A 445,258-nucleotide genomic window follows, 5' to 3' on the forward strand; every position below is an offset into this window, starting at 1 on the left:
ACAAATTCCATCCCTCAGGCAATCTTGGAGTACCAACTATTCTCCACCAATAAAGAGACTGTATAGCCAAGGGTTACCTAAAAAGCTATATAAATATTTATTAATATTTAAGATGTGTCTTTCCTATGATTCCCTGCATTCTACATTCTAACCTGAGCTACTAATCCAGGATCTTTTAAAAATTTAGCCATTTTAGAAAACAGAAAAGATTTTTCTGTTCATATTCCATATTCCCATTCATACTCCAAAGAGAATAAGAAATAATTGATCTGTATCTAAATATTCAAATGCCTCATAATTGTGGAATATCTTCAAAGGCAAATAATTCACATAAATTAATTTAAAAACTTTGATTTATGTACATATTGTGCTCTGATTTAAGTGATTAAATAGTCACCAAGCATTTTCTGAATTTGAAACTTTAACATTGCTGCTCTGATTAGCTGTTTGTGTTTTCAAGTCTTTGTATTTTTTTAAATTATAGTTTCCATCACAAGACTGGAACATGAGCTGGAACATATATCTCTTATAAAGGAAGAGAGTATGTCATATTTGTTAATAAACAATTTCTGTATTTTCCCTATCTTCCTATCTGTTTTTAATTAATTTAGTCATCTTGAGGAGAAAAAAATTAACTTTCACTTCACTAGAGAAAAGGTAATATGCCCATCTCTAAGTGGTAACTGGAGTTTCAGTTTCTTCTCATCTCAAGCCAGTAGTATTTTATTCCAAGGAGATAATCTGTGCACATCCAAACTCTCCAAATTGAGCTATTTAATAAAAAAATTTCCCTTTTCACTAATTTTTGTGGTCTTTTTAAAAAAATAATTTTATCAGCCATTCCCATCTTTGTCTTGACAAGCTATATTCAAACTCTACAGTATTCTTTTGTTTCAAAAAATGCCACTACAAATCTAGAAAAAAAAAATTCTCAAAGCATTTTTAGGTGTTAAATGTTGAATTACTAGGATGCATGTGTTTTTCAAACTTCCTTTTATCCTTGTCCAAAGTAAATACAGTCTGGTTCATAGGTAAAATAAATGTATGTAAATGTAAACTGAGGACCAAGAAAAGAATTAAAATGAAAGGAATTTGGCTTCATGATAAAGCATGCAATATTTGAACTCTGTGAGCACATTGCTTGGTTTTGTGTATTTGGATATTTGTGAAAGAGTTATTTGTACTTCTCTGAACATTCAATATAATGAGTTATTAGCATTGTGTGAAATGTTAGTACTAGTTCTATGGATTTCTTGTTCAAGCAATGTGTGACATGAAAAGGAGAAATCATACTCAGGTGTACTTCTTTGTGTTTCACTGATAATGGTCAAATGCATCTTCTAATCACTCTAAGTATTGGTGTGAATTGGCATAGAAGAGCATCATATTGGCATTTGTGAGAACTCCAGCTAGTGATGTTGAGCTCCATTTCCATCCCTTTACTTCTCCTCCCATTTCCTCTCAACCCCTCCCTACTAATGCGTTGCAACATCTTCAGACGCAGAGAACTGCATCCAACCAACGGTGACTCCCAAAGCTGCAACCTACAGTCCAGAGCACAGCCAGAGTTGTCAGAAAGAAGACCGCCAGCAGCAGCAGCAGCATCACCACTACTAGGTGTATCGCTATGGCCAAGAGTCGCAGGGACAGAAACAGCTGGGGTAGGTAGCAAACAGTACTTTCTCCCTAAAGCCTTCCATGGTCCAGAATTTGTTATTTCCTAACCAGTGCTTCTAAAATGGAGAGGGAAGAAAACCAAAACCTCACTTGGCTCCAGTTGTTGTATTACAAGGCTAGGCGAAAGCAGTTAAGAGCGCCTGCTGCTCGCCTTTTAAATGGACGAATTATGGTTGAGACTAAATCCTCTCCCGCTCTCCCTCCATTTGGGCATGGGCCTAGTATAAGCTGCTGCTGCGTCTAGGTGTAAATCTACGTTCATTCCTTCCCGTCCCAATGCAGTTCCAGCATTTGAACAAACGGCTCTTTCCCGGAGGTCTTGTGAGATATGCGAAAGAAAAAAATCAATGGAGACTAAGGGAGTGGAGCGGTAATGGTGTCACTGATCAAAAGGAGATGAGAGAATATTGCAGCAAGAGAGCAAGCAAGCAGACCACTTTGGGCCGACAGCTTTCAGTGCACAGCCTAAATCCTCTGAGCCCTAGCTCCCGGGGCTGCGAGATTTGGGGCGGGGTAGAGGAGGAGAAAGGAATGCAAGGGTACAGAACAAGGTTACTAAGCTTCTAACTGGAATGGCAAAATAAGAAGCTTGCAATCTGTCATAGATTGGAGCCTATAGAGAAGAGAGAACGTTGCTAAATCTTAGGCAATCTATTCTGTTCCAGAATGCTTCCCCCAGGGGGTGAGGAGCTTTTAGAAAGGAAAAGAACAGCATCTTTCTTTCATTCGTGCTCCCTTCCCCCACCCCCACCCCCTGGTCTGACACCCTGGTTTTAGACTGCTTTGTTTCGCGATTTTCCCCTGCAAGATACTGAGCTCGTGATTCAGAGTCGGACTGGGAGGGGTGAAGGAGAGAGGAAGAAGATTAGTGGGCTCCCTCTGTTAAAGGATGGGCGGGACTCTCACAGGCAAACAGAGCCACTGCAGAGATGGCAGAGAAAACCGAGCCCCACCCGCTTGATGCTCCGGAACCGGATAATGCTGTTTTATTGCAGACCAAGAGTTCCTACCTTTCCTTTGAAGTGCCTGATAAAGGCAACTGCACTAATAGAGATAGCTCATTTCTAATAAAGCACTGCAGCCTTATGTCACTATGACAACAAAGCAGAGTATTGTTTTGACTATCGTATAAGATTTTTAGTTATGGAAAGTTCATCGTTCTGACTTAGGAGACCTAAATTTAAATTTATATTTATTATTAAATTATATATATGTATATATATATAATATATATATATTGTGTGTGCATATGAGTATATAATTATATTTGTATATATATGCATATATACATACAAAAACTATATATATTTATATGCCTCATTTTTTGTGCTTCTGATTTTCCTCATAGATACAACATATAACCTTCTACTTCTATAAATTGAGGCAGATCTGAAAGGAATGTACTGAAAGTCAATGTGTTGGGAAAGATCACAGGAATATAATATGAAAATACTTGGGCCTAAGAATAACCAATTTTATCCTTAGTTCTTTTGTTGCAGTAATAATTAAGCATCTTTCTAAGCTGCTAAAAATCTAATGGCTTTTATCAATATTCATACACAAGAACATCGTGAATATTTTATTCTCCTTTGCTTCCAGGACACTGACCTTTCCCGGTTATCTATTTGCCCAGCTGGATCAGCATCCAGTTTGAAGCTTCTAGTAACAAGTGTTCCTTCAGGCTCAGTCCTCAAGTTATTTTTCTTTGTGGTCTCATTGGCTTTTGTAAATTAAATCATCATTTTTCTAGATTTATTTCACATTACTATCAATTCCAAATTGAAATACTAGGTCCTTCGAAGTGGAATCCTTATTTTTTGTTTCTCATATTTATATTAAATTTCTTCCTCATGTGTACCTCTTGAATCCTAAACTTCTTTCAAAGATCTATTCAGGCTCAACATCTTTTACAAAACCTTTCATAATTGTTCTATTAGTTATTGCTGACTCCTACTCCTCAAATTATTTTGTATATAAATGTAAAATTTTCAGTTTCCCATCCCCAATGTCTAGTACTAGGGATTATGATAGGGACTAGCCCCAATATTGCATTGGTGTGGGGATCTTGATTTAAAAATTTCTTCTACCAGTGCAAGTCAGTACCTTTTCTGCAACTTCTAGAGTTGCTGTGACATTAAATGATTTGTCCAGGATAACAGTTAATATACATCAGAAGCAGGACTTGAATATAGGTCTCTCTGGCTCCAATGCCAGTTCTCTATTAACTAATTTTCTAATTAATGACTTGTGGTTGTTCAATTAAGTTCTGTCTAATTCTTTGTGACCCCATGGACCATAATACATATATTATGGGGTTTTCTTGGCAAAGAAACTTTCTCCAGTGCTTCATTCACTGAATCAACTTGTGCCGCCTAATAGTAGATCAGAGCTCCAGGCCTGGAGTCATTAAGACCTGATTTCAAATCTAGTTTCAGACACTTAGTGACAGTGTGTCTTAACATTCTTAACACTTAACCTCTTTCCCTCAGTTTTCTCAGCTGTAAAATTAACTGAAGAAAATGGCAAATCACTCAACTATCTTTTCCAAGAAAACCCCAGAAGGGATTACCAGGAGTCAAACACAAGTGAAAAATAATTAAACAACAATTAATAATAACAATTATAATTATTAACTAATAGTTAACTAATAATTAACTGATGTACCAAATCTATATTAACACTAATGTTGTTAATAATAATAGCTAGCATTTATATACTTTCATTGAGTGCCAGGTGCTTTACAAATAATGTCTTATTTAATCTTCAAAATAACCCTTGGAGGTAAGTTCTGTTATTATGTCCATTGTACAGTTGAGGAAACCTAATCAAACAAAAATTATATAACTTGCCCATAGTCACATAAGTTTCTAAGGCTGCATTTTAATTTAGGTCTTCCTGTCTCTAGACCCACCTTGCTGCTTCCAATTTTATTCCATGCTGCTTAGCACTTGTAGGTGTTTAATAAATGTCCATTGAAATTAAATTAAGTTGCATTTATTTTTTCAAAAGACTTTGATTATTCCTTAAATGTTGAATTCCTTTAGATAGTTTTGTTTCTTTGCAATGCATAAACCAAAAGTACTTGTAGAACATATGTTCTTATTCATGTGACATATGTTCCTGATGCCATTGTGTTCTGCTAAATGTTTGGCTTAATGATTCTGTTTATGGGCAGACTAGCCTTTTTTTCCTTTGCTGTTTCCCAGAACATTATGTCTGAGCACCTCACTTCTGTTAAAGATTCCTTAACGTAGCACAGTCTTACTTTCTTGGAAGAATTATTCAAGGCAGGCATTTATGCTTAAGAATATGAATGTGCCCATGTATTGCTAGGTGAATTCATTTGTGTGTGTGTGTGTGTGTGTGTGTGTGTGTGTGTGTGTGTGTATGTATATATATTTATGTATGTATATATGTGTTTGTGTATGTATATATGTATTTATGTAAATATCTGTGCGTACAGGTTACTTGTACACTATTTTAAAGTCTAATTCTTTTTGTGCAGCAAAATAACTATATGGACATGTATACATATATTATATTTAACATATACTTTAACATATTTAACATGTATTGGTCTACCTGCCTTCTGGGGGAGGGGCCGGGGAGAAGGAGGGGAAAAATTGGAACAAAAGGTTTTGTAACTGGCAATGCTGAAAAATTACCCATGCATTTATCTTGTAAATAAAAAGCTATAATAAAAAAAGAAAAAAAAAAAAACAAATATCCGTGTGTAGATATGTATACACACACAAACAAAATATCCAAACATTCTCTTACCAGTGAGGGCAACAACAGTTTTTAGAAATTTGTTCACGTCACAATGAGTTTATGCAACAAACACAGTAGGTGTCAGAGACACCATTTGAATCCAGTTTCCTGATATGAAGACAAGCTTTCTTATTCAGTAAGTAATACTTTCTCTAGTGTATATGTGTAAATGTGTAGATGTGCATACATTCCTAAATTTCTATTAGAATGATTATTCTTCAGCAACTGCTATAGACATAGAATAATAATTGTGGGATTTTGTCATGAAACCTTAGGAAAATATCTATCCCCCAAAATTAGTGCTATTTTCAATTAAAAATAAGTGGGTTGTTTTTTGTTTTTTGTACATCATGATTATTTCTTAATTTATGCCCCTATTCTCACATTGAACTCTTCCTTGTAATAAAGAAAAATACTTAAGAACAGTCAATGTATTAAGATCAAAAACCATATGCAATATTCTGTCCTCGTAGTCCTCCAAATCTCTGCAAGGATGAGATCTGCCTGTTTCATCATCTCTTTTGCAAAATAATGAATTTTCATTTATTCAGAGTTCAGCTTTCTTTTGGTATTATTTTAATGTTTTTTTTTTTCATGCAACAAGCATTTACTTCAATCAGTCAACATTCACTTAAAATACACTGTTCCAGGTACCATTCTAATCATTTGGGACATGAGCACAAAATAAAGCTTCTTGAGGAGCTTACATTTTGTCAAGGAAGAAAGAGTGCATATATAGAAGTATATGCAATAAATATTGTTGGTAATTTGATATTTAACGCTTTATACAGAAAGGTGCTACTCATAGCTAAGGGATAAGAAAAGACTTTATGTAGAAAATTACAGTTAAGTTGACTTTTGAAGTTTTCTAAGAAGCAGAGATAAGGAGGAAATGCATTTCAGGCATTGTGACAACTTGTGCAGAGGAAAGAAATGTAGGATATCAGGTGTCAATAATCACAAGAAGAACAGTATAATTAGACCATAAAGTTCATGAAAGGGAATATTATAATTAGCTTGGAAAGATAGGTTGGCAATGGGTTGTGAAAGATTTTAAATATAGGATTCTGTATTTGATCCTAGAAGTAATAAGAAGCACTAGAGTGTATTGAGTAGAAGAATGACACAGTGATATCTGTGCTTTAGGAATATGCTTTGGACAATTGTGTGGAAATGAATTGGAGTGAATAGACATTTGAGGTAGATTTGAAACTTTTTGTTGTCATGTATATTATTCTGCTTTGTTCATACAAATGTCATGTTTCTTGGGATTTTTCATCTTTTTCATTTCATATGTCCTAAAACCATTTCATCATACCTCAGTCTTTGGGCACTTACTTTGTTTCCAGTTCTTTGCTACCACAAGTGCTGCTGTTTTGGTATTTATTATCATTTCTATCTTAGGTCTTTCTTTTGGGCCCAGAATACTTATATTGCAGTATACTTATGTCCCTGACTTCTCACTCATCTTCCAAAATGAATTATTCCACTTTTTTCTGGTCAATTTTGCCTGTTTAAAAGTGTGAGGTAAAGCTGTGCAGTTATTTTAGTTTTTAATTTTCCTGTTATTAATTATTCAGAGTATATTTTCATACAATAATTTATGTATCTGCAATTCTCATTTTGAAAACAACTTATTTCCAATTGATAAATGATCAAAAAAGATATACTCTATGTTCAAAGGGCTATAAATTCATGCATATCCTTTAACTACACAGTTAAATACCAGTACTAGGCATAAATACCAAAAAAAGTTTTTTTTAAAAAAGAAAAAGATTTATATGTACAAAAATGTTTGTAGCAGCTCTCTTCTCAGGACAAAAACCTGTAAATTAAGGGCATGAGAATTAATTGGATTCATTCAGTTGAATTGTGATATGTGATTGTTGTGGAATATTATTGTGGGAAATAATGAGCAGAATGCTCTTATGGAAAAAAAAAACCTGTAAAGCCCTTCATAAATTCAAGTAAAATGAAATTTATACTATACAAAATATTAGCAATGTTCTGAGATGACCAACTGTAAATGACTTTGCTCTTTCCAGCAGTACAATGACCCACAACTACTCTGAAGGACTTATGATGAAAAATCCTTTCCATACCAAGACAAGAAACTATGTTTGAATACAGATTGAAGTATTCTCCTCTTTCTCTCTCTCTCTCTCTCTTTTCTCTCTGTCTCTCTCTGTGTGTCTCTCTGTCTCTTTATTTTTCTTGAAGGTTTTTTTTTTTAATTAGGGTGAGAGATCTGTTTTCTTTCTCAACACAACTCTTGTTTTTTTCTTTCAAATATACAACAAAGTTATCATTTTTTAAAATAGCTTTTTATTTACAAAACATATGTATGGGTAATTTTTCAACATTGACCCTTGCAAAACTTTCTGTTCCAACTTTTCCCCTCCTTCTCCCCACCCCGTTCCCTAGATGGCAGGTAGTCCAATACATGTTAAATATATTAAAGTATATATTAAATACAATATGCCCAACACAACTCTTAAGGAAATGTTTTGTGTAACTTCACATGTGATATCTTAAAAAGGGTTGGGATGGGAATAAGGGAGAGAATCTGGAACTCAAAAGTTTTAAAAACATAAAAGATTGTTTTAAATGTAACTGAAAAATATTAAGTAAATAAAGACATAAAATAAAATAATGGAAGCATTGAAAATGCAAGACAAATAGTATTTTAATTTCTTTAAATTTAAATTTTACCATAAAAATATATGTACAAACATTAGTTCAATTGCTATCTCTAGCCTAATTTACCCATAGTTCTTAGGTGAATATGTTGAGCAGCCTTATGAAGAAGCAAAAGATTCCTAAGAGTATGAGGTTCTATATATGTCAAAGAGAGGAAGGAAAAATATTTTTTTGAGTTCATTCAGATATAGCTTTCAAGCTTTCTATCCAGACATAGAAATAATACCTTAAGGAAAAAGTACAAAAGACACTGTATTCAGTCTGATTCCTGATTAATTAAATGAATTATAGTGGAAACCTAACATAATGGTGAAATTTCTGTCTCTTTGAATTCATGTTCCCTACAGATTCTGGAATTTCTGAAATTATAAACAATATTTTCTTTTTTTTTTATGAACAATATTTTCCCCCAGAAAACAGGTTGGAGGAACTTTTGATTTAAATAAAAAATAAATTCAAAATTCAAAAAATAAAAAAAATTAATTTTTAAAAGAAAAGAAGTTGTATCTTTTGACCATTTATGTATTGGAGAATGGCCTTTAGCTAATTTGTTTAGATATCTTATTTTTATCAGTAATAGTTAATACCTCCTTATATTTTCTTTTATTCTGTTTTGATTTTATTTGTGCAAGAAAATTCTATAATGTGTAATAAAAACTGTCTGTTTTTTTATGTTCTCTTGTTGGTCAATAATTTTTCACCCTGGCTACAGTTATAAAATGTACCACCTTCTATTCTTCACTAATATCTTTATGATGTGACCTTTTATATTCAGGTCACATTTCCATTTGCAATATGCTATAAGTTGCTAATCTAAACTGCCATTGAAACTGTTTTCCAATTTTTCCAGCAACTTTTCATCAGAGTTACTTGCCCAGTAATTTGTATCCTTAGATTTATCAAACACTGGACTAATGATTTTGATTGCTTCTGCTTATTTATCGAGTATATTCCACTTCCATGCTTTTTATATGCTAATTAATACCAAATAGTTATTGATATTTTATTATAACAATATATACCCTATAACCATAAGAAAGTTTAACATATTTAGAAAGATTTGGATATTGGTAAAGTTTTGAACCCAAGTCAAGTGGGTAGAAATATAAAGTGAATCATTTCTTCACAGCTAGTATCCATAGTGCTGGAAGAAAAAAATATTGCTCTTCATTTTATTCCAGCTCTGCATGAGTGAAATGATAGAAGACACACAAATAGTCTAAAATCTAAAAAAGGGGCAGAGTCCCTCCTCCCAAAAAGTCAAGACAGATAAAAGATAGAAAATATAATAAAAACATTTAATTATTCAAAAGGATTTAAAGGAGAAAGTTGATTTAAGTATAGTTCAGGAGAATGATGACAAAACCTCACATTTATAAAATTATCAAAATATTTTTATAAATATCTCTTTTGAGCTACACAACTAACTGGTGAAATGGTCAGGGACAAGATGGGCATTAGTTTTATTTGACAGATGAGAAAACAGCTCTAAAGCACTTCTAACATAAGTAAAGGGACCTGTGCATGTGCTGTACTCTAGCAGCAACTTACTCTCAAAATCAATTTTCTTATTCCCCAGGAAAGTCCATCTCTTTCTAAAAAACTATGGTTGGAAGCACCCACACCTCATTCCCTCAACTCACACCCATCTCTGAAAAAAAAAAAACATTATTAACTTAAGCAACTTATATGAAGTCACATTGAGTATAATTGGAATTCGAATCCTGGTCTTTTGTACATTCTTTTCCTTTCCATTGCCTTTCTATAGAGCATGGTAGTAAAAACAGAATTTCCTAGAAGCCTTAATTAAGGTGGTACCAGTTAAGGTATTGGAAAGATTTCGAATCAAGAGACTTGAATTTTTATCTAATCCATGTCATTTGTTAGCTGAGTGACTTTGTGCAAACCATTTATTCTCTCTGGGCTTGATTTTTTTTATCTATACATAAAAATAAGAATCACTAGAAACTCACTATGTCTTTATACCTATATATAGGAACTCAAGAGAGAATCACAAACGTAAGTTTGGTTCATGACTAGAAACTCCCCCCAAAATGTAAAAAGTCATACTTTATATGTGCAGTGTACAATGTAAATCAGGTATGCAACATTTATTTCCTACACATAAAAAAAAATGTTTAAAAAGGGGTCTTAGAAGCACAAACAAGCAGTATTGTTATATTATCTTGGGAGGTTGAGACTTAAAACACCAAAACAGAATGCAAGTTGTTGGACTGACTGCTAAATTGTTTCACCTCAATTATACATGGACAACTGCTACAAAGTCCATGTCAATCTAGGGACTAAGGTTTCTCCTCCTTTTCATGATCATTTTTCTATAAGAAACATAGAGTGACAGAATATTCATCCTCCCACCAGTAAACTAATACTGAGAAAAATGGAATCTTCATACAGCTCAGACTAACAAAGATACTATATATCTGGATGGATGTATCCATCTTGGTATTACTATTCAGGAAAAGGAGAGAAAACAAAAGAAGCAGCTAAAGTCCCAAGGCCTAGGCTTGGGACACCAATACTTCTGCTTAGCTGTCACATACTTTAAAATAACTGTATTGCCGCGGTGAAAGAAGAATGGTCCCTCTCCATCCTCTGACAAGAAATACATGAAAGAAGAACTTGCTACCCATTCCAGAGAATCAAAGAGAAAGAAAAATAGGGGGACACAAAAGAAGGAAGGAAGAAAAAAAAGAAAGGTATTTTTCCTTTTTAATTGTTATAGCATCCTACCATGCTATCTTTATCCTACTTTTTGATGGGAAGAAACAAGGGATCAATGTTTTCTGCATTGTTTTAATCACTAATTTATTCATTATTGTGTTTCCTTCAACATTTCCAAGAGCTGTCTGAGAATACAATTCAATTCCTCATTGCATAAACTTGGACTAGATGATCTTTAAAATCCCTTCAGTTTATAAATTTTGTCCCTATGTGTCTATGAGAGCAGATAAATACAATAGATTTCATTTTAGTAAATTATAACAATATAACTCAGTATAACAAGAATAAGAAAGATATCTATACCCTTCAATGTTGTGAAGTCTTTCAAAAATATTTTCACTAACACTATTATTGTGTAATTCATATAAATTGTTCTCCTGCTTCTCCTTATTTCATGCTGCATAATTCATATATCTTCTCATGTTTCTCTAAATTCATCATATTTCTTGCAGTACAATAATATTCTATTACGTATTCATATGTCACCATTTGTTTGTTGTTGTTCAATCATTTGGTTGTGTTCTACTCTTCATAACCACATGGATCATAGCACAGCAGCACACCAGGCCCTTCTGTGGTCCTCTATCTCTTGAAGTCTGTCCAAGTACATGTTCACTATTTCCAGTACATTGTCCATCTCATTGTCTGCTAACTCTTTTCCTTTTGCCTTCAATCTTTCCCACCATTAAGGTCTTTCCCAAGTCCTATTTTCTCATTATGTGACCAAAGTATTTAAACTTCATCTTCAATATTTGACCTTGCAATGAATAGCTTGAAATTATTTTTTAAGGACTGACAGATTTGGTATCCTTACTGTCCAAAGGACTCTCAAAAGGCTATTCCAGCGCCACTCTTAAAAAAGCATTTATTCTGCAGCACTTAGCTTTCCTTATAGTCCAGTTCTCACAGTTAAACATTGCTATTGGATAAAATCATAACTCAGAATAATCTGGACCTTTATCAGCAAGATTATGTCTCTGCTTTTTAGTATGCTATCAGATTTTCTGTACTTGCCCCTTCCCTTTAATGAGCAAGCATCTTTTAATTTCATGGCTGTCTTTATCATCTACAATGATCTTTGAGGCCAAGAATATAAAATCTGACACTGCTTCCATTTTTTCTCCCTCTATTTGCCATGGGATCACTTTGCATGATCTTGGGGTTTGGGTTTCTTTTTGTTGTTGTTTTTTATGTTAAATTATTCTTATACCCTCCAGAGGCTTCTAAATTCGTCTTCATTCTCTGCCATCAGAGTAGTATTATCTGAATATATGAGATTATTGATGCTTCCTTCCAGAAACCTCGATTTATACTTTTGATTCATCTAGCCTGGTATTTCACATGATGCATTCTGAAATAAGTTAAATAAATAGCGTGACAATATATAGCTTTGTTGTACTCCTTTTCCAAACATTAGCAAATAAGTTATTCCATATTTGGTTTTAACTGTTGATTCTTAACCTTCATTAAAGTTCTTCAGGTGAAAAGTAAAATGATCTGGTATTCTATCTCTTTGAGGATTTTTGTTGTGATCCACACAATCAGAGGTTTTAGTCAAAGCAAAAGTAGATTTTTTTTCTTGAACTCCTTTGCTTTGAACATAATCCAACAAATGTTAGCAATTTAGTCTCTAGTTTCTCTGCCTCTCTGCCTTCTTCTTTGTTCTATGTCATTGTTTCCCCTGAAAATGTTTACTTCTTGTTTCCTCACTAAATTGTTATTGTTTTGTTTAGTTCTGTGAAAGAGTTTATATTGATATGTTCTAGTTTGTTTGGTATGTTGCTAAATCTGTAAGTTAAGTAACATCATCATTTTTGTTATACTGGTAGAATCCAACCATAATTGACATTTCTAGAATTATTTATTCTTATTACTACAAAATAATTATCATTTTATTCTTATAAATCTCAAATCTAATTTTACAAATATATTGCCAAATAGTTTATGTACTTTTTAGGAGTTTTTAAAAATATGTTCTGGCACATTCCATTGTGCCAGGGATTTTGGATTGACTTAAATTTCCTCAATTTGAGCCTTATCAGTTTCTCACCCTACTCCCCCACTATTTGTTTCCATTAACTAGTGTTCCAGTTCCACTTACTCACTTAATAATGATTAACTTTTACAAAGAGATTTTTACTATTTAATTGATTAGTTGTGTGCAACTCTTTGTGATCCCATTTAAGGTTTTCTTGGCAGAGAGACTGGAGTAGTTTACCATTTTATTCCCCAACTTATTTTATAGATAAAGAAACTGAGGCAAATAGAGGTAAGTGACTTGCTCTTACAAAGGGATGTTTGCTTCAAATATATAACAAGAACAAACGTACAAACTTTTCCTGTTAACACCTCAAGAGTATTCATCATCCTACTTTAGTCTCTAGAAAGAATAGATTCACACTTAGTTCAATTGGTCCCATCAAGTTTACAACAAGATGCTGTATGACTGCCAAATGTGTCCTCATCTAAGTTACTGCTGAGATAAGTCCTAAAAGTCACTCCCAAAGATCACCCTTTGCTCCTTGAGGCAATAATGCTGGGCTAACTGCAAGCCCTAGTTGCTGAGTTTTCCTAACCTTTCAAAACTTATAAGATCCAAATCTCCAATCCTTTTACAAAAATGAAAGAGGAAACACAGAGACAATGAATTGGTTCAGTTATTATGACCACCCCCTTCCTTGCCCTTAGGATTGATAGAATTGAGTCAGGAAAAACCTTGACATACCATAAAGTCATAAACTCTAGGTGTTTTATCTCAATACTTGGCTGGGATAATTTCCCCTCCTTTTGAGTATTGCCCCAAGCCTTGCTCTCTCCTGCTCTCAATCTTATCTTAACCCCTATCCTATCCAGAAATTATGGCTTGTCTGCCCACCCAGTGTCCTTGCCCTCCTTATCTGCCTTTGTTCTCCCTATAAGATTGTATACTTAGTTATACAAATCCTAGTTAGCTAAAATCCTGCATAAATTCCTGGCCTCAGTTCCTCTGGGCTGAATGATTTTGAATATGAGTTCCATTCGGTCAGCTAGTCTAAACTTTCCACATTAAAAAGATCAAAAACCAATCTTTGTCTTGCCTCTGTTACTCTTGGCATTACAATAAGTCTCAGGAAAAGGCTCAGGGCTTCTCACTTTACAATATTGTCTTTGGCCCAAGGCCATAAGCAAAAGAATCAAACCTAGAGAAAGAGAATGGCCAAAGAGCTAATAGTTGCTAAAGCTTTTTTAAAGCCTCTACAGATCTGTCTACTTAGCCAAATGAAAAAGTTTCTCCTACCACATAGTTAGCAGAACATATCTAATTAAATAGGCATTTTAGTCTCTTACATATATTAACACCAAAGTTGTTGTATGTATATGCTAGACTCCCATTACATTGTAAATAGACTTTTTCCATTTTCTCCTGCTAAATTTTCTTAGAAGTATCCAAAAAGGTAGATGATTTTCATGAATCTATTCGCAAAGCAGGTTATAAGTAATTACATAATTGTTTAATTTAATTTTTAATTGAATCCCTAGGGTTTTCCAAGGAAATCAACACAGATAATTTTACTTCCCCTTTGCTTATACTTATTCCTTAAATCTTTATCTTGCCTTTTTGCTATAGGTAGCATTTCTAAAACTATTTTTAAAAAAAGTGATAACACTGATAGATTGTTTTATCAAATCTAAACATTTAAAAAATCTATAGTTTTTCTCCAATACAGATAATGCCAGCTCTTGGCTTAAAATTTATTCTTTTTACCTTATTTAGAAAGTATAAAGTTGTTCCTCTGCCTTCAAAATTTTTTTCAACATACATGATATTATGTTTTCTCAAAATCCTTTCCTACATTTATTAATATGATATAAATTTTGTTTTCTTATTGATATTCTGTGTTGTATTTATACTTCTATTAATTTGAACTAATCATGAATTTCTGCTGTAAATCCAACCTCATCCTAGAGCATAATCTTTTTAATATGATCCTATAAATGTTTTTTACTTAATTTTTTTGCATTGAAGTTTATTAGTCTATAGTTCTTTCTCTGATTTATTTAGATTGATAAGAGTTTCCTGCTTCACAATTTTTGCAGCATTGCTATTGCATTATTACTATTGGAATTGAAGCAGGTTGTGGTCCCTTTAAGAAATTGTATTTCCTTTTGATCTGTGATCTCTTTCAGAGTCTCAAACATTCCTGGGGAAGGCATATCTCCCACAGATAAGTTATCTTTCCAGGATGCCAGGGCCTTTGAATCAATTAGAAATTCTGATCAAAAAGCACCCCTTTGAAGTGTTGTGTTGTTAATTCCCATAGGAGATCCAGGCTCTCCCAGCCCCCACTGGGTCTCACCTGCTCGGGCTGTCCCAGCCCTCACCAAGACACCCAATATAATATCTTCCATCAATGAAGGTCTTTTGCAGATGGGCCTGGATAGCTCTCTCAGCTATCAGGATCCTTCTGTCCACTGAGAACTGCAAAACTCCATTTTCCCATAGATCTGCCACTAGAGAAGTCAGTCTCTTGGTAAACTGGTTTCTATCTAACAATAAACTTTCATTTTGCAATTAATAATTCAGAAATGAGTGAATTCTTTCACTCCTAAAACCTGCGGCAGATTTAAAGGGTATTCTTAACAACTCTCTTATAGCCACTAACCTCTGGACCACCAGGAATCAAACTGCATCAGAATGATTTTTGTTGTTGTTGACTATTTGATAGATTTCCACTTTAAAATTCATTTGGCTATGACATTTTTTTTGCCTTGAGAAGTTTATTTATAGCTAGTTATAGTCTCTTTTTTGTTTGTTTGTTTGTTTGAGATTTGGTTATTTCAAATCTCTCTAGCCTATGATGCTAATTGGGGTATTTTATATTTTAAAATATATTCATCTGTTTCATTTAAGTTAGCAGTTTTATTGCTATATAATTAGGCAAAATAGTTGCTTCCTTGTGAATGTTCCATTTTAATTTTTATTTTGGTATCTGAGTTCCTCTCTTTTTTAAAAAAACAATTAGGTTAGGTGATCATTTGTTCATTTGACAAAATAGACAAAATAAATTGGAACCTTTTTTTTAATCTTAGCTAGTTAATCATTTTTAATGTTCTATTTTGTTTAACTATTGATTTTCATAATTAGGATTTTTGATGTGTTGTTTTTTTTTGGTATTTTTAAGTTCATTGATCTCTCTTACCTCTCTTTTGCTAGTGGAAATGTTTAGAGATACAAAATTTTCTTAAGGACTGCTTTTGCTGTATCCTAAGTTTTGGTATATTTTTGTCTCATTATTATTTTCTTTGAACAAATTTCCATTGTTTGTATGGTGAAGGTTGAGTTAAGGATCTTCACACATATACCAGACAATTTTAGAAATAAAAGCCAAGAGAGGGCCCTAAAATTTTAAGGAACCTATTTGTGAAAAATTAATACTTAGCTTTTGTTTTGGTTTTAGAATTATCTTTGCTATTTTATCTGCTTATGTTCTGGGTTCTTATTGAGGGTTTATTTTCCTTTTTGAAAATTTTCAAACCTTTAATTTATTTCTCCTTTCATTCACTTTTAGAGTTTTGTTGATACTTCATTTTACATTAGAAATTTTTTTACAGCTTTCTTCTCATTTTGTGAAGGATCTCATGTAATAAAATAAAACAATTTATAATTAATAATGCATTAAACTCATCTGAAAGTTCATGCAATATTTTATATTTTTAGCATCTCTCATCTCTAATTTTTAAAAATTAGCACCACTTAATATACCTTTACTCCTTTGAATAAAAAACAATTTTTAATTTATTCAGTCCTTTCTTAATTGATGGACTTTAATTTAGTTTTCAGGTTTTTTGCTATGACAAGAATAGTTTTTATAAATATTTTTGTTCACAGAGTTTTTTCCTCTTTCTTTGATCTCTTTTGGGTTTCGACCTAATAATCATAGGACTCAGTTATAGTTGGGTGAAATTCAACATGTGCTGTTGAATAATTTTTTTGTATTATTTTTCATTTTTGTCATCTTTGAGGCGCTGATAAATAAAGAATCAAATCTTAGATTTGCACTAATTTTTATTTCTCTTATTAGTTATTTGAAGCATTATTTTTTTAATGTGATTGTAAATAGCCAGGCTTTTCCCCCTTGAATTGTACCTATTTTTATCCTTAGACCATCTATCAACTGGGAAAGGGTTCTTTTTTCTTATAAATTTAAATGCAATTTTTATATATTTTAGAAATAAAACCTTCATTAAGTAACTTGTTGCAAAGATTTTCCCCACTAGTTTTCCTTTTAATTTTGGCTTTATTGGATTTGTGTAAAACCTTTTAAATTTTGCACAATCAAAATTATGCATTTCCATACATCTTTCATGATTCTTTAAGTCATGAATTTTTATTCCTATTCACATAACTGAATAGATAATCTTTTTCATTCTTCTTTAATTCTTTATGATGTAAGATTTTTGTCTAGATTAAATAGTCACTTGATATTTACATAAGGCTTATGCTAATATAAAATATAAGTTACTGGGCTCAATTTATAGTTTGCACATATTTAACTATATCAGATCAGTTGCTGTCTTAGGGAGAGGGGAGGTAAGAGGGAGGGAGAAAACATTTGGAACACAAAGTGTTACAAAAATTAATGTAGAATATTATCTTTGAGGCTACTAGATGGTATAGTGGATAGAGTACCATCCCTGGAGTCAAGAGGAACTGAGTTCAATTTTGACCTGAGACACCTAACAGTAGCTTTGTGACCTTGGGCAAGTCACTTTAACCTCAGGTGACTTGCTTTAAAAAAATTATCTTTACATATATTTAGAAAAACAAAATACCATTAAGAGGGAAAAAAATCTATTTTTGCTTTCCATTTTTCTCAGAAGTTGCTTTCAGAGAGTGAATTCTTTTATCCCAGTAGCTGGAATCTTTGTATTCATTAAACACTAAGGACCTGAATACAGTTCCTTCTATATGTTGTATACCTTTTCTGTTCCACTGCTCAATGTTTTTTCTTTTATAGTCATTATCATATTGTCTTAAGAATTATTGATTTTAGTATATTTTAATATCTAGTCCACCCTTCTTGTAATTATTCCATTTGAGATTCTTGATTCCTTTTTTTCATCCATATGGATTTCTTTAAAGTTCTGTAAAGTAATTCTTTGTTACTTTGTTACTACTGGCATTGAATAAGTAAATTAATTTAAGTGATATTGAACTTTTTTACTACTTGGCTTAACCTGTACTAGAATAATTAATATTATTCTAATTGTTTAGACCTGTCATTATTTGTATAAGCAGTTTGTTTAGAAACATATTTATGTAGTTCTTGAGTATGGTTTGGAAGGTTAATTCTCAAGTAACCTTAAGTAATTTAAATGGACTTTTCTCTAATGCTTTTTTGCTAAGTTTTATTCAAATTATATAGTTAATGATTTATGTGGATTTATTTTATATCCTGTAAGATCACTGTATTTTTTACTTGATTCTTTGGGGTTAAATATACCACATAGTACCTATAAAATTTGATAATTTTGTTTCTTTACCTGTGATTATTCCTTAAATTTCTTTTTCTCATCATGTTATAGCATGAATTTTCAGTATTATCAGAATTCAGAATTATTCAGTAAATAGACATACTGGCATTTGACATACTTGTTTCATCCCTGACTTTAATGGACAGGATTCTAGTTTATTTACAAAACAAATGATCTTAGGGATAGTGGATAGAGTACAGGGCTTGGAGTCAGGAAAATCTAAATTCAAATTTGGCATTAGACACTTACTAGCTGTGTGTTCCTGGACTGCAAAATGATCTAGAGAAGAAAATGGCAAATCACTCTAGTAAACTTTTGTCAGAAAACCTCAAATGGGGTCATCAAGAATCAGACACAACTAAATAACAATTACAGAATTTATTATTTTAAGAATAAGTCCATGTATTCCTTGGTTTTTTAATATTTAATAGTAATGATGTTGTATTCTATTCATAATTTTTTCTATATCTATTAATATAATCATATGATATTTGTTGTTCGTTTTCCTATTTTAATTTTTCCTAATTAATATATTAAAACCATATCTGTGTCATAAAAGTAACTCATTTCCATTGTTTTCAAAACCATTTTTCTTTGAATGTTTGATAAAATTCATTTGTGAATTCCTCTGATCATGATCAACAACATAATTTGTACTTAAAAGTCTATAAGATATTTCTCTAAAAGAGGATAATATTTTTCATCATAAGTTCTTTGGAATTGTCTTGAATCATTGATCAGAATAGTCAAATCACTCATTACAATATTACTATAGTATTCACCTTACTCTGCTTCCAATCATAAAAGTTTTCCCAGATTTTTCTCAAACCATTCTACTTGTTCTTTCACATAGCTCTATATTACAATTAAATGTCACAATTTGGTCAGCTGTTTCCCAGTTAATGAACATTTCCTCAGTTTCTAATTCTTTGCCCACAAAAAGAGATGCTATAAATACTTTTGTTACATTTATGTCATTTTCCTTTTTCTCTGATGTCTTTAGGATACTACTCCCTTATATTAATGTTGATCAATGCTCTACCTAACTCAGGCCTGAAATCTGCTCTCCTCTGGTAGACTTATTAAATTTTCATTTACTTATTCATTTATTTGTTTGTTTAGGCAAACATTTAATCTCTCTCACAAATACAGCTTTCATGTATTAATAATAATAATAAAAATTAATAACATCAACAACAACAACAGTAATAATAAACTCATAACAAATATGTAGTCCAACTCCTTTTCAGGTCATAGGTTTGTTTTTTCTTTTTTTTTTTTTAATTATTTTATTTTTTATTTTGGACTTGACTTAAAACACAAAATAAATATTATTTCCTTAACTAGTTTAAAACAAAAAAAGAGATTATCATCTCTTCTTTATATGGGTAATTAACACTATGTTTACACAGTTTATTTCCACCTACCTTACCAATGTCCATTGCCTTTGGATGTCTTATAATTATGATTCCTTGGCGATTATGGCATACATGATGCAGAAGAAGATTAAATTCATTAAGAATATGACATAATTTCCAAGAACAATTCAACTTATTGTGTTCTTTCTACTTAATTCTGGTACTAGTTCAATATCCATCCAACTATCTGTCCAATATATATGTGCTAACAAATCCATCCAGTGGATTGTTCATTGACTAGTCATGATCTGAACAACAGGTATTCTTCATCTACTTAGAGTTTTTCAAATAGATAGTGTCTATTTTTAGAAATTATGGCTATCATTTAGGTAGTCAGTATTCTACAGCTTTGTGTAATCAGAATGTCATCCATAAACAGGAAAATCTGGAAGAACCCACCATTGGTAAGGAATCCCTCTCCCATTTAGAATTTAGGCTAGAAATCTTTCATGACAGTAAAAATATATTTGGCCAGCAAACAAAGATGTCTTTATTTTGTCTCAATTAATATTAGTAATCAGAGAATCATGAACTAAAGTTAATCTTATTAAATTTGTCAAGGAATCTCAGAGGAGAGCCTTTATAGCTGAATTTTGTTCTGATATATCATGTGGTTTTTTTTAATACCACTCAAAAAATAAGCACATTGGGATACAGTCATTCTCTGTATTTTTCAATTGGTGACTGAAAAAATAGGGTCTGCTGTAGAATCTTTTTTGAGAAAGCATGCCTGTTGCTTTCTCATTAGTTTCATCAAGATTGCCTTTAGATATGTCTAAAAACTATTCTTTTTTTTTTATTATTATAGCTTTTTATTTACAAGATAAATGCATGGGTAATTTTTCAGCATTGACCCTTGCAAAACCTTCTATTCCAACTTTTCCCCTCCTTCCCTAGATGGCAGGTAGACCCATAGATGTTAAATATGTTAAAGTATATGTACAATATATGTTTACATATCCATGGTTATTTTGCTGCACATACACAAAAAAAAAAAAAAAAAAAAAACCAGACTAAGACATAAGGTAAAAATAACCTGAGAAGGAAATCAAAAATGCAAGCAGACAAAAACAGAGGGAGTAGAAATGCTATGTTGTGGTTCATACTCATTTATCAGAGTTCTTTTACTGGGTGTAGCTGGTTCGCTTCATTATTGAACACATGGAACTCATTTGGTTCATCTCATTGTTGAAGAGAGCCATGTCCATCAAAATTGATCATCATATAGTATTGCTGTTGAAGTATATAATGACCTCCTTGTCCTGAACATTTCACTCAGCATTAGTTCATGTAAGTCTCTCCAGGCCTTTCTGAAATCATCCTGCTGGTCATTCCTTACAGAAAAATAATATTCCATAACATTCATATATCACAACTTATTTAACCATTCTCCAATTGATGAGCATCCATTCAATTTCCAATTTCTGGCCACTACAAACAGGGCTGCCACAAACATTTTTGTACATACAGGTCCCTTTACCTTCTTTAAGATCTCTTTGGGATGTAAGCCTAGTAATAACATTGCTGGATCAAAGGATATGTACAGTTTGATAACTTTTTGAACATAGTTCCAAATTGCTCTCCAGAATGGTTGGATTTGTTCACAATTCCACCAACAATGCATTAGTGTTCCAGTTTTCCCAGATCCCCTCCACCATTCAGCATTATTTTTTCCTATAATCCTAACCATTCTGACAGGTGTGTAGTGATATTTCAGAATTGTCTTAATTTGCATTTCTCTGATTAATAATGATTTGGAGCATCTTTTCATATGGCTAGAAATAGTTTATTTTTCTTCTTCAGAAAATTGTCTGTTCATATCCTTTGACCATTTATCAATTGGAGAATGACTTGATTTCTTATAAATTAGAGTCAATTCTCTATATTTTGCAAATGAGGCCTTTATCAGAACCTTTGATTATAAAAATGTTTTCCCAGTTTATTACTTCCCTTCTAATCTTGTTTGCATTAGTTTTGTTTGTATAAAAGCTTTTTAATTTGATATTATCAAAGTTTTCTATTTTGATATATTCTATTATCAATAATGATCTCCAGATCTTCTTTGGTCACAAATTCCTTCCTCCTCCACAAGTCTGAGAGGTACACTATTCTATGTTCTTCTAATTTATTTATAATCTCATTCTTTAAGTTTAAATCATGAACCCATTTTGATTTTATCTTGGTGTACAGTGTTAAGTGTAGGTCCATGCCTAGTTTCTGCCATACTATTTTCCAGTTTTCCCAGCAGTTTTTGTCAAATAATGAATTCTTATCCCCAAAGTTAGGGGCTTTGGGTTTGTCAAACACTAGATTATTAAAGTTATTGACTATTTGGCCTGTGAACCTAACCTATTCCACTGATCAACTAGTTTATTTCTTAGCCAATTCCAAATGGTTTTGGTGACTGCTACTTTATAATATAGTTTTAGATCTGGTACAGCTAGGTCACTTTCATTTGATTTTTTTTTTCACTAATTCCCTTGAAATTCTTGACCTTTTGTTCTTCCATATGAATTTTGTTGTTATTTTTTCTAGGTCATTAAAATAGTTTCTTGGGAGTCTGATTGATATAGCACTAAATAAATAGATTAGTTTAGGTAGTATTGTGATCTTTATTATATTCACTTGGCCTACCCAAGAGCACTTAATATTTTTCCAATTGTTTAAATCTGACTTTATTTGTGTGGAAAGTGTTTTGTAGTTTTGCTCATATAATTTCTGACTTTCCTTTGGCAGAGAGATTCCCAAAAATTTTATGCTAACGACATTTATTTTAAATGGAATTTCTCTTTGTATCTCTTGCTGTTGGATTTTGTTGGTGATGTATAAAAATGCTGAGGATTTATGGGGATTTATTTTGTATCTTGCAATTTTGCTAAAGTTGTAGATTATTTCTAATAGCTTTTTAGTAGAATCTCTGGGGTTCTCTAAGTATAGCATCATATCATCTGCAAAGAGTGATAATTTGGTTTCCTCATTACCTTTAATCTCTTTCTCAACTCTTATTGCCAAAGCTAGCATTTCAAATACAATATTGAATAGTAATGGTGATAGTGGGTGACCTTGTTTCACTCCTGATTTTGTTGCAAATGGGTCCAGTTTATCCCCATAACATAGCATGTTTACTGACAGTTTTAAATATATGCTCCTATTTTAAGAAAATTCCATTTATTCCTATACTCTCGTGTATCAAATGCATTTTTCTGCATCTATTGAGATAATCATATAGTTTTTGTTCATTTGGTTATTGATATAGTCAATTATGCTAATAGTTTTCCTAATATTGAACCAGCCCTGCGTTCCTGGTATAAATCCTACTTGGTCATAGTGTATTATTCTGGGGATTATTTTCTGTAATCTTTTTGCTAATATTTTATTTAAGATTTTTGCATCAATATTCATTAGGGAGATTGATCTATAATTTTCTTTGTTTTCAACCCACCTAATTTAGGTATCAGTACCATGTCTATGTCATAAAAGGAATTTGGTAGAAGTCCTTCATTCCCTATTTTTTCAAATAGTTTTTATAGCATTGGAGTTAATTGTTCTTTAAATGTTTGGTAGAATTCAGATTTAAGTCCATCTGGTCCTGGGGATTTTTTCTTAGGGAGTTGATTAATAGCTGGTTCTATTTCTTTTTCTGAAATGGTACTATTTAAGCAATTTACTTCCTCCTCAATTAATCTGGGCAGCCTATATATATATATCTATATTTATATATAGATATATATTTTGCTTTTTATTTATAAGATATGTGCATGGATAATTTTTCAGCATTGACAATTGCAAAACCTTTTGTTCCAATTTTTCCCCTCCTTCCCCCCCATCCCCTCCTCCAGATGGCACGTTGACTAATACATGTTAAATATGTTAAAGTTAAATACAATATATGTATACATGTCCATACAGTTATTTTGCTGTACAAAAAGAATCAGACTTGGAAATAATGTACAATTAACCTGTGAAGGGAATCAAAAATGCAGGCGGACAAAAATAGAGGGATTGGGAATTCTATGAAGTGGTTCATATTCATTTCCCAAAGTTCTTTCTCTGGGTTGAATTAATTACTGCTTTATTGGAACTGATTTGGTTCATCTCATTGTCCACCAGAATTGATCATATAGTATTATTGTTGAAGTATATAATGATCTCCTGGTCCTGCTCATTTCACTCAGCATCAATTTATGTAAGTCTCTCCAAGGCCTTTCTGAAATCATCCTACTGGTCATTTCTTACAGAACAATAATATTCCATAATATTCATATTTTATTCAGCCATTCTCCAATCAACGGGCATCCACTCAATTTCCAGTTTCTGGCCACTACAAAGAGGGGGCAGCCTATATTTTTGAAGGTAGTCATCCATTTCACTTAGGTTATCAAATTTATTGGCATAAAGTTGTGCAAAGTAACTCCTAATTAATGCTCTAATTTCCTCTTCATTGGTGGAAAGTTCTCCCTTTTCATTTTTAAGAGTAATAATTTGATTTTCCTCTTTTCTTTTTCTAATCAAATTTACCAAAGGCTTATCTATTTTATTAGTTTTTTCATAAAACCAACTCTTAGTTTTATTTATCAATTCAATAGTTTTTTTTTTACTTTAAATTTTATTAATTTCTCCTTTTAATTTTAGAATTTCAAGTGTAGTATTTGATTGTTTTTTTTTTATTTGCTCTTTTTCTAACTTTTTAAGTTGCAAGCCTAATTCATTGATCTTCTCTTTCTCTGTTTTATTCAAGTAAGCCTCTAGAGAGATGAAATTTCCCATTGTGTGGCTCAGAAATGGTGAGAGGTCACTATTTAATAAAAAAAAAAAAAAAAAAAGCTGGAGAGATTCCTAGAAGCAAAGCAAAGTTTATTATAAGTTCTCACGAGATCTCCCTAACACAAATACCACTCCCACCACTGACCTTCATTCACATTGGCTGAGGCTCTTGTATTCTAAATGTGGGAACTACCTAAGAAATTGAACTTGACCAATAAGGATATAGTTGCCCATATTTGACTGAAATAGGGAGAAAATGATCTTATGGGAGTAAAGCAGGAAAGGGACTTAAGGTCGGCCTACTCCAACTCTGAAGTAGATGAAGCCTTACTCAGTTTTCACAACTGTCTTGAGAGATCTCACCTCATCTTGTTCAATCCCCTCTCTTATTTATACACTGAGATCTCGTCATATTTTTGTAACATAACTTCACATTCCCTATCTAATGCTTTATCCCCTTCTGGCTCCTGTCAGTCTTCTTGGGGCACTGGCTCCCACCCTATTAGCACCATCAATCTAACAGACCCTTCAGCTTTCCCTTCCAACCTAATCATTCTGGATAATGAGTTTTGGACTATTCTAGTTATCAATCAGATCCAGTGCTTTAGCTGTCTGATTGGTGATAATCTCTACAACTGCTTGACGTCTAATTATCCTATTCAACATATATATTGGGATTCTAGATTCTATATCCCCAATTTCCATCTTGAGCCCAGGTGGTTGGCCCATACTTTTTAACTATTCTTTCTGGGGGCCAGGTGTCATCCCAACCATTTGCATCTCCAGTCTGGGTAATGGAGATATCTAAACTCTGTATCCCTCTTCCCAAATCATCATACAATTGAATTCCTAAAGATTTGTCCGACTGTTCAGGTAGAAAAAAAAATTGGCCTTATTAATCCAATATAACAGATCCCTGTCCAATTAAGAGGTAGGTGAGTACACTGTGAGGTCTAGGTGAAATTCCTAGGGGAAAATATGTCAGCTCCCAAACAAGTGAAGAGACCCAAAGTAATAAGGATAGTGATACATAGAGAATTACAATGCACTGGGTTCAGAGACTGTGTTCCTATTCAATGGCAGCCCTTCCTCAAATGTAATTTGAGGTCTCCCTATTTTCAACTGTCCACTCCGATCAAGATGATGCCACAGGTCCTTTTGTTCTGGTGTGGTGTGCCCAGCCTTGTTCCTGGGTCCAAATTGCAGAGGTCAGTATTATCTGGTAGAGTCCGTCCCAGCATGGAGTCAACTTCTCATCCTTCCAGGATTGGATCAACACCCAATCTCCAACCTGAATTCTATGAACAGGGAAATCTAGAGGAGGAGTCTGAGCTATTAACCCTTTTGTTGTAGTTCTTGTAAATGTTGTACCAATGATTTAATATATCTCTCAGGAAATACATCCTTTGTCCCTAAAATAGGGTCCCAGTTTCCCATATGATAAGCCTGGAAAGAATGACCATACAATAATTCACAAGGTGAAAGCCCAATATCTCTACATGGCTTCGTTCTGATTCTGACCAGAGCAAGAGGAGGTATTTAGTCCAAGGTAGTTGGGTCTCTATAGATAATTTAGTCAGTTGCCATTTTATTTCTTGATTCTTCCTTTCTACTTTCCCAGAAGAGGGAGGATGCCAAGGGGTGTGAAGATCCCAAGTGATTTCGAAGGTCCTAAACAAATTCTGCAATACTTGGGCCGAAAAATGTGTTCCTTGATCCAAGTCTATCCTCTCCACTGTTTCATATCTGGGAATAATTTGTTCTAATAAGAGTTACTTACTGCCGAGGCAGTTGCTTGGGTTGGGGGGAATGTCTCCACCCATGAGGTCAGATGGTCCACTATGACCAGCAAGTATTTGAGGTGGCAGCTCAGTGAAGTCCACCTGGATGCTTTGAAATGGTCTGATTCCCAACGTTTGTCCCCCTTTTGGAATCTGGCATTGAGCAGCCTTGCTAGTTCTTCGACAAATGAGGCAGCCGTTCACCAGTTATCAGGCCATAGTATATAGGCCAGGGGAAACATACCTTGTCAGCACAGCATCACACAGGTTTTGGACATCCCAGTAACTGCCCTATGCAGTTGAAGGACCTGCTTCATACTTAATTTGGTCAGTACCTCTCTGCCATTAGGTAAGACTCATTATCTTTCCGAGTTCTCAACTGCTCCGAGCATTGAGGCCTTGTCTTTTTCCTTCTGGGTAAAACTGGGAAAGAGCAGACTAGAGGGAAGTACAGGTGTCAAGGCCATTATATGATTAATCTCCTGATCTCCAGCTCCCTTGGCATCCTCATCTGCTAATCTATTTCCCCTTGCCTCAAAAAAATTTCCCACCCCTTGTTTTATTGCTACATTCCTAGGAGCCAGAATGTTTTCCAGTATCTCTCTAATGTGTGGTGGACAAGTTCTTTACCCTTACTATTTACAAACCCTCTTTTCTTCCCAAATCCATCCAAATACATGCAGCACATCCCAGGCATATTTTGAATCAGTGTATATGTTTTTATCTTGTCCCTCAATAATTTCAATGCTTGATTTAAGGCATACAATTCACAAGTTTGAGCTGACCAATGGGCATGTAGATTGCCTTTGGTAACAGTGCAAGTTTTATTTCCATCCACAATAGCAAACCCATTTTTCCTTTTCCCATCTACCATTCTAGAAGAGCCATCTATAAACCAATTTACTCCCCCAGGTATTGGTGATTCTTGTAAATCCTCTTTTACTTTTGTTTGAAAATCAATTAATTCTAAACAACAATGTTCCTCTCCGAGGGATGGTTCTGTTCCAGGGGACAAAAAGGAGGCAGGATTAAGATTATGATCTTGGGTGATTACTAGATCATTCTTTTCTAATAGTATTACATCATATTTCAAAATTCTGGAATCTGTGAGCCATCTCCCAGCCCTCTGAATTAGTATTGTCCTTACTTGGTATACCTTCTATAAAACTGCCTCCAAAGGTGAGCTTCCTACTCTCTTCTACCAAGAGAGCTGTAACAGCTACTGTTTGTACCCAGGTCGGCCATTCTTTGGCTACAGGATCTAATACTTTAGAAAGGAAAGCCACTGATCTTCTCTGCCCCACTCTTATTTGACCAAGAACTCCCAGAGCCCACCCCACCCTCAACATTGACAAACAGGTGGAAAGATTTTTCCAAGGTAGGGAGAGCCAATAGGGGTGGTGAAATTAACAAATGCTTTAAGTCCTCAAACTTCTGATCACTCTCTTGATCCCACATGATAGAATTTGGACTTTCCTCCAGCAGGTAAGTGCTTATGATACAAGGGTTTAGTGATAGCAGCATAAGAATCTATCCATGCCCAATAATATCCCAGAAATTTGCATAGCTCTTTGTCTTAGATTTGGATATGTATAATATTCCCTCAATTCTGAAAGTGTCCAATCTCTTGCTGCTTCACTAATCAAATGTCCTAAATATTTTACCTCCCTCTCCACAAACTGTAATTTTTCTTTTCTAAACCCCAATCCTCCCAGGAAATTTAATAGATCAATGGTAGTGTCATTCTACTTGGGTATATGCTGGGTCCATGTGGAATCAACACAATTTCTAGTTTAGTTATTAAATCCCTCCCCAGTAAGTTTATTCCTGCTTCTGGGATGAGCAGAAATCTGTCCAATGTTTCCCTTTCTCCCACATAAGTTTTACAGGGCATGGTCATAGGTACAAGAAAATTTTCTCCTTTAACCCCAGAAATTACCAGGGTCTCATTAGATAATTTAACTCCCTCAGGGCAAACAGGTCACTGAAGACCTCAATGCTCTGGTGTCCACTAAGAACACAAGAGTCTCCTAGTGGAGTCCCACTTTAAATTTACCAAGGGTTCCTGGTGGGAGTCTTTCAAGAACTCCTGACTCCCCTAATCTTCATCAGGCACAACAAGGGAACATATCTGCTGTTCCATCCTCTGCTGGGGGCAGTCTTTTTCTATATGCCCTACTTTTTGACATCCCCAACATTTCAAAGGCTTTCTGGTGTCAGGAAGTCTCCTGTTCCTTCCTATCTCCTTTCCTTGAGGCTTTGTTCAGTTTTTTTTGTTGTTGTTGTTCAGACTTTTCTGTGTTCTTTACTATTCCCTGCGCTGTCTGGACTAAGATTTTAGCTTTGTGCTTTTGCTTCTCATCATCCCTCCTTACACCTTGATGGCCTCCTCCAATAAATTGGAAAGACTCTTATTATTCCATCCTTCTACTTTCAGTAATTTCCTACTGATACCTAGTCATGCATTGGTTACAAAGTGCAATTTCAAGGTATCTTCTACTCCTGGGTCATCAGGGTCAAACCCAGAGTACTTCCTCTTTCTATCTTTTAGTCTATTCAAGTAGTCAGCTGGTGACTTATCCTTTCCTGAGTCACCTCAAAGGCCTTTTTCATGTTATGTGCCTTTGGCACTGCATTTCAAATTCCCGTAATTATCAGTTCTCTAAGATCCCTCATACTTCCCTGCTATGCAGTGTTATTGTGATCCCAATTGGGATCTACTAAAGAATATTTCTGGTCAGCTGATAATACCCCTGCAGCTGGAGGGTTTATCCTATCCCACTCCTTCATAGTTGCACCTCTACTTAGTCCTCTCTCCTCTTGTGAGAAGAGAGAATTCAAAATAGACATAAGTTTTCCCCAAGTAAAAAGATTTGGATCTAGGAATTGATCAAATCGCTCTGCTAGCCCGGTGGGATCTTCTATTAAGGGCCTCATTTCCTTCTTAAAGGCCCTGACTTTTGTGGTACTTAGGGGAGCATTGACATATCCTATGCCTCTCTGAGCCAAGGGAACTTCTCTTAAGGGATACAATTTAGGACTTTTGGATTAGGAGTTTTGGTTTCTGGAAGAGGATAATTTTGGATATTTCTTTGAATTTGCTCCAATTCCTTCCTTAGAGAAGCAAACGACCCTTTGTGAGGTCTGGGTGGGGTTAATTGAATTAAATCCTCGAGTGCCCTGAGGGCCCCTGAGGGGCTAATGGAATTAAGTCCTCTCCTTCCCTTTCAGGTCTGGAGGCCATGGCTTCCTAAAGTGGGGCTAAATTATTGGAGCCCTGGAAAGCCATAGTCCAGCATATACTGCCTCCTCTGGATTAACAGATTCTTTACTATTAACATGCAAATGTAATTTTTGGCATACCCAGTCTTCAAGGGAGCCATACTTAGGCCAAATAGTGCCTCCACCAATATCTTTGTTACCCCAGACAAAACAACAATACCTTATCATCTTTTTCTTGCTTTTTCCTTTATATTTTGGCAGTTTGTTCCAATTACTTATCTCCCAAGGGATTATCTACTGATATTTTCTGATCATTTTTCTCATTTCTCTCTGCTAGGGCTGGCTGGGACTGGCCCACACCCATTGAATTTGGATGGAATCTAAATTCCAAAATGCCCAAACATGTCAATTATCGCCAATTGACCCTACTCACCCAAGAAGGCCTGGCCTATCCTGTCCTGAACAGAGCACCCCTCCAGAGTCTGTAACTCAACTCAAGGGGCTCACTCTAGGTTGCTGCACAGCAAATTGCTTGACTGATCTGTCCTCACACCAAACTGATCAGAATTTTTACCGTGGATTTTCTCCCTTTGCTTTGCCTTGAGTTTCTCCACTTCAGGCCCACCTTATCTTGGGCAGGAAGGAGAAGTCCCTGAATGCTGGTGGGCTGCCTATATCAGGGCAAGGTACCATCCCACTAACACCCAATATTTTGCCTACTCACCAAGTAATGTGATCCTGGATGAGCCCCCAAAACTGTGTGGCTCAGAAATGGTGAAGGGTCACCATTTAATAAAAAAGCTGGAGAGATCTCTAGGAGCAAAGCAAAGTTTGTTATACGTTCTCACAAGATGGGGCATCCCAATCAGGCAGTCATCCTCATTGGCTGAAGGTCTTACATTCTAAACATGGGAAGTACCCAAGAAATTGAACTTGACCAATAAGTATATAGTTGCTCATATTTGATTGAAATAGGGAGAAAATGATGTCATGGGAGTATAGCACGAAAGAGTTTAAATATGCCCTTGAATCAATACTCAAAGACCTTCAAGCCTACTCCAACTCTGAAATAGATGAAGCCTTATTCAATTTTCACAACTGTCTTGAGAGATCTCAACTCATCTTTTTATTATTATTATTATTATTATTATAACTTTTTATTGACAGAACCTATGCCTGGGTAATTTTTTACAATATTATCCTTTGCACTCACTTCTGTTCTGACTTTTCCCTTCCCTCCCTCCACCCCCTCCTCTAGATGGCAGTCTTATACATGTTAAATATGTTATAACATATCCTTGATACAATATATATGTGCAGAAACGAACAGTTCTCTTGTTGCACAGAGAGAATTGGATTCAGAAGATAAAAAATAACCTGGGAAGAAAAATAAAAATGCAAACAGTTTACACTCATTTCCCAGTGTTCCTTCTCTGAGTGTAGCTGTTTCTGTCCATCATTGATCAATTGGAACTGAGTTAGATCTTCTCTTTGTTGAAGATATCCATTTCCATCAGAATACATCCTCATACGGTATTGTTGTTGATCTCCTGGTTCTGCTCATTTCACTTAGCATCAGTTCATGTAAGTCTCTCCAAGCCTCTCTGTATTCATCCTCTGTTCATTTCTTACAGAAAAATAATATTCCATAACATTCATATACCACAATTTACCCAACCATTCTCCAATTGATGGGCATCCATTCATTTTCCAGTTTCTAGCTACTACCAAAAGGGCTGCCACAAACATTTTGGCACATACAGGTCCTTTCCCTTCTTTAGTATTTCTTTGGGATATAAGCCCAGTAGTAGTAGTGCTGGAACAAAGGATATGCACAGTTTGATAACTTTTGAGGTATAATTCCAAATTGCTCTCCAGAATGGTTAGATTCGTTCACAATTCCACCAACAATGCATCAGTGTCCCAGTTTTCCTGCATCCCCTCCAACACTCATCATTATTTTTTCCTGTCATCCTAACCAATCTGACAAGTGTATCTCAGAGTTGTCTTAATTTACATTTCTCTGATCAATAGTGATTTGGAACACTCTTTTCATATGAGTGGAAATAGTTTCAATTTCATCATCTGAAAATTGTCTGTTCATATCCTTTGACCATTATCAATTGGAGAATGGCTTGATTTCTTATAAATTAGAGTCAATTCTCTATATATTATTTTGGAAATGAAGCCTTTATCAGAACCTTTAACTGTAAAAATGTTTCCCCAGTTTCTTGCTTCCCTTCTAATTTTGTTTGCATTCATTTTGTTTGTACAAAGGCTTTTTAATCTGATGTAATCAAAATTTTCTATTTTGTGATCAATAATGATCTCTGATTCTTCTTTGGTCACAAATTCCTTCCTCCTCCATAAGTCTAAGAGGTAAACTATCCTATGTTCCTCTAATTTATTTATGATCTCATTCTTTATGCCTAAATCATGGACCCATTTTGATCTTATCTTGATATATGGTGTTAAGTATGGATCCATGCCATGAATTTTTGCCATACTAATTTCCAGTTTTCCCAGCAGTTTTTGTCAAATAATGAATTCTTATCCCAAAAGTTGGGATCTTTAGATTTGTCACACACTAGATTGCTATAGTTATTGACTATTTTGTCCTGTGAACCTAACCTATTCCAGTGATCAACTAGTTTATTTCTTAGCCAACACCAAATGGTTTTAGTGACTGCTGCTTTATAATATAGTTTTAGATCAGGTACAGATAGGCCACCTTGATTTGATTTTTTTTCCATTAATTCCCTTAAAATTCTCAATCTTTTGTTCTTCCATATGAATTTTGTTGTTATTTTTTCTAGGTCATTAAAATAGTTTCTTGGGAGTCTGATTGGTATGGCACTAAATAAATGATCTCACCTCATCTTGTTTACCTTTTCTTACCACTTTGGCTGCATCCCACAATTTTGGTATGTTGTCTCATTGTTGTCATTCTTTTGGTTGAAATTATTGTGTCTATGATTTGCTGTTTTACCCATTCATTCTTTAGGGTGAGATTATTTAGTTTCCAATTACTTTTTGGTCTACTTTCCCCTGGCTTTTTGTTGAATGTAATTTTTATTACATCATGATCTGAAAAGAATACACTTACTATTTTTGCCTTTCTGCATTTAATTTTGAGGTCTTTATGTCCTAATATATGGTCAGTTTTTGTATAGGTTCCATGAACTGCTGAGAAGAAAGTATACTCCTTTCTGTCTCCATTCAGTTTCCTCCAAAAATCTATCATATCTGAAATGGACAAATGGCCCTCCTTTCCGCCTCAGGCCAGCAGAAGAAAGTTTGCTCAGCTAGATTGGGGGACTTCTTTTGCATTTCAAAAGGCCAGCTCAACAATGCTCTTAAGGGTATCTGTTCCAGGAGGGTGGTACTCGAAACCCGATATGTTAAAACATCTGCCCCGGTGCGATTCTCCTGTAAACCCCCCATCTTCCTGTTGTAAAATGTGAATCAAAGATTAAAATGTAACAAGCTGAACAGAAATGCTTATAAGGCTGTCTTTAGTTCTGTAAGGTATGGAATTCGATCAGAACTCCGTCCCGAGCTTGGTACCAAATAAATTCTAAGTCTTCCTCATTGCAGCTGTTTTGAATTTTATTGCCTGGGTTATTTCATTTGGAGGTCCCCCCAAGATAAGCCTTTGGCTCGGTCTGACGGCCAGTCCCTCTCACTGGAGGGCGAATGGGATTACGGATCCTAGGGCTGGCCACCGAGAGATCTTCCTTGGCCCCTGGTGTCCAGTAATTTCTCTTCTGCCAACCAGGAGAGTGAGACCCAAATTTTGAATTTGGTCCAAAATTGGCATAAAGCATTCTAAAAGCCAGTTCTGGTTATTCTGAGGGGCCCCTGCAGCTGCAGCTGATCCCGCAGCCGCCTGTCTGGTCTGTTGAGTACTCCTGTTTCGGTGCAAGACGGGCCTAGCTGGACGCAGTGTTTGACGGTACCCCTTGCTGGCTCTTCATGGGACGTCATCGTAAGAGTCCTGACCTGGTTCTGGAAGACTAGTATGTTATGTATGTTCTGTGTGTGATTTGTCTGTCTGTTTTGTTAGTTGCTGTTGGTTGTGGTCTATGTTCTGTGTGTTCTGTAACTGTGTAGTCTGTGTGATGTGCGTTCTATGTTCTGTGTGATTTGTTTGTTATGTTGTTGGTTGGAAAAAAATTTTTAAGAACAATGTTGCAACTGTGCTTAGTAAAATGGAGCTCCACGTGTGTCTGTGTTAAAAATTTGCAAGCTTGTAAGAGATAAGAACTCAGCCTCTGTGTTGCAGGCTTAGAAAATATCCAGAAGTTTGAAAAATCTTTCTCTCTCCCTCTCTGTCTCTGGCTGACTGCAGCAGCCTGTGAGAAAAAGGGAGAAAAGGGTTCAGAGAAATGATTAAAAAAAAAAAAAAAGGAAATGAATTTAAAAAAATAGATTGAAAGGGATTTGAAAGTTCGGAAAGCTAAAAAAAATATAGATAGATAGATAGATAGATAGATAGATAGATAGATAGATAGATAGAAGAGCAGTGTGCTAACATTTTAAAGGAAAGAAGTTTGAATGGAATATCTTTTTTTTATTAATATTTTATTTTATTTTATTTTATAATAATTTTATATTGACAGAATCCATGCCAGGGTAATTTTTTTACAACATTATCCCTTGCACTCGTTTCTGTTCCGATTTTTCCCCTCCCTCCCTCCACTTCCTCCCCTAGATGGCAAGCAGTCCTATATATGTTAGATATGTTGCAGTATATCCTAAATACAATATATGTTTGCAGAACCGAACAGTTCTCTTGTTGCACAGGGAGAATTGGATTCAGAAGGTAAAAATAACCTGGGAAGAAAAACAAAAATGCAGATAGTTTGCATTCGTTTCCCAGTGTTCTTTCTTTGGGTGTAGCTGCTTCTGTCCATCATTTATCAATTGAAGTTCAGTTAGGTCTCTTTGTCAAAGAAATCCACTTCCATCAGAATATATCCTCATACAATATCATTGTCGAAGTGTATAATGATCTCCTGGTTCTGCTCATTTCACTTAGCATCAGTTCATGTAAGTCTCTCCAAGTCTCTCTGTATTCATCCTGCTGGTCATTTCTTACAGAACAATAATATTCCATAACATTCATATACCACAATTTACCCAGCCATTCTCCAATTGATGGGCATCCTTGAATGGAATATCTAGGCATTCTCTGTGAAGGCAGAGAAAAGCACTAAATGGGTTTGGAAGTTCACAGAAACCCCTTTGGATTCTGGAATGGAAAAAGGGAATTCAAGGTGAAACAAACTTCTCTCTGGGGGTGGAGGTCTTGGAAACAGCCCCTAGTCTGTTTGCTGATTTAAGAGCTTTGTTAAGTTTTAAGAACAATGATTAAGGAAAATTTGCTTGTGATTTTTTTTTTTTTTTTTTTTTTTAAGGAAAAACTTACTAGAGTAAAGAGCAATAACATTCAAGCTTAGCCTGGCCTGGGCAATAAAAAGCTCTGGAGATAAGATGCTAATAGCTGTTAAAAGAAATGTGGTGGAAAAGAGAGGAAAAAAAGGGGGAAGGGAGGAAGAGATAGAACATTGGGGAAACTGGTATATTTTTTTTTTTCAAAATACCTGTTAGTTTTTGTAGATACTTTCTCAGGGTGGACAGAAGCCTTCCCCACTCGAAATGAAACAGCTCTCACAGTAGTTAAGAAGATACTAAATGAGTTAATGCCCCGCTTTGGTCTTCCAGTAGCCATAGGGTCTGATAACGGACCTGCTTTTGTTGCCAAAATATCACAAGGAATCAGCAAGGCCCTGGGCATTGATTGGAAACTCCACTGCGCATACAGACCGCAGAGCTCTGGGCAAGTGGAAAGGATGAATAGAACACTTAAGGAGTTCCTTTCAAAGCTTGTCTTGGAGACCCAGCTCTCCTGGGTCTTGCTCCTGCCATTAGCATTACTGAGGAGTAGATGCACTCCTAACAAATTAGGGTTAACTCCCTTTGCAATTCTGTTCGGGAGACCACCTCCAATTCTGCCCTTGGTCAGGGAAGACTTGATGGCTGAAATTTCTAACTCTTCCCTTATCAAGTTTTTACAGGCCTTGCAGAAAACTCAGAAAGACATCTCACACCTCATCTGTGAAGCCCTCCCCGTCCCTCTCACTGACCCCATGCATCCGTATACTGAGATCCTCACCACGCCCACTGCTGTAAGAGTTGAATCAATCCTTGCCTGGATTCACCACAGCAGAGTGAAACCAGTTGTCACCACTGAATAGAAAGCAGAGATCGGTGAAGATCCCCTGAAAATGAGAGTGATTCATTCCTCTGGTCCTTGATTTCCCCTAAAAGACACTGGGTGGGAAAATCCTGGGAAGTTCAATCCTTGTATTTACTTTGTTACTATTTGTGATTACCCTAATCTGTTTGCATAATCTCCCCTAAAGGCCCCTTCCCCCTTCCCCGTTCCTCCTACTGTACTGTCATTATGGGATTTTCCTTAGTCCTTCTCTTCCCTATGCTTTCTAAGGCTTTGGAAAACCCACATGCCCTAAAGATCATATGGACAATGACCGTTAGGAATCTTGAGGTGGGGGAGGAGGGTCCCACTCTTTCTGCTACTTATTGCTCAGGTTTAGAATCCTCTATGACAATAGATTCCTCCCTGGCTCCCTGTTTCTACTTTAGAGCCCTGATAGACCCTCCAGCCTGATTGTGTCCTAATGCTTGGTGGTGCTCCCTCCCTGATGATTCCTTTAGGCTGACTATCCAAACCTTTGATCAGCAGACCCAGACCTCACTGTATTCCCTCTGAATTATCCTAACAATTCAGGAACCATCCCACCAGAAGTGGAAGCAGTCCCGAGCTTTCACCCTTTGGTCCAGGATAGGTAGCGGTCTTCAATTCAGCTACTACCTCATAGTTATCCACGCCCCCTTCCAAGCCTGTGAGACCTCTGACTGCTTTACTAGTCCCACCTAGACCACCAGTCCTGGCTGATCCTATCCTGCCACCATCATCCCTGGCACCACAGGACCTTGTCATGACCCAAAGTTCCCCTATTCTTTCTGACCCGTTAGTGCCAATTGACAGCCCCTCTGAATCTTCTGTTTCTCCCTCCATGCTTGAATTGCCAGTAGTGCACTCCTATTTGAACTCCACAAATCCCCAGTTGGGCCGAGATTGCTGGCTCTGCTTTAACTCTGAACCCCCTTATTTTGTTAAAATTGCCCTGGCAGACTCAGTTTTGGGGATTTTTTTTTTTTTTTTTTTAGAAAAGTTTTAGAACTCAGACACCTGTCCTGGGACTGGCAGTCTCTCTCATCTATTTTTCCATTCCTGTAATCCCAGTTCATTAAGTATTTCAGAAGTTCAAAGGACCTTGAAGTTTGGCATGAGGCACCTAAAAAGTTCGGGGTTTGCCTGCCTTGATGGTCTAACTGTGTATAATCTGCAATCTGATCCTTTCTGCAGCCCTGTTTCTCTGGGCAGGGACGGGTGGAGCTACTACAAGCCTCATCCTTCCCCCATGGAGAGGGCTGCCTCTCTGAATGAGCCTTGGTCCTGCTGATCTGTAAGCAGAGACAGTTAAGTGCACAAATGACCACAGACCTAACTGTCCATCTCAAACTGGATTCTCTGGCTGAGATGGTGCTCCAGAACTGTAGAGGACCTGACATGATTGAAACAAGGGAGCCTTTGTACAGCTGTTAACTCTGGGGTTATCAGGGAGAGACTTGGCTCTTGCCATATGAGTCCTTACATTTTTCTAGTTTTATTTTTGCTCATTTGCTTTACATAGGGTGGGTCAAATACCTCTTGGGTACCTAGAGGAAGTTGCTAAGATTCAAAGGTTTGAATATTTAGGAGAGAGAGTGTGGAATGTTATGCCACAGTTCTCTTTAACTGTCCTGACTCAGTTTCCCTGTATGAGTTTCCCTTGTCTCAGTTTCCTTAACTGTTCTGTCTCAATCTCTTTAGTTGTAAATCCCCCTCTGACCCAGTAAAACTAAGGATTATTCACTCTCAGGTTATAAATTATCAAGATAAACAAGAGAGTAGACCTCCTGACTCTTTTGTGTCCTCAAGAATTTACAATATCCCTCTAAAATGTTCCAAGATATCTCATTGATATCTTTATCTCTTTGTATTCAGACATCCTGTCTCTGGGTTCTTAGAATTTGTGGCCTCCCCCATCTTGATAGAGGTTTTCCCTCACTTCTAACCCCTTCTTTTGTTTAGAGAAAAGGTATTTAAGAAGTTGGGGTTCCTTCATTCGCTGCTGGACTCCTCCAGCCCTGGGACCAACATGGATCCCTTGGTCCCAGTATATCTTTATCTCTGTCTGACTGGATAATTTGAGACGAGAGTCCTGTCCAGTCAATCAGACTCTCCCGTTGATAGAATGTTGGGAGCTCTCTGGTCTCTGTCTTGCCTCAATCACTCTATGATAGTTAGATGACCAGGAGGCCAGTCGTGAGGCTTCCCAATCATGGTATGAGTCACTCTATGACTGGTCGCCCTGGCTGACCACCCTCCTCGGGAGGTACCGGCCCAATCCTCCAGTTTTTTTTCCTCCTCCTCCTCATAACTCCCTGCATAATTAAGTGGCTTAGCTCTTACATTCAGGATCGCATACAAGCAAGTTTTTTTTGCTCTCTGGATGACTTATTCCCCTTTGGCCTCAGATGAGTCACAACTATGAAAGTGAAAAGGGGAGGAGTGAAATGGACAAATGGCCCTCCTTTCCGCCTCAGGCCAGCAGAAGAAAGTTTGCTCAGCTAGATTGGGGGACTTCTTTTGCATTTCAAAAGGCTGACTCAACAATGCTCTTAAGGGTATCTGTTCCAGGAGGGTGGTACTCGAAACTGATATGTTAAAACATCTGCCCCAGTGCGATTCTCCTGTAAAACCCCCTTCCTCCTGTTGTAAAATGCAAATCACAGATTAAAATGTAACAAGCTGAACAGAAATGCTTATAAGGCTGTCTTTAGGTAAGGTAAGGAATTCGATCAGAACTCCGTCCCGAGCTCGATACCAAATAAATTCTAAATCTTCCTCATTGCAGCTGTCTTGAATTTTATTGCCTGGGCTATTTCAATACCTAATTTTTCTAATATTCTATTTACCTTTCTTATTTTCTTTTTTATATTTTTTTCTTATTTGTTTTGTGGTTTATCTAATTCCTAAAAATTATTCTTATAAAAATTCATAGGAAAGAAAAAATAGATATCAGTTGGTAGTTATTAATATACTTTTAATTCTTTTTAGGTAGTAGTATCTTTTGAGTTTTTCCAATCATTTAGTATTTTTTCCTTTCAAATATTTTGAGAATTGATCCCTAAATGCATTCAGAATTATGTAGCCAGAACGAACCCATGCTATGTTTGCTTGATTCAGCTGCACTAACTATAATTTAAGTAATAATAACTTTGAGTTTTCTAGTTCTTCTCTCCTTAGGTCATTCATATGAGCAGTGTTAATTCTATGAAATCACATCAGATCTCCTATTGTGTCTGTTTCCTTTCCATTGTGCTCTATATATAAATAGTAGCAATAGCTACTTAAGTTTCTGAATAGCTTTAGGAAATTAAGCATATGACAATTCCTTGAGGACATTAAGTATATGACTTTTCCAAAGATTGGGCTTGTTGGGACTGTTAATTCTCATTTTATCATTCATTTTTAGCAAAAACTGCTAGAATTGACTTTCTTTCTACCAGCTACTTTTGTGAATTACCTCACATTTCCAATAACTTGGTTCTTCTCACTACTAATCAACAATTATTGCGTCCCAAATCTCTTCACTCAGTTACTCCTAAACCATAAGGATGTTATAGTTCTCATTTCTCCCATTTGAGATTTATGTAAATTATGCAATTATGTAAATTGATGCCTTAAATGTATTGGAGTTTCATCTCTTATAAATCTTAAAAAAAAAAAATCTCTTCTACTTTTTCCTGGATGTGCTCCATTTTGAGAGCACCTCTTATGAAAAAACTTACTTACAGAAAACTTTTCAGAAGGCTATTCATGGCCAGGGAGAACATAAGCTTTTTATGGATTGACTAGATCTCTTGCTAGCCACAATGGAAATATTTAGTCCTGCTACTTGGAGCAAATTCTAATGGGAATAATCAGAAGGTGAAGCCATAAAAGGGAATTAATCTGTGTCCTTCCTTCAGAGAAACTCTCTGGATTCATTTGCCAGAAAAAGCAAAAGAAACTTTTGAGAATGTATGTCATTGGGAGTATAGGTATCCAGTGGAACTGATAATATTCTCTGCCCTTTACCCTGAAAAGCTAAAAATCCCTGAAAATTGTAATCTATACTATTATTTTGTTATTTTATTTCCTCTACCACATCTCTTATAACTCCTCTCTTCTCCCCATCCCAATCCACAACTAATCCTCTTTTTTTCTTGTGAATGCTACTTCTGTGTTAGACAATACAAGTTAAATAAACTTTGACCAGGTAGTTCAAAGTGAAAAGTATATTTTGAGGCTTGTCAGAGATCAGGCAAGTAAGTGAGTACACTGAAGAATAGCTATGGGAGTCAGTCAGGACTGCTGTAAAGGCAAGAAGACAGGTCAAGTACCTAGAAGTGGATAAAGAGCTCAGGGGCTGAGGCTCTTCTGAATCAAAGAAACAGAGCATAAGTTCCCATTTTAGGCTTTCAGGATATAGATCCTTGAGTCAAGCTAACATCTGAATTGTAAATCAAGATTTAGCAACTGATGTAAGATCTTGTTCATTTTCTCTTAGATAGGAATCTCAGAACTTATTTTTTTCATTTTCACTTTGGCTTACTATACCTTCTTTGAACAGAAACTATAATACCTCATTTTGAGCCTTGCTTTAATATTCAATGAAATCAGAGTTTACTTGCTATAATCAATGTAGTATCAGAAAGATCAGATAGGCCATATTCAGGAATCAAGTTTAGAAGTAATATATGTGTTCAAATTCATTGCTGTCTGAATGGAGGTACTCAATGCCTAAAAGTACAGAGCTTGGGAGTTATCAAATGATGGCAAATGCTATAGAAGATCAACACATTCATCTGAATCCTGTTGATTTTTCTCTTTAACAGGTGGGTTTACAGAAAAAGCTTATGAGTGGAGCTCAGAAGAAGAGGATACCTTGAAAAAGGCAGGGCCAGTTCAGGTCCTCATCATGAAAGACGACCACTCCTTTGAATTAGATGAAATTGCACTTAATCGTATCCTTCTGTCAGAAGCTGTCAGGGACAAAGAAGTTGTTGCTGTTTCTGTGGCTGGAGCATTTAGAAAAGGAAAGTCATTTCTCATGGACTTCATGTTGAGATATATGTACAACCAGGTATGAGAAGAAGTTTTCTCATTTGAAATATATGTACAGCAAAATATGATAAGTTTTCTAAAATATTTTCTTCTTCTACAACTGGATACTTTTGAATGAATGTTGTACCTTTTGGTAGAGAACAAATTCAAAACTGGAAATTTTTTAGAAAGAAGTTTAAATCCTTGGGCAAGGAATAGAGTCCAAAACAGAAGGGGCCTCCACATCTCCCAATCTCTGAAGTTTTACATTATGTAAAATTCAAATGAAGACACAAGGTAGCTGATTGGCCAGCATGGAGGCAATTTCTAGATAAGATATGAGATGTATAATGGGAGAAAATTCCTTACATTTCCTTACATTAAACAAATTAAACAGGATCAAGTTTCCTTTTTTTCTTCATTTTGAAAAGTTCTACTTTATTTACAATCTACCATAGCCAGACTTAATCAACAACCTAAGCAACAAGTGAATGTTTTTAACCATGCAGGGTTAGGTTCAAATAATGCAATAAAATTTTTTTACTTTTTTCCCTTAACCAGGGATTTAGAGCCCAACATTCCTATACTAAAAGCACAATTATAGAAGTAGAGAATTAAACTAAGCTTTCAAAGGAAGTTCTTTGAAATGACCCAAGTCAGTGGAGGCATCCTTTCATTACTCATTTTATCTAGAGCTTGGTAGAATTCCTTTAAGTAGTAATAGGGTCCATATTGGTGGCAAATGTTCCCAACATTTCACAGTGAGGGGGATCAAATTGAATAAGCATCAGGGGCTATAAATCAGAGGACTTAGACTTGCATCAGGAAAATGTACTACATAATACAGAGAGATTTCTCAGTCATTGAAAGGATACATATGTACACAAGTATCAAAATAATTTTTTTTTAAAGTCACATTCACAATTTCTTGCTTCTTTGAATATCATGGAAGTTGAATAAACTTAGTCAAACAGAATCATAATCTCATGCATCCCCTAAGGAAACAAATCAGGTTACAGACTAATCCATTTTCATTCAAATCTTATTTTATCTTGTGTCTCAGTTATCCCATGTAGCCATCTGATCTTTTAAAATATTTTCCCTTAGAAATACTGGATTAAGCCTCATTGTCAGTTTATTCATTTTGGTTTTTCTAGTAACTAGTTCTGATGAGGTTAGTGGCAAGTTCGAGGTTCACGTAACCAAATGATGAGGTTAGTGGTTCCTGGAGGTCAGGGAACCAAATGAGGAGGTTTGGCTCCCCTAAATTCCCCTAGGATATGGCACAGGGTAGGGAGTTGTGGGAACCCCTTCTGGCGGTGCAGAGGTCCTTTGTAAAAGAATTTATGAACCCAAAAAGCTAGAATGGTAAAAAGAAGTTTATTATTGGCATTGGGAAGTCAGCCTTTGCTATGCATGAATAGAAAAACTGAATTCCTTGGTGGCAAGGTCCTGACAGAGAAGTAAAGTTTCTAGAGGAGAATCCTGATAGAGAGGTATAAAGTCTTGTTAGGGAAATAAGTGAGAATGCTAAAGAGAGCGTAATGCTGAAAGAGAATATCATTTCAGCAAGCAGAGGTTGCTGCTATGCCAGGGCGAGAGGGGGTTCCTTGGCATGGCATATTAGGTCCTCTGCAAGGACTTCTGCAAGCCAATCCTAAGTTGGCTCATTTTATGGCTAAAAGCTGGGGGCACTTTTTGTTGAGGGCTGAGTGCAACCTGGGCTGGAATCAGAATAGAAAATCTTGGAACTGAATGAGTGTCTCTGGACTAATCTCCAATTCAATGGGGTTAGAAGCTCCAACTCACTAAGTAGGAGTGGTACTCAACCAGTCTCACATAGGTAACAGAATACTTATTCCCTGGGGTGAGTCTTTTGCGGAGGCAGGGTTCAAGGAGAATTTCTCCTTCAAGGAGCTTTTCAAGTGCTTTATCTCATGGCTCATCCAGAAGTCAGAGAGAGAGAAAGAGAGAGAGTTTCGGGGCTCCCCTCGTCAGTTCATGGGATGAAAACCAGTTTAAAGCTTGTGGAGTTAACTTGTTCTTTGTTCATTTTTCTCAACAGAAATATCTGAAAACCAAATATATATAAATATATATGTATATATGTATACACACAAATGCATACATATAAAGAGATATATGTATGCATATGTGTATATATATTCTAGTTCTTAGAAAAATAAATCAGTATTTGTTGCTTTTCTCAAAGTGAAATTTACTATTCCATTATCATATGTTTTTGTTTTATTCCTGCTTTCATAATATGTATTATCCTCATATTATCCAGAAAGAATGAGATACTTTAAGGATATAATTTTATGTGTAAATCTATAACTATTAGTAATCACAGATTCAAAATGGTAAAATTAAAAACAGTAAGATTTTTATATTTGCATCCCATTATATTAACTCAGAGATGCTGTGTTAATAGCAACAAGATTCATCAAATAATAAAGTTTTATAGTTCCCTTGCCATTATTATATAAATTTACTAAAAAGGGAAGAAGAAATTTGGTTATAAACTCAATACTGTCTCTTCAAGGGCATAGCCTACCCTGATAGAATAACATAACAGAATAAAGTTTCCGTTTTTTCTTCATTTTGAAAAGTTCTACTTTATTTACAATCTGCCATAGCCAGACTTAATCAAGTACAAAAATGTGCTGTTCAGAAAGGAAATAACAGGGAAGCCAAGTCAAGAAACTTATATCACCACATATGCAAAGATGTCTTCTCAATTTTCCCAGCTGCAGATACACACCTATTACAGTTCTCAGATTGTCAATACCACATCACATTTCCCTTAACAGGTAGATAATGGCTTATTGACAATTCAGACAATCTTATCTGAAATCAAAACTCTGAATAATATCAAATTAAAGTACTAAGAAATTTTTTTCTCATGTTGTTTGAATGATAGTAAACAATAAATATAGGTGAGGCCTTATTTTATCCATCCTTGCTATTTTATATCTATCCTTGAACATTATAAATTAAGAATAATAGTGTTGGGGCAGCTAGTTGGTGTAAAGGATAGAGCACCAGCCCTGAAGTCAGGAGAACCTGAGTTCAAATCTGGCCTCAGATATTTAATTAACACTTCCTAGCTGTGTGACTCTTGGGCAAGTCACTTAATCCCAAGTGCCTCAGCAAAAATAAATAAATAAATAAAAATTAAAAATTAGAAAAAAGAAGAAGAATGTTGAAGTTGAAAAGGAGGGGATCCCAAAAGTTCTATACCAGTGTTGCAAACTGTCTCAAAAGAATTTGTAGGCTTGAATCCATCTCCTAATCAAAGGGCAAAGTTTATTGAAGTAATGTGATGCCATTACTGAGCAGACTGAATTGCAAGGGAATTTATTAAAGAAACTGAAGCAAGAACATACACTTATACAGCTTTCAATCATAGATATGATAATTCTATAGCCCAAGGGTAAGGCAAGGGAGTAATCTCCAAATAAATTTGATTATCACTGACCAGATCATCAGTCAGCAATGAACATTCAGAATCAGATGGACTGGGTGTAGAAACTTCCTGAATACAGAAGCTATCTGACTTAAGATATCTGACTAGCTCAGGAAACTCAATGGTCTGATTCTGACTACTCTGTGGCAGATTCCAAAGCCAGAAGACCCAGGACCACTGACCCTTAGAACAGAAGCCCCCCAAGGTCAGGGGACCACAAAATCACATTATATCATCCCCCCCTCAAGCAGTCATCCCCAAATTCATTTGGGACAAAGGGGCAAAGAGCTATAGGGATAGGGGCCCAGTAGAGGTCTAGACTGAAGAGGGGAGACAAGATGGTGGCAGAAGCATTCAGTGGGATGCTGTGCATCAGAATCAGTTAGCCAATGGTATTCAGGGTAAATAGATAGTTAGAATTTCATAGCTTGGAGCCTGGAGGAAACAAATCTCACAAGTAGGTTAAAAATGCAGGGGCCAAACATGACCAAAAAAGAATAATTAAAAGTGAAGTCGAACCCTAGCCAGGAATCCCACCCAGAGGAAGACTGGGGGGAGGGATGGAGAGATGAGATTTCCATGAATTTCTTGCATCCAGTTTTCTCTCTAGATTCTCTCAGTAAGAAGCTCAAACTTCCCTGAGTTGTTGATGTACATACAGGGCAGAGTTCCAGTCAGAGGCATTCCTCTTAACAGGTTCCTCAGAAACACTGAAATAGAATGGAGAGCTCATTTTACAAAAAAAAAGCATATCCCTTAGGTGCACAGATGGTACCTGAGATCAAGTAATATATTAGCTTCCTGGTTAGTTGTCCCCAAGGATGATTATAATTGCATGACATTCTATAATTTGGAATGTTAGTTCTCAGGAGGTTATAAAGAAGCTTCAAGGCAGGTGCTGTAGAAGCATTATGAGTGAGTTTGCCAGGATAATCTCAAAATGGATACCCTACAATTATTTCTCGGAATGATCTATAGTCATAGGTACTAGCTTTTGATCTACCTGTACAGCTAGTACAGATTGCCCAGGTGAAATTGTAGCAGGTGTGAGAGGAGTTATACTTGCTTGCACCAACAGTACTAGTGATACAAGTTCAATGTCCCAACATCTGGGATGTAAACATGGCCATTATGGGCCACTGTGACATCTACTGTCCCTGTGATATAGATGTTGCAATATGTAGAGATGAGATCCTTTCCAGCAAAAAAAAAATTAGAATAGTTCTCCTGGGGGATAGCTAGTACAAAAGGAGCAGCACCCAGGGTGGAGGACATTTGGGAATGAGACCTTTGCAAAAGATGCATTAGGTCACATCTGTGGGTTACGTGGAGAATGCTGATGGTTTGATTTTTTGCTTGAGGGTTTGATTCATTTTCTCCACCTTGCCAGAAGACTTAGGAAATCAGGCAGAGTGGAGGTCGTAATTGATTTTAAGTGCCTTGGCCACATTTTGAGTTACCTAAGAAGTGAAGTGAAATGAAGTGAAGGCCAGGCCATTGTCATTCTGCAAGGAACTGGGCAGCTTTGATACCTCCTGAGCCTTCCCAGTCCTGCAGGGAAAAGCTTCTACCCAATTCATAAAGGTATCAACAAAGACCAAAAGCAACTTGAAACTTCTGCAGGGGGGCATATATGTAAAGTCTATTTGCCAATCTTCCCCTGGGTATGTGCCCCTTCTCTGAACAAGCTTGGGGGAAGGGGTTTAATAGCTCCTTCAGGATTTACTTGGGCACAAGCTGGGCAGGGCTGGCAGACCTGTCAAATTGTTTCTCCCAACTTGAGTCTAGTAAAAACACATTTCAAAAAGGATTGAAGAGCATTTCTTCTCAAGTGGGTAGCTTGGTGTAGGCCAAAAATAAATTTCCCCTGACTTGCCTCTGGGATTAAAAGCTGGCCTGAGGATTTTTGAAACCAACCAAAAGGAAAAAGAATGTATCCCCTTTCTTCTGCCATAGCTTGTTCCTGTGAGCTATATGAAGGAGTGTAAGAATCAGGGAGATGGGAAATGAAAGATGCCATCCTCAAGGACAAATGGGCAGCAGCATGAGCAGCTAAATCTGCAAACTTATTCCCCTTGGCCTAAAATGAATCTCCCTTCTGGTGTCCTTTACAAAATATGACAGAAACCTCTCTAGGTTCAGGGACAGCTTGCAATAGCTGGAGAATTTCCCTTGCATTTTTGCTGTCAAAAGTCCCCTTTCTTTCCATATAGCCCCATGAGCATGCAAAGTATGAAAAGCATATTTGGAGTGAGTATAGATGGAGAAGATTCCCTTCCCAATTCCAAAGCTCTAGTTAGGGTAATGAGTTTAGCTCTCTGGGCAGAAATTCCAGGGGACAGTTAGCCTCCAAGGTGCTATTGAGGGTCACTATAGAATAACCTGTCTTTCCCCATTTTCAAGAAAACTGGACCCTCTGTAAACCATTCACCATCTGAGTTGTCAAGGGGAATGTTCCTCAAGTCAGACATATCAAAAGGGAATTCAATGGCTTAACCTGTCACATCCAAAGTTGCCCTGAGTTCAGCTTTTTGTGATGGAGTAAGGGGGAACCTGACCAAGTTCCAACCCCTAGGGGAGGGCAGGGCACAGGCGGGGCAGCTTGACCCCTGTGGGCAGTCTTTCTTCCAGTGCCCTTCCTCTGAGGACAGTTGTGAGCCCAATGGTGCTGGTTGTTAATATCTAAAGCATGAACCCCCATGGTCCCCAGATAAGGCAGCAGCTAAAAATTGAGCCTGTTCTTTGTTTCTTGCTCTGACCCTGTGGTCTGCCACCATTTCAGTGCCTATTATCAAAGACTCCAAAAGCTGTTAATAACAGCTGAGTTGGGAAGTTTAAATTCCCAAGGCTAACTTTCTGCAACTTCCCCCAAATATCTGGGGCGGACTGATAAATAAAATGCATTCTGAGGACAGTGGTCCCTTCTGGGAAAATGGGGTCCAAATTAGTATTTTTTTTTTTAGAGCCTCTATAAGGTGCCCCTGAAAGAGGGCAGTTTTCTCCTCATGTCCTTGGGTAACTTCCCTAAGTCTTTCATAATTAGGGCAGGTTAAAAGATGATCTCTTTTCCCTCCAAGGGTGGGCTACTGACTTAAATGATCAAGCAATTAAATTCAGAACTCAAAAGAATATCAGTTATAGCCCTAAGTTATAGCTGTCTCTAATGGCAAATTCTATCAATTGCAGCTTAGGGCTGGATACATTATTTTTAAAGTTTATCAGGATTTAACATGTTTTATATGTTTAAACTTATCCTGGTGCAAAAGATCAATCATTATACTTATAAAGTCTTAGTAAACACATTTCTTGTTTAGAAACTGTAAATTCTAAACAGGCTTATTTCTCAGAATTGATAATTCTTACTCTGATGGTTTCATGAAAACTGGCAAGCTTACAAATTAAGGGGAATTGACAGAGACCCTAGGTTAAGGGGCTAAGTTTGCTAAGCTGCCCACCCCAACTATTTTTAGTGGTTTGGTGGGCTGTGCTGTTTGATACCTCCCCCCAGTCTGTGAAGGGGGAAAGGAGCTCACACCTCATACCTGGAGGTAAACTGAAAAGATTTAACATGATGAAATAACTCCAAGTAACTTAATTAACAATTTTAGAATTTTCTTAAGAGCCAAAAGCTATTATTACTATTAGTATTATTATTAGTGTAGTCTTTATTTCCTTAAATAAGTTTCCCTTTTATTTCAGGGAGAAAACAAGACAATTCTTAAAATTGATAGAATTTTTTAAAAATTGACTCATTGATTTTAGTTAATGAGCCTAGACAAACTGAATTACAATTTGGTTATCTACAAAAAAACATTTCTCTTTTGTGAACCAGGAAAAGGTGTCAGTTTTTATTGACAGGGCCCTCAGAAGTCTGACTCTAGGTAACTAGAGTTTTAAAGTAGTGGCAAACTGCTTTTCTGTTTTCCTAAAAGTTGCAAAACTCTTCTGTTAACACTAGGAGTGAAAATAGGTCTCTTTAGTGGGCTTTCCTTTAAAATTACTTAGAAGTCATTTATCTGTTAGTCACATTACAAAAAAACATAAAGTTATCATATATGAAGCAATTATATCCATAAATCAGTTAACATTCATATGGCATGTTTTAAAACAATTATATACAATAAAGCAGTTAACATTCATATAATATGTTTTAAAGCAATTATATCCAATAACGCAGTTAATATTCATATAGCACATTATATAAGCACTTAATAACATTTTTTATTTCTCTTGACAAATTAGAAAACTGGCCAGAGATAAAATAATTTGTCATAAATTTCATAGCTAATATATATCCATAATTGAGACAGAAAATAATGGTCTTTCCAAATGCAGAAGCTGACTGACTTTCTGGATGCTGTCAAGGGTACCCGAATTCTTCCCAAGCCCTGGACAGAACTTGGTGAAAGCTGGGGTAACTGTTACCAGGGCTCAGGGAAAGCTGACCATGGAGTCTGACCCCCACTCCCCCAAAACTGGGCTAAGGAGATATTTGGGCAAGATTGTGTAGGATTTTGCTTCCCCTATTTCTACAGGTGAGGCAGAATTTGAATTCCCCTACAATTCTGAAATGAGAAGAGTTAGCAAACAGAAAGACTTGGGCTATATTGATCTTGCTAGCAATCCCCACAACAGAGATGTTTCCGGAATTTTTTTTTTCACAATTTTAATCCAGTTCACAAAACAAATATCACATAGACATTATACAAAGAGACGCAGACACATACAAAATGACATGAAAGAAGACTGTCCCATCTTTGCCAAAAAGCCATAAAATTTTGCCAAAAGCTATCTAATAGCATTTCTGTCTTCTCTGGAGTCCTGGAGAAGGTGAAAGAGTGACAGAGGTTTCCTAGAAACCTTTTCTCTTAGAGAGTTAATAAGATTTAATAAAGTTAATAATAATACATAACAATAATATTAAATAACATTAACAAAATATATGAGTTATTTAATATTTATATAATTATACTTGTATATGTTTATATGATATATTAATAAGATATAATAACAATAAAAAGTTAATAAATCAAACCTGAAGTTTCAGCCTTGAAAATCTGGCAAGTCCCCAACAAAGTCTGTGGTACATTCCCAAACAGAATTATTGTTATTGTTATTCAGAAAATATACCCATTAAATATTTAATAATTTATTTCAACTATAAAAACAGTCTCTACCAGAAAATGAGTTAATTTTCAAATGATATAATTGTATCACCCTCTGAGTATCATTTTTTCAAATTAACAGCATTTCTTCTACAATGATTTCCTAAAAATCATAATAGAAGAAAAATTAGAAGCTTAACAATAATAAACAATATCGTGGGTTTTAAAAACATAATACAAAACGTATTGCCAGTTAACAACAATTTGATTGAATGCTCTTTCAAATCATCTTCCATAAAAAAATTACTTCATCCATCTATTGATTTGGCATTTTATACCAATTGCACTTCTTATTCACATAGCTTCTAAGCATATTGCCTTATTGCTAAATATCAATTGTATTTTGTGTTATGGCTTGATCTACCTATGGAGAGACAAATATCATAATTATCTCACTTTAAATGAGAACACATTTTAATTTTGTTTTAGAACAAATTCAGTCAAATCAAATCTAGATTTACAATCATAAATGATATCATTCAAAATCTCAGTTTTTCCAAGGATTATTAGCTACTATCATCTCAAATTATAAGAGTACATTGCTATTAGTCCCAAAAATTTATGTGTCAGTCTCACATTCTCATATCCTTCTTAAAATACTCCAGTATTAGCAGTCATCAGAACCATTTGATACAGATCCAACTATTCTGGAGAGCAATTTGGAACTAAGAAACTATTTCTAGCCATATGTAAAGATGCTCCAAGTCATTATTGATCAGAAAAATGCAAATTAAGACAACTCTGAGATACCACTACACACCTGTCAGATTGGCTAGAATGACAGGGAAAGATAATGCGGAATGTTGAAGGGGATATGGGAAAACAGGGATACTGATACATTGATGGTGGAATTGTGAACACATTCAGCCATTCTGGAGAGCAATTTGGAACTAAGCTCAAAAAGTTATCAAATTGTGCAAACCCTTTGACCCAGCAATGTTTTTACTGGGCTTAAATCCCAAAGAAATCTTAAAGGAGGGAAAGGGACTCATATGTGCAAAAATGTTTGTGGCAGCCCTTTTTGTAGTGGCTAGAAAATGGAAACTGAATGGATGTTCATCAATTGAAGAATGGCTGAATAAGTTATGATATATGAATGTAATGAAATATTTTTTTTCTGTAAGAAATGATCAGCAGGATGATTTCAAAGAGGCCTGGAGAGACTTACATGAACTGATACTAAGTGAAATGAGCAGAAGGAGAACATCATTGTGCACAGCAACAAGAAGACTATAGATGATCAATTCTGATGGACTTGGCTCTCTTCATCAATGAGATGATTCACACCAATTCCAATGATCTTGTGATGAAGCGAGCCATGTACACCCAGAGAGAGGAGTGTAGGAACTGAGTGTGGTTCACAACATAGCATTTTCACTCTTTTTGTTGTTGTTTGCTTGCATTTTATTTTCTTTCTCATTTTTTCCTTTTTGATTTGATTTTTCTTGTGCAGCAAGATAATTGTATAAATATGTATGCATATATTGGATTTAACACATATTTTTACCATGTTTAATATATATTGGATTACTTGCCATCTAGGAGAAGGAGTAGAGAAAGGGGAGGGAAAATTGGAACACAAGGTTTTGCAAGGGTTAATGTTAAAAAATTATCCATGTATATGTTTGATAAGCTTTAATTTAAAAAAAAATTTAAAAAATAATCCAGAATTTTAGAAGAATTTTCAGATATTTTGAAAATGTATAGCAAAGTTATTACATTGAAGTTACAAATATAATCCCTAATTAGTTTATAATAATATAAATTTCTACATATCAGAAATAAAATTTCCTTTTTTTTTATTTGTCTTTCTTTATCCCTGTAATCCAAATCTGGTCAGAGCTAAAATGACTTGAAGAACATTGTCTTGCAAGATTTAGATGTTTGGTTTTTTGTTTTTGGTTGTTTTTTGTTTTTGGTTTTTTTTTTGGGGGGGGAAGTACAAGGGGAAAGAGTTATTCTTATTTCTTCATAAAAGTCTGAAGTGGGAGTAAATTCCTACTTATTGGGAAAGGGAGTTTAGTATCAGGTTACTAAAAGCTAAGAGAATTGTTTCAAATATAAAATACAATTAATCTTCCCCACCGTTTTCGTGGTATTGTTTGTTTGTTTTTTATATCAGTCTTTGTGGGCTCTGCATTTTTTCTCTTAGAAAGTTCCAAGGTATCAGAAACTCCAAATAATGCTAAACATAATACAAGACAAAAATTTTCCTGAGAAATTCATAGAGAAAAAGGAGAAAAAAATTCTTTCCTCTTGTTGGAGTATGAGTTAATCCTGCAAACATCCAACTCTAGTTAATCTAGTTATCAAGCTTCCCTCATTAACCTGGTGTCATCCTATGTGAGTGGGTGTAGGCTAATGTAAAGCTACCAGGTTTGTCATATATTGCCAGACATGTAAGAATAGAAAAAAGAGAGAAAGAGATAGGGACAAGAGGGGAGAGAGGAGAAAAGAGAAGAAAAAGAGAGAGAGAAAGAGAGAGAGAGAGAGAGAGAGAGAGAGAGAGAGAGAGAGAGAGAGAGAGAGAGAAAGAGAGAGAGAGAGAGAAAGAGAGAGAGAAGAGAGTAAGAGACAGAGACAGAGATAGACAGAGACAGAAAGTCAGACAGAGAAAGAAAGAGAGACTGAATTGGGCACCAAACTTAGAACTCTTTTGAGATTAGCCTTGAGTTCTACTATTTTGCCAATAAGTGTGGGTACTTCTGAATCCAATTCTCCCTGTGCAACAAGAGAACTGTTTGGTTCTACAAACATATATTGTATTTAGGATATACTGCAACATATCTAACATATATAGGACTGCTTGCCATCTAGGGGAGGGGGTGGAGGAAGGGAGGGGAAAAATCGGAACAGAAGTGAGTGCAAGGGATAATGTTGTAAAAAAAATTACCCTGGCATGGATTCTGTCAATATAAAGTTATCATAAAATAAAATATATATAAATTTTTTAAAAAAAGGAAACTGAAGGACACAAACATTTAAAAAATAAAAATAAAAAAATAAGTGTGGGTAGACTTGTAATAACCCTTCTGTTAGTAATTCCCTGGATGCATGTCCCACAGCTCCTCTTATTTTGCAGATGCAGAAACTGAAATCTAAGGGAGGTTGAATGAATTGCCCGGGATCACATAGCTAATAATTGTCTTTAAAATAATTAATGTCTAATGTTGGGGAGCAGAGAGCCTGCCAAATGACAGAGTAAAAGGACTTACTGCTATAAAAGATTCACAAACTTTTCCAGGTCAAGAAAAAGGACCAAATCCAGCTCAACACAGGGAAATGAACTAGGAGTTTGCAGAAATTGAGCACAAGATCAGGGATTTCTCCAGCATCCAAGGAGAAGCTATGCACCCGAACAAAAGGAGGGCCTAGACCAGAAGAGGTGCCACCAAACACCCACTAGTTCACTGCTGTAGTGACCGATGTGAATTGGCAGCTTTCTCCAGGTCACAGATGCAAGCTGGAGTAAGAAAGAATGGCATTCCCTAGTTGGGAACCCAAAGTCTGTGCATGAAGAAAGGAGGAAGTTCAGAGATCACCAACAGCAATAACAGTAATTCGTGTGTTTCAGATCTCAGATATAAAGCAGTCTCACTTCCAGCATCTGATCCAGTCTATAGGGCAGAAATACCAAACCAAAGGATAGCCTAGTGTTCTGCTGCTCTGAATTGGCAGAGCTTTACAGCTATTTGATAAACCTACTGTTGGTCAGATCCAAATCCAAGACAGAAATTTGTGGGGCTCAAATGAGGGAAGTAGCAATTAAACTTTGCCCTAGATCACACCACTTTGGGGACTACTAAAAACTTGTAAATTCCCAGTCTGTTCCTGAGATATAGGGAAAAACCAATACCCAATATCCCAAAAAAGTACAAAAAATTCCCTTTCAAATTGCCACAGAGTTCAGCCCAAACATCAAGTCCAAAGTCAGGAAGTAAGCTGGAAAAATAGCTAAGCAGAAAAGGAACTCCATTATAATAAGCATTATAATAACAGAAGGGATGTTCAAGGGATGTAAAAGAATGACAACAAAAACCTTCCATGCCAAGACACATAGTAAAAGAGAGCACAAACTCAATTATAATTCCTGGAAGAGATGAAACAAGAGTTTAAAAATATTTTGTAAATAGAATGAAAATACTTGAGGAACAACTTGAAAGAGAAATAAGATCCACAAAAGAATTGTAAAAAGGAATTAGTTTGAAACAAAAGATGCAAAACCTTGCCCAAGTAACAAACTCCTTAAAAATTAGAATAGACCAAATAGAAACAATAACTCCATTACATAACAAGAAACACTTAAAATGAAATCAAAAAGCTGAAATAGTAGAAGAAAATGTAAGGTATTTCATACCAAAAATAACTGACCTGGAAAAGAGACTGAGAAGAAGAAATTAAAAATCATTAAACTAGCTTAATTTCATGATCAAAAGAAGAGCTGAGACATCATATTTCAAGAAATCTTAAAAGTAAATTGTAAGAAGGAAACTTAAAAGAAAAAAATAGCTTAGAACCAGAGGGACAAGTGGAAATAGAAAGTAAAGAAAGATTAGAAAAAAAGTATTTCATAAAATCAGTATACACAAGCAAATGTCTATTACAAATAAACAAGGAGAAGGAAGTGGGAATGGGGGACCATGACACAACTGAAACGCATTCTCTTCTGAGCTAATAAGAAGAAGGAAAAATACAAATATGCATATATATACACACACTCAGGAATATACATGCACAGGAATGTACACACACTTCAGTATAGAATGTCTAATATTGATTTTTTTTCTTTTTTTTTAATAACTTTTTATTGATAGAACTCATGCCAGGGTAATTTTTTACAGCATTATCCCTTGCATTCACTTCTGTTCCGATTTTTCCCCTCCCCCAGATGGCAAGCAATCCTTTACATGTTGAATAGGTTACAGTATATCCTAGTTACAATATATGTGTGCAGAACTGAACAGTTTTCTTGTTGCACAGGGAGAATTGAATTCAGAAGGTATAAATAATCCGGGAGGAAAAACAAAAATGCAAGCAGTTTATATTCATTTCCCAGTGTTCTTTCTTTGGGTATAGCTGCTTCTGCCCATCTTTGATCAATTGAAACTGAATTAGGTCTCTTTATCGAAGAGATCCACTTCCATCAGAACACATCCTCAAACAGTATCATTGTTGAGGTATATAATGATCTCCTGGTTCTGCTCATTTCACTTAGCATCAGTTCATCTAAGTCTCGCCAGTCCTCTCTGTATTCATCCTGCTGGTCATTCCTTACAGAACAATAATATTCCATAACGTTCATATACCACAATTTACTCAACCATTCTCCAATTGATGGGCATCCATTTAATATTGATTTTGAATACAAATCATCTTACTTCAGAACCAATATTCTTTTTACCATACTATGCAAGTAAACAGCTCTGATAACATGCTAATTTTCTTTTATGGTACTTGGCAGAACTTAGAGAAAACCAAAAAGACATAGAATCATAGTGCTGAGAGAGATTCAAGTTGTAAACTAATGGCAACTTTTGTTTGTATTGAGCAAAAAAGAAAAAAAAAGTATTACTGTTTTGAATTTGATAATAAGGAGATCATAAACTTCAAGCTAATGTTTTATGCCCTCAGACATTAATTAAAATTACTGATAGATATTTCTAATTCAGATGAATTCCAAAGGACTTCATATGAGGAGTGGAGAGAGACTGCAGTTAGTATGCTCCCACAAGAGAATCTAATTTTAGTGTCCTATCTATTACTTGGGAGGTGATAAACCTTACACGAAGGCCTTTGGAAAATAGAACCATCACTATCTCACCATCCTAGGATCTCCACCCTTTCTAACAGGGAAAAGCAGTGTCCTGTAGGAAGGTTTCAACTAATCCTGAAGTCAGAGGCTGTAGAGTCTAATGGAGGAGTAAGTCCAAGTAAGTCAAAGAATTGACCATTTCAGGAAAGATATTGTAACAATGTCAAATACAAACCCAGTATGGACCATGTCAAGCAGAAGCAACCTGCCCCACAAGGAGACAATCAGTTCATCACTGATGACATACCCCGCAGTCAACTTCATAATATCTGAACAGAGTAAGTACATGAAGGACTTGTAATTCCAGAGTTATGAGTTAGTTGCTTTAATTATATCTGTATGTGCCTCATTACTATTGTACTTTTCAGTTTGTGCCCATATTGCCTGCTATAATAATTATTATTATTTTAGCTATTACTTATATAACACTATGTTGCAGGCATTGTGCTAAGCCATTTATAGTTATCTCACAACTTTGAGCAGTTAGATGCTATTATTATCTCCTTTTTACAGATGAGGCAAGCAGAGGTCAAGTCACTTGCCCAAGTCAAATAGCTAGTAAGTGTCTAATGCTAGATTTGAACCCAGGTCTTCCTGGCTCCAGAGCTTGTGATCTATTTACTAAGCCACCTAGCTGCCTCAATTCTACTGCCTTGGATTTGCTACTTAGTATGCCCCACATTTTTTGAAGGATTTGTTTCACACCTATGTCATTTGAGTAAATGCTTTTGATACAAACTAATTGAATCTGCTTACTTATTTGTAATAATAATCATACTTGTAGTCAGATTAGGTTCATGAGCTATGACACTAGGAGTGCATACCCAAAATCTGTGCATTAGAATCCTAAAATTCAAGTTTAATTTTTGCCCTCTGGGGACCCAACTTGCCAATGCAAGTGCAAGCTTGAGAGAGTAGCCCAGAGGCTAGATTCTTCCTCTAATTTCCCAATTTATGTCATTTGTAGATCTTTGGTTTTCTCTTAAAGATGATTCATCCCTTATGACCTTCACATCACATAATTATAGTTGGAAAATAGTTCAACATCATCTAATTCAATTTATACTTGAAAGGAATCCCCATTATAAAAATGCAGAAAACCATCATCATACCCAGCTGGGAATAAGGAAGAGAGTAACTTACTCTCACTTTATATATTCCATTCCAGTTTTAGATAGCTCTACTTGCTAGCATTTTTTTCCTGTCATCAAGTCTAAAATTTTCTCTTTACATCTAATCTTTGCTCTTAGTTTGATCTTCTGGAACTAAACATATCTAATTCCTCTTTCTCATGACAGCCCTTCAGATAATGTGTTGTTGTTGAATGTCTTTATGACCCAATTTTGGGTTTTCCTGGTAAAGATACTGAAATGATTTGTCATTTTCTTCTCCATCAAATACTGTAGTTGGAGACATTATCATGTCTTGCAGAGTCTTCTCTGAGTTAAACAAGCCCCGTTTCTTATATTAAGTGTTGGAATCCTTACTAACTGCTAACTAATTAGAGTTGATCTAATCTTACAAGAAGATGTTTTGGGCAGAACCTGAAACAAGGTACTAAGTAGAACTAACTAATACAAGGCTTGTGTTCACACCTTTACTCATTGGAGTTCAATGAGTTCACACCTCCCTTGAAGCTCGTTGGGCCAGAACTTTGTAACAGATATACATGGTATCTTTCTTCCCTCCTCCTTTTCTTCCTTCTTTCTTTTCTTCTTTTCTTTCTTTCCTCCTTTTTTTCTTTCTTTTCTTTATTCTTTTCTTTCTTTCAGGAACATTAAGACACTCCTCCAAAAACAAAAGAAAGGGGGAGGCACGGGTAACCCTAGAGAACTTCTAAATTTAGTTCTCTATACCATTAATTTTTTAATCTTTGATAAAGATGCACTGGCTCCAGCAGACAGGTTTTATAACCCACCAGAAGAGCAGTGTCCAGTGCGAGCAGCTCCACTATCTTTAGATAATCGCCAGCTGATGTGGAGAGATCCAGAAAGTGGTGAATGGAAGGGACCAGATAGGCTAACTGCTTGGGGGAGAGGATTTGCTTGCATCTCTACATGTGAAGAAGGAGTCAGATAAAAGGCCAGCGATGAGGGCTCTATGGCAGAATACATTATTTCCTCTTGGCTGGCTGGTCGCAGAAGAAAGTTCAGCTGGACTCGAGAGGAGCGACTCTGGTGGCAGACGAAGGGTTTTCAGAGGATAAAGCTACGAGTGGAGAGTTCAGTGGACAACCAGATTCATCTTCATCTCACACCACTGTAGTTGGTGGCTGGGCTCCCCAGAAGGAGTCAAGAGAGACATTCCATCTCTGTGTTGGTTGGAGGCAGAAGAAAGCAGAGGCAGAGGCTGAAGGACAGAACCTTTGGATTTGGAGACATCCGAAGGGCTCTAAGCCTCTAAATCGGCTGTGCTTTGAGAAGAACAAGAACTCCAACATTTGAACTCTAACAATTAAGAATTATCCTCCAGCTTACCAGTGTCCTTTTAAAATCACAGTGCCTAGAACTGAACATAATTATACCAGATGAACTGTTATAGGAGAAGAGTAGAATTGGGCTATCATTTCCTTATTCCTGGAAAATATATTCCTCTTAATATATCCCAAGATTATGTTAGCATCTTTGTCTGCTACATCACACTACTGATTCATTTTGAGCTTGAACAACACTGAAGTTCCCAAATCTTTTGTAGAATAACTATTATGTCCCTATGCTTACCCCACCTCATGATAGTAAAGTTGATTTTTGCAACCAAGTTCAAGACTTTACATTTATCCCTACTGAGTCTTATCTTATCAGATTCATCACACTACCTCAGTCTATCAAGATCCTTTTGGATCCAATATGTTAACTATTTTCTTCCAAACTAAAATTTGATGAGATATCTACTTTTTTCAAATCATAGATTAGAATGTTAAACAGAACAGGACCATGTACAAATTCCTAGAGTACTCTTTTGGAACCCCCCTTTCCCTACTAACATTGAATCTCAATTCTGAATCATCAGTGTCTATTTGATTACATTATCATCTAATCTGTAAAGGAAATGAAGTTAGAGCTATTCTTTTTTCATTTTTACCCCCACTACAAATGTCTATTCATTCAGAATAAATTCCTACATTAGCCATGTCCAGAGGGACAAAAAGAGAAGGAAGGAAAGAAGAATGGAAGGGAGGAGAAAGAGAATGGAAGGGAGAGAAGAAAAAAGGAAAGAAGAAAGGGAGAAAGAAAATAAAGAAGGGAGGGAAATAGGAAGGGAGGGAGGAAGAAATAAAAATATTTGAGAACAACTAGGTAATTAAATTGATATTAATTGTAGATATATACATATATTTTAGTAAATAAAGGAGAATGAGAAAAGGAAGACATGATTCACTAGAGTGAAGAGCTTGAGCATTAAGTATGATGTGTGGAAAAAAGTAAATAGACCTACCTAACTAGAGTGGAGATTAGTAGTGAAGCTGGGACAATTAGGTGGTACTGGGCTCAGAGTCAGAAAGACCAGAATTCAAATATGCTTTAGCTGTGTGATCCTGGGCAAGTCACTTGATGCTTACTAGCTATATGGTCTTATGTAAGTCAATTAATCCTTACCTGCATAAAACTAGAGAAGGAATGGTAAACCATTCCAGCATCATGGCCAAGAAAACCTGTCTACAAGGTCATGAAGAATCAGATATGATTGAATAACAAGGAGAATGGTGGATAATTAGAGTGGTGTTATTGTGGAGATAATAAAACTAAATCTATTTTAAAAAATAACAATTCAGTCTTTTCAAAATTAGCAAAGTTCACTGAACTTTTAAGTTTAGAATGAATTTTTAGTAATATGTTCTCCTAGCAGCTAAAACCTTTTCCTGAGCCAAAGTGCTTTCCACATTAATGTATATATATGTGTATATATTGTTGCCAAGCAGCTAGTCATATAGAGTAATGATGATCCTGGAATTTTATTACACAGAAATTGTCAAGTGGTGCCTGTTTATGACTCATTTGACTGTATTGCTTCATAGGTATCTGTTGATTGGGTTGGAGATTACGATGAACCATTGACTGGGTTTTCTTGGAGGGGTGGATCTGAACGAGAAACCACAGGAATTCAGATATGGAGTGAAGTCTTTCTAATTAATAAACCTGATGGCAAAAAGGTATGAAACTGATCTCTTAATAGTAAGTAATATTTAGTTGTAGCAATTATCACTTTTTTGTCATGAATTTTAAAATAGCCTAGTTCTAGAATGAGCAGCTCCTAGGAGATAGTTTTATCCTCTTTATAAAATCCTAAGAGATTGTTTACCCTTACATATAGGTTATATCAATATGTATTATTATCAATTGGTTAACTGCTGAACTCTCCTATGATTGCTTTAGTTAGTGCCTGTGACAAGTTGAGTATTATTAATCAGCAAACATGGATCACATAATTAATAGTGGTAAAAAATTTTACCTTCTGGAACATGGAGCACTATTATTTAGTCCAGGACTTCTTAAATTTTTTCCACTCATGACACCTTCTCATGCAAGAAATTTTTGCACAACTCTATCTTGAATCTGAGCCGAGGTGCTTCTGGCTGCATTTGTGTGTATGCACAGTGCAAAGTGCACAAATTGTGTATTCAAAACCAAGGTTGCAATGAAGTCAGCAACACAGGCATGCACTGCCAGAAACACATGGAATTCATTATGTGTTTGATTGTGAATTAATTTTTGGTCACTGTGTTCAGAAACATCTTACTGTTGCCAAATTTTCATAACCCAACATAGAGTCATGACCATACTTTAAGAACTTTGATGTAGGAGATAGGAAATGAACATGTAAATTCAATGATATAGTGCATTTCTAGATTAGAAAACTCTACCAATGCATGGCAATACCCTTTATGCAACCATCTGTTTTAGAACCTTGAGAATGTAAGTGATTTTCCCAGTGCAATATATAGTAGTTATCCCTGTTCTGAAACCAGGCTGCTGTACACATGAGCTAGAAAAATTGTGGAGCACTCTCTTGTTTTACAGATGGGAAAACTGAGATCTAACTAGCTAAGAGACATGATCAGCATATATCCTTTGACTCCAGAATGCTTTCTGCTGTTTTATATTGCCCTCACCCTTGTAATATTCTACAAATGATATTTAAAATGTGCTATACTTTTATGGTTGCAGGTTGCAGTATTATTAATGGACACTCAGGGGACATTTGATAGTCAGTCAACTCTGAGGGATTCAGCCACAGTATTTGCCCTTAGCACTATGATCAGCTCAATACAGGTAACTCAGGAAATAAATTTATTGTATTGTATTTCTTTAAATTACTGTACAGATTGACTTTTCAAATGCACATCATAGTGAAGAAAATAGCTAAAATTTTCACAATATTGGTTCATTTTATGAAATTGGTTAGTGTACCAATTTATCAATTTTATAAGACCCAAAAACATTTTTTGTTTTGTAGTCTATTTTAAAAATTCAAACTATTAATAATGATTCTTCTCAAAAAGATGGCAGTATTTACAATGAAAGAGAATTTTTTCTACTTAAAGATTATGAAGTCATATTGAATGAAATAGCGTATGCAGGTGTTGTATCTCTCTTTGGGCTACCTCCCTAGAAGGTAGCAATGGGTTATACAGGTTTTAGAATAATAGGTAGCATATGAAGTCCTTATATGCTTTACAAATACAATTTCATTTTATTCTTACATAAACTTTTTACATATGAGGAAACTGAGGCAGATAAGGTACTTGTTTAGGGTCACATAGCTAGTAAGCATGTGGGGCCACCTTTAAACTCAGCTATTTCTGACTCTAGACTCAATGTCCTATTTTCTGTGGGTCACCCAAATTTCATTTCCACTGATTGGTTCTCACAGCATGGATGTTATCTATCACTAACTAATTCCAAAGTTTTTGTTCATGAGTCCCCCACATGTTGCTCTCCCTTAACCATCTGCCAATAGAATGACAATTAGGTCAAAGCAAAAGGATTTACTAATATGACATAATTAGAGCAAGAGCTAAAAAAAAAACATTTCTTCTCCCAAAACTTTCCAACAAATACACAAAGCATTTGTGGGAAAAGGAGGCCAAACCTAGAGGGCAGTGATATGAAACTCATGTGTAGGGAATACACATAATTAAAACTTACAGTTCCTATACTGATGGGCCCAATGACTTTTTTTCATTTTATGCAGTTTTTTCTGTAGCCCAGCTCTTGTTGTGCAGCCCTAGCTCTCTCTTGAACCCATAGCAAGCTTCCTTCTCTGCTATTTCTAAAACCTACATTCTCTTTTAAGTGATGATCATTATGTATCTAAGCCTATAATTTTCATAAATTATTGTTTGAAGTTTACAAGGTTTATACAAATGTTCCATGCCTTCAAATTAGAATTTGAAGTGAATATATAAGTGAATCCATTTTACTTGGTATTCAGAGACCAACAGAATTCTCAATGAGGTTAGTAATGGTTACTTTTGGTATGTACATGCATACAATTATGCAATAAATGACATATGATATTTTTTCATTTAGTTTCTTTTTATTTTTTTTTAAATTATAGCTTTTTATTTTCAAAATAGACACATGGATAATTTTTGACATTCACCCCTACAAAACTCTGGGTTCTAACTTTTTCTCTCCCTTCTCCCACCCTTTCCCCCAGTCAGCAAGTGATCCAATATATATTAAACATGTGCAATTCCTCTATACATATTTCCACAAGTATCATGTTGCACAAGAAAAATCAGATCAAAAAGGAAAAAAATGAGAAAAAAACAAAATGCAAGCAAACAACAAAAAGAGTGAAAATACTATGTTGTGGTCCACATTCAGTTCCCACTGTCCTCTCTCTAGATACAAATGGCTTTCTTCATCACAAGACCATTGGAACAGGTCTGAATCACCTCATTGTTGATGAGAGCCATGTGATATTTTTAAAGAAATTTTAAATATAGATGACAATTCAAAGCATGTTTGAAAAACCTACTTCTATTAGCCTTCTGTGCTTAGTGGATTACTCATTAATTTGGGTTGATTAAATAAAAGCATTTTATTAATCCATCTCAGAATGAGGAGTACTCTGTATATGGAAATTTTTATCAGTTATGATACAGAAGTTATCTTATGTCATAACCTGATACTTTTTAAAATCACACAATGATCTGTGACGATTTTGAGTTATATAAACAAACAGAAGAATACACAATAAATATTCAGGAAAACATCTAGTTATATTCTCTTTTAAATTTTATCCTTAAGGTATACAACTTATCTCAGAATGTACAGGAGGACGACCTTCAGCATTTACAGGTAAAAAGGAAAGAAGGAGGTAATGAGGGAGGGAAAGAGGGATGGAGAATGGGAGGAAAGAAAGGAAAAAAGGAGGAAGAGGCAATGGAGGGAAAAGGAAGGAAGGCATTGTTATGAATATTTTTGTACAAATAGGTTTCCCCCCCCCCTTTTTTTAAATTTCTTTCAGATATGGATCTAGCAGTGGTATGGTTACACATAGTTTGATAGCCTTTTTGGCATAGTTCCAAATTTCTCTTCAGAATGGTTAATCAGTTCAAAATTCCAACAGTACATTAGTGTCCCAGTTTTCCCATATCCCCTCCAACATTTATCATTTTTCTTTTCTGTCACATTAGCCAATTTGATGGATGGAAGGTGGTACCTCACAGCTGTTTTAATTCTAATCAATAGTGATTTAAAACATTTTATATGACTATAGATAGTTTTGATTTCTTTGCCTGAAACTGCCTGTTCATATTCTTTGACCATTTATCAATTGGAAAATGACTTGCATTCTTAGAAATTTGATTCAGTTTTCTGTGTATCTGAGAAATGAGAAATTATCAGAGATATTTGTTATAAAATTGTTTCTCAGTTTTCATTGCATTAGTTTTCTTTGTGCAAACACTTTTTAACTTTTTTTACATAACTTTTTATTGACAGAATCCATGCCAGAGTAATTTTTTACAGCATTATCCCTTGCATTCACTTCTGTTCTGAGTTTTCCTCTCCCTCCCACCACCCCCTCCCCCAGATGGCAAGCAGTCCTTTACATGTTGAATAGTTTACAGTGTATTTTAGATACAATTTCTTGTTGCACAGGGAGAATTGGATTCAGAAGGTATAAATAACCCGGGAAGAAAAACAAAAATGCAAGCAGTTTATATTCATTTTTCAGTGTTCTTTCTTTGGGTATAGCTGCTTCTGTCCTCCTTGATCAATTGAAACTGAATTAGCTCTCTTTATCGAAGAGATCCACTTCCATCAGAATACATCCTCAAACAGTATCGTTGTTGAGGTATATAATGATCTCTTGGTTCTGCTCATTTCACTTAGCATCAGTTCATCTAAGTCTTGCCAGTCCTCTCTGTATTCATCCTGCTGGTCATTCCTTTCAGAGCAATAATATTCCAAAACATTCATATGCCACAATTTACTCAACCATTCTCCAATTGATGGGCATCCATTCATTTTCCAACTTCTAGCCATTACAAACAGGGCTGCCACAAACATTTTGGCACATACAGGTCCCTTTCCCTGCTTTAGTATCTCTTTGGGGTATAAGCCCAGTAGAAACACTGTTGGATCAAGGGGTATGCACAGTTTGATAACTTTTTGAGCATAGTTCCAAATTGCTCTCCAGAATGGCTGGATGTGTTCACAATTCCAGCATCAATGTATCAATGTCCCTGTTTTCCCACATCCCCTCCAACATTCCGCATTATCTTTCCCTGTCATTCTAGCCAGTCTAACAGGTGTGTAGTGGTATCTCAGAGTTGTCTTAATTTGCATTTCTCTGATCAATTTGAGACACTTTTTCATATGACTAAAAATAGTTTCAATTTCTTCATCTGAGAATTGTCTGTTCATATCCTTTGACCATTTATCAATTGGACAATGGCTTGATTTCTTATAAATTAGAGTCAATTCTCTATATATTTTGGAAATGAGGCCTTTATCAGAACCTTTGACTATAAAAATGTTTTCCCAGTTTATTGTTTCCCTTCTAATCTTACCTGCATTTGTTTTGTTTGTACAAAAACTTTTCAATTTGATATAATCAAAATTTTCTATTTTGTGGTCAATAGTGATCTCTAGTTCTTCTTTGGTCATAAATTCCTCCCTCTTCCACAGGTCTGAGAGGTAAACTATCCTATGCTCTTCCAATTTATTTATAATCTCATTTTTTATGCCTAGGTCATGAATCCATTTTGACCTTATCTTGGTGTACGGTGTTAAGTGTGGGTTAATACCTAGTTTCTGCCATACTGATTTCCAATTTTCCCAGCAATTTTTGTCAAATAATGCGTTCTTATCCCAAAAACTGGGATCTTTGGGTTTGTCAAACACTATATTATTAAAGTTATTGGCTTAATTTTTTATGAATTAAAATTATCCTTTTACCATGTTGTAATGCTCTATCATTTGTTTATCACTTGTCATAAACTCTTCCCTTCTCCCTAGATCTGACAAGTAACTATTCCATGCTCTCAAACTAATTTGCTTATGGTATCATCCTTTATATCTAAATTATGTACTCATTTTGATCTTATCTTGGTGTTTCTGCCTTACTTTTTTCCAATTTTCCAAGAAGTATTTGTCAAATAATGAGTTTTTGTCCCAAAAGAAAAATTAAATTACTTTGATCATTTACTATTGCGTATTGTGTATCTAATCTATTCCAATGATCTTTCTTAGTACCAGATTTTTTTTTGATAATTGTCACTTTATAATACAGTTTGAGATCTGATATAGCTAGGCCACTTTCACATTTTTTCCCACTGATTTAGGAGATGACTTTTAAAAAATTTCTTCCATGGGATTCCATTATTCTCATAGATCTCAACTCAGTTTCCACTGGAGGTTAAAAATATCACTTGCCTCATCAAGGGAAATATTTCTTTTCCTTTCACCTTTAGTCAAATCATTAAACCACACTAGTTGGGATTTTGTTAGCTACTGACTTTTTTTTACATAAAACAACTGAAATAACGCCAAAATTCTAAGGGCCAGAGTCAAGGTAATAAAAGCATAAACACTTGCCAGTTTGAGATGGCAACCCAGGAGAAAAAAATCTTTTTTCTCTCTTCTCTCTTGAGGAACACGAAACAAGCATCTTATGATTCAGCTGATTAACAAGCAAAGGGAAGAAATAAATCACGAGGAGCTTCTCTTGAGGCAGGAGCTTCTCTCGACTCAGTCTCTCCTGCAAGTTATCAACATGCTGTTGAGTTCTCTTTAATCACTTGGAGAGCTACCACTCTTCTGTAGCAAGCCATTAACTAAATCCTGGGATATAGGACCCATAGTAGTTAGGTCACTTTGACCTCCTACTCCCAGGCCATCTCACTCCTCCATAGTGTTCAATAAGAGTGATTATTTCTGTTATCTTTCTTCTTGTTGTGTCTTCCTTACTCTTTCTATAAGCCTCTGATCAAAGATGCACAACATCCCCCTGAAACTTGGAATTTGGGCCAACCATCTGTCCATCAGTCAAATGTCTCTGCTTGATGTAGGTGTATTATATGTAGATTCCAAGTATATCTAATCATAGTTCCTCTCTGAAGCTCTAGCTATTCATCACCAATAGTACATTCGATATTTCGAAATGAATATCTTGTAAGCATCCCATCAAATGTTTATAATGTAATGCATTATCGTTTTACCCAAACCTACTCTTTCATGGATCCCTATTAATGTTGAAATTACTATCATCTTTTCAGTCACCTAGATTTACAACCTTAATTTTATCCTTGATTTCTATCTTTTATTCATCCATATATCAGTTGCCATATCATACTTATATCTCCACATCTTTCTTTCCATTCCTACAACCATCATCCTAATTCAGATCCTCATTATCCCTCCCTGAATTAATTGAATAGTTTCCTAATTGATCTCTCTGTTTCAAATCTTCTTTCTACAATCTCTCTTTTACAGTGTTAAAATTATTTTCCTAAATGTTTGTACTTCCTAGCACTTCTAGAATTTTTGCCATTTCATCTCATTACTCCTCTTAATATATTTCTGGTCATACTGGCTTACTTGCTGTTCCTCACATCCATCTCTGAGATGTTACCTGGCTGAAATTCTTGTTTTTTACTCCTCCTTGAATCTCTGATAATCTTCAAAATATAACTTAAACATGAGACTTTTTTTTGTCTACTACTCCTACTTTTCCCCTTCTACTCAAGATTCTTATTGTATATATGTGTGTATATATTTCATCTTGTTCCCTCAATTCCCAACACATAAATATTTAGTAAATGCTTGTAGACTGATTGATTGTGAGAAACACCATGAATAAATGAGAGAGAAAAAATTAGCTATTGAAATTGTGCAACATGAAGTAAAGTTTTAAGCTCAAATATTGAATAACTAGTATAATTTCCTCCACTAAAATCTTCTGAAATTTCATTCTGGCATGGAGGTAACCAATTATTTCTAGAGGATGGTTGGTTGGTTGTTGTCCTTTAGGCTCAAAGAGGACCAAAATGACATCACTATGCAGAATCAAGATACAGTGTTTCCAACTATGGCTCTACCACAGGTTGGGCACAAATAATTCCTAGGAACATCTGGAGTGGAGATGTTTCTAAATTTATGCATCTCACATTTCTTTTGAACTGTTGCAATTCTGCTTTGCTCATAGAACACAGAATCTTCTTTGATGTGGGCATACTATGCTGGATGGTTCTATGGGAAACCAAAGAAAGCCAGTGGCATGTGTAGCCTTCACGGCTACAAGAGGCAGGAAGAACAGACCAGTCCTATGAGAAGATCCTGGATGATCAGAAAACCCCAGGGTTTTCTTGTAAGTACCAAGAAATGGCAGTAAACCTGAACCATACCAGCACAGTGTCGACCAGATCATTTCAATATGCAGGACTCAATGGCCCAGGTCTGGGACTATGAGATCTGAGAAACTATAGAAGTCCAAAAGATCAAGAGCTCAAAGATCCAGAGGTAGTGAACAGTATCTTGGGAGAGGGAGGTCAGCATAAGACTCCAAGAGACCTAAAAAATATATGAAAAAAATGCTCCTAAGTCAATAATGTTGAGAAATGCAAATTACAACAAATTTTAGAGTCTATCTCACATCCATCAAATTATCAAAGATGACAAAAATAGGGAATGACAATTATTGGAAAGAATATTGGAAAGATTAGTGTACAACAATGCACTATTAATGAAGCTATGAACCAGTCTCAACATTTTGGAAAAGAATTTGAAATTATACCCCCAAATTTACTAATTCTCCATACTCTTGGATCCAAAGATGCCATTACTAATATAGCAGTCAATCAATAAACATTTATTAAGTACCTACTAAGTAGTTCTAAGCACAGGGAATATAAAAAAGAAGCAAAAGGCAACATCTGCTCTCAAAGACCTTAAAATCTAATGATATAGACAGCATGCAAACAAATATATGCAAAGCAAGCAATATAGAGTATATATAAAAAAAAAATTTAACAAGAGGGAAGGCAATAGAATTAAAAAAGCTTGGAAAAGGCTTCTTGTAAAAGATATAATTTTATTTGGGATTTTGAAGAACCTAGGAAAGACAGGAGGCAAGAAAGAACTTTTTTAGACTTGGAAGATTATATCCCAAAGAAATCAAGAGAAGAGGAAAAGAGCATTCAAAAATATTTATATTTGTGGTGTAATACTGAAGAACTAAAACCCATCAATTATAGAATGGCTAAGCAAAATATGGCATATGAAAGTAATGTAATATTACTATGCTCTAAAAAAGTATTAAAGTCATGGATTCAGAGAATCTCAGGATAAAAAGTGAATCAGGAGAATTATTTGCACATTACTGTAATGACCGCACCAGCACCCAGGACACCCCAGAATCAGCCAGAGTCAGGTTAAGCAAAAGTCCTCAGTCTTTATTCTTGGTCTTAGATGCAGGATTGAACAGGATGGAAGCAGAATCTCCTCTACCCGCCTTCCCCCTCCTCTACCACCGAAAGTATGTCCCTGGCTAGCTTTACTCCATCCCCTAGTCCCTCCTACAATCCTCTATACACCAATCATTGAGCCAGTACAAATAGTAGAAAGGACCATTTTCCAAGCATATACCCATAGAGTATTGTCCAATCAGTAGTTAGCCTCAAGAGCTTGGCAGTCCTGACCTTAGTGCATTGAATTCAATAGTTTCAGCCCTCTACACATTACAACAATGTAATCCCCATATTGTAAAGCAGAAGAACTTGATTTAGGAACTTTGATTAATATAGTAAAGAATCATACCATACATCCTTCCCTTTTCTTAGTGATGAGATGATAGATAGTTTCAAGAAGAGATAAGGATTTATAATAACAATTATTATATAACTTATATCTTCTACGCTTTTGATATGTGGCAGGATTTTTGTGTTATGATTAAAAGAGTAATGATATTAATGCAGAAACAAAACAGAAAAGGAAAAAGAGAACATATAGGAAATATTTTTTAAATATCATAAAAAGGGAAGAGAGAAGCTAGTGTTAAAAATGTCTTGGTTAATTTATTATATAATTTAAAAACTAAAGTTTCAATTTTTTCTTTTTTTTATTCATTTAAAAAAGTACTGGTTTCTTAATATTTGTTAAGATCACAATAACAAATGTAAATAATAAAACAATATATACATAACATTATGAATATAGGTGTATGGATTTTTTTTTAAGTCTTTTATTTTGGAGGAGGAACTAAATTCAAATCTGATCTCAGACACTTAACACTTCCTATCTGTGTGACTCTGGGCAATAAAACCCCAAGTGCCTCAGCAGAAAAAAAACTTTTTATTTTTCACATCATCCTAGTTTTTCCTGTTATATCTCACTCTGTCCCAAAAGCATCCCTATAACAAATAGCATTTTTAAAGACAAAAATAAAATAAAATAAAAGAGGAAAAATCAATATAATCAAAACATGGAAAAAGTCAGAAAACATGTGTCCTATGCAAAATCTTTGGACCTCCTACTTCCACAAAGAAGTGGTTTTGTCCTCTCACATCTTTTTATTTGAATCAAATATGATTTTTAGAGTTTTTCTACACTTACTTATGTGTGTGTAGTTCTTTCCGTTTACATTGATATTGTTATTGTGTGCAATTGTTTCTTCAGTTCTACAAAAATCTTCATCAGTTCACTTAGGTCTTTCTATGATTATCAATATTTATCATTTCTTATAGAATAACAATATTCCACTGGATTTCTGTATCACAATTTAGCTCTTCCCTAATAGGTGGGCATCTACTTCTTTTTCAATTCTTTGCTCTCACAAAAATATCTGCTATAAATATTTTGATATATATAGAGATCTTTTATTAATGACTTCCTTGACATATATGGCCAATATTGAAGTATCTGGATCGAAAGGTACAGACATTGACTTCATATAGATAGATATAAAATATGTTATGATTACGACAAACATATAACATAAATATATTTATAAAATAGGAGATTTGTGTGTTATAAAATAAAACTGGACAGGAGGAAAGACTATAAAAATAGAACCTGGCACATTTTGAAATATATCTGTATTTATTTTGTTTTTTTCTTCTCCTTAGCTTTTCACTGAGTATGGCAGACTGGCCATGGAAGAAACATTTCTGAAGCCATTTCAGGTGAGTCTGTATATGAAAATGTTTTATTTCCTTGATATATCAAGTGTATGAAATAGTCAGAAAGGCTATGTATAATCTACTTATGATTTACTTAATAATTAATATTATTTAAGTACTATTATAGTGCCTATATTAAAACCATTATTTCTTGATTTTTTTCTCTAGTTCCTTTTCATCTTTTACTATCTTGATTTTATTTTTACTGTTCTTGATATATTTTCCTGATCATTTAAGTGGATAGAGCATTGAACCAGAGTCAGATGTGGACTCAAGTTCAAATCTGGCCTTAGACATGTATTAGCTGTGTGACTTAGGTAATTCATTCAATCTTATTTGTCTTCATATCTGTCATATATAAAATGGGAATAATGAGAATAACTATCCCCCCAAAAGTGGGGATCAAACGAGATAATATTTATAAAGCACTTTGAAATCTTAAAGCGATATAAAAATGCTGATTATTATTACCATCATTATTATTTTATATCAGAAGCAAGTAACAAGTGGGAAACAAAACCAGAAAAAGAGAAGATGGCTACTAGAAATCTTTGACATAGGTCAAACGTATGGACAAACTGTTCCAAGTCCAAAGATAACTTCTGATCTTAGGAAGAAGTAACATTATTGTCTTCCATGATGCATTCTATCATCTAAACTCAACCAGCTATGATTAAAATTAAGTAATCTGCCAATCAGTGAGAAATATCAATTATCAGAAAAGAAATAAAATATTTTAAGAAACTGTAATTTGTTAGGAAAATGGAAAACTAGCTCTCAAATAGATATAGAAATGTAGGACAAATGGCAAAGCTGGATGGGAAATTTATATTTCAGCTACTTAAGTTAGATGATTTCTAAAGAAAAAAAAGGAAGAGGAAAGAAGCAAACATTTAATATGTACCTTCAATATAAGTTTATTTGCTAAAATAAGTTTGCTAAAAAGTTTACAAATATTATCTCATTTGATCCTCACATTAGCTTTATTTTTATTGTTGAGGAAACTGAGGCAGATATTGTGAGTTTAAAATAAATCTAAAAACTGATTTTTGAAATAATAAATTGAAAAATGATTAGCATTTCTAAGCTAAATGTTGTCTGTTACTATCGTGAGAGAAAGAGGAATGTGTAAAGTTTTATGGAGATGGACAAATGAAAAATAATTATTGCCCTAATTATCCTTCAATTTAAAATGTTTCCTTTTGATTTTTTATTTAAATTTTTTCTGAGCATTTCATTTCGGTTCACATTTTGTTTCTGGAAATTTTGTTATGAATAGGACTTGGTTCTGTTTTCATTTTTCCTTTTTGCTATTAATGATATTTTTGCTTTTTAGTTTTACTGTATTAACTCATATTCTGCTTAATTCTGTTAAATGATATGGGTTCTCACTTGCCTTCTTTGATTGGTTCTTACTTGATTGGTTATTCATTTAAGCACTTAGGTGGCATAGTAGATAGAACCTTGAGCTTCCTGACTGAGTCAGGAAGGTCTGAGTTTAAATTTAATCTCAGACACTTATACCTGTGTGACCCTGGAAAAGTCCTTTATCTTCTCATTGTTCGGAACAATTTCTAAAAAATAATTTACAGAGAAGGACCTGATCTACATTGGTTGAGAAAGTTTCTCATCAGGAGTTCCTTGCACAGGAAGGCTAGATTAAAATAAAACAATTAAATATTTGGTGTATCATTAAATATAGCATACACTTCAGTTTCTGTAACTTTTATAAATTTATAAAATTTATTAACATTTTTTATAAAATTAGGATCCTACTTTCACTGATGAATCATCTCCTTAAGCAAAGATACATCTCCTCTTCACTTGTTTTTATAAGGTTAACTAGCTTCAATCCCAAATCTGTTATGTTCTCCACAATATCAAATGTCACCGAATAGTGCCCCATTCTTTTTTGTCCCAATATCATCTAAACAGTTAACATAAATTAGTTTTTAAAGGAATATTTACTAAGAAAATATCAACAGAAACAGAAATAAAAGTCACATCCCACTGAAACATGACCATAACTTTCCTTCTATCATTTCAGTAACTGAGCTTAAACTTAAAACAGTTGCTATAAAGTAAACAAAGCAATAAACCACCCCAAAGTCTCAACTAAATGCCTCCACCCCTTCCACTATGCCTTCTGGAATTCCTGTTCCACTGGCAATAAATATTCCTAAATCATTTCCTCTCCCACTATTTTCTTCTTCAATCTGAATTTCTACCAATAGAATCTGCCTCCTCACTGATGGCATAGCCTCTCTGGTCAACCTTTCTGGTATTGGCTGTATTTTCATTTATTACCCTTGGCTCACTGATTGAAGCAGGGGAGTTGAAAGATTGTACTATATTGCTATTCCAAGTTCTTTATCTACTTAGAATTATTCAGTAACTTACCCTCTTGGAGATCCATGATATTCATATCTACCACATAAACAACAGCCTGTTAGCTGTTGTCCACAGACCTCCAGGTCACTTTCCTTTTTTCCTCAATTAATTAAGTATATGGGTCACAATTTTTCTCTCCTTTCCAACTCTTGTCCTCATACTAGGGAATTTTAAACATACACATCTATTATCCATCAAACACTGTAATTACTCAGTTGCTCAACCTTCTTACTTCCCATGACCCACTTTCTACTTGATCTTGACACCACTCTTAAGTACACCTCCTCCATGTTCTATATTTCCAAAATCACCATATCTGATCACAGTCTATGGCTCTATGCATTTCCCTCTGACTTCCCTTATGAAGCCCGGCTCTTTGTCTATGTCCTGGCTCTATGATCTCTAATCTCCATGGTTCTTCAATTTTCTACCAGTTCATTCCCTTGACTAAACGCTCTCTCCTCTTTTCTCCATCTTGATCTTGGTTGAACTGATTCAATATTATACTGTTTTCTTTCACCTAGCTTCCATACTATATTACACCCTGCCAAGTTTCAGCATTGCATGATTCCTACTATCTTCATACCTAATAATGTGCTGCTAAATGAAGTTGGAAAAAATCATTAACCATTCTGACTAGGTCCTTTACAAATTTATGTAGCACAACTTCAACAGGGCTCTCATTGCCATTAGACAATTTTTTACACCTTCCTTATAAACTATTATCCTACTCTCCACAGTAGCCCTTCCAGATTTTTTCATCCCTCCTCAAACCTTCAAAGGTTCCCCCTCTCCACCCTCTCAATTGATAACTTTTCCTTATGTTTATAGAAAAACACTGAGACTATTCTCTATGAATTCCCTTTTTTCCATTCTTCATCTCATATCATTCATATGTCTTAGGCCACAATCTCCTCCTGAACACCTGCCTCACATAATAAGTTGTCTTACCCCTTACCAATGTCCTTTCTTCTAACTGCATAAATGATGCCATTCCATTCAGTATCGTTCAAAAGACTATTTCTTCTGTTATCTCAACTCTTTCGCTGTTTACTGGGTCCATCTTTACTGCCTCCATACAAGCTCATTTCCTCTCTACTCAAAAAATCCTCACTTGGAGATTTCCAATGCCAAGAAAGTAAAGTGAAGAAAGAACCCACTGAAGCCCTGCCAAATTCCTCTCCAAACAATTAGAAAATTACATCAGAATTAATCTAGGAGCAGGGAAGCAACTTACCAGCATGGCAGGAAAGGTCTAAGTTACTGGGGCATGAGTAGAGTGAGAACAGGCGATCCAAGAGCACTGCAGCAGTCAGCTTTACAGTAGGGGCCTGCAGCAAGATTCCAAGTCTTGACAATCCAACAGCAAGGTCCCACCTCTTACAAAACAATATCCAAACGAAAAATGAGTAGTTTGTACAACACAAACACACCCCAGTGACCCCATACCCAACACAAGCCATCAGTGAGGCCTTGACTCCATTGATGACCAGTAGGGAAACTGCACTCGAGGTAGGCCAACACAAAGATCTCAATCCTGGGACCCACCAGCAGACAGATCCTGTTTCCATAGTAACCCAGCAGCAAGGCCCTACCTCTGGAGCAGGTCAACAGCTAAACACCATAACCAGGGAAGACCAGTACAAGCTGTTAAGGAAGCCTTCCCTCCAGAGAAAGCAAATAGATAAACCTTGAAGCCCAATGAAAGCCAGCAGTAAAACCAAAGCCCTAATACAAAAAACTTGGGACAATACTAAACCAGAATCCAATTCTCACATAAGAACACTAAGTCCCAAAAAAGATGGAAAAAAAAGAACTAAAAGTTAAAGTTTAACTTTAGAAAGTTATGGTAGTAATGGGAGAATCAAGGCATAAACTTACAAGAGAACAAGTGTCAAAATAGCTAATTTGAAGCCTCAAAGAAAAATATAATTTGGTCTCAGGCCCAAAAAGAAATCTTGAAAGTGCTTAAAAAGAATTTCACAAAGCAAATTAGAAAAGTAGAAAAAAATTGGGGTAAGAAATGAGAATCATGAAAAAGAAACACTACCATGGGAAAAGATGTGCAAAAATTTACCAAGAAAAATAACTTTCTAAAAAATAGAACTGACCAAATGGAAAAGGAACTACAAAAATTCATTGAAGAAAAAAATTCCTTAAAAATCAGAATTGAGCAAATGAAAACTAAGGATTCTACAAGACAATAAAATACAATTTAAAAATCAAAAAAGTAAAGTAATAGAAGAAAATGAGAAATTTCACATTGGAAAAACAATCGACCTAGAAAATAGATGCAGGAACAATAATACAAAAAAAATTATTGAACTAATGGAAAACCATGAATAAAAAAAGTCTAGAAAACATTTTCAAAAAATTATCAAACTTCCCTGATATATTAGAATGAGAAAACAAAAGCAAAATTGAAAGAATCCACTCATCACCACTAGAAAAAGATTCCAAAATGAAACATTTCTGTTTCACAGGAACATCATAGCTAAATTCCAGAGCTCACAAATCAAAGAGAAAGCATTGCAAGCATCCAAAAAGAAATAATTCAAATATCATGGAGCTATAGTCAGGATTACACAGGATTTGACAGGTTTCACATTAAAGAATCAAAGGGATTGGAATATGACATACTGGAAAGCAAAGAGTTTAGGATGATCACTTATCAAAAAAAAAAAATTGAACATAATCTTTCAGTGGGGAAATGGACAAAATAAATAACAAAATAAAGGATTTTAAAGCATTTCTAAATATAAGATGAAAGCTGAATGAAAATTTTGAACTACATGACTCAAGGGAAACAAAAATGATTTTAAATATGTGTGTGTAAATATGGCAGGATAATATTTATAATTCTTAACAACTTTATTACTATAATGGTAATTAGGAGTATGATGTATATAGACAGAAGATGTGGACATAAGGTGACTTTGATGGGGTTATACACCCCCCAAAAAAAATAAAGAGGTGAGAAAGAAAATTGCATTGAAAGAAGAAGAGATTAGATTGGATGGAGTAAAAAATAAAAGTAAAATAAACATAAGAGAGTCATTAAAGAGCTATTATAATGGAAGGGAAGATTGGGGGATTGGCAAAGCTTAAACCTCATTCTCATCAAATTTGTCTCAAAGAAGAAATGACATACAACTCAGTTGGATATAGAAATCTATCTTATCATACAAGGAAGTTAAAAAGGTACAGAGATAATAGAAGAGAGAGAAGGGACTGGAAAAAAAAAAGGATGATATTTTGGGCAAGGCAGTGATCAGAAGTAAAACAGCTGTGAAGGGGGAAAAGAGGAAATAAAAGCAGGGATGAACAAGTGAAAAAAAGCATGGAAGGAAATAAACAATTAATTATCCATAACTATAAACATGAATGAAATGAATTCACCTATAAAAGATAAATGAAACACAATTAATTAAAAGATAGAATCCTGAAATATATTTACAAGCAAATTTATTATGTTTTAGCTGAAGCAAAGAAACTGGAATAACTATCATGATCTGAGACAAAGCAAAAGCTAAAACTGATCTAATCAAAAGAAATAAAGAAGGCAACTGCCTCTTACTAAAAAGTACTATAGACAATGAAGTCATATCATTACTAAACATATATGCACCAAATAGCATCTAAATTTTTGAAGGAGTTGAATAATTTGCAGGAGGAAATAAATAATAAAATTATATTAGTGGGAGACCTCAACTTTCCCCTCTCAGAAGTAGATAAATCTAACCAAAAAAAAAAAACAAGAAAGAAATTAAGGAGGTGAATAAAATCATGGAAAAGTTAGATAGGATAGCTCTTTGGAGGACAACTTAAAATGATATTTCATAAGGCAAAAAAAAAAAAGGCTTATAATCAAGAAAATTTACCTAGCAACACAGTATAATCCTTTTGGGGAAAATGGATGCTTAATGAAATAGTGGACCCCTAGAATAGACCAATACTCCAAATAATGTCAGCTCAAAAATTTTAAAGACAATGTTGGCAAAGAGGCTATAGAACTATAAAAAAAGTGATCATAAACTATGGCAGGTTGGATTTATACCAGACATGCAAGATTGGCTTAATATTGTGAAAATTAAAAATATAATAGAACATAAAAAAACAAGAAAAATAAAATCCTGGTGATAGATGTAGAAAAAATTTTCCACAAAATAAAACATCCATTCATATTTTTAAAAAACTAGATAATAAAAGAATAAATGTGATTTTCCTTAATATGATAAGTCCTATTCTAAAGCTAAGAGCCAACCTTATTTGTAAAATCAACTAAAGGCCATTCCTATAAAATTAGCAGTATCACTATTTATTATTTGGTAGAGTACTAGAAAGGCAAGTGACAGCTAAAAATAAAATCAAGGAAAAAAATGAAGAAATAAAGTGTATGCAAAGAAAAAATAAAGTTACCTTTTTTTGGCAGATGATATGATTATTTACATAGAGATTGCTAGAGAGCAAACTAAAAATTAATTGAAACAATTGTTTCAACAGAGTTGCACAATAGAAAATAAATCCAAATAAATTATCATTCTTTTTGTATATTACCAATAAAACTTAGGAGGAATATGCAGAGTCATTTTATTCAAAATAACTAGATAATTAATAAAATATCTTTAAGCATACCTATCAAAACACCTATAGGAATTATATTGATTTAGCAGAAAATACTCTTTATAAAATATGACATCTATATTAAGGTCTTTCTTTAATTGGAAAAATGTTAATTGTACTTGATTAGGCAAAACCAATATAATAAAAATGACACTGCCACTTAATTATTTATCCAATATCTTACTAATTAAATGGTCAAAGATTACTTTCTAGAGCTAGGAGGAACATTTTTAAAAATTCATTTGTAATAAAAGATCAAAAAATCTCAATAGAAACAATGAATAAAAGTGGCAAGGAAGGATACACATTAGAACCAAATTTCAAACTAAACTAAAAAGAATGACCATCAAAAGTACTTGGTATTAATTGTCAGAGAAAGACAGAGAGAAAGAGAGACAGAGAGAGAGAGAGACAGAGAGAGAGAGAGAGAGAGAGGAAGAGAGAGAGAGAGAAAGAGGAAGAGAGAGAGAGAGAGAGAGAGAGAGAGAGAGAGAGAGAGAGAGAGAGAAAGAAAGAGAGAGAGAGAGGTCAACCATGGGACCATACACAGCATACAGAAGAAAATTTAATCTAGTACACTAGTTCACTATATTCAATGATTTTGGCTATTTATATAAGGACTCATTATTTAATTTAAAAAATCAAATCAAATAAATCAAAAGTGCTGAGGAAACTAGAAATAGTGAGCAGAAATTGTTTCCCAAAGGGGATCAAAAAGGCATCACTAAGTTGGAATCAAGGTAAAATTGCTCCACCTTGATAGAACACAAATAGGTCAAGAACATATAAACATTTGGAGTGGAAATGGCCTTAATTTGCATGTCACATTTCTTTTGAGCTACTATAATTCTGCTTCACTTACAGAGCACAGTGTCATTTATGATTTGAGCATGTCATGCTGGGCAGTCCTGTGCCAGTGTCTCCTATGTCACACAATACATTCAAAAGTTTTTTAGAGAGACCTTGAGTGTCATTGTATTACTTCTTCTGACCACCTGTGGGCACTTTCCTTGTGTGAGTTTTCTCCATAAAATAGTCTTTTAGAAAAACATATATTTCAAATGATGTAGCCAGCCCAAGAGAGATGTACTCTCTGCCAGTAGAGTTTGAATGCCTGGTAGGTTAGCTCGAGAAAGTACTCCAGTTTCTGAAATTTTATTTTGCCAAGTGATCTTCAGAATCTTCCTAAGACAATTCAAATAGAAGCATTTTAGTTTCTTGGGATGTACTAATATATTGACCAGTTTTTACAGGCATACAACAATGAAGTCAGCATAATAACTCTATAGACCTTCAGTTTGGCAGGCAATCTAAAAATCTATTTACCTCTTCTCTCCCACACTTTCCTTCTGAGACTCCCAAACATTGGGTTAGTTTTGCAATGTGTGCATCAACTTCAGTATCTATGTACATACTTGAAAAGTATACTGCCAAAGTACATGAACTAAAATTTCTCCATTTGCTATAATCAATGCTACCACATATTGGTGGTGTGGTGCTGGCTGAGGGTGAACCTATGTCTTCTTGATATTTATTATTGTCACAAGCAGCAGAGGTTCTATCCATTTTTGTTTCATCTCAACTTTAGAGGTTGCATTGAATGCACAATTATCTGTAAACAAAGAGTTGTGCATCAAATCTCCCTCCACATTAATCTTGTAGCTTTTTCAAATTAAATAATTTACCATCAATACAGTAGCTGACCTCAATACCATTTTTGTCCTCATTGAAGTCCTCTAATAATATTGCTAAAAAATATCGTGCTAAAAGCATGGGAGCAAGCACATAGCTTTGCTTCACTCCATTGGTAACTGGAAAAGTGCAAGAGCATCCTTTATTAGCCATAACCCAGCTAGTATGTCATCATGAAATTGATATGCAATACTGATGAACGTCTCAGGAAGACCAAATTTTTCCATGACTTTCCCAAGTCCTCAATGCTGATTGTATCAAAAGCCTTACTTGGGTAAATAAAGCATGTACAGACCTCTATTTTGCTCCTGGAATTGTTACTGGAGTTGTCAGACAGCTGTTCCTCAGCTTTTTCTGAATACACATTAGCTCTCTGGTAGATAGCCATCTTCCAGGAAAAGGAGGCTTATTCAGAAGGACTCTGGCAGGAATCTTGCCAGCAATGATTATTACAAGACAAATTATTTCCTTTACCTTTAGAGAAATGGATAATGGAGGCATCCTTGAACTCCTGGGGAATTCTTCTTATAAAATAATCCAGAAGATTTCAGTTAGCTTTTGTATGAACAGTTGCCTTCCTGCCTTGTAAATTTCATTGTGCCCATAAACATGCATGCATTTCATGTTGTGATGACTGCATATTTAAAATCAGCCGGAGTCAGGAATTCAGGTTAAGGGAAAAATCTTCAATCTTTATTCTTCTTGAGATGAAGGGGGATTGCGATAGCAATATGGGCAGTTGCGACAGGAAGCCAGCCAGCAGAGGTGAAGGGGGATTAGCAATGTGCATCCACCTCCCCAAAAGGCGCCGAGACACTCCCACCTCATCGTGGGGTACACCTTGCCCCCCTCGCTCAGGGGCTCCCCTCTGGCTCTGTGGCTCCCCAAGGAGCCTGGCCCCCCATGTCTTTTGGTCTGGGCTCTGCTGTTCTGGGGCGACTGTGGGCCAAAAGGATTGAAAGGTGGGGGGACCCGGAAGGGGTCCAAGTCTGGGAACAGGGTCCAAGGGGCTCGGCGGGGGGCAGGCTGTGGGGACGGAAGTGGGGACGGCCGGGGTCCAGTGAACACAAAACTCCAGGGGTCAATGCGGCTCCGGAGGGGTGAAGGCCGGGGCCTGCCGATGAGGTCCAGCGTTGGGGACCGGGGGTGCGGGGGGGAGGGGGAGGACGGAAGGCCCTGGGAGGGAGGGACACAGCCCCACCCCGCGTCTCTTCCTCTTGACGGGGGCTTTTGGCAAAGGGCTGCCCCCCCGGGGGTTCCCAGGTCAAGCAGAGGGGGGCTGGGAGGTGCCTAAGGGTCCGGGCTCGCTGGAGAGGGCGGGGCATCCGGAGTTTTGGGAGAAAAGCGAATGAGAGGAGGGGGGGGGGGGAACGACGCCTCTTCGGGGATGGCGTCTCCCTTGTCTCGGGCTCCGCTGCCAGCCTGCTGCAGGTCCCGGCCCAGGCCCAGGGAGGCCAACAGAGCTGTTCTCTGGAGCAGGGCCCCCTGGATGATCTTGGGGGTCCCGCTGCGGTCCGAGGGGTTGTGTCAAGACGCCAGCCAGCAGTCTCCCTTTCCACTTCCTTCTCTGCCCCCCTGCCTCCACCCACCAAAATCATCATTTCCTATACGACACATCAGGACTTGTACTAAGAGTGGGTGGGGGCCATTCTTTCTCCAAGCATATATATTAATAGCGTATGGTCCAATTGCTGTTTAGCCTCATGTGCTTGGGACCTCAGTGCATCAACTCAAGCCTCAGCCCATTACACATATAACAATGATGAATAGAATCATTTTTGAATTTTTTTTTTTTGTATTTCAACCACAGAGTGAGATTTTCACTTGCCATAACAATTAGTTTAAAGTGTACAATTCTTAGGGCATCTTTTCTAGCCTCTTATTCACAGTAGGAAGTGATCAGTGCAGTTCTTAAAAAGCTGCTCAGATAACCAAGGGGCTGCCAAATCTCACCATTGTTTCCAATAAGAAGATAACCCTATAGCTTCCTGTGTTTAGGGTTTTGACTATAGTTCCCAGTGAATCTGCACCTGCTGATTCATCACTTATCTGTCATCATAGAGCTTTGAGATAAATAAAAATGATAAAATGGTATGGGTGATTTCTTTTGATTTGCACATAAATTGGAGTTAAGTAAAGCAGAGTTGTATGAAGTCATCATCTTTGCTCTCTTCCAGGGTAATCAAAGTCTAGTGGTAAGACAAAATCAAAATGACTGGTAATAGTTCATGATGCAGTGAATGATGTTGGTGTCTTACATGTCTAACTAAGCTCTAAGTGCTCCACAATACCTGTTTTAGGAGCCTTCATGGTTATTTGGAGCAAATGGTTCATCCCATTCTCTCACTGAAAGGTTTGAAAGCCTTGGTTTATTGGGTGTGATCCCTGTACATGTTATAGCTCCTTGGAACCACATGTTAAAGTTGGGTGATTCAGATGGACATCAGAGGTGGAAAGTAACCCTGAAAAGGACACAGCAGCCCTCATAAGTGAAGTACTAGTCTGTGGTGAGCTTTTTCTTCTCAAAACGCAGCCAGGTGATAAAAGTTCAGATCTTTTATTATCTCCAGTATAGCCCGGTTAGCTTAGAGGCCTATCTCTCTGCTTGGTTCCAAGAGCTCTCTCCAAATGTTGCCAAATCCAAAGGTCTGGTCCTTCAGCCTCAGCCTCTGCCTCTGCTTTCTTCAGCCTCCAGCCAGCTCCAACTCTTCATGCCATTCTGGTGAAAATCCCGACTTGTTGCTTCTTCTTCTGAAGAACTCCTTCGACTGGCCCATTGGCCTATTTATGCTCCTTCCAGAGAGAGGGATTATGGGTTTTTTCCCATAGTGCTCTTTGGCCCAAAGAGCTTCAAGGGAGGTATGAACTCATTGAACTCCACAAGCCTTGTATTGATTAGTTCTACTTAGTACCTAGTTTCAGGTTCTGGCCAAAACATCTTCTTGTAAGATTAGATCAACTCTAATTAGTTAGCAGTTAGTAAGGATTCCAACACTAGTCTTCCCTGAATACACTACTACACTCTGGGTGTAGAAGATACCCTGCAGAAATTAAATATAAACCAGTACCTGACATGATATGCAAGATAAGCTCCAAATATATGATTTAGATATAAAAAGTTATATCATAAACAAAGGTTCAAAAGAAATTTAAGTTTTAGGTCTATGGACATAAATTTTAATCAAATAAGATTATAGCAATTAAAATGGATAGTTTTGATTATGTAAATGTTTTTGTACCAAGAAAAGGTTCCATCTCTAAGATAGGTAAAGAACTGACTTAAAATTTCTAGAGAAAGATCCATTTCCCAATTGATAAGGAAGGGGAAAAACATTTATTAAGCACCTAATATATGCCAGGCACTGTGTTAAGCATTTTACAAATATTATTTCATTTGATACGCTAACAAACTCTGAGAAGTAGGCATTATTATTATTATCCCTCTTTTACAGTTGAGGAAACTGGAGAGAGATTAAGTAAATTGCTCAGGGTAAACACAAAGAATAAGTTTCAAGGGGTCAGATCTGAACTCAGATTTTTGTGATTCCAGACTCAGAACTTTATTTAGTGCACTACTTAGCTTCCTCTAATAAATGGTCAAAGTGTAAGAGCAGGCACTTTTTACTGAAGAACTGCGATGTATCAATAGCCATATAGAGAAGTGCTTTAAGTCACTAATAATCAGAGAAAGAAAATTAAAGCAATTTACACTGTTTCAGATTGGCAAAGATAAAAATCAAGAAAAATGCTAGTGAAGTTGTGAATTGGTCTTGTCATTGAGAAAAGTAATTTGAAACTGCTTCATTAGTCCCATTTCAAAGCTTCAAAGTTATCTAAGAAAAGCCACTCATGCATAAAAAATATTTTCAATAGCTCTCTATGCTATAGTAAAATCCTAGAAACTGAGGGGATACCCATTAATTGTAGAATGAATAAACAAATTATAGTATATGAATACAGTATCTTATTAATGTTCTATACGAAATTCTGAAAGAGATGGCTGCAGAGAAACCTGAAAAGACTTGTATGAACTTATAGAGAATGATGGAAAACAATTCATACAATAACAGCAACATTGTAAAGACAAATAATTAAGAGATCTAGGAATAGGTTTCCTATCCTACCCCCAATGTAGAAGAGAACAAAAGAAATATCAGAAGGAATCTCAATCAAACAGATCTTTTTGAAGTTCCATGAAAGATTTAATCTATACAAAAAGCACACTTTATATAGTTTCTTGAACAGTGCTTTCCTTTACTTCTATAAGTTATATGGACAAGTTCGTTTTATTTGCTGGTTATTATGTTATTATTATTATTACTAAAAAGGAAGAAAAAGAAATTGGACACAATAAGATTTGATACTTTAAGTGAAATGGATGAATATTTTTAAAAATATATAAAATACTCCAGATTGAACAGAACATATGTTACAAATCTTTTCCTTTTTTCTTCAGCTTGTAATACTCTTACGATTTTTATTTTTTAATGACCTTGAAGTGACTTTGCTAGTTGTGTTTTTGTTTTGGAGGCAGACCTTTTTCATCCTTTAAGTAGTATATTATTTTTCCATTTGTATTTAAAGACTATTTTAATATCTTGTTATAAAATTTTGAGTTCCAAATTTTTTCCCATCTTTCTTCCTATAATGGTAACCAAGTTGACATAGGTTATATATGTGTAAACATGCAAAGCATATTTCCGTATTAGCCATGGTATATAAAAAGAAGCAGAATAAAAGGGGGAAAACAATGAAGAAAATAATGAAAGTGAAAATAGTATGCTTCAATCTGCCTTCAGCCTTCATTAGTTCTTTCTCTGGATATGAATAGCATTTTCCATTATAAGTATTTTGGAATTGTTTTGGATTATTGTATTGCTGAGAAGAGGTAAGTCCATCACAGTTGATTACAGTCACTGATGCATAGTCTTGTTACCATGTACATTGTTCTAGTTCTGGTCACTTCACTTTGTATCAATTCATTTCCAGGTTTTTCTGAAATCATCTTACTCATCATTTCTTATAGCATAATACTATTTCATCATATTCATATACCACAATTTGTTCAGCCATTCCCCAATTAATGGGCATCACCTCAATTTCCAATTCCTTTCACTATAAAAAGAGCTACTATAAATACTTTTGTACATGCAAACCTTGTTCTCTTTTTTTATAATCTCTTTGGGATACAGACCTAGTAGTAGTATTGCTGAATCAAAAGGTATGCCTAATTTGAGTGTCAGGCCTTCTTTGGAATGATATTACCTTCCATTGCATCTCTCTGCTTTTTAAGACAATATTCTTCATAACAGACAATAATTCTTCTTCATTAAAGTTTATACATCGATTTGTGGCCTAAATGTTTGCTTATGTGCTTTCTGGCATCTTTTAAAAATCAGTTTACTTTGATTTAGCATGCTTATAATTAGTATTATTTCTGGCATCAGTTTCCTATTTTTTATTTTCAATTACTTACATAGTTCATTCTAAATTAAATTTTAATCATACATAATATTTTTCTTACATCTTTTCTTTCCTATTTATTATCACATTTGTCATAAGTCTTTTTCTGTCTGTTAAGTATGTAGTTAGCCCTATTTTTTGCAATGTCATTTGGTGCTGGCCATGCCAACTTCGCACCAATTCTTTTTTTTTTTTTTAAAGAAAATTTTTCTGAGAGAGAGGTATAAGACCTCAGTATTTATAAGTCCTTATAGAGAAAAATCCTATCCATATCCAGAGAAAGAGCTGCTTGTGTCTGAAAACAAACTGAAGTATATTCTCTCTTTCTTTTTTCTTTTACTTTTTTTTCTTGATTTTTTTCGGAGGGGAGGATTTATTTTTTCTTTCACAACATGACTTTAATGGAAATATTTTGTATAACTTCACATGTGCTTTCTTAATGGGGATTAGGAGTGGAATACAAGAAAGAATTTGGAGCTTGAAGTTTTAAAAGCAAATTTTAAAACATTGTTTGAAATGTAACTGGGGGAAAATGAAAATATTAAATATGATCTTCAAGTCATTAGGATAATATTACTCAAAGACTGCCTTTCTTTTTCAGTAAGGTCACTTTGTTCTAGGAAATGTTTTGTGCAAAATCCAATCAAAGCTACTTGAATCAATCTATGAGAAAACTACCTTATTTAGATGAAATTTCCTTCCTTGTATTCAGTTATCATTTTATTTGTGTGCAATTTACTGCTATCTGAATTTGGGATTGCTTATTTTCTTCTTAATTATTTGGTTCTGCCTTATTAAATGGACACATAAAGTAGAATTAAGAGTTTGTCCCTTATTTTGTTTGTTTGATTTTCTTTATTTATTAAGCTTTTTATAATTTTTTTAAAATTTCATGCTTAAGACAAATTCAAAGACAATGCTACTGACATGCCTTTCAAATCAAATAAAAAAGGAAAAGAAAAAAATTAAAGTTTTTCTTTTAAAATTAATTTAACTCTCTTCCTTTTTTGTCTTATTTCAGTCCTTAATATTTCTTGTCCGAGACTGGAGTTTCCCATATGAATTTTCTTATGGAGCTGATGGTGGTGCCAAATTTTTGGAAAAACGGCTTAAGGTTTGTATATTCCTATTTTCATCAAACTTTATCAATGATTATTAAGTTAACATTATGATTTTGATATGGTCCTTTATTTAAAATCTCATATATGCATACTCATATACATATAGACCCAGACACACACACACACTAACACATAGTAGTTGATTTTTTTTTTTTTCAAAATACTTTCATGTTCTTATATACTTCTTTTCAGGACTAATTTACAGTCAGTGTTTAGTAATTTTTTTTTAATTTTTGTTATAGATATTCCATTTAGCCTCTTTCATTTCCTTAGACATAGAATCCATTTATACTTTACTTTGAGTACTCTTACATACTCAAATGAATCTGTAATTTCATGAATTTAGAAGTCCCCTCCAACAATGCAGATCAACATCCATCTATGACCATTCTTTGCAAATCTTTTTCATATCTTTCCATAAGTTTGCTACAGAAGAGTATATTCAATGTATTCTAGGTTTTTCTCACCTTCTCTTGATATTTTGAAGTTACTAGGAGAGCAAGTAGATTGTCCAACTGTCAATCATTTCTACATAACCAGTCCACATCCCTTTTTAATTATAAATTTTGTTGATATATGTATAATCTTTTACTCCAATTTTCTTTGAAGTTTCTCACTTATTTTATATTTCAGCCTGCTTACATCTACTATTCATTGCTCCCTGGGTAATATTCATTTTCAGTACTTAATAATAAAAATAGCTAGCATGTATATAATTCATACTATGTGCCAGGAACTGTACTAAGAACTTTTCAAGTATTCTCTTATTTGATCTTAACAACCTTGGAAGGTAGATACTATTATAACCCCCACTTTACAATTGAAGAAACTGAGGCAAATAGAGATGTTTAGGTGACTTGACCAAGTCACACAGTGTCTGAGGCCAGATTTGAACTCAAGTCTTCCTGGCTCCACATTAAGTACTCTACCCATTGTGCCACTTAGATGCTTAACGTCTTAATTGAAATAGCAATCAGATAATAATACTATTAAAATGTCTTTGTTATGGAAATGCTGCATAAAATACAAAACAACTTTTAAAAGCTTTTGATGCTTCCCTTTTTTATATACATCACTACCCTCAATCTATTTTCCCTTTCTCCAGAAATCCTCCTATATAACAAGTATTTATAATCAAGAAAAACAAATCAAAATACTGGACATATCTAAGAAGGCTTTCTGATATCTTGTCTCCAAGAGCTGTAAAAAATATTTCATCATTAGTTTCTTGGAGTTAAAGATCTGAGAACTTTTAACGGTTTTACTTTATATCATTTATTGTTCTCTTGGTTATACTAACTTCATTCAATATAATTCTTTCAGTTTATATAATTCTTTCTATATTTCTCTGAATCTGTCATTCATTTTTTATTGACAATAAAATTCTATTATAGTTATATATCAAAATTTATTCAGTCATTTCCCAATTAGTGAGCATTTGTATTGTTTCAGTTCCTTGCCACAACAAAAAGTGACATATGTATGTGTGTGTGTGTGTGTGTGTGTGTGTGTATTTTTTTTTTTTTTTTTTGCTGAGGCAATTGGGGTTAAGTGACTTGCCCAGGGTCACACAGCTATGAAATGTTAAGTATCTGAAACCAGATTTGAACTCAGGTCCTCCTGACTTCAGGGTTGGTGCTCCTAGCTACCCAAAAAGTGATATTATAAATATTCTTGGATTACTTTTATTCCACCCCTGAATTCCTTAGGGTACATGACTACTAGTAGAAGGATTTTAGCTGGGAAAGGAAGAAAACCAGGAAAACTAGGAGGCAGGGATGAAGAAGGAGAGAATTCCAGGTATGGAGGATAGTTGTTGAAAAAGGCAGGAGATAGAGAAGCTTGTGTGAGGAAAAGCAGAAGGCAATGTTACTGGATCACAGAATACATGATGTTAATATAAAATGAGGAGAATGGAAAAGTAAAAAGGGGCAAATTTATGAACAGATTTAAAAGTCAAATAAAGGAGCCACTGAAGTTTATTGAATAGAAGGAATAACAAGATCATACCTAAGATTTAGGAAGATGAATTTAACAGTTGAGTGGAGATTTAAAATTTAATTACTTTCGATCACTAAAGTTCTAATAGTGGATCTTAAGGTTACAAATTGTTTTCCAGAGTAATTGAATCAATTTACAAGTCTACCAACAGTGCACTAGTGTACCTATTCTCCTATAATCAATCAATAAACATTTATTAAGTGTTTACTCCATACCAGGTACTGTATTAAGGGTAAGGGAAACAAAAAAGAGGCAAAAGACAGCCCCTGGCCTTAAGTGACCTGTCCAGCAGGTCGTCAACCGTGAGTCCTGAAGTGGAGCATCACGGTGAGGCAAAGGCCCAAAGGGCACAAAGCCTGACAAGACTGAGCCTGTGGGGCAAGAAAGCCCGATGATGGGAAGAACAAAGGAGGGAGACTGCCAAGTGGGGGTGTAAAGCAGCTCGAGTTTATTGAGGCACACAATTCAGCTTATATAGGATGGCTCAGGAATGTCACATATGTAGGAATGTAGTTATACAATGCACAAGGTATAAAGGAGGGGGGGGGAAATAAGGCTGGGGTCTTGTGATGAGGGTCATAAAATCAGGGGTTTGTTAGCAAATAGTGGTTGATGTCAGCACATCCTGTGGTCGACTTTTCGGAGCCAGGAAGGGTTAATGATCTCAGCAAATGGTGTTGACACAGTTAACTTTTATTAGCTCGGACCTAAGGGTATGGGGTCCCTGGCACTTAAGAAGCTTTTTAATGGGAGAGAAAACATGCAAACAAATATATATAAAACAAGCTATGGACAGAATAAATGTGATTCCAGAAGGCAAAGGATCTAGGATTATAATCAAGCCTTACCTCCCAGCAAAACTGAATATTTTAGGGAAGAAAAATTAACATTCAGTGAATTAGAGGACTTTCTAGAATTCCTGATGAAAAAAACTTAGCTGAATAGAAAATTTGACTTTCAAATACAAGACTCAACAGAAGCATAAAAACGTAAACAAGGAAAAGCAAACTGATACTTAAACCAAGAAAAGTAAAAAGAGAAAAAGAAAATTGCAGATTAATTTCACTAAATTAATATGGATGCAAAAATTCTAAATAAAATATTATAATATATTGCAAATATTATATATTATGGCCAAGCACTATTAACATATTTGATTATGTCCATACTGAAAGTTTTTTAAAAACATGATTATATTAATAAATGCAAAGAAAGCTTTTTTTTGTAAAGTAAAGCACTTATTTCAGTAAAAAAAATGAGAATTATAGGTACAACATATTTTTCCTTAAGTTGATTAAAAAACATGTCTCTAAAATCTCCAATTATTTAAATCTGATTTTATTTGTATAAAATGTTTTTTTATAATTATAATTTATACATTTATAACTTATTTATAATTTATAATATACTTCCTGGGTTTGTTTTGGCAGGTCTATTCCAAGTTGTTTAATACTGTGTAGAGTTATTTTAAATAAGATATCTCAATTATTTTAGGGGTTTTGTTGGTGATATATAAGGAATGCTAATGATTTATGTGGATTTACTTTGTATTTTGCTACTTTGCTAAAATTATTGTTTTAACTAACTTTTTAAATGAGTCTTTGAGATTTTCCAAATATATTATCATACCATCTGCAAAATAAGATAGTTTTATTACTTCTTTCCTTATTCTGATTCCTTCTATTTCTTTTTCTTCTTTTATTGCAATTGCTAGCATTTACAATAGAACGATAATATTGATGATAGTGGACATCCTTGTTGAATTAATAAACTCAATAATCTAGAAGCTTAGCCCCATTACAAATAATGGTTGGTAGATCCAAATATCTTTTTATTATACTATATTATTAAAGTACTTATATTATTCCATAAATTAATTTTTTTTAATTAAAAAACAAAAATGTCAACAGGAAAGAGAAATCATAAGGGACTCAATAAGATAAAACTGTTTACATTCCTGCCTGGAAAGATGATACTTGTAATGTAATGCTGGTAAAACTGAGGCAAGATAGAGATTAGAGAGTTTTTAATATTTTATTTGGATTTCTGAGAGGGAGAGATTGTGCTAGGGGCATGATGCCCCCAGGGCTGATATCCAAAGCATCCATCAGCAATGTGAGTTCTCAGTGACGTTTATAGCTCTTAGCTCAGGTAGCTAAACAAAGGCAGGGGGTGGAGTCCAAACTCTGGTGAGGGGGAATCTCCAGACAGGGGCCATCACTCCAGTTCTGACAAGTTGGGGGCAGGGCGGGGTAGGATCATAAAGTCTTACAAACTGGGAGTTAAGGAGGTATCCAGCTTAGAGCCAGGAAGTCTGAAACTTAGAGTTATAAACAATACCAAATTGGTATCTGAAATAAGACATCTGGAGTCTTATCTTCTGTAATGTCAGATCTCCACAGCCCTAATTATCTCAGTTTTAATGGACAGAAAAGGAGGGTTGCAACCAGGGAAACTGAGGCAAAACAATTCAGGGAAACCAAAATTAGAAGGGAAGCAGAAAGCTGAGAAAAAAAATTTTACAGACAATAAAAAAGACCTTTTTTCTAAAATATATAAATAACTGATTCAAATTTATAAGAATATGTCATTCCTCAGCTGATAAATAGTCAAAGATATGAACAATTTTCAAATGAAGAAATTAAAACCATTTCCAATCATAAGAAAAAATTATCTAAGTCATCATTGTTTAGAGAAATACAAATTAAGACAATTCTGAGGTACCAACTCACATCTCTCAGATTGACTAAAAATGACAGGAAAAGATAATGATGGAGGGAATGGGGAAACTGGGACACTAATACATTGTTGGTAGATTCAGCTATTCTGGAGAGCAGTGTGGATCTATGCCCAAAGGGCTGTCAAACTATGTATACCATTTGATCCAGCACTCACCATTGAATCTTCATCACAAAGATAATAAAAAAGGGGAAAGGACCCATACATGCAAAAATGTTTATAGCAGCTCTTTTTGTAGTGGCAAGGAACTGGAAACTGAGAAGATAATGGAATATTACTGTTCTATAAGAAATGATGAACAGACTGATTTCAGAAAAGCTTGGAAAGATGTACATGAACTAATACTGAGTGAAGTGAGCAGAGCCAGAAAAACATTGTAACAAGTTTATGTGATGATCAACTGTGATGGACTTGATTCTTCTCAACAATGCAGTTATCCAAGGCAACTCCAGAGACAGAACTGTGGAGACTGATTATGGATCAAAGCATAGTATTTTCATTTTTTGTGATTGTTTGTTTGTTTTCTTTCTTGTAGTTTTTTCACCCTTTTGGTCTGATTTTTCTTGCACACCATGACAAATATGGAAATATGTTTAAAAGTATTACACTTATTTAACCTATTGCTCACTATTTTGGATGAGGGGAGTCAGGTAAGGGAAGAAAGGAAAAAAATTTAGAACACAAAGTTTTACAAAAATGAATGTTGAAAACTAGTATGTATTTGGAAAAATAAAATACTATTGAAAAATAAAAATAAATAAAATGAAATTACTGCAGTTAAATATATGGGAGTCTACCTGCTAGGACTAACTCAAGGACTATATGAACACAACTACAAAATGCTTTTCACACAAATTAGCAGATATAAACAATTGAAGAAATATTAATTATTAATCTATAGGCTGGGCCAATACAATAAAATTTATACTTCTACCTAAAATTACCAGATCAATGCCATACCAATTAGACTACCAAATTCCAGGTGCAAGATATTACCAAATTCTTATTACCAATTCTCTCCCATAGTTGATTGTAACAATTAAAAACACAGTGGTATATAATTATGATGGAATACTATTATGCTATAAGAAATGACAATCAGAATAGTTTTAGAAATCTTGGGAAGACTTATATGAACTGATACAAAAGGCACAGTTAAATGCAATGGATGTGCCAGCCCCAACTAAAACTGGTTCATAAAATCAAATCTAAATTTTCATTGTATCAGGATTTGAGTTTTTGTTTTGTTGATTGTCTTGAATTCAAAAAGTGATGCAGAAATTGTTAATAATGTAGATTAAATTTTAAATTGGGTCCTACATTTTCACCTTCAGTTAAATGTCAAAATGGTTTATTTCAGGTCTCAGGGAACCAGCATGAAGAACTGCAGAATGTACGAAAACATATCCATTCCTGTTTCACCAATATATCCTGTTTTCTACTACCTCATCCTGGCCTAAAAGTTGCCACCAATCCAAATTTTAATGGAAAACTCAAAGGTCTGTAGTAATATGAACATGTTTACAAATTAAGTTATAATTTCTACCTACAAGGCAACCCTCTTAGTTTTATTGCTACTGATTTCACTGGAGTTGAGTTTCTTTAAAGGTAATAGTAAGAGACTGAAGAATATCGGTAAATCTATGATCCATTGCTAGAGTCTTTATTTATGCAAATCTGCAACCAGGTTTTGTTGAAGTTAGGTGGTCACCAAAGATACAAGACTGAATGATATTCTACTTACAGTTAATTAATAATCTTTGAAATGTTACATAAATTGGCTAATTGTTGATGCACACAGAAAAACATTCTATAACTACTAAATGTAAACTTCTTCAAACAAATACCAAAAAGCCAAATTATTGAAAACAGTACAGGAAGATTTTTCTTGGGTAACATCTCTAAATGAGCTATTCTTTGATAGAAGCATTATAATATAATGTTCTAAATTTAAGATTCATAAATCTCTAAAGAAAAAATAATCTACTGTACTATACTAGATTGGTTACTATATCCTAGTAACCAGGTATAACATCTGTTTATGTTGTAATTGATAGTGTAAAATAATAACAATAATAATAATAATAGCTAATATTACATAGTATTTACTACATATGCATTAGGTACTATGACAAGCATTATATATTATCTTACATTATCTTCATAAAAACCCTGGGAAGTAGGATTATTCCCATTTTGCAGATGAGAAAACAGGCAAACAGATTGCCTTGCCATAGTCACATAGATAGTAATGCTCTATTAATGTTAAGCTAAAAAGAACTTTTTCTTAATTTTTTTACTTGGAATTCTAGAAATCAAACTAAACCACTCTATTCACATATTTGTTTTCTTATTGCTATGGTCTATTTGCATTGTACTACATGGAATTCTTTTGAAACAATGAGCATTTTGGAACAATTGCTCTAAAATAATTTCTAAAAAACTTTAAAAAATCATTCAAAAGTCCTTGAAGCAACTAGAAAATATGATTATTATTTTTACTCTAAATTCAAAGATCTTTTTTCTCATACTAACTTTGCTTGAGCCCAATTCATATTCCACTTTGAGACTTCACATGTAAGCATTTTGCCATTTCTGTACTCTTCTGGGTTTCTGTTTTCTTTTCTCTTATCATTGCAGCTTTCTATGATAGGGCTCTTCTTGCTTTTTTGATTATTCTTTAAAGTTGAGCTTCGCTTCTGAAGCACAGGGGAGACTGTCTCAAACTTATTTTGCAAAGGAATAGGGCTTTCCTCCATAGGGTGGAAGGCATTACTGGTTTCCCCACTAAACTAGGTTAGTCTGGCCTATTCCTACTTCTTGCACTGGGATGTGGGGGCTCACAATTTACCTTTTGCACTTAGACTGGAGATTACTAGCCTGCTAAACCACTAGCCTGCTGAGTAAGGACAAGAGGCCTCTACTGCTGGAGGCTTCCCCTTAGATTTTCCACATTGAGCCTATGCTAGGTTATGCTCCTTTTTATCCAAGTAACACAGATCTTTCCTGAAGTCTTGAAGTCCTTATAAAATATCTTAAGCTGGAAAATTGTTTCATTCTTAATTTTTATGGGTTCTGTCACTCCAGAAACTATTTAGAGGCTTGATTTAACATTTTTCAGAGGGAAACTAGAGAGAGCTCAGGCAATTCCCAGACTTCCCTCCATCATCTTTCTCATACTAACTTTGATAGATATCAGGATTCTCTTTACCAGTATCATCCCTTTATAAGCATAACTTCCAGGTATCACTCTGGAACAAAAGTAACCAAAATCTTACTTTATTCCAAAGGCACTAGTTGGACCTAAGAGTGTAAACATCCTTCTACTACCCATTTCTCTCCCTTCGGTATTAGACAGTAAAATTTTGAATGAAGACCCTAAGGCAATAACAATGAACTAAGGAATAAACACGTCCCCATGGTCCAGATGAGTCCTTTCCTCTTCTTTCTTAAAAGAGTTTAAAAATAAAGGTTACTAATGAAAATCATGTATAGCTTTTAAGCTCTCTAGAAAAGAATTAACCTCTGGACACTAAGATTTAGTTCCCCTAAATGCTGAATATCCTATTCCTGGTATGAAGTAATTATATAGTATGTAATACAAACATTTATAATTGATCACGAATATTTATAGGAAGCAAAATACAAAGAAAGCAAAATAAAAAATGATTTAAATAAAGTGCACTGAAATCATATGGACACTTCTGTTAATACTGGGAAGAGTAAAAACATTTCAAAGCTCTCCTCAGTTTTTAAAGTGGTGATTGGAACTGACATCTTCAATCCAAGCCCCTTGTTTCAGTTAGCTGTTTCAGGTTTTCCACGCTCTAACAAGCAGACTTGTTGTCAGCTTCTCAAAAGTCTCTGCCATTGTCCTCCTTTAGTCACTAACAGGCAGGCTGTGTGCTCTTAAACTCACATCCCTTGCACTGGGATCTCTGGGTCAAAGGGTTTAAGTATTTTAAATGATGACTTTACATATGACAGAAAAAAACAGTTGTTGGGAACATTTTTATATTCATTGAAAAGATCCTGTTATTTTAACTAGCAACTATGAAATGCAAAAACTCTAATGTAAGAATAGATACTCTGATACTGAGCATTTATGTAATAACTTCAGTATGTTTGTATTAAAATCTTTTTAAACTAGGAGCTTTCAGGACTAAAGTATCTACTTCTGCAGTGTAATTTAATTGATCAAAAAGTAGGGATAATTAAATTATTTTTGTAGGATTTCCTTTAGTTTTAAAGAGATTTTAACATTTTAATGTGTAAAAATATTAACTAGAATCATTATTCATGCCTTTCATGAATTTAAAAAAAAAGTAGTTACCACAGAATAGGCTAGTCAAATAGGTCTTTAATGATGAGCTTGTGAATTTACATCATTTTAACATGATAGTTTCATAAATTGATAAAAAGAAAGTCTTCAAGACAAGAATATAAAGGAAAAGAGAAAATTACTTTCAGTTGGGATACTAGCTTTCTCATAAAGTATACTTACTTAAATGATTATTCACTATTAAATATTTAAGAGAATGATGAACATGAATTAGAAGACTACATTAAAATATTAAAACATACATTTACTTAACACAAGAAAAGTTAATAAATTTTAATTTACTAATATAAAAGTTAATTTTTTAAAAAAGCTTTCTATAGAAAACTAATCAATTTGGTGCTATAGCATATACACATTGATATTGCTAATGAAATAGTATCATTTCAAGGAGGAGAAGTCATTGAATTGTGATACTAATATTGATAATATAGACGTACATAATCCACAAAATAATTTTAAAATAGAATTTATTTTCATACAAATGGACAATAATGTATTTCTAGAATATGTGAGCTAAAGGTAATTGTACAACAAGTATGGCAAGCAGATGTGAATAAATAATTGGAATGGAAACAAGGGGCAAAGCTATGAAAAATTCAGATCCTAGATTGAGGAAGCTGATAATTCTCTAGTAAATCTGGAAAAAATTTCATGTAGGAGTGGGATTTCAGTTCAATGAATATTTTTTAGTCACTTACTAGTACAAGGAGATTTTGAAGATATAAAGACAAACATCACTGCCCTTGAGGAAAGGCAGTCTATTAGAATTACTTAACTTATTCTATTAGAGTTGCTTTATTGAGGGAAAAAAATTGAGAGTAAAAATAAAGAGGTAACTGATATTTTAGAGAGCATAAATCTATATGGAGTTTGTTTAAATAATTATGAATTTGCTTTTGCTTGTAGAAATAGATGATGAATTCATTAAGAACCTGAAAATTTTGATCCCTTGGCTACTTAGTCCTGAGAACCTAGATGTTAAAGAAATCAATGGAAATAAAATTACCTGCCGAGGTCTAGTGGAATACTTCAAGGTAATTGTTCTTCAGTTCCAAAGAATTTGTACTTTCTTACATTTGATGTGTTGATAAGTTTTCTTGATAATGTGAAGAATCAAGAGTTGTGTTATAGAGATTTAAGAAAGAAAGAATTTGGGGGAGTGGGGCAGAGTTGTAGAGATTAAGAAAAAATTGGGGGGAATGAGACAAAGTTAAGGAAAAAGAAAAAAGCCTCCCAAAGAAAGCTTTCTTTGTGAAATTAAATTTTTAGAAACATTCCTAGCATTGTTGTTTTATTATTTTTTATTAAAGGAAATTTATAAATAAAGTTTTAAATTTATAAATATAAAAGAAAAATATTTATTAAGTATTTATTATTTCTGCTCCTTTTCCTTTAGTTTTCATTCATGGAATTAAAGATAAATATAGACCTGGAAATTTTCATTTTTTATATTTTTCTGAATTTATCCCAAGTTCAGTCTCTGGTCTTCACTCACATATCTCAATCTCTCCAAAAGCAGTTTCCCAAATTTGCCTCTCCTTATTTAGTTCAAGTTCTTCTTTCTTACCCTGTTACTTTTTATACAGAAAACAGAAATAGGACTTCATTCAAATCTCTGTTCTGCTACTAATTAGTTGAGTGATCTTGGATAAATTATTTTATCTCTCTCTAGGTCTGATTATTTTCATTTGAAAAATGGATTGGCTTATTTAATAAAATTAATTTTAAAAGAGTTAATTGGGTCCTTAGCAATCACTCAGTTGAACCCCCTCATTTTAAAAATTAGGAAATTGAGACAAAAAAGGAGAAGTCACTTGCTCAGGGTCACATAGTAGAATTGGGATTCAATCTCAGATCCTCTAATTCCAAATCTAATGTTCTTTCTAATACACAATCTTCTAGTTTTAGATCCTGTGATCTTCATTCACTAAATTACATATTGGATCCTCCTCTTTTTCTCTCCCTCCCTCCCCCAAACTACAACAAGGAGGTGTTTATACTATCAATTCTTACAGGAAAAAAAAAAAAAAAAAGCATTCCAATGGTTTTTGCCCAGAAGGGGATAACTGATGAAGGAAAAGATTTACTCTGATCTATTAAGAATAGAACAATTAGTAGTTGAAATAGAAATATATTAAACAATTCCCGGACATTGATATTTCTTTAAACTTGAGGGGAAAGAGATGAAAGAGGGTAGTCGATGTGTGATTTCACTGATGTAAAGAATTCCTCTATCAATGCACATCTGCAGTTGTCTTGAAACAGAGAGTTCCTATAGCATTAAGTGACTTGTCCAAGTTCACACAACTAATATGTTTCAGAAACAGGATTCTTTTTGGCTCTGAGGTCAATTCTCTATTCAATGGCATGCTGCTTATATGCTTAAACTTTTTTTTTTTCAATAAAAGATCTATATTTGATCAATTTTCATCACTCATAGTAACTTGTTGTTCAATCATTTAGCCCTCTCTGACTGTTCATGACCAACTGTCCATGAGGTTTTCTTAGCAAAGATACTGCAGTGGTTTGTCATTTCCTCCTCCAGTTTTTTGCTGGCAGGAATAAAGCAACTTGCCTAGGATCATATAGCTAATAAGTGCTTGAGTTCAAATTTAAACTCTGGTCTTTCTGACTCCAGGTCCAGTACTTTATCCACTTCACCATCACAGAATAGAAAGCAGTCTAAAATGAAAAAAGCAAGAAATTACAAGCAACTAGTAAGAAGATTCTCTGCCAGAGTCCTAATATATTTTTATCTAAAGCTCCACAGTTGGACCACAAAATCATTCCACTCACAATGGTTGTGAATGTGTGAGATTAACTTAAACCTTCCCATTTCAACTACTATCTATCTACAGAGTAGCTAAGAGGCTCAGTGAACAAAACGCCTGCCTTGAAGTCAGGAAAACTCATCTTTTTGAATTTAAATCTGAGTTCAGACAGTTACTCGCTGTGTGACTTTGGGCAAGTCACAAATGTTTGCCTCAGATCTTCATCTGTAAAGATGTAGCTAGAGAAGAAAATGGTAGTATCTTTGGTATATAGTAGCTTTTCCCAAAAAACCCCAAGTAGGGTCATGGTCAAACATAACTACTAACAACGAAACTTGGCCTACAACAAACAACACTATTATTGGAAAGAGTGGGCAGGTACAAAATACTCTATTAAAAAGGTATATATTTAGGAGCAAGGCAGCTCATGAGTCACTTTGATGCAAGATGGGCTAGCTGATGCCACATTCCACTTGATGTGTTATTTCCCTGAATTCCCTGGGCTTAGCCGTCATGGAGAACTGTATTCTCCACCACTTCCAACTTCCATCTCAACTGTGATTCTAGACTGAAGCAAAAATAACCTTTCTTCTTATTAAGGGTGTCGTCTTTGAAATATGTTATTCCCCAACCAGGTTGAAGAACAGAGGTCATCTAGGCAAACTTAGCCTTTGGCTTAGTCCTTTGGTAGGAGTATTAATTCTAATTTGTGGGGACTATCCAATATATTTCCCAAATATTTATCTCTGGAAGTCTAAGCCAAAAGCCAAATACAAGCCATTTGCATAATAATCACAGTTCTCAGGTTTTTATAAGCTAGAATTCTCCTCTTTCCCCCTCTTCCTTCTGGTCTAGAACTACAACCAAATCATTAATACCAATTCCTTTGGCAAGACACAATCAATTGTTTTGCTTACTTAGATAAAGGCAAAAATGGCATGCTTTATCAAACAGTCAGAATCCAAAAAGATCTTGAAGAGCTAGAATGTCAGGACAAATTTAATAAGATATAATTTAATATGGATACATGTAAAATCTTGTATATTACTTCAAAAATAATTTCACAAGCACAAAATGTGTTAACCATAAGCATGGTTAGCCATTTGTATGAAAAATACTATAAACTCAGAATGAGTCAGTTTTGTGATATGACAAACAAAAATCCTCAAGTTTTCTTGCACTGCACAAAAAAAGGAGCACAGCTTACAGGAATAAGATGATAGTCCCTCTATCTCTCCATTAGTCATACTATATCAGGAGTATTTTGTCTAGTTCTAAATATCACATTTTAAGAAACTAGAAAGCATTCAAAAGAAGGGTAATCAATTTCTTGAGTCCAGGACATATGAGGATCATATGAAAGAAATGGAGATGTTTATACTGGAGAATAGAAGACTTGAGTGGGGGAAGGTAAGACATGATGACTGTCTTTAGGCTGTGAAGGACATTCACATAGAAGAAAAATTGACAATCCTCTGGGTCCCTCAGGGAAGAATTAAAAGCATTGGAGTGGAAGTTGCAAAGAGGTAAATATAATAAAGGCTTGGCCTTTGATACATTATCTCACAATAGAATACCTTAAAAATGTAGTGTTGCTTCCTCAAAAGAGAGTGTATTTCTCAGTGGCTAGCTGATATTTTGATAGGTATTTAGTAATGGACATTCTTTTGGGAGTATGAGTTAAATGAGATTACAACTAAAGTCCCTTCCAGCTTTAATATTCATAGAATATGAATTCTGTTCAATAAAAAAGTTGAAAAGTCCTTACAAACACAATTTATAATTGTTATAGATGAAAGTATTTCATGACATTTATTTAAATATGCATTTTTATTTCATTTCATAGGCATATATAAAGATCTATCAAGGAGAAGAATTACCCCATCCCAAATCAATGTTGCAGGTAATTATTCAGTTGCCAAATAATGCAAACTTGTTTTAAGATACTTTAAATGTTATACTAACATTCATGATTGGAATTCATTGATGCTTAATATTATGGTCAAAAATAACTAATAAAAATGTACTATAGAAAAAAATTAAGTTTATTTTCCTATAGGCAAGGTTCTTATCATGTAAAATATATAATGAATATGAAATAAATTTTATATATTTATATTTTGTCCAAAGGCCACAGCCGAGGCTAACAATTTAGCTGCTGTTGCAAATGCCAAGGATACATATAACAAAAGAATGGAAGAGGTAAGAATAAAAATGCAATGTTTTGAATACACTTTTAATACACTAAATAAGTATTACTCTCAGGTATTCCTTCTTATCCTTGTTAGTTGATAGTCAATAAACATTTATTAAGCATCTACTGTATGCCAGACACTGTGCTAAATACATTGTGCATTGATAGAAAGTGGAAGGCAACTCTGGCCAATTTTTTGCTGTGTTTCAATCATCTTATTCCTCTATAGTCCTCTAAGTCCTCTTCCACAGGAGAAAATAATCTTCCTTGGTAGAGAAACCAAGGAGGAAATTGTGTATAAACATATTCATTGATCAGAGTAGATCTAGCATCACGATTAGAAAAACAATTTTAAAATGTCTTGCTTTACTTATCCCATAATTATTTTTCAGTATTTATTCTTGTGTACAACAGATAACATATTAGTTATGTGAGGCATAGGATTTAAGGTCCCTTTATTTTTAGTGGTAAGAATTTTTGATAAAATCTGATTATTACAAGGTATAGTTTTCATCAGATGACTTTGCCTGTGAAAAATGAATATTATAAGCCAACCCATATATGACAGTTATCATTCATGAATAGTTATATTGATTTGTGTACATATTTCTGTCCTGAATTTTTTTAAAACCCCAACCCTTTTCTACCTTTTGTAGATCTGTGGGGGTGACAAACCATTTCTAGCACCCACCGACCTGCAGAACAAACACCTGGAACTCAAGGAGGAATCAATAAAGTTGTTTCGTGGGGTCAAAAAGATGGGTGGGGAGGAGTTTAGCCGCCGTTACTTGCAACAACTGGAGAGTGAAATAGATGAGCTCTACATACAATATATCAAACATAATGACAGCAAGAACATCTTCCATGCAGCACGCACTCCAGCCACATTGTTTGTGGTTATCTTTATCACCTATGTCATTGCTGGTGTAACTGGATTCATTGGTTTGGACATCATAGCCAGCCTATGCAACATGATCATGGGACTGACTCTTATCACTCTGTGTACCTGGGCATACATCCGCTATTCTGGGGAATACCGAGAATTGGGAGCAGTAATAGACCAGGTGGCTGCTGCCTTGTGGGACCAGGTAGGATTATTTAACTTATATTATTGGTTAAAAATTAGTTTTCTCATTTTAATCTCATTTGTTTCCAAAAACATTGACCATGAGCTTTTCTTTTACTTGTTTATATTTTGTAAGAGAGACAATGAGGAATAGTAAATAGAGGGCTAAACTTGATGTCAGGAAGATCAGTGTTCAAATCCTGCCCCTCATTCATGGATGTCAGGTAATCTATCATTTCCTCAGATAGCTCTTTAAGGCTACAAGTTACAAATGAATAGATGTGAATTGGTGGAGAAAGTTTCCTATCCTGAATTCAATGAAATCATAGGTCTGATTCAATTTACAGCAGTGTGAGAAGATTCAGTGAGACCAATAAATCCATTTTATAAATGAGGAAACTAAAACATAGAGAAGTAAAGTCACTTACCACATAATGCTGGACTATACTACCTAGTCTTTGTCTTATTGGTCTATTCATGACATGAAAATCCCCTCTTGCCCCTTGCAGCTTTTTAGAGTAACAGACTCCAAATTTTAGAATGTATTTAGAATAGAAAAATTGAGCAATCAGTATATTAAAACATCATTTTGTGATGCCTAGATAACTTAAGAGATTTATCTGTTACAAAACTAATGACAGAACCAAGTACCAGAGCCTCCTGACTTTCAGAAGTATTTACTTCTTTTAAATCACAGACCTTTGTAGATGGAAGAAACTATAGAGGTTAAGTCTGGTACCATAAACACCATATTTTGGTACATTAAATCAGTTTCATATTATTGTGATATTTTCTTTGGCGGTGGGGGTGGAATAAAAGAGGGAGCAGGACATATGATTTTAGTATAAGAGAGGTACAACAGTTCTGTAACTAATAGTCTTGGAGAAATGACAGGAGCATTGCAAGATTAAGTAATGTGATCAGGCACATACCAGTATATATCAAAAGCAGAATTTGAATCCATGTCTTTTTGACTCAGAGGCCAGGTATCTATACATTGTATAATACTAGAGCTCTGTTTTTAAACATTTAAGTTATTATTAACCATATAGTGAGGCAAACAATACTTTATAGTAATGAGGAATTTGATATTCTATGTATCTTTAATTCATGTTCACTCAACTTTGTTCAGAAGCCCTTCTTAATGTTCTGAAAGACCAACTCTATGAATTTTCTTATCATATCATAACCTGGACAATAGTTACTATTATTCATCCACATTTTTTTTCCTTTGTGGATACCAATTCATTCATTCAGTATGTATTTATTAAACACTATCTATATGAAAAGCATTGTTAGGTACTAAAGATTTACAGACAAAAACAAAATAGTGCTTGCCTTTAAGATTACTTTTTTTGAGGAAATAAGTTAAACGCTTTTAACTTCTTTAGTGTTCTGGGGCTTCACAAAATCATTATCATGCTATCTGCACATAGGAGCATTTGGAGGAGCATCTGGAAGAAAGACTTCAGCTTCTTTAAAGAATCATTCTTCCATTTGCATTTGACACAGTACATCCTCAACAGCATCAACACCTTTGGCAAGCATGTGTCCCCCAGCTATTTCACATAAAACCACAGAATTTTAGAGCAAAAAGGGGTCTAAGTATCCATTTAATTCAGCTCCTTCCCAAATAAGAATCCGTACTATAACATACTCAACAAGTAATTATCTATTGAAAGACTTCCAGTGGAGAACTCCCTACCTCCAGAGGGAACAGTACAAATTTTCTAATTTTTAAGAAGCTACCTCTTTATTACTTTCACTCTATACTCTTGTTTCTGTCATCTAGAGTTTAAAAAAATTAGGTCTGAAAATTCCCTATGAAAGCTTTTCAGATAAATGAAATATGGTTTCCATAATTCCCTGAGTCTTCTCTTTCCAAATTAACCATGCCCAGGGTTTTTTCAATAGCTCATTATAGGACATGGTGAAGGCACTTCACCATACTCTTCTGACTCTCTTCAGCTTATTAATGTCCACATTGAAATGACATCTAGAACTGAACACAATACCTTATTTCTGGAAATATTTCAACATGACCACATTTGCTTTTTTAATTACTATACCATATGAATAGAGTTTACAATAAGACTAAATTCCACAGGCCTTTTTCAGGTAAACTGCTGCCTAACCATGCCCCTCCCCCATCTTGTGATTTTTTTTTTTTTTTAATGCACGAGTAATAGCAGTATACTATTCCCTATTAAAATTCAATTTATTAAGTTCAGCTTAATATTCTAGCCATCAAGATTTTTTTGGATCCTTTCTCTTATGATCTAGTGTTAGCTATCCCTCACAGCTTATCATCAAAAAACGTAATGAATATGGTATCTATATCTTTCTCTAAGTCACTAACAAAAAGTGTTTTAAAAAGATAACACAGATCTTTGGGGCACTTCAGTGGAGACCTCCTAATAACTTGATAATTTATCTTCTCCCAAAAATTAGGATAAGATACTTTTTCAAATGTTTTGCTAAAACTTAAGTAAAAACATTCCCTATTAGCTTAGTAACCTGTTCAAAAAAGAAAATATGACAAGTCTGGCATATTCTCGACAAAGCCATGATGGCTTTTTAATCATTGCTTCTCTTTAAAAATGTTCCATAATTCTTCAATGAACTACTTATTCTTTGATCCCATAATACTGGTCTCCTTTCTATTCCTCAAATAAAACATTCCAATCTCCTGACTCACCATATTTTTATTGGCTGTCTTATGTCCCTTACAGGACATGTTTTCCTTCCTCTTCTCCAATCTCTTGCTTTTCTTCAAATCCCAACTAAAATCCCTTTCTTCTCCAATTCCTCTTAATTCTAATGTCTTCCCTTTTTTGATTATTTCCAATTTATCCTTGATTGTTCAATTATACACATATGCAATTCTCCCCAGAGCCCTATTATATTGCAAGCTCAGGGGCAGATCCTGTCTTTTGCTTTTTGTTGTATCCCCAAAGCTTAGTTCAGTTCTTAGCACACAGTAAATACTTAATAAATGTTTATTTACTGATTCTGAGAGCCCTTCTAGTTCTTTACCTTTATCTTAGGATACCTTTGAAGTTTCTGAAGTCTACATGCCTCTAACTACTCTTGTTTCTTACTCCTAAATCATGTTTTTTCAACATAATTTTCACTTTCCCCTTTAATTCTTCTTTGAAGCTACTCAGTGATTTTCTTGATCTATTTTAGAGTATCATTAAAGAATTTCTCTAACTATTCAACAAGTGTTGCTATATAAATTGTAATTCTTTTTATGTTATTCTTGCAAATGCTTATAAACACTGTAACATGAAATTAAGTTTCACGAATTTGTTTCATGTTTTCCTTAGACCCAGTGTAAAATCAACTCCTGCAGCACTTTTTTTAACCTCTCTAAGGAGAACCTATGTACCATCCTTCTATTTAAAGTGTTTACTATGTGTCAAGCATTGTGAATATAATTACAAATAAAAAATATAGCTTCTGCCCTCAAGAAGCTTATATTCTAAAATAGAAAACACATAAAAGAGAACTGAAAACCTGCATATGTGGGAGAGAAGGGTTTCAATGGGATGAGAACCCCATGAAACAATGTGGAAAAAATCTGTAGAGTCAGAATCTGAAAGGAATTGGTAGTGAGCGTTATCATGGTACTTCCAAAATAAGAGGGAAATTGGGGCAGAGACAGGAAAATATTCTGGATTGTCAGGAATTGAACCAAGTTAGAAGTGCTACATTTCATTGCAAATTCCATTTTTCTTCTGTTTTTATTTATAATGAGAACACTGAGATTATTAATAAGTTAGTTCATCCAGCAGTACATATGCTTTTTGGTCACTGAACAAGAATGTCACATTTATTTGATCTGGTACTAGAATGAGTAAACATTAGGAAGAGAAAATATAGATTATTATACACACACACATTTTTTATTTAAACAAAAGCACAGTCTTTAAAAAATATTCTTAGGTAATTAAGAGAAAATCAAAAACTTGTACAATTTCTTCAAAAAATTTCAGACTTTTTCTATTTTTTAAGAGACACAGATGAAACAATTGTTTTTTCCTTTTCCTTTTGCTATAATTACCAAGTTTATGTCAAGTAATTTCATGTATTTATTATGCAAGTTTAACTGGATTCACCTAACAAAAAGAAACAGAATTTTTTAGATGGTAAAAATTTTCCAAATAAATGGAAACAAGTATGTCTTCAATGAATGTCCCATACATCATCATACAAACTCTATATAAGGAAAATATCCTCAAGAAACAACCAGTAGTAACCAGATTCTTATATTTGAATGATTTAATGGAGACTTTCACTATATGGTCAATATAAATAAAGAAATTATTCTTAAAAACTAAAAGGAAAGCAAAGCATACAGATTTCTGAAAAGGTAGCTATCTGAAAAACAAAGTGATAATCATTTTGCATTTATTGGTTGGAACAAACTAAAAAGGTAAATGTCAATAAGATTTAATAATAGTTGCTTTAATAGCAACAAAAAAATAATAGGCAAGCAGGTCAAAATGATTTATCAAAAGATTCCAGATGAAGGTTAATCCTTTGTGCTCAATAATTTAGACTATGGGGGCATATTCTAAAAAAAAAAAACTAAGGTTCTCCTTAGATGATATTACAAGATATTCTGGGGATAAATGGTTAAGCGTTAAATAACACAATCCTCCCTTAGAACCAGAAAAAATCAATCTATAGTTGCTAAAGATTTACAAAATAATCAAAAGCATATGAGAAAGTCTTACAAATTTGATTTTCTTTAGCTAAGTTTAAATTAAATGCATTGGTAATACTATTATATACATACAAGCTATCACATAACTGAGCTTTGCTATCATTTGCTATTTTAGGACTATATATACACCACCAATACAAAACATTGTTATTTCCAAACACAGAAATATATGAGAAGGTTTAGAAAACAATGATTTGAGAGAGTTACATAGGGAATCACAGGACTCCAAAGAAGTTTTCAACTCTTTGTATTTAGTTCACTCTCTTAAAATATCATTAATAAAGTTTGTTCATTTAGTCTATTTTGTTTTTTTACATTTTTTTCACTTGTTTACTGAGATAATTCAAGTAAATCAATGACATGAATTGAGAATTTCCTGAGGAAAATAAATACATTCAGTGCCTCTACAGTTTAACTGGATATAATTGAATAACTCTGGTTTCACATCAGGACAAAAGTACATGTCAAAGTTATACTAGTTTAAAAAAGAATTAAGAAGGCATTTTATATATACATATATATATATATTTATTTATTTATTAGAAACATTAATTTTCTGTATCTTTGAGAGAACATGCAGCAAACAGAGCAGCAATAATTGTAACAATCTTTTTTTTTTTTTTTGCATGTGAATTCCAAAGTTCCTAGATTCTGTAGTCTATACTACATACATTACTGAATTCTTTAAATTATGCTGATAAATTATGAAATCAAATAGCAAAATCTTGGGGCTTTTTTTTTCCTTTTCCAAAAGCTAGTATTGGGACAATCTATAAAGTACGAATATCAGTTATAAATGAAGCTAAATGTATACATAGGTTGTTTTTTTTTTTTTTTCCCTTTTCAACTGCCTTTACCATAGGGAAGCACAAATGAGGTAAGTAAATTTTTCTTTTAAAAGCTTCTCTTTAATAAATACACATAATAGTATTTTCTCTGCAACTATATTGCTATTAAAATACATCTTGAAGAAAAATACTTTGACATTTTTAAAGAGTTTTCCCTTCATTAATACAGAATGAAGTACTTACATTGAAGAGTTTGTTTTGTCCAACACTTAATTGTGAATGCATATAAAATTGCATTTTATATGAATTTTACATTATATGTAACTTATTCTTTTCATTATATTTAAGCAGAAATCTGGCCTTAAAATCAAATTCTCAATAGTTTAGCATGTTTCTGTGACTGTTTTATTTTTCATTGATTATGCATTTTCAGAATTCCTAAGTTTTTCTAGTATGCTATCTTCTGCTATATTGCTATATTGTGAGGATAATTATGAGCCTTGAAAATTAAAGACTATTGGAGAAAAAATTAACCTAAAATGCAATATAAAATATAAATCATTTGTAATAATGCTACTTATTTGAGTTATAGAGACAATCTTTATCAATACATTCTATAACTTTCTTGGTATTCCTCAGCTATGATCAATTAATCAGGGTTTTATAAATCTAATTTTACCTTTCTGCATATGCAGGAGTCACACTTCTGAGTAAAGAATTTGACTCAAATTTTGACTCATAAATTAACTTAGAGAAAGGTGGATTTATCTAGTTTCATTTCTTTTAGAAAGTCAAGGTGGTCCATGACTTAGAGGCTCATTATTCGCTCCTTAATTGTTCATGTATAAAATTGTTTGTGCCTTAGCACTGATACTAACTTTAATTTAATATGTACAGTACATCAATAAAAAAGTCTTAATTTAGCCAAACCCATTCAACAAGCATTTATTGTTCTGTTAAGCACTGTACTCTCTATTGGACAAAAACAAAAATTAAGAAATATCTCAAAGAGTTTATATATTCTTGAGGTTAAAAAGCACATATAAAAGCTAATAAATAGAAAATGTATACCAACTAAAGAAGAAAATAATGTCATGAGAAATACTAAAGACTAGAAAAATCAGTAAAGGTTTCTTTGTGAAGTCATTGAAATGAACCCTGAAGCAAATTAAGTTATTCCAAGAAACAAAAGGAAGAAAAGAAAGTATATATCTAGTTTTTTTTCAGGTGATATTCTCAATTGAAATTTGTCTTCCCAGAGTTTAACATGGTGAAGCACAAAGAAAATAGTTAATAAATACTTGCCAACTGACTAAATGAAAACAATAAAAGACATCAAAATTCACATTAAATACAAGGACCAATTTGACATCATTCTTCTAAGAAAATATAAGAACACAATGTTCAACATTTTCTGATGTAGTCATCATAGCATTGTTTTACTTAACTGATTTTGTTAAAAGCAAAGATTATTATTGTGTTTTTAAAAAGCATCAATAAAAAAATAAAAAATAAAAAAAGGGGAGAGACATAGATAACAAATCAAAATTATACTGACTGAATTTACTGCAAATTTAAATAATGTGACCTCAAATGGGCCTTCACTAATTTCATTCCTTTTATACATCATCTCACTTACACTTACACTTACATATACTTACAGTTTTTCCAAACATATTCAATCTCTTCCGAAATTTCTCAGAGCTCCTCCAGCCCCAACTCTTTCAGCTGAAAAATTTGACATATTTCTTTAAAAAAAAAAACAAAAAACACTGGGACTTCACCCACAATTCCCTCATTCCACCATCATGACTTTTGCTCTTTTCACCTGAAGAGTTGTTTTGTTGTTGTTGTTGTTCAGTTTTGGGGTTTTTTTTTGCCAAGGCAAAATATTCCTCTGTATATTTGAATCTTCACTCTTTTCCATCAGACTGCAGCCATTTGTTAACAGCTCCTTCTTATTCCCTCCCTATATTAATATCACCTAGATACTTTCTGCACCAACTCATTCAAACTTATTTTACATCAAAAAAGTGACCCTTTCTTGACAAAGCTAACCCTTCTACATTCATATAAGTGATCATTTTCTCCAGAAGATTGATCCCTATCATCCATACCTTCTCAAACCTCTCAGGATTCTTCCCATCAATCCCCATTGACAACCTTGTCTCATATTTCACTCAAAAAAAAAAAAATGAGATCATTCACAGAGAGCTCCTTTTCCACTCTTCATTTCTTATCAATAAGGTGCTTTTTATTACTCTCTTCTCCTTCATCCCAATCTCACATGAAGGGAAGTAACTCTTCTTGCCAAGGCAAATTCCTCAATAAGTACAAGTAATCTCATTCCATCCCATTTCCTCCAATAGATTTCTGCTCCTCCCAATTAACCTGTCTTTTATCTTCAATCTGTCCTTTCCTACTGTCTGTTTCTCTCCTGACCTCAAACATGCCCATGTCTCCCCCCATCCTGAAAAAACCTTCACTTTGATCCATCCTGCTGTCATCCTATATCTCCTTTCTCTTTTGTGCTTGGATTGCAAGAAAAAACTATCAATAGTCATTGTTATGCTGAGTCACTATTAAATTTTTATTTTTTCCTTACTCTCTAAACTCTATTGTCTAAATTTCAATCTCATCATTTACATGAAAACTACTTTCCCCAAAGTTACTAATGATCTCTTTAATTGCCAAATCACCTTTTCCTTAACTTCTTGACCTTTTCACATTCTCAATAACTTTTAATCCTTGATACTTTTTTCCTAAGCTTTCATGACACTACTCAAGCCTAGATGTCCTTCTAATTCCTCCTTCTCAGTTTCCTTTTCTGGATTTTCAGCCAGGTCTGGCCATTAATGGTGATGGTTCCCCGGAGCTCAGTGCTGAGCCCTCCTCTTTTCTCCCTTTGTACTGTGTCATTTAGTGATCTCATCAGCTTGTGTGACTCCGAGAGGTGAGTGACCACCATATAATAAAAAAAAAAAAAAAGCTGGAGATATCTCTAGGAGCAAAACGAAGGTTTATTATACATTCTCCCAAGAAGCAAGTATCCCTCCAGTCAAGCAAGCAATTGAAGGGAAGAGGTACTTTTGGAGACATGTCAGAAGTTTAAATAGTCCCTAATCCAAAAACCCCTCCCACCATTGACCCTCATTCTCATTGGCTAAGGGTCTTACATCCTAAATGCGGGAACTAACCAGGAAATTGAACTTTGGCCAAAAAAGTACATAACTGCCCATATTTGATTGAGGTAGGAAGGAAATGATATTATGGAAGAATAGAAGTAAGGGGAAGTAGGTCTGTCCTTGGGTCAATGCCCAAGGACTACCTTCAGGCTTACTCCAACTCTGGGGTAGATGAAGCCTTACTTGATTTTCACAACTGTCTTTTAGAGATCTCACTCCATCTTGTTCAAGCTCATTTGGATTCAAATATTGCCTCTATGCTGATTATTTTTAAATCTACTTAAATGACCCTAATCTAACCTCCAGATTTGTAGCTCCAAGTTGCCTATTAGATATCTCAATCTAGATGTGGTCCTATACACATCTTAAATTCAACATGTCCAAAATTGAACTCATTATCTTTCTTCCTAAACCATCCCTTCTTCTGAACTTCCTTATTCTTGTATAGGACCCCACCATCCTCCATATCATCCAGACTCACCAACTTAAATGCCATTCTTGACTCTTTACTCTCCCCTCCTAAAAGCAATCTGTTGCAAGTCGACTTGAATCTAGTTGCCTAACATTTCTCAAATGTGCCACCTTTTCTGTCTGACAATGCCATTTCTTTGATGTAGGTCCTCGTCATTTCATGCCTGTACTATTATAATAACTTGTTTAGTCTCCCTGCCTCAAACCTCTTTTCATTTCTATTCTATCCTCCACTCAGCTGCCAAATTAATCTTTCTAAAGCATGTAAAACCATGTGTCTGTCTCTGTTTCTCTCTCTCTCTCTCTCTCACACACACACACACACACACACACACACACACACACGCAGAGAGAGTAAACTCTATAGGCTCCCTGGCTCCCTATGGGATCAAAAATAAAATTTTCTGACAAAAGCTGCCTCCAGTTTCATGTTAAAGAACTAAATAATTCATATTCATATATTCTGTGCTGCAATGATACTGTCCACTTTGCTGTCCGTCCAAAAAACTACTCTACCCTATCTCCTAAGATTCCCAATCAAAACTATATATTTTACATTTAATAATGCTCTCTATCTCGTTTGATCACAAATTCTTCTCTTATTCATAGATCTGACAAGCAAACTTTTCAATGTTCTCTAATTTGCTTATAGTATCATTCTTTATGCCTAAATCATGTACCCATTTTGATTTTTTTTTTGGTATCTAGTGTGAGTTATTGATCCATATTTAGTTTCTGTCAACTGATTTTATAAATTTGCTCATAAAATTCCTGAGTTGGCCTTATATTGTCTACAATTATCTTAAATGGAATTTCGCTATCTCTTGTTGCTTTGTTAGTAATATATAGAAAAACTGATAATTTTTCTATGTTTATTTTTTATATGCTTTGCTAAAGTTATTTCAACTAGTTTTTTAGTTGATTCTCTAGAATTCCCTAAATATTACATCATGTCGGCAGCAAAGAATGAGTTTTGTTCCATCATTGCACATTCTAATTCCTTCAATTTCTTTTTCTGAATGATAGTAAACATGGGCATTCTTGCTTTACCTGGACTTTATTGGGAAGGTTTTTGGCTTACCCCCATTAGAAACAATGCTTGCTAATGGTTTTAGATAAATACGACTTATTATTTTAAGAAAGCTCCATTCATTTCTATTTTTTTTTTAATAGGAATAAGTGTTGTATTTTGTTTAAACCTTTTTCTGCTTTGAGATAAATCTATGATTTATGCTGTTTTATTATTGATATGGTCTATTATGCTAACACTTTTCTAATAATGAACTAGTCCTGCATCCTGGTATAAATTTTATTTGGTCCTCGTGTATATTTGTGATAGACTGTTGTAGATCTTTGTTAATATTTTATTTAAAATTTTTGTCTCAATATTCATTAAGGAAATTTGTCAACAGCTTTTTTTGTTGTTTTTGCTCCTCCTGGTTTAGGAATCAAAACCATATTTGTGTTGTAAAAGGAATTAGTAGGACTCTTTCTTTATCTATTTTCCCAAATAGCTTATATAGTTTTGAAATTTCATTTGTGAATTTATCTGGTCCTTGTGGTTTTTTCTAATGTAGCTTGTTCAATTTCTTTTTCCAAGATAGGATTATTTAGATATTCTATTACATCTTTTGTTAACCTGAGCAATTTATATTTTTGTAGATATTTATCCATTTTGCTTTGTTTACCAGCAAATAATTGGACAAAATAGTTCCTAATAAGTGTTTTAATTCTATCATCTTCATTGGTAGTGAACTAAACTTTTTCTTGTCATTTCATTCACAGAGATAATTTGATTTTCTTCTTTCTTTTTTAAATCAAATTAATAGTTTATCTATTTTATTGGGTTTTTTTTTCATAAAACCAGCTTCTAGCTTTATTATTTCAATGGTTCCCTTATTTTCAATTTATTAATTTCTCTTTTGATTTTAAGAAGTTCCAATATTCTATTTAATTGCAAATTTTTCATTTGTTCTTTCTCTAGTTTTTCTTTGTATCATACCCAATTCATTGATCTGCTTTTTTTCTCTATTTTATTGATGTGAGCATTTGAAGATGTAAATTTCCCCTAAATACTATTTTGGCTGCATCCCATAACTATCAGTATGGTGTCTCATCGTAAGCATTCTCTATAATTATTCATTGTTTCTATGATTTGTTCTTTGACCCACCCTTTTTTTTAGGATTAGACTGGTTTCCAATTAATTTTTCATCAATATTTTTATGGCCCGTTATTGATTATAATTTCATGGCATTCTGTTCTGAAAAGGGTACATTTAACATTTCTTCTTTTCTGCATTTGATTGTCTGTTTTTATGTAGGTACCATGTACCACTGAGAAAAAAGGTATATTCCTTTCTATTCTCATTCCATTTTCTCTAGAGATCTATCATATTTAACCTTCCTAAAGTTCTCTTCATCTCCTTAACTTCTTTTTAAATTATTTTGGTTAGTTAGATTTTGTTGGAATCCTTACAAAGTGTTAAGTCATTAGAGTTGATAGAGACAATAATTATCTAATTTAGCATGGTTCAGTATGATTGATCTGATCCTACAAGGAGATGTTATGGGCCAGAAGAAACAAGGTATTAAGTAGAACTGAGAAATAATGCTTGTGTTCACACCTTTAGAGAGCTCATATAAGCAAGAAGCTCTTAGGGCCAGAGAGCACTCTGGGAGGAAACCCATAATCCCATTCTCGGAGAAGGAGCATAAATAGAGCTTCAGTGAGCCAGTCAAGTTAGTTCAGCTGAAAAGATTGAGAGGGGAGCTTCAAGTCAGTTGAGAGAGAAGCCCTCTCTCTCTCTCAGAAGCAAGAGAGATTCATTCCATTTTCCACTTTTGTGCTGGCTGGAGGCTGAAGAAAGCAGAGGCAAAGGACAATTGCAAGAGCTCTTGGAACCAAGCAGAGAGACAGGCCTCAACTAACCGGGCTATTTTGGAAGGAGAAAATAAATGTTTGTATTTTTACCTGCTGGCTGCATTTTGGGTGATTATTACTTTTAACTGAAACTAAGGCTGCCTCCAGAAAACCTTCCCAAGAAACCTGCTCCCAGAGAAAACCATTACATTATATTTTAAAGAAGAACACCACCACAAGATTTATCTAGTTCTGAGAGGAAAGTTTATAGGTGAATTCATCCTAATCACATTCACACTTATACTCTCTATCCTACTTTTCCCCCCTTTTTCTCTCTTCTTTTAGTCTATCCCATCTCTCAAGCATTTTGCTTCTGATTAATGCCTCCTCCAATTGTTTCTCCTTTCTATCAGATTCCCTTTCTATACCCAACCTCTTTGATCTGATTATGATTACAGTAAAGATTCATGTGCTATCCACTCCTCTCTGTAATAGCTTTCACACATCTATTTTATGAGATAACATAGCACATTCTACCCTTCCTTTTCCCCTTCCCTTAGTGACTATTTTTAATAGTTTTTTAATATCATTCCATCATAGTCAACTTTGTGCTCATCTATGTACACTCCTAATCACCCTAATAATGATCAAATTTTTAAGTTACAAGTATAATTTGTCCACCTTACTAGTTTAACTTTATTGAATGTCTTATGATTTCTCTTTTCTAACTACCTTTTTATGCTTGTCACATCAGAAAGTCAAATTTTTCTGTTCAGTTCTGGTGTTTTCATAAGGAATGCTTTAAAGTTCCAAATTTCATTAAATATCCATTTTTTACTTTCAGTATTATACTCAATTTTGCCAGGCAAGTAATTCTTGGCTGTAATTCTAGCTCTTGTGACCTCTGAAATATCATGTTCCAATCCTCCACCCCTCAGTACATCTTGTATGATTCTAATTGTAGTTCTATAATATCTGAATTGTTTCTTTCTGGCTGCTTGCAATATTTTCTCCTTAACCTGGGAATTCTGGGATTTGGTTATAAAATTCCAAATATTCAGATATACTTCATTCAGTTTGTCATCAGTGGATTCTTTCCAGTTCTATTTTACCCTCTGGTTTGAGGATATATGTACAGTTTTCCTTGATAATTTTTAAAAATATTTTTTAAAATCATTTTCATGGGTTTTTTTAATCATGATTTCATATAGTCCAATAACTTTTAAATTATCACTCCCTGATCTGTCTTCCAGATCAATTGTTTTTCCAATAAATTGTTTCACATTTTCTTCTATTTTTTTAAAAGTAATTTTGTTTTTGTTTTTATATCTCATGGAGTCATTAACTTCTACTCAACCAAATTTAATTTTTAAGGAATTATTTTCTTCAGTGAGCTTTTGTTCCTCTACTTCCATTTAGCTAATTCTGCCTTTTAAGGAGTCCTTTTCCTCAGCGAATTTTTGTACATCTTTTTCCATTTGGCCAATTATACTTTTTAGAAGTTATTCTCTTCAGTGGATGTTGTGGCCTATTTTGGTTCTTACAGCGTTTTTTAACACTTTTATTATCCTCATTTTCTTTTCCCACTTTCTCTTCTACCTCTCATTTAATTTTTAAACCTTTTGGAGCTCTGAGACCTCTTTGCATACAGCTGCTTTAATGTTGTTTCTTCTGAGTTTGTGTTCTGATCTTCTCTGTCACCAAAGTAATTTTCTATAGTTAGGTTCTTTTTTTGTTTACTCATTTCCCAGCCTATTTCTTGACTTTTAACTTCATGTTAAAGTTAGTTTCTGCTAACTTAGCTAATAAGCTGGAGAGGAAAGATCATTGTCCAAAGTTTTAGGGTTTGTTTTGGTTTGGTTTTTATGTGCTATTGTTTTCAATTAGTTTAGATGGTTGTAAGTTTTCAGTTCTTCCAAGCAGTGCAGTTACTGCTGTCTTGGCCTATAGTGACCTGAGTGGCCATAAGCACTCTTCTTTGCCCTGGAACTCTGTCCAGTGTCCCTGTTTCCCTGCAGGCCACATACTGTCGTGAACCACTGCTCCTTTTCACCATGGGACAACAACCCAACTGAGTACTGCATCCAGTGCCAGCAAAGGATACTCTGTAATCTTCTGACCAATTGCACAATCCCCTTTATCATCTCTAGTCTGAGAGCTCCAAAATCCACTGCTTTCACTTCAGTGTCGCTCACAGCCTACTACAAACTTATAGGAGCAAGTCCTATTCAGAAATACCCTTCACTTCCACCCAAGTGGGACAGACCTTTCCTGCTGAATTTCTAATTGTCTTGGGTTAGGAAATTATTTCACCCTATAACCCTTTTTTAGTTCTGCCACTCCAGAATTAATTTTGAAATGTTAATTTAACATTGTTTGGAGGACAATTAGGCAGAGTTCAGGTGAGTGCCAGTCTTTTACTCTGCCATTCTGGAACTCTAGGAATTTTTTCTGGCCACCTTATGCTTGGCATGCTCTCCCATCCTCATCTCTATATCTTAGCTTCTTTCAAGTCCCAGCTAAAATCCTAACTTCCATAAAAAGCTTTTGACTTCTTCTCAATAGTAATTATCTCCAATTTACTCTGTCTATATCTTATTTTACATAGTTGTTTTTATGTTGTCTCCCCTGTTAAAACTGTGTGCTCCTTTGAGGAATGTTTTTTGTTTTTGTTTAGTTTTTTGGTCTTTCTTTGCATTCCCAGTACTTAGCACTGTGTCTGGTACATAGTAGGCATCCAATAAATGGTTATTGATTGCTTAGGACATGTTAATAGATGGATAGCTCATTTGATAATGCTACCTAAATAATGCAGGAGTCATCAAGAAAGATGACAAATTTTAGCACTATTTGTCAGTGATACTAAGTTCTGTGATAAGTAGAAATTTTCTAAATAAGAATATCATATAATAGTTCTTTGTTATGAAACCCTTTGAGAAGTCAATGATGATTCAGAAGGCACTCTCTAATAATAATCCCAGTTATCTATATGGCCATATGCCAAGTACATTTTTAAAGGCATAGGTGACCTCTATATCGAATGTGCTTATGATCTAATATTAGGCAACAGAGCAAACACTGTGCTTCGCAGTCAGAATCCTAAAATATCCTGACAGGTTAGAACACTGGATCAAATCTAGAAAGATGAAATTTAAGTAGAAACATCAATTCAAAAAGGGAGCTTCACAAGTACAATATCACAGAAGCTTATGTGGGCAAAATATTATTTGAAAACATTCTGGTCATTCTGGCTTGAATTGAATTGAAAATATGGCAACTAAAAATGCTGATATGATCTCATATGACATTTGTGATATATCTTACATGAGCTTAAAAGCCTGAATTAAGAATTAAGAAAGGTATCCAGCATTAGGGAAATGACAGTTCTGCTACACCCTGTCCTGGTCAGACCCTGTCCTGGGAACAGTGAGTTCCATCCACTGGGAAAAACATTGGTAAAGCTAGAGACTATCTTAAGGATAACTATTATATATGGTGAAGAATCAACTAAGGATCAGTTAAGGATCATATTTAACTTCATGAAGAAAAAGAAAACTTCATATCAGAAGAGATATGATTGCTTGATCTAAGGAATAATTTGAGTAAGATGTCCCAAAATGGAATGTTTAAGATACTAAAGAAGAACAATTATAAGATGTAATTATGTTTGCCTACTTAAATATTTAATAAAATTAACCATATTTTTCAAGTTTTTCTTTTGTACTTCCAGGCATTATATAAACTGTATAGTGCAGCATCAACCCACAGACATTTGTATCATCATGCTTTTCCTGCATCAAAATCAAATTCTACTGAAGAAGCAAAACAGAAGAAAATGTAATTCACATTTTAAAAATAGGTGCATGGACATTTATCCACTAAATCATCAGAGTTACATGCATCCATGTACATATTTTAAAGTATTTAAGATTAAAACAAAAAGTTGAAAATTAACTATTTCCTTTTTACTTATGTATTTAATAAGCAAATATAAGCATGGGTTTCCCAGTTTTTCTGTAACATATTATAAGTTATATTAAAATGTATTCTCTTATTTATTAATACATGTGTTCCATTTGAATTTACTAACTAATATACTGGCTTATAATTATGTATAAAAAGGCTTATATAAATGTGTAATGGTATTGCTACAAGTTTCTATATGCTAATTTGATTTCTGAAGAAATAAAATAAAAATCATTCATATGAGTATTTGTGTAAGCATATTATAATAATCCAATGTTTGATACATACTATGTCATTTTAGACATACTATAAACTCTAAGTTATTTTGATTACATTTTTCATTTGTTGTGTCAAAAGCTATAATTTTTTTTCTTTTTCATGATTAAAGTAGTCCTTCTATTTGTCATAAATGAACAAAAAAGAATTTTACAAACATATTCCAAAATTCCACTGTCTTGTATTTCTTTCTTTTTAGAATAATATATAAAATGTATTCCTTACAAGTTTATTCTTTGACTAGGTTATACTATTATTAAAGTTCACTTTCCTGAGAGACCAATTATGTCATTAGAGTATTTGAGAGATTTGAAGAAAGTATGATAAAGGTTGATTATCACAATTTGTAAAATACCATTATATTTTTACAAAAACTGGATTTTGTTAAAAAATTTATTTTGTGATTTTTAAGAAATGTAGACATTTCCCATCTAAAGATCAATTGATAAACTAAAATAAAATATTAATTTTAATCAGTAATAGTTTAAATACAAACTTGTAAAATAAATATGTTGAAAGGCACAAGTTAAACTTCCAAAGGAATTGATCATTTAGAACTGGATAAGAATTCATATTACAGAAATGTGTCCCCTGAGGGAAAGCAAATTATACTCTTATATTGCCTAATTTCTTAAAAAAAAAGAAAAAAAGAAAGAAAAAAAAAAGCTCTAATCCTAATTAGTTAGAACAATAAATATGAGTGATAAAAGAATTTTTAGGATGAGAAAGATCTTTAAAGTTTTTATGTCCAACATGTTACTATATACTATATGTTGAAGGCAGTTGAAAAATACAATAGCATCACAATCTTCAATGTCAGTGATATTTCTGATTATTTCAACTACTGCTTTACTAGTAAATTGAATTACATGAACTCAAGCAAACATACTTAAATTTCATAAAACTATAATTAAGAAGCTTATCATAAAGTGAAAACCTATAAGCATTAATGATATTTTTATAACAATATAGACTTATTATATGGTATTATCAATGCACATATAAGTGATAAAACATACTCTGAAAAAAAAAAACCTTTGAAATTTAATGACTTCTTGGGACTTATAAGGAAATGTCACATGAAATCATTGTAAGTATTGCACTAAACATGATCCTAAACATTTAGATAACTTATGGAAACAATAAAAAATAATTCAGAAGAGTAGTTATATAATCTAAAAGCTTTATGAAAAATTCTTACAAGACATAAAAATGTCAAATAATTTTGAAAATATCTTCTTGCTGAATCCCTGATCTTTAGTTTGATGGCTTAATCAACCTATCAATATCAAGACATCAATCTACTATGTTTTGATAAAAAAAGACAATGATTACATTAAGCTAAATTGTGTTTCTGCAGCATTATACTAAGATTGGTAAAAGCAATGGGCCAAATAGAGCCTTAGAATTCAAATTATCCAACTCTGTCATTTTACAGATGTGAAACTGAAGTCCATAGAAATCAAATGACACTCCCAACATCACAAAGGTAGCAAACTGCAAAGCCAGGATTCTATTCAGGTCTTCTTTTCTATACTCACTGTGTCCCAGAGATAGGCTTGTGCCTCAGGACACACAGCAGTGTGAGATCCAAGTCCCTCTCCCTCTTACGCTAAAGAATGTTTTTGCAAGTAAAATGAAAACATCTTTAAATAAAGCTTTCTTGAAGTTTTTAAAGTTCATCAGATGAAAGTTATAAATAACTGTCCCATTCTGACATGTTTTGTACTATTACATAGTAATTGAATTATCCACATCATTTTAGTTTAATACATAGAGCTGTAAATATCATAACATTTGTATGTAAACACACACACACATACACACACACACACACACACACCTGTATATGTGTATTAGACTTGATTTTTCCATTGGTACTTCTCAGCTCTAAGAAATTACCAAATGATGATTTTTGTGTTTAATAATAATTGTTTGGTAGTGATAGTGTTCTTCATTTTATATAATTCAATTTATAAAATTCATTTGGCAGTTTCCTAAACAACACAACGTTTAAAAGGTAATGTTAGAATCAAGTGAATCAGCACTACCTGGCTCTCAAGGGAATAAGCTACATTTATTTCTTTAATCAAAAAAGGAGTGTTTTGCCATATAAATCCAAATATATAGAGAATTACATTTAATAGTGCAATATCAACAAAATGAAAGCTGTTTTTCTTAGCCAAAAGTTTTTTTTAAGTGAAAACATTTTAAAGTCATTATAAAACTTCACAAATTTTCATTAAAAATTAGCTTAAAAATTTTTGCCATGTTGCTGGGCATACCACTGCTGTCTCTGCTTGCGGTTTTCTAATTCTGTGAGAAGAGCTTCTCTGTATGCTTCATACAATTTAACAATACGTTCCAGTTCCTTCATAAAGAGCAGCTTTAGCATCCCCTGGTATGTATCGAGGTCAGCAAGCTGGAAGAGTTCCCATTTCAGAATATGGTCATATCTGTTTTAAAAACATGTACAGCAATCAATATATAACTCTTAAATTATATATATATATATGTATATATATTTTATAATATGAATTATTCTATTTTTCCAACAAAAAATTTTACAAGAATTACTAGCTTAGAAATATTGTCAACAACACAATGTCAACCACAAAAAGAGGATAACAACTACACTTAGTACTACTTCACTTTGCCTTGTTATAGAGACACATGTTTTCTTCCAAGGAGCTTATATTTTATTGCCCCATCAAGGACAAAAGTAAGCTAACCAGTTAATCTAAGTACTGGGAATATAAAGACAAGAATAAAACAATCCCTACATTTTAGCTTACATTCTAAAAGAGGAAAAAATATGTTTACATACAGATATGGAGAGAACATATATATATATATAAAATCCCAAAGAAAGCAGAGATTATTTTACAATAGAAAATTAAGGCATAATAAATTACACAATAAGTGAGTAAAAGCATGATGATTTCCACAAATAAGTTGTCAGTCTTAAAGGAAAGGTATCCTTAGTACAATTAAAAGTTACTACTGAGATGAACAAGTTATTTAAAAAATTCAGGGATATATCAAATAACTAAGTTCATCTATACAGCAACCCTGTAATATAGGTGCTATTATTTCTGTTTTACAGATGATGAAATACAATGAGGCAGTCCCAAAAGACAAGAATACAATCTTAGGAAGAGACTGGTACAGTAATGTCTCAGAAATTCAGATCCAGCAAAGTCTCAAAGGAGTCAAAGTGATAAATTCCATGGCAAGAGAAAGGGGAGAAAGGGACTGTGAAGTTCAGTGAAAAAGACAGTTCAGTGACATCCTGAGAGTCAACTCATAACGGGAGACAGAGGAGAGAGAACTAGTTCAGCTGGACACAATAGAAGCAAGCTCCTAAGCAGCATCTGAGTAGCCCTTAATTTAGCATCCAGACAGCTTAGTTCTAAACTACAAAAGGAAACAAGGCCAAATAATTCTCTCAGAGGGATAGAGCTAGTTTTAGTCACCACATTCAAGAGCAAGCAGGATCTGTGCACACCAAGGGGAACTGGAACTTGACACAAGCAAAGGCCACCCAACCTAGACACTAGGATAATGAGATGAGCAAACTTACCACATACTCTAAAGAAATATCTGAAAAATACAAAAGGGTTAAATTTCTAAGAGTAACCTCCCACGTCTGAATAGACTTTCAGAAGGGAAAAAATGTCACCAGACACAAGGATTACAACAGTATTTGGAAGAAATTAAATGAAATAGATCAGTAAAGATCAAACAAGACTTGGCAGCAATTATAATGAAGAATTGAACTTGAAATATAATGTTTTAAAAGGCAAATAAAATTTTACAAGCAAGAATAATCTATTCAGCAAAATCTAATGTAATACTAAAGGGGAAAGGAATTGATTTTTTTACTGAAATAGGGGTTTACAAGCATTCCCAACAAAACCAAAAGCTAAATACATCTGAAGGGACTAGGTGAGAATGAACTGTTAATATGCTAATAAAGGGACATGAATCAAATATCTTTTTAGACCCCTAATATATTTAAGACTCAAAGAGAAAGGCAAATATGACAGAGGGCTTAAGTTTGATTTTGTTCTGGTCTAATGATCTTAGGAGAAGACAGAAATGAAAAGAAAAACAGATTATACTGGGATAGGAAAGATATAATAAAGGTAAATAAATGGAAGAGTATTTAAATTTGAAGAAAGTATGGAAGAAAGTAAGGTATATGCCATGAAAGTGAAGAGGAAGACTGAATGAACATTATTACACCCTACTTCCAACACATATACATATGCACACACATACCCACATGCACATACTCCAAGATCATAGAACACTTCCTCTTTCATCACCTTCATGTTTGTAAAAAAAAAAAAAAAGTAAGAAAAAAGAGGGAAAAAATTAAAAGACAGGATGAAAGAATACACAATTACCAATCACAAAATGGAAAAGAGTAGAATACATTGGAAAACACAAACAATATGCTGGCACTTGAAAGATAAAAATTCACATGGATACATAATTAAAGGCTGCAATAAAACTGATTATGGTTCATCTGAACTCAAAGGTAGCAATGATGATTTCATAAGAAGCTACAGTAAAGAGATAAGCAGGAAAGTAAGTATTACTGCTTACAGGATAATAAATCACGAGCAATACTTGATAGTTATTAAATAACAAAATGTCTAAGAATAGGCAACAGGATAATAGAAAAAATTAATCAATTTTCAGGAGTAATACTATAAGAGTAAGAGACCTCAATGAACTTGTTTCCAACCTAAATAAACAAGAAAGATGGTATGGATTTGAACAGCATTTAAGAATAATAAGAGATGCTAAATCCTTGGTATTACTGAACAGAAATTTAAAGCAGTTCATTTATTCAGTTATGCATAAAGGCTTTATAAAAATTAATCATATACTACAGCATAAATAATTCACCAAAAATTCAAAAAAATAAAAATACTAAATGAATTTAACAATCAAATACCAATCAAATTACATTTAATAAGAGGCCTTTGAAGAAAAAGTTCAAAAGTAACCATGGAGTAAACAAGTAATAACTTTTTATTTTCAAAATATATGCAAAGATAGTTTTCAACACTCACCCTTGCAAAACTTTTTGTTTCAAATTTTTTTCTCTCCCTTCCCCTTCATTTCTCCCCTGAACAATATATATATATGTAATCCAATAGATGTTAAACATGTAACAACATAATTCTAAAACAACTGGTAGGTCAAGAAATGTATCAGAGAAACAATAGATGTCATCAAAGAAAATGACAATAATGAGAAAATATACCAAAACTTATGAGTAAATCAGTTCTTAGGAAAAAATTAATAATATGTAATGCTTTTATCAACAAAACAAAGAGCAAATCAGTAAACTAGGCAATTTTTAAAAATTTATACAAAGAAAGAATCCCAAAGTAAACAATAAAGAAGAAACCCTAAAATTTATAAGGGATATTAATAAATTTTTAATGGATTAATAAACCAGCATCAATCTGAAAAAAAAAATAGTTCATATGATTTTAGAAGGAAAACATTTAATACAGAAAAATGAGAGGGAAAGAAGATTTTATAAAAATTAAAAAGGAAATAAAGAAAATTATCAGAAATTCTTTTGCCCAATTATATGTCAATAAAATTGAAAACAGAGTATATGGATAAATATTTCAAAATATAACACATAATATATAAATAAAAGAAGAAATACATTATTGAAACATTGTAATATTTTACAAAATAAATTGAACAAGCCATATATTAACTCCTTCAAGGAGTGTAAATACTTCAGGACCATGGGAACTTAAATGTGAATTCTATAACAAATTCAAAGAATAATTAATTCCAATATTATATGAACTGTCTGCAATAATAAGCCAATGGTAACAATATGGTCTTGGTACCTGATACAGGGAAAAACAAAACAGACTACACCAAATGGACATAGATACAAAAAAATTAAACAAAATATTCGTAAAGTGACTAAAACAATATATTAGACTATCTAACCAAACTGAAGCTGGATTTATGCCAGAAATATTGGACTAATTCAATCCACGACTATAAACATAATAAAGTATATTAAGTATATCAATAATAAATAATAAATTCATTACATAAATGAATACTAAAAAGACTTTTGAAAAACATCTGTTACAATAAAAAAAAAAACCAAGAAGTTTAAAAAATAGACTTTTCCTCAATCTCTTACTAAGTATATCTTACTAAAACCAAGAATGAAATTATATGTGATGGAGATAAGGTAAAGATGTTTCCAACAAAATCAAGGATAAAAGAAAAATAGCCATTACTGCCACTTCAATTTAACACAATATTAGAAAGTCTAACTAAAGCAATAAGTTCTCTTGAACTACAGGGAGGAAAGCATAAGGAAGGAGTAAATAAAATTATTGTTTTTTAAAGTCAATTATGATGCGTTAGATAGAAAACCCTAAAGAGTTAACTAAACATTAGTTTAAACAATAAGTTCGGTAAAATTGAAGGACTTAATATGACTCCTTAAAATCATCATACTACTAATAAAACCAAAAGAAAAGATAGAAGAGGAAACTACAATGAAAACAACTAAGAAAGGTACAATATATTGGGGAGTTTAGCTATCAAGCTACTCAGGAACTATACAACTATAAAATATTCTGTACAGAAATACAAAAGGATCTAAATGGAGAAAAAGGCAGAATGAACCATTATAATAAAAATGACAATGAATATAAATTGATTTATTCAGTGATATGACAATCTATCAAGGATTATTATTATTACTCATAATAATAAAATTCATTTAAAGGAACAAAAAGTAGAAAATCTTAAGAGTAAAAAGTGAATAAAGTGGGAAGAAAGGTGATATGCAAATACCAGACCTCTAAACATTATACGATCTCTAACTATACTAAAAATCATAACAATTTGGTGCTAGATTAAAAAAAGAAAGAAAAGGACTGAGAAAGGGAGAAAGACAGATACAAACATGGAGATCCAATAGTAGAACAGATTAAGTATTCAACAGAGAAGTGAATGAATAGAGTAACATCAAATTTATTAAACTCAAAAGATCTCAGATACTAGGATAAGAATTCACTAGAAGGGGCAGCTAGGTGGTGCAATGGATAGCGCACCAGCCCTGAAGTCAGGAGAACCTAAGTTTAAATCTGACCTCAGACACTTAACATTTCCTACCTGTGTGATCGTAGGCAAGTCACTTAACCCCAATTGCCTCAGAAAAGAAAAAAAAAGAAGAAGAAGAAGAAGAAAAAGAACTCACTACTAAACAAAAACTGCTGGAAAGTGGTTTGGAAGAAATTAGGTAAAGACTAACATCTCACACTTTATCAAGATCCATCTTTGTATCGTTATAAAAAATTAAATGGACAGTTTACTAACTAAGTTAAAAATAAGAACAGAAACCAATAACTAAGGAAAACATTTTTGCAACAAATTTCTCTGAATAAATTCTCATATCCAAGATATATAAAGAACTGATTCAAACATATAAGAACCATTCTAGTACCTGATATAATATGAAGCCGATTTCAAAATATAAATTAACAATCACCATATAAAAAAAAAAAAAAACACTCTAAATCATTAAATTGATTCTGAGGTTATAACTCACATTTATCAGAATGAGAAACTTGAAAAGAAGAAGAAAATGGCAAAAGATTATTACTAAAACAGGCATTTCAATAAATGCATGAGTAGAGCTGTCAATCAATCCAACAATTCTGGAAAATAATTTGGAATAATGTTCCAAAAATCACTGAACTCTATTCTTTGACCCCAAAGTAACCAAGAGACCAAAGAAAGAGAAAAATAATCTTTCTGGAAGTTCAAAATAGGAAACTAAGGGGATCCCTATATATTAGGGAATAACTAACCAAATTGTGGCATATAAATGTAAAAGAATATTATAACATCATAAGAAATCAAGAATTAGTTTGAGAGGAATCTGAGAAGATATCTTTGAAGTGATGAAAATTAGGTAGAAAAAAGAACTTAGACAATGAGAAAAACATTATAAAGGAAAATAATTTTAAATACTTTTGAAAAAATTAAACTGATTCTATATCATTTTGTAATTTATTCTGTTTTGTAATTGATCCTATTCTATAGTAATGCCCCCTTTTATATGACTGCTCAAGTTTTATTTTTTTTCCCTCTGCCTTTGAGGTAAGTTTAGAAGCTTAGTTCTCAATTTAGTATTTTTTTCCTCAGTTATACATAAAAAGTTTTTAGCTTTTCTTTTTAATATTTCATAGTTCCATAGAGTTCCATATTCTCTCTCTTGTTCCTTTACCACACACCCCTGATTTGAGAATGCAAACAATTTATGTTATACGTGTGTAGTCATGCAAAACATTTCCATAAAAGTCACATTGTCATTGCTTTATTTTTGCTTCATCTTTTATTTTTGAGAGACACCAGTGGACACCAGACAGTCTGGCCCACTACCTCTAATCATATAAATGATCTCTGATACTCCTATCTTTTTGAAGACTTAATACATTTTGTTGTAATCCATATAGTAAATAGTTGTAGTATAGTCAATGAAGTGCATAAATAGATGTTTTTCTAGAACTTTCTTGTTTTTGGTATGTAAAGACACACACACACACACACACACACACACACACCTACCTGTGTCTATCTATTCATCAGCTGTCTGTTCATCTGTCTCTGGGTATCTGCAATACTATACAAATCACAATCAATGATGTGATCAAACAATGAACATTTCTTAATCACAGAAGTTCAGTTATTCCTCCAAGTTAATTACAAGAAAACTTGCTATCCTTCATATCCTCAGCTTCTGGGAAAATACCAAAACATCTGATATAATCTTTTAAGTCCAGAAGTAGCTCTAAGAGATATACTGCCCTTGAACTGTCTTTGTATCATTAAAAAAAAGTCTTAGATAATCACTAACAAACCTTTGCAAGCACCGGGGAATCTGCTAACTTAACCCACTAAAGAGTATGCAATATGCAGATGTACATACATTTAAATATACATAAATCAATCAAGCATTCCTTTAATGGAAAAGGATGGTTAGTAACCCCACAAGAATCCTAGCTCTCTGTTCTTGATGTAACCAATCATGTTGATCTCACCTCCAAGAGCATCTTGGATGAATTCAGGATGAATCAATAGACAGACACAGGTGTGTGTGTATGTGTGTGTATGCGTGCGCGCGTGCGTCTTTACATACCAATCCTACAGAAGGACAATGCCAATGAATATTCAAATTACCAAAAACTTGTCCTCATCTCACACACTTAGTAATATGTAAATCAAGAATTGATTTGTGAAGGCTAGTTTTCAAAAGGAGGAGAAACTAAAGACCAAACTGCCAAAATTTGCTAAATATGGAGAAAACAAGAACGTTCTAGAAAAACATCTACTCCTGCACTTCATTGACTACACTACAACTATTTACTATGTGGATTACAACAAAATGTGTTAAGTCCTCAAAAAGATAGAGTATCAGAGATCATCTTACTTTGTCTCCTGTATGAGGGTCAAAAAGTAACAGAACTGAACATAGAACCACATATTGATCACAGAGTGGGAAAGCAATAGAACAAGGCTGTTTGTTGCCATCTTACTTATTTAACTTATATGTAGAGTATATCATGCAAAATGCCAGGCTGAATAAATCAAAAGCTGGAATTTAAAGTTGCTGGTCAACAATATCAAATATGATGATACCAAAAAGTGAAGAATTATTAAGAAGAATCTTGAATGAGAATGAAAGAGGGGAGTATAAAAAGCTGGCTTGAAGCTTAACATTTAACAAAAACTAAGATTATGGTAACTGATTCCATCACTTCCTGACAAGCAGAGGTAATGAAAGCAGTATTGTATTTTATGTTCTTGGGCTCACAATCACTGAAGATGATGACTGCTGCCATGAAATTAAAAGGAAATTATTAAAAAGAAAGCTTTGGCAAGATATCACCTTGTCAACAAAGATCTGACAATCAAAGCTATGATTTTTCTGGTAATAATGTATAACTATGAGAGTTTGACTATAAGGAAAGCAGAACACTGCAAAATTAGCACTTTCAAATTGTGGTGCTTGAGAAGACTTTTGAGACTCCTTTGGACAGCAAGACCAAAATAGTCAAAACTTAACAGTAACCAAGAAAGGAATACATAAATAAAAATTAAAATCATTAAAAAAAAAAAACTAGAAAGAGAAAGATACCTAGGGAGCTGATGATTTTCTTTGCAAACACACAAGAAATGTAAATAAATCTTGGAACAGAAGAAATTAATTCAAACTATTCTTTGGAAAGACAAATATTGAACTAAATTTTACATATATTAACTATATAATAAGACACACATTTCCCTCAGTTAAATTGGAAAAGACTTTAATGTTGGGAAAGACTGAAAGCAATAGGAGATGGGGATTGGGCATTAGATAAAATAGATATCGTCATGGAAGCAACAAATATAATCTTCAATAGACTTCAAGAAAGAGTGAAGGAAAAAAATGACCATTGAGGTTAACAAAAAAAAAGCTGATGTGACTGAACAACAAAAATGTGTGCATACATATTTTGTATACACACATACATACACATTGTATTATATTAATTTTAGTTTTTTTTTGTTAAATGGGAAATGGCAATGAAAGGAAGAAGTACTACAAATTTGTAAAAAATAAATTTGCAAATCATTTTTAAAAGAAATTAAAATAAGAATCTAATTAGGCCCAATTCTATCCCACCAGAAGCTAACTTAGGAAGGGAACAAAGAAAATTAAAAGAAAAATCATTAAGGTGAGAAGAGAATGAGGTAACTTTAAGGTACAGCCCCAGAGATAAATCCAATATCAAAACCAGAAAAATTAGAAAGTAGCAATAGAAGAATTTAAGTAGTGGGGGGGTGGGAGACAGGCGGGGAGAGGGGGGAGGAGGGAGAGGACCACTAAAACATAGAAAGATTTCAGGAGAAAGAAAATTTAGTTAAAAATCAAGAATAAAATCTCAATATTAAATTTCTATAGAGATTAAACAAGGAAAAGACTAGACTCAGAAGAAAAGATGAGTAATAAGATATCTAAAATGTTGCAAACATCTCTTAAGTAATAAGCTCACCAAGAGATCATGAAATCACAGTGTGCCATTCCAATACAGATTAAGAATGAAATGATATTCCTGAAAGAAGTCATTAGAAGGGTGTTAGAATCCTAGTGTCAACTCAATGGAATTGATACAATGCTTATTGATTCACACATTAGAGCAAATCCTTACAAGGTATTAAGTCACTAATATTGATAGAAACAATGCTTGTGTTTGCACCTTTGAGAGTTTACCCATTAGCTCACACATTGGAGTTCACAAGTTCGGGAGATTCACAAGTCAGAAACCCACAATCCCACTCTCTCAGAGGAGGAGTCAACCTTTGGGTTCACACCTTTAAGAGATCATATATAAGAAGCTCTTAGAGCTTCAGTCAGTTAGTTCAGAAGATTGCCAGGAGTCGGGAAGGCTAACTGGGCCCAAGAAAAGAGAGAAGACTTGAAAGGAGAAAATAAACGTTTGGATTTTATCAGCTGGCTGTACTTGAAATGATTATTACTTTGAAGTGAAACTAAGACTGCCTCCAGAAAACCTCCCCAAGAAACCTGCTCACAGAGAACCATCTCATATTATATAAAAGAAGAGAACACCACAGAAGGGAACAAATAGAAGAGTTTATGAACTGTGCAAAAGAAATAATTAACAGGATGTAAAAACTTAAATTCACTTATGATAAGGTATTCTAAAGAAATCAAAAAGAAAACAGATTGTGAATAAAAAATATAATAAAGAAAATTAAAATGTGAACATGAAATAAAATGAATATAAAGTGAGGGACAATCAGAAAGATGAGAAATAAGAACAACTATTAAAAGAACATACCTCTCTATAAGCAGGCATACTGATCTCAAAGACTGGATAGAGAAAAACAATGTAAGGATCGTATACCTACCAGAAAAAGACAGAACACTGGACCTAGATTCAAGAAGACAAGTTCAAATCCAGCCTCAGACCCTTCCTAGCTGTATAATATTGAAGAAGTTATTTAATGGTTTTCTCCCAATTTTTCCTCAAAACATAAAAAAGTCAATACAAAGAAAAAATGGCCAGAATTTGTGAATAAAGAAAATAAAGCAGTAATCAAAAAAAAAAAAAAAAATCTCCACAGAAACATAAAAAAAAAAAAAAAAAAAAATACAGTACCGAAGAAGAAAAAAAGAAAAAAAAAAAAAAAACTGGACAAAGACATCCATGATGCTTATGATTTTCTTTGTAAATACCAAAATAACACACACCAGAAATGCAAGCAAGTACAGGAACTAAGGAAGGCAAGAGTAATGGGGGAAAAAAAATTATCCCAGAAAAAAAAATGTAAGACTTCTAGAGATTAAAATAACAATCACAAGAAAATTATAAATAGAAGCATAACAGAACTTAAATAAAAGATCTGCTGGTAGAACAGGCTTTATGTGTGAGTTCACAGCTGGTTACTACTTATTTCTTTCCATCATATTTCTTTCTATTTATCCTTCTTTCTTTTCATCCTGTCCCTCCACCAATGTCTATTTTGCTTCTGACCACTGCTTTCCTCCATCTATCTTAGCACTATTCCCTTTCTGTTAACTTCTTTTCCCTCTCACTTCCCTGCTGACTTTATCCAATTTAGTACATATTCAATTGTATGTGTATATATGTATAAATGTCTATTTCCATATCTGTATATTCCTTCTTTGAGCCAATTTAGATGAAAGTGAGAGGGGCGAAAGTGAGGGAGGATGTCAAGGGTACAAAACCCTAATTCAAGAATGAATACCAGGGAGAATCTAAGAAAATATCAGTCAGTATAAAAAAATTACTTTAAGCCTAGAGATCTTCCAACAGAAGGAGCATGTCATAAACAAAGTGGAGACTGAAGCTAAAAACAGTTTCCATAGGGGCTGTAAGAATAATTATAAGCAATGAAAATATGAATTTAAAAATAAAATTAAAACTCTGGAGAAAATAATTTGCAGAAGAATAAATAGCTTAGATGTAGTAAACTTTACCTCAGTAATGAACTCCATGAAAACTAGAATAGACAAAATAGAAATTAAGAAGTCCATAATCCAATAAGAAATATTAAGAGTAGGAAGACTTCAGTCATGTTAACACAATAAACTGCAGTTAATTTTTTTTCTAATCCTCTCCAAAAGAGAAATAATGTATTCATTATCTACACACCAGGAGTTCAAAAAAAGGTTAAAAAAAATTCATACTTTCTCTCTCTCTCTCTCTTTCTCATATTTATGCAGTAGCCAACTAGATCTACCACTTTTTTTTTTAAATAACTTTTTATTAACAGAACCCATGCTAGGGTAATATTTTTTCCCCATCTTTACTTCCTTTTTTTAAAAAAATTTAATTTAATTTTATAATAACTTTTTATTGACAGAACCCATGCCAGGGTAATTTTTTAAACAACATTGTCCCTTGCACTCGCTTCTGTTCCGATTTTTTCCCCTCCCTCCCTCCATCCCCTCCCCTAAATGGCAAACAGTCCTATATATGTTAAATATGTTGCAGTATATCCTAAATACAATATATGTTTGCAGAACCAAACAGTTCTCTTATTGCACAGGAAGAATTGGATTCAGAAGGTAAAAATAACCCGGGAAGAAAAACAAAAATGAAAATAGTTTACATTCATCTCCCAGTGTTCTTTCTTTAGGTGTAGCTGCTCCTGTTCATCATTTATCAATTGAAACAGAGTTAGGTCTCTTTGTCAAAGAAATCCACTTCCATCAGAATACATCCTCATACAGTATCGTTGTTGGGGTATATAATGATCTCCTGGTTCTGCTCATTTCACTTAGCATCAGTTCATGTAAGTCTCTCCAAGCCTCTCTGTATTCATCCTGCTGGTCATTTCTTACAGAACAATAATATTCCATAACATTCACATACCACAATTTACCCAGCCATTCTCCAACTGATGGGCATCCATTCAATTTCCAGTTTCTAGCCATTACAAACAGGGCTGCCACAAACATTTTGGCACATACGGGTCGCTAGGATAATTTTTTACAACATTATCTCTTGCACTCACTTCTGTTCCGATTTTTTCCTTCCCTCCCTCCATCCCCTCCCCCAGATGGCAAGCAGTCCTTTTACATGTTAAATAGGTTACAGTATATCCTAGATATCATCAGTTCATGTAAGTCTCTCCAAGACTCTCTATTCATCCTGCTGGTCATTTCTTACAGAACAATAATATTCTATAACATTCATATACCACAATTTACTCAACCATTCTCCAAGTGATGGGCATCCATTCATTTTCCAGCTTCTAGCCACTACAAACAGGGCTGCCACAAACATTTTGGCACATACAGGTCCCTTTTCCTGCTTTAGTATCTCTTTGGGGTATAAGCCCAGTAGAAACACTGCTGGATCAAAGGGTATGCACAATTTGATAACTTTTTGAGCATAGTTCCAAATTGCTCTCCAGAATGGCTGGATGTGTTCACAATTCCACCAACAATGTATCAGTGTCCCTGTTTTCCCACATCCCCTCCAACATTCCACATTATCGTTCCCTGTCATTCTAGCCAATCTGACAGGTGTGTAGTGGTATCTCAGAGTTGTCTTAATTTGCATTTCCCTGATTAATAATGATTTGGAGCATATTTTCATATGTCTATAAATAGTTTCAATTTCTTCGTCTGAGAATTGTCTGTTCATATCCTTTGACCATTTATCAATTGGAGAATGGCTTGATTTCTTATAAATTAGAGTCAATTTTCTATATATTTTGGAAATGAGGCCTTTATCAGAACCTTTGACTGTAAAAATGTTTTCCCAATTTATTGTTTCCTTCTAATCTTGTCTGCATTTGTTTTGTTTGTACAAAAACTTTTCAATTTGATATAATCAAAATTTTCTATTTTGTGGTCAATAGTGATCTCCAGTTCTTCTTTGGTCATAAATTCCTTTCTCTTCCACAGGTCTGCAAGGTAAACTATCCTATGCTCTTCCAATTTATTTATAATCTCATTCTTTGTGCCTAGGTCATGAACCCATTTTGACCTTATCTTAGTGTACGGTGTTAAGTGTGGGTCCATGCCTAGTTTCTGCCATACTGATTTCCAATTTTCCCAGCAATTTTTGTCAAATAATGCATTCTTATCCCAGAAACTGGTGTCTTTGGGTTTGTCAAACACTGTATTATTAAAGTTATTGGCTGTTTTGTCCTTTGAACCTAACCTATTCCATTGATCAACTAGTCTATTTCTTAGCCAATACCAGATGGTTTTAGTAACTGCTGCTTTATAATATAATTTTAAATCTGGTAGCCACCTTCATTTGATTTTTTTTTTCATTAATTCCTTTGAAATTCTTGACCTTTTGTTTTTCCATATGAATTTTGTTATTATTTTTTCTAGTTCATCAAAGTAGTTTTTTGGGAGTCTGATTGTTATAGCGCTAAATAAATAGATTAATTTAGGTAGTACTGTCATTTTTATTATATTTGCTCGCCCAATCCAAGAGCATTTAATATTTTTCCAGTTGGTTAGATCAGACTTAATTTGTGTGGAAAGTGTTTTGTCGTTTTGCTCATAAAGTTTCTGATTTTCCCTTGGCAGATAGATTCCTAAATATTTTATACAATCAGTAGTTATTTTAAATATAATTTCTCTTTGTAACTCTAACTGTTGGGTTTTGTTAGTGATATATAAGAATGCTGATGACTTATGTGGGTTTATTTTATATCCTGCAACTTTGCTGAAGGTGTGGATTGTTTCTAATAACTTTTTGGTAGAGTCTCTGGGGTTCTGGGGTTCTCTAAGTATACCATCATATCATCAGCAAAGAGTGATAATTTGGTTTCCTCATTGCCTATTCTTATTCCTTTAATCTCTTTCTCAACTCTTATTGCCAAAGCTAGCATTTCTAATACAATATTAAATAGTAACGGTGATAGTGGGCAACCTTGTTTTACTCTTGATCTTATTGGGAATGGTTGCAGTTTGTCCCCGTTACATATGATGCTTACTGCTGGTTTTAAATAGATGCTACTGATTATTTTAAGGAAAAGTCCATTTATTCCTATACTCTCAAGAGTTTTTAATAGGAATGGATATTGGATTTTATCAAATGCTTTTTCTGCATCTATTGAGATGTGGATCTACCATTTTTAACAAAAATGCAACCCTACATCCTGGTCTCCTCTTTCTTCTTTCCAGTGCCATGGGGATCAAAGCTTCAAACTGCAGAAATCTGCTGAGGCCTAAACTATGAGAACATGTTGTGTTACAACAGATCTCAGAAGGAAAATGGAAGAACAGAGGGAAAGGGATAGGACATGTGTCCGGATTTGAAAGAGCTCAACACTAAAACATGATCTCTTTTCTCTCACCCCACTTCTTTCCAGAGCCTAAGAAAAATTCCACTTTTCTTACACACTACTCCCAGTATATACTCTCATCCAGTGATACTAGTCTTCTTTTATATACCACTAATAAAACATTCCACCTCTTGGTTGTCGCCAATGCATGAAACATTCTTCCTTCTCATTTCAGTCTACTGCTTTCTTGGGTTTCCTTGGAATTCCAAATAAAATTTCATTTTCTACAAGAAGTCTTTCCAAATCTCTCTTAATTAAAATACCATCCCTCTCTTATTTACTTTTGATTTATCTTGTATGTAGCTGGTATAGATATATATAATTTGCATAATGTTGTTGTTTGTTCAATCATTTAGCTGTATATGACTCCACAGGAGTTTTCTTGGCAAATATATTGGAATGGATTTCCTTCTTCAGTGGATTAAGGCAAACAGAACTTACATGACTTGACGGAGGTTATTCAACTGTGTCTGAGGCTGGATTTGAACTCAGGTCTTCCTGACTCCAGGCCCAGAGCTCCATCCATTGAATCATCTAGCTGCCTCTAACCTGGCACACAATAGGTACTTAATAAATGTTTATTGATTATATCCAGTTACATGCTAACAAAACTGAGACCCCAAAAGAAAAATCCTTTCAATAATAACTACCCAAATTTTCAGAAGACCACATAAAGATGTTCAATACCTCACTTTTAGAATAGGAAATACAGCTGCAAATAACCACCATAGAAAGACTCTGCTCTCATGAATTCATAAGAGAATTCTACCAAATTTTGAAGAGCATTTAGTACCCACATTTCATTAATTATTTTCAAAAATTGAGACAGCATTCTATCAGAATTCTTTTATGAGAAAAATATAATCCTGTTACTTAAACTAGGGAAAGAAAAAACACAGAAGGAAAACTATATGTCAATATCATTAATGTCTATATTTAGCAACTACTAACATATCTTGGATACTAGACCTTATATTTTAAGAGAAATTTAATGCAAAGATTTCATTCCAATTTGAATGCTTCCCTTCTTATCAATTAGATTTGTTGATTTTCTGTACGCAGAAACTTTTCAATTTCATGTAATTAAAGTTTATCAAAGTACATCTATATCCTGTTTAGTTAAGAATATATCTACATATAACTATCATCTATTTCTCTTTTTTTAATAGTTGAACTTAAGCTTATTTATATATCTAGAATGTATTTTGAATTAATGTAGGGTGTTGATCTAGTCTGAATTCTGATTCGACAGAAGATGATCATAAGGCTATTGCAGTAATCCATGTGTGAGCTGCTGGCTTCGTGAATAGGACAACATGAGTTTAAATCCAAACTCAGACACATTCTAAATCTGTGACCTTGGGCAAGTCACTTAACTTCAGATTGTCTGACAAAATAGATCTATCAGAAAAGGAAATGGCAAACCACTCCAGTATTTGCCAAAAAAATCCCAAATGGGGTCACTAAGGATAAGACATGACTGAAAACTATATAGGCTAAACCAAAATGATAAAAAGAATAATACTCCCTAAATTAATTTACTTATTCAGTTACATGTTAATCAACTGCTAAAAAATTACCTTCTAGAAAGAAAAAATAAAATTTGTCTATAAAAATAGAAGATAAAGAATATCAAAAGTTGTTTTGTTTTTTTTTTTTATGGAGAGAAAAAGGACCAGATCTCAGGCTATAAAACATAACTCTAATTGTTTAAAAAAAATTATACCAGATAAGAGAGGGATTTTGATGAGAACTGATTAGGCATATAAGAGCAGATTCACATAGCAACCTAGCACTATTCAACAAAACTGTAGGAAAACTGGCAGAAAAAAAAAAAAGTCTGCCAGAAAGTAGTTACAGACCAACATGTCACATCATATATCATATTACCAGATAAGCTTAAAGTGGGCACATGGTTTAGGCATAAAAGATGACATAAAACACACTAGTGGAGTATGGGAGCTGTGGGTGTTGTATGAATTCTAGGAAGAACATATGCCAAAACAAGAGATAGAGGGGTGAATGGTAAATTTTTACACAAGAGGTAAAATGGAATATTTTGACTACATAAAATTAAGATGTTTTTGCATGAACAAAATCAATGCAGTAAAAATTAGAAAAAATGCAGGAAGCCAGTAGAAAATTCTTTGTAATAATTTTCTGATAAGTTTCATTTCTAAGTTAATTGTGGAACCAAGTCAATTTAAAAGAATAAACTCATTTCCAAATGATAAATAGCCAAAAGTTACATTAAGTATTAGAGGAAGAAATTTAAGATTTAAGATTTTAAAAACTCTAAAATCATTAATAATTAGATAAACAAATTAAAACAACTCTAAGGTAACACCTCACACCCATCAGATTGGCTAAGATGACAAAACCACAAAATAACAACTCCTGTAAGGGCTAGGGAAAAACAGACACTCTAATTCACTCTTGGTGGTATTGTAAATTACAGACATTTTGAAAGCTACTTGGAAGTATTTCCCAAAGTTCTTAAACTATGCATATGCTTTACTGTTATGGGCCAGAACTCTGAACTTGAAACAAAGGATTGAAACAAGGTGCTAAGTCGGTGGAATTGCTAGAGACAATGATTATTTAGCATGGTATTTAACAGTTCTCTAGTTTAGTACATGTACTTAGTACTTACTATAGTTCTACAAGATTTACACCTTTGATAAGGGACCATATAAGCTCAGATAAGCTCAGCCAGAATCAGAATGAGGGAAGACCAGAAAAGTGGTAGCAGGCTGTCCTCATTCGCTTCTTCACTGAAAGCAAGATCCAGAAGGCCTCCAGAAAAACTAGCTGAGCCCCAAGTGAAGGAGAACTAGGGAAGAAAGAGACCATGGTGGCAGTTCTCCTGCCTCCTCCACAGAAACCAAGACACATTCAGGAGGAACATTCAGCTCAAGAAGCTGGCAGAAGCAGAGAAGACAAAAGACTAGTGGCAGGAGCTTAAGCCCACGGAACCAAGGAGAGAGATAGGCCTCTAAGAAAGCTAACCAGGCCTCAGGACTTGGAAAGAGACAATAAAGGATTTGGACTTTAACTCCTGGCTGCATTTGGGGTGATTACTGAACTGAAATGAAGGCTGTCTCCAGAAGCCCCACAAGAAACCTGCTCCCAGAGAATATTACATTTTAGAGAAAAATATTACACTTTACTACCCCCGTGACACCACTACTAGATTTAAACTCCTAAAAAGATCAAAGAAAGAGGGAAAAGGCTTACCTGTAAAAAATTTTAAAAGTATTTATAGCAGTTTTTTTTTAATTACCAAAGAATTAGAAACTAAGGGGTTGCCCATCAAGGGGAGAATGACTAATCAAATTATGGCATATGAATGTGATGAAATTTTATTGTTTGTCCTTCGTGCTCAAAAAGAACCAAAATGACATAATATCAGAATCAATGTACAGATGGCTGATCATACCAATATGAGCTTAGAAGACTCCACCACACATAAGTCAGGTACAAATAATCTACATAGAGAAATGTCTTCAAATTTATGCATCTCACATTTCTTTTGAGCTTCTGCAATTCTGCTTTCCTCATAGACCCAGCACTTTATTCATTGCAGACATGCCAGACTGAATGATCCTGTAGCAGTATCTCATGTCTCCTAATCAATACTAATGTTCTTGAGAATGTCCTGAATCATTTCTGAGTGTCTGCTTTGTATAAAGACTATTGTTCTGTAAAACAGTCTTTTAAGCAAACATCCATTTAGCAATTGAACAGCAGAGTCACCCATTGTAATTGTGCTCTCTGATGAACAGTTTGAATGTGTGGCAGTTTAGTTTGAGAAATAATCGTAAGTGTCTGGTATCTTATCTTACCAGATGATTTTCAGAATCTTCCTTAGACAATTCAAGTGGAAGCAGTTCAGTTTCTGGCATGGCACTGGTAGACGATCCAGGTTTCACAGGAATACAACAATGAATCAGTACAATGATTCTGTAGACCAGAGGTTCTCAAAGTATGGTCTAGAGAATCCTGGGGATCTCTGAAACCCTTTTAGAGGGTTTACAAATTCAAAAATAGTTTTTATTTCCAATATGATAAATGTCTATAAATATAACCCAGATAAACAAAAAGACTTTGGAGAGATCCTCAATAATTTTTAATAGGATAAAGATACTGAAAACAAACGTTTGAGAAGCACTGATGTAGACCTTCAGTAGCATATTATAAGAAATGATGAAGAAGGTTTCAAAAAACTAAGAAAACCTGTATTGAACTGATGCAAAATAAAGTATGAAGAACAAGTAAAGTAGTTTACAAAACAATAAGATTGCAATGACAATAAAATCTGAAAGACTAAGAAAATCTAATAAAATAACCAATATAATTCCAAAGGATTAATGATAAACATATTGAATAATTTCCAAGTAGTGAGCTGGTATTCTCAGATGAATGACTGAAGCATATTTTCTTTTCTGTTTCCTTCCCTCCTTTTTTTTGTGTTTTTGGATATGGCAAATGGGGAATCTGTTTTATGTAACAAAACATTTATAATGAGTTTTTTCTTACCTTCTAACAGGGTGGGAAAGGAAATGGGAAGGAAAGAATTTGGAACTGAAAATAAAATTGTATTTTATATAGAAACAGGGTAAGGCTAATTGAATTATTAAATTCAAACAAAAAAGAATAGTATGAAACTATGTAACAACAAAAAGCATACTCATGATCCCTTACTCTTTGATGCCGTGCCAATATTTCCTAGATATTGTTCAAACAAAACATTCTATCTTCTGACTTTTTCATTAGCAATTTCAAATGCCTAAGATGCTCTCCTTCCTTATCTTTTCTGGCTTGCTTCAACTCGCAGCTAAAATTCTACCTTCTCCAACAAGTCTTTTCTGATCCCCTTAATTCTAGTCTCTTCATTCTGTTGATCACACTTCCACTTTATTTTGTAAATACCCTGTCTGTACATAGTAGTTTGCATGTAGTTTCTACCATTAGATTGTGAGCTCCTTGAGAGGAAAGGCACCTCTGGGGCTTAATGCAGTACTGCAGTACTGAACATATAATAGCTATTTAATGTTTATTAAATAACTGCAGCCTACAGAGCTGGCAGTATATCTAGCATTAAGATAACTAGAGTCCTCCAGCCTCCTCCAAGCCTAAAGCCACTTGGATCTAAGGAGTAGCTAGACATCAAAAGCCCAGTTACTATTATATCACAGCATTTTCATAGGTCCGTTGTCACATCTCAGTTTCTGTGGAAGGATTTGGAAAGAAAGATATACCATAAGTTTACTAATTACTAGGGAAAGAGTAAGCAACTTCAGTTAGTACTTTTAATGATTACTTATGGTAACCTCTATGTCAGGTGATATGGTGTTCTTCATAAAAATCTTAATATCAGGTTTTCAGAGTGATAAGAGATGGAAGACAAAGTACAATGCAATAAAAGCTCTTTTCACCACATATAGCTTGTTAGAAAGATAGATAATATACACCAGCTATATAGTGAATTATAAGGAACTAAACAAGTTGTTATACTAAAGCAATCACTGACTTTGTAAACATAAACATTATGTACCTAGTAGGCCAGGCCCCCAGTAAATAATATAATTGATGACCTCATTAATGTTTATTTTCTCTATTCCCTTGGTTGAGATTAGTTCAAATAGGTTAACTTTTATAATCTAAAAGGAAAATCCAGTGGATTACTGGACTCTTGAGTTTGGTTGTGTTTTTGTTTGTTTTTGCTGAGGCATTTGCCCAGGGTCACACAGCCTAGGAAGTGTAAAATGTCTGAAACCAGATTTGAACTTAGGTGGTCCTGGCTTCAGGGCTGATGCTCTATCTACTGTGTCACATAGCTGCCCTTGAGTTGTTTTTTTTTTTTAATACATTCTTCATTTAGATATCCCAATAGGTCTCATTTACCAAATCTCCCAAAAGTCTTTTAAATTCAAGAATTTGAAATTCTTTCAAACTTCTTTCAAATGAGACCCAAAATAGGCTCCAGTTCTGGAAGATTTTACATGCAGAATATTCAGTCGTCTCTTCCTTGGGTCCTTATGAACCCATTGAGCCAAAGCGTAATGCAAGACAGACCAGTGGATCTTAATGTAACAAAAGTAAAAAAAAGTTTATTAATTTCACATTACAGCTAACTTTAAGAAACTAAAAGTTGGTGAATTATAGTATGAAAATGATAAAATACTTCTCCCTTTCCCAATTATACACATTTTTAATGGGCGTTTTCTAGCCTCTTTAATAGGTTGAGAGATTTTGGAAATGAAAATAAAATTGAATTTTTTAAAAGTTAGATTTAATTTCTAATATAGCAAATATTGGTAGTTATAATCCACATGAATTAACAATTACTTGGAATCTTAATTTTTAAGAATGAAAAGCAGTCCTGAGATTAAGGTTACAAATTGCTTCTTTAGGGATCTAGGAACAGTGTGGTAGGAACAGTATCTGCCATGTAGATTAGTTTAGTTTAAATATTTTCTTAAAAGATAGAGGGAAAGCTAGGTGGTACAGTATAGTGCACCAGCCCTGAAGTCAGGAGGACCTGAGTTCAAATCTGACCTCAGACACTTAACACTTCCTGTGATCCTGGGCAAGCCATTTAACCCCAACTGCCTCAGGAAAAAAAAAAGAGAGAGAGAGAGAGAGAGAGAGAGAGAGCGAGAAGCTATCCCTGAAACAAAATTGAAACAAGGAGTCTCATGCTTTTTAGACTTGACAGGTATGTCCCACATCCATATTAGTTATCACACCTTCCTGACCACACATTTCCAAATGGAAGTGAGGAGGTCATACCTCCCTTAACCAATGTTAGATCCTTGTCCTTATCCTATCTTTTCCCAATTTTTAAAAACTGTTAAGATAGTCCATGAATATCTCATTTCATTCAATCCACATCTAATGCACCAGAACAGCCTGAATCAAGTTCAACATTCCTGGGTTGTACTTCATTTGGGATTCATTTATCTTTTCCTCAAGTTCTAATAATTCTTTTATTAGTTTTCAATATAAGCAATCCAGGGTCTTTGATCAGATTTTAGGAAGTCCACTGAAACTAAATCATCTTCCCTCATTTTCATTTCCAGGCCAATTATTGTTAGCAGATGCTTCAAGTTTCCTATTTTTTCCCATCTTTTGAATTGTTTTAATATATTTTGCTACCTAATTAAATCACTGACTTCTGCTTGCTGCATTCTTTTTCAAGTATTCACTATTTGGATGAGGTTTCCTACATTCTTTTCTAACCAAGTGTACAAATTTCATTCTGAAGTTCCTATTTCATTTCATCCTTTATCTTTTATAATCACACTTGGAAACAGACTGGATTTTCCCTTGGGATCTACTTTAAATTATTGTAATTATTTTTTTTCCTAGGTTTTCTTTTCCCTTGGAACTCTCAACTCATTGTATTTCTTTACTGAACAGAAACTTTTTTCCTATTTTCTGACATCATCTTTATAAAAAAAAATTATTTTAATAATAAATTTTTATTTTTCAAAATGCATGCAAAGATAGTTTTCAACATTCACCCTTGCAAAACCTTGTCTTCCAAATTTTTCTCCTCCTTCCCTTATATGGCAGGTAATCCAATATAACTAAATATGTGTGATTCTTCTAAACCTATTTCCACATTTATCATGCTGTACATGAAAAATCAGATCAAAAGGAAAAAAAAATGAGAAAGAAAAAAAAAGCAAGCAACAACAACAAAAAGGTGAAAATACTATGTTGTGATCCACCTTCAGTCCCCATAGGCCTCTTTTTTGGATGCAGATAGCTCTCTCCATCACAAGTCTATTTGAATTGGTCTGATTCACTTCATTGTTGAAAAGAGCCAAGCTTATCATAGCTGATCATTACATAATCTTCTTGTTGCTGTGTACAATATTCTCTTGGTTTTGTTTCCTGAATCTTCATTTTCAGTTTCTAGATTAGAGCTTTGCATCAAGTCCAGGACCTTTGATTCCCCACAAATTGTTAGATCCAGCATTTAGATCTACTTTATGTTGTCTGCTACTATGCCTGAGTAAAAGTTGGCAAAATCTAAATTAAACTTTTTCCTATTTTGCAATCTTAAACTTGCTATCCTGACGCTGTTCTGGATTAGTAGTTCTGTTTTAGCCCTTCTCATTTCTTCACATTTAGCCCCTAATATAGAGCCAGGTCTTATTGCCTTCTGTAATCTTTGTCTGAGATCCAGAACATTCAAGATCCTGGAGGTGAGACTGTTCATAGACCTTCTAGTCCATGGCTTCAGGTGATCTTTGTTGTGATCAGAACAGAGAAGTGAGACTTTAAGTCACAGACTTCCTAGTGTTTCTCTCAGAAGGTCAATATCATGTTTTGTTTTGTTTTCTTGTTTTTATCTTGCCACTGGATGCCAAAGACTCTAGAGAAGAAAATGAGGCTGATGACTTTGCATAGTAATGCCTTGCTTAAATTCAATTCATAAGTAAGTCAAGAAATCACCTTTGTGATGTCATTGATACTCTTCAAAAACAAAGGATGAACAACTCTAAATGTAGACATGATAAAGAAGATGGAAAAGTTGATGGTTTTAAAGACACATAGTGTTTCAGATAATGAGCTGATGAACTCAAGCCAGTTTGTCCTACCTCTAAGACCAATTTTTTTTTTTTTTTGGGGGGGGGGGGCTGAGGCAATTGGGGTTAAGTAACTTGCCCAAGATCACACAACTAGGAAATGTTAAGTGTCTGAGGCCAGATTTGAACTCAGATCCTCCTGACTTCAGGGCTGGCGCCACCTAGCTGCCCCAAGACAAAAATTTTTTTAATCCATTGTAAGACCACATCCCCAACTGTCCCCTGATTTTTGTCTCTCCAGTTATCCCCTGACTTTGTCCATTAAATATTCTTCCAACTCTCTCCTAACTTTGCCCTTATCCTTCAAGCATTTTATCCAACTCCTCCCTGATTTTATCCTTCAAGAATCTTTCCAAGTCCTCCCTGATTTTATCCTTCAAGCTTTTTCCTAACTCCTCCCAGATTTTTTATCTCCCCAATTATATTCTTCAAACAACTCCTCTGGATTCCTTCAAAATATCTTTTATCTCCCCAATTCTCTCCTGGTTTCTCCCTACTTTCTGTCTATAAAAATCTTTCCTCCCCAAAGTATGGCACAAAAATTATATGTGGATTTTGTCCATGACTTTTGCTCATCAATAAAGGCATCAATAAAAGCAAGGAAAATGCCTCATTGTGTGATTAGTCACAATCTTTGCACCTCATCTTTGTTCTCTAAAACTTCATCATGTGACCCCATCATCTGGTGCTTCAAAATCCACTAGCTTCCTTCACCAAAAGGTAAGGAGGTCCCCCACATTTTATTTATTTATTTGTTTTTTGCTGAGGCAACTGGAGTTAAGTGACTTGCCCAGGGTCACACAGGTAGGAAGCATTAAGTGTCTAAGAACAGATTTGAACTCAGGTTTTGACTTCAAGGCTGGTGCTTTATCCATTGCACCACCAGCAGTCCTGGACCCCCAAATTTTAAGTCCCATTCCTAACACAGCAGAACCGTGGTGAAAATGCTGTGCAGGAGGTTTCCTATCTCCAAGGCTGGCTGAGCTCTTAGCATAGCTTGATGCTATCTGATTATTCAGGAATACTTTGAATCAAGTTGCTTTGTCATTTCTGGGAATAACTCATTTTTCTAGAATGCTAGAACAGCTATGAGGATGAGACAGGAACCTTCTAGCCCTCCGAATTCATGCATACCTTCTCAAAAACTGTAAAAAAAGTTTGGAAAAAGCAATTAAAGAGGCTATACCGTGTGTCTCTTTGTAATGATGCATGGCCACCATATTCTCTAGTGGATAAAGATGGCCAATACTACTATATTACAATTGGATTTATACTGCAGTCAGGAAGGGAAGTACTCTGAAACACCTTATGTTTAGACATAAAAAGCTTAGGCTTTTATGACACTCTTTTATGGTTCTCCCAAGGACTTTCTCTCGGGCAATTCTGAACTCAGAAAAATTCTGACCTCAGAAAAAAACTGCAAAATTCTCCTGGCCAATCCTCTTTTTAAACCCTTGCCAGATATAGATAAAATGGGGCAACAGCAGGGACTGGATATTTTTATATTTCATCCTCCATCAAGAACCCAGCTCTCTCCCGAGACTTTCCAACTTTAGATTTTCTATCCCCACCCTATTCCCAACCTATTCCTACTTTCCTACTCCACCACTCCTAACCTTCAGGTTTGAGGATAGCTGCCAACTGAGGCACCTGGGGCCAGTAGTGATGTCAGCTTTCCCTACTCGACCCTTATGTTCAAACTAGGCTCACAATTCTCTCTTATCTTAGGACCTTCTAAAGCTTTTGCCAGTTCGAAGCCACAGCTCTAGAACTTTCCACTACTGCTGTCTGAGACTCTTGTGTCTCCTGAAGCCTGAAACCAGGGAATCCCCAGGAAAACTCATGTTGTCCAAGTTCAAGTCAAACCTAAAGACCCCATGGGTACTCCCACCAACACTAATATTCCTTAAAGCAAGAGGCCATTGCTGGCCTGCAATCCCTTATTAAGGGGCAGCTAGTTGGTGCAGTGGATAGAGCACTAGCCTTGAAGTCAGGGGGACCCGAGTTCAAATCTAGCCCCAGACACTTTAACACTTCCTAGCTGTGTGACCCTGGGCAAGTCAGTTAATCCCAATTGCCTCAGGAAAAAAAAAAGGTTCCTTGAACATGAACTTCTCACTCCCTGTCCATCCTGAAATACCCTGAAATACTTCCTGTCCTTAAACCAAATGGAGAGTATTGGATGTTCTATACCATCTGGGCCAGGTCCCTGAAAAGACCTGCTAGTTTACAATCTTACATTTTAAAGATGCTTTTTTTCTGGATTCCCCTTCACCAAGGCTCCCAAATCATTTTAAATGGGCATACCCAAGGAACCCACAATTCCAACAAATTACCGGGACAGTGCTGCCCCAAAGGTTCAGGGACAGCCCTTATTTATTTGGCCAAGCCTTAAAGCAAAAATCTTAAAGTCAACTTAACAGTCAGCTAATTCAATATGTGAATGATATTCTTATTTGCAGTCCTTTTTGGGAATCCTCCATAAAAATAACTACTGATACTCTGAATTTTGGGGGCTTTCAGAGGCATAAAATTTCACTTCCAAAGGGTAAGACTGCCACCCAGAGCAATGACAGAATGAAAGGCTCCTCAGAGCACAAATGAGAAGATCATAGACTCTGTTTAGTCCAGCTGACCTGATTTAAAAAAGGACCCTCTGGACAATCCTGATGAGCTCTGGTTAACAGATGGCTCGAGTTTCACAAAGGAAGGAGCTTAGAAGGCAGGATAAGCTGTGGGTTAATTTTCACCACACTACAGAATCACAGGCCTTACCCTAAGGGACTTCTGTTAAAAAGCTCTCACAAGAGTCCTTCTACTTGGAAAAAGGCTAAGTATTTAAACTGATTCTAAATATGCCTTCCATGTACATTTATGGTACACCATAGAAAGAGAGAAGATTGTTAACATCTAAAAACTCCCCCTGTCAAGCATGGCCCTGAGACAGTACAGATGCTCAAAGCTCTACATGATCCCAAAGAAGTTGCAGTAATATTCTGTAGAGGGCATCAAACAAACAACTCTATGGTGGCAAAAGGAAATCAATTAGAGATGCAGAAAAAGCATTTGATAAAATCCAACATCCATTCCTATTAAAAACTCTTAAGAGTATAGGAATAAATGGACTTTTCCTTAAAATAATCAGTAGCATCTATTTAAAACCAGCAGTAAGCATCATATGTAATGGGGACAAACTGCAACCATTCCCAATAAGATCAGGAGTAAAACAAGGTTGCCCACTATCACCGTTACTATTTAATATTGTATTAGAAATGCTAGCTTTGGCAATAAGAGTTGAGAAAGAGATTAAAGGAATAAGAATAGGCAATGAGGAAACCAAATTATCACTCTTTGCTGATGATATGATGGTATACTTAGAGAACCCCAGAACCCCAGAGACTCTACCAAAAAGTTATTAGAAACAATCCACACCTTCAGCAAAGTTGCAGGATATAAAATAAACCCACATAAGTCATCAGCATTCTTATATATCACTAACAAAACCCAACAGTTAGAGTTACAAAGAGAAATTATATTTAAAATAACTACTGATTGTATAAAATATTTAGGAATCTATCTGCCAAGAGAAAATCAGAAACTTTATGAGCAAAACGACAAAACACTTTCCACACAAATTAAGTCTGATCTAACCAACTGGAAAAATATTAAATGCTCTTGGATTGGGCGAGCAAATATAATAAAAATGACAATACTACCTAAATTAATCTATTTATTTAGCGCTATAACAATCAGACTCCCAAAAAACTACTTTGATGAACTAGAAAAAATAACAACAAAATTCATATGGAAAAACAAAAGGTCAAGAATTTCAAAGGAATTAATGAAAAAAAAAATCAAATGAAGGTGGCCTAGCTGTACCAGATTTAAAATTATATTATAAAGCAGCAGTTACTAAAACCATCTGGTATTGGCTAAGAAATAGACTAGTTGATCAATGGAATAGGTTAGGTTCAAAGGACAAAACAGCCAATAACTTTAATAATACAGTGTTTGACAAACCCAAAGACACCAGTTTCTGGGATAAGAATGCATTATTTGACAAAAATTGCTGGGAAAATTGGAAATCAGTATGGCAGAAACTAGGCATGGATCCACACTTAACACCGTACACCAAAATAAGGTCAAAATGGGTTCATGACCTAGGCACAAAGAATGAGATTATAAATAAATTGGAAGAGCATAGGATAGTTTACCTTGCAGACCTGTGGAAGAGAAAGGAATTTATGACCAAAGAAGAACTGGAGATCACTATTGACCACAAAATAGAAAATTTTGATTATATCAAATTGAAAAGTTTTTGTACAAACAAAACAAATGCAGACAAGATTAGAAGGGAAACAATAAACTGGGAAAACATTTTTACAATCAAAGGTTCTGATAAAGGCCTCATTTCCAAAATATATAGAGAATTGACTCTAATCTATAAGAAATCAAACCATTCTCCAATTGATAAATGGTCAAAGGATATGAACAGACAATTCTCAGACGAAGAAATTGAAACTATTTATAGACATATGAAAATATGCTCCAAATCGTTATTAATCAGGGAAATGCAGATTAAGACAACTCTGAGATACCACTACACACCTGTCAGATTGGCTAGAATGACAGGGAAAGATAATGGGGAATGTTGGAGGGGATGTGGGAAAACAGGGACACTGATACATTGTTGGTGGAATTGTGAACACATCCAGCCATTCTGGAGAGCAATTTGGAACTATGCTCAAAAAGTTATCAAACTGTGCATACCCTTTGATCCAGCAGTGTTTCTACTGGGCTTATACCCCAAAGAGATACTAAAGAAGGGAAAGGGACCTGTATGTGCCAAAATGTTTGTGGCAGCCCTGTTTGTAGTGGCTAGAAGCTGGAAAATGAATGGATGCCCATCAATTGGAGAATGGTTGAGTAAATTGTGGTATATGAATGTTATAGAATATTATTGTTCTGTAAGGAATGACCAGCAGGATAAATACAGAGAGGACTGGTGAGACTTACATGAACTGATGCTAAGTGAAATGAGCAGAACCAGGAGATCATTATATACCTCACCAATGATACTGTTTGAGGATGTATTCTGATGGAAGTGGATCTCTTCAATAAAGAGAGCTTTAATTGATCAAAAATGGACAGAAGCAGCTACACCCAAAGAAAGAACACTGGGAAATGAATATAAACTGCTTACATTTTTGTTTTTCTTCCCGGGTTATTTATACCTTCTGAATTCAATTCTCCCCGTGCAACAAGAAAACTGTTCGGTTCTGCACACATATATCGTATCTAGGATATACTGTAACCTATTCAACATATAAAGGACTGCTTGCCATCTGGGGGAGGGGGTGGAGGGAGGGAGGGGAAAAATCGGAACAGAAGTGAATGCAAGGGATAATGCTGTAAAAAATTACCCTGGCATGCATTTTATCAATAAAAAGTTATTTAAAAAAAATTAAGAAAAAAAAAAAAGGAAATCAATTAGCAGATGCTGTAGCTAAGGTGGCTGCTTAAAGTTCAGTAATTATGTGCCCTTTAGTGTCTCATCTCATACCAGATTCTATCTCCTCTTGTACAAACAAGGAAAATTATGAGTCAAAGGGATAAGATTTGTCCTCCTCTGGACCTTACATTTTCCTAATAGGAGAACTGCTCATCCCTTAATCCATTACGTAAAATAGTGCTAGCTTTCCACCAAGTTACCCACCTAGGAAAAAGCACCCTTGGCACACTTTGAAAACCCTCCTTCCAGAGGCCTAGCCTTTTAGAAAGCATTTCTCAAGTCTGCAGGATGTGTTCTATCTGTGCACAAACCAAGCCTGAGGGAGCAGTCCATCTTCCCCCTCTCCTAGAACCTGTCAAACATTGCAAAATCCTGGGGATGACTAGCAGCTAGATTTTACACACATGCCCCCATGCATTTTCAGTATCTCCCAGTCCCATTAGATCCCTTTTTTTTTGAAGTTGGTTTGAAGTTGGATTGAAGTTTTTCCCTGTCATTCAGAGAGGGCAGGCAAAATTACTCAGTTATTCCTCACTTTGGATTATCTAGGTCCTTGCAGAATGACAATGAGCCAGTCTTTACTTCTTAAAAAATGCAACAGGTGGTCTCTGCCCTCTCTATCACTTACAATCTTCATTCTGCATGGCAATCTCAACTTTCAGGCAAGGTTGAAAAAATGAATCACATCTTAAAATGGACACTTACTAAATTGTCCACTGAAACTAAGCTAGATTGGGTCACACTTCTTACCATTTCCCTGTTCAAAATCTGCATTGTACCTACAACAGACATGTAACCAAGCCCTTTTGACTGCTGTATGGTAGGCCATTCCTTACCTCAGATATGCTAGTGGACTGAGCAGCACCAATTACTCCATTAATTCCTGTCTCTAGGACAGATTGCCAGAGTATGCTAATACACATCTATGAACCCAGATATTCATACCTCTCTAATCCCTGAAACTGTAAATTCAGGGAATCAGGTATATTTTAAATTTTGGAAGTCCTGATCCACTAGAGCCCAAGTGAAAGGGCCCTTGTCAGGTCATTCTGACTATTAATATGGTTGAGAAACTTGAAGGCTCTTTTAGCTAATGTTATATCTCTCACCTTAAGCCTGTTTTCACTCCCAATACGGAGAAAATTCCACAGAAGGAGGAGCCAGGACCATACAAGAAAAGTAGCACCTACTCCTATGAACCAATCAAAGACCTGAGACTACTATTCAAAAGGACATCTACCACCTGAATGCTGCTATGGAAAACAAGAAACTAAGTTTTAGTCTCATTTGTGCTTAATGTCTTCTTTGACTTTTTGTATTATTTTGTATTATGTATGCACATGCACAATCTCCCTCCCAGGGTATAACTCTACATTTCTTGCCATTAAACATTTTATTCTCTCCTCCAATTGGTAATGCCCTGGGATTTCTGGTTCTACTTAGAAGTCTATGACCTTAATTCCTCCTTTTTAACAGGTCTAGGGAAATACTATCTTTTCTATCTTCAGAGTTTCCAGCACTAATGTCTTTCTTCCCTGGAAAAATAAACCTCAAGTTCTCCCATACAGCATGGGAATAAAGAACAGCTGGTATTTAAATGATCCCATTTGCCAAACCTCTGTTCTTTACCACAGATAGCTTATAGCAAACAAGAAAAGAAAGACCTTTTAAGACAATTTGACTGGACCAGATATAGGCTCTGTATTTCCCAATGTTCCCATGTTATTAACTTTCCAACACTGGCTACCTGCCCACCTCAAGGGATGGCAATATTTGGGATGTCATGGTCTCACTGAGATGGCAACCCTCAATACCTCCTTCTCATCCTCCTTCTTAATACAGCCTAGATAAAGAAAAGGAAGCATATATTATCAGAGTTGCCTCAGCAGGACTATTGCTGACAAATATCACCTGCTAAATACTAACTGTAGCACTCCAGACCAACCAGACAGTTGAAAATTCCTTAGTACCCCTGTGTCAATGGTCTAGGATCCTCCCCCAAGACCAAAATTCTTTAATTCACTCTAAGACCATCTCTCCAGCTCTCCCTTGACTTTGTATTTCAAGTCTTCTTCCAACTCTCCCTTGACTTTGCCTCTACCCTTCAAGCATTCTCCCCAACACCTCCCTGATTTTTTATCCTTCAAGTATCTTCTGAACTCCTTTATGGATTCCTTCAAAATATACCTTATTTCCCCAACTCACTCCTGGTTTCTCCCCCTTTTCATCTGTCTATAAAAATCATCCCCTCCCTAAGTATGGCACAAAATCATATTTGGATTTTGTCCGTAACCTTTACTCATCAATAAAGGTAACTTTTGGCAGGGAGAATGCCTCGTTGTGATTAGTCACAATCTTTGTACCTCATTTTTGTTCTCCCGAACCTCTTCAAGTGACCCCATAAAGAAGAACATGAATGCCATTCCATCATGCTATATCTTCTGCCCAGTCTCCTGCCTTGAGAAGAAGGAGAATAAGAGCATTCTTTTCAACTCACAACACTTCTTTCCTTCTCTTCCTGAATTACCTAAAACCCTGAGAAAACTTCATCCAAAGGCCAAACCCTTATTAATAATAAAACCCACCTGAATTCAATGATTAACAAACTTTCTCCTTTCCCCCCCATCATTTTCCCCATCTTAATGATTCTGAACCCCAAACTATCATTCAAATCATGTCCTGTCCTCCACTGCCTAACTCCTTATGCCCTTTGTCCTGACTCTGCAAATGTCTCACACTGAAGCTATTTAAGCCTTGGAATGCCTGTTCCACAGGCAACAAACTTCCTTTCATATTAAACATTTTCCTTTCTCAATCCTTCCATCTTCTGGCTTCCTTTAATGACAGAAGCTTCCTGACTTTCCTTTCCAGCAACAATTATACTTTCACTCATTCCTTCCAACTCACTGATTGAGGAGGAGAGAAATAGAATATTCTTTGGTCCCTTTTGCCACCTCCAGATTCTCCCACTACCATCTTCACCAGAGTAAGATTTCCTCCTTTGAATTTGATTTAATGTATATCTATCACTCAATCAAAATTCTCTTAACTACTATCTACAGATCTCTAGCATTTCTTATTTCCTCAATAAATTTAATGCCTGGTTCTTTTTTCCCTCAACTTCTATTCTCATACTAGTAGCCTTTAACACGCATATTAATAATATTCTTTAGAATGTTATTCTGATGAATCAAAGAATAAATTGTAGAAACAATAGAAAATTTCATCAAGGAAAATAAAAATGAGAGACATACCAAATTTAATGAGATGCAGCTAAAGCAGTTCTGAGAGGGAAATCTATATCTCTAAAAGCAAAAAAGAACAAATCAATTAATCGGGCATGAACTAAAAAAAATTTTTTTTAACTTGAACAATATATCAAAAACCTTCAACAAAGCAAAGAAAATGGAAAGTGTGATAACTTTTTAAAAGATTACTAAAACTGAAAGCTGAAAGTATTGAATATATTAAATTCCAAGGTAGTTTAAAAAAAATCTAATGGAATAGATAATTAATCTAATTTTAAACACAGCAATTGAAGAGAAAATAATAGAAATTACCAGAGACTCTTTTATCCAAATAAATGCTACAAAACATAACTAAAGCAAAAACAAATACTTGGGGAAATTAAAAATACCTTTATTAACAAAAGAAATGGACTACTTTAAAAAAAAAAAAAAAAGAAAGAAAGAAATACAATCTTACAAACTCCATGGCCAGATGGATTTAAAAGAGAATTCTAACAAATATTCAAAGAATGTTTCAAAGAAAGTAGTGCCAATACGATATAAACTGCTTGAAATAATAGTAAAAGACAGCACCCATCCAAATCTCATTCTATAGTGCTTAGATGGGTTTGATGCCTAAACCAGGAAAAGATGAAGCAAAGAAAGAAAAATCATTCTTGTGAACATTGATTAAAAAAAAAGTTAAATATTAGCAAATAGGCTACAACAATATATTAGAAAGTTTGTACCTTATGACAAATTTATATCACAAATGCAGGGTTGATTCAAGATATAAGACTTTAAAATAATGTAACATCTTAATAATATGGATAGTAAAAATGACTCTCATATCTCAGTCTTCACCATGAGCCTCACTGAAAGCTTCATATCTGGTTCCTTAGAGATAATGTTAAAGTACCTTAACATATTACCACTTTGTCATATCCTCTCCACTCTAGTCATTCTGAACACTCAGCTGTCATTGTACATATTGTTTTACATCCCTTACTGACTGTTTACTCATTTTTTTCCTTCAACCCAACTTCCCACTCTAAAATTATCCAGTTCTTTAACTGTGCTCTCTGGAATTTCTGCTCTATAAGTAATAAATGAATATGTAACCATAAATTTTTCCTTTTTTTCACTACTTTCATCTCTGTACATTCATTGAGACCCAGCTTTTCCTGATTCCAGTGAAGTTTGGCTATTTCTGATATTGGCTGCACTTTCATTCATATTCCTTGACTAACTCATCTTAGTGGGAGAGTTAGACTACTTCATGATCCTCACTGCAATTTTCAGATACTCTTTTCATCACCATAACTACATAACTTCATTTTCTTTGATGTTCATTCAATCCATATTTATCACCTAATCAAGATTTTGGTAGCTCCGACTTCCAGGACACTTTTCTTCCTTCACCAAGTTCAGTTTCTGTCTCACAGTCTTTCTTTTCTTCTCAAATCCTACTCTCATTCTAGCAGATTTCAATATACAAATTGATATTCAAATATCCTCATCTCTGTTCCTCAGTTTCCTAATTTCCCAATAACCATCCCCTCCATTTCACCTTAAAGATGACAGAGATGATCAAGTAGTTGAGCTTACCTACAAATGTACCACTTACATGTTCATTGACTCTGAAATTTCTTTATTTGATCATAATTTGCTATCATTCCATTTTTCTATCTGCTTTCTAAACTGGTCTTCACCTACCTTTCAGTTCTTTCCTAGGTTACCCTGTTGCACTGGCTATATGTTTCTCCTTTTCTCATCTTGACTTCCTAGCAAACCATTTCAACTCTATTTTCTCTTCTCTTGATTTTATTCCTCCTTAGCCTTTCACCAATTTTTACCTACTAAATTTCAAACTTAGACTTAATTAGACCATCTACCACCTTCACTTCTATTCACATGCAACTGAAGATGGAGAAATCCAAAAAAAGAAAAATCCTCAATTGTGTCCATTACAAATATATGTTGCATAACCTCAACTGGGTCCTCACCACTGCAAGGTATTCTTTTGACATTTATCTTCCATTAATCACTGCAGCTTTCCCCAACCTTTCCATCCCTGCTCAAAATCTCAATGGCTTCTCCCCCTATTACTCTCTCAGCTAAGAATTTTATTTTGAAAGAAATGAAATTTTCTACTACTTCTCTTCACTCCTATTTTATCTCACATGTTTTCCACTACTATCTCTTCCTTCCAACTTATATAAAATGTGGACTTTTTCCTTGTTAAAGCAAACTTCTGTAATTCCTCTCTAACTGCTAAATGACCTCTAAGTGATGCTCTTCATTCTAATAATGAACAAAAAAGTAATAGGAGACCCTGATGTGACATGTCATCCACTGTACTCCCTCTCTTATATGCTAACAAATTTTTGTTGAGGGTATTTTCATCCTTCTAGTCTCTCGGGTTCAAAACTTTTGTGTCATCCTTTACTCTTCAGTCTCACCTCACTTGACTAATTTCTCTACTCACACAATCAATTTAGGGTTTCCTCACCTCTCATCTGAAATATTCCAATTGTCTTCTTACTGACTTACTGACTTCAGGTCTTGCTCCTCTCCAATCCATCCTTCTACACAGTTGACAAAGTGATTTTTAAAACCTAGATCTTATTATCATTCAGTCAAATAGCTAATTTTTTAAAATTTTTCATTTTTTAAACATTTTTTTAATATTTGAGTTCCAAATTCTTTTTCCAGACTCACTCCCACACCGAGAAGGAAAACAATATGATATCAATTTTATATATAAAATCAAGCAAAACAAATGTCCATACTACCCATGTTGCCCCCCTCAAAAAGCAAAAAATAAATAAATAAAGTGAAAAAAATATATTTCAGTTAACACTCCTAGTTCATTGATTTTATTTTTGGAGATAGATAAAATATTTCATTATGAATGGGTCTCATAACTTAGGAATTGTCTTATATGATTGTATTTGTCATTGTGGCCAAGTCTTTTACAGTTGATTGTCTTTACAATATTGCTGTCCCCTATGTACAATGTTCTCCTGGTTTTCCTCACTTTTACTTTACATCAATTCATATAGGTCTTCACAGGTTTTACTAAAGTCATCCCTAATCATTATTTACAGCATAATATTATTCCATTACAATTATATACCACAACTTGTTCAGCAATTCCCCAACTGATGTGTATACCCTTAACTTTTAATACTTTGCTACCACAAAAAGAGCTGCTATAAATAATTTTATACATGTATGTCTTTTTCCTTTTCATTTTTTTATCTCTTTGAGATATAGACTTACAAGTGGTATTGCTAGGTTAAAGGATATGCAGTTTTCTAGCCCCTCAGGCATAGTTGCAAATTGTTTTCCAAAATGACTAGACCAATTCACAATTGCACCAACAAAGTATTAGTGTACCTACTTTTCAACGTTCCTTCCAGTACTTGTCCTTTACACACACACACACACACACACACACACACTGTTCCAACTAGATTTTAAATTCTTTGAAGGCAGAGGATGTTTTGCTTTTGGTGATCTCTGCAACCTAACATAATTCCTAGGACATGATATGTACTCAATAAATATCTGATTTATTTTTTTAAAATCAATAAATGCAAATGAATTTAATATTAATCTATACATAAGTAAACAATAAGTACAAAATAAAATACCACTTTATTTGATAACATCAATGTTAACTGTCTTGGGCTTCACTAAACGAAGCTTTCTTGGTGCCAATGATATATTTCTACACTTTGTGATTTAAGTACTTATATTTACAAATATTATTATTTGCATCACTAGAGATGTACTATGCCATTTGAACTAATCTCATCAAGAGATAAGGTTTTTATTTTCTGAAATACAAAAGTACTTACTTCATAGGAGCCCGAGCATAAACCTGAAGCCAGTCAGGGATTTCTGCTGAATGGTATGGATTTGCAGGTACCAGAAGGGACTGGTTTCTTTCAGCTTGATGAGGTTGATAAGTTACAGGAGGAGGCTGATCATACCGGGGTACACTATAAAAAGAAGTTAATATTTATTTTTACATGTGCCTTAAATCAAATTTTAAGGCTATAAAGAATAACTACATTAATTTTAACTATAACTAGCCCTATAAAAAGCTATTCAATGAGTTCCCAGTGTAAATTTACTGAATTTTGCTCACTGAAAAAGTGAATTTCTAATTAAAAGTAATCATAGATGTTTACAACAAAACTGCTTTTTAAATTTTTTTTAATTAAAGTTTTTTATTTACAAGATATATGCATAGGTAATTTTTCAGCACTGACAATTGCAAAACCTATTATTTCAATTTTCCCCTCCTACCCCCATCCCCTCCCAGATGGCAGGTTGACCAATACATGTTAAATATATTAAAAGTATAAATTAAATACAACATATGTATACATGTCCATACAGTTATTTTGCTGTACAAAAAGAATCGGACTAATTTTTAAAATATTTTAGTCTGATAGATTTTTCAAACTTAATTGATTACATGATGCTTTCATGTAATCCTTTCAGCACTAAAATTTTTTGGTTGTATAACTGCTATATATACAAACTGTTCTAAAACGACATATGGAAAAACTTTATTAAGGTGAGAAACTATGAAAGAGTTTTCAGTGGAAAGAATTTTTAAAGTATTCTATTTTAAATTTGGCTAACATCTTGTTAGAATTTAACTAGAAGTACACTTGGGAGAATTTTTTTAAAAATTTAAAGAGTAGAAAATTGCTATCTTCAGACAGGAAAGAATTAATGAATACTAGAGTACAGAGCTACCTTACAATGTTTGTAAAATCTTCATTTTTCACCACAGAGAGATTACTGGGGAGTGATAAATCATCAATAGATATTAGAAGTGTGAGTTGGGGGAAGATATGCTAAGCACTTTCTCAAAAAAAAAAAAAAAACAAAACCTTATGTAATATCTGCAAATAAGTAAATAAAAAAGACAAGACTTTAAATCTAGGTTAAAATGGCTATTTCCTTAGTGCAAGGAGGAGTACTCTACATAACACATAGTAATCTAAATGCTATTAGACAGGTGTTTCTTAGATACTTCTACAAAAGAGCCTGTAAAATTCAATCAGAAAATTTCAGATCCCAAGTTTTGAAACCACTGAAAAGTAGTTAACAAGCAAAGTAATTTTTAAAATAAAACTTTCATTTTATTCTTAAATACTAAAAATAAAATCTTCATTGTATTTTCAAATATACTCTATAAATAAAGTTAGGGACAAATGTAAAATGCTACTTACATATTACATTAAACTGCTTAAATGTCAAAAAGCTTTAAGGTAACTTAAAATACTTCCTTATATACAAATCACAGATTTAAGTACACCTATAACATACAATCATTCTGTATAAGAACATAAACACACACACACACACACACACAAAATTGAACAAAAGAAAAAATAATAAGTATTACTGATACTCTACCTAGGGGCACATGGATGTCTATATTGTGCTCTCTTATTCAGATGATCTACATAATACACTCCAAATTCTGATGACTCAACTCGCTCCCATCCTGGAGGAAGTCCCTCTCGCTCAAGAGGATGGCTCCAATGAGTTGTGTTTGTGTTATGATCTATGTAGTATTTTCTTCCTCTGATTGTCCAGTCAACAGACCAGCCAGGAGGAAGAGGTACATCTTCAGAACTGTGATTTAAATTGCCTAAAGATGTGGTAACAACCTTCCCAATGGCTGAAAAAATAAGAAAATTAGAATGATGACATGTTTTAAAAGTAACATTTTTACTGAGAAAAAGTGTCAGAATTAAATTCAGTATAAAAGACTTTTCACACACCTAGCAAAAGTTCCCATTTTTCTACTATGTAAAAAGTATAAAGAAGAAAAAACTTAAGGCAAAATTTTACAACTGTTTGTTCACTATTACTAAGTGATTGCCATTAATTATTTTTTCCTCAAGTTCTGTGGTAATGTAAATTGCTATTAAAAGGGAAAATTCACTGTTTGGTCTACTTTTTTAAAAGTTCTATCCTTCTCTTGCAACACTTTATGATGACTTAATGATACTATATATGATCTTCAAAGTGCTTCAAAATTCTATGATTTATATTCCAAGAACACAAATAACAACCCTTCTATGTCTTGATGAAATATAGTGGTTGAGGAAATTTATCATCTAGTGGTCAACTTTCCATCTTTCCATTTAAAAAAATCTTAGCAGTTTGTCCTCAGTTAACAAACAACATAAATACTATTAGGTCTATAACTTATAATCTGTCTCCCAAAATTTATGCTCAATTACACAGCTTTTGAGAATACAAGATTATCTCTATGCCTTCTATACAGCATCAATCTGGACTTTCAGAATACAGAATATTTGACTGAAATACTTAAAATTAACAGCTCTGGATTACTCTAATAACCTGCTAACTAGTTGTCCTTGCACAAGTCTCTTCCAAACTGAGGCCATCCTCCACTCAGCTGCCAAAATGATTTTTCCAAAACACAATTCTGACTTATTCTATGCCTAAAATGTTCTCCCCCTCCTCAACTCTGCCTCTGCTTTCCTGGCTTCCTTCAAATCAAATTAAACTTTTTTTTCAACGTAAACTCTTACCTTCTAAGGAAAACCAGTTCTGATTCTCCTTAAATCTAGTAGCATCCATCTGTTGATAATTTCCAATTTATTCTCTATATATCTTGTTTTTACACAGCTATTTTTATGTTGTCTCCCTATTAGAAAACAAGTTCCTTGAGAGTAGCAACTGTCTTTTCCTTTTTTTGTATCCATAGCAGTTAATAAAACATCTGGCATTTAGTTGACACTTAATAAATTTTTATTGGATGATCAACTGGATCTTTTATTTTGCTGGTATAAAGAATTTTCCAACACCACTGTAGGTTGGACATTTGTTATGCAATTTATATAATTAAAGAATTGTATAAAGCACAAAGAAAGTAAATGACTTGTCAGGATTATAAAGCCAATGCTTATCACAAGCAGAATTTGAAGTCTCCCTGGCTTTGGAATTATTTCCTCATCTATTTATACCCCATTACCCTTGCCCAAAGAAAGAGGTTAGGCAGGAACAAGAAAGAAATGAAATAACACTGACAAATAATAGGTAGACCTAATGCAATCATCAATATTTCAAATTGCACTATTTTCACCCAAGAATCCCCATATACTTTTAAAAATCAATGGTCTAAAAATAAGATATAAATAAATAAAAATAAAATAAATAAAACCAATGTTCTAATTCCTAAACTTAAATTTTAATTAATTTCCTCAGAAAAAAATCTAAAGTCAATGTCCACATGTATCTGTGTATGAACAAGTATGTGTGTGTGTATACACATACATATATGTCAAACCTAGTTTTATTTAAATATGCTCAGTCACAATTTCAATTTTATTTCTGTTAAAATCTTATTTCTATGTTATCCTTTCATTTATTCTTTACTTAAGGATATTGTTTTTTTAAACTTTCTAAATCTCAACTTCTACAACCACAAATTAATGGATTCCATGATCTCTAAGGTCCTGTATCCAACTGTGAATACTTGATTCTATTAATCCAAGGGTTGATTTGAAATGACACTACACCTTTGTAAATATAAAATTAAAATGGGTCTTTATCATTAAATTGCAACTATATCCATTTAAATATAAGCAGCTCTTGAAGAAAGTACTATTTTCCCATTCTTGTATTCCAGGACTTTCCACAAGACCTAGCACATATGGAACATTAAATAAATGCTTGCTGACTTCCTGAATGGTTAAATTATAATGTCATCTAATAAGATCAAAGCCCTAGTTTCAATTAATGAATCTTTATTAATTAATTTATATATTATCAATTAATTGGTCTTTATTCAATCAAAAACTGTATTCCTAAATCTGACTTTGTCTCTTAGAAAGGTGAGTATTTGGTTACAAGTAGAGGTGTTACAAGTAGAGAATAATATCAGTTTGCTCATCATTTTATGTATTTTATTTTTAAAACAAAAAAAAAGGTGGATTGACAAGAAAATTAATGTTTACACTAGAATCAGGAGCTTTAGTCCAAATCTTTTTTTTAAGTTAGTATATATGATTTGTTACTCTCTTTAAAAAATATACACCTAAGAGTGGTTTTCTAAAATTTTGTACTTGAGGCAATTAAATAGCACAGTGGATAGAGTACCTGAATTCAAATCCAGCTTTAGACTCTTAACACATACTAGCTGTGTGACTCTGGGCAAGTTATTTTAATCCCAATTGCCTTGCCAAAAAATAACTGTGAGGGTTAGAGAATTAAAAAAAAAAAAAAAAAAAAAAAACCTTATTAAATAAATAAATTAAAATTTTGTACTTTAGCTGAGCTTAACTAAATAAAATAGCATAAACTTTGTGAGCAAATTTATTAATACTGTTTTCAATTCAAATAAATAGGTGATATGAATATTTGCAGTAAAACCAAAATTAATGTTTAAAAACCACTGATCATTGTACATATATTCTAAGCTGATTATATATTAATTTCAATGTCTAAGTATCAATCAATAAGAAGCCAACATTTTCTGTCATATATTGAGTTTGAAAATTTCTGATAGTTTGTTAAACAGTATGACTGATCAAAACAATCAAGTGGATTGAATTACTATATTCTTATAGATCATTTATAATTTTTTTTTCTTGGCAAATTCATGTTTCCATTAAAAAATTTTAGAACTATTTTGTACTATTATTGATTGGTGTTAAGATGCTTTTAAAGATACTTGATCTGGAAGACTATGAAAGTGACAGTATGTTAGAACCAAGAGGAGATGAGACCAGCTAACCCTATAAGAATGCCAGTAAAAGTTTAAAAATGCAACTAAAAAGAAATAAGAAGAATTATCTTTATATACTTTTTCCAATACAGGAATCAATACAAGGACCACCAGAACACTAAGGAAAAGGTTTATTAGCAGAAACCTCTGCTCTGTCTCAAAGTTTAACTATATTTTGTTTAAAAAGAAAAAATTTAAAGTACCACCGAGAATGAATAGCAATACTAAACATATTGGCATAGTACCTAAATTCTTAAAAGTAAAATTAAATGAGTTACGGAAGGAAACAGTTTGCCCCATGTACTCCTCTCAGAAACCTAAATTTAAATATAAACAAGTAGGCCTCTAGAGAATACTGAATGAGACTTGAAAGGATTATATCTATTTTACATCTGTTGATGGCACATTCACAAAAACTGACCATGTATTAGGGCCAAAAAAAAAAAAAAAAAAAAAAAAAAGAATCTAATAAATAAAATTAATAAAAGCAAAAGTGTTAAGTGCATCTTTTCTGACAATAATGCATTAAAAATAATATTTAAAAATCAATTAGAAACTAAATAACAATCCTAACAAACAGGTAAATCAAAGAACAAAGACAGGAATAATAATTTCATTAAAGATAAAAACAACAATGAAATAACATACAAAAATTAGTGGGATGCAGTCAAAATAGTATTTAAGGGAAATATTATATCTCTAAATGTTTACATCAATAAAAGAAGGTAAGAGTAGGCCAACAAATTGGAGATACAACTAAAATATCAAACCAAAAAATTTTAAAACCCCAATTAAACATCCAAATTGCGAAAATCAAAGAAAAGATCAATAAAAGTGAAAGTAATTAAATCATTCAACAAATAAAACTAGTTTTAAAAAATAATAAAATAGATAAAACACTAGGTAATTTGAAAAATTTTTTAAAAGGAAAATTAACAATATCAAAACTGAAAAAGATGAATTTGCAAACATGAAGAATTATAAAAGGAATAATTGGGAGCCATCTTACCAAATTAAATGCCAGAAAAATTAATAATCTAAATGAAATGGATGAATGTTTCCAAAAATATAAACTGCCCAGATTAACAGAACAGGAAATAAATCTTAGAAGAAATTGAATAAGAAATTGAAGGGGGAAAAAAAGACAAAATATGTGTCTAAGTGAATTCTATCAAACATTTAAAAAACAATTAATTCTAATACTACATACATTATTTGAAAAAAAATAAAGGATTTCTACCAAATTCTTTCAATGACATATATTTGATCTTTATATCATGGTTTACATGGAGAATCAAAACAAAGACACAAAAATATAGGTAAATAAACACTAATACAAAAATTTTAAACAAAATATTAACAAGGAGATTATACTGTAATATATCAGAAAGATCACACATTATAACCAGGCATTGTAGTATAATAAGAATATAAAGATGGTTCAGTATTAGAAAAACTACAAGTATAAATGGTAATATTAATTAAAAAGACAATAAAAATCTTATGATTATGTCAATAGATGCAGAAAAAGCCTTTGGCAAAATACAATGCCCATTTCTGTTAAAAACAGAAAACAAAAGAATAAATGGAGATTTCCTTAAAATTACTAAAAATAGATAGTAGTATCTACCTAAAACCAAGAAGCATTATCTATAATGAGCTTATAATCTAGAAACTTCCAGAAGGATCAAGAGGGAATAGAGGATATCCATTCTTGGTATTACTATTCACTATTTTGTCTGAAAGAGATACGGCAATAAAATAAGAACAAGTAGTTGAAGAACAAGTAGATGTTAAGAGGAAATTTTAAAAGTCACTTTTTGTTAATGTAATGATTTAGGAAGAGAACCCTAGAAAGTTAAATAAAAAATTAATTGAAATAATTAATAATGAGTTAAGTTGTAGGATATGTATTAAAAAAAAACTCATATAAATCATCAGCATTGCTGTATATTACCCAAAAAATTCCAGCAAGCAGAGATGGGAAAAAAATTTCCATTTCTAATAACTACAGAGTAAACAGCTTTCAAGTCTACCTACCAAGACAATTATAAGAACTTTATCCATGCAATTATAAAACATTCTTTACAAAAATACATATCTAAATAATTGGTGAAACATTAACTGCTCATAAGTAATATTGATTCAATATGATAAAAATCACAATACTACCTAATTAAGTTACTTATTCAGCACCAAGCCAATCAAACCACTGCAGTAGTACTTTATAAAGCTAGAAAAAATTCAGATGCAAGAACAAGACATCAAGAATATCAAGGAAATCAATGAAAAAGTGTGAAGATTCTTAAGGCAATATTGGTAAAGCTATGAACTGGTTCAACCATTTTGAAAAGCAATTTGTAGGAAATTTAATTCTGAAAGACTTTAGGAACTCTGATCAACAAAATGACCAATTCCAAAGGTTTCACAATTAAACATGTTACCCATCTCCAAGTAAAGAATTGACAGATTAAGAGTGCAGATCAAAACAAATGATCTTTTCACTCTTTTCTTATTTTTTTTTTGGACAAGTCTAATATGGGAATTTGTTGAGTATGAAAAGAAAATAAAACTCAATGGAGCCAACAAGGTGATACAGTGGATAGAACACTGGGCTGGGTCACATTCTTAATTGACTTACTCAGGATCATGTAACCAGTAACATGTATGCCCATTTACTCAACTATAAAATGGAGATATTACCATTAATCTGAGTTGTTGTGAGGATCAAATGAGATAATAATCATTAACTGTCTAGCACAGTGCTTAGCTCATAATAAATCTTACATAAATGTTAATTTTTTACTATCATCATCACCACTTACTTTGAACTCAAAAGGAAAACAGGAAAGGACTAAGACAAGGTGACAAATTAAGAGTGAGAGCAGGATAGGTGAAGGAAGACAAACTTAGAAGTTATAAAGCAAGGTACATAAAAGGAGGATTAAAAGAAATGCAAAATTAAAGAACAAAATCCTGAGACTGAGTTGAGGGCAGAAGAGCTGAGCTATAATAGAGCAGAAACAAGTCATTTCATTTATAAATCATAAATAAAAAAATGTAAGGGACTTAGCAAAACTACCTTCTAAAGAAAAAGCAAAAGAAGATAAAGGAAAATTTAATTAACAATAATAACCATGAACATAAATGGGATTAACTCACTCATAAAATAGAAAACACTAGCTTGCTTTATTTATACCTCAGTTTTCTCATCCATAAATCGAAGATAATAGAAGCTATCTTGTACTTAGCACCATGACTTACACACAGTGTTATATAAATGAATAAATTATTATTAAGATTTATAAAAATGAGGAGATGAAACAAAGCTACCATGCTTCAAATAAATTCAAAAAAAGTAAAGAGAGCAATGATTATTTCAGACAATGCTACAGTAAATAAAAATATAATAAAGACATAAGTACAGGAATTCTATTATATTTAAACACAACATATCTAACAAAGAAATACCAATTCTTAATACGTACATAACAATAACATGGCATCTATATATTTGAAAGAAAATTAAGTAAATTGGTACATTATTGGTAACACTGTCAGTCAATACAATCATTTTAGAAAGCAATCTAGAATTATGTAGATAAAGTGACTAAAATCTCCAAAGATTACACTTAAAAGACAGGAAAAACAGCACCATATACATCAAAATATTTGTGATACCAAAAAGAACTCAAACATAATAGATTCCCATCAATTGGGGAATAGATAAACTGTGGTATCCATATATAATGGAATATTACTGTGCTTTAAGAAATGACAAATGGAATTAATACAGAGAAACAGAAATATATACATGAACTAATACAAAATAAAGTTTAAAAAAAAGTTAAAATAACTATAATGATATAAACCAGAAGAACCAATAAACAATCAAAATTGAATGAAACATCTAAGTGTCCCTTCCAAATGAATAATTTAAAAAAAAAAAACAGAATGTCATAAATCTACAAAGGGGGAGACTTTCGCCAAAGAAGAGATATGAGAAAATACGCCCATTCTACACAGGGGATATGACACAGATTTTCTGAATTTTAAAATTGCTTAAGTTTTCCTGATTTCTTTATATTTTTAAAAAATATTTTGTATATTTGATGGGAAAAAAGGGCTGAAAGGATAGTTAAGAAATATCCAAGATATTAAAAAAAAAAAAAACTCCAACATATCAATAAAAATATTTTTATATGATGAAATAAATAATTTGAGGGCAAATCCAGAGGATCCCTAAATTGATATTGTGTGGAACTACAAGAACAATTTATTCCATGTCAACATTATGGAGAAAAACAACATTGAAAGACTTTAGAATTCTGATCAATGCAATAAAACACAAGTATCATCTTCACATAATGTGTCAAATTTTTCTGAGTCCCTGATTCCTTATCATCTTCTGGACATTATATTCTCAAATCATGTCCATGGACTAGATGGACAAGAAATACTCTGGTACTACACCAATAGGACTTTCTTGAAATAAATCTCAGTTCTCAGCCATGGATAACAGAACTATTGGGGTATCTTTCAAGACACTGTTCCTTTCTTGTACTGATACTCCTCAAAGGTCAGATAAATAAGTCCTCTAGATTGAATTGTTTATCCTGATTAAAAATCTTTTCTATAGAGTTCAACTTTGTTGTTATGAAACTAGAGCCTCAAGGGGGACAGCTCAAGGACAAGGTCTCTCCAAAGGAGGCTTTTGCTTTGGGAGTCAAATATTTGTTTACCTAACCAAGTTCAATGCTTTTAGAGTGGCTATTTTCCAAGGACAAAACCTCATAAAATTCTAGTACTTTAGATTGGAAAAATAAAAAAAGCAACTGAAATATATATTGAATAATTTGATTATTAGGAATAATCACAGCTTTAAAATAAAGCAAAAATGTGAGAGGACCAGAAGACCAGATATCCCACAAATGTTCTTATAAAGTTCTAAAAATGCACCAGTTGGAATAATAAAGAAAATCAAAGAGAAAGCACTATTAAGTAATCCAGACCTTCATAGGAAGAAATGATAGAAGCCTTGATAACACTGAGCAGAGACAAGGGCAGGATGTCAAAGGGCCCAAGGCTGTACCAGAGAAGCCATAACATTTGGCTGGTGTGACACCTAGGCAACTTGCACTAAAATCTGAGTAGGCCATAGGATCAGATCAATGCTTAAGCACTCAAACAGCTCCCCACAGAGTGCAGCAGGGCAGAGGATTAAGAGCAGCACAAAATCCAGGGTCTCTGCAGGAGACTTGGTACCAGAACAATGCAGATGAGTTCTATTATGACCAAGCAAGGAATATAAGTCAATTCAGAAATTTATCTACTTAAAATTAATCTCTAAAAATTATTAAATCTAGAAATTGTGAAACAAATAAAAGGTTAGTGAGATAAAGGAAAGGACGAGTTTGGCTTTAATATAGTTAAAAGCTGATAGTAGCTTTTATAAAAGTCTTAAGGAAGTAGTTAAGAAATAAGATATAAACACCCACAAGTAGTTCAACAAGGCTGAGCTCTATCAGTTAAGAATAAAGGTACTTCTACAAAGACTTGCAAACAGTATGAGATGTTTCTGTTTCTGCCATAGCCAAATAACTTATCCCTTCTAGGATGAAAAAAATGAATAACAAGGTATTCCGCTCTAAATTCCAGGTTGTCAAGAATAATAAATGTTCCTTTAGAAAAGAGAAATTGAGCTTCAATGGGGGGGGGTGGAAAGAATCTTAAATGCCAAGGGGGAAATTTAAGGCTCTAGATTTTGTAAAGTAGAATAATATAACATCAACAAAGAAGAAAGTTTAAAAAAAAAAAAAGTACATTTGAAAGTGAAAAAAACAAACAAACAAACCCCATATACATGCAGACTCTTTCAGAAGAGAGATGCTCTGAAAAAGAATCCCAATTCAGGAATTAAAGGACAGATGAATGAAGCAAAAAAGAAACTGAAGGGTATAAAAATATATATCAAGAGATACCCAAAAAGGAGAGGGTAACTCCATAGCAACTGCAAAAAGGGGGAAAAAATTTTCCACGAGACCTAAATAAATTAAAATAAAATGAAATTTTAAACTCTGGAAAAAAGAATTAAAAGAAATATAAAGAGCCTGAAAGGGAAAGTAGTGAATCTTACCAAGTAATGAACTCCCTAAAAACTAGAATAATCCAAACAAAAATCAATGACTTCATGAGATAATAGGAAATATTGGCACAAAATTGAAGGAAACATAAAATATGTGATACCAAAAACAACTGACTTGGAAAACAGGTCAAGGAGAAATAATTTAAAAATACTTAAGTCTTGACCCAAAAAAATATAAATAAAAATTATCCAGATTTTTAAAACCAGAGAGCAAAGTGAAAACTGAAACAATCTACCAATCATCTCATAAAAGAAAGCCTAAAATCAAAGTCCCAGGAACATAACCAAATTTCAGAGCTTCCACATTAAAGAAAAAAAAATACTATTAAAGTGTCCCTAAAAGGAGTTAAGAGATACCAAGAGAATCACACAAAACCAGGCAACTTCTAACTCCCACCATCCAAAAAAAACAGGACATTTTGGAATACAATTTTCCAAAGGCAACACTATAGCCTAACTATAAGAATAACTAATACTAAGAATAACATAGCTGGAAAAATAGATCTTTAATGAAATATAAAATGTTCAAATAAAAAGAGAAGAACCAAGAAGTGACACTGAAATACTATCTGAAGATGGAATAGAAATCTAGAAAGGTAAGTGCATGTGAGCACCTGAAAGAATCTATATGATGATGCAGGCCTAATATTCAAAAAGGGAAAACCGGGGTAGGAAAAAAATGAATCCCTTAATGTTTTCAGAGTAGAGAGAGCAATTTATATAAGAAAAACAGAGAACATGGGCATGGATTCTGTTGTCAGGATTCAAAGAGGGGAAAAAAATATAAGTTAAAAACAGTTTACTAAGGTAGAAAAAATAGGGTAGAACTTCATCAAAATCATCAGGAAAGAAAGCAAGGCCTAAGGAAGAATACTGGAGAGAGAACAGCTTCAAGGAAAAGATACTCCCAGATTCTGAAGCAGGGATTAAATAGAGGAGGAGAGAGGGGAGGTGAATTCAATCAAAGGAAGTGCCTATCTATTGAAGAATGAATGAACAAATTATAGTATATGAAAGTAATAGAATATTATTACACTGTAGGAAATGATAAGAGAATATTTCAAAAAATCTTGGATAGGATGAACTCATGAAGACTGAAGGGAGAAACATGATAACAAACACATTACTTAATCCCTCCAAACCTGAAGTGTGAGATTGGGTGCAAGAGAGTTAGCAATAGTTAAGCCAGAAAAAGAAGTGTATGGAAACATTTTTTTTAATGTTCAACAGAGAACAGAAATTCAAATAGAGACACAGACAAGTGTAAAAGTTTTTTTAAGTAATGTGTGGCCAAGTCACATGAATAATTTAAGATGGGGACTAGACATTTTCCATGACCTCTAGAACCTATCCAAAATAGAAATTACATTCCAAAGCACACATAGCAGCTTTATACTATGGAAGTTTAATCAAGCTTCAACAGCTAGTTTGGCCATGGCTCTTCAGTAGCAAAAATCTACCAGGAGCTGCAACCCAGAAACACTAATTCTGCAAAGCTCAGTTAGGGAGAGTAGAAAGTAGAATAAGAAGCTTACGGAATATAACCCTGAACAGATCTAATCCTTAAAACTAATATTGACTCTAACTGCTATGATCATTTATTAGAAGGCGAGCAGGCAATGGTACAACATCTTATAACCTGATGTGAAAAAAATGTTATTTTCCTTATTTTTAAAATTTTACAAAATATCTCTAGGACTGTTTCCACTTTCCTTTCTCAAGTACTAAATCCTTTGAACTTCTTTCTCATTTTACTTCAGAGAACATGACTCTTTATTCCTCTATTCCTTGACTTTCTACATATATGCCCATATTAATTGACATAAAAAAGGGTAACCAAGGTTTTTAAAGGTTTTATCAACCCCAGGAAAAGATACTCTAGTCTGGATATGTATGAATTAATATTATCTAAAGGCTTGCCAATTTATGGCAATGGAATTCACTCAAGCAGGATGATCTTTCTCAGTACTGACTAGTTTAAGGTAATTCTGAGAAATAAAATTACTATGTATGATCAACTTCAATAGATTTAGTTCTTCTCAATACAATGATCTAGAACAATTCCAAGACACATGATGTACACCTGAAAAAATGTTACATTTTCTCTTAACAGAATATGGGAAACAAAACAAAAATCTAAGCTCTAACCAAAAGGGGGAAAAAAATTGTACATATATGTATATATGTATGTATGTAAGTATGCATACATATATGTATGTATTTATTTCCCAAGTTTGCGTGAAAATGAATTTAGCTGTCATCCAATTGTTCAAACTATTAAAAGATGAGCACTTGATTAAATAAAACAAATTTACTATGTAAGCTAGCTCAGCAAATAACATTGTATCTGGTATGTAACTCAAAAAGATTAAAAAGATAACATTTATATTAAAGCCTGTGTTTCCTATTTAAAAAAAAAGTTTGTTCTTGACTGACACCTTAAGTTCCCAATATAACAGAAATCAGAGTGCAGAAATTCCCTTTAACTCTTTAATTACTTTGCTTTTCTATGTAATAGACATGCCACTCATGTCTTTGCCAATTTTCCAAAAATGAAGGACATATTTTATTACTATCTTGGAGCAGAAATTGTAGAGTGGATAATTTATCATAAAAAGCTAGTTAGCTATCTGACCAACTAATAACTTAAACAACTATTGGTACATTCATTCTGAGGTGGAAGTTCCCTAATGTGACCAGAATATATTTTATTTCTAAAAACTGTGTATGTTGAGATTTAATGTATACATTGGTATGAGTGCCTATTCATAATAAAAATTTATTAAGTGACCTTCAAAGATTTTGTCATATTAGACATTTTCTTAAGATTTTCTTAAATTCACATTATGATTTTAAGTGCTTACATTAAAATTTCAAAAGTACAAGGTAAATAGTTTTTAGATAAAATAATAATCACATAAATCTACATAAATACAATATTTATACATAAATATAACAAAAATGGGTAACTGAGGTTTTAAGGTTTTATCAACCCCAGGAAATGGTATTCTAGTCTGGAAATGTATGTATTAAAGTTGAAATTAGTATTAGTAAAAAGTTGAAATGGAAGAATTATTGTGGATTATTTGCTTCAGAAGATAAAATTTTGATAATGAGAATTCAGCCCCATCAGTTAATACATTTATTTATCTACATAGGAAACAGAACCTTCTCTGAAAATACATATCCCAAAATCCAAATACATATATCTTGATATGCTGAGTTAATTAGTTCTAATAAAAATATGAAAGATATTAATTTCTTAATTGTCAATTTCTAATTCTGTTAAGTTGTAGGGAATTTTTTCAAGATTAACAGAGAAAATTAGAATTCTTATTTTAATTTTATTATAAATTTTTGTAGGAATCAGTAAAAAATTAGAAACACGTGTGTGTGTGTGTGTGTGTGTGTGTGTGTGTGTATTCCTTCACTAAGTAAAAAAAAAAAATGCATGCTCCAGCCAAAAGCATAAACAGTATAATCTAGCAAAAAGTTGTGTTGTGATTGGATCTACCAGAAGCTCTGGTTTTAGCTCTTCTGAGCATAAGATCAACTAAATAGCAAACAAAATTCTTTTTTTAGAATTTTGAACAGTTAAGGTTCAGTTCATATTAGATAAGTGAGCAGAACTGAATGACAAGATGTATTCTAAAGCATATTAGTTTAAAAAAATGGATAGAGAGATAATACAACATATGTGGGAATAGAACAAAGGAGCTAGAGGCAAGAGTAGAAGATGGTACAGAGTCATTAACAAAAGGGTCAAAATTGGGAAAAGTAGAATATGCCCAGAGGAAAGATGATGGCATGGGAAAATACAGAGATATAGAGGGATTGGAGGTTAAGGTAAGGATGAGTAAGTTTAAAAAGCAGTAATGTGCAGGAAAAGGAAGAATGATAGAAGAATATGATTCTCTAGATTATGAATTATTAATATATGACATTGTTATTAATTATTAATTAATTAATTGATATCATCTTAGTACTATGACATTGTTATATACTGGATCTCTGAATCTCTAAAAATGAAAATTTCCATACTTTAGAGATTATAAGAAATTTCATGGGAGAAAATATCAGGTTAATATGCAGTTCCACTAAAATTATATTATGACACTTCATCATCACATGAAGTGACTTAAGAGTTCTTAAAAGTTATGCCCAGAAGAGAACAAATGATGGCATGTCTTAACAAACTGTCTATAGTCTGAAAATCAAGGACAGTCAAAAAGTATTTAGTAAGCACCTACTATATACCAGCCTCACTAAATTTAAAAGTTTATTGTAAGTCTGGCCACAGGACAATGAATTTTTTAGTTTATCTTGAAAACCATTTACTAACTGGGAGAGGGGTTATGATTATGTGTATCAGGAAAGGAAGTACCCACACTAACAAAATAAAATGTCCTTGACTTATCAAAATGATGTCTCAAGACTGAAGTTGGGGAGGTTGAAGGAGAGAAATGATCAAGTATCAATAGCAATGGTTCTCAAACTCTTTTTCTCAGTATCTTTAAGGTATTAACAACTATTGAGAATATGTCCAAAGAGTTTTTGTTTATATGGGTTACATAATAGATATTTATCATAAATAAAGAAAAAAACTAATTTTGAATTTGTAGACCCTCTCAAAGGATTCCAGAGACCCTCCAGGATTCACTGCACCACACTTTGAGAACCACTGATCAATAGGATCTATAGCAGAGAAATGTTAAGAAAAGAAAGAATGGGTGAAAAACCAAACCTTCGACTACTGAAAGTAAAGTGGTACTTAGCTCATCTAGGATTTGGTTTATGCATGAGACAAAAAGTTGGGAAGCAGTAATACTAAGACTGTATCATATTACAATGAATGAAACTGAGTTTCTTTCCAACTTTTTCTGTGTAAGGAAGAATGACATATTACAAGGTTGGTTAGTAATATTGAAGGATTAAATAGGATGATCTCCAAAAGAGTGCTTATTAGTTCCAAAGTTCCTACCCAAGTGAGCCCAGACCAGAATATCTACCATACTTAAAACAGTCAGGCAAATCAGAATAAAAACACATGCAGTATTTGTACTTTGAATCACCTGACACATGCCTCCCCTGACTGTGTGGAATTCTTTGGAAGATATCACTGTTGTATTCATATCTGTAGTCTTCATGTACACGATCTCCAGGCAACTGTCTCCTTTGACCATTGAAAAAATTATCCAAAAAATAGTAAGAGGAACTAGTGTCACCATTTTCAACAGCAGCATTGGCCTCCATTAAAAAACCCTGAGAAGAAGAACCATATTCCCGAGGGACATCTGCTAAACTCCTTGCAAAGTAGGAAGGTGCAGATAGTCTGTTGCTTTCCCTCCTCATGATTTCATGAGGTGGCCTCTGAATTGGAGTCCTAAGAAAACTTTGATTTCTGGAAACCACTCCATCTCCAATAGCTGAAAAGGCATAAGTGCTTGAATCTGGAAGACAGATATCAGTTCGTCTTGGAATCGTTGGACCATGACGGATGAATGAAGGCATGAGATCTGTAATAACAACAAAATTACTACTTCAAAACACAGAAAGACTAGGCTCTAACAAGGGCTATTTGAATTGATTCACAAAAGCAAATACATTATTTTAGTATATCAAAAAAAATAATAATTTGAATTCTAAAAATTCTAAGAATTGGAAAGGACTTCTGAGAGCATTTTGTCCACATCTTACTAATAGCATGAAATGCCCCTACAATATTCCTAATAAGTAATCAACCAATCTTTGCCTCAGCTCCAGGGAACCAAGTATTTCCAGAAATAGACCATTCCAGTTTTGGAGAATTCTAAATGTTATAAATTTCTGCCACATAAGATAAAATCTGTCCACTAGTAATATCTTTCTTTACCCATCCCTTAGTCCTAGTTATATCCTCTGGGATCAAGAATCACAGAATTTCAGAAATGAAAAGACCTAACAAAGCCTTTACTTGACAACCTTTACCTGAAGACTCCCTACACAGGAGAACCAAGAAGAACCATTATACTTTTGGATAGTTCTAAATGTGAAGAAATTCTTCCTGACCAACAAACCCAAATGTCTGCCTTCTAGAATCAAACAACAATTTTTCTTACACATGTCTCTCCCAGTTTAAGTTTTTTTCTTCTTAAAGCTAAATACAACCAGTTGAAATTCTAGCTACAATTTCTACACATTTTTAATGTCTAGCTTAAAAATGACTTTCGTAGGGGCAGCTAGGTGACATAGTGGAGAGAGCACTAACCCTTTAATCAGGAGGACCTGAGTTCCAATGTGATCTCAGACACTTAACACTTCTCAGCTGTGTGACCCTAGGCAAGTCATTTAACCCCAAATGCCTCAGCCAAAGAAAAAAGATCTGTATAAGCTGAGGCATCCAAAACTTAATGTAATACATTATATGTGTTCTGAACTGAGCAGAGTACAGTGGGACTATCATCTACTTATTTCAAAAAACTATGCATTTCAATGCAATCCAAAACTGCATCAACTATTTTGGCTTCCACATCCCACCATTGACTCATTAGTTTTGTAGCCCATTAAAATGCTCACATATTTTAATAACTTCTGTCCAGTTATGTCTCCCCAACTTATATTTGTGAAGTGATTTTTTTAAATCCAAAGGTAGACTTTACAATTAGATTCAAAAGATCACAGATTTAGACTGAAAAGGACCTTTAAATAAGAGCTAATTATAATTGCCAACATTTACATAGTGCAAGGCACTGTGCTAAGAGCTTTCCAAATATTACCTCATTTCATAAAAGATCATCAGGAACACTGTGCACTTAAAATAACCAAACTTTTTTCATGAAAAGATTTAAGAAAATGTACTTTCCCTACTTCTTTGTCGAGATAGGGGCCTGAATATAAACAAATACGCTGATTTGTTGGATTTGATGAACTTTTTTAAACCTTATTTATAAAACTTTTTCGAAGGCTGGCAAGAGAAGATACCAAAGTGAGGAAGAACAGATTTAGAAATGAGAGTAATATAAAAAGAAATGACATCAGTAAAAAATATGATATTAAAATGGATGGCATTAGGAATAGTAAAATAAAGAATGATTTCCAACTGGCAAGGGAAGTTAAGAATAACAAAAAGAATCTTTTAAAAAAATATACTGTGGACAGATGTGGCACATACCTGTATTCCCTTCTACAAAGAAAGCTGAGGCTAGAGGAACTCTTATTAAACCCTGGAATTTTGAACTAAAGTGGTTCTTTATGGACTAAAGTGATCAAATGTCTGCACTAAACCCAACACCAATATAATGAGCCCTTAGAAAGGGAAAACCATGGTGTCCAAGGGAAATTGGACTAAACAACATAAACCAACTTGGGTCACATAATAGGTCAACGCCACCTTGCCAATCACTAGTGGGATGAAACCCGTAAGAAGACATGCCCTTCTTAGCTAGAACAAAATAGAAAAATTTAGTATTAAAAGAAAAGTATTGGGGAAAATAAGGGGATCAAAATAAATATAGGATTGCTGCTCTAGTAAATGGAATAAATATAGCTGATGAGGGAAAAATCGGAACTGCTCAGTTTTTGTCATGAAAAATCAGAAAGACAGAACAAAAATAACCAATAAGCATTTATTAAGTAGCTAATGTGCCAGGCAGTAACAATATTGGGCACTTGGGATAAAAATTTAAAATACCACATTATATTGCTGACTCGTTTACAATCCATCAAAATCTTTCCCTGATCATTTTCAGACAAACTGCAATCTAATCTATTTCTTCTCCACCTTGTGATAAAGATGATTTTTAAAAATACAAATGTAAATGACAGGAGCCAATGCAAGTAAAAGATGATACAAAGTGGGTTTGATTCACAAAGTTTTGTAGTAACTTTATAAAAATTTAAAACTCCAGTCTCATATCAAACTGTTATTAAATATTGAACTAGTTCAAAAGCAGAATCTGAAACAATGACCGAAAGGAAAGAAAAATTACAGTTCAACACAAATGTAAGGAGAATAATGGCTTTCATAAAGTCACTTGCACTAAACAGAATTTTTTTTAAAGTCCAAAAATTATTATTAATTGAAAACTAAATATCTGCTCGGAAAAATTTTTGCTTGCTTTTGAAAAAATTCATTATTAGAATTTGTTAACAGTATTAAGCTTACATAGTGCAGTTTAACATCAAATTAAGTCTACAATTGGTTTGTGATTTATAGACACTTGGCAACCAGCCCTTTAGTCAGGAGGACCTGAGTTCAAATGTGATCTCAGACACTTAACACTTCCCAGCTGTGTGACCCTAGGCAAGTCACTTAACCCCAAATGCCTCAGCCAAAGAAAAAAGATCTGTATAAGCTAAGGCATCCAAATGAAGATCTGAAAAACTGGGCCTCAATGGGTGATAGGAACATTATAGAAAATAAGTCACAGAAATTAAATATCAGAAGGAACCAAACAGAATATAAAATTTATCAACCCTGAAGTCCTCAAGTAATCAGCCAGCCTCTACTTGAAGAGCTCCAGTGTTAGGAAATTTATTAATGTGGCTACCTGTTTCACTGTTGGATAGCTTCTTTCCCATTTCTTCTTTTATAATCTTCCTTACTGGAATTTCTTCCCAATGATCCTAATTTTACTTCTCTTATCACTCCCCATTGTGGGGCAATAAATCAAAAATCAAAACTAATTGTAACAATGTAAGTAATTGGTTAATTATATGATATGATTATTATTTCATACATTCTTGAATGACAGCACAGTAAGTGTATGTAACAAATCATAAGTTATTATTGAAATTAGACTGGTTTGTGAGCCTAAGGGCCTGAAAAAATATACCACTATGAAAAATTACAAAATAATTTTAAAATCAAGTTTTACAACAGTATTAACCTTTAGACTCCTAATGCTTCCTTTTACCTGATGCAATGACCTTTATAAAAATAAGACTTATGGAAAATTCGGATAATTATAAAATTTTTTCCTGGTTTGAAGTTTATTTTAGTAAAATTACTTTACTAAAATATTTTTAACATTCAAAAATATGTTCACATTTGCTAATGAATTAACTAAAATTACCTAAAATTTTCTAGGAATTGCTCATATACCAGATGAAAACCACATAGATTATTTTGACACAATTCTGGAATGGTCATTACTTCATCAGCCAAAATCTCACTTGTAAAATCCCAATAAAAATGATTTTGCAGTTTTTTTTCTGCTTTGCGAAGAGTATTATTGCTGTTGAAGGCAACTGGTTAAAAACAATAGTGTATGTCTTAGGTGAAGGTTTTACTCTCTGTGATAAAATGGATTAGAAAAAGCACTGAATCTTAAGAAACTTGGGTTCAAACTGAAAAGGAGATTTATTAGCTACATGATAATGAACAATCACTAAGCCTCTTTGAATCTTGGTTTCCTCACTTATAAGAGAGTATGAAGATAATTGCGCTATTTCAGAGTTACTGTGGAAGCTTTATAAATCTTCAGTGTAATCTATTTAGGAGCAGAATAAAACATTCTAAGGGAAAATTCCTATTAATTACAGCAGGGGAGCCATAATGCTAGTATTAGCACAAAGTATATGACTTTTAAAGTCTAATTCTCCATTAGTTGCCAAATTTTATCAATTCTAACTCCCCAAAACCTTTTTTAAGCACTTCTCTAAGTTGGTCATCTACTTAATTCTGGACTTCATCATCTGAAAAAATAAAAACAGCATCTTAATGTGCTTCTTAACTGGTCTCTGACTGGTCTCTTCCCACTCTAATTTCTATACAAGTGACACTATTACATTCATAAACTACATGTCTGATCTTTTCTTCCTCTTTTCAAAAACTTCTGCTTGGCAAACTTATCTATCCAACTATATCTAACAGCCTGCATACCATGCTGCTTATACAAACAGGCTCTCTGGCCACCTGCCAATCACCTCCTCTAACATTTACCCCTTTCCACCTCCTGCTTTGGAAAGATACCAGGACAGATATCAAATCAGTGGTTTCTACTTCTGAAAAGGATATATCAATACAATAGCTATAACCACTGACTCCTCACACCAAAAACGTGAGTGCTAGAAATGTCTCCTATTACTGAGGAGCGGGAAGACTCAAGTTTCCAGACTGTTCTCCTTCTTTGGGAAAGCAGTGTATCACCACTACTTGATCTAAGAGCTTGCTCCCTCCTCTGAATTCCCCAAATATATGAAATAACTCCACTTTCCTTCAAGATAATATTGAAATTTTAAAATCTTTCTAAATTTTATATTTAAAGATAAACAAAAAACCTGCTCACACCTTCCATATCCTAGTGAATCTGAATCACTGTTGGTCATTATCCAAAACCCAATCCATTCCCGAGTCCCAATTCTTCATTCCCATTCTCCTCAATCCCCACCCCCAAAGTCCCAACAAAATATCCATTCCACTGCGCCCCCTGGACTACAACAAACATGGTTTCATCTTAAATATTTTTCTTTCCCATTTCTAATATTCCAGCTCTCAATGAAATTTGGCTCCCTCTCTGATCACCCTTTCCAGATCAAGCTGAATTTCCATACATTCCCCTAGATTCATGGAGGAAGAATTAGAATATTCCTTATTCCCTACCACAACTTCCAGATTCTTCCCCCTACCAGCATCAAAGTAAATTATCTTCCTTTGAGGTCCATACAATCCACATCTACTACCCAATCAAAACCCTAGTAGCTATTATCTATAAACCTCGAAGATACTCCTCTTCTTTCCTCAATGAGTTCAGGCTCAGAAACTTTCCTTTCCAATTCCTGCCCTCATACTAGAACACCTCATTACTGACTGTAATAACAACGAAACTTCTCAATCTATTAGTGTGCCATGTCCAAACTCCTCCAATTCCACTTTAGCCACACACAAAGACCATCATACTCTTTATCTTGCCATAAATCACAAAAGAATCAATTTCCAAGAACTCTGAAGTTCCCATATCTGAGTATATCCAACTGGCTTTCCCCTCTTCCCTCTGCCTTCCATTACCAAACCCAGCTTTTTGTCTAAAAAGCTGCAACTAGTTATAAACCACTTACAATTTAAACTTTTAGATGGCTATTTCTCTGAAGCTTCATAATTAACATTATTAAATTAAGTCTATAAGTGAAAATAATGCCAACATGGATATAGGGTGACATGATACTCTTTCCCAAACGGGAAAAGTATTTTGATTATCTCTTCTTATATATAGTAAGTTTTTAATTAATTTTTAGAAAGAGAATGCTAGCAAAAGAAACTAAAAATTAAATAAACATAATTAAAAACAGTGGCTCTTAGAAAAAAAGTCAAGGAGACACGGGGAAGCAACCAGGCAAATCCCAGAGTTATACGAAGGCCTTTTCGCTCCTGGTCAAAAGTAAGGGACGGCTGGTGACAGACACCAGGAGAGGTTTTTGCCGCTCTTGCTCCTGGTCATCCCCTTCCCGCCTGCCGCCGGCAGCCCCGAGTCCCAGGCCGCAAAATCGCCTAAATCCATCTCAGTCTTCATTCATATGCTTTAAGCGCTCTTTCTCCACCCTCCCCGGGGGTCGCAAACTCCCAGTCCTGCCTCAGCAGGGCGAGCAGAAGGAAAGCCTTAGGATCTCAGGCTTTAGGCCCAGATGGGACCGAAGAGACAATCGAACACAGCCCTCACTTCACCGAGGAAGGCTCTGAGCTGCTCCGCGCCGCCACCACACCCCTGCCCCCTCTCCTACTCGCCAGGGACTCACTCCGCAGCAGAGGCGACGTTTCCTTCTTTACGTATTTCCCCTGCACCTCTGACGATTTGGACATTTCATTCTTAGTTTTTTTTCGGGACAACATCTCGTTGGAACGGTGCGCGTGTACCGGGTACCTCCCAGGAGCCGGTCGAACTTTTCTAGAGCACGGAGCCTCTGGAGGTCTCCGCTGTTCCCGGGCTCAGTTCCGCAACCCACTTCCCTCCCTGCTTTTTGCCGAGTTGCAGTCTCCTGCCGCCCTAAAGCCCCGGCTACTCCGTAGCGATCGCTGCATTTTACGGGGGTGCTAAGTATGTCGACCACTCTGCACACTCTTATTCGAAACTCCAAAGAAGCTCGCCTGCTCCGTGGGGGTGCCCAGGACCGCTGGAAGGGAAGAGCAACCAAACGAGGCCAGAGCCATGATCTGCAAAGGGTCGGCCTGTGGCCGGGAACCGAATCCACTGCAGCCTCCTGCGCCAGTAATTTTTTCCGGAGGCTGCAGGGGTTTCTGGGAAATTCTACGCAGCACGTGCCTCTTCCGCCAGTTCTCTGGAACCTCTAGCTGAAGAATAGCATAGGGAAAACATTTACGGGCTTGGGTTGTCCGGGTCTGCCTTCTAACGCAGTCTCAGGAGGAAGCGTGGGGGGAGGAAGACTGAGAAGGGAAATTCTTCATTAAATTTCATTCTCAAAATCTAATTCCAGAGCAGCTGAAACCAAATCCGATCCTCGAGGGGGAAATTTTTTTTTTCTTTAGCCCCTGCCCATCAAGGGCTTAAAAACTTCAGGGAAGCGGAGAGGGGATTGCATTGATAGACAAAAGTAAAAATAATTCCCTTCCCAGCATACATAGAACGTAGAACATAAGAAAAGAAAATGTTGAAAAACAATCAGCTATCACATGATCAATAAAATAATAAGTGCCTGATATAAATTGATATAAATTTCTATATATCATAAATATATATTCATATTTAATAATTTTATAATATATTTACTAATTATATGTTTAATAATTTTATAATCTATTATATGTGATAAGTAATATTTAATAATTTATGTATCATAAATATGTAAATCATAAAATGATATAAATATAAAATTGCAAGAATGTTAGATTTTCATGCTTTTGATATGAGGTCTTATTTTAAAACTATGAGAAATAGTTTTAAATATTTTTTAAATTTTTAAAAAAATATTTTAAATTGTATTCTAGTAAGGTACATGGTGATTTAATGTTTTATAAAGAACAATAAGTTAAACTACATACTTTATATATAACCATATACTTTAATAAAATAGGGACTCAAATTCATTTAATTTATAAAAGACTTTATTTTTAAAACAATTGATTCAAAAAAGTTGCAGCTATACATAACAGGATTGCACTGTTCTATCAAAATGCAGTTGTACAGAGCAGAAATGCTTTAATTCACAATCTGTATCCTAGGTTAAGAGCAGGCTTTTCTGTCATAGAGAACCTAAAATACTGACTCCTACTATCTGAAGTATTTTCATTGTTTCTTTTCCTGAAGAAAAGCCTGACAACCCATCTACTCAAGGGGACAAATCTGAAAAGGGTTTTTGAGACTAGAGAAATATATTTCTTAATATTTCTAGAGAAAATTAAAATCAAACACTGGTTAAACAAAATGCCATTGCAAATGGAAAATAGCAATTAAAATAATTTCAAAAAAAAATAGTTATACAGGTTGGAATATTCCAAAGAATGAATTATTGATAAGATAATAATAATGAGATAACTCAAAGCATGACAGAAAGCCCAACATCAATTAACTGCTGTTCCTTTTTCCTTCAATCTTTCTCATTAATTATTTTTTTCCTGAGGCAATTGGGGTTAAATGACTTGCTCAGAGTCACATAGCTAGGAAGTGTTAAGTGTCTGAGAACACACTTGAACTCAGGTCCTCCTGACTTCAGGAGTGGTGTTCTATCCATTGTGCCACCTAGCTGCCCTAATGCAACTAGCTGGCTAAAGAAACTAATGAGTTTCTTAAACAAATTAATTCAGACTATTTACTTGGAAAATCAAATACAAAATTGAAGTTTAAATACTTTGGGCACACAATGAGAAAATAGGACTCACTGGAAAAGACCCTGATGTTGGAAAAGATTGAAAAGAAAAGGAGATAACAAAGGATGAGATGTATAATGTCAACAATGAACATGAAGTTAAACAGACTTTGAGAAAAACCAGCTGATGGAAGGGTCTGGGATGCTGTGACAGGACAGCAATAGAGCAGCATACCTGTAATTGGGATATATCGGTAAGCCAGTTTACCTTATGTGTTCACAACTATACATCTTGCCCAAAGGTCTTTTAAAAAAAAAAAAAAAAAAAAAAAAAAAAAAAGGCTCTGGCGTCAGCTCTATCTCTTACACAGATATTTAGCATCAAGCATTTCAACAACCTGAGTCAATTCATATTCTGCGTGCTATGGGCCAGAACTCTGTATTTAAAACAAGGATTCTTACAAGATGTTAACTCAGTGGAATTGATAAAACAATGGCTATCTAGTTTAGCATGGTGATTAATAGTTCTCCAAATTCAGTATGATTGATTAATCTTACAACAAATAATGGTTTCCTAGTGATATAGTGATTGGTTTATACTCACTGGGCCCCAGGCCAGGAAACTAGATTGTGAAGGAGAAGTATTTGGACTTTAACACCTTGCTATTCTCTTGGTAATTATTCAACTGAAACGAGTTGGTCCAGAGACCTCCAGAAAACCAACATTACACTGCAGCATGCAGAATGGCCTCAGCTTGGTTAGAAGACCAAATAGACAAAAAAAATCAAAATATCTGTTGGAATCCCTGGGGTTTTTTTTAAAAAACTCAGCTGAAAAACCTCAATACCCTGCAGAAAATCATTGCTTCCAATTCAAGGTTACCTCATAGCTGTTTTGTATGTAGCTTCCCACTTACCCCCATCTCACTAGGAGCTCCATTTTTCTCCAACATTTCTGCCAACTCTCTTTCTCTTCATCTCTTTTCAACTATACATTGACTTCACTTCTATCTCCTTTATCACTCAGCCTGAGGAACTGGATCTCAAAAGTTTATTCTACTTAACTCTCTAGAGAAAAGAACAGCTTTAGATCAGAGATGGGGGAACTCCCACAAATATTAAGAAAGTTCCAGGTTTATCCAATTACTGCTTCCAGGAAGCAGAGGTTAACTCCCTTCAAAAGGAACAGGCTGTTAGGGATTCTTTCCACCAAGGAGCTAGTGATTACAGCAAAAATTCAGTTGGAAAACTGAAGAGTCATTGGATGCTTCTGAAGACATAGTAAATGATGTAAATGATGCTTTCTGCAAGAGATCTTCTGTTCCCTGCAACTTTCATAGACTAAGGGACCTCTCTGAGAACTTACTTTTATTGAGTTAACTAAATATATTAGCACTGAAGACAGGGAATGCTCTTTGTTCCTTTTAAAATAGCTAAGATGGGGATTTGTTTGTAATAGACCTCATAAAGATGATAAAAGAGAAGATGAAGGAGATGACTTTGATTAGATTTATGCAGTCTTCCTTCCCTTCCCCCTACCAAACCTTATGTCTATGAAAATGGTCCCTAAAAGATAGGTAATTAATAAGAAAGCAATTGAAATCAGGGGATGCCAGCAAAAAACGGGCTTTTCAGTTGCTCTAAAAGATGGGTAAAAAAATTTTCATCAGAGACCAATAGAAGTAAAACAATTTGCCTTTGCATAGCAAACAGTATACTTTTTTGTAGGCTGTCTCAGGGATATGTTAAAAACCAGTTTTTTGGGGACACTAATACATTGTTGGTGGAGTTGTGAATGGATTTCTCCATTCTGGAGAGCAATTTGGAACTATGTTCAAAAAGTTATCAAACTGTGCATATCCTTTAACTCAGCAGTGTTGCTATTGGGCCTATAAAGAGAGCTTAAAGGAAGGAAAGGAATCCACATGTGCAAAAATGTTTGTAGCAGCCCTTTTTGTAGTGGCAAGAAACTGGAAACTTAGTGAATGCCCATCAATTGGAGAATGGCAGAATAAATTATGGTATATTGATGTTATGGAATATTGTTCTGTAAGAAATGACCAACGGGATGATTTCAGAAAGGCCTGGAAAGACTTACATGAACTGATGCTAAATGAAATGAGCAGAACCGGGAGATCATTGTATACGACAACATCAATATTATACAACAATCAATTCTGATGAATGTGACTCTTTCCAACAATGAGATGATTGATGCCAGTTCTAATGATCTTGTGATGAAGAGAGCCATCTAAATTCAGAGAGAGGACTGTAGGAACTGAATGTGAATCACAACATAACATTCTCACTTTTTGTTGTTCACTTGCATTTTGTTTTCTTACTCATTTACTTTCTTTTTTTGATCTGATTTCTCTTGTACAACAAGAGATTTGTATAAATGTCTATACATATTGGATTTAACATATATTTTAACATATTTAACATATATTGAATTGCTTGCCATCTATGGGAGGAGGTGTGGAGGAGAAAATCTGAAACACAAGGTTATGTGAGGGTCTATATCAAATTATCTATATATATGGTTTGAAAATAAAAAGCTTTATTAAAAAAAAAGGGGGAAGGGGTTGTTTGTTTTTCTTTTGGGCCATGGCATTTAGTCTATTGATTCCCCCAGAGCTGTTTTCCAGGTTAGTTTTCTTCAAAATACTTTTTCTTCCTTTTTTTTAGTAAATTTTATATATATATGTGTGTATATATATATATATATATATACATATATATATATATATATATATATATATATATTTGTCACATTGATACATTGGCTTCGATTTGGTCCATTTTAATTTCAGGAATTCCTTGGGCAACATTATATACCTACACTGTGTGCCACGCTATTAATTCCCTTTCTAATTTTCTTCCCTGGTCCTCATTTCTTTTCCATTTCTTTCCTAACATTAATTTTATGAGATTACTTTTTAAACACTTTTTTTCCCTAGGAATTCTAGTTGAATTTATACCTATGTCGTTTTTCTTTGAGGCTTTATTTGTACAGATTTTGGAGTCATTCTATTCTTCTACATTTAATATGACTTGAGTATCCCTGTTATCATAAAAGCTTTTCATGACTTTGTTTTTTTATTTTTATTTTTTTATTATAGCTTTTTATTGACAAAACATATGCATGGGTAATTTTTCAACATTGACCCTTGCAAAAAATTCTGTTCCAACTTTTCCCCTCCTTCCCTCCACCCCCTCTCCTAAATGGCAGGTAGTCCCATACATGTTAAATATGTTAAAGTATTTCTTAAATACAATATATGTAAATATATTCATACAATTATCTTGTTGCACAAGAAGAATCAGATTTAGAAAGAAGGTAAAAATAACCTGGGAAGAAAAACAAAAAGCAAGTAAACAATAACAGAAAGAGTGTAAATGCTATGTTGTGGTCCACACTCATTTCCCAGTGTTCTTTCACTGGTTCTCTTCATTACTGATCAATTGGAATTGATCTATATCCTCTCCTTGCCCAAGATAGCCACTTCCATCAGAGTTGATCCTCATATAGTATTGCTGTTGAAATGTGTAATGATCTCCTGGTTCTGCTCATTTCACTAAACATCAGTTCATGTAAATTGATCCAAGCCTCTCTGTATTCATTCTGCTGGATATTTCTTACAGAACAATAATATTCCATAACATTCATATACCACAATTTACCCAGTCATTCTCCAATTGATGGGTATCCATTCAATTTCCAGTTTCTAGATACTACAAAAATGGCTGCCACAAACATTTTTGCACATACAAGTTCCTTTCCCTTCTTTAATATCTCTTTGGGATATAAGCCCAGTAGTAACACTACTGGATCAAAAGGTATGCACAATTTGACAATTTTTTGAGCATAGTTCCAAATTGCTCTCCAGAATGGTTGGATCCATTCACAACTCTACCAACAATGCATCAGTGTGTGACTTTATTTTTAGCTTGTTTACGTATTCTTCCAGCCAACTTCTTGAATTTAAATTTGATATTAGGGCTAGGCTCTGTATTTCTGGAGGAAATGTCTGGGTTGTTTTTATTGCTGCTTTCTTGGGCAATATGGAAGGTTTGGGGAGCTATGTCATTCTGGATCTCAGTCAAGTAGGCATGAAGCTTTCAGTACTCCCAAAGTGGTCTCAGTGAGGGTAAACTCTGATTGCTGAGCCCTTGGTCTGAGTTCTACAAGTTCCTGACCGGTGTTTGAATACTTGTAGATTGCTGCTGAATTTAGTCTCAATCAATCAACTGGGAAACTTTACTGGTTCACAATAATAGATTCAATGTTTTCCTTTTCCTGTCCTAATTATTTCCGTGTAGGTTTCAGGCCACTTACTTTCCTCTAAGTATGCAGCCTAGAGTTCATGTTTTTCTTTTACGCATGACCAATAAAATATTTTGCTTGATTATATATATATTTCTAAAAGGACCTATATTTTTATTGGTGGGTGGAAAGGAAGGAGGATGACATTTTGCTTTTCCCTGAAACCCAACATAAATAAAATCCAAAATATCAATAATTTTAAATTGAAAAAAAATATCTTATGTGACAAGTCAAAGTTTTTGGCCAATGTAGTTGTTCAAATCATGATAACAAATCAAATAACTATTAGTTCAAGCTCCTATATCTTTGTCTTGTCTATGTGATTACTGGCAAGTAATTTAACAAATAACCCTTTTTAAAGCAACATTTGCAATAATTGTCAAACAAGTTATTGTTTTGAAATATCCATATCAGATGCCAGTTCAGTTAAGAAAATCAACTGTGAATTTTCACAATTGGTACAAATATCCTATTTACCTAAAGCCAGACAAGATGTCTTTTATGTATGAAAAGACTGGTAGAGATCTGGTTTCAAATACCAGCTCTGACATCTAATATCTGTGTGACCATGGGCAATTCTTTTACCTCTATTTTTTCATTATAGAATGGGAATAATTCATAATATCATATTCTTAACATCTCAGAGTTGTTGTGAGAAAAGTGCTTTAAAAACTTTAATGTAGTATATTAATGAGTTGTTATCCTCAAGGACAACTTGACTAACATGCTTTAAGAATTAGATTTGGGAGGCAGTGAGGTGGTACACTGGACAGAGCACCAGCCCTGAAGTCAGGAGGACCTGAGTTCAAATCTGTTCTCAGACACTTAACACTTCCTAACTCTGTGACCCTGGGCAAGTCACTTAACCCAAATTGCCTCAGCAAACAAATAAATAAGAATTAGATTTAAATTTTGATTTGGATATCTTTAAGTTTTCTAGCATCTATAAAATAATGGGAAAAAAAATTGATTCCCAAATAATGTTCAATTGGATGCATAAACAATATCCTACGTAAGGTTTAAAATTAAAAAAAAAAATCCTTCTGCATGATACATCTCATGTTGGGCTCTTCTTGTTACATTCTTGTAGGCAAACAAAACAAGGAATTAAATGGTCAAATTCTAGTTAAACTTACATTAACTGCCCTCAATTTAACTATATTTTAATTGTTGACAAAGTGATTCTTTTGACAAAAATATTAGAGATCACTATTGACCACAAAATAGAAAATTTTGATTATATCAAATTGAAAAGTTTTTGTACAAACAAAACAAATGCAGACAAGATTAGAAGAGAAACAATAAACTGGGAAAACATTTTTACAATCAAAGGTTCTGATAAAGGCCTCATTTCCAAAATATATAGAGAATTGGGTGCACTACTGCTGACCTTCAATCTCCTTCGAGTTGCTGCCCATTGCCGACAAACCATGTTGTCCCGGAAGTTCTTCGTTGGGGGCAATTGGAAGATGAATGGGGACAAGAAAGTCTGTGGGGGAGCTCATCACTTCGCTCAACGGGACCAAGGTGCCCCCCAACACCGAAGTGGTATGTGCACCTCCTTCCATCTATCTTGACTTTGTTCGTCAGAAATTGGATCAAAAAATCTGTGTGGCTGCTCAGAACTGCTACAAAGTGGCCAAGGGTGCATTTACTGGGGAGATCAGTCCTGCCATGATTAAGGATTGTGGGGCCACTTGGGTGATCTTGGGACACTCGGAAAGGAGGCATGTCTTTGGGGAGTCAGATGAGCTCATTGGGCAGAAGGTAGCCCATGCTCTGGCAGAAGGCCTGGGAGTGATTGCTTGTATTGGGGAGAAACTGGATGAAAGGGAAGCTGGAATCACTGAGAAGGTTGTTTTTGACCAAACCAAGGCCATTGCAGATAACGTGAAGGACTGGTCCAAAGTCGTCCTAGCCTATGAGCCCATCTGGGCTATCGGTACTGGCAAGACAGCTATGCCCCAGCAGGCCCAAGAGGTACATGAGAAGCTTCGGTCTTGGCTTAAGACCCATGTCTCAGAACCTGTATCACAAGCAATCAGGATTATTTATGGAGGCTCTGTGACTGGGGCCAACTGTAAGGAACTGGCAGGCCAGGCTGATGTGGATGGCTTTCTGGTGGGTGGAGCTTCTCTTAAACCTGAATTTCTGGACATCATCCAAGCCAAAAAATGAGACCTTCACGTGGCCCCCCAGGCCTCCAGCCTGGACTGGGTGTAGGCTATATAAGTCCGGTGTACCGCCTCCCCCTCCCATGTGGTTGTGATTTTGATTCCCTACCTCCCATGGTCTACTTCAATCTATACCACCTTCCACCTTGTAGAGGCCCTGTGTGCTCCAGTTCTCAGCTCCCTAGCTCTTCCTCCAGGGGACCAGGCCTTTCTCCATTAACTGTAAATTTGAAGGAAGCAAAAATATATATATATAGAGAGAGAGAGAATTGACTCTAATTTATAAGAAATCAAGCCATTCTCCAATTGATAAATGGTCAAAGGATATGAACAGACAATTCTCAGATGAAGAAATTGAAACTATTTATAGACATATGAAAATATGCTCCAAATCATTATTAATCAGAGAAATGCAAATTAAGACAACTCTGAGATACCACTACATACCTGTTAAATTGGCTAGAATGACAGGGAAAGATAATGCGGAATGTTGGAGGGGATGTGGGAAAACAGGGACACTGATACATTGTTGGTGGAATTGTGAACACATCCAGCCATTCTGGAGAGCAATTTGGAACTATGCTCAAAAAGTTATCAAACTGTGCATACCCTTTGATCCAGCAGTGTTTTTACTTGGCTTATACCCCAAAGAGATACTAAAGCAGGGAAAGGGACCTGTATGTGCCAAAATGTTTGTGGCAGCCCTGTTTGTAGTGGCTAGAAGCTGGAAAATGAATGGATGCCCATCAATTGGAGAATGGTTGAGTAAATTGTGGTATATGAACGTTATGGAATATTATTGTTCTGTAAGGAATGACCAGCAGGATGAATACAGAGAGGACTGGTGAGACTTACATGAACTGATGCTAAGTGAAATGAGCAGAACCAGGAGATCATTATATACCTCAACAATGATACTGTTTGAGGACAAGGATGGACAGAAGCAGCTACACCCAAAGAAAGAACACTGGGAAATGAATATAAACTGCTTGCACTTTTGTTTTTCTTCCCGGGTTATTTATACCTTCTGAATCCAATTCTCCCTATGCAACAAGAGAACTGTTCGGTTCTATACACATATATTGTATCTAGGATATACTGTAACCTATTTAACATGTAAAGGACTGCTTGCCATCTGGGGGAGGGGGTGGAGGGAAGGAGGGAGGGGAAAAATCAGAACAGAAGTGAGTGCAAGGGATAACGCTGTAAAAAATTACCCTGGCATGGGTTCTGTCAACAAAAAGTTATTAAACAAAACAAAACAAAAAAAAAAAACCTAACACTAAAAAAAGTGTTAAGAAAAAACAAAGTTTTCAAAAATGTTTAGGAAGTACTATTTATATAAATTTCAAAGTACATATTGAATGTGTGTATGCATATATATATGTATATAAAGAATGATAGGAGGTGAAGGAAGTCATCTATAATGCATCTGATGCAATAGGATATCTAAAAAGAGGGTCTAAGTCAAAGAGCATTTATTAAACATCTATTATGTGCCAGAAGCTATGCTAAGTGCTGGGGATAGAGAGAACCAAAATACCAGTACTTGATCTTATAGTCAGCTTAAAGCTTACAGTCTAATGGGAGAGACAAAATGTACAAACAAGACATTAAATTGATTATACACTCAGAGAGAAGGCATTAAGATTAATGAGGATTGGGAAATACAATTTTATCTAAGATTTGAGCTAAGACCTAAAGGATACCAGGAATTGAAAGAAGAGAAGTTCAGGTATGGGGAATAGCCGATGAAAATGCCCAAAACTGATAGATTGAATAACTTAGAAGAGCAAGGTCATTGTCACTGTTTTGTAGAATACATAGAATGGAAGAAGGTATAAGAAGTGAAAGTACTATAAAGGGATTTAAAAGTCAAAAAGGATTTTATATTTGATCTTTGAGGTAACAGAGAATGACTGAATAGAAGGGTGAGTGGCAAAGTGGTCAGTTTTGTATTTAGAAAGATCAATTTTACATCTGAGGGAGAAATAGAATAAAATGGGGAGAGACTTGAGACAAGGAGACCAACTGTATGGCCATTGCAGTAGTCCAACCATGAGATGATGAGAACCTGCCCTTGGAGTGATTATGATATTAGGGCAAAGAAAGAGGCGCATATCAGAGATTTTCCAAAGGTAGAAATCACAAGACTAGATGATGCCAATGTTGTGAGCCTGAGTGATTAAAAGGCTGGTGGTATCCTTCAGAGTAATAAGGGAGTTAAGAAGAGGGAAAAAATAAGTTTGGTTTTAAATATGTTGAGTTAAAGATGTTCATTAGACTTCAAGGTCAGCTACTGACTGGGAGTATCCTAGAGAAGGTTAAATCTCATATAAGCTGAAAAATCATTCTGAAAATCATTCATAGAAACTGATGGTATTACTAAGCATAACAAAATAAAGGAATTAGAGAAGAGAGTCCAAAATAGAGCCTTGAGAGACATCCATGTAAATGATACTGAATTGTAATTGAAGAGAATCAGGAAAGAGCAGTGTCACCAAAACCTAAATAGAAGAAAATATCAAGAAGAGAAAGTGTCAAAGGTCAAAGAAAGGTGAAAAAGGATTAAGGATAGAGAAAAGGTCATTAAATTTAGCAATTAAGAAATCATTAGTAACTTTGGTTTCATTTGGAATAGTGAAGTTGAAAGCCAGACTTCTGGGAGTTAAAAAGAGAGTGAAAGGAAAGAAATAAAGAGACATCACTACAAATAGAACACAAGAGAAAAGAGACACAAAGAATATATAATGTGGTGGTTGAATCTATTTTTGAGGGAGACACAGAGAATAGGAAAGCATCCAGGATACTAGAAAAGTATGAGGATAAATGAGAAAATTAGGATAATTAGAAAATTAGGGAACAATGTGCTGGATAGGATGGGATTATTTGTGTATACAAAAGAGTTAGCCTTGTAAAGGCCATCTATTTGTGTGATACAGAAATGAAAGAGAATATAGTGGTAGTCACCACAAGTTTAGCTAGCTCTTTACCAATATTTGTTGTCTAGTTCAATGGTAAAGACCTTGATTGATCTCGAAAATCATTACATAAGCAAATTCTATGTCTTTTCTAGCCTTCATCAGTATCTACTATATTTTGAAGTGAATAAAATCCTGAAATAAAACTAATACACAAGGTTCCAGAAAATCTAAGAAGAGTCTGAAAGAAATTTTGTTTAGCCTGGAAAAGGGAAGAATGACAAATATTGTTAAATATTAGAAATCTGTTATATGGAAGAAGGATTAGATTTCTCTGTGTTATTCTAATAAGAGACAGCATCAATAGATAAAAATTAAAGGGAGGTAGATATTGCCTCAAGTAGAAATTTTCTAATAAAAAGATCTATTCACAAATTGAATGGGCTTGTAGAGGCAACTATCATTATTGCAACCATTTAAACAACCTAGATATGTACCTAAAACACAAAGAATTTTTTTTATTGAATTACATGGCAGGTGAGATTCTATAAAATTTTCTCTTAACTTTAAGATTCTAAAATGAATATTTCTTTTATGATCCTTAAGTTTTTCACACTGGATGGATTCCTTTTTCTATATAATTCTGTACAGTTGACTTTTTAGGCTTTTACCTTCACAAAGCAGTTTGGTTTTGTTGTCTAGGATGATGAATGGAAATATACTTCCTGGTACTTTTTAAATACTTTTTAAATCTATCTATTACTTTAAAATTAGACACCTTGATGGTCTGGAAGAACTTCTTAGCTCTCTGCACATTACAGACACTAATATTACAGATTATACTACAGTTTTGACCTTGAGACTAAACTTCTACCCCCATTATAAAATAAATGCATACATTATATATGTACATAAAGCATATTATGTATATGTATAACCCTTTTTACCTACTATACATATTACTACTCTTAGTACTCTTAGAGATCAAGTAATTCATCTTATGTCCAATTACATATTCTCAATATTAAATATTATACTTAAGGCTTATTTAAAAAAAAAAAAGAGGGAAGTTGAGATTTTTACTCTAAAGGAGTTTTTAGAATTATAAAATAACCTAAAAACATGAAATCAAAATTCAGAAAGAAAAGTTTAAAGTATCTTAAGTTTAAGGTAATTTTTATCTCAAAAATTTTTCAACTAAAACCTGTGGGGAGATTTTTTTTTAAAGACTATCTGGGTAGCTTATTATGTTTCTAAGAATAGGAGTTTACCCTGAATAAAAGATGATTTCAGAGCTTTCTTAATAATTTGAATGCTATAAAGAAGTGGCTTTATCCAGTTCCTAGGAAACAACTTTCAAAAATAATTCGTATTGAAAAAGACAGTTACAGTAATAAAGTTTTTAAAGTATTCAATGTTTTATTGTAATTCAATAGCTGCAGTATGCTTAATGATAAGGCATTTCTGTTAGGTTTTTATATCCTTAAAAGCCCGTTCACTAGACTAAGTTAAACATAAGGCCATACATGCTATTTTCAAACATATATTTACAGTACTTTTATTTTTAACCATTTTCACAAGACCCTAAACTTGGAATAATCAGAGTTTACATATAAATTACTTTTTTTACACATTTAAATTTTTTTAAATGTTAGCTCAAATGGATTTTGAAGTTTTTAATTTGAATTAATTTCATATGAAATTAAGATTTCATAATTATAAGTAACCACAAAGGTAGTATTTTAAAAAAATATATTGAGTTTGGGGCAGCTAGGTGGTGTAATGGTTAGAGCACCAGCCCTGAAGTCAGAAGGACCAGAGTTCAAATTTGACCTTAGAACACTTAACACTTTCTAACTGTGTGACCCTGTGCAAATCACTTAATCCCAATTGCCTCAGCAAAAAAAAAGAAAAAGAAAAAGAAAAATATAGAGTTCAAGTTTTAGAAATAATTCAAATCACAAAGTAAAACACATTTGCAACTCCTAAAAGGACTTTTTTTTTTTTTAAATTGGGTGTATATGTATATCCACAGGCACAAACATGTGGTATTTACAAATATATACATATGTATATAAAATAGAAATTTAAATATTTAAACAAACAATTTATTTATGTTGCTGGCAGTTTTAAAATCAAGCTTTATTATGAGAGCCTTCCTTTTAGAATATCTTATTTTAACCATAATTTGAGTCCGCAAAATTTAATTTAGACATAAGTACTACATTCATTCTCAATTGTTCCTTGTGATTCTCAAATTGAGATTACTACCTTAAATAAAAGATTATTTCAGAACTTTCTTGATAATTTGAATGATATGCCAGTGGCTTTATCCAGTTCCTAGGAAACAATTTTCAAAAAATAGTTCCAATAGGATTGAAAATGACAGTTACAGTAATATACAATAAAATTATATAGTAACATACAATAATGTATTATAATTAAATAATATAATTCAAGAACTATGATTCTCAATTCTTCCTTTATGATCAAAGCTTATGATGCTGGCTAATATTACCTTTAAGAAACTGATCATTTCTCCCTGTTGATAATTGGTCAGAATTTCTTAATTTCACTCTTAGAGCTGTGAGGATTAAGCAGATAGAATACTGAGATTTCCTTTTAGCTTTTAGCAAATTTTTAGCAGTTTAGAATACTGCTTCTTAACTTGTCACATTTTAGAAGCACTCAGGACATGAAAAGAGACAGAAATATTCTACTGAAATGTTACATTTTAATAGTATATATATTCTTGTAGATTTTATGGCTCTTCTATGATCTGAGAGGAAGTACAGAAGTCATTGATGCTGGTGTTAGATTCCTGATGATATTACTAAGGCTTGCAATCTTCTCTTCCAAAAGATAATTTTTCTTTTCTGCTGTTTTCTGCTGCTTTCCAGTAATCTCTAAAGTTTTTAATGGATGAGTCTTTTCAACATATAGATCTTTCACCACTGCATCAGATTTTGTATTCTTGCAAAGCTGGAAACAGAACCAGATATTTTCAATTAGGGCTGGAGGGTAGGGAATGGATAAGAAGGGATGTATTGTATATTTTGCATAAAGTGAGCAAATGAACATAAGGCAAATTATTTCTATTAAGTTTATAAATAAAGAATTTATCCTCAGTTGACAGTATTTTTAGTACAGAGACAATATACTTAATTCTTCACATTCTTTCACTGCTCAGTTGGCTTACAAAAATGACTGAACAAAAATACAAATAGTGTACAGCTTAAAAGGAAATGTAATTAATTCTGTAACATGCTGCTTCTAATTTATTCAAACTATTAAAACAGGAGACTTGACTCTGTAAATTAGCCATTAGTCAGTCATTCAATAAGCATTTATTAAAGATTTACAATGTGCCAGGCAATATGCTAAGTCCTAGGAATACAAATACAAGTAGAAAGAAAGACAGTCCTTTCCCCCACATTCTAATGCTGGGAAGATAATAAAGAAAAGGAAACTCTTTTCAAAGATGAAAAGGGGGTGGTGATGAGAAACCAAAAAATTAACAGGCAGTATGTAGGATAAAGGAAGTCCAGAATACAATTTGAAGAGGAATGAGGTATGACTGACTTGGGTATTCTACTTATACGGAGATTCTAGGAAGGAACATCTAATCAAAGAAAAATAGGGCAGGGGTGGATGGTCCTTCTAACATGCATTGAATTCCTGTGCTGGTATGAGGTTTCAAGATAAAGAGCAGGAGTATGATCAGATCCACAGTGCCGCCTGGGGAGGAGTATTCCCTTGAGCAAATGTTACCTCTTTGTGAGTATTTTTGTATATTTCCTAGAGCCCACCACAGTACATGAAAATAGTGCTTATTAAATTTTTAATGAATCATTCATGCCACTACAGCTATGATATATCAATCTTCCTAAAATTAATTGAAACATGGTAATTCAATAGTTACCATAGCTCAAAAGTATTTTAGAAATAATCTAGTGAAATCTTGTTTATATTCGAGGAATCTCATTTTTACTATCAGATACTAATTAGAATAAAAGAAAATTTGAATAAAATGATAGAATAAAATTAATAAGTGTATTAGATAAGCTATTAGTTACTGTAATCAATATAATCTGCACATTAGTTACTGGTGGCAATGAAGAAAAATGAGAAAAAAGAAACTTAAAGTACCAGATACATATGACAAAGCAATACTCATCTAAACAATTTGGCTAAAAATTTGAGATGATCAGTGCAACAGAGTAGATATACAATTATGGAGAAGAAAATGGCTAATATTTGTTAAATTTTTAAAAACCTATTTAATAATTTAATAAATCCAAAAGATCCTAGCCACTGGGGAGAGCAAAAACTCACTATTCAACAAAAAACTATTGAGGAAATATGAAAAATAGTTATAAAAAACAAAAATTAGGTATATCAACATCTCATATATTTTTTCAAGACAAGATCCAAATGGGTATATGATTTAGGTACAAAGAGTGACATCAAAAAACAAATTACAGGAACTTGGCAGACATTACTTATCAAATTTATGAATAAGAGAAAAGAGAGGTTCTCATATGGACAAGTAAACAAGTCATCTCAAGCAGTGATATGTACAAATTTATTTCAACACTTTTCTAGAGCATCTGTGGCATTATTATAAAAATGACTTTGACCACCACTTATGCTTATCATTGCATTCCATTCAATCAGTAGACTTGATATACCTAAAGATACAGATCTCAGTGGAGGAAGTTGAGTAGTATGGAAAACAGGCTCTGAATTATGTTTCAGAGAATAAATCAAAGATATGTGAAAAAGCACAGATTCTTGTTTTCTGATAATAATGTGCTTTGTTCTAATTGTAGTACCGTTTTCCTATTCTACTGAACATTGATTTAATTCAATAAGCATTAATTAATTGCCAGTAGTGAGCAGAACTCTACTAGACATGAGGAGGAGATTTAACATTTAGAAAGGGCAAGGTCTCTGCATTCATAGATCATATAGTCTCCAAAATTTTTTCTCATTTCAAATGGCATATTTGTAGAACACAGATTATATATTACAAACAAGATTGGATTACATTAAGGCTACTAATTATTTAACTATTTTAGGAAACAATGTTGACAAATAAAACCTTTGATAGGTTAACAGTTAACAGAAAAATATATAATGCCAAAAGAAAAACTTAAAGAAAAAAAAACCTTTCCATAATCATATTTTTTTAAGTATTCTAATTCTTTTCATAACAAAGCAAGTCTGAGATGAAATGCTTTCTGAATTTGAGGAAAGTTAGTTAAAGTTAATAGATGAGCATACAAGTTGGCAGCCATAGTGTAGGTAGGAAAGCTTACTTGTTCTTGTAGTTGATTCACTTTTTCCTGAAGAAGTCTTTTCACGAGTTTCAACTTCTGCTCAACTTCTAGCATGCGTTCCTCCATAGCCATCACCAGCTGCTTTTGACTTTCCTGGGAAAAAATATAACCAAAGGGAATTTTCACAGTCCCTCTTCTGTTAGGAAGATGAATACTATGCACTACAAAAATGAATTTTAACCAGAATGAAATGGAAATTTTAGACATTACACTAAATAATATTATTACACTAAATACATTATATTAAAAACCAAAAGTTAAAGAAAATCAGTTAACCATTCTCACATGAGATAACATAAAATGATTATAAGACTATGAGCAAATATATTAGCTTCTCTTGCCTATTTGTATTTCTTCTAATAAAAGTGTTATGATTATTTCCTTCTTTTAACCTTTGGTTTTTAGCTACTACTTACCACATTTTCTTTTCTTATGGTTGAAAACCAGAACTTTAGGAGTGTTTATTTTTGACAGTACTCAATGTCTTCTGTTCTTTAACATAAATTGCCAGAATGATTTTGTCAACGAAAAAGTTCAGATTAAGAAAGCTTAGCTAATGTTAAACATAAAGGAAAAGAAGCTACAAGAATGCCAGTAGGCATTTATATTGCACTTGAGCAAAGTGCTTAACATATATTATCTCATTTGAGCCCTACAATAGCCACTTAAGTGGGAAGCCTGAAGGACAGAAAAGTTAAGAGAACTGACTTTATTCAAACATATAGTGGGAGAAGCAAAAATTGTACACAAGATTCTTCTGATTCCAGGTCAGAATTCTTATTACGATATGATGCTACAAAAGAACTAAGTAAGCTCTAATCATTCCACACTTTCTTGTAGCCGGATAGAGTACAGCCCTAGTTGATGACTAGAGTTCAAATCCAGTTTCAATGTCCCTAAGCAAATTACTTAACTCCAATTGCCTGGGGGAGGGTGGGTGGGGCGCTGGGGAAGAGGGCCCAGAGGTTGTAGGAGAGGGGGCACGAGGTGGTGGGGGTGGGGAGGAGAGAGTTGGGAAGGAGAGAAAGAAAGCTAAAGTCTAAAGAATTAAAAAAGGCAAGACATATATTGTTCTCAAAATTGTTTTTGATTTTGTAATCAATATAATTTTTATTTCAAGCTTAGGTTTCAATAAGTATTGGCATATTTTGTGATTGTAAAGAATCTTTATAGAAAAAACATTTGATTATTGTTCTGTAAGAAATGACCAGCAGGATGAATACAGAAAGGACGGGCGAGACTTACATGAACTGATGCTAAGTGAAATGAGCAGAACCAGGAGATCATTATATACTTCAACAACGATACTGTATGAGGATGTATTCTGATGGAAGTGGATTTCTTCGACAAAGAGATCTAACTCAGTTTCAATTGATCAAGGATGGGAAGCAGCTACACCCAAAGAAAGGACACTGGGAAATGAATATAAACTGCTTGCATTTTTGTTTTTCTTCCTGGGTTATTTATACCTTCTGAATCTAATTCTTTCTGTGCACCAAGAGAACTGTTTGGTTCTGCACACATATATTGTATCTAGGATATACTGTAACCCATTTAACATGTATAGGACTGCTGGCCATCTGGGGGAGGGGGTGGAGGGAAGGAGGGGAAAAATCTGAACAGAAGAGAGTGCAAGGAATAATGTAAAAAATTACCCTGGCATGGGTTCTGTCAATTAAAAAAAAAAAAAAGCATTTGATAAAATTCAACAGTGATTCCTATTAAAAACACTAGAAAGTATAGAAATAAATGGATTTTTCCTTAAAGTAATCAGTAGCATCTATTTAAAACCATCAGTAACTATCATATGAAATGGGGATAAACTGGAACCATTCCCAGTAAGATCAAACGTGAAACAAGGTCGCCAATATCACCATTACTATTCAATATTTGTTGGAATCCTAGTGTTAACTCAACTTGAAACAAGGTGATAACTCAAGGGAGATATTAGAATCCTAGTGTTAACTCAACTTGAAACAAGGTGATAACTCAAGGGAGATGTTAGAATCCTAATGTTAATTCAATGTAATTGATACAATGCTTGTGTTCACATCTTTACTCATTGGAGTTCACATGTTTGGGAGATTTCAGGGTTTAGTATGAGATATCCGAATTCACTCCTCCTTTGAAGCTCTTAGGGCCAGAGAGCACTCTGGGAGAAAACCCATAATCCCATTCTCCCAGAAGCATCATATATAAGCCCAGTCAAGAGAGTTCAGCTGAATTGGACTGAGAGCCAGGAGCATTCTGGGAGATACAGAAGCCCACAAGCCCTCTCTTGGAGGCAAGAGAGATTCATTCCATTTTCCACTTGTCTGGCTGGAGGACTGACGACAAACCTTTGGATTTGGAGACATTTGGAGGGAGCTCTTGGAACCAAAGAGAGAGATAGGCCTCTAAGCTAACTGGGCTATATTGGATGCAATAAAAGATCTGAACTTTTATCACTTGGCTGTGTTTTGAGGTGATTATTACTTTCAACTGCAACTAAGGCTGCCTCCAGAAAACCTCCCTGAGAAACCAACTCACTCCCAGAGAGAACTATTATATATTTTAAAGAAGAACAAAAACACAACAAATATTGTGTCAGCTTTGGCAATAAGAGAAGAAAAAAAGATTAAAGGAATTAGACTAGTTAATGAGGAAACCAAATTATCACCCTTTGCAGATGATATGATGAAATACTTGGAAAGCCCTAGAGCATCAACTAAAAAAGTATCAGAAAAAAACCACAACTTTAGCAAAGTTGCAGGATAAAAAATAAATCCACATAAATCACCAGCATTTTTATATATCAGTAAAAAAATCCAACAGCAAGAAATACAAAGAGAAATTCCATTTTAAAAAACTGTCGATAGTATAAACTATTTGAGAATCTGCCAAAGGAAAGTCAGAATGATATGCGCAAAACTACAAAACACTTTCTACACAAATAAAGTCAGATCTAAAGAACTGGAAAAGTATCAAGTACTCTTGGATAGGTCGAGCAAATATAATAAAGATAATAAAAATAAAAATAAAAAATATAATAAACTAATCTATTTATTTAGTGCTATACCAAACTCCCAAGAAACTATTACCTAGAAAAAATAACAACAAAATTCATCTGGAAGACCAAAAGGTCAAGAATTTCAAGAGAATTAATGGGGAAAAAAATCAAATAAAGGTGGCCTAGCTGTACCAGATCTAAAACTATATTATAAAGCAGGGATCATCAAAACTATTTGGTATTGACTAAGAAATAGACTAGTTGATCAGTGGAATAGGTTGGGTTCACAGGACAAAATAGTCAATGAATATGGTAATCTATAGTCAAAGACCCCAGCTTTTGGGAAAACAATTCACTATTTGACAAAAATGGCTGTGAAAATTAGAAACTAGTATGGCAGAAACTAGGCATTGATCCATACCTAACACTGTATACCAAGATAAGGTCGAAAAGTGTTCATGATCTAGAAATAAAGAATGATATTATAAACAAATTAGAAAAACATAGGATAGTTTACCTCTCAGATCTGTGGAGGAGGAAGGAATAGCAAAGAAGAACTGGAGATCATTATTGATCACAAAATAGATGATTTTGATTATATTAAGTTAAAAAGTTTTTGTACAAACAAAACTAATGCAGAGATGATTAGAAGGGAAGCAATAAACTGGGAAAACATTTTTACACTGAAAGGTTCTGATAAAGGCCTCATTTTAAAACAGATAAGAGAATTGACTTAATTTATAAGAATTTAAGCCATTCTCTAATTCAAAGAATATGAACAGGCAATTTTCAGATGAAGAAATTAAAACCATTTCTAGTCATATGAAAGTGCTCTAAATCACTATCGATCAGAGAAATGAAAAATAAGACAACTCTGGGATACCATTACATACCTCTCAGATTGGCTAAAATGACAAGAAAAAATAATGACAAACATTGGAAGGGAACACTGGGACACTAATATACTGTTGATGGAACTGTGAATGGATCCAATCATTCTGGAGAGCAATAGAGCTATGCTTAAAAAAGTTATCAAACTGTGCATACCCCAATGTTACTACTGGGCTTATATCCCAAAGAGATCTTAAAGGAGGGAAAGGGGCCTACATGTGCAAAAATGTTTGTGGCAGCCCTTTTATAGTTGCAAGAAACTAGAAACTGAATAGATATCCATCAGTTAGAGAATGGCTGAATAAGGTATGGCATATGAATAAGCATATGGCATATGAATATTGTTCTGTAAGAAATGACCAGAACGATGATTTCAAAGAGACCTCAGAGAGACTTACATGAACTGATGCTAGGTGAAATGAGCAGAACCAGGAGATCATTAATACATGGCAACAACAAGATTATATGATGATCAATTCTGAGGAACATGCTTCTCTTCAACAATGAGATGATTCAAACCAGTTCCAATTGTTCAGTGATGAAGAGAGCCATCTACCTCCACAGAGAGGACTGTGGGAACTGAGTGTGGAACACATCATAGCATTTTCACTCTTTCTGTTGCTGTTTGCTTGCATTTTGTTTTTTGTTTTTTCCTTCTTGATCCAATTTTTTTCTTTTTTTTAATAAAGCTTTTTCTTTTCAAAACATATGCACAAATAATTTGACAACACTGACCCTTGCATAGCCTTGTGTTTCAGATTTTCCCCTCCTTCTTCCCACCCTCTCCCCTAGATGGCATGTAAATATATGTTAAACTTGTTAAAATATATGTTAAATCCAATATGTATAAACATATTTATACAATTATCTTGATGCACGAGAAATCAGATCAAAAAAAAAAAAATGAGTAAGAAAACAAAATGCAAGCAAACAACAACAAAAAAAGTGAGAATATTATGTTGTGATCCACATCCCTAAAAAAAAAAGCTGAATTGACCACAGAGGTATACTTTGTAAGTTTCATCACTGCATGGCAGTTTTCAATGACTATAACTGTAGGTCTAGCTGATCTGTTCTATCCTTTGAGCCTTTGATTTGGGGGTTTGGTTGATCATGAGATGAAATGTTTTGGCTCCAGAAATTCATGAAACTTTTTTACTAAGATAGGACAAAAATCACAAAGGTACTGGGAGGAAAACATATTTACTAAGTCCTTAAAGAGTAACCATGTGAATATTTTAAAATCAGAAATTTTTTAAAAGAGAAATTTTAGAATCTGACCTCAAATTTATCCTCTAAAATATCTGACCTTGGGGGAAAAAACCATGGTCAAAAATATTTGGAGATTTTAAAAATTATTTTGTTAATATTACTAAAACTTATTTTAATATATTTATCTGTTTCATATCTAAATGAGAAAAAACTCCCAAAATTCAAGCAACATTCAAACCCTCCAAATTAATTATGACATAAATCAAAATACTAGACTCCAAAATGACTTTTCTGAATGCAAATAGCAGTCATTTTTGCTTTGGCCAGAAGCCCTGAGGGTTTTCCTCTTCCAGATTCATTCATTCATTTACTTATTATATTAGATTTTTTTGGACTAGGTGAAAAAAGAGAGTCTTTGCCTCAATTTCTACCTAGCCTTAATCACTAAATGGGTACAGCTTCAGTCAAACTGAGACAGTTTGAAGGCCTTAGGTCTCAAAAAGACCAAGGTCTCCCATTTCATCCAGGACCATCTCCAATTGTCTTGATCTTTTAGTGATAACTTCTGGTCTGTTGAATGTTAAAGGAAACCTGGTGTTTTATCAATATAACAACAACAACAGCAGCTAGCATTTATTTAGCTTTTAGCATTTTTTGGCACTATTTAGCATTTATTTAGCACCTACAATGTTCCAGTGCTGAAGCACTTTACAAAATTTATCTCATTTGATCTTCATAATAAATCTGAGGTATAAGCGACTGTTGTTTCTCTTTTACCAATGTGGTTAACTTAAAAGGTCATCAAGATGGATTTAACCTCAGGTTTTTCTGAGTCCAGATCCAGCCTATTGAAGTTTCTACAGAATCTATTTAAAACTCCATAAATGTCTACATTTAACATATCCCAGATGCCAAATGTCCTAAAATGACAATAAGTGTATCACTACAGTGACAGATACCTTGCTTACAGAACAAGGGTTATTTATATGTCTATATTAGGAAAAGATTGTTTTTAACTACTTGTTGAACTGGCATAATAAAAGATAATTTTAACTTTCAAATAAAGTTGGGTAGCTAAGTGGCACAGCAGACAGAATGCTGGGCTTGGAGTTAGGAAGACGAGTACAAATTCAGCTTCAGACATTGTATAACCCTGAGCAAATCATGTAACCTGTAAAATGGAGATGATTATAGCTTCTACATCTTAGGTTTGTTGTGAGGACCAAATGAGCATGGTAACTAATGCACAGGAAAAGGCAAACAGAAAAAAATCAAATAGTTCAAATCCTGAGACTACTAATATATATAAAATATAAAATAATAGAAATTGTCCTTGTGACATGTTGGTTTCAGAGGGGCTATTTTTAATTTCATTCTGTAAGAGTTGATTTCTCCATTCTGCCTGAAACAATTGTTGTTGAAGGTGGAGAAACTGCTTTCTAGATACCACAAGACAGCCTTGTCTCAGTAGGAGCGGCATATTTTGATGTTGTGAAGATGGATTAAGCATCACACTGAATTTTGAGTCTTGTATCTGAACGAATATAAAAATCATTTAAATATAAAAATGTTTTCAACAAGTTAGTATTAGATAAATTAAAAATTAGCATTAGAGAAATGTAAGGGACCTCAGCTCATTACTTACTAAGGCATTCATTTCATTTCAAACCAATTCAAATATTTAATTATGAGCTTAATTTCTCTTTAGATCCCAGTACAATTACATACTAATGATTCTATTTTTTCCATAAGATGGAATTGGTGATGCCAGTTATTATGAAAACTTAAGATGATTTTCCAGTGCTATTATTGCTGGGATTCTTGCACAGGGTGCTCACTGGTTGATAATGATGTGTTGCAGAACCATTGTATAAACTACAGAGATCAATCACACTCTTTGAAGAAATGTAGAATGTTGACAATCAACTTTATATGTAAAAATAAAATACTATTATTAGAGCCATTATTCATTTGGCTATGCTGAGGGGAAATTCCTTTGGTGAATTTAAACTAAAACAACTCCCCTTTCCCCTCACCATAGCCAAACGAATAATGGCTCTTTTTAAAGTTGGTATAAAATGAAATCAGAGCTATTATTGACCAAAAAAAAAAAATAATAATAATAATAATAATAATGATGATGATGACATGTTTCTATCATGCTATGGTAGTACATTGAAAGGAATGCTCTATCTACCTTTACACACTTTATCAGGCAGAATACTATACCCCTCTTAGTTATTTCCAGCCAAACTTCTAGACTCAGGTTAGCCATAAGCAAAAGAACAAAGATCAAAATATGACAGGAGTTAGAAAAAGAAAATCCAAAGTACGAAGTGATTTTTTCATAGAAGATGTAATAAATAAAGCCACATATATGGCAGTATATCAGCCAGTTGTAAAAGATAAAATTGTGCATCTTACTAAATACAAAGTTTGAGAACAAATATGTAAGAACAGTCCTGACTCCAGATAATTGTACATGTGCAGTCATTTGCCTGAATGAATTTGGCTGGGTTGTCCCTTGAAAATGACTAAGTAGGTTTATTAATCTCTATCCTAAGAACAATCCAGATTATTATTTCACATTATATCAAACTCCTTGCATTTGACAAACAGGGTCCGGATTCCCAAAACAGAAAGAGGTAAAACAGAGATTAAGAATTATCCTAAATCATCATGAATAAGTAAAAGTTATTCCAGGAATTCAAAGATGGTTCATCATTAGGAAAACAATTATTCTAATGAGTTATACTAATAACAAAATGTAAAATCACATGATTTTACTAAGAAATGCAGGGAAAGGGCTATGATAAAAAATACAGCACTCATTTATATTGAAAAATTCTTTAAAGTATGAAAAGGAAAAAGCTTATTATTTAATCCTTATTGCTTGATACAGTACTCGAAATGCATTAAAAATATTAAAAAGAAATTAAGCTTTATCCAGCCATAAATTCCTATGAATTTCAGACATTTATCAACATTTGCCTATTGCATATGCAAAGTACACATTTCAACATCCTTCAAACTAAACCTATTACCTTTTCCCATAAACTTTCCAATCTCATAAATTTATTATTTTGTGGAGGGAACTATTATACTTCCAATGTCTCAGATTCATTATTTTGGCATTACCCTTGATTCTTCAGTATCCTTCATTCACATTTCCAATGAACTGCCATATATTTGCATTTCTTACTTTCACTCTCCATTTACAAAGCTATTTAGACTACAATCACCTCTTACCTAGATTATTGCAACATTAAACTAATTGGTTTCCCTAACTCAAATCACTTCCCTCTTCAATTAAATCATGTAATTCTTTTTCTTGAGTAGTTTCCTATTGCTTCCATGATAAAATACAAATTCCTCTGCTCAGCTTGTAAAATTCTAAACAATCTGGCTGGAATCTTTCTAGTCTCAATGAACCTTGCTCTCCCCATCCCATATTCCATGATACAAACATATTGGCCTTTTTTATGTTCTGTATTCATTCTATTCCATCTTTCATCTTCATATCTTATGAAGTAATTTCTTCCTTTAAGATGCAACTTACATACAACCAGTTTGTAGAAGATGGAATCTTTCTTTCTTTTTTTTTTTTTTTTTTAAATTTTTATTTAATAATTACTTTATATTGACACTCGTTTCTGTTCCAAATTTTTTTTCCCTCCCTCCCTCCACCCCCTTCCCTAGATGGCAAGCAGTCCTTTATATGTTGGATATGTTGCAGTATATCCTAGATACAATATATGTTTGCAGAACCGAACAGTTCTCTTGTTGCATAGGGAGAATTGGATTCAGAAGGTATAAATAACCCGGGAAGAAAAACAAAAATGCAGATAGTTCACATTCGTTTCCCAGTGTTCTTTCTTTGGGTGTAGCTGCTTTTGTCCGTCATTTATCAATTGAAACTCAGGTCTCTTTGTCAAAGAAATCCACTTCCATCAAAATATGTCCTCATACAATATCGTTGTCGAAGTGTATAATGATCTCCTGGTTCTGCTCATTTCACTTAGCATCAGTTCATGTAAGTCTCGCCAGTCCTCTCTGTATTCATCCTGCTGGTCATTTCTTACAGAACAATAATGATGGAATCTTTCTTAATGCCACCAAATGTTAGTGCTCTCCTTTAAACTATTACATATTTATTTTTCATTTGTAAAAAACAAATTTTATTTTCCCAAGTATAATTAGGAAAAACAAATTCATGTAATAATCATGCCCCCCAAAATGAGTCAATTTCTACTCTTTGTAGAAATTGCTGTGATTAGAGATATTGTCTATAAAGGGACAATAATATTTCCTTGAATTTATGATCTCTTTAAATATCAAACTCTTGCAAACTCCTTTCTTTCATTATATTGTGTGTGTGTGTGTGTGTGTGTGTGTGTAATATCTTTGTATTCACAGAAGTATTCCTCCATAGAACCTTCCTCTCATTGAATCATGATGCCTTCCTTTTTTGCCTCCTTACCCATTCTTTCATAGATCTTCTTCCTGAAAGCCTACAATAATTTATTTTCATTGTTTCCTATTGACTAGATTAGGGTTCATTACAAATTCTCCTTTATCTTCTTCTTCCCCCTCTCCTTTTATGTGGCCGCTCATTCTGTACTTTAGTTGTACAGCATACATTAATTTACTCATAAATGGGATATCATAAAATTCATGGTTTTTCAGGTCTGTTCCTCTAACATTACTTTTTAAATTTTGCTTTCATCCTTATCTCTTTGTATACTTTTTGTAAGAAATCGCTTAATATACCCTGTGCTATTATTTTGTTGATACTATTTTTGACTTGCTATCTTTTCCTTTCTAATTTTTTCTCCATTTTTGTAGTTGTTTACTTTTTTTGTTTATGATTATGGGATATTTTCAAAGCAAATAATCTGATCATATCTAGGTGTAAGAATACAAAATTTTCTTCTATGGAGAGTGCTCTGAATAATTTGCCTAGATAAGTATACACAAATGTTGCTGCTAATATTGTAAATATTATGTAAATATTCAAATTTACTATGTAAATATGCAAAATGTTGTGGACATGAGATAAAAGCCTTTCATACCTAAGCCAGTTAGTGGAAAACTTACCTCCATCATTTCTTCATCTACTTTTACTTGATTTTTTTCAGGCTTTGATTTTCCAAATGAATTGTTTCCAATTCTTCAAGTTTATTACAAAGTAGAAATGTTTTTTAAAACAGCCACTGAAATAACCATATATAAAAGGGAACCTATTCTTTGTTTTTAGGTTTAGTTGTGTCAATTATTCACTTACTAATTTTAAAATTTTATTTTTATATTTCTGAAGATCCTTAACATAAAAGTAAATATAAGGGTTTTGAGTAGAATTTTATTCCTTATAATACATTCCTTCAATATTCCCACAATAATTCATAAATATTTTATATGAGTGCACATGTATAACCTATATTGGATTGTTTACTGTTTCAGAAAAGAGGGAGGGAAGGGAAGGGGAAATAGAAGGAAAGGAGATAACATTTAGAACTAAAAACTTTTTTTTTTAAAAGTTCAAAATATTTTTAACATGTAATTGGGGGAAAAATTGTTATTTTTTTTTAAATTATAACTAATATATCAAACTGTGCAAACCCTTTGATCCAGCAGTGTTACTACTGAGCTTACTATCCCAAAGAGATTTTAAGAAGGGAAAGAGACCTGTATGTGCAAGAATGTTTGTGGTGGCCAGAAATTGGAAACTGAGTGGATGCCCATCAATTGGAGAATGACTGAATAAACTGGTATATGAATATTATGGAATATTATTGTTCTGTAAGAAATGACTAACAGGATGATTTCCAGAAAGGCCTGGAGAGACTTATATGAACTGATACTGAGTGAAATGAGAAGGCCAGGAGATCATTATATACTTCAATAACAATACTATGTGATGATCAATTCTGATGGACATGGCCCTCTTCAACAATGAGATGAACCAAATCAGTTCCAATAGAACAGTAATGAACTGAACCAACTACACCCAGTGAAAGAACTCTGAAAGATGACTATGAACCACTACATAGAATTCCCAATCCCTCTGTCTTTGTCAGCCTGCATTTTTTATTTCCTTCACAGGCTAATTGTACACCATTTCAAAGTCTGATTCTTTTTGTAGAGCAAAACAAAACTGTTTGGACATGTATACTAATATTGTATTTAATTTATATTTTAACATATTTAACATGTATTGGTCAACCTGTTATCTGGGGGAGATGGGGACAGGAAGGAGGGGAAAAATTAGAACAAAAGATTTGGCAATTGTCAATGCTGTAAAATTACCCATGCATATAACTTGTAAATAAAAAGCTATGATAAAAAGATTATAATTAATAAATAATTATTAACTAAATAAATAATAATTAATATTAATAATTAATATGAAATGGTTGAATTTAACAAATATAAAATTAATAATTAGTATGAATTAAATATTTAATAACTAATAATGAATAATGAGTTATAATATAGTGATTTATTTTAATTAATTTATAAAGAATTACATATTAAAATTATTAAATATGACTTAAAATAACTTTCAGAAATTCATGTTTTTGTCTTAAAATTCTTACCATAAGCAGTTTTTTAAATAATCACTTCCCTTCTTTCAATATTTTAGAAATAAATATTTCTTATATTAAAATCATTACATGAAAGTAACAACAAATTACCTAACTGATGGTTAAGTTCCCTTCCAACTCTATTGATATTCTACAGCAAGTTACTAAAATCTTTAATCTAGGAACATTTTGAAATTTCTCTTTTAATATTTTTCAAAGATAATCATAATGTCAGGTACATTCAACTTTCCTAGTTATTGTTTCTTGGGATGAGTTCTGTTGTGGAGCTCTGCAGCACAAATTGAACTCTTGCATTCTCCTGCATTAATAGCTGTTGTTCTTGATTAATCAGATGATCCAACTTATGCCACGATAGCAATTTCTGATGATTTTGTAATTAAGAAGGACATATGGCTAGTTCTGGAAGCCAGTTCTTTAAAAGAAAAAGTATTGGGGCTTAAAATTAACTAATAAAAAATTTCTATAGCTATAATTTTAGAAATTTTGAGTGATTATTTTTCTAATGAGATTATAGTACTTTTATCATCTTCATCATCTTCATCATCATAATCATCATCATAGTTTCATAAGAGTATGGAGAGTCTTATAATACTCAAAGTCTTACTGTTTGAAAATTTGGCAATAATTTCTTCAGTGCAACAGTTAATATTATTTAGAATAGAAACTGTAGGAATTTTCAGTTTCATAAACATATCAATTTATAAATAAATGGCCTGAAAAAAAAAAATGGTCCCAATGAACTTGACAATTCCTCAAACTTTGGGGCTATCATTTGAGGCTCAGCACAGAAGTTGTTGATAAAATGAATTCTGAAGAGTTATAAGTATAAAAAGTATGAAAAATGGATATTTACAAAATCAGGTCATCTTACTGACTAAAGAATTTTACTTTAAAAACCTAAATATGCATAGAATCACCTAAGCCCCAAAATATAAAACAATAACAAGATTTACATTCTGAAAAAGTGAAATGTCCCAAAGTCACTAAAAACTATAACTACTACTATTACTATATATTATATTATTATAAATATTAAATATTAATGGTATCAAAACCTTCAGGGAGAAGAAACTGAAAGTAAAACAAGCCAGTTAAAATTATTAGCAACAAACCAAATGATATAGTCAACATTAGTTTTATTGTGTTAGGTTCCTTTCACTTCTAAAATTCTATGCTTACATTATTTATAACAGGCATAATTTCTGTCCTGAATCACTTAACCCTTCTATCAAATATATAATGTGATTTGAAGGTAATGATATTATAGAACACTTAAAATAATAATCTTTTAGTTGTTAAAGTCTTCCCAACAGACCTTTTTTTACTTTCCAGAATCACAATTATAATGCATATGTCAGCAAGGAGAATGAATTGTCTAAGGAGCTCACTATTAAAACTATTGACTAGTATTTTGAATTGTACATACTATTTTTTATTAAGATTTTTACTTTTTTACAACCTAATTTCCTCTAGGACTGGTTTAATTTTATTTGGACCCTGAATGATAATCTAGCCAGCTTATATATATTTCTATTTCTATTTCACTTTACCATGAAAATGTCATCAGTTACTATTCTTTAGTTAAGTCCAATAGTTGGCCTCCCCTTACCAATACCATTACCTTTCCATTGACATTCTGCAATTGTTGATGTAACGATATCATCTCCTGTTTTAAGGCTTCCTTTTCCTGCTGGGTCACTTGTAGGTCTGACTTCATTTGGGACATCTGAATGTTAGCATTCTGTAGACAATCACCTAAATTCTGAACCTAAATTCCAAGAATAAATATGTAGTTTTATATTCATTAACAATCCATTTGCTTTCTTTTAGCATGATATAGGTATGAGTATAATGGAATAGACAGGATTAGCTTGTCAAGATTCCTTCCACTTCTGCACAATAAAGACAGTTTTTGCTTCATTGTAAGTGTACTTTTCTGTGCAGATGTCTATATAGATTTTTAAGTAATGCAAACTTGCCCAGACCTGGGGAAGGGAGGAAAGGAAAAAGGGAAAGGGACTGCCTATCTGTGGAGGGAGGGGAATAATATATGGTTCAAAAAGAAGCGAGAGCCAAGGAAAGAGAAGCCAGAGAAAAAGAGGAGGAACATGGGGCACACATAGGAGAAGACAGCTGACGTGGAGAAATCAGGGATAGGCATAGATTACACCAGTACAGACAAGACACCCACATGCTACACAAGCTAATGATGTGGAGAGAAAGAAAGAACACTATACAATAAAGTTAAAATATTAAAATAAGTATCTTTTTGGAATGCAGATTTCTTTCAATTTATGGAAATCAATTTTCATAAAGCAAGAAGTCTGTATTATAATTCAGCACTTTCAATTTGTTTTTCAGTTCAGCAGAAAACAAGAATGTACCTCATTTTGATGAATTCAGGAAATGAGCAATAATTTGCTCATATATTATATCTATCTAAAGAAAAGAACTATAATATAACTCCATAAATAAATATTCCCTAATAAAATATTTTATAATGAACTAAAACTTGAATATAAACATAGTTCATAACACATAATGTTATGGATGTCCAAAGAGATAGTCCTTTGTCCTATAGAATCAGATGAACAAAGGAAAAAAACCAGTACAGGTTTTAATATACTTTTGGTACATTAATTTATTCTAATGTGTTTATAAAATGGACCATTAGTGTTTAATCATTCTAAGATTACTCTAGAATGATTTATGTAGCATTATAAAGGTATTCAATCATCAGTTGAACATTTCTATTTTGTTTGTCAATGCTGGATTTTGCTATCAAAGATCAAGGTGGATAATGAAGTGATGAAGACTATTGAAGTAGATGATACTACAAATAATTAGATGATATTAAATGATTTTTAATGATAACATGTTGAACATATTGAATGCATGGATCAATGCATTGCAAAAATTGCTCAGCTATCTAGCAGGGTTACTATGATGGTGTTCTTCTTTTATATAATCGTTTTCTCTGTGAGAGCAGGTTTCTTGGGGAGGTTTCTGGAGGCAGCCTTAGTTTCTGTTCAGAGTAACAATCACTTCAAATACAGCCAGCTGATAAAATCCAAACGTTTATTTTCTCCTTCCGTGGGCCCAGGTAGCTTTCTTAGAGACCTCAGCTTTCCTTGGTTCCAAGAGCTCTTGCAGCTCTCTCTGAATCTCCAGTTCTCAATCTCAATCTTGGTTCTGCTCCTCTGAATCCTTCATTCTGCCAGACTGCAGTCTCTAACTTGTCAATCTTCTGAACAGAACTCACTTGAGCTTTCTTTGGTTCCGAGAGCTCTCGCTGCTAAGCTTTTGCCTCTAGCAGCTTCTGCTTCTAGTTCAACTCTGACTCTAGGCAATCTTCTGATCTAAACTGAATTCACTTAGCTCCTTTTTATGCTCTCTCAAAGGTTGACTCCTCCTCTGAGAGTGGGATTATGGGAGGTGTGAATTCACAAAGATACAGAGCTAACTTTGTGTATCTCTCATACTTGTGAACATTTGTGAATCTTCCAAACTTGTGAACTAATGTGTGTGAGCTAATGTGTGAACTCTCAAAGGTGCAAACCCAAGCACACAAGCATTGCTTCCATCAATTCCATTGAGTTATCACCTTGTTTCGAGTTTTGGCTCATAACAGGTTACCAACATTTATCTATTATAGATTCAAAATTACAATCAATTAAACAAATATATATTGAGCACTTAAACTGATATTGATATAACAGATTTCAATTCTCCTAACTTCTCTTTTAAGAATTTTTTATGCAATCTTCCAAGAAAGCCTTGTGAAATGGGGGCCAGCTCATGTCTCCCTTTGGGGTTTTATCTGGAGTTGCCTTGCCTTCAGGAACCTCATGATTTGATGTCTATCCTCTCTCTCCATAAAAGCTGTCTATGGTGAGAGTTCTTTTTGGTTTTTTATTCATTTTTTTTAAAGGCTTGAGGTCTGTTCAACGCAAAGGAGTGACAGCTGCTTTAATTTGCTCTGGGGCAGATTTGGATAATGGTGGCTAGCTCCAGGGGTCTTCCGGGGCTTAGTGGTTTATGATTTGTCTGTCAAACTACCTGCTTGCAACCAAGACAAGAGGTTCCTAAGAGGTTCACAGAAGATTCCCAGGTGCTTGGAAGCTGTAATGCTCTGACTCCCTGTCCCAGCTTCTTGCCCTGTCTTCCTGTGCTGTAGTCTGGGCTCAGCAGACAATCCCCCTGCCCATTTGAAACAGACCTGAAGTTCTTCCAAGGTAAATTCTTCTAGAAATATGTTATACTTCAAATATGTGTGGATTCTTTGACTCCAAAACAAGTTTAAAGGCTTAATCTGCTGTTAGTTTGAAAGAAGGTCAGAGGAGTGTAATCTTCTTGGTAGTTTTCTGGAGGTCTTTATTATCTCCTTCAAAGTCTTGTCTCCTCGCCTGGGGCTTTAGCTAGCTTTCTGGAGGTCCTTCAGGAGTCTTGATTTCTGTAGAGAAATGCAGGAGGTCAGGACAATCATCACGAGGCTGATGAAGATGGATATGAATCTCTCTTCTTGAATCCAAGAGCTTGAGCTACGGATTCCAGGACACTTGTCTTCTCTGGCTCTGTCTCCGAGACCTTTCTGAGTCTGTCTCAGGCTCCCCTTAGCTCTAACAGCTTGAGCTCCTGCATCCAGTCCCCTTGTCTTCTCTGGCTGAGTTTGTCCAAACTCATATGCTCTCTTATAATTACATTATCATAGGTGTGAATCTTGTAGAATTATGTTAAGTACTAAGTACATGTACTGAATAAGAGAACTACTAAGCACCATGCTAAACTAGATAACCATTGTCTTTATTAATTCCACTGACTTAACCCTTGTAAGAATCCTTGTTTCAAGTTCAGAGTTCTGGCCCATAACACAAGAGTTCATAGAAAGTCATGTCTGCTCCCCACCATCTTGGCCCAGATTTCAATTCTCAAGAAACTACTACAAATTAAACTTATAAATACAAAAATATAAAAAAATATAAAATAATAAAGTTCAGGAAAGGGAAGGATCACCTTTAGCCATGAGGAAGAAACAAAGAAGTTTTTATGAATTTTAACTGGGCCAAAAATATAGATTACATTCAGTAGACAGAGATAAATAAAAAGGTTATTCAGATGAAAGTAAACTGGATACAGACATGAAATTGGAAAAATGGTGGATAATCTAGTTTTGCTGGCATATAGGTTAAAAAGGAATGTAACATGAAATAAAATTAGAAAACCATAATGAAGAGGGTCTAATGTTCCAGGAAAAAAGAAGCTAGAATATTCAGATGGCATGAGGAGCCAATGAGGATTTTTGAGCAGTAACTGGACCTATGCTTGTGCTCAAAGCATAGAAATTAATTTGGCAATATCATACAGGAAAAATGAATTAGTGAGATCTGTTAGGTAACTATTGCAACAGTCCAAGTGAGAGGTAGTTAAAATATGAACTAGATTGGTGCTAAAAGATGCCAAAAGGAAGGGAATGAATTGAGAATATGGACGTAAAAATTATGACAGTTGGCAACTTTAAATAGGATTAAATTAAATTTTAATTTAGGATTAAATAGGAGAGAGAGGAAAAAAACTAATTTTCTAATTTTCAAATAATGTTTTTAACAGAAAGAGGGAAATCAGAAGGAGAAGCAAGTTTTGGGGTAAAGATAATGGACCATCCAAGTGACAAAACTATTCAAGTGGAGATACATATGGAATCAAAAATATGGTGCTCCCGAGAAAGGTCTAGTCTAGAATTGTAATCAAATGAAATAATAAAATAACAAAACAAAAATATATTTTCCTTATGCTAATTAACTCCATCTTTTTGTAAAATTATGCTAATAACACATAAGGTTACATTTCATAGCTCTGAGTATTTATTGGTTGAATTCAGAGTTAAATTGACCATCCTTGCCAAGTGGAAATTAAAATTAGCCCTTTGGACATAGTCGAAACATTTCGATAGAGATATTTCAGAGATATTGCAAAGATTCCCTATTTTTGCCAACTGCACCATCATTTTCCAGTATTTATATTTGGTTCCTCACTCTCCTCACCTTACAGATAATAGTTGCTAAATCTTATACTTTCTATCTCCATAACTTCTTTTGTTTCTTTATTTTCATACAACCACTATCTTAGTTCAGATTTTCATTATTTCTGTCTGGATTATTGCAATAGCTTCCTAATGTTTTTCCTGCCTTCAGTCTTTCTCCCCACTCTACTTTGTCCTTCTCACTCTGGCCAAAAATATTTTCATTAAGTTATTCTGACTATGTCACTCCCCTTCTCAGTAACTCCAAGGGTTCCCTTTTGCCTCTATGACAAAACAAACTCCATTTAGCTTTTAAAACCTTTTTTAAAGTTAATCTGTCCATAGAGCAAGAAGAACTAAGGAAAACCTAAATTCAAATTCTGTCTCATATAATTAATACTTATACTAACTACTACTATAATGAAACTAACACAAACAATCCTTTGCTTTAGAGCCAGAAATCATTTGTCACCCTTGTGACAAGAGTGCAATCTGTGTACTCTTGACTTCTAAGACTATTTTTAATTAGGTTCACTTTCTTTTTGCATTTGTGCCAGTGTTTCATATTTTAAAATCAACTAAAAAAAGGTTGTTTGTCTTGAGTTAGTCAGTGTGAGAAGACCTTCCCCATGGAGCATACTGTCATGTCAAATATCACCCACTATTTTTGTTGACTCTGATTGTATTGGTAATTAGAGACTTTGAAGGTGGGAATAATTCTCTCGCAAATTAATTTCAGATAAAAGTTTGACAAATAACAAGTTATTTACTTGGAGAGAAAAAGAGAGGATAAGAAGAGGAAAGGGAGAGGACAGAAAAGAAGGAGGATGAAGGGAAAGGAGAAAAGAAGAGAAGGAAGATGAGGGAAGAAGGAAGACAAGAAAAGAGAGAAAACAATAGAAAAAGAGAAAAGGAAGGGAAGGAGGAAGATAGGAAGAAAAAGAGTCACACAATTATTCTATAAAGTCATTAAAGAAATAAGCTGCCTTGTTTTACTTGCTCAAGTTCATTTTTAATAAAGAAATTTTCCTGTTCCACAGTATGGGTTTCAATCTTTAGACAGTTTTAGAATGCTTCTAAAGAAAACATCAAAACAGAAGACTGAAAGAACAATGATGATGTAATTCATTCTAGGTACAGAAAAAAACATACTAAACCTTGAATAGATGTTCGTCTGTGACACTATGACAAACTATAAGTTTGTATGTAAGCACTTCGACAAATATCTGAATACAGATCTAACAACAAACCATTACATAAAAAATTGATGAGTTTTATTATTTGCAAAGAGCACTTTACAGATTACCATGAGCTTTCATATGTATTAGCCCATCTGATTTGATCTTTTGAAGTCTGTGACATCATTTAGGCAGGTTACTGTCTTTACATTTGAATAGACAAAGACTTCTACTAACAACTGACTTCCTCCAAGCCACACAGATAATTAATAGCAGAACTAGGACTTAAATCTTTGTCCTTTGGTCTCCTAACCATGTTTACTACGAAAATTTTCAAATCATCATTTGAGACATAAAAAGTAAAATAAAAGACTGTCCAAGTTCTTTGGATGGCAGACATTTAAAAATATTGACTGAATCAATATGCAAAGGCAGCACAGAATAGTTTTAAAGTACTGAATCAAGACTCAAAAGATCTAAATTTTGGATGAGGAATGTGACATTAGCTTCATCATTTTTAAAATGAAAGAGGCTTTTCCTGCTTTCTTCTGGTGTCTCCAAACCAGACTCCAACCAAAAAAGGGCGTGGTTGGTCAGTTATTGTCCTTCCTTCTCATAAAGGGTCAAAACAGTGTGTCCTACTGTGCCTGATCAGAACAATATAGGCTCAGAATGTTCTGCCACAGATAGGGCACAAATATAGTCCATGTGAATATTTGGGGTAGATTGTCTAACTTTGCACCTCTCACCTTTGCTCTGACCTAATTCAATTCTGAATCTTCTGTATAATGAAAAACATACCCTTATGCCTGCCATGTGGTGCGATCAATTCTGAAGTTTCCAAGAGAGACCTTGGGAGTGTACTTACATCACTTTTTCTGACCACCACATAAGCATTTGCCCTGTGTGTTTTTCATAAAATTTGTCTTTTTGGCAAGCATACATTTAGCATTCTTTTTTTTTTTGCTATTTTAATTCTGTTTTGCTCATAAAGGATAGCACCTCTCTGATGAAGGCATGCTTTAGATGCAGGGCTAATGCAAAATGTTCTGAGGAGCAAAAAGATTGAAGAGGTCAAGCAGGCTGGACCTGATGCTTCTTTGGAAATCCACAAGATTTAAGAATCTGTCTCAAAGAAATACTAGTTAGGGAATCATCAAGGAAAACTGCCCTATTACACTAAAATTAGAGAAGGAAATAGTCATTGAAAGAATTCATCAATCACCTTCACAAAGATATCCCACAATGAAAATCCCAAGGAACACTGTTACAAAACAATTATAATCTCAAAGAAAAAATGCTGCAAGTTACCAGACAAAAATAATCCAACTATCAAGACTCAGGATTACCCAGGCTCCGGCAGCCTTTACAACAAAGAATTGGAGGGCCTGGAATACTATATTCTGTAAGGCAAAGGACCTCACATTACAACCAAGAATTAACTACTCAGCAAAAGTGAGCATCATCATTCGGGGGAGGAGATGAATCTTCAATGAATTGAGGCTTTCAATCAATTCTATTGGAATTGAACTAAACAGAACTAAACAGGCGAAAAAAATCCAAAAAATTTGAAAAAAAAAATAACAGAACTCAAGAAAAACATAGAAAGATAAAACAGGAAGAAACATATTTTAGAAGTTAAACCCTACATTTCTAGATGGGAAAATGATATCTGTAACTCCAGATCTGGAGAAATTTACATGAACTGATGCTAAGTGAAGTAAGTAGAACCAAGAGAACACTGAACACTGAACATTTTAAGTCTGATTCTTAAAAAGCAGGAAAATTATATGACAGAGAATTATATGGCAATCAGTTCTGATGGATGCTCTTTTCAACAATGAGGTGATTCCAATAGACCTGTGATAGAGAGAGCCATCTTCATCCAGAGATCGTGGAGACTGAATGTGGATCACAACATAATTTCACCTTTTTTTGTTGCTGTTTTCTTGCTTTCTGTTTTCTCTCATTTTTTTCTTTTTGATCTGATTTATCTTGTGCAGCATGATAAATGTGGAATTACATATAGAAGAATTATACATGTTTAACATAGATTGGATTGCTTGCTATTTAAGGGATGGGATCAGAGAAGGGGATAAAAAAATTTGGAACACAAAGTTTTGCAAGGGTAAATGTAGAAAATTATCTTTCCACATATTTTGAAAATAAAAAAATCATTATTAAAAAAAAAGAAATGAGTCTAGGATCTTTCAATTATTAAGAAAAATTACATTGCTTTGATATTGTATACTTGCATAAATATTCACTTTGAATAGTGAACCAAAATGAGCAACAAGTATGTGGCTTGTATCAAGACAATTCCACTTGATTTCCTATGTGTACACCTCAAAAGTAGACTCCTAACTCTTGTGTTACTGTCTAAGTTAATACATAAAACTTCCATGATTACTGACTTGCTTGTTTTGATATATTTTTGCTGACTAAATGTGATTTTCTTTTGTGTAACAATCATATGATGGGAATAGGAAACTAAGTTGGCCAAGTTTATGGTTTTGAGTCACATTACTTCATGCTAAAGTAACTTTGTGAAAATTGCTTTTACTTTAAGCCCAAAAGAATTATAGCCCTAGAATTCAAATAGGTAATGTGTAATAGATCTAATTCCAGCCAAACCTGAAGATAAATGAGAGGAATGATTACCCATCCCCAGCTATTCTTCCACTATTCACAAAGAATCTAATCACCCTCTCGTCTTTTATTTGTATTATGTTACATTCAACAAAAGTAGTAGTCCTAATGCAAGACAATGCCAACAAATTAAAGCAAGAAATTAAAACTTTTCCAAACATGAACAATTCATTGCTAATGTTGAGAGAAAGCTGATCACATAGTTGGAAACAGGGAAGCAGAAAAGTGGATAACTTTCAGAGATTTGGTATATAGCATGGTATTTACTTATCTGGGCTAGAACAGTCACAAACATTAAGATTTTATGGATGAAAATAAGAACTCTGTAGGATTTACCAGTAAGATAGTTTTGTCAGTCTCTCAGAAGGAATATTCAACTTCATCAAAAATAAAGTGAAAGAGAGATGTAGGGTTCTTGCCTTAATAATAAGGCAGATGAAATTCAGTTTTATACAGATAGTAAAAATCCAAAGCACTTGTATTATGCTCCGAAAGCTTTTTATGAGCTGTCTCAATTACTCAGTGCTAATAGAGTCACATTGAATATTGATAAGAGCATGATCTTGGAAAGATGGGCTGAATATAATATTCTCAACAATCTATCATCAACCAATGCTGAAAGTCACTGACAGTATACCTTAGATTAGAGTCAATCTCTAACTGAATTTCCAAGTGAGGAGGTTTTGAATGTTCTTCTCATATGGCAAAGTACTTCCAGCTGAGATTTACAAGGCAGGGGTTCATACAAAAGCTAACTGAAATGACAAATATAGTATAGTGATGATAAAGTGTTCAACTTGAAAAGGCTACCAGCCAAGACTTAAGTGGAATGAAAGTCAGTGTACAACTTTTTGTTTGCAGATTCATTTGGCTGAAATGTGACAAATTATGGATTGATTCTCTGTAGCTTATCCTAATTTTGGCCTAACATCAAGAAAACATAGATGTTCCACTAGCTAACACCACACTAATCATATATATAGAAACATTGGTTCCAGCAAATGAAGATATTCTGAATGCTATAGATAAATTCAATTACCTTGGCAGTAAGAAATCTACATATTGAGAATAAATTTGACACACGAGTTGCCAGAGCTACTTCAGTATTTGAAAGATTCAGAAGAAAAGTGTGGGAGAAAATTGTTTTAGTGCCACACATCCATACCTTTGCTTCGCAGCTGTATTGCTCCTCTTTTAGCTTTGAACTTTCTTTTCCCCATTCTTCCAATACAGAGTTTCCGATCTCTTTTTCTTTCTGACAGAGAATTTGTGCTAAATATTGTTGAAGATACTGAAGATCTACTTCACTTTGGGTGTTCTGTTGGATAAGTTCTGCATTTTCTAAATCCAAGTGCTGACTTTTGGCTTTTAATTCTGAAATCTAGTTAATATAGAAATTGAGTTGTTCAAAGTTAGTTTGTCCATTTCTTCTAAAGAAAAGGTATAGCAACTTAGATCTCGCTGCTACTCATCCAAACAAATTCTCTATGCGTAAATCCTTTCCATTATAGCTAGGCATTATGGGGTAGGAGTTTTCTGCATATTCTCTTTCATTAAATCTTAATTATGGGTAATGACATGTAATTGAATATGCACTCTATTTGCTGGGTTCCATGTTCTCTAATAATCTGCTCTCAGTCAAAGCTGAACTTCAACAATGTATTCTCTTTTATATATTTGCCTCTCCTGTGTCAAGTTTTCATCATTCTTAAATGTTCATTAACTATTTAGTTCTATTAATTATTCAATGTCTGAAAATATTTTATGTTCTGAAAAGGACAGAAAAAAACATAGGATACCTATCACGGAGCCTTTTAAGAATCCAAAGAAGACTAACACGGGGCTACTTAAATGTGAAATGAGAAATTTTCAAAGTCAAGAAAAATTGTTAGAAAATATTTAAAATCCATTTACCTGCTTTTTAAAGTTTTCAACCATCTTCTGCACAGCAATTTTTTCCTTTTTTATAGGTTCTATTTTTTTCCTAAAGTGACATTGGAAAAAAAGATCTTTTAAAATTACAGTAAATTTGAGTTCTTGTAATGATTGCTTCAATGTCTGTGTAAGTATAATGAGTGTTAAAAAAAAAAAAACTTACCATATTTCTTCTTGAGATCCCCATAATTCACTTAATTTTAGATAAGAAATGCTACCTTCCTTATTTAAAGTGGTAACTTCCTTCCTTAAAATAGAGTTTTCTTCTTGAAACTTTTCAGACTCCTGTCTAAAGTGCAGAAATAAAAATAGAATTACAACCTGTTATTTTTAGAAAAATTTTGAGAGACTTCCAAAAAGACAAAGGCCCTAAAGCCGCTGAAAAGACAAATTTGTATTATTTTTAAATTGGCAATAAGCTGCTAACATACTGACTTTAAGGAATCAATAGTACAATTGAATACCACATTAGGAAAAACCAAGGATATAGGACTAGAAATGGAAATTTAAACTAGTTGTGCCACTGACTAATATGACCCTTTGGACTTTTGTGGGTTTCAATCCCTCTCTTGAAAAACATGTAAGCAATTCATGTTTTAATTGTAGACAATAGTGATAAAGAAGATGATCTATTACAAAGATTTGGGAGCTATGGTGTCAAAAATCCCAAAGTCCTACACTGTGTGTGTATATAAGAGACAGAAAGAGAAAGATGAGAATGAGAATATCTAGTAATACAATAGCAATAGAAGGGAGGAGAAACTGGGTTATGATTCATTTAAAGCAACCACCCCTCCAAAAAGTGATTTAAATTATATTTATATATTATGTATATTATACTTATATAAATAAATATATATATTCTATCTATATGAGTGATTCAATTCAGTTTTGCATTTTTATTTATTCTCCCATAAATATGTAACTATGTATTTATGCTTCTTTATAGTGCTCCCCACCCCCACTAAATTAAGGTTTTTGCTAAAAGGAACAATTTTCTAATGTTTATTTTAAAAAATATCAACTTAAATTGAAAGCAAAATGACCACATACACACCAAAAAAAAAAAAAAATCAAGGAAGACTTATTTGTGATGACTTTAATTAAACACATCTAGGTATCTAAAAATATGTTTCATTAAATAAAATAACTATAACATTCTTGACACAAACCCTTAAAGCCAAATAGAATGGTTGACTGTGTTACTTGAGTTACTTAGTGTGAGTTTAACTGTTCAGATATAGAAAATTAAAAAGCAAAAAGTAAATTCATTTTTACACATCATATTAGAATAATTTGCTATACTAAAAAGGAATTGGAAGCAAGAATTGTTCCTTCTAGGAAAGGTTATTATTCTACTTGTTAAAACAGAAATTGATAGAATCAATAATGTTACTCTGTTTTTTCAAATATTAACAAATTAGTTTTTCTATACACAACAAATGATATAAGTTAGGAGAGTTGTAGCTAAGTACCATAAAAAATTTATTGGTATACATTACCTCAGCAGGTCAACTTTGTGCTGCATCTCACTGCATGTGCTTTGTAAGTCATACATCATTGACTTCAGTTCCTCCTCTTTTTCTCCATAAAAAGGTTTTTGTTTAACTAAATTAATTACTTTCTCTCTTAATTGCCTAGTCAGTTCCTGTAACTTGTTTTTCTCCATTTCTAATTCTGCTATTCTTATGTCATGGTGGTGATATTTCCCTTGAAGTTCTGAGAATACAGCATTTTCCTCAAGTTTTTTAAATTGTATCTGTCCAATTGACTTTTCTTCAGGGTTTATCTTTCCCTGAAGCCAGAAATCTTCAAATATCTTTCTTTTTTCTTTTTTTTTTTTTTTTAAATTTTTATTTAATAATTACTTTATATTGACACTCGTTTCTGTTCCAAATTTTTTTTCCCTCCCTCCCTCCACCCCCTTCCCTAGATGGCAAGCAGTCCTTTATATGTTGGATATGTTGCAGTATATACTAGATACAATATATGTTTGCAGAACCGAACAGTTCTCTTGTTGCATAGGGAGAATTGGATTCAGAAGGTATAAATAATCGGGGAAGAAAAATAAAAATGCAGATAGTTCACATTCGTTTCCCAGTGTTCTTTCTTTGGGTGTAGCTGCTTTTGTCCATCATTTATCAATTGAAACTCAGGTCTCTTTGTCAAAGAAATCCACTTCCATCAAAATATGTCCTCATACAATATCGTTGTCGAAGTGTATAATGATCTCCTGGTTCTGCTCATTTCACTTAGCATCAGTTCATGAAAGTCTCGCCAGTCCTCTCTGTATTCATCCTGCTGGTCATTTCTTACAGAACAATAATATTCCATAACATTCATATACCACAATTTACCCAGCCATTCTCCAATTGATGGGCATCCATTCATTTTCCAGTTTCTAGCCACTACAAACAGGGCTGCTACAAACATTTTGGCACATACAGGTCCCTTTCCCTTCTTTAGTATTTCTTTGGGATATAAGCCCAATAGAAATACTGCTGGATCAAAGGGTATGCACAATTTGATAATTTTTTGGGCATAATTCCAGATTGCTCTCCAGAATGGTTGGATTCGTTCACAACTCCACCAACAATGCAATAGTGTCCCAGTTTTCCCGCATCCCCTCCAACATTCATCATTATTTTTTCCTGTCATCTTAGCCAATCTGACAGGTGTGTAGTGGTATCTCAGAGTTGTCTTACAAACATCTTTCTTTTTTCTAGAAGCTATGTGTCTTCTTGCCCACAGGCCAGGTTGTCTTGATTACATTCTTTTAAAATAGACTCTACATTCATAATTTTTTCACTACATTGTTCCACCCTTTTATTTTGTTCTAATATCTTTTTTTCAGTTTTTAGTTCTTGGGTATCTAAACCAATTTTACTTAATGAGAAATACTCACATTGTTCCATTGATCTTTCCTGGAATTTCCCAATTTTTTCCTTGAGTCTCAAAACTAGAGTCCTCAGGTCTTCACTTTCAGTTTTAACTTCATAAGTCTGTTTAATCTTGAGGAATGCTTCAGTTACTGTCTCAAATTTCTTCAGCTCAGTCTGTAACCTGAAAACTTCTGAAGTGAGATCTCTGCTATTTTTCATTTCTTTGTCATATTGTACTTCCATCATTTTGAATTCTTCCTGAAGACAATAATTTTCCCTACTGGCATTCTCATATAACATTCTATACTTGGAAGTAGCCTCAGGATTATTCTCAAGTATTTTTACTTCTTTTGTTGAATAGAAACAGCAAAAATGTTTTCTGAAGCTTGATCCCATTATGTGTGCAAGACCTTCAATTTCTCCTGAAGATGAGGATTATTCATTAGGTCTAAACTCTCAGTGCTTGTTACTTCATAATTCTCAAACTCAGAAAAACTCTCTAATGATCCTATAGATTATTTTTTAGCATCTGAAAAGAATTTATTTCTATCCTTTCCACTTTTTGAATATTATCATCTTGTGATTTACACAGAATATGGGTAATAATGTCTTCTCCTTGTAATATTCTCTTTTGTGATGACAGTGTCTCTATTTGTTCCACTGAAGATCTGAATAAGTCATTCGATTACTCTAAAGAAACTGTCACTGACTTTGGATCTAATGCTTGTAGTCTCTAATATAACCTAATGATTTCAGCAGCCATTTTGACATTATCCTTTACTGCCCTCTCATGAGCCCATTGCAGATTTATAACAATATTACCATTTTCTTCCAAAAGTTGTGTACTTTGCTGAAGCAGTGACATGTCTTTAGCCATGTCTGCATTTTCATTTGCTTCTACTTGGCAGCCACTCTGAGGCGTGGTAAGCATTCCATACTGTAAATTCCTTCATCTTATTCAAAAGTCTAGAGATTCCTAAACTTAGCTCAACTTTTCTTTCTGACTGCTTCCTTATTATAAGTTTTTTTTTTGTTGAAGATCTCCACTGTCAAAAATTGAGAAGCCATATCTTCATTTTCATACTCATACTTAATCTCCCATTCTTCAAGTTTCTACCTCTCTAGCTTCCCTGAATCATCTACTTGAGACATGAAATGCTCTCTATCTTCAAATTCTTTTCAATGATCATTCTTGAGTCAGATATTTGCTTGGACAATTTTTGTTGGCTTTCAGATGTATTCTTTAGCTTTTCTAGGTGTTTTTGCAGCTGTTGTTTCTCATCCATTAAGCTGATTAAATGTTCTTTATATTTTTTCTCTAATATCTCTTGCTCTCTTGTTAGAGCAAGAAAGGTTGCTTTCTCATGTGTCAATGTCTCTCTAAGTTGTTCTTGTGCTTTAGCATAATCCTGGATGAGTTAATCCTTTTCAAATTCCCACTCAGATCTTTCCTCATAATGCTATTCTATCAAATTCTTCAGCTCTTGCTGATAGGAAACTTTCAGGTTTATTAGGAAGTCTTCATATTTGCTTGTGATTTTTTGGCATTCAGAAAATGGGCTTCTATTTTAGCATTTCTTCTATTATATACAATTTCTATTTTATTCCTAAATGTGGTTAACAGACAGCATTACTGAAACTGCTGTCAACTCAGAAAACAAATAAACATTTTCTCCCAATCCCATCTTTATCCCTATGTGAGACATTGAAGAAAATATTTGCTTTTACTTACTATTTAAAAATAACTAACCAATTTTTTTGTGAAAAAAAGGAAAAGACATTTGAGTCTAAATATAAGGGGAAAAAATCTGTCAAAAAGGTACATTCACCTTGTAAAAAGTTTTTTTTTTAATTATTTTTTCCATAGAAAAATGACTTTCCCTCCATGAGGATACAATTCTAAATAGCATGCCATGAGAATAAATAATTTAAAATTTGAACTTGATACCTAAAATGACATTAAACATCCAAATGCATATTAACCATCTCAGTCATATTCCCATCTCAGTTAGGCAGCATATTTAATTTGTCAGTCTTTAATGAAAAAATTCTTTAATGGATTTGTATGTATTAATCAGATTATCCACAAACAACAACCCAGTTTAATCGTTTTATTTTATGAAATAGCATAAGATCAAACATGGAATTCAAATATGATTTTATAGTTCAACTTAGAAAATTGACTGCATTCTGAACAATGTAGTATATCAGCATTTCTTTTTAAACATTTGAAATTGCACTGGGAAAAGCTAAAATGAACAAGCAATTAAGAGAGCTTCCTTTGTATTACACTAAAATTAAGCCTAGTTGAAAAACAATTTTTAAAAATTATATTATTATAATAACAATTATAAATTTTTATCAACAATTATAAAATTTCTGAATAGAACGAAATCTTTGAAATAATAGGCCAAAACTGATCTCACATCATTCTAAATGTGCTATGTCATGTGTGTGGTATTTTATGCTATTAAACCTTGTTTAAAAAATAAAATTCAATTTCACTTTAGTAGTTAATAGTAATTATCTCAAACTAGACTAGTGTCTACACAGAGTAATGTCTATACAGAATTTAGCCTTTAGAAAATGGGAGTGTTACTGAGTTTACTGAACTGAGTACTTTAGTGTCATGTAATACAATTATTTCACTTATCATATTTCACTTATCTTTGGTTTCTTACCTTTCCTCCTGCAGTTTATTTTGATGCTTTTCTAGTAGTTTCCTTTGTAGCTCTTCTTTCTCAAGATTATGTTTTTCGATTAAACTTTTTAGCTGCTCCTGGTAAAATTCTTCCAGTTTGCATTTCTCTTCTTCCTTTGCTTTAACTAAATCTCTCAACTTCTCTTCAGCCCATATACCATTTTGAATGAGATCCTCCCTCTCTCTGTTAAAGCTTTCCTCTACCTGTTGTAGTCTATTCTTAAGAGCTTCTTCATGTTCTAGTTTCAACTTCTCCTGGAGATGAGCCTTTTCTTCATTAAATTTCACTTGTAATTCATTTTTCTCTTTCATATACCTACAGTCTGTTTGTTGTTGTTCTTTTTTCAGAACAACTGTCTGTTTCTGCAGTTCTGCAATTTCACTTTTAAGGGCACTAATTTGTTTTTCCAAAGTATGCATCTCATTCTTGTACTTTTGTTTCACATTTTCTTGCTCTTTTTCACAGTTGGCTTTGGTTTCATCTAGCTGCTTTTCATAATGGCTCATCTGTGGCAGAAATAATACAAGTCACTTAATTCCAAAATTAAATACAGAAACAAAAGATTGATAGGACTTTTCCTTGGAGAGCCCAAGATTTTTTTCTATATGGGTACAATGGAATCTCAAGAAAATTATCCACCAAAATCAGGAGTTCACCAGGTGATCCTACAATGTCACAGTAATAGATATACTAAATGTCACCTAGTAGCTAAACTCTGAGTTTAGGTAGTTTCCAAGTAAAGAATCTTTATCTTTCTAGTTTTTTCCCCCCCCCAAGGCATAGTCCTGCTAAAATTGAAACTATACCAACAAATTTAACACTGTTTTTAGGTTGCTTCTGAAGCAGTGCAAATTAGCAAATATGTATATGTTGTATGTGGGAAATGTCAATCAGACTGAAAACATGCCTCCTTCCTAATGCAAATTTTTTTATTAGGATTTGTGATTTTACTGGAATAGAAATTCTCTTCATAAACTGGCAATTTATGTGTAACTTATTGTTTTAGGGAGTAGCATACATACCACTGTGAATTACATGGCATAAGTGATTCCTGTATTATTGTCGGGTTTGTCTGTTGTTTTTTAAATATAATTTAGAGATAGGAAACTAAAAACCTCATTTGGAAATAATTTCATAAATGTCAAGTAGAATTTAAAACTAACTTTTGGAAGTTAGATTTAAGGAAAATAAGATAAGCTCTTCATCATTTGAAGATGGGGGAAAGAAATAAGCATTTATTAAGTGCTACCATGTGCCTGCTACTGTGCTAGGTGCTTTACAAATATGATCTAATTTGATCTTTATAACAACTATTTCCCTATTTTGCAGTTGAAGAAACTTAGGCCGACAAAAATGGGTCAGCCAGACCAGGATTACAAAGCTCATAAGTGTATAGAGATATATTTGAACTCAGGTTTTCCTGACTCCAACCCAGCATTCTATCTATTGGATCAAATAACTTGAGAAAACATTTCTCAGACATAGAAGATTTTATGAAAAAAGCTTTTGGGAAACTCATAAAGATCTGTTGAAGTTCAAAAAAACTGCTTGCCCTTTTAGAAGATGAACATGTTTTTGAAGTTTAATGGTCAGTACTTACTTTATCCTTAAGTTCCAGTGTTAAACATTTCATGTCCCTGTGATGTTGTTCTTTCAGTTGTTCAATAATCAGTTCTGCTTCAATGCTCATATTTGATGGATCACAATTTTCAGAACCAAATCCTAAAATACAAATTACCCCATTTACAGTTTTCCTCCCCCTCTCCCCAAGAAAGTACAACTCTGGAATCTGAGATAAGAAATTTAACCTAAGAAATTTATCTATGCCTATGGTACTTCAAAGATAACTGCATGGTCAAAGAAGTTCCTTTCTATTCATTAGGTAAATATTTAGGTGAATTTGGGAGAGTGAAAGAGGTTGTTAGCAACAACTGCTTGTAGGGAGGTGATTTTCAACCCTCCTAAAATGCTAAGTCATTTGGCAGAAGTATGGTTGGGGGGCGAGGGGGGAAAGATGCATACATCTCTAGATGATCCAGCATACATATATGTATGTATACATATATAATTCTTGAGATCCACTATGGTTTACACCACATATTTGATTGCCAAAAAAGGAAAGATATCATATGATATGTTTGTCAATAACAGTTTTCAGGTAATGAAATTTAGACATTATCTAGACTAGAAGTTCTTAATCTTTTAAAATCATGAACACCATTCTCAATCTGGTAAAGCCTATGGACCATTTCCTCCAACCCCAGGCTTTGAATTTTTACCTAACATTCATTTCATCTCTCAGGCCATCAAGAAGCAATGTAGGGATGCAACAAAGACCCAGGATCCTCAATATATTCTCCATACCTAAGCATCCTCTTGGAATATATATATGTAGAAACTCAATAATAAATGAGTATCTAAGTCTAAGTAACCAAGAGGCTGAGATCAATATTATCAGCCAATAATCAAAATGACATTGTTTTATATCTGTTCATGACAGAAATTCCTAGATGAGTTATAGTTCTTAGGGATTAGGATTACAAAGAACAAAACATCCCCTTCTTCTCCAGACATAGTTGAATAGCTTAGTAAAATAATGATGATAAATTATTTTTACATTTTAGTTGATTTTAGTCAACGATCTCAACAAGGGAATGCTTCAAAAATGGGTTGGATGTTTATACCTTGGTCAAGATCTATACTGTGACGTCTCACATCAAGCTCCTTAGAAAGAGAGTTTTTGAAAGGAACTTTAAACACTTTGCCTTGAGAACGATATTCCTCCAGTTCAGACTGGAGTTCATCCACTTGGTCCTGTAACAGCTGAGGAAAAAGGCCCAAAATAAAATGAAAATAAAATTTTAACATTAAGGAAACAACAATTTTTTAAAAAGAGAGTAGCAAATCTCTGGTCCTTAAGGGCAACACAACAATGTGGTAAGCCTTTCCTTGAATATAACAGAAGTTTTACCCTCTAGCAAGCCCTAGTAACTCCAAACTCCATGAAGCATAAATTCTCTAAATTAAGGTGTATTTCATTTGCAATTTATATGATTCTTCAATAGCCATTATGCTTCAAGACAAATAGAAAAGGAATTCTAATGCTTACTCTGCATTGCTGTTCATATTCAATTTTCATCTGGATTAGCCTCTCTTCTTGCAAAAAGAACTCAGCACTGTGGGGATCTAGATCACCAAACTGCAAGAGGAAAAAAAAAGTAGAAAGTTTTCACAGATGTCCTTCCTTATCTATAGAGAAATTGATTTCTCTGTCTCATGCAGCATTATTCAAAAAAACAAACCAAAAAAAAAAAAAAAAACCAAAAAACCATCAAATACCTCAGAACAAAACATTAAATTCACTACAGATGACCAGGCTGCTATTTCTTAGTATCATGTAGCTTTGCCTGTTTCTTAAAAACACATTAATACAGATATTAGCAAAAACACAAATCGACCACTAACAATAATCCCAAAACAAAACTAAGCTACTTTAGTACAAGTTTTTTTTTTTTTTTTTTGATGAGGCTGTTTTCTTAATCATTTATCATCAAAATACATAAAAATAAAGAAAGAGCAGATCAAGAAATTGCTGCAACTTAAAAAAACTAGAAGAACATTAATTTAATGAATCTCTAAGGGATTAATAAAATTTAAAATGAGAAAACCATTGAAATGGATGAATGTTTATAAAATTTACATAAAAATATATTTTGTTTTATAAATTGACCAGATAACAAAAAAGGAAAAACAACCTATCAATGAACTCCTTATGAAAAAAATCTCCAGGAACAGATTCACAACTGCATTCTACCAAACATTAAAAGCACAAATAATTCCACTACTATATAAGTTATTTGGAAAAACAGGCAAAAAGGGAGTCCTATCAAATTCCTTTTATGACCCAAATATAATAATAATACTTAAACCAAGAAGAAATAAAAGAAAACTACAGACTAGTGAATATTGATGCAAAACAATTTAATAAATAAAAAAATACTAGCAAGGAGATTACAACATTATACCACAAAGATTATGCACTATAATTAGGCGGGATTTATACCAGGAATATCAAGGCTAGTTCAATATTAGGAAAACTAATTGACCATAACCAACAGAAAATTGAATTAGAATAGAAAATATACAATTTTTTCTCAATGTTACATGGCACCTAGACAATGACCAACCAGAATCAGAACATTATTTTTTAAGATTTTAAAAGTATCACATTCATTCTTTACAAATCATAATGTAATGAAAATTACATTCAATAAAGGGCAATGGAAAGATTAAAATTAATTAGAACCAAAATAATTATAAAGAATAAAAAAGTCAAAGAACAAATCTGAGAAACAATAATTTCATTAAAGAGAATTTATGGGATGCAGCAAAACCAGTACTTACCAGGAAACTTCTATATATAAACTCTGATATCAACAAACAAGGGAAAGAACATATTATTTGGTCATAACTAAAAAATTCAAAAAACAAATCCTCACTTAAACACCAAATTGGAAATCCTAAAAACCAAAGGTAAGATTAATAAAATTGAAAGAAAATTTATTTACTAATAAATAAAACTAGTAGCTGGTTTTATGAAAAAAAAAAAAAACCACAATAAACCAACGGTTAATTTGATTGGTAAAAAAAAAAAAAAAAAAAAAGAAAGAAAGAAAAAGAAAGAAAGAAAAACCAAAATACCAATATCCAAAATGAAAGGAGTGAACTCAGCAGAAAGCCTGGGAAGAGTCATACAGTCAGGAAAACATGGTATACTGTAATAGAAATATTATATGATGGATGATCTATTCTGAATGACAGCTATCACCAGCAATACAACATGTATTGCTTGTAATGGAGAAAAAAGAAAAAAAAATTTAAACCTGACCTTTTCTGATAGCACATTGTCCAAATTCTTCTGCAGTTTGGTGATTAAACTCTCATATTCTGTAAGCTTTTCTGTATTTTCCAGTAGTTCACTTTCTAAACGACTGTTCTCCTAGACAAAATTGAAAATAACATTTATAAAAAGTTTCCCTAACTTTTATACAACATCCTATCATCACTTATTAATAGAATTTCCTCCATTTTGAAATGAAAACCATTGTAATTGAATTTCAAACACTTGATTAAAAACCTAATCAAAATGGGCTTTTTGTTTTGTTTTGCTGTTCTGTTTTTAGAAAAGATACTGATAGTAGTAAGTAAATATTGGTAGCAAAGTAAAGAATAACACACATCTGGCACCCATAAAAAGAATAGTTGAGATCCACTGTGGTTGCTCCACATATTTGGCTATCAAACAGTCTTCTAAACTATAGGTACTATCCAGAGCATAAGGTGAAGTGTCCCTTCTCAGAATAATGTTTTTAAATGCATATAGCAAAATACAAAGGAAACCAACTGAAATTATCAAAATACTTTTAAAAACCAAGTTCATATGTGCCAAATTAAGACAGTTAATACAAACACAATACAAAATAAATTAAGAGCAGGCCTAAGGAAAACCAGATAGCAGAGAGATACATACAAGAAAAAATGCTAGATTAGGAAACATGAAACCTGCATTCTAATCCTGTCTCAAATACTAACTGTGTGAAAGGGGACAGTTACTACACCTGTGAGAGATTCAATTTCCTCATGTATAAATGGTTATAATAATATTTGCAGTATTTACTTCCTAGGATTTCCATAAAGAATGAAATCTGCAAATCTTAAATGCTATATAAATGGGAATTATTATTATAATCAGTAACTTCTTATTGATTATAAACAATAAATAATTATTTCTAGTTACTAGAGTAGTAGTAAATGGTGGCCAGAAAATTCATTCATTCAGGTACTCGTGAATGTTGGCCAGGACAAACTAGATTCAAGAAATGAAACAGAACTAATTCTAAAAGAGCTAATTCATTTGTGTAATGTCTAGTTGAAATTATATGGCCAAGGGGGCAGCTAGGTGGCGCAATGCACGAGCCCGGAATTCAGGAGATCTGAATTCAAATCACTTAATACTTCCTAGCTATGTGACCCTAGGCAAATCACTTAAATCCAATTGCCTCATCAAAAGAAATAAAATAAAATAAACTGTATGGCCAATAAAGCCCCAAAACACCTTCACTTGAGAGGAAAAATAAACAGATAAAATCAGCTTGCTTTCTTATTGCTGCTAACACTAGTCAAGGGTTATAGAATATTAGAGTTATTACTATATTACTATATTCTGTTATATAGAGTTATTACTCATTTATTATCTGCATTACTGTTGGTAATCTTATTTATTCTAGTCTTGAAGTTTAAGGTACAGAAGCTCTATTATTTTCAAACCACATTTAGCAAAACCTCTTCAGTTCAGTTTTAAATTCACTCTGGTTCATAACCCTGCATTAGAATATTAAAAGAAAACCAAGGCACTTAACGTACTTTATAAAAATCTATGCTTTCCAAATGAAGGTAGCCTAGCTGTAGCAGATCTAAAATTATATCATAAAGCAACAATCATCAAAACCATTTGGTACTGGCTAAGAAATAGAGTAGTTGATCAGTGGAATAGGTTAGGTTCACAGGACAAAATAGTCAATGACTATAGTAATCTAGTTTTTCACAAACCCAAAGATCACAGCTTTTGGGATAAGAGCTCACTACTTGACAAAAACTGCTGGGAAAATTGGCAGAAACCAGGCATTGACCCACACCTAACACTGTATACCAAGATAAGGTTGAAATGGGTTCATGATCTAGACATAAAGAATGCTATTATAAGCAAATTAGAAGAACATAAGATAGATCTCCACAGATCTGTGGAGGAGAAAAGAATTTGTGACCAAAGAAGAACTAGAGATCATTATTGATTACAAAATAGCTCATTTTGATTATAATAAGTTAAAAAGTTTTATACAAACAAAACTAACGCAGACAAGATTAGAAGGAAAGCAATAAACTAGGAAAATACTTTTAAATTCAAAAGTTCTAATAAAGACCTCATTTCTAAAATATAAGAATTCAACCCATTCTCCAACTGATAATGATCAAAGAATATGAACATAAAATTTTCAGGTGAAGAAATTGAAATTATTTCTAGTCATATGAAAAGGTGCTCTAAATCACTACTGATCAGAAAAATACAAATCAACACAACTCAGAGACACCACTACATACCTCTCAGATTGGATAAGAGAATAGGAAAAGATAACAATGAAAATGTTGCAGGGGATGTGGGACAACTGGGACACTGATACATTGTTGATAGAACTGTGAACAGATCCAGCCATCCAGCAATTTGGATCTATGCTCAAAAAGTTATCAAACTGTACATACCCTTTGACCCAGCAGTGTTACTATTGGGCTTATATCCCAAAGAGATCTTAAAGGAAGAAAAGGGACCCATATCTGCAAAAATATTTGTGGCAACCTTTTTTGTAGTGGCTAGAAACTGGAAACTGAATGGATGTCCATCAATTGGAGAATGGCTGAATAAATTATGGTACATGAATGCTATGGAATATTATTGTTCTGTAAGAAACAACCAACAGGATGATTTCAGAGAGGCCTGGAGAGACTTACATGAACTGATGCTGAGGAAATGAGCAGAACCAGAAGATCATTATATATGACAACAACAAGACTATATGATGATCAATTCTGATGGACATGGCTCTCTTCAACAATGAGATGAACCAAATCAGTTCCATTTGTTCAATAAGGAAGAGAACCAGCTACATCCAGTGAAAGAACTATCGGAAATGAATATAAACCACAACATAGCTTTCCATTCTCTCTGTTTTTGTCCACTTGCATTTTTTATTTCCTTCTCAGGTTATTTTTACCTTATTTCTAAGTCTGATTTTTCTTGTGCAGCAAAATAACTGTATGGATACGTATACATATTTTATATTTAACATATACTTTAAGATATTTAACTGGTATTGGTCTACCTGCCATTTAGGGGAGGAGGGGATAAGTTGGAACAGAAGGTTTTGCAAGAGTCAATGCTGAAAAATTACCCATGCATATATTTTGTAAATAAAAGGCTATAATTTTTTTTAAAAATGAGATGATTCAAACCAGTTCCAATTGTTCAGTGAAGGAGAAAGGCATATACACCCAAAGACAGGCCTGTGGGAATTGAGTATAGACTACAACATAGCATTTTCACGCTTTTTGTTGATGTTTCCTTGTAGTTTGTTTTCCTTCACAGATTTTTTTTTTCTAGATCTGATTTTTCTTGTGCAGCAAGATAAGTATATAAACACGTATACATATATTGGATTTAATGTATATTTTAACATATTTAACATGTTAAATCTAGGGGATGGGATGGGAGAAAAGAGGGAAAAATTTGGAACAGAAAGTTTTACAAGAGTCAATGTTGAAAAATTACCCATGCATACGTTTCATAAATAAAAAGCTTTAATAATTTTTTTTTAATCTATGCTTTCAAGATAATGGGCAGGGATAGACATGGGACATTTTATTTCAGCAACTTCTATGGTTAAGATAATTTTCCTCTGCCAATGTAGGCAAATGACAGCTAAAGTGATTTGTCCAAAGTCATATGGTCAATATGATTCAGAGGTGTTAAGTCCTGACTAGCTCCCTGGAGGCCTCAGGATCAACCAGAGTCAGGATAAATTAAAGTCCTTGGTCTTTAGGGGGAGAAGTGAAGGAGAAAGACAAAGTCACCAATGTCTCTTCTTCTTGTCCTCCAGTAAAGTCCCTTTGGCCTGTCTCACCCCACCCTCTAATCCTTGCCTTATCTTAATATCAAACATTGAGAAAGCACCAAACAGTGAGAAGAGCCATTTATCCAAAACATATGCTAATAGAGTCACTGTCTCACATTGTCTCACATTAATAGGTAATTAGCCTTAAGTGCTCAGTTGTCTGATTCAAGAACACCTTTTCATAGTTTCAGCCCTTTACACAGAGGTTCTGCTGGAGCTCAGGATTCAAACTACATCTAACTACAATGATATAATATGTGAATTAACTAGATGTTTCATACAAGAAATTTGATGAGAGACAGAAGACAAAAGCCAAACACTAAGTACAGGTAGAACCAAGATCTAAACAGGTAATTCTGTTACTTAATGCCATGGCTCTACAAGCCACATCTAAGAGATAACTAGATCAAATACAGCAACTAAAAATAATCAGGACTATTCCCCTTCCAGATGTTTCCTAGGCATTTCCTTCTCTGAAGGATTTTGAATGTGGAATGTTGTATATAATTTTATTTTTATTACTTAATGTAAAGGATTTCTTTCTATGAGGGGAAGGAACACTGGGAAATGCAGATGATAAGATAAATTTTTTTTTAAGCCTTCTCCCAAAAAGTACTTATATCTCAAAATAAGGAAGAATTTATTATATGGCTATTATTCTGGTCAACTATGTGATAGAATCTAGGAATCAGGATACCTGAATTTTAATCTTAATTATTACTTAGGCAAATTATTTGACCTTTCTCACCCAAGATTGATGTAAGGAACAAGTAAAATAATAAACATATAACTCTTTGTTAATCTTAAAGCATTATAGAAATGTTGGCTATCTGCTTTGTTACCTTTAAAGAAAAGCTAAGACGGTCCCGAATGTAGCTCTCTTCAATTTTCACTTTTTCTATTTCCTGTTCCAGTTCCAAATGCTGTTTGTCCACCTGCTGCAGGAGCTGTTCTCTCTCCTTTTGGATGTCATTTTTGAAGGATGCTATCTTTTCCTTGTATATTTCCTCTAGTTTCCTACATATAAAGTGACCAATAAATTGCTATAATCTAAAACCCAGCTTATATGAAATCAGCTTAAAGTCACATAAATGTAAAAAAAAAAAAATCAAATTGATGAAAAGGATCTTGAAAAAAATCATTTTATCTCCTGCTTTCCTTTAGGCAATCACATAAACCATTACAACAAGCAACAAATAAATTCTCATTTATTTATTTATTTATTCAGATAATTAGAAACAGTACTATAAGGTATGTTTTGATGATACCAATACAATCAATGTTTTATGATAAAGAAGTAGGGAAATAAGCTTCCAACTGTTACTGTTCTTACTTTAACTTGCATTCATATTGGTGTTCTATGGCAGCATGGTGATCATCCACTTCAGAAGCCATTAAAGACTTTAGTTTCTCAGCTTTTTCAAGATCCCACTGCAACTTCTCTTTCTCTCTGGCTACTAGGTCAATTTGCTCCCTGGAGCAAGATATAAATTGAGTTAAAAGCCCATTCTTAAAACAAATTCCCCAACCCAACAGGATTTACAATTTCCCAAACCCTTTTCTTAATGCCTTTTTTTTCCCAATGACTCAATACTTGCTTCTTTGGGTAACAAAAAGTCACTATTAAGAATATTTCAAAACTTTATTTATAACACAAAGAAAGCACTACCTTTAAGGATACCCAAGATCTTCCATGTTTGCACACAAAATAGAAGAATATTTATCTGAACAAATTACTAAATAAGAATTGGAGGACAAAGTACCATCTGATCAACTCACAACAAGTGCCTGATCTCAGTCTTGAAAGTGGCCAAGGCTGCCTGGTGCATGCCATTTTTGGTAATCAAAAGCTCATTTTCTAGTGCTAAGGTCAATTCCATTAAGTTGATATTTCTATCAAGTCTGAAATCCAAGTCCTAGAGAAAAGTAAAACATAATCAGTTGAAAGCAGCTAATAATCCTTTCTTTAGAGACTAAAAGGAAAGAAGTTTATACAGCTTAAAGAGTAAAATTTTTGGTCCTTGATATAACAGTCATATTCCATTACTTTTATGTGTTATATTCAGCCATTCCCCAATTGATGGGCATCCCCTCAATTTCCAATTTCTTGTCATCAGAAAAAGAGCTGCTATAAACATTTTTGCATTGATAGATCAAAGGGTATGCACAGTTCTTGTAGCTCTTTAGGCAAATTCCAAATTATTCTTCAGGATGACTGAATCAGTTCACAACACCATCACCAATGCATTAGTATTCCAATTTTCCCAATATTTATCATTATCTTTTCCTGTCTTCTTAGCCAATCCAATGGGTATGGGGTAGTACCTCAGAGTTGTTTTAATTTGCACAGATAATGTGATTTTCAAATATAAGAAAGAAAACAAAATGAAGTTTTTTCTTAATGAGAAGTCCTGGGGTATGAGAGATGGAGCCTCTGACCTCTGGTCCTCCTTCAAATTCCTCTTCCAGCCTTGAACCAAATCCAAGAATTCTACTTAGGCTGCCCACAGCCAGTAGTATCAGTGCCTCACTGCTTCTGCTGTCCTTTTCACCCAATGCTATGTCTCAGGCAGCACAGCTGGACCAGACATCTCTTATCAAAAGAAATTGCCTCAATCTTCCTAGCTCAGATATATGACTTCCCAAACTATTCAGAAAATGGGATCAAAGTTACCTCACAATCCAGTTAGCCCCAGTGTTCCCTGCGGCCTGTTTCAACACAGCTAGCCTGGAAGTGTTCACTGCACACAATACACATAGTCACTATTCTTCCCAACTCTTGTTTTTTGTTTTTAACCACTGTACACACACCACTGTACACTCACCCTGAGGTACTATTTTGTCTTGTTTGAGGGAACTCTAAAGAGCTTAGAATTTTCTGACCTACTCCACACTCTTCACAGAATCTTCTTCCAATAATTCTTAAAAGTGTCTCATATTTTCTAAGAAGATATTTTTCTTCTTTTTCTTTTCCCATTCTTTTTACTGTTTGTTTTTTTTACTGTTTTATGATGTTTTCTGAAATCAAACTTCCAGTTGTCCAATTTTTAAGCAATTATTTTCTTCAGAAGGATTTTGTATTTCTTTTTCCACTAATCCAATTTTACTTTTTAAGGAATTCTCTTCAGTAAATACTTCTTTTATCATTTGACCCATTCTGGTTTTTAAAGTGTTATTTTTATACCTCCTTTACCAAACTGCTAACTTGCTTGCATCACTTTCATTTCTTTATCCCATTTTCTCTTCATCTCTCCTTTTTGAGCTCTTCCAGTATCCGAGAAAATTCCCATTTTTCTGTGCACATAGCATCTTTGATCTTCTCTGTCATCACAATAACTTGATAAGTCACAAATTGCCAAAAAAAGGATCTCCTATAATCTCCTTCTAACCAGTTTTCTGACCTCCCCTTAACATCAGTGAGCTAAGAGCTCTGGAAGCTGTCACTGCTTTCACTGATCTGATTCAACCATTCCAAAGGTGTGCTGCTTGTTTGCTGAGATGCTGCCTGTAATGACCAGTCTGTACTGGGTAGTGCTCCACTTTCACCTCAGTAGGACAGATTTTTCTTGCGGACTTAAATTGTCTCATGCTGGAAAACTATTTCATCCCATCTTTTTGATGTATCTGCACTTGCAGAATCCATTTTGAGGCCTCATTTTAATATTATTTGGAAGGGAATTTGGATTTTGGAAGAAAAAATCCTTGGCTCTGACCCTTAAAAGTTTGCTTATTTTTTAAAAAGTTATTTCTTAAGTTATTCTTGTTTTTGGAGAGCAATTTGGAACTATGCTCAAAAAGTTATCAAATTGTGCATACCCTTTGATCCAGCAGTTTTTCTACTGGGATTATATCCCAAAGAGATCTGAAAAGAGGGAAAAGGCCCCAACATGTGCAAACATGTTTGTGGCAGCCCTCTTTGTAGTGGCAAGAAACTGGAAACTGAGTGGATGCCCATCAATTGGAGAATGGCTGAATAAATTATAGCATATGAATGCTATGGAATATTATGGTTCTGTAAGAAAAGATCAGCAAAATGATTTCAGAGAGGCTTGGAGAGACTTACATGAACTGATGTAAAGTGAAATGAGCAGATCATTATACACGGCAACAACAAGACTACATGATGATCAATTCTGATGGACGTGACTCTCTTCAACATTGAGATGATTCAAATCAGTTCTACTTGTTCAGTGATGAAGATAACCATATATACCCAAAGAGAGAACTATGGGAACGGGGTAGAATACAACATAGCATTCTCACTCTTGTTATTTGCTTGCATTTTTTCTCAGTTTTTCTTTTTCTTCCTTCTTGATCTGATTTTTCTTGCACAACCAGATAACTGTATAAATATGTAGACACATATTGGATCTAACATGTATTTTTGATGTTAATTTAACATTGTATTGAACATGTATTGGACTACCTGTCAGATAGGCGTGGGAATGGGCGAGAAGAAGAGGAAAATTTGCAACAAAAAATTATGTAAGGGTCAATGTTGGAAAAACTACCCATGCATATGCTTTGTAAATAAAAAGCATTAATAAAAAAAAAAAAGATTCATTTTTTGGTATATTGAAATAGATTTAATTTCATTGATTTATTTTTTTTCCTTTTTAAAAAATAAGCTTTTATTGATATCTTCTGTGTCTTACATCATCATGATTATCTTCCCCCTCCCAGAGAATCATCTCATGAAACAAATATTTTTAAGTGGGGTAATAAGTCAGTACAAATGATCAATACACTGAAAAAGCATGCAATGTGTCCTCTTGTCTCTCTTCATTTATATTGTACAGATTCCTGCCAATTCCTACATAATTGAAATATTGTTTAATGCTAAGAATTCTCCTCTATTCATCATTGTGCAAATAATCCTTTTCCCTCTTTTTGGAGTTATTTGCCTCCCACTCCTACGGTTGCCAATTGTCTCTAGGACAACTTATTCGTCTGCTGTAGAATGAATGTATCCTCTTTGAACATCAAATCTCCATTGTAATGTCCCCATTGCCTTCTATGGAATTTCCTCATGGGAACATTGTTATTATAATCACTTGCCATCACTGAAACAGACCTGCCCATTTATTTCTCCACATTTCAGTCCCTCTCTGCCTTCTCATCCATTTTCTCTTAGGTCTTCTTTCTGAGAGACCACAGGAATTATCTTCCTTCATAGTGAACTTTAGATTTTATGAGGGTTCACTATTTACTTTTCTCTTTTTACTTCCCTTTCCATTTTTATATGCCTCTCCCCTCAGCCATTCTGCAATGCATTTTCATATACAAACACACACAAAATTATTCACCTGTACATGGCTGAAAATCAGGTTTATTTCTCTATCAAAACTATTTCTGCCTTCACCTTTGTGTTTCCTTATATACTTTTAGAAGGATACGGCTTAATGGTCTTTCTGTTGCTATTTTGTTATTACTGTTGGTATTTACTCCATGAGTATTTTGATCTTTTTTTTTTCCTGCCTTTTTTGAAGATATTTTCCTCATTAATAGTTGCACTTGGGTTTCAAAGTATATCATTTCTTGGGCTCTTGTGATCTTTTGAACAAATGTAATTGCTTCCTGCAGTTTTGGGTAGATACATGAGTCCTGTGTTATACAAATTTTCTTTCCTTTATAAATGAGATTCTTGTCTTAGTTCCTTGCAGGATTTGTTGTTATGTCACTGAAACTGATAATTTAACCATGGTAATTTATCCACCATGTTTGTTAGAGACTTACACTTTTTTTCTCTTCTGAACAAAATTATTGTATTCTTTTGATTGGCACTTTTTTACCTGTTTAAACATTCTGGGCAGTTAGTTTTCTTATATTATTTCTTGCATTCAAGTTCAGAGGTTTTTTTTTTTTTTTTTTAAAACATGCTTCCTTCTGGAAGCATTTATACATACATATTATATATTTACTTATAATAAGGATTATAGATTGTTTCTATGTATCCTGTCTTGAGAAAAATATGTGCTTGTATAAATATTTAACTTTTTGTTTTAATACTGTGTGTGTGGGGGGGGGGGGGGGGAAGGGGGAGGTTCTTTAAATTTTCTTTCATTGTATTTGCATTCCCAATCAGTAGTTCTCTTTTCTTTTCCTTTTGGTGAAGTACCCCTACTGTGGATTCAAGTTTTCCTATTCTATTTATTTCTGAAGACCATAAATTCTGTTTTAACAAATATTTTCTCTTAAATCATTTAAAAACAAGCATGTTTCTAGGGTCTCTCTGGAGTACATCATGCTATCTTCTTCATTAGCATAGATTCATTTTTCTTTTTTTCTTGAAAAATTTATTCATACATATTTTGACTCATTTTGTTGATCTGGAGACCTTGTTCCCTTCTGTTACCAATGCATTATTTCTCTGATATTTTATTGACTTATGCTAACTTGAGTTTTATTCCTGTTGAGATCTTTGGTAGTTTTAGTCCTTTTTCCTGTTCACTTTCTGACTTGTCCTTTGATGATGGCTTCCCTAGGGACTGGATCCTAATAATCTCAGTTTTCTCTGCTGGCCTCAGTGTCTGCTCTATTCCACTGAATACACTTCTACTGCTGGAAAGCAGTATACTTTCCCTCTGACTTGGTGGAGTGTCGCCTATTTGTTGCTCTAGTTCCTCTATTCCTTAGCTCTCTTATCTAAGTACTGTTGAAGCACAGAATGTTCCCATGCTACAAGCATAGCCAAAGAAAGCTTTTCATTTTCTATGATAAAGGAAAGATGAGGACAACCAATTGAGCAAATGAGCTTGTGGGTCAAACTGTGCATCCCTGCTGAAGTATGATGGACAGTGAGGAAAGAGGTACTGAATTAGCATATTAAGGGTTAGAAATTTGCTTTCTCTGTTCATTGGGCTTTTTTCTTCTTGATGTCTCAGAATGTGAAAAAAGCTGAAATTATTTTATCAGATCCTCTTTTGAAGTGGTTTGAGAAGTTATGAGGATCAGAAGTTTCTTGTTCTCTATCTTATTGGTCACATGACTAGCTATTATCTATTAATTTTGCTAGTATTAACAACTATAACCTGTTTGTAGTGGCTAGAAACTGGAAAATGAATGGATGCCCATCAGTTGGAGAATGGTTGGGTAAATTGTGGTATATCAGTGTTATGGAATATTATTGTTCTATAAGAAATGACCAGCAGGATGAATACAGAGAGACTTGGAGAGATTTACACAAACTGATGCTAAGTGAAATGGGCAGAACCAGGAGATCATTATATACTTCAACAACAATACTGTATGAGGATGTATTCTGACAGAAGTGGATTTCTTCAACAAAGAGAAGATCTAACTCAGTTTCGATTGATCAATGATGGATAGAAAAGCTACACCCAAAGAAAGAACACTGGGAAATGAATGTAAACTGTTTGCATTTTTGTTTTTCTCTCTGGGTTATTTTTACCTTCTGAATCCAATTCTTTATGTGCAACAAGAGAACTGCTTAGTTCTGCACGCATATATTGTATCTAGGATATACTGTGACATGTTTAACATGTATAGGACTGCTTGCCATCTGGGGAAGGGGGTAGAGGGAGAGAGGGATAAAGTTGGAACAGAAGTGAGTGCAAGGGATAATGCTGTAAAGAAATTTTTTTCAAAATAAAAAAAAATTTAAAAAAGAAAAAAAAAAGAATGAAAAACAAACAAACAAAAAAAAATCACCTCAAAAATTCTAGTAACTTTTTCTTCTTCCCTATCTCTCATCCTAATACCTAAATATTTGCCAAGTTTTAGATACTGTGTTTACTTTGGTAATAATTATTTCATCTTTTCGCTCTTGACTCATACTGCCTGTGATAATTTAAATCTTCCTTTTAGTTTACCCTCTTCGCTAAGGCAGATAACATTTATATAATGCTTAAACATATATAAAGTGTCTTATATACACTGAGTTCTATCTTTAATTTTCTTCCTCCTCTCCATTCTTCATACAGTTTCCAAAATAATTTGAAATAACAAAAAAAAAAATTTTTTTTAATAATGTGTGTGTGCAATAAAAGTGCAAGCTTGATCAAATTACCTGAATACCAAGGCAGCTGCAATAGACTTGGGATGGCAAATGCTATCGATATCCAAAAAGAGAACTATGGAGATTGAATACGGATCAAAGAATAGTATTTTCACTTTTTATTTCTTTTTTTTTCTCATGGCATTTTCCCTTTTAGTCTGATTTTTCTTGCACAACATGACAAACTGTATACATTTAACTTATATCAGATTATTTGCCATCTTGGAAAGGAAGAAAAATTTGGAACAAAAAGTACAATTTGGATGCTACTGTTTCCATGAAAGTTTCCCTAGGTCCCCTGCCTAAGTGAAAGAAATTTCTCTTTCTTCAAATTTCTGATATATGATAATATGTTGTCTCTTCTTAGTCTTTAGAAATGTTAACTTCTATTAAACTTAATTTATTAAGTTATAATTATTAATAGTTATTAATTTATTAAGTCATTAATAATCACTAAATAAATTAAGTTATTCAATTGTTAGTGTTCAAAAGTAGAGTTTTGAAAAGAATTATTATTAGGATGTTTCTTTCATCTTGCTAATTTTTGTTCTAAGTTACCTGTAGGATCTCCTGGCCATTCTCAATACCCTCTTCATTCCAGGTGTCAAGTATTTGCTCCACAGAACCATATCCCATTCCATCATCAAGGCAGGAGAATAATCGGAAGGTAACTGAACTTGAAATTGCAGAAGTCATGGTGCGTCTCCCACTTTCATCAAAAGACTAGAAAAGAAGAGAAATTCTGTAGGTTAAGCTTGATCCTGTACATTTCACCACTACAGTAGCTAGAGGTTGGTTAAAAGACTGAGATTTATTTATCCTATTTATGTGACAAAAGTCATGTTGTTCTAGAAAATAGTAAAGATAAGAAAGAAGTCCTTTTGCTTTTTTGATCTTCTTCTTAGAATACTAAGACCATGAAATTCACTTAAAAAAACAACCTACCTAATAGGTTTTCTAAACTGAGTAAAGAAGTATGACCTAAAGCACATAATTCAAAGATAATATTAATGGACTAAACAATGGGATTATTAAAAACACAAATATCTGAAAAACTATTTTCTCTTTATCTTACTCCTCAATATTTATAGCCAATAATTTTACAGTATAAGGATGTTGCACATAAAAATTCAATTTTTTAACTCCCAAAAGAATTTCTGGCAATAAATAGTGATCCTTTAGGAATGTGAGGTCAGTTATTGCAGATACCTTCATGGAAACTTAATCATTTCAGATATTTAAAGGGTCAAAAAGAGAAGGTAATTTGAAATATCTTTATGTCAAATTATGTGAAACTGAAAAAATGGTTACCAACAACAGCTAGTAGTAGAACCTGCCCCACAGCAAAAGTATTCCCACAATTCAGGTCAAAGAGTATGAAAATTTTACTATTGCTTCCTTTTAAATTAGATTTTAGGGGCAAGATGGAAGGGAGGCTCTTACTCCTAATCCTATAAATCAGTGGCAAATAGTCAAACAATTTTCTAACATCACCTCACGAGAAATAGTTTTCTATGTGATCCTTACCTGCATGGAAAGATGCCTTTTCAACTGTCTATAAGGAGTTGATGCTGATGTTGTAAGAGATTTTCCACTTTTAAATAAACCATGGAAAAAATCTTTTATGCTCATTGTACCATCAGGCTTAAGATCATGGAAGATATTTTCAAACATCTAAAAAGAAATTAAGCAGGAATAATATAAATCTTAAAATACTTCTTTGCTCACATAAGAACTTTTAAATAAATAAATATTAATCAAATATCTTACAAATTAACATAAATCATCAAGATTTCTATATAGGAAAATATATTTCTATATAGGAAGAGCTAGAAAGGGCAATTCCATTTAAAATAAATGAAGACAATGTAAAAACCATTTGCAACTTTCTTACAAATAAAGACAGATCTAAATTATTAAGTTGCTCATAGAGAGGGCGAGTCAACATAATAAAAATCTCACAGTTATACCCAAATTAATTTACTTATCCAAAGAATTATTTTACAGATCTAGAAAAGGTAACAAAAATTCATCTGAATGAAGAAAACATCAAAAATATCAAAGGATTCAATGAAAAATGAAAGTGAAAAAGGCAGCTTAGCAGTATCAAATTTTCAATTATATTACAAAGTACTAACATCAAAATAATCTGGCATCAGCTAAAAAATAATGCTGGATCAGTGAAATAGATTAGATACCCAATGCATAATAATAAATGGCTAAACTGATAAAATCTTTGATAAGCTAAAAGATCCAAGCATTTGGGGCAAGAACTTACTATATGACAAAAATTACATCAAATAATTATATTGGAATACATGGCAACTTTACATGTAAGAACTGTGGATAAGGAAAGAGTTTATGGTCAAAAAAGATATAGAAAGTTTCAAAGGAAATAATATTTCTAAATTATGATTAGATGAAATTTAAAAAATCATAGTCAAGATTAGCCTATGAACAGGCAGGTTTCTGAAGAAATCAAAGCAACCTATGTTCATATGCAAAAAAAAAAAAAAATGCTCTAAATGATAAATGCAAATTAAAATTACTACTTCACATCTTTGAAATTAACTAACATGACAGGAAAGGCAAACATTTGAGAGGATGTGGAAAAATAGGGAAGTGATGGACTGTTGTCAGAATTGTGAACTGGCCCAACATTGTTTAGAATAATTTGGAACTATGCCCAAAGGGCAATAAAATTGGACATAACCTGTGGCCCAGAAATACCATACTAATTTTGTATCCTATAGATTAAAAAAAAAGGAAAATTACTTCATATGTACAAATGTCTTTATACCAGTTCTTTTTGTGGTAACAGAGAATGGGAGATTGAGGTGATATCCATCACTTGGAGAATGATTGAACAAGTTATGGTATATAATTGTGATTTAAAAAATTATTATGTTATGAGAAATGATGAGAGGAAAGTTTCAGAAATAACCTATGAATATGAATTGATACAAATTTAAGTGAGCAAAACCAGAAGAAACAACATTATTGTTACAATGATCTTGTGAAAGATTTACATGCAATGATGTAAGACAATTCCAAATCAACTATTTTTGCAAATTGACATGGTCAAACAAAAAATAATTTTTTGTAAATATACCCCTGTGTACACATCTTACAAAAACTTCCAAAAATGTAATATATTCTCTAATTATATTAAATGGAATTTCCTTTTCTATCACTTTCTGACAGGTTTTATTGAAAATAATCAGAAATGCTGATTTGTGCATTTTTAAAATACTGATACTTTGCTGTAATTTGAAGTAATTTTTCATTAATTTTTATCTCTTATGGTTTTATAAGTAAACCATTATATATCTGCATAAAGTGATGATTTTTCTTTTTTGCCTCTTCCTTTAATCTCTAGAAACAGATGAAATAATAGAAATGACAGTGGATATCTTTATTTCTTCTTTTCTCTAGGTTAAATACATCCAGATTAAATACATCCAATTCTTTCAACTAGTTTTCATAAGCCAGTTAAGAGTTCTTAACTCTTTCTTTGGCTGCCCTAATTCTGGAGACTTTTTAATTTGTAAATGCTATTTCTATGGTATTCCAAATAGAATACAATTCTTCAGATAAAGTCTGACATGGACTAATCACAAGGAGTTTAGGACACAATATTCATTTTCCTAGCCTTCCAAATTATGCATCATTTAATACATCCGCATATCACAGTAGTTTTATTATCTGTTACATTTTGGCTTGAAATCCTTTTATCCCCATTTAATTACAGCTTTTAAATTTAGTCCAGTCTGTCAAGATCTTTTTGGTTTCTGACTCAGTTATACAATGTGTTAGCTATCTGTTTCAACTTTATAGTCTCTGTAATTTTGATAAACATACCATCTATAACTTTAGCAGTGCTAAAGTTAACCAAGATAAGGCCAACCAAAAATCACTGGTGGTTCTCCACTGGAGACTTTCTGCCATGTTAACATTAAACCATTACAACCTATTTTAGAATGTATAGTATAGAATGTAGTACATGCTCTAGAATCTTACCTGCACTGCAGGTTGGGTTCTACAAGAATGATTGTTACATTTCCCCTTGGGATTTTAGTTTTGAAAGTGTCTCATGAACCTCACAAAATGTGCTTTCCAAAAAGTCACCAACTGATATTCCTTACTCAGACAGTCATATTTTACTAAGGAAGACCAAGTATTAAAAAATGTAGCTCCAATGTCTGTAACATACACTCTCCTAGCAGTATAGGTGAAAACTGGTTCAAGCTTAAGAAAATATATAATTCACAATTCCTGGTTGTTGGAAATCCTTTTTCCCTTACTGTAGCATTCTTGTGAATTTTCCTTTAGACATAAATTTTCATTCTGAGTATTTATATCTCAGAAATTGGCAATAAATACACAAGTGGGTAGCTAGGTGGCTCAGTGGATAAAGTGCTGGGCCTAGAATCAAGAAGACTTTCTGAATTCAAATCTACAGGTTTAGGTCCAATGGTCTTGTGATGAAGAAAGCCATCTACACCCAGAGAGAGGATAGTGGGAACTGAGTGTAGATCACAACACAGTATTTTCACTCTTTTTGTTGTTGTTTGCTTGCATTTTGTTTTCTTTCTCATCTCAGAATATATGCAAAGTAAATATAAAGCAATTTTAGGAGAAAAACTATGAGTATGCTAAAAAATAATATTAGGAGGAACCTGTATAGGGAATAGCATATATAAAATTATGGATATGTGAGAAAGAAGGTTATCTAGACCCTATGACTTAAATGCATGAAGACAAGTACTATCATTACGTCTTTTAACTTCTTTTGTGTAATCAACTCTCCTTTTAGTAAATTTTGTTCTTTCACAGGACCATAAAGTTGGAGCTAGAAGGGAATTCAGAAGCCATCTAATTCAATCCCTTCATTTTACAGAGGCTCACAGAGGGTAAGTGATTTCTTCATGTATTAATGGGCAGATTTGAGATTTGAATTGAATCCAATTCCTCCGATTTCAAATCACTCCAGTGATCATTTTATAGTGCTAACCTTTCCAATCCAAAGGCAATTCTCCTTGTTAGAGAAAAGGGAAGGAAAAGTCTTACCTTTCCCTCTCCCCCTACTATCTTCCCAAAGCATTTAGTACAGATTTCTGAATATTTTCTGTGCACTCATGGCTAAGTCATTGAGTTTACTTTGCTGATCTGTAAAATGAAGAAAGCATTGTAAATCAATGCCTTATGAAAACATTAACTGGCAAACTGAAAAAGAAAAAAAAAATCAAAATTTAATCATAATTACCTCCTTGCTGACATTCCTCAAGCCATACTGTTCACAGATGGAGATCAGCTTCTTTTTGTTCAAGTGGCCATCTTGAGTTATTGCCAGATCTTCACAAATTTCTTGTAGTTTGTCATCAATGCAGTCTTGAGAAAGAGAAGATCCCTTTTGTGAGGCATTTAAGTCATCAGGATTCCAAAATCTTAACTGGCCTGAAATAAAAAGGTTAATTGCTTTCTGTTGTTGAATTTATACAAGGAAAAATTCTTACAACCTTAAATATACTCTTTTCTCCTTATCAGATTTAGCCAAGTATAAAAATAGATCTGGAATCTGAATATTCAGCAGTTAGAAGCCTTGTGTTATACTTTCAGCAGAATAATTAGAAATCTGGCTTTGAGGTAATCAGAAGAGTAGATCAAAAGTTAAAATAACTTAACAAGTTAAGAACTATTTTTTAAAAATTTTATTAATCTTTTCTCACTATTTGTCTATTAAGTTATCCTTCTAATAATTACCATTATTATTCTCAACTTAACAGTTTCAAAGAGACCAATGTAGTAACCTCCATAAGCCTATCATATATATACAGGAATTAAATCATGCTAAACTCCCAATTAAGGATCTGTCCCATTTGAAAATTAAAGTACATTAATCCTTTGTTACAGTGTCATACTGTCTACTTAATGGTTCTGCTGCATGTTTCATACATTCATAAATTCATGATTTAGTATGAAATCATGTATGAAGTCATCCTTGACATAGTTAATGCATGATCTTGAAAATTGTGACATTCAAAAAGTCTGAGAGACATAGTTTCTGGGTAATTTAATCATTTTATGAATGATGCCAGCATGTTCATTAATAAAAGGTCATATGTTTTCTCTCTTAGACCACAAACCCCTTTTGGTGGTGGGTTGACAGTTTATATGCTCTTAAAAGAGTAGATGTTTTTGAGGAAAACAATCAATTCTGATTGGTTAACAATCAATGATAAAATTAATATTACAATAAGAGGTTTGGCTATGTTATAGTGAGGGTTTTGGATAATGTAACTTAGATCACCCAAATTTTGGTTAAAGACATTAATTCCATATCACCCGTACAACAAAAGGAAGGACCCACATTTTCCCAGACCTGTCTGAACAAATAATGAGTAGGAATGCACTCATTATATGCCCAAATTTTTAAAAAAATTTTTAAAAATTTAAAAGTTTTTTTAACTTCTCTTACTGTCTGATGCTTTTGCCTTTGCACAAGATTTTCCATATTGGTTGATTTCGGGATAAAGTAGTCTTGGTCTTACTACAATAATTAGTTATTAAATAAAACAGAAAAATAATCCCTGGAGTATCATAAGTAGTACAATTAACTTATTCATTAACATTTACTGTCAATAATGAAGATCACTGGTTGCTCTTTCTGGTTTGAAGACTATTTAAATTTACTGTTAACCAAGACTAAGTTATAAAATGGGACATATCCCATGCTACTGAATTACCCTGTTACTAGTTGGCAACTGATGCTTAACTTATTCTAAGCTTTTACCTTAAATCACAAATTAAAGGGATTACATCTCAATAGGTAAACAGGTTTAGAGAATATTACTTTTGTGTGTTAAAATGATAGTTATATAATGAGAAACATTAAGTTTTTTGAAAATAATAACTGCATACTAAAACCATCTGGTATTGGCTAAGAAATAGACTAGTTGATCAATGGAATAGGTTAGGTTCAAAGGACAAAACAGCCAATAACTTTAATAATATAGTGTTTGACAAACCCAAAGACACCAGTTTCTGGGATAAGAATGCATTATTTGACAAAAATTGCTGGGAAAATTGGAAATCAGTATGGCAGAAACTAGGCATTGACCCACACTTAACACCATACACCAAGATAAGGTCAAAATGTATTCATGATCTAGGCATAAAGAATGAGATTATAAATAAATTGGAAGAGCATAGGATAGTTTACCTCTCAGACCTGTGGAAGAGGGAGGAATTTATGACCAAAGAAGAACTAGAGATTATTGACCACAACATAGAAAATTTTGATTATATCAAATTGAAAAGTTTTTGTACAAACAAAATAAATGCAAACAAGATTAGAAGGGAAACAATAAACTGGGAAAACATTTTTACATTCAAAGGTTCTATAAAGGCCTCATTTCCAAAATATATAGAGAATTGACTCTAATCTACAAGAAATCAAACCATTCTCCAATTGATAAATGCTCAAAAGATATGAACAGACAATTCTCAGATGAAGAAATTGAAACTATTTAGACATGAAAATATGCTCCAAATCATTATTAATCAGAGAAATGCAAATTAAGACAACTCTGAGATACCACTACACACCTGTCAGATTGGCTAGAATGACAGGGAAAGATAATGGGGAATGTTGGAGGGGATGTGGGAAAACAGGGACACTGATACGTTGTTGGTGGAATTGTGAACACATCCAGCCATTCTGGAGAGCAATTTGGAACTATGCTCAAAAAGTTATCAAACTGTGCATACCCTTTGATCCAGCAGTGTTTCTACTGGGCTTATACCCCAAAGAGATACTAAAGAAGGGAAAGGGACCTGTATGTGCCAAAATGTTTGTGGCAGCCCTGTTTGTAGTGGCTAGAAGCTGGAAAATGAAAGGATGTCCATCAATTGGAGAATGGTTGAGTAAATTGTGGTATATGAATGTTATGGAATAGTATTGTTCAGTAAGGAATGACCAGCAGGATGAATAAGAGAGGACTGGTGAGACTTACATGAACTGATGCTGAGTGAAATGAGCAGAACCAGGAGATCATTATATACCTCAACAACGATACTGTTTGAGGATGTATTCTGATGGAAGTGGATCTCTTCGATAAAGAGAGCTTTAATTGATCAAAGATGTACAGAAGCAGCTACACCCAGAGAAAGAACACTGGGAAATGAATATAAACTGCTTGCATTTTTGTTTTTCTTCCCGGGTTATTTATACCTTCTGAATTCAATTCTCCCTGTGCAACAAGAAAACTGTTCGGTTCTGCACACATATATTGTATCTAGGATATACTGCAACCCATTTCAACATGTAAAGGACTCTTGCCATCTGGGGGAAAGGGTGGAGGGAGGGAGGGGAAAAATCGGAACAGAAGTGAATGCAAGGGATAATGCTGTAAAAAATTACCCTGGCATGTGTTCTATCAATAAAAAGTTATTAAAAAATTAAAAAAAGAAAAAAGAAAATAATAACTGCATTCTTTATAATTAGAAATGGACACAATGGGGCTCAGCACACAATGCTTGAGAATAACCATACGTAACCCACAATTGGACTGGGAATCAGAAAAGTTTTGTCGCTTACTATCTTGAGAAAGTCATTTTTGTGACTCTTAATTTTGTGAATTGCTTCCGTAAAGTGGGTAAAAGTTATTTTAGATCTTATCCAACTCTAAGAATCTATTGATTTCATTAATGAAAATTTTGATATATATTTTTCACACTAGCAATCATGTCACCTTTTCTCCCTGTCTCCCTCCCTTCAAGAGCTATAAAAGTTGAAAAGGACTTTAAGGAACATCTGGTCCAACCGGTATATAATTAAGAACTCTTTCTACAATGTTACCAAATCAATAGTCATTCAGCCTTGGCTTGAAGACTATTCTGCAAGTAGTCTGCAAATATTCCATATATTTGTTAAATTCTTAATTGTTAATTTTGCCCATACATTAAGGCAAATTCTGTTTCATAGTAAATCAAAATTAGTAAACTGCTGGCACAGAGGACAGCCAGTGCCTTGTGATTAATTTGGCAGTCACGTGAAGTATTATTAGGAAGAGAAGAAAATATGAGATTCTTCCCATAATTTAAGCAAGAAATGATAATAGAGTGGTAAGTATATAAATGGAAAAGAGGGAAAGGAACAATACCCATTAAGCAATTACTATATGCTGGGCATAGAGCTAAACAAAATATTTTATCTGATAAAATTCTAGCAAAGTTATGAAAGCATAAATAGTAAGATTTAAAAACTTATTGGATATATAGGATGAAGGATTATGTCTCCATAATCATAATAAGGATTATGTCTAGGATGAAACAAAGATTGTGAATCTGAGTAATTAGAAGATTGTTAGTGTCTGTGAGAAATTATTATTTCTTTCTTATATTTAATAACTAATTATATATTATTAGGACCAAACTTTTCCTCCTTTCTACTTCCTCATCCAGAAATTAATCAGTATGGAAAATCTGAAAGATTTTCTCAGGCCAAGAGCTAATCAGACAGTACAAGAAATTTGGCACAACAGGTGTATTTCAGACATGTCTGGAGAAGTGTTCATTCCATGTCCCTGTCTCTCTCTTGCTGTTTGTGTGTGTGTGTGTGTGTGTGTGTGTGTCTGTCTGTCTGTCTGTCTGTCTGTCGTTCTCTCTCTCTCTCTCTCTCAAGTGGAAATTGATATCTCAATTAACCAAAACAAGGATGACACAGATGAATGACAGAAATTGAAGCACTGATAAAAATTATTCCCTGGAGCAGGCAGGGAGAAGGCTCCAATAGAGGTAAGTTTAACTCCATGATCCCACTGCTAGGGAGGTCATTCAATCAGAAATCCAAGTTATGTCAAATCTCTGAGAGACTACTTGATAAACTTTGCTTGAATTTTATTAGGCCCTGGAGTAACCTCACCTTATCATGTCCTGTCAGCAATCCCAGTCATGTTCCTAAGCTTAAATTTTCTTTTATCAATTTACTTAGGGTCCATACCACACTGACTGCCCTCCTTCGGGTCAGTTTACCACAACATTCCATATCATGGTGTCTTTCTACTTACCTCTTCCCCATACTATTCAGTATCCCTCCATCACGCTTTATGGTGCTTCTCCTCTCCTGACCCCACTTTTCCTTATACCTAACCAACTTTTTTAGGGTACTAAATCCTTTTCAGGATTTTGCCTGCTAGCTAGGGGCATGCCCCAACCTCATGAGGGTTCACTTTCTCCTAGGTAGTTATAAGTTCGACTCTGTCACTCTATTTCATATTTATCATTCCTTGTGTCTATTGTATCTCTTCATTTTGTCTGTAACTTCTTCTACACAGACTTTTGCCAAAGAGAATGGCCACTGTGAATTCTTTACATGACCAAACCCCTTACATCAACCACATCAAGTGCCCCAAGACCTTTATTTTAATATAGCCCACCTCCCATCACATTTACCAACTAGATTTAATTTCTGTTTGATAGATCATTTCTTGTCCAAAGGCATGTGGGATCTTTTTGGCTGCCAGGGGACAATGAGTCTATTTTGTTAACAGATTTGTTCTTCCCAAACTTTACAACTGTCACATTTCCTTGAAAGAAACAAGATTGTTGAGAAGAGGGATGGATTTGGCATGCATGTAAACATTTCAATTTTTTTCTATAGAGCATAAATTACCATAATATCAATTATTTTTTCTCTGAATATGATTCCTAAATCTACAGCTAAGGGTATGACCTTTTATGAGGTCTAGGCCTCAATTTCTAATTGTCTAGGGGATAAGTTCATTTGGATATCCTACTTATAACTCACTTATATTAAAAATTAGTAATAAAAGTTCACAATATATTTAAGAAACTATTTAACTGGAAACCAGGAGTACTGATAATTAGGTGTACTTTGTATTCAATTATTTTAAAATATTATTTCATGTGAAATAACATTTCATATGAAATTATTTTAAAACTTTATGTTAAAATGTATTTAGTTCCAACAATTCTACTTGCTTTCAGAGCAAGATAGTCCTATGACTAACAGAGCTGATTGATCATTTGAAAAAAGCATAGACTATAAAGAGAAGTAAGAATATTCAATTCACATGGTAAGAATGTACTTTTTTGGACTTTTTGTTCAAAAAGCACATAAGCACAGAATTTCGTACAGTTTGGGTTTTGGTTATTCTTACAAATTCATTTGCATAAAGTTGTCAAATTGCTCTTACCTTCTGCTTCATATTCTTCATTATGCTGAGCCTTGTAACACTAAGAAAAATTTAAAAAGAATGAATATCATTGAGTCATGGAATATGAGTTTCTAAAGAAATAAAAAGTAACATCTGCAAACAATGAAAAGATGCATGGTAGGTATGAACGTGATGCAATTTATAACCAATAAGAAATTTGGAAGAACAGTAGTATAAAAATGTTATCAAAGAATTTTATAAGAAGAAAAGATGAGCTGAGATATGGTGAGAGATGACAGGTAAGCAAGCAGTCAGAATATTCCAATGGTATCCTCAAAATGTCAGAGAAAATTAGGCAGCCTCTCATTTAGAATATATTCAGCAAACCTAATTTAAATGTATACAATTTTTTAAATTATATGTCAACAGATCTTGAAAAAACCTTCTACCATATCTGGTATAAGTCTTTTAAACATGAAGAAACTATACACATATTTGGCTTCCTTTTTTATCCAAACTAGATCTGAAACAATCATGAATATAAAATCACAACCTTTGTGATTTTTTGGCTCCTAACTTCATTAACATTTTATAACAGATAATTCTGATTTGATGAACTTGTAAAGCTTTTAAATGAACAAGTAATTGCAACTAAGATAAAAAAGCAGTTAATTGGGAAAACTCTTTATATCAAATATATCTGATAAAAGTCAATCCATGATATGTAGACAATTTAAATAAGTATATAAGACCAAAAGCCATTCTCTAATAATCAACAGATATGAATAAACATTTCTCAAAGAATTACAAATTATTAAATATGTGAAAAAATGATCCAAATATCTAAATAAGAGAATATATATATATAAGTTAAAACCTTGAAATTTCACCTGATGCTAAGAAAATTGGCAATGATGACAAAAAATGACATAATCATTGTGTTGAAGTGGTTGTAGAAAGAGCAACTGAAGAGCTATTATTGGTGGAGCTATCAAGTTATTATCAAGTTAATTATCTTGAAAAATAAATTTTGAATTATGAAAATAAAGTGATTAAAATTCCAATTCTTTTTGACCAGAGACAACAAAACTAGACAATAAATTTCAAAAGGAAGTCAATGACAGAAAGCCCTCCATATATCAAAATATTTGTAATAGAATTTTTTGGGTTAACAAAGACCTAGAGAAAAAGTAATTATCCATCAAATGAGGAATGACTAAACACCTTGAGGTACATGAATGAATGTTATTATGTTCCCTAAAAATCAATGAATATGATGAATGTAGAGAAACCTAGGAAGCATAAAAACTGATGCAAAATAAACAGATCCAAGAATATGATGTTGTTTAAAGTGCTACAATCAATATGCCTGCAAATTTGGAATTGGCCAATGGACTGGAAAACATCAGTTTAAATCTCAGTCCTACATTGGTACATTGTTGGTGGGGCTGTGAATGGATCCAATCATTCTGGAGAGCAATTTTGGAACTATGCTCAAAAAATTGTCAAACTGTGCATACCCTTTGATCTAACAGTAGACTTATATCCCAAAGGAAAAGGGACCTGTATGTGCAAAAATGTTTGTGGCAGCCCTGTTTGTAGTGGCTAGAAACTGGAAAATGAATGGATGCCCATCAATTGGAGAACGGTTGGGTAAATTGTGGTATATGAACGTTATGGAATATTATTGTTCTGTAAGAAATGACCAGCAGGATGAATACAGAGAGGCTTAGAGAGACTTACATGAACTGAGGCTAAGTGAAATGGGCAGAACCAGGAGATCATTATATACTTCAACAACAATACTGTATGAGGATGTATTCTGACAGAAGTGGATTTCTTCAACAAAGAGAAGATCTAACTCAGTTTCAATTGATCAATGATGGACGGAAGCAGCTATACCAAAAGAAAGAATACTGGGAAATGACTGTAAACTACTTGCATTTTTGCTTTTCTTCCCAGGTTATTTTTACCTTCTTTCTAAATGTGATTTTTTCTTGTGTAGCAAGACAGCCATATAAATATGTATACATATATTGTATTTAACATATACTTTAACATATTTAACATATATGGGACTACCTGCCATTTAGGGAAGGGGGTAGAGGAAAGGAGGGGAAAAGTTGGAACAGAAGTTTTTGCAAGAGTCAATATTGAAAAATTACCCATGCATATGTTTTGTCAATAAAAAGAAAAATAAATAAATGAATGAATGAATGAATCACAGTCTTAAAGAACAATCTTTGAATAGAAAATGTCATCTGCATCCAGAAAAAGAACTATGGAGATTGAATGTAAATCAACCCATACTATGTTCACTTCTTTTTTCTGTTTTGTTTTGTTTTTTTCTGTCATGATTTTCCTCTTTTGTTCCAATTTTTCTTTTCCAACATGATTCATAAAGAAATTTGTACTTTTTAAAGTTAAGAGACATGTATAACCAGAAAAATAGAATTTTAAAAAGAATATCAAGAAATGCTCAGATTAGTGAGCATACATACTGTAATTATTACATTAATTACTAAGTATTAATAGCACCACTCATATCACAAACCAGCAAGGTTATGCTTAAGATCCTGCAAGTTAAGTTTCAGCATGTCTGAATTAACAGGAAATCAGATTGATTTTTGAAGAGGCAGAGGAACTAAAGACCAAGCTGCCAGTAATTTCTGGATTATGGAAAAAGCAATATATCTCCTTCTGCTTCATGACTAAAATTAAGTTTTTGAGTATATAGATCACAACAAAATGTGGCAAGTGTCCTCAAAGAAATAAAAGTACCCAAACATTTTACTTGTCTCCTGAGGAATGTGTATATAAGTCAAGAAGCAACTATTAGAACTAAACAAGGAACAACTAGTTAGGAATGGGAAATGAATATAATGAGGGTATATATTATTACCTTAATTTATTTAATTACAGATGGAATATAAAATGCCAAGCTGGTTGAACAAAAGCCAGAATTAACAATGCTGCACATCTCAGATGTGCAGATGATACCACTCTGATGGCAAAAAGTAAAGAGGAAGTTTCTTGATGGGGGTGAAAAAGGATTTGATATAAAAAAAAAATTAAGATCTTCACAACTGGTCTCATTACTTCCTTTTCTTAGGGAGAAGCAGTGTCAGATTTTATATTCTTTTATATTCTATTATATATTTTATTTTATATTTTATATTCACTGCAGATGGTGACTGCAGTCATGAAATCGGAAGGAAAGCTACATCAAATCTGAACAGCACACTAAAAAAGAACCATCAACTTGCTGATAAAGGATCACATAGTTAAAGCTATATATGGCTATGAGAGATGAACTATATGCCTAGGTCATGGACCCATTTTGATCTTATCTTGGTATATGGTGTTAAGTGTGGGTCCATGCCTAATTTCTGCCATACTAATTTCCAATTATCCCAGCAGTTTTTATCAAATAATGAATTCTTATCCCAGAAGTTAGGGTCTTTGGGTTTGTCAAACACTAGATTGCTATAGTTGACTATTCTGTCTTGTGAACCTAACCTTTTCCACTGATCCACTAATCTATTTCTTAGCCAATACCAAGTGGTTTTGGTGACTGCTGCTTTATAATATAATTTTAGATCAGGTACAGCTAGGCATAAAGAACGAGATTATAAATAAATTAGAGGAACATAGAATAGTTTATCTCTCAGACTTGTGGAGGAGAAAGAAATTTGTGACCAAAGATGGACTAGAGACCATTACTGATCACAAAATAGAAAATTTTGACTACTTCAAATTAAAAAGCCTTTGTACAAACAAAAATAATGCAAACAAGATTAGAAGGGAAGCAACAAACTGGGAAAACATCTTCACAGTTAAAGGTTCTGATAAAGGCCTCATTCCAAAATATATAGAGAACTGACTCAAATTTATAAGAAATCAAGCCATTCTCCAATTGATAAATGGTCAAAGGATATGAACAGACAATTTTCAGAGGACGAAATTGAAACTATTACCACTCATATGAAAGAGTGTTCCAAATCATTATTGATCAGAGAAATGCAAATTAAGACAACTCTGAGATACCACTACACACCTGTCAGATTGGCTAAGATGACAGGAAAAAATAATGATGAATGTCGGAGGGGATGCGGGAAAACTGGGACACTAATGCATTGTTGGTGGAGTTGTGAACGAATCCAACCATTCTGGAGAGCAATCTGGAATTATGCCCAAAAAGTTATCAAATTGTGCATACCCTTTGACCCAGCAGTGTTTCTATTGGGCTTATATCCCAAAGAAATACTAAAGAAGGGAAAGGAACCTGTATGTGCTAAAATGTTTGTAGCAGCCCTATTTGTAGTGGCTAGAAACTGGAAAATGAATGGATGCCCATCAATTGGAGAATGGCTGGGTAAATTGTGGTATATGAATGTTATGGAATATTATTGTTCTGTAAGAAATGACCAGGAGGATGAATACAGAGAGGACTGGCGAGACTAACATGAACTGATGCTGAGTGAAATGAGCAGAACCAGGAGATCAATATACACTTCGACAACGATATTGTATGAGGACATATTTTGATGGAAGCGGATTTCTTTGACAAAGAGACCTGAGTTTCAATTGATAAATGACGGACAGAAGCAGCTACACCCAAAGAAAGAACACTGGGAAACGGATGCGAACTATTTGCATTCTTGTTTTTCTTCCCGGGTTATTTATACCTTCTGAATCCAATTCTCCCTGTGCAACAAGAGAATTGTTCGGTTCTGCAAACATATACTGTATCTAGGATATACTGCAACATATCCAACATATAAAGGACTGCTTGCCATCTAGGAGAGGGGGTGGAGGGAGGGAGGGAAAAAAAAAATCGGAACAGAAACGAGTGTCAATATAAAGTAATTATTAAATAAAAATTAAAAAAAAAAAAAGAGCCTATCATCACTGGAGGCATGAGACAAGCTGCTCAGTTGCAGGTCTATCATTAATGGAATGTGGATCTTGTATTTTCATGTATAAAATAAATCATATCAGTAAATAAAATTGTCTCATCCTTTACAATTTTATAAAAATTGAGAATGACATATAAGTTACTGCCATACTGCCAATTCAGCTTTGAGTGTTACCAATTTAGAAACAATTATCGTCAAAAAAAAAAAAAAAAAAAAAACAAATCTCAAACTCAAACCAGACTCAAACCATGAAGATTCCCATCCCACCTTGACTGATGATTATTACTGGTTTGGTAGCAAAATGCAATTAGCTAAGGCTTACTCTATTAATTAAAATTTGGAATTTAGAATTCCACTAATGCAACTAGTGTAGTATATATTTTCTGTACATTCAAATATGAGCTACAGTGACTAACAAAAGGGGAAAGTAGCTAGTTGTGGTCTCTTTATCTGTCATGTGGCATGAAATGATATAAGTACTTGCTCAATGAGCCTTCTTAAAAGCTTATGCTTTAGGGGCAGCTAGATGGCACAGTGGATAGAATACCAGCACAATCGATAGAGCACTGGCCCTGAAGTCAGAAGAACCCGAGTTCAAATCTGGTCTCAGATTTAGCTCAGATTAGCTGTGTGACCCTGGGCAAGTCCCAACTGCCTCAGCTAAAAAAAAAACAAAACAAAACAAAAAAAAAACACTTGTGCTTTGCTGCCATTGTCTATACATTTATTTTTTTTCTTGATGCTCAACAATTTATTTTTTGTTTTTCTGACTCAGGAAATCTATCAAAGATATAATTATTGAACCCCAAAACACCTAAATAGCAGAATAGGACTTAGAACACAGATGAACCTAGACAAAATTTACTGTTTAAGTATCTCATATTTTAAAATTTAAAATTACAAATAGTTCGGTGTTTCCTCAGCTATATACATGAATTTAGGGAATTTTTATTTGAACTATGCCAATGAAATACCAAAGGAAGACAAGTCATATGCTATTCTCCTAATGAAACCTAGATTTCCTATAATACTTCAGCAGTGCTTAGAAATGCACCATTCTAAAAATAAGATCACCTGTAGATTCCCCATCCACCTCAGGAATACTCAAAGGGACCCAGGAGTTTCATGGATAAACAAATAGACAAAGATAGGTAAATGGAAAGCTAAGGAAAGGCAGCTTTGGGGAAGGCCTAGCATGGCACTGCACATTTAGTCAAGTGTCCCTAAAGCAATCCCACAGCCCATGGCCATATGAGACAAACATGTTGAGAGAACAACGTGAGATACTTCAGATAAACTGAAACTGCAGGAATCCAACTCCAGTGAGCAGCCTCCAAGTGTGCCAGGTGGAGTCTTAGAATGGCACTGGACCATGAGCCCAAATGCAGCAAAAGGTCCTAGGCAACATCCAGCTGGAGCAATCCAGTAAACCTATGCAGGACCCTGCATGGATATAGATCCTAAGCACAGCAGCAAGAGGATAGGATCTCAGTTAAATAGGGATACTCCAGAGCCATGTGGCAAAAGGGCAACCCCATACACAGCACTGCCATAGAGAAACCTTGGGTTAACTTGAAGTAGGAGAGCTATTCTGGTCTACCATGCTCAAGATTAGGTAGGGCCTAACCAAGCAAATAATGGAGAATGATCAAAGCACAGGCTCGCCAATCTTGATATCATAATAAGTAAGATGAGCAAACCAAAGAAAACTTAGAATAGCTTTAGGAAATGCCTTAATGAAAGACATCCTTCAGGTAAATCATAGGGGAGAATAAGAACCACATAATTGAACTCAATAGACATTTTAAAGCACCTATTAATTAATTAGCTAGGTAATTGGGAATACAAATAAGGTAAAGATAGTCCTTGCCTTCAAGGAGCTTACAATCTAATAATAAATAACAAGAACATCAGAAAAAAAAGTCCTGGCTACCTTGAAAGACTACCTGACTACCTGAAAAGAAATTAACCAAGTATAAATGGAAAAAAAGTAAAACTAAATGACAAAATGAAATGATACGAGAAATCTTTACTCAAGAAATGAATGCTCTGAAAATCAGAATTGATCAGAGAGAAAACAATAACTCAATAAAAAATTTTTCAAAAAGACTGGGGAAATGGAAAAAAATGAAAGATATTAAACACATATATGTTTAAAAACAATGTAATATGTAAAATGTAAAAATGTAATATGTAAAAAAATAGAAAAGAAATTAAGGAGAGATAATTTAAGAATTATTAACCATCTAGAAATCATTGTTTATTTACTTTTTAGGATTCATTTGTTTGTTTGGTGTTTTTCCCCAAATTTTTCACATTGGTAATTTCTAAACACATTACTTCTGATCACAATTCAATTAAAAAACATACTTAATAAAGGACTTTTAAGGATTTAAAAAGGAATTAGAGATTAAATTATATAAAATAAAATGAAAATTATCTAGAGACCAAAAAAAGAATCTGAGGAAATGATGGCTCAAAGAATACTAAATTGATAATTTTTTTAAAAGGAATAAAATAGTTAGTAGCAAATAATATCTAATTCCAAAGGGAGAAAAATAATAGTTTTCCAATAAAATAGGAAGGCTAGAATATTCATTATCACCACCACTATAGCAATAAGACATAATAAGGCAATAAGAAATTGAGAGAATTTAAGAATAGGCAAAAAAAATGAACAAGTAATTTTCAAAAAAGAACAAATTAAAATTATAAACAATCATACGGAACATGGTTTTAAATCACTAATAAAATAAACATATGTTGAAACAACACTGAGGTGCCGCCACACACCTATTAAATTAAGGTAATAAATAAAGAAAATCACAACTATTTTTGGAAGGTGTCAGGGAAGAGAGATTAATGCATTGTCTAAGGGAGCTCTGAATTGATCAAACCGTTCTGAAAAGCAATTTCAAACAACCCAAAGCTCAATTAAAACCAAATATACCCAGTCAGTAAAACACACACACACACACACACAGAAGAAAAAGTACCTATATGTACAAAAATATTTCAAGTAGCAGTTTTTGTTATAGTACAGAATTAGAAATGAAAAGTGTCAACTGAATAAATTATGATATAAAAAGATAATGAAGTATTGTCAATAATAATTAGTATTAAATAATTACAATTATGACTGATAGTTTCAAAGAAACGCCATGTGAGTTAATTAGACAGATTAAAGGATTCCCTAGCAGCAGTGAGGGCTGAATTGAGATTATATAACATAAATTTCTAGCAAACACAATCAAAATGATGATATAATAAGGTCAGGGATCCCAAAGAAGAGAATAATATAGAGTTGAACTGGTTCACCAAGGAGTTAAGATAATTAAAAGAGGAGTGCTGCTATTGCAGGGGTGAAAGATCTGAGGGATCCAAAAATTGGACATCACAATGTAGATGAAGAGCAGGATTTGGTATTGGAAGGCAGAGAAAAAGGTGCTATGCCAATTGACTGAAATGATGAAACAGAATTTTAGAGTTCATTAATGTAGATATAGTGTATTTGCAATATTGCAACTTGAGTGACACCAGTATTCAGTGTATGATGATATTGTATGTGGCTATTTGAAATTTATAACATAAGAACTAGGAAGTTAAAGCACTTGAGAGTATTAAGATGTATACAGAAATACTTTCATATAAAAGCAGGAGTTTTGGAGGTTTGTTCTGGAGGTCTGTTTTACAGAGTTATGGGATATGTTTGGAATTATATAATATGACATCATTTAAAAAATGATAAAAAGAATAGTTTGGTAAAATAATGAAAAATGTTGAAAAGGAACCTGGAAATACTTTTATGAACAGAGAAGTAAGAAGAACCAGGAGAATAATTTATAACTTTAAAAATTTTGTTATTGAGTCATTTTTCATTCATGTCCAACTCTTCATGAGCTCATTCGGGATTTTCTTGACAGGAATACTTGAGAAGGAATCTTGACAGGATTGGTTTTGATCTGGTGCAGCTCTTAGGAAGGATGGTGCACCTTGTATGTAATGTAGTTAGAAATAATGTATTTCTTCCCTTAGGCTATCCTGTCCCAATTTACTCTATATAACTAGGATGTCAAACCCACAAATATATACTGGCTGTCAGGTAACAGCCTGGTGGTCAGTGATAAATTTTGAAACTAATGAGAACAATAATAAAGTGCTTAAAGGGATGCAGACATAGAACAAAATTGGGTGCTTGTTACTTAACCTAGTGAAGTTTCAGGCCTAAAAACTCACATAAGGAAGGTTTCCTCCCTCTTCTCCCCCTCGATTACTCTTCAGTCAGGTTACATGACCAGTTATTGAATTGCCTGATCATTGAGATATATTCCAACTTTGTAAATTTGTGTGATTCTGTACAATATTTAGCCAAAATAACACACACACACACACACACACACACACACACACACACACACACACATCTTTAGTTACACATAGGACCAAAAACCTATTTTCCAAATCTTTACATCTCATTAGGAAAAGAGCAAGATTTCTGTAAATGGAGTCATTCTACTCCTATGAAATCCTGTGCTCTGTATACATTACCAGCAGAGTAGTTTGAGAGCTTGCTGGAAGTCATAACAATAACAGAAAGGAATCTTTCAATCTCTTAGCAAAAAAAATTTATTATTTCTCCTACATTTGAAGAAAACTTCAATGCAATGATGCATTTTTCTGTTCTGCAGGGGACTAAGCAGTCTCAAGGCCTTGAGTAACTCAAAAATCCCATGAGCATGAACAACAAGGAAAATATAGAAAATTTACAGAAGATAACAAAGATATGATATGATTAACAGATTTGCTAACCAGAAGCAGATGCTTATACTGGAAGGAATTGTTATAAGACCATGAAAACTGTTGGAGAAGTCTTCAAAAGGAAAAAGGAGGGAACATTTTTTTAAAAGAAAAAGAAGAAAGTAAGATCATGAAATAAATAATGCAGCAACAAGAAGCATTCAAAAAGAATGAGATGACTAAATAATGTTTTTAATAATATGAACCTTGAAAAATGCACAAACCACTATTTATCACCGACATCAAATGTTTGCCAGAAACATTTCAAACTTGCATAGTGTTATTATTATTACTTATTATTATTATTATTTTCTATAACTAGACTTATTCTCAAAAGATATTTGTGTAAGAATGCAATGTATGAGGTAAGATGAAAAAGGGAGAGTGTCTTGGTATGTGATAGGACTATTTCATTGAACAGCTAAAATGGGTCTGGATATTAGTGACTTAGTAGAGAAACAGTACAATTATGTTTAACCTATATAAGATTGCTTGCTGTCTTGAGGATAGCTAAGGAAGAGAGAGGAAAAACTTAGAACAGAAGGTTTTACAAATGCTGAAAACTACCTTTGCATGTATTTGAAAAAATAAAATTTTTAAAAAGAAAAATAGTATAATTTCAAGGTATCTCGTAGCTCAGTAGATTAGAGTTCAGGAAAACCTGAGTTCAAATCCAGTCACAGCAATGTGATTCCAGGCAAGTCACTTAACCTATGATTGCCTGACATAAATGAATCCACTGGATAAGGGAATATTAAACTACTTCAGCACTGAATTTATAGATGGTCAGACATGACTAAAATAATAACAAAGTACAATTTTAAAAGAGTTCTCACTGCTTAACATCTGAACAAAACCAAAAGATTAATACTTTTTTTCTTAATAAAAAGCAATGTTTTTAAGCAATGGTTCATATTATTAAAACAATTCTAAGCATTCATTTACATTTTTCAATTTTCATAAATACTACTTCATGTTTCTCAGAGGTTAATATTTTGCATAACTAAAAATGGTTGAAGCTAGGAGAAAATTATGTACCTTCACAAAGATATAGTAATGACAAGACTATATGCAACTAACATGTGCATACAGATTTTAAAATAACTCAAAATTAGGTAAAAAATCTCAAACTGATAGCAAGTCAGCCTGTGATACATTTTGTTATTTACAACTTTTAAGATACTAACTACAGGTTGATAACATGACAAAGTCTCTTTTCTTTTCACAAAATAATATTATCTGGATGCCTAAATATATGAACTGGATAAATATGCCTACTTTTAAAAGTCTCATCTCTTTATTTTTTTTTTTTTTTACCTCATTGAAGTCACTGGCAGCGACAAGTGAAGAATGAGTTTCTTCATTCAATGATTCAAGCACTCTCACTTCAGCAAAGTCCCCCAAAGGTTTCTGAAACTCAGGTAAAGACCTTCGGCCATAACATTTTCCGTCTTTTATGTATTTGGGCTGAACTTCTGCTAAGCAGCCTGAGCAAAAAAACAAATTGAAGTACTACTGAATGACATAATACTGTAAGAGCATGATTCCTTATATCCAACAACAACAACAAAAATTCAAACAAAATTGTAAAAGAAATGAATGTGTTCATAATCTGAAATTATACACAGAGACAATGAAGGCTTTCAGTGCTGAATGACTTAGTTCAACATTGGATATCGATTTGAATATGATAATGGGGTTTGAAAAGGAGGAAAAATGCAGAATTCAAATTAGAAAAGAAGGGATTGGAATACGGAATTAAGATGGTAGAGAGGGCACATGTTTCTCTCTGACTTTCTCCTATTACCCTCACACTAATTACAAAATCCAGCCTCTGAATTTCAAACTTTGAACTCACAGAATCAATGAATTTGGGGAGTGTACCAAATTACCAGCAGAAGACAATTTCAAAGATTGGCAGAAAAGGTCTGTTTCAATCAGGCACGGAGAGAAGCAGGCCAAGCACAGCCACAGAGCTCAGACAATGCAGAGTCCCAGGGCAGTGGGATCTCCATACAGTGAAGAAACTATGAGGAGGAATCCATAGCAGTGTTGGCTACTCTGCCCTGGCTGCTAGCCATTAAGAACAGATAAATTATAACACACTCAACACAAACAAAAAAGCTAAATAGTGAACTCCCAAATGCCAAAAATTAGGAACCTGGCCAAACCTACCCAACATCTAGAGTGAATCTGCCCAGATTCAGCACAGCTTTCCACTTGCAGAGGAAGCTGTTGCCTCTTGTAGAGGAAGCTGTTGCCTCTTGTAGAGGCTTGAACAATTTCTCTTGCCCTAAAAAAAGATCTCAACTTAAAAAAAAAAAATGAACAAAAAAGCAAAAAGAACTCTGACCATAGTTTTTATGCTGAAAGAAAAGAACAGATTTCAAATCCTGGAGACTAAAAGCAGATCATTTCCAGATGAAGCCCCAAAATTGGTCCCCACAACACAAATGTCTCCTAGAAGAAACTTATATTTTTCTAGATCTTAAAAGAGATCTGGAAGAAAATTGGGGAAAGAAAATGAGAATATTACAAGAAGCTTTGGAAAAGGCAACACAGAAATTATCTGAAGAAAATTCACTACAAAATAGTGAAATGAAAGAAGCATATAACTTCTTAAAAAATAGTTTTGATTAAAATGGAAAAAGAAAACAACAACCTGAAAAACAGAATCTGTCAAATGGAAAAAGAAAATAATTCCTTAAAAAAACAGTATTTATGAAATGTGAAAAAAAATTCATAGAACAAAACAACTGATTTAAAAATTGGACAAATACAAAAAGAAGCACAAAAAAGTAAATGAAGAAAACAATTCAGTAAAATTCAGAACTGAACAAATGGCAATGAACAACTCAATGAGATATCAAAAATCAGTCAAGCAAAACCAAAAAAACTGAAAAATAGAAAAAAAGTAAAATACCTACATGGGAAAACAAATGACCTGGAAAATCTAGGAAAGACAATCTAAGTATAATTTGACTTCTCAGAAACGATGATGACAAAAGAAGCCTAGACACTATTTTCTTTTTCTTTTTTTGCTGCTGATGTAGGATCTGTAATTTATTTTTTTTAAAGCTTTTTATTAAAAAACATATGCATGAGTAATCTTTCAACATTGACCTTTACAAAACTTTTTGTTCCAAATTTTTCCCTTTCCCCCCACCTCTTCCCCTAGCTGACAGGTAGTCCAATATATGCTAAATATGTTGAAATATATGTTTAATCCAATATATTTTTACATATTTATACAATTAACTAGGTGTACAAGAAAAATCAGATCAAAAAGGAAGAAAAAGAAACTGAGAAGCAAACAGCAACAAAGAAAGTGAGAATGCTATGTTGTGGTCTACACTCAGTTCCCACAGCTAGACACTATTTTATAGGAAATCAAAAAATGTTATAGAATCAGAAGGTAAAATAGCCATTGAAAGAATTCACCAAACACCTACTGAAAGAGACACCATGGAATACCGTGGCTACATTTCAGAACTATCACACCAAGTTAAAAAATATTAACAAGCAGCCAGGAAAAGAAAAATTCAAATACCAAATAGCCACAATAAGGATGACCCAGAACCTAGCAGCTTCGATCTTAAAGGATCAAAGGATCTGGAATCTGATATTCTGAAAGGCAAAGAAACTCAGAATACAGCCAAAAATAAATTACCCCACTAAACTAAGCATTTTCTTGCAGGGAAGAAGATGGACACTCAACGAAACAGGTGAATGCCATTCATTTTTGATGAAAAGATCAGAGCTAAACAAAAAATTTGACCTCCATAAAGCATAAAAAGTTAAAAAGAAAGTAATTTTTGAGAACTATATTTCTCTTACAGATATACAGAGAGTACATGTATAATTTAAATTTACTTTTATAATATAAAAAAGAAACTAGAAGTGGAAAAGGGATTGTATTGAAAAAGGAAAAAGTGAAGGTAAAATGAGGGAAATTACATCTCAGGAAGAGGCAAAGAAAATCCATTATAATTGAAGGAAAAAAGGGAGGGGGATAAAAATTGTGTGAATCTCACTCCCATCAGATCTGGAGCAAAGAGAAAATATTAGACATATTTGCTTTCACAGAGAAACTTCTCTCACCTAATTAAAAAAAAGGAGAAAAAGGGAAGGGATAGACTAAATAGAAGGGAAAACAAAAATAGTACAAGAAAGGTATAAAAGAAAGGGGAGGAACTCTAAAGGGGGAGGGCTGCTTGACTCAAGTGATGCTCATAAGTAAAATGCTGGGGAGGAGGGAAAGGGGAAAAGAAAAGAGAAAAGTATAATTTGGTGTTCATAAGATGCCAGGATATACAGAATTAATATTGTATATCATAAATGTGAATGAGGTGAACGCTCATAAAATGGAAGTGGAGTGCAGACTGGATTAAAAGTCAGAATTCTACAATATGTTGTTTACGAGAAATACATTTAAAGCAGAGTGATACATAAAGAGTAAAGGTTTAAGGCTGGAGCAGAATCTATAATGCTTCAGGTGAAGTAAAAAAAAAAAAAAAGCAGAAAGAAAAGTAAGGGAAAGAACTGATAAAAAAAAAAAAAAGCAGGAAAAGCCATCCTGATTCATATCAAAGCAAAAGAAAAAATCGATCTAATTTAAAGAGATAAGAAAGGAAACTATATCTGACACAGATAATGAAGCAATATCAATACTAAACATATATCCACCAAGTGGTATAGCATGGAAATTCCTAAAGGAGAAGTTAAGAGAGCTGCAAGACAGCAAAACAATAATAGTACAAAATCTCAACCTTGTACCCTTAGAACTAGATAAATCAAACCACAAAATAAATAAGAAGTTAAAAGAGATAAATAGAACACTAGAAAAGTTAGGTATGATAAATCTTTGGAGAAAACTAAATGGAGACAGGAGTACATTTTTCTTTTCAGCAATTAATGGAACCTATACAAAAATTGATCATATATTAAGACATAAAGACCTCAAATTCAAATGCAGAAAGGCAGAAATAGTAAATGCATCCTTGTCAGATCATGATGCAATAAAAATTACATTCAATAAAAGGCAGGAGAAAATAGACTAAAAAGTAATTGGAAGATAAATAATTTCATCTTAAAGAATGAATGGGTGAAACAGCAAATTATAGACACAATTAATAATTTCATTCAAGATAATGACAACGATGAGACATCATATCAAAATTTATGGGATGCAGCCAAAGCAGTAATAAGGGGAAATTTTATATCATTAGAGGCTTACTTAAATAAAAAGAAAAAGAGAAGATCAATGAATTGGGCTTGGAACTTAAAAAGTTAGAAAAAGACCAAATTAAAAACCCCCAATCAATTACTAAACTTGAAATTCAAAAATTAAAAGGAGAAATTAATAATATAGAAAATAAAAAAACTATTGAACTAATAAATAAAACTAAGGGTGGGTTTTATGAAAAAACCAATAAAATTGATAAACCTTTGGTAAATCTGATTAGAAAAAGGAGAGAGGGAAATCAAATTGGCAGTCTTAAAAACGAAAAAGGAGAACTTTCCACTAATGAAGAGGAAATTAAAGAAATAATAAGGGGTTACTTTGCCCAACTTTATGTCAATAAATTTGATAACCTAAGCGAAATGGATGATTACCTCCAAAAATATAGGCTTCACAGATTATCAGAGGAGGAAGTAAATTGCTTAAATAGTCCCATTTCAGAAAAAGAAATAGAACAAGCTATTAATCAACTCCCTAAAAAAAAATCCCCAGGACCAGATGGATTTACATGTGAATTCTACCAAACATTCAAAGAACAATTAGCCCCAATGCTTTATAAACTATTTGAAAAAATAGGGAATGAAGAAGTCCTACCAAACTCCTTTTATGACACAGACATGGTACTGATACCTAAACCAGGTAGGTTGAAAACAGAGAAAGAAAATTATAGACCAATCTCCCTAATGAATATTGATGCTAAAATCTTAAATAAGATATTAGCAAAAAGACTACTGAAAATCATCCCCAGAATAATACACCATGATCAAGTAGGATTTATACCAGCAATGCAGGGCTGATTCAATATTAGGAAAACTATCAGTATAATTGGCCATATTAATAATCAAATTAACAAAAACCATATGATCATCTCAATAGATGCAGAAAAAGCATTTGATAAAATCCAACATTCATTCCTATTAAAAACTCTTGAGAGTATAGGAATAAATGGACTTTTCCTTAAAATAATCAGTAGCATCTATTTAAAACCAGCAGTAAGCATCATATGTAACGGGGACAAACTACAACCATTCCCAATAAGATCAGGAGTAAAACAAGGTTGCCCACTATCACTGTTACTATTTAATATTGTATTAGAAATGCTAGCTTTGGCAATAAGAGTTGAGAAAGAGATTAAAGGAATAAGAATAGGCAATGAGGAAACCAAATTATCACTCTTTGCTGATGATATGATGATATACTTAGAGAACCCCAGAGATTCTACCAAAAAGTTATTAGAAATAATCTACACCTTTAGCAAAGTTGCAGGATACAAAATAAACTCACATAAGTCATCAGCATTCTTATATATCACTAACAAAACCCAACAGTTAGAGTTACAAAAAGAAATTCCATTTAAAGTAACTACTGATTGTATAAAATATTTAGGAATCTATCTGCCAAGGGAAAATCAGAAACTTTATGAGCAAAACGACAAAACACTTTCCACACAAATTAAGTCTGATCTAACCAACTGGAAAAATATTAAATGCTCTTGGATTGGGCGAGCAAATATAATAAAGATGACAATACTGCCTAAATTAATCTATTTATTTAGCACTATACCAATCAGACTCCAAAAAAGCTATTTTGATGAACTAGAAAAAATAACAACAAAGTTCATATGGAAAAACAAAAGGTCAAGAATTTCAAGGGAATTAATGAAAAAAAAAAAATCAAATGAAGGTGGCCTAGCTGTACCAGATCTAAAATTATATTATAAAGCAGCAGTCACTAAATCCATCTTGTATTGGCTAAAAAATAGACTAGTTGATCAATGGAACAAGTTAGGTTCAAAGGACAAAACAGCCAATAACTTTAATAATCTAGTGTTTGACAAACCCAAAGACCCCAATTTTGGGGATAAGAATGCATAATTTGACAAAGATTGCTGTGAAAATTGGAAATTAGTATGGCAGAAACTAGGCATTGACCCACACTTAACACCATACACCAAGATAAGGTCAAAATGGGTTCATGACCTAGGCATAAAGAATGAGATTATAAATAAACTGGAAGAGCATAGGATAGTTTACCTCGCAGACCTGTGGAAGAGAAAAGAATTTATGACCAAAGAAGAACTAGAGATTACTATTGACCACAAAATAGAAAATTTTGATTATATCAAATTGAAAAGTTTTTGCACAAACAAAACAAATGCAGACAAGATTAGAAGGGAAACAATAAACTGGGAAAACATTTTTACAATCAAAGGTTCTGATAAAGGCCTCATTTCCAAAATATATAGAAAATTGACTCTTAATTTATAAGAAATCAAATCATTCTCCAATTGATAAATGGTCAAAGGATATGAACAGACAATTCTCAGATGAAGAAATTGAAACTATTTATAGACATATGAAAACATGCTCCAAATCATTATTAATCAGAGAAATGCAAATTAAGACAACTCTGAGATACCACTACATACCTGTCAGATTGGCTAGAATGACAGGGAAAGATAATGGGGAATGTTGGAGGGGATGTGGGAAAACAGGGACACTGATACATTGTTGGTGGAATTGTGAACACATCCAGCCATTCTGGAGAGCAATTTGGAACTATGCTCAAAAAGTTATCAAACTGTGCATACCCTTTGATCCAGCAGTGTTTCTACTGGGCTTATACCCCAAAGAGATACTAAAGAAAGGAAAAGGACCTGTATGTGCCAAAATGTTTGTGGCAGCCCTATTTGTAGTGGCTAGAAGCTGGAAAATGAAAGTATGCCCATCAATTGGAGAATGGTTGTAAATTGTGGTATATGAATGTTATGGAATATTATTGTTCTGTAAGGAATGACCAGCAGGATGAATACAGAGAGGACTGGAGAGACTTACATGAACTGATGCTAAGTGAAATGAGCAGAACCAGGAGATCATTATATACCTCAACAATGATACTGTTTGAGGATGTATTCTGATGGAAGTGGATCTCTTCGATAAAGAGAGCTTTAATTGATCAAAGATGGACAGAAGCAGCTACACCCAAAGAAAGAACACTGGGAAATGAATATAAACTGCTTGCATTTTTGTTTTTCTTCCCGGGTTATTTATACCTTCTGAATTCAATTCTCCCTGTGCAACAAGAAAACTGTTCAGTTCGGCACACATATATTGTATCTAGGATATACTGTAACCTATTCAACATGTAAAGGACTGCTTGCCATCTGGGGGAGGGGGTAGAGGAAGGGAGGGGAAAAATCGGAACAGAAGTGAATGCAAGGGATAATGCTGTAAAAAATTACCCTGGCATGGGTTCTATCAATAAAAAGTTATTTAAAAAAAGAAAAAAAAAAAAAAAGAATGAATGAGTGAAACAGCAAATCATAGATACAATTAATAATTTCACCCAAGAGAATGACAACAATGAGACAACATACCAAAATGCAGACAAAACACTAATAAGGGGAAATTTTATATCTCTAGAGACTTACTTGCATAAAATAGAGAAAGAGAAGATCAATGAAGTGGACTTGCAACTAAAAAGGCTAGAAAAAGAACAAATTAAAAACCCCCAATCAAATACTAAACTTGAAATTCTAAGAATAAAAGGAGAGATTAATAAAATTGAAAATAAAAAAACTATTAAATTAATAGATAAAACTAAGAGTTGGTTTTATGAAAAAACCAACAAAATAGATAAACCTTTAGTGAATTTGATTAGAAAAAGGAAAATCAATTATAGCAATCTAGTGTTTGACAAACCCAAAGCCCCTAACTTCTGGGAAAAGAATTCATTATTTGATAAAAACTGCTGGGATAATTGGAAATTAGTATGGCAGAAATTAGGCATGGACCCACACTTAACACCATATACCAAGATAAGATCAAAATGGGTCTATGACCTAGGCATAAAGAACTAGATTATAAATAAATTAGAGGAACATAGAATATGTTCAGACTTGTGGAGGAGAAAGAAATTTGTGACCAAAGATGAACTAGAGACCATTACTGATCACAGAATAGAAAATTTCGATGACATCAAATTAAAAAGCCTTTGTACAAATAAAACTAATGCAAACAAGATTAGAAGGGAAGCAACAAACTGGGAAAACATTTTCACAGTTAAAGGTTCTGATAAAGGCCTCATTTCCAAAATATATAGAGAACTGACTCAAATTTATAAGAAATCAAGCCATTCTCCAATTGATAAATGGTCAAAGGATATGAACAGACAATTTTCAGAGGATGAGATTGAAACTATTACCACTCATATGAAAGTGTTCCAAATCATTATTGATCAGAGAAATGCAAATTAAGACAACTCTGAGATACCACTACACACCTGTCAGATTGGCTAAGATGACAGGAAAAAATAATGATGAATGTTGGAGGGGATGCGGGAAAACTGGGACACTAATGCATTGTTGGTGGAGTTGTGAACGAATCCAACCATTCTGGAGAGCAATCAGGAATTATGCCCAAAAAGTTATCAAATTGTGCATACCCTTTGACCCAGCAGTGTTTCTATTGGGCTTATATCCCAAAGAAATACTAAAGAAGGGAAAGGAACCTGTATGTGCCAAAATGTTTGTAGCAGCCCTGTTTGTAGTGGCTAGAAACTGGAAAATGAATGGATGCCCATCAATTGGAGAATGGCTGGGTAAATTGTGGTATATGAATGTTATGGAATATTATTGTTCTGTAAGAAATGACCAGCAGGATGAATACAGAGAGGACTGGCGAGACTTACATGAACTGATGCTAAGTGAAATGAGCAGAACCAGGAGATCATTATACACTTCGACAACGATATTGTATGAGGACATATTTTGATGGAAGTGGATTTCTTTGACAAAGAGACCTGAGTTTCAATTGATAAATGACAGACAAAAGCAGCTACACCCAAAGAAAGAACACTGGGAAACGAATGTAAACTATCTGCATTTTTGTTTTTCTTCCCGGGTTATTTATACCTTCTGAATCCAATTCTCCCTAAGCAACAAGAGAACTGTTCGGTTCTGCAAACATATATTGTATCTAGGATATACTGCAACATATCCAACATATAAAGGACTGCTTGCCATCTAGGGGAGGGGGTGGAGGGAGGGAGGGGAAAAAAAAAATCGGAACAGAAACGAGTGTCAATATAAAGTAATTATTAAGTAAAAAATTTAAAAAAAAAATAAAAAATAAAAAAATAAAATAAAATAAAAAAAGAAAAAAAAGAAAAAAAAAAAAGAAAAAGGAAAATCAAATTATTAGTCTCAAAAAGAAAAGGGAGAATGTTCCACCAATGAAGAGGAACTTAGAGCAATAATTAGGAGTTACTTTATTCAACTTTATGCCATTATATTTGATAACCTAAGTGAAATCGAAATGCCTACAAAAATGTAGATTGCCTAGATTAAGAACAGAGGAAATAAATTACTTAAATAGTTCCATTTTAGAAAAAGAAATACAACAACCTATTAATTAACTCCCTAAAGAAAAATCTCCATAGCCAGATAGATTTACATTTACATTTAAAGAACTAACTTTAATACTTTATAAACTATTTGAAAACACAGGGAACAAAGGACTCCTACCAAATTCATTTTATGACACAGACATGGTACTGATTCCTATACCAGATAGGACAAAAACAAAGAAAATTGTAGACCAATCTTTCTAATAAATATTGATGCAAAAATCTTAAATAAAATATTAGCAAAGAGATTACAGAAAATCATCCTCAGGATAATACACCATGACCAAGTAGGATTTATACCAGGAATGCAGGACCGGTCCAATATTAGGAAAACTATTAGCATAACTGACTATATCAATAACCAAATTAACAAAAACCATATGATTATCTCAATAGATGCAAAAAAAGCATTTGATAAAATCCAACATCTATTCCTATTAAAAAACACTGGAGAATATAGGAATAAATGGACTTTTCCTTAAAACAGTCAGTAGCATCTATTTAAAACCATCAGCAAGCATCATATGTAATGGGAATAAACTAGAATCATTCCCAATATGATCAGGGTGAAACAAGGTTGCCCACTATCATCATTACTATTCAATATTGTATTGGAAATGCTAGCTTTGGCAATAAGAGAAGAAAAAGAGATTAATGGAATTAAAGTAGGTAATGAGGAAATCAAATTATCACTCTTTGCAAATGATACAATGATATGCTTAGAAAACACCAGAAAATCAACTAAAAACCTATTAGAAATAATTCACAATTTTAGCAAAGTTGCAGGATACAAAATAAATTCATATAAATCATTAGCACTTTTATACATCACTAAGAAAATCCAACAACAAGAGATACAAAGAGAAATTCCATTTTACTTTTGACATAGCCATCGATAGTAAAAGATATTTGGGAATCTATCTCCCAATGGAAAGTCAGGAACTATATAAGCAAAACTACAAAACACTCTCCATACAAATAAAGTCAGATTAAACAATTGGAAAAATATCAAATGCTCTTGGATAGGTCCAGTGAATATAATAAAGATGACAATAATCTATTTATGTAGTGCTACAGCACTCCCAAGAAACTATTTTACTGACCTAGAAAAAATAACAAAATTCATCTGAAAGAATAAAAGGTCAAAAATTTCAAGGGAACTAATGAAAAAAAAAAAAAAAGTCAAATGAAGGTGGCCTAGCTGTACCAGATCTAAAACCATATTATAAAGCAGAGGTCATCAAAACCATTTGGTACTGGCTAAGAAATAGACCAGATGATCAATAGAATAGGTTAGGTTCACAAGACAAAATAGTTAATAACTATAGCAATTTAGTGTTTGACAAACCTAAAGACCCCAGATTTGGGGATAAGAATTCACTAACAAAAACTGCTGGGAAAACTGGAAACTAGTATGGCGGAAACTAGGCATTGACCCACACTCCGTAAACCAAGATAAGGTCAAAATGAATTCATGATCTAGGCATAAAGAATGAGATTATAAATAAATTAGAAGAACATAAGTTTGCCTTTCAGACCTGTGGAACTAGAGATCACAAAATAGATAATTTTGATTATATTAAGTTAAAAAGTTTTTGTACAAACAAAACTAATACAGACAAGATTAGAAGGGAAGCAATAAACTGGGAAAACATTTTTACATTCAGAGATTAGGGGCTAATTTTCAAATTAGTAAAGGGTGATTTCTCAGGAGATTCAGGTGGGTGGGGATCATTTTTAGGAATTTTCCCAGGCTAGGAGGCACACCTTCCACAAAGATCAGGAAGACATCAAAACAACATTTATTACTTCAAAACAACATTTAAAAGGGCATTAACTATTAAATAAAATAAATATTTTGTATTAAATACAAAAATTCTTGTATTTAATGTAATGACGATATATATTTGTCATATATCATCATAGAGGGAGTATGATAAGAGAACAAGGTAGTAGTTTCACATGTTTACATGATTTTTAAATAAGACTAACATGGGAAGGGGAAAATATGCTAGAAGAAAAGAGAAAAGGTGGGAGAAATTATCTCCTATAATTTGGAGGTGCAAGCAAAAGATTATACAAACAAAATGGAAGGAGTGGAGGAAACAGGTAACACTTAAGCCTACTTTCATGGTAGACATTGAATTGGTCAAAGGATGAAAAAATACCCATATAGAGAATTGCATATATTTGAAAAATCTATGGTTTGTACCCAGGTCTTTGGGTACCAAAATTAATTTCATTATAAAAGAAAACAAGAGGAAATGGGGGAGGTTAAATAGGAAGAAACAAGAGACAAATTTGTCCTAAGTAAAACAAACTTCACATACAAACAAACTTCTTGAAAAAAAGGTAAAAGGGAAGGGGGGATAGAGCCAAGATGGCGGAGAGGAAACACGCTTCTATCTAAGCTCTTTCTTGCCCTCAGACTACTTCTTTCATGAAACGGCCTTGGAATTAGTGCTTCACTGGAAAAACCTACGAATATTGGGAGTACAATACATTACCAACAGACAATATCCTCGAAATTCACCAGAAAAGGTCTGTTTTTGCTCACAGGAGGGGACAATTAGACAAGGCACAGAACTCAGGCAGGCAGTGAAAGCACAGAACACACCTAACACTGAACAAATTGGGGAGGAGGGCATCAAAGTTTGGCCTCAGTCAGCGGAAAATTTGCAGGGAGAACTTGCTGCAGTATGAGCTACTTTGCTCTGCCAGCAAGCCAGTAGATCAGCAGAAAAGCTATAAACACAAGGGGTAAAGACTAAAACCCCGAAACTCTAGGATCTCTCAGGACCTGGCCATACCCACCCAGCACCCGGAGTGACTCAGCATGTGCTGAAAGTCTCAGAGCGCAACCCCTGTGCAGACGCAGAGCAGTCATTGCTATCCTTCTGCTGCCTCACTGCTACTTCCTGTTGTCTGTAGAGGAAGCTTGGTAATACTATCCCAAAAAGCAGACCGCAATTGCTTTTTTTGTTTCTTTGTTTCCTTTATCAAAATGAGCAAAAAGTTAAAGTAAGCTCTAACTATAGATAGTTAATACAAGGAGCTAGGAAAAAACAATTCAAATACAGAGGCGCCACAATAAGGATTGCTCAGCGTCTAGCAGCGTCCACATTAAAGGAATCTGATATTCCAAAAGGCTAAGGAACTTGGAATGCAGCCAAGAATAACTTACCCCGCCGAAATGAGCACTTTTTTTTCCAGGAAAGAAGATGGACATTCAATGAAATAGATGAATTTCATCTATTTCTGACGAAAAAAACGGAAGTAAACAAAGAGTTTGATCTCCAAATATAGGTCTCAAGAGAAACATAAAATATAAATATAAAAAGGTAAAAAGAAATTTAGGGAACTATATTTCTGATATGAGTATACATAAAGAATACACATATAATTTGGTCTTACTGTTAAAATATAAGAAAAAAAAAGATTAAAAAGAAAAGATATGTGCCACTAATGGAAAGATAATAGCATCTAGTCCTGGTGCTAAGTAACTTCTTTCTGGCTTCTTTATAAAGAAAGGTTGAGAATCAAACATGAAAAGTATAAGAGAAAAGGAAACATATAATTAAAAATAATTACTGGGATCAATTCATCCAAGAAACAGAGAAGAGCAAAACATTATAAAGCAGAATCCAACAATATATTTCTTTCATGAAAAACCATTGAATCATAAAGATTCACATACAATTATGGTAAAATACATTATGCTTCAGTTGAAGTAAAAAAAAAAAATGAGAGCAGTCATAATGTTAGACAAAGTAATTGCAAAAAACAGACTTAAATGATAGAAAAAAACTACTTTTTATTGAAAGGTACTATGTATAGAGGGCTGAAACTCTGAATCAGACAAGAGAGCACTTAAGGCTACCTATCTGATGTGAGACAATGGCTCTATTAGCATATATTTGGATAATGACTTTCCTCACCATTGGTGCTTGCTGAATGTTTGGGAGTGAGATAATCATAGCCAAGGATTATAGGGTGGAGGGAGAGAGTCAGAAGTACTTGAAGGCAGGACAAGGAGGAGAGAGGCTGGCCATTCCAGACTCTAGAATCCATGAGAGATCTTGGGCAAGCTTTGTGGCAGTATGCTTGCCTCCTTCATTTCTCCCCCTAAAGACCAAGGACTTCTTGATTCTGGCTGATCCTGAAGCCCTCCAGAGAGCTAGCCTGTATTCTACAATTATGTTAATACAATTAAGTATTGGATTAATAGGGGCAGCTAGGCAGCACAGTAGATAAGAGTACCAGGGCTGGAGCCAAGCAAACTCATCTTCTTGAGTTCAAATCTGACCTTTAACACTTACAAGCTAGGTGACTCTGGTTACTTACCACTCTTTGCCTTAGTTTCCTCATCTGTAAAATGAGGCTAGAAAAGAAAATGACAAACTACTACAGTATCTTTGCCAAGAAAATTCAAAATGTGATCACCAAGAATTGGATATTACTGAAAAATTATTAAACAAGAACTGGATTAGTACAAATTAATACAAACACAAAACATGATACAACAAATGATATACTATTAAATAATTAAAGGAAATAATAAAAGTGTTACAGAGAAAAATAATAAAATGTATTATTTGATATTGATAATATTGAGGATCCCAATTTACCAGTCTATAATAGATAAAGCTTCCAAAGAAGAAATGAAGGCCCTGAATAGAATTTTAGGATAGTGAAGTCAATAAAAATCCCACAAACAAATGTAGCAAAATAGAAAAATAAAATAACATTCAACAAAAGGACTTTGAAAGATAGATTAAAAATTACTTGGAAACTAAATGACTTAATCCTATGGAATGAGTTGGTCTAATGAGTCAGAGAAACAATAATTTCATTAAAGACAAATGACAGGATTCTGGGAAGAAGGCAGAGTAGGTCAGAAAACTTTTGGCTCTCCAAATTTCCTCCACAGATAAAGAAAGAAAAAGTAGAGGAAAAATAAGGGTAAATTAATTGTTCTAAGACAACTCTGACCTCCAGGCACAAAAGTTCACCTTAGTAAGACACTTGCATGCCAACTCTACGGAATCAACAAACAAGTCCTGGGGGTAAACTTAGGACAGTGTTAGAGGGATACCAAGCACTGCCAGTGTTGACCAGAAAAAGCTACAATATAGCTGGTGAGTGCAGTTAAGTAAGGCCTATTGGTGGTGGGCTACCATTTTTGCCTGAAAGAGATCAGTAATATAGTTAAGATACTAAAGCTATCATCAGGGTAAGCCTCACTTTAATGAAAACAGCTATGTATTAAGATAAAGCAGCAGTAATGGCACACAAGCTCTATTCCCTATTAGTAGGAAGATTACTGATGTATCCCTTCAATTTGAGAAACAGTGCAGTTAGTAGATTTGGTATCAATACAAGCAGTCCTAGAGACTGGGTTGACAATAGATCATTAAAGAAGGAAAAACTAGTCCAGGTTGGAAATAGAGCAAGTCATGAGGCAGCAGAGCCAAGATGGTATACTAAAGGCAAGAACATGCCCATCCTCTCTCCCACACTGCTCCAATAGTCACTCTAAACAAATTTTAAATTGTCAGAACACCCAGAAAGGCAGCATAGAACATTTTCCAACTTAAGATAACTTAGATCAGCAAAAAAAGTCTGTGAAACCACGGTGGGAGTCCAGCAATGCAGTCCTGATACAAGCCATGCCAGCACAGCCCCTCTGAATCAGCATCCGCACTAATAGTTTCTAGGCCTCTCACACCAGAAATACCAAAAAGAACTTGGAAGGTCAAAAGAAAAGGTCTGTGATACCAGGGTGGGAATCCAGTGCACAATCCCAGTACAGGCTACAAAAGCATAGCCCCAGTCTAGCCCTGGCCCCAATGCCAGCAAAACAGGACTTGCATTAGAATACTAGATCTTACAGCTACAATAATCTTACAGTACAGGGTCACTCCTAATAATTCCAAGGCAGAAAAGAGTGCTTATGGTCAAGTCCCTAAAGATATCTCTGAAAACAGCCGCACAAAATCCCTGAACTTTGGGACAATACACCCGCTACCCTAGAAACAAAACCCTACTTTAACAGGTAATAGACTAGGAAAATGAGTAGACAACAAAAAATGTTTCTTAACATAGAAAGTTAACTGGGGGGATAGAGGGAGGAAGAGCCAAGATGGCGGATAGGACTCATGCTTCATTCTGAGCTCCCTTCTACCTTCACTTACTAATTATCTAATTCAGCCTCAGAAATAGTGCTTGACTGGTAGAATCCAGGAATATTGCAAGTACAACACATTTCCAGCTGAAGATAACTTAGAAGATCACCAGAAAAGGTCTGTCTTGATTGGGTGGGAGGAGGCCAGCGCAGTCAGGGAGGCAGAACAAGAAGGCTATCCCATGCTGAGCTGACCAGCGAGGTGGGGGAGGTCTATGTGGGTGAAGAATTTGCAGGGTAGACTAACACAGGTTGGCTGCTCTGCTTTGGTTGCAAAGCAATAGATCAGCTGAGAAGTTACAAAAGCCAAAGGTAGAGTGTACCCCAAAATTCCAGAGTTTAACAGGACCTGGCCACACCCAGCCAGCACCAGAAGGGACTCAGCACAACCATACTGCAGCTGCACAGCCACAGTCCACAGTGCAGGACTCTGCCCAGGGCAGTGACACTTCTGCTGCTCAGCCGCTAATCCCAGGACAGCCCCTATTCTGCACAGCAGGGCTCCGCCCAGGGCAGTCACACTTCTAGCACAGCAGGGTCTCTTCCCAGGGCAGTAACACTTCCCCAGCAGCATGGCTGCTCTTCACAGCCCATTCACAGGACAGTTACTGTCTATCTGTCCCTGTTTTGTAAAGGAAGCTGAGAATCTCCTTGCCCTAAAGGCAGACCCTAAGAACTTTAAAAAAAAAAAAAAAAGTGAGTAAAAAAGCCAAGCGAGCTCTAACGATAGATAGTTTCTATACAGAAAGAGAGCAGATTTCCAACCCTGAAGAGACTAATAGCAAACAATCTCCAGACAAAACCCCAAAGGGGTTAACCCTGGTTAAACCGGTCCCCATCACACAAGCTCTCCTAGAAAAAATTAGAAAAGATCTTAAAAGAGAGTTAGAAGAAAAATGGGGAAAGGAAAGAGAAGCTTGGGAAGAGAGCATGGAAAAGGCATATAACTTATCTAAAAGAAAGATTTAATAAAGTGGAAAAAGAAAACTTCCTGAAATGTGAAATGGAAAAGGTAAAGAACTCCCAGGGACACAGAATTTGTGAATTGGAAAAGATAAAGAACTTCCAGGAAAGTAGGATTTGTGAATTGGAAAAGATAAAGAACTCCCAGGAAAGTAGGATTTATGAATTGGAAAAGATAAAGAACTCCCAGGAAAGTAGGATTTGTGAATTGGAAAAGATAAAGAACTCCCAGGAAAGTAGGATTTATGAATTGGAAAAGATAAAGAACTCCCAGGAAAGTAGGATTTGTGAATTGGAAAAAGAAAATAACTCAGTAAAACAAAACAAAACAAAACAAAAATAGTGAAATGGAAAAAAATTAGAGGAGCAAAGCAACTCATTTAAAAACTCAATTGGACATATACAAAAAGAAGTTTAAAAAAGTTAATGAAGAAAATAACGCATTAAAAATCAGAACTGATTTAGAAATGAACGATTCATTGACCTATCAACAATCAGTCAAGCAAAACCAAAAAATTAAACAAACAGAAAAAAATGTTAAATATCTAGTTGGAAAAACAACAGATCTGGAAAATAGATCTATAAGAGATAATCTGAGGATTATTGGACTTCCTGAAAATTATGATGAAAAAAGAGCCTAGACACTATTTTACAGGAAATCATCAAAGAGAACTCCCTAGATGTAATAGAATCAAAAGGTAAAATAGGCATTGAAAGAATTCATCGAACACCTGAGACCCCAAAATAAAAATTCTAAGGAATATTGTGGCTAAATTTCAGAACTATGAGACTAAGGAAAAAATATTACAAGCAGCTAGAAAAAAAACAATTCAAATACCGAGGAGCCACAATAAGGATCACTCAGGATTTAACAGCTTCCACATTAAAGGATCGCAGGGCATGGAATATGATATTCCATAAGGCAAAAGAACTTGGAGTGCAGCCAAGAATATACTACCCAGCTAAGCTGAGCATTTTCTTCCAGGGAATTCAATGAAACAAGTGAATTCCACTTATTCCTAATGAAAAAACCAGAGCTCAACAAAAAATTTGGCCTCCAAATATAGCACTCAAGAGAAGCATAAAAGATAAAAAGAACTCTTGAGAACTGTATTTCTGTTTCAGGCGTACATAAAGAGAATGCATATAATTTGATTTTACTGTTATAATATAAAAAAAAAGGGAAGTAGAAGTAGAAAAGGATTGTATCAGAAAAAAGGAAAAGAGGAGACAAAAAGAGAGCAATTACATTCCACGAAGAGGCAAAGGAAATCTATCATATCTGAGGGAATTAAGGGAGAGGGAGGAACATTGTGTGAATCTTACTCTAATCAGATTTGGCTTAAAGAGAAAATATTAGACATATTTGGTTTACAGAGAAACTTCTCTCACCTCATTAAAAAGTGGGAGAAGAAAAGGGAAAAGAAAAAGACTAGGCTAAAGAGAAGGGAATACAGAAAAATAAGGGAAAGGTATAAGAAAAGGGGAGGGACTCAAAGGGGGTAGGATAGATTCTAAAGAAGGAGAGCTGCATGAGGCAAGTGGTATCCATAAGTTTAATACTGGGGAGGGGGGTAAGGGAGGAAAAGAAAAGAAAAGCATAATCAGGGAAAATAAGATGGCAGAAAATACAGAATTAGTCATTTTAACTGTAAATGTGAATGGAATGAACTCTCCGATAAAGTGAAGGTAGATAGCAGTCTGGATCAAAAGCCAGAATCCTACAACACATTGATTGCAGGAAATACATTTAGGGCAGGGTGATACAGAGTAAAGGTAAAAAGGCTGGGAGTAGAATCTATTATGCTTCAGGTGAAGTAAAAAAAAAAAAAAAAGCAGGGGTAGCCATCCTTATCTCAGATGAAACAAAAGCAAAAATTGATCTAATTAAAATAGATAAGGAAGGAAACTATATCTTGCTAAAGGGTAGCATAGACAATGAAGCAATATCAATACTAAACATATATGCACTAAGTGGTCTAGCATCTAAATTCCTAAAGGAGAAGTTAAGAGAGTTGCAAGAAAAAATAGACAGCAAAACTCTTAATAGTGGGAGATCTCAACCTTGTACTCTCAGATAAATCAAACCACAAAACAAAAAAGAAAGAAGTTAAAGAGGCAAATAGAATATTAGAAAAGTTAGGTACGATTGATCTTTGGAGAAAACTGAAAGGAGACAGAAAGAAGTATACTTTCTTCTCAGCAACTCATGTAACCTATATAAAAATTAACCACATATTAGGACATAAAGACCTCAAAATTAAATGCAGAAAGGCAGAAATAGTAAATGCATTCTCTTCAGATCACAATGCAATAAAAACTACATTCAACAAAAAGCTTGGGGTAAATAGACCAAAAAGTAATTGGAAACTAAATAATCTCATCTTAAAGAATGGATGGGAGATCATAGCAAATCATACACAAAATTAATAATAATAATTAATAATCATAGACACAATTAATAATTTCACCCAAGAGAATGACAATAATGAGACAACATACCAAAATTTGTGGGATGCAGCCAAAGAAGTAATAAGGGGAAATTTTACATCTCTAGAGGTTTACTTGAATAAAATAAAGAGAAGATCAATGAATTGGGCTTGCAACTTAAAATACTAGAAAAAGAGCAAATTAAAAAGCCCCAATCAAATACTAAACTTGAAATTCTAAAATTAAAAGGAGAAATTAATAAAATTGAAAGTAAAAAAAAAATTATTGAATTAATAAATAAACCTAAGAGTTGGTTTTATGAAAAAAACAAAATAATAAATAAACCTTTAGTAAATTTGATTAGAAAAAGGAAAGAGGAAAATCAAATTGTTAGTCTTAAAAATGAAAAGGGAGAACTTTCCAACGAAGAGGAGAAAATTATAGCAATAATTAGGAGTTACTTTGCTCAATAATGCCAATAAATTTGATAACCTAAGTAAAATGGATGACTACCTTCAAAAATATAGGATGCCCAGATTAACAGAGTAAGAAATAAATTGCTTAAATAGTCCCATTTCAGAAAAAGAAATAGAACAAGCTATTAATCAGCTCCCTAAAATAAAATCCCCAGGACCAGATGAATTTATATGTGAATTCTACCAAACATTTAAAGAACATTTAACTCCAACATTATATAAATTATTTGAAAAAATAGAGAATGAAGGACTCCTATCAAATTCCTTTTATGACAGTTTACTGATACCTAAACCAGGTAGGTTGAAAACAGCAAGAAAATTATAGACCAATCTCCCTGATGAATATTGATGCAAAAATCTTAAATAAAGTATTATCAAAAGGATTACAGAAAATCATCCCCAGGATAATACACCACAACCAAGTAGGATTTATACCAGGAATGCAGGGCTGGTTCAATATTAGGAAAACTATTAGCATAATTGACTCTATCAATAACCAAATTAACAAAAGCCATATGATCATCTCAACAGACACAGAAAAAGCATTTGATAAAATCCAACATCCGTTCCTATTAAAAACACTCGAGAGTATAGGGATGAATAGGCTTTTCCTTAAATCAATCAGTAGCATCTATTTAAAATGATCAGTAAGCATGATATGTAATGGGGATAAACTGGAACCATTTCCAATAAGATCAGGAAAGAAACAAGGTTGCCCACTATCACCATTACTGTTCAATATTGTATTAGAAATGCTAGCTTCGGCAATAAGAGTTGAGAAAGAGATTAAAGGAAAGTTAACTATGGTGACAAGAAACACCAAAACACACATTCAGAAGATGACAAAGTCAAAGGTCCTACATCTAAAGCCTCCAACAAAAATAAGAATTGAACTCAGACCACGGAAGAGCTCAAAATGGATTCTGAAAATCAAGTAAGAGAGATAGAGTAAGTGGAAAAGAGTAATTTTAAATCCTGGTCACTTCAGTTTCCACTTCATGAAGTTCTCAGATCTTGTGTAATATTCTCTCTAATATGTAATCTTCTCTTGTCGGGGTTTCCCTGGGGTCTCTGGAGGTGGCTTTCGTTTCAGTTCAGTAATCAAAAGTGCATCCAGGTATTAAAGTCCAAATCTTTTATTGTCTCTTTCCAAGTCTTGTCTCCTTTCCTGGAGCCCGAGAGGCCTATCTCTCTCCTTTTTCCGAGAGTTTAAGCTCCTGCTGCTGCTAGTCCTTTGTCTTCTCCGCTTCTGCCAGCTTGTTGAGGTCCTCCTGAATGTGTCTTGGTTTCTGTGGGGGAGTCAGGAGGACTGCCACCACTTCTCTGGTCTTCCCTAGTTCTCCCCGTCTGCCTTCTCTGGCTTCTGAATCTCCCTGACTACCTTCTCTGTCTGAATCTCCCCGACTGAATCCTGGTTGAGGCTCCTAGTTTATATATGCTATCTTAAAGGTGTGAATTTTGTGGAACTATAGTAAGTACTAAGTACATGTACTGAACTAGAGAACAGGCTAAATTAGCTACTGTCTCTATTGTCTCTATCAATTCTACTGACTTAGCACCTTATTTCAAGTTCTGGCCCATAACAATTTTGCACTTACATTTAAATAGAAAAACAGAAAAAAAGACAGCAGGCAAGATATATTCACCAAGAAGATGAATGTTGGAGGGGATGTGGAAAAACTAGGATACCAACACATTGTTAGTGGAGTTATGAACTAATAAAACCACTTTGGAGAGTAATTTGGAACTATGCCCAAAGGACTATAAAACTGTGCATACCATGTGATTCACCATTGCTTCTACTGGATCTATATATCCCAAAGAGATCATTAAAAAGAGAAATGGACCCACCTGTGCAAAAATGTTTAGAGTGACAAAGAACTGGAAACTGAGTGGCTGTCCATCAGCTGAATAAGTTATGGTATATGAATGGAATCAAATATTATTCTATAAGAACTGATAAAGCAGGCCGATTTCAGAAAAGCCTGGAAAGACTTATATGAAGTGATGCTAAGTGAAGTTAGTAGAACCAAAAGAACACTCTACACAGCAAGATTATGTGATGATCGACTATGATAGACTTGGATCTTTTCAATAATCAGGTGATTCAAGGCAATTCCAAAGATTTGTAATGAAAAGAGTCATCCACATTCAGAAAGAGAACTATGGAAACTGATTATAGATCAAAGCACCTTTTTGTTGCAGTTACTATTGTTTGCTTGGTTGGTTTTTCTTTCTCGTGTTTTTTCCTTTTGATATGATGTTTTTGATGTGATTTTTTTTTGGCATATTGATAAATATGGATATATATTTAGAATTACACATTTAGTCTATATTAGACTGATTGCTGTCTAGGGGAATGGGAGAGGGAGAAAAATCTGGAACACGAAGTTTTGCAAAGGTGAATGTTGAAAATTATCTTTGCATGTATTATTGTTTAAAAAAAAAAAAAAAGAAAAGCATTACCTTCATTTTGTATAAGCAAGTAATTACTTGCAATTGAAAAATTACTCAGACCATCTGCAGCCAGAGACTATGGAGTATGAATCACAACATAATATTTTCACTTTTGTTGCTATTATTTGCTTGCATTGTTCTGTGGGTTTTTTTTTTCCTTTTTAATCTGATTTTTCTTGTGTAGCATGATAATTGTGAAAATATATATATAGAAGAATTGCACATGTTTAATATATATTGGCTATACATTGCATTACTTGCCATTTAGGGGAGGGGATAGTGGGAAGAAAGGAGAAAAAAATTGGAACACAAGATTTTGCAAGGATGAATGTTGAAAACTATCTATGCATTATGTCTTAAAAATAAAAAGCTTTTTGAGATAGCTAGGTGGCGCAGTGAATAGAGCACCAGCCCTTAAGTCAGGAGTACCAAAGTTCAAATATGGACTCAGACACTTAACACTTCCTAATGTGTGACCCAGAGCAAATCACTTAACCCCAATTGCTTTAGCAAAAAAAATAAATAAATAAAAAGCTTTAAAAAAAAAAAAAAAAAGAATTACTCAGGAAAAAAATATGTGTATTTTTTAAATAACTTTTTATTGACAGAACCCATGCCAGGGTAATTTTTTACACCATTATCCCTTGCACTCACTTCTGTTCCGATTTTTCCTCTCCCTCCCTCTATCCCCCTCCCCCAAATGGCAAGCAGTCCTATGTATATTAAATATGTCACAGTAGATCCTAGATACAATATATGTGTGCAGAACTGAACAGTTCTCTTGTTGCACAGGGAGAATTGGATTCAGAAGGTAGAAATAACCCGGGAAGAAAAACAAAAATGCAAACAGTTTACATTCATTTCCCAGTGTTCTTTCTTTGGGTGTAGCTGCTTCTGTCCATCATTTATCAATTGAAATTCAGGTCTCTTTGTCAAAGAAATCCACTTCCATCAGAATACATCCTCATACAATATCGTTGTCGAAGTGCATAATGATCTCCTGGTTCTGCTCATTTCACTCAGCATCAGTTCATGTAAGTCTCTCCAAGCCTCTCTGTATTCATCCTTCTGGTCATTTCTTACAGAACAATAATATTCCATAACATTCATATACCACAATTTACCCAACCGTTCTCCAATTGATAGGCATCCATTCATTTTCCAACTTCTAGCCACTACAAACAGGGCAGCCACAAACATTTTGGCACACATAGGTCCCTTTCCCTTCTTTAGTATCTCTTTGGGGTATAAGCCCAGTAGTAGCACTGAGGATCAAAGGGTATGCACAGTTTGATAACTTTTTCGGCATAATTCCAGATTGCTCTCCAGAATGGTTGGATTTGTTCACAGCTCCACCAACAATGCATCAGTGTCCCAGTTTTCCCGCATCCCCTCCAACATTCATCATTATAGGAAAAAATATTTTTAATACAAAAGTTCCAGTCTCCAAATATTTCTTTGAGTATTATTTAAGGTTTAGCTGTTCCTCAGAACATAAAAATAAATAAATAAAATCATCTCAAAGTAAGTAACTCTTAAGAAACATCCTAATAAGAAGCTCCAAAATATAATTTCACTTGCCCAGTGTATGCTGAAGATCAACTCAATCTTGGAATAAACTTGACAGTTAGAACCTATGTGACAAAGACATTTTAATGAAACTACAGCAATATTTATGAGGTTAATGTTGGAATGTAAAGAGAATATACATATAGAAACCTCAATATCCTCGACATTTTCCCACTACTATTACTCCTTTCTATAAATCTATAAAATGTAAAGCTGTGTCATATAGGATTTGAAGAGTTCTCAGACTATTCTGATTCTATTTCTCCTTGCTTAAATAACTACAGTTTCTTTTGGCTTATGTGACAGTACAGTTATCCTTCCATAATATAAGCATTAAGGGCACAATACCCATGTAAAATTTTTTGACCCTCCCTTTGTACCAGAGAAATTTTTTTTTTCTTTTATGGAGTATTTACAACATCTTATTGACAATTTTGATTAATTATTTGGTTGCAGGCTCTGTTGTCTGCTGATCCACCCCTGTGGTCTTCAGTATCCACAAAACACCCATTTAATTTCTTATGCTGACTCGTGATACATTGAAACACAAAAGGAAAAGTGATGTAGAAGGGAAACTGGTTTTTGATAATGCAGCCCTCTTCCAGCTCCTTCAACTCTATTCTGAGAATGAATTATTTCTATACTATCTGATTTAGGGGGAAAGATTAATTATTTCTTCCTCTATAAATGATACATTAGAAGAGTTGTTAGCAATACAGTTTAATTTCCATAAATTACTCCTTTGTTAAACACGTGTTTGAAAAGGAAATATGGAACAATATAGGAGAAAAAAATCCCACCTGGTTTTTCAAAGTGCTCTTCAAAGGATAGAGTTCTGGATAAAACAAGTATTAGTGCTTCTTTAAACTGGTCGAAGTATACCTAAGTGGAAAAAAATTGAATTAAGTTGCCATCCAAAGAATAAACAAGCACATAAATAAATAGGTTTATGGAAAGTCACAATTTCTCTTTACTTTGGGTTTGTTTTTTTTTTCCCCTGATTTTTTCTAAAATATAGGAGAGGGAAAAAAGAAGCATCTTTTTAACCTTTCTACCATTAATTTCAAAATAGATACTTCCCCCATTTGCTAAAAAGAAAGTCATTGGGCAAAAATAAGAAACAAACAAAAAAAAAACCTTTTGCAATACTAGAAAAATAATTTTATCTTCTTTTCCATTTTTCTTTATGTTTAAGGCAAATAGGCACAAACTACAGCAGAAAAAAATATGGGAAAACTCCTTATGGATTGTGAGACACTAGAATAACTTACTTGAGTGATATTATTGTAGCCTGTTTTTCAGATTATTGAGTAAAAAAGCAATTATCTTTCCCAAATGATTTGACTCTGGTTAGAAGCAAAGAATAGATTTTTCCCTCTCTTGGTCTATTTCAGTCTGAGGATTTTGTAAACATAGATGAACAAGAAGAGCATTTATTTTAGAACTATTTCTTCAGTTCCTTTAAATAAAAATGTCTGACCAAAAAGGAAGTTCATCAAGAAATTAGAGCTAAAAGATAACTGTATAAATATGTATGTATATATGTATATGTGTGTATATATATATAGTACTTAACATATATTTTAATATATTTAACATGTATTGGACTACCTGCCATCTACGGGGGGGGGGGGGGGGGGGCGGGGAAGGAGGGGAAAATTTAGAATGCAAGATTTTGCAAGGGTCAATGTTGAAAAATTACCCATGCATATGTTTTGTAAATAAAAAGCTATAATAATATCAATAATAATAATAATAAAAGAAATTAGAGCTAATATTACATTCAAAGCCAAAAACTTTTATGGAATAAAAGTCTCCTTTCTTTACCGTTATCAAATTTATTTTTACTGTAGATAAGTTAAATTATGTAACCTCATATTTAAAAAAGAGGGAAACATAAAATTCTCTTATTGTAGGATAGAATTATCTCGGATAGACCACTTTAATTCTAGAATAATTATTAACAATTTTATAATGTGTGTGGTTGTCAATATGAAAGTGAAAATGAGGTTCTGTTTTTGTTTTTTGAAAATGGGGTTTTTCAGACAATTCTCAGATGAAGAAATTAAAACTATTTATAGCCATATGAAAATATGTTCCAAATCATTATTAATCAGAGAAATGCAAATTAAGACTACTCTGAGATACCACTACACACCTGTCAGATTGGCTAGAATGACAGGGAAAGATAATGCGGAATGTTGGAGGGGATGTGGGAAAACAGGGACACTGATACATTGTTGGTGGAATTGTGAACACATCCAGCCATTCTGGAGAGCAATTTGGAACTATGCTCAAAAAGTTACCAAACTATGCATACCCTTTGATCCAGCAGTGTTTCTACTGGGCTTATATCCCAAAGAGATACTAAAGAAGGGAAAGGGACCTGTATGTGCCAAAATGTTTGTGGCAGCCCTGTTTGTAGTGGCTAGAAGTTGGAAAATGAATGGATGCCCATCAATTGGAGAATGGTTGAGTAAATTGTGGTATATGAATGTTATGGAATATTATTGTTCTGTAAGAAATGACCAGCAGGATGAATACAGAGAGGACTGGCGAAAGTGAAATGAGCAGAACCAGGAGATTATATACTTCAACAATGATACTGTATGAGGATGTATTCTGATGGAAGTGGATCTCTTCGATAAAGAGATCTAATTCAGTTTCAATTGATCAAGGATGGATAGAAGCAGCTACACCCAAAGAAAGAACACTGGGAAATGAATATAAACTTCTTGCATTTTTGTTTTTCTTCCCGTGTTATTTATACCTTCTGAATCCAATTCTCCCTGTGCAACAAGAAATTGTATCTAAGATACACTGTAAACTATTCAACATGTAAAGGACTGCTTGCCATCTGGGGGAGGGGGTGGTGGGAGGAAGAGGAAAACTCGGAACAGAAGTGAATGCAAGGGATAATGCTGTAAAAAATTACTCTGACATGGATTCTGTCAATAAAAAGTTATATAAAAAAAGTTAAAAAGTGTTTGCAAAAAAAAAAAAAAAAGAAAATTAAAATAGTGGGGCAGCTAGATGGTGAAGCCCTAAAGTCAGGAAGACCTGAGTTCAAATCCATCCTCAGACACTTGCTATCTGTGTCTGAGCAAGTCACTAAACCTCAATTGCCTTTTCAAAAAGATTATTAATAGTTTGTAATTCTATTGAGAAGTGTTTGTTCATATTGTTTGACCACTTCCATATTGATATTTTAATTTTCTCATGTTTACCTATATATCGTAGATATCAAATCCTCAACTGAGAAACCTGATATAGAGATTTTCCTCGTTAACTACTTCCCTTCTTTATCTATTTAATTTTGTTCAAACAAATGCTTTTCAATTTCATGTGACTGTAGTTATCTATTTTATATCCCTTGCTTGCCTAGGAATTCTCTCCCCTTCCCTTTACCCATGGTGGTAAAAAGATACCCAATTCATTCCTTTTTTTTTTTTTATAAGGTGGTAAGACCTTTAATATTAAGCTCACTTAATATTAAGCTTTTCTGTTCATTATGATATATGACATAAGAGGTTGATTTACAATTACATTCTATCAGGCAGTTTTCCCAATAATTTTTCAAAGTAGGGAGTTCTTTCCTAGGTAATTCATGTTTTGGGATTTATTGTACACTGGGTGATATTCAGTTCAACTACTTTTGTTTTTCCCTTGTCTAATCCATTCCATTGATTTATTATTAAATGTGAAGTGTGTGAAGGGGAAATATTGAATAAAAATATTAGAAAGCTAGAATGGGACTAGACTAGGAAGAGCTTTAAATGTGAAACAGAACAATTTATATGGGATCCTAGAGATTATAGAGAACAAATGGAGTTCACTGACTAGGGAAATGAACAAACTTGCTGGTATATGATTTACTGTGCTATAAGAAATGATTTCAGAAAAATTTTGGGAAAAGCTTATATGAACTGCTACAAAATGAAATGAATAGAATCAGGAGAATATTGTAGACGATAAAAACAATATTGTAAGGATAATCAACTATGAAAGACTTAGCTACTCTGATCAATACAATACAAAGACTATTCCAAAGGACTCATGATGAAAAATGTCATCCTTCTCTAGAGATGCAGAGTGAAGACTAAAGTATAATTTTTTTCTCTATTTTTTTTGCTTTTTTTTTTTTTGCAATATGACTAATATAATTGATCACCTTCTCAATGGGAAAGAGGAGAACCAAAGAAGAGAGAAATTTTGGCACTCAAATTTTTTTAAATGAATGGTTTAAATAACTGGTTTTATAAGAATTAATACAAAAATGGCAAGACTTGGCAACTAAATGAATATGCAGAGTAAAGAAGAAAAAGGAGTCAAAGATGATGCTGAAGCTTTGAACATGGAACATGATTATTTTGTCAGATTATGTCAGTAACCTATTAATCTTAAACCTTTTCCAGGAAAAAAAAAAATCTGCAAACATAACACACAGAGAATAGACTCTTCTTCTCCTTACTTTACTCATGAGAACGTAGCTCTATTGTCCCAGATATAAACTAAGAGGTTAGTTGCCTTGTGCACTGAATTTCCTAAGCTGCATATAAGTGGCAAGAAGAAAAATAGTATATTAAAGGGAAAGGAGAGAAAGCCAAAGATTATTGTTTATGACTTTGATAGGAGAAATGAATATTTTGGCACTTTCTCCAAATTCCTTTCCATCTCTGCCTGTTTGGATTCCTAAATCCATGGGACTCCCTGAGACTTCAGAGTTCCTATTCAGAGTAATAAGATTTATGGTTCAAACCATCATCATATGTATATGGAGTAATTACTCCCTTGTCAACGATTGCTATTAATATAAGCAATAATACATTTATCTTGAGCTAGTCACAGTGGTTAATACATATATAAAACATGGCATCATGGATCAACATAACTTTCTCTAAAAATGTTCACTCCTCCAAATTCCCACCTTCCCTCCTCCACAAGAAATTATGTGCTAGATGTAGAGTAAGTACTTTACAGAAATATCAGTGGACTTTAACATATAGAGTACTCACTTACCAATCTCCCTTGGGAGAAAAAAATTTCTAAGTTTGTATGTGGAATTGTATGTGGGGAGGAAAGCACTACTTCAGTAGTGACTATCCTGTAGGATTGTTTTCAGAAAAGGAGGAGGAGATGGTAAGTAGATGGCAGGGGAAAACAAATAAAAGTTGTAACATAAGAAAAAATAAATGCCCAGTGCTCCACAAGATAAAGCAAAAAAGAAAACAACTAACTAATATATAATGGATAATTTCTCTAAATTAGTGAAAAAGACATTAATGGATTTTAAAAACTAAAATACTTAAGTGGATAAAAATGTAATAGAGGAAAAACAAAGGGAAATATCAAAAGAACACATGAATACTAAACAAATCAAAGCAAGTGACTTCAAAATCAGGAAGAGAAATGCATAAGGACCATAGATCTCCCAGAAAATCATGACAAATTTTTAAAAACAAGTTCAATACCATTAATTAGGAAATGATAAAAGTAAAACTGTCCAAAATTTGTGGTCACAACAAACAAATAATTGAAAGGATCCAAAGATTCTTTCCATACAACCACACAAAATAAGCAAATACAAATATGCTTTAAACTACAAAAATAATTTTTTTAAGCTGTCAGAAGAAAGATCTTAAAATATGAAGAAAAAAAATGCCCCATAGAATTTATGGAAGATAATGTATTCTAAAAACTAATGAAGTTCAACTGAAAATTACATATCCTAATAAAACTAAGCCTACTTACTAATTTTTTTTTTAAAAAAGACATTTTAATCATTATTCAAAAAAAACCAACAGATTTGAGAATATTTGACTTGTAAATATCCTAAACAATAGAAGTACAAGACAGCTAAATAAAAACCATAATAACTATAACACAAAAAATAATGGCTAACAGTTTGTAAAGCATGTTATATCATTTATTACAGTAAGAGGAAAATTTTATTATATAGATAATTTTATTATATAGATAAAAAAAAAAAAAAACTGGGACTGAGATTAGGTGATTTGTGTAGCACTTGCCTGAAGCAGGATTAATATAAATTTTTCCTGACCCCCAATCCAACACTGTAATAAAATTCTTTTATTGGTCTTTTTTAAACAAGAGACAAAAGGACTTAGGTTCAATCAACTATCATTTATTAAATACCTAATCTATTCTATATCATACACTATAACATTGTGCTAAGTATTAGGGATATAAAGGCAACAACAACAAAAAATATTCCCAGCTCAAAGTCTAATGAGAGAAATAACATGCTAACAACTATATACAAACAAATTATATGGGACAAATAATAAACTTAGAAGGAAAGCACTAAATTTCTAAGATTTCTTGTAGAAAGGAGGGCTTTTGCTAAGATTTAAAGGAAAGCAGGTTTATTTTATATCTGATATTTTGCAAGTTGTTAAGTTTCAAATAGTTTTTAAGTTATCTTTATTAAGTACACATCTAAGTAAACAATAATTATATCCACAAAATGAGGGTGATTTTGGTTTCTTCTTTGACTTTGCTTAATATTTTTTCTTCTCATATTATGATAGCTAGCATTTCTAGCATAATAACTGAAGAGATAATATTAGCTTTTAGTCTTGATAAATTACTTATTTTAGAAAAAGCCCTATTTATTTCTGTGCTTTCTAGTGTTTTTAACAGGAATAGGTCGTGTATATTTTTCAAAAGCTTTTTCTGAATGTAAGGAAATAATCATTTTTTTGTCATGTCTATAAGTTTCAAATAAGTTTATAATTTCTGTAGAACTGAAGCAGTGCTATATTCCTAGTATAAATCCAGCCTAGTCATAGTATATGATCTTTGTAATATACTGTTGGGATCTAATTGTTAGTATTTTATTTTTAAACATGCATCAACATTCATCAGGGAAATTGGTCTATAGTACTGTTTCAATTCTCCCTAGCTTAGATAAGATAAGATCTTATTTGTGTCAGATAAGGTACTTAGTAGAATAATTTTCTTTCCATAATCTTTACCTAGAAGGGACAGGGATAAAGAGGTCAGAAAAAAAATTTTTTTAAAGCTCATTCTCTCCTTATATATAGTTGTAAAAGTTGCCTGACCTTGGCATATTTTTTTTAATGGTATATTTGGGTCATAGGCACAATATCTATTCATCTCTATTTACTTAAACATTTTCTTTCTGATAAAAATTTATTATTATTTATCAATTGAATGAAATATACAAGACCCAATGGATGTGGGTCAATGAATATGAATAATTCTCAAATGAAGAATTGTAAGTTTTTAATAACCATATGAAAGAATAATATATCTCTAAAATTACTCTTCAGAAATGATAATCAAAATATCTGAAAGTCTTTTACAAATAATAAAAACAATAAAACATTTATTAGCTATCAGTCAACAAAATAGTAGCAAGAAAATTAGAGCAATATAGGTATCACTGTGGATAAAGCACCTGGAATCCTGAGGCCAAATTTGACATTATCCTCTGTTGCCTCAAGTTTTAGCACCCATTCCTCAGGATTGTTGTGAGGACTGAATGTAATAATTACCAAACATTTAGCATAGTATTTGGCACCCAGTAAGCAATGTTAATTGCAATAAAAATATCATTATTATAGCACAAAAATGATACACTATGAATAGAGTGCAAAGAGAACACAGAACTAGTTCATCAACAAGAAAAGCAGAAATATAATTTGTCAATAACAAAACCACTGACTATTTTAACAGATGCAAGCCTTTATTACATCATTGCAATAGTCCACTGGTAGGTTGGTCTGCTTCAAGTTTCTCCCTACTCCAGCCCATTCTCTATTATACCACCAAAGTGATTTTCCTGAAGTGCATATTCAACCAATGTTCCTTCCTACATGCCCATGGCTTCCTATAACTTTCAATATCAAATACAATATCTATATTTCACAATCTAAGAAATAAGAAGCAGGACCCAAACAGACTAAAACAGATCCAAATCCAGATATCCTATCCAGAAGCATGACCCTAAAACAACATTCTATCCTGTAATTAACAATGGAAGAACGAATAAATCAAAGGGGAACTTAGATGGTGCAGTGGATAAAGCACTAGCCCTGAAATCAGGAGGACCCTAGTTCAAAATTGACCTCAAAATACTTAACATTTATTAACTATATGACCCTGTGCAAGTCATTTAACTCCAGAGGCCTCACCAAAAAAAAAAAAAAAAAATGAATAAACAAAAACAAAACAAAAATTACACTATAAAGAGTTATTATGAAGACAATAATACCCAAAGTAAAAATCTGAAAAATAAAGAGAATGACTCAAAAACACTTCACAGCTTGGACACAACTAGAATTTCTCGAAGAAATGAAGCAAGATTTTTTAACAGTTAAAATTATTTTATAAATGAAATTAAACAGCAAAAATGTTTGTAGCAGTCCTTTTTGTAGTGGATTTTGTAGTTGGATTTTTTGCAGGGATGCACAAATATTTCAACATTAAGAAAACAATAAAACATACTATAAATCAAAAAATCAAAGACCACATGATAATTTCAATTAGATTAAAATAAAACCTTTGACAATGCACAACATTCGTTTATGGTAAAAACCTTGCACAAAGCATAGGCAAGGGACCTTGTCACAACTCATCTGACAATAAGTTAGTATTCCTCTTTCCATTATCTTTCCAAGTTGACTATTCCCAACTTTTATCATCTGTCAATTTGCAAGGTGTTAGGGGAAACTAATTTCCATTTATGATGACTGTTTTGGATCATTTTTCATACTTCAATTCATACAATTAATTGTTTTCTATGCTACCTACTTCTATCCTCTCACTAAAAAAGAAAAATAAATGCTATAAAGAGAAATGACTTTAAAAGATTTAACACAATGACCAATCTTGACTGCAGAAAACAGATAAAATACAATGTTACCTATCCTGACAGAAAGATCATAATTTCTTAAGATACTTGAGACATTTTTATTTTGGACATTACTATTTGTTTAGCCGATCTTTTTTTCTTTTTGTTTTTCCTTGCTTTGTTGTGATTTCACTTTATTACTTGTTATTTTATTGATCTGATTTTCTACCTTCTTGTTTTTAAACAGATTGACCAAAAGCTTATCAATCCCATTTGTTTTGTCAAAAACTGGCTTTTAGATTTATCATTTCTATAGGAATTTTTCTAATTCATCTACCTCAATGTTTAACATCTCCTTTTTTGTTTATTTTAGATTTACATGTTTGTTTACTTTTACTTAAAATTGTCATTTTCATTTCATTGTTTCTTTCTACCTTAAGCTTTTTAGTTTTAATTTCTTAAGCAATTTGTTCAGTTTCATATTTGCCTTTTTGTTTATCTCTAAAACTTTACTGACACTAAACTTCCCTGCCACTTTTGTATTATTTTAATGTTTCCTTTATGAATTTGGACGCAAATATGTTTGTTTTCTATGGTATCTTTCAATATAATGTAGTTTCCTTTTCCCTTTTTTAATGTTTTGAATTTTTTTTTTTTACTTTTTTCTGCTAGCATGATGATAACCCTTAATTTTTTACTTAATGCGTAATAAATCTTTTTCCAGGCCCTTGTTTTTATTCTTTGTATGACTTTATTTTTAAAATTTCTTTCTTTTTTGTTTTGAATTCATTTTATTTTGTATTTCATTTGTCTCTAATGTTAAGAGTTTTTCCAGCTTATTTTTTTTCCTTCTTCCACAGTAAGCAGAATATTTTAGCTTAATCTTCAATAAAATGACTTGTTCCCAACTGTTCTCTTACCCTTATCCTTGACTTCCATCAAGCATCTGATACCCTTTACCCTGGTTTGGGAATTTTATCACTTCCCTTTTTATTTCCTCTTATTTTCATCTGGTTATTTAATTCTTTCCTTCTTTTTTTTCCCTTTTAGTTAGCCAAGTGTAATCCCTCTTTTTCTTTTCTACATTTTCAAATTTTCATTTTCTATATCTTTTACTAGAAGGGATTTCTTTTCTACATTCTCTTCATTATTTATCTTCCCTTCCTTTCCATTTTAACCTTTCATTCTTGGTTCATGATCCTAATACTTATTTAATCTTTCTTTATTCTCGGTAATTTTCATGGGATTAAAACTTTACAAGTACCTTTACAAGTATTTGAGTTCTCCCTTTTAAAAACTCTCTGTTACTGTCTCATATATTTTGTCCCTTAGATACTTTTTCCTGCTATCTGAGCTGAGGGTTAGACAATAATTTGTGGAACTTTTACCGTATGAGTTCTCAGTATTCCAAACCATGGGAAAAGCTGAATATGATTTATTTCGGCTACCTTATTTCTATTTTTTGTTCTGAGAGGTTGTGAGGAAGAGTCCTTGTTGGTCTAATTAATCAGAAAGTCCTCCTTCTCAAAAATTTTTTCATTAATTTCTTTGAGAATCTTGTATTTCATTTCTCTAAATGGATTCTGTTATTTTTTATTTTTTATTCTAGCTTTTTAAGTAATGTTGGCTGGTTTGATTGATATGTCACTGAATACAAAAATCAATTTAGATAATGTTTTCATTTTTGTGGAATTAGCTTGGTGTATTCATGAGCAATTAATATTTCTCCAATTATTTTAATCTATATCTGAGTAATTTAGTTGTATTCCTATGTGTATGTGTTGACAAAACAAATCTATCTTTATAAAAGCCAGCTAATAACTTTTATATGTCAATTTCCATAAATATTTTTTCATACATAGGTCATATTTTACTCATTGCATACTAACTAAACTATTTTTCTTATTATTTTAAAACAAAAATTTAAAACAAATTTTAAAAGAACACATAGGCTGAGATACAAACATATGGCCAACACTACAGAATCATCTGTACAGAATTACACATCTCCTCGGAAAGTATAAGACATTATTTCAAGGTAACTTTACCTTAAAATGAAAACTACAATATAATTAGGAAGATCTATTTGAATTTCATCATCTTCAAGACCCAGAGTAAATGTGATACTACTGAATATATCCATTATTCAAATGAAAATGTCAATTGTAATGGGCAGATAACTTATAATATCAAGTTTTTACCAAGTTAGTCAGTGATTCTGCTTCCCTAATTTATGATCATAAACTATTAGGATATCATATGATCCTAGGTGGCTTAATGGCTAAATGCTAGACAAAGTCTTTAAGAAACTAAGTTCAAATCCTGTTTGGTATTTGCTAGTTGTCCTGGGCAAATCACTCAGCCTCAGTTTTTTCAATTTTCAAATGTAGCTAACACCTTGGTGTACTGTTATTTTGAGCAATTGTTTTGAGGATTAAATGGGATAACTTATGTAAAGTAATTTACAAATCTTATGTAGCTGACACAAAGCATACAGTTTGGCTCTGGTGTCAGGAAGACCCAAGTTCAAATCTGGTCTCAAACACTTACTAGATGTGTGACCCGGACAAGTCAATTAAGCCTACCTCAGTTTCCCAACCTGTAAGTTGGGGATAATGGTAGAATCTAAAATTAAATGATATTTGTAAGGGACTTTGAAACCTAAATGAAACCTTTATAAGCACTAAATAAATAGAACTATCGCTGCTAATAATAATAATATTTAGTTAAATAATATTTAATAATATTCAATTAAATAATAATAATAAAATAAATAATAAAATAAATGGTTGCACATTTACTCCAATTCTAGGACAACTTCCCTAAGAAACAAAAAGTTTTTTGGTCCTAAATTCTAACATATATTAAATGAAGCTGCTTATTATAAGATACAAAATATCTCAATTCAATATTCTGTTTTTCCTCAAAACATTTGAACTGACAGTACTTGGAAATATTTGCTACACTATTAGGATGAAAACATAATTAATGCTTTGTTAATTTAATTTCTTATTTTATTCTTTGAAAACAATATTTTTAGAATTTTGATAATTATATGTATGAACAAATATGAGCTTTAAAAAACAAATGTAGGATAGGCAACTAATTAATGGGGGTTTATTTAGGTTTTTATTTTATAAATGAAGTTCTATTAATGGTACATGAACATCATTAAAGTCAAACTTCATGACAATGTCACACTCAATATACTAATTTCAACTTGATGTGTGTTTGATTGGAGCTGTTGTAGTCCCTAGCTCATAGTAAACGTTTTAAATGTTTGTTGACTGATGACCAATTAGAGTTATTATCACTCTTTTCACTGGATGAGGAAGAAAAAATGGAGGAGGAAGTGGGGAAAGGAAGGAAGAGTTTTTCAGTTGGTAAAAGATACAATGCAATTTATACCACATGGTAAAAACCAGTCTCAACAGGGGTTGGTATTCATACTGGGGAAAATAAAAAATGAAAAACAAATGCCTGATAATTAAAAAAAAATGACTGTCATGAATTTGAACATATTGACATATGAGTTGTATTTCAAAATAATGGTATTTTTTTTAATGTAATAAAATCTGAAGATGACATTAATGTGAAAAATTCTAAATTTTATTCAAAAACTAAGTGTTTTGAGTTTTAAAAATGGGAAAAAACCATCATATTTTCCTTTTTTACTATTGTGGAAACAGGTAATATTGTAAAATGCACATCCATTACATTGAATTAAAAAATTTAGAAATGTTAAGGAATTTGATAATGTATCCTTGGAGAATTTACCCTTTTTCTATTGGTGTAGTAAATTTAGTAATAACAACTAGACTTGGGGCAACTAGATGGCTCACTGGATAGATCATCAGCCCTGAAGGACTTGAGTTTAAATCCTACCTCAGATATTAGCTGTGTGACATTGATTCCCTCACCAAAGGGAGAAAAAAGTAAACTTAATGAATTGTTACTTAATTACTATATGAACCTGAGGGGGAGAAAAGAATGGATTCTCACTAGATTCTTTTCAATGGCTGCATTATAAGTATTGCTTACAATTTTTACATCTTTTATAATATAATAAAGTATATTTTTAAAATGAAAAATATTGACAGCATTCACAAATCAAAGCAAACCAAACCACCCTTCCACATACTCTGACAAAACCAGAGGAAAAGAAATACTTTCCTTCTGCACCTATAATCTCAATTACATTCAAGAGATAATTATGACTTATGTTAAACTATTTGATTAGCATTAATGCATACATATAACTATATATACATACATACATACATATATATATATATATATATATATATATCTGGGAGAAATCTTGCTCCATTCTGAATGATACATTACGCCAAAGCCCTTATTACCAACCTTCCCATACTTTTATATATTTTTTCATCGAGAATGGGTATTTAATTTATACTCTACTACAGAAACAATCCATATGACATAGTTTTGTCAGATATTACAAATCATAACCAAATTCCAGATATAAATGGCTTGTATTCTTAATGAATTTTCTCTTCTCAGTGAACATCTCAATTCCAAAACTGACTAGTATAAGCCCAATAAAATAGTTGTAGTCAAGAAGAGTTCATAAAGAATAAAATAAATCAAGATAGAAACTTGGACATCCCCTTTCCCTTTACTCTTGAAGATAGTTCATCCTCATTTCCTTTTCTTCTCTCTCTAATTAATGTTCAGCGTAAACATAACAATTATTTGTTGTAATTATGACTGGGTGTTACTACTTCTATTTTATAGATGAGGAAAATGAGTCTTATAGAGATAAAGTAGCTTATAAAAAGCAATGTTAACAATCAATAACATATACATCTACCTCTTTTACAAGTTGCAACACATACTGATCTTCCTTCTACCTTTACACTCCACAATCCAAAGCCTCCTAATCCTTTGCCTCTCTCCAAATCTTACCCTGCCTAAGAGGTTATCCTGAAACAGTGTCTGCTGTAGTGCTGATGTCACTTCTTCTAAGTTCAGCAGTTGGCAGAGGTCTGTCAACTCCTCCTGGCCCAGAGACCCAGTGCCAGTGGCATCAAAACTGTCAAACATCTCCTTGAGGTGAGCTTCATGCTGATCTTGCTCTGCTTCATCCATCCCATAACCCACTGTTCTGACCTAAACATGACAAAAAAAAAAAAGAAAAACTCATTGAATGTTTTAGCATTCACTTTTCAATATTCTAATACTATAATGATTAATAATCCTAATCATCAACTGATTAATAATATTAATATATAAAATTATAATTTTCCTTTCAATCTTATTAATCAGTCATTCAATCAAAAAAGCATTTAGTAAGACCTGTTCTATGCCAGAAAAAGTAGCAAATACAAAGATTTCCTTAAGGAGCTTATACAACAGTCTCTGCACTAGGTTACAGATATAGATTTAAAAAAAAAAAAAAAAAAAAAAAAAGCTTGTTGATTATCATTCTGGAAAGACTATTGTGATGGCTGAAGAGACCAGGAAAAGGAAAAAAAAAAAGAATTAAGAGAACATATTTCCTGAAAATACTAGATTTTTCTTTTATCTTGCAAACAAATATGAAAGTAATCCTTCAGAAAAGACTGAAATATTATAGTATTATCATGTTTCCAATAATAAGGAACCAGCAGTTATATAAGGATTTTAATGGTTACTTTGGCTATTCTCTTTCTCACAGCTGTACAATGCTGTAAAATTACTTATGACTTGGTTTAACTGTGTATTATACTGTAAATAAACTTAATTTAATTTTGTACTTTACTTAATCCTATGAGTTTAGGAAATATTACACACACTAATATTCATACATAATAGATGTTATGTATTATAAATATACACACAGATGTTAAAACAAGGAGTATAAATTGAGGAAAAGCAGAACAAATCATGGCATCTGTATAGACTGAAATACTATTAAGCTGGAAGAAATAATGAAAGCAAGAGTTTCAAAGAAAATGTATACAACGTGAGCAAACCAGAACAATTCACATCAATATTATGCAAATAAAATGATATCCATACCTTCTGACCTAGAAATTCTACTCCTAGGAAAATACTACAGATATATCAGTCATAAAAAAAGTCTCTATGAACAAATGTATTTATATAAGGCATTTATGGTAACAAAGGACAACAAATATATTTGCCTATCCATTTGGATAAATAAAATTATTTATGAGTATAATGGAATTAGAAATGACAAATATGATTAATACAGAGATGTAGACGGTGGAAGTTTGGAGAAGTATACCTGAAACAAGGGTTAACTCTATTGATGAGTTGATTGTTCTCTACTTCATATATATACTTAGTACTTAGCTTGGTGATGTAATGGTTCACACATACTCAATATACATGTAATTGTAATAGGGTATTTAAAGTAGGGACAAAGTCAGAGAGGGAGATTGCTGGAAGAGACTGGATCAGACTATGACAGACACAAACTGCATAAGAGACAATATAGACCTTGGACTCTATTCTTGTCTATTCTCATGGTGTCTATCCTGCTGAGACCAAGGCCCTTCCAGAGGACCTATATTTTGGGGCCTGAACATGTGGACATAAGGACCTACATTCAGCAGTTAGACTGACACGATCATGAGTTCAGTGGAGAAGTTCCTATGACCTGGAAATAGGGTGAGTATAAAAATAGACAAGCAGGAAACTTTGGTAAGGGTAAACTTTGATTTTTTAGCTGAAATGGGGCAAATACTAAGTAAAGAGTCTCCCCACCCCAAGGGAAATATGCGGAATGAGTAGTCTGGTTAATAAAGGTTTGTTGGTAACTTGGAAGCAAGTCACTGGACTCTTAAATATATTATACAGTACATGTCTCCTTGGCTCTCTAAGGAAGAAAAATTAGAGCCAGATATGTGGGAACTAGTGGGAGAGCAACTAATTGAATATTATGAAGTTATGGATCCTGATTCAATTCCTGAAGTAACATTCCTTATATACAATATAATACAATTGGCTTTAAAGAATCCCAGAAGTTCTAACAAAGCAGCTGAAAAGCATAAAGAATTGGACAAGAACAGTGCTGATGAACTTAAGGGGTGTGGTGCTTCTCACTTCCACAGTTCAGTTACACCTGAGCAGGTACCATTAGGGCATTCCCCATCTCTTGACCTCCCTCCCTCAATTTTATCCTCGTGAGTGGAGGGAAAAGGAGGAGGAGGGGAGAGGGGAAGGAAAGGCAGCACCACCCATGCAGCAGCATGGACAAGATATATCTGACTTAAGAATAGAAATGTACCCAGTGATTGAAGAGTTTAACTATTCAGGTCAAGAAAAAAGAAAATACACTTCATTTAATCTAGAAATTATCAGAGATCTGAAAAAGGCTTGCACTCTTTATGGGTCTACATCATCTTATGTTAAGATTCTATTAAAGAATTTGGCTTTTGAAATTTTGACCCCTAATGATTGGAAATCTATAGCAAGGACATGTTTAGGACCTGGACAACACTTGTTGTGGCTTTCTGAATAAAGTGAACTCTATAGAATAAAAGCCCAACGAAATAGGCAACCTGGAGTTTAATATACCAGTCACCTCTGACCAACTAACAGGTATAGGTCATTATGTAGACACTTTGACAGCATATGAACAAATCTCTTCTGCTGCTATCAAAGCATGGGACACCCTCCCAGGAAGAAAACTAAAAAGAGAAGCCTTCATGAAAATAGTACAAAGTCCAATTATTTGGCCGATTTCATGGAATGTCTGAAGACAGCTATCGTACAAACTATTGGCAAAAATGTAGCAACAGAAATTATGATAAGACAACTTGCTAAAGAAAATGCTAATGAGGTTTGTAGAAGAATTATACTAAGGCTACACAAGGGGAGATCATAAGAAGCTATGCCATAGTGGGCACAAACACTTTTTATGCCCAGGCTATGATGAAGACTGATCTGAAAGATATGAACATGGAACACAGGGTCCCTTTTGGCAAGGGACTTCCAGAGAGACTTGTCAATGCTTTCAATGTGGCAAAGTAGGCATCTGAAAGCTCAATGTTGGCAAAGAAGACAGGATGGGAGAACAAGACCCAAAATTCTGTGTCCAAAACGCAACAGAAGCTTCCATTGGACATCAGAATGTAGATTGACTCAGCAAATGGGAAGTGGAGCCTATCTCCAGGGCCCCAGGCAAAAAACACTTGGAGTATGATGGCAGCTGATGTTACACCGAGAGAGTCTCTACAAGTTCAGTACTCCGACATGATCAATCAGCCGAGAAGCAACTGAATGTGAGAAAGGGATTATAATTGGGGAGAATAGAGTTGTGTGCAGCTAGGACTACTGAGATATGCCCTGGAGAGGGGAAATCTGTCCCTATCCAGCTATGGATCCTTTGCCTACAGACACACTGGGCTTGACCATTTCACCTCCTGAGAGTGCTTATAAAACAGTGTTCATCCATACCCTGATGTGGGAAATGTGAGGAATGTGTAGCTAATATCCCAGTCACTAATACAGGTAAACAATGTGTGACTTACCAACCAGGAGAAGTAGTAGCATCAGGATTACTGATACAGACTCTTAATTGCCTTGGTGATATGTGCCCATATTTTGACTTCCAACAACAGAATACAGGAATATTTTCGACTGCAGCTGTTACAGCTGACCATCCAATGCTCACTATCTATATTAATGGCATACCATTGAAAGGGTTGGTAGATACTAAATAATATAACCCTAAAAATGAGTGGGTCAAAGAACAAATCCAGATAAAAATGATAACTTAAGTAAAGACAATGACCACAATAAAAGAACATACGAAAATTGAGGTGATATAGCAATACTTAGGGGGAAATTTTGGGTCTTGTTCTCCCTAATCTAAATGTTTATAACAATAAAAAAGGGTAAATCAATGAACTGAGCATGCAACTTAAAAATATAGTAGATAAAGAATAAATTAAAAACCCCTAAATAAACACCATTATAGAAATTCTGAAATTAAAAGGAGAGATTAATAAAATTAAAAGTAATAAACCCTTGATTTAATAAATAAAACTAAGAACTGAATTTACAAAAAAATAAAAGTTTTTGGTTAACTTAAAGGAAAAAAAAATCTCAAAATAGGTAAACATACAATGAAGATGAAATTAAAGCAATTATTAGGAGCTATTTTGCTCACTAATATGCCAATAAAACTGACAATCTCAAAATAAAATGGATGCATATTAACACAAATATAAATTGCCCAGATTAACATAGAAATAGAAATAGAAAAATAACCCTATTAAAGAAAAAATTGAATGTTATAAGTAGGCTCCCAAAGGAAAAAAACGCAGAAATTCTACTCAACATTTTAAAAACAATTATGTCTAATATAATGTAAACTGTTTGGAAAAAAAAAGTTAAAATCTTGCCAAACCCGTTTTATCATACAAATATGGTTAAGATTTTTAAACCAGGGAAAGCAAAAACAGAGAAAGAAAACTACAGGCCAATTTTCCTAATGAATATTGACACAAAAATGTTAAATAAAATACTAGCAAGGAGATCACAGCAATTTCTCACAAAGCTCATCCTACCAGGAATGCAGGGCTTGTTCAATATTAGCATATAAACACATTAGCAATATAATTATAATTGACCATATCAATAATAAAAAAATTTAATCATATGATTTTAGCAGTAGATGCAGAAAAAGCATTGCTCAAAATACAACACTCCTTATGAAAGCAAAAGAATCAATGGAAATAAATAGTATCTAGCTAAAACAACAAGCCAGATTTATAAAAGGAATAAATTGAAAGCCTTTCCAATTTGATCAGAATGAAGAAAGGATGTCCATTATTACCATGATAATTGAATATCATACTAGAAAATCTATAGCAATAAGACCCCCAAAAAAAGGAAATTATAGAAATAAGTGGAAACAAAAAAGGAAATTATAGGAATAGGTAGAAACAAAATTATCATTTTTTTATAAAAAATGAGTTGAAATTATTAAGCTGAGCAAGTTATAGGATATAAAATAAACCTACATAAATAATCAGTATTTCTATATTTTGTAAACAATATAGGAAAGCCCTTAAAATAAATATAGACAGCATAAAATACTTTAAGTATTTGTTTGACAACTATTTGATTCCAAGACATCCAAAGGAACTATATGAAGACAATTATAAAACACTCTTCACATAAAGACAGAACTAAGCAATTGAAAAAATATTAATTTATCATGAGCAGGTTAAGTCAATGTAATAAAATGAAAATGCTACCTAATTAATTTACTTATTTATGTCTATACGAATCACACTTCAAAAACATTATTCTAAGGGGCTAGAATAAAATAAAGAGCTAGGGAAAAAATATTACTTTAAAGAGCTAGAATACTATAAAAATAGATGTGGTATAAAGAGGTAGAAAAATCATTTTAAAGAGCTAGAAAAAAATAACAAAATTCCATTTGGAAGAATAAAAGGTCAAGAGTAAGCACATCAATGGAAAAAAAATTTAAAAAGGACAGCAGCTTAAACAATATCAGACCCCACCATATTACAGAGTGGTAATAATCAAATCTCATATTACATAAGAAACAGTGACTAATAGAGATTAGACAATAATCAGAAATAAATTATCACAGTAACCTAGTATTTGATAAATCCAGAGATTTTAGTTCATTACATGACAAAAATTATTAGGAAAAACTGGAATTCAGTCTGGCAGATAGTAAGCAAAGAACAACATTTCACATGGTATACCCAGATAAATTCAAAATGGATACATGATTTAGACATAAATGGGAATATTATAAGCAAATTAGGGAAATGGGGGGGAGGAAATACCTGTGAGATATTTAGGTAACTCAAAAGTCACCTAATGATATAATAATAATAATAAGTTTACCTAATGATAAAACAAGAGATGAGTATCATAGAAAGGAAAATGGCCAATTTTAATACATGAAATAAAAAGGGTTTGCACAAACAAAACTAGTACAGCAAAATTTAGATGAAAAGCAGGAAATTGGTAGGAAAAAGTTTCTCAAATATGTAGCAAACTGAGCTGAATTTATAAAAATAAACATCATTTTCCTATTGATAAATGGGGGGTTATGAACAGGTAGTTTTCAGAAAAAGAAATCAAAGTTTTATAACCATATAAAAATACTTAACATGACTAATAATTAGAGAAATACAAATCAAAACAACTTGAGACACCACCATCAGATTGGCTACCATGACAGAAAATGAAAATGACAAATGCTAAGGAAATAAGAAAAAAATAGGTACATTAATGCATTGTTGTTGTTATAATGAACTGTGGTGTTCTCTTCTTTAAAATATAATGGTTCTCTGTAGGTGCAGGTTTCTTGGGGAGGTTTTCTGGTTTCAGTTTCAATTCAGAGTAATAATCACTCCAAGTGCAGCCAGGTGTTAAAAGTTCAAAGCTTTTACTGTCTCTTTCAATACAGCCCGGTTAGTTTTCTTAGAGGCTTATCTCACTCCTTGGTTCCAAGAGCTCTTACAGCTTGTCTTTTAGCTCTTCCACCTTCTGCCTCTAGCTCAACTCTGACTCTCAATCTCCAATTGACACTCCCCTGTCAATCTTTTCAACTCCACCCTCCTGACTGAGCTCAGCTGTTTTTATGCTCTTTTAGAGGTATAAACTCAAAGGTTGATTCCTCCTCTGAGAATGGGATTATGGGAGGTGTGAATTTGGATATCTCATACTGAACCCTGAAATCTTCCAAACATGTAAACTAATGTGTGAACTCTCAAAGATGTTAACTTAAGCATTGTTTCTATCAATATTAGTGACTTAGCACCTTGTAAGGATTTGCTCTAATGTGTGAACCAATAAGCATTTTATCAATTCCATTGAGTTAACACTAGGAACTAGTCCAAATATCCTGGGAAATGATTTGGAATTATGCCTTAAAGGGTTACAAAACATACATATCCTTTTATCCTGCAATACTATATTCTAAAGAAAGTAAGAGAAAAAGAACCCATATGTACAAATATATTTTTAGCAGCTCTTTTTGTGGTAGCAAAATATATATACATTATACTGAGAAGATTCACTTGAGTAATGTATAAAATAATATAATAATATATAATATTATAAATTAATAATAATAACAACAATAAATAATGTATAAGTTGTGGTATGTGATTGTGATGGAATACTTTGGTTCTTTAACAAACAACGGGCTTAATTTCAGAAATACATGGGTGTTAAGGACCCCGCCTAAGTGTGAAAGTACAGGTCGGTTCTCCAAAAGCCCCTACAGCTGTGAATCATAACAATCCTGAGGGAATTACAAATCAGCCTTTACTGACACAGATGTTGCTTGTGGATTGGGAATGAAATAAATTGGAGGCAAGAGGGAAGAGGAGAAAGGTCAGAGAATGCAACTGCCTCTCAGTCTCCTTGTTTCATTATCATCCTCTCACATGAAGGAATCCATTCTGCTGGTCTGAGTAGGATCCCCAGCAGCCACTGGCAGGTGGCTCCCTTAACATCCAACAGCCATTGGCTCCCATAACATCCAACTAACCCATAACACATGGAAAAACATGAATTGTTACAAAATAAAGCGAATAAAAATAGGCGAACATTGTATACATTAAGAGTAGTATTGTAATGACGATCAAATGTGAAAGATTTAGCTTCTTCTGATCATTATATACTGTTAACATTCTAATAAGAAAGAAATGTCTCTTTGGAATCTTAACATCTAAAAATATTGAAGGAGATAAATAAAAAAAGCAGAGTCAGAGGATTGTTTCAGTTCTGAGGGATTAAAAAGGAAACAGAAAAGATGGTGAAAGGAAGAATATACAGTAGGATAGAAAGAAAAAAATTTTCTAATTCTCAGAATTGAAGTGTATAAGAAGAATGCAGAAAACAAGAAAGAAGAGGTGAAGAGAATTGGTATAAGATGAATCTCATATTTATGTGAAATGGTATATGGAAGATAGAATACACATAGATACAGACAAAATTGTGTAAAAATATATCAAACTCAAAAACACAGGAATTAGGTAAAGGAGTTAAGAAGAAGGCATAATATATGAAAAACAGTCAAAATCAAAACAAATTTTCTACTTTTAAAGGAGGATTGAAATGGAGCAGGGAAAAAAAAAGACTAAAATCTAAAATTGTACCTTAATGTAATATATTAATAATGTAACATATTAATGTAATAATTATTATATTATAACATTTAATTTAGAGAACTTTGGGTAATAAAACTGATGCAGAATAAAGAGACAAGAAACCAGAGCAATTTATACAAAGACAAGAATACTGAAGAAAATACTAAGAGTTCTGATTTTTTAAATTATAACCTTTAGGGCAAAAACTTTTTATTTTCATATTTTTATCCTTAGCAATTATCACAATGTAAGAACATATTAAGTACTTATTTAAACAGTTGCCTCACACTGGTATATTCTTGTACATCTCATTTAAATGAAAATATTAAATTCCTCCTGATTTTTTCTGTATTTTCCTCCTTTTTTTTTCCCTCTGAAAGCTTAAAATATGAAACAAAATCACTCCCACTAACCTCTCAGTCATCCTGATGTAAAATGAGATCTTTTGGAGGGAAAATGATGTTACCTCTAGGGAAATCCCAGATGTAAATTGTGTCCCCTTTGGGAAGATTCTCAAATCCTGGGAAAAGCATACCTTTCCCAGACAAGTCTTTTCCAAGTTATGTGGTTTCATTCAATCGGAGATCTTGGTCAATCACCCTCCATTGACGTATCTTTGGAGATGGCCCGGATCCCCTTCAGGGAGTTCCCAGAGCCTGGGAAAAGCCTTCAAACTCCCCCCAAAAAATTTAAATAAAGGTAAAAGATAAAGCTTTACTTGACCATGGCCCTATTTCCCTTCTCCCACAAAAAAAATCACTAAGTTTTGGTGACTTCATATCACTTCCAGAATCAAATATAAACTTCTTTAGTAAACATTTAAATCTCTTTATAACCTAGTTCCATCATACCTTTCCACATTTTCTAGGAAATAAATTCTAGGATCCACCCCCACTGACCTACTAAAATTCCTCTAAAAAAGAGCCTCCATCTCCCACCACTGTGCCTTAGCATTGCCCGTTTCCTGTGTCTAGAATGCATGCTCCTATTTGCTCAATAGTTTTATTGCTGTTGCCTCTGTTCTTCTGGATATGGTGGCCTGACCCTCTGCAAAAATCTTTGCTTTCTAGATTATCTAACAGCCAGCACAAGTTTTAATCTCACCCTTTCTCTGTCTCTTCCTTCAGCTTTAAATTCTAGGAGGAATTGCTTTTAACTTCTCTTGTGGACCTGATAAATTATACAGGTCTTAGATCTCCTAATAAGTTTCCTATCCTACTCAATTGCTGTGATGGCCTTGACTTTTTGCTTTCATGGCGATAGCAATGCCAGTTTCTAACCTTTTTTGGGGTCCTCTAGTACTAGGATTTTCTGGGCATCATGCTTCCTTGTCTCCTGTTGTAGCTTCAATATAGGCTACCAGGGAACCAGAATCTTACAAAGCTAACAGATTTGTTAACTCCTTATTGTTTCCCTATGCAAAGACCTGTGAAGACTTAAAGCCTCAATTTCTAGTGATAATTTCCTTTTTCTCTCTCCCTTTCCCCCTCTTCCATTCTCCCCTCACTTTATCTCTCATCAGAGAAATTTCTAACAATCTTCCTGTGTAGTTCTGGACTAGACGGAGAAACTGGTTGCTATTTTTCTTTTATGTTCTTCATTGTGTTGAATTATTATAACTTTTCTGGAATGTTTCTGGTACATCTGAGCACTTATAGGAAATTTTCTTTTGTCATTTTCTTTTGAAAACAGACTTGAAACAATTTTTATTTCTAGGGTCACAATTACTCAAAGCTAAATATAGACTGTACATGAGCAAAATGTGTCCCTTGGGCTTACATTTGAAATCCTGCAGTTTTCTCATCTGTAAACATTTTCCTAAAACAATTTCTCTTGAATAAACAATAAACTATGCATTTTGCTTTCTTTCTCAGGTTTTTTTCTTTCTAGATTTGATTTTTTTTGTACAGTAAGATAACTGTATAAATATGTGTATACATATTGGATTTAATATATATTTTAACATATTTAACATGTATTGGACTACCTGCCATCTAGGGGAGGAGGTAAAGGGAAGGAAAGAAAAATCTGGAACAAAGTTTTGCAAGGGTCAGTGCTGAAAAATTACCCATGCATATGTTTTGTAAGTAAAAAGCTTCAATAAAAAAATAAAGTATTTGCTTTGCTACATTTTATTATTTTTGAAAGCTTACTTCTCTAAAGTTCTCTAAAGTGAAAGGTTAAACTAGTCTATCATTTGTCAACAAAGTACATTTTCATCATTCCTAAAATTGAACTATCAATTGGTGACATATCATCACCTTAAAATCATTTAAAAATCATTCAAAGAAACTTATAAAATATTTGACTCATAGCCAATACAAAAGTTCTTTAAAATTAACACTAGCTGCAGACAAAGTATTATTAGGCCCTCAGAGAAGCTCTGTTGATATTAAAGGTCATTATACATCTGGATGATGGGAGTGAACCCTGAAACTGTCCAAACTCCTCTGAAAGAGGCCCAAGGGGGGAAATGACATAAACTAAGATCTTTTGGGGGGATAGACATAGCATCCTATGTCTATCCCCTTCAGGGTGGTCCCAGACCCTGGGAAAAGCCTGCAAACTCCCAATTAAGTGGTTTCATTCAATCAATTGTAGATCAATCACCCTCCATTGAATTTCTATAAACAACTCTCAGTGGCTAAAACTCCCAGTTAAGTAATCTCATTCAATTTTAAATTGAATAGAAAATCAGTCTCTCAAGAGTTGGCCATATATCTAGGGCTACAAGCTCAGATATCTTTGTAGAAGTCCTAAACAGGATTATGCTTGCTAAGAAAGCCATCTTCTTAGCAAACTATCCTTTTTTGCCATTGGGGAAGATATTCTCTTCTCAGTGTTAATCTTTGCTATCTTCCTAACAGGATCTTTTTCCCACTAAAGGACTAAGTCATTGTTCCTGGATTAAAGCACTAATAAATTTCAATTAAGATGGAAATAAAATAATAAAGTCAATTGTTTTTCTCTTTTTTAGTGTTAAAAATTCTTTATTCAAACACTAAATAAAATTAGCATTTCTATATGTAGAATATTCCATAGATCTTCCTAGCAATCTGGTTTCTCAATGCCAATAAATCCCTTTTGCCACACAGATTTCATATTTGTGAATTCTTTTGCATAGGATCTGCACCTCTGAGCAGAGGGGATCGCCCACCCCAATTTTCAAACCCCATCACAACTACCACTAACCACATCATTTGCACCTCATCATAGACAAAGAGAATTTTGACCATTCTGAGAAAGCAAACTGACCAATTCTTAAAAGTTTTACTAGAACAACAGTTTTCTATGGTTGCTACTTTCCATTATCATTTCCTCCACTGATATTCTAGAACATTTGTTTTGGGGTATCTGTAAGGCTAGTCCAGATCAGAAAACTTCCCTCCTACAATAAGATCATGCATCTACTCCAGAAAAAAAAAGCAAAAACCTCATATGAGATTCTACCTAAAACCTAATCTGAAAAAATTTTGTTGCTATTACTATCCTTATTAGATAAATAGATGATAGATGTTACTACTATCCTTATTAGATAAAAGATGAAATAAGACAAAAAGAGATTAAGTGATTTGCTCAGAATCACACAGCTAGTAAATGTCTGAAGCTATTTAAGAATTCAGGTCTTCCTGACTCCAGGGCAAGTTCTGTCTAATGAGCCACCTCGCTGTTATACAAATAACTTCAAGTGAAGACAAAATTTTCATGAGTTATTTTATGAAGAAAAAATATAGTATATATATTTTTGTATAGTTTTTTGTAAAGTATAGTATAGCTTTGTAAGTTATATGTTGAATGTATTACATACTTAAAAAAAGTAAGATCTATGGAATATTCTACATATAGAAATGCTAATTTTATTTAGTGTTTGAATAAAGAATTTTTAACACTAAAAAAGAGAAAAACAATTGACTTTATTATTTTATTTCCATCTTAATTGAAATTTATTAGTGCTTTAGTCCAGGAACAATGACTTAGTCCAGAGCACTAATTTAATAGCTAGAACAATTCTTTTAGCACTATTTTTTATCAGTACAAATCTTTTGGTTAAAGGATGATTACAAAGCCTCAGAAAATTAAGACATTAAACCGGAATTTTCTTCCTCCAGCAACATATCATACTTCAGTTTTTAAAAACTAGTATTACAAGATTTTTTTCAGTAATTAAGCGTAGCATATTTTCTTCCTCTCTGTTTTCTCCTTACCCCCTCCTACGGTTCTGGTACCGATTCCATACATCTCTTAAAAAAGAAAAAAGCTTTTATAAAATGTAACAAATAAAGCATCACATACCAACAAAGTATTTTTTAACAGGGAATAACTATTTTAAAATAATAATTAGATAGAAAAGGACAGGAATAACAGAACAAGACTAGAAAGTTAGAATCCACTCTGACTCTCAAAACTGTCAAATTAGCACCAGGATCAAAATAAAAATTGTTTATTTCCAACTGAGTCAGGTGTCAGTGGTTGTGAACTAGTGGCGCCGAACAGATGCGTTTTCCAGCAACAATACATTTTCAATCACTAATTCGTTGCTATTAAGAAATATCATGCACACATGTCACAATAGGGCCTTTTCTTCCCTCCCCTTCAACTTGCCATAGACAAAGAAACTGCGCTAAGCATGCAATCTCCGGATCCGACCCCACCCCCACGTCTTCCTGGCCTCCTACTTTCCCCTCTCCTTCCAGTCGGTTTCACTAGAGCACAGCAACCCGTCCCAAGAGCCCCAGGAAAGCAAAAGATTAGGCTATTGTTAAGTCTCTAAAACGAGACACAAAACTTTGCAGCCAGCATAGCAGTACAGGCAGTAAGTCCTTTACAAGAACACAAATGAGGAACAATCTTAGAGTCATTTCCATATGTAAGGAATTAGTCATATAAAAGTAGTATTTTTTTTTCAAGAGATGCAATCAGCCAATTCCCCAAACTAGTCTTTCCTTCTCTCCGGATCGTAGCCAGTATTAAAGCTATTCTCTTTCTACCTTTTTCCTATCTAACCACTTTATTCCAGAATTTAGGCGACAATTCCTTATTCCCCTTTGAACTTTTTTTTCCCGAAACAGTGGCACAAACCCCGTTAGTCTCAGAAAGGTAGGTACAAGGTTCGTCCCTGATCCCAATTGCAAAAACGAAAAGCCTTTATCAAGTATCAACTATACCCACTGCACCAGTGCTCGGGCTTTTACGTACGCAATCCCAGACATTCCACAGAGCTAAGGCCCCGGGGGCATGCAAGGGCGTGGGAGAAGAAAGCACGAATTCCTACCAGGCCGGTATAAAACTAGGTCCAACAAGCTCATTTCTCTAACCCGAGCGTAACACCAAAATAACGTCAGTTTAGACGATGTTCCCCATTTCATTTTCTCCCTATGCTTCATTCAAAGTTTACTTACCCACTTTCCAGCTCTGCAAAGAGTTTCTGCCCCACAGAGGCCCAAGCTGAGGCTCACTTCAACAGATTAATGTGGCTTAGTCAAACGCTCCGCACAATGTCAAAATTTGTTAAATCTAGATCAGGCACTGTGCAAAGCAACAGGTTCTTTTCCTCTCCGAAGGTACAGGCGGCACAATAAGCTATCTGAACTTCACTTTGATCTATCAAGACTAAGGCTGAAGAAGCTACTAAGATTTGAAAGTTCTGGATAGGAAGAAGGCGGTTCAGAGGTGGAGCCACGCCTGACCAAATGATTCAAAGACACCGGGACTCCTCCTTCCTACGTACCACCCTACACTCTAGGAAGGAGAGTAACGTTTTTATTGACGCTTTTTGTTGAATTATGGGAGAATCGGCGATTCTTTTTTATTGTGTTCTGGGAAGGGCTTGATTTTTATGTGCTGCGGAAAAGGCTGGAGGAAATCAAAGAAAAGCGTTCTCCCTTCGGCTACTGCTTTATTCCTGAGAAGACAATTTGAAATTGAAAACTTTGTGGATCCTTTTCCTGACAAAAGAAGATGGAGGGAAAGGGGGGGGGGGTAGGAAGGGGAGAGGGAGAGAGGTAGTTCGTGCAGTGGTTAGAGCACCAGCCCTGAAGTCAGGAGGACCTGAGTTCAAATGTGGCCTCAGACACTTAACATTTACTACCTGTGTGATACTGGGCAAGTCACTTAGCCCCAATTGCCTCAACACAACAACAACAAAAAAAAAAAAAAAAAAAAAAGAAGAAGAAGAAGAAGATTGGGTCTCCAATCACAACTGTTTCCTACTGCTCCTTGTGCACTTTGTTTTTCAACTCCTTTTCTTCGTTCTCCTTGAGGTAATATTTAAAAGTGTTTAGCACAGTGCCTGGCACATAAGTAGGTTTTTTTTTTTTTTTTATTAACTGTATATTCCTTTTGCACCTCCTCTTTTCCCTTAAAAAGAAAGTCTGATGTTTGTGGCAGCCCTGTTTGTAGTGGCTAGAAGCTGGAAAATGAAAGGATGTCCATCAATTGGAGAATGGTTGAGTAAATTGTGGTATATGAATGTTATGGAATATTATTCTTCTGTAAGGAATGACCAGCAGGATGAATACAGAGAGGACTGGTGAGACTTACATGAACTGATGCTGAGTGAAATGAGCAGAACCAGGAGATCATTATATACCTCAACAACGATACTGTTTGAGGATGTATTTCTGATGGAAGTGGATCTCTTCCATAAAGAGAGCCTTAATTGATCAAAGATGGACAGAAGCAGCTACACCCAGAGAAAGAACACTGGGAAATGAATATAAACTGCTTGCATTTTTGTTTTTCTTCCCGGGTTATTTATACCTTCTGAATTCAATTCTCCCTGTACAACAAGAAAACTGTCCGGTTCTGCACAAATATATTGTATACAGGATATACTGTAACCTATTCAACATGTAAAGGACTGCTTGCCATCTGGGGGAAGGGGTGGAGGGAGGGAGGGGAAAAATCGGAACAGAAATGAATGCAAGGGATAATGCTGTAAAAAATTACCCTGGCATGCGTTCTATCAATAAAAAGATATTAAAATTAAAAAAAAAAGAAAGTCTGGAGTTACATATTGACACGTTCATAAATGTAATAGTAGCGTTAATTCTTTTCTCATTTTTAACTGTATCAAATGCTTCTGTAAGCACCCACTTTGTGATGCTACCATAACTCAATACTCAAAGGTTTTTAGGTTCAGTCTTCTTGGAAACGACTACTTTCATTTCCAAGGTATTCTGTGGGTTTTGAAGATTAATAATTGGTCCATAGACAAGATTAGGTCAAAGCAATTCTATTTTCCCATTAAAAACTGTTAATGAGGCTCATAAATAGGAACAGAAAGCCAAGATAAGTCATAACTCCAAAACCACAGAGTCTCCATGCCCAATAAGTTTTTATAGATTCCTCTTTGCATCTCAATTTTCAATTATAATGTCTCTCTGTCTCTAGATTCCTAAATTCTAAAACATATCTGGTGTTATCAATTTCCATCTTTCTATATCTCTCACATATTCATGTATGTTTGCTTCTCTGTGCTAATATTACCACTATTCTAGTGCAAGCCTTCAACGCCCTTTTGGACAAATGTAGTAGCTTCTGACTTGATCTCCTTGACTCCCTCCCAATTCCTTTATACTGCCATTCAACTATTAAAGTTGTCTTAATAAAGTGCAGTAATGACCATGTCTCCCTCCTATGTTATCCCATTTAATAACTTCCAGTGTTTCCTTATTATCTTCAGGATCGAGCATAAAATCCTATATAAGGCCATTATATAAACTGCCCCCTTATTATCATTCCAGTCTTCTTACATTTTATTCCTCTCTATGCACTCTATAATCCAAGAAGTTCACTGATCTAGCTTTTCTTTGCACATGACATTCCTGCTTCTGAATGTGAATCTTCACTGGCTGTTCTCCATGTCTGGAATGATTTCCCTCTTTGCCAATACTTGGGTTTAGCTAGTTTCCTATGAGTCTCAGCAAAAATTTTATATTCTGCAAATAGTTGTTTTTTTTTTTAATCAGTCTTTACTCTCTGAAATTACCTCCAATTTATCCTGTTATTGAAGGCAAGATTCTAATGCACACCATTTCTTAGTTCAGGTTTGATGTTAGGATGAAATGAGGCACTTGAAAGTTATTGAACACACATATTGCAAGGATATGCAAAAAGAATACATAGTTATCCCTTCCACATAATGGGGGGTAGGGGTATAGAACCACCACGATCTGGAAAATTCATATAAAAATTTTTGGCCCTCTATACCACAGAAGAAATCTGAATTTCTTTCTTTCTTTTTTTTTTAATGGGGAGTTTACAATACCTTATTGTAATATTTGGGTTGAGCATTTGGTCATAGGCTCTGTATCATTTACTAACCTTAGCATATCATCTGCAGCTTCTACAAAACTAAAAAAAAAAAAATTCCCAACTTAATTTTTTTTATGCAGACCCTCAATATATCAAACCTGCAATGGGAAAAATCAAGATGTTGAAGGGATAATTGTACTTGTACTTGGATTCTCTAGCCTTAGCTTTCCCCACCTTCATATGTCTGACTAGGTAGGCAAGATAATGTTACACTTTCAGTGACCTAAATTCCATTAGGCTGGGACATTTTATGCCCCAGTGAATAGGATTAATCAAGTAAGAAAACCAGGTCCTAGAGGGCAGTTTTGATTTCCTTTAAATAAAGCCTGCTCATGTAGCAAGAAGAAATTGTGGAAATGCCAGTCCTATCATACCTAACATCTTGATTTTTCCCATTGCAGGTTTGATATATTGAGGGTCTCTATAAAAAAAATTAAGTTGGGAATTTTTTTTTTTTTTTTTTAGTTTTGTAGAAGCTGCAGATGACATGCTAAGGTTAGTAAATGATACAGAGCCTATGACCAAATGCTCAACCCAAATATTACAATAAGGTATTGTAAACTCCCCATTAAAAAAAAAAAAAGAAAGAAAGAAATTCAGATTTCTTCTGTGGTATAGAGGGCCAAAATTTTTGTCTCTCCCATTAGAGTGTGAATTCTTTAAGGCCAGGGACTATGTTTTTTGCTTTTATTTCCTTGGTGCATATACCAGTGATTGGTACATAATAAGCACTTAATAAATGGTTTGTTTGTTTTGATTGACTGACAATGGATGAGGTGAAAAATTAATTCTCTTCTTTCCCTAAAAAGGGAAAGAGATTTCTATCTAGTGACTCAGGTCTTAAATCTCTCAAGCCAAAAAACTCTCCCTTTCTGATTCTAGGGTTTAGCTATTTAAAACCTTTTAGGGATATTCATCCAATGAAATTGCTCTTTTATAATTCAATCAGAAAAGTATTCATACTTGATTTTTTAAAAAGTATCAGATAGTAAACACTCAAATATGTTAACTTTGAACAACAAGGATCCCTGTTACTGAATCAAATGGTATGTGGTGAGCAGGTAAGAAAGGAGTTAAGTTATGAAGGGCTTTGAAACTCACCTTAGTTTCATAGTTGAAACTATGAAACTTTGAAACTGGAGATGATAGAAAGTTATTGGAATGTATCAAGTAGAAGAACAACATAATCATACCTGAACTTTAGGAAAATCACTTTCATTGTCTGAATGAAAGATGGATTGGAGTAGACAGGCAATTGAGTCAGGCAAAGAATTGATTCAGATAGACTCAGCAGCAAGTTCTTACAATAAGACCTACACTATGATGTTCTCAGTGTCAAAGAAGAGAAGGGGATGTATACAAGAGATGTTGCAAAGGAGAAATCAACAGACCTTGAAAATATTGGATGGGAGAGAAGGAAGCAGAGTGTGAAATAACAAGGACTCCAGAATATCTGCTAGACTGAGAATTTGAGAGACTGGAAGATGATATTCCCCTCTACAGTAATAGAGAAGTTGGGAGAGGAAGAAAGATAGAAAGGGAAAGATAATGAGTTCTATTTTAGAAATATTTACTTAATATCCAGTTTGAGATGTCTGAAAGGAAAGTGGAGATGTGAGATTGGTGCTCAGTAGAGAAGATGAGGCAAATTAGATAGATTTGAGAGTCATAGGAATAAAGATAGTAATTAAGTCCATCAGCAAATTAAATAATAGAGAGGGAAAAGAGAAGATAGCCCAAAACATACTTTGGAACCTATGGTTAAAGACATGATGAAGAGGTCCTATTCAGCAAAAGAGATTGAAAAGTCTAATAGGAGGAGAATAAGGAGAAAGTGATGTCACAAAAGCCTGAGAAAAAAGGTTATCAAGAATGAGAGAGTAATTAAAGGCTTCAGAATGATCTAGAGAATGAGGACTAAGAAAAGGCCACTGGATTTGGCAACAAGATGAGTAGTAACTTTGAAGAAAGCAGTTTCCCAATAAACTGGGAAAACATTTTTACAATCAAAAGTTCTGATAAAAGCCTCATTTCCAAAATATATAGAGAATTGACTCTAATCTATAAGAAATCAAACCATTCTCCAATTGATAAATGGTCAAAGGATATGAACAGACAATTCTCAGACGAAGAAATTGAAACTATTTATAGACATATGAAAATATGCTCCAAATCATTATTAATCAGAGAAATGCAAATTAAGACAACTCTGAGGTACCACTACACACCTGTCAGATTGGCTAGAATGACAGGGAAAGATAATGTGGAATGTTGGAGGGGATGTGGGAAAACAGGGACACTGATACATTGTTGGTGGAATTGTGAACACATCCAGCCATTCTGGAGAGCAATTTGGAACTATGCTCAAAAAGTTATCAAACTATGCATATCCTACTGCAACATATTTAACGTATATAGGACTGCTTGCCATCTTGGGGGGGGGGGGAGGAGGGAGGGAGGGGAAAAAACGAAACATAAGTGATTGCAAGGGATAATGTCGTGTAAAAATTATCCTGGCATGGATTCTGTCAATACAAAGTTATTATTAAATAAAATAAAATTAAAAAAAAAAACTATGCATATCCTTTGATCCAGCAGTGTTTCTACTGGGCTTATACCCCAAAGAGATACTAAAGAAAGGAAAGGGACCTGTAGGTGCCAAAATGTTTGTGGCAGCTCTGTTTGTAGTGGCTAGAAGCTGGAAAATGAAAGGATGTCCATCAATTGGAGAATGGTTGAGTAAATTGTGATATAGGAATGTTATGGAATATTATTGTTCTGTAAGGAATGACCAGCAGGATGAATACAGAGAGGATTGGCAAGACTTACATGAACTGATGCTAAGTGAAATGAGCAGAACCAGGAGATCATTATATACCTCAACAACGGTACTGTTTGAGGATATATTCTGATGGAAGTGGATCTCTTCAATAAAGAGAGTTAATTCAGATCAAAGATGGACAGAAGCAGCTACACCCAAAGAAAGAACACTGGGAAATGAATATAAACTGCTTGCATTTTTGTTTTTCTTCCCGGGTTATTTATACCTTATGAATTCAATTCTCCCTGTGCAACAAGAAAACTGTTCAGTTCTGCACACATATATTGTATCTAGGATATACTGTAACCTATTCAACATGTAAAGGACTGCTTGCCATCTAGGGGAGGGGGTGGAAGGAGGGAGGGGAAAAATCGGAACAGAAGTGAGTGCAAGGGATAATATTGTAAAAAATTACCCTGGCATGGGTTCTATCAATAAAAAGTTATTAAAAAAAAAAAGAAGAAGAAGAAGAAGAAAGCAGTTCCCATGAAATGATAACATGAGAAACCAGATTGTAAGTAGTTAAGAGAGTGAGAGGAGAAAAACTAGAGGAGCCTATTGTAGATAGCTATTTCAAAAAGTTTAGCTACAAAGGACAGAAGAGATATAGGATGATAATTAACAGTGATGGAAGGATAAGGATGTTTGGTTTTCTGGGGGTTTTTTTTCTGGTATAGGATAGACATATGCATATTTGTAGGTAATAGGAAATGAACCAACATAAACAGAAAATAAAAGAGTGGGCATTCAGAGGGACCAGTTTGTTAGAGGAGATGGGATGGAATGGAATCACTTGAACAAATAGATGTGTTAAAGTAAGTAAAGAATAAGATCACTTCATTATGTGAGACAGTAAATAAAGACGATAAAAGGCAGAAGGCAGAATCATAGGACCTGAGAAAACAAGAAGCTCATTGCAAATGACCTCAATTTTTTCCCCATAATATCTCAAGGCAAGGATCTCAGATGATAGCTTTGGGAGACGTAAATATGCATAGCAAAGAGAGGTAAAAGAGGTAATCTTTAAGTAGCAATTGGGAGCAATTAGAGGTTTGAAGAGAGATGAGAATGTTTAGAAAGGACTTTGAGTTGAGTTGTATATAATAAGTTGATAAGGGAAGTTGAGTATAATAGGAGCATCAATGAGAGGCTATGTAACATAAAGTTATAATGGACCCCCATACAATGGTTGGATGATTTTCTTCATTTAGCTTCACCAACATGTGTATTGGAATGAGGACATAATTGAAGGGTAAAGGGATTGGCAGTAATAGTGCAGATCGAAGACTAGGGTTTTGTAAGGGGAGATAGAATAAGCTAGAATAAGAAGAAGAATTTTGAAGAGGAATCAATATATACGTATTGATGTCAGAGGGTAAAGAAAAATTATAAGCCTGAACTCATTGAGGAGGCTAAAATTAACAATTTATTTTATAAAATTTTGAAAGCTTTTGCACAAACAAAATTAGTGGGAAACTGGGAAACAATATTTGTAGCAAACTTCTCAGATAAAGGTCTTGTTTCAAAGCTATATCAGTGAACTGACTCAAATTTATGACAGTAAGAACATTTCATCAAATGATAAAAGAATAAAGGATATGAATGGACAGTTTTCTTTGAAAGAAAATCAAGTTATCAATAGCTATATGAAAAAATGTCACCAATTAGAAAAATGTAAATTAAAACATTGATGCAGTGGAAAGAGTGCTGGGTTGGAGTTAGGAAAACCTGAGTTTAAATCCAGTACTTACAAACTGTTTGACACTGAACAAGTTATTTAACCCCCTTTGCCTCAGTTCCCTCATCTGTAAAATGAACTGGAGACAGAAATGGCAAACCACTCCAATATCTTTTTAAAGAAAACCCCAAATGGAATCATGGAAAGTCAGACATGACTGGAAATGAACTAAACAACAACAAAATTAAAACAACTCTGAAATCACATTTTATTTCTCTCGAATTGTCCAAGTTGACAAAAAAGGAAAATGCTAAATTCTGGAAGGGACATGGAAAAATAAGTTCTTTAATGCACTGTTAGTGAAACTATCAATTGATCCAACCATTATGGAAAGCAATTTGGAATATGCCCCCCAAAGCTAGTAGTGCTAAAGTGCACACCTTTTGACTCAGTGATATTATCACTAAGTCTATTCCCCAAAGAGATCAAAGAAAAAAGAAAAAGACACATTGTACAAAAAAAGAGTTAAGAAGAGGCTAGAGTTTAGGGAATAAAGTACCAAATTCAGTTTTGAACATATTAAAGTTAAAATGTTCACTAGATATCTAGTTCAAGATGTCTGAAGTGCCCTTGGAAATATGAGACTGGAAGTCAGCAAGAGACATTAGATGAAGAGGTAGATTTGAGAATTAGAGAGTACAATTAAATCCATGGGACTTGAAGAGATCACTAAATAAAGTAGAATAGAGGAAGAAGATAAGAAAAACCAGATGAGAATCCTACAAAGGAGACTGAGGAGTGATTTGATAAGGAGAATTAGGATAAAGAGCTATCATTCAAAAACCTACAGAAAAGAAAGTATCAAAGAGAAAAGAGTAATTTACAGGCAGAAGAAATATCTAGAAGAATAAGAATTGAGAAAATATCTTTGAATTTGATAACTTTGGAGAGAGTAGTTTTGGTGAAATGATAAGACTAGAATCCAGGTTGTAAGGGATTAAAAAGTGAGAGAAGAGAACATAGTGGCACCTATTGTAGGTAGCCTTTTTAAGGAGTAAGTTACATAAGAAAAATGTCGTAGATATGTGACTAATGAAATGATCTGATAGCAGGGGTTTGAGACAGCAGAATTTGTTTATGATATATTAAAAACTTTGGTACAACATGAAATTGTTAAAAGACTTATAAACGGTCAAAGGATATGAGCAATTTTCAAATGATGACATTAAAGTCATTTATAGTTATATTTTTAAAATGCTCTAAATAACTATTGATTAGAAAAATGCAAATTAAAACAAGCAGAACTAGGAATGCATTGTGCACAATAGTAACAAGAATGTGCCATGACCAACTAATGAAAGTCTTGGTTCTTCTCAGTGATTCAGTGATCTGAAGCAATACCAATAAACAATGGACAGAAAATGCCATCTGTATCCAGAAGAAAAAAAAGAACTAAGGAAACTAAGTGTAAATCAACACATGCTATTTTCACTTTTTCTGTTTTTTTAATCTCTTTTTAATCTAATAGATAGATATGAGTGGGGTAACCCACATGGAATGTGAGTTTGGAATTTTACTTGTTGCTCTGATTTTTCTCTCCCAACTACAATAAAAAAAAAAAAAAAAGACGTATTTTAAAAGAAATGTTCCAATACCTAAGAGAAACCAGGAATTTCAGGTGGTAGGGTAGCTATGTTATTGTTTCCTGTCCTCTAAAATCAGCTCAGATATAGAGGATTAGTTGAAGGGAAAAGATAGTGGGTAATGGTGTTGGGTATAGAAACCTCACCCTCTTTTGTTCTACTCTTTTTTTCTCCAACCCATCCACCAAATTTTGACTAGACTGTTAAGATCTTTGCATTTTAGCCTACTTTACTCTGGGATAGTATGACAGCTTTCAAAGTACCTTCTCTTATCCACACCAATTATAAGAATGCTTTGGCCCCCTTGCACCTGATAAAAATGCTGATTTATGTTTTTTTAGAACCTTTGTGTCCCTTCAATGTCTTCCATAAACATAATCCCAAGGTTAAGTTCCATACAGGTACACTAAACAATTATCTGAACTTTAACATATAGATCATCCTTGGAACTGAGAGAAATGAAAATTACTTATTACTCCTTTAAAACTAATGTTTTCTGCTTTAGCAAGGGCACCTAATAGTAGACAATAAGATGGAAATCAAATTCAAATTCAAAAACATTGACTACCTAAAGAAGACCCTGAAATGGACAAAGGATTGGCCTCCCCTTCCCTCCCTTTAGGTCAAAGGGCCTCAGGCTTGCAGAGAAATGTGTGCTCAGCCAGATTAAAGGAGATGTTTTGCACTTCAAAATTCCTGCTCAACAATGCTCCAAGGAGCATCTATTCCATAAGGAAGGTTGCCTAACAGTGTTCAATAACCCTGATCTATAATCTATGTCAAACATCTGCCATTGTGCATTCTCCTTACATCCTGTAAACCCCTTATTTTTCCCCCCTGTAAGTGGAAAGTCAAGACACTGTTTAATGTCAAATGTAATCACAAGGCTGAACAAGAATGCTTATAAGGCTGTCTTTACTTCTGTTCGGGACAGAACCCTATGGAGAGGTCCATCCTGGCCACCCAGGCCAGTAAATAAAACTTTCTCTAAAGTACAAACACCTTGGCTATCTTGAATTTTATTGCTTGGGCTATCTCAACCCTCTCAATCTCAGTTTTGGTGTTCATTATTCATCATGTCAATTTTTATTTTGTCCATATTTTTATTGAGTCTACTAAAGATGAGAGTACTTCTTTAGGGTGAAGAAGAGGGATTATTGGCATGTTTCAGTTTTCTGTGCAAGAGATTTGGATTTGAGTGTATGAGATGCCATTTCATACAGATGCCAAATCATAGGCATTTCATTTAAACTTCCTGAGTCTTAATTTCCTCATTTGTAAGTGGAATATAACAGTGTTTATATTACCTACTTTATGTTTTTAAGACAGTGCTTTATAACCATTAAATGTACATTGCTTTTGTTGTCATGCTATACACCCATACAAGTCCTAGAAGGAAACCCACTGCCATGTTAAATAAAAAGTTTATAGATAGATATGAGTGGGGTAACCCACATGGAATGTGAGTTTGGAATTGCATTGTTGGAGGGAGTCAGATGGTGGGTTGCTGATCTCTTGTGAGGGGAGGATAAAGGTATTCCTAAAGGTAGTGATCTGCTAGAGGAAGTAGCTTTATTGATCATTATTCGTGGATGTAATTTCTATGTACACCAACATAGTATGTCTTATATAATATATACATATTATGTATTTTGTACTATATGAGATATATTAGGTAAAGATATGCATGTATTTAATGATTTATAGCAATATTTATATTAATGTTTTAGTAATATTTACTTAATATGTATATTATTATATGATAGAGGACTATAAATGTATGCTCTATAAACAAGGTGAGGCATGTGCCGATAAGGAGGCTTAGTATTAAAATAATGAGTACATAGGGGGACATTAGTGTGGGAAGGGTGTGAACCAACATTTTCGGGGTATGGGCCCCGATAGCTTATTTAGGTGACCTTACTAGGATGTGGTATAATGGGAGTACAAAGGGTTTTGAGTTCTTTGGTATAGGTTCGAGTCCTGTTGTCCTAGAAATAAGGAGGCTTGCACCCCTATTTTTTATCCTATCAAGATAATTCTTTTGTCAGACATATTTTTATAATTGTGGGGGGATACATGCTAGGGTAATGGGTAGGGAAATAAATCATAGGCATAGTGCTAGAGTTATTGGTAAGAAGTTTTTTCATAGGAGGTGTATTAATTGGTCATAGCAAAAGCATGGGTATGAGGCTTGAACTCATAGAAAAGCCATGGTAAGGAGAAGTGTTTTTAATATAAAGGAGATGGTGTTGATGTGGGTAAGGTTGGGTGTGAGGGATGGTCTTAGGAATAGGATAGTTGTGATGGTGTTTATGGCAATGATATTTGCATATTCTGCTAGGAAAAATATAGTGAATGGGCTGGCAGTGTAGTCTACATTGAAGCCTGATACTAATTAGAACTCCCCTTTGGTCAGGTCGAAGGATGCTGGATTTGTTTCTGCTAGCATGGAGATATATCATATTATGGCAAGTGGTCATGTTGTGATGATGAGTCATCAGTTTTCTTGGGTGGTTGAAAGTGTTTTTAAGGTGAAGGAGCCGTTAATCAGTATAATTGATAGGAGAATAATAGCTAGTGTTGCCTCATATGAAATTATTTGCTCAAGTGCTATTAAGGCCCCAATTAGGGTGTATTTTGAGTTGGATGCTCATCCTGATCATAAAATTGAGTATACTGACAGTCCAGACAGGGATAGAACGAAAATAAGTCCGAGATTGAGGTTGTGAGGGATGTAGAAGACCCTTACCCAAAATGACTACTCAGAGATCACTCAGTAGAAGGCAGAAAAGTTGTTTATTGAAAACCTCCCGAGGATGAGCCATCCCATCACAAGATAAGAAAGAGAAAGCTCGCGGTAGGAAGGCTAAAGAAGTAATAAAGATACATAGCTTTTATACAAGAAATTACATCACAAGTAAGAGAGCATTGAGAAGGGGAGGGGGAGGCATCTAATTGGTTGTTGCTATTTGGGGAGATTGGAATGGAAGGTTTCTGTTTCCCTGAAATCTTCTGATTTCTAGGAAACAGAAAATCAGGCCTTCAGGCTTAATCAAACGTATAGTGGTCCAGCTAATAGACTAAATATTGATAAATGTCAAATACCAATAAATGTCATCAGTGCAGGTTAAGTAAATATGTTTCTAGCTGGCCAAGGCTCAAGTAGATATGAGCCTGCACATATTATACAGGTCATAGGGGAGACACAGAAATAATAAAATATAGAAAAAGAATTCATACATTCCTGTAAGTTCTTCACCTTATCTATTCCCCACAAGATCTAGGAGTGTGTTGGGCATGGGTAGCGGTGACCAAAGGCCTTCAAAGCCTTAAGCAGGTATTAAATCACCTAGCCTTTGAATATATCCAGAGAATCCCCGCCTTGTAAGGGAGAAAAAGGCGGGGAGTTGGGGGGGGGGAAGGGGAGGGTTTTAATAGGTACCTCCATCTCTAAACTGGAGGGTATTTATCCCCCTAACTCTTAGTTTACAGCTAAGCGCCTTAACATTTGGCTTCAATTTATTATCCTGGTAAAAAGAGATATCTAGTCTCTGTCTTTGAATTTACAGTTCAATGCTTGCCCTCAGCCATTTTACCTATGTTCATTACTCCATGACTTTTCTCTACTAATCACAAAGACATCGGCACTCTTTACCTACTACTTGGTGCCTGAGCAGGCATAATTGGTACAGCCCTAAGTCTCATCATCTGAGCAGAGCTTGGCCAACCTGGAACTCTGATCAGCGATGATCAAATCTACAACGTAATCGTCACAGCCCATGCCTTCGTAATAATTTTCTTCATAGTAATACCTATTATGATTGGAGGCTTTGATAATTGATTAGTACCACTAATAATCGGAGTCCCAGATATAGCATTTCCCCGAATAAACAACATGAGTTCCTGACTGCTTCCACCATCATTCCTTCTCCTTCTGGCATCTTCAACAGTTGAAGCAGGCGCTGGAACAGGATGAACAGTCTACCCACCTCTAGAGGGCAATCTTGCCCACGCAGGAGCATCCGTAGATCTATCCATTTTCTCACTCCATCAGCAGGGATCTCCTCTAATCTAGGGGCTATTAATTTTATTACAATTATCAACATGAAACCCCCTGCAATATCCTAGTATCAAACACCATTATTCGTCTGATCCGTAATAATTACAGCTGTATTAGTGAGATCATATATTCATTGTAGTATCAAATTCTCTCTTTTGGGATACAAGTACTTTTAGGGGATATTTAGGTTCATTGAGTTACTCTGGATAAGTCATTTAACTTCTCATTTTCTTAATCTTAAAGAAAGGAAGCAAAGTATAATAGGTAGAAAGACTGACTCAGTGTAAAAAAAAACTAATATTTAATTCCCATTTCAATTGCATACTCAATTTGTGAACCTGGAAAACTCTCAGTTGTTAGGTAGGTTGCTGAGCCTCATTATACTAATAAAATCATGTGATCTTAAATAATTAAATATTTGTTCAACTTGCCTCATCTCAAGTGTATCACAAATAGTAAAAAGAAAGACTATGTGAGTGCTTTAGAAAACTAGAAATATTATGCAATGTATTATTGTTATTATTTGAAAGACAATTGTATCAGTAATCAGAGCAAGTGGATTATTAAGTATTTCAGAATTTTACTGGATCTATGATCTCATTGATATAGGTCCTATAATCTATAAATCAGCCCTTGCCTAAAACTTCTAAAGGCAATCTACCCTGTGTTTTTTTCGGCCATTTATTTGATATTTTATTTTTCCAAGTTATATGTAAAACAATTTTTTAAAATAACTTTTTATTGATAGAACTCATGCCAGGGTAATTTTTTACAACATTATCCCTTGCATTCACTTCTGTTCCGATTTTTCCCCTCCCTCCCTCCACCCCCTCCCCCAGATAGCAAGCAATCCTTTACATGTTGAATAGGTTACAGTATATACTGGATACAATATACGTGTGCAGAACCGAACAGTTTTCTTGTTGCACAGGGAGAATTGAATTCAGAAGATATAAATAATCCGGGAAGAAAAACAAAAATGCAAGCAGTTTATATTCATCTCCCAGTGTTCTTTCTTTGGGTATAGCTGCTTCTGCCCATCTTTGATCAATTGAAACTGAATTAGCTCTCTTTATTGAAGAGATCCACTTCCATCAGAATACATCCTCAAACAGTATCATTGTTGAGGTATATAATGATCTCCTGGTTCTTCTCATTTCACTTAGCATCAATTCATGTAAGTCTCGCCAGTCCTCTCTAAAACAATTTTTTTAACATTTGTTTTTAAAACTTTGAGTTCCAGATTCTCTTCCCTTTCCAATCCCTCCCTATTGAGAAGGCCCATGTGAAGTTGTACAAAACATTTCCATAAAAGTCACGCTACAAAAGAAAACATTTATCTGCCTACCCCTCAAAAAAAAAACTCTCAAGAAAAATAAAGTTAAAAAAAAAAGTATACGTCAAATTGTATTCAGACAGAATCAGTTCTTTCTCTGGATGTGGGTAAGCATTTTTCATCCCAAGTTCTTCATAGTAGTCTTGGATCACTATTACTGAGAATAACAAAATCATGCATAGTTGATTATCCCACAACTTTGCCATTACTTCGTACACAGTGCAATTCATTTTGTACGAGCTCATGAAGAATTTTCCAGGTTTTTCTGAGAGCATCCTGCTCATCATTTTCCATAAAACAATAGTATTCCATTGTAATCACACATCATAATTTATTCAGCCATTATCCAATTGATAGGCATCCCCTCAATTTCCAACTCTTTGACCTAAGAAAAGAGGTACTGAAAATAGTTTTATATACATAGATCCTTTTCTTTAAAAAAAAAATCTTTTGGAATTCATAGCTAGTAATATCTACTCTATGATCCTGAGACTCACATAGTTTCATATCAATAAAACTCTCTGGTTGTTTATTATCCTGCACTATTGTAACCTACACTATTGCATCATAGCTAAAATTGTTTCCTTTATCTTTTTTATTTTTATATTTTTTATTTGAAGAAAACAGAGTACAGAAAAAAAGGAAAACAGAAAAGAAATACAAAACAAAAGAGAATATTGTCATGTGCCCAGCAGCTCAGTGGGAGTTCCAGATAGGACCGTGTGAAGGGATTGAAATGGAAGATCACCTCTGGATTTCCAGCTTCATCCTCCATCGAGGGTGTAAAGATTTTGGAATGATCATAACGTTTGATCCCAAGCCCATCCCTGGAAACTGGAATGGATCTGGTTGCCATACTAACTTCAGTACCAAGGCCATGAGAGAAGAGAATGGTCTAAAGTTTATTGAAGAAGCCATCGAGAGATTAAGTAAATGACACAAGTATCATATCCAAGCCTATGACCCCAAAGGGGGTCTGGACAATGCCCGTCGCCTGACAGGTTTCAATGAGACATCCAACATCAACGAGTTCTCTGCTGGTGTGGCCAACCGCGGCGCCAGCATCCGAATTCCCAGGATGGTTGGGCAGGATAAGAAGGGCTACTTTGAAGATCGCCGCCCCTCTGCCAACTGTGACCCTTACGCAGTGACAGAGGTGCTTATCTGTACCTGTCTCCTTAATGAGACAGGAGAAGAACCCTTTCAGTATAAAAACTAAGTGGACTAGACCTACAGATACCTTCTGTATCATCAGGAAGGCCTCAAACTATATAACAATTGTTTCCCTTTCTAGTCATACACATCAGCAATAATGACTTTTTAAGGCTATTCTTATGATAAGGAATTCAAATATTACTATCTATATTTTACAAATGAGAAAACAAACTTGACTCTGACAAAAAAAAAAAAAACAGTCAAAAGTTGCACTCAAGATCAAATTTCCTGACTAGGTTTATATACTTGTGAGCAGGGCAGCTAGGTGGCACAGTGTATAGAGCACCAAACCTGGAATTAGAAAGATCTGAGTTCAAATCGGACCTCAGACACTTGCTAGCTGTATTACCTTAGGCAAGTTACTTAACCCTGTTTGCCTCAGTTTCCTCATCTGTAAAGTGAGCTGGAGAAAGAAATGACAAATTATTCCAGTATCTTTATCAAAAAATCTTAAGTGGGGTCATTTAGATTCAGATATGACTGAAACAACTGAACAACAAAAAATTGTAAGGAAGTAATTTCATCTTTCTTGCTCCTTAAAAAGAAGGGATTCAGACTCCTAGGAAGGCATATATGAGCTGACATAATCACATATAATTAGTATAACAATATAAATAGAAACAACAGACACACAAAATAGGATACTGTGTAATTATAATGACCAACATGACACTGAATAAAAGAACAGTCATCAGTTTAAAAAAGATAACTGCTGAAAAGGAATTGGATTAGGTACTCTCTAATCTCTAAAATCCTTGTTCTCTTTTATTATGACTTTTCTGAGAACAGGTTCAGTGAAAGGATATTTTACCAATAGTTGAAGAATAGGCTATTTTTGGAATACAAAGCATCTTGAAAATTAACAGCAAATTAACTGCATTGATTTAATTAAATTAACAGCAAATTAACAGGTATTAACAGCAAATAAATTGGAATTCCTAGAAAGGGAGAGGAAGAAAAAATGGGAGGGATCAGATTAAAAATTGGCTAATTTTGTTAGGATTTCTGAAGGGGAAGATTGTGACATGAGGAAGATAATAAGGATTTTGACCTATAAGTGAAAATCCTCTTTAGTGTGACTTTAATAATGGCCATCCTAATGGAATATGCATAATGATAAGTCTGTTCCATGGACACTTATTATGACATATTTTCTGCCTAGGGCATTTCCCATAGAATCACTAAGCTCTTGGACTTGGACTTGGACACAAGTTTCTTGGACACTTTCAACAAAAATGGAAGCTTCTTCATTGGTTAGAGACTCACAAGACCTACCCAGTGAGCATGATTTATATATGCTTATGTATATGATTTATGATTTATACAGAAATGCAAATACTGCCTTCCCTGGAGTGCCACATTAGAATTTTTTATTATTGGAATCATAACTATTTGTATTGCATCGAGACCAAAAATACTTTGCAAGCCAAGAAAATCCATGCCATGCTTATTTCTGTTGCTTTATTATTTATGTCTCTTATAAGTATGTCTATCATGTGGCACTGGTAAACATGATGAGCTTTTCAGATTGTTGTCAATTATCTCTAATCTTAGGAAACTAATTTCCACATTTCAAATGATTTGGAATATTTCTGGCAATTCTTTGCTCTTGTGAGATTCAGATTTCCTTTCAAACTTTCTGCTTGATGCCTTCAGGGAAAAGTAAAAAATGACTGCCCATCTTAGTTCACTCAACATACAGTAATAGCTAAAGTCTCCTAGCAGAATCTTTCTAAGTTTTGTTATATTTCTTTCTGTGCTCAAATGTTAAAAGCAATTAATAAATCCTTATATCCACTAAACATATGGCAGCATAGGCTGCTCTTCAGGGGATTGCACAGAATTCATTGCAGAAAATATAATGCCAGATCTTCTCTATGTCACCCCACTTGGTTACAATGTTAGTAGGATACTTCAGGGTCAGAATACCTTTCTTTCTCTAAGTCTCATTTTCCATATAGCTATCTTTCTGGCCTATATTCAAAATCACATCCTAATGTCTGGGGCACTCAACAATGGAAGGGAAGACAGTTCAAAGGGCATTGTCTCCTGCAATCAGCTTTGCAGGTCTCCAGAGCCATTGTCAACAATGAGCAGAAATATCATCATCGATAGCAAACTTTGAAGTGGCAGGTTTAAAACCTTAAGAGAGAGAGGAGGTAGTGCCTATACTTGGAGGCAGGTGAGAGGCAAATAAATGCTTGCTGAGTGGAAAAGTTCATAGCTTTAGCTGGTTCTAGGATTCTTTCTAATCCCTGGCTGATCAAATGCCTATGCTATTCTCCAACTCCAACACTGTCTCCTCCATCTCCAAAAAGGCAGGATGGAGCCCCATCAATTTCCTCCAAACCAGTAAGAAATGGAAACTGTTCCATGTAAAAGAACTTATTTTCTAACTAATTCTCAGACCTCTTATCTTTATTGACTTCTGGAAAGAGAAATTATATAAAGAAATGTATTTATATGTTGTCATTGCAAGTCTTATTTTGATGAATCAAATTAACATATAAGTTTCCTAGAACTTTTAACTCTTAAAGTCAAAGTCATAAGGAAAGAGCTCATAAATACGTAAATGTTTAATTAGAGCAGCAGTGTTTTTTGGTATAGCAAAAAAATTGGTAACAAATTAGGTAAACATCAATTACAGAAAGGTATATGAACATATTCCTATGGATATCATCTCATTGATCTGGGTGTTCTGTCCAGTGATGCAAATAACAATTCATTGCTGCCTGCCCATCTGTAATGACCGCGTATTTAAAATCAGCCAGAGTCAGGAATTCAGGTTAAGGGAAAAATCTTCAATCTTTATTGAAGTGAAGAGGTGAATAAGGATTGCGATAGCAATATGGGCAAGAAAGATTGCGATAGCAATATGGGCAGCTGCAACAGGAAGCCAGCTCACAGAGGGGGATCCGAGCTAAAAGGTCGTTGCAATGGCAAAGCAAGCAGTCTCTCCTTCCTCTTTCTTTTCCACTCCCCTGCCTCTACCCACCAAAATCGTCATTTCCTATACAACACATCAGGACTTGCACAAAGAGTGGGTGGGGGCCATTCTTTCTCCAAGCTTATATATTAATAGAGTATGGTCCAATTACTATTTAGCCTCATGTGCTTGGAACCTCAGTGCATCAACTCAAGCCTCAGCCCATTACATCTCCCACTTTCTTTTGTTTTAGAACACAGGTGATCATGCCATCCCTGACTCCTCAGGGAGGTCAGAGCCCCCAAGGGGAGGTGATCACACCCTCCCTGACTTCTCAGGAAAGGAGGTGAAAGCACTAAAAAGGAGATAATCACACCCTCCCTGACATCTTAGGAAGGGAGATGAAAAGCACCAAAGGGAAGTGGAGGTTGTTAGCAGGTTTCTGGGCTGAAGGGTCTTATTATGCACAAACCCATCAGCATGGGAAGTATTACACAAATGCAGAGGCTATTAGTGATGACTCTCCCCACAGTCAGTGCAGGCTTGATGTGGTGTAACAAACATGAATTATACACCTAAGTAACGGTATAACAAACAATATAAATCAACATTGTGTTGTAAAAGATTGCCAGAAGTCCTAGAAGGAGAGTATGTAAACAGCAGTCACACATACACCTTCTTCAGCAGCCAAGAAATAGTCCAAAACTAATCTATTGTCGATTGCTTCATATATCAGGGAATCCAATGATCCCCCCAAATTTTTGAAGTCCAGAAAAAGTCTTTTTATGTCTTAGGGAATCCAATGATTCCAGCAGATTTTGAAGTCCTGTAACAGTCTTATCATTTCTCAGAAAATCCAATGATTCCTGAGGGCTTTCAAGTCTTATGTCTCAAAGAATCTGATGATTCCTGAGGGATTTAAAGTCCTACAACAATCTAAGGTCTCAGAGAATCCAATGATTTCTGAGGGTTTTGAAGTCCAATGATTTTCTATGTCCATGAGTCAAACACCATAACTGCCACGCTCTTTCAATGGTGAGCACAATCAGCAACAGAAACACCCAATGTTTCTTGGGTCTTCTCCTTCATTTCAAGGGTCTGCTCCATCTCTCTGCGATGAACAAGGTGAATACGGCTCATTGGCACCCATCTGATTCCTTCTCCACCTATAGAGATACAAGCAAACCCTCTCCCCCAAGCAGTTAGCCTATCTGGTCCCTTCCATTCACCACTTTCTGGGTCTCGCCACATCACCTGGCCATTATCTAAAGATAGTGAAGCTGCTCGCGCTGGACACTGCCCTTCTGGTGGGTTATAAAACCTGTCTGCCGGAGCCAGTGCATGTTTGTCAAAAATCAAAAAGTTAATAGTATAAAGTGCTAGATTTAGTAGTTCTCTAGGGTTACCTGTGGTTCCCCCTTTCTTTTGTTTTTGGAGCAGCGTCTTAATGTCTCTGTTTCTCCTCTCTACTATTGCCTGTCCTTGAGGATTAAAGGGTATGCCAGTGGTGTGTAAAATCTTATACTGTGCACAAAAGTGTGCAAAATGTTTGGAGGTGTATGCAGGACCATTGTCTGTTTTTATTGCTTGTGGCACACCCATAATGGCAAATGCTTGTGTGAGGAATTCAGTGACCACTCGGGCTGTCTCTTTTGCTGTTGGTATGGCAAAAGTGAATTCTGAAAAGGTGTCTACCACAACATGGATAAAAGACAGATGACTGAAAGATTTATAATGGATCACATCCATTTGCCAGATTTCATTGGGTCTCAAACCTCGAGGGTTCTTCCCTGGAGGCAGTGTAGGAGTGTGGAAAGGAAGGCAAGCTGTACAGCTTTTCACTATGCTCCTGCTTCCTCTTTTGTAATCCCAAATTGTAAATGCAAAGCTCAAGCAGCCTGATGGTATTTAGAATGGAATTCCTGGGCCTCCTGAAATAAAGGCGTACTGGCTAACATAGTTAAAAGGCTATTTGCCTTTGAATTCCCATCAAAAATAGGACCTGGGATTTTATTTGGGCTGTGGCAATTCTGTATACCACACCTACTGATAGGCTGAATCAGATATTATATCTATGTCTCCTGGGTAACAAATAAGAGCTAATATGATTGCATATAATTCGTTTTGCTGAGTGGACTGAAAAGGAGTTCTGACTATTCTCTTTATAGTTAAGTTATGAGAGTATACAGCACAAATATTGTGTTTGGACGCATCTGTAAAGATAGTTAGTCCTTTAAGAGGAACTTTAGAAACTTTTTCTTCAAGAATCCATCGCCAATTATGTAAAAGTCTGGTTATCTTTAATGGAGACCCATGTGTAAAATTTGGAGCCATGGCTAATAAAATTTGCCACTCTGGAATGGTCTCACAACACACATTAATTTGTGTATTGGTGTAAAAGGTGTATATCAGGTCTTGCCCCAGATAATTGTACTGCTCCCTTAATGGCCTTTAACCAAATTCTAGCCACAAGCACTGGGTAAGGAGTAAGGCTTTGTTCTGGTTGTACCGGGAGGTTCACCCACTCTATCACACAGTCTCTTTGATGAAGGACTGCTGTGGGTGCCTCTTGTGTGGCAAAAACTGATATTTCCAAGGGTTTTTGAGTGACTCTTTCAACCACATTGGATATAGCCAGTTCAACTTCTCTCAAAGCCTCTTGAGCTTCTTTTGTAAGCTGGCATGGTGAATTTAAAGCACTGCCTCCCCTTAAAATATCATATAATGGTTGTAACTGATAGGTAGTCAAGCCTAACACTGGTCGCATCCATTGGATATCTCCTATCAATTTCTGAAAATCATTTATGGTGTTTAGCTTCTCTGTTCTTAAGGACAGTTTTTCTACTGTAAGCACCTTAGGGTATACTTCATATCCTAAATATTGAAAAGGAGCATGTCTTTGAATTTTCTCTTCAGTTATGTATAATTTCTTAGTATCTTAGTGTTTCTATGGTCTTTTGTAGACATGCTTCTAGCATTTGTTCCTCAGGTGCACATCCCAATATATCATCCATATAATGTAATAGCATAACTTTTGGAAATGCTTTTCTTATTGGAGCAAGAGCAGCAGCAACATACATTTGGCACATAGTGGGGCTGTTTTTCATTCCCTGTGGCAAAACTGTCCATTCATATCTTATATAAGGCTCAGCTAAGTTAACGCTGGGCACTGAAAAGGCAAATCTTTTCATATCCTCCTTATCCAGAGGGATAGAATAGAAACAATCCTTAACATCGATGACCCAAAGAGGCCATTCTCTAGGCAATTGAGTAGGAGATGGAAGTCCAGGCTGAAGAGTTCCCATAGTTTCCATCTGTTCATTCACTTTTCTTAAATCAGTGAGCATCCTCCATTTTCCCGATTTCTTTTTTTACAATGAACACTGGGGAATTCCAAGGACTTAGAGAAGGTTGTAAATGCCCTTGTTCAAGCTGTTCCTGTACTGTATCTAATAAGGCCTGAATTTTATCCCTACTTAAGGGCCACTGTTCTATCCACACTGGTGTATCAGTTTTCCATTGGATAGGAACAGGTGAAAGTGTTGGCAGGCCTTCAACAGCAGTCCTGCTTAAAAAACCGAAGTACTCATTTTTAACCCTAATTGTTGTAAAATGTCTCTTCCCCACAGATTGATGGGGATTTTTTCAACTATAAAAGGAGTAAAAACTCCTGTTTTGCCTTCAAAAGTCCATCACATAGGGGCAGCACTAACTTCAGCTGCTATTGATCCTTCTACTCGACATATAGGTGTCTGCTTTAATCTTTGGCCAGTGACTGGGCCAACTGGCACCTCTAATAACTGTACGATCTGCACCTGTGTCTACCAATCCTTCCAATGGTAGGCCATTTATATAGATCGTGAGCATAGGTTGATCAGCTGTTACAGCTGCTGTCCAGTATATTACTGGATTTTGTGGTCTGGAGTCAGAATCTGGGTGATTATCACCAGGTTGCTTATTAGGATTCTGTATGAGTAAACCTGATGCTACTACTTCTCCTGCATGATAAGTCACACATTGTCTACCTGTATTAGTGACTGGGATATTATCTACACATTCCCCAGTTTCCCACATCAGTGTGTGGATGGACACTGTTTTGTACGTACAAAAAGGAGGTGAAATGGTCACGCCTACTATGCCTGGAGGTAAGGGATCCATAGGCTGGAGAGGAACAGATTTCACCTCTCCAGGGGGTATCTCAGTTGTTCCAGCTGCATATAGCTCTATTCTCCCCAATTGTAATTCCTTTCTGCCATCAGATTGCTTCCTGGCCGGTTGACTGTGTAATCTCCTTCTCCCATCATATGGCTTTCTGGCTGATTGGTCATGTCTGGGTACTGAACTTGGCTGCCATCATGCCCCAACTGTTTTTTGCCTTGGGTCCTGGGGCTGGGACCCTCATCCCATTTCCCTGAATCTGTCTACATTCTTTTACTCAATGGAAGCCTCTGTTGCATTTTGGACATGGGGTATTGGGTCTTGTTCTCCCACCCTATTTTCCCATTCTATCTCTATACCAACTTTGAGCTTTCAGATGCTCTACTTTTCCACACTGAAAGCATCTACGAGTCTCTCTGGAAGTCCCTTGCCAGGAGGGACTCTGTCTTCCCATGTTTGGATTTCGGGAAATCTGCATCATAGCTTGGCTATAAAAGGCATCTGTGCCCACTGTGGCACAGCGTCTTATGATCTCCTCTAAAGGAGCATCCCTGCGCAGTCCTAGTATAATTCTTCTGCAAACCTCTTTAGCATTTTCCTTAGCAAGTTGCCTTATCAAAATGTCTGTTATTGCATTTTCTTCATTTGTTCTTGTGATAGCTGTCTGCAAACGTCCCACAAAGTCAGCAAAGGGTTCATTTGGCCCTTGTGTTATTTTTGTGAAGGCCCCACCCTTTTTATCTTTATTGTGGAGAGAAGCCCACGCTTTGATAGCATTAGCAGCAATTTGCTCATATGCTGCTATAGAATAATTAATTTGTACTGCGACATCTGCATAAGGACCTACACCTGTTAGTAGGTCACAGGTGATTGCAGTATGAACTCCACTTCGACTGTTTTGTTGGGCTTGTATCCTTCAGAGCTCACTATATTCAGAAAGCCACAAATAGTTTTGTCCAGGTTCTAGGCATATCCTTGCTATAGATTTCCAGTCATTAGGGGTCAAGATTTCAAAAGCCAAATTCTGTAATAACATCTTACTTAACATAAGCTGATGTAGCCCCATAAAGAGTGCAAGCTTTTTTCAGGTCTTTGAGGATTTCTATCAAAAGGTGAGTATCTTCTACTTTCTTGACCTGAAGAATTAAACTGTTGAATTACTGGAAAAATGTGGTGTTGGAATTCCAATACATTTTTCCCTTCTTCTTTGGCCTTAATTAGTCCCTTTTGAAATCTACTCATAGGAGCAGCTGGATGCTGGGGGGGAGGTGCTGGTGCTGTCACTGCCCCCCACTACCCCTCCTCCCTCCATCCTGGAGGGTGGAGTTGATGGAGGAGAGTCAATTACCTGCTCCTTAGGTGGGGCTGAAGCTGCCTCAGATTCACCCCACCCTTGAGCTTCACTTAAGTCTCCATGCCCTGTGGGGATATGGCCATTAATCTGTTCTTTGTCTTCCTCCTTTATCTCAGGCTTCCCCATTTGGCTATTCCTAGAGTTTTTCCCTTTTCTCCTAGAACTTATACAGTATCTTAAGGCCAACTGTATTATATTGTATAAATAGAATACCTCGATGGAAATTGAATGAGGACCGTTTTCATTGTTATATGCGGAGAGCTGTTGACCAACCAATACCCAGTTATCTAGAGAGATTTGCTCTTCCTCTAAGAACTAAGGGGAGGTGCGTTTTAATGTACCCAGAAGTCTAGCTGCCTGTTCCCAAGTTATAAGTAGCCCTTGATCTTCTATCAGCTTAAGCAGGCTTTCTATAGCACCACTCCTGGGTGGGGGGGTCGGGGTGGGGGATGAAGAATCTTTAGCTAGGATCTGTCCCATTTCAGCCAAAAAAGGTTACTAATTTAGTCCTTAAGAAAATAAGTTCCCTGTTTGTCTTATACTCACCTAAGTTCCTGGTCACTGGAGACTTCTTCAGTCAAAGTAAGGTCAAGAAAGACCGTGTATTTAAAATCAGCCAGAGTCAGGAATTCAGGTTAAGGGAAAAATCTTCCATCTTTATTGAAGAGATGATTAAGGATTGCGATAGCAATATGGGCAAGAAAGATTGCAATAGCAATATGAGCAGCTGCGACAGGAAGCCAGCTAACAGAGGGGAATCCGAGCTGAAAGGTCGTCACAATGGCAAAGCAAGCAGTCTCTCCTTCCCCTTCCTTTTTCACTCCTCTGCCTCCACTCACCAAAATCATCATTTCCTATACAACACATCAGGACTTGCACAAAGAGTGGGCGGGGGCCATTCTTTCTCCAAGCTTATATATTAATAGATTATGGTCCAATTACTATTTAACCTCATGTGCTTGGGACCTCAGTGCATCAACTCAAGCCTCAGCCATTACACCCATCCAATGCAATTTTTGTCCTTGTCCTTTGATAAGTTTGCCATAGAGAGTCTACCTAAAATTCCAAGGGAGTGGAGGCTTTTAATTTTCTCACATTTAAAATTTTTCATATCATAAGGATGCAAATGGAATATTTCTACTCTTACCATGTGATCAATCCATTTTCTCTTCCTATAATACTGCTGTCAATAAAATCATGTGAAAGTATTATTATGTTATAACACTTTTAGATGTATGGAATATAAAGAATTAAAAAAAAATGAGTAAAGGTTGTATGAATTGATGCATAATAAAAAGGGACAATTTAATCAATTTAAATAATGACTATAATGAAGCAAAGAAAATAGTGACAAAAAGGTACAATTGACTCAAGAAAATTGATAAGAACATTATAGGTATTGTCAACCAGGCCAAACTGAATTCTAAACTGTGGAGGCCTAGACCCAAACAAAGCAGGCCAGAGACAGGAGAGTCAGGAAACAAACAGAAATTTAATTTCAAAACGAGAGAAATGGTTTGCAAAAAAAGAGGGGAATCTAGATTCATGTGCCAGGGCCCTACCCCTAGTGTGGTAAACTTTGATACTTATACCAATGGCAACAGTGAGTTGTAGCCCTAATAATAAGATGGTAATAGCAATAATGTGATAAGTTTGATTCATAGCAGAACATTATGATCTTGTCAGACTTTGTCCAATGCTTGCCTGAACTCAAAGAACACCTGGTACTAGTCAAAGCAATACAATAATTATGTGATTTTGCCAGAGGGTGAGAGCGAAGAATTGTTATGTCAAGTTCAGGACACAGCTTGCTTTCTGGGCCTTAGCTCTGGAAAAAAGGGTATCTCCTAATATTATCTTAAATATATGAAATGGAGCATATTGTATTAAAAAAATGACCAAAGTTTTTGTTTTGTGTGTATGTGTGTGTATATATCTTTATCTATCTATATCTATATCTATATATGGAGAGATAGTTCCATTGTGACAAATGAAAAGCCTGAGAGGCAGAATTTCTGTGTAATTAATAATCAATTTGTTAATTAAGTTAGCAAGTAATAGAGAAATTGATGGTCAGTGATCTCTCTTGGTAAACAAAGACAAAACCATGAAGATCCCTGAATGTGTAAATATCTTTGGAAAAGGAGGTGTTCCTGACAGATGAAAATAACCCTGATTGGCAAATAATTAAGAGGTGGGCATGTTAATGAAAATGTGATTTAATCATGAGACTCAGTCATGAGACTTAGCTGCCTACAACAATCTGGACAAAGTAATACATCTCTACTTATATCACTCCATTTGATTTTCTCCATCATAAAATTATTTTAAATTCTATGAGGAAGTGACATTGACAGGAGTTCACTTCCTGGGGGCCAAAACTTTCCTAGACTGCATTCTGCTTACATTTTAAACAGAAGAAAGATCTTCTAGTTGTTTGGGTTCTTGCTCAACATCTAGGAACATGAACCCTGAGGATTTGGGCAATCTCATCCATTAGCAAGGTTCCTGACTAAATGATCTGCAAGGACTGGTCCCTAAATAAGGAAATAGAAAAGAAAAAACAGAATCCTAATTTAATAATTGGTTATTAATATAATAGAAAAATATTCATTCTTCTCACTATTTTGAGGTTATATTATTGTGAAATGACAGTGATATTAAAAAAAAGTATGAATAAAATATTAAAAAAAAACTGGGTAGAGTAAAAATTAACCAGAAAAAGTATTAGTGAGATCTCCATAATAGGAATCTGGTATGGTTATCAGAATTAAGTTATATTTAATATTGATTTTTCAGATTATGTCAAGCCTTCCAGAACATAGTCTTTTTATTCCATTCCAGACTTTGTATTTTTTGAGTTAAATAATCTTTTCAAGAGATAATCATAAAGAAGGCCTAGTTTCATGATAATAACCTTGTGGATTTCTTTCCTCCTGCCTCTCCAAATATTTGGGAAATATCTATGCCAGACTGCCAAATAAATACCTGATTGATTTCTTAAATTTAGATTCCATTTATCTCAGAGATGAATATATATGCAGGAAAAGATGAAAAGGAAAGAAAATTATTTTCATAATTCTGTGAAATGCCTAAATATTTCATGCAAGACTTAAAAATAGATGCTTTCACTCAGATTGTGAAATGCTATCTAAAATGCCTGTTAATCCTGAACCATTAGGTTCAGCTGCTTTTGCCTTCCTATCTACAAATATGTAAATTGACTAATTAATTCATAATTATAATGTAAAATGGATATCCAGGTAATTAAGAAGGGCTATACAAGGACTCATTGTATTAACTATGTTAAGATCATTTGAAGACTAAGTCCAGGGGGACATGCAGAAATATCAGCAACTCTGAAGCTAATTAAGCTCATATTTGTTTTAATCAGACCCTGAGCCATTTGATGGTTTATGGATTCAAGAGATATCCTTGTCTTCAGAGACTCTTCTCACTCTTAAGAGATTCTCAGATACATCTGTTTGATGGTTTTTGGAGACATCTCTTATCTTACTGCCTGTGCTCAAGGCTTAAGTGCCACAACTACTTAACACACAAAAAAAGGCCTTATAATTTGTGTATCAAAGGGGCACAGCTCTGATACTCAGAATTCCTAATTCCCTTGGTTTCCTAGTTCTCCCCTTCTCTTGGGAATGAGACTTCCTGCCTAGGATCTGTCCAAATTCCTGTCTTTTCTCTTTGCATTGTTTGAAAAGTATAAATATCAAATTTCTATGGCTCAGAGAGAAGACAAGCTGGTGAAGTGAAGCCAGGCACCTGCTCTCCCAGTTTCTTTAAAAACTACATAAAACCAAGTCTCTAAACAGAGCCTGGAACAACAGAGCCTACAAAGAGATGGAATGAAAAAATTTTCCACCCCAAGATAGGTTGGAAGGACTTTAAGAAAAATGAGTCTCATTGGGGTGAAAGGGGTTTAGCCTAACTCAGTCTTAGAAAGCCAGTGGGAATGTCATAATCACAGTGGATCAATAATCCAAACCCTCAGGCCAGACTCAGTAGCAGAGGAGACCAGTGAGATAACCTCCAATTTCATTTCAAAAGGCAAATTGCTTGCCCAGGAAACCAGATAGTAACAGGAGAGACCAGGTAGGGTTTCTCCCCTGCTGTGAGCAAGACACCAAACATAAGGCATCCCTGTGCTCAAAGCCAAAGCTCAACACTGTACAAGAAGCTTGGAATAGTACTCTCTATGCTCCAGGAGCAAAGTTTGAGATTAAAAGTCATGATTTTTTTTTTTTTTAATGAGCAAGAAACGAAAAAGAATCTTGACCATAGAAAGCTACTATGGTCACAGGAAAGACCAAAACACCAATTCAGAAGAGGACAAAATGCTTACATGTGAAACCTCAGCTGGGGATCTGAATTAGTTTCAAGCCCAAGAGCCTTCTTAGAAGAACTCATAATAGATTTTTAATTTTTTTTTTATTATAGCTTTTTATTTACAAGATATATGCTTGGGTAATTTTTCAGTATTGACAATTGCAAAACCTTTTGTTCCAATTTTTCCCCTCCTTCCCCCCCCCTCCCTCAGATGGCAGGTTGACCAATACATGTTAAATATGTTTAAGTATATGTTAAATACTATATATATATATATATGTGTGTGTGTGTATATATATGTATCTCCATATAGTTATTTTGCTGTACAAAAAGAATAGGCCTTTGAAATAGTGTACAATTAACCTGTGAAGGAAATCAAAAGTGCAGGCGAACAAAAATAGAGAGATTGGGAATTCTATGTAGTGGTTCATAGTCATCTCCCAGAGTTCTTTCACTGGGTGTAGCTGTTTCAATTCATTACTGCTCTATTGGAACTGATTTGGTTCATCTCATTGTTGAAGAAGGCCACGTCCATCAGAATTGATCATCATATAGTATTGTTGTTGAAGTATATAAGGATCTCCTAGTCCTGCTTATTTCACTCAGCATCAGTTCATGTAAGTCTCACCAGGCCTTTCTGAAATCATCCTGCTGGTCATTTCTTACAGAATAATAATATTCCATAATATTCATATACCACAATTTATTCAACCATTCTCCAATTGATGGGCACCCACTCAGTTTCCAGTTTCTGGCCACTACAAAGAGACCTATCACAAACATTCTTGCACACACAGGTCCCTTTCCCTTCTTTAAGATCTCTTTGGGATATAAGCCCAGTAGTAACACTGCTGGATCAAAGGTTATGCATAGATTAATAACTTTTTGAGCATAGTTCCAAATCACTCTCCAGAATGGCTGGATGTCATAATAGATTTTTAAAGTCAAATAAGAGAGGTAGAAGAAAAATTAGAAAAAAGAAACAAGAGGTGTACAAGAGAAAATCAACAGCAGAAAAGGAAGAACAAAAATTGATTGAAAAAAAACCAATTTCTTAAAAAATATATTTGGCCAAATGATTAAAAAAAAATCCACTGAATAAAACACCTTTTAAAAGTAGAATTAATAAAATGGAAAAGAAAATATAAAAGCTAACGGAAGATGCAGTAGATAGAGCACCAGTCCTTTAGTTAAGAGGACCTGAGTTCAAATATGGCCTCAGACAAAGGCTGCCTGCATGACCTTGGGCTGTGTGACCCTGGGTAAATCACTTAATCCCAATTGCCTTAGCAAAAAAAAAAAACCCAAAAAACAAAAAAACTAACTAAAGAAAATCATACATTAAAAATTAGAACAGGCAAATGAAGCTAATGACTTTATGAGACATCAAAAATCAATCAAACAAGATAAAAAGAATGAAAAAAATTTTAAAATGTCAAATTTCTCATTGGAAAAACAACTGACCTGGAAAATAAATCCAGACACAATTTTTAAATTATTGGATTACCAAAAAAAAAGAGCCTGGACAACATTCTTCAAGAAATCATCAAAGAAAACTGCCCTGATACACGAGAATATTAGGCAAAATAGTCATTGAAAGAATATATTGATTGTCTCCTGAAAGAGATATCACAAGAAAAATATCAAGAAATATTTTCTTGATACTACAGAACTACAAGGTCGAGGAAAAAATACTACAAGCTGCCAGGGGAGGGGGGAAACAATTCAGGTATAGAGGAGGCACAGTCAGGATTATTCAAGACTTAGCAGTTTCTACAATAAAGAATGAGAGGGCCTGGAATACTATATTCTGGAAGGCAAAGGACCTGGTATTTATAATCAACTTAGTAGCAAGACTGAGCATCATCTTTAAGTGAAGGAGATGGATTTTCAATGAAGTAGGAGACTTTCAGTAATTTTTAATGAAAAGACTAAAACTAAACATAAAATTTGATCTACAAATACAAGACTAAAGGGAAGTATAAAAAGGTAAACAGGAAAAATATTATTTAAAGGCTAAACTGTCTCTATTTGAGAAGATGATACTTGTGAACTATGTGTCTTTTATTAAGGCAGTTAGAAAAGACATACTTAGTCAGAGGGTGTGGGTATAAGTTGACTTTGATGTGATCTTTTTTTTAAAAAGACATTAAGATATGGGGAAAGAATTATAGGAGAAGAGGAAATGGAAAGTAAAATGGGGTAAATTAGATCACAGAAATTGGCACAAAAGACCTGTTACAGTAGAGGGAAAGAAGAGAAGGGGAAAAATATTGTCTGAAGTTAATCTCATCAGATTTGACTCAAAGAGGGAATAAAATACACACTTAGTTGAGTATAAAAAGTTTTCATACCCTGTAGGTAAGTAGGAGGAGAAAGGGGAAAGAAAATGAGGAGCTGGATAGAAAGGAGGACAAAAAAAGTAAGAGAAAGGAGTAAGAGAAGGGAATAGAGGTGATGGAGGAGATGACAGATTGAGGGAAGGGTTGGTCAGAAAGAAAACACTACTAAGGAGGGACAATGTAATAAAAGAGAAAAAAGTATAAACAGGACAGAAAAAAGGTATAAACAGGATGGAGAGTAATCCATACACAGGCAATAATCATAACTAAAAAAGTGAATGGGATGAACTCTCTCATGAAATGAAAGCTGTAAGCAGAATGGATTAAAAAACAGAATCCTACAATATGTGTTTTACAAGAAACACACTTAAAACAGATGGATACACAAAGTAAGAGTAAAAGTCTGGAACACAATATATTATGCTTTATCTGAAGTAAAAAAAAAAAAGAAAGAAAAAGAAAAGCAGGGGTAAGCAATTCTGATTTTGGACAAAGCAAAAGCAAAAATAAATCTGATTAAAAGACATAAGGAAGGAAGCTACATCTTGTTTAAAAAAATATAAACAAAGAAGTAGTATCAATACTAAACATATATGCACATATATACTAAGTGGTACAATATCCAAATTCTTAAAGAAGTTAGCAGTTTCAGAAGGAAGCAAACAGTAAAACTACTAGTAAGGAACCTCAACCTCCTCCTCTTAGAATAAGATAAATCTAGCAACAAAACAGACAAAAAAGAAGTTAGGAAAGTTAATAGAATCTTAGAAAACTCAGATAATAAAAAAAAATAAGAAAGAAAACTCAGATAAGATAGATCTCAGGAGAAAATCGAATGGAAATAGAAAGGAATATACCTTTTTTCAGTAGTACATGTCACCTACACAAAAATTAACTATGTATTAGAGTATAAAAACCTCAAAATCAAATGCAAAAAGGCAGAAATAATAAATGCATTTTTTTCAGATCATGATGCAATAAAAATCAAAATAAGAACAGGAGAAAATAGACCAAAAAGTAATTGGAAACTAAATAACCTCATCCTAAAAAATGAATGGGTGAAACAGTAAATCATAGACATAATTAATAATTTCATCCAAGAGAATGACGATAATGAGACAACATATCAAAATTTGTGGGATGCAGACAAAGCAGTAATAAAGAGAAATTTTATATATCTAGATGCTTACTTGAATAAAACAGAGGAAGAGAAAATCAGTGAATTGGGCTTGCAACTAAAAAAACCTAGAAAAAGAACAAATTAAAAACCCCCAATCAAATCCCAAACTTGAAATTCTAAAAATAAGAGATTAATAAAACTGAAAGTTTAAAAATTATTGAATTAATATATAAAACTAAAAGTTGGTTTTATAAAAAAACTAACAAAATAAATAAACCTTTAGTGAATTTGATTAGAAAAAGGAAAGAGGAAAATCGAATTGTTAATCTCAAAAATGAAAAGGGAGAACTTTCCACTAATGAAGAGGAAATTAGAGCAATAATTAGGAGTTACTTTGCCCAACTTTATGCCAATAAATTTGTTAACCTAAGTGAAATAGAGGAATACCTACAAAAATACAGATTGTCCAGATTAACAGAAGAAAAAATAAATTACTTAAATAGTCCTATTAAAAAAAAAAAAGAAAGAAATAGAACAAGCTATTAATCAACTCCCTAAGAAAAAATCCCCCAAACTAGATGGATTTACATGTGAATTCTACCAAAGCAGTTCTTAGGAGAAAGTTTATGCTTCTAAATGCTTATAGGAATAAAACAGAGAAAAAGGAGATCAATGTATTGTTGGGCATGCAGCCAGAAAAAGAATCAATAAAAAAAATTAAATACCAAATTCAAAATTCTAAAAATCAAAAGAGAAATTAGTAAAATTGAAAGTAAGAAAACTACTACTGAATTAATAAATAAAACTAAGAGTTGATTTTATGAAAAAAGCCCAACAAAATAGATAAACCTTTGGCTAATTTGATTAGAAAAAGAAAAGAAAATCAAATTACCTAGTATCAAAAATGAAAAGAATGCTCTTATTACCAATGAAAAAGAAATTAAAGCCAAAATTGGGAGCAAAAATTGCCCAATTGTATGACAACAAATCTAACAATCTAATTCAAATGAGTGAATATTTACTAAAATATAAATTGCCCAAATTAACAGAAGAAAAAAAAATATTTAAGTGATTCCATTTTTAGAAAAAGAAATTGAACAAGCTTTTAATAAACTTCCAAAGAAAACAACTTGAGGACCAGATGGATTTACAAGTGAATCTACCAAACATTTAAAGAGTAATTAATTCCAATACTAAATAAACTAGTTGGAAAATTAGGCAAAGAAGGAGTCCTGTAAAATTCCTTCTATGACACAAATACAGGGCTGATACTAAGTGGGATTTATACCAGGAATACAAGGGTTGGTTCAATATCAGAAAAACTATTGGCATAATTGATCATATCAATAATAAAACTAACAGAAATTATATGATTATCTCAATAGATGCAGAAAAAGTTCTTGACAAAATGCAGTATGCGTTCCTATTAAAAACACTAGAAGTCATAGAAATAAATGGAGTTTTCCTCAAAATTATAAACAGTATCTACCTAAAACCATCAGCAAGCATTGCATGTAATGGGAAGGAGTTAGAAGCATTCCCAATAAGATTGGGATGAAACAAGGATGCCCATTATCACCACTATTATTCATATTGTACTAGAAATATTGGCTTCAGCAATAAGAAGAGAAAAAGAAATTGAACAAATTAGATTAGGCACTGAATAAATAAAACTATCACTCTTTGAAGACGACATGATGATATACTTAAGAGAATTCTATAGAATCAACTAAAAAACAAAACAATTACCGACTTTAGCAAAGTTGCAGGATATAAAATAAATGCACATAAATCAGCATTTCTATGTGTTACCAACAAAACTCAGCCACAAGAGATAAAGAAATTCCATTTAAATGGAATGCCAGAGGATGTAGGATTTACTGGACTCTGATATAAGGGAATTTTTTTTGTAAGGTATTGATTTTATTTTATTTTTTAAGTCATTTTTTTTATTATAATTTTTATTGACAGAAAATGCATGGGTAATTTTTCAACAATGACCCTTGCAAACACTTCTGTTCCAACTTTTCCCTTCCTTCCCTCCACCCCCTCCTCTAGATGACAAGCAGTCTCATACATGTAAAACATGTTAAAATATATCTTAAATATAATACCTATGTGCATATTTATACAGTTCTCTTGTTGTACAAGAAAAATTGGATTTAGAAAGGTAAAAATAACTTGAGAAGAAAAACAAAAATGCAACCAGTCCACACTCATTTCCCAGTGTTCTTTCTCTGGGTGTAGCTGATTCTGTTCATCACTGATCAATTAGAACTGAATTGGATCCTCTCATTGCCAAAGATAGCCACTTCCATCAGAATTGATCCTTTTTTTTTTTTTTTTAATAACTTTTTATTGATAGAACCCATGCCAGGGTAATTTTTAAAGCATTATCCCTTGCATTCACTTCTGTTCTGATTTTTCCCTTCCCTCCCTCTACCCCCCCCCCCCAAGATGGCAAGCAGACCTTTACATGTTGAATAGGTTACAGTATATTCTAGATACAATATATGTGTGCAGAACCGAACAGTTTTCTTGTTGCACAGGGAGAATTGAATTCAGAAGGTATAAATAACCCGGGAAGAAAAACAAAAATGCAAGCAGTTTATATTCATTTCCCAGTGTTCTTTCTTTGGGTGTAGCTGCTTCTGTCCATCTTTGATCAATTAAAGCTCTCTTTATCGAGGAGATCCACTTCCATCAGAATACATCCTCAAACAGTATTGTCCTTGAGGTATATAATGATCTCCTGGTTCTGCTCGTTTCACTTAGCATCAGTTCATGTAAGTCTCTCTCCAGTCCTCTCTGTATTCATCCTGCTGGTCATTCCTTTCAGAACAATAATATTCCATAACAGAATTGATCCTTATATAGTATTGTTGTTGAACTGTGTAATGATCTCCTGGTTCTGCTCATTTCACTTAGCATCAGTTCATGTAAGTCTCTCCAAACCTCTCTATATTCATCCTGCTGGTCATTTCTTACAGAATAATAATATTCCATAACATTCATATGCTATAATTTACTGAGTCAATCTTCAATTGATATGGGACTTTCTTGTAAGTCAGCTTTTGTAAACTCTTGTAAAAATTGTAAAAACATTTCTTTCTTTGCTCTTATAGAAGCTTGACTGATGAAGAATCTTGGAACTCTTTTTATTGACATTTTATAGGCTAAATAATAAATTGATGGTGCTTGGAACTTTTTGTTTCATATTCATTTGTCACCAAAGGATAAAAAAGAATTTGAAAAGAATTCCAAAATGAAAACTCCTCGAATATAATAACCAAATTACAGAGTTCCTGGGTATAGGAAAAAAAAATTGAGTGTAGACAGCCATAAAGAAACAATTTAAATATTGTGAATCCATGACATTTATCCACAGTTAGGATAACACCAGATCTAGCAGCCTCTATATTAAAGGATCTCAGGCCTTGAAATATAATATTGCAGAAGGCAAAAGAGCTAAGAGTTAAACCAAGAATCACCTACTTATCAAAACTGAATATAATCCTTCAGGGGGAAAAAATGAATATTCAACGAAATAGAAAACTTTCAAGAAACCCTGATAAAAAAGACCAGAGCTGAATAGGAAAATTGACTTTTAAACACAAGAAAAAAATAAAAAGGTAAGAGAAATCATAAGGGGTCCATTAAGATTAAACTGTTTATAGACCTGCACGAGAAGATGATACTTATAACTCGTAAGAACTTTCTTATTGCAATAATGTAATAAAAGAAATAAAGGGAGTATATATGAAGTATACAAAAGATATACAGAGAGCATGGAGGCAGCTAAATACAACTGAATGATATCTGTAAAAATAACATTAATTAGTGAAAAGGAAAAATGCATTGGAAAAAGAGGAAAGGGAGAGGAAGAATGGGGTAAGTCATCTTATATAAAAAAGACATAAAAGAACTTTTACAGTAGAAAGAAAGATGTGAGTTATGAAGTATAGCAACTGAAATTTACTCTCATTGAAAATGTCTCAAAGAGAGAATACTATATACATTCAGTCTAATATATAAATTTATCTTATCCTACAGAAAAGAAAAAGAGGAAGGGAATAGGAGAAGAAAGGAGGAATTCTGATAGAAGAGAATGAGTATTGTAAAAATAGTAGTCAGAAGCAAAACAGCTTTGAAGATGGAAAGGATGAAAGGAAAAACAGAGTAGAATAAATAGGGAGAACAGGATGAAGGGAAATGCACAGATAACATTAACAGTGAAAAAAAAAAGTTTCTCTAAAAAAGACTTCTTTTCTCAAATATGTAGAGAACTGAGTCAAATTTAGAAAAATAAGAGCCATTCACCAAACTACAGATAGGCAGTTTTCAGATGAAGTAATCAAAACTAAATATAGCCATATGAAAAAATTCTCTAAATTACTACAGATTAGAGAAATGCAAATTCAAAAAATTTAGAGATAGCCTCTCACACCTATCATTTTGGCTAATATGACAGAAAAGGAAAATGACAAATGTTGTAGGAGGTGTGGGAAAACTGAAATACTAAGTGGATTATTGGCAAAGTTTTGAACTAATTCAATCATTCTGGAGAGCAATTTGGAACTATATCCAAAAGTCTGTAAAATCATGCCTATTCTTTAATCTACTTCTAGGTCTGTATCCCTAAGGAGGAAAAAACAAAAGGAAAAAAGACCTATATGTACACATATTTAAAGCAGTTTTTTTAGTAGTGGTAAAGAATTGGCCATCAATTGGGGAATTAATATACTAAAATTAATTAATTGTGGCATATGATTGTGATGGAATACTATTATAAGAAATAATGAGCAGCATGAGTAAGCCAAACTAATATAATAAAAATGACAATTCCACCTAAATTAATCTACTTATTCAGTGCCATACCAAATTGCCAAGAAATTACTCTATAGAGCTAGAAAAAAAAATTAATTTGGAAGAATAAAAGAGGGGGGGCGGAGGACACACACATCTATCTAAGCTCTCCTTTTCCCTCAAAGTGTTTTTATGAATCTCAGCCTTGGAATCCATCCAACACCCAGAGGGACTCAGCACAATCTCAGACTGCAACCGCTGATCCCAGCACAGATGCTGAACACAACACAGCCATTGCTGTCCCACTGCTGCTTCATTGCTACTTTCTGTTGTCTGTTGAGGAAGCTTGGTAAACCACACTGCCCTCAAAGCAGACTGCAGTTGTTTTTGTTTGTTTGTTTGTTGTTAGTTTGTTTTGTTTTTTGTTAAAATGAGTAAAAAGGCAAAGAGGACTTTAACTATAGATAGCTTCTATACTGAAAGAGAGCAGACTCCAAACTCTGAGGAGACTAAAAGCAAATTGTCTCCAGATGAAGCCCCAGGCTTTTAAAAGAGAGCTAGAAGAAAAATGGGGGAAAGTAAGGGAAGCTTTGCAAGAGTGTTTGGGTAAGTCAAGTTGCTCATTAAAAGACAGAGTGGATAAAAAAATCAACTGCTTGAAAAACAGAATTAGTGAATTGGAAAAAGAAAATACCTTCTCAAAAAATAAAATTGGCAAAATGGAAAAAAATTTCATAGAACAAAACAACTCACTTAAAAACTCAATTGGACAATTACAAAAAGACATAAAAAAGTAAATGAAGAAAATAATTAATTAAAAATCAGAATTGAACAAATGGAAATGAATGACTTGAAGACACCAAGAATCAGTCAAGCAAAACCAAAAGAATGAAAAAAAATGTTGAATACCTATTTGGGAAAACAACAGACGTGGAAAACATTATCTAGGAGAAATAATATAAGGATTATTGAACTCCTGGAAAATCATGATGTAAAAAAGAGACTAGACATTATTTTTCAGGAAACCTTCCAAGAGAACTGCCCAGATGTTATAGAAACAGAAAGTAAAACAGACATTGAAAGAATTCATCAATCATCTACTGAAAACTCAAAATTCCAAGAAGTATTGTGGCTAAATTCCAGAACTATCAGCCCAAGGAAAAAATACTACAAGCAGCCAGAAAAAAAAAATTCAAATACAGAGAAGCCACAATGGATCACTCAGGATCTAGCAGAGCCCACATTAAAGGATCAAAGGACCTGGAATCTGATATTCCAAAAGAGTAAGGAACTTGGTATGCAGCCAAAAATAACTTACCCAGCCAAACTGAGCATTTTTGGTTTTGTTTGTTTTTTTGATTTTTTTTTTATTATAACTTTTTATTGACAGAGCCCATGCCTGGATAATTTTTTAACCTTATCCCTTGCACTCACTTCTGTTCCGACTTTTCCCCTCCCTTCCTTCACCCCCTCCCCCAGATGGCAAGCAGTCCTATACAAGTTAAATCTGTCACAGTGTATCCTAGATACAATATATGTTTGCAGAATCAAACAATTCTCTTGTTGCACAGGAAAAATTGGATTCAGAAGATAAAAATAACCTGGGAAGAAAAATAAAAATGCAAGCAGTTTACAGTCATTTCCAAGTGTTCTTTCTTTGGGTGTAGCTGTTTCTGTCCATCCTTGATCAATTGAAACTGAGTTAGATCTTCTCTTTGTCGAAGAAATCCACTTCCATCAGAATACATCCTCATACAGTATCATTGTTGAGGTATATAATGATCTCCTGGTTCTGCTCCTTTCACTTAGCATCAGTTCATGTAAGTCTTGCCAATTCTCTTTGTATTCATCCTGCTAGTATTTCTTACAGAACAATAATATTCCATAACATTCATATGCCACAATTTACTCAACCATTCTCCAATTGATGAGCATCCATTCATTTGGAAAGAAAATTATAACAGAAAAAGGGAAAAGTAAAGGTACTACATCTCACCAAGAGCCAAAGGAAACCTATTATATCTGAGGGAAAGAAGAGAGGGGGATGAACATAGTGTGAATCTTACTCTCATCAGAATTAGCTCAAAGAGAAAATATTAGACATATTTGATTTACAGAGAAACTTCTCATTGAAAAATGGGAGGGGAAAAGGGAAAAGAGAAGGAGTAGGCTAAATGAAAGGGAATACAGAAATTGTAGGGGAAAGATGTAAAAAAGAGGAGGGTCTTTAAGGAGGGGAGGGATCCTAAAAAGGGAGGACTGCATGAGGCAAGTAGTACTCATAAGTTTAATTGGGGAGAGGGGTAAGGAGAAAAGGAAAAAGAAATGTATACTCTGGGGTTAACAAGATGTCAGAAAATACAGAATTAATCATTTTAACCATAAATGTGAATGGGATAACTCCCCCATAAAGCAGAGGCAGATAGCAGACTGGATTAAAAGTCAGAATCCTACAATATGATGTTTACAGGAAACACACTTGAAACAGGGTGATGAATACAGAGTGAAGGTAAAAGGCTGGAGCAAAATCTATTATGCTTCAGGTGAAGTAAAAAAAAGGAAGGGGTAGCCATCCTGATCTCAGAACAAGAAATAGCAAAAATTGATCTAATTAAAAGAGATAAGGAAGGGCACTATATCTTGTTTAAGGATAGTATAGATAATGAAGCAATATCAATATTAAACACATATGCACCAAGTAATGTAAAATCTAATTTCCAAAGGAAAAGATAAGAGACCTGCAAGAAGAAATAGACAGCAAAAGTACAATAGTGGGAGATCTCAACCATGCACTTTCAGAACTAGGTAAGTCAAACCACAAAATAAATAAGAAGTTAAAGAGGTAAAGAGAACACTAGAAAAGTTAGGTATGATAGATCTGTGGAGAAAACTAAATGGAGACAGAAAGGAGTACACTTTCTTTTCGGCAGTTCATGAAATCTATACAAAAACTGACCATATATTAGGACATAAAAACCCCAAATTCAAATGCAGAAAGGCAGAAATAGTAAATGCATACTTTTCAGATCATGATGCAATAAAAATTACATTCAATAAAAAGCCAGGGGAAAACAGACCAAAAAGTAATTGGAAACTAAATAAATTCATCCTAAAGAATGAATGGGTGAAACAGCAAATCATAGACAAAATTAATAATTTCACCCAAGAGAATGACAATAATGAGATATCATAGCAAAATGTGTGGGATGCAGCCAAAGCAGTAATAAGGGGAAATTTTATATCTCTAGAGGCCTACTTGCATAAAATAGAGAAAGAAACAATCAATGAATTAGGCTTGCAACTAAAAAAGCTAGAAAAAGAACAAATTAAAATCCCCCAATCAAATACTAAACTTGAAATTCTAAAAATAAAAGAAGAGATTAATAAAATTTTAAGTAAAAAACTATTTAATTAATAAATAAAACTAAGAGTTGGTTTTATGAAAAAACCAACAAAATAGATAAACCCTTGGTAAATTTGATTAGAAAAAGGACAGAGGAAAATCAAACTGTTAGTCTTAAAAATGAAAAAGGAGAACTTGCCACTAGTGAAGAAGAAATTAGAGCAATAATTAGGAGTTACTTTGCCTGACTTTATGCCAACAAATTTGATAACTTAAATGAAATGAATGAATACCTTCAAAAATATAGCTTGCCCAGATTAAGGAAGTAGTAAATTGGTTAAACAGTCCTATTTTAGAAAAAGAAATAGAACAAGCTATTAATCAGCTCCCTAAGAAAAATTCCCCAAGACCAGATGGATTCACATATGAATTCTACCAAACATTTAAAGAACAATTAACTCCAGCATTATATAAACTATTTGAAAAAATAGGGATTGAAGGAGTCCTACCAAATTCCTTTTATGACACAGGCATGTTACTGATACCTAAACCAGGTAAGACAAAAACAAAGAAAATTATAGACCAATCTCCCTAATGAATATTGATGCAAAAATCTTAAATAAAATACTAGCAAAAAGATTAAAGAAAATTATTCCCAGGATTTGTACCAGGAATGCAGGGCTGGTTCAATATTAGAAAAACTATTAACATAATTAACTCTATCAACAACCAAATTAACAAAAACCATATGATCATCTCAATAGATGCAGAAAAAGTATTTGATAAAAATCCAACACCCATTCCTATTAAAAACACTAGAGAATATAGGAATAAATGGACTTTTCCTTAAACTAAATGCTTTCAGTAGCATCTATTTAAAATCATCAGTAACTATCATATGTAATGGTGATAAATTCCATTCCCAATAAGATCAGGGGTGAAACAAGGTTGCCTACTACCACTATTTCTATTCAATACTGTGTTAGAAATGCTAGCTTTGGAAATAAGAGAATAAAAAGAGATTAAAGGATTAGAGTTGGTAATGAGAAAACCAAATTATCACTCTTTGCAGATGATATGATAATATACTCAGAGAACCCCAGAGATTCTACTAAAAACATATTAGAAATAATTCACAACTTAAGCAAAGTTGCAGGATACAAAATAAATCCACATAAATTCTCAGCATTTTTATACATCACTAACAAAACCCAACAACAAGAGATACAAAGAGAAACTCCATTTAAAATAACTGTCAACAGTATAAGATATTTGGGAATTAGTTCCCTTGAAATTAATGAAAAAAAAAAATCAAATGAAGGTGGCCTAGCTGTACCTGATCTAAAACTATATTATAAAGCAGCGGTCACCAAAACCATTTGGTATTGGCTAAGAAACAGACTAGTTGATCAGCGGAATAGGTTAGGTTCACAGAACAAAATAGTCAATAACTATAACAATCTAGTGTTTGAGAAACCCAAAGACCCCAGCTTTTGGGATAATAATTCACTATTTGACAAAAACTGCTGGAAAAACAGGAAATTAGTATGGCAGAAACTAGGCATTAACCCACACTTAACACCATACACCAAGATAAGAGCAAAATGAGTTCATGATCTAAGCATAAAGAATGAGATTATAAATAAATTAAAAAACATAGAAGGAAGGAATTTGTGACCAAAGAAGAATTAGAGATCATTACTGATCACAAAATAGAAAATTCTGATTATATCAAGTTTAAAAGCTTTTGTACAAACAAAACTAATGCAGACAAGATTAGAGAGGAAGCAGTAAACTGGGAAAACATTTTTACAATCAAAGGTTCTGAAAAAGGCCTCATTTCCAAAATATATGGAGAATTGACTCTAATTTATAAGAAATCAAGCCATTCTCCAATTGATAAATGGTCAAAAGATATGAACAAACAATTTCCAGATGAAGAAATTGAAATTATTTCTAGTCATATGAAAAAGTGCTCCAAATCACTATTGATCAGAGAAATGCAAATTAAGATGACTCTGAGATACCACTATACCTCTCAGATTGGCTAAGATGACAGGAAAAAATGATGAATGTTGGAGGGGATGTGGGAAAACTGGAACACTGATGCATTGTTGGTGGAGTTGTGAACGAATCCAACCATTCTGGAGAACAATTTGGAACTATACTCAAAAAGTTATGAAACCGTGCATACCCTTTGATCCAGTAATGTCACTACTGGGCTTATATTCCAAAGAGATATTAAAGAAGGGAAAGGAACCTGTATGTGCAAAAATGTTTGTGGCAACCCTTTTTGTAGTGGCTAGAAACTGGAAATTGAATGGATGTCTATCAATTGGAGAATGATTGAGTAAATTGTGGTACATGAATGTTATGGAATATTATTGTTCTATAAGAAATGACCAGCAGGATGAATACAGAGAGGCTTGGAGAGACTTACATGAACTGATGCTAAGTGAAATGAGCAGAACCAGGAGATCATTATACACTTCATCAACAGTACTATATGAGGATCAACTCTGATGGAAGGGCTATCTTCGGGAAGGAGAGGATCCAATTCAGTTCCAATTGATCACTGGGAATGAGTATTGATTACAACATAGCATTTGCACTCTTTCTGTTGTTGTTTGCTTGCATTTTTGTTTTTCTTCCCAGGTTATTTTTACCTTTCTAAATCCAATTTTTCTTGTGCAATAAGAGAACTGTATAAATATGTACACACATATTGTAATTAACATATACTTTAATATGTTTAACATGTATGAGATTGCCTGCCATCTAGGGAAGGGAGTGGAAGGAAGAGGGGAAAAGTTGGAAAAGAAGTGTTTGCAAGAGTCAACATGGAAAAATTACCCATGCATATGTTTTGTCAATAAAAAGCTATAATAATAATAAAAAGAATAAAAGCAAGAATTTTGAGGGAATTAATGAAAAACATGCAAAAGAAGGTGGCCTAGCTATGCCAGACCTAAAACTATATTATAAAATAGCAGTCTACAAAACCATTTGGTACTGGCTAATAAATAGTAGTGAATCAGTGGAGTTGGGTAGATTCATAGTATTTGATAAATCCAAAGACTTTAGCTTCTGGAATAACAACTCAGTATTGGACAAAAATTGCTGGGAAAACTAGAAAATAGTATGCTAGAAACTTGGCCTTGACCAACATCTTTTTTGGTTTGCTTATTCTTCCAACCTACTTTCTAGCTTCAGATTTGATGTTGGATTTGGGCTCTGTGAACTTTTGGAGAGAGCACCTATGGCCCTGTTGCTATTAATAATGGTAATTCTGCTCAGACTGGAGATTTACAAGTTTTCTTTTCTTTTTAAAAAAGTATTAAGGGAGATTAAGAAAAAATATGGATTAGAGAGTAGAATCTGAAATAATATACATAAGAGAGATAAGGTAAAGGTAGTAGGCAAAATGAGTCAATAATAACAAAGTAATTTTAAAAACTTAATATTTAAAAGGTTAAGCAAACTGAAAGTATATTGATGGAATGAGATAAATGATGAAACAAATAACAGATTGGTCCAAAGTTGATGGGCATTGCAAATGGGGTGTAGCTATGTAGTTGTTGAGATCAAAGAATTTGCATAGGGTTGTCAAGTTACTGTGAAATAATAACTAGAAAAAGTTTTCACTAGGTGCTTGAGTTAGAAATGCAAGCACTTAAAAGAAACAATGCTGAAAAATTTAACTGTTATCAAGATAGGAGAAAATGCAATGACATTGATTTTTTAGTGTTTATTAGCTGAGTGACTATTATCTGTGATTATGTTGCTTCATTTTAGGTATTTAAGAACCTTGAATAGTTCTTTTTTCTTTTAACATTTTATTCTCTCCTAATTACATATAAAATAATTTAATGTATTTTTAAAAAAATTTAATAAGGGATATACATGTGCAGTCATGCAAAACATATTTCCATGTTAGTCATATTATACAAACCAAAAAAGGAAAAAAATTCTCCAAGAAAAAAAAAAATCAGATCAAAAGGGAAAAAAAAAACAACAAAAAAAGTGAAAATGTTATGTTGTGAACCACACTCAGTTCACACAGTCCTCTCTCTGAGTGTAGATACCTCTCTTCATCACTAAACAATTGGATAGTTTGAATCATCTCATTGTTGAAGAGAGCCACATCCATCAGAATTGATCATATAATCTGACTTACAAGTTTTTAGTGCTCCAATCAGCTAACTGGTAAAGCTCTGTTGGTTCAGAGAGATTGAAATGCAAGCTTCCTTTTTGATCTGGAAATCCTATGAATTCTTCTGTAAGTTTCAGGCTGGGCTAAAATGTGACCTGAGACTCCGCTCTGCTCCTAGGATCAGAGCCACACTGCTTCTGATTGGTTCTGAACTTGCTTCTTGCTGATTACACCACACCATTACTCTATAATGTTATCTCCTACCACAGATTCTCTTCTCAATCTTGCCCTAAATCTGTGACCTAGAACTGAATAATGGATGATAAAGCTATCAGTTGTTCATATGGGCCTGGGATTGCTCTTGCTCTGGGGGCTAGTATTTCCCAGATGATGTGGAGTTTTCTGTTTTCTTTTAATATTTCTTGACGTTTCAAGAAGTCTTTTTTTTTTTTTTTTTTTTTTAAGGCAATTAGGATTAAGTGACTTGCTCAGGGTCACACAACTAGAAAGTGAAGCTGGATTTGAACTCATACACTTCTGACTCTAGGATCAGTGTTGTATTCACTGAGCCACTGAGCTGCCCCACATAATGTGCTCTTGATGAATCTCTGTCCCTCTGATCAAATGGCTAGACAAATGGCTCAAATGATTTCTTGAATTTTCTAATCAGGATTTGGTCTGAAACATTCTCTGGAGATGAATTAAGGGGTAGCTTGTCTACTATTTCCTGCAATTCCACCATCTTCTTCATCTCATCTTCATTTTATCTAAGCAAAATTCCTGTAAAATTATGAAGAGAGCTACTTATCTAAATGTAAGGGTAGGGGGGAGGTAAGTATTTAAAGACTTACACAGAGTATCAAGTAACCACTCTCCTATTTATATCTGCAAGATTCAGCCTTATGCATACATTCTAGGGATTATTAACTATTTTCTTTTTCTAGCTTCCTTTCCATCTAGATTTGTTCATTGTTTAAATTCTATTGAATAGAATTTCTTATAGATTCTGTTACCTCTAAATTGTACTTTTACAGTGGAACCTCACAATTCATATCTAAAAACAATATACTTTTTAATTACAAATTATGTTTAAGTAATTCTTTTAATTCAAGGATAGAAAGGCTTGCAATTGTTAGTGGAGTTTTGAATCGATCCAGTCATTCTGAAGAACAATTTGAAACAATACCCAAAGGACTATAAAACTGCATACTCTTTGATCTAGAAGTCTCACTACTAGGTTTATATTCCAAAGATATAAAAGAGAGAAAAAGACACACGTGTGCAAAAATATTTATAGCAGTCCTTTTTATAGTGGCAAGGAACTAGATATAGAATGAATGCCCATCAATTGGGGAATATCTGAATAAATTATGGTATAGGAATGTAATGGATTATTATTATTCTATAAGAAATGATGAGCAGGCTAATTTCAGAAAAGCCTGGAAAGATTTGCATAAACTGATGCTAAGTGAAGTAAGCAGAATCAGGAGAGCATTGTATACAGCCAACAAGAAGATTATGTGATAATCAAAAATGATAAATTTAGCTATTCTCAGCAATATAGTGATGCAAGACAATTTCAAAAGACTTTTGAGATGGAAAATCTCATCTGTATCCTGAGAAAGAACTTTGGAGACTGAATACAGATTGAAGTATACATACTATGTTCTTTCTTTCTTTTTTTACATTCTTTTTTCTTTTTTTAAATTAAAAAAAATTTAATTATAGCATTTTATTTTCAAAATACATACATGGATAATTTTTGATATTTATCCCTATAAAAATCTATGTTCTATTTTTTCCCATTCCTTTCCCCCACTCCCTTCCTCAGTCAGCAAGTGATCCAATATATGTTAAATATGTGCAATCTCTCATACATATTTCCACAAATATCATGCTGCACAAGAAAAATCAAATCAAAAAAGAAAAAAATGAGGAAAAAAAACAAAATATAAGCAAACAATAACAAAAATACTGAAAGTACTATGTTGTGGTCCACATTCAGTTCCCACTCTCCTCTCTTTGGATGCGGATGTCTTTCTTCATCTCAGGATCATTGGAACTGGATGGACAGAAGCAGCTACACCCAAAGAAAGAACACTGGGAAACGAATGTGAACTATTTGCATTTTTGTTTTTCTTCCCGGGTTATTTTTACCTTCTGAATCCAATTCTCCCTGTGCAACAAGAGAACTGTTTGGTTCTACAAACATATATTGTATCTAAGATATACTGCAACATAGCTAACATATATAGGACTGCTTGCCATCTAGGGGAGGGGGTGGAGGGAGGGAGGGGAAAAATCGGAACAGAAGCGAGTGCAAGGGATAATGTTGTAAAAAATTACTCTGGCATAGATTCTGTCAATATAAAGTTATTATTAAATAAAATAAAATTAAAAAAAAAGATCATTGGAATTGGTCTGAATCAACCTCATTGCTGACAAGAGAATTAATCATCATATAATTTTGCTATTGCTATGTATAATGATCTCCTGACTCTGCTCATTTCACTTAGAATCAGTTACGGAGGAGAGTAAGTCTCTCCAGGTCTCTCTGAAATCATTCTACTGTTCTTTTAGAACAAAAATATTCCACAAATTCATACACCATGTAATATTCTCCCTAAAATGTAATGTTCTCTTGTTCGGGTTTTTACCTTTGTACAATTTGCTTCCAGTGGCAAGACAGAGATCAAAATGACTAGAGATGACCCCTAAAGATAAATGGCAGGAAGCTAGAAAAGGCAAATAATAAGGACTCCCACAAAAAAGGGGGGGGGCATTTAGAAACCTTAACTAGCTCTAATAATAAAGTACCTGAAGATACATTTGTCAGAATAGATGATGTGCCAGAACCAATCCTGATAGGTTAATGTCTAGGAAGACAATCTCTTAGTAGCTCATCATGTATTCAGCATTCTCTTTGAAGCACTGGGAGTAGACAGCACTAACTCAGAAGCTAGGCACCAGCTCCAGGAAGGCTCTGCAAAAGGCCTAGCATGATTTCTGACATTCTACTAGAACCTGTTAGAATTACAGTATCAAACAAACCTAACTCCGGGTTGAAAATCATACAAAGAGAAAAAGAAAGAGATTAGATAAGGCCTAAATGTGCAGTGGAGTCATTAAGAGACTGAGTCAGAAGCCAGGTAATAAGACAAAAGGTAGCGCATAATACCAACTACCCTATTCATATCAGCACTGGCAGTGACATTTACATTATAGACTAAACAAAGTGTACCCAACCACTCCAAGACTTAAAATTTCCCAAGTACAGAATCCCAAACTAAATACTAAGGTTGAAAATGAAGTTTAAAAAATGAAGTAACTATGAAATACAAAAGTTAATTCAGAAAAAGAGTAATTCATAATAAATATGAGCTTCCAAGAGGAAAAAAAAAACCAAAAACATGGCTTGGTTGCAAAGATTGCAAGACTGGCAAGAAGAACAAAGCAAGTTAAAAAGACATGAGAAATGCTCATTATGAGAATTTGGGAAGAAAAAAGAGAGCTTGCAAAGCCTTATGAAAATATTTTCAATCTCATTGCTTAATTCAACAGAGGACATAATGTCTAATGTATACTGACATACTACACAAAAAAACTCTATATAATGAGAGTCATTGGCATATTTCCTCCATGTCTCAGGCCCAAAAGAAGGATCTTGTAGCTCCCAGAAGGCTAGCAGTCATTTAATTTAGTTAGCACTTGGTGCCTTGCAAAAGCCACACTCATCTTGTTCTGAACAGTATCCACAATCATTTGGGTTATATACTTTGTATTCCCTACAATTTGGCTGAGTAGACTAAGATTCTGAATTTCCTTTAGGTTGAGCTTTCCCTTTATCTCGCATATTATTCATATCATGATCTTGGGCCTCTATGGTCCCATCAAATGCAGTCAACATGACATCATCAGTGTAGTAATGCTGACTGCATTTGATCAGACCATTAATGTCATTAGGATATAGAGTTGCTTCAGCTTGTTAAGGTATAGGTTATATTTTTAAAGTCTTCAGGCTCACTTAGAATAAATACAAAGTCAATAAGGAGCATTATATGACCCTTACCTTAGTTTCAAACCTGAAAAGAAAGGAACAAAAAGCCAGAGATTATGCATCAACTATTCATTGAAAATAGCAAACTGCTTACGGAAATATTAACTCTGAAAAAATAAAAATAAATCAAAGAGCTACAGAGGTTATATACCAACTGTTAACTCTGAAAAACAAATACAGAAGTTATGAGCAAAAAGCTTTTTTCCAATGGAGAAGGCATACTAGACACAAATGCCAGGGTGTACTCTAGAATCAAGGAGACCCCCCCCCCCCCATAGCAAGGCTAAGCCTTGATACATATTACATATGGTTAGGCAAGGAAGTGATCAGTGAGATTTGTCTAGTGGCAAAAAGTCTATATATAGCAGGGCCTCATGATCCTAACAAGGTTCCTGGAGCACCTGAAGTTGGTTTGAGCTAATTTTGATTTAGGTATAAAAGAGTTCATCCAGAAGAAAGGGCAAAGGATTGTTGTTATGCCACACTTAAGGCACAACTTGCCTTAAGCACTTTACAGAAAAGATAAAGATACAAAAAGAGGAGGATCAGGCAAAGATGGAAGAGAGGTATTGGAAAGCAACTGGAAGGATTTATTTTAAGAAAATATTACCTGTTCAAGGACAAGGAGACAAGCACAGTACATGCTTTACTCTATCCTTCCATAGTCTGTATACAAATTTATTTCTTAAGTAACAGTTGGAATATTTCTAGTTAGGCCACTAGGTGGGTATAGGGATATCTATATTGTTTGTCCATCAAGATATCATTAAATAATACTGGTTCCTATTTGTCCCCACTATTCTAACCCAAAGGCCAATGAAATACATAAATTTCACCAGTTGTATGGTAAAATGGTCAGTGCAACTCAGTTAAAATGACAGCATTTGGCTATGGCTCCAACTAGAATTTGGACTATAATTGCTCCTCATGCATAGGCATTGGTGAGTCCTTTTCTGTCAATACTACCTCTTACTGGAATGCCATTTTCTCTTTTGCAGATCTCCATCAGCAACTTATTTGAAAAGGAAACTTCTCTTTATAAGGCTAAATATGTATATCTTAACCATTTTAGCCACAAAGAGCATGCTTCATCTGAGGTTACAAGCTGATTTAAGTAGCTTTGAGAAATCAAATCCTCTGTAATCTATACAAAGCTAATTTAAAAAATTCTATTTCAGAGAAATCTCTAAATTGGTATTGGGGACCATACACCTTTATTAATAACTATTCAAATAATGTAATATTGCTATCTAAATTATTCTGCAGTCTACCTGGATTCTTGGTAATCAATGTTGGACTACCCTCCTTCTTTCCTATGGGGATAATAGAAAATATCAGTACTGAGGCAGATTCTCAGTTTTCTTTTTCATTTCTGTTCCCATTTCACTTCTGCTCCATAAGTAGAATTTATATTTCCAAGTGAAACCTCTGGAGCTAGGGATTATACTTTTCACCCATAAAGCCTATTAATTCAATTCCCACCATAATCAGCTGTGATAGATGACTAACTGAACTATTTTATCCCAATCAGTACTAATCAGTTTGTTTTCCATACAATTAGTGATATTATTATCTATTCAGGCCCAGAACTGTGAGCTAACTAAAACACTAGTACCTTGTTTTTTCCTAGTTATAATGACCAAGCCCAGTGTGGCAGAGGCGATTCAATTACATGGAAAGTCCCCAGCTGTTATCAACTGTCCCTTATCTATTGCCCAAAATGAGATGACATAAGCATTTGACCAGCAAGTGGTCCTGTTTATCAGCCTGTGGCCTGCCTATCTACAAAACATATAGATCGTTTATCAGCCTAGCCCTCAAATCTGCTCATTAGCTTGGTAGGGCATCCTGAAAGATAAAAATAGATGTCAAGGTCTGTTTATTAATAAAGCCTACTTGACATCCAATGGGATTCCATATTTCATATAAACCCTCCTGGAGAGTCAAAGGCAAGTTCTATGAATAAGATTCTGTTTGTTTCATCTGTATTGTCTGGGTATCAAACACTATAAAACTAAAGCCCTGGAAATAGGGGCATTAAAGATTATGAGAAAGATCTCTGGGACACTTCATTAGAGGAGACCATGGATTCTTTAATAAAATGCCATGGGCTCAGAGCTCTACCTCAGTTTCTTTTACTGTATTATAGGTTAGACAATTTTAGACCCCACAAAGTATCTCTTTCACTTGTGCTGTTACCAGAAGTAGCAACTTCCCCTTTGCTTTTATGGCATACTCCCTAAAAATTAAGAAGTATTTATTTAGTTGCTGACTCTACCAGTCCAATTTTTCTTTATTTATTATATGCTGGCAAACAAACTATCTTAGTACCACTGATACAAATCTGAGGTGCTTGACCTGCCTGATATTATATTTACATTTTTCTGAATCGTCTTGTTCAAGTTCAATTTTGAGTATTGGTGCCATTACTCAGAATTACAGAGGATTTAGCAGCTTCTACATGAGAGGATCAGAGATCTTGGAAGAAGTCATTTTGGAAGGCAAAAAACCTTGGATTACAACCAAGAATCAATTATCCAGCAAAACTGAGTAGGGGATAAAATATGCATTGAATGAAAATAGGGACTTTCAAACTTTTCTGATGAAAAACTAAGAGTTGAACAGAAAATTGAATTTTCAAATACAAGATTCAGAGGTAGGCCAACTTGATATAATAAAAAATGACAATTCTACCAAAATTAGCTTTTATTGCTATATAAAACTACCAAAAATGTTTTATAGAGCTAGGAAAAATAACAATAAAATTCATCCGGAAGAACAGAAAAGTCAAGAATATCAAGGACATTCATGGGAAAAAAATGCAAAGCAAGGTGGCCTACCTGTATCAGCTCTAAAACTATATTACAAAGTGGCAATCATCAGAACCATTTGTTACTGGTTAATAGAGTGGCAGATTAGTGGAATATGTTAGTATAATAAGACACAGTTGTCAAAGACTACAGTTAATCTACTGTTTGATAAACTCAAAATCTTCAGCTTCTGGGATAATAACTTGATGCTTGACAAAAACTTCTGGGAAAACTGAAAGTAGTATGGAAAAAACTAGCCATACACCAATATCTAACACCCTATACCAAGAGAAGGTCAAAATGAATACATAAAGGATGATATCAGAAGCAAATTTGGAGAGGAAGGAATAGTTAACTAAATGATCTTTGGAGAAGGGACGGATTTATTACCAAACAAGAGATGGTGAACATTATGAAATGCAAAACAGATAATTTTTATTACATTAAATTTTAAATGTTTTGCACAAACAAAAACAATGCAACAAAGATTAGAAGGAAAGCAGAAATCTGGGAACCAATATTTATAGCAAATGTTTTTGATGAAGGCCTCATTTCTTAAATATATAGAGAATTTACAATACAAATTGTTCCCCAATTGAGCAGATTTCAGGAAAACCTGTAAAGACACACATGAACTGATGCTGAGTGAAATAAGCAAAACCAGAAAGAACATTGTACACAATAACAGCAATGCTGTATGATAATCAACCACAAGAAACTTAGTTCTCAGCAAGACAATTTCAAAACACTTGCAATGGAAAATGCCATCCACATTCAGAGAAAGCTTTATGGAGTCTGAATCAAAGCATACTATTTTAATTTTTTAAATGTTAGGGTTTTTGTTTTTTTCCTATCTCATGGTTTTTGCCTTTTATTTTCTTCTTTCAAAACATGACCGATAAAAAAATATTTAACATGATTGCACATGTATAGCCTTTATTGGATTGTTTGCTGTCTTGGGGAGGGGAAAGAGAAAGAAAGAAAAAAAATTAAAACTCAAACGCTTATAAAAATGAATGTTGGAAAAAAATGTAACTGCAAAAAACTCCCCAAAACAAAAAACATGAAGGGAAAAAAAAGTTCACCAAATCTGATAATTGATCAAAAAATTTTTTAAAAAAAGGTTACTATCACTGCAGTGAGAAAGTAGAAAAGAGGGCACAAGGAAAGTAAAAATTTGATCAGCAACGATTCTCAGAGGATTATAATTGATCCTGAGGGCAATAACGAACCACTGGAGTTTTATGAGTGACTTGTTGGGAGGATCCTAAGAAGTTGACAGAGTATGTTAGTAAATTTCAAGCTCTCCAGATAGCCCCCATAAATAGAACACATCTGTGCCTCAGGGCAATCATAAACTGGTGAAAAATTAAAAAGACTTGAGGCAGAACAGGGGTTCCCCAGAACATCCTAAGAATATCTGAAGACCAACCCTAGGTCAGGGATTAACTCCTGTGAAATGCAAATACCTCTGAGCTGGCTCCACAGAAAAATCAAGTGGGGACCTTTGGAGCTACCTGAGTTTGGCTGGAGCCTCAGCAGGAAACACAGAAACTTTCACCTCCTGGACAGCTTGAAGAGTCTGGAGTCTGAAATAAGAGACAGAGACAGAGACACAGCTCAAGATGAGAAGAAACCAGCATACCTGGAGAGTGCAGAAACAGAAAGGCAGGTACACCGCTAGTTGCAAACACTTGCAGGAGGGTGGGGTTCTTAGTTTGGGGTTCCAAGTCAGAGGGGAGAGCTGAAATGCACTATCCCTCTGCCCCGTGATTAGAGGTGTTTACACTAATACCATTAAAAAAAAAAAAAAATGAACCAGCAAAGAAACCAACCATTTAAATTTACTATGGAAACAGGGAAGACCAGGGTTCATCTCCAGAGGACACTGAAGTAAAAAAAAAAAAAAAAAAAAAAAAAAAAAAGCTTCTACTCCAAAGACTAATGTGAAATAGTTCCCTGTCCAGAGAGAATTAATAGAACTCAAAGAATTACCAACTGGAAAAATATTAAATGCTCTTGGATTGGGCGAGCAAATATAATAAAGATGACAATACTACCTAAATTAATCTACTTATTTAGCACTATACCAATCAGACTCCCAAAAAACTACTTTGATGAATTAGAAAAAATAACAACAAAGTTCATATGGAAAAACAAAAGGTCAAGAATTTCAAGGGAATTAATGAAAAAAAAATCAAATGAAGGTGGCCTAGCTGTACCAGATCTAAAATTATATTATAAAGCAGCAGTTACTAAAACCATCTGGTATTGGCTAAGAAATAGACTAGTTGATCAATGGAATAGGTTAGGTTCAAAGGACAAAACAGCCAATAACTTTAATAATATAGTGTTTGACAAACCCAAAGACCAGTTTCTGGGATAAGAATGCATTATTTGACAAAAATTGCTGGGAAAATTGGAAATCAGTATGGCAGAAACTAGGCATTGACCCACACTTAACACCGTACACCAAGATAAGGTCAAAATGGGTTCATGACCTAGGCATAAAGAATGAGATGATAAATAAATTGGAAGAGCATGGGATAGTTTACCTTGCAGACCTGTGGAAGAGGGAGGAATTTATGACCAAAGAAGAACTAGAGCTCACTATTGACCACAACATAGAAAATTTTGATTATATCAAATTGAAAAGTTTTTGTACAAACAAAACAAATGCAAACAAGATTAGAAGGGAAACAATAAACTGGGAAAACATTTTTACAATCAAAGATTCTGATAAAGGCCTCATTTCCAAAATATATAGAGAATTGACTCTAATCTATAAGAAATCAAACCATTCGCCAATTGATAAATGGTCAAAGGATATGAACAGACAATTCTCAGACGAAGAAATTGAAACTATTTATAGACATATGAAAATATGCTCCAAATCATTATTAATCAGAGAAATGCAAATTAAGACAACTCTGAGATACCACTACACACGTGTCAGATTGGCTAGAATGACAGGGAAAGATAAAGGGGAATGTTGGAGGGGATGTGGGAAAACAGGGACACTGATATATTGTTGGTGGAATTGTGAACACATCCAGCCATTCTGGAGAGCAATTTGGAACTATGCTCAAAAAGTTATCAAACTGTGCATACCCTTTGATCCAGCAATGTTTCTACTGGGCTTATACCCCAAAGAGATACTAAAGAAGGGAAAGGGACCTGTATGTGCCAAAATGTTTGTGGCAGCCCTGTTTGTAGTGGCTAGAAGCTGGAAAATGAAAGGATGTCCATCAATTGGAGAATGGTTGAGTAAATTGTGGTATATGAATGTTATGGAATATTATTGTTCTGTAAGGAATGACCAGCAGGATGAATACAGAGAGGACTGGCGAGACTTACATGAACTGATGCTGAGTGAAATGAGCAGAACCAGGAGATCATTATATACCTCAACAACGATACTGTTTGAGGATGTATTCTGATGGAAGTGGACCTCTTTGATAAAGAGAGCCTTAATTGATCAAAGATGGACAGAAGCAGCTACACCCAGAGAAAGAACACTGGGAAATGAATATAAACTGCTTGCATTTTTGTTTTTCTTCCCGGGTTATTTATACCTTCTGAATTCAATTCTCCCTGTGCAACAAGAAAACTGTTCGGTTCTGCACACATATATTTTATCTAGGATATACTGCAACCCATTCAACATGTAAAGGACTCTTGCCATCTGGGGGAAGGGGTGGAGGGAGGGAGGGGAAAAATCGGAACAGAAGTGAATGCAAAGGATAATGCTGTAAAAAATTAGCCTGGTATGCGTTCTATCAATAAAAAGTTATTAAAAATAAAAAAAATAAAAAAAATAAATAAATTAATTAATTAATTAAAAAAAAAGAACTCAAAGAATTTTAAAATCAAATGAGATATTGAGGGGAAAAAATAAAAATAAAAACCATCCAAGAAAAATAAGATTATGAAAAAAAATTAACTAATTTAAAAAGGTGATAAGAGTCTCAAAAATGAAAATAACTCTTTGAAAATTAGAATTAGGCAAGGGGAAGCCAGTGAAGGTATGAAAGACCAAGAAATAACAAAACAGATTATAAAGAATGAAAAAATACAACAGAATATGAAACATAAGAAAAATGACAGATCAGGAAGAGAAAATTTAAGAATAATTGGAATGCCTGAAAGTTGTGATCAAATAAAGGACCTCGACAAAATAATGCAAGAAATAATTTAAGAAAATTGTCCTGGAGTGACAGCACATAAGGGGAAAATAGAAATAGAAAAAATCCACTGATCACCACACCTCAATGAGATCCTTTATAGAAAAACACATAGGAATATTATTGCCCAATTTCAAAACATAGATCAAAGAGAAAATTTTGGAAGAAATGAGAAAAAACAATTCAAATACACTGGAGCTACAAATTAGAATTGTATAGAATTTAGCAGCCACAATAAAAGGCCACAAGTTCTAAATTTACATCTACAGATCATCTACAGACTATAGCCATAAATATCCAGTAAAATTATCTAACCTATTCAATGAGAAAAAATGGATATTCAATGAACTTGCATATTTTCAGGGCTTTCTAGCCAACAAACTTTAACTTAATAGAAAATGTAACATATAAGAACCAATATCAAAAATTTCAAGGAACTCAGCATTGTTTATTTTTTTAAACATGAAAAATGTATACCAAATGTTTCATTTGACATCAACAATAGGATAGCTCAAAAGAAAGATTGGGGCAGAGTAGAGGTAAAACTAGTAATGAGGTGCAAAGGAAGAGTAGGCACAGAGGCATTAGAATGGGAAGTAAAGTTCTGAAACTTTACTCACATAGAGAATGGGTTAAATAGGCAACACTACATATATACCATGAAGAATATAGCATCTTCCAAAATCTATAAAAAAATTAAATAAATAAGGGAGGAAGGAAGGGAAGATGGGGAAGCAAAAGGTGAGGAAAAAAGACAAAGAAGGGATCCATGGGCGGGGAATGGTTAAATTATAGCAAGGCAAGTTAAGGAGCAGAATTAAAGTAGACTCAGCAGAGATAGGAAAGGTATGTGTGTGTGTATGTGTGTAAGTGGGGGGGCAGTGTGTGAATGTATGTATATTTATATATCTAATGTATACATAAATATATCCTTTCATAAATATAGCCTGCTTACTATATTTATATATATAATAAAATGCATAATTTTGATTACATAACACAAAATCAATGTAAACAAAATTATCAGAAAAAGCTGGAATCAGAAAAAGCAATTTATACCAAATTTCTCTGATAAAAGCCTAATTTCTCAACTATATAGGAAACTGAGCCAACTTTATAATAAGAACCACTCTCCAATAGATAAATGGTCAAACAATATGAAAGAGCAGTTTTTAGAAAAAAAAATCAAAGCTTATCAAATCACATGAAAAAATGCTCTAAATCACTATTGATGAAAGGTAAACTAAAACAACTTTAAGACAATATATTACCCCACACCTATCTTTTCAGCTAATATGGCAGAAAAGAAAAATGACAAATATTCATAGGGATGGCAGAAAATAGGGACACAAGCATTATTGGAATAGAAAACTGGTATAAAAGTAAAGAGCAATTTAGACTTAAGTCCAAAGGGCTATAAAACTGTATATATCCTTTAACCCAGTAGTAATACCTCCTATGGTTCTAAGAGATCAAAAGAAAAAGGACCAGTGTGTTCACAGGTATTTATAACTTTTTTTTTTTTAAGTGAGGGAGCAAAGAATTAGCAATTGAGTGGGAGATTGAATTCAGGAATGGCTGAATAAGTTGTAGTCTATGATTTAATGGAGTATAACTCTATTATAAAAAATAATGAGGGGGATGGTTTTGGAAAATCTGGAAAGACTTCTTTTAACTGATGCAAAACTAAGTGAACAGAACCAGAACGCTGTACATAGTAATAGCAATGCTGTAAAAATGATCAACTGTGAAAGACTTCACAACTCTGATCAATCATCCAAAACATTTCCAAAGAACACATTTTTAAAAATGGTATCTACTTCCAGAGATTGAACTGAATACAAATTGAATTTTTTCACTTTATTTTTCTTATTTTTTGTAACATGGTTAATAATGGAAATGTTTTACAACATTTTATCTGTACAATTAATATCATATTGCTTACCTTCTCAATGAGTAGTGGAAAGGCAGGAGTGAGACAATTTAGAAGTCAAAATTTAAGTAGTCAAAAGAAAAAATCAATTTGTTAGTGGGAAAAATTGTGGCAGAAAGACCAAACTACTACAAGTTATTTCAATAGTTCAGGTGTGAGAAGGGTAGCTAGGTGGTACAATGGCTAGAAAACCAGCCTTGAAGTCAGGAGGACCTGACTTCAAAGCTGGTCTCAGACACTTAATACTTCCTAGCTGTGTGACCCTGGGCAGTCACTTAACCCCAATTGTCTCAGAAAAAAAAAAAAAGTATATCCAATAGTTCAGGTGTGAGGATATGAAGACCTCCACCTTCCACTCCAGGGTAATGATTGTATAGTGGTTGTGAAAGAAGTATGTACAAGAATTGTTGCAAAAGGCACATACACAGACCATCAGCCCTGAAGTCAGGAGGACCTGAATTCAAATCTGATCTCAGACACTTAACACTTCCTAGCTGCGTGATCCTGGGCAAGTCATTTAATTCCAATTGCCTCAAGACAAAAAAAAAAAAAAAAAAAAAAGGTACATGGACAGACCTTGGCAATAGATTATCTAGGCAAATGAGAAGATAGGAATGAAACCTACATTGCAATCATAGGGAATTATGATAATGCTGATATTATTGTGAAATTTGGAAGGGAAAAAGTTTGGGGAAAGGATAATACAAGTAATCCAATTTGAGATCTTCAAAGAACAGTTGGAAATATAAGACTGGAGGTTAACAGATTTTAGTGCTGAATAAGTAGATCTGAGAATTATTAGAATGGAAATAACTGAATCTATGGGAGTAGAGGAGATCACCAAGGGAAATAAGGAGAATGAGCCCAAAAGAGCCCCATGTGTCCATCTATAGTAAGGGGGAGTGATCTGAAATCCAACAAAGGAGCTTGAATAACAGTCATATAGGTAATAGGTAGGAGGGTCTTAAAAATCTAGAGAATATCAAGGGGGAAAAGGTGATCAACCTGGACATAATTATTCCAAATCTATTTTCTTTTTAAAGGATAACAATTAAATGAAATAGAACCAAGAGAACACTGCACACAGTGTGATGATCCCTTCTGATGGACTTGACTCTTTTCAAAAATGAGGTGATTCAGGTCAATTCTAATGAACTTGTAATGAAGAGAGTCATCTCCGTCCAGAGGGATAACTGTGGGAACTAAGTGTAGATCACAGCATTTATACTTTTTTTGTTGTTTGCTTGTTTTTTGTTTCTTTTTTTTTTTTTTCTTTTTGATCTGACTTTTCTTCTGCAGCATGATAAATGTGAAAGTATGTGAAGAAGAAATGCACATGTTTAATATATATTGGATTGCTTACTGTCTAAGGGAGAGGGATGGAAGGAAGACAGAAAGATTTGGAACACAAGGTTTTGCAGAAGTGAATGTTGAAGACAATCTTTGCATGTATTTTGAAAATTAAAAACTATTATTAAAACTTTTTTTAAATACCCAAAATAAATAAATAAAGATTAAAAGGGTAGCAATTATATCACACAAGGCAATAGGAAAAGTGACATACTAATGAGATAAGTAGGAAAACTATATAATGATTTAAAGCACTATAGATGACACTATTTTTAAAAAAAATTGATCATGTATTAGGACATAAAAATACCTTGAATATTCATTTAAAACAATCTGTTACTAATTAAAAAACAGAATTTGGCTAGTAGTAACCAACTAAGTACACAATATCCAAAAGCAAACGTGTAGATAATGTTTAATAAAACCAAAAATCCTAGCTACTGAAGTAAAAATTCACTTTTGGACAAAAGTTGCTGAATAAAATGGCAAAAACTAGGAAATCACAAGATCAAAGAAAGAAAAAAGACATAAGTACAAAAGAAATTATAAGAAGTTTTTTTTTGTGGTTAAAAAGAATTGGGAATTGGGGATGTCCACCAATTGGGGAAATGACTGAGCAGGTATGTGAATATAAAGGAATATTACTATACATTAAGAAGTGATTAAAGGTACGGCTCGAGAGAAATCTGAGGAACTTATATGACTATAAAGTGAAGTGAAAAGCACCAAGAAAATTACTTATACAGTAACAACATTATCAAAATAAACAACTTTGAAAAATTCAGGGAACACAAAGGCCAACCACAATTCCAAAGGAATGATGATGAAACATGCAATATACTTGTAGACAAAGGAGTCCAGATTCAAACTTTTTTTTTTTTGACATGGTCAATTTGGAAATTTGTTTTGCCTGACTATATATGCTTATAAAATGTGTTTTGTTTTTCATTGTTTTGTCAATGAAAGGTGGGAAGAAGAGAAGATAAATCTTTGTAAAAAAGAAATAAAATTTAATTTTAAAATATTAAGATAATGCAGTTAGCATAAAATTATTTGGAAAATATAAAAATATCAGAGACAAAAAACATAGCTTTTAGAAATCATCGTCAGCTGTGAAGTTGGTTTCTTAGTAGGGACAAGATCAAGAAAAATAAAGCTATTTCCATTCCACAGTAATCACGATGATTCTAATCATTATAAAGTAAAGATTTAACTATAACCAACTATCTTGCACCCTTTCACCAGGCACCATTAAGAACAAAATGGTTTACAAAGAAAAAAAAAAAAACAACCATACAAAAATAGGATGTAATTAAAAAATAAAATAACCCTTCCCCAACAAATATAAATGCATATTACTTTGAACATTTCATACAAATACAAATCCATTAGTTTTATTTTGTTAGTATACAAATAAAAAAATTTCATTTGTTTAGAAAAATTTGTAGACAGGTTTTGTTTTTGTTTTTTTAAACAAATTTTTAAACACAGTGTCACATCAAATATTAGGTCATTTTTTGAAATTCAGGAGGCTTTAGTCTGTGAATATTCATTATTTTAAAAGAAAATCCTTTTAAACAATATTGAACAAAAAATTACTGAGTTCATGTTAGGACTATATAAAGAAAGAAGATACTGTAAGCACATGAAAAAGAAAGCACATGTTTTTGAAAGAACTCTTAAGGTATTTTTCTCTGGTAGCTTATCACAAGTTTTGGTCTTCCCTGTATCTTTATTTTCTAAGTCACATTTTCTAGGTTCCAACTCTCTAAAGTATGAGTATAGCTCTTTTTCTCAAAAACTTGGAAATGTTATTTTAAAAACTCTGTGACAAAATATATTAAACTTGGCAAAAATGAATTAAAAATTTTCTTTAATGAAGACAAAAATATATCAAAATTACTAGATATAAAATGCTTTTTTTCCAATATGAGTAGAGAACCTTGGGTTTGGGAGCTTTTTTGGCTAGCTACCATTAATAATTCCTAATTATTAAACAGCTAAATGTTACAAAATATTTTTTGAATAGTTTAAAATTTAAAAAGTTGTTTGCTTTGAAGTAGTTCGGATATCAAATTATCAGCAATTTTTATTTTTTTATCAAAAGTAATTTAATTGAACAAAGGACTACTTGAGCGATTATCAATTATTAATAGACAATGCTAAAATTTTAAGCATATTTCAATATTTTCATTTGCACAAAAGCAAATTTCCATTTTTAAAAATATATTTATAAAAAGATTTTTCTATGTTAATTCCTGAATCATGTGAAATTCAAAATACTGTTTTTCTACAAAATAATTGTTCAAATCCCAAATAATATGAAAAATGTTTACTTCACTTCCAAAAGATCACAGGATCACAGACTAAGAAAATCGATCTTTAAAGTCACAGGAAATGAACTGATTCATTCTGAGTAAAGTAATGGAGTTAAAATAAAATTTCAGATGTAAGAAAATGTGCAAATAAATAGATTTTGTGCAGAAGGGAATACTTTAACTTTACATAAAATAACCCAAAAAAAAGCCATGATTGTTGACATTAGATGAAATTAAGACATTATAAAAATAGAACTTATGATTGCTAAGTTTCTATTGTTAATTGTTATCATTTACAGAAAGTAGTATAATTAAAAGCAATCACTTTTATTAACATTAACATAGATATGAGCAAAATTAGGCCTACATCACTATAAAAGATCAAAGTTTATTGTGAAATATATTTTCTTACAAGACATTAAGAAAAATTCTCACTTAAGGTGAAGAGTTTTGCTTAATTTTTTTCCAAAAATGAAACTGAATTTTATATAAATAATGAATGTTTTCTCTTAAAATGAAACTAATTAGCATAAACTCTTTAAATAACCCCAAAGGGTAATACAGTGGACCTATAATTTTCAATTTACACTTAAAAAATAAATTATAATTAAAGAAAAAGAGACATCTATCAAATTGTTTGAAATCAGGTTTTTCTATTTTGAGGAACTGGGTGAGCCACCAAACTATTTTCAAAGTCTATTTTAGCTTTCCATTCCAGCTGACAATATTATTTTTTTAAAAAAGTAAACTGTTTAAAAATATCTAATTGCTACAAATGTACATGTCAGTTATTTCAAACCAAAAAGTTAATTATCATTCTTCATAGTTTTGTCAAAACAATAACTTAAATTAACTAAGAAAACTAAAATTTATCCACTACTGAAAGAGGATTGACGATGCGCTGTCTCATTGCAGTCTGTGAAAAGTCTTTTCTTGATGAATGATTCTCCAATTCATCATCTGAATGATCTTCATCTGCCTCTTGTTCTTGTTCCAATTTTTTAAAAAGATGAGCAGATTCTGGCAGGACTTTTTCTTAAAAAAAAACAAAAAAACAAAACACACACGGTTTAAGAAACAAAATGAATTGTAAGAAAGTTTATTAAATAATTTAAAGATTTTCAAAGTAAAATAAAAATTTATAAGCAATTATATTGCCTCAATTCCTATTCATCAAGAGTTTAGACTTCCAACAGCAAAAAATTATAAACTCTTTGGATGTTTTCAATGTACAACATGAATGTTTTCAATGCCTAGAATGAAATAGAACTAGAAATAATACAAGAAGTGTGATGACTGCGTATTTAAAATCAGCCAGAGTCAGGAACATTTAAAATTAGCCGGAGTCAAGAATTCAGGTTAAGGGAAAATCTTCGATCTTTATTCTTTGTGGAGATGAAGAAGGGTCGGAGGTGAAGGGGGTTCGGAAGTGAAGGGGGATTGCGATAGCAATGTGAGCAGCTGCAACAAGAAGCCAGCCAACAGAGGTGAAGGGGGATCATGCTAGCAATGTGAGAAGCTGCGACAGGAACCAGCTAGCAGTCTCTTTCCGCCTCTCTCCCTGCCCCTCTGCCTCCACCCACCAAAGTCATCATTTCCTATACAACATATCAGGACTTGCACAAAGAGTGGACGGGGTCCATTCTTTCTCCAAGCATATATATTAATAGAGTATGGTCCTATTACTATTTAGCGTCATTTGCTTGGGACCTCAGTGCATCAACTCAAGCCTCAGCGCCTTACAAGAAGGAAAATAAGATTCACATTTTCTGAAAGGGCTGGTGCATTCTAGAATACTATTCCAAGTAGTCATTCAGTTTCTGCTTAAAGACATTCAATGACCAAAAGTATAGAATGGTGTTTTAAAATCACTTTCTTTCTTGATTGAATACATTGAAGAAAAGAGAAAAGATGATATTTAACCTGTATCACCATTACTTAAAAATGCTTTGATGATGATGGACAGAAGCAGCTACACCCAAAGAAAGAACACTGGGAAATGAATGTAAACTATTTGCATTTTTTATTTTTCTTCCCGGGTTATTTTTACCTTCTGAATCCAATTCTCCCTGTACAACAAGAGAACTGTTCAGCTCTGCATACATATATTGTATATAGGATATACTGCAACATATTTAACATATATAGGACTGCTTGCCATCTAGGGGAGGGGGTGGAGGGAGGGAGGGGGAAAATCAGAACAGAAGTGAGTGCAAGGGATAATGTTGTAAAAAATTTACCCTGGCTACCATAAAATTCGAGGTGAAATTAAAGAAGATAGCAATGAAAAAAAAATGCTTTGATGGACAGAGATCTTGTATATAGACTGTCAGTGCAGCAATGCAGCACATGTCTTTTGGGGTTTACGCATATGGTTGTGAAGATTCTTTTAATCATTTGTTGAATTACCTACTTGGCCTAATGTATTTGAAATACCTCCCCATGTTATTTAAACAATTATGGGAGCTCTGGAAAGCCTAAGAGTTGCTATTGGACCAAGTAGAATATTGCAATACTGTATTCAGGGTGTGTTTCATCCAGCCAGAAAATTCAGAGACGTGTACAATAAAATTTATAATTCTATCTACATTGGTTCCCGGGATGCACTCATAGCATATTATCCAAGAATCTACAATGATGGAAAAAATACCTATATTCGTTAAGTACTTGACTATATCTTACAATTTTATTTGCTTTTGTATTTAATGCACAACTGTTCCACACCTTAAACTTGTTTCAATTTGGTGATATAAAATTTTAAACACTGCAGATTAGTGTAGAACTGGTCCCAGAAGAAGAATTACAAATCTAGTACTATGATTTTTAAATAACCGATGTCTTTGTTTGTGATATTAAAACAGTAAATGCCAGTAGTGACCAAGGACACAATAATTACACATAATATAATGGAAGGGTTTCTTTTTGAATACTTCTTTATGAAGATTTAGATTTCATTCCTTGTGTTTAAAGGGGAATTTATTTGAAAAACAAACATTTGTGTACCCAAAAAAGGCAGGGGCAGCTAGATGACACAGTGAATACGGCCCTGGGAAATTTTAAGTGCCTTTCTTTTTCTTTTTAAATTAAATTATTATTATTATTTAAATTAAAGCTTTTAATTTACAATTCATATGCATGGGTAATTTTGACCCTTGCAAAAACCTTCTTTTTCAAATTTTCTCCTCCTTCCCCTGACTCCCTCCTCTTGATGGCAGGTAGTCTAAGTATTTTTTTCACATGACAATCCTTCATATATCCTTAACTACTATATCACACTTATTTGTTGCAAATTAATTTCAGATTCTTTACCCAATCCTAATTATGACATGTTGATTTATATACCTTCTGAAAACAATATAGCTTGTCAATAACTCATTAAAAATGTTGAACCCAAAACTATTAAGTAACTTAAAACAGCAACAACCCTAATTCCAAGGCATTCTCTCTGAGAACAAAGAGATATCCATCAGTTGAAGGATGAGTTCTTTTACGAGGTCCCTAATGAAGTCTGGACAAGAGATACCTTCTAAATAGAGGGGCCAACAATGTTACTGGAAATATGCCTTTTTTTCCAGGCATAACCTGAAGTGTACCAGGAGAGGGAAAAACAGGGCAGCCAAAATAATGAAGTTTTAAGAGTGTTTATTATTGGCCAGGACTGATCCCCCAACACCAAGATGGGAGGAGTCAGTAATGAGTGGCCTCAGGACCATATATTTATAGAAAAAACAGAGAGACATCAAAATGTTTCTTAATACATTTGTCATAATAAAGGAATTTCTATTCTAAACAGGAGGCAAAAACTTATCACTCTAAGGGGTCATTCCCAGACAGCAATAAGCAGTATTTCTTTAAGTTTATCAAGCTGTCAAGGTCTTAAGTTTTTCAGAACAACACATCTGGGGATGTAAAAATACTATCTGCATTAGGGAGTGAAGAATTAATAATAAACTTCTAACTACAAAGATTCAAGATTATGTTTCTCATGGTCCTATTTGGGGTGCTTTTCCACTTCAGGCCCTTACTTAGTAAATGTTCCTATTTATTAAACTTATTTGTCCTTCCATCTCATCTTCCAAGAAAGTGAAAATGATTGTGAATAATTATAATAGTCTTAGGGAAAAAATTACTTATTGTCTGGAAAGGCAGGGAAATAGTGAAGGAGGAAAAGAGTGAAATTAGGATCTCTTGGGACTAATGATTCAGCCTTATCAATAGGTCTTTCAGGCTTTGGAGGGGATGAGTTACCTTGGATATTTTCAATCATGGAATTTGGAGGTAAACAGTATATTGTTTAATAGATATTTGAGCCCATCTAGTTCTTTAGCTTCTGACCTACTTCTAAAAAAGCTAAATAATAATTTAAATAATAAGTAACTAAATAATAATAATAAATAAGCTTTAAAAAATGGCTGAAGAGTAGATTAAGACCAAATATTTCCAACCTAGGATTTTATAATACTTTAGTATGTCAGTTAATTAACAGGATATAACAAAACTCTCAAAGAGTTTAAATTAATTTAAAAATGTACTTACTTGAATAGGGAGATTGCTGTGATTTATTTTTTTTTGAAGGACAAAGGAAGTCTGCCACAAATACCATAATCTGTAACCAAAAAAAAAAAAAAAAAAAAAAAAGGAGAAATCAGAGCATCTAGTCACAAGGAACTCAAGCTTTACTTCGTAAGTTTTATAAATTCATTTTGCTATTAATCTGAAAAAAGGTATACTCACAAGTCCTAATATAAGGCCTAAGAAGAGAGTTGCTAAGGCAAAAATGGCATAAGATCCCCAAACAGGCATTTTAAGATCTTCTGTAAAATAGTTATGGCAAGTCTAAATTTCAAAGAGAATAAAAAGAGTAAACTAAGAAACTGGTTATTTCAACAAAATAACAAAATGTTTAAAGCTGAAACGAGACTTAAGCCCCTACCCTAATCCACATAGATAGCTGAAAAAGAGCCGACATACTGCTCATCCTAAAAATAAGAGATATAATGTAATTAAAAAACATAAATTTGTTCAATATGACAAATTAAAATATTTTTTATTTTTTTAAATAATGCTTTTTATTTTCAAAATATATGTATGTATATCAATATTCACTCTTGAAAAACCTTATGTTTCAAATTTTTTCCCTCCCTTCTCCCCACCCCCTTTCCCTACATGGCAAATAATCTGATATGCTAAACATGTTTATAATTCTTTTACACATATTTTCACTTATATCATACTGCACAAGAAAAATCAGATCAGAAAGGAAAAAAATGAGAAAGAAAACAAAATGCAAGCAAACAATCAAAAAAGAAGAGTGAAAATACTATGTTGTGATCCACACAGTTCCCACAGTCCTCTCTCTCAGTACAGATGGCTCTCTTCATCACAAGATGATTGGAGATGGCCTGAATTATGTCATTATTGAAGAAAGTCATGTCCATCATATAATCTTGCTATTGCCACATATAATGATGTCATGGTTCTGCTCATTTCACTTAGCATCAATTCATGTAAGTTAGAGTATTTTATTCAAAGTTGGCAAGTCTCCTGAATTTATACTGAAACAGAACTGTCTACAGATGAACATGCAATCATTGACAAATTATTGGTATCTAATTTCTCCATATATTAAAGAGATTTGTTTTCTTTGACCACATCTCACTTATCCTAAATAGAAAAATTTCTTTGTTTTTGTGGGTAGCTCCTTTAGGTCATTTTTTGCATATTTTAAAATTCAAGACAAATGTGTGTGCATGCATATTATATGTGTATTTTAAGTAAGAGTCTATCAAAGATTATATATTTTTCCTTTCCCTCCAACCCCAGAGAACATAAGATTTGACAAAAAGTTTTAAATGCTTTCTCTATTTTGTTAATAATATTCCTCATTTTCACTATGTCAAATCATAATAACATCAGCAGCAGATTCATAAAACATACAATTAGCCTCCATATTCAGACTAAATTCTATTCCCAGAATAATCCATGTTTAAAAATGACTTTATACCAGTCCTCACTTCACATTCTCCTACCAAAAAATTTTGCTTCTTTAGTGAAAAGAAATATGACTGCTCTATATATCATAATGAAAATACATTTTACAACGTCTTTTAAGATTATATCGCATACCTACATCACCCTAGTTATTATAAACTAGTCTTTACAGGCACTTTTCTTTTGCTGTTTCTCAAAACAAAGTGAAGTCACTTTTAGAGAATGTCAATTTTCTTGTTTTGTCAATTGAATTGTCCAACTCCTATTACACTATAAGAGGAAACTGAAAACTTTAGAAGCCTAAATTTTAAACTAAAATTTAATATTTTTTTCATATAGATAGCAAATTCCCCTTCCCCAAATTTACAATACTCAATGTCACAAATCCTTTAAAATCTAAAATGAAGGGATAAAAATTTAAAAATGCTTACAGAAAAGAACCTGGCCCAAACCAAGAAGAAACAGGTTCAATACTTTTCCATTCTTTGTCACTTATGAAATTTATGAAGTCCTCTTTAGTCCTGGGGCCTTGATATCTTCTAAATTCTCCATTTCTACAGCTATGTAAAAAAGAAAAAAGATATCAGATTCCAATCATAGAAGTGCAGCTGCTGTGTAGTAATGTCTCAAGTAAAAAGCCAAAATGATACTTGTTTCCATATTTATCTTTTTTCCCCACTGAATTAAAACATTCAAAGTTATTAGTAGTACATAAATATATCCCTTTGATCATTTTCTACTCACAACATTTTAGTTGAAAATATAAATAAGAAGCAATAAACTTTCTTCTTAAATCAGACTTCAATAATACCATTACTCTTACTAATACTTTAGTCAGTAAAATTATGAACATGTGCCACAAGGAAAAAACCCATGAAGTCTTCCTATGCTCCAATGTATTAGTATTACACACATCATGAGAATAAAATATTGGAGCATCAAACTTATAGAAAATCAAAATTAAATAAGAAGAAATTTATGAGAAATTTAGCAAGTCTCTATAAATAAGCTAATCAAAATAACAAAGGTAGAGAGGTGTGGGGTATTCTGGGAAGATGGCAGAGTAAATCAGAAATTTCCAAGCTCTCCAGATTTTCTCCGCAGACAGAAAATCACCATGAAATGTGAAATGAAAAATTCATGAAATGAATGTACAGCAGCAAAAATAAAGGGGTAAAGCAGTTGTTCTCGTAAGATAACTGGAAAGGACCTCAGAAAAGATAAGGCCTGCAGGGACTGAGGTTTGGCTTGAGTGTAGGCAGGCTGTGGAGCAATACTGTTAGGGCTCAATAAATTTCACCTCAACTTTCACTTTATTCTACCTCTCAAAAAATTTCACCTCACAAACTTTTACCTGACAGCCTCTGGAACTTTCACTCCATGAACGTTTTACCTCACAAACTTTCATCTAAGGATCAGCATGACTGAATGAGGTTAAAACTGAAGGACTCCCTACTATTTACAAAGGTCAGGCCTAGCAGTACTAACAAGAAGTGATTCCAGGTAGTGGCCATAAGCAAGAAAAAGCAAAAACAAATGCCCAGTGAATATGGTACCACAAGAAGCAATAACATTTTGGGGACAGCATGACCCTAACCATAACTTAGGGAAAAAGAGTCCCTGAAGTTGAGCCCCTAGACAGGAATTCAAGAAATAACAGTAAGGAAGACCTAAAGCCTAAGGCAATATTACATACACTTCAAAATTAAAATTTGATTATAATAATAAGGTGCTAAAAAAACAAAATAAAAATGAGTAAGCAAAAGAAAAAAAAATCTGACTGAAGACAGATACTTTGTTGGAAAAGTTCTGGGTTCATATTCAGAAGAAGATAGTTTGATGAAAAAAAAAAAAAATAGCACTCCTACACCAAAGAGTAACTTCAAAAGGTTACAGGCTCAAAAAGAGTTCTTGAAAGAACTCAAAAAGGAATTTTAAAAATCAAGTAAAAAAGATCAAGTAAAAATTAGGTAAAATAATAAAATCAATTCAAGAAAATTATGAAAAGAAAGTCAACCAACTGAAAAAAAAATGGTACAAAATCTTAGGAAGAAAATAACTCCTTGAAAACTAAAACTGGGAAAGAGAAATAGACTGACATCATAAGAAACCAAAAAATAATAAATAAAAAAATAGAATCTAAAACATCTCATTTGAAAAACAATTTATCTGGAGCACAATTATAGGAGAGATAAGAAATTACTAGACTACCTGAAAATTATGATTAAAAAAAAAGAATCTGGATACAATATTACAAGACTTATTAAGGAAAACTGCCCTGAAGTTATAAGAGAATAAAGTAGGAATAATAATAATAATAATAATAAATCTACCATTCACCACCTAAAAGAGATTGGGGGGGAGGGAGAGGAGGAGGGAAGGAGAAAATCACAGAAATGAAACCGTCAAGTTTCAAAAACTTCCAGGTTAAGGACAATATATAGTAGTAAACAACAACAACAAAAAAAACAATTTAAATATTGTGGAAATGCAGTCAGGATCTCACAAGATCTCTAATGGCTTCTATTCTAAAAGAACACAGGTCTTAGAACATTTTATCTTTTTTTTTCCCCCTGAGGCAATTGGGTTAAGTGACTTGCCTAGGATCCCACAGTTAGGAAGTGTTAAGTTTATGAGGCCAGATTTGAACTTAAGTCCTCCTTTGAACTGAAGTCCTCCTGACTTCAGGGTTGGTGCTCTATCTACAACACCACTTGGCTGTTCCTTGGAACAAACTTAAATAGCAAAAGAACTGGAGTTGTCTCTAAGAATAACTTACCCAGTAAAGATGAATGTAATTCTGAATGAAAAAAAAAAAATGGAGATCTGATAAACTGAAAGATTTTCAGTTATTTGTAACAAAAAAAACAGAAGTCAATAAAAAAATTACATATAAAAGATCCACAAGAAATTATAAGGCACTCATTAAATTGTTTAATTATTTTATATATATATATATACATATATATATATACATGTATGTGTGTGTGTATATATATATACATATATATGTTATCAGTATTCTTAAAACTGTCATTATTATTAAGGTAGTTTGAAAGAAAAATTGGGGCTGAGTTATATATCATAGGATAACTAAAAAACAAAATTGGGTAGAAAGAAAAAGAAGCAATTATAAAAACTGGGCACAAAAAAGGAAGGACTAATATAGAGCAAACAGGTTGGGTTGTAAGGCTTGGAAATGTTAGAACCTTAGTTTCATCTGAGTTGAAAAGGAAAGTGTATGTCTGGAAAGTTGTAGAAGTCTTGTGAACATGTGCAATGGAGAAAACAAGGAGGAGGAAGGAGAAGGACTTTTAGAGAGTTTGTGAATTAAAATTAGGGAGTGAAGAGATTCTCAGAGTAGTAGATGAAGTGGAGAGTGGAAGGAGATAAAGAAAGCTTAAAAAGGCTGAGTGAAAATAGTGACTAAAAATTAGATGGGGGAAAAACACAAATAGTAATTATAACCTTGTATGTGATTGGGATAGCAACTCTCTTTGTGGTGGCAAAGAACTGCAGAAATCTCCATCAATTGGGAAATGGCTGAATAAGTTGTGGTGTATGGTTATGATGGAATACTACTTGTTAGAATCCTAGTGTTAACTCAATGGAATTGATACAATGCTTATTGGTTCACACATTAGAGCAAATTCTCACAAGGTGTTAAGACACTAATATTGATAGAAACAATGCTTAAGTTAACACCTTTGAGAGTTCACACATTAGCTCACATGTTTGGGAGATTTCAGGGTTCAGTGTGAGATATCCAAATTTAAACCTCCCATACTTCCACTCTCAGAGGAGGAGTCAACCTTTGAGTTTACACCTCTAAAAGAGCATAAAAACAGCTGAGCTCAGCGAGAAGAATTCAGTTGAAAAGATTGAGAGGGGAGCATCAGTTGGAAGAGCTAAAAGAAGCTGCAAGAGCTCTTGGAACCAAGGAGGGAGAAAGGCCTCTAAGAAAATTAACCAGGCCCAAGGAAAGAGATAAGACTTGGAAGGAGAAAATAAACAGTTGGATTTTATCCAGCTGGTTGCATTTAGAGTGATTATTACTTTGAACTGAAACTAAGGTTGCCTCCAGAAACTCCCCAAGAAACCTGCTCCCAGAGAACCATTATATTTTAGAAAAAGAAGAACTACTATACCATGAGAAATGAGCTTACTGATCTTATTAGAAAGACAGGTAAAGATTTGCACAAAATGATAAAGAGCAAAATGAACAAAACCAAGAAGACACTGTATACAGCAAAGCGTCTTAAACTGTAGATTCCAACTCCATATGGGATTGCATAACTGAATATTCTGCCAAGATTTAATTCTTTATGTAAAAATAAACAAGCACATCCATCTCATTAGTATACAAATTAGTTTCATCTTTAACAATACAATTTTATGTACACCAAAGAAGTGCTTTTAAAAGAAATTTCTTCATGATTTATTATCAGTAAATGTTTGACTTGTATATCTATTTTATATATCTATATATACAAGGTCAAGTAAAAATCTTGGGTGAAAAGAGGTCCTGGGTAGAAAAAGTTTAAGCAACACTGGTATACAGTAACAGCAATACTGTTTTAAAAACAACTTTGAACAACTAAGTCATTTTGAATATTACAAATATACAAATTAAAAATAAAGGAAATATGAAGAAAGATGTTATCTGCATCCATAGTAAGAACTGATAAATATTAGTATATATAGCATAATTTTATACATATACTTATCTATTTGTGTCTAATAGTAGTTATCTTGGGGAGATGGGGGAAAGGAGAAGTGAGTAGATGAGGAAAGAAAAAAGGAAAAAAAAAAGAAATTTACATACTAACTTTGTTGTAAATTTTCAGGAATAGCAAGTTGTACATGTCAGATTTACAGTTTCATGTGCAATCATCTTTTTTATTGTACTTGTTATGGAAATGCTTGTTTTGTTCCAAGAAAATAATGTTTTTAAAAGTCTCTTTAATATTAGCAAACATGGAAAAATAATAAAGTTACTAACATTAAAAGAATTTGGGAATCATAAAGAAGGTATACTTTCAACAAAAACAGGCTATGACAGACTAACTTTATTTTCTAATCTAAAAGGGATATAGGGGATTCCTATTTAGGTACATATTGCAGTATATGATCTGTGAAGTTCCATCCAAGACAGATTTTTGGAAAGATTTGGCATGATACACATAAGAGACTGAAATAAATTCAAAGTGGGAAAAAAGGTCAGGAAACACAGTAAAAGTAACAGACAAGAATACAAAGAGAATATATATGAGTGTGACAAATACAAAGAGATATTTTCATGGAAAAATACAAGTATTTTACAATGATGTCACTAAAGAATACTTTATTATGTTTTCACAATCACAGTCACAAAAAGATAATAATACCTGGCTGATGAATTGAAATTAAGTTAGAGGAACCAGATCAGTTCCATTGATTAGAGGCTGTTTAGAGGCTGACAACCAATGACCTATAGGGCAGTCTAAACTCATTCTTATGTTCAAGGCCTGATGCTCTATTCAATATCTTTTTCACTCCTTTCCTACATAAATTCCTGCTACCACTAAAATAATTTCATGTTATATTATATTGAGCTCAAAACAATGTCATCAGGAGGCAGGTAGGTGGTACAGTGGATAGAGCACCAGCCCTTAAGTCAGGAGGACCTGAGTTCAAATGTGGCCTCAGATACATAACACTTCCTAGCTGTGTAATCCTGGGCAAGTCAGTTTATCCCAACTGCCTCACCAAAAAACAAAAACAAAAACAAAACAAAACAAAAAAAAAAAAACTATGTCAACAATGCCATTGCTCAAACTAATCTAGCATGTTTGTCATGCCAACCAATACTTCATCCTTCAAGTTTCATAAAATCACTCTAGCTCATAATGATCTCTTCCTTCTCATAAAACACTCATTGGATTTATTATATCACTTATTTTATCAACTAATCATTTCAAGATCAATTAGGATAGGTTTTAAGGTATGGCATTTGATGATAAACAGGCTGATCTCAGAAAAGGCTGGAAAGACGCATATGAAGTGTTGCTGAATGAAGTGAGCAGAACCAGAATACTGTACACAAGAACAGCAAGTTATGTGATGAACTATGATAGATTTAGCTCTTCTCAGCAATGCAATGACCCAAGACAATTCCAGAGAGAGAAATATGGAGGTTCAAAGCATATTATTTTCACTTTTTGTTTTTTTTTCCTTTCACAACATGACAAATATAGAAACATGTTTAAAATGACTAGTCTGTATCAGATTGTTTACTCTCTTGGGAAGGGAGAAGAAAAGGTATGGAATTCAAACTCCTATAAAAAATGAATTTTGAAAACTATTTTTACATGTTTTGGGAAAATAAAATATTATTGAGAAAAAAAAGAAGTGGCATTTGAGTAGATTTTTAAATGAGGGAAGCTAGAAATTCTGAGATAGAAGTGAAAAGGAAGAACATTCCAGAAAGAGAGAATATCCTATACAAAATTATGGTGATGGAAGACAGAACATCATGTATGGGAATAGATAATAAGCAGACTAGCCTAGAATGAACAATGTATGAAGGGAAATAATATACAATAAGCCTGGAAAAAAGATTATAGCAAAAAGAGTTTTAACTACAAAACAGAGAAGTCTACATTTTTTCTAAAAACAACAAAAAGCTAGCTATTAAAGATTCTTAAGCGAGACTGTGACAAACCAGCAATTATATGAAGAAACATGGGTTATTGGGGAGAGAGTAGAAACAGGGAGACAAATTAGGCAGTTTTTAGCAACAAGCCAACTAACAGTGATAAAGACCTGAATTCTGATAGTGACATGAGTAAGCAAAGGGGAAAAGATGGAGGAAATGTTCTAGAAAAAGTATGAAAAAACTTGACAACTAATTGGATATGAGATATGAGGAGTTAAGGATGACTGGATGATGAAAGCCTCTCCAGAAATAGGAAAATTATGAAGAGAAATGGATTTTTAGGAAAATATGAGGTCTGCTTTGGACGTACTAGGCCTGCAGATTGGTTATAAAACTGTGCATATCTTTTGACCCAGCAGTGCCATTACTGGGTCTGTGTACCAAGGAAAGCTTAAAGGAGGGAAAGGACCCACATGTGCAAAAACGTGGTAGCAAAGAATTGGAAATTAAGTAGATGCTCATCTATTGGGGAATGGCTGAACAAGCCATGGTATATGAAGATAATGGAATATTATTGTTCTATTAAAAAAAGATGAACAAGCCAATTTTAGAAAGGCCTGGAAAGGTTTACATGAAATGATGCAAAACGAAACAAACAGAACGAGAAATAGATTGTACACAATAACAGCAAAAATGTGCAATGATCAACTTATGAAAGATTTGGTTCTTAGTGGTTCAGTGATCCAAAACAATACCAATAGACTTTGGATAGAAAATGTCATCTGAATCCAGAAAAAGAATTAAGGAGACTGAATGTAAACCAACACATGCTATGTTCACTTCTTTTTTCTGTTTTGTTTTGTTTTTAAATCTTTCCCATGGTTTTTCCCTTTTGTTCTGAATTTTTCTCTCCTAACATGATTCATAAAGTAATGTGTATTAAAAATAAATTTACTAGAAAGAAAAAGAACATAATGAGTCTTGGAAGCTTACAAGACATTCAGTTGGAAATATTCACTAGGTAGTTTATGATGCAGGACTAATGCTCAGAAAAAAACCAAAGATAGTTTTATAAATATGGGAGTTATCTACATATAGGTGATAGATAGATTATAAAAATAAATAATGACAAAAATGAAAAAACATACCAATTTGTGGGTTGCAGCCAAATCAATACTTAGGGGAAAATTTATATCTCTAAACACATACATCAATAAAAGAGAGAAAAGAACAGACTAATGAACTAAGCATATAAAAATAAAAATCTAAAAAAAACAAATTTAAAATCCCCAATTAAACACCAAAAAAGAAATTCTGAAAATCAAACAGGAGATTAATAAAATTGAAAGTAAAATTAAAACAATAAACAAAACTAGGAGCTGGTTTTATGGGAAAAAAATAATCACTGATTAATTTGATTTTTTTTTAAGAGAAAACCAAATTACCAGTAGGTCCGAAGATAAAATAATGCTTTACTGAATTTAGATTCCTAGATTTTCTCTATTATACATGAACCAAAAACTAAATTTGAAGGTCTAAATTTCAGTGTGATCTAGTGGATAGAGTCAGCCCTAGAGGCAGGAAGAATTGTATTTTAGCCTCTTATATTTGTTCTATACATGTTCTATAGACATGATAAGGTAATTGAAGCTTTTAGTGTTCGAGGAAACTAAGATTCTACTGGAAGTAAAATAAATGTTCATATGTTTTGATAATGAGATTTCATACTTGGAATTTATCACAGCAATATAATCAAAACAAAACAAAACAAAAAACCCCATCTTCAAGTACTTACTGGTAGATAGTGGGAAGTGCAGTTATGATAAACCGACCACTGAGACCTGTAAATAAATATTTAGGCTTGAAAAATATAATAAAAAATTCTGAAAGAGATACATCAATAGACTTTCTCAGGCTAAATGTATATCATTTTTCATTTGCAAATGCTTCTCTTAAATTTTAAATAATTCTTATACCTGTTATATTATCTACATTTCCAATTATGTTATTTCCCTTTCTTTAGGAAAAAATCAAACAATTAAAATTTTTAACAAGGCTTATCAACAAATTAAGTCTCAGAGTACATGCAGTGTTCTATTCCCATAGTTCTTTACTTTTACTAAAAATGAGATATCTTCTCATAGCTCGTCTTTGCTCCCAACTTTGGCACAATTTCTTTATATTCAGTTTTGATTTTTTTTTTTTTTTGTTCTTTCCATTTATGTTGTAACTTTGTTTTTGTGATTCTGCTTACTCCACACTTTGAATTAATTCATCTAAGTCTTTCAGAGCTTATGTTTATTGACTCTATTGTTTTTTAAAGCAAAACAATATTCCATTATATTCATGTACTACAATGAGTTTATCCATTCCCCAAATTATGGGTATCTGTTTTGTTTCCAATTATTTGCCACTACAAAAGTTAAAGCTATAAATATTCTGCTATATATGAGACCTTTTTTATTATTCAGTCTCCTTCAGGCTTATATGGCTAGCAGTAAGATCACTGGATCAAATGATATTGGTAATTTAAGACACTTTCTTAGCTTAATTCCAAATTCTTTTCCAGAAGATTTGAACCGAATCATAGTTCCATCAGGAGTGCATTAATGTTCTCTGTTTCCACAGGCCTTCCAACACTGACTTGTTCAGTTTTTCTCAGTCATGTTTGACTCTGCGACCCCATCTTGACAAAGATCCTGGAGTGGTTTGCCATTTCTTCTCCAATTCATTTTACAGATGAGAAAACTGAGGCAAAGAGTGAAATAACTTGCTCAGTCACATAGCTAGTAAGTGTCTGAGTCCATATTTGAACTCAGGAATGAGTCATCCTAACTCCTAACTCCAGGCCCAGCATTCTATTAACTGTGTCACATTACCCTAATATCGACTACTCCCATTTGTATTTTTTTTTATGAAATTGATGGATATGAAAGCAAATCTTACCAAATGCAAAAGTCATTACATGCCATCTTTTTTTCTACAGAAGATTACCTCTTCTATCTTCCCTATTCCCACTAATTTTCAATCACTCACCATTTACTGCTTCCTTACTGCCTGCAAACACACTCATATCTCGATCACCCAAAAAATCCAAAACAAAAATTTAAAAAACCTTACTTCATTCATCCATCCCCTCCTAGCTAATATCTTTCCTCTCTTTCATCTAAATTTCTTGAGAAGACAGTCTACAATAAGTACCTCCACTTCCTTTCCCTTCACTTGCTCATTAAATCTGGCTCCTGAACTTATCATCCAACCAAAATGGCTCTCTCCAAAATCACCAATAACCATATCTAATGGCCTTTTCTCAATCCTCATTCTTCTTTATATCTCTGCAGTCTTTGTCAATTACCCTCTTATCCTTACTTAATACTCTCAGATCTAAGTTTGCATAATATTATTTTACCTGGATTCTCCTTTATAACTATTCCTTCTTAGTCTCCTATTATGGCTATAGAAGCCAATATTTTCCCCCCAAATTCTCCCCCTTCTTAATGTCCCCATTTCTGTCTAGGATATCATCCACCTAATCACCAAGATTTGATATCTAGGTATCATCCTTTATTCCTTATTTCCTCCCATCTCCATATTCAATCAATTGTCAAGTTCTGTCATTTCTATCTTAAACAGAACATATACAGGCTCTCATCATCTTACCTATTACTTACCTATACCTTCTGCTTGGCCAGCCTGCCAAAAGTCTCTCTAGACTTTCTAGAAAAACTTCCATTCAGCTGTCAGATTATCAAAATGTACAAGTAAAATAATATTTTCCCCTCCCTCAATCAATAAACTACAGTATCTCCCTAGCACCTCCACAGAATGAAATAGAATATCTACTATTTGACTTTCAAAACTCTTCATAACCTCACCCCCTTATACTTTTCTAGGCTTTTTACATTCCTCCCACTCCCTATCTGTATTCTACAATCTAATGATGTCTGGCCTCATTACTGGTACTTGCATGAGACACTATCTCCTGATATCTAGCATTTTTCATTCCCTATTCTCCATGTCTACTAAACTCTTCTTCAATATCTCCACCTCCTACTTCCCTAAAACTCAACTGAAGTACTATCTTCTACAAAAAGGCTTTTCTACTTCTTAGTTTCCTTCCTCTTAAAATATTCCAGAGAGAGGCCTGTGGGAACTGAGTGTGGACCACAATATAGCATTGTCACTCTTTCTGTTGATGTTTGCTTGCATTTTGTTTTTTGTCTCAAGTTTTTTTTCTTTCTAGATCTTATTTTTCTTGAGCAGCAAGATAACTGTATAAATATGTATACATATAATGGATTTAACATATATAATAACATACTTAACATGTATTAGACTACCTTCCATGTAGGGGAGAGGGTGGGGGAAGGAGGGAAAAATTTGGAACAGAAAATTTTGCAAGGGTCAATGTTGAAAAATTACCCATGCATATGTTTTGTAAATAAAAAGCTTTGATAAAAAAAAAGAAATTTCCTGAATATGCCCTTGTTTATACATAGCTGTTTTCATGTTGTCTCTCCTATTAGATCAAAAACAGGGACTACTTTTTTGCCTTTCTTTGTATCCTGAACACTTAATACAGTGGTTGTCATACGATAGGCACTTTATAAATACTAGTTTACTGAATGAAGAGACTTATTACAAATTACTGATAATTTTCATTATTAATTTCACTGATATTAATTAATTAATTTTTATTTTCATTGGTATCTGTAATTTGGAGCACTTCTTCATATGGCTCTTGAGAGTTGGCAGTCCTCCTTTTTAGAACTATTTCTCCATATTCTTTGACCTATTTAAAGGAGAATGGCTTCTGAGCATACATTTTTGTAAGTTGTCTATATAGTTGACTCTATGATGCAAAAAAAAAAATTTTTTTTCTCTGATAAGCAGCCTCCCTTCTCATCCCATTAATTCTGTCTATATGGCTTATTTCATGTAATCATCTTTTATAGTGAATTCTATTTATTATACCCAAGTAATAAAAGAAATACTTTCATGTTTAGCTTAGTTATTTCCTCAATTTCTTTCTTTAGTGGATATGTATTATGTGTGTATGCACATGCATGTGTATTTTGTGTCACATTAAACTACTAAGAGTATACTATCATGCACAGTGTATTTTATGATTATTACATATAATTTAGAAATATTAAATTTTTTTACATATTTAAAGCTAGAAAGAAACTAAGGAAAATATTAAGCCTAACCCTTTATGTAAATGAAAAAAAAACACATTCAGTTTTCTGTATATTTTAAAACCATGCAGAATCAAAATGAGAAGCTGGAACAAAATTTATTATACATCATATGAAATGAAAAAAGTAGGAGTTACAATTCTATTACCAGTCAAAACAGAACTAAAAATTCATAATATTGATGGGAAAATGAAAACTATATCATAAAGAAACCATAAAAACCATTATCTTTATTATGCATTCCAAATGAGTTATATATAAAATGTATTGTATATAGATATATGTATATATGCACATATATTAACATATATATGTGCATCAATCTTTTTTTATAAATCAGTGCTCTCTCTCTGCAATTAGTTCTATTTCAAGTATTTTGATGCTATTTGATTCTTCACAGAATATCATTTCCCTTGCTCCTTTCTGCATGTGTTTTTATGTTTATCTTAATTTGGATTTTTCCCCCTCAAATTATTGATTTCTTTGTCTTTTTCTTTACTTCTTGGGTAAATAGTTTATTCAAAATATGCCTTCTCTTCTAACTTCTTACATTTATTATTTTTGTAAATCTTTCTCTCAAGACAAATCTTCCTCTTTATTTGAAAAAGGCAGTGCCACAAAGCAGAAATTACTGCCTGTATCATGTGGTCCAGTCTTGTTCCCTACCTTCTGAGAAATGATAAAGAATAACCAATAATCTGGAGAGATCCAGAGTTATCCCCTTCTTCTAAAGTACTGATTTTTTAAAAGTTCCAAGTTCAGTCTCTTGAAGAGACATTACTGATAATAATAATGATTCAATTAACTCTTCTCAATCCTGGTCAGACCCCATCCAACCTAATTTAATCTAAAGTAAGGTTAAATTAAATACTTGGGGAGCTAGGTAGCACAGCATATAGAGCACCAGCCCTTAAGTCAGGAGGATCTGAATTCAAATCTGATCTCAGACACTTAACACTTCCTAGCTGTGTGATCCCATGCAAGTCACAAATCCCAATTGCCTCAGAAAAAAAAAAAAAAAAAAAAAAAAAAAAGATTAAACACCTCTAATTTGGGTGGAGAAATCTTTTTGTAGGGAAAGCTGAAGGCTGGGAATGGTCTAAATATAGTCTGTCCATTGTTGACATGACACCACTCTCAGCCCCCCATTTTAATATGGCTCACTTCCTATTGGGCTATCCAATCAGAGCTGCCTGCCATCCCTTAGGTATACCTACTTTCTGAAAGTTATAAAAACAGCCAAATTGCCAAATGACCAACCTTTTAATAGTAATTGCTGGCTTTATTAATAAAGTGACTAAATTACCCAGAAACTTTGTCTCTTGAACCTATTTTATTGTCACACTTTACTATAAGGTCTTCTTCACAGAAGCCAATATGATCTTATCTCTGGGTTTCATGCGTCCTCCCTCTGTTCCCAAAATCATGATTGGTGCTATATGTCCTAGGAAATCATACATTCCTTCTTCTCAATCAGGATGCTGCCATGATGATAACCTCTCAATGTACTAGCTTTCCTCAAATTAAACCAATCATGAAGTACTCATCTTCCATAATAGTTATACTATATCTTTTAATCCATGAGTTTTTTTTTTTTTAAAGCAGATCTTCCAATGTAAGACACACATATACTTTGGGACCCTAATACTATATCTTCCATGCTTCTTGAATCCCTCTTCTTTTGCTAGGAGATAGTAGGAATAACCATTCCTTCACTATTCTCCTAGGAATTCAGTAAGGATGCACTACACATTTCCATACTCCCTCTCTCTCCTTTCCCCCTTTATGCATCCTCCTATTCTGTGATTCTATACCACAAAACACACTGGTTACTGAAGGGACCCCAATCAATCAATAAAAATTTACAAAATGTTTACTATGTGTCATGGACAAAGAAAAAATAAAATCAGCACAGTGCTTCAATTCTGCTCTTCCTTCTTCATCTATTTCACGGATATCTTGAATTCTCATAATCATTTTTTTATTCCTTGAACAGTCTCTTCCTTTTAACTAAAAGAAAAATACACTTCTAAACATGAGGTGATTGTGTTTTTATTATTTACTGTTTAAACAGTTTTATTTACCTATTAAAGGTTTCTATTGTTTGGAGTATTTAGAAATTTAATATTCTGCTTATTTTTTCTTTCTCTCTTTTTTGCTGAGGCAACTGGGATTAAATGACTTGCCCAAGTGTTAAGTATCTGAGGTCACATTTGAACTCAAGTCCTCCTGACTTCAGGGCTTGTGCTCTATCCACTGCCCCACTTAGCTGCCCCCTTTTTTCTTTCTAAGAAGACTCGAAATTCTTCCCTTCTTAAATATTCTCCCTTTCCCCCCACCCCCCAATTAATCATTAGCCTCAGATTTGCAAGGCAGATGGCATTCTGAGTTGCGAGCTTGAATTCTTTTTTTGGAGAATGTTTTGTCCTATTCTCCTGCAGTTTGTCATGACTACAAAATGATCTTGAATTAAAAACTCCTTACTTTCCCATTTGAAAATCTTTGTCCTGGTGATTTACAAAAAGTGTTAACATCAAAATGATCAGATTTAATGACTTACTGCTTGGGTTTTGAAGTATATGTGTGTGTGTGCTTTCTCAAAGCAACCTGTAGATTCTCTAGATTGATGCCTTGCTGTCTGTATGGAGAAGTTACAAGCAGGTTTTTTTTGGCATTATTTCCTGCATTGTAGTATTCAGAATGATTTGTTGGTCATAGTCTTCTTGGAAATATGCAATTTCTACATTATCTTTGTACATGTTGGTTTCAAAAATATGTATTCATGGCTTGCATGGAACTCAAGTAAGTATTCTTTGAACACTGTTGCCTTTTGTTTCTCTTTTGATATATTTTCCATTTCAATATTTTTGTGTTCCAAATTTCTTAATCTTTCTTTCCTTGCTTATTTCTTTAGCATGGGTGGAATTGTTTTTTGTCTTTTTCATTCTCAATTGAGAGCTCTAAGTTCACACAATATTCGTTCACAATTTCTTCTTTTATGTATTTCATTTCTCTTCTTAACCCCTGGAATATTTCTTCTTGAATCTTCTACATTTTCTGCTAAGAAACCACAAGATTCTATATTTCATCAAATATTTAGTTCACTTCTCTTTGTATATCTTTAAGAACATTTTGTATTTTCTAAATTATTCTACCTACTCTTTAGAATTTCAACTGTTTATTTATCAATCTACTTATGCTCTTGAAATCTTTACTGCTTCAGTCTTTTTCTTTCTGACACTTTTTAAACAACTCACATTATGATCCCTTTCCCTTTGCTGGTGGGTACCATACCAAGCCTAAGTTGTAAAGTTGGCTCAGTATCCTTGTATTAAAGGATATCTGGTTTGCAGGTCTAGTCGCTATGTAGAGAATCCACTGAGGAAAGAGCATCAGAGCCAGCTGGTACTCTGCCCTGAATCCTCCAGTTCCCATTCTTCTTGGTATGGCATTTGATGCTTTGGGAACAGAGAGGGACAGTGTTACAGACAGAGTTTCAAATCCCTGGTCAAAAGACAGAAAATTTGCAGTCTTCCTACCTCTTTCCATTTCAGCTCCATGTAGCTGAATCTGTGTCTTTTTTAAGGGTGTAGGGAGAGGATATGTTTTGGAAAAGTCTCTATACAGTTCAGAGAAAGTGGATGTTACTTTATCCTTCTGCCACACCACATGGAAGCTGATGGGTAAAGAATGCTGAATCTGTTAAGGACTGGAGTCCTCCGGTATTAATATTATCATGAGGAATTTCACCTTGTGGAATTTTCTTTCTCCTTCAGATTTAACTGTAATTATTGTACATTCTTCCCTTTTGGGGGAAAGTTAGTTATTTTAAGTATCTAAATGCTTTCATTTAGTTGCCTGTGGGCCTTATTTTTTCAATTATTTATTAATAAACTTCAGTTTTAAAAAATTAGTTATTTGACTGTATGATTTCTGAGGTACCTTCCAATTCTGAATTCTACCATTCCAAATACTATTCAATAAAAGTGGACAAACTATAATGTATGAATACTTTAATAATGTAACAAATAGTATTTCATTAAACCATTCAACCATATAGCAGTTCAGTAAAATGCTTATAATGTTGAAAAACTCTCTACAAATAAAAATGGAGTAATCATACCTGGCTGCTCTGTGACATCCACTTTTGCAATATTAACCCCAAGATCTTCCCCCAATTTTGCAAAATCTTCCCACTCTGGCTGAAGGTTCTGACAAGCAGGACACCATGGAGCATAACTACAAGAAAAAAAAAAAAGGTAAAACACTAAAAATACAGATGGCCAAGAAAAAGAAAAACAACATGTTTTTTAGGTTGGCATTTTTTTTGATTCAGAAAATGCTATTTAGATCTTATGTGGTTATTTTTAAAAATCTGATTCATAATTTTCCACTTTTCTTCTAAAAGATCAGTTTATTTTGAAAATGATGAAAAACTTGCTAATTCCTTCAAATTTTGCAGATTTTGAAACTACATAATCTAAGATTTAAACATCTAAACTCTGGGGAAAATTCAACTTATCTATATAAAGAAATTCCTTTAATAAAATTCATGACAAAAATAGCTACGTGTTAACAAATGTAAATTACAGCATACAAATATAAATCTCTAAAGGAGGTATCTATGGGCTGATCATGCTAATAGTTTCTATAAATGAATTAGAAAATGAATGAAAATGACAAAATATTAGCTAACAATGCTTTTTTTTCCTTTTTCTTTAATTAAAGCTTATTATTTTCAAAACATATGCATGGATAATTTTTCAACATTGTGTTATGGGCCAGAACTCTGTACTTGAAACAAGGATTCTTACAAAGTGCTAACTCAATGGAATGGTTACCTAGTTTAGCATGGTAATTAAAAGTTTTCTAGTTCAGTACATGAACTTAGTACTTAATATAGTTCTAAAAGATTAACCCCTATTCTGCAAGATTCACACCTATGATAATGTAATTGGAAAAGAGCATATAAACTGGGACAAACTCAGCCAGGGTTCGTCTCAAAGACACATTCATTCCATCATCCACCTTTGTGGTGGCTAAAGAATGGAGCATAAACCCTTGGACTCAGAGAGAGATTCACTCCATCTCACACAACTGTGGTGGCTATCTTCCTGCATCCCCCACTGAAACCAAGACTCTGGAAGGCCTCCACAACAGCTAGCCCGGGCCCCAGGCAAGGAAACTAAATTGTGAAGGAGATAATAAAGGATTTGGACTTTAACACCTGGCTATCCTTGTGGTGATTAACTATTGAAACAAGGCTGGTCCAGAGACTTCCAGAAAACCAACCAGAACACTACATACAACATTGACCTTTGCAAAAACTTTTGTTTCAAATTTTCTCCCCCTTCCCTGACTCCCTCCTCTAGATGGCAAATAATCCAACATATGTTAAACAACTAACAATGCTTTTTAAAAAATTATCACAACTAAGTAGAATTCATTCTAGGTTCAACAACTGAAAAACTGTAATATTCTGGTTAGCTCTCTAGAAATGTAATGTTCTGGCTGGCTTTCTCGAAGTACTTGGAATGGGGATTGGTTGCAGCAGAATAATTACCACAAGAGTAGTCAGGAATAAAGTTCAAAGTCTTTATTATCTCTGCCACAGTCTGTCTCCTTCGCCTGGAGCTGGGCTAGCTTTCTGGAGGACCTTCAGATGGGCCTTGGTCTTAATGGAGGAATGCAGAAGGCAAGAGAGCCCCCAGGATGGTGGGAGATAGAATGTCTTTCTTCCAGTCCTTGTTGGTCCTTATACATTCTATTACAATTACATAATTACAGCACACTATGCATATGTGAACTTAGAAAACCATAATATCACCATACTAAGTACTAAGTACATATGTAAATTAGATAACCAGTGTCTCATCAATTGCTCTGAGTTAATACCTTGTTTCAAGTATATTTCTTTCAAGTACACTTCTCCAAAGTTCTGGCTCTCTACAAGAAACTATAGATTTAATAAAGTAAACAGAAAAGTATCAACAGATACAGAAAAAACCTTTTACAGAAGTCATGGCAACTATTCATGGCAACTTTTTTTAATCAATAAAAAGAATAAGAAGGAATTTTCTTCTTAATATCTTCTATATTTCTCAATATAATATCTCAAATATAAATCTTCCTTAAAGCAAAAACTATGAAATGTGAAAAGATACTTGGAAGAGTTCAAAATAGGCCTATACTTCAAATGAAAGAGAAAAAGGTACTACAGGTATAAAAAATGTTTTTATGGTGGCCAAAAAACAAAAACAAAAACCCCGGAAACTAAAGAGATGCCCATAAAATTGACAAATGGCTTCACCAAATTATTGTTTATAAGTGTAATCGAATGTAATTGTACTGTTAAGAAAAAAGAGAATGGTTTCTTTTTTTTTTTTTAAATAACTTTTTATTGATAGAACGCATGCCAGGGTAATTTTTTACAGCATTATCCCTTGCATTCACTTCTGTTCCGATTTTTCCCCTCCCTCCCTCCACCCCTTCCCCCAGATGGCAAGCAGTCCTTTACATGTTGAATGGGTTACAGTATATACTAGATACAATATATGTGTGCAGAACCGAACACTTTTCTTGTTGCACAGGGAGAACTGAATTCAGAAGGTATAAATAACCCGGGAAGAAAAACAAAAATGCAAGCAGTTTATATTCATTTCCCAGTGTTCTTTCTCTGGGTGTAGCTGCTTCTGTCCATCTTTGATCAATTAAGGCTCTCTTTATCAAAGAGATCCACTTCCATCAGAAAACATGCTCAAACAGTATCGTTGTTGAGGTATATAATGATCTCCTGGTTCTGCTCATTTCCTCAGCATCAGTTCATGTAAGTCTCGCCAGTCCTCTCTGTAATCATCCTGCTGATCATTCCTTACAGAACAATAATATTCCATAACATTCATATACCACAATTTACTCAACCATTCTCCAATTGATGGACATCCTTTCATTTTCCAGCTTCTAGCCACTACAAACAGGGCTGCCACAAACATTTTGGCACATACAGGTCCCTTTCCCTTCTTTAGTATCTCTTTGGGGTATAAGCCCAGTATCAAAGGGTATGCACAGTTTGATAACTTTTTGAGCATAGTTCCAAATTGCTCTCCAGAATGGCTGGATGTGTTCACAATCCACCAACAACATATCAGTGTCCCTGTTTTCCCACATCCCCTCCAACATTCCCCATTATCTTTCCCTGTCATTCTAGCCAATCTGACAGGTGTGTAGTGGTACCTCAGAGTTGTCTTAATTTGCATTTCTGTGATTAATAATGATTTGGAGCATATTTTCATATGTCTATAAATAGTTTCAATTTCTTCGTCTGAGAATTGTCTGTTCATATCCTTTGACCATTTATCAATTGGAGAATGGTTTGATTTCTTATAGATTAGAGTCAGTTCTCTATATATTTTGGAAATGAGGTCTTTATCATTACCTTTGATTGTAAAAATATTTTCCCAGTTTATTGTTTCCCTTCTAATCTTGTTTGCATTTGTTTTGTTTGTACAAAAACTTTTCAATTTGATATAATCAAAATTTTCTATGTTGTGGTCAATAGTGAGCTCTAGTTCTTCTTTGGTCATAAATTCCTCCCTCTTCCACAGGTCTGCGAGGTAAACTATCCTATGCTCTTCCAATTTATTTATAATCTCATTCTTTATGCCTAGGTCATGAACCCATTTTAACCTTATCTTGGTGTACGGTGTTAAGTGTGGGTCAATGCCTAGTTTCTGCCATACTGATTTCCAATTTTCTCAGCAATTTTTGTCAAATAATGCATTCTTTATCCCAGAAACTGGTGTCTTTGGGTTTGTCAAACACTATATTATTAAAGTTATTGGCTGTTTTGTCCTTTGAACCTAACCTATTCCATTGATCAACTAGTCTATTTCTTAGCCAATACCAGATGGTTTTAGTAACTGCTGCTTTATAATATAATTTTAGATCTGGTACAGCTAGGCCACCTTCATTTGATTTTTTTTTCATTAATTCCCTTGAAATTCTTGACCTTTTGTTTTTCCATATGAAATTTGTTGTTATTTTTTCTAATTCATCAAAGTAGTTTTTTGGGAGTCTGATTGGTATAGCGCTAAATAAGTAGATTAATTTAGGTAGTATTGTCATCTTTATTATATTTGCTCGCCCAATCCAAGAGCATTTAATATTTTTCCAGTTGGTTAGATCAGACTTAATTTGTGTGGAAAGTGTTTTGTAGTTTTGCTCATAAAGTTTCTGATTTTCCTTTGGCAGATAGATTCCTAAATATTTTATACAATCAGTAGTTACTTTAAATGGAATTTCTTTTTGTAACTCTAACTGTTGGGTTTTGTTAGTGATATATAAGAATGCTGATGACTTATATGGGTTAAAGAGAATGGTTTCAAAGAAACATCTTAAGATTTGAATGAACTAGTGTACAGTGACTGCCAAGATATTGGATCACTACCACCATCTGATGCCTTTGATAAAGTGCTGCTGAATGAAACTGGAGAAAATGATGAAATTGTGCCAACTGCATCCACTATAAGTTTATGTTAAATATTATATTGTTACTTTATATGTCACCTCAATTGTGCCCTGACTATAACAAGAAAACTCCTTTACATGTTTTTAATCAGCTCACCAGCCTCACTGCTCTTCTAAACCTTCTCAATCCTTCAACAAACTTGTCTGGTTTTCACTCCCTTCACCCTCTCAGCTGAGCATCTTGCCCTGTATTTTACAAAAAAAAAAATTGAGGCTACTTACTGAGAACTCTCTTCACAAAGCCCACTGCATTGCTTTTTATCTAAGAGACTGGCCCTTTGCTTAGTCTATCACTTACTCTTTCTTTACTGACTACAAACATGCTCATTCATGTCTTCCCTATCCTCAAAAAACCCTCATTTGAACCATCTGTCCCCAATTAACACCCTTCTCTTTTCTTTTAACACTGGAAGGATGTTTATATCATATAGTCTGCCCTCTGACCTAATCATTCAACTGGAACTACTCTCTCCAAAGTTAGCAGTAATTCCTCAAATGCCAATCTAATAGCACTTTTCTCAATCTATGTGATTTTTTTTCACTCTCTGCAGTATTTTATGTTGTCACTCACCCTCTTTTTAATATTCTATTTTTATTACATCTCTTTGACACCATTTTCCTCCTTGAATGGTTACTTCTCAGTTTCTTTTGCTAGAAATTCAATCGCAGCCCTCTCATTAACCACAGGTGGTCCCTAAGGCTCCTGTTTTCAGTCTTCTTTCTCTATTCTATTTCACTTGATGATCTCATCTGTTCCCATAGTTTCGACCTCACCTGATGATTCTCAGTTTTATAAGTGATTATAAAATCAATACAAAGACCATTCATAGAATGTAGAAAAGATTTAAGGCAAAAAATAAAAGATATTTTTGTGTTGAGTTTTGAATTTGCTTTGCTTTGTATTTGTTACAAGAAATTTTTCCTCTTTTTCCCCTGATGGGGTATGGGATGCAAGGTTAAGGAAAACAAATTTTTGTTCATGTAAAAAAAGAGAAGTACTACAACTGTGAAATGTTACATGGACTTTCAAGATCAAGTTATTATTGAAAATTCCAGCAAAAGAAACTGAGAAGTGGCCATTCAGGGAGGAAAATATAGATATAGAATGGTGTCAAAGAGATGTAAGAAACATAGAATACTAAAAAGAGGGTGACTGACAGCATAAAATACTGGAAAGAGTGAAAAAAAATCAGGACAGGAGTAAGGTGTGAAGAAGAATCTTTAACTTTGTCCTTCTGAACCCACAAACCTTTTAAGTTAGCTGATAGTGGGCAGAGTCCAGCAGTAGAGAATTAAAACTTCAAGGAGAGGCAAGTAAGTATATAAGTGTGTTGCTCAGAATGGAATTTTGACCCAGAAAACCAAAACTCAGATTTGATCATGGATCCACTTTGGGAGGATTGAAAGGTTACAGATAAATTCTCAGTCTGATCTGTCCCTGAGATCTTAGGACAATAATCAACATCCCAAGAAAGAAACAGCAGGGCTCAATCAAAAATAAATTAAGCCCTGAAGTTCTCTGAGAAATGCACAGAGCTCAGTCCTAATACAAAATCTAAAATTCAAAAGTAGGCTGAAAAAAATGAGTTTAAAAAAAATCCCATAGTAAAGAGCTATTATGGAGAAAAGGACTTACTAAAAGCACAAATTAGAAAACAATAACTCCAAAATATCTTCAAAACAAGACTTCATACACACACATATACATATCCCATCACCCTTAGGCCCAATAATTCCTGGAAGAGATGAAGCAAAAGCTTAAAAAAAAAGTTAAAAATGATTTTTGAATGAAAGAGCAGGGATAATCAAGAAATAAAATGATCTGGTAAGAGAATTAACAGTTTGATACAAGAGGTAGAATGGACTAAATGACTCCAAGAGAGAAGCTACTCCAAAACAAAGTAAGGGAAAAAAAAAAAAAAGAAAAGAAAATGTGAAGTAGTAAAAACAAATGACTCAAAAACCCAAAAGAGAGAAATTCTTTAGAATCACTGAACTATTTTGAAAGCCATGACAAAAGAAAAAGAAGAAAAAAAAAAAGCCCAAAAGAGAAAGAAAAAACCCCCCAACATATTACATCTTAAGAAATCATTAAATAAAACTGTCCAGATTTCTCACAAAGATCTCTCAGGGCAAAGTGAAAATTTAAGGGAAAAAAAATCCAATGATCATATCTTGGAAAAAACTTTTGGAAAAAGCAGAGACAAAATTTAGAGTTTCAAGGTCAAATAAATAAACAATAAATAATAAAAACAAAAAACAAGCAAAAAAGTCCTCCAAAACAAAAATTCTACCAAAAACAACCCCAAAAAACAGACAAAGAAATAGATCAAGGTCAATTCTGATGGACGTGGTCCTCTTCAACAATGAAATGAACCAAATAAATTCCAATAGAGCAGCTACACTCAGGTTAAGAACTCTGGGAGATGACTATGAAGCACTACATAGAATTCCCAATCCCTCTATTTTTGTCCGCCTGCATTTTTTATTTCCTTCATAGGCTAATTGTACACTATTTCAAAATCCAACTCTTTTTATACAACAAATTAATTGTTTGAACATGTATACATAAATTGTATTTAACTTATACTTTAACATATTTAATATATATTGGTCAACCTGCCATCTGGGAAAAGGGATGGGAGGAAGAAGGGAAAAAGTTGGAACAAAAGGATTTGCAACTGTCAATGCTGAAAAATTACCTATGCATATATCTTGTAAATAAAAAGCTATAATAATAAAAAAAAATAAGAAAAGAAATAGATCAAGCAGAGATTATTTAAAGATTATTGGATCATGATCCTAAACATCATCTTTCAAGAAATTATTAAAGAAAACTGCTCTGATATTCTTGAACCAGAGGGTAAAATAGAAATCAAAAGAATGAACCAATCATCATCCCAAAAATAAACTCCCAGGAATATTATAGCTAAATCCAGAATTCTTAGGTCAAAGAGAAATTACTTTAAGCAGTTAGAAATAAAACTCAAATACAGTAGAGTAACAGTCAGGCTCACACAAGATTTAGCAACTACCACTTTAAAGGAGCAGGGGTATGATATTCCAAAAAGCAAAAGAGCTGGGATCACAACCAAGAATAACATAAGCAGCAAAACTGAGTATAACACCTCAAGGGGAAAAAAACATATTTAATGAAACAGGACTTAAAGTTTTCCTAATGAAAAGAGCAGGGATGAATAGAAAATTTAACATAAAAACATAAGTCAAACAAAACAAAACAAAACAAAACCCTGACAATAGGGATTCATAAAAGGTTCAATAATGTTAAATGATTACCTATCTATATGGGAAGATGATAAATGAATCTTCTAAGAACTACAGAATTATTAGAGAAGTTAAAGGGAATATACAGAGAAAGAAGGAATGAGTCCCTTATGTTGGGATGATGTAAAAAACAAACAAACAAAAAAAGACAGGTAAGAAAAAGAGATGCCCTGATAGAAAAAATATTTCATTGAAAAGATCTACCCAAGGAAGAATTTTTATACTGGAAGGAAGCAAGATTGTATGTATTGAGATCAGCAGATGAACCAAGTCTATTTTAGTTGATCACTGCACAATCTTGCTGTTGGGGAAAGATAATATGGAATGTTGGAGGGGATGTGGGAAAACAGGGACATTGATACATTGTTGGTGGAATTGTGAACACATCTAGCCATTCTGGAGAGCAATTTGGAACTATGCTCAAAAAGTTATCAAACTGTGCATACTCTTTGATCCAGCAGTGTTTCTACTGGGCTTATACCACAAAAAGATACTAAAGAAGGGAAAGGGACCTATATGTGCCAAAATGTTTGTGGCAGCCCTGTTTGTAGTGGCTAGAAGCTGGAAAATGAGTGGATGCCCATCAATTGAAGAATGGTTAAGGAAATTGTGATATATGAATGTTATGGAATATTATTGTTCTGTAAGAAATGACCAGCAGGATGAATACAGAGAAGACTGGGGAGACTTACATGAACTGATGCTAAGTGAAATGAGCAGAACCAGGAGATCATTATATACCTCAACAACGATACTGTATAAGGATTTATTCTGATGGAAGTAGATCTCTTCAATAAAGAGATCTAATTCAGTTTCAATTGATCAAGGATGGACAGAAGCAGCTACACCCAAAGAAAGAACACTGGTAAATGAATATAAACTGCTTGCATTTTTGTTTTTCTTCCCGGGTTATTTATACCTTCTGAATCCAATTCTCCCTGTGCAACAAGAAAACTGTTCGGTTCTGCACACATATATTGTATCTAGGATATACGGTAACCTATTTAACATGTAAAGGACTGCTTGCCATCTGGGGGAGGGAGTGGAGGGAAGGAGGGGAAAAATCAGAACAGAAGTGAGTGCAAGGGATAATGTTGTAAAAAATTACCCTGGCATGGGTTCTGTCAATAAAAAGTTATTAAAAAAAAAAAAAAAATCTTGCTGTTGCTGTGTACAATGTTTTCCTTGTTCTTATGCTGAGTATCCTAAAAGGCTTACCACTCTTTTATAAAAGAGTAAGCAAGCATCTGTTTATTATTTTTTCTTGGTTTAATCTCTTATTCACATGAATGTATCTGATTCACAGTTTATCTATATAACTTTTATCAGTTATATTTACATGACCCCTCTAATCTTGAGTTGAAATGTTATCTTTTTCCTTATATTAAAAATTCTGTTCATAGGCAATGCTCTCCAAATAGCATACAAGAGTATTGGGTGAACTCGAGTTCAAAAACCAAACAGTTGATTAAAGAAATGCAAATTAAAACAACCCTGAGGTACCACTTCATATCCCTAAGATGACAGGAAAGGATAATAAATGTTGGAAGGGATGTGAGAAAATTGGGATGCTAATGCATTGTTAGTAGAATTGTAAAATAATCCAACCACCCTGAAGAGCCCAAAGGGCTATAAAACTGTGCATATATAGGTGTGTATCCCAAGAAAATCCTTAATGGAGGAAAAAGAACCCACATGTGCAAAACTGTAGCAGCTCTTTTTGTGGTGGCAAAGGACTGGAAAATGAGTAGATGCCCATCAATTAGGGAATGGCTGAACATGCTGTGATACATGAAAGTAATGGAATATTTCTGTTCTATAAAAAATGACGAACAACCTGATTAGAGAAAGGCCTGCAAAGATTTCCATGAATTGATGCTGAGCAAAACAAGCAGAACCAGGAATACATTGTACACAATAACAGCAAGAATAGTGATGATCAACTAGGAAAGGCTTAGTTCTAATCCCAATAACTTTGGACAGAAAATGCCATTTGTAACCAGAGAAAGAACTAAGGAGATTGAATGTAAATCAACACATGTTCATTTCTTTTTTCTGTTTATCTCTCCCAGGCTTTTTTCTTACTTGCTCTGATTTTTCTTTCCCAATAGATAAAACAATGTGTATTAAAAATAAACTAAGAAAAAAATAAAACTAACAAAGAAGTAGCACCACAGAGAAAAGATAAAGGATTATAGTATCCTGTTTCATGAACTCTCATGTCTTAAATACACAAAGTGCTAAATTAAGACAATTTTGAAGTACTTATTTCATACCTATAATTGGCTAAGATGACAGAAAAAGATAATGATAAATCTTGGAGGTGATGTGGAAAAACTAGGACACTAATGCATTGATGGGAGTTACAAAATTATCCAATCATACTGGCCAAAGGGCTATAAAACTGCATTCCCTTTGATACAGCTGTATCATTATTGGTTCTATATCCCAAAGAGATTATAAAAGAGGGAAAAGGATCCATTTGTGCAAAAATGTTTGTAGCAGCTTTTTTTAGTGGCAAAGAAATTAAATATTGAATAGACTGAACTGGGAAATGGCTGAATAATTTATGTCATATGAATGTAATGGAATATTGTTGTTCTACAAGAAGTGATGAGCAGATGGCAGCTCTTTGTAGTGGCCAGAAACTGGAAACTGAGTGGATGCCCATCAATTGGAGAATGGCTGAATAAATTGTGGTATATGAATATTATGAAATATTATTTTTCTGTAAGAAATGATTAGCAGGATGATTTCAGAAAGGCCTAGAGAGACTTACATGAACTGATGCTGAGAGTGAAATGAGCAGGTACAGGAGATCATTATATACTTCAACAACAATACTATATGATGATCAGTTCTGATGGAGTGGCCCTCTTCAACAATGAGATGAGCCAAATTAGTTCCAATAGAACAGTAATGAACTGAACCAGCTACACCCAATGAAAGAACTCTGGGAGATGACTATGAACCACTACATAGAATTCCCAATCCCTCTATTTTTTGTCCGCCTGCATTTTTTATTTCCTTCACAAGCTAATTGTACACTATTCCAAAGTCCAATTCTTTTTGTACAGCAAAATAACTGTTTGGACATGTATAGATATATTGTATTTAACTTATACTTCAATATATTTAACATGTATTGGTCAACCTGCTATCTGGGGGAAAAGGTGGGAGGAAGGAGGGGAAAAGTTGGAACAAAGTCTTGCAATTGTCAATGCTGAAAAATTATCCAAGCATATATCTTGTAAATAAAAAGCTATAATAAAAAAATATATTTAAAAAAAATTTAAAAAGAAGTGATGAATTTTTTTCCTGTTTGATTTGATTTTTCTTGTACAGCAAGATAATTATATAAATATGTATATATATATTGGATTTAACATAACTTCTACCATATTTAACATATACTGGACTACTTGTCATCTAGGGGAGGGAGTAGGGAAAGGGGAGGGAAAATTGGAACACAGAATTTTGCAAGGGTTAATGTTGAAAAATGATTCATGCATATGTTTTGAAAATAAAAAGCTTTAATAAAAAAATAAAAAAAAAGAAGTGATGAAGCTGGCTGATTTCAGGAAAGACTTACATGCATCTGAGTGAAATAAGCAGAACCAGGAGAATATGGTACCAACCAGAATATGGTACACAATGACGGCAAGATTATGTGATAGTTAACTATGACTGACTTGGTTCTTCTCAGAAATGCAGTGATCCAAGCCAATTCCAAAAGACTTGAGATGGAAAATGCCATTCACATCCAGATAAAGAACTATGGAGAATCAAAGCATACTATTTTCACCTTTTTTGTTTGTTTTCTTTTTCATTGTCTCCCCTCCCACCTTTTTAGTGTGATTTTTCCTGCACAACATGACAAATATGAAAATATGTTTAAAAACATAGTACATATAGCTATAATATATACATATACATAGTACATAAAACATAGTAACTATAACAGATAGCTTGCTGTCTTGGGGAAGGGAAGGTAAAGGGAAGAAGGGAGAAAAAAATCTGGAACAAATTACAAATATTACAATTTGTGAATTACAAAATTACAAAAATAAATGTTAAAAACTATCTTTACATATATTTGGAAAAATAAAATACTACTTGAGGAAAATATATAGGAAGTGCTACAGCAGTAGAAAACTGTCAAATGCTGTAGTTCAATTGGATCATGTGAGATACTATAGTAATTAGCACTTTATATCTTAAAATTAGCTACGTGACTTAATTTGGGAAGTATACTTTTTGGAATAGTTCTAAAAGTTTAGGCTATTTGGTTTTCTGGATAGTCTCCTGACTCTGGCCCATGGCTGATTCTTGTCCCCATTGTATTGTGAAATTCCAAAAGAACCAAACACATTTCTAGTACATGTTGCTGATTCTTACGCTCCTAGCCCTTATTACATTGTTATAATGGACTCTATATTAACTCTCCTTTTGTTCTGTTCCTGTGATAATAAATTTCAACAAGTACTTATTATTCACTATTATGTGCCAGCCAATGAGCTAGATAACTTTGCTGGGAATGTGACAAAAAGCAAAATAGTTCTAGCTATAAAAACAAAAAGTTAATTAACTTCAGTACATTCAAGGAGGGAGAATACTAGAACTGGGACTTAAGGTACTACAACTATACCTTGAAAATAGTGAAGGCTTCAATATAAGCTAGGGAAGGAGAAAGTATATTCCAAGTATGAGATATAGCCACTGCAGAAGGTTGGAAACAAGAGACAGAGAACTGTGTTGAAAAGAAGTTTAATGAGGCTGGAAAAACAAGAGATTAAGTTGAGGTTGCAAAAATAATTAAAAGCTAGTTTATCCCTAAGTGAAATGACCAGAGCCAGGAAATCATTGTACACGATAACAGTAATATTATGTGATGATCAATTCTGATGGATGTGATTCTTAACAATGAAATGATTAAGGCCAGTTCCAATGATCATTGTGTGTGATCAATGATCAATGAAGAGAGCCATCTACACCAAGAAAGAAGACTGTGGGAACTGAGTGTGGATCACAACAAACATTCTCACTCCTTTTGTTGTTGTTCACTTGCATTTTGTTTTCTTATTCATTTTCTTTCCTTTTTGATCTGATTTTTCTTATGCAAGATAATTGTATAAATATGTTTACATATATTGGATTTAACATATATTTTAACATATTGGATTGCTTGCTAGGGGAGAGAGTGGGGGGGAAGGAAGGGAAAATTTGGAACAAAAGGCTATGCAAGGGTCAATGTTGAAAAATTATCCATCCATATATTTTGAAAATAAAAAGCTTTAATAAATTTTTTTAAAAAGCTAGTTTATTATTTCTAGCCATACAAAAAGATGTTCCAAATCATTATTGATCAGAGAAATGCAAATTAAGACAATTCTGAGAGTTGAGAGTAGTGGTCAGATTGGCTAGGATGGCAGGAAAAGGTAATGATGAATGTTGGAGGGGATGTGGGAAAACTGGGACACTGATAAATTGCTGGTGGAATTGTGAATGAATCCAACCATTCTGGAGAGCAATTTGGAACTATGCCCAAAAAGTCATCAAACTGTGCATATCCTTTGATCCAGCAGTGTTACTATTAGGCTTATATCCCAAAGAGATCTTAAAGAAGGGAAAGGGACCTGTATGTGCAAGAATGTTTGTGGCAGCCCTCTTTGTTGTAGCTAGAAACTGGAAATTGAATGGATGCCCATCAATTGGAGAATGGCTGAATAAGTTGTGGCACATAAGTTATGGAATATTATTGTCTTGTAAGAAATGACCAGCAGGATGATTTCAGAAAGGCCTGGAGAGACTTAGATGAACTGATGCTGAGTGAAATAAGCAGAACCAGGAGATCATTATACACTTCAACAACAATATTATATGATGATCAATTCTGATGGATTTGCCTTTCTTCCACAATGAGATGAATCAAATCAGTTCCAATTGTTCAATAATGAAGAGAATCAACTACACCCAGCGAAAGAACTATGGGAAATGAGTGTGGATCACAACATAGCATTTCCACTCCTTCTGTTTTATCTGCCTGCATTTTTGTTTTCCTTCTCAGATTATTTTTACCTTATTTTTAAGTCCGATTTTTCTTGTGTAGCAAAATAACTATGGATATGTATACATATATTGTGTTTAACATATACTTTAACATTAAAAAAAGCTAGTTTATCCTAAATGTTGAATTTGCTCATTACAATAACGAACACAAAATAAAAATATGATGAAAATATCAGTTTTTACAGTGATAAATAATACTTTTAATCCATAGTTAAAAATGGATTGTATGGAAGAAAAAAAAAAAATAGAAGGAAAGAGGAGGGAACGGGCAGCAACTGTTACCAGGGTGGAACAATATACTTCAGGTTCACCGCTATTGGAATGTGTGGCTAAGTATCTAATAAAGTATCTCATAAAGGTACATGTGAGGAAACGATTTTTAAAAAAAACTTCATCAAAACCCAAGAGGCCAAAATGTGCATCAGAAACAGTACAACACTTGAAACAAAACTAAGAAACTGGAGAGAAATAACGGAGAGAAGCTTGAGAACATGGCTCTAATAAAGGAATGTGAGATTCCTCTAATACAAAGTGATGGGAAATGGAAAACAAAGCAGGCTCCCCAACGAAAGAAGTTTTGAGCATTAGGGGTAGGGAGAATCTGTAGGGAAGGTAGCGAGTCAAAGAATATCCTCAGAAGTCACGCGGGAATGGGGATGGAGGTGGGAGAGGGGGAGCTCCAGGAAGTGAAAGAGAGCGAGGATAAAGAACTGCCCCAGAGGGCAGAGGAGCCTGAGGTTTACTACTCCGACACTCACAATTCAATCATCCATTCTCCTTCCAGTAGCTCCTTCCAGTTCTTGTCTGTGATGATCCTCACTTGTCTCCACAGTCCCTGGATTCTCGGAGTCCCACATAACAGCAGCAATACTATTAACGTTAGCAAGGAAGTCCTGCACGGCGCCATTTTTGCTGATGCGCACCCCTCCAAGAGCAACAGTTAGTGTCCACACCTCCACCCGTAGGTCCCCGCTCACTGCGCATGACATCACCAAATATTCAAGGGAAGCGACCAGCCTCGTATCAAAGCGCCGGAGTGGGGTGATTTTCCCGGAAATAGAGTTTGTGTACTGGCAGTACATAGCTACTGTTGTGCTGAATCTTAATAGCTTTCTGCAAATGTACTATGAAGAAAGGAGAAAAAGTGGTTGTAGGGATTAAAATGTGAGAAAAAACCGATTGTACTTTATTCTACTCTAGGCGAAAAATCTCAGCCTCTTCTTAAATATATTACTTTGTTAACTTAATCTCCCACTAGAGGTCCTGAAAGGCATAAAGAAGGCAAAGCAAAAACAAAAAACAGCCATTTGAAAAGCCACCTTCAAGGAACTTTCTTGAAAGCGCCCAGAAGAGGGTGCCCCTACTTAAACTGGCAATGGAATATGTGATGATGGCATTAAATAGTGTTTACTATTTGCCAGGTATTGTGCTAGGTACTTTCTGATTGCTATTTCATTTAAGACATCAACTCTTGAGAGGTAGGTGGTATTGATATCTCCATTTTACATATGAGGAAGCTGTGGCAAATGGAAGTTAAGGTCATACAACTAATTAGTCTGAGGTCAAATTTTAACTCCTGATTCCAGGCTCAGTGCACTATCCACTGTATCACCAAACTGCCCCTTAATGAGGAAAAATTACTTCAAGTTCAAGGTATTCTATGAATACTTTACAGCACTGGCTCATCAATGCTCTCTGATAACCTTTGCCGGAGGAAATAATTAGCTCAAAGCAATTACATTTACTGGCATTGATGAGGCTTAGATTTGGGGTACCCAAATGAAATTAGGGTTACTGGTGGTCAGCGAGTTAAATAAAATAAATGAGGTCTAGTGAGTGGCGGTGCTAGAGTCCCCTGTAAAGGAATTTACAGATAGGTACACCTCCATTGATAAAAGTGGCCTATTATGGGGATTTGAAGTAGGTTAAAGTCTAGTTAGTAAAAGGTGTTAGGTAAAGAGAAGAGGGCACCAGAAATAGTATTCCAGTGGGCAAAGAGTCCTTGGGATGCCAAACATGGCATAGCTGACATGTTTGTATCCTCTGCAAAGAGAGGGTTTTAGTTTGGCTCTTTTATAATAGATTTAGCTAAAGGGGCCCATGGGTGGAGTCCCAAGTTGGCTCAGATCCAATGGGGGCTGGGACAAGCCTGGATCTCCTATTGGAATCCAAAGGGGTGCTTTTGACCAAGATTTGTGAATCAAAGGTCCTGGCTTTGTGAATTGATAATGCATCAGCTAGGAGGGGTTAGGAATCAGAAAAGAATAAATCAATCTGAAAGGACTAGTTTCTTAAAGGGACCACAACCCACTTTATTATGGAACAGCTTGAACTATAATAAAGAAAATACTCATTTCCTATATGCCTGGGGCATATTCTCACATAAATACACAAAACATCAATGGAAAGAATAGGTATACATAGCATACAATTAAAAGGCATAACTTTAATGCCTTAGGAAGCATTGTTAATAATAAGGCTATTTACAGCGAGCTATTTAAAACCCTTAAAAAATGATGTTTTTTAAAGTATCACATAAAAATACCAACAAATTTGGACAGTTCAACAATGCACATTGGATTGGAAAATATCACTTTATGTCCCATCCCTAAAGTAAGGCAATGTCAAGGAATGTACAAATTATTCAAAAATAATACTCATTTCACATGCCATCAAGGTCATGATTAGGATTCTTCAAATTAGGGTTCAGCAACATGTAAACTAAGAATTATCAGAAAAGCAGGATTTTTTTTGAAGACAAAGAGGAATTAGAGACCAAAATGCTATCATTCTCTTGAATTATGGAGAAAGCAAGTGAGTTCAGAAAAATATCTATTTCTGCCTCATTTACTATTCAAAACAAAATGTAGGAAGTCCTCAAAGATACAGGAGTACCAAATCATCTTACTTGACTTGTGAAGAGTCTGTATGTGAGTCAAGAGGCAACAATTAGAACCCGTTAAATTCAAAGAGCTTACAGAGGATATAGGCAAAAAAATTTTTTGTTGGAAGAGGGAAGCTAGACATATATAAGAGCATCTGCTCTAGGAGGTCCACAACAGAGAGGCTAAACCTTGATGCATAGGAAACACAATGAGCTGTAGCCATGGTAGTTTCAGGGACAGTGAGGGTTATAGTGACAATGAAGCAAATCTGATTCATAGAGGGGCTTCCTGAACATAGTTCTTGCATAAACTTGTCCAAGATCAGGGACTGCTTGAGGCTAGTGTGAAGCAATTCTGTGATTTTATTGCCCAATAAAACTCAGAGTTCATCCAGAGAGTAAGTGCAAAGTATTGTTGTTATACCAAGCTCAAAGGACAGCTTGCTTGCTGGACCTAAACGCTGGAAAATTAAGTGTTTCCTAATAGCAAAATCAGAGAAGTGAAAAGAGAAGAGCAGTCTTGAAATGGGAATCCTGACATGTTGGAGTCCAGCTCCTGTAGTGAATTAAGGGTATGGAAACATACTTTGACCACGTGGAAAAGTCCGGATTATGGACTCTTCAAAATTTATTGATCAGATATATATATATATATGTATATATGTATATGTATATATATATATACACCTCAAATGCTCATAGACTTGATATAAAGTATACTCTTTGAAGTTCCTATAGTTTTCTCTAACAAGATCTACTGAGATGTAAATGATTAACCCCCATATCTTGGTTAATTAGACAGAGATGCAAATAGTTGAGATATACATCAGGATAAAGTTTATCATACCACTGCCTCAAGTATGTTTCTCCCAAATGCTTTTGGTCTCTATTGTGGACTCTTTTTCCTGTCCTAAATTCAAAGGTTTGCCTTTAATCCAAAGAGTAGTGATTGCGTTTTGCTTCAGTCACTTGATTATTAATTTATTATATTGACAAGCAGTCTCTGCTATTTCAATAAAGGAGTTTTGATGAGCCAAGCTACTGCAAGATTCAAAACGTGGAATGGATTTTTACCTTCTGGCCCTCTACACTGACATATCCCACTTTTGGCCAAAGGGAGGGGATCTAAAAGGACTCCATCCATTCTGTCCAAGAAGGAGAGGTAGCAATAAGATAAGATTCCATGAGAGGCTAGTTGGACCAGGAAGAGATGTTGAGGTGAGGGACAACTATGGGCTTAGGTTGCTGAGTCTGGGAGTGAAGGTGGTAAATCCAACAATTTGTTAGGCTTTCCCCCTTAAGTAATGAAAGAAGTTAGATGAAGAATGGCATTTTTATCCCAAGAGGTTAGTTAGTAATTTAATTTAGTAAAAATTAGTGTTAAAATTTTTTCCTGACATTTAACTGGGAGGGAAATACTATTTTTAAAAAAACTGCAAAAAGGTTCTAGCTTTCTCTGCTTTTGTGTTTATTTGAAAGGAAACATTCTCTTCTTGTAAAGCTTTTGCCTAGGGTCAGGAAAGTAAGATCCAGAACTACATTGGTTTACATTGAGACTAAAGGAACTTTGCATCCTGGGTATCCTACACTGGATGTCAAGAAGGCACATTTATAAATAGTGGAAAGTTTTCCAAAAGACCCTTGTATAATCTACTTAAAAGAAGCAATGTCTTCAACATTTTGGAATATTCTTTCACAAAAGGACTTTTGCATAATGCCCATGGTTCAGGCTGAATGAAAAAGACATTCTTTCAAAGGAAAAGCATATTGGGGTCTCTAGATGGCATAGGGGCAACTGGGTGCCACAGTGGATAGAGCACCAGCCCTGAAGTCAGGAAGACCCGAATTCAAATCTCAGACACTTAACACGTCCCATCTATGTGATCTTGGGCAAGTCACTTAACCCCAATTGCTGCAGAAAAAAAAAAAAAAAGGAAAAGCATATTCAAAGCCAAATCAAGAAAAAGACACTAATTTGAAAGGTGGATTGTAATAGGCTGAAGCTCTTGAAACTCTTGTAGCACTGAGGTCCCTCTTAGTACTTGAGGCTAATTAGCAATTGGACAATATTCTATTAATATATGCTTGGAGAAAGAATGTCCCCACCCACTCTCTGTGCAAGTTTGATGTGTTGTATAGGAGATTGCATAGACTTTTTGGTGGGTGGAGTGCGAGAGCCAGAGGCATTGCTGGCCACATTTGTGTCGCCATTGCTCTCACTTCATATTGCCATTCCCCTTCACCTCCGCAAAGAATAAAAATCAAGCATTTTCCCTTATTCTAACTCTGGCTGATTGTAATATACTCTAGGTGCTAAATGCAGTCATCCCAGTGTATAGGTATTAAGGTGAGAAACAAGAAGTTCTTGCTGGAAACTAGGGTTAGCAATAAGAATGAGGGTGAGTTGATGGGAACTGCTTCAAGGTCCCTTTTGCCTTTACCACATATCTGTACCAAAGGAAAACACTCAAAAGATAATAATACTACTTAACTAACAAGTACATGCAATACAAACATGCGAGCATATAGTAAAGGAATAGAGATGTTATGAGCCAGAACTTGAAACAAGGTACTAAGTGGAACTGCTAGAAACAATGTTTGTGTTCATACCTTTAGAGAGCTCATATAAGCAAGAAGCTCTTAGGGCCAGACACAGAGCACTCTGGGAGATTGAGAGGCAAGACAGATTCATTCCAACTTTCACCTTGGTGCTGGCTGGAGACATTCGGAGTTGAGCTAGAGGCAAAAGACTAGCAATGAGAGCTCTCGGAACCAAGGAAAGCTGAGGCTTCAAGAAAGCTACCCGGGCCCAAGGAAGGAGAAAATAAATGTTTGGATTTTATCAGCTGGATGTATTTGAGGTGATTATTACTCTGAATCAAAACTAAGGCTGCCTTCCAGAAAACCTCCCCAAGAAACCTGCCCAGAGAAAACCATTATAGTTTAAAGAAGAGAACACAACACTATCCTAAGGCTAGAAGACTTTAGAATCATTAACAGAAAAATTGTTAGAATGATAGCTATATTTCCCCTAAAAACTATATCCTATTAAGTAGAAAGTTTATTTAGCCTTGCTAAGAGAAAATTACAGCCAAATTTTTGTATTTGGCTATTAGGAAAATTCTAAAATTGTTAACTCAGTTATTTGAAGTTATTGTCATAATGTTAAACCTAAAATTGGCAATTACTGTGTGTGGAACAAGAGAGATGAGGTGAAAGCCTTATCTGTTCACATCAAATATGAGGTGTTGCAGCACCCTTTTCCCCCTTAACAGAGTGAAAAGAGGTATCAAACGGCACAGCCCACAAAAACATTAAGAATAGTTGGGGTGGACAACAGCAAGTTCAGCCTCTTCCCTGGAATTTCTGTTAACTCTCCTTAATTTTTAAGCTTGCCAGTTTTCTTGAAACCATCAGGGTAAGCAAAGTCATCAGCTCTGAGAAATAAGCCTGTTTATGATGTATAGTTCCTGAACTAGGAATGTGTTTACTAAAAATCTATAAACTTATTTTATGATTGATCCTTTGCACCAGGATGAGTTTAAACTCAAGAAAAAGAAAAGAAAAATATATTAAACAAAATCTCCTATGTATGTAAGTTCTGGTAAACTTTTAAAAATGGATCTAGCCCTATGCTGTGATTAGTAGAATTTGCTATTAGAGATAAAATCTCTTGAGACTGTAACTGATATTTTTTTGAGCTTTGAATATGGGTATGATTGACTGATTTATCATTAATCAGTAACTCACTATTTGAGAAAAATGCCATGAATTACTCAGAGGGATACCATCCTGAACTGTCACAGGTGAATATCTTATCTGAGCAAGAGCTGGGAGAGCTCTTTATTATTCTCTGTTCAAGGGTAGACTCTTCTGACTCGGTTTCCCAGTTGTTTCTTTGTTTCCCACCTGATTATTCCTGAGTCTGGTTATGAGGTAAAATTATTACTGCATGATTAGTTGTCTTCTATCATGTATGTGCTCTCAGGCTGAAACCTAAAGGCACTATTTTGACGCTATTATCATCATGTCCCTGCTTTTTCCTCTTATAGCAAATTTCTATAATCAGAGCAAATGGTCAGTAGAAACCATGAGCACAATACAAGTATTCTAAGGGACACAGTGGTTTTCTACTTTAGATCTTAAAGATGCTTTTTTTTGCATAATGTTGCATAAAGACTCAGAATTTCTTTTTGCCTTTGAAGGGGCCGATTCAGGAGAATGTAACCTCAACCAATTAACATGGACAGTCATGTCCATAGCATGGAGATAGTTCAGTGCTTCTGTGACAATCCTCACATATTTGAACAGAAACTGGCTATCCAATATGCAGATGATATCTTGATTTGCAGCCCAATTCTAGAGGCTTTTCTGGCTGCAGTCATAAAACCCAAACTTTTTGGTCTCTTAGGGTGATGGTTTCTTTGTCTAACAGCTCACATTGCTTATCAGTCTGTTACGTATTTGGGCCATGAATTAATGCCCATTCACTCACTTAAAGAGAGGAAGCAGACAATCTTATCACTTCCTGAACCTTCCTCAAAGAAATAGCTGCCTACTTTCCTGGACATGGCTGGCTTTTGTAGATTCTAGATATCTAACTATTATTGCCAAGTCCTTCTATGATTCTATTCAAGGTTCTGAGACAATTCCCCCAAAAGGGGCTCTCATCAGGCCAAGGCTTTAAGACCCTAAAAACTAAACTTATCTCTGCTCCGGCCTTAGTCTTACCTAAAGCCTTTTACTCTGTATGTTATTGAAAGGCAGAGTCAGGGAATAGGGTCCCAGATAGTCCCTGGGACCAATTACCAGAAAGTTGGTGTCTTTGGGGTGACCCTCCTGCCTTAGAACACTGGCTGCCACGGCCCTTCTAATTGAGGAAGTCTCTAAGCTCACTCTAGGCCAAACCCTGTTGGAGGTTCTAACCCTCTGTTGAGGTTGGGAAAGGGAGAATACCAAAGTTTGGAGTCATAAGGTATCTCAAAAGAATTTGCAAGGTTGATCCCATCTCCTAGTCAAGGGGCTAAGTTTTATTGAAAGTAATGATATACCATTACAAAGCAGATTGAATTGTAAGGGAATTCAGTAAAGGAACAGAAGCAAACAAGATATTTTTATCCAGCTTCTATCATAGATACCGTGTTTCCCCGATAATAAGACCTATCCCGAAAATAAGCCCTCCCCTTACTGTGTAAGATTCCTCTAAAATAAGCCCTCCCCCAAAAATAAGCCCTATTGAGATTGCTACTGTAGTGAAGGTGATCCCCTGCGCTACACGCTACATTGCGGTACTCTCTGTATGCACCATCCCCGTCTCCCCCACCTCTCACCCTGGATGAAACGCACGCCGCACTCTGAGCTGCATCCAATCAGAGCTGCAGCAGTGAGCACGTCATCCTGTTCTTCCCCAGTGATTTGCTTGCTGGCGCCATTGAGAGTAGTGCTGCGGAGGAGAGCTGAGGCAGGACAACATACAAACTCGGTATGTAAGCGGGAGTGAGGGGGCATGATGGAGGATAAAAGGGGCATGATGGAGGATAAAAGAACTCAGGGGGCATCATGGAGGATAGAAGGAGCACTCAGGGAGCATGATGGGGTTAAAACATTATTGAGGGGCATGATGGAGTGAAAAGAAGGACTGATGGTCATAATTTTATTATTCTGTCTGCACAGGTCACCTGTGTTTTGGCAATTCATTTGGATGGAAAGAAAGCCACACCCCTAATCATCAGTAAAGGCAAGAAAGATAAGATTGAACGTGTATCAGGCATTTATGTTCTTGAAATCGAAAAAGCCTGGTGTACACAAGCTGTTATAAGAAAGTGGGTTGATTTAATGCTGCCACTTGTTATGCAAGGTAACCAAAGAAGTCTAATAATCTGGGATTCAGCCAGCACTCACCGCTCTAAAGAAATGAAGAACTTCCTTGCAGAGAGAAGAATAGGTCAAGTAATGATTCCTGCAGGAATGACTGCCTATCTCCAGACCCTTGATATTGCAATAAATAAGCCATTCAAGGACCATTTGCGCATGGAAGTCAAGGACTACATTGAAAATAGAATGGAAAGAAATCAGCGTGGAAACTTTGTGAAGCCCTGTCTGCAAGAAGTCGTGACTTGAGTGAAGAAATCATGGGATAAAATTACTGACAGCTGTGTCACCAAGGCACTACGAGCAGGTTACCTGGACAAGACATGTTCATTTAAAGAGAGCTATATTGCTGGACATGACAGATTGGGTCCACTTCTTCTGAAGGAAATAGAGGCACAAGACATCCAGGACGGAATTCAGAGTATGGACACGTATGACGATGTTGTTGAAGAAGATGACACGATCATTATTGAATAAAGATACTTTTTTTTGTTACATTTACCTGTTTATTAAAATTGCTGTCAATGTTCATTAAAATAAGCCCTCCCCTGAAAATAAGCCCTCTGGTGTTTTTCTGTCCAAAAAAATAATAAGACAGTGTCTTCTTATCAGGGAAACATGGTATGCCAATTCTATGGTTCAAGGGTAGGGTTAGGAAGTAATCTCCAGATGAATTGAGAGTGGTCTCCAAAATTTGATTATCATTGACCAGATCATCAGTCAGCAATGAACTAAGAATTAGTCTATTCAGAATCAGACAGACTAGGCATGGGAGTTTTCCAAAGCCAGAAGATTTAAGTCTACTGATTTATTTATTAGAACAGAAGCGCCTCAAGGTCAGGAGACCACAAAACCACCTCTAGATTTCCCTAGCAGCTATAGAATATCATTTTCCCCCCTCAAGCAATTTGTACCCCAAATTCATTTGGGACAAAAGGGATGGAGTTCTAATCTTCTGGAGCTGCTTCATGATGATAAGGGGCATAGAGAGAGTCCAGACTGAGGAGGGGAAGTAAAGTGGCTGCAGCAGCATTCAATGAGGTTCTAAGTGTCAGAATCAGTTAGCTAATGATATTCAGGGTGAACAAATAGTTCATAGCTTGGAGCCCGAAGTAAACAAATGTCACAAGTGGATTAAAAATGAGCAAAAAGGATAATTAAATTGGAGTTAGTAGGGACAATAGTCAGGAACACCACTCAGAGGAAGGCTGGGGCAGGGGTGGGGGAAAGATGAGGCTATCATGAATGCCTCTCATCCAAGACAACTTTTCCTAGGATAAATACCAAAGAATGCTTTCCCCCCAATCCCCGCTTTTGTCTCCTTCAAGGGGTAGGAGCAGTGTCTGAAGCAGTGGCATTATAGAGTGAAAGGAGCACTCAGATGACCTAGGGTACAAGAACCATAATGTTTAAAAAGGTGTTAAGCTTTGGGTAGAGAGGATGACATGCAGAGTGGAGATAATAATTAAATGGATTTGATCTCCTTTAGCAAAAACCTGAGTCTTCAAGGAAGGTAAATTAGTAAAGATGATAACAAAAGCCAAAAAGCAGTCTGAAGACCCTGAGAGGGGACATTTGTGTAGAATCTATCTGCCAGTCCTTCTCAAAGTATGTATCTTTCCTCTAGATAGGCTTCAAAATGGGTGTTTAGCAGTCCTTTCACAAACTGGGCATATTTGACAAATCTGTTTAATTGTTTCTCCTATCTTGTGACCAGTGAAAATAGGTTTCACAAGAATTGGAGAACATTTTTTTTTCAAGTGAGTATTAAGAAGGTTCAAGGAAGTTGGTGTAGAAGCATTATGAGCGACTTTACCAGAATAATTTTGGAATGGATATCCTACAATTTTTATCTTTCTGGCAAGAAAACAAAGAATAGTTAGATTAAAGTTATTCCCCTAGGAGGTAGCTAATACAAATGGGGTGGCATCCAGGGTCAGTATGGTAACATTTGGAAATGGGGCCTTTGCAAATAATGCTTCAGGTCCTATATGTGGGCTGCTTTGTGGATGCTGAGGGAAACCCAACAATCCTGAATACCCCCATTGCCCATGGAGTTTCTTAGCTTGACTAAAAACTGGCAGTTCTGAGAGAGCTGAAGAGAAAATACTAAGAGCAAGGCTGTTATAAATAACAAGAAGTAAAGAAAGCTAATTTTAGGTGCCTCAGCCATGAAGGCTGGGCCTTAGTTGCTTTGTAGCTACTGGAAAACTTTCAAAACCTCTATCTGATCAGTGGGAATGAAGCAATGTCTTCAGCACCTTTGAATGCTCTTTCATAAAAGTATTTTTGCTGTAATCCCCGTGGTTCAGGTTGAATGAGGAACATATTCTATCAAAGAAAAAAATTCAAAGTTGAATCAAGGAAAAGACATTAAATTCAATAGTGCATAGGACTAAAAATCAGAAACAAGAAGTTGATGTTCAAAACTAGTGTAAAATGGTATAAAGCACAAACTATTTTTATTGCTACAAAAGGATTCATTTTCTCAGTAGCAAAAACAGAAAATAGAAAAGTTGCTTTTACTTTAGGAGTTGGGTTGTTTCATTGTATTTAATGCATTGCAAGTAGTTAGAGATTTGGAGTTTCTCACATTTTGATTATTAAAAATAAAGATTAATTAAATTATTATTATATTAATGTATTATATATTTGATTATATTAACATACTATATAATTATATTGATTATTGAATTAATTAGGTAGATGTTTATTAATTATTTAATTAAAATTAAGAGACTTACAGAAAGAGAAAACATATCTATCTGTTGCAATAAACAGCATAGTCAAGATTTATCAAGTCAAAAAAGTATCATCAAAAATTACAAGAAATTCAATCTTTCTATGCAGTTGCATTTATTCCTAAGGAAACAACTGCTTCAAGCAGACCCCCCATTTCATTTACTTGGATGAAGGAATGCCTTTAGTGCCTTGGAATATTCTTCACAAAGGGATTTTCCTGCAAGTCCTATAGTTAAGTTTGAGTGAAGAGCACATTCTTTCAAAGGAAAAGTAAATGCAAAGTAAAATCAAGGAAGAAAAATATTGAATTCAATGATGCATAGCCATGAAAGTGATCAACAAGGACTTAATGTTCCAAATTAATGTGAAGAAGAATGGTATAAAGCATAACCTGTGCACTTTCATTCCATTTTCTATTTCAGGAGATCAATCAATATCAATCACTTTTTTTCAAAGAGAGGAACTATTTTCTAAGAAGAAAAATTAGTGTGGAAAGGATGGTTTTCTGCAAGATTTAGTTTCTTTCATTGGACTGAATGCATTCTAGTAGCGAGAGACTGAATTTTCTTGAACTTAGAAGTGCTCTTAAGACTTTTCTCTTTCCCTAAATTTGCAGAATCGATTTGCTTTGGCAGACTCTCTCTTGAAAAGAAAACCTGTTTCTAACAAAAAAAAGATCTACTGGAACCTTATTAATCTTGATGAATTTTGACAATAGAATCTAATCAGTCATATATCCAGCCATTCTGGAGAGCAATTTGGAACTATGCTCAAAAAGTTATCAAACTGTGCATCCCCTTTGATCCAGCAGTGTTTCTACTGAGCTTATATCCCAAAGAGATACTAAAGAAGGGAAAGGGACCTGTATGTGCAAGAATGTTTGTGGCAGCCCACTTTGTAGTGGCCAGAAATTGGAAACAGAGTGGATGCCCATCAATTGGAGAATGGCTGAATAAATTGTGGTATATGAATATTGTGGAATATTATTGTTCTGTAAGAAATGACCAGCGGGATGATTTCAGAAAGGCCTGGAGAGACTTATATGAACTAATGCTGAGTGAAATGAGCAGGACCAGGAGATCATTATATAATTCAACAACAATATTATATGATGATCAATTCTGATGGACGTGGCCCTCTTCAACAATGAGATGAACCAAATCAGTTCCAATAGAGCTGATGAATTGAACCAGCTACACCCAGATAAAGAACTCCGGGAGATGACTATGAACCATTACATAGAATTCCCAATCCCTATATTTTTGTCCGCCTCCATTTTTGATTTCCTTCACTGGCTAATAGTATACTATTTCAAAGTCTGATTCTTTTTATACAGCAAAATAACTGTTTGGACATGTATACTTATATTGTATTTAATTTATACTTTAACATATTTAACATGTATTGGTCAATGTGATGACTGCGTATTTAAAATCAGCTGGAGTCAGGAATTCAGGTTAAGGGAAAAATCTTCAATCTTTATTTTCAGTAGAGGTGAAGAAGGATTGTGATAGCAATATGGGCAGCTGTGACAGGAAGCCAGCTAGCAGAGGGGGATCTGAGGTGAAGGGTGGTCGCAATAGCAGCTGTGTCAAGAAGCCAGCCAGCAGTCTCTCTTTCCGCTTCCTTTTTCACTCCCCTGCCTCTACCCACCAAAATCGTCATTTCCTATATAACACATCAGGACTTGCACAAAGAGTGGGCAGGGGCCATTCTTTCTCCAAGCACATATATTAATAGAGTATGGTCCAATTACTATTTAGCCTCACATGCTTGGGACCTCAGTGCATCAACTCAAGCCTCAGCCCATTACACCTGTCTGTTTCTTATATATGAGAGAGAGGAATTGTGGGATATGAGAGAGAGTACTCTGGGAAGAAACCCATAATCCTTCTCTCTCATATCCCACAATTCCTCTCTCTCATATATAAGAAACAGACAAAGGCTCTTGGGGAGAATTCAGCTGAATTACATGGAGAGTGGAGCTGAATTGGAGGCTGAAGAAAGCAGAGGCAGAAGCAAAGGACAAAGCTGCAAGAGCTCCTAGAACCAAGGAGAGAGAGAGGCCTCTAAGAAAGGCTAACGAGCTATATTGGAGATTGAGGGCCAGAAGCCCTCTTTCTGAGGCAAGAGAGATCCATTCCATTTTCCACTTGGTTGGCTGGAGGACTGAAGGACAAACCTTTGGATTTGGAGACATTCAGAGGGAGCTCTTGGAACCAAGCAGAGAGATAGGCCTCTAAGCTAACCAGATTATATTGGAGACAATAAAAGATCTGAACTTTTATCACCTGGCTGCGTTTGGGGTAATTATTGATCTGAACTGATACTAAGGCTGCCTCCAGAAAACCTTCCTGAGAAACCTGCTTTCTCCCAGAGAGAACCATTTATATATTATATTTAAAAGAAGAAAATCACTACAGGTCAACCTGCCATCTGGGGGAGGAGATGGGGGGAAGAAGGGGAAAAATTGGAACAAAAGGTTTGGCAATTGTTAATGCTGTAAAATTACCCATGCATATATCTTATAAATAAAAAGCTATTAAAAAAAAAAAGAATCTAATCAGTCCAAGAAATGCCCTCAAAAACTGCAAGAGGTTCTAGCTTTCTGTGCAGTTGTATTTATTCATATGGAAGGCTTTTGCCTAGCCTTAGAAGAAACCTAGATACTGACCTGCATTGATTTATATTGAGACTAAGGCAACTTTGGATCCTATGACTCTTACAGTGGAAGTCCATAGGCAGCCTTTTCAAATAGAGTAATGGATCAGTGCAATAGATTAGGTTCATGAGGCACAATAGTCAATGACTGTAATAATGTAGTGTTTAATAAACCCAATGACTTTAGCTTATGCAATAAGAACTCACTATTTGATAAAATTGCTGGGAAAACTGGAAGATAGTATGGCAAAAACTAGACATTAACCAACATCTAACATCCTATATCATGATAAAATCAAAATGGGTTCATGATTTAGACATACTATCTCTTAGATCTATGGAGAAGGGAAGAATTTATGGTTAAAGAAAAACTAGAAAACATTATGAAATGCAAAATGGATAGTTTTGATTATATTCAATTAAAAAGGATTTGCATGAACTAGGAGATCATTATACACTTCGACAACGATATTGTATGAGGACATATTTTGATGGAAGGGGATTTCTTTGACAAAGAGATCTGAGTTTCAATTGATAAATGACGGACAAAAGCAGCTACACCCAAAGAAAGAACACTGGGAAACGAATGTGAACTATCTGCATTTTTGTTTTTCTTCCCGGGTTATTTATACCTTCTGAATCCAATTCTCCCTATGCAACAAGAGAACTGTTCGGTTCTGCAAACATATATTGTATCTAGGATATACTGCAACATATCCAACATATAAAGGACTGCTTGCCATCTAGGGGAGGGGGTGGAGGGAGGGAGGGAAAAAAAATTGGAACAGAAACGAGTGTCAATATAAAGTAATTATTAAATAAAAATTAAAAAAAAAAAAAAAAAAGGATTTGCATGAACAAAACCAATGCAGACAAGATTAGAAAGGAAGTGGAAAGCTGGGGGAAAAATTATATCCAGTTTTTCTTATAAAAGCCTAATTTCTAAAACATATAGAGAATTGACTCAAATTTATAAGAATACAAGCCATTCCCCAACTAATAAATGGTCAAAGGATATGAACATACAATTTTCATATGAAAAAAAATAGTCATTTTTAGTCATATGAAAAAATGCTTTTAATCACTTTTGATTAGAGATATGCAAATTAAGACAACTATGAGATACCAATTGACACCTATCAATTGACTAACATTATAAGAAAAGATAATGACACATATTGGAGGCGACATGGGAAAAATGCGACACTAATACATTGTTGGTGGAATTGTGAACTGATTCAACCATTCTGGAGAGTAATGTGGAACTATCTCAAAGGACAATCAAACTGTGCATATTCTTTGAGCCACCAGTGCTTCTATTAGGTCTGTATCCCAAAGAGATCATAAAAAAGGGGAAAGGGTGCACATGTGCAAAAATGTTTGTAACAGCCTTTTTTGTAATAGCAAGAAATTGTAAATTGAGTGAATGCCTATCAGTTGGGGAATTGATGAGTAAGTTATGGTATATGAATGTAATAGAATATTATTGTTCTATAAGAAATGATGAAAACCACATGAAATCAAGTCTCTGAACAGTCTGACAGAATGAGACCACTCACCAGCTCAAGATGGACTGACAAAACTTTAAGAAAAGTCATGAAGTACTGAACTCTGTATGGCCCCTTATAACTTGTCAAGGTTGGAATACTTGAAACTTTGGGGGCCCCTTGTAATTTTTCAAGGTTATGAAAATGTTATTTTCTGGAATATTTGGTATTTTTGCACCACCTGCTCCTTAGCTTTGGGAACATTCAAATATTAAATCAAATTTCACATATCCACTCAAAGCCCATTCTTTTGTCTCCACCTAGCATTTAGAAATGTAACCTTTGCTCCACTTCTTGTTTCTGTAGTTCCTATTTATGCAAGGACTGTGTCTGTCTGCTTGGTATTTGTACTCTTTCTTTGGAGCTGTTTGCAGATTTTTTCTTTGACCTAGAAACTATGATTTTTTTTTTTTTTTTTTAATGACATTCCTGGGAGTTTTTATCTGAGATTTTCTTTCTGGAATTGTTATGGGCCAGAACTCTGAACTTGAAACAAAAGATTCTTACAAGCTACTAAGTCAGTGAAATTGATAGAGACAATAATTATCTAATTTAGCATAGTTCAGTATGATTGATTTAATTCTACAAGGAGATGTTAGTCCCTTGAAACACGATACTAAGTGGAATTAAGGAGACAATGGCTAAATCTAGTTTAGCATTGATTTAATCCTACAACAAATAATGGTTTCCTAGTGATATAATGATTGGTGTATACTCAGTGTGGAACATATAAGGAAGAAGCTCTCAGGGCCAAAAAAGACAGGCGCACTAGAAGCTCTTGGAGGCTGAGACAGATTGATTCCATCTTCCACCTTTGTGGTGCCTGGAGTCTGAAACACAAACCTTTGGATTCAGAGACATTCGAGAGATTCAGAGGGCACAGAAGGAGGCAGAATAGAGGTTATCTATTTTATCTTTTATAGTGTTTCTATATTTGATTTGTTTATAAATTTATATTCTATTTAGAGTTGTGAAAGGTATTATAATCTGTTTCTCTTCTGATGGTTTTATATTATGATAACATAACTTATTAAAACAATATTAAGATCACATACCTGTTTTGAATTTATTGTGGCATATGGTTTAAACTGTTGGTTTAAGCCTAATTTCTTCCAAATAGCTTTCCAGTTTTCTCAATTGATTTTTAGAAAATAGGTAGATTCCTTCCAAAGTAATTTATATTTAAGAATTCATTGAACACCAAGTTATTGATTGATTTTGGTTCTCCCTTATCTAATCTGTTCCAGTGATCTACTTCTCTGCTTTTTAATCGGTTTTGATAGTTTGTACTTTATGTTTTGAGGTCTGATAGAAAAATAATACTACTAGATAATATGTATATGGTGCTTATTATATGCCAAGTGCTGTGCTAAGCATTTTATTATTATTGCATTTAATACCACTTTAGGAAGTAGGTGCTATTATTATCTCCATTTAACAGATGAGGAAACTGAAGCAAAGAAAAGTTGAGTGATTTGTTGCAGTCACACAGCTAGTAAATGTTTGTGTTCAATTTGCACTCAGGTATTCCTGATTCCAGGCCTGACACTCTTTCCATTGTACTACCTCACTGTCTCTAATATATTAATCCCTGCTTTATCTTGATGCGATTTGAATGCTCTCAATCCCTGGTGGTTAAGAGGTTGGTGGCAATAAGAGAGCTGTTAAATATCCCCTTTAAATCGGCCACAGGTTTAGAGTGAAATAATTCATTCATTCCCAAATTATTAGTTGCAAAATGAAAGTTTATTGTTGGATAGAAATCGGTTTGATTTCAGTCAGAAGAGACTGACTTCTTTAGTGGCAAAGATCTATTTGGAAATGGAATTTTGGCACTGAGAATGCTTTCTTAGCAGGCAGAAAGGGTCCTGGCCTCTGAGCAAGCTACAGGCTCATCTGCAACAAATGAGTCCAGATACTACTCTTTTTAAGGAGTCTTGGGGCTTCAGGAGCCGAGGTTCCCAGGTTTAGATTCTTATCAGTTTTTAGCCCAGATTTCCTATTGGAATTAACAATACTTCAAAGAAGTGCTTTTTGACCAGGATTTCTAATTGAAAGGCTCTGGCATCCTCGAAAGATAACTTATCTGGGGGGCTTCCTCAGGAGGGGCTGAGACTCTGAAAAGGATTACAGAGCAAAAGGAAATATAGTTTCTTAAAGGGAACACAATTTTAGTAAAGGAAACAGTTCTCTCCCACTTCAATCTCAACTTCATTTCATTATTTTCCTTGATTTTCTCTTTTTCAAAATGAATTTTGTTATTTTATTGAGTTATTTGACAGTTCAATTGTTTTGATTAGTTTTGAGCAAACTTTGACAATTTCATTAGATATCATTTAAATGGATAATTAACTTTGGCAGTATTATAATTTTTTTTCATATTGATATAATCTAACCTGGAATATTAAATATTCTTCCAGTTACTTAAGTTGATCTTAATTTCTTTTTAAAAAGCACTTTGTAACTTATTCTGTATAAGTTTTTTTCTGTTTTGGTAGACACAAATATTTTATGCATTTTTTAGTTCTTTTCAAGGGGATTTTTATTTCTATTATTGCCTATTATTAATTTTTTATTATTATATAGAATGTTATTGATTTTTGATGATTTCATAGACTGCAATTTGGCCAAAGATATTATTGCAATGTGAACTGCTGATTCTCTAGGATTATTTAAGTAAACTATAAGTAAAGTATAATATCATCAACAGAAAGGGAAAGTTTTATTTCCTTTTTTCATTTCTCTATGTTTATGTCCTTGTTATTACTAACATTTATAAAACTATATCAAATAATAGCAAGGAGAGTGGCCATTTTTAGCCCTGTATTGTGTAAATCCCTTGCATATGAAGGTAGCTTCTTGTTTTAGATAAATAATTGTTATGATTATAAAAAAGTGCCTCTATCACTATTCCTTGTAGATTGATTTACTAAAAACATAAATGAGTATGGAATTTAGTTTTTCAGCATTTATTGAGATGATTTGTAGCTATGGATATTTTTGGTTTTTTAATGTGATTATGTTGATTGTTCTCCTAATTTTGAACCATACTTATATTCTTGGCACAAATAGAATTTGATCATAATGAATGATTTTTGGGGATGAACATTGTGTGACAGTATTTTATTTTGAAATCTCTTTCAGGAGGTGATTGGTAGATTCTTTCAATTTCTATTTTACTCTCTGGTTCTAGTATATCAGGACAGTTTTCCTTGATAATTCTTGAAAAATGATATCTAGGCTCTTTTTTTTTTTTTTATTATGACTTTCAGGTAAGCCAATAATTTTACAAATTCTCTCTCCTGTATTTATTTTTTCAAGACAGTTGTTTTTCCAATTTTTTCCCCCTATTTTTTCAGTTTTTGGTTTTGCTTTATTATACCTTGATTTCTCATAAAGTCATTAGCTTCTATTGAAGTGGAAAAGCACACCAAATGGGACCATGAGAAACATAATCTTGAATCTTTGTAGTTAGAAGTTTATTACTAATTCTTCACTCCCTAATGCAGATGGTATTTTTAACAACCCAGATGTACTGTCCTGAGAGTCTTGAGACCTTGACAACCTGATAAGCTTAAAGAAATGCTGCTTGTTGCTGCCTGAGAATGACCCCCTTAGAGTGATAACTTTTTATCTCCTGTTTAGAATAGAAATTCCTTTATTATGACAAATGTATCAAGAAACATTTTGATGTCTCTCTCTTCTTTCTATAAATATATGGCCCTGAAACTACTCATTACTATCTGGCAATAAAAGCTCTTAAAACTTTATTATTTTGGCTGCCCTGTTTTTCTCTTGCCTGGGCACTTCATTTGGAGGCCCCAGCGAGATAGCCTTTGTTTCTGTCTCGACAGCCAATCCCTTTCCCTGGAGGGCAAAGGGGGTTACTGGCTCTAGAGGGTGGCCAATGAGAGACGTTCCTCGGCCGCAGACCTCGGTAATCCACTTTTGCGGACTGGAGAGGAGACACATAAATTTGACTCAATTAGCTTTGAGCGTTCTGGGAAACGGTTTATTTTTGGGTGAGTACTCAAGGATTGTAGGTGGTTACACTGGACGCAGCAATAGTAACGCTTACCATCCTCCACAGGACGCTGTCGGAGTACCCTGGCTGGTTATCTGTCTTTTGTGTTCCGAAATTGTTTGTCTACTGTCTCTTTGTGTTTAAGTGTACTTGTGACTATCTGATTCTGTGTGCTAGTGGCACAACTCTGCTTCTGAGTGTCTTTTGGCACTATCTGGTTCTCTGGGCATTCTCTGTGAAGGTGGAGAAATGCACCAAACTGGGCTCGGAAGCCTAAAAAGCTCCGTTTGGTTTCTGGGAGGGAGGCTCTCAAGCTACAACAACTTCCCTCAGGGCTATTCTAAGGTTTCTGGATAGCCCCTAGTCTGTATATGTTAAATGTTTTGTTTAATGTTGTAATTGTGCCCCTATGTCTGTGTGAGTTTGTTCTGTGTTTATGATTTGTCTGTCTGTTGTGTTGATTTAAAGAGCTCTGTTAAGTTTTAAGAACAATGGTTAAGAAATTTGGCAATTGGTTATTTCCATATTATAACTATGCTTGGTATAAATTTTTTTTGTGTGATTTTAAACTTTTTAACCTGTTGTACTAATTTGTAAGTAAATGAACAAAAAAAACTTAACTATTTTAAACTAGTGGGGAAGTTTTCCCTCACAAGCAGGTTTTCAAAGTCTGCTAGAGAGAAGTAACAGTGATAAAACCTTATCTGCTTAATGCCACCTGGGAAAAAGAAGTTTATGCTAGTGGCCTTGAAACACTAAGACAGAAGGAAGGAAAAAAAAACTATTTGGTTTGCTTCTGAAACATTGGGTAATTTGTTAACACTATGGGTTATGTTTGCTGAACATGTGGGTTTTATAGAGTTATTTAGCTATTTACTGTATTGTGAATCTTAAAACTTCTACAAGGAAAAGGAAAGGAGAATGACGGTGATTTATGAAAGATTGATTTTAGGAGCAGTTTTAGGTTTGAAGGGTTTTAGGAGTAAGGAAAGGGAAAAGGTGGGGGGTAAGAGAAATGGGAGAGGATCTTTTGTCTTCAAAGGTAAAGATTCAACTCACAATTTCCCCCCTCTCCCCCATTGCTTCTGCTACTTTAGCAATGGACCATCTAGTAGAAGGGTTGTTAAAATGTGTTTATAGTATGTAGCTGAAGGAAAGAAAAGAGTTAAGTAGGAAGGGTTTTAATGGAAGGATTTCTGTGTGGGGCAGCCTGAGTGGGAACAGGAGGGAATCTTTTGTGCAGATTTAGTTCACTTTCCTTTCCCCATCTCTCCCCCACCCCACCCCACCCTCCACTAAGTGTGTTCCAGCCTTTTTTAAAATCAAGTTGCAGCCGGCTGACAGGAGCAACTGTGATTTTAAAGGGACAGCCTACATTTGTTTTTGTTTTTGTTTTTTTGCATACATAATAATTTCCTTGGTTAAGGAATATAGTTATAAATGTGATCTATAATTTGGTAAAGTTATTTTTAAAAAGTTTAATTGATGTTTTAAAGACTCTTTCAGATTCTTTTATGTGGTGTTAGGATATTCTGTATAGGTTATTCTGTATAAATTTTAATTGATTGTATTGATTGTAAGCCCATCATTTAAAGGACTTCTGGAAATAATAGTTTTTTTCTTTGTCCTTTTGGAAGTGTTTCTGTTATAGGCAATATGTAATTTGGAATTTTTCTATGTATTAGGTATTTTAAAGGAAAATGATTTCTATAATGTTAGACAGGACACTGTCTACTTAGATATGAAAGATGACTTGTGAACTTACTGAAACAAATTTCTTACTGTTATCAATATAAAGTCATAGTAAATATCTGTTTGGGATCTACCTGAAACTTTATTCAATGGAATTTGTTATTGGAGGTAAAATTTGAGGTAAAATTTGTTGGGCTTGTAATTAATATTTATAGGGAGTTTTTAAGTTCCACGCTCTGATGGTTAGTGGGACATTTACCCGGAGTATAACTGGGTATGTATGTGCTGAAGGATTGGTTTTTATATTATGTTATACTCATATTTCTGCATTTTTTTTTCTTCTCCTGTACCTAATAGGAGCCAATGGTCAGTAGAATTTGTTAATGCAATTCAATGATGTCATACCTTGCTGTTTCCAATCTGGTTATATGTAATCATTGTATCCTAAATACTTAGACAAAATACTTAGTGTTTAGTTTGCTCATCTATCTGTCACTAGACATTTGTGTCCAAAGATATTCAGGTTTTAATTGGTTTCTAAATGATGAGAGGACAATTGTTGTTTTTATTGTGACTACAGCTGACAGGTGTTTGGTTGTCCTGTGAGACAAGCATGTTTCTTTACATGGGCAGTTGCTGGCCAGTCTATTTTGACCTCTTCACATCTTGCAGCAGTCCTTGTGGATCAGTCTTTCTATCTCAGACTGTCTTTGCCCCTTATCAGTATGAAGCAGTTTTTGGATGAGATGCTTCGCTCCTTTTCCCTTATAGCCTGATATGGGGAATTGGAAAATGGTTGATGAATGACTGTTAAACCCTGCATGGGTCATTTATTACTGAATGTTGAGATTGGGATGGAAATTGTTAAAAATTGTGTAACTCTTGCTGTTATGTTTGAATGATTTTTAGGAAACCCTAATGTGCTATGTATAGGAATTCACTCTTGGGATTTATACATGGGATGGTTATTTGACAATTTATTTGCTTTTTTTTTTTTTTTTTGGATGATTCCATTTGCCTGAGAGAAAAGGGAGGGAAGAAGAGATAGGAAATTGGGGAAAGAGGAAGAATAGGAACCCCTCGTATCCTATTCACTTTGCCCTAGGTACTTCTGCCCACCTCCATCTCACTAGTTCAGATTGAATTAGAAGTCCGTTAAGCAGTCCTTTTTCGTTTTTACTCCTTGCTTAAACCTACTGGAATGTGACTGCTGGTTATGCTTTAACTTTGAAACCCCTTATTCTGTTGGAGTTGCCCTGGCAGACTCAGTGTTTGACACTTTTTTTTTTTTTGAAAAAAAAAAAAAAACAAACAAACAAAAACAAACCAGAAATCAGGCACCTTGGGACTTGGCAGTCTCCAGTCCTGTAACCCCAGGTTCTTAATTGGTATCTTAGTGTTCTCAAAGGACGTTTCAGGCCTCTAAAGTTTGGAGTTAGCCTGCTTTGGTAGTCTAACTGTGCATACTCTCATAGCTCTGCTCAGGAACTTGTATCCTAGTGGCAGCCCTGTCTCTTGCTCTGGGCAGGGACAGGTGGAGCTACACTAAGCCTCACCCTTCTCCTCTGTAGTGGGTTACCCCTCTGAATGGGCAGCACAACTGTCTTGAGCCCTGCTACTCCCTATATAAGCAGAGGCTGAGTTAAATGCACAAATGACTGCAAACCACCTAACACAGTGAACTGTCCATCTCAAACTGAATTCTCTGGCTGAGATGATACTCCATCTGTCATGCTGCAACAGGGAGCCTGTAGAGTTGTCAGGGAGAGACTTGCTCTTGCCATATAAGACCTTGCGTTTTTCTACTTCTAGTTTGGATTATCTGCCTCAAATAGGGTTGGCAACATTATGGTTCTGGAACCTTCCAGGTATCTAGGGGAAGATAATTCAGTGATTTGAATTGTTGGGCCACAGTTCCCTAAATGGCCTTACCTCAGTTTCCCTGAATTGTTCTGCCTCAGTTCCCCTGTTTGCAAGTTCCCCCCTCCTGTTCATTAGGACTGTTATAACTTAGGGCTAGTTACTTTTATACGTGCCAACTCCAGATAAGGGGGAGGTCAACGAAACCTATGGGCAACTGACCCTCCTACGGGCTTCAAGAGCCTCCTCGCCTGGCTGATGGCTAGGACTGGTGGTGCCCTGCAGAAGGACGTGTGAATCTTCCAAGAGCCTTGTGCTATTCTTAGTTTCAAAACTGCACTCTCTAACTCACTTGGTGGGAACTCCCTTATACGATCTGCTTTCCCATTTCTTTCTTTCTTTCTTTCTTTCTTTCTTTCTTTCTTTCTTTCTTTCTTTCTTTCTTTCTTTCTTGCTTTCTTGCTTTCTTGCTTTCTTTCTTTCTTTCTTTCTTTCTTTCTTTCTTTCTTTCTTTCTTTTTTTTTTTGCCTGGGATGAAACTGCTGCTCGTAGATGCTGACTTGTGCCAAGGTGAACCCCGCTCGCCCCCCTCCCCCTCACTGTGCCTGCCCTGCACCCCCAAGGGCTCACAACTGGGGAACACTGGGAAGTCGATTTCATAGACATGGAAGTTCGGGTTCAAGGACATTGTTTTCTTTTGCTTTTTGTTGAGAACTTCTCAGGTTGGTCTGAAGCCTTTCCTGAATCTGCTTTGGTCGTAGCCAAGAAACTTGTGACTGAAATCATCCCCTGGTTCGGACTTCCTTTCTCTCTCAGGTCTGACAGTGACCCGGCTTTTGTTTCTGATGTTGTTCAGTCCTTGGCATAGAACCTTGAGTTCAAGTGGCACCTGCACTGTTCCTATGGACCACAGGGTTCGAATCAGGTAGAAGGCATGAACAAGACACTTAAGGAGCACATTTCTAAGCCCTGGTTGGAAAGTGGTGAGATCTGGGTAAGAACCTATTCGGTGCTTCACCCCCATCCTGCCCCATGTGGGGCAGGATGGCTTTTATAATGTTACTAATGATTCCCTTTTCAAGTCCCCACAGGCTCTCTAGGACACCCAGGCAGCAATCAGAGCTCTCTATCGCGCCTCTGCCCAGCCTTCCCCTCCCCAGCCTGCTGGACCAGACCTCCAACCCAGTGATTGGATCCTGACCAGAAAATTTCCTCGTGGCTCTGCATTGGAACCCTGCTAGACTGGCCCACACCAGGCCATCCTCTCCAATCTTTCAGCAGTGAAGGTGGCCCACCGTAAGGCTTGGATCCATCATTCACATGTGAAGACTTGCCCTGTTCCCGACATGCCTGCAGGACCCCAACTCAGGAAGATGGTGTTTTCAGTCTTATCCCCTTTTACGGCCTGATCCTCTCTCTGTTCCCCGCCCCCCACTGCGGGAACCCAGCCACTATTCTCCCCATAGATATGTGTGGACCTTAATAAGAACTACTGGGGAGAGGTGGAGGCCCGAAATGAGACTTATGGGCAGCCATGGTTCTATCTGGATCTATGCCAGCTCTTGGGAAGGACCTGGGATATCAGGTTTTATGCGGCAGGAAGAGATTTGGGAGCTCTGCTCACAACCCAAAGAAGGAGCCTCCCGAGGGAAAACATCCCCATAGGCCCTAATATACCTCTTCAGCCTCCACTCCCTGGAGGACCACTGTCTCCCTATGGGACCTTTATGTCAGCCCTTGATGGGATACATGGCTGATAAACCTGACCATCCCCCCCTTGCCACAAGCTGCTGGCTCTGTGTGAACCTGGCCCCCCCTGCTTTGTGGGCATAGACTTAAATGCCACCTGGGGGACAGAGGCCCACTCCATCCTGAATCTTTCACTTTTGGCTAAGGATCTGCCCCCAGAGTGCACCGCCCACAGGAGAGGGGTGCAGGGGGAGGCATAGTGCATCAAGTCGGAGGGTTACAATCTGGAGCACTCCCCATACAAAAAGCACTGTGTGAAAGTTGTCTCCCTTCCCCACACAAAGTAAACTCTCTAATATGGGCCCCTGCAGGATCCTATTTTGCATGCACTTTGGGATTAACCCCTTATATCAGTGAATTCCCTTTAACCTTGAAAGAATCACCTGAGCTTTGCCTACTTGTGTACATGCTCCCTCAGGTCTATCTGTATTCTGAGGAGGGAGCTAAAGAACATTTTGGTCTGTTAGAAAGGGAAAGGAGGGCTGCTCCTATTCTAGTTTCCCTCCTAGTGGAGTTGGGGATAGCAGGCCCCACAGCTGTGGGGACTGCTGCCCTGATCCATGGTGACAGCTAGCTGTTGGCTCTGGGTTCCCAGATGGACCAGGAATTGAAGGACCTGGAAATAAAATATCCTTCTTGGAGAACTCCCTAAACTCCTTGGCAGAGGTGGTCCTACAGAATCATCAGGGGCTAGATTTTCTCTATCTTAAGCAAGGAGGGATACGTATGGCCCTCGGGGCAACTTGCTGTTTCTATGCTAACAACTTTGGGGTAATAAGAGAGTCCTTTTCTGCAGTTAGATAGCAGATCAAGGACTGGGAGAAAGCTCAAAGCCAATCAATGTCTTGGTCCCAGTCACTTTTCAATTGCTCCGCATGGATAACCTCTCTTGTGACCTCCCTGATAGGCCCCCAATTTCTGCTGGATCTATTGATTGCCCCTCGTTTGATTGTTTAACCACACATATCAGGAAGAGGATCCAGGCTGTTAAGTTGTTTGTTGCCAGGGTCACTTACTCTCCCCTGGCCTCTGATGAGCCCGGTCTCTGACAGTCTCAAGAAAAGGGAGGACTGAAGTGGAAAAGCACCCCAAATGGGACCATGAGAAACATAATCTTGAATCTTTGTAGTTAGAAATTTATTACTAGTTCTTCACTCCTTAATGCAGATGATATTTTTAACAACCTGATAAGCTTAAAGAAATGCTGCTTGCTGCTGCCTGAGAATGACCCCCTTAGAGTGATAACTTTTTGCCTCCTGTTTAGAATAGAAATTCCTTTATTATGACAAATGTATCAAGAAACATTTTGATGTCTCTCTCTTCTTTCTATAAATATATGGCCCTGAGGCCACTCATTACTGACCCCTCCTCTGTTGGTGTTGGGGTTCAGTCACTAGCTAGCAATAAACGCTCTTAAAACTTCATTATTTTGCCCTGGTTTTCTCTTGCCTGGGCACTTCACTATTTGCTCAATTCTAATTTTTAGGGAATTATTTTCCTTAGTGAGCTTTTGTACCTCTTTTCCCAATTGGCCTATTTTGCTTTTGAAGGCGTTTTTCTCATTAACTTTTTGTATTTCTTTTTGCACCACTCTCAATTCTTTCCCTAATTTTTCTTCTATTTTACTTGATTTTCAAAATTCCTTTTGAATTTTTCCATGGCCTGAACCCAATTCTTATTTTTCTTGAAGGTTTTGGATGGAGGAGATTTGACTTTATAATAATTTCTGAGGGTGTGTTTTGATCTTCCTTGTGAACATAATAATTTTTCTATAGTCAGAAACTTTTTTTATTGTTTATTCATTTTTTACCCTTACTACTTTGGCTTTAACCTCTTTGTTAAAGTAGGGCTCTGTTTCCAGAGTGGAGGGTGCACTGTCTCAAGCTATTTTCAGAGATCTTTCTAAGGACCTGACCATAAACCCACTTTTCTGTCCTGGAATTGTTAATGTCCCCAACCCACTGTGGCTTTAAGATCTAGTGTGCTAAAGCAATAATAAAGCCGGGGCTGTGCTGGCATGGTCTGCTCTGAGATAGTGCACTGGGCTCCCACTCTAGTTTGACAGACCTTTTCTGCTGACCTTCCAAGAAATCTTTGGTGTCTCTGGACAGAGAGGTCCAGAAATCATCAGTACTGACATTTGATTCAAAGGTATACAGACTTCTGTAGTAAAATAGTTCCTATTTTAATGGCATGGGCCCAGGCTGAACTAGTACTTTTTTCACTGGGATCCCACTCTGCTTCCACAGACCTTTCCTGTTGATCTTCTAAGTTGTCTTCAGCTAAGAAAATGTTCTACTCCATCCTTTTGAATATTCTGTTGCTCTAAAAATTTTTAGAGTCATTATTTAAAGGAATTATCCTATTTGCCTCAGTTTCCTCATCTGTACAATGAAAAGACCACTCCAGTGTCTTTGCCAAGAAAACCCCCAATGAGATTACAAAGAGTCAGACACTACTAAAAATGATTGAACAACAACTTAGATATTAGGAATGTATTTGTCACATAGGAGTCTGATAGAGTGTTTTTTTCTCAATTTTTGAGAAAAATGTGCATAATATTTATATTAATTTTTCTTTATTAGCTTGATAAAATTCTTTAAATCTATCAGAACTAGAAATTTTTTCTTTTATAGTTGATTTAGAGTCTTTTTGGCTTCTGTTGGTTTGTACATTTTATATTTTTTTAAGGTACTTTTCTTTTAAAGTCTTAATTGGCATATTACTTTACAGAGTAGGTACTGATGCTTCCTTTTCTTCTGGTTTTATTGTAATTTCATTTTCTATTTTGCTGATCTGATTTTTTAATCATATTTTTAATAATTTCCTATTATCTTTTTGGATTTGTTAATTAAGTTGGTTTGGACTTTTCAAAGATTAAGCCTTTAGGTTTTTTTTTTTTAAATTTTTTGTAATATTTTTGGTTTCTAGTTTAATGTCATTTAATTTCCAATTTCTTCATCTTTTGTGATTATTTTGGTCAAGTTCAATCAACAAGTATTTAGTGTAAGGCAAAACATTCTAATTGGAGAAATTAGATAACACATAAAAAAGGACAAAGCTATATGTATGTGTGTGTTTGTGTGTGAATAGTGTAATCTGGAGTATAGCTTGGTGAGAAATAAAGAGACAGCTGTCCTTGGGCACATTCCTTAAATGTTTTAGGGTTTATTGTTGTATTTTTAATTTCTTAAAATGCAAATTCAATTATCTGCTACATTTTTGTTTTGCCAGTGTAATTTTTAAGAATATGATTTTTTCCTCTGAGAGCTGTTTTAGTTACATCTCAGAAATTTTGGTATGTTATTTTATCATTAACATTTTCTTTTACCTAGTTATTATTTCTTTGATTTCTTCTCTGGACAAAAATTGTTCTTGGAATTGATTGTTTTAAGATTTTATACACAATCTCCTATTTGAGTTTTTTCTTCATTTGTTCTTCCTGAACTGATTATTATTTTTGTTGTGTTAAGGTCTATAAAGGATGTGTTGACTATTTCTACTTTTTTACATTTATCTGAAATATCTGTAACTTAATCTATGCTTGGGCAGCTAGTTAATGCCATGAATAGAATGCCAGGCCTAGAGTCAAGAATACTTATCTTCCTGAGTTCAAATCTGGCTTTATATCTTTACTGTGTGACCTTGGGCGTGGAACCTTAGTTTCCTTATCTGTGAAATGAACTTGAGAAGGAAATAGCAAACTAATACAGTATCTTTTCCAAGAAAATCTCAAATGGGGTCATGAAAAGTCAGATATGAATGAATGACAACACTATATGGTAGATTTTTACAAAAGTATTATATGGTTAAGGGAATCTAATTTAGAAATTCCATTTGGAAGATTTCATAAATATTTTAACTCTACTTTTTCCAGAAATTTTTTAGCCTTTTATCTATCATTCTTTTAGATTTGTCCAAAACTGAAAGGTATACAAAAAAATCACTTGCTATTCTTTTATTATTGTCTACATCTTCTTGTAATTCAGTTATTTTTTTCCTTTTTGAATTTAAAAGGCAGGTATTTTGGAATAAATAAGCTTAATATTGATTTTAGTTTGACATCTAAGCTTCCACTCAGTACAATGCAATTTCCTTATTTATCTTTATGTTCTGAATGTTTCTACATTGTCTTACAACATGATTTCAACTCTTGCTTTTTGGATTAATTTGATGCAACTCTTGCTTTTTGGATTCACTTAATACATAGCAAATTTATTAGAGTCTCACAGTTGAACACTGTATGACTTTGCTTTTAGGTATATTTCCTTTAAGCAATGGATTGCAGTATTTTGTTTTCTTATCCAATCTTTTCCTCTTTCACTTTTGTTAATCAAAAAATTTTTTTCCTAAAAAGAATTTCTTGACCTTAATTTTCTTTCCTATCTAAAATTTTATTTTTTGATTCATGGTCCTTATACTTATATAGTCTCTTTAGTCTCTGTATTTTTCATTGGAAGGGGAGTAAGGGAATGAGAATTTAAGTGACTACTATGTGCCATGCATTTGCCTATGTTCCGATCCAAAGTGATTTCTGGAGGAATAGAAGTGATCCCAGTTAGATTCCATTTTCTTTTCCTTCAGGCCTGCTACAGCTCCATACACATATTGACACTCTACACTGTTTACAAGGATGTGGTGATAATTTTTTAACAACCAGCTCTGCAGGAGGAAAAAAGTATGCACAACAATCTTCCAGATTCTCCTTTCCTTTATTTAAATGTAGACAATCTTGATAAATAATATTTTAGCATTTTTCAAGGTATAAATGCTCACATTGAAAAATTAATAACCAGTTCTCTAAAGTTGGTACAATTTAATACATTCTTATGAATCCCCTATTGATTTTCTATGAGTGCTTATAAAGCAACATGCTAAAGCATGATAAAGTAGCTTTGCTTGGGGCAAGGGGTGGGGTAGAGTAGAAGGCAGAGAGGGCAGTAACTGTACAGCAATAAGGAAACTGATAAGTGGATTTCAGAGCACAAGCCTATGGTTTAAGTTGAATTGCCCTACAAGAGCATAAGGATTGGTGGCAGAAGTAATGAGTGAGCACATTAGACATTAGGGATTAGCTTTCTCTGACATTAATTCATTAATTGCTACCTTATTAAACTTTGTTATCTGTTGTGTTATCTTGGCTGGAAGAAAAAAACTGCAATTATTTTACCTCTATCAAGTTATGGATTTGTGATTAGAGAAAATGTCCTATATTTTGTTGGTCACATGATTTAGAATTTGAGTTACCAATTTCTGTTTGGTCCATTCTAATTTTGTACCTATTGTACTAAGCAGGTAATTCTTTCAAGTCTTCCTCTCACACTATTGTGTAGTACCAGTAAGTCCTAACTCAAAATGACTACTCAAAGAATTCTTAAAGTTCTTAAATTCTTAAAGAACTGATGCTTTATTAGAATCTCACAAGAAGCAGGCAGTTCACTCAATTCTCCAGTGAAGGGAGGTCCATTTTCACAGAAGTTAAAGGGATTATATAGTCATAAATCATAAGAATCTATGACACTCCCTCCTCCTCTTATCTGGTTAATTCTCACTACCTTGCTTAGTGCTTGAAAGTACACAAGTTTGCTAAATTCTAGTCAGGCCCATATGGTTGACCTAAATTTTATAGTGGTCAGTTTTACTGTTGTGCCACAGTTCTCTTTTAATGTCCTGACCCAGTTTCCCTAATTGTCTTATTTAGTTACTGCCTCAGGTTATAACCTTTCCCTCTTAATGTTTGATAGGATAAAGGTCTTATATTTTAGACTTAGGCTATACTTATTCCCTCTTAATATTTAATGGGATAAAGGTTTTTATCCATTTTAGAGGTCATTAGAGTATCAGGAGCAGCTCCAGTACCTCCCATTATGTCATCCTAGGGGCCTTCTCCATTATGTCATTGTTCTTGTTACCTTATAAAAGAATCTTGTATTTGACATTCACTGCTGGATTCTTATTCAGCCCTGGGACCAAACCATGGATCAGTTTGGTCCCAGTAAATCTCTCCTATTTAACAAGTTATTAAATACTCTCTAATTTCTGTTTTGCTCAGTTTCTTCGGCATTATATTACAAGGTTTACAATTGTTTGCAGGTGTTTTTTCTTGTTTATGGGTTTATGGTAATCAGTTTTATAAAGTTTACAACTGTTTACTTGAGCTAGTATAAGCATTCTATTTCATTTTCCCAAACCCATCAGACCTTCAGAAACTAAATTTGGGTTATAGGTTCAATCTACCTTAGTTAATTCTATGAGAAACCACATAATCCCTCACAGAATCAATCACTTCTTTTCTAATTCTTTTTGCTAAATTTCTCATTTTATTTATATTTTAAAATTTGTTTCATCTCTTCCAGGAATTCTAGTTGACTCTGTGGCCAATCTGTCCATTTTTCTGAGGCAATTTGTTTATGTTGTGAAGTTATACTCTTGAGTTTGTCTTCAGTGTTTTTGTGGATGTCTTTTTAATATAATTATTCCACCTTAATTCCTGAATTGAGATTTTGGGTTGTGACACACTTCTGGAAAGAATGATAGGATTTTATTTGGCCCCAATCTGTATTATCTGGGCTACATTTTTCAGGGATCTCAAAGAGAATTCAGGCAAGGAAATTGTTTCAGTGTACTGTTAAGTAGCATTATCTAGACATAAGCATCTAAACATAATTTCTTGGTTTGAGCTCGGCAAAGCCTCTGAGTTTGGTTTGGATCTGGACAACACAACTTAGACTTAGACCTGGTTGTAGCTACAGTAGTTGATTAACTCTAGACCACAATCCTGATCTTTGATCTGATATCATGATAATGTTCAGTGGGCTCCTTCTCTATAAGAACTATTGCACTCAGTGGCTAAGGGAGGCAGATTATAAGAGGGGTGAAGAAAACCCTTTATTACTTGGCATTTTACATAACTGAGTCTCATAACCCTAGGAGGAAGGTGCTATTATGATTCCCATTTTATAGTTGAGGAAGCTTAAGAAGTATAATGCTTTGATCATGGTCACAAAGTTAGTGTCTCATATTGATGAGGTCTAAATTTAGGGTGGTCAGGAAAACAAATGATGAGGTTAGGGTTCCTGGTGGTCATGGAATTAAATGATGAGGTCTTGTAGCAAGGTTCGGGATTTGGGGTTCAGGGAACCAAATGGAGAGGTTTAGCTTCCCTATACCCCCTTGGGATTTGGCACATGGGTAGGGAGTTTTGGGAACCCCCCTTCTGGTGGCACAGAGAAGGAATTTACGAACCCAAAAACCTAGATTGGTAAAAGAAATTTATTATAGGCTTTGGGAAGTCAGCCTTTGCTATGCATGAATAGAAAGACTGAATTTCTTAGTGGCAAAGTCCCAACAGAGAGATATAAAGTAAGGTCCTGACAGAGTAAAGTAGTGGAGGAATCCTGGCAGAGAAATAAAGTTTCTAGTAGAGAAATCCCGACAGAGAGGCATAAAGTCTCGTTAGGGAAATACGTGAGGGAGATGAAAGGGTAATGCTGGAAAAGAATATCATCCCAGCGGGCAGAGTTTTGCTGCTATGCTAAGGATGGCACGTTAGCTCCTCTGCAAGAGAGGCTTTAAAATTAGCTCTTTTTATAAGCTTTGGCTACAAGCTGGGGGTTGCTCTTGATTGGGCTGGGTATAGCTTAAGCCGAATGTGAATAGAATTGAATGAGTCTCTTTAATTCATTAGGAAGCTTAATTAGAGTGTTATTAATGGGGATGGTGCCCATCTCTCAGGATCTTTTATAGAGGCCAGGATCTGTCCTTCAAGGTGTTTTAGAGAGTTTTGGATTCCCTTCACTATCATATTTGAACTTGGGTCTTTCTGATTCCAGATCCAGCACTACCTGAACTAGCTGATTTACTTGGAAGCAATGCCAGTGGTCTAGGGGATGCAGCTATTCATGAGCTCCTTCTCATGAGAAGAGACAAGTAGTGTAGGTTGGGGAGACAGAACTGACAAGACTTGGCAACTCTGAACATAAGGAAGAGAGTGATGGTGAAGAATTTGTTACATCTTGATTGCAAACCTATGTGAGAGAAAAAACAATGATACTGGAAACAAAAATAAGTAAATTAGATTGAAGGACTAGTTTAAGGGAAAAAATAACTGACTGTTTTGGACAGATAATATTTGAGCTTTTTATGTTGGCTTTTTGTCCAGATTACTCTTGGTGGATGGGATGGATGATTGTTCTCCAGGGCTCTGTCCTGGGGCAAAGAATTGGAATGGTCCTGGGGTTCAGAAAGAGATTAGCCATAAGATAACAGAGAAGGGGATTCAAGAGTTGAATACAATATAATACAAAGTTGAGTCCTGATTAACTAAAAGTTCCAAAGTTAGAGAAAGGAAAGCAAGGCTAACAGAATAGGTTTAGGAAGAAAGTAAGGTGATAGATAGTACAAGGAATGACTGGATGTTGTGGCAATAACAGAATAGGTTTAGGAAGAGTGAAATCCAGGGAAAGCTGGAAGGAGGTTATGTGAAGGCAGCACTTTCCAGCTGATGTGGAATGAAGTAACAAATCATAGGAGTTGAGAAGGTTGAACTGGGAAACAAGGGTTTTTGAAAGATCATAAAGAAGTAAGTAGTACTTTTATCTAATACAAGGCAAAGATTAGGACAAATATGATCCAGGTATTGAAGTACTTGAGAAAGGAGGGGCATATTTCCAGCCAAGATGAACTGGAAAGCAGACTGTCCTACTTCATATAACTACTCCAACAAATATCTGAAATTCATAACATACTGAATAATGATGAAGAAAATCATCTGCATTTTTGTTTTCCTTCCCGGGTTATTTATACCTTCTGAATCCAATTCTCCCTATGCAACAAGAGAATTGTTCGGTTCTGCAAACATATATTGTATCTAGGATATACTGCAACATATCCAACATATAAAGGACTGCTTGCCATCTAGGGGAGGGGGTGGAGGGAGGGAAGGAAAAAAAAAAATCGGAACAGAAACGAGTGTCAATATAAAGTAATTATTAAATAAAAATTTAAAAAGTAATTATTAAAAAAAAAAAAAGAAAAGATGTGAAGATAAACAGTGAAAAAAAAAAAAAATCAGTAAGAAACTAGAGAAAGTGACTTCTTGACCTTCAGACCTACCTTCCCATTAGAATTGCATAAAAGATTAGCCAAAAGCCCACAAGCAATAGGAAAAGGAGCTTCCAACAGAAGGGGCACCAACAAACCTAGTAACAACACAAACAAACAAATCATTAAAGTCAGTCACGGGTAGGTTCTATCTAAAAACAACAGACTTGAGGGTTCCCACCAGAATGCCCCAGATGGGTCAGAAATCCTGAGTAAGACCAGAAATTCCCTGAGTAACTACAACCACCATAATGATATGAAAGCACTAAGCCAGGGACAGCCTATGCCAAAGAGTTTAGAGATCCCTAACACTATGTGAGAAACAATAGTCTTGAAAATTTAGTATTCTGAAACCCCAAAATCCAGAGGTGTTGGAATCTTTACAAAGTGTAAAGTCATTAGAGTTGATAGAGACAATAATTATCTAATTTAGCATGGTTCAGTATGATTGATCTTATCCTACAAGGAGATGTTATGGGCCAGAAGAAACAAGGCACTAAGTAGAACTGATAGACAATAATGCTTGTGTTCACACGTTTTGAGAGCTCATATAAGCAAGAAGTATTTAAATACTTAATGGAATTCACAAGTATGGGAGATTCACAAAAGTTAACTTTGTAAATTCACATCTCCCTTGAAGCTCTTCGGGACAGAGAGTACTCTGGGGGGAAACCCATAATCCCACTCTCTCATACCCCACAATCCCTCTCTCGGAGAAGAAGCATAAATAGAGCTTCAGTGAGCCAGTCAAGAGAGTTCAGCTGAAAAGATTTAGAGTTGAGGAGCGTCAGTTCAGAAGAAGCCACGAGTTGGAGTTGAGCTAGAGCCAGGAAATACTTCGGAACATTCCCAGGGGTTGGAGAGGAGCACTCTGGGAGATTGAGAGCCAGAAGCCCTCTCTCGGAAGAAAGAAAGATTCACCTTTGTGTTGGGCTGGAGGCTGAAGAAAGCAAAGGACAAAGCTGCAAGAGCTCTTAGAACCAAGGAGAGAGAGAGAGAGGCCTCTAAGAAAACTAACTGAGCTATATTGGAGACAATAAAAGATCAGAACTTTTAGCACCTGGCTGCATTTGGGTGATTATTTACTTTTAACTGATACTAAGGCTGCCTCCAGAAAACCTCCCCGAGAAACCTGCTTTCTCCCAGAGAACACCATTATTTTAAAGAACAAGAACTCCACACAGAGGGAATCTAATTCTGAAAAGTAAAGGTCAGCACAGGAACTTAGGATCAAATCAAGTAGGGGTGACCAGTTTGCCTAAAAGTATAGCAGGGTTAGTAAGCCTGGTTCTTGCAGAAAGCTCCAATTCAGTAAATAAAATTCCACCTAGGCTTTAAGGTCTGCATCCTAATTGGCCAGTCCCACCCTCACTACATCTATTTATATACACATTATTTTCCCCTATGAATTCCTTGGTGGTAAGAATTTTTTTCATTTTTGTCTGTGCATAAAATGACAGTGCCTGTCAGAAGGTTCTTTTAAAAAAATGTTTACAGATGCCTGTCTTTAGAGAAATACTCAAATGAGATCATAAGATCTATTTGAGTATTAAAAAAAAGTGATATTTCAGTACTTCCCCGATACTTAGAGTGTGAACATTTTTTCATATTTTTGTTATCAGTGTAAAAGGTATATTATAGAACATATTTAAAAAAATCCAATGTGGAAGACTTAAAAATCTGGTGATATTACTAAAAAATCAGAAGAGAAGGAGAATGTATACCTAACAACTTTGGGTAAGAGGTGCATTCTTAACCAAACAAGAGATGCAATTGCCAAAGATAAAATAGATAACTTTCATTACATAAGATTGAAAAAGTAGAAACCATATGAAAAAAATAATCCAAATCACTAATAGGATAAAGGCAAATCAAAACAAAACTGAAGCTTTATTTCACTCCTTATAAATTGGGAAAGATGTTAA

General features: G+C 34.1%; 5 protein-coding genes and 1 pseudogene across 8 annotated transcripts; 2 read left to right on the forward strand and 4 right to left on the reverse strand.

Moving 5' to 3' along the window:
* The first annotated feature begins 1,470 nt into the window (after positions 1–1,470).
* On the forward strand, positions 1,471–116,600 carry ATL1 (atlastin GTPase 1). 2 transcript variants are annotated; one of them, XM_051978032.1, is made up of 14 exons: positions 1,471–1,661; positions 40,667–40,914; positions 59,336–59,470; positions 60,486–60,590; positions 62,577–62,627; positions 69,899–69,955; positions 85,143–85,235; positions 91,343–91,481; positions 95,231–95,358; positions 98,942–98,998; positions 99,226–99,297; positions 99,946–100,377; positions 105,950–105,964; positions 116,122–116,600. In XM_051978032.1, the coding sequence occupies exons 1-14, from the start codon at positions 1,628–1,630 to the stop codon at positions 116,230–116,232; spliced, it is 1,677 nt and encodes a 558-aa protein (XP_051833992.1). In that variant the 5' UTR covers positions 1,471–1,627; the 3' UTR covers positions 116,233–116,600. The 2 variants fall into 2 exon arrangements, with proteins under 2 accessions (XP_051833992.1, XP_051833993.1); XM_051978033.1 differs by lacking the exon at positions 105,950–105,964.
* LOC127549754 (mitogen-activated protein kinase kinase kinase 11-like) lies at positions 67,165–80,417 on the reverse strand. Its single transcript, XM_051978049.1, has 3 exons — positions 79,133–80,417; positions 73,581–73,722; positions 67,165–67,346 (listed from the first exon to the last, which is right to left on the reverse strand). Exon 1 carries the CDS (start codon positions 80,257–80,259, stop codon positions 79,513–79,515), a length of 747 nt encoding a protein of 248 aa, XP_051834009.1. The 5' UTR covers positions 80,260–80,417; the 3' UTR covers positions 67,165–67,346; positions 73,581–73,722; positions 79,133–79,512.
* A 2,089-nt stretch (positions 116,601–118,689) lies between the features above and the next one.
* On the reverse strand, positions 118,690–177,505 carry SAV1 (salvador family WW domain containing protein 1). 3 transcript variants are annotated; one of them, XM_051978045.1, is made up of 6 exons: positions 177,046–177,505; positions 170,406–170,849; positions 155,840–156,107; positions 154,261–154,404; positions 150,422–150,472; positions 118,995–119,089 (listed from the first exon to the last, which is right to left on the reverse strand). In XM_051978045.1, the coding sequence occupies exons 1-5, from the start codon at positions 177,137–177,139 to the stop codon at positions 150,427–150,429; spliced, it is 996 nt and encodes a 331-aa protein (XP_051834005.1). In that variant the 5' UTR covers positions 177,140–177,505; the 3' UTR covers positions 118,995–119,089; positions 150,422–150,426. The 3 variants fall into 3 exon arrangements, with proteins under 3 accessions (XP_051834003.1, XP_051834004.1, XP_051834005.1); XM_051978043.1 differs by lacking the exon at positions 150,422–150,472 and having other exon boundaries at positions 118,690–119,089; positions 177,046–177,500; XM_051978044.1 differs by lacking the exons at positions 150,422–150,472; positions 177,046–177,505 and adding an exon at positions 176,371–177,003 and having other exon boundaries at positions 118,690–119,089.
* Positions 177,506–184,812: 7,307 nt separating this feature from the next.
* On the forward strand, positions 184,813–185,815 carry LOC127549755 (triosephosphate isomerase-like; annotated as a pseudogene).
* Positions 185,816–189,886: 4,071 nt separating this feature from the next.
* Positions 189,887–312,889, reverse strand: NIN (ninein). The gene is given in 30 exon segments (XM_051978054.1): positions 189,887–191,474; positions 193,814–193,927; positions 207,153–207,299; positions 216,543–216,758; positions 217,292–217,361; positions 217,476–217,601; positions 218,815–219,135; positions 220,022–220,538; positions 220,541–220,705; positions 220,708–221,125; positions 221,127–221,189; positions 221,191–221,393; positions 221,396–221,746; positions 221,749–221,801; positions 222,876–223,402; positions 224,497–224,618; positions 225,581–225,719; positions 226,006–226,095; positions 227,785–227,895; positions 232,462–232,636; positions 232,953–233,093; positions 233,399–233,535; positions 240,195–240,359; positions 241,164–241,310; positions 244,903–245,093; positions 250,856–250,895; positions 261,850–262,019; positions 286,060–286,141; positions 299,031–299,234; positions 312,625–312,889. Coding segments are annotated over 29 exon segments (5,394 nt in total). The 5' UTR covers positions 299,214–299,234; positions 312,625–312,889; the 3' UTR covers positions 189,887–191,264.
* Positions 312,890–371,716: 58,827 nt separating this feature from the next.
* On the reverse strand, positions 371,717–410,563 carry TMX1 (thioredoxin related transmembrane protein 1). The gene is made up of 8 exons (XM_051978048.1): positions 409,960–410,563; positions 395,445–395,560; positions 387,919–387,964; positions 379,918–380,046; positions 378,429–378,474; positions 378,230–378,331; positions 378,032–378,101; positions 371,717–374,530 (listed from the first exon to the last, which is right to left on the reverse strand). The coding sequence occupies exons 1-8, from the start codon at positions 410,106–410,108 to the stop codon at positions 374,358–374,360; spliced, it is 831 nt and encodes a 276-aa protein (XP_051834008.1). The 5' UTR covers positions 410,109–410,563; the 3' UTR covers positions 371,717–374,357.
* Between the last annotated feature and the right edge of the window lie 34,695 nt (positions 410,564–445,258).

This window comes from Antechinus flavipes, chromosome 2, assembly GCF_016432865.1.
Source record: "Antechinus flavipes isolate AdamAnt ecotype Samford, QLD, Australia chromosome 2, AdamAnt_v2, whole genome shotgun sequence".
Taxonomy (NCBI): domain Eukaryota; kingdom Metazoa; phylum Chordata; class Mammalia; order Dasyuromorphia; family Dasyuridae; genus Antechinus; species Antechinus flavipes.

What these genes read in the sequence shown, in the direction of transcription:
- SAV1 (XM_051978043.1), bottom strand. Translation starts at nt 177,139, where the DNA reads ATGTTGTCCCGAAAAAAAACTAAGAATGAAATGTCCAAATCGTCAGAG. An exon ending in AACGTCGCCTCTGCTGCGGA is followed by an intron (nt 170,850 to 177,045) that starts GTGAGTCCCTGG and finishes TTGTTATTACAG; the next exon opens with ATCTCATGCCTTCATTCATC. An exon ending in TATGCTCGGGCTCCTATGAA is followed by an intron (nt 119,090 to 154,260) that starts GTAAGTACTTTT and finishes TTTTTAAAACAG; the next exon opens with ATATGACCATATTCTGAAAT.
- TMX1 (XM_051978048.1), bottom strand. Translation starts at nt 410,108, where the DNA reads ATGGCGCCGTGCAGGACTTCCTTGCTAACGTTAATAGTATTGCTGCTG. An exon ending in GCACTTCCCACTATCTACCA is followed by an intron (nt 380,047 to 387,918) that starts GTAAGTACTTGA and finishes TTTTTTACATAG; the next exon opens with CTGTAGAAATGGAGAATTTA. An exon ending in TTTGGGCCAGGTTCTTTTCT is followed by an intron (nt 378,475 to 379,917) that starts GTAAGCATTTTT and finishes TCTTATTTTTAG; the next exon opens with GATGAGCAGTATGTCGGCTC.
- ATL1 (XM_051978032.1), top strand. Translation starts at nt 1,628, where the DNA reads ATGGCCAAGAGTCGCAGGGACAGAAACAGCTGGG. An exon ending in ACGACCTTCAGCATTTACAG is followed by an intron (nt 62,628 to 69,898) that starts GTAAAAAGGAAA and finishes TCTTCTCCTTAG; the next exon opens with CTTTTCACTGAGTATGGCAG. An exon ending in TTTTAATGGAAAACTCAAAG is followed by an intron (nt 91,482 to 95,230) that starts GTCTGTAGTAAT and finishes TTTTGCTTGTAG; the next exon opens with AAATAGATGATGAATTCATT.
- LOC127549754 (XM_051978049.1), bottom strand. Translation starts at nt 80,259, where the DNA reads ATGATGATTTTGGTGGGTGGAGGCAGGGGGGCAGAGAAGGAAGTGGAA.